This window comes from Symphalangus syndactylus, chromosome 11 (genome assembly GCF_028878055.3).
Source record: "Symphalangus syndactylus isolate Jambi chromosome 11, NHGRI_mSymSyn1-v2.1_pri, whole genome shotgun sequence".
Taxonomy (NCBI): domain Eukaryota; kingdom Metazoa; phylum Chordata; class Mammalia; order Primates; family Hylobatidae; genus Symphalangus; species Symphalangus syndactylus.
This window is the reverse complement of record NC_072433.2, coordinates 25720615-26242746: the sequence shown is the minus strand read 5'-3', so window position 1 is coordinate 26242746 and position 522132 is coordinate 25720615. Positions and strand designations below refer to the sequence as shown.

At 51.1% G+C, this 522132-nt stretch overlaps 21 protein-coding genes and 1 long non-coding RNA gene across 79 annotated transcripts; 12 read left to right on the top strand and 10 right to left on the bottom strand.

The window, feature by feature from the left end:
* Window positions 1-44696: 44696 nt before the first annotated feature.
* On the top strand, window positions 44697-63200 carry RIPOR1 (RHO family interacting cell polarization regulator 1). Of its 10 annotated transcripts, none has more exons than XM_055233421.2 (23): window positions 53070-53551; window positions 54380-54506; window positions 54646-54798; window positions 54964-55042; window positions 55703-55726; window positions 55821-55874; window positions 56028-56180; window positions 56275-56338; window positions 56435-56478; window positions 56556-56681; window positions 57777-57925; window positions 58000-58129; window positions 58214-59026; window positions 59090-59674; window positions 59758-59879; window positions 60711-60843; window positions 61107-61242; window positions 61369-61530; window positions 61790-61948; window positions 62078-62274; window positions 62363-62446; window positions 62555-62645; window positions 62780-63200. In XM_055233421.2, exons 1-23 carry the CDS (start codon window positions 53533-53535, stop codon window positions 62875-62877), a joined length of 3702 nt encoding a protein of 1233 aa, XP_055089396.1. In that variant the 5' UTR covers window positions 53070-53532; the 3' UTR covers window positions 62878-63200. The 10 variants fall into 10 exon arrangements, with proteins under 10 accessions (XP_063467795.1, XP_055089396.1, XP_055089397.1 ...); XM_055233422.2 differs by having other exon boundaries at window positions 54634-54798; XM_063611725.1 differs by lacking the exon at window positions 53070-53551 and adding an exon at window positions 44697-45597 and having other exon boundaries at window positions 56529-56681; window positions 58214-59674.
* A 16623-nt stretch (window positions 63201-79823) lies between these two features.
* On the top strand, window positions 79824-157908 carry CTCF (CCCTC-binding factor). Of its 5 annotated transcripts, XM_055233426.2 has the most exons (13): window positions 79824-80038; window positions 88504-88620; window positions 128842-129631; window positions 129968-130138; window positions 134830-134963; window positions 138777-138897; window positions 139521-139670; window positions 144813-144973; window positions 146477-146659; window positions 147818-147953; window positions 148631-148633; window positions 155424-155585; window positions 156415-157908. In XM_055233426.2, the coding sequence occupies exons 3-13, from the start codon at window positions 128851-128853 to the stop codon at window positions 156597-156599; spliced, it is 2187 nt and encodes a 728-aa protein (XP_055089401.1). In that variant the 5' UTR covers window positions 79824-80038; window positions 88504-88620; window positions 128842-128850; the 3' UTR covers window positions 156600-157908. The 5 variants fall into 5 exon arrangements, with proteins under 5 accessions (XP_055089401.1, XP_055089400.1, XP_055089398.1 ...); XM_055233425.2 differs by lacking the exon at window positions 148631-148633 and having other exon boundaries at window positions 156421-157908; XM_055233423.2 differs by lacking the exon at window positions 148631-148633 and having other exon boundaries at window positions 79827-80038.
* Window positions 157909-164207: 6299 nt separating this feature from the next.
* CARMIL2 (capping protein regulator and myosin 1 linker 2) lies at window positions 164208-176829 on the top strand. Of its 4 annotated transcripts, XM_055298046.2 has the most exons (39): window positions 164369-164528; window positions 164782-164873; window positions 164966-165019; window positions 165261-165323; window positions 165429-165553; window positions 165669-165760; window positions 165957-166027; window positions 166143-166216; window positions 166359-166434; window positions 166542-166630; window positions 166751-166845; window positions 166923-167009; window positions 167088-167200; window positions 167294-167371; window positions 167480-167556; window positions 167640-167744; window positions 167925-167994; window positions 168147-168228; window positions 168330-168426; window positions 168508-168565; window positions 168702-168874; window positions 169061-169223; window positions 169304-169405; window positions 170442-170570; window positions 170656-170769; window positions 170940-171100; window positions 171176-171263; window positions 171450-171590; window positions 171723-171789; window positions 172272-172507; window positions 173399-173499; window positions 173582-173942; window positions 174027-174149; window positions 175298-175334; window positions 175495-175566; window positions 175691-175912; window positions 176066-176146; window positions 176499-176576; window positions 176666-176829. In XM_055298046.2, exons 1-39 carry the CDS (start codon window positions 164489-164491, stop codon window positions 176776-176778), a joined length of 4200 nt encoding a protein of 1399 aa, XP_055154021.1. In that variant the 5' UTR covers window positions 164369-164488; the 3' UTR covers window positions 176779-176829. The 4 variants fall into 4 exon arrangements, with proteins under 4 accessions (XP_055154023.1, XP_055154021.1, XP_055154024.1 ...); XM_055298048.2 differs by having other exon boundaries at window positions 164208-164528; window positions 167294-167556; XM_055298047.2 differs by lacking the exon at window positions 176066-176146 and having other exon boundaries at window positions 164370-164528.
* Window positions 176789-180040, bottom strand: ACD (ACD shelterin complex subunit and telomerase recruitment factor). 4 transcript variants are annotated; one of them, XM_055298052.2, is made up of 12 exons: window positions 179397-180040; window positions 179184-179320; window positions 178983-179076; window positions 178817-178893; window positions 178635-178679; window positions 178489-178523; window positions 178188-178339; window positions 177980-178076; window positions 177815-177901; window positions 177246-177622; window positions 177022-177113; window positions 176789-176944 (listed from the first exon to the last, which is right to left on the bottom strand). In XM_055298052.2, exons 1-12 carry the CDS (start codon window positions 179493-179495, stop codon window positions 176866-176868), a joined length of 1371 nt encoding a protein of 456 aa, XP_055154027.1. In that variant the 5' UTR covers window positions 179496-180040; the 3' UTR covers window positions 176789-176865. The 4 variants fall into 4 exon arrangements, with proteins under 4 accessions (XP_055154027.1, XP_055154025.1, XP_055154028.1 ...); XM_055298050.1 differs by having other exon boundaries at window positions 179184-179311; window positions 179397-179574; XM_055298053.1 differs by lacking the exon at window positions 177815-177901 and having other exon boundaries at window positions 179397-179585.
* On the top strand, window positions 179952-182052 carry PARD6A (par-6 family cell polarity regulator alpha). 8 transcript variants are annotated; one of them, XM_055298055.2, is made up of 4 exons: window positions 179952-180377; window positions 180542-180613; window positions 180733-180955; window positions 181171-182052. In XM_055298055.2, the coding sequence occupies exons 1-4, from the start codon at window positions 179952-179954 to the stop codon at window positions 181923-181925; spliced, it is 1476 nt and encodes a 491-aa protein (XP_055154030.2). In that variant the 3' UTR covers window positions 181926-182052. The 8 variants fall into 8 exon arrangements, with proteins under 8 accessions (XP_055154030.2, XP_055154029.2, XP_055154033.2 ...); XM_055298054.2 differs by having other exon boundaries at window positions 180733-180988; XM_055298056.2 differs by having other exon boundaries at window positions 180147-180377; window positions 181174-182052.
* A 172-nt stretch (window positions 182053-182224) lies between these two features.
* On the bottom strand, window positions 182225-185802 carry ENKD1 (enkurin domain containing 1). Its single transcript, XM_055298062.2, has 7 exons — window positions 185670-185802; window positions 185383-185577; window positions 184305-184477; window positions 183215-183340; window positions 182935-183098; window positions 182698-182834; window positions 182225-182599 (listed from the first exon to the last, which is right to left on the bottom strand). The coding sequence occupies exons 1-7, from the start codon at window positions 185752-185754 to the stop codon at window positions 182439-182441; spliced, it is 1041 nt and encodes a 346-aa protein (XP_055154037.1). The 5' UTR covers window positions 185755-185802; the 3' UTR covers window positions 182225-182438.
* A 272-nt stretch (window positions 185803-186074) lies between these two features.
* On the top strand, window positions 186075-188076 carry C11H16orf86 (chromosome 11 C16orf86 homolog). Of its 2 annotated transcripts, none has more exons than XM_055298064.2 (4): window positions 186075-186383; window positions 186609-186838; window positions 187193-187413; window positions 187515-188076. In XM_055298064.2, the coding sequence occupies exons 1-4, from the start codon at window positions 186282-186284 to the stop codon at window positions 187916-187918; spliced, it is 957 nt and encodes a 318-aa protein (XP_055154039.1). In that variant the 5' UTR covers window positions 186075-186281; the 3' UTR covers window positions 187919-188076. The 2 variants fall into 2 exon arrangements, with proteins under 2 accessions (XP_055154039.1, XP_055154038.1); XM_055298063.2 differs by having other exon boundaries at window positions 187488-188076.
* Window positions 188077-193889: 5813 nt separating this feature from the next.
* Window positions 193890-249066, bottom strand: GFOD2 (Gfo/Idh/MocA-like oxidoreductase domain containing 2). Of its 3 annotated transcripts, none has more exons than XM_055298607.2 (3): window positions 248210-249066; window positions 205418-205763; window positions 193890-195725 (listed from the first exon to the last, which is right to left on the bottom strand). In XM_055298607.2, the coding sequence occupies exons 2-3, from the start codon at window positions 205674-205676 to the stop codon at window positions 194827-194829; spliced, it is 1158 nt and encodes a 385-aa protein (XP_055154582.1). In that variant the 5' UTR covers window positions 205677-205763; window positions 248210-249066; the 3' UTR covers window positions 193890-194826. The 3 variants fall into 3 exon arrangements, with proteins under 3 accessions (XP_055154582.1, XP_063467853.1, XP_063467854.1); XM_063611783.1 differs by having other exon boundaries at window positions 248186-249025; XM_063611784.1 differs by lacking the exon at window positions 248210-249066 and adding an exon at window positions 226576-226794.
* A 3060-nt stretch (window positions 249067-252126) lies between these two features.
* Window positions 252127-338517, bottom strand: RANBP10 (RAN binding protein 10). 7 transcript variants are annotated; one of them, XM_063611756.1, is made up of 14 exons: window positions 338499-338517; window positions 337014-337125; window positions 300542-300594; window positions 273273-273440; window positions 267071-267093; window positions 263940-264124; window positions 260560-260672; window positions 258986-259094; window positions 258729-258877; window positions 258329-258533; window positions 257438-257649; window positions 256802-256947; window positions 256378-256489; window positions 252127-255611 (listed from the first exon to the last, which is right to left on the bottom strand). In XM_063611756.1, the coding sequence occupies exons 3-14, from the start codon at window positions 300588-300590 to the stop codon at window positions 255481-255483; spliced, it is 1602 nt and encodes a 533-aa protein (XP_063467826.1). In that variant the 5' UTR covers window positions 300591-300594; window positions 337014-337125; window positions 338499-338517; the 3' UTR covers window positions 252127-255480. The 7 variants fall into 7 exon arrangements, with proteins under 7 accessions (XP_063467826.1, XP_055153560.2, XP_055153565.1 ...); XM_055297585.2 differs by lacking the exon at window positions 338499-338517 and adding an exon at window positions 338456-338474; XM_055297590.2 differs by lacking the exon at window positions 338499-338517 and adding an exon at window positions 337888-338231.
* Window positions 338475-362463, top strand: TSNAXIP1 (translin associated factor X interacting protein 1). Of its 7 annotated transcripts, none has more exons than XM_063611744.1 (18): window positions 338498-338778; window positions 347020-347132; window positions 347719-347828; window positions 348082-348212; window positions 354574-354686; window positions 354834-354960; window positions 357945-358038; window positions 358909-359105; window positions 359458-359593; window positions 359988-360157; window positions 360213-360393; window positions 360469-360599; window positions 360757-360882; window positions 361014-361166; window positions 361285-361394; window positions 361571-361697; window positions 361794-361921; window positions 362075-362220. In XM_063611744.1, exons 1-17 carry the CDS (start codon window positions 338662-338664, stop codon window positions 361902-361904), a joined length of 2247 nt encoding a protein of 748 aa, XP_063467814.1. In that variant the 5' UTR covers window positions 338498-338661; the 3' UTR covers window positions 361905-361921; window positions 362075-362220. The 7 variants fall into 7 exon arrangements, with proteins under 7 accessions (XP_055153555.1, XP_055153556.1, XP_055153557.1 ...); XM_063611743.1 differs by having other exon boundaries at window positions 338499-338778; window positions 361794-361900; window positions 362075-362463; XM_055297577.2 differs by having other exon boundaries at window positions 338501-338778; window positions 360234-360393; window positions 361794-361900; window positions 362075-362463.
* Window positions 362464-362478: 15 nt separating this feature from the next.
* On the bottom strand, window positions 362479-368283 carry CENPT (centromere protein T). The gene is made up of 13 exons (XM_055297595.2): window positions 367992-368283; window positions 366767-366857; window positions 366538-366625; window positions 366322-366418; window positions 366064-366200; window positions 365886-365922; window positions 365525-365667; window positions 364688-364846; window positions 364066-364386; window positions 363726-363819; window positions 362990-363166; window positions 362797-362901; window positions 362479-362713 (listed from the first exon to the last, which is right to left on the bottom strand). Exons 1-13 carry the CDS (start codon window positions 368099-368101, stop codon window positions 362590-362592), a joined length of 1683 nt encoding a protein of 560 aa, XP_055153570.1. The 5' UTR covers window positions 368102-368283; the 3' UTR covers window positions 362479-362589.
* An 8373-nt stretch (window positions 368284-376656) lies between these two features.
* On the top strand, window positions 376657-379534 carry THAP11 (THAP domain containing 11). The gene has a single exon (XM_055297596.2). The coding sequence runs from the start codon at window positions 377924-377926 to the stop codon at window positions 378833-378835; it is 912 nt and encodes a 303-aa protein (XP_055153571.1). The 5' UTR covers window positions 376657-377923; the 3' UTR covers window positions 378836-379534.
* A 2457-nt stretch (window positions 379535-381991) lies between these two features.
* Window positions 381992-407436, top strand: NUTF2 (nuclear transport factor 2). 2 transcript variants are annotated; one of them, XM_055298755.2, is made up of 5 exons: window positions 381992-382337; window positions 401191-401318; window positions 404456-404527; window positions 404617-404715; window positions 406922-407436. In XM_055298755.2, exons 2-5 carry the CDS (start codon window positions 401220-401222, stop codon window positions 407033-407035), a joined length of 384 nt encoding a protein of 127 aa, XP_055154730.1. In that variant the 5' UTR covers window positions 381992-382337; window positions 401191-401219; the 3' UTR covers window positions 407036-407436. The 2 variants fall into 2 exon arrangements, with proteins under 2 accessions (XP_055154730.1, XP_055154731.1); XM_055298756.2 differs by having other exon boundaries at window positions 382236-382806.
* Window positions 407437-409111: 1675 nt separating this feature from the next.
* On the top strand, window positions 409112-420594 carry EDC4 (enhancer of mRNA decapping 4). Of its 3 annotated transcripts, none has more exons than XM_055298640.2 (29): window positions 409112-409427; window positions 412032-412188; window positions 412575-412686; window positions 412960-413059; window positions 413305-413494; window positions 413597-413744; window positions 413829-413933; window positions 414254-414363; window positions 414448-414531; window positions 414624-414719; window positions 414825-414927; window positions 415045-415225; window positions 415325-415397; window positions 415500-415591; window positions 415675-415862; window positions 415938-416059; window positions 416151-416304; window positions 416660-417093; window positions 417179-417283; window positions 417368-417520; window positions 417600-417636; window positions 417771-417948; window positions 418057-418212; window positions 418312-418427; window positions 418529-418694; window positions 418778-418964; window positions 419057-419276; window positions 419665-419828; window positions 420051-420594. In XM_055298640.2, the coding sequence occupies exons 1-29, from the start codon at window positions 409346-409348 to the stop codon at window positions 420241-420243; spliced, it is 4206 nt and encodes a 1401-aa protein (XP_055154615.1). In that variant the 5' UTR covers window positions 409112-409345; the 3' UTR covers window positions 420244-420594. The 3 variants fall into 3 exon arrangements, with proteins under 3 accessions (XP_055154615.1, XP_055154614.1, XP_063467792.1); XM_063611722.1 differs by lacking the exon at window positions 409112-409427 and adding an exon at window positions 409627-409657; XM_055298639.2 differs by having other exon boundaries at window positions 409134-409427; window positions 417771-418212.
* A 146-nt stretch (window positions 420595-420740) lies between these two features.
* NRN1L (neuritin 1 like) lies at window positions 420741-425451 on the top strand. Of its 7 annotated transcripts, none has more exons than XM_055298643.2 (3): window positions 420741-421077; window positions 421817-421949; window positions 425091-425451. In XM_055298643.2, the coding sequence occupies exons 1-3, from the start codon at window positions 420999-421001 to the stop codon at window positions 425146-425148; spliced, it is 270 nt and encodes an 89-aa protein (XP_055154618.1). In that variant the 5' UTR covers window positions 420741-420998; the 3' UTR covers window positions 425149-425451. The 7 variants fall into 7 exon arrangements, with proteins under 7 accessions (XP_055154618.1, XP_063467877.1, XP_055154617.1 ...); XM_063611807.1 differs by lacking the exon at window positions 425091-425451 and adding an exon at window positions 422071-422470 and having other exon boundaries at window positions 421841-421955; XM_055298642.2 differs by lacking the exon at window positions 425091-425451 and adding an exon at window positions 422071-422470.
* A 4056-nt stretch (window positions 425452-429507) lies between these two features.
* PSKH1 (protein serine kinase H1) lies at window positions 429508-467784 on the top strand. 2 transcript variants are annotated; one of them, XR_010114179.1, is made up of 4 exons: window positions 429508-429905; window positions 446176-447202; window positions 465459-466596; window positions 466759-467784. XR_010114179.1 is itself a non-coding variant. In XM_055297691.2 (3 exons), the coding sequence occupies exons 2-3, from the start codon at window positions 446246-446248 to the stop codon at window positions 465774-465776; spliced, it is 1275 nt and encodes a 424-aa protein (XP_055153666.1). In that variant the 5' UTR covers window positions 429508-429905; window positions 446176-446245; the 3' UTR covers window positions 465777-467784. The 2 variants fall into 2 exon arrangements, 1 of the variants encoding a protein (XP_055153666.1); XM_055297691.2 differs by having other exon boundaries at window positions 465459-467784.
* A 152-nt stretch (window positions 467785-467936) lies between these two features.
* Window positions 467937-472342, bottom strand: CTRL (chymotrypsin like). Its single transcript, XM_055297693.2, has 7 exons — window positions 469875-472342; window positions 469161-469280; window positions 469000-469090; window positions 468806-468887; window positions 468512-468665; window positions 468289-468422; window positions 467937-468198 (listed from the first exon to the last, which is right to left on the bottom strand). The coding sequence occupies exons 1-7, from the start codon at window positions 469924-469926 to the stop codon at window positions 468085-468087; spliced, it is 747 nt and encodes a 248-aa protein (XP_055153668.1). The 5' UTR covers window positions 469927-472342; the 3' UTR covers window positions 467937-468084.
* A 91-nt stretch (window positions 472343-472433) lies between these two features.
* Window positions 472434-474974, bottom strand: PSMB10 (proteasome 20S subunit beta 10). The gene is made up of 8 exons (XM_055297692.2): window positions 474661-474974; window positions 474365-474452; window positions 474182-474279; window positions 473930-474070; window positions 473510-473625; window positions 473351-473409; window positions 472725-472876; window positions 472434-472599 (listed from the first exon to the last, which is right to left on the bottom strand). Exons 1-8 carry the CDS (start codon window positions 474714-474716, stop codon window positions 472488-472490), a joined length of 822 nt encoding a protein of 273 aa, XP_055153667.1. The 5' UTR covers window positions 474717-474974; the 3' UTR covers window positions 472434-472487.
* On the top strand, window positions 473593-481737 carry LOC134731705 (uncharacterized). Its single transcript, XR_010114181.1, has 2 exons — window positions 473593-473696; window positions 473735-481737. It is a non-coding gene; the product is annotated as an uncharacterized lncRNA (long non-coding RNA).
* LCAT (lecithin-cholesterol acyltransferase) lies at window positions 474885-481364 on the bottom strand. Of its 3 annotated transcripts, none has more exons than XM_063611774.1 (7): window positions 481120-481364; window positions 480229-480385; window positions 480034-480149; window positions 479844-479939; window positions 479536-479760; window positions 476824-477416; window positions 474885-474974 (listed from the first exon to the last, which is right to left on the bottom strand). In XM_063611774.1, the coding sequence occupies exons 1-6, from the start codon at window positions 481271-481273 to the stop codon at window positions 476842-476844; spliced, it is 1323 nt and encodes a 440-aa protein (XP_063467844.1). In that variant the 5' UTR covers window positions 481274-481364; the 3' UTR covers window positions 474885-474974; window positions 476824-476841. The 3 variants fall into 3 exon arrangements, with proteins under 3 accessions (XP_063467844.1, XP_055153665.1, XP_055153664.1); XM_055297690.2 differs by having other exon boundaries at window positions 480229-480413; window positions 481120-481210; XM_055297689.2 differs by lacking the exon at window positions 474885-474974 and having other exon boundaries at window positions 476820-477416; window positions 481120-481273.
* Window positions 481500-506144, bottom strand: SLC12A4 (solute carrier family 12 member 4). 4 transcript variants are annotated; one of them, XM_055297685.2, is made up of 24 exons: window positions 505930-506144; window positions 500619-500713; window positions 498721-498852; window positions 495046-495192; window positions 494890-494944; window positions 491840-491970; window positions 489354-489595; window positions 488994-489208; window positions 488313-488477; window positions 488135-488233; window positions 487846-487903; window positions 487511-487685; window positions 486991-487109; window positions 485260-485358; window positions 484865-484984; window positions 484513-484617; window positions 484119-484287; window positions 483620-483815; window positions 483343-483512; window positions 483123-483254; window positions 482936-483043; window positions 482541-482725; window positions 482259-482392; window positions 481500-482103 (listed from the first exon to the last, which is right to left on the bottom strand). In XM_055297685.2, the coding sequence occupies exons 1-24, from the start codon at window positions 506042-506044 to the stop codon at window positions 482012-482014; spliced, it is 3258 nt and encodes a 1085-aa protein (XP_055153660.1). In that variant the 5' UTR covers window positions 506045-506144; the 3' UTR covers window positions 481500-482011. The 4 variants fall into 4 exon arrangements, with proteins under 4 accessions (XP_055153660.1, XP_055153661.1, XP_055153662.1 ...); XM_055297686.2 differs by having other exon boundaries at window positions 483141-483254; window positions 505930-506116; XM_055297687.2 differs by lacking the exon at window positions 505930-506144 and adding an exon at window positions 504228-504679.
* Window positions 506145-513846: 7702 nt separating this feature from the next.
* DPEP3 (dipeptidase 3) lies at window positions 513847-519056 on the bottom strand. Of its 2 annotated transcripts, none has more exons than XM_055298407.2 (10): window positions 518633-519056; window positions 518188-518314; window positions 516762-516891; window positions 516532-516673; window positions 516171-516240; window positions 515886-516062; window positions 515496-515577; window positions 514889-514964; window positions 514282-514417; window positions 513847-514190 (listed from the first exon to the last, which is right to left on the bottom strand). In XM_055298407.2, exons 1-10 carry the CDS (start codon window positions 518992-518994, stop codon window positions 513954-513956), a joined length of 1539 nt encoding a protein of 512 aa, XP_055154382.1. In that variant the 5' UTR covers window positions 518995-519056; the 3' UTR covers window positions 513847-513953. The 2 variants fall into 2 exon arrangements, with proteins under 2 accessions (XP_055154382.1, XP_055154381.1); XM_055298406.2 differs by having other exon boundaries at window positions 515496-515580; window positions 518633-519055.
* Between the last annotated feature and the right edge of the window lie 3076 nt (window positions 519057-522132).

Genomic DNA, 522132 nt, shown 5'->3' with positions numbered 1-522132 from the left:
AACTGCTGCTACACACTGCAACATGAATGAATTGCACAGACATAAGGTTGAATGAAAGAAGCATGCTGCAGAAGGGAGTGAGGATGGAATGATTCCAGCCCTATGACATTCAGACCCAAGCAAAATTATAATAAATGGTGATAAAACACAACAGCGGTTAACTCTGGGAGGGTGGGGAATTATTGACTGAGGGGGGAAATGAGGAAAACATGTGAGATGTTGGAAAGGTTTTGTATCTTGATCTGAGTGGTGGTCACACAGGTATATAAGTATGTAAAATTTCATTAAGCTGCACATTTAAGACTTGTGTATTTTGCCAAGTGCAGTGGCTCACACCTGTAATCCCAGCACTTTGGGAGGCCAAAGTGGGCAGATCACCTGAGATCAGGAGTTCGAGACCAGCCTGGCCAATACAGCAAAACCTCGTCTCCACTAAAAATAAAAAATTAGCCAGATGTGGTGGTGTGTGCCTGTAGTCCCAGCTACTCAGGAGGCTGAGGCAGAAGAATCACTTGAACCCAGGAGGCGGAGGTTGCAGTCAGCCAAGATCGTGCCACTGCACTCCAGCCTGGGTGACAGAGTGAGACTCCATCTCAAAAAAAAATAAAAAATAAAAAAAGTATTGTATTTTTTACTAGATGTTATGTCTCAATGAAAACATTTTTTCTTTTCCTTTATTAGTGGCTCAAAAAATAATGGAGTGTCTGGCTGGACATGGTGGCTCCCGCCTGTAATCCCAGCACTTTGGGAGGCTGAGGCGGGTGGATCACAATGTCAGGTCAGGAGTTCGAGACCAGCCTGACCAACATGGTGAAACTCCATCTCTACTAAAAATACAAAAATTAGCCGAGCATGGTGGCACGTGCCTGTAATTCCAGCTACTCAGGAGGCTGAGGCAGGAGAATTGCTTGAACCCTGGAGGCGGAGGGTTGCAGTGAGCCGAGATTGCACCACTGCACTCCAGCCTGGGTGACAGAGCGAGACTCCATCTCAAAAAAAAAAAGAGAAAGAAAGAAACTTCCCTCATCTCTGTAGCTATTTGTGTAACTTCCCCTATCTGTGTAACTACTGTTAACTGTGCAGCTGTGGGCATGTCTTTAGGAAAGCCTATGTAGCTTCTCTTGTCTCTGTAGTTGCAGGTATGTTTTAGGTAAGTCTCCCCATCCCCCTCCCTGTGCAAGTTCCCACAGAGCTCACCATTTGCATGCCTGAAAAGGGGAGGAAACATTTTCCTGGGAGCCTGCTGATTACGCAAAGAACAAAGGCCTCTATCCTGGGCCTTGCTCCCTTATCTGTGCAGCTGCAGCTTGATTTTTCCCCAGGCTGCTCTATCTGTGCCTGTAGAATTTTCAAAAGAATTTTCAAAAGAATTTTACCAAGGACTAGCCTTAGCTCTCTGCCCAACTGCTTTTTTCCTTTTCTCCTCCCTCAGCATCCTATAGGAGAAAGTCACCTTTGTCTCCAAATTCCCTGGTCCTGGTTTTGAAAATCCTGCTGGCACCTACTGCTGAAGGCTGTGGCTGGAGAATTCAGTGAGCTACTTTGTTCTGGACAGGATCTGATGGTCCTCGCTTGACCTAAGCTGAGCTCTCCCAGGCTGTGAGCATCCCCAAGGTCAGCCTGTGACTCTCACAGAAGTTCTGACCTCCAGAGCCTTCCCCCTGCTGTGGCCTTTGGGGTAGAGTAGGTTACATAGGCCAGCACCATCTGCCAAAGTCAGGGCCAGAAACCTATCCATGGGAGCCAGATTTGGCTTTTGGCTTGGGCTAGTATTGACTTTGGGCACATTTGCATCCCAGAAAGAATAATTTGGGGTATGGGATTTCATGTTTTCTTTAGTACAGCCTTGAAAGCCACGTGTACAGGGTGTTTTCTTACGAAGATAGCAGTCGGGCTATATTTGAGTAGTCCAGAGAAGTTTAAACTACAGAGATGTCTGGATATTGTCACAGTCTTGTCTGAGGTCAATAGCTTGCAAGCGGTAGAGCTGAGAGTCATACTGGGGAGTCTGACCCTGTAATGACCCCCTGGTCACTATGCTCGGAAATAATGACACCTGGAGTTGTATTTTTCAGCACAGATTGACTTTGAATAATAAATACGTAAGAATATTTCTCCAGTTACACACACACACACACACACACACATATACACAATTATGCCATTTCTCATCTTCCCTGAAGCACATGGCCCTTTGGCCTCTATTTTCATACTTTTTTTTTTGAGATGAAGTCTGGCTCTGTCACCCAGGCTAGGGTGCAGTGGCGCAATCTCAGCTCACTGCAACCCCTCCTGGGTTCAAGCAATTCTCCTGCCTCAGCCTCCCAGGTAGCTGGGATTGCGGGCGTGTGTCACCACACCCAGCTAATTTTTGTATTTTTAGTGTAGACGGGGTTTCACCATGTTGGCCAGGGTGGTCTTGAACTCCTGACTTCAGGTGATCCACCCGCCTCGGCCTCTCAAAGTGGTAGGATTACAGCCATAAGCTACCATGCCCAGCCTGTCATACTTTTTTTCGGAAACAGAAGATTAGTTCCGTATTTCAATATTAACAATGACCACACTCTGACTCAATATTGGGGAAGTTTTGAAACCAACCCAATAGTCCCATAGACGGCTTTTTTGGATAAACATAGAAATCAACCCTTCTGATCTTAAAGCTTGAAACTTACATTTGTTTTATCTGAGTTCCCCTCTCAGGAAAGGACCCCCAGTCCTCTCAAAAAGTAGCAAAGAACTGAAATGGACCAAATCATCCCATCCAGACAATGAGACTCAAGGGCCCTCGTTCATCATGATTTGCTTCCTTACCCCTTGCATTCATTTTCCCACACACAGTTACATTTCTTCCCTGCTATATAAACTCCTAATTTTAGTCCATCAGGGAGATGGATTTGAGACTGATCTCCCATCTCCTCACTTGCAGCACCCGATTAAAGCCTTCTTCCTTGGCAATAATTGTCTCAGTGATTGGCTTTCTGTGTGGTGAGCAGCAGGACCTAGACCAAACCTGTGGTATTTTAATAACAGTTCGAAAAGTGTGAGTTTGGCCTGAAGGGAGAAGCCATTGATGGCAGGCACAGATGTAGGCCCAGGTTTGCCAGAGCTTCAGACTTTTTTTTTTTTTAAGACGGAATCTCGCTCTGTTGCCCAGGCTGGAGCACAATGGTGTGATCTCGGCTCACTGCAACCTCTGCCTCCTGGGTTCAAGCAATTCTCCTGCCTCAGTCTCCCGAGTAGCTTGGATTACAGGCATGTGCCACCACACCCAGCTAAGGGCTTCAGATTTTTAAAGAAAAGAGAGAAAACAGAACTTTTTTTTTTTTTTTGAGAAGGAGTCTCACTCTGTCGCCCAGGCTGGAGTGCAGTGGTGCGATCTCAGCTCACTGAAAACTCTGCCTCCCAGGTTCACACCATTCTCCTGCCTCAGTCTCCCGAGTAGCTGTTCTACAGGCACTCGCCACCATGCCTGGCTAATTTTTTGAATTTTTAGTAGAGACAGGGTTTCACCGTGTTAGCCAGGATGGTCTCAATCTCCTGACCTCATGATCCGCCCGCCTTGGCCTCCCAAAGTGCTGGGATTACAGGCGTGAGCCAAGAAAACAGAACTTTTAAATGATGTTTACACGTCTAGCTTCAAAAAGTGCCATGCAGGTTGTCAGTTTCCCACTTCCAGGGTAACTGGATAGAATTTCTGCCTTCATGGTGGTTCAAGCCTGAAGTGCCTTGAGACCAGCAGTGAAGAGTTCCTTCCGCCTGCAGCACTGCTAGGTTTCCTGGAAGAGACGGTCTGTAGGCGGGGTTCCTAAAGGTGGAGAGAGGAGGAAGTTACTTCCTAAAGAGAAGGAAGATAGGGGGTAACTTCAGTGTGGCTTTTGCAGAGTTGTTCATGACAGGAATCCTATCAGGCCCTGAAGTTTCCAGCAGCACAGCCTCCAACCCCCACTGTCCCACATCCTTAGCTTCCTGGTTCTAGTCTCAAGGGATTCTGCTCACTTCTGTCCTCGTTTTTTTTCTCCCTGGGAACCAAATAACAGCTGAAGAAGTCCCAGGAGTCTTCCCATGTCCTCTCAGCAACCCAGGCTGGAGCCTACTCCATGGTATTGGCAAAGGAAACCATCTTTGAAGGTGAGGCCTTTTTTTTTTTTTGAGACGGAGTCTCCCTCTGTTGCCCAGGCTGGAGTGCAGTGGCCCAATCTCAGCTCACTGCAACCTCCCCCTCCTGGATTCAAGCAATCCTCCTGCCTCAGCCTCCTGAGTAGCTGGGATTACAGATGTGCATCACCACGCCCGGCTAATATTTTTTGTATTTCTAGTAGAGACAGGGTTTCACTGTGTTGGTCAGGCTGGCCTCGAGCCCCTGACCTCATGATCAGGACTTCCTAACCACGCCCGGCCCAAAGATGAGGCCTCTTACTGCTGTAATAAAGAGAAGAGAGGGCTGGGTGCAGTGGCTCACGCCTGTAATCTCAGCACTTCAGGAAGCCAAGGTGGGCAGATGGCTTGAGGTCAAGAGTTCGAGACCAGCCTGGCCAACATGGTGAGACCCTGTCTCTACTAAAAATACAAAATAATTAGCAAGCATGGTGGCACACACCTATAGTCCCAGCTATTCAGGAGGCTGAGGCAGGAGAATTGCTTGAATCTAGGAGGCAGAGGTTGCAGTGAGCCAATATTACACCACTCCAGCCTGGTCGCACTCCAGCCTGGGCGACAGAGCAAGACACCATCTCAAAAAAAAAAAGAGAGAAGAGAGGAGGGTCTGAAGACTTCCTGCTGGCTGAGTGTTATCTGCCTCAGGCTACCCTAACTTTTTCACTGTTTTTTACTTTTTTTTTTTTTTTTGAGATAGCCTCACTGCGTAGCCCAGGCTAATGTGCATAACACAGCAGCCTTGAACTCCCTGGTTCAAGTAATCTTCCTGCCTCAGCCTCCTGAGTAGCTGAGACTATAGGCATGCACTACCTCTCCCAGCTCGCAACTTTTCAGAAAGGGTAGACAAACTACAGTAGCTGCCTGGACACCATACTTGGAGGAGAAGGGGAGGGGGAGGCTGCACCGGATTCTGTCTTCTGAACTATGTTATCTTCTAGTTTCAACATCGTAAATAGCACAGCAATCTTATATGATGGGCTTCCTGATGTGATGCAAAAATCACCAATGTAGTATTCTTGACAAAAGTATTTACCCTGAATCCAATCTTGAAGAAGCAATCAGGTAAATCCAGAATATACTAGAAAAGTGGCCTGGCCTAAACTCCTAAAAAGAAAATCAATGACATGAAAAACAAACAGGCTGAGTGTGGGGCAGAGGATTCTCTTCTATATTAAAAGACACTAGAGAGACATAACCAAATCCAATTCGTGAACCTTGCTTGGCTCCTGGACTAAAATAAGAATGCTAAAATGGGCTGGGCGTGGTGGCTCACGCCTGTAATCCCAGCACTTTGGGAGGCTGAGGTGGGCGGGTCACCTGAGGTCGGGAGTTTGAGACCAGCCTGACCAACAAACCCCATCTCTACCAAAAATACAAAATTAGCTGGGTGTGGTGGCATATGGCTGTAATCCCAGCTACTCGGGAGGCTGAGGCAGGAGAATTGCTTGAACCCAGGAGGCAGAGGTTGCAACGAGCCGAGATCGCACCATTGCACTCAAGCCTGGGCAACAACAGCAAAATTCTGTCTCGAAAAAAAGAAAAAAATATGGTAAAATGGCATTCCTGGAACAAGTCAGGGTGATACTGCTGAATTACTGTTGGTGTGGTGATGGTGTTTTCATTGTGTAGAGCAAGGTTTCTCAACCTCTACTGTTAACATTTTGGTGCAGATAATTCTCCATTTTTTCTTTTCTTTTTTTTTTGAGGCAGGATCTTGCTCTGTTGCCCAGGCTGGAGTGCAGTAGTGCAATCATGGCTCACTGCAACCTCCCCCTTCCCAGGCTCAAGTGATCCTCCCAGCTCAGTTTCCCGAGTAGCTGGGACCACGGGCCCACATTGCCACGCCCGGCTAGTTTTTTGTATTTTTTGTAAAGATGGCGTCTCACTTTGTTGCCCAGGCTGGTCTCAAACTCCTGGGCTCAAGTGATTCTCCCACCTCTGCCTCCCAAAGTGTTGGGATTACCAGCAACCCCAGGCCCAGGTAATTCTTTCTGGTGGGAAGTTTAACAGCAGTTCTGATCTCTGCCCACTAGGTGTCAGTAGCACCATGCCTCTTTAGTTGCAACAACTAAAAAACGTCAAATGTTCTCCAAATAGGTCGTGGTGACGGTTGCATAATATCGTGAATATACAAAAACCATTGGACTGTACCCTTTAAAATGGTTAAAATGGTGAATTTTATATCGTGTAAATTTTCCCAATAAAAATTGTTATTAGACCGGGTGCGGTGGCTCACACCTGTAATCCCAGCACTTTGGGAGGCCAAGGCTGGCAGATCACTCGAGGTCAGGAGTTTGAGACTAGCCTGGCCAACATGGTAAAGCCCCGTCTCTACTAAAAATACAAAAATTAGCCGGGCATGGTGGCATGTACTTGGAATCCCAGCTACCTGAGAAGCTAAGGCAGGAAACTCGCTTGAACCCAGGAGGAAGAGCTTGCAGTGAGCTGAGATCACACCGTTGCACTCCAGCCTGGGTGACAAGAGGGAAACGCCATCAAAAAAGAAAAAGAAATGAGTTTCTTCCTCCATACTTCCAGAGCCCCAGTGAGTCCCTGCTCTGCAATGTTCATACCCATTGTGCTGTTACTGCAAGTCAATGAGAATGTTGGTGGACTTCTCTCCACTTCACAGAAGAATGAATGGAGGCCCAGAACAATGGCATGAACCTGTCGTTTCTTGGCCTTTTGGCTAAGATCAAGTGCAATGGCATGAACCTGACCATAGTCATAGACAAACAAGAGGCAGAGACATTGTCTTAGTTTGAGTTCTCACTTCAGAAAACCTTGAGACAAACATTGTAGCACAGGAAGTTTTTTAAGAGGATACAAGCCAGGCATGGTGGCTCATGCCTGTAATCCCAAAACTTTGGGAGGCCAGGATGGACAGATTGCCTGAGCCCAGGAGTTCGAAACCAGCCTGGGCAACATGCGGAAATCCTGTCTATAAAAAATACAAAACTTAGGCTGGGAGCAGTGGCTCACGCCCATAATCCCAGCCCTCTGGGAGGCTGACATGGCTGGATCACTTGAGGTCAGGAGTTTGAGATCAGCCTGGCCAACACGGTGAATGAAACCCCATTTCTACTAAAAATACAAAAATTATCCAGGCGTTGTGGTGTGCACCTGTAATCCTAGCTACTTGGGAGGCTGAGGCAGGAGGCTCACTTGAACCTGGGAGGCAGAGGTTGCAGTGAGCTGAGATAGTGCCACTGCCAGTCCAGCCTGGGTGACAGAGCGAGGCTCTGTCTCAAAAAAAAAAATAGCCTGGCATTGTGGCATACACTTGCAGTCCCAGCTATTAGGGAGGCTGAGGTGGGAGGATTGCTTGAGCCTAGAAGGTCAAGACTGCAGTAAGCCGGCCGGGGGAGGTGGGTGAAGCCTATAATCCCAGCACTTTGGGAGGCCGAGGGGGGCGGATCATGAGGTCAGGAGATCAAGACCATCCTGGCTAACACAGTGAAACCCCGTCTCTACTAAAAATACAAAAAAATTAGCTGGGCGTGGTGGCAGGCGCCTGTAGTCCCAGCTACTTGGGAGGCTGAGGCAGGAGAATGGCTTGAACTCGGGAGGCAGAGCTTACAGTGAGCTGAGATCGTGCCACTGCACTCCAGCCTGGCGACAGAGCAAGACTCCGTCTAAAAAAAAAAAAAAGAAAGACTGCAGTAAGCCGTGAGCATGCCACTACACTCAGTCTGGGTGACAGAGCAAGACCCTGTCTCAAAAATAAATAAGGAAATAAAAGAGGATACAAAGAACAAGGGTACAAAAATACAGGGAGGGAAGACAGCCGCTATAAAGTGGGTTATAAGCAGGGTTCCACCAGGGATGCCTGGTCCCCCCCGGGGTGTGGGTGGGGAACTCTGGGCTGCAGTGCAGAATGCATGTCTCAGAGAAGTTCCACCCGAGGCAGGAGGAAGGTGAGTAGATACACAGCAACCCTCTTTCAGTCCCTTAGAGGGTTGTTGGGGGAGAGTTAATTCCTAGCACTTCTGACCAACTTGTAGAGTGAGCTCAGAAAGCCCCAGACACATCAGAGGCAGATACCAGCAGTGGACACCAAGAGTCTGTTCCACGTGTGTCTAAGCATGCTTATCCCCCAAAATGTGGTGCCTACACCAACAGCATCAGCCTAAGGTAGGAACTTGTGAGGATGTTAAGTCTGGCTCTGCCCCGACATAATGAATCAGAAACTCCTGGGGTAGGGCTCAGCTGCTAGAGTTTGTTTGTTTGTTTGTTTTGAGACAGAGTCTCACTCTGTCGCCCAGGCTGGAGTGCAGTGGCTCCATCTCGGCTCACTGCAACCTCCGCTTCCCAGGTTCCAGCGATTCTCCTGCCTCAGCCTCCTGAGTAGCTGGGACTACAGGCGCGCGCCACCATGCCCAGCTAATTTTTGTGTTTTTTAGTAGAGATGAGCTTTCACTATATTATCCAGGCTGGTCTCGAACTCCTGACCTCATGATCTGCCCACCTCAGCCTCCCCAAGTGCGGGGATTACAGATGTGAGCCACCGCGCCCGGCCAGCTGCTAGAGTTTTAACAGAACTTTCAGGTGGCTCTGACGTGACTGAGCTTTGAGAATCTCTGCCCTAACCCACCGTTTCTAACTCCAAAGCCCAAGGTCTTTCTGGTACTAGATGATGGCTGAGGCCTGCAGCCAATTAGTGGGAAGGGCTGCTGGGGATGTTAGAGGCAGAGGAATAAGCGGCCTGACACTCAGCTCCAGGAACACCAAATAGGTGCTGGCCCTTGTAACTCAGTGAGGAGGCAGAGCTCATTCCTTTATCTTAAAATATGTTCTGAGCACTTACTGCATGCCAGGGCCTGGTGCAAATGCTTAGGGCTTACTAAGAACCTGGGGGTGGAGGGAGCAGGGTTGATGTGAAGGCTGGGTATTGACAAAGAATTTGGGTCTTTTGGGGCTCCTGTGGTCTGGTCCACTCCTTGGAGATACCCACCAGGAGATGACTCAGCCTTCCTAGTCCAGGAAAGCCCCCACCTCTTTTTCTGTGAGCCCAGCCATCACCTTACTGCCTTCAGCATGTCCTGAGTGGATTTTGTCACTGTTACTGGGGCCTGCAAAGCACACAACCCTTGTGGTCCAGCTGAGGCCACATGGCCACAGGCCAGCCCACAGCCATACTTGCAGGGTGAACCAAAGTCAAGGAAGGGTCCAGAGAAGCTGGGTCTGAATGCCACCCACCACTTTCCCATGTCAGGAGATGACACTTATGTGGACACCCCAGGGATTCCTATGGATTCCTCCAACCCATCACCTTTTCTAGAGCACCGCTCACTCCTCCCTCCAGAGTGTCCCACCTTTCCAGCACTGGCTTCCCAAGTTCCACTCTCTGCAGCCTCCATCTGTGGCCTGGACCCCAGGATCCAACCCCCTAAACTCCTTCTAGGCAACCATCTTGGGCAACTTCACCCAATGACAACCTATGCTCCTCCTGTTATTGACAGCCCTGAAAAAATGGAGTTCAAGGTCATAGGCCCCATTGGACCTGATATCTTCACCAGGCTCCTGAGAACCCAACTGAGCAGCCCTGTCCTCAGATTCCAGCTGGGAGATAACATCGGGGGTCAGAAAACTGACTCCCAAGGTACAAACTGGAACAGCCAGGGTGAGTGCCAGCACACAGGATGGCTTCCTCATCATAGGCCAGAGTCTGGCCCTGGGTTAGCAAGTTCAGGGCGGCCTACAAGAGGAATGAGCTGGAAAGAGCTGTGGCCAACCCAGGGAGGCCCCAAATACACCAAGTCCCAGGTCCTCCTGCTCTTGTCACCTTACTACAGTGATAAGACAAGACACATTGTGTCTACAGTCCCAGTTCAGAACTTCTGTCATGGAGCCTGTAGTGCTGCAAAGGTTGAAGACAGTGACTTACACCCAGCTCAGTTCTTTATTTTCTTTCTCTCTTTCTCTCCTTCCTTCCTTCCCTCCCTCCCTTTCTTTTCTTTTCCTTCCTTCCTTCCTTTCTTTCTTTCTTTCTTTCTTTCTTTCTTTCTTTCTTTCTTTCTTTCTTTCTTTCTTTCTTTTCTTTCTTTCTTTCTTTCCTTCCTTCCTTCCTTCCCTCCCTCCCTTTCTTTTCTTTTCTTTTCCTTTCTTTCTCTTTCTTTCTTTCTTTCTTTCTTTCTTTCTTTCTTTCTTTCTTTCTTTCTTTCTTCTGTCACTCCCTCTCTCTCTCTTTTTGAGACAGTCTCGCTCTGTCACCCAGGCTGGAGTGCAGTGGCGTGAATTCAGCTCACTGCAAGCTCTGCCTCCCGGGTTCACGCCATTCTCCTGCCTCAGCCTCCTGAGTAGCTGGGACTACAGGCGCATGCCGCCACGCCTGGCTAATTTTTTGTATTTTTAGTAGAGATGGGGTTTCACCGTGTTAGCCAGGATGGTCTCAATCTCCTGACCTTATAATCTGCCTGCCTCGGCCTCCCAAAGTGCTGGGATTACAGGTGTGAGCCACTGCACCTGGCCTTTTTTTTTTTTGACACGGAGTTTTGCTCTTGTTGCCCAAACTGGAGTACAATAACACGATCTCAGCTCACTGCAACCTCTGCCTCCTGGATTCAAGCGATTCTCCTGCCTCAGCCTCCTGAGTAGCTGAGATTAGAGGAGCGCACCACCATGTCCGGCTAATTTTGTATTTTTAGTAGAGACGGGGTTTCACCATGTTGGTCAGGCTGGTCTCGAACTCCTGACCTCAGGTGATCCACCTGCTTCGGCCTCCCAAAGGGCTGGAATTACATTTTTTTTTTTGTCATGTGTCTGTTGCCAAGGGAATAAGGTTGGGAGGAGGATCAGGCGAGGGTGTGATTTATATACATATATATATATTTTTAATTTTTTAATTTAAGGACAGGGTCTTGCTATGTTGCCCAGGCTCTTGAACTCCTGGGCTCAAGCAATCCTCTTGCTTCAGCCTTTCAAAGTGCTGGGATTACAGGCATGAGCCACTGCACCTGGCCAAGCTCAGTTCTTTCTGGGGGTGGGCTTGGGAAGCCTTCCTCAGCAGTGATCCAAAGGCCTAGGGCAGAGGAGAGGGGGTGCAGAGAAGAAGGAACAAGGCCTCAACCTCTCATTCTTGGCAAGTCTAAACCTGGCAACCAAGATGATGATATTCTCATTTCACAGAAAAGTCTACTTTTCTCAGCTGGGGAGCAAGTGTCAGGAGCACTGGGGCCAGACTCCCTCCCCAACCTGGGCCTGCCCATTTTCCCCCCTTGCCTGAGGACCCTGGGGATGAAGGAAGAGCATCAGACCAGGGGCAGGGTCTATTCTGGGCCAGCACGTGGAGCGGAGGCAGAGCTGGCCTCAGGCCCTTGCCTGATCCTCCCTCCCCTTATTCCCTTGGCAGCAGACACATGACATAGAAATCACTGGTTCCACCAAATACTGCACAGCCCAGATGCTGCTGGCCTGATCGGGGCCAAGCTGAGTCACCACTTTAGGATACGATTCTGCTTTGTGGACTATGAATGCACCCTCATCACCCCATGCTCAACCCCCAACTGAAGGCTGAGGTTACAGCAGATCTGTGGATATCACAGGGTGATGAGGCACTAGGCCACCTGCTGCCTATTCCCTGGCACTTCATTCTTCTGATAATGGAGTATGAGAGAGAATGGGACATGAGGTGGACCCCAATCAGGCATGTCATAGACAGGAGGGACACATACTATCACTGGGCATGGCACCCTAGATAATGACCCAGAGGGAGGTTGTAGGTCTCGGCCCTGGGGTCCAAGCTGATGAGGAAAGGCAAGAAAAAAAGAAGGGGCCAGGCGCGGTGGCTCATGCCTGTAATCCCAGCACTTTGGGAGGCCAAGGTGGGCAGATCACTTGAGGTCAGGAGTTGGAGACCAGCCTGGCCAACATGGTGAAACCCTGTCTCTTATAAAAAAAAATATATATATATTAAAAAATTAGCCGGGGCCAGCCACAGTGGCTCACGCCTGTAATCCCAGCATTTTTGGAGGCCAAGGCAAGTGGATCACCTGTGGTCAGGAGTTCGAGACCAGCCTGGCCAACATGGTGAAACCTCGTCTCTACTAAAAATATAAAAATTAGCTGGGCATGGTGGTGGCACATGCTGGTAATCCCAGCTACTCAGGAGGCTGAGGCAGGAGAATCACTTAAACCTGGGAGGCGGAGGTTGCAGTGAGCTGAGATCATGCCATTGCCCTCCAGCCTGGAAGACAAGAGTGAAACTCCATCTCAAAAAAAAAAAAAAATAGCTGGGTGTGGTGGTGTGCACCTATAGTCCCAGCTACTTGGGAGGCTGAGGCAGGAGAATTGCTTGAACCCAGGAGGCAGAGGTTGCAGTGAGCCAAGATCACGCCACTGCACTCCAGCCTGGGTGACAGAGCAAGACTCCATCTCAAAAAAAAGGAAGGAAGGAAGGGAGGGAGGGAGGGAGGAAGGAAGGAAGGAAGGAAGGAAGGAAGGAAGGAAGGAAGGAGAAAGCAGGTAGGATGTCTTGAACAAATAGGTGGATATAGGCTCCAGAACTGGTGGTTGTTGGGAAAAGTGGGAAAACCTTCTGCATGGGGTTGCCTGGGTGAGCTGATTTCCTATTAGGTCCTCATTCCTGCTGCAACCAAGATAAAGTGATGGGTGGCATGGAGATTTCAGCTGTGTCCTTGGATGTCATGTGCTCTGCAGTCCTCATGATGATAACAAGAGTCCATCCAGTCCATGCTTCGATGCTGGCATGACTTAATGAACAGGGATGTTATCGACTGGGAGGGCCACATGGTACCCTCATGGGCTTCCCCAAGGAGTTGACCAGACCTGGAAGCACCTTTGTCTAAGGCCCTACGAGCAGCCTAGTTAATCCTTTTCCATTCCCCCATCCCCTCACTTGGATCCCACTCTGCCTTTGCCATACTGAATCCCATCCTTGGAATGTCAGGAAAGCCCTAAGATCTCTAGGCTCCAGCATAAGGTAGGTCCCCAGTACAATGACTGACTCTTCTCCCTTTTCTTCTTTTTTTTTTTTTTTTTTTGAGATGGAGTTTCACTCTTGCTGCCCAGGCGCACAATCTCAGCTCACCACAACCTCTGCCTCTCGGGTTCAAGTGATTCTCCTGCCTTAGCCTCCTGAGTAGCTGGGATTACAGGCACCCGCCACCACACCCAGCCAATTTTTGTATTTTGAATAGAGACAGGGTTTCGCCATGTGGGTCAGGCTGGAATCCAACTCCTGACCTGAGGTGATCTGCCCACCTCGGCCTCCCAAAGTGCTGGGATTACGGGTGAGAGCCACCACATCCAGCCTACTTTCTTCTTTTCACATGATAGGTATGCACTGGTAATGGAATAAAATAGGCCAGGCGCAGTGGCTCACATCTGTAATCCCAGCACTTTGGGAGGCTGAGGTGAGGGATCTGGGGTGAATCACCTGAGGTCAGAAGTTCAAGACCAGCCTGGCCAACATGGCAAAACATGGCAAAACCAAGTCTCTACTAAAAATATAAAAATTAGCCAAACATGGTGGCACGTGCGTGTAATCCCAGGTATTCAGAGACTGAGGCACAAAAATCACTTGAACCCATGAGGCAGAGGCTGCAGTGAGCCGAGATTGCACCACTGCACTCCAGCCTGGGGGACAGAGTAAGACTCTGTCTCAAAAATAAAATAAAGTAAAATAAAATAAAATAAATCATCATTATATGATGATACATTTGGTATTCCAAACTATTAAGTTGTGGCCAGGCGCAGTGACTCATGCCTGTAATCCCAGCATTTTGGGAGGCCAGGGCGGGTGGGTCACCTGAGGTCAGGAGTTTGAAACCAGCCTGGCCAACGTGGTGAAACCCCGTCTCTACTAAAAATACAAAAATTAGGTGGGCGTGATAGTGCACACCTGTAATCCCAGCTACTCGGGAGGCTGAGGCAGGAGAATGGCTTGAACCCAGGAAGTGAAGGTTGCAGTGAGCCGAGATCACACCACTGCACTCCAGTCTGGCGACAGAGCGAGACTCCGTCTCAAATAACAACAACAACAAAAACAAAACTACCAAGTTGTAACTTCAAAACTGAAATTTATTTATGTATTTATTTATTCTGAGATGGAGTTTCGCTTTTGTCGCCCATGCTGGAGTGCAATGGTGTGATCTCAGCTCGCTGCAACCTCTGCCTCCCGGGTTCAAGCGATTCTCCTGCCTCAGCCTCCCAAGTAGCTGGAATTACAGGCCCCCGCCACCATGCCCAACTAATTTTTGTATTTTTAGTAGAGATGGAGTTTCACCGTGCTGGCCAGGCTGGTCTCAAACTCCTGACCTCAGGTGATCCATCTGCTTCGGCCTCCCAAAGTGCTGGGATTACAGGCATGAGCCACCACGCCCGGCCCAAAACTGCAATTTATAGTGCACTGAGCAGCAAAGCAAAGTGACGAGAGCACCACTTACAATCTCTGTTCCAACAACTCGACTCTGCTGTTGGAACCCAAAAGCAGACACAGGCACCATTAACAGATGAACCTGGCTACATTTCAATAAAACTCCATGTCTGCATACTGAAATTAGAATTTTAGATAACTTTAATGTGTCACAAAATAGCCTCCATTTGATTTTTTTTCATTGTGGTTCACGCCTGTAATCCTGGCCCTTTGGGAGGCCAAGGCAGGAAGATGACTTAAACCCAGGAGTTGGAGACACAGCCTGGGCAACATCAGGAGACCCTATCTCTACAAAAAAATTTTAAATTAGCTGAGTGTGGTGGTGCACACCTGTAGTCCCTATCCTTTGGGAGGCTGAGGCAGGAGGATCATTTGAGGCCAGGAGCTCACTGCACTCCAGCCTGGACAACAGAGGGAGACCATGTCTTGGAAAAAGAGAGAGAGAGAGAAAGAGAGAGAGAGAAAGAGAGAGAGAGAGAGAGATGGAGGGAGAGGGAGAGAAATGTAAAAACTTCAGAAAAACTTCAGTGCTTCTTAGTTGGTTTAAAAAAAAAATGCCAGGCACAGTGGCTCACGCCTGTAATCCCAGTACTTTGGGAGGCCGAGCGGGCAGATCACAAGATCAAGAGATTGAGACCATCCTGGCTAACACAGTGAAACCCTGTCTCTACTACAAATACAAAAAATTAGCCGGGCATGGTGGCGGGCGCCTATAGTCCCAGCTGCTCGGGAGGCTGAGGCAGGAGAATGGTGTGAACCCTGGAGGCGGAGCTTGCAGTGAGCCCAGATTGCGCCACTGCACTCCAGCCTGGGCAAGAGTGCAAGACTTCGACTCAAAAAAAAAAAAAAATCCTCGGGAGGCTGAGGCTGGAGGATCGCTTGAGCCCAGGAGGTTGAGGCTGCAGTGAGCTGTGATCCCACTACTGCACTCAGCCTGCATGACAGAATGAAACCCTGTCTCAATCAATCGATCAATAAGGCCGGGCACAGTGGCTCATGCCTGTAATCCCAGCACTTTGGGAGGCCGAGGCGGATGGATCATTTGAGGTCAGGAGTTCAAGACCAGCTTGACCTACATAGTGAAACCCTGTCTCTACTAAAATACAAAAATTAGCCGGGTGTGGTGGCAGGTGCCTGTAATACCAGCTACTCAGGAGACTGAGGCAGGAGAATCGCCTGAACCCAGGAGGCAGAGGTTGCAATGAGCCAAGATCACGCCACTGCACTCCAGACTGGGTGACAGAACAAGACAACCTCTGAAAGAAAGGAAAGAAAGAAAGAGAGAGAAGGAAGGAAGGAAGGAAGGGAGGGAGGGAGGGAGGAAGGAAGGAAGGAAGGAAGGAAGGAAGGAAGAAAGGGAGGGAGGGACCATTCTTGACTTGTGGGTTATACAAAAACAGGCAGGGTTCCACTCCTGGCACTAGGTTTGTTCTTGTGTTTGTTCTCTGTTCAGGGTTATGCCACACAGGGGGTAGGAGGGGAATTGGTCCATGGTTATGTGTCCTCACAGATGACCACTGAGAAGGCCACCATGCCTAGTCGTCACGACTCTAGGCCCAGCAACTTGCTGAAGCCTCTGCAGTGCTGGGGACCTAGGCATTTTTGTGAGGCTGTCCACACCCTATCTGCCTGTGAGGACTGGGAAGTCCATCTGGGGGTCTGGCTGCCTCTTCTGCATGCTGCTGGGAGGCTAGGCCTGACTGTCATTGCTCTATGGCCACATCCCCAGCCACGATCTTCTTTTTCTTCTTTCAGCCAGAGGGAGCCCTGAATTCACACAGAGGAGTTATTCTACTTTCCATCTGCTTCTGCATATCATCTTGTCTACTTAATTCCCCTCCTTCCGGATTTATAGAACAGTATGCATAATATGACCCCAACTGCTTTCCAAAAAATAGATGTAGATGTAAGCTTAGAGATGCAAAGAAACTTTTTGAGAGAATTCACTATGCTTCTCTCTGGTGGTGACACAGTTCAAGGAGGTTCCATGGGGTGTAATGTTCACCTTTCTCTTTTATCCCTCTGATCACTGAAATGATGCTTTGTTTGTGTGAACATGTATTACTTTTATAATTAAAATAGAAAAATTAATTTGAATGGGACAAATGCTTGAAGTCAAAGTCACCTGTTATAACTGCTGTCACTAACAGGGCAACTGTTTGAAAATGCTGCAGAAACATGAGAAATGTTCATGAAGTGACCCTGTGGAGGCTTCCGGTCACAGGATCATGTGAGCGCCACGATCACCCCAGGGGTAGAGCAGATGCTAAGTGTTCACCACACCCAGTTCTCTTCCTGGACACACAGGAAGATGACGTTTCCCAGGCCCTTTGCAGTTAAACTGAGGTCTAGTGACAGAGGTCTGGCCAATAAATATGGGCAGCAGTGACATGCCCCACCTCTAGGCCCTAGTCTTTTTTTTGTTTAAGGGTCTGAGTCTTGTTCTGTCACCCAGGCTGGAGTGCAGTGCTGTGATCATGACTCACTGCAGCCTCAACCTCCTGGGCTCAAACAATCCTCCCACCTCAGCCTCCCTAATAGCTGATGTTACATAGGCATGAACCAGTGTGCCTGGCTCAGGCCCTACCCTTAAAAGCATCCCACCTGATTCACCAGCCCCCTTCTCCTCTCTCTCAGTAAACTTGGAAACCACACATTCCAGATGGTATAATTTACAGCATGATGGAAAAAGCCAGCTCTCCATGGGAAGCTGGCCAGTCTTCACTGGAGTACATTTTTATTGCATGAAGCCAATGAGACTTGATATTGTTTAACTCTGTGGTTTCCAAAGTGCGGTCCTTTCAAAGTATCCATAAAGTCTACACTAGGTTCACAGTAATATTAAGATGTTATTTGTTAGCTGGGCGCAGTGGCTCATGCCTGTAATCTCAGCACTTTGGGAGGCCAAGGCAAACGGATCATGAGGTCAGGAGTTTGAGACCAGCCTGGCCAACATGGTGAAACCCAATCTCTACTAAAAATACAAAAATTACCTGGGTGTGGTGATGCATGCCTGTAATACCAGCTACTCGGGAGGAGGCTGAGGCAGAAGAATTGCTTGAACCTGGGAGGTAGAGGTTGCAGTGAGCCAAAATCTCACCACTGTACTCTAGCCTGGGTGATGGAGAAAGACACCGTCTCAAAAAAAAAAAAAAGATATTATTTGTGTTTCATGAGTATACAGTGGGATTTTCCAGAGGCTACATGACATGTGATTTTTTTATTTTGTTTTTTATACAGACAGAGGGGTCTTGCTATGTTGCCCAGACTGGTCTTCCAACTCCTGGCCTCAAGTGATCCTCCCGCCTTCACCTCCCAAAGTGCTGGGATTATAGGTGTGGGCCACTGCGCCTGGCTGTTTGTGACATATGATGTTGAAACAGGTTGAGTATAGAAGCAGATATGGGACTTAAACCAGAATATTCAACCAGACATTGAAGAGATTTGCAAAAAATACAAAACAATACCACTGTTTTCACCTTCTTTTTGGTTTGGAAAAATGTAGTTATTTTTCATTAAAAGTATGTTGTGCTGGCTGGGCACAGTGGCTCATGCCTATAATCTCAACACTGGGAGACTGAGGTGGGAGGATCACTTGAGATCAGGAGTTCGAGACCAGCCTGACCAACATAATGAAACCCCATCTCTACTAATAATATAAAAATTAACTGGGCTGGCCGAGCGCAGTGGCTCACGCCTGTAATCCCGGCACTTTGGGAGGCCGGGGCGGGCGGATCATGAGGTCGGGAGATCGAGACCATCCTGGCTAACACGGTGAAACCCCGTCTCTACTAAAAATACAAAAAATTAGCCGAGCGAGGTGGCGGGTGCCTGTAGTCCCAGCTGCTTGGGAGGCTGAGGCAGGAGAATGGCGTGAACCCGGTGAGCGGAGCCTGCAGTGAGCAGATATCGCACCACTGCACTCCAGCCTGGGCGACAGCAAGACTCCCTCTCAAAAAAAATAAAAAATTAGCTGGGCTTGGTGGCATGCTCCTATAATCCCAGCTACTTGAGAGGCTGAAGCAGAATTGCTTGCACCTGGGAGGTGCAGGTTGCAGTGAGCCGAGATCGCACCACTGCACTCCAGCCTGGGCAACAGAGCGAGACACCTTCTCAAAAAAAAAAAAGTTGTGTTAACATGTAATGGTTTCATGATATTATTTTAAATAAATAAATTAATAAACATGTAAACATTTTCTCTGTTTTAATTTCTCACATGGTAAATATTAATGGTGTGAACCAAAAAGTGACTGAGGCATCTCAATCAATTTAGAGGTTTATCTTGCCAAGGTTGAGGACATGCCTGGGGAAAAAGAGACACAAGTCACTGTAGGATCTGTGTCCTGTGCTTTTTCCAAAGAGGAAAGAGGCAGCAGGAGGGGAGGGAGGAAAGGGGAAAAAAGCGGGCAGGAGGGTAGGCAGGGCGGCAAGTGGTGACATTGTTGTGAGGCTCTGATTAGCAGCTCAGTGACTCTACATTTTATATGTGAAAAGGGGTCGGGGGAGTCAATTATGCATTGTCTCGGGCTTAGCAGATCTACATTTTACATAACTAAGCCTGTGAAATTACAGCTGTCCGTTTGGGAAAGGAAGGCAGTTTTTGTGGTTCCCAAGCTTAACTTTCCCTTTGACATAATGAATTTGGGGTCCCAAGATTTTATTTTCCTTTCATAATAAATATAACCAACATGAACAAAATTCTTCAGAATCCTCAAAAATACTGAAGAGTGAAAAGAGGTCATGAGACCAAAAGGTTTGAGACCCTCTGCTCTGTGACAGCTAGCCATCCTGGGACAGGCCGTTTCAATCTGGAAATACACATAGTACCTCAGTTATGGGAAATTCTCTCTCCGTCTCTTTTCTTTTTCTTTTGAGATGGAGTCTCGCTCTGTCATCCAGGCTGGAGTGCAGTGGCGCGATCTTGGCTCACTGCGAACTCCGCCTCCCGCGTTCAAGTGATTCTCCCACCTCAGCCTCCTGAGTAGCTGGGATTACAGATGTGCACCACCACATCTAGCTAATTTTTGTATTTTAGTAGAGACAGGGTTTCACCATGTTGGCCAGGCTGGTCTCGAACTCCTGACCTCAAGTAATCCTCCCACCTTGGCCTCCCAAAGTGCTGGGATTACAGGTGTGAGCACAGCGCCCGGTCCCTTTCACTTTACACTTCCCATTACTGTCATTTTGCTCTACTTCCTGGAGATTTCTTCAACTCTATTTCCAACCCTTACATTGAGTTTCTCACTTCTGCTATCATATGTTTCATTTTTCAAGAGTTTTAACATTGCTCTCTGGAATTTTTTTCCCCCTTTTTTTCCTGAGGCATGTTGTTCTTGCTTTATGGATGTAATGTCTTCTCTAATATCTCTGAGAATATTAATGCAGAATGTACATTTCCTCTGATTTGTTTTGTTATTGTTGCTTTCATCTCTGCTTACCACGTTACCTTTATTTCTCTAATATCTGCTGATTATTGGTTGTCTCCTTATATAGAAGAGTCAGGCCCTAGAAAACTGATTGACAGTAGAAGGCATTGAGCGGGGCTTGTGCACAGTTTCAATGTCATATAGTCTGAATGGTCATTTCCTTTAGAACCTCCTTCCCCACTCTGCACGATGTCAATGTCAATGTGTTTATTATTTTCTCTTGAGGTCTCTGCCAATCTCCTGCCTGCAGGTATACTCTGGCTGGTGGCATTCTAGACCCTTCCTAGAGAAGAAGAGCAGTGCCTACATATTCAGTATATAAACTTCTCTGTAATCATTCTGCTTTTCGGATGATAATCTGACTCCTAACTGACTGATGCTCCCCAGTCTACAGACACTCTCTTCTCTATCATCTGCTGGTATGGGAGAAGAGCAGCACCATCTGGGTTGAGTTGAGGAAGGGATCTAGGGTTCAGCCACTTCTTCTTTCTTTAAAGTAATTTTTTTAAATTATGATTTTAAAAAACAAAACTCACCATTTAACCATTTTTAAGCGTATGTCAGTAGCATTAAGTACATTCATAATGTTGTATACCCATTGCCACTATCTCCTTCAGACTTTTTTTTTGAGATGGAGTCTCCTTCTGTTGCCCAGGCTGGAGTGCAGTGGTGCAATCTCGGCTCACTGCAAGGCACTCCATCTCCCAGATTCAAGCAGTTCTCCTGCCTCAGCCTCCCAAGTAGCTGGAATTACAGGCGCCCACCACCATGCCCGGCTAATTTTTGTATTTTTAGTAGAGACAGGGTTTCACCATGTTGGCCAGGCTGGTCTCAAACTCCTGACCTCAAGTGATCCGCCCACCTTGGCATCCCAAAGTGCTGGGGTTATAGGCATGAGCCACCGCCCCTAGTCCTTTTTTTTTTATTTGTAAGACAGGATCTCTAATGCCGGGTGCGGTGGCTCATGCCTGTAATCCCAGCAGTTTGGGAGGCTAAGTTGGGCGGATTAAGAGGTCAGGAGTTCGAGACCAGCCTGGCCAACAAGGTGAAACCCCGTCTCTATTAAAAATACAAAAATTAGTTGGGCGTGGTGGCAGGCGCCTGTAATCCCGGCTACTCAGGAGGCTGAGGCAGGAGAATTGCTTGAACCTGGGAGGCAGAGGCTGCAGTGAGCCAAGATCACGCCATTGCACTCCAGCCTGGTGACAGAGCAAGACTCCATCTCAAAAAAAAAAAAAAAAATTCTTGGCTGGGCACGGTGGCTCACACCTGTAATCCCAGCACTTTGGGAGGCCAAGGCAGGAGGGTTGCTTGAGAGACCAGCCTGAGACCCTTGTCTTTACAGAAAAATTTAAAAATTAGCCTGGCATGGTGGCTCACACCTGTAGTCCCAGCTACTCGGGAGGCTGAGGTAGAAGGATTACCTGAACTCAGGCGACTGAGTCTGCAGTGAGCCGTGATTGCACTACTACACTCTAGCCTGGGTGACAGAGTGAGATCCTGTCTCAAAAAAAATTAAAAACAAAACCAACATTCTTAGCTCACAAGCTGCACAAACACTAGCAGTGGGCTAGATTTGGCCATGAGCCAACCCCTCTACCCTAGACTATTGGCAAAGATCAAGAAGTATGACAGCAGAGAAAAAACAGACACTTGAACTCCTCTTGGTGGGATGTCACTGGCACAACAAGGAGTGGGAGTGGACAGTGGGTGGCATGGCTCAACGCAGTGGGAGCAGTGTCCCCTCCCTCACCACGTCCAGAACAGTGGCAAGACCTCAGTGGGGAGCAAGTACAAAGTGCACCCAGTGAGTCTGAACCCTAAGAATTAGGCACCAGTAGGCCAGGCGTGGTGGCTCACGTCTGTAATCCCAGCACTTTGGGAGGCTGAGGAGAGCAGATCATGAGGTGAGGAGATCAAGACCATCCTGGCCAACATGGTGAAACCCCATCTCTACTAAAAATACAAAAATTAGCTGGCTGTGGTGGTGCGTGCCTGTAGTCCCCACTACTAGGGAGGCTGAGGCAGGAGAATTGCTTGAACCCAGGAGGTGGAGGTTGTAGTGAGCCGAGATCTTGCCTCTGCACTCCAGCCTGGCAACAGAGCGAGACTCCATCTCAAAAAAATAAATAAAGGCCGGGCACGGTGGCTCACCTGTAATCCCAGCACTTTGGGAGGCCGAGGCAGGCAGATCACGAGGTCAGGAGATTGAGACCGTCCTGACTAACACGGTGAAACCCTGTATCTACTAAAAATACAAAAAATTAGCTGGGCACGGTGGTGGGCGCCTGTAGTCCCAGCCACTCGGGAGGCTGAGGTAGGAGAATGGTGTAAGTAAACCCGGGAGGCAGAGCTTGCAGTGAGCCTAGATCGCACCACTGCACTCCAGCCTGGGCGACAGAGCGAGACTCTGTCTCAAAATAAATAAATAAATAAATAAGAAAAAGAATTAAGCACCAGTCTTGACTAAGGTCCTTGAGTCCTATCTGAGCTGCCCCTTCTAGGGCCTTGTGAGTGTGGACAGTGACAGACCCTCAGTGGTGGGCCAAAAGGGACGCAAGGCCAAAGTTCTGCTCCAAGCAAGACCTGTGTCATTTCTCAGCCAGGGGAGGGGAGGGGACCCCAACGGGGTCATGCACGGCATAACGATGATTTGGTCAACAATGGACTGCATATATGACAGTGGTCGCATGAGATCGTAATACTGTATTTTTACTGAACCTTCTCTATGTTTAGATATGTTTACATGAACAGATATTAGCTGTTGTGGTACAACTGCCTACAGTATTCAGCACAGTAACATGCTGTGCAGGTTTGTAGCCCAGGCGTGTAGTAGGCTATACCATCTGGGGTTGTGTAAGTACAGTCTGTGATGTTCACACAATGATAAAATAGGACTTACTTCTCAGAACATATTACCATTGTTAAGTGCTGCATGACTGTAATTACTTGGCAGAAGGGAATTCAGATTCAGATTGATGTTTCTTGCACAAAGGTGGTATTTGGAAGAAAAAAATTTTTTTTTGAGATGGAGTCTTGCTCTGTCTCCCAGGCATGGGAGAGTGCAGTGGCATGATCATGGCTCACTGCACCCTCCGCCTCTCAGGTTCAAGCGGTTCTCCTGCCTCAGCCTCCCAAGTACCCAAGACTCCAGGCACACGCCACCACTCCCAGCTGATTTTTTTTTTTTTGAGACAGAGTTTGCTCTGTCGCCCAGGCTGGAGTGCAGTGGCGCGATCATGGCTCACTGCCAGTTCCACCTCCTGGATTCACCCCATTCTCCTGCCTCAGCCTCCCAAGTAGCTGGGACTACAGGCACCCACCACTACGCCCGGCTAATTTTTTTTTTTTGAGGCAGAGTCTCGCTCTGTCACCCAGGCTGGAGTGGAGTGCAGTGGCGCAATCTTGGCTCACTGCAAGCTCCGCCTCCCGGGTTCACATCATGTCATTCTCCCACCTCAGCCTCCTGGGTTTTTTTTTTTTTTTTTTTGGTTGTTTTTTTTTTTTTGTATTTTTAGTAGAGACGGGGTTTCATCATGTTAGCCAGGATGGTCTCGATCTCCTGACCTCATGATCTGCCCGCCTCGGCCTCCCAAAGTGCTGGGATTACAGGCATGAGCCACCGTGCCTGGCCACTCCTGGCTAATTTTTTTTTGTATTTTTAGTAGAGTCAGAGTTACACCATGTTGGCCAGGCTGGTCTCGAACTCCTGACCTCAAATGATCCACCTGCCTTGGCCTCCCAAAGTGCTGGGATTACAGGTGTGAGCAACTGAGCCTGATCTGTTTGTTTGTTTGTCTGTCTGTCTGTTTTTGAGACCAGAGTCTCGCTCTGTCACCCAGACTGGAGTGCAATGGTGCAATCTCAGCTCACTGCAGCCTCTGCCTCCCGGGTTCAAGCAATTCTCATTCCTCAGCCACCCAAGTAGCTGGGATTGCAGGCACATGCCACCATGCCTGGCTGATTTTTGTATTATTATTATTATTTTTTTTTTTTGGAGAGGGAGTCTTGCTCTGTTGCCCAGGCTGGTGCGATCTCGGCTCACTGCAACCTCCACCTCCTGGGTTCAAGCAATTCTCCTGCCTCAGCCTCCTGAGTAGCTGGGACTACAGATGCATGCCGCCACGCCTGGCTAATTTTTTGTATTTTTTTTTTAGTAGAGACAGGGTTTCACCGTGTTGCCCAGGCTGATCTCAAACTCCTGAGCTCAGGCAATTTGCCAGCCTCGGCCTCCCAAAGTGCTAGGATTGCAAGCATGAGCCACCACGCCAGGCCGTGATTTTTGTATTTTTAGCAGAGACAGCTTTTCGCCATGTTGGCCAGGCTGGTCTTGAACTCCTGGCCTCCAGCGATCCACCCGCCTTGGCCTCCCAAAGTGCTGGGACTACAGGCATGAGTAACTGTGCCTGGTCTGGGGCAAAAATTTATACCTACATTGCAAAGGTTTTTTTTAAAACAACTGTAGTTATGCCGACTTTCTGAACTAATCTGGAGGGGGTCCACCTGCCCAGAGCTCTCCATCTCACTCTCAGGCGATGGGGGAGGCAAAGTTAGAACCCTGCTGTGAGGGCGACAGTGTACGCAGCCCTGGGGTAGTGAGCTCTCTGGTGAAGCCTCGGTGATGGGATAGGAAGGTGGCTTTTGTTAATGTATCTTTGAAGTCATTCCGTCATCATTTTGACAAGTAAAAAGAGGCAAGATGTTTTGCCAGAGGTACAGGAACCTGAAGCTGGCCTGCTGTTGAACTTCTGTGCAAGAGGGAGTCAGGCAGATGACAGGAATGACAGGACAGGCTGATGGCCAGCCGTGAACCCCAGGGAGGAGAAGGAAGGGAGATCAGGTGAGACTGAGGCTCTCTATGTTGCCCAGGCTAGTCTCGAACTCCTGGGCTCAAGCAATCCTTCCACCTCAGCATCCCTAAATGCTGGGATTACAGGCATGAGTCCCCACACCCGGCCTATCACCTTTAAAATTATTTTATGTTATGTTATTATGTTGTTAAGTTGCCCAGCCTGGGAAACATAGGAAGATCCCATCTCTACAGAATATTTAAAAATTAACCAGGAGTGGGCCAGGCGCGGTGGCTCACGCCTGTAATCCCAGCACTTTGGGAGGCCAAGGCGGGCGGATCACAAGGTCAGGAGATCAAGGCCATCCTGGCTAACATGATTAAACCCCGTCTCTACTAAAAATACAAAATATTTGGCCGGGCGCATGGCTCACGCTTGTAATCCCAGCACTTTGGGAGGCCGAGGCGGGCGGATCACGAGGCCAGGAGATCGAGACCACAGTGAAACCCCGTCTCTACTAAAAAATACAAAAAATTAGCCGGGCGTGGTGGTGGGCGCCTGTAGTCCCAGCTACTCGGGAGGCTGAGGCAGGAGAATGGCATGAACCCGGGAGGCAGAGCTTGCAGTAAGCCGAGATCGCGCCACTGCACTCCAGCCTGGGCGATAGAGTGAAACTCCGTCTCAAAAAAAAAAAAAATTAACCAGGTGTGGTGGCATGTACCTGTTGGCCCAGCTACTCGGGAGGCTGAGGTGGGAGGATCCCTTGAGCCCAGGAGGTCAAGGCTGCAGGGAGCTATGGTCATGTCACTGCACTTCAGCCTGGGCAACAGAGTGAGATGCTGTCTCAAAAAAACAAACAAACAAAAAAATAAGTTTAAAAATAATTTAAAAAGAAAAGACTCGGCTGGGCGTGGTGGCTCACGCCTGTAATCCCAGCACTTTGGGAGTCCCAGGTGGGTGGATCACGAGGTCAAGAGATTGAGACCATCCTGGCCTGCTTGGAGCAGGACCATCCTGGCCAGATTGAGACCATGGTGAAACCCCATCTCTACTAAAAATACAAAAATGATCTGGGTGTGATGGCGCACGCCTTTAGTCCCAGCTACTTGGGAGGGTGAGGCGGGAGAATCACTTGAACCCAGGAGGTGGAGGTTGCAGTGGGCCAAGATCGCCCTACTTCAGTCCAGCCTGGGGACAGAGCAAGACTCCATCTCAAAAAAAAAAAAAAAAAAAAGGCCGAGCACGGTAGCGCGGTGGTTCACGCCTGTAATCCCAGCACTTTGGTAGGCTGAGGCGGGCAGATCACGAGGTCAGGAGTTCGAGACTAGCCCGACCAACATGGTGAAATACTGTCTCTACTAAAAATACAAAAATTAGCTTGGTATCGTGGCGTGCGCCTGTAATCTCAGCTACTCAGGAGGAGTAGCCTCATTTGAACCCGAGAGGCTGAGGTTGCAGTGAGCCGAGATTGTGCCACTGCACTCCAGCCTGGGCGACAGAGCGAGACTCTGTCTCAAAAAAAAAAAAAAAAGAAGAAGAAGAAGAGTGAAAAGACAATCCACAGGATGGGAAAAAAAATATTTGCAAATCAAACAACTCAATGCAAAAGTGGGTAAAGAGCCAGGCATGGTAGTGCGCACCTGTAGTCCTAGCTACTTGGGAGGCTGAGGTGGGAGGATTGCTTGAGTCCAGGAGTTTGATACCAGCCTGGGCAATATAGCAGGACCCCATTTCTACAAAAAAAAAAAAACTGTGTAAAATAAATATTTACCCAAATAATATACTCAAATGGGCTGGGCACTGTGGCTCACACCTGTAATCCCAGCACTTTCCAGGGGCTGAAGCAGGTGGAGCTCTTGAGCCTCAGTGGGAGACCAGCCTAGGCAATATAGCGAGACCATGTCTTACAAAAAAATACAAAAATTAGCCAGGTGTGGTGGTACATGCCTGTGATCCCAGCTACTTTGGAGGCTAAGATGGGAAGATCGCTTGAGTCCAAGAGGTTGAGGCTGCAGTGAGCCATGATCACATCACTGCACTGCAGCCTGAGTGACAGCAAGATCCTGTCTCAAAAAAAAAAATCATTAAAATTAAAAAATAAAACGAGCCAGGTATGGTGGCACAAGCCTGTGGTCCTAGCTACTTGGAAGGCTGAGGTGGGAGGATTGCTTGAGCTCAGGAGTTGGAGGTTACAGTGAACTGTAGTTGCACCATTGCACACCAGACCAAGACACTGACTCAAAAAAAAAAATTGTTTTTAATTGAAAGACAGTAAATGCACGCCCCCTTGTGGGTGCATGTTTATGCTTGCTCTCCTTTTGGGACTTCCTGGGAACTTCTCACTTGGTATTCTCTGTTCACGGGGCTTATGGCCCTACAGCTCTGTTCTCGCTCCGATCTATTGATTAGACTCCCAGAAAGCCCCAGCCCTGTGCTGAATTCCCCAAGCTGACGCATAGCTCTGCATCCCGGAGTCTGACTTGATTGCAATCAAAGAGATTCCTCCACACGTGGTTGACATCAGTCAGAAACATCCAGACACAGAACCCACAACATTAACCACACACACACACACACACACACACACACACACACACGCACTGAGGACAGTCAATCAACAGCAATCACACTGCACAGGGAGAGCCCCTGGATGAGTGCACAGCTGACTTCCAGGTGGGCAGATGGCACCCTAGGAGAAGTGTGTGGAATCTTTCCACTCAAGGTCACATTAGCCACCTGGGTATAATTCAGTGGTGAAAGTAGGGCTGCCTTCATGGGTCTGAGATTTGTGTTGTCACGCAGGGCTCCATGCTCAAAAGGATCCCATGACTGCTTTTATGCTCTGCTGTCATCATCCTGAAATTCATAATAAGATTGAATAAGGCACCCTGCATTTTCATTTTGCACTAAGTCCCACAATGTATTTCCTGGGTAAAATGTTCCAAGACCACGGCAGCACAGAAGACCCTCAGGGGATGAGACAGCCTTGGCTTGCATGAGCCATGATACTCAAGTTTGTGTGGAGGAGGGGGTGACAGCTGTGTCTGACACATATTAAGCCCTCAAAAATGATGGCTGTTATTACTGTGTGTCATTGATGATGATGATAAGAGTTGGCGAACTGCTCCAAAGCTGTTTTTCAAACTTCATTGCAGCCTGATTAATTCAGGATCCACATGCCGTCATTCTGCTTTGTTTCACTGGTGCATTTGCAAAGCATTTTTTATTCAAGCGGTCCCTTTGGCAACCCTCAGGAAACTCAACATGCATACCCAGCCTTTCTTTTTTTCTTTTTTCATTCTTTTTTTTTTTTTTTGAGACGGAGTCTTGCTCTGTCACCCAGGCTGGAGTGCAGTGGCCCGATCTCGGTTCACTGCAAGCTCCACCTCCCGGGTTCACGCCATTCTCCTGCCTCAGTCTCCCAAGTAGCTGGGACTACAGGCGCCCGCCACCACGCCCAGCTAATTTTTTGTATTTTTAGTAGAGACGGGGTTTCACCGTGTTAGCCGGGATGGTCTCGATCTCCCGACCTTGTGATCCGCCCCCCTCGGCCTCCCAAAGTGCTGGGATTACAGGCGTGAGCCACCGTGCCCGGCTCTTTTTTCTTTTTCTTTTCTTTTCTTTTTTTTTTTTTTTTTTTTTTTTTTGAGACAGAGTTTCACTATTGTTGCCCAGGCTGGAGTGCAATGGCATGATCTCGGCTCACTGAAGCCTCTGCCTCCTGGGTTCAAGTGATTCTCCAGCCTCAGCCTCCTGAGTAGCTGGGATTACAGGCACCCGCCACCCCGTCCGGCTAATTTTTGGTTTTTTGTTTGTTTGTTTGTTTTTTGAGACAAAGTTTTACTCTTATCGCCCAGGCTGAAGTGCAATGGCGCAAACTCAGCAGCTCATTGCAACTGCAACCTCCGCCTCCCAGGTTCAAGCAATTCTCCTGCCTCAGCCTCCCAAGTAGCTGGGATTATAGGCACCCGCCACCACATCCAGCTAATTTTTGTATTTTTAGTAGAGACGGGGTTTCACAATGTTGGACAGGCTGGTCTCAAACTCCTGACCTCCAGTGATCTGCCCGCCTCAGCCTCCCAAAGTGCTGGGATTACAGGCGTGAGCCATTGGGGACAGCCCACACCCAGCCTTTCAAACACCCACAGAGACCAGGCGCAGTGGCTCGTGCCTGTAGTCCCAGCTACTCAGGAGGCTGAGGAGGGAGAATCTCTTGAGCCCAGAAGTTTGGGGTTGCAGTGAGCTATGATGTTGTCATTGTACTCCAGCCGGGGTAACAGAGCAAGACTCTGTCTCAAAACAAAACAAAACAAAACACACTGAGATGTTATATACTGACATGGTTTGGCTCTGTGTCCCCACCCAAATCTTATCTTGAATTATACTCCCATAATTCCCACGTGTTGTTGAGGGAACCCAGTGGGAGATAATTTGAATCATGGGGTTGGCTTCCCCCATACTGTTCTCGTGGTAGTGAATAAGTCTCATGAGATCTGATGGTTTTATCAGGGGTTTCCACTTTTGTGGAAACTTCTTCATTTTATCTTGCTGCCACCATGTAAGAAGTGCCCTTCGCCTCCCGCCATGATTCCGAGGCCTCCCCAGCCATGTGGAGCTGTAAGTTCAATTAAACCTCTTTTTCTTCCTAGTCTTGGGTATGTCTTTATCAGCAGCATGAAAACAGACTAATACATATATTCTCATCCAGATATTACCACCATTCTCCAGTTGCATCAACAGTTCCTAAAGTCCTACTCCATCTCCCACCCAGCTGCCACAGATTCTCTCAAAGTTCACACAGACACACACCCTCAGGTCATCAGGCTGAGTGTGGGCAACATCTGCATGTTCCTGTCTGCCATATTGAAACCGGCCCAATTGTCCCCTAGAATTGACATTTATGGTTTATTTGAATAAACATAGGATTTGATCCTCCCACTCTTAAAACTTTAGAAAGTTACATTTGTCTTGTCTCAGTTCCTTTCTCAGGAAACCAACCATCAGGCCTCCCAGGTAGTATCAAGGAACTGAAACTTAACAGATCACTGCATCTGGACAATATGTTACCAGACCCCATACCCATCATAACTGCCTAATCAGGCTGGGCGCAGTGGCTCACACCTGTAATCCCAGCACTTTGGGAAACTGAGGCAGGCGGATCACTTGAGGTCAGGAGTTTGAGACCAGCCTGGCCAACATGGCAAACCCCCATCTCTCCTAAAAATACAAAAATTAGCCAGGCATGGTGGCATGCCTGTAATCCCAGCTACTTGAGAGGCTGAGGCACAAGAATCACTTGAACCCAGGGGGCAGAGGTTTCAGTGAGCCGAGATCACGCCACTGCACTGCAGCCTGGGTGACAGAGTAAGACTGTGTCTCTAAATAAATAAATAAATAACTGCCTAACCAGCCACCTGCTTCCTATTGACCAACTCCTTTTCCTTGCCCTTCCCTAATTCCCGTTTTCCCATACAAGGTCACATTTCTTCTCTGCTATATAAACCCCTAAAATTTTTTTTTTTTTTTGAGACAGAGTTTCACTCTTGTTGCCCGTGCTGGAGTGCAGTGGCACGATCTTGGCTCACTGCAACCTCTGCTTCCCAGGTTCAAGCAATTCTTCCACCTCAGCCTCCTGAGTAGCTGGGATTACTGGCACCTGCCACCATGTCTGGCTAATTTTTTGTATTTTTAGTAGAGATGGGGTTTCATCATGCTGGCCAGGCTGGTCTCGAACCCCTGACCTCAGGTGATCTGCCCGCCTTGGCCTCCCAAAGTGCTGGGATTACAGGCGTGAGCCACTGTGCCTAGCCTTTTTTTTTTTGATACAAAGTCTGGCTCTGTCACTGAGGCTGGAGTGCAGTGTTAGGATCTTGGCTCACTGCAACCTCCGCCTCCTGGGTTCAGTGATTCTCCTGCATCAGCCTCCCGAGTAGCTGGGATTATCAGCGCACACCATCACGCCTGGTTGATTTTTGTATTTTTAGTAGAGACGGGGTTTTGCCATGTTGGCCAGGCTGGTCTCAAACTCCTGACCTCGTGATCTGCCCCCCTCTGCCTCCCAAAGTGCTGGGATTACAGGCATGAGCCACCACACCTGGCCTAAACCCCTAATTTCGTTCAAAGAGAGGGATTTGAGACTGATCTCTCATCTCAGCTGCAATACATAAATAAAGCCTTCTTTCCTGGCAATACTCGTTTCAGTGATTGGCTTTCTGTGTGGTGAGCAGCAGGACCTAGACCAAACCCCTAGGTCGTTTCAGTCACAACGTAAACACTGACTATGTTCAGGCTGTGGACTCTATAATTTTCATTTTAGCTTTTAGATTATTACAAATTAGGAATTGTACTTGTGTGTATGTGTGATTTCTGGGTAGCTAGAAAGGGTGAGAAGGGTTGGCATTTTGAAAGTACATTAGAAATAAACCTATGGCTTTCTAGATTTCCAGTGAGAGCCAGTTGTTGTCATTGTGTGGAAACTTAGCAAGGAAACACAGGTGATTTTGTGTCTTTGTAAGGTTTGGAGGTTGGGGGCCGTGGAAGCTCTACAAAGGGCCTGGGGTGAGCCCCTAGGAGTACAGGGCCATGGTGTAATGAGGGCTGCCTAAATCAAAGGAAAAACTAACAACTCCACTGCCTCTTATGATTCAACAAATCTGGAGCTTTAGATAAGAAAATTCAGAGACAAGAGGGGGCAGGCAGAGTGAAAAATGATGTCACCTGCCACTCTCAGATTTCCTGCAAGAAATTCCAGTGGAGAAGTGAATCCTGGATCAGTAAATGGCTTTATCAGCCAAAAAAGATGAAAAGCAGATTCCAGGAACTAAGGAAGGATGAATCTTGGGGAAAGTGTTTAGTTTTAGTGTGAAACTGTCAAGCCGCTTGCTCTGGTGGAAACTCAGGGAGAAAAACAACAGTGAGAAAGACTAGCGAAATAGCAAGGAACCAGACAGCTCGCCTGAGAGAGTCTGTGCCTCCGGGCAATTTATTAATAGAAGACTGAGATGCACCTATTCAGGAAAAAAAAAAAAAAAAAAACTGGGCAGCTCCAGAGAGGAAGACAATATCCCAGTGCCCAAGGCTCCCTGCCATTCATAATCCAACAGAGAGTCATTGCGCATCCATCCAGTTCCTACGGAAGGCAGTGCACATGGATTGGTGAATGAGGCACCACCATCCCTGGCCCCACAGAGCTCACAGCCATTGAGCAAGTCATTGCACTTGTGTTAAGTGAGAAGGAGGAAGGTTTGGGATGGGGGTCTTGGAAGGCTTCTCTAACACCTATGGGAGGATCATTCAGATATAAAGTTCAAGCTGAGGCTGGGCACGGTGGCTTACATCCGTAATCCCAACACTTCGGGAGGCTGAGGCAGGAGGATTGCTTGAGGGCAGTAGTTCAAGACTAGCCTGGGCAAAATAGTGAGACCTTGTCTTTACGAAAAAATTTAAAAAAAGAAATTAGCTGGGCATGCTGGCACACACTTATAGTCCCAGCTACTCAGGAAGCTGAGGCAAGAAGATCACTTGAACCCGGGAGTTCAAAGTTGCAGTGAGCCATGATCATGACACTGCACTCCAGCCTGGGTGAAAGAGTGAGACCCTTACTCAAATAATAAGGCTGGGCACAGTGGCTCATGGCTGTAATCTCAACACTTTGGGAGGCCAAGGCGAGTGGATTGCTTGAGCTCAGGAGTTCAAGATCAGCCTGGGCAACATGGTGAAACTTCATTGTGTATATATATTGCTTGGGTTCCTGGGTTCAAGTGACTCTCCTGCCTCAGCCTCCCTAGTAGCTGGGGTTATAGGCATGCACCACCATGCCCAACTAATTTTTGTATTTTTAGTGGAGTTGATGGGGTTTCGCCATGTTGGCCAGGCTGGTCTCAAACTCCTGATCTCAGGTGATCCGCCAGCCTCAGCCTTCCAAAGTGCTGGGATTACTGGCATAAGCCACCACACCCACCTGTCTGTATATATTTTAAAAATTTTTAATTAAAAATAATAATTAATTAATTAAGATCAGGCTGAATTTCTGACAGAGGCCTGGGCTAGAGAGAACAGGACTGCTCTGGAGACCTGAAAAGAGAAGCTGTTTGGGGAGCAGAGGTACAAGAAAAGTCTAGATGAGTTCTTTTTATTCTATTTTAGGTTATTTATTTGATTAGCAAATTTGTTGGGGCGGAGACGGGCCATCTCCCAAGTGACAGGCAGGCTTGTTTGGCACTTTTTGTTTATTTACAAAGCAATTCAATTTCTTGGTGTTCAGGAGCTCCCTGAGAAACGGGCCAGGCCCACCTCTGGGACAGGCAGAGGGCACAGCATTAGCAAAGGCCCAGGAGAGGGACTCTGCAGAGCGGCCTCTGAGAAGAGCCAGGAGTCCCTCGGGCTGGGAAGGGAGAGGGCATTGAGGCCTGAAGGAAGACTGGGCTGATCTTCAGACTTCAGTCTAGTGGGGGGCAGGGTAAGTCCTGGAGGGACAGTGCCCCACACAGCCAAGGCAGGGTGAGGGAGGTCACACCTCAGCACATTCTCTTCTGTGTGACGTTGGAGATCATTAACCTGTGGACCCTAACAGCTGCCACCACCACCTTCAGGAATTCAGGTCCTCCCTGCCTGGCACATTGGCCAGCACTCCCACGGCCCAGCCCTGTTGGAGAAGGAGGCAGTTCATTAGATGTGCTGACACTGGCTCTCTTGGCTTCCTGGGACAGCCCTCACCAGCATCCTGGGCTCTCAAGAGCCTGGGCTGGTGGCTGCCATCCCCCCAGGACAGGAGCCCACCAAGTCCCTTCTGGTTGAAGCCCCTTGGGCCCTCAAGAATCCCAACTCTGCTCATGATGGCATCTGGGGGAGCGCGGGAGCCCTGGAGGGGAAGGTAAGAGTCCTGCGTCCCAGCACAGCCTGGCCACTGGCTCACTGTGGCGACCCTCAAGCATGGCCTTGCTCCCTCTGGAACTCAGTGACCTCTGAGATCTGGGACCTCTGAGTCTGGGAATTGGGCACAGAGGCAGGTGACTCAACCTGCACCCGGTCTTGGGATGTGGAAACCTGAGCAGAGCAGGTGGCGCTTTTGGAAGAGGAGGCAGACAAGGGCAGAGAAGGGGGCTGCACAGGGCTTTGTAAGAGAGAAGGAGAGTTTCCGGACCCAGCCTGTGGTCCAGGAAACTGTCTCAAAGGAAGTGGTGTCTCGGCTGAGACCTCAAGGGTGAGCAGCAGTTAGGCAGGTGAAGGAAAGAGGAAAAGGCATTCAACTGCATGGCCCAGGCCAGGCGCAATGGCTCATGCCTGTAATCCCAGTAATTTGGGAGGCTGAGGTGGGTGGATCACCTGAGGTCAGGAGTTTGAGACCAGCCTGGACAACATGATGAAACCCGGCCTCTACTAAAAAATGCAAAAAGAATTGGCTGCATGGTGATGCACACCTGTAATCCCATCTACTTGGGAGTCTGAGGCAGGAGAATTGCTTGAACCTGGGAGGCGGAGGTTGCAGTGAGTGGAGATTGTGCCACTGCACTCCAGCCTGGGCAACAGAGAAAGACTCTGTTTCAAAAAAAGAAAAAAAAAAACCATTTCAGGGCCCACCCTGTGCAAAGACGGAGAGGCCAGGAAGGCAGGGTGTATCGAGGGACACAAAGAGTGATGTGTATCCTTGGCAAGTGATAGTCTGACCAAGGGCAGGGCAGCGGGCATAGGGAAGAGGGGACTCACTTGGTGGCTGGAGGGTGTCAGGGAAGAGGTCTGGGGAAAGATTACATGGGGACCCAGGAGGGAGGGCAGTTCTGAAGGGAGGAGATGAGGTTGACTTTACACAATGGATTTGGAGGTGTTCGAAGGTCATCCTAAGTAGGGGAAGTGGAGCAAGAGATGTGGAGGATGAGGGGGATCATCACTGTGGGAATAAAAAGGAGGCTCTGGCCAGCGCGGTGGCTCACGCCTGTAACCCCAGCACTGTGGGAGGCCGAGGCAGGTGGGTCACCTGAGATCATGAGCTCGAGACCAGCCTGGCCAACATGGTGAAACCCTGTCCCTACTAAAAATACAAAAATTAGCTGGGTGTGGGTGGCAGGCACCTGTAATCCCAGCTACTCGGGAGGCTGAGGCAGGAGAATTGCTTGAACCTGGGAGGCAGAGGTTGCAGTGAGCCGAGATGGCGCCATTGCACTCTAGCCTGGGTCACAAGAGCAAAACTCCGTCTCAAAAAAAAAAAAGGCTCTGAGGGCCAAGTGCAGTGGCTCATGCCTGTGATCCCAGCACTTTGGGAGGCTGAGGTGGGCAGATCACTTGAGCTCAGGAGTTCAAGACCAGCCTGGACAACATGGTGAAACCCTGTCTGTACCAAAAATACAAAAAATTTAGCCAGGCATGGTTGTGTGTGCCTGTGGTCCCAGCTACTCAGGACGCTGAGGTGGGAGGATCGCTTGAGCCTGGGAGGCGGAAGTTGCAGTGAGCTGAGATCGCGCCACTGCACTCCAGCCCGGTGACAGTGAGACCCCATCTCAAAAACAGAAAAGAAAAAGAAGGAAGGAAGGAAGGGACGGAAAAGGAGAAGAGAAGAGGAGAGGAGAGGAGAGGAGAGGAGAGGAGAGGAGAGGAGAGGAGAGAAGAGAAGAGAGAAGAGAGAAGAGAGGAGAGGAGAGGAGAGGAGAGGAGAGGAGAGGAGAGGAGAGGAGAAGAGAAGAGAGAAGAGAAGAGAAGAGAAAAGAGGAGAGGAGAGGAGAGGAGAGGAGAGGAGAGAAGAGAAGAGAAGAGAAGAGAAGAGAAGAGAAGAGAAGAGAAGAGAAGAGATGAGAAGAGAAAAAAGAAAAGAGATCCTGAAGTTGTGCCCTGGAGAGAAGTATCAAGAATGAGGTGTGGCTAGGTGCTGTGGGTCACGCCTGTAATCCTAGCCCTTTGGGAGGCCGAGGCAGGCGGATCATGAGGTCAAGAGTTCGAGAGCAGCCTGACCAACATGGTAAAACCCCGTCTCTACTAAAAATACAAAAATTAGCTGGGCGTGGAGTGTGCACCTGTAATCCCAGCTACTCAGGAGGCTGAGGCAGGAGAATCGCTTGAACCTGGGAGGCAGAGGTGGCAGTGAGCCGAGATAGTGCCACTGCACTCCAGCCTAGGCGACAGAGTGAGACTCCATCTCAAAAAAAAAAAAAAAAAAAAAGAATGAGGGAAGGGGGTTGAGCTCCTGGAGGAGCCCACTGAGAGGCATGAAGGGAGATAGAGAAGCAGCTAGAAATCCTTCTCTTGGATCACAGAAGTCAAAGGACGCTTCAGAAGATGGGGAGAACCAGCTGTGCCCAACACGCCTGCAAAGGTCAAAGGAGGAGAGGACTGAGAAGTGGAGGGACAGGGAGCATTCCTCCCTCTTGAAGAGGCTTTGGTATATGGAGGGGGTTTTAATGGTAGTGGTGGGGTTCCCAGGATCCGTGATCAGGTCTGAGTGTCAGCAGAGCTGTCACACAGAACCGAACAGGTTGTGCACTGCACTCTACAGTGACTGTCGGTTCTTGAACCCAGGACTGGCCGCCAGCGGCACCCCCTTGAGCTGGCGGTATTTTGCCAAGTCCGTAACTGCAGTGTAGACACTTCCCAGACGGTGGCGCCAAAGACCAACTTTACTTCTTAGGAGCAGAGCCGGGCCCCACTTGGGGATTCTCAGCCCCAGGTAGTCATCCGAAGGAAGCGGGGAATTTCCAGATGCCTGGTGACCGGGTCTCTCCTACCACGACACCCTCCGAGTCTCTGACAGAGCAGTTCACCTAGCGTTAGCAACTCACAGAAATAAACTATGCACCACACACTGCAGCCTTCCTTTGTCAGGGGGCCTGGGCTGAAAGGGTCCCAGGGGAGCAGTTCATCCCATGAGCTGGGACAGGCGAAGACGTCCCTCCCACTTGTCCCTTAGGAGAAAGGAGTCAGGAAGGAAGGAAGGACGCCCAGCCCAGACCGCGAGACACACAGTCAGTCGCCCCACCCCTTGCCCAAACCAGGAGAGCACCGCCCAGGTCACAGCTCCCCCTGGAGGCCGAGGCTGGACTAGCGGGGACAATGACAGCGACACTGGCCAGCCTCAAGCGGTGTCCCCAGGGAAGCGATTGCCAAGCCTAGAAATTTACACCTCATCAGTGCAGAGGCCAGCCTGGAGATGCCCCAATAAGTAATGGCCATGTTGCTTTTGAAAATGATGCCATGTTGATTGCAAACCATTATTTGTATGAAAAAATACAAAGAAGAAAATAAACCAAGTGAAAGTACAACGCCCAGAAATTACGGGCATTGTGGCCCTCAGGACCTATGGATGCAGGTCTCACCTGAGGAGATTCCCGCTATGCAGGCTGTTCTGGAACTTTCTCCACTCCACCATGTTTGTTGTTGTTGTTGTTGTTTTTTGAGACAGAGTCTTGCTCTGTCGCCAGGCTGGAGTGCAGTGGTGCCATCTCAGCTCACTGCAACCTCTGCCTCCCGGATTCAAGCGATTCTCCTGCCTCAGCCTCCTGAGTAGCTGAGACTACCACGCCCAGATACTTTTTTTTTTTTTTTGAGACAGAGTCTTGCTCTGTCCCCCAGGCTGGAGTGCAGTGGCGCGATCTCGGCTTACTGAAACCTCCGCCTCCTAGGTTCGAGCAATCTCCTGCCTCAGCCTCCCGGGTAGCTGGGATTACAGACATGCATCACCATGCCTGGCTTATTTTGTATTTTTAGTAGAGACGGGTATCCCCATATTGGCCAGGCTGGTCTCAAGCTCCTGACCTCAGGTGATCCACCTGCCTCGGCCTCCCAAAGTGCTGGGATCACAGGCGTGAGCCACCCTGCCTGGCCAATTTTTGTATTTTTAGTAGAGACGGGATTTCACCATGTTGGCCAGGATGGTCTCGATTTCTTGACCTCGTGATCTGCCTGCCTCAGCCACCCAAAGTGCTGGGATTACAGGCATGAGCCACCGCATCTGGCCTCCACCATGCTTATTATATTGAGTGCCTTTCCATGTTCAGATATAAAACCCTCACTCCCTACCCTGTCCTCATCCCACTCACCTCTCAGACCTCACACCTCCTGACCTCTCCTCTAGCCCACATGACTCAACCACCACTAGCTCATTCTCACCTCCTAGCCACCCCCCCACCCCGCCTTTGCTGTTTCCTCTGCCCGGGACACTCTTCCTCTGGGTCGTTCAGTGACTGTTTCTTTCCTGTCATTTAAGTCTCAGCTCCAATGTCACTGCCTCAAAGAGGCCTTCCCTGACCAACCTGACTAAAGCAGCCCCTCAGAGCCACCACTCCAAACCACATCACCTGGTTTGGCTTCTTCACAGCTCTTCTCTCTCCCTCTCTGTGAAATCATCTTGTTTATATGTTAACTCATTTATTGTCAGTCTCCTTTGGCAGAGTGTAAACTTGAGAGCAGGGACCTTGCCGAACTCGTCTGTCACTGTGTCCCCAGCATCCAGAATGATGCCAGGCTCATAGCACATGCTCAATCCATGCCTGCCATCCATTTGCAGTGGCTATGGCGCATCTCAGGCCTATGTGCACCTCCTTTAGCCCTCCATCTCCCACTGAGGGACTATGTCATCCCTCTGTCCCTGATTAAACAAACCAGTACTTTGGGAGGCCGAGGCAGGCAGATCACCTGAGGTCAGGAGTTTAAGACCAGCCTGGCCAACATGGTGAAACCCCGTCTCTACTAAAAGTACAAAAATTAGCCGGTCATGGTGGCGCGTGCCTGTAATCCCGGCTACTTGGGAGGCTGAGGCACGAGAATCTCTTGAACCCGGGAGGCAGAGGTTGCAGTGAGCCGAGATTGCACCACTGCACTCCAGCCTCGTGACAGAGCGAGACTCCGTCAAAAACAAAACAAAACAAAACAAACAAACAAAAAAACCAACCCAGTAGTCAACATCTTTTGGCACAGATGTTTTCCTGCATGAACAGCTATTTCTTTTTTTTCTTTTTTTTTTTTTTTTTAGACGGAGTCTCGCTCTGTCGCCCAGGCTGGAGTGCAGTGGCACAATCTCGGCTCACTGCAACCTCCGCCTCCCGGGTTCACGCCATTCTCCTGCCTCAGCCTCCCGAGTAGCTAGGACTACAGGCGCCCGCCACCAAGCCTGGCTAATTTTTTGTATTTTTAGTAGAGACGGGGTTTCACTGTGTTAGCCAGGATAGTCTCGATCTCCTGACCTCGTGATCCGCCCGCCTCGGCCTCCCAAAGTGCTGAGATTACAGGCATGAGCCACTGCGCCCGGTCATGAACAGCTATTTCTTTGGGGTAAATTTGCTGAAATTTGGTGAAAGGGAGGTTTGCGCTTGCCATCCTGATAAATTCTGAAAAAGCTACCCTTAAACTTTTTTTTTTTTTTGAGATGGGGGTCTCGCTCTGTTGCCCAGGCTGGAGTGCAGTGGCACAATCACGGCTCACTGCAGCCTCAACCTACTGGGCTCAAGCGATTCTCCCACCTCAGTCTCTTGAGCTGGGATTACAGGCATGAGCCACCATGGCGTGCTCATTTTTGTGTTTTTAGTAGATACTGGGTTTTACTATGTTGCCCAGGCTGATCTCTAACTCCTGGGCTGAAGCCATCCTCCCACCTTGCCTCCCGAAGTGCTGAGATTACGGGTGTGAGCCACTACCACACCCAGCCTATCCGTAAACATTTAAACCAATTCCTACTCTCTTGAGTGTCCACTCACACATCATGTTCATCACTGCCCATCTCAGAGGCAAACAAAAAAAAATAGTGTCTCCTGTTGTTTGTGTTTGCATTGTGTTGATTATTAATGAGATGCAGCACTTCTTCAAATTGCAATTTTAACGATTAAATAGATGGGTGCACTTAAAGCATCAGAAAGGAGAAATGGCTCCAGGAGGAGCCTGATGAGAGTGGTAAAGCCAGGACTTGAATGTGGGGCAGCATCCCTGGCTCTTGTCTTTTGACACACACAAAGGAAAGTAGAGTCCAGGCTGGGGCTGGAGGGGTGTGGAGGCTGGTGGTGGGTCAAGTATACCCGCAAGCTTCATACCTACCTCCTCCAAGCCTGCCTTTGCCCCACCGTGCACTGAAGTGCTCCTGCAGGCCGTGGTGCTTTGGGCCTTTCCTCACTTGATCTCTTGGTGACCCAGTTGACCACTGTTCCCCCCAGAAGATGTCTCCAGCTCACACCCCTCTCTCTTCTCCCTGCCTGTCCAGCTGCCTTCTGGACGCTTCCTCCTCGGTGGTCCCTAGATCCCTCAGATGCCACCTGCCCAAACTGACCATATTACCTTCCCCTTAACCAGATCCTCCAGGCCTCCCTACCTCATTAAAAAAACACCACTATCCCACTATCCACCCATCACCCAGGCCCAAAGCTCCTGCCTCATCTGGGATGTCTCCCTCTCTCCAGACTCCACATCCCTTCAGTCACCAAGCTCTGCATTCTGCCTCCTGGACGTCTCTTAAATGTCTCCTTCTCTCCATCCCCACTGCCCCCACCCTGGCCCAGGCCACCATCCACTGGGCTGGAAATTGCACCAGCCTCCTTGAGGCCTCCTGCCTCCCCTCATACACACACACACAGTGCCTGAGTGATGTTTGCAAAGCACAGATATGACCACAAAATCCCCCAGCCTAAAGCCCAGGCTCCCCATCACCCCAAGGGTAAAATCCTTGCTCCCCAGCCAGCCCCAAGGCCCCGTGCACAATTCTCCAGCTTTTGCTCTGGTCCAGCAAAAGAGGCTGCTCCTTCCTCCTGTGGCTTAAACTCTGTTGCTCCCCCAGCCTCAGCTGCTCCTCCCAGGACCTACCCACTGTCTGCCTAGGGAGCCCCAACAACAAGCCACGCTAAGGGCCCCTTCTCTGCAAAGCCCTTCCTAACTAGCACACGTGTGCACACAGACACGGTCCCACACACTCACATACACACACACACCCTCAGCATTTGGGGACTCGGGAGGTGCAGAGACTTGGACATACCTGTTCTCTTTGACTGTGAGCCCTGTCGGAAGGGACTAGGGAGATTTCACCTCTGATCCCCCCAGGGAACCCCAGGCACAGCCGACATTCCACAAATGCTTGCTGTATATCTGGCAAATGAATGAATGATGTGGCCCCAGGCACAGTCCAGGGCAAGCTTCTATTCTATCTGTTCACAGAAAGCTGGGATGGCGGGAGGGGAGGGCATTGCATAGCAGAGAGTTGTCATCCACGGGGGCTGTAGGGTGGGGTGAGGGAAGCCGCGGTTTTTCTGGGGTTTTGGACTTGAACTGCATTGCTTCCGAAAATGGAACTAGCAGCGCCATGTGTGAGGACTAGGGGTTCATTGCGGCTCTCACCACCCTCTGCTGTCTGTCCCAGGGATTTTTCTCAGGCCTGAGTCCACCCCTCTGAGAATGTGATCTCCCAGTGGTTAGAAGTGCTCATATGCCGGGCGCGGTGGCTCAAGCCTGTAATCCCAGCACTTTGGGAGGCCGAGGAGGGCGGATCACGAGGTCAGGAGATCGAGACCATCCTGGCTAACACGGTGAAACCCCGTCTCTACTAAAAATACAAAAAAATAGCCGGGCGTGTTGGCGGGTACCTGTAGTCCCAGCTACTCGGGAGGCTGAGGCAAGAGAATGGCGTGAACCCGAGAGGCGGAGCTTGCAGTGAGCCAAGATCGTGCCACTGCACTCCAGCCTGGGGGACAGAGCAAGACTCCGTCTCAAAAAAAAAAAACAAAAAAAAAGAAGTGCTCATAATTCCTTTCTACACACACCACAGCTACCAGCTGAGTCCCAGGCAGAGGACGGGGCTCTGTAAATGATGCCTGATTCAAACAGGGCCGAACTGACCACGACCCAGGGAGCCAAGCTGGAGCTCAGAGTCTGCCCTTCCCAATGATGTGACAGTTTCTATGGGAAGTTCTTGCCTTCCCTGAGCTTCAGGTGTCTCCTCTGTGAAGTGGGTTTCAAGCTGTGTCCTCCCCTGTGCTTAGCTCACCAATTGTTAAGGAGAGGCCTTGAAGGCCACCAGCACCCTGTGACCCTCGGAGGGATGCTGCCCTTCCCTCGAGGCCCCTTGGATGTGGGGGAAGAGCCAGGTGAACTCCCAGGTGTTCCATTTAATCACTGCAGCCCCATCTGTACCTGGTCTGGTGGTCACAAGCCTGGCCATGGACAAGGACAATAGACAGTAATGGGTGCTCAGAGGACACAGGTTCCCTGGAGGAGGGGACATCTGAGGTGTTTTCCAAGTGGATGAGGGGGAGAAGCATCCTAGGCAGAAGGGAGGCTGGGATAAAAGGCAGAGGCCAGAGGGTGGAGGCTGCATCCAGGGAGCTGCAGGCTGGGAGTGTAGTGGAAGCCAGATCACAGGGGCCGCAGAATAAGTGCAAGATAAGGAGGTGAGGTCATCTGAGGCCAGATCTCCTGGGCCTCGGAGGCCCCACCACAAAGTATGGACTATCCACTGGAGTGGGTGGGCATGGTAGGGGGAGGGAATTAATTCAAAAGATGTTAAGGAGAAAGAAGCAAGAGGACTGGGCGGCTGAAGGAAGGTGAGGGCAGGAGAGGGGGATGCCAAGGGCTCATGCATTTATACGTTCAGTTACTTGCTCATTCAACAAATATTTATTGAACTCCCACTGTGAGCCAGGGACCATGATGATAAGGACTTCTGTGGTTCCTACCCCCACACTACTTAGAGACAACACAGTCAGGCAGGCTCAGGCCCATAAGCACATATGGCGTGCACACTGCTGCCTGGCCATGGTGAGTAGTATGAAGGGAATCAATAGGAGGCTGGAACAGAGGGTGTCTGCAGAGAAGGTACACAGAAGATGCCCGGCTGAGAGGTGACTTTAGGGGTGGGCAGAGGCCAATTGGTGCCAGCTTTGAGAACTCCAGAGAACCCCAGTCTCTAGCTCAGGTGGATGCCTGGGTAGACAGTGGCGCTTTGCAGGGATGGGGACAATCATGGGGACTGGTGAGTCAACCAGAAAGCAGCCAGGGGCTCTGAAACAGGAGAAGGCTCTGGGCACAGAGGGAAGTTTGGGATGGTCAGCAGTGAATGGATGGGAGCCCTGAGACTGGATGATATTTTAGGGTAGGGGGAATAAAGAGAAGAACTCAGCCCCTGGAAGTCATGCCCAGGTTTAAGGACTTCAGAGAAAAGGGCACTGACCGGCCCAGTGGCTCACGCCTGTAATCCCAGCACTTTGAGAGGCCAGGGCGGGTGGATCACTTGAGGCCAGGAGTTGGAGGCCAGCCTGGCCAACATGGTGAAACCCCATCTCTACCAAAAATATAAAAATTAGAAGGTGGAGGATGCAGTGAGCCGAGATCATGCCACTACACTCCAGCCTGGGCAACAGAGGGAGATTCTGTCCCCCCTCCAAAAAAAAAAAACAAAAAAGAAAGAAAGAAAAGGGCACTACAAAGGAAGCCCAAGAGGAGGGGCTGGAGAGTGGAGAACTGTGAGGCAGAGGTGGCTCAAGCCTGTAATTCCAGTACTTTGGGAGGCCGAGGTGGGAGGATCGCTTGAGCCCAGTTAGAGACCAGTCTGAGCAACATGAAGAAAGCCCATCTCTAAAAAACCGACCAAACAGGCTGGGCGCGGTGGCTCACGCCTGTAATCCCAGCACTTTGGGAGGCCAAGGCGGGCAGATCACGAGGTCAGGAGATCGAGACTATCCTGGCTAACATGGTGAAACCCCATCTCTACTAAAAATACAAAAAATTAGCCGGGCGTGGTGGCGGGCGCCTGTAGTCCCAGCTACTTGGGAGACAGGCTGAGGCAGGAGAATGGCATGAACCTGGGAGGTGGAGCTTGCACTGCATTCCAGCCTGGGCGACAGCGACACTCTGTCTCAAAAAAAAAAAAAAAAAAAAAAAAAAAACCCGACCAAACAAAACCAAGCAAACAAGCAAAACACACAAAAAAGCAGCCCTCAGGACTGGTGGGGGCGGGGTACAGATATTCAGGGACCTCTTACTGTCCCTGAAACCATTCCTGGGTAGGTGTCCTCTGACATACATGAGGGGCTGCAGGAGTGCAAGGCCTGGAGAAGCCTCAGGGGTGTCCAGGTTGGAAGGGGCCAGGGGTGTCTGATTGATGGGAGGAGCGGGGGAGTGGAACTGGCCCTTTGACCCCAACATGGGGTCAACTCTCAGCCCCACCTTTACCCACTGTGTGGAGGGCCAGCATTCCAGCCCTGGCTTTGGAAAGGACTGGGTTAGCCAACACATGGCCCTGTACCGGGACCCTGCCAGCGTCCCCACCCCGACTGCCCGGAAACCAGTACCCAATGAGTGGGGAATGCATGAGCCGGCTATGAGCCTGGTCTTACCAACCAGACAGTGGCAGAAAGGGCGGCCTGCCTCTACAGGGGAGAAGCTGAAGCTGGCTGAAATGGCAGGGCTGAAGGGCAGCGTCTGGACCCAGAAGGTGCCAGGCGGCTTCTGGACTCCCCAAGGCCTTCACCGAAACAGCCCTGGATCCTTTCCACCAACCAGCCTAAGCCAGCAGTAGCAGCTCCAGGACCTGTTTCAGGTGGCCACAGACAGGGGGCCCGCAATGTCTCCAGAGCCCGAGGGATCTGGGAGGGGACAAGCAGGCAGGGCTCCCTGGCGCTCACCGTTTTAGGGTCTGCTTGAGGTTCCCAGAAAGCCGCCCTCACATCCCCCATGGTCTGCCCTCCCTGCAAGCTGGTGGGCTGCATGGGCCACCGGCCTGCCCCGTTACCCGAGAGGGCGGAGTGAGCCGTGGGCGCCCCCAGGGGTGCGGGAGCCGCGGGAGCGCAGGGGGTGGGGCCCGGCGGGCCAGGGGAGGGGCGGCGGGGCGGCGGGCGGAGGGAGGGGCCGGCGGCGGCGACAGCGGCAGCTGCGGCGCGACCAGGCCGGGCACCTCCGAGCGCAAGGACAGAGCGAGGTCCGCGCAGCCCAGCGCAGCCATGTGAGTGTCCGCGCCGTTTCCGGGGCTGCAGGCCGGGAGGGGAGCAGGCGCGGAGGTTCTGGTGCCCCCCGCCGGCGCCGCCCGGTGGGTCCGGGATCTGCGGCTCTGTCCCGCCTCACCCCATCCCCTGGACCCCGGCCGCGCCTTGTCTTTCCTCCCCTCCCCCCGGGCGTGGAGAACGCAGCTTCTCCCACAAAAGCCGCCGCCTCCGGGCCTGCAGCGCCTGGCGCTGCTGCCTTCCTCCCACGGCAAGGCCCTGGCGGCCGGTGCCCCAGGGCGCTGGGGTGGGCCAGGCCAGAGGGCGGGCTCAAGGCGCCAGCCTGGGCCCTGGCACGCGCGCTCCCCGGGAGCCCTTGCTGCCTTCGCCGCAGGGGAGGCTGGGCTGGAAATGGGGAGGGGGCGACGAAGGGTGCGGGCCGGCCTAGGAGCTGAGCTAATCTTCCTAGCTCTAGGGGCCGGCCTAAGCGGCTTTGTGGCGGGCCCCGAGGTGACCGAGCCTGGGCTGGAGCCGGGCTCTCCGCCTAAACCTGGCGTAGCCGAAGCCGGAGAGGATCGTCCTTGTGGGGGAACAGAGCTTTTCCCTGGAAATGGAGGTTGGCGCAAGGTTCCTGCAACAGCCGGGCCTGGGCACTCTGCAGAACTGGTTTGGGCAAGGGGCTGCTCACCAGGGCTAGAGGTCGGATTCTGTCCCGATTCAGCCCCCTTTGTCCTCCTCTCCAGGGTGAGGCCTGAGTCTGGCCTCCCCTACAGACCCTCCCCAGCCAGTTCTAACGCATGTCCAGGCTGGCCGCCCCAGCACCTACTGTGCGCAGCCTCATGTGACAATCCTTGTGCCCTGGCTGCAATCTGCGGGGCCGCGCCCTGGGCCTGCCGCATTCGGCCAACCACAGCATCTGAGGAGGGTTATGACCATCTGGCCATAACAGGCCCAGAGAGGTTAGTAGTATTCTCAAGGTCACACAGCTGGTTTGGGAGAAGCGGGATTAGATCTGAGTCCTTGCCCCTGCGACACCCACCTCCGTGGTATTGGAGGGAGGAGAGGGATGATAATTGGGGGCTGAGGTACAAAATACTCCAGCGGGACAAGGAGGACTGGCATAGCTCCTTCTTCCACCCCCCTCTCCGGCTTGGGTCCTGTGACTGCGGCGGGAGAGAGGAGCAAGGTGAGCCACCCCAGGGATCTGGGTTTGGGTGCGGGTGAGGGGAGGACTCAGGACTCCGGGCTAGGTCCTGCTGGGGAGAAGCGAGCGGGGAGGGAGCGGGTGAGTCACGGCGGCCCCTCTGCGCCGCCGCTCGGACTCAGCCCTGGTCAGGCCCGGCCCGGGGGAAGCCGCCCTGCTCCTAGCGCGCGGCCAGGGAATGTAACCAGCTGACCAGGGAGGGGGCCGGCAGGAAGTGAGGCCACCCGACAGCCTCCGCCCGGTTCCGGGGTGGGGGGTCCGGGGCTGCGCCGCTCCCCCTCCGTCCTATGCGCTTGGGCAGCTGCGAGATGACGTCAGCCGCCGGGTTTGGGGGCAGTTGCCATGGAGACAAGGACAGGCCCAGAGGGGACCCCCTTCTCCCTTGCAGCCGCCCCTTGCCCAGGTTATTTTTAGCCTCTGTTTACCTCGGTCGGGGCGGCCCCGGGGCCTCCCAGAGAGGCGGCTGGCCTGGCACAGTGCTGAGATGGGCAGCGGAGGTGGCGGGATATTCCGCCGCACCCGGGTGTGCCAGTCTTGGTGTGTAGGAAGTGTAGCGGGGCTACAGGATCTGGGGCCATGCGGGCAGGTCAGGGCTCCACTCACGGCCATCCTGACCTGGCTGTGCTGCAAGCCCCATAACCTTTGGAAACTTGGATCTGGGTTATTTCCCATCCTGGGAACAGACTATAGGGCTGACATGAGCCCAGAGAGTCCCCTGGCTCTTATCAGCCAGTCCCCCACCAGTTGAGGTGGCCCTTCTGCCTTAGCTCAAGGGGTTCAGCTCTTTCCCTACCTGCTCTCATCCAGCAAGGGCAATCCTGCTCACCCATCTCCTGAAGCGGTCACTCAGATGGACATTATGATGGTCATTTGTACCAACAGTTAGACATCCTGGTTTCTATGGGACTCGGGGGATGGTGGCAGCAGAGGGCCAACCAGAGAGAGAAAAGTGATGGAACAGTCAGCCGTTTCCAAGTCCAGAATCCCAGGGGATCCCCACCCTGCATCATCCCAGGGAGCAGAGCCCCATTTGCTGATGGTATATGATACCATCAGCCAGTGGGAAGGGAGAGGGAGGATTGTATGTGGAGTAGGGGAGTTGGGGTGGACACAGACTTGAAATCCTCCCCACCAACAAACAGCTCAGTGTCTAGGCAGCCCAGCTTCCCCCACTGCTCCCCCTCCTTTATCTCCCAGGTGCTACAGGACCCCCAGAGCACTGTAGTGAGCCAAGCAGATATGCCCCAGGCCTCACAAGGTTCAGTCTGGTGGGAAGACAGGCCCTAAAGGAGAACTGACAACTGGGTTATGTGGTCTCGGGGTTCAGAGGGAGGAAGTCAAAAAGGGGGAACCAACCCAGGGCCTGCTTCCTGGAGGAAGAAGTCATAGGGTAGACTTGAGGAAGGAGAGGGACTTGGGGCTGAGTAGTGGGAAGAAGACATAGGAGCAATGGGGGCTGCCGGTCAGATTCTGAAGAACCTTGCAGATATTGAGAGAGGGTCTCAGTTGCTGGAACAGAGAAAGCAGGGGACTGGGAGGGGAGGAGTGGCTGAAAGAATGTGAGGGACAGGACAGATCCTGAAGGGCCTCGTGGGTCATGTTAGAGAGTCTGGGCTTTCTCCCTGGGACAAGAGTGGCTGTGGCTATTTCACATCAGTCTGAATAGAGTGATATTAAAGATTTAGAGTCCTGGGGTCAGACAGCCTGGGTTTGAATCATGGTCTTGACACTTACCAGCTATGTGACTGTTTTGTTTTGTTTTTTGAGATGGAGTCTTGCTCTGTCTGTCACCCAGGCTGGAGTGCAGTGGCGCGATCTTGGCTCACTGCAAGCTCCACCTCCCGGGCTCACGCCACTCTCCCTCCTCAGCCTACCGAGTAGCTGGGACTACAGGCGCCCGCCACCACGCCTGGCTAATTTTTTTTGTATATTTAGTAGAGACGGGGTTTCACCGTGTTAGCCAGGATGGTCTCGATCTCCTGACCTCATGATCCACCTGCCTCGGCCTCCCAAAGTGCTGGGATTACAGGCGTGAGCCACCGCGCCCGGCCGTGTGACTGTTAAAAATAACAGCAGTTAGTATTTGTTTTTTTTTTTTTTTTTTTTGAGACGGAGTCTCGCTGTGTCCCCCAGGTGGGAGTGCAGTGGCGCGATATCAGCTCACTGCAAGCTCAGCCTCCCAGGTTCACGCCATTCTCCTGCCTCAGCCTCCCAAGTAGCTGGGACTACAGGCTCCCGCCAACGCGCCCGGCTAATTTTTTGTATTTTTAGTAGAAACAGGTTTTCACCGTGTTAGCCAAGATGGTCTCGATCTCCTGACCTCGTGATCCGCCCGTCTCGGCCTCCCAAAGTGCTGGGATTACAGGCGTGAGCCACCGCGCCCAGCCTGCAGTTAGTATTTGTTGTGTGTTCACAGTAAGATGTTAGCTAGGCATGGTGGTGCATGCCTGTGGTTCCAGCTACTTAGGAGGCTAAGGCAGTAAGATCGCTTGAGCCCAGGAGTTCAAGGCTGCAGTGAGCTATGAACACACTGCTGCACTGAGACCTGGGTGACAGAGTGAGACCTTGTCTTAAAAAAAAAAAAAAAAATTAGGTATGGTGAGTCCACCTCAACGTCCCTACCCCACATACAATTCTTCCTTCCCCAAACACTTCCTATAGAGGGACATCTTCATGAGAGGAGATCTCATTTCATCCTCCCAGCAGCATTGGGAAATAGCTGTTGTTATTATTATTATTGTCCTCTTTTTACAGATGGATGTCTGAAGCCCAAAAGGCTGAAAAAGTGTCTTGCCCTAGGTCACACAGCCTCAGGTTTCTCAGGTGCGAAGTGGGGCTAATAGGACTTACCCCCATAAGGCTGTTGCCAGGATTAAATGAGATGATGTTTGCTAAGCTCAATACCTGGCATATAGAATGCTCTCAATAAAGGACAGTTTTTGGCATAGTCAAGTGGCTACAATTTTAAGGTCAGGGTTGTTACTGAATAACGAACGGATGACTGCAGGTTAGAGTGGAGACAGGAAGTCCCTCAGGAAGGTTCTAGCTCATCAGAAGCCCAGCTGTAGGACTCGAGGAGAGAGTTGGTGATGGCTTGGACCTGAATTCTGGCTATAGGGGTAGAGGTGAGGGGGCAGATTGCAGAGAGATTTAAGAGCCAGACCTGGCAGGAGGGGGTGACTGAGTGGCCATGGGGGCTGAGACATCCAGGATGACTCCTAGTTTCTGTCTTGAACAACAGAGTACATAGATGATGGGGTGTCATGGAGAAGTTGAGACTGGGGAGAGTCAGGTGGAAAGTGGTGACTTTGGTTTGGGAACCCAGCATGCTCTATGACAGTGCACGCAGCATCTGGGGAGGCAGCAAGCAGGCAGTTGGATACAGAGGCCTGGTGCTCAGAAGAGTGGCTTGGGTGGAGGAGAGATAAGGAAGCCAGCAACATTTAGATGGCATTGAGCTGCAGGATCTGTGCACAGCCCAAGGGCGGGGAGGATAAGGCCCATTCAGGGATGGGAGGAGAGAAGCGGCCTCTGTGGGAAAGTAAGATATGCAGCCAGAGAGGTAGATAGAAAACCAGCGTATTGTCTCTTGAAATTCAGGGGAAGGAAGGGCTTAAAGAAAAGGAGGGGAACCACGAAGTCCAAAGCTTTGCTGAGATCAAGCAGGATAAGGATAAAACATGGGCACTGGGTTCAGCAACAGGGAGGTCACTGGTGACCTTGTCCAGTGGTGAGTACAGAAACTGGACCAGGGTGGGAAGAGGAGCAGGTGGGTGTAGTGAGAAAATGCAGGTAGACATCTCTTCAAGACACACTTGGCTTTGAAAGGAGAGGAGAGAGGTGGAGTAAGGAATGGGGTAGCTGGAGAAAGACAGAAGGTCCACAGGCAGTCTCTTTTTTTTTTTTTTTTCCAGACGGAGTTTTGCTCTTGTTGCCCAGGCTGGAGTGCAATGTTATGATCTTGGCTTACTGCAACCTCCACCTCCCGGGTTCAAGCGGTTCTCCTGCCTCAGTCTTCCGAGTAATTGGGATTACAGTCATGTGCCACCACGCCTGGCTAATTTCGTCTGTGGTTTTTTCTTTTTTTTTTAGTAGAGACTGGGTTTCACCAAGTTGGTCAGGCTGGTCTCGAACTCCTTACTTCAGGTGATCCACCTGCCTCGGCCTCCCAAAGTACTAGGATTACAGGCATGAGCCGCTGCACTGGGCTGAGTCATTTCTTTTTTGTAATTTTTTTTTTTTTTTAGAAAGAATCTTGCTCTGTCACCTAGGCTATAGTGCAGTGCAACCTCGGCTGACTGCCTCCTGGGTTCAGCAATTCTCATGCCTCAGCCTCCCGAGTAGCTGGGACTACAGGCCATGCCACCATGCCTGGCTAATTTTTGTGTTTTTAATAGAGTCAGGGTTTCACCATGTTGGCCAGGCTGGTCTCAAACTCCTAGCCTCAAGTGATCCACCTGCCTCAGCCTCCCAAAGTGCTGGGATTACAGGCGTAAGCCACTGCACAGGCCCAACATTTTGTAATTATTTATAACCAATTTTACATTGAAATATAATAGGCACACAAAAAGTGTGTATGTCCTAAGTGTACAACTCTGTACATTTTCATAAGAGAACACACTCATATGGGATCAGGAAATTTAACCCAGAGCAGGAAATAGGACATTACCAGCACCCTGGAAGACCCTTGTGGCCTCTTCAGTCACAACACCTGGAGGGAGACTCCCAGGCTGACTTCTATCACCATAGATTAGTTTTGCTTGCTTTTGAACTTACTATCAAGGGGATCATACATTTGTCCTCTCTTGGGTTTGCTCTCAGATTCACCCATATTGTTGCATGTCACTGTATATTTTTCATTCTTTTTGCTATGTGGTAATTCCATTATTCATTGACAGGCATCTGGACAGTTTCCAGGGTTTTCTTTTTTTCTTTCTTTCTTTTTTTTTTTTTTTTTTTTTTGAGACAGACTCCCACTCTGTCACCCAGCCTGGAGTGCAGTGGCACGATATCAGCTCTCTGCAGCCTCTGCGTCCCAGGTTCAAGAGATCCTCCTGCCTCAGCCTCCCAGGTAGCTGACACTACAGGCGTGCACGACCACGCCCAGCTAATTTTTGCATTTTTAGCAGAGATGGTGTTTCACCATGTTGGCCAAGCTGGTCTCGATCTCCTGACCTCAAGTGATCCACCCGCCTCTGCCTCTCAAAGTGTTAGGATTATAGGCATGAACCACCGCACCCAGCCCGTTTTTATTTTTCATGTGGGAGTGACTTGAGCTTGTCTGAGACTTGTGGAGAAAGTCTGAAACACCCCCAAAGGAGAAAGATGACTAGGGTCATACTTGAGGATTTGCCAGGTGGGCAGTGAGGGCCTGGCCAAGGTTGAGGATTGCTCTGTGATTCCAGCCAGGCTGCTGTGCCAAGACCTCTGGCAACTCCTGCCAACCTGTGTGCAGGTGTAGAGAAGTCCAGGAGTTGGGTTCCCCAGGGCTGGTTTCTGCCAGCTGGGAGAGAGGCACGCAGTGCTGAGGATACTTGCAGCAGGCAAGTGATGGGATGGTGGCTGTGGATCCAGGCTGGGGAGGAGGCTGTGCAGGGAAGGTACAGAAGAGAAGGTAGGAGGGAGCTAGCAGGAGAAAAGAAAGCAGAGGCGGACTGTGAGCTCTGCATAGGGTGGTGTCTGTGAAATTCTGGGCTGTATCTCCAATGACTGGCACATCCTTGGCACAAGGTTGCCACTCAGTGAATAGGTGAATAAATGGGTGAGGGCTCAAGGGGCCAGAGGTCTCAGGTAAAAGGCAGGTGAGGTGGGGGTGATGGAAAGCCTGAGGGTTGCATCAGTGTGGTTGTGGTTTAGGAAGGGGGCATTCCAAAGGCATGTGATAAGGCTGGGGATGGCTGAAGGGAGCAGAGAGGCCAGCGTTAGGCAGGCAATCCATGGGAAAGCACAGGTCACCAGTGTAGGGTGCAGGGTACCCAGGCCTCACCTTCAAGGAGGAGGGGAGAATAACATATCTCAAACTGAGGTCCCTGGACCTCTTGCATCTGAATCTGTCGGGGGGAGAGGGAACTTGTGGAAATGCAGACCCCTGGGCCCAACCCAGCCTCTTGGGGAGAAAGTAAGCACGGTATGGGAGAATTGAGCCTCAAGGAGCAAGAGTGTTTATGGGATGGGGGAGCATCCAGCCCCTCCAAGGTCAAGGGAGGGATGGGCATGGTGGCATCTATCCAGGCTAGAGGTGGACATGGGATATTCAAAGAAGAGACAGGCTGGGCGCGGTGGCTCATGACTGTAATCCCAGCACTTTGGGAAAATGAGGCAGGCTGATCACTTGAGGTCAGGAGTTCGAGACCAGCCTGGCCAACATGGTGAAACCCCGTCTCTACTAAAAATACAAACATTAGCCAGGCATAGTGGTGGGTGCTTGTAATACCAGCTATTTGGGAGCCTGAGGCAGGAGAATCGCTTGAATCTGAGAGGCGGAGGTTGCAGTGAGCCAAGATTGTGCCACTGCACTACAGCCTGGGAGACACAGAAAAAAAAAGAGAGATACTGGGGAGGGGGATCAGGATGGGGACTGGGAACGCAGAACCTGAGAGGCCCGTGTGAGCTGGGGGCAGGAAGGATGGGGCATTAGCCTAGGATGCAGCTTGACTAGGGAGAAGGCCCTGGCTAGCAGCCAGACCTGATCCTTTCTCCTGGGTCCTGGGAGGAGGGGAGTGCTCAGCATGAGCACTCCCTCTGTGGGAGTAGGGATGGGGTGGTGCATGGGGCTGTGGGACTCTGCATCCAGTTCCTTCTCTGCATCGCTCTTGGCGCAGCAGCACACACTATAGGGTGGATCTAGTCTCACACTTTCAGCCTCTCTTCTCAGCCTCTCTGTCCCCTGGTGATCAGTGCCCTAACTCTCCGCCCTCCATTGGCACAGCCCCTCCAATCAGCACCCTTAGCCCATCCTTCCACTCTTCAGGCCCCTACTATCCACCTTCGCACACTTAGAACCCCAGCTGTCAGCCCTCTGTGTGTTCAGCCTTAGCACTGCTGAACAGCCACTCTTTTTTGCGGGAGACGGAGTCTCGCTCTGTCGCCCAGGCTGGAGTGCAGTGGCGCCACCTCCCGGGTTCAAGCGATTCTCCTGCCTCAGCCTCCTGAGTAGCTGGGATTACAAGCGCGCGCCACCACGCCCGGCTAATTTTTGTATTTTTAGTAGAGACGGGGTTTCACCTTGTTGGTCAGGCTGATCTCGAACTCCTGACCTCGTGATCCGCCCGCCTCGGCCTCCCAAAGTGCTGAGATTACAGGCGTGAGCCACTGCGCCCGGCCTCAATAGCGACTCTTTAAGCCCCCTACTCTAATGTCCGATACTTCCTCCACTTAGCGCCTTCATTCTATCCCTTCATATTCATCCCCATGCTCAAATTCCTTTACGCATGTTACTGACCCTAGCCGAGAAGACCCCCTACCCCCCCGTCGGTCCCCTCCCCGAGGGGAACCCCAGTCACCGGTCCCGCCCCATCCAGGCGGGCTGAGTCAGGCGGCAGGAACTGGGCGGGGGGCGGCGCCGGGAGGAGCCGAAGCCGAGCCAGAGCCGCTGGGAGCGAGCCGGGAGCCCAGCCGGGCGGCTTGAAGTGGCCAGGGCCGCAGGGTCCGCGGGGGGCGAGCGCGGGTCGTGGGCCGTCCCGGACCCACCATGAACACCAAGAAGAGAGGTAGGACCCGGCTCGGGGCTGCGAAAGCTCAGGGACTGGCCCCAGGGGGCGCAGGCCGGGTTCGGGGGCCAAGAGTGCGTGTTTCGCCGAAGCGGGGTGGGGGTCTGCCGAGGAGCTCTCCCCGCCGATGCTGGGGTGGAGGCGCACGTCCGTGACTCAGTTTCCAGGTGGGAGCCGCAGGAAAGAGGAGGGGGCGGGGCCCTTCTCGGCATCTCGCCCAGCTCTGGGAATCCCCCTGCCTGGAGGGCGCCGGGACGCCGGGGCCGGTGGGGGCTGGGGGGAGCAGGTCACGCTGGCGGGCGGGCGGGGAGCGGGCGACAAACCCGCACCGGCTGGGCCTGTGGGGCAGCTCCGCAGGGCTCCGAGCGTGGCCCCGCCCCGCCCCGTGACCTCCTTGGCCTCCCGGGGTGGGGGCGCCCGAGCTCCGGGTGCCCTGGGGGGACATCGGGGGCAGGGCTGGGGAGGCTGCCCCGCCCCCGGGTAAACAGGCGCTTCCGCACATTCTTCGCGCGCGCCGCCCCTTTCCTGCCCCTTCCCAGCCGGAGGAGGGTCCCCGCGCGACCCCCCTTCCTGCCCCGCGGCAGGCGGAGCCCGCACCTCGGCAGGAAGTGGGGGCCGAGCCGAGGCCACGCTGAGTCCGAGGGCGAGTCGCCTGCGGCTGGCCTGTCATTAGCGCCCGGGTCGGCGGGACTAGGAGGACCCGGCCGGAGCCCGCTGGGGCAGCTGTGCCTAGCGACAGTAAAGACCTGCGCCAGCCCTGGATTCCAGCTGCGAGGAGAGGGCTTCGGGGATCCGACTGGTACTGGACCCCCCCCCGATCCCCCGCAGGGAGCCCCGCGCGGACTCACTCCATGATGTCCCTGTCGGTGCGGCCGCAGCGCCGCCTGCTCAGCGCCCGGGTCAGTAGGAGCCAGTCCTTCGCAGGCGTCCTCGGCAGCCACGAGCGGGGGCCCAGGTACGCGGCCGCGCAGGGTTGGTGGGGTCAAAGGGCGTCAGATGGGGCTGGGACTGGTCGCTAGTGAGGGTCTGGGGGTGCGTAGTGAGAGTCTGGGGGACTCCTGCTCTCCTCTTTCTGAGGACAGCCTCTCCTTCAGGAGCTTCCCGGTCTTCAGCCCGCCGGGGCCCCCACGGAAGCCCCCCGCGCTCTCCAGAGTGTCCAGGATGTTTTCCGTGGCTCACCCAGCCGCCAAGGTGCCGCAGCCCGAGCGGCTGGACCTGGTGTACACGGCGCTGAAGCGGGGCCTGACGTGAGCAGCTCCTCTCTTCCCAGCCCTGTCCCGGGATCCCTCCCCAAGCCCGCATCCTGCTAGCAGGAATCTTCTCCAGCCCCATGCCCTCTCCCTGCTGTCTGCACCCTGGGCAGCATGAGGCTGCAGAGCCGAGTTCATTCTTGTGGTCGCCCCTTTCCTCAGGGCCTACTTGGAAGTGCACCAGCAGGAGCAGGAGAAACTCCAGGGGCAGATAAGGGAGTCCAAGAGGAATTCCCGCTTGGTGAGTGGCGGGAGGTAGGGATGCCCTTTGCCTCTTTGGTGTGGAGGGCTGGGCAAGGGCAGCCCTGGGTGATATCTAGGCTATTTTCTGAAGTGATCTGGTTCAGGTGTGAGTAGAAAAGGGGATATCAGGAAAGGCTGAGGGGCTTTTCTATCACCAAACTTTGCCGTGCATACTTTCTGCTTGGGACTCAGTACCTGCTCCAGGAGCTTCCAGTGGGGTAGGTGGGACCCCTACAGACATGGACAGCAGGAGATTCTGCTGCAGTGGTACTGAGCAGTGGTACTGCTGCATGGTGCTTCTTGGGAAGAGGTTAGGGCTTCCCGGAGGAGGGAACACTTCTGCCGGGTCTTGATGGGAGTTCCCCTGCAGAGGGAACCTTGCACAAGGAAGCACAGAGCTCTCCCCAGGGGGCTGCAGGAAAAGGAATCCCAGGGAAGAGGTGGGAGGAGGGGTCCTGGAGGGGGCTGAAGGGACCAGATCTGTGCTACCAGCATCCACTAAGGGCTAGACCAGCAGGAAGGGGTGTCAGTTGCTACTGTGACGGGAGTGCTTGTGGACTGTGGTGTGAGAGAGGGGAGCTGTGATGAGTCTGAGTGCCTCTGCTGGAGTCCTCCTCATCCCTCCTAAATATTTGCCCCTTCTCCCCACCCCCTGCAGGGCTTCCTGTATGATCTGGACAAGGTGAGTATGCATGGAATGGTACTGGAAGGGGTTGGCTCACAGGGAGGGTAAGGGCCCTGGGCCTCAGGCCCCTCCTGACCCACCTCTCCCCCAGCAAGTCAAGTCCATTGAACGCTTCCTGCGACGACTGGAGTTCCATGCCAGCAAGGTACGAGTGCAGCATGTGTGCAGAGTGGGGTACGGGGTTGGATATCATAGGGAGAAGAGGGGTGGTGCCAGGCCCTGGATGAACAACCCCAGAGGTGAGTAACCCCAGAGGTGAGTCTCAGTCCCCCTACTGTCACCCCACTCACCTTCCCAGATCGATGAGCTGTATGAGGCATACTGTGTCCAGCGGCGTCTCCGGGATGGTGCCTACAACATGGTCCGTGCCTACACCACCGGGTCCCCGGGGAGCCGAGAGGCCCGAGACAGCCTGGCAGAGGCCACTCGGGGGCATCGCGAGTACACGGAGGTGAGGGATGGGTGCCCATGAGGCAGAGGCACAGGGTGTGGCAGGGCTAGTGGCTGGCTCTTGACACCCTCCTGTCCCTGCCCCTCCCTCCCAGAGCATGTGTCTGCTGGAGAGCGAGCTGGAGGCACAGCTGGGCGAGTTTCATCTCCGAATGAAAGGTACTGAGTTGTGGGGGCAGGTGAGGGTCCGGAGGGAGTATGCTGAAGACCCCCAATATGGCTCACCGACTTCTCGCCTTCTCCTCCAACTCTCAGGGCTGGCTGGCTTCGCCAGGCTGTGTGTGGGCGATCAGTATGAGGTATGAGAATGTGCAGGGAAGGGCTGGGTCGGTAGGGTCCCAACACCTAGGCTCCCTCATCCCACCTGTTCCCCCAGATCTGCATGAAATATGGGCGTCAGCGCTGGAAACTACGGGGCCGAATTGAGGGTAGTGGAAAGCAGGTGTGGGACAGTGAAGAAACCATCTTTCTCCCTCTACTCACGGAATTTCTGTCTATCAAGGTGATGTCTCTGCCCAGGACAACAGGCCACCATGGTCCTGTGAACCCCTTGTGACCCCCATTACCCTGAGTCCCCTTACTCCTGTGATCCCCTCATGGCTCCATAGCCCTGTGAAGATATGATTCTATGACCTTCATGATGTCTGTGGCCCTGAGAGGAACAATCCTTGTGACTTTTAGGACATCATGTCCTCCTGACCCTGTGACCTCCTCATGATCTTCTGACCCTGTGAATATTTGACCTCCTAAGCTCCCATGAGGCTGTGACCTCTATGACCTCAGTGACCCTACCATGCAGACCTCTGTGATTCCCATGCTCCCAGGATGCTTCAAGCATCCATGGCTCCATGAGCATGCATGTGTCTGTCTGTCTATCTATCTATCTATCTATCATCTATCTATCTATCTATCTATCTATCTATCTATCTATCTATCTATCTAGGAGATGGCGGGTCTCACTCTGTCACCCAGGCTGGAGTGCAGCAGTGCAATCATACCTCACTGCAGTCTCAAACTCCTGGGCTCAACCCATCCTCCCACTTCAGCCTCCCAAGTAGCTGGGACTACAGGTGCACCACCATGCCTGGCTGAAATTTTTGTTTGTTTGTTTGAGATGGAGTCTCGCTCTGTCGCCCAGGCTGGAGTGCAGTGGCGCAATCTCGGCTCACTGCAAGCTCCGCCTCCCTGCAAGCTCCGCCTCCCGGGTTCACGCCATTCTCCTGCTTCAGCCTCTCCAAGTAACTGGGACTACAGGCGCCCGCCACCACGCCCGGCTAATTTTTTGTATTTTTAGTAGAGACGGGGTTTCACCGTGGTCTCGATCTCCTGACGTCGTGATCCGCCCGCCTCGGCCTCCCAAAGTGCTGGGATTACAAGCGTGAGCCACCGCGCCCGGCCTTTTTTTTTTTTTTTTTTTTTTTGAGACAGAGTCTTGCCATGTTACCCAGGCTGGTCTTGAACTCCTGGCCTTAAGTGATCCTCCTGCCTCAGCCTCCCATGACCATTTTATAAGTTATACGCAAATTCAGACCTCAGATTTCCCATTATCTCATAGCCCCTGCACCCTTGTGACCCTACCTTGCACTCTTGGCTACAGGTAACAGAACTGAAGGGCCTGGCCAACCATGTGGTTGTGGGCAGTGTCTCCTGTGAGACCAAGGACCTGTTTGCTGCCCTGCCCCAGGTTGTGGCTGTGGATATCAATGACCTTGGCACCATCAAGCTCAGCCTGGAAGTCACATGGAGGTTGGTGGGGCTGAGAGGCTTGGAGGAGGGCCAGGAGGGCTGTGGCACCTGCCAACAGCCTCTTCTCTTCCCAGCCCCTTCGACAAGGATGACCAGCCCTCAGCCGCTTCTTCTGTCAACAAGGCCTCCACAGTCACCAAGCGCTTCTCCACCTATAGCCAGAGCCCACCGGACACACCCTCACTTCGGGAACAGGCTTTCTATGTGAGTCATAGCCTAGGTCCAGGCCTCGTCGTCCCCCAGAGGCTCCCTGGGGGTGGTTCTGAAATGCCCTCTCCTCTTTGTCAGAACATGCTGCGACGGCAGGAGGAGCTGGAGAATGGGACAGCATGGTCCCTGTCATCCGAATCTTCAGACGACTCATCCAGCCCACAGCTCTCAGGCACTGCCCGACACTCATCAGCCCCTAGGCCCCTGGTGCAGCAGCCCGAACCCCTTCCCATCCAAGTTGCCTTCCGTAGGCCTGAGACCCCCAGCTCTGGGCCCTTGGATGAGGAGGGGGCCGTGGCCCCAGTCCTGGCAAATGGGCATGCACCCTACAGTCGGACTCTGAGCCACATCAGTGAGGCTAGTGTAGACGCTGCCTTGGCTGAGGCTTCAGTGGAGGCCGTTGGCCCAGAAAGCCTAGCCTGGGGACCTAGCCCACCTACACACCCAGCTCCCACCCATGGAGAGCACCCCAGTCCTGTTCCTCCTGCCCTGGACCCTGGCCACTCTGCCACAAGCTCCACCCTCGGTACAACAGGCTCTGTCCCCACATCTACAGACCCTGCCCCATCTGCACACCTAGACTCGGTTCATAAGTCCACAGACTGTGGCCCTTCAGAACTGCCAGGCCCCACTCACACCACTACAGGCTCTACCTATAGTGCCATTATCCCTACCCACAGTGCTCCAAGCCCCCCCACTCACACTACTACAGGCTCCACCCACAAGCCCATAATCTCTACCCTTACTACTATAGGCCCTACCCTCAATATCATAGGCCCAGTCCAGACTACCACAAGCCCCACCCACACTATGCCAAGCCCTACCCATACCACAGCAAGCCCCACTCATACTTCCACAAGCCCCACCCATACCCCCACAAGCCCCACCCATATCCCCACAAGTCCCACCCACAAAACCAGGATGTCGACTCCCACCACTACAAGTCCCACCCACAAAACCAGGATGTCACCTCCCACCACTACAAGTCCTACCCCCAGTGCTATGGGCCTAGTCCAGACTGCCACAAGCCCCACCCATCCCACCACAAGCCCCATCCATCCCACCACAAGCCCCATCCTTATAAATGTAAGCCCTTCCACTTCTGTAGAACTTGCTACCCTCTCCAGCCCCTCTAAACACTCAGACCCCACCCTCCCAGGCACTGACTCCCTTCCCTGTAGTCCCCCAGCCTCCAATTCCTACACTCAGGCAGACCCTATAGCCCCCAGAACCCCCCACCCAAGTCCTGCCCATTCCAGTAGGAAACCCCTCACAAGCCCTGCCCCAGATCCCCCCGAGTCTGTGGTTCAGAGTCTAAGCCCCACTCCCTCACCCCCAACCCCTGCACCCCAGCATTCAGACCTTAGCCTGGCCATGGCTGTCCAGACCCCAGCTCCAAGGGCAGCCGGAGGGTCTGGGGACAGGAGCCTGGAGGAGGCACTGGGGGCCCTAATGGCTGCCCTGGATGACTACCGTGGCCAGTTTCCTGAGCTGCAGGGCCTGGAGCAGGAGGTGACCCGACTAGAGAGTCTGCTCATGGTGAGGAGGGCTGGGCTGGGCTAGGACAACCAGGGAGGGCAGCCAGGGGGCAGCAGCCGCTCTGATGTCCTTTACAACCTCAGCAGAGACAAGGTCTGACTCGCAGCCGGGCCTCCAGTCTCAGCATCACTGTGGAGCATGCCTTGGAGAGCTTCAGCTTCCTCAATGAAGACGAAGATGAAGACAATGATGTTCCTGGGGACAGGTGAGGGGGCTAGGCAAGATGAGTGTGAGGCTAGGTGAGAGGGAAAAGGTGAGGCAGGACCAGGGGAAGGTGGAACAGGTGAATTGCGAGAAAGTCAAAGGAGAGGACAGGTGAGGCAGGGCCAGGTGGAGCACGTGAGGACTGAGTTGCTGGCAGGTGCACCTGTGTCCACCCCTCCTACGTCCTTCATGCCCATGTCTCCAACCCTACATGTGTCCCCACTGCTTCTGACTGCCCTCCTCACCTCTGTAATGTCTGCCTCCCCTGCTGGTCCCCATCAGCTTGGGTGCCTCCAGCCCCTCCTCTTCCCCTTGGCCTCACCTTGGACCTGCCCTTTGAAAGAGCTCTCTCAGTGTCTCACCGTGCACCCTGGGACCCCAGCACTGCCCCGCTCCTTCTCGACCCCGACTCTCCCAGAGGCCCTGGCCCCTCAACTGTCAGTCCTGGAGTGGCCTTTGCTGGTTCCCAGTTGAGAGTTGTGCCAGGTCCCTCCTTCCTCTGCTGCTGCCCAGGCTACGGCCCCAGGCCCTGCACCCTTTGCAGTCCACTTGTCATAAACCATCCTGCCTGCAGCTTACTCCTACCCATGCCATCCCCAGTGGTCCCAGCTGGAGGTAGCATGGGGCAGACTGACTCCAGAGATCCGTACTACTACCTGCTGGTCCCAGCCCCTTCCTCCTCCTGGAAATCCTCCATGAACTTAACCCCACTGTCTGCTGTCAGTGCATCATCTTCTTCCTTTCTGGGATGGGGGAAGCTTAATAAAAATAAATGCTGGTGACCAGGTGGTGGTGTATGCCTGTCGGGTGGTTGACCCCATTTTTCTCTCAGGCCTCCAAGCAGCCCGGAGGCTGGGGCTGAGGACAGCATAGACTCACCCAGTGCCCGCCCCCTCAGCACGGGGTGTCCAGCTCTGGACGCTGCCTTGGTCCGGCACCTGTACCACTGCAGTCGCCTCCTGCTGGTGAGGCTGATGGTGTTCCCCCACCCTTCCCTTGTAACCCCTAACCCCAGGGAGTCCTGCTCTTCCATCCTGGTCCTCTATACCTCCTCTGACTGCCACACCCCCGTGCCCCAGGGCCTTTGGCATCTGGCCCTTGCTGAATGGAGTATCTCCCAACTCTGCAACCCCAACCTCCCCCAGTGCATGCTGGGATTTGTCCTTGAGCACGATCCTCCCAAGCCCTACCCTGAGGCCTGAGCTACTTGGCTACCCATGTTCTCCAGAAACTGGGCACATTTGGGCCCCTGCGCTGCCAGGAGGCATGGGCCCTAGAGCGGCTGCTGCGGGAAGCCCGAGTGCTGGAGGCAGTATGCGAGTTCAGCAGGCGGTGGGAGATCCCGGCCAGCTCTGCCCAGGAAGGTAAAGGCCTTAGGGGTTCGGGCTCTGCCATCTGCCTTGAAGCTCCTACCTCAGCCTACCGCCATCTGCATGCTCTCTACTCACCCGCCTGCTCTATTGCTGACAGTTTCCCTCACCCCCTCACAGTGGTGCAGTTCTCGGCCTCTCGGCCTGGCTTCCTGACCTTCTGGGACCAGTGCACAGAGGGACTCAGCTGCTTCCTCTGCCCGGTGGAGCGGGTGCTTCTCATCTTCTGCAACCAGTATGGTGCCCGCCTCTCCCTGCGCCAGCCAGGCTTGGCTGAGGCTGGTGAGTGGGCTGCCTCCTCCTCCCACCCTTGCTCAGATTCCCACTGACAGGAAGCTCAGGGAAGCCAGGTCAGCCCACACAGATAAATGAACTGGGCACCGAGGAGACCAGCAAAGACTTGGGCCTTAGAGCAGAAGGACCCAGATGGGTGGGGTTTGAACAGGGGGCCTCTGGACCTGAGCCTGGGATAGGAGCATCTCTCCCCTCTAAAAGCTTGTGTTCACCCAAACTCTGAGGCCCATGCTACTGCCTCCTGCAGTGTGTGTGAAGTTCCTGGAGGATGCGCTGGGGCAGAAGCTGCCCAGAAGGCCCCAGCCAGGGCCTGGAGAGCAGCTCACGGTCTTCCAGTTCTGGAGTTTTGTGGAAACCTTGGACAGCCCCACCATGGAGGCCTACGTGACCGAGACCGCTGAGGAGGGTGAGGTGGTGGCCCTGATCACATAGTGGCCTCTTTGGGTCTGAGGACATGAGGACAAGCCCTCCCCACCCTCGGGGGCTCCTCACCCTGCCACCTTGCCCACCCACCCACCATATCCCCTTTTTTCAGTGTTACTGGTGCGGCATCTGAACTCGGATGACCAGGCTGTTGTGCTGAAGGCCCTGAGATTGGCGCCCGAGGGGCGTCTGCGAAGGGACGGGCTGCGGGCCCTCAGCTCCCTGCTCGTCCATGGCAACAACAAGGTCATGGCTGCTGTCAGCACCCAGCTCCGGAGCCTGTCACTGGGCCCTGCCTTCCGGGAGAGGGTGAGTCGGACAGGGCTCCCTTGAGGGCGAGGGCTGGGGTCCTGGGCTCCCAGCGTCTGGCTAAGTCTGTCCTCCTGCCCTTCCACAGGCCCTCCTGTGCTTCCTGGACCAGCTGGAGGATGAGGATGTGCAGACTCGTGTGGCTGGCTGCCTGGCCCTAGGCTGCATCAAGGTGACCCCTGCCAACCCTCCCACCCCTCTGTCCCCTTCCAGCACCCCCACCCCTGAAACCCTCCCATCTGCTCCCCTGAGCCTACCTCAATGCTCCCTCCCCTGACAGGCTCCCGAGGGCATTGAGCCCCTGGTGTACCTCTGCCAAACTGACACAGAAGCTGTGAGGGAAGCTGCCCGGCAGAGCCTACAGCAGTGTGGTGAGGCTGGGGGATGGGAGAGATGGGTAGAGTTCTGGGACATCTTGGCTGATGGGAGTAGGAGAGATGGCGCCAGGGGTGGGAGAGTGGGATGGGGCTAGGGCCACCCCTGACCCCATCCTCACTCATTACAGGAGAAGAGGGACAGTCTGCCCATCGACGGCTGGAGGAGTCCCTGGATGCCCTGCCCCGCATCTTTGGGCCTGGCAGCATGGCCAGCACAGCATTCTAAACTATTCACCCCCGGGTTCCTGGCGCCCCTTTCCCCCCACTTTCAGGGCTCACCAGGCACTGGCAGAGAGGGTAAGGGCTGGCTCCAGATACCCCTCCCCCACAGATTCCTAGCAATGAAAATCTAATATATTCTTCTGTTGCCCCTGGGGTTGGAGAGTCAGTGCCTGCAGTCAAGTGCCTCCCAGCCTCGGCTCAGCACATCCCTTGCCACAAATCAGTGTCTGGGGCTTGGCCACCCTGCCTCTGCCCAGCCACATCCCTTGGTTTTGTATTTTATTTACAGAGTTTTACAGAAAATAAAAAAGTAAAATGCCTTTCCTACATGGCCTGGTACACTCCTGACCCTCTGCTCCAACACGCTCTGGCTGTGGCCCTGCCTGACACTGGTGTGTCCACACTGCAGCTGTGACAGTGCCATGTGCACTTGCCCTGGAAATCCAGGTGGAAGAAAGCCCAGAGGCTGGAACTGGGCTTGGAGAAGAGAGCAGGGGAAAAGGGTGGTTCAGCCTGCAGGTGGGGCCTACCCTGGGCCTGGGAACTATGGCCCAAGGTGGAGCTAAACTGGAGTTGGCCCAGAAAACACCAAAGCGTGCCAATCCCAGGCTGTGGCCTGGGAGCAAAAGGGAAGGGAAAGGAAAAACAGGAAGGGAAAGGAGGCACGGGGGTGGTTGGAGCTTCTGCCCACCAGGGGGCAGCAGATCTGCGTCAGCAGATGCCAGGTTTGGGTCTTCTGCAGCCTGGGCAGCTTTCTGCAGAGGGGGCTGAAGGAGCTCCTTGAGGCTGGGTGGCAGGGGAAAGGAGCTCCTTGCGGAGGGGAAGAGATGGGACCTGGGAGGCTAACCTGTGACCCAAGACAGCAAGTCCCTTCCCTCCCCAGCCGTCTCCCCCTCTGTAATAACAAACGTGCCTGAACTCTTGTGATCCCCAACAGCCAGCCAACCTGTGCTGCTTCAGGAAGCAGAGATCCCAGGAGAGGGCTTGTCTTTGCCCCGCCTCACCTTGCCCCAGAGCTGCCTGGCCAGTGAATGTGTTAACCCCAGAAGGCTGAGTCCTGCGTGAGGAACTGGAGTGTGGGGTGGGACTTCAGGATGGCAGGGCTGTTCTAAGGAGGGGCTGAGGGAGGCCCACACCTGTGGCTAGAGAAACAGGCTCTCCACCCTTCCCCTCTCCCTCAGCACTTCCAGTATCCAGGGGCAAGGAGATGGTGCACAGGCAGCGCCTCCCCGACTCATTGAGGCTACTCTGATGTCCCAGTACCTGTGGCAGCAGCTTGGCCTGTGCAGGACGTGTCACGTTGGGGAGCCTGCCCTCAGGAAGAGCCAGTGAGGTGCCAACAGTCCCCTGGAGGGTGACCCAGATCCCTAGGGAGCCCTGCCCCCCAGTGTTTTAGAGCTAGGTATGAAGAGGTTTGGCTGGGGCCTTAACCACCTGCTGGGGAAGCCAAGCTGAGCAGAAAAACGGCAACAGGAAGAAGCACAGGAAGCACCTGTGTGGATGCAGGTGGCTCATTCCAGACGCTGGGGCGAGGGTGGGCAGGGGCAGGCAGGCAGCCCTCTGCACACTGGCGCGGCTCTTTGCTCTCTGGGTAACGAAGAGTGGCACGGGATGGTGCAGCTCAGTATTTGGGGTGGTCAGCTGGAGCAGCATGGGGCAGAGGAGGCAAACAAATGATGGAGACCAGGACAGCACCCAAGGCTGGCCACAGCTGGGGCCTGCCCCAGGGGTCCCTGCAGGAGGCCGGCAATCCCAGAACCGCCCCTAGCAGCCCTCAGTCCTGAGGCCCCCACAAGAGGCCCATTGGTAGAGCAGGGCTATCCACCTGCATCAAAAGCATAGCCTGTCATAGGGGGGAAAGAGGAAGTGAACACTGGTTGACCAGGTCCTGGGAAAGTGCAGATGGGGGTGACTGAGCCAGCATGAGCTTACAGCTCAGTACACAGGAGAGGGCAGGGCTTGAACAAGAAATGGAGGATGGAAAAATGTCATCATCCCAGCTAAGGGGTCCACTGGAGTTGTCACTAAGAATCCCTGCTCTCCAATGCTGGGAAGGGACAGACCCTGGACTCTCTGTGCTCTGCAGAGTCTTGAGGCCAGAGCCTAGTATTCAGCTCTAGTCAGGCATGGGTGTGAGGATCAGAAGGGGACAGAAGCTAGAATGAAGGCACTGTGAGCACAGCCAGGTGAAGCACATGATGCCTATCTGGCTCAGAGCAGCATGAATCAACCCCAGGACAGCCAATCGGCCTCTCTCCATCAGTGGCTTGAAGGCAGGCTGAATGGCCTCCTACACCCAGGCCCATGCCCAGGTCCCTGAGATGGTGGAGGGGCAGGGAGAATCCTTGTCCTCCCACCTCTATATCTCTCCCGACCCCCTCTGCCTCACAGGGGCCTCCCGCAGGGCAAACCTGACCATAGCATTCTCCCACCCCCTACCTTGCTGTCATGTGGGTCAGGGAGGCACGTGTTCCTGCTGTCTGGGACTGAGGACAGTTGGGAGCCCCCTGCCCCAGGTGATGGGCAGCTGACGATACCATCATGAGTCAAAGGTATCAGGGCAGGGAAAGTGTCTGCCCAGCCTCTGAGGGGACAGATGGAAGTGGGCTTCCAAGGCCTGTGACACACTGAGAAGTGCCCTGTCAGTTAAGTCCATTGAGGCCACAGTCACCTTGGCCATCATCTCTGAGACTCTGCCCAGAGGAAACTGATCTGCACACAATGCAAAACAGAGGCCAGGCTGAAGTAGTCCATGATACAGTTTATTGTGCTGGCAATCGATAGTGTTCCCTCTACTCCCCTCCTTTCCTTTTGCCCTCTCCCAACCTTACCTTTCCTCCTGTCTCCCACTCTTCTTCCTCATGTATTCCAAGCTGCAGAGGACCAAAAAAAGAAGAAAGAAAAAAGGCACGTTTGTGAAGGCAAAGAAGCAGATGGGTTGGCATGTGGGAAGAGGATTGCTGCTTTGTCTCGCCCACAGAGCGGGGGTGCCTTCCTTGTATGTTTCTGTGCCTGGTATGTGGGTACAATTTGCTGAACCCCAGACATATGACATGACCCTCCTTTCCCTCCATACCCCCGTCCCCACCCCAGACACTCCTGGAGTGACCTTTCAGGCCATCCATCTCCTATGGACAGAAGGCTCTTGGCTTGGCTGCAAGGCCTGGCTTTTCTGGGCCTGGGTGATACAGGATGGTGAGCTTGGGAAGGACTCCAGTGCCTCATATAAACTGCTAATGAAGCACAATCTATCATTTAGAAAATAGGACTGACATCGGCCTGCGAGAAAGGGGTCTCTTGTTTCAGAAGGTTGATGGCAATTGGGTGATGGCCACTACTCTGAGTTTAATGTCAAGGGTCAAGTCTCACTTGTCTCACTTGTCTCCAGATACACAGGGCATATGGACACTCAGTGAATGCTGACTGAGAGCAGCTGAATTGCTATACGCAACGCCTAGATTTCTAGCTGTCTCCTCAATCTCCTTACAACCTTCTCCTCCTCAGGCATGTCTTAACATGGTGAAACCCCATGTTGTCTCTACTTAAAAAATAAAAATCACCCCACAGGGTTCCATTCTAGGTCCTTTCCTCCTCTCTCAAAACATACCCCTAGAAGATCTCCCCATTCCACTGGCTTCCATCCACATGCTGAGGCTGCATGCCAATCATTCACATGGTTCTTACCTTGCTTCCAGACCCCCACACCCAACTGCTCACTGGATACTTCCTTTTGAATATCTGGGGCATTTCAAACTTAACATGCTCAAAATCAGACTCAACATCTTCTCAAAACTTGTTTCTCCTCCAACAGCTCTAGCGGTTACCAATTTCCCAGGTACCCAAGCCATATAACAGAGCCTCATCCTTACTCTTTCCTCTGTACCCACATCCCAGCCATCAGAATCCTCCCAATTAAATGCCCTAAATATATATATTTTTTGATATGGAGTCTTGTGCTGTTGCCCAGGCTAAGTGCAGTGGTGCGATCTCGGCTCACTGTAACTTCTGCCTCCCGGATTCAAGCGATTCTTGTGCCTCAGCCTCTGGAGTTGCTGGGATTATAGATGCCCACCACCACACCCAGCTAATTTTTGTATTTTTGGTAGAGACGAGGTTTCACCTTGTTGGCCAGGCTGGTCTCTAACTCCTAACCCCAAGTGACCCACCCGCCTCAGCCTCCCAAACTGCTGGGATTACAGGTGTGAGCCACGGCACTTGGCCCATATATTTATTTAAGAAGCTGCACGCCCACCTGCTCTTGTCACAGGAGCCTGCGCGTTCCCTTCTATAAGACTAATCACACTTCACTGCAATTGCTTTTATTTTTATTTTTTATTTTTTTTTGAGATAGAGTTTCACTCTTGTTGCCTAGGCTGGAGTGCAATGGCATGATCTCAGCTCACCACAACCTCCGCCTCCTGGGTTCAAGCGATTGTCCTGCCTCAGCCTCCTGAGTAGCTGGGATTACTGGCATGTGCCACCATGCCCGGCTAATTTTGTATTTTTAGTAGAGACGGGGTTTTTCCATGTTGGTCAGGCTGGTCTCAAACTCCTTACCTCAGGCGATCCACCCACCTTGGCCTCCCAAAGTGCTGGGATTACAGGCATGAGCCACCACACCTGGCCTGCAATTGCTTATTTACTTTGTACCCTCTGGAACATACATTCATAATATATGTTGACAATTTTACTGAGTAACCACCCAGGTCTGAGGTGGGTACCTTCCCTCTAGAACTTGGTCCAAGTGTTTTGTTTTGTTTTTGAGACACGGTCTTGCTCTGTTGTCCTGGCTGGAGTGCAGTGGTATGATCATGGCTCACCGTAACCTTGAACTCCTGGGCTCAAGGGATCCTTTTGCCTCAGCCTACCAAGTAGCTGGGACTATAGGCACACACCACTGTGCCCTGCTAAAGAGGTGGTCTCGCTATGTTGCCCAGGCTGGCCTCAAGTGATCCTTCCACCTTGGCCTTCTAAAGTGCTGGGATCACAGGTATGAGGCATCATACCCAGCCTTTTTATTTTTATTTATTTATTTTTAAACAGCTCTTTTTGAGATTTAGTGCACATACCATGCAATTCAACCATTTAAAGTGTACAATTTGGCCAGGTGCAGTGGCTCATGCCTGTAATCCCAGCACTTTTGGAGGCCAAGGCAGGTGGACCACCTGAGGTCAGGAGTTCCTGACCAGCCTGGCCAACATAGTGAAACCCCATGTTGTCTCTACCTAAAAAATACAAAAATTAGCTGGGTATGGTAGTGGATGCTTCTAATCCCAGCTACTTGGGAGGCTGAGGCAGAAGAATCTCTTGAACCTGGGAGGCGGAGGTTGCGGTGAGTTAGATCACGCCACTGCACTCCAACCTAGGTGAAGAGTGAGACTCCATCTCAAAAAAATAAATAAATACTTAAAGTGTACAATTCAATGGCTTTTAGTATATTCAGAGTTGCACAGCCATTACCACAATTTTAGAACATTTTCATCAACCCAAAAAGAAACTCTGCACCCCTTAGCTGTCATCCCTGCACTTCCATATTCTCCTCCCTACCCCCAGGCAACCACTAATCTACTTTCTGTCTCTACAGATTTGCCTATCCTGGATATGTCTTACAAATGAAATCAGGTTAGGGCTTTCCAACTTACCCAGTTTTAAGATTCACCTGAGAACTTCCCTGGAGATTCTAATTCAGCAGGTCTGGCGTGGCGCCAGCCAATTCTCTATTTGTTCAGGCTGCATCTGCCTTTGCTATGCCCAGCACCCAAGGCCAGATACAGAGTAAGTGGTCCAGAAATATCTTTTGATGAATACCTCTAAAATCTGTCTCTAGCTCTGGTTTCCCTTAAATACACCTCCCCAACTGATGGCCTTGTCTTATGTCAAAAGCAACCTGAAAAGCACTTTGAGTGTGAAAGTACCATATGTTCAGTGTGGAAGAAGCCTGGAAACTCAAAAACACTCTCCCTCGTCCCCCCATGGGGCATAGAGCTTTAGAATGCACTTTCACCACCAGGATCCCAATTAAGGAATGGAACAGAAGCCTGAGGAGGGGACAACAGAGGGAGAGAGGACTGAGGTCAGACTGGTGGAGGAAGCAAGCAAGCTGAATCCCCAGGGGCCAGAGGGGGCAGTTAGAGATGAGGCTGAGGGGGTGAGCAGGAGCTTGGTCATGGGAGGCCTTGTGGAGTGGCTGAGGAGTTTGGAATTTATCCCAGGGTACTGGGGAGCCACCCGTGGGCTTGAAGCAGGGGGGTTTTGTGATCACGTGTGTGCTTTGGGAAGGTCACTCTGGCAGCTGTAAGAGGGAGGAGGACGGAAGCAGGGAGGAGCCTGCAGTTACCATTAGAAGAAGCAAGAGTCTGGGCCTGGTGGCTCACGCTTGTAATCCCAGCAGTTTGGGTGGCTGAAGCAGGTGGATTGCTTGAGCTCAGGAGTTCGAGACCAGCCTGGGCAACATGGCAAAACCCCATCTCTACAAAAAATACAAAAATTAGCTGGGCATGGTGGTGTGCACCTGTAGCATTAGCTACCGAGGAGGCTGAAGCAGGAGGATAACTTGAGCCCGGGAGGTCAGGGCTGCGTGAGCCATGATTGCACCACTGCCCGATAGCCTGGGCAACAGAGTGAGACCCCATATCAAAAAAAAAAAAAAAAAAGCAAGAGTAGCCTGGGCCAGAGTGGGTAAAGGCTAGAAGCAGAGGCTTGAAAGTCATGCTCGCTTTAGCATGCAGTTTCATATGACTACTGTGATGTCCAGTGACGCTCCATTCTTTCCACACCTGTAGCCTATACCTTTACACTTCCCTTTTCATCCTTGACTTTTACCTACTAATACTCGAGGTTTAGTCTGATATTTCCACACTAATATAAAACGAAATAGAAGGCACTCGAGGGCTAGGGACATCCTCTATCTATCTCTGGTATTACCTAACCTCGAACATAGACCTGGGTCCTCAGCAGTTATTCAGGACATACTTACAGATTAATAAGTCATCACCTAAATACCTCTGCTGTCTGCCTGAGAGCCTGAAGTTTCCACAATTAAAGCCCTTCCCAGCCTGGGCAACATAATGAGACCCTGTCTCTATAAATAATTTTTTTTTAATTAGCCAGACATGGTGGCATGTGCCTGTAGTCCTAGAGACTCAGGAGGATTGCTTGAGCCCGGGAGTTAAAGGCTGCAGTGAGCTATGATTACGCCATTGCACTTCAGCCTGGGCGACAGAGTGAGATCCCATCTTTCTTTTTTTTTTTTTTTTCCTGAAACAGTCTCGCTCTGTCACCCAGGCTGGAGTGCAGTGGCGCAATCTTGGCTCACTGCAACCTCCACCTCCCAGGTTCAAGTGATTCCCCTGCCTCAGCCTCCTGAGTAGATGGGATGACAGGCACACGCCACCACACCCGCTAATTTTTGTATTTTTAGTAGAGACAGGGGTTTCACCATGTTGGTCAGGCTGGTCTCGAACTCCTGACCTCGTGATCCACCCACCTTAGCCTCCCAAAGTGCTGGGATTATAGGCGTGAGCCACCACACCAAGCCTACAGTCCCCCATTTTTTATGGGGGATATGTTCCAAGCTCTCTGGTGGATGTCTGAAATCAAGGATAGTCCTGAACCCTATATATAGTATGTGTTATCAATCTGATAACTGAGATGGCTGCTAAGTGGCTAATAGGTAGTGTACACAGCATGGGTATGCTGGACAATGGAACAAGTCACATTCCAGGCAGTATGCAGCAGGATGTTGTGAGATTTCACCACTCTACTCAGAATGGTGTGCAATTTGAAACTTATGAATTGTTTATTTCTGGAAGTTTCATTTAGTATTTTCAGATTGCAGTTGACCATGGGTAACCAATAGCAGAAAATAGCAGAAAGTGAAGCTGTGAACAAGGGAGAGACTACTGTACTCATTCTGATTTTGCCAACAAGTTGCTGGACAACCCTGAGCAAGTCACTTCATTTCTGAAATTTAGGACAAAACTGCCTGGCTCATCAAATAGAGCTGTGAGCATCACTTGAAAAGGCAGACATGAAGGTGTTTTGCAAAATGAAAAATATAGAGATGGATTATAAAGGGTGATCCATGCATGTTTGGAAAAGTAAGTAACAGCACAGAAAACAAAATCAACTTCTAAAACATTGGATATAGGTCTAGCAACAGTCCTTTATACCTTAAAGAGCAGTCATTTGAGCTGAGAGGTAAAAAATAAATATGGCTGGCCGGGGTAACCCCAGCACTTTGGGAGGCTGAGGCGGGCAGATCACAAGGTCAGGAGATCGAGACCGTCCTGGCTAACACGGTGAAACCTCATCTCTACTAAAAATACAAAAACATTAGCCAGGCATGGTGGCACACAACTGTAGTCCCAGCTACTCAGGAGGCTGAGGCAGGAGAATTGCTTGAACCTGGGAGGCGGAAGCTGCAGTGAGCCAAGATCTCGCCACTGCACTCCAGCCTGAGCGACAGAGCAAGACTCCACCTCAAAATAAATAAATAAATAAATAAATAGGCCGGCATGGTGGCTCACGCCTGTAATCCCAGCTCTTTGGGAGGCTGAGGTGGGCAGATCATATGAGGTTGGGAGTTCGAGATCAGCCTAACATGGAGAAACCCTGTCTCTACTAAAAATACAAAATTAGACAGCCATGGTGGCGCATGCCTGTAATCCTAGCTACTTGGGAGGCTGAGGCAGGAGAATTGCTTGAACCCTGGAGGTGGAGGTTGTGGTGAGCCAAGATCATGCCATTGTACTCCAGCCTGGGCAACAAGAGCAAAACTCCGTCTCAAAAATAAATAAATAAATAAATAAATAAATAAATAAATAAAGCTTTCACAGGGGTCTGAAAAAAGCAGACATTAATAAGGAAAAAAAACTCCTATAGTCTAGGCAGGAGATGATATGGAAGGATGAGTCTTTAAAATGTTAGAAGAGGCTGGGCTTGGTGGCTCATGCCTGTAATCCCAGCAATTTGGGAGGCCAAGGCAGGTGGATCGTGAGGTCAGGAGATTGACCTCATGGTGGTGGCCAACATAGTGAAACCCATCTCTACTAAAAATACAAAAATTAGCTGGGCATGGTGGTGCGTGCCTGTAATCCCAGCAATTTGGGAGGTTCAAGCAGGAGAATCGCTTGAACCTGGAAGGCAGAGGTTGCAGTGAGCCAAGATTGTACCACTGCACTCCAGGCTGGGCAACAGAGCAAGACTCCATCTTGGGGAAAAAAAATTAAAATGTTAGAAGTGGTTAGGCTTGGCAGTTGATGCTGGTAGACAATGAAAGCTTTCCAAATGTCTTTAAAGGTTTAGCATCACTATACACCCTCATCCGATGGTGTAAGATGACTCACTGTCCCCCAAATACTCTTGTAGACTTTTATGTCTTTGATCATGGCTCTTCACCTTACATGTCTTCGTGTCACTTGTTAATGCCTTGCTAATCCTTTAGACCCAGCCGAAATGAGATACTCCTGGAGTGATTTACTCCTTTAGCTGCGAGCTCATTTCTTTTTTTTTTTTTTTTTTTTTTTTTTTTGAGACGGAGTCTCGCTCTGTTGCCCAGGCTGGAGTGCAGTGGCGCGATCTCGGCTCACTGCAAGCTCCGGCTCCCGGGTTCACGCCATTCTCCTGCCTCAGCCTCCCGAGTAGCTGGGACTACAGGCGCCTGCCAACACGCCCGGCTAATTTTTTGTATTTTTAGTAGAGATGGGGTTTCACCATGTTAGCCAGGATGGTCTCGATCTCCTGACCTCGTGATCCGCCCGCCTCGGCCTCCCAAAGTGCTGGGATTACAGGCTTGAGCCACCATGCCCGGCCTGAGCTCATTTCTTTCCACTATAACAGTTATTGCATTAATTTTTTCTGTTTGTTTTAACCAGTTTTACTAGTTAAATTTTGAGTCCAAGGGCAGGAAACACATCGTGAGTCATCTTTGAATCTCCAGTGCCTAGAACAGGAAGCTGCACACAGCAAGTATTCAATAATTACTTGATGAGCTGCATCATGTCTCACACATGTTCTCAATAGGTATAGAGAAAACCAGAGTGTTCACATGTAACTTCCTTACCCCAAAGAGGGCAGGAAGATTACCTGCTCATTGTGTCTTAGAAAATCAACATGTCTCCCCTTCATTTGTTGATTATCTTGATTAAAGAGTTTTTTTAAAAACATGTAAATGATCATAATTACTGCAAGCTTTACAGGGGTAACAATAGGATCCAAGGAAGATCTTGGAATTACAACTGTTCTCCTGAGAATCATAGGATAATGATTTCTGGCCGGGCACAGTGGCTCATGCCTGTAATCCCAGCACTTTGGGAGGCTGAGGTAGGAGAATTGCTTCACATCAGGAGTTCGAGACCAGCCTGGGCAACATAGTAAGACCCCCATCTCTACAAAAAACAAAAAACCTTAGCCGGGTGTGTTGGCACTCGCCTATAGTCCCAGCAACTCAGAACGCTGAGGCAAGGTTTGCAGTGAGCAGAGTTCGCCACTGCACTCCACACTCCAGCCTGGGCGACAGTGGACAATGTGACCCTGTCTCCAAAAAAAAAAAAATAAAAAAGCTTTACTTGCATTTTCTTGTCTAATCCTTACGGCTGTATCAAGCACAGTGATCATCCCATTTTATTTATTTATTTTTTTGAGACAGAGTCTCCTCTGTCACCCAGGCTGGAGTGCAGTGGCGTGATCTCGGCTCACTGCAACCGCTGCCTTCCAGGTTCAAGCAGTTCTCCCGCCTCAGCCTCCTGAGTAGCTGGGATTATAGGCACCCACCATCGTACCTGGCTAATTTTTGTATTTTTGTAGAGACAGGGTTTCACCATGTTGGCTAGGCTGGTCTTGAACTCCTGACCATAGGTGATCCGCCTGCCTTGGCCTCCCAAAGTGCTGGGATTACAGGCATGAGCCACCATGCCCAACCTATTATCCCATTTTATAGAAGAGAAATCTATAGTTGAGTTGTTACTAATTCAACAGAGACCACACAGCTAATAAGAAACCAAGACTAGACTTGAATCCCGAACAATCTAATTCCAGCATCCATAGAGGGTGACATTAAACATTTAAGTTACATAACTAACACTGCTTAATCTAATTAACTGCTCATCAAATATTTCTAGCAATTGGGCTTTCCCAAATGCTCTCCTATAAGGGATCAATATGCCTTTTGCCAGCACGAGGACACTGGTCCACTTGCCTGTTGGTAACAGCACTCTGCTTATCTAGCAAGTGCCTGTGTACCTGACAAGTCCCCGAGGAAGGAATCTGCTCTTAGGGTACAAACCACATTGGGTTTCTGGTCCTGTATGTGAGGCTAAGGACCAGATCCTTTTTTTTTTTTTTTGAGACAGAGTCTCGCTCTGTCGCGAGGCTGGAGTGCAGTGGTGCGATCTCGGCTCACTGCAACCTCCACCTCCCAGGTTCAAGCGATTCTCCTGCCTCAGCATCCTGAGTAGCTGGGATTACAGGCACACGCCACCATGTCCAGCTAATTTCTGTATCTTTAGTAGAGACAAGATTTCACCATGTTGGCCAGGACGGTCTCAATCTCTTGACCTAGTGATCCGCCCACCTCGGCCTCTGAAAGTGCTGGGATTACAGGCATGAGCCACCGCGACCAGCCTAGCCTTATTTTTATCACCTCAACTGTTTCACAGCCTGTCATCATATTTTCCCTCAGCTTGTTTCTTTCCAGCCTCAAACATTCTATCCCTTTTGTTTGGCCTTCTATTCCTTTGTCTTTGGAGCTGACTCCATAAAGTAGGACACATCAAGATTTACCATAAAGACAAGAAAATATTTTATTTATTTTTTAGATGAAGTCTTGCTCTGTCGCCCAGGCTGGTGTGCAGTGGTGCAATCTCGGCTCACTGCAACCTCCACCTCCCAGGTTCAAGCAATTCTCCTGCCTCAGCCTCCCGGGTAGCTGGGATTACAGGTGCGCCACCACGCCTGGCTAATTTTTATATTTTCAGTAGAGATGAGGTTTCACCATGTTGGCCAGGCTGGTCTCAAACTCCTGACCTCAGATGATCCGCCTGCCTCGACCTCCCACAGTGCTGGGATTACAGGCGTGAGCCACTACGCCCAGCCAGAAAATATTTTCTTTTCTTCCTTCCTTAGTGATCCTTGGCATTTTCTCAGCCCTATGTGAGAGCAGTACATAGGGTCCTTGTCTTCAGAAAGCAGGCTCCAAGGCCACTTGGACCCCATTCCTGGCTTTTGATGCCTCAGAGATCATACAGTTATAAATATAATTAATATATAGTTGTAAATATAATCATAAATACAGTTGAGGTTTTTTTCCCTCTAAATCCACTGCCTCAGGCTGGGTGTGGTGGCTTACATCTGTAATCCCAAGACTTTGGGAGGCTGAGGTGGGCAGATCTCCTGAGATCAGGAGTTCAAGACCAGCCTGGCCAACGTGGCGAAACCCCATCTCCACTAAAAATACAAAAAATTAGCCAGGAGTGGTAGTGCACACCTGTAGTCCCAGCTACTCAGGAGGCTGAGGCAGGAGAATTGCTTGAACCTAGGAAGCAGAAGTTGCAGGGAGCTGAGATCGAGCCACTGCATTCCAGCCTGGGCGACAGAGTGAGACTATATCTAAAAATAAAATAAAATAAAAAAATAAGTCCACTGCTTCATATTTGCCTACATAAAAGCTTTAGAAGGTGTTCTTGTAGTCTACTGTTAAAGAAGATGGGGACAGGTGTGGTGGCTTACACCTGTAATCCCAGCACTTTGGAAGGCCAAGACAGGAGAATTGCTGGAGCCTGAGACCAGCCTGGGCAACACAGTGAGACCTCATCTCCACAAAAAGAAAACAAAAAAAAGGAAGATGATTTGAAGTAAAATCTTGAGAAAGTGAACTAATTCGCTTATTAATGTTACTAGAAAGAAAATCTAAAGTTTAAATGCAAGTCAGCTTTTAATTTTTTTTTTTTATTTTTGAGACAATGTGTTGCTCTGTCACTCAGGCTGGAATGTAGTGGTGCAATTGGGGTTCACTGCAGCTTCAACCTCCTGAGCTCAAGTGATGCTCCTGCCTCAGCCTCCCAAGCAGCTGGGACTACAGGTACACACCACCATGCTCAGCTAATTTTTTGTAGAGATAGGCTTTTGCCATGTTACCCAGGCTAGTCTCAAACTCCTGGGCTCAAGCAGTCCACCTACCTTGGCCTCCCAAAGTGCTGGGATTATAGGCATGAGCCACTGTGCCTGGCCTATTTTTTATTTTTTTGAGACAGGGTCTTGCTTTATCACCCAGGCTAGAATACAGTGGCACACACATGGCTCCCTATAGTCTCCACCTCCTGGGCTCAAGCGATCCTCCCACCTCAGCCTCCCAAGTAGCTGGGACTACAGTCATGCGCCACCACACTCAGCTAATTTTTAAATTTTTTGTATAAATAGGCTCTATGTGCAAGTCAGCTTTGTTGTTTCTAGTACATAAGTTCCTGGCCGGGCGCGGTGGCTCATGCTTGTAATCCCAGCACTTTGGGAGGCCGAGGCGGGTGGATCACGAGGTCAGGAGATCGAGACCACGGTGAAACCCCGTCTCTACTAAAAATACAAAAAATTAGCCAGGCGTGGTGGCAGGCGCCTGTAGTCCCGGCTACTCGGAGAGGCTAAGGCAGGAGAATGGCGTGAACCCGGGAGGTGGAGCTTGCAGTGAGCCGAGATTGTGCCACTGCACTCCAGCCTGGGCAACAGAGCGAGACTCCGTCTCAAAAAAAAAAAAAAAAAAAAGTTCCTAAGTATACCAGGAGCTATTTGGGCTGAGGAGAATGCAAAATGCGAATATTCCAGAGGCATCTGTTTGGTAATTTTCCTCTGAGTTTGTCTTTTCTTTATGTCTGAGTCCTAATGTGTACAAAAGAGGCAAATGGGATAACTTGGTTTCTACAAAAAGAAGGGTCACGTGTAAATTTTTCAAATACTTCACACATTTCTAAAATAGTATCTAATGGTATAAGGTAAGTAACTGGGATTAGACATGAGAAAACTTGCCGGGCGCGGTGACTGGCGCCTATAATCCCAGCACTTTGGGAGGCCGAGGCAGGCGGATCACCTGAGGTTGGGAGTTCAAGACCAGCCTGACCAACATGGAGAAACTCCTCCTCTACTAAAAATACAAAATTAGTCGGGGGTTGCCGGGCGCGGTGGCTCACGCTTGTAATCCCAGCACTTTGGGAGGCCGAGGCGGGCGGATCACGAGGTCAAAAGATCGAGACCACGGTGAAACCCCGTCTCTACTAAAAATACAAAAAATTAGCCGGGCGTGGTGGCGGGCGCCTGTAGTCCCAGCTACTCGGAGAGGCTGAGGCAGGAGAATGGCGTGAACCCGGGAGGCGGAGCTTGCAGTGAGCCGAGATTGCGCCACTGCACTCCAGCCTGGGTGACAGAGCGAGACTCCGTCTAAAAAAAAAAAAAAAAAAAAAAAAATTAGTCGGGGGTAGTGGCACATGCCTGTAATCCCAGTTACTCAGGAGGCTGAGGCAGGAGAATCGCTTGAACCCAGGAGGCGGAGGTTGTGGTGAGCCGAGATCACACCATTGCACTCCAGCCTGGGCGATAACAGCGAAACTCCGTCTCAAAAAAAAAAAAAAAGAAAGAAATGAGAAAACTTGGGTCCTGGTGTTGAGAAGCTGTACTATCCCTTTTCTTCATGTCTGTACCCAAGCAGCTGAATGTTGGAGAAAAACCAACACACTAGGCCAACTGGTTTACCTTTAACGCCACCAAGGAAATCCTGTTAAAGACTTGCCTTCCCTCTCCCCTGCACTTGCATCTGTCTTCACCTTTGTTGCCCTTATCATGAATGGAAACATCCCTGTTCCTCTCCAAGGTCAACCCTCCGTTTCCTTCTATCTTCTCATGGATTTGACTCCTATATGGGTCAAGCAAGCCTTCTCTCTCCTGGATCACCCATCTTTCTTCCCCACCATATCCCTCCCAATGGCACATAAACATGCTCTGGGAACCCTACCATCTTTTATTTATTATTATTTTTTGAGATGGAGTCCCGCTTTGTTGCCCAGGCTGGAGTGCTGTGGCCCAATCTTGGCTCTCTGCAACCTCTGCCTCCCGGTTCAAGCAATTCTCCTGCCTCAGCCTCCCCAGTAGCTGGGATTACAGGTGCACACCACCACGCCCAGCTAATTTTTGTATTTTTAGTAGAGACGGGGTTTCACCATATTGGCCAGGCTGGTCTCGAACTCCTGACCTCAGGTGATCCACCTGCCTCAGCCTCCCAAAGTGCTAGGATAACAGGCGTGAGCCACTGCGCCTGGCCCCTACTATCTTTTAAAACATCTCTTCTTTCTATATCTATCCCCAAACTTATCTAGTCCCTTCACAGCAAAACCGCTCTCAAATTGCATACATGTGCTGTCTCCATTTCCTCACTTTCCTGGTCACTTTTCAACCCATTCCGGTCAGGTCCACCTCCCTGACATACCCACGTGAATCAAGCCAAGGCCATTAGTGACATTCTCCAGTGACTTGCAAGGTGACCCAATCCAATAGCCACATCTCTGGCCCAAGTTTATCACACCGCTCAGCTGATGCCTCCTACCTGAAACCTTCTCTGCCCAGGGATTCCACAACTCAGTGCTAGATTTCATGACTTCCTAGATGCTCCCTTTTAGACTCCTTCTCCATTACTCTCCCAATATTGGAGTGCCCCAGGATTTGGCCATGGAATTTCTCTTCACTCTTTCCTCCAAGCCAAGCCAGGGGTCATAAACTGACAGCTCATCTGTGTGGTTTAATCAACTCACGAAGTTTAAAAACATCTGATTCAGTTGCTAACATCTAAAAACTCTGGAAATTTGACATCTTAAAAATACAGATTTTTTATTCCTTTAAGGGGAAAAAAAAAAAAGAGTATGTTACTGGGCCAGCATTCTCACAAGGGAACGGTCAGCTGGATGGAGCAGCAGCTGCTCCCTAGATGCTGGGTCCATTTGATATCTAAGGGAAGAGTCATATTCCCTGTAAGTACCAAAAGGCTCTCCTCCCAGAGCCACCAGCACCTTGCAGTCAGTTCTTGGTCAACTTGACTGCAGGTTGGGAAGGGTCCGCAGGCGCCTCCTGGGGAGGGGTGGGACTGAAGGTCTCCGCCCACAGAGAACAGCTCTCCCGCAAAGACAAGAAATGCACGTTTCCACAGAATTACACAGCACTAAATACAGAAACTCCTTTCAGTAAAAAGCGACTGCTATGAACGTGTTAAAGCATCAAGTCTGGTCTTCCGCCGCCTCTCCGGGCTGAGGTGGCCTGGGGACACCAAGAGGAGGCCCTCCCACTCTTCTCTCGCACCCGCTTTTAGGTGGCCCTCTTCTAGGGCGGAGAGATCACCAAAAGCCGCTGAGCAAGGACAGCCCTTCCAGTCGTCGCTCGCGGACACGGAGCTGGGAGGGCGCGGGAAGCGACCCGGCCTTACTCGGTGGCGGGCAGCTGAGACGTTCGGAGGGCGGGTCGGGCCTGGCTGGGGCGGAGACTGGGCGGGGCCGGGCCCGGGAGCCTCCTCAGCCCCACTGGCTTGCCCCGCGCGCGCTTCCTCCAGCCACCCCCACTTCCCCAACCCTGTACGGGTTCAGGGGGCCAGAGACAGCAGCTAGGGAATAAGGTCAAGCGGACTGGATCCGGCACCGCCCAGGGGCGGCGGCCTCCGCCCAGGAAGCCCCACCCAGCGGGAGCCAGGACGCCGCGGCGCCGGCAGAGCCCACGCGCGACCCGGCGAGGGCGCGGGAGGGCGCGTGCGGCGTGACGACGCGACTCGCGGCGCGTCCCGTGACGCCATCGCGCCCGCTTTTGAAAGTTGGCGCCCGGGGCCGCCTCCCATGCTGCCCTGCGCCAACCCCTCCCCTCACCTTTCCTCCCCCGCCCTCTACTCGCAGCCCGGCCGGCCCCCCCACCCGTCCCTTCCCTTATCAGCACCCGCGGCCCCGGCAGCGCCGACGCAGGCGCACTGCACCGCGCCGCCGCCATTTTGTGTCTGAGCCTGTGGAGCGATTAAACCGTGCGCGGAGCTGCTTCTTTGGCGGCAGCGGCGGCGGCGGTAGCCGGTGCGGACGCGCGGAGCTCGCAGGGGACGCCAGGTGGCCGGAGCCGTGGAGCGGCGGCAGAGCGGGCGCCGCGGGGGGTGTGGCGCGGAGGTAAGGGGGCCCGGGGTGGAGGAGGTTTCGCGGGCCGCCTCTAGGTGTCACGATGGGGCCGCTCCGGTCGGCGCTGGCTGCAGCCCGGCGCCAGCGCCGCCGCCGGGGGGTGTTTGTCTCCCTCTACCGTCCCTGCTGCGGCGCGGCCGCCGCCATTGCCCGTCGCCGCCGTGGCCCGGCCGCCCCCCCCCACCCCCACGCCCGCCCGCTAGGCCTCCCTCCTGGCAGCGCGCTAGGCCTCGGGCGGCGGCAGAGGCAGAGGCCCGCGCGCCCGGCGACTCCATTTTCCTTCCTTTGTCTCTGCCCTCGAGGCCGGTTCCTGGCCGGCCGATCGCCCGGCCGCGGCCCGCCCTCTGTCCTGTGTCCTCCGCCCCTCCCGCGGGGGGTGACCCCAGCTGAGACGCTATCTTCGCGTCCCGGCTAAGGCGCCCGTCTAGCGTAAGGGTTCGGACCGACTGCCGCCGCGCGCTCAATCAGGTCCCGGTGCCGTATGGGTGTCGGGCCCTGGCCGTCGCGTCTCGGGCTGCCCCTCCTCCAGCCAGCCCCGTCCCCGGAACCTACCGTGCCGCCCTGCGTGCCTCCCCAGCTGCTTGGCTGCTCGGCGGTCGCTCCCAGTCCGCGCGTCGCCGCCGCTGGTCTCCGTCTCCGCCGAGTGGCGCAGGCGGCGCTGCAGCGGCTGCGAGCAGAGGGACCCCAGCGCTGCCGAGAGCTCCCTCTGCAAGGCTGGCTGAGCTGCTCGCACCTCTACGCTGCCTGAGCGGGCGGGGGGACGCGCGCTCGCCGCTCCCGCTGCGCCCCCAAACTCTCGCCCGGGTTCCTGGCCGGACCCGACCAATGTGGGCCCCCCCACGGTGGGCGGAAAAGATGCGAGTTCTGCACCAAGTAGTTTTTATCCAGCCGGGTTCAGACTCCCCAGCCAGTGATAGCAGCCTGACTTTGTGCGCTCAGAGATCTCAAAGGGACTGAAACTTAAATTTCCTTCTGATCTCAAGTGACATGACAAATTTCTAAATTTGGGAGTATGGGCTGAGTCCCTTGAGTTTCCCTCCCGCTTTAAAATGTTCTCACACTAACTTAGTACCTGATGCTCTAGGGCTAGGTGAAGGCGGTTCTGCCCCAGGATTGTGCAACTCGATCTAGAGCGCCAGTAGGGCAGAATGAGTTTATTCTTGACTCCACTGGTAATTTGCCCATACGATGAAATATGAGGGTTGACGTTGTAATTGAATCCTGGGTCACTTGCTGCAGATGGTTTATAAATATCTACGCCTAATGTAACTACTGTTTAGTAGGAGACTTCCTGTAGCCCAGAGTTCAGCGTTAAGTAAACATTCGCATACGTAGTCTTCATACTTGGAGTTTCGATCAACTAAGAAAGTTAAAAACCAAGTCCTCATAGGTGGGAAAGGAAGTTAAACAGGGCATATATTTAAATTTATTCGGTCCTTAAGTTTTCTTTCTTCACTAAAAAGCTTCCCGTTGAATTGCGGGAGTCTTTTGCTTTTCCGTAAATATTCTAGTGCCTTAATATAGTTCAGTGCAGCAGTTGATGTATCAGTTCGGGTTGTTTTGGAGAGAAGAAAGTCTGGATTAACATGTTTTTAGGAAGGAAGCTATGTTAAGTTTATGAAGAAATTAAACAGCCTGGTCCTAACCAAAGTTGTCCAGTCCACTGTATGTAATCTCAATCTGTAGCTCCTCACTGCAGTTCTCTTCGTAGGCACGCTATGTCTCCTTTTGGAACTCTGCAAAATGTTCCTGCCACCCCTCTTCCTCAATAAAATTGCATAGAGTAACTAAATGCAGTTGATTGATAGTTAGACTTGGGAATAGAATCACCTTTAATTATCTAATATGTTAGTCCAATTGTGTAATTTATTGCATTCTTTTGTGACTTTGTTTTCCTTTTGAAATTGTGGTTAAGTAGCATGTTTTATTTATTTAAATAAGCTCAACATTGAGTTAAAAATTAAAATACAGCAGGTGTGTAATCGAGCCAGGAGTAAAGCTTGTTTTCCCGGGTTAGTACTGTGCTCCGTAGACCATATTTTGTTTCTTGGTTTGGTTGTTTCATATGCAGTCATCGGCTTCTTGGGTTTATACATCATTTATGCCGTTTTAGTGGAATAGACCTTTTCCACACAGTTGCTATCCTTTGAAATTCCCATATGCCAGGAATCTTACTTTGTTTTGTTTTTATTAGAAAACTAAATCTACAGAGAGAATAAATTGAGGATGAATTAATATGTTAGGGTAACCCAGACTCTTTTTTTTTTTTTTTGAGACGGAATCTCGTTCTGTCCCCTAGGCTGGAGTGGCAGTGGTGCGATCTCGGCTCACTGCAACCTCTGCCTCCTGGGTTCAAGCCATTCTCCTGTCTCTGCCTCCCAAGTAGCAGGAATTACAGGCCCGCGCCACCACGCCCGGCTAATTTTTGTGTTTTTAGTAGAGACGGGTTTTCACAGTGTTGGCCAGGCTGGTCTCGAACTCCTGACCTCAGGTGATCCACCCACCTCAGCCTCCCAGAGTGCTGGGATTACAGGCGTGAGCCATCTCTCCAGGCCAGGACCTGTTATTTAAATTAGTGATAGGAGGAGGATTAAAACAGGAATGTTTGCCTACATAAGAAAATACTGCCTATTTAAGAGTAGTTGTGGCTGGGTGTGGTGGCTCACTCCTGTAACCCCAGCACGTTGGGTGGCCGAGGCGGGTGAATCACGAGGTCAGGAGATCGAGAGCATCCTGACTAACACGGTGAAACCCTGTCTCTACTAAAAATACAACAAATTAGCCGGGCATGGTGGCATGCGCCATAGTCCTGGCTACTAGGAAGGCTGAGACAGGAGAATCGCTCAAACCTAGAAGGCGGAGGTTGCAGTGAGCCGAGATTGTGCCACTGCACCCCAGCCTGGGCAACAGAGCGAGACTCCATCTCAAAAACAAAACAAAACAAAACAAAAAAAACAGAGTAGTTGTAAAGGTTAACTTTATCGGGATCCATTCAACCTATGTAAGAATTTAGGAGGTGAAGTTGTCCTTAAGATGCATTCAAATTCTAAGAGCTTTAGGATTTTATTTTAAAGTACACACGCAAATGAGGGCACTCACCTGGGACTTCTGAATGGCTTGGGGAGTTCCTTGGTGGAAGCCACTTGTGGCTGACTTAAGGCCCTGGGGAGGAATCTTGAGCAGAGCCTTGCAGGCTGGTGCGTCCTGGCCAAAAGTCACCTCTAGAGACTGCTTTTTTTGCTTCAGGGATGCTGCTGCTGTCACAGCCACTCCACATCATCTACGTTATAGACTCCACCTAATTTTTTTAAACTAGACCATCTGTCTGCCTAATTTACCTGTCTTGGCTCCAGATGACTTGACTGTTTTGCCAAAAATTAGGCCCCTCTTCAAACAACTCAGATGCATTATGATTTAAAAAGAACAATAATGGCAAATAATGTATAACTTTGAAGACCATGGTTCTCAATTGATGTGATTTGTAGGTGGGACATGGTGGCTCACACCTGTAATCCCAGCACTTTGGGAGGCCAAGGCAGGCGGATCACCTGAGGTCAGGAGTTTGAGACCAGCCTGGCCAACATGGTGAGACCCCATCTTTACCAAAAACACAAAAATTAGCTGGGCGTGGTGGCATGTGTCTGTTTCTGTAATCCCAGCTACTCAGGAGGCTGAGGCAGGAGAATCACTTGAACCCAGGAGGCGGAGGTTGCAGTGAGTCAAGGTCGTGCCATTGCACTCCAGCCTGGGTGACAGAGTGAGACTGTCTCAAAATTTAAAAAAAAAAAAAAAGATTTGTCTTACCACATTTGTTTTGTTGTTCTTGTGGGGCGTTTGTTTTTGAGACAGAGTCTCGCTCTGTCTCCCAGGCTGGAGTGCAGGGGCGCGATCTCGGCTCACTGCAAGCTCCACCTCCCGGGTTCACGCCATTCTCCTGCCTCAGCCTCCCGAGTCGCTGGGAGGACTACAGGCGCCCGCCACCACGCCTGGCTAATTTTTTGTATTTTTGGTAGAGACGGGGTTTCACCGTGTTAGCCAGGATGGTTTTGATCTCCTGATCTCGTGGTCTGCCCACCTTGGCCTCTCAAAGTGCTGGGATTACAGGCATGAGCCACCACGCCCGGCCTGTGGGGTTTGTTTAAGACAGGGTCTTCCTCTTTTACCCAGGCTGGAGTGCAGTGGTGTGATCACAGCTCACTGCAGCCTCCACCTCCCTGGCTCAAATGATCCTGCCACCTCAGCCTCCTGGGTAGCTGGGACTAATTTTTTCTAGAGATGGGGTTTTGTCATGTTGCCTAGGCTGGTCTCAAACTCGTGGGCTCAAGCAGTCTGTCTGTCTTGGCCTCCCAAAGTGCTGGGATTAGGTGTGACCCACCGTGTCCAGCCCATTCTTTTTTAAACACCTGTAAACTTTCTGTAGTCTGTCTTCGTATCTTCCCTGCTAGTATCTGTGCATTTTCTCAGTGATTTAATATTTGAATGCAAAGTTGTGGCATTGCATATAGACTGCCAAAATACAGTCCAAAGGTGAGGGTTAGGATGATATTCTTTCACACTTGATCCTTGTTTTTCGTCACTCTTGGAATTTTCAGGGGTAGAAAATTTCATTCCCTTTGAGGTATGCTAGTAATAATAATGGACTCCAGTACAGAAGTGTTGCTTGGACTAAATACGCTAATCACCTATTTGTGTTACTAAAAATTGCCTCTCAACAGAGGAGACTTTAGCTTCATCTAAGAAAGTATTATATCAGTGAGTTTTGTGGAGTTTAGCTAATTGTGAGATGGGTTTCCTCTTAGAAGGTGTACCTCATATGCCAAATCGCTTGGAAACTTTTTTTTTTAATACATTTTGATTGAGGCAGTGGCATGATCATAGCTGTTGCCCAGGTTGGAGTGCAGTGGCACGTTCATAGCTCACTGCAGCCTTGAACTCCTGGGCTCAAGCAGTCTTCCTGCTGCAACCTCCCAAGTAGCTGGTACTATAGGAGTGTGCCACCATGCCCAGCTGATTCTTTTTATTTTTTTGTAGACAGGATTCTACTATGTTGCTCAGGCTGGTCTTGAACTCCTGGGCTCAAGCAAGTCTCCCACCTCGGCCTCCCAAAGTGTTGACGTTACAGGTGTGAGCCACCATACTTGGCTTGCTTTTTTTTTTTTTTTTTTTTTTTTTTGAGACAGGTTGTCACTCTGTTGCCCACACTGCAGTGCAGTGGTGTGATCATGGCTCACTGCAGCCTTGTCCCCAACCTGCCCCAAGTGATCCTCCCACCTCAGCCTTCCAAGTAGCTGGGACCACAGGCACACAACACCCATCCTGGCATGTATATATGTGTGTGTGTGTGTGTGTGTGTGTGTGTGTATATATATATATATATTTTTTTTTTTTTAAGATGGAGTTCGCTCTGTTTCCCAGGCTAGAGTGCAGTGGCATGTTCTGGGCTCACTGCAACCTCGGCCTCCCAGGTTCAAGTGATTCTCCTGCTTCAGCCTCGCAAGTAGCTGGGATTACAGGTGCCTGCCTCTGTGCCTGGCTAATTTTTGTATTTTTAGTAGAGACGGGGTTTTGCCATGTTGGCCAGGCTGGTCTGGAACTCCTGACCTCAGGTTATCCACCCACCTCGACCTCCCAAAGTGCTGGGACTACAGATGTGAGCCAGCATGCCTGGCCTTTTATTTTTTTATTTTTTATTTTTGGTTCTTATTCCCTGAGATGAAGTCTTGCTCTGTCACCCAGGCTGGAGTGCAGTGGCGTGATGGTGGCCCACTGCAACCTCCATCTCCCGGGTTCAACCAGTTCTCCTGCCTCAGCCTCCTGAGAAGCTGGGATTACAGGTGCATGCCACCACGCCCAGCTAGTTTTTGTATTCTTAGTAGAGACCGGGTTTCACCACGTTGGCCACGGTGGTCTTGAACTCCTAACCTCATGATCTACCTGCCTCGGCCTCCTAAAGTGCTGGGATTACAGGCGTGAGCCACTGTGCCTGGCCTGCCTGGCTAATTTTTATATATTTTGTAGAGACGGGGTTTTGCCGTGTTGCCCTGACTGGCTTTGAACTCCTAGGCTCGAGCAGTCCTCTACTTTGGCCTCTCAAAGTGCTGGGATTGCTGGTGTGAGCCATCATCCCTGGCCATATTATTTGGAAACTCTTTTTTTTTTTTTCGAGACTGAGTCTTGCTCTGTTGCCCAGGCTAGAGTGTAGTGGTGCGATCTTGGCTCACTGAAACCTCTGCTTCCTGGGTTCAAGCGATTCTCCTGCCTCAGCCTCCTGAATAGCTGGGATAACAGGCACACACCACTACGCCTGGTTGATTTTTGTATTTTTTTAGTAGAGACAGGATTCCACTATGTTGGTCAGGCTGGTCTTGAGCTCCTGACCTCGTGATCCGCCTGCCTTGGCTTCCCAAAGTGCTGGGATTACAGGCATGAGCCACTGTGCCCGGCCTATTTGGAAACATTTAATTCAAATTTAGCTCTTTATTTCACTTGGGATTTTATTTTATTCTTTTTTTGAGACAGCGTCTCACTCTGTCGCCAGGCTGGAGTGCACTGGCGCGATCTTGGCTCATTGCAGCTCCGCCTCCTGGGTTCAGACGATTCTCCTGCCACAGCCTCCTGAGTAGCTTGCGCCACCATGCCCAGCTAATTTTTGTATTTTTAGTAGAGATAGGGTTTCGCTATGTTGGCCAGGATGGTCTCAATCTCTTGACCTCGTGATCCGCCTACCTTGGCCTCCCAAAGTGCTGGGATTACAGGTGTGAACCATTGTGCCTGGCCTGGGATTTTCTTTCTTTTCTTTTTTTTTTTTTTTTTTGTAGGTGTAGGTTCCACTGTACCTTTGCTTGAAGCTTGACAGTTCATTTTGTAATTTAGGGTAAAAAGATGCCATCTAACAAAGAATTCCGTTATTCGACTAAAAAAACTATTTCATTGCTATGCTTCTAGGATTTTCAAAGGTCAGTAAAAGCTCCTCCTGCCAGTTATCTTTTTTTTTTTTTTTTTTTTTTTTTTTTGAGACGGAGTCTTGCTCTGTCACCCAGGCTGGAGTGCAGTGGCGCGATCTCGGCTCATTCCAACCTCTGGCTCCTGGGTTCAAGCAATTCTCCTGCCTCAGCCTCCTCAGTAGCTGGGATTACAGGCGTGTGCCACCATGCCTGGCGAATTTTTATATTTTTAGTAGAGATGGGGTTTCATCATGTTGGTCAGGCTGTTCTCAAACTCCTGACCTCAGATGATCCACCCGCCTTGGCTTCCGCAGTTATCTAACTAAGCTGGCAAGCATAGCCTTTACTTATGGCATGAACAAACTTAATCAGTAAGACCACTACTTGCTGAAGATACGGAAATAAACTGTTAGAGGGCCATTATTGCAGCCACAAGAATTAATTTTTTTTTTTTTTTGAGATGGAGTCTTGCTCTGTTGCCTAGGCTGGAATGCAGTGGCAGGATCTCGGCTCACTGCAAGCTCCGCCTCCCAGGTTCATGCCGTTGTCCTGCCTCAGCCTCCTGAGTAGCTGGGACTACAGGCACCCGCCACCACACACGGCTAATTTTTTTGTGTGTGTGTGTATTTTTAGTAGAGACGGGGTTTCACGTGTTAGCCAGGATGGTCTTGATCTCCTGACCTCATGATCCGTCCGCCTCGGCCTCGCAAAGTGCTGGGATTACAGGCGTAAGCCACTGCACCCAGCCAAGAATTAATTTTTTGGTAGTTTGAGTATGTGTGCCATTATTTGGTTGCAATATTGCAGTGGAGTTTTTGTTTGTTTGTTTTTTGAGACGGAGTCTCTGTCGCCTAGGCTGGAGTGCAGTGGCACGATCTCGGCTCACTGCAAGCTCCGCCTCCCGGGTTCACACCATTCTCAGCCTCCCAAGTAGCTGGGACTACAGGCGACCGCCACCACGCCTGGCTAATCTTTTGTATTTTTAGTAGAGACGGTGTTTCACCGTGTTAGCCAGGATGGTCTCGATCTCCTGACCTCGTGATCTGCCCGCCTTGGCCTCCCAAAGTGCTGGGATTACAGGCGTGAGCCACTGCTCCTGGCCTTTTTTTTTTTTTTTTTTTTTTGAGACGAGATCTCTCACTCTGTGAAGCAGACTGGAATGCAGTGGCACAATCTCAGCTCAGTACAGCCTCAAACTCCTGAGCGAGTCTCCCACCCTGGCTTCCCAAAGCGTTAGGATTACTGGTATGAGCCTGGAGTCCTATTTTGCTACTTTACAAATCTTTAGTCCTTTATATATTTAGCAAATGTGTGAAAAAATAAGTGAATGTTTTGTTATTGGCTTGATGGTGGACATTTATGGAATGGCTCAGTTAGTGACATGACATTAACAGGTGTTTTGTTTCTTTCCCAATTTTTTCTGTCTTCAGTTTCCCTCATACTATTTTTTATACTATATGTGTATTTGTATAAATTTAGTGTTTCATAAAATGTTTTATGCTTTTCTTTTAGAATGATTACGGACCTGAAGCCAAAGAACAAGATGCGCTAGTGGACAGATTGCTGACCAGGGGCTTGAGAGCTGGGTTCTGTTTTCCCTCCTCAAACTGACTTTGCAGCCACGGAGAGGTAAGTGCTATTTCCATTTTTTCTATCTTAAAAATGGTAGTAATATAACCCTCCTGGAGTTGGAGGATTTGTTGGCTAATTCTTGGATATAGGGGATGCAGGATATCGGGTGATTGAGAGCATACAGGCTTCATAATCAGAGTCCTGGGTTTGAAACTCTTTACAATAATGTACTAGCTGGGTAATATGGGGCAAGTTACTTTAACCTGTCTACTCCTGTAGTCCTCACTTGTGAGAGAATAACACCACCAATCTCAGAGACTATTCTCAGAGTTAATGAGAATGTGTTTTGTAAAGTGTTAAGTACTATTCTGAACATGTACATTGAAAGATCCCAGGAAATTGTGGCTGATTTTCTGTAGAAACTCTTGCAATGTGTATTTTGACTATTGGCAAATGAACTGAAAAGAAAGTCCATGACCTGTGGCTACTTGTAATTTTGATGAGAAACAGATGGAAACCTGTTCTTGGGGAACCTGGTATCCTGGATAAAAATTGTCTTAATTTGAGTTAGCCTAGCTCATTGCCCATTTTGCGTCAGAGTGTGACAGTAATTATCATTTTAATTTAGCCTATAATTTTTACTATAGAATATAATGGACATTATATGGAACTTGGAATAGGCCTTTTATAAATATTGGAATCTACTATGCTTTGGGATCTCATAAACAACAAAGTGGGATTCTGGTTGTAAAAATTATCTCTTCTCACAGTACCAGAAAGCACATTTTTTTCAGACCCTAGAAAAATGTGAAAATAATTTAATTGTACATGTGTAATGGCAAAAAGGAATGTAGAAGTGGAAATTACAAATGTCAGGATTAGATAAGCTTATATGAATGAATCATCTAAATGACTACTAAGATTTTTCTTACGGGCTCTGCCTGGAGCAAATAAAGAGAAGGGAATAGGAATGAAAGTTCTGTTATTCTTCAAACCTTTATTTTCCAAATGGGCAACTTGTTATCCTGCTAGATGGGAAGGAGAAGGTCTGTGGTAGTATTCTGTCGCTCCAGAAATAACTTATGCCCTGCAGGTTCTTTTAGGAGTGTTGACACAGAGTGCATACCAATAAGTTGCTGAAATAAGAATGCTGATTTAAAAACTATTGAGAAATCTAACCTTCAAGAGTTTGGGGAATGGGTTTATAGGAACACGTTAATCACTTTCGAGTGTTATGACCAGCTTAATTGCTTAGATCCCTGTTTCTCAAACTGGGATATGAATACCCTTAGGGAATCAGGTGGTATGATTTCGGGGTACTTGGACTCTCAAGAAAGATAAACATGACCCATCTTCCTAGAACTTCAGTTTTACTCATTGAAGAGGTGGTGAGTTAAGTAATTTAACTGGTAAGTGATTAAATATTAAATATTGGCTGGGCACGGTAGCTCACACCCGGTACGTTGGGAGGCCAAGCCCTCCAAAATCCCAGTAATCCTAGTACTTTGGGAGGCCAAGACAGGTAGATCACTTGAGGTCAAGAGTTCCAGACTAGCCTGGCCAACATGGTAAAACCCCATCTCTACTAAAAATATAAAAACTAGCTGAGTGTGGTGGCGGGTACCTGTAATCCCAGCTACTCGGGAGGCTGAGGCAGGAGAATCGCTTAAACTTGGGAGGCAGAGGTTGCAGTGAGCCAGGATTGTGTCACTGCACTCCACCCTGGGCGACAGAGTGACTCAGTCTGCCCCACCCCCCCAAAAAAAGAAAAGGCTAGGCGCGGTGGCTCATGCCTGTAATCCCAGAACTTTGGGAGGCTGAGGTGGGCGGATCACAAGGTGAGGAGATCGAGACCAGCCTGGCCAACATGGTGAAACCCCGTCTCTACTAAAAATACAAAAAATTAGCTGGGCATAGTGGCGGGAACCTGTAATGCCAGTTTCTTGGGAGGCTGAGGCAGGAGAATTGTTTGAACCTGGGAGGTGGAGGTTGCAATGAGCCGAGATCACTGCACTCCAGCCCAGGCAACAGAGTGAGACTGTCTCAAAAAAATAAATAAATAAAATAAAAAACCAAAAAGACAATTAGCTGGGTGTGGTGGTGCGTGCCTGTAATCCCAACTACTCGGGAGGCTGAGGCAGGAGAATCACCTGAACCAGGAGGCAGGCAGAGGTTGCAGTGAGCCAAGATCACGCCACTGCACTCCAGCCTGGGTGACAGAGCAAGACCCTGTGTCAAAAAAATAAATAAATATTAAATATTGTTACATTAAAACAAATAGACATTTTTGGAGCAGAATGAAAACCGTACGATTAAGATAACACAGGTCTTCAACAAAATAAGCATGAGTGTCTGAGGGTGGGAAGTTCTGTTTGTATAGGTTCTATAGTCGATACGTTTGAGAAGCAATACATTTGAGCTATAGAACAGCTCTGCTATCCTGCTCCTTACTTTGTCCTTGTAGTGTTTGTGTAGGGAAATACTCTCAAGCCCAGGTTTTTCCTTTGCTTTCACACAACAACCACCATCAACATGAAAGAAGACTTACGTGGCTTGGCCCGGTGGCTCATGCCTGTAATCCTAGCACTTTGGGAGGCCGAGGTGGGCAGATCGCAAGTCCAAGAGATTGAGACCATCCTCACCAACATGGTGAAATCCCGTCTCTACCAAAAATACAAAAATTAGCCGGGCGTTGTGGTGCACGCCCTGTAGTCTCAGCTACTTGGGAGGCTGAGGCAGGAGAATCGCTTGAACCTGGGAGACAGAAGTTGCAGTGAGCTGAGATCATGTCACTGTACTCTGGCGTGGCGACAAGGCGAGACTCCATCTCAAAAAAAAAAAAAAAAAAAAAAAAAGACTTACGTGACCGAAGATGGGGTGGAGGGATTTTCCTCACACACCAAACGGTGGATACCAACTAGATGTCCTTCAATTCAATTCCAACATCATCTACCCAAGATGATGTCAGATCCCACACGTTTAGGGTTCAGTCCCATAAAACCACCCGTCCTTCCTACCAGTCACAAGCCCATTCCTTCAGAGCTTCTGACCAACTGGCTTCAAGTTGAGTTTCCCACGACCTCTTTCTTGGGTTCCATTAGTTTGCTAAAGCAGTTCACAGACCTGAAGGAAATACTTCTTTAGATTTGCCAGTTTGTTAAGAAGACTACTTTATTTATTTATTTTTGAGACAGTCTTCACTGTGTCGCCCAGGCTGGAGTGCAGTGGCGTGATCTTGGCTCACTGCAACTTCCCCCTCCCAGGTTCAAGCAATTATCCTGCCTCAGTCTCCCGAGTAGCTGGGATTACAGGCGTCCATCCCCACGCCTGGATGATTTTGGTATTTTTAGTAGAGATGGGGTTTTGCCATGTTGGCCAGGCTGGTCTCAAACTCCTGACCTCAGGTGATCCACCCAATTCGGCCTCCCAAAGTGCTGGGATTACAAGCATGAACCACCACGCCCGGCCAAAAGCATCTATTCTTTTTGTTTTGTTTTTGAGACAGAGTCTCGCTCTGTTGCTAGGCTGGAGTGCAGTGGTGCAATCTTGGCTCACTGCAAGCTCCACCTCCCAGGTTCACACCATTCTCCTGCCTCAGCCTCCTAAGTAGCTGAGACTATATGCGCCCACCACCACTCCCGGCTAATTTTTGTATTTTTAGCAGAGACAGAGTTTCACCTTGTTAGCCAGGATGGTCTTGATCTCCTGATCTCGTGATCTGCCTGCCTCAGCCTTCCAAAGTGCTGGGATTACAGGCGTGAGCCACTGCGCCCAGCCAAAAGCAGCTATTCTTAACTGTGTGTTTTACAATTACTAGGTATTGTTATTAATATATTGCTCTTAACGTAAGTGGCATTTAAGAATTAAATTTTCTCCATATGTCCTTGTGGATAAAGGAAAAAAAAAATTACATTTTCTTTAGTCACATGTCATGTCGCATGCCTGTAGTCCTAGCTATTCAGGAGGCTGAGGCAGGAGGATCGTCTTGAGCTGAGGAGGTTGAGGTTGCAGTGAGCCATGGTCCCACCACTGCATTTCAGCCTGGGGGACAGAGTAAGACCCTGTCTCAATAAACAAATAAGTAAGTAAGAATTAAGTTTTCTGAGGCTGGGCATGGTGGCTCATGCCTATAATCCCAGCACTTTGGGAAGATAAATTTGATTTTAATCCCATTAGGACACCAAGTCCTGGCCATGCAGCTTAATAGCTATATGGCCTTGCGCAGTTCTATTAGAGGTGACTTCCTTGGGCTTCCCTTTCCTCTTTTTTTTTTTTTTTTTTTTTTTGAGAGATGGAGTCTCGCTCTGTCGCCAGGCTGGAGTGCAGTGGTGCGATCTCAGCTCACTGCAGCCTCTGCTTCCTGGGTTCAACTGATTCTCCTGCCTCAGCCTCCTGAGTAGCTGGGACTACAGGCACGCGCCGCCATGCCCAGATAATTTTTGTATTTTTAGTAGAGACGGGGTTTCACCATATTGGCTGGGCTGGTCTCAAACTCCTGACCTCAGGTGATCCACCAACCTCGGCCTCCCAAAGTGCTGGGATTACAAGCGTGAGCCACTGCGCCGGGCCAAGTTGGTTATTGTATATATTTTGCATTAAACTGAACTTTGATGACCACCAGATAATACAAATGTTAATGAACTAAACGGAAATATTGTGCCATAGGAAAATGGGTTAGATTTATCAGAAAATCTGTTGAGCAGTAGAGAAATGGGTAAGAAAACAAGGTCACGTTGCATGTTGCAAGGGATGTAAAACCCTAACCCATTTAAAAAGATGAATGCCAGCCTGGGCAACTTAGTGAGACCTTGTCTGTAAAAAAAAAAAAAAAAAAAAAATGTAGCCAGGTGTGGTGGTGCACGCCTGTAGTCTCAGCTACTTGGGAGGCTGAGATGGGAGGATCACCTGAGCCCAGGAGGTTGGGGCTGCATGCAGTCTAGCCTGGGTGACAGAGTGAGACCCTGTCAAAAAAAAAAAAAAATGGAAGACTGTTAACCAGCAAAATGCTTATGAGAGAGGTTTTTTAATAGCATAATACCAAAAAGTTAATTATTATGGAATAAAAGTAAAGAAAATCCCAAACTAAAACCTGGCATATAGCAGAAGCTCAATAAGTAATTATTTGTATGAATGAATGCCTAGGGAAAAAAGAGTAAACAGACATGGAAATCATCAGTCAAAACTGTACTGTGAGGGTAGTTTGGTTTGGGGGTCACTTTTTGTTGGTTTTGTATAGTTTGTGTAATTTTTTTAATGCAAATAAGTTTTTTTCTTTTCTTAGATCAAAGCAGAATTACCAAAATCTGGCTATAAAAATATTTAACAATAGGTGACCGGTTAAATTATGATACATCCCTATAATGGAATTTTTTTGTTGTTTTTTGTTTTTTTGAGACGGAGTCTTGCTCTGTCGCCCAGGCTGGAGTGCAGTGGCGCGATCTCTGCTCACTGCGAACTCCGCCTCCTGGGTTTGCGCCATTCTCCTGCCTCAGCCTCCCGAGTAGCTGGAACCGTTAATTTTTTGTGTTTTTAGTAGAGGCGGGGTTTCACCGTGTTAGCCAGGATGGTCTCGGTCTCCTGACCTCATGATCCATCTGCCTCTGCCTCCCAAAGTGCTGGGATTACAGGCGTGAGCCACCGTGCCGGCCTTATAATAGAATGTTGTGTAGCCGTTATGTATAAAAAATATGTTGAAATGGCGAGATACTTGTAACAAAGTACAGAGAAAGCAGATTATCAAACAATATGTATGGTATGATCTCACGTGAGAGTAAGTATGTGTATATATTGGGGAGGGGACTGTGAATTTGGATACAAGCCAGAATGTGTATATAAAACCTATAGGTAGGTTTCTTTAAGCTTTCTCCTGTTGCCTGTATTGCATAATTTTTAAAGGAAAAGGGAATGCAGTACAGTAGGAAGTAGCACTGAAACTTTCTGATAAAGATAATGAAATGGGCCAGGCATGGTGGCTCACACCTATAATCCCAGCACTTTGGGAGGCCGAGGTGGGCAGATCACGAGGTCAGGAGATTGAGACCATCCTGGCTAACACAGTGAAACCCCGTCTTTACTAAAAATACAAAAATTAGCCAGGCTTGGTGGCAGGCGCCTGTGGTTCCAGCTACTGAGGAGGCTGAGGCGGGAGAATGGCATGAACCTGGGAGGCTCTGTCTCAAAAAAAAAAAAAAAAATGATAATGAAATGATAAAAGGTGTTTTTGCCTAGTTTACTTGGCAGTAATGTCTAGACTTTTTTTTTTTTTTTTTTTTTTTTTGAGATGGAGTCTCGCTCTGTCGCCCAGGCTGGAGTGCAGTGGCGGCGATCTTGGCTCACTGCAAGCTCCGCCTCCCAGGTTCATGCCATTCCCTTGCCTCAGCCTCCTGAGTAGCTGGGACTACAGGCGCCCACCACCACGCCCGGCTAGTCTTTTTTTTGTATTTTTTTAGTAGAGACGGGATTTCACTGTGTTAGCCAGGATGGTCTCCTCATCTCCTGACCTTGTGATCCACCCACCTCAGCCTCCCAAAGTGCTGCAATTACAGGTGTGAGCCACCGCGCCCAGTCAGTCTAGACTTCTTGAGTGGAATCGAGAGGGCCACTGGAACAGTTACAGAAGTGCAGCCAGGAGGACAGTAAGGCAGGAGGAAGCTCCTGCATCTGCCGAACTGTTAGAGGGGATTGAGGTTGCAGAGGCAGTTCTTGCAGTGATCCTCACTTAAATTTGGTCTTACACTTTCTTTAAATATTACCCAAGTAATGTTTAGTTTCATTCTTTGGAAGAGTCTAATGATTGTAGAATTACATTAGAACCTAAAGAATCCTTTGTTTTCCCAGAGCTGAAGACTATTAATAGTCTGATGTGTTGACTTTGTGCGTTTATTAACAGGCATGTACATATAATACAACTTTTTAAACAAAATATAATTGTGTTATGCAAATTTTCTATAACCACCACATTTAATGTAAGAATATGAGGGGGAAATACTTCAAACAGTACAAAATGTTAATAATGAAAAGTAATCCTCAGTCCCACCTCTTATCCCTCATTTTTCTTCCTCAGAGGCAGTAAATACCAATTTTTGATATATCCATCCAGAGAAAATTCTGTGTATATTCAAATGTGTGAGTTTATGTATCTTTTTTTTTTTTTTTTTTTTTTTTGAGACAGGGTTTTCACTCTGTCACCCAGGCTAGAGTGAGAGGCGTGATCTTGGCTCACTGCAACCTCCACCTCCTGAGTTGAAGTGATTCTTGTGCCTCAGCCTCCCAGGTAGCTGAGATGACAGACATGTGCGGCCATGCCCGGCGAATTTTTGTAGTTTTAGTAGAGATAGGATTTCAGCGTGTTGGCCAGGCTGGTCTCGAACTCTTGGCCTCAAGTGTTCCACCCACCTCGGCCTCCCAAATTGCTGGGATTACAAGCATGAGCCAATGTGCCTGGCCAAGTTTATGTATCTTTTTTAAAAAGCACAAATAGGCCGGGCGTGGTATCTCACGCCTGTAATCTCAGCACTTTGGGAGGCCGAGGCAGGCGGATCACCTGAGGTCAGGAATTCGAGACCAGCTTGGCCAACATGGTAAAACCCCATCTCTACTAAAAATACAAAAATTAGCTGGGCGTGGTGGCAGACACCTGTAATCTCAGCTACTCAGGAGGCTGAGGCAGTAGAATAGCTTAAACCCGGGAAGCGGAGGTTGCAGTGAGCCGAGATCGCACCATTGCACTCCAGCCTGGGGGACAAGAGCGAGACTCCGTCTCAAAAATAAATAAATAAAAATAAAAGGCCGGGCATGGTGGCTCACGCTTGTAATCCCAGCACTTTGGGAGACCGAGGTGCGTGGATCACCTGAGGTCAGGAGTTCAAGACCAGCCTGACCAACATGGTGAAACCCCGTCTCTACTAAAAATATAAAAATTAGCCAGGTGTAGTGGCACATGCCTGTAATTTCAGCTACTGGGGAGGCTGAGGCAGGAGAATCACTTGAAACTGGGAGGTGGAGGTTGCAGTGAGCCGAGATCGTGCCATTGCACTCCAGCCTAGGCAACAAGAGTGAAACTCTGTCTCAAAAATAAATAAGTAAATAAATAAATAAATAAATAATAAAAATAAAAAATAAAGCACAAATAGTAGCTTACTGTACACGTTCTAAACGTTTAAGATGTTTTCAATCTTTTTTTTTTTTTTTTTTTTTTTGAGACGGATTCTTGCTCTGTCACCTAGGCTGGAGTGCAGTGGCGTGATCTTGGCTCACTGCAACCCTTGCTTCCCAGGTTTAAGCGATTCTCTTGTCTCAGCCTCCTGAGTAGCTGGGATTATGGGCACATGCCACCATGCCCGGCTAACTTTTGTATTTTTGTAGATATAGGGTTTCGTCATGTTGGCCAGGCTGGTCTCGAACTCCTGACCTCAGGTTATCCACCTGCCCCGGTCTCCCAACTGCCCAGGCCTTCCGAAGTGCTGGGATTACAGGTATGAGCCACCACACCCGGCCTGTTTTTAATCTTTTGCCATTAGAGAAAAATACCCTAGTAGTAAATAGCTTCCTTATATACACATCTTTAGGCTCATGTACTAGTGTAAACATAGGGTAAGTTCAGAGAAATTGAATTGCTTGTATATTCCTAGAAGAGGGAATGGCATGTACAAAGGCCCAGAGGCAGGAAAAGAAAGACCTAGAATGTTCTGGCTGCTGAAAGAAGTTTGGTGTGATTAGAGGAGAGTGTATAAGGCTGGATGCAGATCTGCTGATAGGGCCCTGAAGCACGTGGTAGGCAATGTGAAAGAGTTTGGATTTTAAGAGTTTTCAGCATGGTGGTTTCAGAAGGGAAGTCTTCTTGCTGATAATGGATTTACATTTTAGAAATCCGTGGCCGCTGTGTGAAAAATGGTGGGTAACGGAGCAAGAGGGGAAGCAAGGAAACTGGTTAGAAGGCCACTGCATTGGTCCAAGCAAGATGTAATGCTCTCCTGAGTTAAGGTGGGATAACTGGGATTTCTGTTTGTCTAGTTTGTTAAATTATAATGATTATTTTAAATTAATTAAGTTAGAGACAGAGTCTCGCTCTGTTGCCCAGGCTAGAGTGCTGTGGTGTGATCATAGTTCACTATAACCTTGAACTCCTGCCCTTAAGCCATCCTCTGGCCTGAAGCTCCTGGGTAGCTAGGAGTGTAGGTGCGTATCACCAGGCCCAGCTAATTTTTTTTTGTAAAGATGGGGTCTTACTGTGTTGCCCAGGCAGCCTTGAACTCCTGGCCTCAAGCAATCCCTTCCTCCCAGGCCATCCAAGGTGTTGGGATTACAGGTGTGAGCTACCATGCCCGGCTTAGTTTTTTAATTATTTATTTATTTTATATTTATTTATTTATTTATTTATTTATTTATTTATTTATTTATTTATTATTTTTGAGACGAAGTCTCACTCTTGTCCCCCAGGCTGGAGTGCAATGGCGCAGTCTCAGCTCACTGCAGCCTCTGCCTCCCAGGTTCAAGTGATTTTCCTGCCTCGGCCTCCAGAGTAGCTGGGATTACAGGTGTGCACCACCACACTCGGCTAATTTTGTACTTTTAGTAGAAGCGCCTGCCACCACGCCTGGCTAATTTTTTTTTTTTTTTTTTTTTTTTTAGTAGAGACGGGGGTTCACCATGTTGGCCAGGCTGGTCTAGAACTCCTGACCTAAGGTGATCCACCCACGTTGGCCTCCCAAAGTGCTGGGATTACAGGTGTGAGCCACCGCGCCAGGCCTTTTTTTTTTTTTTTTTTTTGAGATGAAGTCTCACTCTTTCGCCCACACTGGAGTGCAGTGGCGCTATCTCGGCTCACTGCAAGCTCCACCTCCCGGGTTCACGCCATTCTCCTGCCTCAGCCTCCCAAGTAGCTGAGACTACAGGCGCCCGCTACCGCACCCAGCTAATTTTTTGTATTTTTAGTAGAGACGGGGTTTCACCATGTTAGCCAGGATGGTCTCGATCTCCTGACCTCCTGATCCACCCACCTCGGCCTCCCAGAGTGCTGGGATTACAGGCGTGAGCCACCACACCCGGCCCGGCCTTACTTATTTTTAATTAGGTTGGAATCCTTTTCTGCATCCTCCTTTGTAACCTTGCTGCATGTTATGAACATTTTTCCTGTTAGATATCTGGTTTTTTTTTTTTTTTTTTGAGACAGTCTCACTCCGTCACCCGTGCTGGAGTGCAGTGGCATGATCTAGGCTCACTGCTACCTCTGCCACCTGGGGTCAAGTGATTCTTGTGCCTTAGCCTGCCAAGTAGCTGGGATTACAGACATGCTCCACTAGGCCTGGCTTATTTTATTTTATTTTTATTTTTATTTTATTTATTTTTTTGAGACAGAGTCTTCCTCTGTTGTCCAGTCTGGAGTGTGGTGGCACAATTTTGGCTCACAACCTCCGCCTCCCAGGTTCAAGTGATTCTCCTTCCTTAGCCTCCGGAGTAGCTGGGATTACAGGCGTGCACCACCACACCCGGCTAATTTTGTACTTTTAGTAGAGATGAGGTTTTACCACGTTGGCCAGGCTGGTCTAGAACTCCTGACCTCAGGTGATCCACCCACCTCGGCCTCCCAAAGTGTTGGGATTACAGGCATGAGCCATAGCGCCCAGCGCTAATTTTTGTATTTTTAGTGGAGACAGCGTTTTGTCAACGTTGACTGGGCTCGTGTTGATCCACCTGCCTCAGCTTCCCAAAGTGCTGGGGTTACAGGTGTGAGCCACCTCACCCAGCCTCTGTTAGATATCTTTTGTTGGCTGGGTGCAATGGCTCATGCCTGTAATCCCAGCACTTTGGGAGGCTGAGGTGGGCGGATCACGAGGTCAGGAGATCGAGACCATCCTGGCTAATATGGTGAAACCCCGTCTCTACTAAAACAAAAAATTAGCTGGGTGTGGTGATAGGCACCTGTAGTCCCAGCTACTGGGGAGGCTGACGCAGGAGAATGGCATGAACAGAGCTTGCAGTGAGCCGAGATCGCGCCACTGCACTCCACCCTGGGTGACAGAGCAAGACTCTGTCTCAAAAAAAAACAAAAAACTTTTGTTACTTCAAATTAGTAGGAACTTTGTTGTTGGATGTTAAGTGACATGTGTGCGTGCTTTAGTTTTCTGAACTGTTCCTTTGGGCATAGCAGTCCTTGTTTGCCCTGACTTTTTGCCTCTACTATGTTGTTTCTACCTATTCCTCATTAATTGAATTATTTCTAAAATATGAGCATTGGCTAGGCATGGTGGCTCACTCCTGTAATCCCAACACTTTGTGAGGCTGAGGTGAACAGATCGCTTGAGTTCAGGAGTTTAAGACCAGCTTGGGTGACATGATGAAACTCGGTCTCTACTAAAAATATAAAAATCAGCTGGATACGGTGGTGGGTGCCTGTAATCCCAGCTACTTGGGAGGCTCAGGCACAAGAATCGCTTGAACCTGGGAGGCAGAGGTTGCAGTGAGTCGAGATCGCGCCACTGTACTCCATCCTGGACAACAGAGTGAGACTGTGTCAAAAAAATAAATGAAATATGAACATTGACTCTGAGAGCCAAGTTTATTGTAAATTTGAGTGCATAGATTTTGAGTTTTTTTTTTTTAATCAAACCTTTTTTGGTCCTGTTCTTATTTTCTAAGTGGTAGATATTTGCTGGTTTAATGACTTACACATAGGGTGACACAGAGGTCTGTCTTAGTTAACAGCTATGTAGATTATCCTATCACTTATATAGCTATAAATACTCTACACATTTTTCACACACTGAACTTAAATCTCCAATTTCTTTCTTTTCTTTTTTTTCTTTCTTTTTTTTTTTTTTTTTTTTGAGACGGAGTTTTGCTCTGTTGCACAAGCTGGATGGAGTGCAGTGGTGCGATCTCGGCTCACTGCAACCTCCGCCTCCTAGGTTCAAGTGATTTTCCTGCCTCAGCCTCCCAAGTAGCTGGGATTACAGGTACCGACTACCATGCCTGGCTAATTTTTTGTATTTTTAGTAGAGATGAGGTTTCACCATGTTGACCATGCTGGTCTCTCTAACTCCTGATGTCAAGTGATCCTCCAGCCTTGGCCTCTCAAAGTGCTAGGATTACAGGCATGAGCCATGGCGCCCAGCCTACTTCTTATTTTGAAAGAAGTAGATGATACACATTATCTTCCCCAATAAGGAAGAAGGAAATGAGTCCTAAAATATCCTAGGTTGGTGAGGGCTTTTGAAGAAAAGAGCATATATCTAGCTGGGCGCGGTGGCTTACGTCTGTAATCCCAGCACTTCGGGAGGCTGAGGCAGGTGGATCACCTGAGGTCAACAGTTCAAGACCAGCCTGGCCAACATGGTGAAACCCTGTCTCTACTAAAAATACAAAAATTAGCCGGGTGTAGTGGGGCATGCTGTAATCTCAGCTACTCGGGAGGCCGAGGCAGGAGAATCACTTGAACCTGGAAGGTGGAGGTTGCCGTGAGCCAAGATCGCTCCACTGCACTCCAGCCTGGGCGACAGAGCGAGACTTGGTCTCAAAAAAAAAAACAAAAGAGCATGTATCTTGATGCTCTGTGTGGTGAGTAGTAAGCAAGAGTATACAAAGAGTGATTAATCCTTGACTTTGGAGCAGCTTTTCTAGTTTAAAACATATCCTAATGGAGGGAGAAAAGGGCAGTCTGGTAGGTTGTATTTTATGTTGTAGCATTTTTGCCTGACACAGGGATTCTGCTTTATATTTCTTGGACTGCAGATGTAAATGCTGCTCAGTAGAGTGGTGTACATAAGCGATCCTCATCTAACTAGGTTTTGGAGACTTCTGTCTGATTTCTGGGTTACAGACAAGGAGACTGCAAAGCCAGAGAACCACCCTTTGCGTCATGCTTGTGTGCAGCCTCACTGTGTGCAGTCGTTTAAAAATGTCTGCCTTCAGCTGGGCGCAGTGGCTCATGCCTGTAATCCCAGCATTTTGGAGGCCGAAGTGGGTGGATCACCTGAGGTCAGGAGTTCGAGACTAGCTGGGCATGGTGGTGGGCACCTGTAATCCCAGCTACTCGGGAGACTGAGGCAGGAGAGTTGCTTCAACTCGGGAGGTGGAGGTTGCAGTGAGCCGAGATCATGCTACTGCACTCCAGCCTGGATGACAAATGAAACTACTTCTCAAAAAAAAAAAAAAAGATTTTTTTTTTTTTTTTTTTTTTTTTTGAGATGGAGTCTCGCTCTGTCACCCAGGCTGGAGTGTAGTGGCGCGATCTCGGCTCACCGCAACCTCTGCCCCCCAGGTTCAAGCGATTCTCCTGCCTCAGCCTCCCAAGTAGCTGGGATTACAGGCGTGCTGTAGTTTTTGTACTTTTAGTAGAGACGAGGTTTCACCATCTCGGCCAGGCTGGTCTTGAACTCCTGACCTCATGATCCACCAGCCTCGGCCTCCCAAAGTGCTGAGATTACAGGCGTGAGCTACCCCGTCCAGCCAGTCTTCTTTTTTTAAAAAACTGTAAAGTGGTGATACTGGTTCCTTTCTTACCTATAAGTATTATTCAAATTGTAACGTAATAAAACTGTAGGATATTAAAGCCAAAAGAAAATTGAAGTCATCTGTCAATCCCTTAATTTTACAGATAAGAAAACTAAGAGGCAAAGTGATTCACCTAAGGTCATGGATGTAGGACAAGTGCTTATGTCTTTTTTGTTCTTCCCTAGACTGGCTCTGAATAGTCTTTGGGTTTCCCAGAATTTCCTGCTGCATTTGGTTCTGTAGCTAATTATTTTATACATTCATTTTTTAAATCTCTTTTGATAGAAAAACATGCATCAATGTGTATCTCTAGAAAAACAATGTAGAGGCTGTACATTACTGCTCTAGGGTGTAGTATGCATGTTTTTTTTGTTTTTTTTTAAGACAGAGTTTTGCTCTTATTGCCCAGGCTGGAGTGCAATGGCACAATCTTGGCTCACTGCAACCTCCACCTGCTGGGTTCAAGCAGTTCTCCTGCCTCAGCCTCCCAAGTAGCTGGGACTACAGGCATGCACCATCATGCCCGGCTAATTTTTTGTATTTAGTAGAGACGGGGTTTCACCATGTTAGGCTGGTCTCGAACTCCTGACCTCAGGTGGTCCACCTGCCTTGGCCTCCCGAAGTGCTGGGATTACAGGCGTGAGCCACCATGCCCGTCTTATACATGTCCTCAGTGTGTATTTTTCAAAGAAGAGCAGTAATGTTACCAACTTTAAAAAAAGTGCCCACGTGTGCAATGATGCATTACTAGGCTCTGACTGAAGATAATATTAAAGTTCAGTATCTAATAAGATTTTGAGCTTACTCATCTTCTTAACCCAGGACTTTTCAGAATCCTTCAGTAATCTTTGTGTGATAAGAACAGAACATCCTTAGAGGCGGTATTGGTTAGCACTTCTGTTTTTAATGTAGTGCACTTGGACCACTGAAAGTTTTTAATTTTTCCAACCACTACTTTTTGTTTATTTGCTTACATAAACTCTAATATAACAAATCTCTGGAATAGCATGGTCACTATCACATACTATAAAGCAGGTAGAAGATATTTTACATTTACAGAGGTATGATACATAACTCTTCTATAATAGACGATATCCTAATTCTTTTTAGTATTTCCTGTGTTTTATCTCTTGTATCTTTCTACTCCTATTTAAAAATTTTTAAGGTTATGTTAAGAGTATAAAATACTAGTGACTCTTGGTTTGTAATTTTTTTCTCCCTGTCCCCCTGTTCAACAAAGTATTTGCTTCTTCCTGTCTTGATTGTGTCTTTTGGGTATATATAAATATATAACCCTCCCTGCCCCCCACCCTACCTCCATGCAATTTCTTGGTTATGGTATTGCCCTCATTTTTTTGTTGCCTATACATGTTTGTTTCAATATTTCTTAGTAACCAAATTGACAAATTACTTGTTTTAATCATATTGGTTCAAAGTAACATTTTGAGGCTGGTTGCGGTGGCTCACGCCTATAATTCCAGCACTTTGGGAGGCCGAGGCAGGTGGATCACTTGAGGCCAGGAGTTTGAGAACAGCCTGGCCAACATAGAAAACCCCATTTCTACCAAAAATACAAAAAATTAGGCCGAGTGGGTGGATCACAAGGTCAAGAGTTCGAGACCAGCCTGGCCAAGATGGCGAAATCCTGTCTCTACTAAAAATACAAAAAAATTACCTGGGCATGGTGGCAGACGCCTATAATCCCAGCTACTCAGGAGGCTGAGGGAGAGAATTGCTTGAACCCGGGAGGTGGAGGTTGCAGTGGGCCGAGATCGCGCCACTGCACTCCAGCCTGGGTGACAGTGTGAGACTCCGTCTCAAAAAAAAAAAAAAAAAAAAAATTTTTTTTTTTCCTGAGCATGGCCCCTGTATTCCCAGCTACTAGGGAGGCTGAGGCACAAGAATTGCTTGAACCCCCTGGGAGGTGGAGGTTCCAGACTGTGTCTCAAAAAAAAAACAAACGAAGTAACATTTTGTTTCTTTTGTTGTTTAAACTTCTACATGTGTATCTTTGTTTTTTCAGCCTCTTTTATTCTTTGTAGCTATTCAGTAATGCTTTATTATCCATATCCTATGCTGCTATACTCTTTTGTTGTTGTTTTGGGTTTTTTTGAGACAGGGTCACTCTCTTGTCCAGGCTGGAGTGCAGTGGGCACAATCTCAGCTCACTGCAACCTCTGGCTCCTGGGCGCCTGCAATCCTTCCGCCTCAGCCTTCTGAGTAGCTGGGACTACGGGCCTGCACCGCCATACCTGACTAATTTTTGTATCTTTTTGTAGAGACAAGGTTTTGCCATGTTGCTTAGGCTGGTCCCCATCTCTTGGGATTATAGGTGTGAGCCACTGTGCCTGGCCTGCTACTTGCTAATGATGTCATTTTAAGTGGGGGGGTAACTTTTTAAACATTTTTTGTTTTTTCTTTTCTTTTTTTTTTTTTTTTGAGACAGGGTCTCGCTCTGTCACCCAGGCTGGCACAATCACAGCTTGCTGCAGCCTCAAAATTCTGGGCTGGAGCAATCCTCTTGCCTTGGCCTCCTGCAGTGCTGGGATGGTAGGCGTGAGCCACCCTGCCCAGCCAATAACTTTCTTGATTGTTGTCGAAGACATTATATTGCTATTTATTGTTACCACATTGCTATTTGGTACAAGTATCCATTGTTGTATTTAAACTGTTAGCTTCTGATTTAATGTTAACTTTACAGGTGAACCGTTTTACCAAATAAAAGTTGTCTTGGTTTTACTAAGTAGCCTTCATGAGGTGAGTCCTGGGTTACAGAGACATTTTTATTTATAAAAATAAAAACCATGACAGTTCACCCTATCATGTGTGCCCATTTCTGCAGGGTTTTTTTTTCTTTTTCCGTTCTTTCATGCCTACAGAATGTCCTTACTACCTAGAGATTGTTAAATATTGGTTGTACCCACAATAGAAGTGAAACTTCAAGGCTTACTCTGCTAGGCACAGTGGCTCACACCTGTGATACCAGCACTTAGGGAGGCAGAGGCAGGAGGATAGCTTGAGCCCAGGAGTTCAGGACCTGCCTGGGCGGCATAGCAAGACCCCATTCTCCACAAAAAGGGGGAAAAAGACAAAAGACTCATTGAGTCATACATTCTATTATTGCTTATGTGAGAATTATATTAGTTTTGAGATAGGCATTGTAGTTTTTTTGTTGTTGTTTGTTTTGTTTTGTTTTGAGACGGAGTCACCCAGGCTGGAATGCAGTGGTGCAATCTTGGCTCACTGCAGCCTCCGCCTCCCAGGTTCAAGCGATTCTCCTAACTCAGCCTCCTGAGTAGCTGGGATTTCAGGCGCCCACCACCACGCCTGGCTAATTTTTGCATTTTTAGTAGAGACGGGGTTTCACCATGTTGGACAGGCTGGTCTCGAACTCCTGACCTCAGGTGATTCACCTGCCTCGGTCTCCCAAAGTGCTGGGATTGCAGGGATGAGCCACCGCGCCCAGCCAGGATCTCTGTTTTTTAAAGCTCATCAGAATATTCTGATACAGAGTAGGTTTGGGAATCATTGCTCGGGCAGCATCTGTCCAAAATTCATAAAAGTACCTGTTAGGTGTTGTGTAAATCCTGCATTATGTGTGTAATTTATTCCTATCTTGTAATACATTTATTCAAGGTGATAGACTTGCTATAGATCCTCAGTCTTTCTCGTATTCCAAGTGATAAAAAGACTGTAGGGCTGCTCCAAAGAGAGTCTAACTCTGAGCTGCTTCCAGGTATATGGGTCTGCAGTGTGGCAAGGAGGGATCTGGTGGTCTGTAACATAGTCTCTTACTAGGGGAACAAGAAGTGAAGCTTAGGTTACTCTACACCAGCAAAAGTGTCATTTGGGCTATGGAGAGCAGAGAGAGGACAGCATGTGCTTGGGAGGCAGCCTCCTGTTGGCACTATGGCACCAACGTTGACTCACAGATGAGCATTATCTTTGGTTTCATGTATAAATGTTCAATAAGTGAAATTAACAGGCTACCCTTAACAGAGGGCTAGAACATGGTCTCTGAAACCATATCAAAATAATTTTTTTTTGACACAGATTCTCACTCTGTACCCCAAACTAGAGTGCAGTGGCGTGAACTCAGCTCACTGCAACCTCCACCTCCCAGGTTCAAGCGATTCTCATGCATCAGCCTCCCAAGTAGCTGGGATTACAGGCACACACCACCACACCCAGCTAATTTTTGGATTTTTTTTTTAGTAGAGACAGGGTTTTGCCATGTTGGCCAGGGTGGTCTCGAACTTCTAACCTCAAGTGATCCACCTGCCTTGGCCTCCCAAAATGCTGGGATTACAAGCGTGAGCCACTATGCCCAGCCTCAAAGTAATAAATTTGAGGCCTGGGTGTAATGGCTCATGCTCATAATCCCAACATGTTGGGAGGCTGAGGCAGGAAGATTGTTTGAAGCCAGAAGCTCAAGACCAGCCGAGACAACAAAGCAAGACCCCACCTCTACAAAATAATAATGATAAAATAGCAGGGTGCAGTGGTGCATGCCTGTAGTGTCCCGACTACCCAGGAGGCTGAGGCAAGAGAAGCACTTGATCCCAGGAGTTCAAGGCTGTGGCAAGCTACGATTGCACCACTGCGCTCACTCCAGTCTGGGAGACAAAGCGAGACCGCACCTCTTAAAAAAGATAAATAATTATAATAATATTAATTTGAGATGGCTTAATACAGTTCCACTCAGTTACATTAAATTTCTTCTGCACAAAATTAGTCTAATTCCATACATATTTAAGTTCTTGTTATATATACTGTTCACCTGTTCTGTAGTTTGTCAGGCAAGGTCCACCTCATCGTTTAATATCTAGCTGTAGCAATTCCTTTCCTTAAAGCCCTTTACCCACTGAAGTCATCCTTTATGCCAGGGTGGTAGGAAGTTTGTTAACCCTTGTTACAGTACTCATCACACTATATAGCTGCTATTTGTTTTTCTTGCTGCCTGCCAGACAAGGAGCTCCCTAAGAACTGAACCTCGTGCAGAAGACAAAGCTTATCTGGGAGTCAGCTTTACCACAGTACTGATTGAAGACTACCCCTAGTACATATGCTTGTACTCTCTCTCCCTTCCCTGCCTCCGGCCCCAAATGACACTTCAACACCTAATACCCCATTTCTTCCATTAACTTGAAAAAGAGCCGGGGCGCGGTGGCTCACACCTGTAATCCCAGCATTTCAGGAGACCAAGGTGGGTGGATCACCTAAGGTCAGGAGTTTGAGACCAGCTTGGCCGACATGGTGAAACCCTATGTCTACTAAAAATACAAAAATTAGCCTGGCATGATGGTGGGCGTTTGTAGTCCCAGCTACTCAGGAGGCTGAGACAGGAGAATCACTTGAACGCGGGAGACGGCCATTGCAATGAGCCAAGATGGCACCATTGCACTGCGGACTGGGCAACAAGAGTGAAACTCCATCTCAAAAAAAGAAAAAGAACAGTTAGAACTTTTTTTAAAAAAAAAGAAGAGAGTTCCTTTCTACAGCAGTGTCGGCCACCTTTTGGTGAAAGAATTATTGTCTGCCTTTATTATTCTTTGTAGCAAAAGAACTCCTTCCCCTCCTCCCATACTAGTTTCACTGTTGCCATTACAAATATTTTATTAGTATGTATTTCCTAGATTCAAAGCTTCAGTGGGCTTTCTTCAAGTAGCTGTTAGAATAATTGTTTTGTTTCGACCATACCCTTTAATATTAACAAATGGGAGGTGAGATTGTTAACAAAATACTAGAATGCTCTTAACTTTTTTTTTTGACTTAGAAGAAACATTTTTATTTCCCTTTTAATTATTTCTACACACACACATACAAAAAGCCCTAGCTGTTTTTTTATAATTTATAATATTTTTTTTTAGTAGAGACAGGGTTTCACTATGTTAGCCAGGATGGTCTCGATCTCCTGACCTCGTGATCTGCCCACCTCGGCCTCCCAAAGTGCTGGGATTACAGGCGTGAGCCACCGTGCCTGGCCCTAACTGTTCTTTTAAAAATTGGCCAGGCACGGTGACCGGCCAGATGTGTTGGCTCACACCTGTAATCCCAACACTTTGGGAGGCTGAGGAGGGTGGATCAGCTGAGGTCAGAAGCTCAAGCCCAGCGTGGCCAACATGGTGAAACCCTGTCTCTATTAAAAATACAAATATTAGCTGGACATGATGGTTGGTGCCTATAATCCCAGCTACTTGGGAGGCTGAGGCAGGAGCATCGCTTGAACCTGGGAGGTGGAGGTTGTAGTAAGCTGAGATTGCACCGTTGGACTCCAGCCTGGATGACAGAGTGAGACTCCGTCTCAAAAAAAAATAGAAAAGGCTGGGCTGGGTGGCTCACACAAATGCTGTGATTACAGGCATGAGCCACCGTAATCCCAGCACTTTGGGAGGCCGAGGCGGGCAGATCACTTGAGGTCAGGAGTTTGAGACTAGCCTAGCAAACATGGTGAAACCCCATCTCTACGAAAAATACAAAAATTAGCTGGGCGTGGCGATGCGCGCCTGTAATTCCAGCTACCCAGGAGGCTGAGGCTGAGAATTGCTTGAACACAGGAGGCGGAGGTTGCAGTGAGCCAAGATCTCACCACTGCACTCCAGCCTGGGTGACAGAGCGAGACTCTGTCTCAAAAAATAAATGAAAATTAATGTCAGAGAAGAGAAGTGAGAGGTACAGTTGTGATTAAATAAATGAGTGCTGCTTCAGATAAAGGCTGCTTCCGTTCCCAATCACTGTGAAAGAAATGGTCACTATTATTTTTCTGCTTCTCAGCCCAAGTTATTCTCCCAGTTCAGCTCCTCCTCATTCTTTATTGTAGTCTACAACTTTCCTGGTACTAGTTCACTGATACTTTGCTTTGATGAATTTTAAGCTCTCAGATAAGATGATGGTGTATATGTTTTCAGGAATAGCAGAGTAAAATGGTTATTTTGTTTAACTTTTAAACAGCTTTTATTCTAAAAGAGTTAATAACTTTTATTCGTTTTGGCTAGTGTCCTGCATCTAGTAAAAGTTACTTAGCTTTTCCTTTCATCCTCAGGAAAAACTGATTACTTTTTTTTTGTGGGGGGGGGGGGGTGGTCACAGAGTCTTGCTCTGTCACTCAGACTGGAATGCAGTGGTGTGATGATAGCTTACTGCAGCCTGGGCTCAGGCGATCCTCCCGCCTCAGCCCCCAGAGTAGCTGGGACTACAGATGGATGCCATCATACCTGGCTAATTTTTTTTAATTTTTAGTGGAGACAAGGTCTCACTATGTTGCTCAAGCTGGTCTTGAACTCCTGGGCTCAAATGATTCTCTTAGCTCTGCCGCCCCAAGTGCTGGGATTATAGGTGTGAGCCACTGTGCCCGACCTGATTACTTATAATTGCTTTTTTTTCCCTCCTTGTCCTAATGTCATTTAACATTCTCTATAGTCAGAATACCAGACTAAGCTTTTCAGTCAACATTTTTCTAATTTAAAGATCTATTGACTGGACGCGGTGGCTCACACCTGTAATCCCAGCACTTTGGGAGGATGAGGCGGGCAGATCACCTGAGGTCAGGAGTTTGAGACCAGCCTGGCCAACATAGTGAAACCCTGTGTCTACTAAAAATACAAAAATTTGCTGGGCATAGTGGTGCACGCCTGTAATCCCAGCTGCTTGGGAGGCTGAGGCAGGAGAATTTCTTGAACTCTGGAGGCGGAGGTTGCAGTGGCCAGGATTGTGACACTGCACTCCAGCCTGGGTGGCAAAGCAAGAATCTGTCTAAAAAAATAAATAAGGCCAGGCACAGTGGCTCATGCCTGTAATCCCAGTAATTTAGGAGGCTGAGGCGGGTGGATCACCAGAGCTCAGAATTTTGAGACCATCCTGACCAATATGGTGAAACCCTGTCTCTACTAAAAATATAAAAATTAGCCGGCATGGTGGCATGCGCCTTTAGTCCCAGCTACTTGGGAGGCTGAGACAGAATTATTTGAGCCCAGGAGGCGGAAGTCGCAGTGAGCCAAGATCGTGCCACTGCACTCCAGCCTGGGCAACAGAGTGAGACTCCATCTCAAAAACAGCCACGTCAAAAAAAGATACGTACAGAGGCCAGGCGTTGGTGGCTGGCTCAGTGTCAGTAATCTGAGCACTTTGGGAGGTCGAGGCGGGTGGATCACTTGAGCTCAGGAGTTTGAGACCAGCCTGGCCAAGATGGTGAAACCCCGTCTCTACTAAAAATACAAAAATTAGCCAGGCGCAGTGGCATGTGCCTGTAGTCCCAGCTACTCAGGAGGCTGAGGCAGGAGAATCGGTTGAACCTGGGAGGCAGGGGTTGCAGTGAGCCGAGATCGCGCCACTGCATTCTAGCCTGGGTGACAGAGTGAAACTCCGTCTGGAAAAAAAAATTATATATATATGTATAAATTTTTAATATATATTTTATATTTTAATATATTATTTCTAATATATTTTATACATACATATGAAGAGAAAGCTGCAAGGTATCTTCTGTTCTCTTAAAGTTTTTTTACAATTTCAACTTTCATTTTAGATTCAGGGGGTACATGTCCAAGTTTTTTTGTGTACATGGGTATATTGTGTGATTATGAGGTTTGGGGGTACAGTTTTTCCTATCACCCAGGTAATGAGCATAGTACCCAATGATTAGTTTTGCAGCCCTTACCCCGTTTTGTCCCTCCCCCTCCTAATCCCTAAGGTCTGTTGTTATGTTTATATCCATGTGTACCCAGTGTGTAGCTTCCATTTATAAGTGAGAACATGAGATACTTGGTTTTCTGTTCCTGCCTTAATTCACTTAGGATAATGACCTCCAGCTGCATCTGTGTTGCTGTAAAGGACATTATTTCATTCTTTTTTATGGCTGTGCGTTCTTTGCCTTCTTATGATGTCTGAGGGTTTGTATCAACCTCTGTTAGGCCATTTGTTAGGTACCCTTCGTGTTGACTTTCAGAATTTCTGTGGCTTGTGAAAGTTCATGGGGTCTTAGAGCTGCTAATGTATTTCTTACCAAGAGAATGCAGATAGACTTCTGGTCTCCCCAGGAAATAAGTTGGGGTTTTTAGCAATCAATTGCCCCTTATAATGGATAGTAAGTAGTATATTGAAAAGTTGTGGGTTTAGTTATAAAATAGACTGCTGGAAATCATTCTCTTCTACTGTCTTATTCTCAGTACACATGGATTATTCCTGGTATAATAACCAGTCTACTTAACTGACTAAACTCTGCAGTGGTGAGTATAAAAGGTTATTTTGGTTGTTTTCCTTTGGAAATTGTCTGACATATTTGCTATGTAGTCATAATCATAGGTTATAAATTATTAAACCTTAATGTCTTCAAAAATTAGTGTATTCACAATTAGCTTCCATTTTTACATGGCAGGATTTTAAAAAATCTAACCTGTAATTGTGTTTTTGGGCATTTTTATTTTTCTCTGTTAAGAAGTGACACACGCTGAGCATGGTGGTTTAAGCCTGTAATCCCAGCACTTTGGGAGGCCAAGGTGGAAGGATCCCTTGAGCTTAGGAGACCAGCCTAGGCAATACAGTGAGATCCCATCTCTGTAAAATAAAATGAGCCAAGTATGGTGGCACATGCCTGTAGTCCCAGCTACTTGGGAGGCTGAGGTGGGATGATCACTTGAACCCAGGATGTCAAGGCTGTAATGAGCCTTGATTGTGCCACTGCACTCCAGCCTGAGCGACAGGGTGGGACCCTGTCTCAAAAAAAAAAAAAAAAAAAAAGGTGTAAGAATTAACACAGGCTAGTTGCAGTGGCTCATGCCTATATTCCCAGCATTTTGTGGGTGATGAAGTGGGAAGATCCCTTGAGCCCAGGGGTTCAAGAACAGCCTGGGCAATATAATGAAACTTTGTCTTTCAAAGTTTCTGAACTTTGCACCACTTAAAAAAATAGTGATGCATAAAAAGACTTTGCATCACTAAAAAAATAGTGATGCAAAGAGAGCAATAAAGGTGAATTCATATACTTAGGCTTTCACTTAGCATGTAAACAGTGTTTTGTTTTTTCATGTTCCCTTCCTGCTCTTGTCCTGTGCAGGAACCATCTATACCTGTTTCACCTGACAAAGTCACTGAGAATTCCTGTTTGTCTAACACTGTTTTGTATCCCTTGCTATAGAGACTACAGAAATAAAAGGCATAGTTACTGCCCTTAAAAAGCTAATACCGGGGGGAAAAACATATAGAACATTATGCCACAGTTAAAACTTGTGGTCAGTTTGCACTGGTCAGGGTTGAGTTGGCTTTGATTTAGAAGGTGACTTGAGCTGGGAAGGGACAAGACATCAGATACTGATGTGGAAGATGCCCAGCAGGAAATAGTCAAAGGTGAGGTTGGGTGGGTGGAAGGGAATGGGAACAAATTGTACAGAGCTCTGGGAGCTAAGATGGAGAATTTGGACCTGATTCAGTCAGCATCACCAATCATGAATTTTTGGAATTTTTGAGCCTCATTTCAGGAAGGTTAATGTGGCATCAATATTCTGGATAGAACAAGACTGGCCAGCCTGCAAAGCTGTTCTGTCTCTTCCTACCACCATCCCCCACCCTTCCTTTGACTCACCTCAAACTCCTGGGCCCAAGCCATCCTCCTGCCTCAGCTTCTCAAGTAGCTGGAACTATGGGTACAAACACCATGCCTGGCTTGTTCTGTTTCTTTTTTACTCTTTCTCCTTCATTCCTGGATTTATAGTCAGTCACCAGCTTCTGTCAACTGATTGCTACCTTCATCCTACAGAAATCCAGTACTTTATCAGAGAAGTCATTTTTGTGGGGAAAATTTATCAAAGGTTTAGATAAGATTAGATTCTAGGAATCTAATTAGAAAGCTAAGAAGCCAAAAAAGCATATATTGTTGAGTTAACCATGTTGAATGTCGTCTTGGCTGGCGGTATAAGGATACAGAGGATAGCAGTTGGCATCATGCATGTATTGTTTCATTGGGTTTTTATGATAGCCTGTTAAATGGGTACCATTTCCTTATTTTATAGAAAAGAAAACTGCAGCGAGAAGGTAGCATATCTCACCCCAGGTCACAATGCTAATTAGAAAAACCAGAATTGTGATACACGTCTCTGACTCTTAACAGTGATTCCATTCTGCTTCTCCTGTCTGCCCTCCCTTTTTAAATATAGAACAAACATTTTCTCTATATTATGTATTATATTAAAGCACTATTTTTGATGTCTACGATTCACACCACCAATTAATTACCTTCAGTAGAACTGTGCTAGTTTCACTGCACCAAGGACAACATTGGGGAATATCTTTTTTCTTTTCTTCTTTTTTTTTTTTTTTTTTTGAGACAGAGTCTCTCTCTGTCACCAGGCTGGAGTGCAGTGGCACAGTTTCAGCTCACTGCAACCTCCACCTCCTGGGTTCAAGCGATTCTCCTGCCTCAGCCTCCCAAGTAGCTGGGACTATAGGTGCATGCCGCCATGCCCTGCTAATTTTTGTATTTTTAGTAGAGACGGAGATTCACCATGTTGGTCAGGATGGTCTCGATCTCCTGATCTCGTGATCCGCCCGCCTTGGCCTCCCAAAGTGCTGGGATTACAGGCATGAGCCACCGTGCGCAGTCTGGGGAGTATCTTTCAAAACAGCCATAGCAGTTTAACAGAGGCAAATGCTGTCACATTATTTTAGTTCGCATTTCTTTTACTATTAATGAGGTTTGGTTTTTTTCTTATTCATCTGCCATTTGTGTGTTTTCAGTCATCTATTTGTGTCCTTTGCCCAGCTTTTTCTTTCAGTGATCATCTTTTCATGTAAATTTTACAGTTATATATATGATAAAGAGGTTAATCCATTGTCATAGATGTTGCAGATATTTTTTTCATGTTTGGCCATTTTCTTTTTAGTTTTTGTTCAACATGTTTTTGTCATATGTAATTTTATTTTTATTTTATTTTATTTTGTTTTGTTTTGTTTATTTATTTATTTAGAGACAGAGTCTCGCCCTGTCACCCAGGCTGGAATGCAGTGGCACGATCTCGGCTCACTGCAACCTCCACCTCCCTGGTTCAAGCGATTCCCCTGGCTCAGCCTCCTTAAGTAGCTGGGATTACAGGCACACGCCACCATACCCGGCTAATTTTTTTGTATTTTTAGTAGAGATGGGGTTTCACCATGTTGACCAGACTGGTCTCAAACTCCTGACCTCAGGGAATCCGCCCACCTCGGCCTCCCAAAGTGCTAGGATTACAGGTGTTAGCCATTGTGCCCAGCCTGGAATTTTTTTTTTTTTATCTTATGGTGCTTAAAATCTCAATCATTTCCTCTGATTTCTCTTATTACTTACGCTTCTAAGCACAAAGCCTTCCTCATTTTTTTTTTCTTTTTTTGAGATGGAGTCTTGCTCTTTCTCCCAGGCCAGAGTGCAGTGGCGCGATCTCGGCTCACTGCAAGCTCCGCCTCCCGGGTTCACGCCATTCTCCTGCCTCAGCCTCTCCAAGTAGCTGGGACTACAGGCGCCCGCCACCACGCCCGGCTAATTTTTTTATATTTTTAGTAGAGACGGGGTTTCACCGTGGTCTCGATCTCCTGACCTCGTGATCCGCCCGCGTCGGCCTCCCAAAGTGCTGGGATTACAGGCGTGAGCCACCGCGCCCGGCCGCCTTCCTCATTTTTAGAAAGCTGTTCACCTTTTCCTAAGTTTTGTGTGTGTTTTTGTTTGTTTTGTTTCATTTTGAGACAGGGTCTCACTCTGCCACCCAGGCTGGAGTACAGTGGCACAATCATGGCTCACTGCAGCCTCAATCTCCCCAGGTTCAGGAGATCCTCCCACCTCAGCCTCCTGAGTAGCTGAGACCACAGGCGCACATCACCACACCCAGCTGACTTTTTGTATTTTTAGTAGAGATGGAGTATCTCCATGTTTCCCAAGCCAATCTCGAACTCCTGGGCTCAAGCGATCTGCTGGCCTTGGCCTCTCAGTGTTTCGATTACAGGCGTGAGTCTCTGTACCTGGCCACTAATGCTTTTTTTTTTTTTTTTAATTTTGATACAGAGTCTCGCTGTGTTGCCCAGGCTGAAGTGCAGTGGTGCGATTTTGGCTCACTGCAACCTCCACCTCCTGGATTCAAGCAATTCTCTGCCTCAGCCTCCCGAGTAGTTGGGATTACAGGACCCGGGGGGCCACTATGCCCTGTTAATTTCTGTATTTTTAGTAGAGACAGAGTTTCACCTTGTTGGCCAGGCTGGTCTTGAACTCCCGACCTCGTTATCCACCCTCCTTGGCCTCCCAAAGTGCTGAGATTACAGTCGTGAGCCACCACACCCGGCCCTGCCAATGCTTCTTTGTTTCATACAGCAGATATATTACAAATGGATTAAAGATAACTTCCATTTTTTTCCAAATAGTTAACTGTTTTTCTGGTACCTTTTATGCAGTAATTCTCTTTTCCCTACTGATTTAAAATGACACCTTTTTATTTGCTAGGCTTTGTTTCTGGATTCTGTCTTCTGTTTAAATTGTCTGCCTATAGTAACAGTACCACATTATATGAATTATGTAGCTTTATGGATATAGATAATAGTGTCCCTACTTAGGTTTTTTAAATGCCTCTTGGAGGAATTTGGGGCTGGAGGGATAGGGTTGTTTTCTTTTTGTTTTTGTTTTTCTTAGTTTTTTTTAGACCACGTCTCACTTTATTGCCCAGGCCAGAGTGCAGAGGCATGATCACTACTCACTGTAGCCTTAACCTCCTGGGCTCAAGCGATCCTCCCAGCTTAGCCTCCAGGTAGCTGGGACTACAGGCATGCACCATCACACCTGACTAATTTTTTAAAGTTTTTGTAGAGATTGTGTCCTACTGTGTTGCCCAGGCCTGGTCTCAGACTCCTGTGCTCAAGCATTCCACTCTCCTCAGCCTCCCAAAGTCCTAGCAGTCAGGCGTGAGCCACTGCACCTGGCCAGTGGAAGAGTTTTATAATCTTCAAATAGACCCTGCACATTTTCAGTTCACATTATTCTTTTTCTTGTATTTTTTTATGTTTCTGTATATTTTCCCATATTTCAGTGGTGTATATTTATTGAATAGATTGTATATACACTTTCGAGTTTATAGCCCATCTTGTTCCAGAAAGAACTTGAAGAAATATTTAGGAAATACAGATAATAAGTGATTTAAATAAACCAGAAAATACAAATTATAATAGAAAGTTATTATTACATGGTTTGAGAGGCAACAAATTAATCAAGATGTAGCCAGCTAAAAAAATGGCAATATGATCCTGTTACATAGGTTTAACAATGAAAGAAAAAAATTTCCTTGGAGAAAAGCTTTTCTAAGTATTTAACTCCCAGTGCAATTTCTCCCACATATCTTTTAGTGTAAGCTAAGGCATGATGCCAAAGTGAAACTCGATAAAAGCACTTCTGTAGGGGATAAGGCCATGTGGCCCAAGTATACCCAGCTTTCTGATGGTCTGGCATAATTCTGGGATAAAGCCTAGACTAGAATGCTGAATTCCACAGAGAGGGCAAGTCAGATAAGGACAGAAAAGCCTTGGTGGATTTACCAATTAAAGGCCATTGCTGGCCTCAGAGCAGCTCCGTAAAGTATTCCCCAATACTTTCTGATTCCCCAATCAGAAACCAAACTGGTGAGTGGAAAGTAAGGAAAGAATTAGAGACAGCAAGTGTAAAGTTGAGCGTGGTAGGAAAAAAGAGATGACAGATACTAAATCCTGCAATGGGGTTGAGGGGAGTTACAAATGGGCAAGATTTAAGCAACATAGAGCTAGCTAAGAAGTGGCTGAAGCGGCCAGATGTGGTGGCTCACGCCTGTAATCCCAGCACTTTGGGAGGCCGAAGCGGGTGGATCACGAGGTCGGGAGATCGAAGCCAGCCTGGCTAACATGGTGAAACCCCATCTCTACTAAAAATAAAAAAAATTGGCAGGGTGTGGTGGCTCACACCTATAATCCCAGCACTTTGGGAGGCCGAGGCGAGTGGATCATGAGGTCACAAGAGTGAGACCATCCTGGCCAACATGGTGAAACCTCATTTCTACCAGAAATACAAAAACTAGCTGGGCCTGGTGGCACATGCTGGTAGTCCCAGCTACTCAGGAGGCTGAGGCAAGAGACTCGCTTGAACCTGGGAGGCAGAGGTTGCAGTGAGCCGAGGTTGTGCCACTGCACTCCAGCCTGGGTGACAGAGCGAGACTCTGTGTCAAAGAAAAAAAAAAAAAAAGAAGTGGCTGAAGCAAGAGGAGGAAGACTGATCCATGCTCCCCAAGGATATAGGCCTCTGGGGTCTCTGTGTTGGATTCTAGGCCCTTGCATTCTCACACTCAGTAGTCAGCAGGGCCAGAGAAGCATTAAGATGCCAGTTTTCCTTCCTTTTAGCCCCTCCCTGATTGCCTGGATTGTTCTTCCTCAGTCTGGAGGAACTTCCTGTTCATCCTCTATAGAGAAGTTGACTGAATAATAAAATTTTTTTATCTAAGCTTCACTTTTTCACCTAGATGATAGAGAAACACAATAAGGATCTGGTCTTAGCTCCATTTTATGGTGATACCACAGTCTAGATGACTAACCCACCCACTTTGCCAAGCTCATTTAGTTGGTTAGTGATGGATTGGGTATACTGGAGTTTCTCTTTATTTCCTGTCCAGTGTCATTGAGTTGAAGGTGACAGCCAAACATTAATAGATTCTTTAGGCAGTGAAACTGGGATTGCAGATATGGATTGGAAAGACCTCTGTGTAGAAACAGTGGAAGTTAAAAGGCTAGTGCAATGGGCGGCTGCAGAGCCTTGGTGTGCTCAGGGGGGCTGGTGAAAGAGTACTCAGAGACAAAGGAAGGGAGCTAAGGGAGGAAAGAGGCTTATGAAGGAAGAAATGAGTTTCATCTTGTCAGATGCCAGAGAAACTGAGATTGAGAATGAAGGAAAGGCCCTTGGGTTGACTCTGGTGGTTCTTGATGGATGGTACCTGTGGGCCAAACAAAGGGGCCACAGAGGGCTAAGGAGGGAGTTGAGTCCTTTTTAATAAGGACAGATATTTAAATTTATTATATTTATTTATTTTATTTTTGAGGAACAGGGTCTCACTTACTCTGTTGCCCAGGTTGGAATTCATTGGTGTGATCTCACCTCACTGTAACCTCTGCATCCTGGGCTCAAGTGATCCTCCTGCCTCAGCCTTCCAAGTAGCTGGGACTGCAGGCGTGCACCACCATGCCTGGCTATATTTTGTAGAGATGGTGTTTCACCATGTTGCCCAAGCTGGTCTCGAACTCCTGGACTCAAGGAATCTGCCCACCTCAGCCTCCCAAAGTCCTGGAATTACAGGTGTGAGCCACCATGCCCGGCCTGGCTAATGTGTGTTTTTTAAAATTTATTTTTAGAGATGGGGTCTCCCCATGTTGCCCGTGCTGGGCTTGAACTCTTGGGCTCAGGTGATCTACTTCAGCCTCCCAAAGTGCTGGGATTACAGGCTTGAGCCAACGCACCTAGTCGTAAGGACAGATTTTTTGAGATAGGAGAGCAAAGCCATATATAGAAGTGTATATAAATTCTATATATAGTACGATTTCATATATATACAAAATACATACCTTTAACTGAATAGGTGAGAAAACAGCATCAGAATATTAGGTGATTTTCGTAATCTGGAGGAAAAAAAATATGTTCCATAAGTAAATTAAAACTGCTTTGAGTGATATAAACTTCTTTTTGGTGGTGGTATTGGTCCACAAAAAATATTTGACGAAGCCTAGAAGGCATGGGCAAATCAAGCAAGCATAGAGCCAAAAAATATGTAGGAATTAGAGTGAGTGGGTATGTTTTGTGCTAAGAGGAACTGACTGTTTGAAAGCAGTAAAGGGAGGACATGGATTGGAACTGCTAGCGTCGGGAGAGACAGCTAGAAGCGCAGTCCCCAGGGAGTGGGGAGAGTGACCTGGTCCAGCCTATTGGTTACTTATTGATTCAGAGGAGAGACTCCCATCCTCTGGAAAGAAAGTAAAAGAAGTTAAGTAAAAGGAGGGATCCACTGCTTCATGGGATGCACCAAGTTTGTGTGTGTGTGTGTGTGTGTTTAGGATGGAGTCTCGCTCTGTCATCCAGGCTGGAGTGCAGTGGCGTGATCTCGGCTCACTGCAAGCTCCACCTCTCGAGTTCCTGCCATTCTCCTGCTTCAGCCTCCCCAGTAGCTGGGACTACAGGCGCCTGCCTCAGCCTCCCCAGTAGCTGGGACTACAGGTGCCCGCCTCAGCCTCCCCAGTAGCTGGGACTACAGGCGCCCACCACCACGGCCAGCTAATTTTGTTTTTGTATTTCTAGTAGAGATGGGGTTTCATTGTGTTAGCCAGGATGGTCTCGATCTCCTGACCTCGGGGATGCTCAGAGATTTCTGAGAAGTGTATTGAGAGGCTGATGGCTTGCTACTTTGTGTCTGATTTTTCTCTATTAAAAATAGAAGCTATTGCTTTAAGACCTGAGTAGATGCTGTTGTTTTGTGGACTTTATGCCATGTTTTTTTTTTTTTCACAGTGAGATAATACTCTGTCAGCTCAACTCCTTGGAGGCACAGTTAGTTTCTATTTGTACTCTTTTGTACCACTTCTTTTTCTACCTGGTTTATAATTCTGTGACCTCTTTTAGGTTGGACTTGGTTGTTTACTTTTTTTTTTTTTTTTTTTTTTTGAGATGGAATCTCCCTCTGTCACCCAGGCTGGAGTGCAGTGGCCCAGTCTTGGCTCACTGCAACCTCCGCCTCCCGGGTTCACGCGATTCTCCTGCCTCAGCCTCCCAAATAGCTGGGACTCCAGGTGCCTGCCACCACACCTGGCTAATTTTCATATTTTTAGTAGAGATGGGGTTTCACCATGTAGGTCAGGATGGTCTCGAACTCCTGACCTCAGGTGATCTGCCCGCCTCGGCCTCCCAAAGTGCTGGGATTACAGGCATGAGCCACTCAGCCTGGCCTGTTTACAAGCAATTTTTAACATTTTAAGTTTTCAAATTCACACCAGAGACCAGATAGAATTTTTTTCCGTTGTCTTCAAGTTGTAGCATCAAATTGTATGCTACAAAATCCTGGAGACCCCAAAGATTCTTTTTCCTCCACCAATTTTATTATTGAGGATATTTAAATAGTCTGGGATTATGTAGTGATTCTGGCAGGGTCACCACATTTACATTCACAGCATCTCAATTTTTTGTTCTTTGATACCTTTTCTGAGAATGTCACTGTGAAGTAAATTGGGATTTTGTATGTTCCCTAGCTCAGACATCTGGATTATCATTCCCTTTGCAGGGATACTAACTTTTGGGGCTTTTCAGGGACTGAAAAACTTCTCTTAAAAATTTTTTTTCTGGGGGCTGGGCATGGTGGCTCATGCCTTTAATCCCAGCACTTTGGGAGGCCGAAGCCGGCAGATCACCTGAGGTCAGGAGCTCGAGACCAGCCTGACCAACATGGAGAAACCCCGTCTCTACTAAAAATACAAAATTAGCCAGGTGTGGTGGCGCATGCCTGTAGTCCCAGCGACTTGGGAGGCTGAGGCAGGAGAATCGCTTGAACCCAGGAGTCGGATGTTGTGTTCAGCCGATTGTGCCATTGCACTCCACCCTCTAGGCAACAAGAGTGAAACTCTATCTCAAAAAAAAAAAAAAAGAAAGAAAAAGAAAAATCTTAATGGGGAAACAGTAATAGTATAATGTTAAATTGCAAAATCTAATTCTGTGGGTCAAGGGTGGGACCTGAAGTTCTGTGTTTTTAAGAAGCCAGTGCCTCTGGTCCTCAGACCATACTTTGAATAACAGAAGTACAAAGCTGTGCTGTCCAGTACAGAAGCCCCTAGCCTCATGTTGCTGTTGAGAATTTAGAGTTTTACTGGTTCAAATTAAGGTATGCTGTAAATGTAAAATACAGCTGGGCACCACGGCACATACCTGTAATCTCAGCACTTTGGTAGTCTAAGATGGAACAATAACTTGAGGCTGGGAGTTCAGGACCAGCCTGGGCAACACACCTCTACAAAAAAAAATTACAAAATAAAAAAAAAAACATTAGGCCGGGCACGGTGGCTCACACCTGTAATCCCAGCACTTTGGGAGGCTGAGGTGGGTGGATCACGAGGTGAGGAGATCGAGACCATCCTGCCTAACATGGTGAAACCCCGTCCCTACTAAAAATACAAAAACAAAATTAGCCAGGAGTGATGGTGGGTGCCTGTAGTCCCAGCTACCCAGGAGGCTGAGGTGGGAGAATGGCATGAACTCGAGAGGCGGAGCTTGCAGTGAGCCGAGATCACGCCCCTGCACTCCAGCCTGGGCAACAGAGGAAGACTCCCTCTCAAAAAAAAAAAAATGCGGGGTGCAGTGGCTCACGCTTGTAATCCCAGTACTTTGGAAGGCCGAGGCAGGCGGATCACGAGGTCGGAAGATCGAGACCATCCTGGGTAACACGGTGAAACCCTGTCTCTACTAAAAGTACAAAAAATTAGCCGGGCATGGTGATGGGCGCCTGTAGTCCCAGCTACTCGGGAGGCTGAGGCAGGAGAATGGCGTTAACCCAGGAGGCGGAGCTTGCAGTGAGCCGAGATCGCGCCATTGCACTTCAGCCTGGGAAACAGTGCAAGACTCCGTCTCAAAAAAAAAAAAAAATAGAGGCCAGCCACGATGGCTTATGCCTGTAATCCTAGCACTTTGGGAGGCTGAGGCGGGCAGATCACTTGAGCCCAGGAGTTCAAGACCAGTCTGCGCAACATGGTGAAACCCCACTTCTACTAAAAATACAAAAAAATTAGCCTGGTGCCTGGCATGAACCTGTAGTCCCAGCTACTCAGGAGGCTGAGGTGGGAGAATCACCTGAGCCCAGGAAGTCAAGGCTGCAATGAGCCATGATCATTCTGCTGCACTCCAGCCTGGGCAACAGAGGAAACCCCGTCTCAAAAAAAAAAAAAAAAATTAATTGAGCATGGTGGCATAAACTGTAGTCGTAGCTACTTGGCAGATTGAGGCAGGAGGATCACTGGAGCCCAGGAGTTGGAGGTTACAGTGAGCTGTGATCCTACCACTGCACTCCAGTCTGGGCAACAGAGCAAGTCTGTGTCTCAAATATAACAATTTTTTTTGTTAGTTTTGTTTTTGTTTTGTTTGTTTTTGAGACGGAGTCTCGCTCTGTTGCCAGGCTGGAGTGCAGTGACACGATCTTGGCTCACTGAAAGCTCCACCTCCCAGGTTCACGCCATTCTCCTGCCTCAGCCTCCCGAGTAGCTGGGACTACAGGCGCCCGCCACCACGCCCGGCTAATTTTTGTATTTTTAGTAGAGACAGGGTTTCGCCATGTTAGCCAGGATGGTCTCGATCTCCTGACCTCATGATCCCCCTGCCTCGGCCTCCCAAAGTGCTGGGATTACAGACGTGAGCCACCATACCCGGCCAACAATTTTTTTAATTGATTAAACCTTGAAGTGGTATTTTGGACATACCAGCTTAAGTAAAATAGATTACTAAAATTAATTTCACCTGGGTTTTTTTTTTTTTTTTACTTTTTAATATGAAGTTTTTTTTACTTAAAATTATATATAATGTGGCTTATGTTTGTGGCTTGCATTATATTTCTGTTGAACAGTGCCAGCATAGAGAATTTCTTTTTTTTTTTTTTTTTTTTTGAGACGGAGTCTTGCTCTATCACCCAGGCTGGAGTGCAGTGGCGCGATCTCGGCTCACTGCAAGCTCCGCCTCCCGGGTTCACGCCATTCTCCTGCCTCAGCCTCTCTGAGTAGCTGGGACTACAGGCGCCCGCCACCACGCCCGGCTAATTTTTTTTTGTATTTTTAGTACAGACGGGGTTTCACTGTGGTCTCGATCTCCTGACCTCGTGATCTGCCCGCCTCGGCCTCCCAAAGTGCTGGGATTACAAGCGTGAGCCACCGCGCCCGGCAGAGAATTTCTATTCTAAAGATAATCTGTCTGAACAGTACTGAGTATATAAAATTGATTATAGTTAGGATTATGCTTAGTCTTTTACAATCAGAGGTATGAATGAGATCTTTTTTTTTTTTTTTTTTTTTTGAGACAATCTCGCTCTGTCTCCCAGGCTGGAATGCAGTGGCGCAATCTTGGCTCACTGCAAGCTTCGCCTTCCGGGTTCACTCCACTCTCCTGCCTCAGCCTCCCAAGTAGCTGGGAGTACAGGCACCCGCCACCACTCCTGGCTAATTTTTTGTATTTTTTAGTAGAGACGGTGTTTCACCGTGTTAGCCAGGATGGTCTCAATCTCCTGACCTCATGATCCACCTGCCTTGGCCTCCCAAAGTGCTGGGATTACAGGCGTGAGCCACCACGCTTGGCCTAAATGAGATCTTGTAATAAAAATGCTAGCACTTTGCTCATTTTAAATTTATAGGCGAATTATAAAGCATTCTACAAATGTTCTTTGATCCCCACCTTCTGCGGTAACTTTTTATATTTGTCCCCACTGTCATGGAACAGTATAGTAAGAAGCCTTTGCATTGGATGTTGTTGTATTTTTCTCTTGGTTGTTGAGAACAAGGGACTAATGAAAGAAAGAAGGTAATGGCAGAATAAACCAAACTGGCAATCCAACAACCTTGGGAGTTTACCTTAAGCCTTGTTTTTTTCCAGGCAGATGGTGGGGTTTGCTGAATCTGTCCAAAAATATATGTTGCTTCAAGCCTGGCTTTTGCCCTTAAAGAGCTTTCACACCCAACTGGGAAAATAGATCACTTTGAGAAAATTTTAAATGCTAAACTGTGTCCTTATATTATCAGAAACACATTTGGAGCAAAGTAGTGGCCACAAGAACCTCAGAAAGCTTTGTTGTGCCAAGGATGAGCTGGTGTTGAGAGGAGTGGATCAGACGTAAAGTACAGAGTGAAGACAGGGAGATGACAGTAGGAATTGTGTCTGGATGAAAAGACAGCTTGACTGAAGGGGAAAGTGCTAGAGGGCAAGACATAAATCTGAATAGGTTATCTGGGGTCAGGTATGGAGGGGCTTTGTGAGCCAGAAGGGTGGTAAGTGCATCATGTAGTTTTTGCAAAAATAGAGACACACTTTTTGAGGAAATTAAGTCCTGTTCTTTGTGAAATGAGTGAATCTTTACTTCTCTGCCCAGAAAGCATAAGTGGTTTTCCATTGCCAGTCGTCTGAGATATTTTGTTATTCAAGACCGTCCAAACTATGGGGGGCAACCAGCACATCTTTCACCTTATTACCCTCTCCTCTGTCCTGTGCCTTAAGCCAGTTCTTTTTCTTACTCATAACTAATTCCCACATGTATTTATTCTACCCAAAAATCCAAACCTTTCCCCTACAGAATACACCCTCTGCCTTCCACTGTCAAACTCTGCCTTTAAATGTCCTGCTCATGTTTCAGGGTTCCATTCAAATTCCACATTTATGAAGCATTTTTCTATCACACCTGGTTATGCTATCTTTCTCCAAACCTATGTAATTTTACCTTGAACCATTGTGCTACCTATTTTGTCCTTTATGTTAGACAGTAACTCCTAGAATGTAGGACCAGGCCTCCCAAAATGCTGGGATTACAGGTGTGAGCCACCATGCCCGGCCCCTATTTTACTCTTCTTTAGGTAATGTCATTCTCTCTGTAGTTCTTGTGCTGCCTCGCAAGTGGTCCTGGCTTAAGGAGTCTTCTCTGACTGCTAATGTGGATATAATACAATGTTAAGGTGCCTAGACAGAGAATTGGAGAAAAGTGTCTCTAATAGAAGTAACAAAAGCTTCGTTTGAGCTGTATTCTTGGCCAAAAATACAAAACACTTGAATGTTGTTTTTTTTGTTGTTTTTTTTTTTTTTTTTTTTTTGGAGACACAGTTTCACTCTTATTGCCCAGGCTCCAGGCTGGAGTGTAGTGGCACTTGGCTCACTGCAATCTCCGCCTCCAGGCTTCAAGCAATTCTCATGCCTCACTCAGCCTTCCAAATAGCTGGGATTAGAGGCACACCCCACCACACCCAGCTATACGTTTTATTTTATTTTAATTATTATTATTATTTTAATTATTAATTTTTTTTTTTAGACAGAGGCTCACTCTGTTGCCCTGGCTGGAGGGAGTACAGTGGCCCGATCTCAGCTCACTGCAACCTCCACCTCCCAGGTTCAAGCAATTCTCCTGCCTCGGCCTCCTGAGTTGCTGGGATTACAGGCATGTGCCACCACACCTGGCTAATTTTTGTATTTTTAATAGAAACGGGGTTTTGCCATGTTGGCCAGGCTTGTCTCCATCTCCTGACTTCAAGTGATCTGCCCGCCTCGGCCTCCCAAAATGCTGGGATTACAGGCGTGAGCCACCACGCCTGGCCCCTATTTTACTTATTTTACTCTTGTTTAGGTAATGTCATTCACAAGATTTTTCTTTGTTTTTTGTTTTTTGTTTTTGAGACCGAGTCTCACTCTGTCGCCCAGGCTGGAGTGCGGGGGCATGTTCTCAGCTCACTGCAACCTCCACCTCCAGGGTTCAAGCTCTTTTCGTGCCTCAGCCTCCCAAGTAGCTGGGATTACAGGTGCACACCGCCACACCTGGCTAATTTTTGTATTTTTAGTAGAGATGGGGTTTTGCCATGTTAGCCAGGCTGGTCTTGAACTCCTGGCCTCAACTGATCCACCAGCCTTGGTCTCCCAAAGTGCTGGGATTACAGGCGTGAGCTACCGTGCCTGGCCTATTCACAAGATATAAGAGCCAAAAACTATGAATTGGCTGATTTGTTTTCTGTTTTCTATTACATATTCAATTTGGTTAGCATTTATTGAGTACTTACCAGCTTGGGCACAGTGCTAAAGAGTAAAAACCGTGGCTGGGCGTGGTGGCTCACACCTGTAATCCCAGCACTTTGGGAGGCCGAGGCGGACAGATCACGAGGTCAGAAGTTCAAGACCAGCCTGGCCAACATAGTGAAATCCCGTATCTGCTAAAAATACAGAAAATTAGCCAGGTGTGGTGATGGGCACCTGTAATCCCAACTACTCCGGAGGCTGAGGCAGGACAATCACTTAAACCTGGGAGGCAGAGGTTGCAGTGAGCCAAGATCACGCCATTGCACTCCAGCCCGGGTGACAGTGCGAGACTCCAACTAAAAAAAAAATATATAGTAAAAACCGGCTGGGCACAGTGGCTCACACCTGTGATCCCAGCACTTTGGGAGGCCGAGGCAGGCAGATCATGAGGTCAGGAGATCAAGACCATCCTGGCTAACATGGTGAAACCCCCGTCTCCACTAAAAATACAAAAAATTAGCTGGGCGTGGTGGTGGGCGCCTGTAGTCCCAGCTACTTGGGAGGCTGAAGCAGGAGAATGGCGTGAACTTGGGAGGCAGAGCTTGCAGTAAGCGGGGATCGTGCCACTGCACTCCAGCCTGGGCGACAGAGCGAGACTCTGTCTCAAAAAAAAAAAAAAAAAAAAAAAAAAAAAACAAAACAAAAAAAACACTGGTTAGATGTGGTTCTTATTCTCAGGGAATTCATGATCTCATTGTCAGGAGAGAGGTGAATGTCAACTTGATGGTATGACATGGGCAGTTTTGTGTGGTGTCTACAAACAGGGCCATTGCAGTCTGGATGTAAGTTCTGAGTTTGGCTTCAAAACACAAGGTCAAAAAACTTTGACAGGGTGGAGAAAATGGGGAATTGCTATTCAGTGGGTATAAAGTTTTAGTTATGTAAGGTGAATAAGTTCTAGAGATCTGCTACACAACATAGTTCCTGTATTAATCGTATAGCATTATGCACTTTGAATTATGTTGAGGATGGATCTCATGATAAATATTATCACCAAAAACAAAACATACAAGGAAATTTTGGAGGTGTGTTTAGTGGGTTTTTTTTCTTTTTTGAGACGGAGTTTCATTCTTGTTGCCCAGGCTGCAGTACAATGGAGCAATCTTGGCTCACCACAACCTCCACCTCCCGGGTCAAGCGATTCTCCTGCCTCACCCTCCCAAATAGCCAGGATTACAGGCATGCGCCATCACACCTGGCTAATTTTGTATTTTTAGTTAGGACGGAGTTTCTCCATGTTGTTCAGGCTGGTCTCAAACTCCCGACCTCAGGTGATCCACACACCTCGGCCTCCCAAAGTGCTGGGATTATAGGCGTGAGCCATCACGCGCTTAATAAAGCTACCTTAATAAAGCTTTTTACAAAACATTGGCAGACCTGGGCACAGTGGCTCGGTCACACGTATAATCCCAGCACTTTGGGAGGCTTAGGTGGGAGGATTGCTTGAGCCCAGGAGTTCAAGGCCAGTCTGGAAACATGGCAAGATCCCATAATTGCAGAAAATTAAGCTAATTCATATATGCATCATCTCACATCCTTGTCATTTTCTGTGATGAGAACAGTTAAAAATCTGCTCTCAGTTATTTTCAGGTATACGTTATTATTAACTGTAATAGTCATGTTGTACAATAGATCTCTTCTTCCACTAACTGAAATTTTATATCCTTTACCAGTGTCTTCCCCACTACATGTGTAAGATTTAAATTAGTTTTGTAATTCTTTTTTTTTTTTTTTTTTTTTTTTGAGACGGAGTCTTGCTCTGTCACCCAGGCTGGAGTGCAGTGGTGCAATCTCGGCTCACTGCAAGCTCTGCCTCCCGGGTTCACGCCATTCTCCTGCCTCAGCCTCTCCGAGTAGCTGGGACTACAGGCGCCCGCCACCACGCCCGGCTAATTTTTTTTTGTATTTTTTAGTAGAGACGGGGTTTCACCGTGGTCTCGATCTCCTGACCTTGTGATCCGCCCGCCTCGGCCTCCCAAAGTGCTGGGATTACAAGCGTGAGCCACCGCGCCCGGCCTAGTTTTGTAATTCTTTAATATCATCAGATACCAGTTGAAATTTCTAATTGTCTTGTGTCACATCTTTTTCACCGTTTATTGGTTTGAATCAGGATCCAAAGAAGATTCATGCATTGTGATTGATTACTGTCTCTTAAGACTCTTTTTTTTTTTTTTGAGACGGAGTCTTGCTTGGTTGTCCCAGCCCAGTAGTGACAACCAAAAACGTGTTAGCCAAATGTTCCTAGAGGCAAAGTCACCCCAGGCTGAGAACTACTGATCTACTGGTTCTCCCTCCAATCTTCCCTTGTATTCTTCTTGTTACCTGTTTGCAGAAGAACCTGAGTATAATCTTGCAGTGTTTCCCTCAGTGTGGATTTCACTGATGTAATCCCTGTAGTATAATTTAACATCCTGAGTCACCAATTTCCTGTTAATTGGCTTGGATCTAGAGACTTGATTGGTTTCAGAGTTTTGGGGTTTGTTTGACAAGATTGCATTACAGGTAGTGGTTTTTTCTTTTTCTTTTTTTTCTTTTTTGAGACGGAGTCTCGCTGTGTCCCCCAGGCTGGAGCGCAGTGATGCAATCTTGGCTCACTGCAAGCTCTGCCTCCTGGGTTCACGCCATTCTTCTGCCTCAGCCTCCCAAAGAGCTGGGACTACAGGCGCCCGCCATCATGCCCGGCTAATTTTTTTTGTATTTTTAGTAGAGACGGGGCTTCACCATGTTAGCCAGGATGGTCTCGATCTCCTGACCTCGTGATCCGCCCACCTTGGCCTCCCAAAGTGCTGGGATTACAGGCGTGAACCACCGCGCCCGGCTGGTGGTGGTTGTTTCCTTCATCAAGAGGCACATAATGTCTGTTGTGTCTTTTTTAATATTAACAACCATTGATGCCTAAGTCATTCACCAAAGGGTCTTTTTGTTTTAAAATGTATGTTTTTATTTAGACATGCTTTGCTTTAAATAACAATCTGTGTTCTCCCTTAATAAAGGCAGGGGAAATGGAAGGTGATGCAGTTGAAGCCATTGTGGAGGAGTCCGAAACTTTTATTAAAGGAAAGGAGAGAAAGACTTACCAGAGACGCCGGGAAGGGGGCCAGGAAGAAGATGCCTGCCACTTACCCCAGAACCAGACGGATGGGGGTGAGGTGGTCCAGGATGTCAACAGCAGTGTACAGATGGTGATGATGGAACAGCTGGACCCCACCCTTCTTCAGATGAAGACTGAAGTAATGGAGGGCACAGTGGCTCCAGAAGCAGAGGCTGCTGTGGACGATACCCAGATTATAACTTTACAGGTTGTAAATATGGAGGAACAACCCATAAACATAGGAGAGCTTCAGCTTGTTCAAGTACCTGTTCCTGTGACTGTACCTGTTGCTACCACTTCAGTAGAAGAACTTCAGGGGGCTTATGAAAATGAAGTGTCTAAAGAGGGCCTTGCGGAAAGTGAACCCATGATATGCCACACCCTACCTTTGCCTGAAGGGTTTCAGGTGGTTAAAGTGGGGGCCAATGGAGAGGTGGAGACACTAGAACAAGGGGAACTTCCACCCCAGGAAGATCCTAGTTGGCAAAAAGACCCAGACTATCAGCCACCAGCCAAAAAAACAAAGAAAACCAAAAAGAGCAAACTGCGTTATACAGAGGAGGGCAAAGATGTAGATGTGTCTGTCTACGATTTTGAGGAAGAACAGCAGGAGGGTCTGCTATCAGAGGTTAATGCAGAGAAAGTGGTTGGTAATATGAAGCCTCCAAAGCCAACAAAAATTAAAAAGAAAGGTAAAACGAGTTTATCCATAGTGGTTTCATAAAACCATTTTGGGATAAGCATACAACACAGTGCATATGCAAGTTGTTTTATATTAACCGTATTTGTAAAAGGTCATTATGTGGGTACCGTTCTTTAAAACCAGTCTAAAATAAGTTTTTTCAGGTTGAATGCTCTTTTTTTAATCCCAAAGAAGAAGGAAATGTATTAGTGACATGAGATAATTATGACTTATATTGGGTTTTGTTATTAAAAGCTAATCAAATATATTTGTAGAAATTTAAGATTAGGATTAATCTTAACACTTTGAAACTCTGCAGCAAGTAAGTGTTTTATTTCGCACATAGGTGTAAAGAAGACATTCCAGTGTGAGCTTTGCAGTTACACGTGTCCACGGCGTTCAAATTTGGATCGTCACATGAAAAGCCACACTGATGAGAGACCACACAAGTGCCATCTCTGTGGCAGGGCATTCAGAACAGTCACCCTCCTGAGGAATCACCTTAACACACACACAGGTGCTGGATAAGAGTGTTGGGGGCTACAACAGCAAATGCTCAGATTTGGCTTTTTAAGTATTCATTCAAGCTGACTCCAGCGGGAATTTAAAGGAAGTTTTTATTATTTCTTATGGTGCCCTTTTTGTAATCATGATTTTATTGTAAGCACTTGGACTTAGTTATTATAGACAAATGTAAAGAAAATTTAATGAAAAATAACAACACCCTCTCTCTTAAAAAAAAGAAGTCTCAGGCAATAGATGCCTGGTACTATGAGGAAGAACATTAGAAATAGAAGTGAAATCCCAGTGAAACCCTGTCTCTACTAAAAATACAAAAAATTAGCTGGCTGTGGTGGCGGGTGCCTGTAGTTGCAGCTGCTCGGGAGGCTGAGGCAGGAGAATGGCATGAACCTGGGAGGTGGAGCTTGCAGTGAGCCGAGATCCCGCCACTGCACTCCAGCCTGGGCAACAGTGCAAGTCTCCGTCTAAAAAAAAAAAAAAGAAAAGAAATAGAAGTGAAATCCTACGTTTATTTTTTTAAAAAGTGGCCGGGCACACTGACTCACGCCTGTAATCCTAGCACTTTGGAAGGCTGAGGTGGGCAGATCACTTGAGATTAGAAGTTGGAGACCATCCTGGCCAACATGATGAAACCTCATCCATCTCTACTAGAAATACATAAATTAGCCAGGTATGGTGGCGGGTGCCCGTAATCCCAGCTACTCAGGAGGCTCAGGCAGGAGAATCGCTTGAAACCTGGGAGGCAGACGTTGCAGTGAGCTGAGATAGTGCTACTGCACTGCAGCCTGGGCGACAGTGAGACTCCATCTCACAAACAAACCTTAACGTTTTTTGTTTCTGGTTGTTTCACGTCAAGGAAGGTAAGTAATTCATAATTTCAGAATGGAAAAGTTAAGACACCATTCTGATAATTCAAACATTTATTTGAGCACCCTACTTACTTTAGTGCTCAGATATTCTGATATTAGCTTCATGTTGGCTGTGGCCAGGTTCCATGAGGTCTCTAAAGTAGAGGGACTGTGTGCACTAAACTTCTCTTTAAGCTCTCCTGGGCTGTTTGTTATCCCAGTGTAGGAACTTGGTTGCAAGTCTTCTCACATGGTTTTTCATGCAGAATAACTTTCTTCTATCCATATTCTGTACTTCATTTCATATGACAACTCTTGTTTTTGTTTTTTAGGCTTTTAAAAATTTCTAATGACAACTCTTGTTTTAGATTTGTTGTGCTGGTTGTCAGCTGACCATGATCAAGTAGGTGTTAATCATAAACAGTATGCTGCACATGGGCACATTCTTCACTAATGTGACTTAGTTACTTTTAAACATCTCCCTAATTTCTACTCAGACACTTGATAATATGTTTTATTTGGTACTTCGAAGACACTAGGATGGGGCATATGACTAAATAAAAGTGACTGGGTAATCCCAGCACTTTGGAAATCCGATAAGGGGTAGATCACTTGAGGCCAGGAGTTCTAGACCAGCCTGGCCAACATGGCAAAACCGCCTCTGTACTAAAAATACAAAAAATCAGCCGGGTGTAGTGGCACACGCCTGTAAACCCAGCTACTTGGGTGGCTGAAGCAGGAGAATCACTTGAATGCGGGAGACAGAGGTTGCAGTGAGCCAAGATTGTGCCAGTGTACCCCAACCTAGGTGACAGAGCAAGACTCTGTCTCACCAAAATAAATAAATGAATGAATGAATGAATGAATGAATAAATAAATGGCCCCGTGACAGGACTTCCCAAGATGGGTGTGCCTTGATGTGGGCTTCTCTATCTGGTCTTCAGCTTTGAAAGTAAGAGGTACAGTCTATCTGGTTACTCAGCAGATTTGGCAGGACTGATTCATACCAACAAAACCCACAAGAGCAGATGCATACACCAAGAGTATCAGTTTATGGTGAGGAGTATACCTTTTCATGTTCCAGATGCAGTTGCATTGCATTCTAGGGGGCGCCTTTGCCTCTGTTACGATGCTGTAGCAGCCGGGCGCCGTAGCTGTTGCCTGTAATCCCAGCACTTTGGGAGGCCGAGGTGGGTGGATCACCTGAGGTCAGGAGTTCAAGACCAGCCTGGCCAACATGACGGAACCCCATTTCTACTAAAAATATAGAAATTAGCCGGGTGTGGTGATGCATGCCTGTAGTCCCAGCTACTCGGAAGGCTGAGGCAGGAGAGTTGCTTAAATCCAGGAAGCAGAAATTGCAGAGTGGAGGTCGCACCATTGCACTTCAGCCCGGGCGACAGAGCGAGACTCCGTCTCAAAAAAAAAAAAAAAAGATGCTGTAGCAATTGAAAGCTAACTTGGCGAGGATGAGCCTTGATGGCTGGGCACATGGTGGCTCACACCTGCTGTAATCCCCGCACCTAGGGAGGCTGAGGCGGGTGGATCACTTGAGGTCAGGGGTTTGAGACCAGTCTGGCCAACATGATGAAACCTCATCTCCACTAAAAATAGAAAAATTAGCCAGGTGGTCGCGTGTGGTGGCTTACACCTGTAATCCCAGCACTTTGGGAGGCCGATGCGGGTGGATCACCTGAGGTCAAGAGTTCAAGACCAGCCTGACCAACATGGGGAAACCCTGTCTCTACTAAAAATACAAAATTAGCCGGGTGTGGTGGCACATGCCTATAATCCCAACTACTCGGGAGGCTGAGACAGGAGAATCGCTTGAACCCAGGAGGCGGAGGTTGCAGTGAGCTGAGATCATGCCATTGCACTCCAGCCTGGGCAACGAGCAAAACTCGGTCTCAAAAAGAAGCCAGCCATGGTGGCCCACGCCTGTAATCCCAGCACTTTGGGAGGCTGAAGCGGGCGGATCACGAGGGCAGGAGATCGAGACCATCCTGGCCAACATGGTGAAACCCCATCTCTACTAAAAATACAAAAAAAAAAAAAAAAAGTTAGCCAGGTGTGGTGGCATGTACCTGTAGTCCCAGCTGCTCAGGAGGCTGAGGCAAGAGAATTGCTTCCACCTGGAAGGTAGAGGTTGCAGTGAGCCAAAATCATGCTACTGCACTACAACCTGGGTGACAGAGCAAGAGACTCCGTCTCAAAAAAAAAAAAAAAAAAAAAAAAGGATGGGCCTTGAGTGAAGGGATGTAGGTGGTCATGTGGCGCAGCCTAATGGAAATCCCTGCCCCACAGCAGTATCCACTTCTTTGCTAATTGCCATGCTTATGCAGGCCTCTTTCTCTCCTGGATAGTACTAGGTAAACACGAGCATTTATTTTTTAGCTTACTTTGTTCTAAAAGAAGACCAGGCATGGTGGCTCACACCTGTAATCTCAGGACTTTGTGAGGCCAAGGCTGGAGGATTGCTTGAGCCCAGGAGTTTGAGACAAGCCTGGGCAACATGGCAAGACTCCATCTCTACAAAATAGAAAAATTAACCAGACATGGTGGTGCAAGACTGTAGTCTCAGCTACTGGAGAGGCTGAAGTAGGAGGATTGCTTGAGCCTGGGAAGTCAAGGCTGCAGTGAGCCTTGATCCTATCACTGCACTCCCACTGGGCAACAGAGGAAGACCCTGGCTCAAAAACAAAAAACGAAAAGAAAATTGGATGCCACTTTTCTTCTCTTGTTAATTGTTTTACTTCTTATCCGTACCACCAGACTATACACTTTTCACAGGAAGAACTCTGTGCTTTACTGTTAGATCCATAGTGGTTCTAAAGAATCAAATTGAATGAACAAATGAACATTCCTTGGAATTGCTTAGTTTTTATTATACTCTAGTATTCTCTTCATTCTCCAGCATTCTCTTCATTCTCAAAGAGAATCATTTGTGCAGATGGCTGGTTCTGTTCATTACATTGTGGCTCTTCCTAATTGTATTCTCAAAGGCAGCCTTCCTTTGGTTTTAGTGTTTGGTATTACCTTGCTGTCACCCCATACCTGCTGCCCACAATTATAGATGGTCACTAGTCTGTGAAACTAGCACTGCATTGTGCTCTCAGTTTTGTCTCTAAGATTCCTTCAGTGAAAGACAAGAAATGTAGAGAGTATATTATTCATAAATGTTTTATATTGGATGAACTGACATTCAGAATGATCACAGCATATTAGACATGGATGTTTGAAAATCATTTGTTTAAATCACATAAAAGGGAATACTATGTAAAGCCTGTGATAAGCCTCTGAAATTCCTTATCAAGACAGATATATATGGAAAACAAGTTATATGTTTGTGTTTTTAAAAGAAAGTTTCAGAATATGGACAGCCCAATGGCCCTGTATTTATAGGCATAATACAGTGAGATTTGAGAGACGGGATCTTGCTGTGTTGCCCAGGCTGGTCTCAAACTCTTAGCCTCCCAGAGTTCTGGGATTAGAGGCATGAGCCACCAAGCCCGGTCTCTATTAACTTTTAATCCATAATGACCAGGATATTCACAAAATAGGAATAAGAAGGTTTTTATTGTATTCAAAGGCAGCAGATTCAGATGGGTAATTAAGGGAAACTAATTTGGTGTGTGTTATAATATCCTGGTGTTAGTATTATAAATTGATCCAGGCCCTCCCATAGTTTTCGGAGCTGACTTCCGGATCTGCTTTCACGCTACTGCAGTTGATGGGATGAATAGGGTCCAGTCTCATAGCAGTTCTGTGCCACACATTGAACTCTGTCATTAACTGTGCCCTTGATCTTGCTCTTCCTGTTACTCCATCCTTTCTCTAGGTACTCGTCCTCACAAGTGCCCAGACTGCGACATGGCCTTTGTGACCAGTGGAGAATTGGTTCGGCATCGTCGTTACAAACACACCCACGAGAAGCCATTCAAGTGTTCCATGTGCGATTACGCCAGTGTAGAAGTGAGTGTTCAGCTTTTTGTTGGTATCTCTCTTAGGCAGACCATGATTTATTTCAGTACAAAGCTATAACTACCCAAATGGACTTAAGATGAGGTAGAAGAATGTTAGTAAATTATTAACACTCCCACACAACACCGCTCCCCCAAAAACTTATGATGGGTGTGAAAGATTTACCTGTTAAAAAGAGTCAAGTGTCTGGCTGGGTGCAGTGACTCATGCCTATAATCCCAGCACTTTGGGAGGCCGAGGTGGACGGATCACCTGAGGTCGGGAGTTGGAGACCAGCCTGACCAGCGTGGAGAAACTCCATCTCTACTAAAAAATAAAAAATTTAGGACGGGCGCGATGGCTCACAGCCTGTAATCCCAGGACTTTGGGAGGCTGAGGTGGGTGGATCACGAGGTCAGGAGATCGAGACTATCCTGGCTAACATGGTGAAACCCCGTCTCTACTAAAAATACAAAAAATTAGCTGGGTGTGGTGGCGGGCGCCTGTAGTCCCAACTACTTGGGAGACAGGCTGAGGCAGGAGAATGGCGTGAACACCAGAGGCGGAGCTTGCAGTGAGCTGAGATCATGCCACTGCACTCCAGCCTGGGCGACAGAGCGAGACTCCCTCCATCTCAAAAAATAATAATAAATAAATAAATATTAGCTGGGCGTGCTGGTGCATGCCTGTAATTCCAGCTACTTGGAAGGCTGAGGCAGGAGAATCGCTTGAACCTGGGAGGCAGAGGTTGCAGTGAGCCGAGATCGTGCCATTGCACTCCAGCCTGGGCAACAAGAGCAAAACTCCGTCTTAAAAAAGAGTACCAGTTTCACGTGTTAGTACAGGCAAATTCTGTCAAACTTTGAAGAAAAAACTGTACCCAGAACATTTTAAAATGGTAGGTTTATCAATTTTATTATTTGAAGCTACACTGTTACCAAAACTGGGTCAGAAAACTACCGAAAAGCAAACTTATCCTCAGAGAGAAGCAAAAATTCTAAATGAAATTATTAGCCAATGAGCCAACCTAATTTAGTAATACGTTCTAAAAAATAAGTGATATTGAATATATCTGAAACACAAAGATTGTTTATCATTGAGAAATTACTGATGTATATTACATTGAAGGATTGAAGAAAAACCATATTATTTCTGTAGATGGGACGGGGGCTAAAATTCAGTAATCATTAATTACTGTTTAATGTCCTAGCAAGTTAAGTATAGGAGAAAACTTCTTTAATATATAATGTGTTTAGACTGGGCATGGTGGCTCACGCCTGTACTCCCAGTACTTTGGGAGGTTGAGGTGGGCAGATCACCTGAGGTCAGGAGTTAACCAGCATGGCCAACATGGTGAAACCCCGTCTGTACTAAAAATACAAAAATTAGCTGGGCGTGGTGGCACGCACCTGTAGTCTCAGCGACTCAGCAGGCTGAGGCAGGAGAATCACTTGAACCTGGGAGGTGTAGGTTGCATTGAGGCAAGATCGCGCCACTGTACTCCAGCCTGGGTGATGAGTGAGACTTCCCCTCAAAAAAATTTAAAAAAGCATATATACCAGAAATGTATAATAAACTCATCCTAATTAATTCTGAAACATTGAAAGTATTTCCATTAAAATCTGGAATGTGACAAGTTATTCATTCTTAATGTTATTGTTTCAACGTTGTACTGGAAATCCTAGCTAATCGAATAAAGCAAGAAATGAATTATTAATGGAAAGATAAAACTGTTATTTCTTGCAAAGAGATTTGCTTACAGAGAAAATCTAAGAGTATCAGAACAAAAACTTAGAGCGATAAGAGTTCAGTTCACTGGCCAGATATAAGATAAGCATACAGAAATCAGTAACTTTAGTAGTGATAGGAAGGTATGAAATGGATTCTAATAGCAATAAAATAACTTAGGGATAAACTGAACAACAAAAAATATCTATGAAATGTACATGAAGAAAATCTCAGAAACTTTTCCAAAGGACCTGAATAAATGAAGAAACATTACAAGTTGATTCTAACTTTCAACTGGAAGAATAAATGTGAATGGCTAAGAAAAATTTGAAAATAGAATGAGGGGCTTGTGCCATTGGATTTTGTAAAACTATAGTAAATGAAGCCAGTGTGATATTGCAGTAGGAATAGATAGCTCATTGGAACAGAGTAGGTTCTGGTACATATTGAAGTTAACAGGTTAAATAGGGAAATCTTGAAGGAAAAGAATTAGTAATGCTGTTAGGATAGTTATCGACTTATGTGTGTGAAAACTTGGTGTGTAACACGAGTGGGGCCGGGCACGGTAGCTCATGCCTGTAATCCCAGCACTTTGGGAAGCCGAGGCAGGTTGGTCATCTGAGATCAAGAGTTTGAGACTAGCCAGGCCAACGTGGTGAAACCCCCGTCTCTACTAAAAATACAAAAGTTGGCCAGGCCTGGTGGTGTGCGCCTGTGGTCTCAGCTACTCGGGAGGCCAAGGCAGGAGAATTGCTTGACCCTGGGAGGCGGAGGTTGCAGTGACCCACAAGCGTGACAGTGTACTCCAGCCTGGGCAACAGAGCGAGATTTCATCCCAAAAACAAAACAAAACCAACAACACTTACATGAGTGCAGTGTTTTTTGTTTTTTGTTTGTTTCCTTAAAATTAGGATACTTTTTAAATTTTTCAAAACATTGAAACATTAGTGAATGTTCAAAGCACTTTTTGGAGCAGGGGGTGCGTGGGGGACAGGGTCTCTCACTCTGTCGCCCAGGCTGGACTGCAGTGCCATGATCGTGGCTCACTGTAGGCTTAAACTCCTGAGCTCAGGTGATCCTCCCACTTCAGCTGCTCCTCATGTAACTGGGACTACAGGCATGTGCCACCACACCCATCTAATTTTTGTATTTTTTGTAGAGACAAGGTTTTGTCATGTTGCCCAGGCTGGTCTCAAACTCCTGACCTCAAGCGATCGCATTCCTTGGCCTGCCAAAGTGCTGGGATTACAGGTGTAAGCCACCGTGACCTGCCCTCAAAGCACTTCGTAGAATCAAGTTTGAAAGTCACTGTTTTAGTATAAGGTATCCTGCAGGGGACTAAAGGATGGGTAATGGTGAGGATGATGGATGAGAGGCCCTTCGAGCCTGGCCTGTCTAGGAAACGCTAATGATAGGAAAAGAGGATGAGTGGAATTAAAATACGTACTCAGTAACACAGGATTTGGAACAAACTGATCTGTAAATAGGCATAGATTATTTTTAAACTATTATGGAAAATTTCAAACATGTAGAAGTAAAGATTGTAATACATCCTCATGTGCTTGCCACCCAGCTTAAACAGTTACTAGTAATGCGCAGTCTTTTTTTTTTTTTTTTGAGACAGAGTTTCGCTCTTGTCATCCAGGTTGGAGTGCAGTGGTACGATCTCGGGTCACTGCAACCTCCACCTCCTGGGTTCAAGAGATTCTCCAGTCTCAGCCTTCCGAGTAGCTGGGATTACAGGCATGTGCCACCATGCCTGGCTAATTTTTGTATTGTTAGTAGATACAGGGTCTCACCATGTTGGCCAGGCTGGTCTTGAACTCCTGACCTCAGATGATCTGCCCACCTCAGCCTCCCAAGTAATGACCAATCTTGGCTCATCTACACCCGTATTCATTTACCCACTTCTCTTAGATAATAATATGGATTCGAGAAGCAAAGTTTACAAATAATGAAGAGGAAAGAAGGTTATCTTTTAGACTTCTGTATTCTGAACTTCAGTGCCCCAAAACTAAGCTTTTGGGCCTAACCTACAGTGCTCATGTTATAGTCTATGTTAACAGAAGTTAAAGTTCGGTTGTTTTCGTATTTCAGGTCAGCAAATTAAAACGTCACATTCGCTCTCATACTGGAGAGCGTCCGTTTCAGTGCAGTTTGTGCAGTTATGCCAGCAGGGACACATACAAGCTGAAAAGGCACATGAGAACCCATTCAGGTAGGACTTCTCCACTCCTTACTGTATTAATGAGCTTCTTTTCAGTGAATCCCATGGGACCCTGTGGACCACTGTGTGCCCACATTGTTTATGTGAATGGAAGACTGGCTTGAAAATAGTATGGAATTGATTAATGCTTCTCCGGCATATCCTCTGAATTCGTTGTTCGGAAAATACATTAGAAAATAGTACCTTTTGTTTTGTTCAACTCGAATCTGCCTACAAGAAAAATTTTAAGGGAGAAATTAAGTTAAAATGGACAGATTTTAATTTTAAAAGTCTGGGTAGATTTCCTAACCCACCTTAGTCAGTTTTCCTGGATGTTGTCTTTTCCTAAAAAGAAAAACTTGTGGGTTCTCCATTCAGTCTCCCCCAAAGGTAAGCATTGCTGTAATGTGGAGGATTCTAGAGCAGAGCTGGGCAGAGCAGAGGTGGCCAGCAGCAGTTTAGGACTTGGCCATATCTGAAGATAGACAAGATCTGGGAACTGGGACTGAGCCTCAGCCTTCCGAAGACCTGTAGATTCTCTGTGATGTAGCATATCTGCCACCTGAGTTACCCTCCAATTAAATTACAGTATTTATTCATTTCATTTATGTGTTCATTCTGTATTTTCTTTAAAGGGGAAAAGCCTTATGAATGTTATATTTGTCATGCTCGGTTTACCCAAAGTGGTACCATGAAGATGCACATTTTACAGAAGCACACAGAAAATGTGGCCAAATTTCACTGTCCCCACTGTGACACAGTCATAGCCCGAAAAAGTGATTTGGGTAAGTAGATTAACTAGTGAGAAGTGAAAAAAATATTTTGAAGAATTTATATTTCAAAATATGGGGATCATAAATAACTGCACCTTCTGACTCTCATAACATTTTATGTATAGGAATGGTCTGTCACTTAGTAAAAGCCATTTCTTAGCTGCCTTTTTTTTTTTTCTCTTTCTTCCTTTTCATACTGTAGTCAGCCCACAAGATTCTGTCCTGAATAAAACTCATCTATAAATTAAGGGGAGCTGTGATGGGAGGAGACAGAGTACACCTTTAATTAGTAGCCTTCCTTCCCCAAATAGGAAAGTAACATAGTGTGATTCAAACTCAGGTCATTCTATTGTATTTTTTTGAGAACATCTGTACTTTCTCTAGGTAATGGGACTGTTTTATTGGTTTAGTGGTAACTGTATTTCTGTGCATAGTTAAACTAGAGTTTACATACAGCCGGAGTTTATTAATTATATTTAGGCCAGGCGCGGCGGCTCAACACCTGTAATCTCAGCACTTTGGGAGGCCAAGGCAGGTGGATCACGAGGTCAGGAGATCGAGACCATCCTGGCTAACATGGTGAAACCCCGTCTCTACTAAAAATACAAAAAATTAGCCGGGCATGGTAGTGGGCACCTGTAGTCCCAGCTACTCGGGAGACTGAGGCAGGAGAATGGCCTGAACCTGGGAGGTGGAGCTTGCAGTGAGCAGAGATCACGCCACCGCACTCCAGCCTAGGTGACAGAGCGAGACTCCATCTCAAAAAAAAAAAAAAAGTAGCGAGTAAAAAGTGAGAGCCATCCTCTCCCTTACCTTATATCTACTCCCAATAATTAGCTCTCTTTAAGTTTGGTGGGATATCACCTCAGCTGATACAACTTGTAGTATCGTAAATATATAAATTCATGATCTCAAATGTAGCTGGGCCCTCACTGCTCCTAGCTATTCCAGCTGTTTGTTCTTGTTAGGTGTGCTCCAGTTCTTTTTTTTTTTTTTTTTTTTTTTTTTGAGACGGAGTCTCGCTCTGTCGCCCAGGCTGGAGTGCAGTGGCGCAATCTCGGCTCACTGCAAGCTCCGCCTCCCGGGTTCACGCCATTCTCCTGCCTCAGCCTCTCCGAGTAGCTGGGACTGCAGGCGCCCGCCACCGCGCCCGGCTAATTTTTTTTTTTTGTATTGTTTAGTAGAGACGGGGTTTCACTGTGGTCTCGATCTCCTGACCTCGTGATCCGCCCGCCTTGGCCTCCCAAAGTGCTGGGATTACAAGCGTGAGCCACCGCGCCCGGCCAAGTGTGCTCCAGTTCTTTATGAGTGAGCGAATTCATTCCACAGTGTTTGGTGCTTGTTATATAGAGTTGGGCACCCTACTCTTACTTTTTTTTTTTTTTTGAGATGGAGTTCCGTTTTCCTCTTGTCACCCAGGCTGGAGTACAATGGTGTGAACTCAGCTCACTGCAACCTCCGCCTCCCAGGTTCAAGTGATTCTCCTGCCTCAGCCTCCTGAGTAGCTGGGATTATGGGCGCATACCACCATGCCCAGCTAAATTTTTTTTTTTTTTTTGTATTTTTTAGTAGAGATGGGGTTTCACCATGTTGGCCAGGCTGGTCTTGAACTTCTGACCTCAGGTGAACCTGCCTACCTCGGCCTCCCAAAGTGCTGAGATTACAGACATGAGCCACTGCGCCCAGCCCTCACTTTTTTTTGTGACAAAGTTTTGCGCTCGTCACCCAGGCTGGAGTGCAGTGGCCTGATCTCTGTTCACTGCAACCTCCGCCTACTGGGTTCAAGCTGTTCTCCTGCCTCAGCCTCCCAAGTGGCTGAGACTACACGTGCCTGCCACCATGGCTGATTTTTGTATTTTTAGTAGAGACAGGGTTTCACCATGTTGGCCAGGCTGCTCTCGAACTCCTGACCTCAAGTGATCTTCCCTCACTGGCCTCCCAAAGTGTTGGGATTACAGGCGTGAGCTACTGCACCAGATCCCCTACTCCTACTTTCTTATAACCTCTAATTTTCCTTCTTTTTTCTCTCCCTTCTTGGTCTCAGTAAATGACTTGTCTTCCTACTTAAAAAGTAGACAAAGGGCCAGGCGCAGTGGCTTACGCCTGTAATCCCAGCACTTTAGGAGGCCGAGGTAGGCAGATCATTTGAGCTTAGGAGTTCCGGACCAGCCTGGGCAACATGGCAAAACTCCATCTCTACCAAAAATACAAAACGGTTGTGGTGAGGTGCAGCTGTGGTTCCAGCTACTCAGGAGGCTGTGGTGGGAGGATCACTTGAGCTTAGGAGGTAGAGGTTGCAATGAGCCAAGATCGTGCCACTGCACTCCAGCTTGGGTGACAGAGAGACCCTATCTCAAAAAAAAAAGAATCTTAGCCAGGCACAGTGGCTCACACCTGTAGTTTCAGCTATTCAGGAGGATGGGCCAGGAGTTCTAGACCAACCTATGTGATATAGCAAGACCCCATCTCTTAAAATAAATAAAAATATGGCCAGGCGCGGTGGCTGATGCCTCTAATCCCAGCACTTTGGGAGGCTGAGGTGGGTGGATCACAAGGTCAGGAGATGAAGACCATCCTGGCTAACACAGTGAAGCCCCATCTCTACTAAAAATACAAAAAATTAGCCGGGTATGGTGGCACGCACCTGTAGTCCCAGATACTTGGGAGACTGAGGCAGGAGAATCGCTTCAACCCGGGAGGGGGAGGTTGCAGTGAGCCGAGATCGCGCCACGGCACTCCAGCCTGGGCAAGGGAGTGAGACACTGTCTCAAAAAAAAAAAAATTATATATATATGTAAAAGTCTTCATCCTCTAGGTTTAATTCTTCTCTCCTTCCCAGCCAGCCTTTATGAAGAGTTACATCCCTCACAGTCTTCTCTCCCTCATCTTTCCCCCTTGCCTGGCTTATTTCCCATCACTCTGGTATAATGACTCTTGCTTAGGGTCATGAATGACCCCACACTCTGAATGTAGTGAAGACTCCTTTCCACTCTTCTTCCTAAGAGCTGACTTGATCTGTTAGCAGTGTTCTTCATCATTGACAGTACCCTCTTCCTTTGAAACACTTTCTTCCCTTGGCCTCTGTGACACTAAATCCTGTTGGTTTTCTTCTTCCTCTTACTCCTTTCAACTTTCACGTATTTTAACCTTTTTTTCTCTCACTGGCCTTAACTCCAAGATTTTTTTTTTTTTTTTTTTTTTTTTTATTGGAGACTGTCTTGCTCTGTTGCCCAGGCTGGAGTTCGGTGGCTCAGTCTTGGCTCACTGCAGTCTCGACCAGGCTCGAGGAATCCTCCCACCTCAGCCTCCCTGGTAGCTGGGACCACAGGCACATGCCATGATGACCAGCTATTTTTTTTTTTTTTTTTTTTTTAGCTTATGGTAGAGACAGGGTTTCACTATGTTGCCCAGGCTGGTCTCGTACTCCTGGACTCGAGCAATCCACCCACCTCAGCCTCCCAATATGCTAGGATTACAGGTATGAGCCACCATGCCTGGCCCAACTCTTAGACTTCTTTGTGTGTATGTGTGCGTGTGTGCTTTGTGTGAGAGACGGAGTTTCACTCTGTCACCCGGGCTGGAGTAGAGTGGCACGATCTCGGCTCACTGCAACCATCGCTTCCCTGTTTAAATGATTGTCCTTCCTCATTTTCCTGAGTAGCTGGGACCACAGGTGTACGCCACCATGCCTAGCTAATTTTTGTATTTTTTAGTAGAGATGGGGTTTCACTATATGTTGGCCAGGCCAGGTCTCAAACTCCTGACCTCAGGTGATCCACCCACCTTTGCCTCCCAAAGTGCTGGGATTCTTTTTGAGAGGGAGTCTTTGTCGCCCAGGCTAGAGTGCAGTGCAGTGGCACAATCTTGGCTCACTGCCACCTCTGCCTCCCAGGTTCAAGCCATTCTCTTGCCTCAGCCTCCCGAGTAGCTGGGATTATGGGTTTACAGGCATACACCACCATGCCCAGCTAATTTTTGTATTTTTTTTAGTAGAGACAGTTTTGCCATGTTGGCCAGGCTGGTCTTGAACTCCTCACCTCAGGTGATCCACCTGCCTCGGCCTCCCAAAGTGCTGGGATTACAGGCGTGAGCCACTGTGCCTGCCAACTCTTAGACTTCTTAAAGCATGACCCATCCTTTTTATTTTAATTCTACTTTTTGCCTTGGTGATCTTACCAGCTCCCATGGGTTCAAATTCTAACAACTCTTTGTGGCATTGGTGGTACAGTGATAAGCATAGCTGCTTTCAAATCCTAACAACTTGTACGTTTATATTCCTACTCCAGATCTTTCTTTTGAGTTAGCCCTATATAACTGTGTATCCCTTGCCGTCCCACCCCTGCTTTGATATCTCTGGCATTTCAAATTCAGCATGTCTAAAACTGAAGGTCTAAAACTTCTCTATTCCCTATGCCCCCCCACCCCCCGACCCCAAAAATAACACATACAACTTGGTCTTAAGCCCTCTTCCACTATTCTTGTCTCAATAAATGACTCCAACACCTACCTGGTTTTCCAGGCCTGATACCTGCTTTCTTCTTCACTCTACAGTCACTAAATCCTGTTGATTCAGCTGCTTCCATCTCTCATCAGTTCTTCCCCTTCCATCCACACCCATTGTCATCACCCTTGTCCCAGCCACCATCTTCTCCCACCTGTCCTGTTTGAACAATCTTAATTGTTCTCCCTGCACCTGTTACTCTGCCTTTTCATTCATTTTCTGTATAGCACCCAGAGTAATACTTAAGAATCAGGAGAAATGGGCCGGGTGCAGTGGCTCACACCTATAATTCCAGCATTTTGGGAGGCCGAAGCGGGCAGATCATGAGGTCAGGAGATTGAGACCATCCTGGCTAACACGATGAAACCCTGTCTCTACTAAAAGTACAAAAAAAAAAGAAAAATTAGCCAGGCGTGGTGGCGGGCGCCTGTAGTCCCAGCGACTCAAGAGGCTGAGGCGGGAGAATGGCATGAACTCGGGAGGTGGAGCTTGCAGTGAGCTGAGATTGCGCCACTGCACTCCAGCCTGGGTGACAGAGCAAGACTCTGTCTCAAAAAAAAAAAAAAAAAAAAAAGAGGAGAAATGTATTAGTAACTTGTTAAAGTGCTTGTTTGTGTTTTCACATTACGCTGGGCTTTTTATTGTGCTTTCAGGTGTCCACTTGCGAAAGCAGCATTCCTATATTGAGCAAGGCAAGAAATGCCGTTACTGTGATGCTGTGTTTCATGAGCGCTATGCCCTCATCCAGCATCAGAAGTCACACAAGAATGAGAAGCGCTTTAAGTGCGACCAGTGTGATTATGCTTGTAGACAGGTAGGAACCTTCATTGAAAGTTGTTGGTGCTTTCTCGGTGTCTGGTGTTATCAGAGGGCATTTACGTATCTAGTACAGTGGCTGTTTTTAAAGATAGTATTTTCAAACTGTGGATTATGAGGAATGTCACCAAAATCAAAGGTCATGCTCCTTGTCAATTGTATCATCCCAGTGTCCAGCTGATGTTTTATTCAGTCACAGCTTACCTCTTCCTTAAGCAGACATCTTTCTGAAAACTGGAAAGTAAGTCCAGGACTTGAGAGAGGAGAAGAATCTCATGTGGGGACATGACTCTTGGGAGGGAGCCAAAGAATGAGCTCAGCAGGAATAAGCAGCTCTATCTGTGCTACAATTATGGAAGCAGTTCTGCACCACACTAAAAATACCTTTATCAAGCCGGGCGCAGTGGCTCACACCTGTAATCCTAGCACTTTGGGAGGCCGAGATAGGCAACAGAGAGAAACCCCATGTCTACAAAAAGAAAAAATTAGGGGCCGGGTGCAGTGGCTCACGCTTGTAATCCCAGCACTTTGGGAGGCCGAGACAGGCGGATCACGAGGTCAGGAGATCGAGACCACGGTGAAACCCTGTCTCTACTAAAAATACGAAAAATTAGCCGGGCGTGGTGGCGGGCGCCTGTAGTCCCAGCTACTCGGAGAGGCTGAGGCAGGAGAGTGGCGTGAACCCAGGAGGCAGAGCTTGCAGTGAGCCGAGATCGTGCCATTGCACTCCAGCCTGGGTGACACAGCGAGACTCCGTCTCAAAAAAAAAAAAAAAAGAAGAAAGAAAAAATTAGGGCCGGGTGCAGTGGCTCGAGCGCCTGTAATCCCAGCACTTTGGGAGGCCGAGGCAGGTGGATCACAAGGTCAGGAGATCAAGACCATCCTGGCTAACACGGTGAAACCCCGTCTCTACTAAAAATACAAAAAATTAGCTGGGTGTGGTGGTGGGTGCCTGTAGTCCCAGCTACTCCGGAGGCTGAGGCAGGAGAATGGCATGAACCCAGTGAGCCGAGATCACGCCACTGCACTCCAGCCTGGGCGACAGAGTGAGACTCCTTCTCAAAAAAAAAAAAAAGTCAGCTGGGTGTGGTAGCAGGCACCTGTAATCACAGCTACTGAAGAGGCTGAGGCAGGAGAATTGCTTGAACCCGGGAGGTGGAGGTTGCAGCAAGCCAAGATCACGCCACTGCACTCCATCCTGGCGATTGAGCGAGACTCCGTCTCAAAAAAATAAAAAAAATAAAATAAGCCAGTCATGGTGGCTCATACCTATGGTCCCATTTTGAAGCTGCGGTAAGCCCTGATCACACCACTGCTCTCCAGCCTTTGCAACAGAGCCAAACCCTGTCTCTAAATATATAGCTTTATCATCTCAACAAGCCGTGTTGAGTCTAGACCTAGCTTGGGTGAGAAATACCTGTTGGCCACATGCATGCAGGTGGCAGCTGGGGCAGTAGCCCCACGAGCAGGCTCTGAGGCCTTTCCCCCTACGCCGTTTCAGGAGAGGCACATGATCATGCACAAGCGCACCCACACCGGGGAGAAGCCTTACGCCTGCAGCCACTGCGATAAGACCTTCCGCCAGAAGCAGCTTCTCGACATGCACTTCAAGCGCTATCACGACCCAAACTTCGTCCCTGCGGCCTTTGTCTGTTCTAAGTGTGGGAAAACATTTACACGTCGGGTAAGGGTCAGAACTTCACTTTTCCTGTTATGATACTGAATATTGGATTTTTGGTCTTCCTCTGCAGAGCACGGTGGTTTTTTTCACTGAGGTTATAAACAGAGATGCCTCATTGTTTGGAAAGGGTTAGTCATCCCCATCTTGATGTTTCTATCCATGTGTGAACCCTTCCACTGATGGGGAACACAGTATCTTTGAATAGATTGATTGCACAAAGAAATTTCCTGGTCGGGTGCGGTGGCTCACGCCTGTAATCCCAGCACTTTGGGAGGCCAAGGTGGGTGGATCACAAGGTCAGGAGATCGAGACCATCCTGGCTAACATGGTGAAACACCGTCTCTACTAAAAATACAATAAATTGGCTGGGTGCGGTGGCTCAAGCCTGTAATCCCAGCACTTTGGGAGGCCGAAGCGGGTGGATCACAAGGTCAGGAGATCGAAACCATCCTGGCTAACACAGTGAAACCCCGTCTCTACTAAAAATACAAAAAAATTAGCCGGGCGAGGTGGCGGGCGCCTGTAGTCCCAGCTACTCAGGAGGCTGAGGCAGGAGAATGGTGTGAACCCTGGGGGGCGGAGCCTGCAGTGAGCCGAGATCGCGCCACTGCACTCCAGCCTGGGTGACAGCGAGACTCCGTCTCAAAAAAAAAAAAAAAAAAAAAAAATACAATAAATTAACCGGGTGCGGTGGTGGGCCCCTGTACTCCCAGCTACTCGGGAGGCTGAGGCAGGAGGATGGCGTATACCCGGGAGGCAGAGCTTGCAGTGAGCCGAGATCGTGCCACTGCACTCCATCCTGGGTGAAAGAGCGACGCTCCATCTCAAAAAAAAAAAAAAATTAGGTGGATTGAAACCTGCACCCCACCCCACCCCTAGCTAGCTGTAGCCTGTTCTGGGTCTTCTCTTGGGGGCTGTGTTAGATCTTGACAGAACTAAGAGCTGGTCTGATCCTCCCCCATCTCTGTCTGCAGGCTGCTGAGCCTCCCCTCAGAGAACCCAGCCTTATCCATTTCCCCTGAGCAGAGACAGTGTGTTCAGGACACACTTAGCAGATACTAGAATTTTTAGGCTTAATATGGATTTTATTAAAGTAAATAACTTCCAGTCTGATCTTAGCTTTTTTAGTGGTGTGAAAGAGGATTTTGTTCTTTTTGTTAGAATACCATGGCAAGACATGCTGATAATTGTGCTGGCCCAGATGGTGTAGAGGGGGAAAATGGAGGAGAAACGAAGAAGAGTAAACGTGGAAGAAAAAGAAAGATGCGCTCTAAGAAAGAAGATTCCTCTGACAGTGGTAAGTGACTTGTTTCTTGATTTGCTTACTATGGCAGGCTTTGGAGCCCAGTTTCCAGTGTATTTATGTATGGATATGCTGGGATGTAGAGGCAGGCACACACTCTTCCTTTCTTTAAACTTCTCATCTCCTAACGTCTATTTACAACAGCAGTTAGTGTTTTTCTGGGGCTTATTTTCTTTTCTCCTCGTGGCATTCCGCTTATTAATGCCTTTTTTTTTTTTTTTTGAGACAGAGTCTTGCTCTGTCGCCCAGGCTGGAGTGCAGTGGCGCAATCTTGGCTCACTGCAAGCTCCGCCTCCTGGGTTCATGCCATTCTCTTGCCTCAGCCTCCTGAGTAGCTGTGACTACAGGCGCCTGCCTGGCTAATTTTTTTGTATGTTTTAGTAGAGACGGGGTTTCACCGTATTAGCCAGGATGGTCTTGATCTCCTCACCTCGTGATCCGCCCGCCTCAGCCTCCCAAAGTGCTGGGATTACAGTCATGAGCCACTGTGCCCAGCCATTATTAATGCCTTATACATAATCTTGAGTTAAAGCAGAATTAATATTTTTATTCAGTTTATTCAAATTTGTGATATTCTAAGGCCAGGAGAGTTTCTTTTCCTATGTTCTTAACTTTTACATTTAGTAAGCTGGTCTAGATTTGATTGAGCAGTGAATCTAATGGACATGAAGAAGGTTGTTTAAGTATCTTCACTTATGGTTTGACTGCCTGTGTCAGCCTAACCTTGAGAGGTGCTGATTGAGTCAGTGAAGGTCAGCCTTTCTCTTCCTACCTTAATCTCTCCATTTAAAGTTTAAAATCTTGCCTATTTTCCTACCACAGGTACTCTTTGGAGTGTTTTTTGCCTCTCTAGTCATGAAATCCAGGCAGGAGGTTGTGCTTAGAAGTGCCAAGCCTCGGTCGGGCACAGTGGCTCATGCCTGTAATCCCAGCACTTTGGGAGACAAAGATGGGCAGATCACTTGAGGTCAGGAGTTCGAGACCAGCCTGGCTAACACGGTGAAACCTTGTCTCTGCAAAAAATTTAAAAATTAGGCAGGTGTGGTGGTACATGCCTATAGTCCCAGCTACTCGAGAGGCTGAGGGAGAATCACCTGAGCCCGGGAAATTGAGGCTGCAGTGAGCTGTGATCATGCCACTGCCTTATAGTCTGGGCGTCGAAGTGAGACCTTGTCTCCAAAAAAAAAGAAAAAGTGCCAAGCCTTACAAAGAGGGTGGAGGAACAAGTGTCTTGGTAATTTGGAGGCCACATTTAATTACACAAACATGTTCAGAGTGTTAGATTCTATAGTGTGGATACCTAGGTTGCTGGCATCCAGGTGGGAAGGCACCTCTGTAACTAAAGACTTAAGGTATGGACGGAAAAGGTGGTAGAGAGTTTGGTTTTAAGAAATGGACTTCCCAGAAGCACCATTAAACTGGAGAGATTATAGATGATGCCTGATAGTCTAGGGATTCTTCATATTGTGTTTTGCACTGGTTGTCAGTAGAAATAGTGGGGAGGGGATGAGATTTTTGAAGAAGGAACATATTGGAGAACTTTAGTCACTTTATTGGGCTTTTTTGTTCTTTGTTTGGGGTTTTTGTTTTTGTTTTTTTTTTTTTTTAAGACGGTGTCTCCCTCTTGTTGCCCAGGCTGGAGTGCAGTAGTGCAATCTCTGCTCACTGCAACCTCCACCTCCTAGGTTCAAGTGATTCTCCTGCTCAGCCTCCCAGGTAGCTGGGATTACAGGCATGCCCCACCACACCCTATTAATTTTTGTATTTTTAGTAGAGATAGGGTTTCACCATGTTGGCCAGGCTGGTCCAGAACCCCTGACCTCAGGTTATCCACCCGCCTCGGCCTCCCAAAGTGCTGGGATTACAGGCGTGAGCCACCATGCCCAGCTGTTTTTTTGTTTTGAAATAGAGATGTGGTCCCACTGTGTGGCCCAGGCTGGTCTCTTAACTCCTGGGCTCAAGTGATCCTCCTGCCTCAACCTCCTAGTGTGCTGGGATTATAGGCATGAGCCACTACACCCAGCTACTTAATGGGTTTTATTGTAAAACTTTCTCATGAAAGCACTAAGCTGTTTATATTTGCATCTGTAACAAGGTCCCCCCCGACCCCTTTTTTTTTCCTTTTTTTAAATAGAGTATCCGTTTTAAGTAGTATCTTCTTCAGTCACTGGGTGTTAAGTGTATGCCTCCTTTAAGATGTCAATTTGCAGCCGGTCATGGTGGCTCATGCCTGTAATCCCAGCACTTCGGTAGGCTGAGGCAGGCAGATCACCTTAGCTCAGGAGTTTAAGACCACCTGGGGAACATGGCAAAATCCTGTATCTACAAAAATCAGCAGGGGGTTGTGGCCTGCACCTGCGGTCCCAGCTACCTGGGAGGCTGAGGTGGGAGGATGGCTTGAGCCCAGTAGGTTGAGGCTGCAGTGAACTGAGATAGTGTCACTGCACTCCAGCCTGGGCAACAGAGCGAGACCCTGTCTCAACAAAAAAAAAAAAGGAAAAAAACTATTGCAGTGAACTGTTGGGGGTTTTCAGAAATATTGGGAGACTCCCAGATATTACCAGTGATCAGATAATCTTAACCTTGGGGATCCCTATAGTTGTTCTTAGTTGCAAAGCCCCCTGCTGCCAGACTCTGTCCTGTGTCCTGCTTTCTCCTGATACTGCTTTGTTCACTTCTGTGGTTCATCTCCAGGAAGACCAGCTTCTTTCCCTAATTTTATGTAACCAGAAGCATCTTTAGTCTAAAGAGATTTATTGATAGCTTCTGATAGATTTCTACAGTTCTCTGTTCTGTCTGCTGCTGGTTAGTAGAGCATGGAATTTGGTTCAAGGCCTTATACCTAGTGACTCTTTATCTCCCCCAGAAAAGGGACATCAGCCTGGGCTCCATGCCACTGTTGGCCATGCAGTCTTACTTGTCCTGACCCAGAAGTTCTGCCTGTCAGCTGTCTACAGAGATTGACCAGCAGATGGTCTACTGCTGTTTTCAAGGCTTTTTGCCGAAATACCACCAAGCCAATAAGCCTTTGATCCTGTTAGCCTGCTTTTGTGTGCTTTTCCCCCCAATTCTGACTGAATTTGTTTAGTTTTCTAGGCATTGGGCCAACCTAGGCAATAGAGGGCTTGAAGAAGTTCAGCAGGGAAGCATCTCTTGTTCTTGACACACTGCCACCTATCTATATATTCCCCACGTTTTCACTTAGGATTTCAGTCATTTGAGAAATAAGGCATTTTATCTGGAAGAGCAGGAGTTTACCCACAGATCTCTAAATTTAAACATTTTGTTCCAGAGAAAGAAAGTGCATGTTAATAACCCGTGCTTTCTAGAGGAAGGCAGGCAGTGTACATTTTGTGCCACAGCCATGGGGGAGGGATAACAAAAGCTCTTTGGCTGCCTGCAGATGTGGGCGCCAGAACAGCCCCAGACTGAGGGCAGAGGTTTGAATTCTACCTGCTGTGACTTAGCTGTGCATTGCAATCACTTAGTTTCTCACTTTTTCTATAAAATGAGGGTAACACCCTCATTCAATGAAGTACTGAAGCCTAAGTGGAAAATGGCGAATTTTTAAATTGTGATGTTTGCTGTAAGTAAAAGCTGTGTTTGTGGTAGACCATAGGTTATGGAGCGGGATTACATGAGTTCCCTGAGTCCTGTTGATCCCCAGGTCACTATTAAATTGAGTGAGAATGTTACAGAAATTACTCAGGGAAACTGAGTCTCAGCTGGTCAGATGTCCCAGGTCACGTACCTAGTAAGAGATCTGAGACAGCCTCGTTACCTGGCTCCTCGTCAGTATTCTTTATACAATAGTTTCCTCACTTTTATGTACCACTTATTTTACCACGAATGGACAATTGTGGCATTAGGGAGGAGAGCAAGAGGGTTGGGAATGACACATTGGGTCTGGTACAGCTGGGAATTAAATTAAGTCCAAAAACTTGACCTTAAAAGAGAATCAATAATAGTTTCAAAAGAACTCTTGCTACTTACCTTAGTAAGTAGGACCTCACAATGTGTAAGAATTTCTGGCCAGGCGTGATGGATGAAGCCTGTAATCCTAACACTTTGGGAGGTCAGGCGTTAGAAGCTGCAGTGAGGTATGACCGCACCACTGCACTCCAGCCTGGGTGACAGAACAAGACCCCGCCTCAAAAAAAAAGAAAAAGAATTTCCGTCTTGTCCCCTGACAGACACACACACACACACACACACACTCTCTCTCTCTCTCTCACTCTCTCTGTCTGTCTGTCTCTCTCTCTCTCTCTCTCACTCTCACTCACTCTTACCCCTCCTGCCCACTTAGAGATGAGCAGAACCACATCTCCAAGGGTCCATTTCTGGCTTAGTGTCCTGCTTTATCTTGGTATAGTAGGTAGGGGGATCATGAGAATTTGAAATTCAGTATTGTGTTGAGTCAAAAAAGGATCTAAAGCTAAAAGGAGAAAGTAATAGCCAATCCCACATAAAATGTGAATAATAGTATTCAAGTCGATTTGCTTCATTCTGCTGTAATACCTGTTTATTATATTAATCCTGATAGCAAAAATTCCAGCAAAAGCATTTTTATTTATTATTTTTTGGAACCTCACACCCTGCTCCCCTAAAAGCATTTTTAAATGGGCTTTTGGTTTGTTTTATTTTGTTTTTAATTTTTATTTATTTTTGTTGTTATTTGTTGGTTTTTCCCAGACAAAGTCTTACTATGTCGCCCAGGCTGGAGTGTAGTGGCCTGATCTCAGCTCACTGCAACCTCTGCCTCCCAGGTTCAAGTGATTCTCATACCTCAGCCTCCTGAGTAGCTAGGATTACAGGTGCCTGCCATCACATCTGGCTAATTTTTGTATTTTTAGTAGAGACGGGGTTTCACCATGTTGGCCTGGCTGGTCTCAAAGTCCTGACCTCAGGTGATCCACCCACCTCGGCCTCCTAAAATGCTGGGATTACAGGCGTGAGCCACCGTGCCCTGCCTAAATGGGCTTTTTTTTTTTTCTTTACACAGGATCTCACTGTATCACCCAGGCTGAATACAGTGGTGAAATCACAGCACATTGCAGTCTCTACCTCCCTGGCTTAAGCAGGCCTCCTGCCTCCGTCTCTTGAGTAGCTGGGACTACAGACACACATCACCGTGTCCTGCTAATTTCTTCTTTTTTTTTTTTTTTTTTTTTTTTTTCTTATTTTTTTTTCCTTGAGATGGAGTCTCACTCTGTTGCCCAGGCTGGAGTGCAATGGCGTGATCTCGGCTTGCTGCAACCTCCACCTCTCGGGTTCAAGCAATTCTCCTGCCTCAGCCTCCCGAGTAGCTGGGATTACAGGTGCCGCCACCACGCCTAGCTAATTTTTGTATTTTTAGTAGAGACAGGGTTTTACCATGTTGGCCAGGCGTGTCTCGAACTCCTAACCTCAGGTGATCCACCTGCCTCAACCTCCCAAAGTGCTGGGATTACAGGCATGAGCCACTGCACTGGGCAAATTTTGTTTTTGTTTTTGTTTTTGTTTTGAGACGGAGTCTTGCTCTGTTGCCAGGCTGGAGTGCAGTGGCGCAATCTTGGCTTACTGCAACCTCCACCTCTCGGGTTCAAGCAATTCTCCTGCCTCAGCCACCCGAGTAGCTGGGGTTACAGGTGCCGCCACCACGCCTAGCTAATTTTTGTATTTTTAGTAGAGACAGGGTTTTACCATGTTGGCCAGGCTTGTCTCGAACTCCTAACCTCAGGTGATCCACCTGCCTCAACCTCCCAAAGTGCTGGGATTACAGGCATGAGCCACTGCGCTGGGCAAATTTTGTTTTTGTTTTTGTTTTTGTTTTGAGATGGAGTCTTGCTCTGTTGCCAGGCTGGAGTGCAGTGGCCAATCTCGGCTCACTGCAACCTCCGCCTCCTGGGTTCCCAGGTTCAAGTGATTCCACTGCCTCAGCCTCCCGAGTAGCTGGGACTACAGGCATGTATCATCACACCCGGCTAATTTTTTGTATTTTAGTAGAGACAGGGTTTCACCATGTTGACCAGGATGGTCTCGATCTCCTGACCTTGTGATCTACCCACCTCGGCCTCCCAAAGTGCTGGGATTACATGTGTGAGCCACCATGCCTGGCCACCTTTTTTTTTTTTTTTTTTTTTTAAAGTAGAGACGGGGTTTCACCATATTTGCCAGGCTGGTCTCTCACTCTTGACCTCAAGTGAGCCACCCACCTTGCCCTCTCAAAGTGCTGGGATTACAGGCATGAGCCATCACACCGAGTCAATTTCGTTTTTGTTTTTGTTTGTTTGTTTTTCTCTGGAGACAGAGTTTCACTCTTGTGGCCCAGGCTGGAGTGCCAGTGGCGGATCTCAGCTCACCGCAACCTCCGCCTCCCAGGTTCAAGTGATTCTTCTGCCTCAGCCTCCCTAGTAGCTGGGATTACAGGTATGCATCACCACGCCCAGCTAATTTTATATTTTTAGTCGAGTCAGGGTTTCTCCATGTTGGTCAGGCTGGTCTTGAACTCCCAACCTCAGGTGATACACCCGCCTCAGCCTCCCAAAGTGCTGGGATTACAGGTGTGAGCCACCGTGCCCAGCTGCCAGTTTCTTATTTCATGTAGAGATAAGGTCTTACTATGTTACCCAAGGTGGTCTTCAACTCCTGAACATGAGTGATCCTCCAACCTCAGCCTCCCAAAGTGCTGGGATTACAGGTGTGAACCACCGTGCCCAGCCTTAAATTGATTTTTCTTAATAATTGGCTGAGCACGCTACCTCACACCTGTAATCCCAGCACTTTGGGAGGCCGAGGCAGGCAGATCGCCTGAGGTCAGGAGTTTGAGACCAGCCTGGCCAACATGGCAAAACCCCATCTCCACAAAAAATACAAAGATTACCTGGATTGGCTGGGCACATTGGCTCATGCTTGTAATCCCAGCACTTTGGGGGGCCGAGGCAGGTGGATCACCTGAGGTCAGGAGTTCAAGACCAGCCTGACCAATATGGTGAAACCCCATCTCTACTAAAAATACAAAAATTAGCTGGGCGTGGTGGCATATGCCTGTAGTCACAACTACTCAGGAGGTGAGACAGGAGAATTGCTAGAACCCAGTTGCAGAGGTTGCAGTGAGCTGAGATCGTGCCACTGCATTCCAGCCTGGGTGACAGAGTGAGATTCTGTCTCAAAAAAAAAAAAAAGAAGGAAAAAAAAAATTACCTGGCATAGTGGTGCATGCCTCTAGTCCCGGCCACTCAGGAGGCTGAGCCACGAGAATTGCTTGAATCTGGGAGGCAGAGGTTGCAGTGAGCCGAGATTGTGCCACTGCACTCCAGCCTGGGCAATACAGTGAGACACTGTCTCAAAAAAAAAAAAATAATAAATAAATAAATATATATATATATATAAAATAAGACTTCAAAGAATATATAATTGTTTTCTTTCATCTTCCACCACCCTTCTCCTTGCCCCACCACCTGTGCTTCCTGATTTCATGAAAAGAAAATGCTGAACCAGATCTGGATGACAATGAGGATGAGGAGGAGCCTGCCGTAGAAATTGAACCTGAGCCAGAGCCTCAGCCTGTGACCCCAGCCCCACCACCCGCCAAGAAGCGGAGAGGACGACCCCCTGGCAGAACCAACCAGCCCAAACAGAACCAGCGTAAGTTGTTCATCTCTGCTCTGGAGGCTGGGTCTTCTCCGAGCATGTGGGGGAGCCAGATGGATCCTTGTTCTTTGGGGAGGTGGGAACTAAGCCATGAGAACAAGTTAAGGGCATGTCGAGAACAAACTCTCAGGAAATGGCTTTTTAGGAGTTTTTACTGAGGAACATCTGAGGAAGTCTTTAGAGGCCTGTTACATTTCAAGAAGTCCAGAGTAGAAGGGTACTTGTGTTCTACAAGATGGGTACTGTTAATGTGGGCGGGTTTTGAAAAACAACCAAAGTCACAGTCAGCTGGCAGAATGGATGCGGTAATGAATATAAAAGAGCCAAATCGTAAAGGGTGAAGAGGGAAAGCAGTTTCTGTGCTGAGATTGCCTCTTCTAAGAAACTCAGGGTCAAGCGGTGGCTCATGCCTGTGATCCCAGCACTTTGGGGGGCCAAGGCGGGAGGATCACCTGAGGTCGGTAGTTCCATACCAGCCTGGTCAACATGGTGAAACCCCATCTCTGCTAAAAATACAAAAATTAGCCACGCGTAGGGGTGAGCACCTGTAGGCCCATCTACTCAGGAGGCTGAGGCAGGAGAATTGCTTTAACCCAGGGGGCAGAGGTTGCAGTGAGCCGAGATCGCGCCAGTCCACTCCAGCCTGGTGAAAGAGCAAGTCTCCGTCTCAAAAAATAAAATAAAAAATAAATTGACTCTCTCTGGACCGCTATCTAATAAGGCTTTCCTGTGTTGCTGACATCCCGTTCGCTGTCAGTCTAAAAGACCCTTGTGATTCTTGGGGCTTTAATGCACCATTTGTTCTGTCTGTGCTCTTTGCCAGCAACAGCTATCATTCAGGTTGAAGACCAGAATACAGGTGCAATTGAGAACATTATAGTTGAAGTAAAAAAAGAGCCAGATGCTGAGCCCGCAGAGGGAGAGGAAGAGGAGGCCCAGCCAGCTGCCACAGATGCCCCCAATGGAGACCTCACGCCCGAGATGATCCTCAGCATGATGGACCGGTGATGGCGGAGCCTTGTGCGTCGCCAGGACTGCTCTGGGCTGTGTTTAAACGGCCCGCATCTTAATTTTTCTCCCTTCTTTATTTTTTTGGCTTTGGGAAAAGCATCATTTTACCAAACATACCAAGAACGAAAACTTCAAGGATGATGTTAGAAAAAAACGTGATTTAACTAGAACTTGCTGTCTGATGTTAGCAAATCATGGAATGTTCTGAGTCCCCGAGGGTTTACTGTGAAGTGCTGAGGAGAGTGTTGACGACTAACTCGTTTTCCTAGATGGAAACAGAGACATTGACCCCTCCCTCCATGTGGTAAACCACTCCAGAATGGCCACCAGGTTTCCCAGAGTTCTATGGTCTTCTTCCCAAGAGAGTTTTTAATTGTAAATGCATACTTGGGAAGGACTTAGACTTTTAAACTGTTTTTTGCTTTTGCTTTTCCCTGACTCCCTTTGCTTGGAGTCAGCTGCACACCAGTAGTATGGCATGCTACGATCAGGTTCTGTCCTGAAAGCTTTGCCTCTTTCTTGGCAAAGTTTCTGGTATGGTCAAGCTTGTAAATAACTTTTTTTACATTTTAATCTTTTCCATTAATTAAGAGGTTGAAAAGAAGTGCAGTGTAAGAAAACCCAGCATTTTAATTACTTGCAAATTAAGTTACCACAGACTCTGTAGTGTGTAAATGTTGACAAGGAATTGGATCACAATCATGTAGCAGAATGGCACCCAGACCACTGCCCACCAGTGACGGACACCCACGTGGCAGATCATGATTTCCAGCCCACGGAGCCAGCATTTGAACCTTGTATAATTAACTTTCAGTTATGATTTCCCATCGACATTTTCTTTGCCCTGTTTGTAGCTGATTGTTGTGTTTTATAAATCTTCTGTTAAGGCAGAAGGGTGATTATGAGTGGGTCACAGCAGCCCTTATAAGCTGGGCCAGATAATTTCACTAGGTCAGTAATTTAAACTTTGGATCTTCAAAAAATAATAATGTGAAGCAAAACCAACTAAAAAGTGATTCTTGCACATGAACTGTCACATGTTTAAAAATGTGTTTTTTAGAGAGCCTCAGTCTTACTGATTTCAAACACTTTTTTCTTCTGTGTATTGCTTTTAAGAGAGCCATCAGTTAGCTATCAGACCCTAGGTTGATGCATTTTGTACTTAGCTGTACTGTGTGATATTTTTCATTATTTTAGGATGCCAACATGAGACCTGTAATAAAATATGTAATGGGGTTAAAAGCTGGGGAGGAGGATCTACTGCTGTACAGCTAATAAATCATAACAGATTAACAAGTGCTCCAAAGACTTCATCTTGCGTGATTCCTGCCTGCTTGAGGGAGGTTGGGAGGCCGCATACATGGTTCCAGGCTGTGCAGGCTGCTGCCTTTCATAGGCAACCTCTGTTCCCTGGGATGGTACTTCTTCTAGCAGATGGGAGGATACGATCTTGGCGGGTGACTGGATATTGAATGCATCCTGCTGTAACTTTTTTTTTTTTTTTTTTTTTTTTTTTAGATGGAGTCTCGCTCTGTTGCCCAGGCTGGAGTGCAGTGGCGCAATCAGCTCACTGCAACCTCCGCCTCCCAGGTTCACGCCATTCTCCTGCCTCAACCTCCCGAGTAGCTGGGACTACAGGCGCCTGCCACCATGCCTGGCCAGTTTTTTGTACTTTTAGTAGAGGCGGGGTTTCACTGTGTTAGCCAGGATGGTCTCGATCTCCCGACCTTGTGATCCGCCCGCCTTGGCCTCCTAAAGTGCTGGGATTACAGGCATGAGCCACCGCACCCAGCCCTTACTGTAACTTCTTAACTCCCCGAAATGTGTGTGTGAGTAGACAGGTGAGTAGATGGACAGCAGCCAGCTTCCGTGATCCACTTGAGGAGTAAGTGCCCCGTGCACAGAGTAGATGGGCCATAGAGCTGCTTGGAGTGAAAGGAGCTGAGGAGAAGCTCTCTACTCAGGATCTCAGCTCAAGGAGGCCTGGGATCAGATGTACCTGGAGCTCTGCCAGGTGTGGGAACAGAGAGGAGCTGGGCCCAGCCTGCCCTAGAGAAGTTCATTTGAAAGGAGAGACAGATGCACAACCACTGGGTAGTGAAGAGACTGTCTTAGATAATAGAGCTGCCTGGTAGCACTTCAGGAAGGTGGATGGAAAGGGAGTTGTGTCGTGTTTGGAATCTCGGGCGTGAGTGGAAAATCATCTTGCTGCTGCTGCCATTTCTAGGCAGATTGCTTTGGCAAACCCACTTGAGGTGAAAGCTTAAACCACTTGAGTTTTTTAACCAAAATTCCAACTTAGGAGTTTTCAATTAGAAGTAACAGAGCAAAATGTGTGAAGCTTTTGGCTGGCTAGTGCTGTCCACACAGATGGGTCTCCCAGGAAAACGACCCAGGGCCTCCTGGGGCCTCAGGACTCAGCCAGGCAGTTAACTCGTTGGTCTGAAAGTTAGTGGTCTCAGACTGTTGGAGCTTGAGTTCTCTATCCCATCCACAGGTTTATCTGCCAGGGTACCCCCTACTAGCCAACCAAAACTTTTTTTTCTTTTCTTTTTTTTTTTTTTTTTTTTGAGACGGAGTCTCACTCTGTCACCCAAGCTGGAGTGCAGTGGCACAATCTTGGATCACTTCAACCTCTGCCTCCTGGGTTCAAGGGATTCTCCTGCCTCAGCCTCCTGAGAAGCTGGGATTACAGACATGTGCCACCACACCCTGCTAGTTTTTGTATTTTTAGTAGAGATGGGGTTTCACCATGTTGGCCAGGCTGGTCTGGAACTCCTGACCTCAGGTGAGCCACCCACCTCGGCCTTCCAAAGTTCTAGGATTACAGGCATGAGCCACCACACCCGGCCCCAACTTTTTTTTAATTCCAAGTTTTTTTTGAGACATGGTCTCACTCTGTCACCTAGGCTGGGATGTGGTGGCACAATCAGCTCACTGTGACCTTGAACTAGGCTCAAGCAATCCTCCTACCTCAGCCTCCTGGATAGCTGGGACTACAGGCCATGCCATCACACCTGGCTCATTTGTGTGTGTGTGTGTGTGTGTGTGTGTTTTTCAGAGATAGGGTCTTGCTATGTTGCCCAGGCTAGTCTCAAACTCCTGGACTGAAGTGATCTTCCTACCTCAGCCTCCAAAAGTGCTGGATTATAGGCATGAACCACTATGCCCAGCCACTTAAGCATATATAACCTCTTTGCAGAACAATGAGGCTCAGTTTTTCTGTATCTTCTACACAGACTGTCATTCCTGATTGTATACATTCTGTTTGAAAGGTTTTTGTTTATTTGTTTTGAGATGGAGTCTCGGTCTGTTGCCAGGCTGGAGTGCAGTGGTGCGATCTCGGCTCATTGCAACCTCTGCCTCCCAGTTTCAAGCAATTCCGCCTCAGCCTCCCTAGTAGCTGGGAATACAGGCACGTGCCACCACACCTGGCTAATTGTATTTTAATAGAGACAGAGTTTCACCATGTTGGCCAGGATGGTCTCAAATCTCCTGACCTCGTGATCCGCCCGCCTCGGCCTCCCAAAGTTCTGGGATTACAGGCGTGCACCACCATGCCCAGCCCTCTGTTAGAAAGTTTAAAAGTGGCCGGGTGTGGTGGCTCACACCTGTAATCCCAGCACTTTGGGAGGCCGAGGCAGGCGAATCACAAGGTCAGGAGTTCGAGATCAGCCTGGCCAACATGGTGAAACCCTGTCTCTACTAAAAATACAAAAAATTAGCTGGGCATGGTGGTGGGCGCCTGTAATCCCAGCTACTTGGGAGGCTGAGGCAGGAGAATTGCTTGAACCCGGGAGGTGGAAGTTGTAGTGAGCCAAGATTGCGCCACTGCGCTCCAGCCCAGGCGACAGTGTGAGACTGTCTCAAAAAAAAAAAAAAAAAAGCGTGGTGGATCACGCCTGTAATCCCAGCACTTTGGGAGGCCAAGGTGGGCAGATCACGAGGTCAAGAGATCGAGACCATCCTGGCTAACACGGTGAAACCCTATCTCTACTAAAAATGCAAAAAATTAGCCGGGAGAGGTGGCGGGCTCCTGTAGTCCCAGCTACTCGGGAGGCTGAGGCAGGAGAATGGCGTGAACCCCGGGGGGCGGAGCCTGCAGTGAGCCGAGATCGCGCCACTGCACTCCAGCCTGGGTGACAGAGTGAGACTCCATCTCAAAAAAAAAAAAAGTTTAAAAGGGGATTTGTTGGCCGGGCGCGGTGGCTCACACTTGTAATCCCAGCACTTTGGGAGGCCGAGGCGGGCAGATCACGAGGTCAGGAGATCGAGACCATGGTGAAACCCCGTCTCTACTAAAAATATAAAAAAATCAACCGGGCGTGGTGGCGGGCGCCTGTAGTCCCAGCTACTCGGAGAGGCTGAGGCAGGAGAATGGCGTGAACCCGGGAGGCGGAGCTTGCAGTGAGCCGAGATCGTGTCACTGCACTCCAGCCTGGGTGACAGAGCAAGACTCCGTCTCAAAAAAAAAAAAAAAAAGTGGATTTGTTTTAGCTGGAGGAGGGGCAAGAGAATTGACATGCTGATAGAGTTAAGGCTGAAAAGTGATCCTCCTGCTGCATAGCCCAGGATGCATCCTGTCTGACCCTTAATTATAAAACCTTCAGCAGCAGAAGCCAGTTTTGTTACTGCTTCTGTTGACAGGGAAGTTCCTGAACCTGCATGCAGCTCCCTCAGTGTTAGGCCACAGAAGTAAAGAATCTATGCCCCTTTCACCCCTAGGCTGGCATCACCCTATTGCTGCCCAGCTCAGCAAGTACCTGAGCCCTTCTCTGGCTTGTCAGAACCTGGTCTTTGAAAATCATCCGAGGTGAGCCTTGTGGCAGCACCAAGGGGGCGTAGCCCGGCCCACCTGGGAGGCAAGTCTTGCCCTCAGCCTGTGCTACCCAGAGCAGGCGAGGCTGATGCTCTCAGGAGCTTTGGCATTTCCTGAACGCCCATGGAGTGGCATGCCATCCAGAACACAGACGGGCTTGAACAAGCTGACAGCTTCTCACTGAGTCACTGTCACTTGTAAGAACTGAGTTCCATGTGTTCACTTGGTCTCTGAGATAGGTTTGCTGTGTTACTACCGCCCTGACCACCAGCAGCCACTTGCTAGCCCCGCAAGCCTGTCCAGATCTCTCAGTCATCCCTGCCTGCCCCCATGTGCTCACGCACACAGAGACTGGCCCCACTGGCATCGCTACAGCCTCCAGAGGCCCTCCACCTGGGCACAGCTCCAGCCCTTTTGGCAGTCACTCTCATCTCTCCTCCTTGTCATTCTAAACAGAAAAATCCCAGTGAGGTGGATTTTCTGTCATTCTGTTTTGGAATCCCTGGGTTGTCATGGTAGACTTGGCAAATGTGTTATCTGAGTGCCAGGCACTGTTGCAGGTACTTCCCTTAATAAACATTGAATCCTTTGAGCAAAGCGTGAGGTTAGTTAATAGCTCCGGCTTACAAACAAAACTGGAAGACCAGAAAGGCTAAGTAATGTGTTCAGTGTCAAAATCTAGGCAGTGTGCCTGCAGAACCTGCTTTTTTTTTTTTTTTTTTTTTTTGAGACGGAGTCTTGCTCTGTGGCCCAGGCTGGAGTACAGTGGTGAGGTCTTGGTTCACTGCAATTCCCGCCTCCTGGGCTCAAGCAATGCTCATGCCTCAGCCTCCCCAGTAGCTGGGACTACAGGTGCCCACCACCACGCTCGGCTTTTTGTATTTTGGTAGAGACAAGGTTTCACCATGTTGGCCAGGTTGGTCTCGAACTCCTGAGCTCAGGCGATCCACCTTGGCCTCCTAAAATGCTGGGATTATAGGCATGAGCCACTACACCTGGCCAGAACCTGCATTCTTGGTTCCTTGGCAGTACTGTGTGAGACCTACTGAATTGTCACCCCACAAGCAGTTTGAGGGTTCTGTGTGGTCTTAGAGCCTTAGATCTTAATCCAAATTATGTCTCTTTGTGGCCAGGCGTGGTGTCTCACGCCTGTAATCCAGCACTTTGGGAGGCCAAGGTGGGCAGATCGCCTGAGGTCAGGAGTTGGAGACCAGCCTGACAAACATGGTGAAACCCCGTCTCTACTAAAAATATAAAAATTTGCTGGGTGTGGTGGCACATGCCTGTAATCCCAGCTACTTAGGAGGCTGAGGCAGAAGAATTGCTTGAACCCAGAAGGCAGAGGTTGCAGTGAACCAAGATCGCCCCACTGCACTCCAGCCTGGGCAACAAGAGCGAAACTCTGTCTAAAATAATAATAATAATAGTAATAATAATAATAATTAGCCCGGGCATGGTGGTGGGCGCCTGTAATCCCAGCTACTCGGGAGACTGAGGCAGGAGAATTGCTGGAACCTGGGAGGCGGAGGCTGCAGTGAGCCAAGATTGTGCCACTGCACTCCAGCCTGGACCACAGAGCAAGACTCTATCTCAAAACAAACAAACAAACCAAGTATGTCTCTTCAATCAGGGAGGCAGCAGGAACTCTGTGCTGCATCTTCTCCAGCTGACTCCTCCTCATCACCCTTAGCTGTCATTTCACCTCCTTGCTGAGCTATGGGCAGGGTAGACTGCTGTTCCTTACTGCTTAAGTGGAGTTTAGATTGTAATAGAAGAAAAAAATGCAGTCTCTTCCTGTGAACCTTCCAGAATCTAGGTCCTGGTCTTTGAAAGGGCAACAGGCTACCAGGCCCCACCCCATGACTGACCACTCTCAGCCCTGGAGGCACTAGCTTATTTCTCTCTCTCTGGCTGCCCCCTCCCAAACTCTCTCCAGCCTCAGCCTGGGGAGAAGGCAGACACAGGAAGACCCCCATGTACCTGGACGACTCACTCTGGCCCTCTATGAAGTGCCTGGCCCCAGGCTTCCTTAGCCTCAGGCTTCCTCACCTTAGCCCCAGGCTTCCCCCCTGAAGGCTCCGGGTACACCCTCACCTTCGGCCCTGACCCCACCTCTGCAGCAAGGAAGGGCGTCTGGACCCATCAGGCTGGTTTTTGTTTGTTTGTTTTTTAGACAGGACCTGACTTTGTCACCCAGGCTGGAGTGCAGTGGTGCGATCTCCGCTCACTACAACCTCTGCCTCCCAAGCTCAAGTGATCCTCCCACCTCAGCCTCCCAAGTAGCTAGGATTACAGACACACGCCATCACGCCGTCTAATTTTTAAAATTATTTTGCAGAGACAGGGTCTCTCTATGTTGCCCAGCTTGGTCTCGAACTCCTTGGCTCAAGCGTTCCTCCCTCCTCTGCCTTCCAAAGTGCTGGGATTACAGGCGTGAGCCACCGCGCCTGGCCCCATTTGGCATTTTTTCCCACCCATTCAAAGTCTCTTGGATCCTTAACAGGGTCACGGACTCCAGGTTCAGAGCAACGGGCAGGACCCCCGGTGTTGGCAGAATTCGGGCTCTCCTTGCTGAACAGTCCCCCTTCTGCCAGGCGCCTCGTCCACCTCCGCAGCCCTGGGCTTTGGAGGGGACCCGCCCGGGTGGGCCGCGGGGATCCCCGGGCAGGCAGCGTCCCCTGGTGTTCGCGGCAGGGACTGCGGGGCGGGGTGGAAGCTAGGGGCAAGGACCGGCTGGAGGCCCGCCACACGCGCGACCCTCCCGGCCACGCCACTCCCCACCCCGACGTCTACCCTGGCGGAGAAGCTCCTGGGCGACGGGGCGGGCGGGCAGGTGGGATTCGGCCCCCCTCCCACAACCCTGCTCCCGGGCGAGCTCTCGGGCCGCGAGGCCGGGGCGGGGAGGGGCCGGGCCGGGGGCGGCCTGGCAGGAAGCGGCGCGCACCTTCCGCCGCCGGGGGGAGCAGGTGGCTGCCGTGCGGGTCTGGGCCTCAGGCTTCCTGTGTGCGCGCTCGTCCGCTGCTGTTTCCCGCCGGAGCTCGTTGGGCCTCCCCGGCCCGCCCGGCCCATGGCCCAGACCCCAGACGGCATCTCCTGTGAGCTCCGAGGTAAGCGCTGGCCCTTCCCGCCTTCTTGGCCAGGAGGAAGTAGTGCAGCCCCAAAATCAGAGGCCCACCCAGCGCCCCAGAGGGCCTGGTCAGAGGTCCTCTCTTCTCCCCAGGAGGGCGGGCGCCCCAGATCCTCTCCCCTCCTTCCTCGCTGGCCGCAAATAAGCCCCAGGGCCCCAGCCTGGCACAGACTGCGGGCACCAGTGGCCTCTGTGCAAGGTCTGAAGTCACCCAGCAGGCTGCCCTTCCACAGGCGAGATCACCAGGTTCCTGTGGCCCAAAGAGGTGGAGCTGCTGCTGAAAACCTGGCTACCCGGGGAGGGTGCTGTACAAAACCATGTCCTGGTATGGGGCAGGGGACAGAGCCGGGGAGGCGGCTGTGGCCCCACAGAAAGAGCCTCTTGCTCTGCCCAGGGTATCAGACTGTCTTTCCCCAGGCACTGCTACGATGGAGAGCCTACCTGCTGCACACCACCTGCCTCCCGCTGAGGGTGAGTCCCAGGGCCTGGCCACACCCCCCGCCCTCCAGCAGCTACCTTGGCAAGGGGCTGCATCTGCAGAGTGGTCCTTCTTGGCCTTGTGGGCCCTGACTTTGCACCAACACTGGGCTCTGGGCGGCCGACAGGAGTGGAGTCCAGGCAGGTCTGGCTCTGCCCCAGGCTGCCCAAAGGACTGGACTTCCATGAGGGCGGGGCTGGGGGCTTGGTCCCAGCTGATCTAGGCCTTTCCTAGGTGGACTGCACGTTCAGCTACCTGGAGGTCCAGGCCATGGCGCTGCAGGAGACACCCCCTCAGGTGAGACACCTAGTACCCCACCTGGGCCTAGAGCCTGGTCTTCATGCTACCACCATCACCTGCACCCATGCGTGGAGCCAAGGCCCAGTAGTCCCCCTTCCCTAGGTCACCTTTGAGCTGGAGTCCCTGCGTGAGCTGGTCCTGGAGTTTCCTGGTGTGGCCGCCCTGGAACAGCTGGCCCAGCACGTGGCTGCGGCCATCAAGAAGGTCTTCCCTTGCTCGACCCTTGGGTGAGGCCTGGCAAATTCGAGGGGCTGGCAGGGGAGGAGGGAGTGCATGAGAAGGGCTGCTTCCCATCCCAGAGGCTGGAAGTCCCTTGCCCCCTTCTCCTTAACCCCCTACCAGGAAGCTATTCCGGAGGCCCACACCTGCCTCCATGCTGGCTCGGCTGGAGAGAAGAAGCCCCTCGGAGTCCACTGACCCCTGCAGCCCCTGTGGTAAGGGTGAAGGCAGAGCCACAGGCCTTCCAGCCTGCTCCACCTCTGCCTCCCCAGACCCGCAAGCTTGGGGGGCCCCAAACTGAACAGATCCATTCAGGTCCCAGCCACCACCTAGTCTGTGGGTCTGGTCTTCCTCCATCATTGACGTTTCGTCTCTCTCCTTTCCCCCATCGCACCCCTATCCCCTCCCCAGGTGGCTTCTTGGAGACATACGAGGCTCTGTGTGACTACAATGGCTTCCCTTTCCGAGAGGAGATTCAGTGGGTGAGGGTAGGGCCCTTTTGGAGGGCTCTGGAGACATCTGGTCCCCCATGTGTGCTGAGCCCCTCCCTGCCCCTTGTGGCCCCAAGCAAATTGTAAGCATCTCCTTCTCACCCAGGACGTGGACACCATTTACCATCGCCAGGGCTGCCGCCATTTCAGCCTGGGAGACTTCAGCCACCTTGGCAGTCGGTGTGTGGCCTGCCAGGATGGGAGAGGAGGAAGATCCTGGAGCCCATATCCCTGGGCCTCAGCTTTTCCATGGAGGGGCTGCTAGGCCTGGGACCTGGCTGGAGGGCCCTGAGCTCTGCCTCTCTTCCCACCCTCCCACCAGGGACCTGGCCTTGAGTGTGGCTGCCCTGTCCTACAACTTGTGGTTCCGGTGCCTCTCCTGTGTGGACATGAAGCTGGTGAGGGGGTGCGGGGTAAGGGCAGGGAGGGGCCAAGGGTGTGGGCCAGGGTGCAGCCCGCTGAGGGCCATGGTGCAGCCTGTGAGCTGCCGCCGTCTGCTTCTCAGAGCCTTGAGGTCTCAGAACAGATTCTGCACATGATGAGTCAGTCATCACACCTGGAGGAGCTGGTGCTGGAGACCTGTGGCCTGAGGGGGTGAGGGGGACAGGGCAGGGCTTGGAGAGGAGAGTCTGGGGGCTTGGGACTGGGGGCTATTGGCCTGGGAGGGGTTGGCAAACCAGGGGCAGAATCTCATGCCTGGGGTCTGGTCCCCAGAGACTTTGTCCGACGACTGGCCCAGGCGATGGCGGGACACTCAAGCTCTGGGCTGCGGGAGCTCAGCCTGGCGGGGAACCTGCTGGATGACCGAGGTATGGCTGAGCCTGAGGACCGCAGGGGTGGGCAGCAGGAGGAGGTGAGACCCACGTGGCTGTTCCCACCCCCCAAGGCATGGCTGCACTCAGCAGACACCTTGAGCGTTGTCCAGGAGCCCTGAGGAGACTCAGCCTCGCCCAGACAGGGTTGACACCGCGAGGTAGGCTGGATGAGGGAGGGGGTGAGGGGAGGGGGTGGGGGTCTGTCCAACTGCTGAGCGACCCCGCCCCACCACCAGGAATGAGGGCTCTGGGCCGGGCACTGGCCACCAATGCCGCCTTTGACTCCGCCCTGACCCACCTGGACCTTTCCGGGAATCCTGGGGCGCTGGGGGCCTCCGAGGACAGTGGGGTGAGTGGCTGTCTTCAGGATGGGAGCTTGGGGTTGCTCAGAAGCCCTGGGTAGGCGTTCCCCGACTCTATCGCACCCCTGTCCTCCCGCCAGGGCCTCTATAGCTTCCTGAGCCGTCCTAACGTGCTGTCGTTCCTGAATCTCGCAGGCACCGACACCGCCCTGGACACTGTGAGGGGGTGCTCCGTGGGGGGATGGATGACCGGCAGGGCGGACTGGAGGGCGGGACGGGGAGGGCTCGGTCCCCCCGCGGGTGCAGCCAACAGCCTCCCCTCGCAGCTCTTCGCAGCGCTGTCCCGAGGCTGCTGCATCAGCCTTATTCACCTCGACGCTTCGAGGAACGTCTTCTCCCGCACGTAAGGGGGACCTGTCGGGGCCAGGGGAGGCTGCTGGAAGCCGCCTCCTTGCGCCCCCAGGCCCACCTTCCCACTTCCCCCAGGAAGTCCCACGCTGCGCCGGCCGCAATGCAGCTCTTCCTCAGCCGCGCGCGGACTCTGCGGCACCTGGGCCTGGCGGGCTGCAAGCTGCCGCCCGACGCGCTCAGGTCAGTGTCGGACCTGGCCACGGCCCCGCGGGAGCTCCCACCCGCCCTGGCTTTCGCCCCTCCCCGCTCCTGCTTCTGTCGCTCCCACAACCTCCCCCAGATCCTGGCCCTGCCTCCTTCGTTCGCACCCTGGAGCCCCCTGTCCCAGCTCCCGCCACCCCCTGTAACGTCCCCTCCCAGAGCCCTTTTGGATGGTCTCGCGCTCAACACGCACCTCCGCGACCTGCACCTGGACCTCAGCGCTTGCGAGGTGAGTGCCGGCCCCCAGAAGAGACCACACATAGGGAGTGGCGCTGGGAGGCGGGAGGGCAGGGCCGTGGGCCGCCTGCCCCTCCCCACTCGCGGCCTAAGTGGGTCCCACTTCCCACCTCCCATCTCCCACCTCCCACCTCCCACCTCCAGCTGCGCTCGGCCGGCGCCCAGGTGATACAAGACTTAGTGTGCGACGCAGGCGCTGTGAGCTCCCTGGATCTGGCGGATAACGGTGAGGCTGCACGAGAGCCCATCCTCGCATCATCCACTCGATTCCGAATCCCCACCCTACCCTTGCAACTTCGCCTCGTGCGTGACCCAAGTCACCCCCAGGCTTCGGCTCAGACATGGTGACTCTGGTGCTGGCCATCGGGAGAAGCCGGTCCCTGAGACATGTGGCGCTTGGAAGGAACTTCAACGTCCGGTGCAAGTGAGCCCTCACCCTACTCCTGGGCCTCCCAGACAACACCCCACCACCCCTGTCCCCCACAACTGCGGCCCCTGCCCACAGGGAGACCCTGGACGACGTCCTGCACCGGATTGTCCAGCTCATGCAGGACGACGATTGTGTGAGTTCACGGGACCTTGAAGGGTCCTCGGGCAATTAGACCCCTTTGGTCCTCCTTTCTCTTGTTCCCTCAGACCCTGTGACCTGCCCTCACTGACCCCTGACTCCAGCCATCAATGGCTTTCTCTTAACCCCAGCCTCTTCAGTCTCTGTCGGTGGCTGAGTCTCGGCTGAAGCTGGGCGCCAGCGTCCTACTCCGGGCCCTAGCCACCAATCCTAACCTGACCGCGCTGGATATCAGCGGCAACGCCATGGGGGACGCGGGCGCCAAGTTGCTGGCCAAGGCGCTGCGGGTCAACTCGAGGCTCCGGTGGGCGGGGTCAGGGGGGTGGGACCAGCGGGCAGGGGGCGCGGTGGAGAGGAGGGCACCGGGCTAAGGGGCGGGACTAAATGAGGCGGAACAAATGGAGCAGGCGGACGAGGCGAATGGACGAGGCCGAGGGTTGGGTGGGGCCATGTGCAGCTCCGTCCCCGACTGAAGCCAGGCCCGGCCCAGGTCTGTGGTCTGGGACCGGAACCACACATCTGCTCTGGGTCTGCTGGACGTGGCGCAGGCGCTGGAGCAGAACCACAGCCTGAAGGCCATGCCTCTGCCACTGAACGACATGGCCCAGGCGCAGCGCAGCCGCCCGGAACTGACAGCACGTGCAGTCCATCAGGTGGGCGTCCCCCTCTTCCCTTGCCCTTCTCTGCACTGTGGCTCCGTCCCTGGGCATTTCTCAATACCCCTTGCCCCTAGATCCAAGCCTGTCTCTTGAGGAACAACCGCGCAGACCCTGCCTCTTCTGACCACACGACCCACCTTCAGCCACTCGGTCTGGTCTCAGACCCCTCAGAGCAGGTCAGTGTCCCCTCCCCAACCACGAGAGGTAGGGCATGAGAAGACCTGTGGCATCCGGGAGCCTCCATGAGTCAGAGGGTCTGACTTTCCTGGGGCCAGGGTGCCTGAGCCCTGCTGTCCCAGACAAAGTCCCTCTCCTCGATCTGGAGGCGGCTAAACACCCCTTAAATAGCTCTCCAAATAACACCCTTGGCTGCCTAACGTTAAGCCTGTAAACAGGCTGTCCTGTTAGAGAGGAATTTTTATGTCCTCCCTCAATTTTCCCCCAATTGTAGCCCCATCTCTGACCTCACATATACATGGCTTCCCTCCCCTCTCCATTGTGTGCCCAAACCCAGCCGCTCCTTCACTGTCTTCATCTCCCTCCACTACCTTATCTGTTGGAGATGTTTCCACCTCTCCATTCCCAAATACCTCTTCTTTCCTAAGCTTCAGAGCCCAAAGGTCTTAATCCAGACATCCTGCAGGGCTTCATGCTCTGCACTTCTCCAAGTGATGTCATCATCTCTCACAAACCCTGTTGTCTACCCTGGAGCCCAATCCCACTGGCGCCCACAGCCACCCAGTGCTGTGGACAGAGGTTGGGGCATCCTTCCAGGTCTCTCCTGGTCACAATGGAGCCCTCATAGGCCTCCTTCGTCCTGCCTCTAGACCAACCTTCAAACATGCCACTCCTTACCCCCACACCAATTATCCCTTGCTCCTCCCGGTCCCTCCTCCAGGGCTACTCACTCCCTTTTCCACCCCTCTCCCAGTCTATCCTCTGTGTGGACAGACTGAGCTTCTAAAACACAGACATGATTTACAACTCCTTTCCTTGCTATTCTGGGCACTTAGGAAGTATATATAAAGTCCTTAAAATGAACCAAAGCAACAGATAGTTCCTTCCCTCCTTGAACAGATAGGGTTCCAAAGTGGCTAGTCTAAGGTTGCCAGCTTCAGGACCTCCCTCTGTTAAAGAACCTGGGAGGAAGGCAGGCAGGATCTGGGAGACTGGGAGGGGGCTAGGCTGAGACTGATCCCCATTCCCCCCCAGGAAGTGAATGAATTGTGTCAGTCAGTGCAGGAGCATGTGGAGCTGCTGGGCTGTGGGGCTGGGCCCCAGGGTGAAGCTGCTGTGCACCAGGCCGAGGATGCCATCCAAAATGCCAACTTCTCTCTCAGCGTGAGCACTCCTCCTCTTGCTACAAGGACCCTTCCCCTCTTAGTCAGGTGTCAGCTTGCAACTGCTTTTCCTCTTTGGCCTTCAGATTCTCCCCATTCTGTATGAAGCTGGAAGTTCCCCAAGCCATCACTGGCAGCTTGGGCAGAAGCTAGAGGGCCTTCTGGGACAGGTGGGCGAGGTCTGCCGCCAGGACATCAAGGTGAGAGGGTACTCCTGCCCCAGCCCCACCTCCGTTTGCAGGTTTGACTCCCATCCTTTAGTTTTAACTGTGATATCCCCTGACTCAATATTCTGTTGGAGTTGGAGCCTCAAGCCAGCAGCCTGGTGTCTGGCCACATCCTCACCATGCTCTGACTGACCTTTGTCCAGGACTTCACTCAGGCCACACTGGACACAGCAAGGAGCCTCTGCCCACAGATGCTGCAGGGATCCAGCTGGAGGGAGCAGCTAGAGGGGGTCCTGGCAGGCTCGAGGGGCCTCCCGGAGCTGCTTCCAGAGCAGCTGCTGCAAGATGCCTTCACTAGGCTCAGGTAGGCTGGATGGGGCTGGGCTGGGCAAGGCTGAGCAAAGCCAGCCCATTAACCCCTGTCCTCTCCTGCCCTTAGGGACATGCGGCTATCAATCACAGGGACCTTGGCAGAGAGCATTGTGTCTCAGGCTTTGGCAGGCCTGAGTGCAGCCCGGGATCGGCTGGTGAGGGGGAGATGCGCACACACTTTTGTGCAAACACACACATGCAGTGACTTGGCCATCTCTCTTGCAGGGGCTCTGTAATGTCTTCTGGGGTCATGTAGCCCAGGGCTATTTCAGGGTCCCCTTAGCATCAATGGGATCATGGCTGAGGCCCTACCTGCCATCTTTGTCTGCTTGGTATTGCAGGTGGAGAGTCTGGCTCAGCAGGCAACAGTGACAATGCCCCCTGCCCTACCAGCACCAGATGGAGGTGAGCCCAGCCTCCTTGAGCCTGGGGAATTGGAAGGTCTTTTCTTCCCCGAGGAGAAGGAAGAGGAGAAGGAGAAGGTAAGTGGTTTTAGAACACGGGGCATGGCACTCCCAGTCTTCCCATCTTGCTGTGGAGTATGGAAGGTGAAAGGCAGCTCTTTTGGGTTGGTGCTCACCTACCCCAGGCTGAGTTTGTGCCCTCCCCACCAGGATGACAGTCCTCTACAGAAATGGCCTGAGCTCAGCCACGGTCTTCACCTGGTCCCCTTCACTCACAGTAAGTCAGGGCCTTGGGGGAGGGAGTTTACGTGGGTGGACTGAAGCTCCATTAGACTTGGGGACCTGGATGAACTCATTCAGCCTTGTCTGGGTACCCACCAGCCCGTGACTGGGCCAGGCCGGGCCCCCTGTGCAACCTGCAAAGCTGGGGTCTGCTTGGTCAGCCCGGGGCGGGACCTGGGCGGACCTGGGACAGGACACCGGCTCGGCTCGCCTCCCCGCGCCCCTTTCCCTATCCCAGGGACGCGCATGCTTGGCGGCGGCGCGGAGTCGCGCGCGCTCGGGGCCGCGCTCAGCACCACGGACAGCGGCGGCGGCGGCGGGGGAGGGGCGGAGGGGCGGAGGGGCGGAGGGGCGGGGGGACGGGCGGCGTAGCCGGGCCCCTCCCCGCGCCCTGGGCGGGTCCCCCGCCGCCCTAGCGCCTCCGCCGCCACCTCCCCGGGCTCGGCGCTCGGTGCTCTTCTGGTGCTGTCCCCTCAGGTGCTGCTGAGGAAACGGAGCCGGAGCCCGAGCTGGCGGCTCCGGGAGAAGATGCGGAGCCGCAGGCGGGGCCGTCCGCGCGCGGCTCTCCGAGCCCTGCTGCCCCCGGGCCCCCGGCCGGCCCGCTGCCCCGCATGGACCTGCCACCCGCGGGGCAGCCCCTGCGCCATCCGACCCGGGCCCGGCCGCGGCCGCGCCGCCAGCACCACCATCGCCCGCCGCCGGGGGGCCCCCAGGTGAGCACCCTTCCCCCACTCCGGAGCGCGTGGAATTGGGTATCACGGGTGGCCCGGCCGCTCCTCATGAGTGGTAGCGGTCAAGGAGAGGGGGTGGTATGGGCCCAAGGCCACCTGGTCGTGCGGCCGCGGTCACATCCTGGCTTCTTCCTGGCCACCCCCCACCCCAGGCCATGCCTTTGCGGGACTATGGGTGTGCGGGTTCCGTTTGGGGTGTGCCTGGGTGTGGGACTCCGCCTCGGAGCGGCCCGCGGCCTCCGTGGCTGCGCGAGAGAGGGGGTCCGTCCTCCTGCCCTCCCCCAGGGGCTGCTGAGAGATGCGGGGCAGCCGGGTAGCCAGGCCGCGGGGCCAAGCCTGCGTCTGCTGCGCGTCCGGCGGCGGCGCGTGTGGGGAGATGCGTGTGTGGGCTGCAAGCCCGCGGGGGCAGCGGGCACTGGCGGAGGGCGGGGAGGAGCCGGCTTGAGGCCCCCCAGAGGGTCTGACGCAGCAGCCGGCGCCACTGAGCCGGCAGCAGGCCGGGTGGAGTGGGGGTGGGGTGGGGGACACTGCAGGGAACTGTTCGGAGCAGAGCTGGTGGCAAGTGGTAACGGGTGACCCCGGGGGCACGTGAGGGCTAGGTTTGCTGGTGACCGGGTGGCTTGGGCGTGTAGGATACTCTGTGAGACAAGGACGGGTGTGGACTGGGTGTGCGGGAGCCGGCAGTGAGTGACGAGTGTGTGAAATCTGGCTTCTCTGTCCAGCAGCAGGACAGTAGGAGGCTGGTATCAGCAGCCCCTAGGGTCACCCCAGTCTGGAATCCTGGAGTTATTCAGTCTAGGCTGCCGGCCAGGGGAGGGGGTAGAAGCCAGAGTTGCACTCAGCCCTGATCTCTGACCCCATGATGCCCCCCAGGTGCCCCCAGCCTTGCCGCAGGAAGGGAACGGGCTCAGTGCCCGCGTGGACGAGGGCGTGGAAGAATTCTTCTCCAAAAGGCTGATCCAGCAGGATCGCCTGTGAGTGAGGGGCATCTGCTGGGGGTGGGAGAGGGTGGGATGCCTGATGGGCTTTCTCACTCACTGCTGGGTGTCCCCACAGCTGGGCCCCCGAGGAGGACCCGGCCACTGAGGGGGGCGCCACGCCTGTCCCCCGTACACTGCGAAAGAAGCTGGGCACCCTCTTTGCCTTCAAGAAGCCTCGTTCAACACGGGGTCCACGGCCTGATCTAGAGACCAGCCCTGGGGCAGCTCCCCGAACCCGAAAAACTACATTTGGCGACCTACTGCGGCCGCCAACCCGTCCCAGCCGTGGTGAGGAGCCTGGTGGGGCTGAGGGGGACACCAGCAGCCCTGACCCTGCCCGCAGGAGCCGACCTCGCTACACAAGAGACAGCAAGGCCTACTCGATGATACTGCTGCCTGCTGAGGAGGAGGCAACGCTGGGTGCCAGACCCGACAAGGTGAGGCTTGCTGATGGGGGGGATGAGGGCGCTTCTGGGACCTAGGGCATGGACTGTCTCCAACTCGAGCATCTCTGTCCCTAGCGGCGGCCCCTGGAGCGGGGAGAAACAGAGCTGGCTCCATCCTTTGAACAGCGGGTACAAGTAATGCTGCAGAGGATAGGCGTCAGCCGAGGCAGTGGGGGCGCCGAAGGCAAGAGGAAGCAAGTGAGTTGAGGGAACCTGAGCATGAAGTGAGAGGGCAGGTGGCATGCTGTGGGTGATATATGTGACCAAGATGGAGGAGACTCATGACAGATAGGTCTAATTGTCAGTTCTACTCCATCCTCCTCAAAATAGTTACAGATTCGACCTTTCTTCCCTCTTGGCTTTGACCCAGGCACAGGACACCAGCATCTCCTCTTTGGACCTGAGAAAGTCTTTTCTCTGCAGGTCTAATAGAAATCTGAGGCCTGGGCCAGGCACCATGGCTCACGCCTGTAATCCCGACACTTCGGGAGGCTGAGGCAGGTGGATTACCTGAGGTCAGGAGTTGAGAGACCAACCTGGCCAATATGGTGAAACCCTGTCTCTACTAAAAATACAAAAATTAGCCGGGTGTGGTGGTGGGCACCTGTAGTCCCAGCTACTTGGGAAGGTGAGGCACGAGAATTGCTTGAACCTGGGAGACAGGTTGCAGTGAGCCTAGATCGCGCCACTGCACAATAGCCTGGACAACAAGAGTGAGACTCACCTCAAAAAAAGAAAAAGAAAAAATCTGACCTTGTCACCTGTACTTGAAATAGCAAGTCCTCCAGGGGCTTCCTCTCAAGACACTGTTTAGACTCCACAACCTGCTTCAGGGCCCTCTGGGGTCTTGGCCCTGGCCACCTTAAAACCTCACTGCTGGGTGCAAATTGCACCCTCCCCTGGGTGCAAATTGGAGCCTCCACACACATCCCCGGGTGGTCTGGATGTCCTCCCTGCCTCGCTTCCAGTCTCTAATTGTGGGTTACGCCAGGTCCCTCCTCAGCCATCCCTGCAGTGCCCATGGCTCTTCCCTGACTCTCCTCTGTGGCCACCCTGCTAATATCACTCTCATCACAGTCCCAAAGAATCCCAGCCCTCCATACCATCCATTCAATATCTTAAAATACAAAAAACAAAAACAAACAAACAAAAAAACATGAAGTTGTTGGCCTGAATTTAGAAACATTCAAGTGTACGAAGAGTTCTAAGAGGGCTGTACTGGCTTTGCCATGTTCTTGTCCAGCCCATGGTGGGCATTCAGTGGCAGGATTATAAGAACAAGAACGAACAAAAGGCTAGGGTGTGGGGAGGGGGCATGGCTGGAATCTGATTGCCGTTTCCTACAGAGCAAAGACGGCGAGATCAAGAAAGCTGGCTCAGATGGTAAGTGGGACCCTGGGGTGTGGCAGTACATTTGCCAGGGGGTGTCCTTACAGACAGCCCCCAAAACACTTGCTCTCCTTGGGGAGGAAGGGGAGAGGCCAGGTTTTTCTTCCCCTCACCTCCAAGGTCTGGTACCTGAGTCCCCAGCTCCGCCTTGCAGGTGACATTATGGACAGTTCCACGGAGGCCCCTCCCATCTCGATCAAGTCCCGCACCCACTCTGTGTCTGCTGGTGAGTGAGGGCCACTGTGTGTGTTGGTAGGGGGAGCAGGGACAGGCAGGAGTTGGGTCAGACCGTTGTTCAGACCTATCTCCAAGGCCTGACCAGGTCTTGGCTGACACCCTTCTCCCCGCAGACCCCTCCTGCAGACCTGGCCCAGGAAACCAGGGGCCCGAGTCTGCCACCTGGAAGACACTGGGGCAGCAGTTGAATGCAGAGCTCAGGAGCCGTGGTTGGGGCCAACAGGATGGTCCAGGCCCTCCCTCCCCTGGTCAAAGCCCAAGTCCCTGCAGAACCAGCCCCTCACCAGACAGCCTGGGCCTCCCAGAGGACCCTTGCTTGGGCCCCAGGAATGAAGGTAGGCAGGCACCTGATTCCCCACCCCAATCCTGGCCTCGGGGCTGGAGGAGTTCCTGCTGGGAACTCAGCTCCTCTAAGGACCCTGAGGGTGGGAGGCAAGGGCTGGAGTGGGGGCAGCTGTTGGAATACCCGATTCCCTGGCCTCCCTCAGATGGCCAGCTGAGGCTGAGGCCTCTCTCGGCAGGGCGGCGAGCAGTGTCTGTGCATGAGGACCAGCTCCAGGCCCCTGCTGGTGAGGGGAGACACCTCCACGTATGCTTGAATGCAGGAGATGTGGGAGGGTGGGCTTCTGGGGCTCTCTTCATGGCTTTGGTCCTTGGAGGGAGCCACCAGTGTGTGAGGGCTCAAGAAATCAGGGAGCCAGAAGACCACGTGCAAGGGTTTGACAAGCCCTTCCAACTAGCACTGGCTCCACTTCCCGAAGAGCAGCCTCTGCCAGGGGTGAAGACGCAGGGATGGGGGATGCTCTGAAGGCAGCAGTGTGTGTGAGTGCATGCTTACATGCACTGGAGGTGGAAGAGGGGCAGGGGATTGACAGACCCCAAGCCTTAGCAACCCACCCCAAGCCTTTCTGTGTCCCTTAGAACGGCCCCTGCGGCTGCAGCGCTCCCCCGTCCTCAAACGCAGGCCAAAACTCGAGGCACCTCCATCCCCAAGCCTAGGTAAGAGGGGGTCCAGGCCAGCTGGGAGGGTGGCAGGACTGCTTAGCCCAGCCCTGACCCTTCCTCTCTCTCCCTCCCTCCCCTCACAGGATCTGGCCTTGGAACCGAGCCTCTGCCCCCACAGCCCACAGAGCCCTCCAGCCCTGAGCGGAGCCCACCCTCCCCAGCCACAGACCAAAGAGGCGGCGGCCCCAATCCCTGATCCTCTCCTCTCCTGCCGCATGAGATTATTTTATTAAAAAACTCAAAGGAAGCAGAGTGTGGAACGGTATCTGTCCTGTCTGACCTCTCACATTGGAGTTGGCTCAGACTCTGGCTGTGGATCCATCAGAAAGTGCAAGGCCCAGGCCATGAGCTGGGGAGGAAGCCTGGAAAGAAACCATGGCTGCAGGTCAATGGAGCCTGGGACTAGTGACCAAGAGTGGGGGCAGACCCAGGCACTCACCTGGCAGCTTGGACCCGAGCACAGAGGGACGTGCAGGGTGGCTCATACTCATACTGGAAGGCAGAACCATCACGATGCTTCTTTGGGGGTTCCTGAAAGGGGTATGGTGTCTGGGGAAGAGCTAACAAGGACCCCAACCCCATCCAAGTCTACCCATGCTCCCTCCCAGCTCTACCTCAGGCTTTCCTCGTTCTACCCTCCAGCTGTAGAGGGGCTATGCTCACCCAGACAGAGCAGGGCTCCTGGGCTCCCTTGGTAGCTCTGGTCCTGGGAAAAGGCAGCCGATTCTTGCAGGGCAACCCTACAAACTCCTTGAACTCCAGGCTAGGTTTCTGGGGCCTGGTCACAAGAGCCTGGTGTGGACTGGGGACATGGCTACGGGGTGAGAGACTGGGAGTGCAGCTCTGGAGTGGGGAGCTGGGGGTACGACTGGGGTGTGGGGACCTGGGGGTCAGAGGGGCAGGGGCTGAGCAGATGGCTGGTGGGGGCTGGGAGCTGCTCCTCTGCCCTGGGTCTGGAGCAGCCAAGGACAGGGCAGGCAGAAGGCTGATGCTGGTACCACTTTCCTCGGATGACATGTGGCCGGGTAAGGCCGGGGTTCCTGAGGAGGAGGGGACTTACTGTAGGCACAGCCCTCTCCGCTCAGGGCAGCTGAGTGGCCTGCGAGCTCAGACAGGACTGCAGGGACCGTGTTCATCCCCCGCCCGCCGTGCACCTTTCACAGCATCCTGTGCAGCCCGGGAACCTGACTGACAGACAGCAGTGAGTGCCTGTGACCTATGCATCACCTCACCTGAGGAACTGGGTGAGGAAGGAGGAGAGGCTATGAGAGTCAGAGATAGGTCCTGCAGAGCCGGGTCTGGTGGGGGCAGCTCAGGGCCTGGGGGGTTCAGGAAGTCTTATCAGCACTGTGGACCTGGGCCCCAGGTATCCCCCCAACCTCTCCAGTCCCCCTTACCCTGTGTCCTCTGACAGGGGCCTAGAGAGCTCAGAATTAGCTGGTCATTCTCAGAGATGCACAGCATTGAGCTGGGGACAGTGTACACAGCTTCTCCCTGTGGGACATGAACTCTGTAGGACAGGCCCGTTTACTCTCATGTCCTGTGGGACATGACCCTTGCCCAACTCCTCACCCTGACATCTCCCAAGAAAATCCCCAGACTGACCGTGGCCTTGCATCGTGAGGCAGCCCAGTGGGTGACGAGGGGTGCTGTGCAAGGGCCCTCCAGTGTCAGGCAGCTTTCAGCCAGGCACACGAGTGCCCCCTGATGCTCCTGGTCCTCCCGCATTTCATCCAGAAGCTGGGACAGTGATAGGCCTGGGGACAGGGGACCATGGGATGAGTCAAGGCTTAAAGGGGAGGACCGGGAGGGTGAGGGGGAAGAGAGCTTATTGAGGAAGCGGAAGGTTAAGGCTGGAGAGGTCACTGCACAGGGTGTTAGGATCACTGGTCAAGCCCTACAGTACCTGCATTGGACGAGGTGGACTCTGAAAGGTGCTCCCTACAGGAAGAGAGTGGCCAGGACTCAGGAACCATGCTGAGGCCTGTCTACCTAGATACACCATCCCCTCACCAAACCACACGTGGCCCCCGAGCCCAACCCCAGACTCACTCAAGGCAGTCATAGAGCTTTTTCTGAACATCTAAGTCTTGGTTGCTAAGAAAAAGAGAAGGGTAGTTAATGAAGGCCCAAGCCCTCCTACCCCAAAGGCGTCTGCCAGCGCCGGCCAGACGCTGGGGTGGGGAGAGCTGCTGGGGTGGGGAGAGCTGCTGGAGGGCGGAAGCATTACTTACCAACCAGGCACCCGTAGCCGGGGCTGCTCTGTGGGCAGCAGGCTGAAGCGGTCCACCTGGAGATAGAACTCTGCGGGCTGGAAGAGTTCGGGGGGAAGGGGAGGTCTCAGGAATCGTCACGAAGAGTCACGCCCGGTAACCCTCCCAAGGCAGTCTCACCACTCACCGCGCCGCCCTCAGCGACCTGGACATGGACTCCGCAGTCCTGCAGCAGCAGCAGCCTGCCCTCTGTCCCGCGGAAGCCGAACTCCTTCTCCTCCCTGCGGCGAGCAGGACCCTCACTGCCGGGCCCACCGGAACACAAGGCCCGCCCACCTCGCGCGCTCCTGCCGGACTCCGACCTCCGGAGCCGCGCGGGTCCTCTCACCAGTCCGAGGTGTCCAGGGCCTCCCGCGTCACCAGGCATCGGACACTGTGGGTCCCGTCAGACACAAGCAGCGTGGCGCCGACGTCGGACGTATCAGGGGCGTGGGATGGGCCCGCGGCCGCGGCCTCCTGTAGTACCTGACGGCGGCGAGCGGCGTCAATCCCACCACCCCGGACCTCCGCCTCGGTCTCCGGGCCCTGAGTGGGGGCTCACCTCGAGCAGCTGCCCGGCTCGTGGACTGGAGAGTGTCTCTGACCCCAGAATCAGCTCCCGAATCCAGGGCCGTAGGACCAGCCTCCCCGAACCTGCCATTCCTACGGCTGCACCTAGCGGAGGCAACGGGCCCGGGTTTCCCGCGGGCGCCCAGGCCCCGCCTTTCCTCGGAAGAGGAAGCTCCTTCGGCTGGGCGGGGCCGGAGGAGGAGGTCCCGCCCACGTGCACCCCGCGCCTGCGCACGAGGGCGTCCTGCGCGGGAGGCTGTGTGCAGACTCCCGCTGGTCCACCCCGCTGGTCCACGAGATGCTGGCCCGTTTACTCTCATCGCGGCGTCACTCTGACAGCGGCCCGGCATTTGGGCCGTTCGTCAAGATTCCTGTGGTACCGGTAGGGAACAGAACAAGGGCTGGTCCGGTCCCTGGAGAGGGTTCCAGGGCCGGAGGCTGCGGCCGAGTACCGTCCGAGCGAGTTGACTCGAAACCATTTCAGCACCGTGTGACCCCCGAGCGGTTCAGCACATATTTATTATGACTCAGTTTCCTCATCTACATAATGCATGGTCTTGTAAGGCCAGTGGAAATAAGAGCACACACACAGCGCCCAATAAATGGTACTTCCTTCGCCCTCCCCTCGGATTGGCCGAGCCCTCCTCCCCAGACTCCGGGGGCGCGCGGACCTCAGCGTGATGACGCAAGAGCGGAGGACGGCTCCTCTCCACCCACGGCTCCGTTTCCTAGGAAACGTGGACTCCGCGTTCCACTCTGCGACGCTGCCCCCCTGACGTCACGCTCCGGATGGGAAGGCGGGGCGTGTGCTACCGCCAGGGGCGGGGCGGCGCGGGCGGGCCGGCCGGGCTGTGCACCTGCGCCTCGGCGGGCCGCCTGGGGCACCGTCCCCGGCCCGCCCGGCCCCGCCATGGCCCGGCCGCAGAGGACACCGGCGCGCAGTCCCGATAGCATCGTTGAGGTGAAGAGCAAAGTAAGGGCTCCTCCGGCCTCGGCCCTAGGCGCTCCCAATTCCCTCTTTCTCCCCTTCCCAGCTCCTTGGTCCCCGCCACCTCTTCCCTCTATCCTCCAAGTCCCATTCTGCTTTTCTGCTCGCCTTCCCCCATCCATCTTCCTTCCTCCACTGCTGGTCTCCAGATCTCTCTGTGGCCTGAGTACCTGGAGGGCGGTAAGAAGACCTTGGACAGCGTCCCTGGTACTGGAGCTGAGGTCTGGGCTTAAGGCTGCCGCTTTTGCGGCAGCCGTATCTTTCCCATCCCTGCCAGCTTGCGGTGAGAAAGGGGCGCAGGCTGTCCTGACTCCTCCTCTCCCCCAACCCCGACTTCCAGTTTGACGCCGAGTTCCGACGCTTCGCGCTGCCCCGGGCTTCGGTGAGCGGCTTCCAGGAGTTCTCGCGGTTGCTGCGGGCGGTGCACCAGATCCCGGGCCTGGACGTGCTACTTGGCTATACGGATGCTCACGGAGACCTGCTGCCCCTCACCAACGATGACAGCCTGCACCGGGCCCTGGCCAGCGGGCCCCCGCCACTGCGCCTACTGGTGCAGAAGCGGGGTGAGGAGGGGTACAGTGGGCAGCCTCTGTGGGGTAAGGTGTCTGTGGGGCAGGTCTACAAGGGTTAGTCCATGCCCAGGGTACCCAAGTGTCACCCTCTGCAATCCCTGCCCTTGGCTTGACCTCCAAGTGGTAGGAAATAGCTACAGTGCCCCCTGTAAAGAGCCTAAGTCAGGGAGCAGGTCTCTGATCTCAATATCCCTCCTCTTCTGCAGCAGAAGCTGACTCCAGTGGCCTGGCTTTTGCCACCAACTCTCTGCAGCGGCGCAAGAAAGGGCTCCTGCTGCGGCCAGTGGCACCCCTGCGCACCCGGCCACCCTTGCTAATCAGCCTGCCCCAAGATTTCCGCCAGGTTTCCTCAGTTATAGATGTGGACCTACTGCCTGAGACCCACCGACGGGTGCGGCTGCACAAGCATGGTTCAGACCGCCCCCTGGGCTTCTACATCCGAGATGGCATGAGCGTGCGTGTGGCTCCCCAGGGCCTGGAGCGGGTTCCAGGAATCTTCATCTCCCGCCTGGTACGTGGGGGTCTGGCTGAGAGTACAGGGCTGCTGGCAGTCAGTGATGAAATTCTCGAGGTCAATGGCATTGAAGTAGCCGGGAAGACCTTGGACCAAGTGACGGACATGATGGTTGCCAACAGCCATAATCTCATTGTCACTGTCAAGCCCGCCAACCAGCGCAATAACGTGGTGCGAGGGGCATCTGGGCGTTTGACAGGTCCTCCCTGTGCAGGGCCTGGGCCTGCTGAGCCTGATAGTGACGATGACAGCAGTGACCTGGTCATTGAGAACCGCCAGCCTCCCAGTTCCAATGGGCTGTCTCAGGGGCCCCCGTGCTGGGACCTGCACCCTGGCTGCCGACGTCCTGGTACCCGCAGCTCTCTGCCCTCCCTGGATGACCAGGAGCAGGCCAGTTCTGGCTGGGGGAGTCACATTCGAGGAGATGGTAGTGGCTTCAGCCTCTGACAGTCAGAATGCAGCCCCATGCCGCTCCACACTGCTGGGACATGGCAGGGACTTCACAGTGGGGGTTTTTAGCTGGCTCACAGGGCTCCCTCTGGCTGGGGAACATTAAAGGTTTTCTACAAATACAGTCATGGTCCTTCTGTGTCCCAGTCCCAGCCTCCTCCCTGGTCCCACCAGCTTGCCTTCTGCTCTGGACTAAGGCAAGAGTGACAATGGGGAGAACTTCCTGCAATCAAGCAGCAGGAGGGCCACCAGGCTTGGCATTTTTAGGGTAAGAAAAGCTCTTATGGAAACAAATCCTGTGTACAAAATGTTTAATTTTGACAAAGCGGTTAAAAAGCTGGGGTGGCCCTTCTGCAGCCACTGGTGGCTGGGAAGAGTGCTCTAGGGACACTGGCCACCCCCCTGCTCCTGTCTTCAGACCTCTGCTCTGGGATTGGGTCCAACCCTGTCCTTTGCAGCCATGTGGCGATCCTCAGCATGGAGCTCCTTGTCACTGTCCCCCAGAGGGGCTCAGGCGTCCATCTTCACGAAGACTTTAGGCCGAGAAAAGATCTTGATGGCCTCCTCTACCTGCACCAGCTTCCGGTCCAGCTCAGCACGGTGGCTCTGGGCTCTCAGTGAGTCTGCCCCAGCAGGCAGCAGTACCAGCTCACGCAGCAGCTGGCTCTGGCCTACAGGGGGCCCAGGAACAGTGAGAACAGTGAGTGTTGGGCAGGGGTGCCCGGTCCCCAGTGGGGTCCCCCTCCAGCCTCCCTGCCCAGGTACTCACTCTGGAGCAGCTTGGTCAGTGTTTCCAGCCGCTGGTTCTCAGGCATGCGCGTGTGGCCTGGGGGCATGGCAGGGTCCGGCTGGCTCTGCTTGTGGGCCTCGGCCTCCCGCCGCCACAGGTCCCTGCGCTCCAACAAGCTGTGGGTACACAGGCTCAGGGTTGATGACCCCAGGGCAGAGGTTGGTTCCCACCCTCCACAGGTGACCCTCACCCTGAGTGTCGGGCAGTGAGACCTACTAATGCGGCACATGGCCCTTCTGTGTGGCATTGTAGTGCTCCTGGGCTTGCCGCTGTTGCTCTAGCACTTGCGCCAGGACCTGCAGTGAGCGGGAATGCCTCCGGGGGGCTGTCTTGGCAGCTCGTGCATTGTGACGAATGAAGTCCACCCCCAGGCCTGGCTCCTGCAGGACACAGCAAGCGTGGGTGGGGGCAGACAGCATTATGTTGTGTCCCCGAACCCCCCCCACACACCGGGAGCCCTGCCCAACCACTATCCAGCCCCCACACATCCTCTCACCTTAGCTTCGGGACCTGGTGGGGTTGGCTGGGGACTAGGTACATGGGTTGGTGGGAGGCCAGGGCCGCAGCGGGAGTGCGCCCGCAGGAAGTGGGCAGGCTGTGTCCCAAAGGCAGGGCCAGGCTCCTGGAGGACAGGGCACAGCAGAGAGAGCAGGCAGGCTGAGGTCTGGGGCTCAAGCCGCAAGACCCTGGCCATCTTGGCCCTTCTGACCTTTTCATCCATGTCCCTCGGGCCCTCTTCCCTCTTCAAGGGACACTTGTCCTCATCAGCACACAAATGTGTGACTATGTCAGATTTTTAAGAAAACAACAAACCGTCTCTCCTTCCACCTCAGTACTGGCCCAGCTACCACTCTCTTTCCTCCTTCCTAGCCAAGCTTCCTGGCTCTAGCCCCACAAGGCTCCTAACGGCTGGCCTCCAAGTCCTCAAATCCAGGTGGTCAATTCCTTGGTCTCGTTGTCCTCAACCTGATCGTCAATAACTCCTAGATCTCACTCCTGAGATCCAGGCCTGAATTTCCATCTGCTTCCTGGACAGACTCCCACCCCCTGAGAAGCCCACAGATGCTTCAGCCACGACACATTTGTGTGACCTTGCCTTTCCTCTTACTCCTGCTCCTCCTGCTGAGTCCCTGGATTGAAGGATGGTGCTGCTCTCTACCTGAGACAGAGCCCCCCATCATACCCCTGCCCTTCCCACTGTCCTCAGAAATAAGGGCTGAAAAGTGGCTTTTGTGGCCCCTGATGTGGGTCCAGCTGACTTCTTGGCCTAACTTCATGCCCTTCTTTCCTCACAGTGAACTATACTCTAGCATCACCACTGCTGCATGCCCTGTGGTCTGTGAGGTTCCATCTTTTGGGAATGTTCTCTTCTGCTGTCCCCTTGACTAATTGCTACTTGCCCCTCAGGATCAGCCCTGCCATCACTACTTCTGAGAAGCCCCCCAGCCTCGTCCTGCAGCAGAGCCAGGGTCTCTTAGTCCTCTGTTACCTCTGTGACTTCCCTTCCTCCCCAGAACTCAGATCAGGGTATAGTTGTCTGTTGGCCAACAAAATGGGTAATACTTCTGACTCCCTGAAGCAGGTACCTGGAGCTGAGCCTTGACCCGGGACTCCACCTTGTCGTACTTGGGCGAGCGCCACAGAGCTTTCAGGGGCCTGGGCTGGCCCTGCTCCCGGCTGCGCTCCTGTTCTCTGAAGCGCTTCTGAATCTCCCTGATCCGCCTCAGGTTCTCCTTCTCATGGTCTTTAGGGTCCTTCCCTGGGGAAAAGATGCCACCAGGCTCTGCCCTACATAGGGCCCACACAAGCCAACTTCCACTAGTTCACACACAGGCCTGCCCCCTGCCTCCTACAGAAAGAGCTCCCTGACCTCTCCAACTACCTTAGACCCTACACACACTCTCCCTCATCACCGTGTTCCCTTCCTCATGTAAGTATTTCAGGATGATTTTCTCCATTATTATTATTATTATTTGAGACAGGGTCTCACTCTGTCACCCAGGCTGGAGTATAGTGGCATGATCATAGCTCACTGCAGCCTCAACCTCCCCGGCTCAAGTGATCCTCCCACCTCAGCCTGCCGAGTAGCTGGGATTACAGACACACTCCACCATGCCAGGCTAATTTTTGTATTTTTTGTAGAGATGGGGTTTCACCATGTTGGCCAGGATGGTCTTCAACTCCTGGGCTCAAGTGATCTGCCCGCCTGGGCCTCCCAAAGTGCTGGGATTCCAGGAGTGAGCCACTGTGCCCAGGTGATTTTCTCCATTATTATAGTGAAGTACACCATTGAAGTACACCATAGATCATCTCACACATGACATTCATCTCTTGTTCTTTGTGTCCCACCTTGACTCAGTGATGGCTCATGCTTATCTTCAACCCTGTGTTCTAGCACCTATATGGCCTGGCACACAGTAGGCACTCAACAAACAAATTTAATGGGTAATAAATGCATAAAGCAGAGCTAGGGCTTCGTGGGAACTACCTCATTCAGTTCACCTCCTTCGAGAAGGTAGCACATTTCTCCCCCTTATAGTTGGGGAAACTGAGACTCAAGAGACGAAAAGCCTGGGCCCAGGTCAGGGTGGAAAGAGCAGCTGCTTTTGATCTCTTTCCCCCCCGCACTGCCTCTCTGCCCCTTCTTCCATTCCTGGGACTTACTCTTGAGAGAGGCCCCAGGACCTAGGGAGATCCCCTCGAGTTGCAACAGCACGTCCCCGACGCCGCGCTGGCCGCGCTCCAGGATCTCTCCGGTACCAGGACCGATGCAGGGGCCACGGGGAGCGGTGGTGTCCAGGGCCCGGTCCGAGGTCAGCAAGTCCAGTTTCAGCGCGTTTCCCTCGAGGCGCCCTTGAGCTGTGGCGCGGAGCCGGGCGGAGTCCGGGGCTCAGAGGTGGAGCCGAGGCCGACCCCTGAGCCTCGCACCACCGCGGAGCCCCCCGACTCACCCGAGGCCGGCCGCCGGTAGTAGTCAGGGCAGAGCGTCGGGTCTGGGGGGATGGGCCCCGAGATGCGGGACGGGCCCTCGCACATGCCGCCAGCGCCGCCCAGCAACGGTGCCCCGAGGCCTTCAGGGCTGTTTACCTCCCTCCTCGGGCCCCCTTCGCCAACCCCGGGCCTCCTCCCTCGCCCGGGACCCTGACCCTGGCGTGCCCGCCACTCCTGGGCCCCTGCCGGTCTCCGCCCGGGCCCCGGCCTCGCTCGCCGCCTCCGCGACCTCTGCTCCCAGCCCACTTCTCGGTCCCGCTCGCAGCCTCTTCCCCGCGGCACTCGGGCAGGGGCTCACTCGAGAGGTCTTGCCGCCAGCCGCTACCACCCGACGGGACTTCTTGTTGCCGGGCAACCGTGGCTTCCGTCCCCGGGGTCAGGGCCCACTGACCCTGGCGCAAAGCGTCCTGGGGCTTGTAGTTTCGGCCGAGAGTGGGCTCCGCGGTCGCCGTTTCTCTTCCCAGCTCTGCCCTCGCTTGCTGGCCGGTCTCCGGGGTCAGGGCGGGGCCACCATCCAGCCCCTTGGGACCTGCCCCAATCAGCTGTCGAGGACGCACTGAGCCTGCGCAGCCATGGCCTCGGCAGGGGCGGAGAGGCGGCCGGGGGTCCAGGAGGCCACGGTCGTGGGGCAGGGGCAGCTCACGGAGGAGCCTGGCAGCGCTCAGACCTCCGAGGTGACCGTCAGGCTGTTTAACCTTCAAACACGGGGCCGCAGCGCTCTGAGAGGTGGAACTCTGAGCGCCCCGACCCGCTAACTGCCAGGCTGGGCCCTCCAGGCGGGGAGGGGCACAGGCTGGTGTCCTTATTCCCGTTTCGGTGTCTAATGTTAGGTGTTCAGTGACGGATCCCTATGTCCTTTGCCCGGCCATGGAGACCGATGGCCTGTGTGTCACCTCTAGTGTCCAGTGGCGGGAGACCAGTTCCTGGTGCCAGCCCATGAGGCCAACGGAACCCAGAGTGAAGACCAGCGCCCAGCAGGCGCAGCTTCGGAGCCGGAGCTCCAGGAGGAAGGACCCAAGCTGGGGGAGGAGAGGCCCAAGCCGTATGCCGGGGCGCTAGAGGAGAGAGGCCCCAGGACCGTGGTCTCCATTGTGAGGCCCCGTCATGGTCCAAAGAGAAAGCCTCTCAAGTGAGGGGGCTCTCGGGGGGAAGGAGCTGCAGCCCCGGGGTTGGGGCACACACCCCAGTAGGATTCCTAAATCCTGCACTCCTGCAGGGAGGATTCTCGTCCCCAGCCACTACCGTCACTCTCCTCTCCCTTTCCTCAATAGCCCTCGTGTAGGGAGCAGCAGGAGAGTGGGAACTTCAGGGTTGGTTGGGGACTGGGCTCACTGGCCTCTAAGCCTCTTGGGTCTGGGGCCTCATTGACCAGGAACGGGACAGGCGTTGAGCCCTGGGGCTGTGGGCAGGCTGGGCTATTCCCTGGGCCAGGGGATGGGAACCAGGGCTGGAGCCTGGCTCAAGTCTCTTGTCCCTGGCTCAGGTCCCTCAGCCTCCTGGGCCTTCATGCCCATCTTAAGGCTGAAGCTGAACTGCCACCCAGGCTGCCGCTGCAGGAGAAGGAGTCAGAGGGCAGCCAGAGTGAGCCCTCACCATCTGCCAAACAGCACAAAAAAGCCAAGAAGCGCAAGAGCCTGGGGGCTCCCGTGCTCCACGCTGTGGCCAGCACAGTGTCTGCACCCTTAGAGACGTTGGGGCTGGAGCGTGAGTGGCAGTCCCTGGGCTGTTCCTTCTCCCCCTGCCTGTGGGGCCCGACATGGCACAACCTGGCGCTCTAGCCTCTGCCCTGCCCTGGGTCTTTGCAGGAAAGGCCCAGCGCCTGCGGCCCCTCTACCAGTACATCAACTATTGCAACCCCGAGCTGAACCAGGCAGGGGAGGGGGACGGGGAGGCTGAGGTGGAGGCAGAGGCAGAGCTGGCCCCGGTTCTCGAGGAGGCAGGTGTGGAGCAACTGCAGGCCTTGCTGCCCTTGGCAGGTGAGCTGGGCCCAGGCCTCACTTTGCCCTGTCCCAGTCCACTAGTGACCCCCACCCGTGCTCTGGCTCCCTTCGGAGAGGAGGCTGGAGAGGAGCCTGGGGGCTTGCCCAGCTTGGGGGTGAGTGACCACCACAAAGCCGAGGTGGATAAGTCAACCCAGGTGGACATCGACAAGATGCTGAGTGTCTGCACTGCTCCGCTTGTCCCTCCGCTCTCTCCTCAGTACAAGTGACTGTCCCGCCCCACTGGTGGCTCTCCTCTTTCCACACCTGAATTTGGCTTCAGGCTTCCTGTGGGCCCAGGCCCTCTGGTGGTGGGGGCAAATTTGGCACCTGCCCCCACTTGGGACTTTGGTCTTGCTGAAAATAAATATTTTTCTTTTTCAAAGACTTTGTGATTCCCCAGATCGGTTGCCTGAAATGGGAAAGAGGATGGAGGACTCAACAGTGCAGGGTTTGAGGCCTGAATGGTCATCTGCATCACCTGAGACTTTGACAATGACAGATTCCTTTGTGCCACCCCATGCCTCCCTGAATCGGGGTGGACCTGGTGCTGTGTGTTTAGGTGAATCTGAGGGTCAGGCAGCTAACTGGGTGATGAAGAGGGAAGTGAGAAGGAGGAACTTGGGGCACAGAAAAGAAAGGGTCTTTTGGGTCATGGGAAGCAGGTGTTTGGCCCTGCTCTTCTGTCTCCTGGGGAAAGGCCTGCATTTGGTCTCACCTTGAGGGGATCAAAACTTGGGATCCTCCTAGGAGGTAGCACAGAGTTATTTTGCCTGTCGCAACAGTGACAGCTTTGGGATGTTTTCCACTCATTGCCAGACCATAGCTGGACCGGACCTTGTCTGTGGAGTAGCCCCTGGTCACAGGTGACGGGGCATCAGTGATGTTTTCCTGGCAGGGAGGGGTGGACAGGGGCAGTAAGTGCATCTGGGGCCCTGAGGCCAAGCCACTGGATGACAGCTGTGTCCAACCGGCAGGGATCTCTGGGAAGAGCCGGCCAGTGTTGGCCATTTTGGAAACTGCACATCCTGGGCCTCCTGTGTGTTCCTTGGACACTGCAAACAGACACAGGGAATTTTAAGTTCATGGAAATTTCCCCTCCCTCCAACGGGCTTTTCCTCCTGTATCTCATCTGCGCAATTGTTTAAGCTAGAATCTTGGGTGTCACCCCAGACCCCATCCTGTTCTTTGCTCCCTGATTCCTACGAGCTAAGCAGACATTGAGGCCAGTGATCATACCCTTTCAGGCTGAGAGACTCTCGGACCCCACAGTCAGCACCGTTGCCTGGACCACTGTCATCTCCAGGTGACAGCCTCACTGGTCTCACTACCTGTCATCCCTTGGCCGACAGATCCATCCAGTGGCCCTGTGACACACACACCTGAGCCCCTGATGGTGTCACTCCCCCTTGGGATTCCCCTCCTCTTGCCCCAGCTACCTTAGAATTCAGTGGCTTCCGGTAATTCCCTGAGCAGTTACACCTTTTTCTCCCTTCACTCTGTGCTTGTGGGGCTTTTTCTGCCTAAAATGCCTTTATTCCCACCTCTCCCCCTGGCTAGTGCATGCACACCTTTGAAAACTTGGGGCCCTGCTTCCTGGGGAGCCAGACAGCACCCCATGTTGCCCTGCATGGTAGCACCTACACACTACTATCATGTGGGTTATAACTGTCGTCAGGATTAGACCGTGAGCTCCCTAAGGGCACATCTCATTGCATCACATTGACCTAGCCAGAGGGCCCCTTAAAAGGCACCAAGGTGATGAGACTGAAGTGAGGGGTGGAGGAAGCTGCAGAGAGGGACAGGCCAGAATCTGAAATGCTGAGGCCATCCTGAGGCCACAGTCATGTGTAGGTTCCCTGGAATATGGCCTGGCAAGGTCACTGGAGGGAGTGGGGTGGGCAGGTTCAGGTGGGAAAAGCAGGGTCCCCTTTCTGGCATCATCCCAGGCTGCTCCCTCCTTTGACAGGGTCACTTGGGTGCTCACTGGCCCCATGGCAAGCCATGGGGTCAGGACTTTTTTTTTTTTGTTTGAGACAGCGTCTCGCTCTGTCACCCAGGCTGGAGTGCACTGGCACAATCTTGGCTCACTGCAACCTCTGCTTCCCGGACTCAAGGATTACAAATGTGATTACAAATGTGAGCCACCATGACTGGCCAAAATTTTTTTTTGTGGAGATAGGGTCTATGTTGCTCAGCTTGGTCTCAAACTCCTGACCTCAAGCAGTCCTCCCTCCTTGACCTCCCAAAGTGCTGGGATTACAGGCGTGAGTCAACACACCCAGCCAAGATAACTGAGCTTAACCTCCTCGCTTTGTTTGGGATGGCAGAGGCCTGGAGAGAAGTGGCCTTGCATGAGACACCCTGGGATCTAGGAATCCCTGTCCTGAGTTGTGCAGGATCTGCCGACCTGGGGGCTCTCTGGCTAAGGCCGGACCCAAGAAGGCCTCTATATCTTTGTGCGGTCTCCAGGGCTGGAAGTGTGAGCAAGGCCAGCACTGATAAGGAAGAGCTGGTCCGGTCTTCTCACAGGTGAGGCGGGAATTAGAAATCGTGGGAGAACTAGTCTGCAATTCCTGAGGCCTATTACCCAATGGACTTATCTAAGCAGGGTGAGTAGTAGGAACTGCAGAAAGGATCAAGTCCCTACTGCTCCTAGAAGCTCGCTGTAAAGAGGAAATGCTACATGATTTAGGGAGACATGTGTAGCTGGGCGTGGTGGTCTGTGTCTGTAGTCCCAGGTATTTGGGAGGCTGAAGCAGGAGGATCGCTTGAGCCCGGGAGTTCAAGACCAGCCTGGGCAACATTTTTCCCTGTCTCAAGAAGTAAAAATGATGCAGCCATAAAAAAAGAATGAAATCGTGTCCTTTGCAGCAACATGGAAACGGCTGAGACCATTATCATAAGCAAATTAACACAGGAACAGGAAACCAAATAGCACACGTTCTCACAAGTGGGAGCTACACATTGTGTACATATGGACACAAAGATGGGAAACACAAACATGAGACTACAAGAGGGGACAGAGAGGGGGTGGGGTGATTGTTGAAAAAATCTGTTGAGTACTATGTTCACTACCTGGGTGATGAGACCAATCATCCCCCAAACCTCAGCGTCACACAGTATACCCATGTAACAAACTTGCACATGTACCCCCCAAATGTAAAATAAAAGTTGAAATTATATATTCAAAACAAGTGGCCGGGTGCAGTGGTTCATGCCTGTAATCCTAGCACCTTGGGAGGCTGAGGAGGGGCGGATCACTTAGGCCAGAAGTTCAAGACCAGCCTGGACTATGTGGTGAAACCCCGTCTCTACTAAAAATACAAAAATTAGGCTGGGGGCGGTGGCTCATGCCTATAATCCCAGCACTTTGGGAGGCCGAGGTGGGCAGATCACGAGGTCAGGAGTTCGAAACCAGCCAGCCTGGCCAACATGGTGAAACCCCATCTCTACTAAAAATACAAAAAAATTAGCTGGGCAATGGTGGCATGTGCCTGTAATCCCAGCTACCTGGGAGGCTGAGGCAGGGGAATTGCTTGAACCAGGGGGGTGGAGGTTGCAGTGAGCCGAGATCGCGCCACTCCACTCCAGCCTAGGCAATGAAAGTGAAACTCCGTCTCAAAAACAAACAAACAAACAAAAAAACCCAAAATTAGCCAGGTATGGTGGCTGCAGTCCCAGCTACTTGGGAGGCTGAGGCAAGAGAATCGCTTGAACCCGGGAGGCGGAGGTGGCTGTGAGCCAAGGTGACGCCACTGCACTCCGGCCTGGGTGACAGAGTGAGACTCTGTCAAGAGAAGAAATAAATAAAGGACGGAGGGAGGGAGGGAAGGAAGGAAGGGAGGGAGGGAAGGAAGGAAGGAAGGGAGGGAGGGAGGGAAGGAAAGAGAAGAGAGAAAAGAGAAAGAAGAAAGAAAAAGAGAAAAAGAAAGAGAAAAGAAAGAAAGAAAAGAAAAGAAAAAAGAGAAGAGAGGGAGAGAGGGAGGGAGGGAGGGATGGAGGGACATGTAACCTCAGTTCAACTGAGGACCAAGGCTGTGGAACCACAGGTTGGGAGATGGCTACTTTGCTGAGGTCAGAAGTGGTGACCAGGCAGTCCTCCAGCTGACTCCTGAGAGAGAGAGGTGGTGCCTTCCAGGCAGAGGACATGCCAGGGACAAAGCCCTGCTAGTATGGAAGCTGCCACCTCTGCAGGAGGGCTCTTAGTGTGGCTGGAGAGGAGGGCATGGCCATATGGAAACCAGGTTGGGCAAGTCCGGGGGTGAGGAGGAGGGGTGTGGACATGGAGGGATCTTGGCGTGACATTCAGGAGAGGCTGCTTGGCCAGCAGGGTGATGGGCAGAACAGGAAAGGAAGCGGCTGCCATCGTCTGGGTGGAAACAGTCCTGGATTTGGCTGGAGGTTGAAGAATAAGCGACAGGTATTTGGGAAGTTCTCTTCTGGTTGCTGTATCTGACAAGCAAAGCTAACTGCATTTTTACTGTCCTGGAAAAACTTTATTTTGACCTGAGGAAGAGCTGTTAACATCCTGAGATTTGGAAACAGGTCCTGGGAGATGCTACTGCCTTCTTCCAGGAGGGGGTGCTCCTGGACAAGTCTGGAACCAGTGTGGGTTCACTCACCTGTGGAGACCAGAACCCTGTGGGCTCCCTTGGCCACAGGCATCTGGGCACATCTGTCTTCCCCATCCCCAGTGTGGGACTGACCAGCTCTGATGCCCAGGATAACTCGATGGTAAAGACGTCTGAGGGAAGGGGCCATGCACCCCTCTGGCCATGAATCTAGGCTCTGGGGATTCCCTCAGATGAACCGGTGTCCTCATTAAAGTAGCTCTGCACTAAGCCCACTGCAGTACCCCCCCAGCACATTCTGGGAACCTGAGTGCCATTCTGGGTTGGCCACATGGCCCTTTCTTATGTGGGAGCATCTAAGTCGGGCTTGTGCTTTCCTGGTCAATTCCCACATTTCAGAGTGACCTCGACATCCTAGCAACACATGGGAGGACTGAGCTGAGCTAACTGACCCAGGGACAAGGGGGCAGCCTCCCTCGGTGTCCTGCCTGGTGGTGGGTGCTGTCTGCACTTCACCTCCACCAGGCCGAGGCTCCTGCCACAGGGAGGGGCAATGCCATGCCCTCGGGTCTGAAGATTCCCAAATGCTGGAAGGAAGTGTGGTTCAAGGTCAGGCTCTGTGGTTAGATGGTCCTGACTAGGCTCCCGGCTCCATCATGTACAATCTACAGGAGGCAAGTAGCTTTGCCCTCTGCCTGCATTTTATGATCTGAATGATGAGAATATTTACCGTCAGAGAGTGGTTTGGAGATTAAGTGAAATAATAACATACATGTTTGCCCTGAGGGTCAGCATGCAGTAGGCACACTCCAACCCTATCCCTTGTTATTCCCTCTCACAAGGACATCTGAATCCAGGAAATGACAGGAAAACAAGCCTAGTGACTTCTAGAAGAGGTGCCAAGAGGAAGAGGAAGCCCTCCCTGGGCTTTTCTGGCAAGGAGCCCAGGGCAGGGCAGAGAGCAGAAGGTTAGAGAAGGGAACAGAACTTGGTCCAGGCTGAACGACCCTGGCAGGCTGGTCAAAGAAGCAAACGGGAGGGCATGTCCTTTCTCAACACCGCACCCCCCCTCCTCTCCCCCACCCCCCACCTCTGGCAGAGGTGGGTGGGCAGCTGGCCCTGTGCAGAGCAGTCAAGAGCATGGTGGGTGATTGGCCCTCCGGTCCAGCCACAGCTGCTCCATAGGGCACGCCTGGAGCTCTTCTTCCTCCTCCTCACCCTGTGCCACCTCCCTGAAACCACTACTCCCCGCCACCTCAAGGGCACTCCAGCAGCCAACACCGTGACATTAAGAACAGAACCCCTCCTGACCTCCAGCCCAGTGAGGCCCCAAACTCTCCCGCTATCTGCTGAGACGGCAGGCCCAGCAGCAGCCCATTAGGAAGTCCTGAGTCCTGTTCTCTGAGGAAATCTTTTCTTCGGAGGCTCCTGGGATTTGGCTATGAGGGAACAGGCAGGAGACGAGGGCTGGCAGGGGCAGTCGCCCGTGTGGCACAGTTGGCGGTGATGACCCACGGCTGGCTCCGAGTTGCTGTGGAGCAATGAGTAAAGAGAAAAACTCCCTACCAGCCAGAAACCTTTCAGTATTAAAGAAACCCAACCTACCATACAAAAACTACATGCCATGTCCTATTTTCTGAATTATTTATTAACATTTCTCAGATGTTCTAAAGCCCTCCCTTGCCTCCTCTCTGCCAAATCAGGGCCCTCTGTCCTACTTCAAACGCCCAAGAGCTCACTTAATAAAGCAAACCCAAGTCCCCACCTGGGAAGGGCCTGGTCACATGGGAGGGCAGGTGAGGATCCCTGAGGGACAGCCTGTTGCCCTCACTGTTCCTGAGATGCCCCAGCCCAAGAAGAAAACAAAACTTCTCATCATTTCTCCTCGGGCCTCAGCCGAGCTGGCCCCTGTTGTGCTTTCTCACCCCGTAAGGACTGCGGATCAGGCTGAAAGACTCACCAGGGTAAGCCTTTCCTGGTCCCACTCACTGGCATTGCCACGAGGAGGCCCAGCGGCAGCTCTGCCCTGTGCAAGCCGTGATAACCTGGCAATAGGAACATTTGCTGCCCTGCAAGTCTGAGGAGCAGGTGAGCCACTGGAGGGGGCGATGTCCCAGGGCCACCTCTGGCTTCACCCAGACTCATTTAATGAAAGACACTGTCTCGGGCCGGGCGTGGTGGCTCACGCTTGTAATCCCAGCACTTTGGGAGGCCGAGGCGGGCGGATCACGAGGTCAGGAGATCGAGACCACGGTGAAACCCCGTCTCTACCAAAAATACAAAAAATTAGCCGGGCGTGGTGGCGGGCGCCTGTAGTCCCAGCTACTCGGAGAGGCTGAGGCAGGAGAATGGCATGAACCCGGGAGGCGGAGCTTGCAGTGAGCCGAGATCGCACCACTGCACTCCAGCCTGGGTGACAGAGCAAGACTCAGTCTCAAAAAAAAAAAAAGAAAAAAAAAAAAAAAGAAAGACACTGTCTCTGCTAGGGCCAAGCCCCTGTCATGTCTGGCTCCTGTTCTCCTCCCTGGTCCCTCTGCCCGGTGGCAAGGAGCCCAGGTGCAGGCTCATAGGTTGTTCCGCTGAAGTGCCTCACACAGGTTCTGGTTGGTGTCGGGCTCCTCTGTGAGCACCTCCACAGCCTCCCACTCCCCGGATCGGCTTGACCTCTTGATGGCATCCACCACGCTCTGCATGTACAGCCCATCCTCGAAGGAGGCGGCCATGGAGACAGGGGCGTGGTCCCAGGTGCGGCGGTCGCCCTGCCCCTGGAAGGACTGGCGCAAGGCCTGCACCATGTAGACCATACCCTTCAGGTACAGCAGCGGGACGTCCTGGGGCCCCTGCTCAGGCAGCCCCGCGCCCACGGCCAGCGAGTCCCTCAACAGCAGCTCCTCTTGCGTGGCAGAGTTCTTCTGCCCATAGAGGTCGGCTCCTCGGGCGACGAGGCGTCCTGCAGAGCCTACCACCATGACTTCATGCACAAAGGCGCCCGGCATGTTGAAGTTGAGTGTCACTGTGCTACACACACCCCCACCCATGAGCATCTGGAAGAAACAGAAGTCATCGCTGGTGACGTGCCGGATGCCACGGATGGCAGCGTTCTGCCTCACGAATGTCTTGAGCAGCCCGTGCACCTTCTCGGCTCTCCGGCCAGTCAGGTGGGTCAGCAGGTCCACAATGTAGGTCCCCATGGTGTGCAGGCCCCCGCCGCCCATGAGCTCATCACAGATCCAGCCATAGCTGGGGCTCAGCAGGCTGCCTGAGTAGATGCGGGCATCGCAGATCATCACCGCTCCCACGTAGTGCTCCGAGATCAGCTGCTTCATGCGCACAAAGGCAGGCAGGAAGCGCAGCACATTCCCTACCAGGCTCATGAGCTGTGGGTAGTAGCGCGAGGCTGTCACCATCCGGAAGGCATCCACCGATGTTGCTGCCTTCTCGCAAACCACATTCTTCCCAATACCTAACAATAGGACACAACAGGAAATCTCAAAGTTTCAAGGGGGAATCTCCAGCATGTCTGTCTGCCCTGAGGATTTTGGACTTGTCTGCCTTACAACTGCATGAACTAATTTTTTTTTTTTCTTTTTTGTAGAGGTGGAGTCTTGCTATGCTGCCCAGGCTAGTCTCAAACTCCTGGCCTCAAGTAATCCTCCACCTTGGCCTCCTGAGTAAGTGGGACGACAGGTCTATACCACCACACCTGGCTAATTTTAATTTTTTTTTTGTAGAGATGGGGTCTTCCTGTGTTGCCTAAGGTGGTCTAGAACTCCTGGGCCCAACTGATCCTCCTGCCTTGGCCTCCCAAAGTGCTGAGATTACAGGTGTGAGCCACCATGCCTGGCCCCAATTTCTTCAAATAAATCTCTGTCTTAAACACCCTATTGGTTCTGTTTCTCTGGAGAACCCTGAATAACACAGGTGGGCTAGAGAGGTGGGCACACTTCATGGACGTGTCTCTATGTTGTCATGCATTTATTAGGTCATCAGCTTGGGGCAAGGGAATCTAACCTATTTTCCAGGGGATGGGCTAGTCATAACTCCTACTCTTAGTCACAACTCCAGAGAGGGCCCTAAGATTCCCTGCAGATTGTTCTCTGAAAACACTGGTCCAACAAGTTAGAGTGGCCCAAGGCTAGAAAATGCTTGGCTCCGGCAGGAAGGGAAGGAAGTGAGAATACCCTTTTTACCCTCATACCCATTCTGGGTACACTGAAGCCAACATGCACCCAGAGCTAAACAAAGCTGGACAAAGCCCTGAAGAGAGTGCTAGAGGATGAGCAGCTGGAAACTGAAGGGATGAATGCTGCTCCATGTTTCAAGATGAAAGCTCGTGAGGATATGAGCAGCCATGAGACACTAACACCTGCAGTGTTCCTGTGAGCTTCGTGTGGTTCAAGTCGAAGAAAATCCTGTGCTAATACCTTAAATAGAAAACTTAGAAAGCCCAAAAAGCAGTATGGACTAGACGCATACATAAGTTTACAAGTCATAGTAAGCCAGGAAGGGTAAAGACACCCTGGCAAAAACCCACGAAAAAGCTCTCCAATGTGCAATTGCTTTTCGGAATAAAAGCCAGTCCTTACAAAGGCCCCACCCATAAGGTCTTCATATATGATCTGTGCACTCCTCCAAAATTTTCCTTTTTTTAAAAAAATATTGAGATACAGTCTCACTCTCTTGCCCAGGCTGGAGTGCAGTGGCATGATCTCGGATCACTGCAACTTCCACCTCCCGGGTTCAAGCTGTTCTCTTGCTACAGCCTCCTGAGTAGCTGGGATTACAGGTGCCCACCACCACGCCCGGCTAACTTTTGTATTTTTAGTGGAGACAGGGTTTCTCCATGTTGGCCAGACTGGTCTCCAACTCCTGACCTCAGGTGATCCACCCCCTTGGCCTCCCAAAGTGCTGGGATTAAGGCATGAGCTGCCATGTCTGGCCATTCCAAAATTTTGTTTTTGATATCTTTGCCTCCTGTGGTCTCTCGGCTGCTCATCCTGCTCTAGGCACTGAATGTGAGATGGGGGCTACTGTGCAGAAGGACTTGGGGACTGGGGAGAGGCAATGATCACAAAATGCTGAAGGACTGAGAAGGCAGGGCTGGGTTAGGAAACGAGACTGAAAGCATTACACAGAGCCTATATGCAATGTGGAAAACTGGATACCAAGTCTTGGCCTGGATTAATTCATGTGCTTACCCTTCTAGTTGAAGCCCATCTGGGCAATGTGTGCACCTGGGCTTCACCTCCACGGCCATCCAGGCTCCACTCTAGCACTCCACAGGTACTTCCTGGTTGGAGGGGCAGCCTTAGGCCTGGATGCCTGTGACCTGGGGCAACCGAGTCAAGAATGTGCCTTCTCTAGGTATGTGCATCTTCAGTAACCATGGTGCTCATCTTCCCTCAGGCCCCCAAACATTTTCTGAATGTTTTCAGATTAGGTAATGGTTAAGACATAGATTATTTCTGATGGCTCACTGCAGGGTGCAGCTTACCCTGATGGACCAATATGGATTCTGTTCACACAGGCTCAGGAGGGGCCAGCCTGCAGCAGAAACAATAGTAACTACAGACAATAAATCTTGCAACAAAAACTAAGAAAACTTTATAGAAATGGCCGATGTCTTGGCCGGGCATGGTGGCTCAGGCCTATAATCTCAGCACTTTGGGAGGCCAAGGTGGGTGGATCACCTGAGGTTGGGAGTTTGAGACCAGCCTAACTAGCAGGAAGAAACCCCGTCTCTACTAAAAATACAAAATTAGCTGGGCGTGGTGGCACATGCCTGTAATCCCAGCTACTCGGGAGGCCGAGGCAGGAAAATCACTTGAACCCGGGAGGTGGAGGTTGCGGTGAGCCGAGATCGCGCCATTGCACGCCAGCCTGGGCGACAAGAGCGAAACTCTGTGTCTCAAAAAAAAAAAACAAAAAAAAACAAAAGGCCGGGCGCGGTGGCTCACGCTTGTAATCCTAGCACTTTGGGAGACCGAGGCGGGCGGATCACGAGGTCAGGAGATCGAGACCACGGTGAAACCCTGTCTCTACTAAAAATACAAAAAATTAGCCGGGCGTGGTGGCAGGCGCCTGTAGTCCCAGCTACTCGGAGAGGCTGAGGCAGGAGAATGGCGTGAACGCGGGAGGCAGAGCTTGCAGTGAGCCGAGATCGCGCCACTGCACTCCAGCCTGGGCGACAGAGCGAGACTCCGTCTCAAAAAAAAAAAAAAAAAAAAGAAAAAGAAAAAGAAATGGCCGACGTCCCACATGATGGATGGGCCCCAGGACAACTGACTACCCAGGAAGAGTCAATTACTGGTGCTGGACTCAAGCTTTGGAGCCAGAAATTCCTGTGCTCAAATCTTGGCTCTCTCACTTCATTGCTAGATGATCTGGGAAGTTTCTAAACTTCTCTGGGTTTTTGTTTACTACTATAACTGTAAAGCAGGATTTTACAGTTACAGGGAAGAAAGGAGGCCTAAGGCAACCAAAGCAGTATATGTAAAGTACCTGGCTCAGTACAGCTGTCAACAGTACATTTTATTACCATCACCAAGGGAGGGATTCAGCGTCATAAATACAGGGAAAAAAAGCCCATTGTGACTTGGATTTTAAGATGGCTGGGCGTGGTGGCTCACGCTTATAATCCCAGCACTTTGGGAGGCCAAGGTGGGAGGATCACTTGAGTTCAGGAGTTCAAAATCAGCCTGGGCAACACAGCAAGACCTAGTATCCATTTAAAAAATAAATAAAAAATAAGCCAGGTGTGGTGGCGTGTACCTGTAGCCCCAGCTACTTGGGAGGCTGAGGTAGGAGGATCCCTTGAGTCCAGGAGATCGGGGCTGCAGTTAGCTACGATCAAGCCACTGCGCTCCAGCATGGGTGACAGAATGAGACTTTGTCTCAAATAAATAAATAAATAAATAGACTCACATAGAAACTACATTTTCCAGGTAAATAATTTCTTTTCTTTTTTTTTTTTTTTGAGACAGAGTTTTGCTCTTGTTGCCCAGGCTGGAGTGCAATGGTGCGATCTCAGCTCACTGCAACCTCTGCCTCCTGGGTTCAAGCAATTTTCCTGCCTCAGCCTCCTGAGGTAGCTGGGATTACAGGTGCCTGCCACCATGCCCAACTAATTTTTTTGTATTTTTAGTAGAGATGGGGTTTCACCATGTTGGCCAGGCTGGTCTTGAACTCCTGACCTTAGGTGATCCACCCGCCTTGGCTGCCCAAAGTGCTGGGATTACAGGCGTGAGCCACCGTGTTGGTCCCAGGTAAATAATTTCTGTGTTCTGTATTTTGAAAATCTGATTTAGTTTCTTCTGCCTTTTTTTAAGAGACAGGGTCTTGGCCAGGCGCGGAGGCTCACACCTGTAATCTCAGCACTTTGGGAGGCTGAGGCGGGTGGATCACAAGGTCAGGGGTTCGAGACCACCCTGACCAACATGATGAAACCCTATCTCTACTAAAAATGTAAAAATTAGCTGGGCGGGGTGGCGGGCGCCTGTAATCCCAGCTACTCAGGAGGCTGAGGCAGGATAATTGTTTGAACCCGGGAGGCGGAAGTTGTAGTAAGCCGAGATGGTGCCACTGCCCTCTAGCCTGGGCAACAGAGCGAGACTCCGTCTCAAAAAAAAAAGAAAAAAAAGAGACAGGGTCTTGCTTTGTCACTTAGCTGGAGTGTAGTAGCGGGATTCTGGTTCACTGCAGTCTTGGTCTGGGCTCAAGCAGAGCCTTCCTCCCAGCTTTCCAAGTAGCAAGGACCATAGATGCGTGACAGCACGCCCAGCTGATTTTTAAACTTTTTGTAAATACAGGGTCTTGCTACGTTGCCCAGGCTGGTCTCAAACTCCTGGCCTCAGGTGATCCTCCTGCCTTGGCCTCCCAAAGTGCCAGGATAACAGTCATGAGCCACCGTGCCCAACCCATGTTGATTTTATAATGTCTTTTTAGAAAATCAAATTTTCAGGCTGGGTGAGGTGGCTCACAGGTGTGGCAGTGCACAGCTGTAGTCCCAGATACACAAGAGGCTAGGGTGGAAGAATCACTTGAGTCCAGGAGTTAGAGGCTGCAGTAAGCTATGATCAAGCCACTGTACTCCAGCCTGGATGACAGAGCAAGACTCTGTCTCAAAAAATAAATGAAATCAAAATGAATACAGAGGAGTTGTTTTATCATACGTACTGTTTATTAGGCCTCCCCAAGAGTCAAGCCCAGCCTGGCCCCCTGGTAGCTCACATCCTGACCAAGCCCACAGGAGACAAATTGGTGCCTCTGGTCAACCCTTCCCCCTCCTCTCACTTCCTACCCCCACCTCTGCCACCTTGACCCTGAAGAACCCCACAGAGCACCTGTCACTTGTACTTATGGGCATCTTAGGTAGGCCTGAACTCCCAGGATTACAAACCTCAGTGCTGTAGCAAGGAACAAGGCATGTGGATTGGTAGTCTATGACATCATTCAATCTCTTCGATTTATTTATTTATTTTTTTAATATATATTTTGTTATTATACTTTAAGTTCTAGGGTACATGTGCACAACATGCAGGTTACACATGGATACACGTGCCATGTTGGTGTGAATCTCTTCAATTTATGACACTTCAATCTCCTGCTCTTCTTTAATAAAAGAAGCTTTACAACATGTACTAGCAGGACAATAAAGAACGGCCAGCCAAGTGTCACATACCTGGGATAGGGTGGCCAGGCCCTTGCACGCAGCCCAGCAGGGAGAGTAGCCCCTGCTAGCACTACTGCTTCTGGAGGGTCTCCAGTGCTTCTCCACACTTGTGGGCCTTCCAGATTAGGGATAAGACAATCGCAGTTCTGGGGGTGATTTTTGCCATTTGGCTGCTGAACACCTATGGCTGACCAGGGAGGGATGTAATGAGGAAATGAGGTCTCAGACACCCCACCTGAGAGCTGCTGTTCTGGCCAACTCAGAAGCCTCCTGCTATAATGCCTCACTGTGGTGGCGACAGAGTGGATACTGCAGTGTGAGGCAGAGAGGAGGTGGGTTGAGAGGAAAAAGGACTTTTATGACTGCTAGGAGTTTGGTGGTAATAAAACTAGGATAAGGAATCCCGTTTCATGCCTCAAGAGGTGAGGAAAGAGGGAAAGACCTCTCTTCTTGAACCTGAAAAATAGTTTGTTTTTGTTTTTTTAGATGGGGTCTCGCTTTGTTACCCAGGCTGGAGTGCAGTGGTATAATCTTGGCTCACTGCAACCTCCGCCTCCTGGGCTCAAGCTAACCTCCCACCTCAGCCACCCGAGTAGCTGGGACCACAGGTGCATGCCACTGTGCCCAGCTAATTTTTTGTATTTTTGGTAGAGATGGCGTTTCATCATGTTGCCCAGGCTGGTATTTAACTCCTGAGTTCAAGTGATCTGCCCGCCTTGGCCTCCCAAAGTGCTGGATTAGAGGTGTGAGGCATTGCGCCCAACCCTGAACAACAGCACTCTTAAACTTAGGGCCCAGTAGTATCAGTGTGGGACTACAAGGACATCTTGAGTTAAACAGGCTCCTGCGGGCTAGCTGTACAGAGTCTTTGGGTAGCCATGAAAGACATGTCTACCTGAGTTTATCTAGCTCTCCTGCCAGGAAGTCAAGGGAGAGATTAGAGAAGCTGAAATCTGCTGGGCACAGTGGCTCCCACCTATAATTCCAGCACTTTGGGGGGCCAAAGTAGGATGATTGCCTGAGGTTAGGAGTTGGAGACCAGCTTTAACAACATAGCGAGATCCTGTCTCTACAAAAATGTTTTCTTTTTTTTTTTTTTTGAGATGGAGTCTCGCTCTGTCACCCAGACTGGAGTGCAGTGGCGTGATCTCAGCTCACTGCAACCTCCATCTCCTGGGTTCAAGCAATTCTCCTGCCTCAGCCTCCTGAGTAGCTGGGACTATAGGCATGTGCCAACATGCCCAGCTAATTTTTGTATTTTTAGTATAGACAAGGTTTCACCAGGTTGGTCAGGCTGGTCTCAAACTCCAGACCTCGTGATCCGCCCGCCTCGGCCTCCCAAAGTGCTAGGATTACATGCATGAGCCACCATGCCTGGCCTGCAAACTTAGTGTTTTTCTAATGAACCACAGAAGTGCCAAGAATTGGGCACAGAAGCCCACCTTTTAGTGACAGACTTCAGAAAACATTCAACTGTGGCAAAGATGCTGGGGCACCTTGCACTTAAAATACAATTTCCTGAACCACTTCTGAACTGAAGAATAAAATATATTAGGGCCCTTCCCCTCTCCCCTTTAAGAAATTCATGGGAAAGCTTTAAGGATGAAATTGGAGGTAGAAGATGAAGAACATAGGTCAGACCAAAGCAGAAAACAAGATGCCATAAAAAGAGCTGTGATATGAAAAGTATATCTCTGGAAGGTAAGTCCAATCATTAATTTTAGGAAAAACTACTAACGAGGGCAAGAAATGATCTCATGGCCTTAGAAGTAAGGTAAAAATATAAAGCTCTAGCAAGGAGAGAAAAATCACAGCACAAAGACTTGGTAAAATGTAACCAAGGTGTCATTCCTTAATGTTCCTGGGCCTCAGTTTAATTCAAAATGATTGGATCAGTGGCTCTCGATCCTTCATGTCCACCAAAGTAACCTGCAAGGCTTGTTCAGACACAGATAGCTGGATCCCAGAGATTCAGTAGGTTTGGAGTAGGGCCTGAGAATTTAGATTTCTTTTTGTTTGTTTGTTTTTGAGACAGTCTTACTCTGTCACTCAAGCTGGAGTGCATGATTACTGCTCACTGCAGCCTCTATCTCCTGGGCTCAAGCAATCCTTCTGCCTCAGCCTCCCAAGTAGCTGGGACCACAGTCATGTGCCACCATGCCTGGCTAATTTTTAAACTTTTTTGTAGAGACGGGATCCCACTATGTTGCCCAGCTGAGAATTCAGTTTCTAACAAGCTCCCAGGTGATGCTGCTGCTGGTGGAGCATACCAAGAACCAGAAAAAAAGCAAGCTTGTTGCCAAAGAACCCTGGGGTTTTCTCTTTCTTCCTGTATAGCTTGGAAATGGTCTCTGTGGGGAACCCTAAAATTCAGGAAGAGGACTGAGAGCCTCCAGAGCTCTGGCTCTGGACACACCTCACCTTTCCAGCACGCATTCAAGCCACAAGGGATGGCAAGGAGTCAAGTGACCATAGCGGCTTGCTTCCCCTTGAACCAACTTGCTGCTAAAGTGTTGACTTAGGTCTATTTCTGAATTCAATCTGGGAGCCACCATCTGACCTCCCAAGTATTTGGTGACCAATGAATGAATAACTCCAATGTCACACATCCTCAGAGAGAGCTCTCTGGAAGAAACAAACAATAAGGCCAAAACTTACTTGCTCCAAATTGACAACCAGACAGACTGAAGTTCTTTCTCACTTCAATGAACATTTATCCTTCCCCACCCACCGGGCCAGAGGTGACAGACACCTTCATATGACACTCCTCAGAATGAGGGAAGAGATAAGTAGCAGACCCTGAGGTTTGCCACCATGGCAGTGGTCAGGAAGAGTGGAGGACAACCTCATGGCACCAGTTCCTCGACCTAGAGATCTTTGGCTGCATCAAAGAGACACTTGGCTCCTATCACCTCACATAAAACAGTTACTCAGTCAAGTAAGTATATGCTAGTTGAATTGTGACTATGTCTTCTGTCATCTACCTTGTAATGTGTGTTATTTCCAGTTGCCTCAGTTGGACTATAAAATCTGAAGGCAGGGAGGGGTCCAATCTAACACAGCTTTGAATGTCCAAAATGACATCAGGACAGTGACTGGCACACAGGAGGCATTAAAAAAATAATTGAGGCCGGGTGTGGTGGCTCATGCCTGTAATCTCAGCACTTTGGGAGGCCAAGGCAGGTGGATCACCTGAGGTCAAGAGTTCGAGACCAGCCTGGGCAACATGACAAAACCCCATCTGTACTAAAAATACAAAAATTAGCTGGGCATGGTGGCACATGCCTGTAGTCCTGGCTACTTGCAAAGCTGAGGCAGGAGTATCGCTTGAACCTGGGAGGTGGAGGTTGCAGTGAGCTGAGATTGCACCAATGCACACTCCAGCCTGGGCAACAGAGCGAGACTCCATCTAAAAAATAAAATAATAATAATAATTTAAAAAAAATGCTGGGCATGGTGGCTCACACCTGTAACCCCAGCACTTTGGGAGGCTGAGGCAGATGGATCACCTGAGGTCAGGGGTTCGAGACCAGCCTGGTCAACGTGGTGAAACCTGTCTCTACTAAAAATACAAAAATTAGCTGGGTGTGGTGGCAGGCACTTGTAATCCAGCTACTCGGGAGGCTGAGGCAGGAGAATCACTTGAACCCTGGAGGCGAAGGTTGCAGTGAGCCGGGATTGCACCATTGCACTCCAGCCTGGGCAACAAGAGCAAAACTCTGTCTCAAAATAAAATAAAAATTACTGGCTGAATGTTTACTGGTTTGTTTACTTAGTAAACTAGGTTCTGATTTATATTAGATAAAGAGAAGAAGTTGACTCCAGTTGACTGGAAAGAGAAGGCCAATGGGAACTGTAGGAGAACAGCTCAGCAGGCCATGCCCAGTCAGGGGCAGGAGGTTACCAAGCCCAAAACTTCCCAAGGGAGTGGAGATGTCACGTAAGCAGGCTGTCGACAGATCCTGTCAGGGAAGCCCAATGCTGGCACAGCCTTCCTGTCCTCCGGCAATACAAGACTGCAGTTTGGCAGGAAGGGTGTGTGCTCACTATAGTCAAATGCTGACAAAACATGGGAAATGGTAGCCTTGCTACACAGCCTCTCCTTCCTGTGGTGCTGTGTGCCCCAGAAATGGGAGAACAAACACACTAGTCACAACCAATTCCCCGCCACCCAGGGCTCTGATCTCTAACTTCACAGAGGCAAACTTTACGTTGCCTGAGATGCAACCATCTCCAGCCCCTTGATGGCTGTCTCTTAGAGTATTTCCTTAATTTCTGTTCAGGGATTTATAGATGGGAGGTAGGTTAGGCTATGTCTTTTTTCATGCCTTCCCCAAGCACTGCTTCAGGGACAAGTGATGTCCCAGAGTTCTCCTCCCTGCAGATGCAAGCCCAGGAAGGAGAGCTCAGAGGAGAGGAGTGACCCTCAGAGGACTGCCCAGAGGGAGACATGATCTGCCCCTGCTGTGGCCTGCCGGGCGTACCTAGAGCCTTCACGGATATCTGCCGGGTGAGTGGAGGGGGGATGCTGATGCACACCAGATCCACATCTTGATGCAGCAAGATGTCATCAGTCCGGCTGGTGTAGAAGGCGATGTTCATCTCCTCAGCAAGCTGCTTTGCCTCCTCCTCAGTCTTCCCCCACAGGGCCTCAACAGTGAACCCTTCTGCCCTCAGCAGCGGGACCAGAACTCGGGCGGAGCTGCCAGTCCCAAACACGCCCACTCCTGGCAGCATCTTCATCCCGGCCTCTCTCTTTACCAACTCATCTCCTCACAAGAGCCTCCGGCATGGATATGATCTTCCAAATGTCCTGGTCAGACATGGCTCCTAGAATAGCAAGCATTACACTGGTTATTACTGGAGAGGACACTCAGCTGAGGCTACTTTCTTTTTTTTTGAGATGGAGTCTCTCGCTCTGTCACCCAGGCTGGAGTGCAGTGGTGCAAAGGCTACTTTCAAATACAGAAGTAACAAGTTCTCTGCCAGAAAAGCACAAATGAGGGCCGGGCGCGGTGGCTCACACTTGTAATCCCAGCACTTTGGGAGGCCGAGGCAGGCGGATCACGAGGTCAGGAGATCGAGACCACGGTGAAACCCCGTCTCTACTAAAAATACAAAAAATTAGCCAGGCGTGGTGGCGGGCGCCTGTAGTCCCAGCTACTCAGAGAGGCTGAGGCAGGAGAATGGCGTGAACCCAGGAGGCGGAGCTTGCAGTGAGCCGAGATTGCGCCACTGCACTCCAGCCTGGGCAACAGAGCAAGACTCCGTCTCAAAAAAAAAAAAAAAAAAAAAAAAAGAAAAGCACAAATGAAATATGGCTCAAGGCCAGGCATGGTGGCTCATGCACGCCTGTAACCCCAGCATTTCAGGAGGCCGAGATGGGAAGATCACTTGAGACCAGGAGTTTGAGAGTAGCCTGGGCAACATGGCGAGATGTCATCTCTATTAAAAAAAATATATTAAAAAATAGCTGGATGTGGTGGCATGCGCTTGTTGTAGTCCTAGCTACCTGGGACGCTGAGGTGAAACGATCACATGAACCTAGGAGTTCACAACTGTAGTGAGCTATGATTGTGCTACTGCACTCCAGCCTGGGCAACAGTGCAAGACCTTGTCTCAAAAGAAAAAAGAAATACTGTTCCAAGATGAAAAACTGCAGAATCTTCTTCTTCCATGGAGACTGAAGGATAGGAGGAAAAACAGAAAATGAATAAAGTTGAGTTTAAATCTCTGTTCTGCTACTTAACTTTCTGTGTAACCCTGGTTAAAAGATTCAACCTTCAGAGCCTTAAATGTATAATAAGGGGAGTGATTGATCTTTAAGGTTCCTTCTTGCTATAAAAGTTCATGATTCTATATATGACAAAGAAAAAGAAGAGTGGAGGCCAGGCACAGTGGCTCACACCTGTAATCCCAGCACTTTGGGAGGCCAAGGCAGGCAGATCACCTGTGGTAAGGAGTTCAAAACCAGCCGGGTCAACATGGCCAAACCCCATCTCTACTACAAATACAAAAAAAAAAAAAAACTAGCCAGGTGTGGTGGCAGAGGCCTGTAATCCCAGCTATTCAGGAAGCTGAGGAAGGAGAATCATTTGAACCCAGGAGGCAGAGATTGCAGTGAGCCAAGATCACACCACTGTACTCCAGCCTGGGCGACAAGAGTGAGACTCGAGCACGGAAGGAAGGGAGGGAGGGAGGGAGGCTCATGCCTGTAATCTCAGCACTTTGGGAGGCTGAGGTGGGCGGATCTCTTGAGGTCAGGAGTTCGAGACCAGCCTGGCCAACGTGGTGAAACCCTGTCTCTACCAAAAATATAAAAAATTAGCCGGGTGTGGTGGTGCAAGCCTGTATTCCCAGCTACTCGAGGGGCTGAGGCAGAAGAATCACTTGAACCTGGGAGGTGAAAGTTGCAGTGATCCGAGATTGTGCCACTGCACTCCAGCGTGTGTGACAGAATGAGACTCCATCTCAAAAAAAAAGAAAAAGAATGGAAAACAAAAACCAGTTCAAGAGGAAAGTGAAAGAACTAACTGCTATACAGATTAAGTATAATTAAAATTTTTATGGTAGCAAACATAGGAAAATGCTCACTAGAAAAAAAAATACCAAAAAACTTTTTTTATCAAACTGGCTAAAAGAAAAAGTATGCTTAAAAAGATTTTATTAGGCCGGGTGCGGTGGCTCACACCTGTAATCCCAGCACTTTGGGAGGCCGAGGTGGGCGGATCACGAGGTCAGGAGATAGAGACCATCCTCACTAACACGGTGAAACCCCGTCTCTACTAAAAACTACAAAAAATTAGCCAGTCGTGGTGGTGGGCACCTGTAGTCCCAGCTACTCGGGAGGCTGAGGCAGGAGAATGGCGTGAACTCGGGAGGCGGAGCTTGCAGTGAGCTGAGATCGCGCCAGTGCACTCCAGCCTGGATGACAAAGCTAGACTCCATCTCAAAAAAAAAGAAAAAAGAAAAAAAGAAAAGAAAAAAGATTTTACTGGGCTAGGTGTGGTGGCTCATGTCTGCAATCTCAGCACTTTGGGGGGCCAAAGCAGGAGGATTGCTTGAGATCAATAATTCAAGATCAGCACAAGCAACGTAGTGAGACACCCATCTTTACTAAAAAAAAAAAAAAAAATTAGCCTGGCATGGTAGCACATGCCTATAGTCCCAGCTATTTGGGAGGCTGAGGTAGGAGGATCGCTTGAGCCCAGGAGTCAAGACTGCGGTGAGCTATGGCAGTGCCACTACACTCTAGCCTGGGCTATAGAGTGAGACTGTCTCAAAAAAAGAAAAAAGGTTTTTTTGTATACAGATATTTACTATAGCACTGGCTATCATAGTGAAAAACTGGGAGACAATCTAGATGTCCAATACAAGTAATGGGTTAGATAAAGAATGCTGTGGGCGGCCGGGCGCGGTAGCTCACGCTTGTAATCCCAGCATTTTGGGAGGCCGAGGCGGGCGGATCACGAGGTCAGGAAATCGAGACCACGGTGAAACCCCGTCTCTACTAAAAATACAAAAAAATTAGCCGGGCGTGGTGGCAGGCGCCTGTAGTCCCAGCTACTTGGAGAGGCTGAGGCAGGAGAATGGGGTGAACCCAGGAGGCGGAGCTTGCAGTGAGCCGACATTGCGCCACTGCACTCCAGCCTGGGCAACAGAGCGAGACTCCGTCTCAAAAAAAAAAAAAAAAAAAAAGAGAATGCTGTGGAGCTATTGAAAACCATGAAGTAGAAGGCCCTCAATAACCTGAAAGACATTCACCACATTGTCACTAAAGGGGAAAACATACACTATCAGAAGTATGGGTTTTTTTTTAAAAAAGCACACAAAATAAGTATAATAGGTATGAGTATATATATAAGGATATCTGTAATGTATCTATAAAAATATCTCTATTCAATGCTGTAGAAGGACTATTCAATGCTGTAGAGGGACTAGAATACTCCTGAATTTATTGATTGCTGAGGTTGATGGGATTATGAATGATTTTTATTCTTTTCAATTTTTGAACTTTGCCAAATTTTCTGAGACATGATTATGTCTTGTAGAGTTTTTCTTCTGATCACAAGGGTTATACAATAGAGAACAAAACCAAACCAAAGTCCTTTGCTTGGGATCAATGTCATGTGGGAAAACCAAGATGAGATGTAGGTGTGCTCAGAATATCAGGGTTCCCCATCCAACATTTCCCTCAGCTAAACCAGCAGTTCCCCACTCCGTATTAGCATCACTGGTAACCCTAGACACACTGAAATAGACAAGAGTGATGTGGGCCACATCACCGTCATTTTCTTTTTCTCTTTTTAAACTTCAATGTAATTTTTAAAATTGTGGTACAATATACATAAAATTTACTTTTTTTTTTTTTTGAGACAGAGTCTCGCTCTGTCGCCCAGGCTGGAGTGCAGTGGCACAGTCTCGGCTCACTGCAAGCTCTGCCTCCCAGGTTCACGCCATTCTCCTGCCTCAGCCTCCCAAGTAGCTGGGACTACAGACGCCCCCCCACCACGCCCAGCTAATTTTTTTTTTTGTATTTTTAGTAGAGACGGGGTTTCACCGTGTTAGCCAGGATGGTCTTGATCTCCTGACCTTGTGATCCGCCTGCCTCGGCCTCCCAAAGTGCTGGGATTACAGGCGTGAGCCACTGTGCCCGGCCTACTTTTTGTTTTTTTTTTTAAAGACAGAGTCTCACTCTGTCGCCCAGGCTGGAGTGCAGCAGCGCAATCTTGGCTTACTGCAACCTCCCCCTCCTGGTTTCGAGCGATTCTCCTGCCTCAGCCACATGAGTAGCTGGGATTACAAGTGTGTGCCATCACCCCTGGCTAATTTTTGTATTTTTGGTAGTGATGAGGCTTCGCCATGTTGGCCAGGCTGGTCTCGAACTCCTGAGCTCAAGCGACCTACTCACCTTGGCCTCCCAAACTGCTGGGATTACAGGCGTGAGCCACCATGCCCAGATCATCTTAACTATTTTTAAGTATATACATCAGTGGTATTAAATACATTTACAGCTGGGCATGATGGCTCATGCCTGTAATCCCAGCACTTTGGGAAGCCAAGGTGGGTGGATCACCTGAGGTGAGGAGTTTGAGACCAGCCTGACCAACATCGTGAAACCCCATCTCTACTAAAAATACAAAAATTAGCCGGGCGTGGTGGTGTGTGCCTGTAATTCCAGCTACTCGGGAGGTGGAGACAGGAGAATTGCTGGAAACCGGGAGGCAGAGGTCGCAGTGAGCCGAGATCAAGCCACTGCACTCCAGCCTGGGCGACAGAGCAAGACTCTGTCTCAAATAAAATAAAATAAATAAGTAAATAAATAAATACATACATTTACATTGTTGTGTAACCATCACCACCACCCTGGTGATGGTTACTTCTGGAACTCTTTTCACCTTGCAAAACTAAAAACTCATTAAACAATACCCATTATTCCCATTAAATAATAACTTCCCATTCCCACTACCCCCGCCCCAGCCCCTGGCAACCATCATTCTGCTTTGTCTCTATGAATTTGACTACTTTAGATACCTCATCTAAGTGAAATCATGCATTATTTGGGCTTTTGTGACTGGCTTATTTCAGTTAGCATAATGTCTTCAAGGTTCACCCTTACAAACCTTGTAGCATATGTCAGGACTTCCTTCCTTTTCAAGGTTGAGTAATATGCCATTGTATGGCTGATCCATTCCTCTATCAATGGACACCTGGGTTGCTTCCATGTTTTAGCTACTGTGAATAATACTGATATGAACATAGTGTACAAATATCTCTTCTAGACGCTGCTTTCATTTGTTTGGGGCATATACCCAGAAGTGGAATTGCCGGGTCATGGTAATTAGATTTTTAATTTTCTGAGGAACCACCATACTGTTTTCCACAGTGGCTGTTACCATTTTACATTCCCTCCAACAGTGTGCAAGGCTTCTGATTTCTCCACGTCCTCATCAACCCTAGTTATTTTCTGGCGTTTTTTGTTGGTTAGCCGTTCTGATGGATGTGAGGTGACCATTATTCACTTTTTTTTTTTTTTTTTGAGACAGAGTCTTGCTCTGTCACCCAGGCTGGAGTGGAGTGGCATTGGTCTTGAACTCCCGACTTCAAGTGATCCGCCCGCCTCGGCTGCCCAAAGTGCTAGGATTTCAGGCGTGAGCCACCACACCTGGCCTCATCATTCACTTTTATCATTCACTTTTAAAGCCCCTCAGGTGATCCTAGTGTGCAGCCACCAGCTGAGAACCTCTGAACTATGTTTAACGAATATGAAAAATTATCTACATTTGGAGCCATAACAAAATGTCCTGTTTGTCATATGTACACTTTCCTGAACCTTCTCACCCTCTGTACTATGATTAAAAGCACAAATCTGTCATTAAGAGGGAAAAATCTCTAACACAACTATTTTAACTTCTATGCATTACCTTCAGTAACATCATTTTACCAATAATTTTATAAACACCATACGGTCCCTTTACCGATTACATTTATTGATTCTTTTTTGAGATGGAGTCTCACTCTGTCATCCAGGCTGGAGTGCAGTGGCACAATCTCAGCTCACTGCAACCTCCGCCTCCTGGGTCCAAACGATTCTCATGCCTTAGCCTCCCAAGTAACTGGGACTGCAGGTACGTGTCATCATGCCCAGCTAATTTTTTTATTTTTTTATTTTTTATTTATTTTTATTTTATTATTATTATTATTTTTTGAGATGGAGTCTCGCTCTGTCGCCCAGGCTGGAGTGCAGTGGCGCGATCTTGGCTCACTGCAAGCTCCGCCTCCTGGGTTCACGCCATTCTCCTGCCTCAGCCTCCCAAGTAGCTGGGACTACAGGCGCCCGCCACCGTGCCCGGCTAATTTTTTTTGTATTTTTAGTAGACACGGGGTTTCACCGTGGTCTTGATCTCCTGACCTCGTGATCCACCCGCCTCGGCCTCCCAAAGTGCTGGGATTACAGGCGTGAGCCACCGTGCCCGGCCATTTTTTTATTTTTTAGTAGAGATGGGGTTTCACCATGTTGGCCAGGCTTGTCTTAAACTCCTGACCTCAGGTGATCCGTCTGCCTTAGCCTCCCAAAGTGCTGGGATCACAGGTGTGAGCCACTGTGCCTGGACTACCAATTACCTTTAAAAAGCTAACTACTCCTGATCTTGGTCACTATCACAATTTTTATTTTGAGACAGATTCTTGCTCTGTTGCCCAGGCTGAAGTGCAATGGCTTGATCATGGCTCACTACAGACTCAACCTCACAGGCTCAAGGGATCCTCCCACCTCAGCCTTCCGAGTAGCTGGGATTACAGGTGCACACCACTGTGCCTGGCTAATTTTTGCATTTTTTTGTAGAGACAGGGTTTCACTATGTCACCCAGGCTGGTCGCGAACTCCTGGCCTCAAGTGATCTGCCCACCCTGGCCTCCCAAAGTGCTAGGATTACAGGAGCAAGTCACACTGTGCCTAGACAAAAAAAAAAAAAAAAAAAAAATAAGACTCTGCGGCAGGTCCCTCTGCATAGCACAGCTTCTGCTTTCTTTGAGATGACCAACTCCTGGAACTCCTCTCTACCCTGCATCTTCCCTCCTCTGTAAATCTTTTCATACTGTACCCCCCTAGGAGCTCCTCCCTCTGGACCTTCTATATACTTGCAATAGGAACTAAACTTACTCCTCTTTTGTGTCCTCAGGACCACAAACATAGCAGGCCCTCCACTGATTAGTGAATGAATAAATTAATGAACTCACTGGGCTCAGTAAAGTGTTTTCTGGATGCGCCTACTCACTGGTGTCACCAGCTTCTCATGGCCACATTCGTCCATGAAACACCAAAGTTACCCTCTGAAAACATACTGGAGGTTCTATCCTCACGTGCTGCTGATAGTGATACAGAATCGTACAGCTGTTCTGAATAAGAAGTAATCGGGCCTTATTTATAATTAAAACTATGCATTTTATGACTCACAAATTCTACTTTTTTTTTTTTTTTTTTTTTTTTGAGACGCAGTCTCGCTCTGTCACCCAGGCTGGAGTGCAGTGGCGCGATCTCGGCTCACTGCAAGCTCCGCCTCCCGGGTTCACGCCATTCTCCTGCCTCAGCCTCTCCGAGTAGCTTGGGACTACAGGCGCCCGCCACCACGCCCGGCTAATTTTTTTTTTTTGTATTTTTAGTAGAGACAGGGTTTCACCGTGGTCTCGATCTCCTGACCTCGTGATCCGCCCGCCTCGGCCTCCCAGAGTGCTGGGATCACAAATTCTACTTGTGTGTGTGTATGTGTGTTCCCAAAGAAATTCTCATAGGGATCCATTGATAAGGGATACAAAGATATTTGCCACATCATGTCTGAGGTGCAGAGTTGGAGACAATCTGGGGATCAGAAGTGGGCAGCTAAAGTGTGGGGGATGTACCCACTGGGGTTCTCTGCAAGTTAGAAACAATACTAGATGAATACAGTCACATGAATGAACTTGGTAAAAAAAAAAAAAAGAAAACATAGCGAGCTCTAATACATTATTTATATAAACTAAAAATACACACACAGGCTGAGTGCAGTGGCTCACGCCTGTAATTCCAGCACTTTGGGAGGCAGAGGTGGGCGGATCACCTGAGGTCAGGAGTTCACAACCAGCCTGATCAACATGGCAAAACCCCGTCTATACTAAAAAATAAAAAAATTAGCTGGGTGTGATTGTGCACGCCTGTAGTCCCAGCTACTCAGGAGGCTGAGGCAGGAGAATTGTTTGAACCCGGGAAGCAGAGGTTGCAGTGAGCTAATGCCACTGCACTCCAGCTTGGGTGACAGAGCAAGAAGACTCTGTCTCAAACAAAACAAAACAAAACAAAACAAAAACACACACATACAAACAAAAATGTTTCATAGGAACTTATACAAACAAAAGGATGCATACTAAATACGTTTACAGGGGATAGGGAAACCAGAGTAGAGAAAGGGATAAATGGGAATAATTAAAAAAAAAAAAAAAAAAAGGCCGGGCATGGTGGCTCATGCCTGTAATCTCAGCTCTTTGGGAGGCCGAGGAGGACGAATCACAAGGTCAGGAGATCGAGACCATCCTGGCTAACATGGTGAAACCCCGTCTCTACTAAAAATACAAAAACAAAATTATCCAGGCGTGATGGCGGGCACCTGTAGTCCCAGCTACTCGGGAGGCTGAGGCAAGAGAATGGCGTGAACCCCAGGAGGCAGAGCTTGCAGTGAGCCGAGATCGTGCCACTGCACTCCAGCCTGGGCGACAGATTGAGACTCCGTCTCAAAAACAAAAACAAAAAAAAGGAAAATGTCGTTCTAAAAGGAATCCTTCCTCACTTTTTAAATAAAAAGCTTGCATTTCAAACACAAAGTGACAGATATATGTACCTCTGGTCCTACTAATGGGACACCAGCACAAGCTCTCTGATCTAGCCAAATCCAGGGAGTAGCACTGCATCTGCATATTTGGCCCAGGACCACTTATAACTCAGACAAAGATCCTTATTTCAAATTAGCCACCACATCTGGCTTTTTTTTTTTTTGACACAGAGTCTCACTCTATCACCCAGGCTAGAGTCCAGTGGTGCGATCTCGACTCACTGCAACCTCCGCCTCCTGGGTTCAAGTAAGTGGCTGGGACTATAGGTGCATGTCATCACGCCCTGCTAATCATACCTGGCTAATTTTTTGTATTTTTTGTAGAGACAGGGTTCTATCATGTTGCCCAGGCTGGTCTCAAACTCCTGGGCTCAAGCAATCCTCCTGCCTTGGCCTCCCAAATTGCTGGGATTACAGGCATGAGCCATGGTGCCTCGCTAGAATCTTTTTTGGGAAGTGGAAAAATGTACATTACAGAATTTACCATTTTAAACCATTTCTAGGTGTACAGTTCAGTGCACTAATACATTCGTATTGTGCAACCATCACCAACATCCACCTCCAGGACTTCATCATTCCATACTGAAACTCTGTACCCAGCCAAAATTAACCATTTTAAAGTGAACAATTCAGTGGTCGCTGGGTGCAATGCCTCATGCCTGTAATTCCAGCACTTTGGGAGGCTGAGGTGGGAGGATTACTTGTGCCCAGGAGTTTCAGGCTATAGTGGGTTATGATCATGCCATTGCATTCCAGCCTGGGTGATAAGAGCAAGACCCTGTCTCAAAAAAAAAAAAAAAAAAAACTCCAAAAAACAAACCCCCACAATCCAGTGGTATTTAGGACATACTTTGTCTCAAAAAAAAAAAAAAAAAAAAAAAAGTATGCCAGAGTCTTGCTCTATCACCCAGGCTGGAATGCAGTGGTGCGATATTGGCGCACTGCAACTTCCACCTCCTGAGCTCTGAGGCTGAGGCGATTCTCCTGCCTCAGCCTCCTGACTAGCTGGGATTACAGGCACACGCCATCACACCTGGCTAATTTTTTTGTATTTTTAGTAGAGACAGGGTTTCACCATGTTTGCCAGGCTGGTCTCAAACTCCTGACCTCAGGTGATCCGCTCGCCTGGGCCTCCGGAAGTCCTGGGACTACAGGCATGAGCCACTGAGCCTGGCCTAATTTTTTATTTTTTGTAGAGATGAGGTCTCGCTGTGTTACCTAGGCTGGTCTCAAACTCTAGCCTCAAACTCCTGGCCTCAAGCGATCCTCTCAGCTCAGCCTCCCAAGGTGGTGGGATTATAAGTGTGAGCCACTGAGCCTGGCTTTTTAATAAAAAAGTTTTTTTTTTTTAATTTTAATATAGAGACAGCATCTTACTATGTTGCCCAGGCTGGTCTTAAATTCCTGGCTTCAAGTGATCCTCCCACCTCGGCCACCCAAAGCACTGGGATTATAGGCATGAGACACCACAGCTGGCGAAATTGTTTTCTTTTTTTTTTTTTGAGACGGAGTCTCGCTTTGTCGCCCAGGCTGGAGTGCAGTGGCGCGATCTCGGCTCACTGCAAGCTCCGCCTCCCGGGTTCACGCCATTCTCCTGCCTCAGCCTCTCCGAGTAGCTGGGACTACAGGCGCCCGCCACCACGCCCGGCTAATTTTTTGTATTTTTAGTAGAGACGGGGTTTCACCGTGGTCTCGATCTCCTGACCTCGTGATCCGCCCGCCTCGGCCTCCCAAAGTGCTGGGATTACAAGCGTGAGCCACCGCGCCCGGCCCTGTTTTCTTAATTTCATTTTCAAGCCCAGCATCTCTTTTGCTCCTAATGTAGACGCAAGTATACTGGACTACGAAAATGTCTACAGTAGGGGATGGTTTGTCAGCATTAACCGGTATAACATCTTGTACTGCTCAATTCTATCTGAAGTATACCTGTTCCTTTGTGAACCACTAAATTACACGACTTGGGCTGCCTCTAACTCCAGATCCCTGCCAATTTCGTGCCTCCTGTCTCCATTCTCTGTGACTGTGAAGCTTGGCTTGCCTCCTGTACTCTCACTGGGGTTCTGCTTTATTTTAACCATCTTTCTTTCTTTCTGATGGTAAACAGTGTCTGTGGCCACTCAGTCACCTTGCTTTCCTTTTCTACTTTGTCCATCTCTCTTTTTTTTTTTTTTGAGACGGATTCTCACTCTGTCGCCTAGGCTGGAGTGTAATGATGCAATCTCGGCTCACTGCAACCTTTGCCGCTCCAGTTCAAGCGACTCTCCCTGCCTCAGCCTCCCAAGTAGCTGGGGTTACAGGCACACGCCACCATACCCAGATAATTTTTTTATTTTTAGTAGAGACAGGGTTTCACCATGTTGGCCAGGCTGGTCTCAAACTCCTGACCTCAGGTGATCCACCCGCCTTGACCTCCCAAAGTGCTGGGATTACAGGCATGAGCCACTGAGCCTGGCTACCATCTCTCTCTTTTTTCCTTGCTAATTCTGCCCCTACAGGCTTCTCTACTAGTTTTCTTAGAAAACAGGTCAAGCACACAGTTATCTTCTACAATTTTCATGTCCTGGACTCCCTTCAGCTATTCTGGTCACTGTCTGCTTTTACAGGTGTCTTGGTTATTTACAGGTTATGGCTATTATAGGAGCTTGACAGTGTCAAGTATGCAGCATTAGGTAAGTAGTGAGATTCTACTTAAGTTTTTTTTTTTTTTTTTTTTTTTTTTTTTGAGACGGAGTCTCATCTCTGTCACCCAGGCTGGAGTGCCGTGGCATGATCTTGGCCCACTGCAACCTCAGCCTCCTGGGTTCAAGCGATTCTCCTGTCTCAGTCTCCCGAGTAGCTGGGATTACAGGCATGCGCCACCATACCTGGCTAATTTTTGTATTTTTAGTAGAGACAGGGTTTCACTATGTTGGCCAGGCTGGTCTCGAACTCCTGACCTCAGGTGATCCTCCTGCCTCGGCCTCCCAAAGTGCTAAGATTACAGGCATGAGCCACTGTGCCCAGCCAAATTTTGTTGGTCATTAATTACCAACTGTTACAGGGCTAAGGGAGTGAGACACAGTCCAAGTATTCTGTAAATTCATGCCCAGGGCACACCTCCTCCAGTCTCACACCGTGTTTCTTCTCACTGTAGTTGTATTTGGGTATATATAGGGAATATATGTACCCACTACATAGGGAATCTTTTTTTTTTTTTTGAGACGGAGTTTCGCTCTTTTTGCCCAGGCTGGAGTGGTGCAATGGCACGATCTTGGCTCACTGAAACCTCCACCTCCCAGGTTCAAGCGATTCTCCTGCCTCAGCCTTCCAAGTAGCTGTGATTACAGGAGCCCGCCACCATGCCTGGCTAATTTTTTGTATTTTTAGTAGAGACAGGGTTTCACCATGTTGGCCAGGATGGTCCCAATCTCTTGACCTTGTGATCTGCCCACCTCGGCCTCCCAAAGTGCTAGGATTACAGGCGTGAGCCACCGTGCCCGGCTGGGAATCTTTTTCTTTTTTTTTTTTTTTTTAAATGATCTATTACATATCTATGACCGAATTACATGTCTCCTCTTCAAAAGCTGTGTAGGAATATGAGGATGATAATTTTGAGCCAATATGAAGTGAAAAATATATGTAAGTATCGGTAACTTAAAACAACAGAATGGACTAGAATTTTTTTTTTTTTTTTTTTGAGACAGAGTCTTGCTCCGTCGCCCAGGCTGGAGTGCAGTGGCGCGATCTTGGCTCACTGCAAGCTCTGCCTCCCGGATTCACGCCATTCTCCTGCCTCAGCCTCCCGAGTAGCTGGGACTACAGGCACCCACCAACACGCCTGGCTAATTTTTTGTATTTTCAGTAAAGACGGGGTTTCACCATGTTAGCCAGGATGGTTTGGATCTCCTGACCTCGTGATCTGCCTACCTCGGTCTCCCAAAGTGCTGGGATTATAGGCGTGAGCCACTGCGCCTGGCCGAAAAATTTTTAATAACCTGTTTTATTGCCACTGACTCAAAGGGAAGCTTCGTCAACACCCATAAAGGGGTATTGGCTGGCCCCCGAGGAAGCCAGATGGCATGAAGGCAGGCAGCCTTGCTGACTAGGTATTTCCTGCCCAAGCAGGCAGAGCTGGTTTTCCTTGTTTATTTCAGTGGCTACCCTTTCTCACCCCTAAAATGTCCCCACTCTTTGTCTTTAACATCCTTGCACATATCCTTCACATGCCTCCAAAGATCTCCACAAACTCAGTCCTGCCAAGGCCACATGCATTTCCCATCACCACATGCTGGTCAGGAATGAAGTGTGCCTTGGCAGGACAGGCTATATACAATTTGACAAGGCCTTGCCTGGGTTCAAATACTGGCTCTGTCACTTACCAGCTGGGTGACCTCGGGTAAGTCCCTTAGTCACTCTGTATCTCCATTTCCTCATCTGTAAAATGGAGAAATTTTATGTACCTCACAGGGAATTTAAGGATTGAGTTAATATTTGTAAAATACCTATAATTGGGCCTGGCCAATTAGATATGAGTCAGTACATAGGGAATCTTTTTCTGAAAGAAAGATATCTATTAACTATCTGTGACTGACTTAAATGTCTCTTCTTCAAAAGTTGGGTAGAAATGAGGGTCATAATTCTGAGCTAATATGAAGTGAGTATAATAGGGCAGCCAGTGTTTAGTCTGTCCCTAGGTCCATGCAACCCTGTTGTACAGATGAGAAAATATGCTCCAAGAGGCGAGGTAACTCTCCCAGGGTTCTATGCCTGGCTGTGTGCATGACCTGCTACAACCAGCATGAAACCTTGAGCAGGTTACTTCACTTCTCTGAGCCTCTATAAAAACAAGAAAGAAAAACAGTCATTTTGTAACATGTGCATGTGTGGAGCAACTCTTCTTCCATCCTTCCTCATGAGTGTGAGCCAGGGAAGTTCCTTCCACTGTCTGCTCTGGGGGTGACTGTTTGCCTCTGATCCACTGTTCAAAACGAATACTAATCTGGTCATATGTCTCACCTTTTCTGAAGAGCTAACGAGGGAGCTGTGGGACATAAAAAGATGAAAAGTCCTAATTTCAGGGGTGACAAGTCAGCAAGGTGAGTAGGAGCCAGAACTGGTGGCATACATAAAGTGTTAATCTCAGGAGTTTGGACTTTGACAGGTGGGTGTGCTCGGTACTCTTGGTCTGCTCCTCCTTCCCTACCTGATCCTCTCTGCCCTGCTTTTTGTCTCTGGAGTCAGAAGGTCAGTCTCTAAAGCCCTGGGCTCCAGGTCCTCTGGCTTCCATCTGAGTCCAGCCAAGGGAGAGAACCAGGAAGAGATCAGCGAGCAAGAAGAAAGGCCAAGGTGTTTATTTTCTGCCTTCTCTCCCTGCCAGGATGTGGTTCTGGCAGAGCTGTGTTCCCTAACCAAGGTCACAGCTCCTTTGGAGGACCCCTCTCTCCCATGACCATAGCTTTTGCTGGGTTCCAGTGACACATCCCCACTCTGTCATTGCACCTAGGGTGGGGACACTACCTTGCCAGTCCCTGGGTGCTCCACCATCCCTTGTATATTTCCTTTACTACTCACACAATTGTGAATAATCCCTTCATTAAAGAGTTTTTAATTAACCCTTTGAGTACACTGACTGTTTCCTGCCTAGACCTTGACTAATGTAGGTAAGCAATAAGAACCATTGAATTTTTTTCTTTTTATTTTTCTTTTTCTTTTTTCTTTGAGATGGAGTCTTGCTGTCACCCAGGCTGGAATGCAGTGGAATGATCTTGGCTCATTGCAACCTCTGCTTCCCAGGTTCAAGCAATTCTCCTGCCTCAGCTTCCTGAGCAGCTGGGATTACAGGTGTGCACCACCATGCCCAGCTAATTTTTGCATTTTTAGTAGAGACAGGGTTTCCCCATATTGGCCAGGCTGGTCTTGAACTCCTGACCTCTGGTGATCTGCCCACCTCGGCCTCCCAAAGTGTTGGGATTACAGGCGTGAGCCACTGTGCCCGGCCTGAACTTTTTTTCTTTAATTTGGCAGAAAGACGTAGGTAGGATAGAGTTTAGGAGACATTAGACACAGAGAACCAGTTAGGATATCAAGTAAGACATAAGGAGGGTCTAATGGAGTGAATGAAATGGAGCAGACAGTTATCACTAGGATTTGGGATTATCAGGTGGTGGGAGAGCCAAAAAAATAAATAAATAACTGAACTATAGACCAATACCTCTCATAAACTTAGGCACAAAAATCCTCAACAAAATATTAGCAAATTAAATATAGCAATGTGGCCAGGCGCGGTGGCTCATGCCTGTAATCCCAGCACTTTGGGAGGCTGAGGCGGGCGGATCATGAGGTTAGGAGATCGAGACCATCCTGGCTGACATAGTGAAACCCTGTCTCTACTAAAAATACAAAAAGTTAGCCAGGCGAGATGGCAGGCACCTGTAGTCCCAGCTACCCAGGAGGCTGAGGCAGCAGAATCGCTGGAACCAGAGAGTCAGAGGCTGCAGTGAGCTGAGATCGTGCCACTGGCACTCCAGCCTGGGCGACAGAGCAAGACTTCGTCTCTAAAAAACAAAACAAAACAAAAATAAATAAAAATTTAAAAAAAAATACACCATGACCAAGAGGGGTTTAATCCCAGGAATGCAAGGCTGGCTCAACATTCTAAAATCAACTACTATTGGATAGGAGAATGTGGGGTTTTTTTGTTTGTTAGTTTGATTTGAGACAGAGTCTCACTCTGTCACCCAGACTGGAATGCAGTGGCGCGATCTCGGCTTACTGCAACCTCTGCCTCCTGGGTTCAGGTGATTCTCATGCCTCAGCCACCCGAGTAGCTGGGACCACAGATGTGTACCCCACGCCTGGCTAATTTTTGTACATTTTGTAGAGAAGGGGTTTTGCCATGTTGGCCAGGCTGGTCTCAAACTCCTGGCCTCAAGCGATCCACCAGCCTCAGCCTCCCAAAGTGCTGGGATAACAAGAGCAAGCCACCGCGCCCAGCCTGGATAGCAAAATGTTTAACTGAAAAAGAAAAAAAAAGGCCAGGTGCAGTGGCTTATCTGTAATCCCAGCATTTTGGGAGGCCAAGGCAGGTGGATTGCTTGAGGCCAGGAGTTCAAGACCACCCTGGTGAACATGGTGAAACCCTGCAAAAAAAGCCAAGTGCAGTGGCACACACCTGTGGCTACTCAGGAGGCTGAGGTGAGAGGAACATTTGAGCCTGGGAGGTGGAGGTTGCAGTGAGCCATGTTTGCACCACTACACTTCAGCCTGGGCAACAACAGCATGACCCTGCCTCAAAAAAATAAAAACTAGGCCAGGCGTGGTGGCTCACGCCTATAATCCCAGCACTTTGGGAGGCCAAGGTGGGCAGATTGCCTGAGCTCAGGAGTTCGCGACCAGCCTGGGCAACAAGGTAAAACCCCATCTCTACTAAAATACAAAAAAATTAGCCGGTCATGGCAGCATGCGCCTGTAGTCTCAGCTACTTGGGAGGCTGAGGCAGGAGAACTGCTTGAACCCAGGAAACACAGGTTGCAGTGAGCTGAGATCACGCCACTGCACTCCAGCCTGGGCAACAGAGTGAGACTCCGTCTCGAAAAAAAAACTAAATTAAATTAAAAAAATAAAATCAACTACTATAACTTACCATATCAGTAGTCATTAGACAGCATTAATTAGAAATACAAATTAAGGCCGGGCGTGGTGGCTCACCTGAGGTCAGGAGTTTGACACCAGCCTGGCCAACATGGTGAAACCCTGTCTCTACTAAAAATACAAAAATTAGCCAGGCATGGTGGTGGGCGCCTGTAAACCCAGCTGCTTGAAAGGGTGAGGCAGGAGAACTGCTTGAAGTCGGGAGGTAGAGGTTGCAGTGAACTGAGATTGTGCCACTGCACTCCAGCCTGGGTGACAGAGCAAGACTCCGTCTCAAAAAAACAAAAACAAAACAAAAAAACAAACAAAAAAACAAATTAAGGCTGGGTTCAGTGGCTCATGCCTGTAATCCCAGCACTTTGGGAGGCCGAGGCAGGCGGGTCATCCGAGATCAGGAGTTCGAGACCAGCCTGGCCAACATGGTGAAACCCCGTTCCTACTAGAAAAAAAAAAAAAATCAGCCAGGCGTGGTGGTGCACGCCTGTAATCCCAGCTACTCAGGAGGCTGAGGCAGGAGAATCACTTGAACCCAGGAGGCAGAGGTTGTAGTGAGCCGAGATTGTGCCACTGCACTCCACTTCAGCCTGGGTGACAGAGTGAGACTCTGTCTCAAAAAAAAAAAAAAAGAAAAGAAATAGAAATTAAAACTTATTAAATACACATTACAATGTCTGAAATTCAGGAAACCTGATATCAAATACTGGCAAGGGTAGGAAGCAACTATTCATTATTGGTGAAAATGTAAAATAATACAGCCACTTTGGAAAAGTTTGCCATCTTATAAAGCTAAATAGATACCTATCACACAACCTAGCAATCCTACTTCTAGGTTTAGTACTTATCAAGAGAAATGAAAACTTATATTCACACAAAACCTCTATGTGAATGTCTACAGCAGCTTTATTCATAATTGCCACATCTTGTAATCAACATAAATATCCTTCAATTGGTGAACAGATAAACAGTAGTATATCAACGCCAATGGATACTACTCAGCAATAGAAAGAACATACTATGGATGTATGCCACAATGAACAAATCTCAAATGCATTCTGCTAACTGAAAGGTGCCCTACTCAAAGACACCATACTGTGTGATCCCATTTAAATGCCATAATGGAAAAGCAAAACTATAGGGACAAAGAGTAGATCAGTGGTTGTCAAAGGTTGGAACTAGGGCTAAGTGTAGACAACAAAGGGGCACAGGGGAATTTTTGCGGGGTGATGAAACTTCTGTATCTTGTCTAGGGTGGCAATTACGTGACAGCATTTGTCAAAACTGATAGCACAGAATATACAGAAAAAGGATAAACTTCACTGTTCTGTAAATTATACTTCAATAAATGTGACTGACCCCACTAAAAAAAAAAAAAAAAAAAAGACCCTGAAGTTCTAAGTGACTGAGAAACTGCAGTGTCCTTAAGAGAAACATGGAACCCAAAAAGCCCGACTGTTGAGACTTTGGTGTGGAGGCTGAGATTTGTGAATTGTTTTTTCCCAGACTGCCCGAACATCATCTTACCTTCTGTGTATCTAGTCTGTAGAGCCCCAGCTTCTGCCAAACTAGAGGCCACAACCCACTGCCTATCACAGGGGTGGGAGAAATCCAATCTGATAACTGTTTTTGTAAATAGCTTTATGGGTATGACAGAACACAGTCATACCCATTTGTTTACCTACTCCTTTATTTATGGTTGCTTTTGTACCACCAATAGCAGAGTAGGTACAACAGAAGCCATACGGCCCACACAGCTTAAAATATTTAAAATTTGGAGGCCGGTGCGGTAGCTCACACCTATAATCTCAGCATTTTGAGAGGTTGAGGCAGGCAGATTGCTTGAGGCTAGGAGTTCGAGACCAACATGTGAAATACTGTCTCTACTAAAAATACACAAATTAGCCAGGCTTCGGGGTGTTCACCTGTAATCCTAGCTACTCAGGAGGCAGAGGCAGAAGAATCACTGGAACCTGGGAGGCGGAGGTTGCAGTGAACAGAGATCATGTCACTGCACTCCAGCCTGGGCAACAGAGTGACTCTGTCTTAAAAAAAAAAAAAAAAAAAAAAAAGTAGCCAGGCGCGGTGGCTCACGCCTGTAATCCCAGCACTTTGGGAGGCCACGGCGGGTGGATCACGAGGTCAGGAGATCCAGAACATCCTGGCTAACACGGTGAGACCCCATCTCTACTAAAAGTACAAAAAAATTAGCCGAGCGTGGTGGCCGGCACCTGTAGTCCCAGCTACTCAGGAGGCTGAGGCAGAAGAATGGTGTGAACCTGGGAGGCAGAGCTTGCAGTGAGCCGAGATGGCACCACTGCACTCCAGCCTGGGTGACAGAGTCAGACTCTGTCTCAAAAAAAAAAAAAAAAAAAAAAAAAAATTTACAATTTGGCCCTTTACAGAAAAGATTTGCTGACCCCTGTCCTACGCTCTGTTATAAGGCCCAGGAACTCCAAGCGACACAGTATTGTCATGAAGGTAGCCAGGATTTTTTTTTTTTTTTTTAGATGGAGTCTTGCTCTGTTGCCCAGTCTGGAGCACAGTGGCACCATCTGAGCTCACTACAACCTCTACCTCCTGGGTTCAAGTGATTCTCCTGCCTCAACCACCTGAGTAGCTGGGATCATAGGTGTGTGCCACTGTGCCTGGCTAATTTTTGTATTTTTTAGTAGAGATGGGGTTTCACCATGTTGGCCAGGCTAGCATTGAACTCCTGACCTCACATGATCTGCCCGCCTCGGCCTCCCAAAGTGCTGGGATTATAGGAGTGAGACACTGCGCCCGGCCACTAGCCAGGATTATAGTAAAAAAAAAATCACCCACCTCACTGTGTGTGAGAAATCAGATTCTGGGAATTTTGGAGTCAGTGGATAACTTTAGAGGTCACTCGCTCACTAGGCAGCTTGTATAGTGGTCAGACCCCCAGCAGAAGGTGCCTAAGAATCCTTCTTTCCTGCCAACAGTCTTTATAACGTTGGAGTTTTAAAGTGCAGAGTTAAAACCTGTATTTCCTGGCCAGGCACGGTGGCTCATGCCTGTAATCCTAGCACTTTGGGAGGCCGAGGTGGGCGGATCACCTGAGGTTGGGAGTTCCAGACCAGCCTGACCAACATGGTGAAACCCCATCTCTACTAAAAATACAAAATTAGCCGGACATGGTGGCGCATGCCTGTAATTCCAGCTACTTGGGAGGCTGAGGAAGGAGAATCGCTTGAACCTGGGAGGTGAGATTGTGGTGAGCCGAGATCGCGCCTTTGCACTCTAGCCTGGGCAACAAGAGCAAAACTCTGTCTCAAAAACAAAACAAAACAAAAAAGGAAAAAAACCTGTATTTCCTAGCATTCCTTGTAAAGAGGTGTGTCAAATGACATAAATATAGCAGGTATAGTTTGGTAGAATGTCTGGAAATGTTCTTTAAAGGAGGCAATCTCAACTGGCAGGAACTGTCACCCCTGCCCCTTTCTGTCTGGAATTACCACCAGGAGGTGACTTGAGGATAAAACACAATTTCTTGCAGATTTTGACACTGAAAAGATGAATCAGATGTTACCTGTACCCTCAAAGAACTCCACAGATCAGACAGGCACTTGAGCAAATCTGTCATATGGTAGAGCAACAGAAACTTGCCTCTGGTGCAGAGAAGAGCACCATTAACTACAGGGGCTAGAGGCAGTGTACAGGCAGGAAAGACTTCCTGGAAGAGATGACGTAACTCCCCATTACCCATCTGCCCAGCCCCTGGCAACCACCATTCTACTTTCTGTCTCTGAATCTGACTACCCTAGGTACCTCACATAAGTGGAATCATACAGTATTTGTGCTTCTATGTCTGGCTGATTTCACTCAGTGTAATGTCCTCAAGGTTCATCCATGTTGTAGCATGTATCAGATTTTCCTTCCTTTTATAAAGGCTGAATAATACTCCATCGTGTGTAGATACCACATTTTGCTTATCCATTTATCTGTCAGTGAATGCTCGGGTTGCTTCTACATTTTACTATGTCCATAATGCTGCTATGAACTTGGGAGTATAAATTATAGTTTTTTGACCCCGAGTTCAGTACTTTAAATTTTCACTCTAATAAATTTCATTTAGTTTAATTTGGGTGACTGTTTACCAGATGAGATAATTTTGGATATTTACTCACTGTCCCTACCAGCTTTGTGTCAGCTGAAAATGAGATCAGCATAACAACATCTCTTTTTGAGTAAACATTACCTGCCCCATGCTTTACAGGCATCATCTGATTTAACAATTATAACTTCCAGAGGCAGGTGCCATTATTATTATCTTCATTTTACAGATGTGGAAACTGAGGCTGCCATCGTTTTTTGGATTAGTGATTTCAAGTACAGTAATTACAATTTCACAGAACTATACTAGCTCTCATTTCTCTTTTTGCCCAATGGGATGAGAGACTACAAAAAGCCCCCACAGCTCAGATCTAAATAAATGATATTTATATTTGGCACTCCCCTCAAGGTTACTAATAATCCAGCAAGCATACTAAAAAAACCAAATTGTTGCCAAGTGCACACACAGTCAGAACTGACCATATATCCACAAGGCCAACAACCAGATGTGTATAGGCACCTGACACAGAGTTAGGCCTTAATAAATGTTAGATGATGATGTCCTTTATAAATCCACACACCTTGCAGTGTTCTCCAGTTCTCTTTCTAGGTGCTCAGGGATCATTTGTTTGATGAGATGTTCTTGCATAGTTCTGAGGAATCACCAGCATCAGGCTCAAACATCACAGACGTTGTGTATCTCCTATCATCTGGCACCTGCCTCTACTCCACAATGCCTCAACGCTTATTGACAGTAGTTTATGAAGTATATCATGGAAAGCTGCTACTTTTCTGAGACCCATGGGATGTAATTCAAATTGATCAGAAGAAACAAACCCACTGGGCACTGGGTATTCTATCTTCCCTGCACTTGGTCCTTCCAGCTGGGTCTCTGATGAAAGAGAAATATAGGAGTTGAATAGTTGTTTTCCCTGCCATGGTATCCATTATTCATCCTAAATACCTCTCAGTATATCTTCAAGAATACTTTCGATCGCCTGCCAGTTTTTTCTTTTCTTTTTTTAGACAGAATCCCACTTTGTTGCATAGGCTGGAGTGCAGTGGCATGATATCAGCTCACTGCAACCTTCGCCTCCCAGGTTCAAGGAATTCCCCCGCCTCAGCCTCCCAAGTAGCTGAGATTACAGGCATGTGCCACCACGCCCAGCTAATTTTTGTACTTTCAGTAGAGACAGGGTTTTGCCAAGTTAGCCAGGCTGGTCTTGAACTCCTGGCCTCAAGTTATCCACTCGTCTCAGCCCCGCAAAGTGCTGAGAACACAGGCGTGAGTCACCGTGCCTGGCCTACCTACAGGTTTTTTCAAGTGTCATTACTTGTTCTGGCATTGTGTCTCCCTGATCCTATTAGCAGCAGCGAGCTCTTCAAAAATGTATAGATGAATGGAGCCTGGGTGGTTCCATCCAAGCTTTTAAAAAATGTACCTGTAGGCCGGGCGCAGTGACTCACGCTTGTAATCCCAGCACTTTGGGAGGCCGAGGCGGGCGGATCACGAGGTCAGGAGATCGAGACCATGGTGAAACCCTGTCTCTACTAAAAATACAAAAAATTAGCCGGGCGTGGTGGCGGGCGTCTGTAGTCCCAGCTACTCGGAGAGGCTGAGGCAGGAGAATGGCGTGAACCCGGGAGGCAGAGCTTGCAGTGAGCCAAGATTGCTCCACTGCACTCCAGCCTGGGTGACAGAGCGAGACTCTGTCTCAAAAAAAAAAAAAAAAAAAAAATGTACCTGTAATAGGTTGGGTGCGGTGGCTCACACCTGTAATCCCAGCACTTTGGGAGGCCGAGGCGGGCGGATCACTTGAGGTCAGGAGTTTGAGACCAGCCTGGCCAACATCGTGATACTCTGTCTCTACTAAAAACACAAAAAATTAGCTGGGCACGGTGGCAGATGCCTGTAGTCCCAGCTACTCAGAAGGCTGAGGCAGGAGAATCACTTGAACCCGGGAGGCGGAGGTTGCAGTGAGCCGAGATCGTGCCACTGCACTCCAGGCTGGGCAACAGAGTGAAACTCTGTCTTTAAAAAAAAAAAAAAAAGTGCCTGTTATAGTTTTCCCTGTGATTTTTTTTTTTTTTTTTTGGAGACGGAGTCTTGCTCTGTCGCCCAGGCTGGAGTGCAGTGGTGCAATCTCAGCTCACTGCAACCTCCGCCTCCGGGGTTCAAGCAATTCTCCTGCCTCCCGAGTAGCTGGGATTACAGATGCGTGCCACCACGTGCAGCTTATTTTTGTATTTTTTGTAGAGATGAGGTTTCACCACATTGGCCAGGCTGGTCTTGAACTCCTAATCTTGTGAGATATGCCTGCCTCGACCTCCCAAAGTGCTGGGATTACAGGCGTGAGCTATTGCACCTGGCCTGACCATACTTTTTTAAATTACAAAATATGCTTTTTATTTCTCAGTGCCGGGCTTTTAAAAAGAGCCATTAGAGATTTCTATAGACAAAGTTATAGTCTTGTAATACTATCTTTACCCTGCAAGTCACACAAATGCAGTAAATTGTTTTTCAGCCAAAGCATTAAATTAATGGGGAAAAAAAATTCTTCTTAAGAAATGATGTTAGAACAATTGGATAGCCATATGGCAAACAATTAACCTTAACCCCTCTGTCTCACTATTATATGCAAAAATTAATTGAAGGCCGGGCGCGGTGGCTCAGGCTTGTAATCCCAGCACTTTGGGAGGCCGAGGCGGGTGGATCACCAGGTCAGGAGATGGAGACCACGGTGAAACCCTGTCTCTACTAAAAATACAAAAAATTAGCCGGGCGTGGTGGCGGGCGCCTGTAGTCCCAGCTACTCGGAGAGGCTGAGGCAGGAGAATGGCATGAACCCGGGAGGCGGAGCTTGCAGTGAGCCAAGATTGCGCCACTGCACACTCCAGCCTGGGCGGCGGAGCGAGACTCTGTCTCAAAAAAAAAAAAAAAAAATTAATTCAAGACAGATCAAAGACCCAAATGTAGAAGCCAGAACCATAAAATTTCTAGAAAAATACATCAGAGAGTACTTTTTGAAATCATGGGGTAAGGATTTCTAGGACAGGACACAAAAAGCACTAACTCATGAAAACTGGATTTCAAAATTTAAAGTAATTTCTGCTCATTAAAATACATCATTAAAAAAATGAAAATGCAAGCCACAGTTTGGGAAAAAATATGAGCTGAATATATATGTAACAAAGGACTTGTCTGCAGAACTCCTACAAATCAACAATAAAAAGATGAACCACCCAATTAAAAAAATTGTCGCCGGGCATGGTGGCTCATGCCTGTAATCCCAGCACTTTGGAAGGCCGAGGCGGGCAGATGATAAGGTCAGGAGATTGAGACCATATTGGCTAACACATGGTGAAACCCCATCTCTACTAAAAATACAAAAAAATTAGCCAGGTATAGTGGTGGGCACCTGTAGTCCCAGCTACTTGGGAGGCTGAGGCAGGAGAATGGTGTAAACCCAGGAGGTGGAGCTTGCAGTGAGCCGAAATAGTGCCACTGCACTCCAGCCTGGGCAACAGAGCGAGACTCCATCTCAAAAAAAAAAAAATGTCCGGGCGCAGTGGCTCACGCCTGTAATCCCAGCACTGTGGGAAGCCGAGACCAGTGGATCACCTGAGGTCAGGAGTTCAAGACCATCCTGGCCAACATGGTGAAACCCCATCTCTACTGAAAATACAAAAATAGCCTGGTGTGGTGGTGCATGCCTGTAATCCCAGCTACTTAGGAGGCTGAGGCAGGAGAATTGCTTGAACCCAGGAGGCGGAGGTTGCAGGGAGCCGAGATCGCGCCATTGCACTCCAGCCTGGGCCACAGAGTGAAACTCCATCTCAAAAAAAAAAGACAATCCTTAAGTTTGGAGAGGATATGCAGCAAATGGAACTCTCATACATTCTTGGTGGGAGTGTAAAACAGTACAACCACTTTGGAAAATTGACAGTTTCTTATAGTTAAACATATATCAACCCAATCACAGCAACTCCACTTATAGATATTTATCTAAGAAAATAAAAACAGAAATCCACAAAAAAAATTATACAAATGTTCACAGCAGCCTTATTCATAATGGCCCCACGCTAGAAACAAATGTTCACAGAACATCATAAATTATGATGTCACACAATGGAATACAGTAAAACAGTAAAAAGGAATTAACTATTAATGAATTTTTTTCTTTTTAAAAATTTTATTAATTTTTTGTAGAGATGGGAGTCTCACTATGTTGCCCAGGCTGGTCTCAACCTGCTGGCCTCAAGTGATCCTCCTGCCTCAGTCTTCTAAATTGCTGGGATTACAATGAGCCACCTCGCCTAGCCTGTATGAATCTTAAAAACATTATGTAGAGTGAAAGATGGCAGGCCCACACACAAAAGACCCATACTGCAGAATTCCATTTTTTTGAAATTCAAGAATAAGCCAGGCTTATTTATTTATAGTGACACTAGTCAGAAGGCGACAGTGGCGGTGGTGGCTGAGGTGGAGGGAATCGAACAGAAAGGGGCACAAGGCTACATTCTAGAGTGATGGAAATGTTCTGTATCTTGTTTGGTGCTTGGGTTACATGGTGGTACAACTGTCAAAACTCATCAAATTGAATACTTAAGATCTGTGTTTTTAATTGTATGTAAATTATACCTTAATTTTTAATCACCTTAAGTAGTTGTGCCCAAGGACATAGAACAACCTGTTCACACCTTGCATATTCAGGTCTGTAATCAAACTAAACGGATATGTGTAAATTAGAAGTCTCTTTCCTTTAAAACAAACAAAAAAACCTGTAAGCTTACTTTTGGGGACATCATCGGTACAGGCTGGGGCCAAGAGAATAAGTTTTCTGAGAAAGTAACTTCAAGCTAAGGCCCAATAGGCTGATGAATCCCAGCACTTGCTGAGCGTATCTGAAGATGGCACTTTTCCCTGGGCAGTGTCACACTGGGTGAGTGGCTGAGCTCCAGACGTTAGGAAGTCCTCACCACTCATGAACAACTCATACTGAGGAAGGGAGGGTTCAAAAGGGCTTCTCCGGTATCATTTCTGGCAAGCAAATTTAATGATGGCTATTCATAGAGCATTGGTATGTATCAGTTTGTAGTTGTAGCTATACAGGTTAGGCAATAAGACTTGGCACTGAAAGAGTGGCAAGCCCTCACTTAGTGTCAGCCTCCACTGTGCCTTAAGGGCCACTCACCATGAGACTAGCCCCAGACCCAGCCCCACACCTTCCAGAGCACTGCATCCTGAGAGGCACCTCCACAGACTTGCTGCACACTTCTGTCCCCTCAGGCACATTCCAAAGGGCCAGTGTCAAGACCCATACTGTAGAATTCTCTTTATTTGAAATGCAAATAAGACTCATTTGATAATTTGATTTTTCTGTGAATTCTTTTCAGTAATTTCATCCTAATATAAAGCACTGGGGCCAGAGGTGAGGGTCACGGCCCTAGTTATGAAGTGAGACAGATCCTCAACCTAACTTAAAACAAACTGTAGGGCTGAGAGCAGTGGCTCATACCTGTAATCCCAGGACTTTGGGAGGCCGAGGCAAGTGGATCACTTGAGCCCAGGAGTTTGAGACCAGTCTGGGCAACATGGCAAAACTCCTTCTCTACAAAAAATACAAAAATTAGCTAGGCATGGTGGCACAAACCTGTAGTCCCAGCTACTCAGGAGAGGAGACTGGGGTGGGAGGATCTCTTGAGCCCAGTATAGGTCAAGGCTGCAGTGGGCTGTGATTGCACCACTGTACTCCAGCCTGGGCAACAGAGCTTATCTCAAAAAAAAAAAAAAAAAAAAAAAAAAAGATTGGGACATTAGCTAAGCTGATTACGTGTTTTAGGTGCTTGTGTATAAAATGACACCTGTAATTTATGTAGGTTGATTAATAAATACTTATTAAGCACAGACTATAAGTGAGCCAGGCCTCAGCAAAGCACAGGATACTTCAGTAAGCCAAACAGATACAGTTTCTGCTTGCATAGAGTGTACAGTCTAAGAGGAGTGATAAGATAATCAAATAATCACATAAATATGTAATTACGATTTGAGATTAAATGCTATAAAGGAAAAGAATGGTGCTATGACAGACTCAACAGGATATAAATTAGCCTTATTATTATTATAATGGGGTCTCACTCTGTCACCAGGCTGGAGTGCAGTGGCATGATCTCAGCTCACTGCAACCTCTGACTCCTGGGTTCAAGCATTCCTCCCACCTCAGCCCCCTGAGTAGCTAGGACCACAGGCACATGCCACCACACCCAGGTATTTTTTTTTGTATTTTTGGTAGAGACAGGGTTTCCCATATTGCCCAGGCTGGTCTTGAGGCTGGTATTCAGCTCTTGTCCTCAAGTGATCCGCCTGTCTCAGCCTCCCAAAGTGTTGGGATTATGGGCATGAGCCACCATACCCAGCCAAATTAGCCTTATGTTCATTTTTTATTTTTAGGGGACAGAGTGTCACTCTGTCACCCAGGCTGGAGTGCAGTGGCGCAATCTTGGCTCACCACAACCTCTGTTTCCTGGGTGCAAGTGATTCTCCTGCCTCAGCCTCCCGAGTACCTGGGATACAGGTGTGCACCACGACGCCCAGCTAATTTTTTTTGTATTTTTATTTATTATATTTTTAGAGACAGGGTCTTGCTCTGTTGCTCAGGCTGGAATGCAGTGGGGTGATCATAGCTTACTGTAACCTCGAACTCCTGGGCTCAAATGATCCTCCTGCCTTGGCCTCCCAAAGTGCTGGGATTATAGGCATGAGCCACCATGCCAGCCCTGTATTTTTAGTAGAAACCGGGTTTCACCATGTTGGCTGGGCTGGTCTCAAACTCCTCACCTCAAGTGATCTGCCCGCCTTGGCCTCCCAAAGTTAGCCTTTGTTTTTTTTTTTGAGACGGAGTCTCCCTCTGTCGCCCAGGCTGAACTGCAGTGGTGCGATCTCGGCTCACCGCAAGCTCTGCCTCCCGGGTTTACGCCATTCTCCTGCCTCAGCCTCCCGAGTAGCTGGACTACAGGCGCCCGCTAGCACGCCCGGCTATTTTTTTGTTTTTTAGTAGAGACGGGGTTTCACCATGTTAGCCAGGATGGTCTCCATCTCCTGACCTCGTGATCTGCCCGCCTCGGCCTCCCAAAGTGCTGGGATTACAGGTGTGAGCCACTGTGCCCGGCCAGTTAGCCTTATTTTTAAAAGTGTTCAATGACAGATTTATAATGCACTTTGAGTTCCACGTGAGAAAGGTTTCACACTCTGAGGCTCAATTACGATAAAAACACTGACATTGTGAGTCATTTTCTATCCACTGACCCTACCCTCTCCTTGACTATCAATCCCCACTTGCTGTGCTATATTCAGAGTTCAGCTCAGTCTCTCTCCCCAACTGCAAGGCTCATTGCAGAGGTACCTATACCTGTCACCATGGTCCTGAATAAAGTCTTCATCACCATGAAAAAAACCCAAACATTGACACTGGTAGTGCAGTAAAAGGCACAGCAGCCCAATGTCATTAAAACCCCAATTTGTGATTAACAGACACCCCCCTTCCCCAGAGCAGTAACCAGACCCAAAAGCATTTCTTCAGAATGAAGAGTCCAAAAGAGGTAGGAAGGAAAAGTAAATAAAATGTTTAGAACTTCAAACTGCAACTCTCTCATGATGCTCTGTGTTCAGGCATCATGACTGAAAACCCTAGATTATTGGTTGTAAATCATACTACAAATAACCAAGCTTCAGCTATCTCATCTTTGTCAAATACAATTAAATCCAGTGGTCAATTCTCACCTTCATCCCACTTTGACTTATCAGCAGCATCTGACATGGCAGATTCCAACCTCCTTGAAACACTCTTCACCTGACTTCCACAATACAAATTTCTTCTGATTTTCCTCTTACCTCTCTGACCACTTCTCGGTTCCTTCTGCTCGTTTCTCCTGATGGTGACTGTAGTAACCATGGCTCAGTCCCCAGTCTATTTGTCTTTTCTATCTATACTCACTCCCTTGGTGGTTCCATTCAGTGTCATGGCTTTTAAATGTTATCTATTCCCTGATGACTCCCTGATGACTCCCAAAGTTATCAGCCAGGTCCTCTTTAAGCTCCAGACGGGTGCAAATAACCGCCTATTAACATCTCTACTTGGATGTTTAATAGGCATCTCAAACTTAAAATGTCCAGAACTAAACTCCTGATGTTTCTCCCCACCAAACATACTCTTCCCACAATGCCTTCATCTCAGAAACTGGTAACACAAACTTTTCAAATGCTCAAGCTAAAACCTTGGAGTTACCCTTGATTCTTCTTTTTCTCTCACACTTCACATCTGATCCATTAACAAGTCTTGCTGACTCTCTACCTTCAAAATATACCCTGCATCCAAGCACCTCCCACAACTGCTATTACTACCATCTTTGTTCAATCCACCCTTACCTCTCCCCTACATTATTGCAACCACTGAGAGGAACTCGATTAAAATGTAGTCAGATCAAGCCACTCCTCTGTCCAAACCCTCCAAAGGCTTCCTTCTCTCTTGGAGTAAACGCCAAAGTTCTTTCACTGATCTACAAGGCCCTACATGATATATGTCTGCAATACCACACTCCTTTTACCTTTCTGATTTTTTTTTTTTTTTGAGACAGAGTCTCGCTCTCCCTCCCAGGCTGGAGTACAGTGGCGCAATCTCAGCTCACTGCAACCTCTGTCTCCTGGCTTCAAGTGATTATCCTGCCTCAGCCTCCCAAGTAGCTGGGACTATAGGCGCATGCCACCACTCCCAGCTAATTTTTTGTATTTTTAGTAGAGACGGAGTTTCACCATGTTAGCCAGGATGGTCTTGATCTCCTGATCTCGTGATCCGCCCACCTTGGCCTCCCAAAGTGCTGGGATTACAGGCCGGAGCCACTGCACCCAGCCTACCTTTCTGATCTTATATCCTACTCGCTCTTCCTTCACTCACTCTGCTCCAGTAATGGTAGCTTTCTGGTGTCTGCACACAAACATGTCAGGTACATCTTGCCTCAGGGCCTTTGCACTGGCACTGTCCTCTATTGTGCAGACATCCATTTGGCTTTCTCTCTCTCTCTCACGTTTCCTTCAGGTCTCTACTTCCATGTTGTCTTTTCAGAAACAGGTGTATTTTTCCATTGTTTGTCTCTCCCCACCATCCCTGCTAGAATGTATCCTCCTTGAAGACAACAAATTTTTTGTCTGTTTTGTTCACTGCTATATCCCCACTGTCTAAAACAAGGTCTGACATGTAGTTGGTGCTAAATATTTGCTGAAAGAATGAAAGATTTCAGACCTGGTTCCTGCACAGTCAGTCAATAAACTAAGACATATATACTGAGCTCATCAAACCCATACTATACAAAACTATACATACTGAGCTCACCAAAACCATCAGTAGGCTCTTGCGATATGCTTAAAAATGTAATATAAGAGGCCGGGCGTGGTGGCTCATGCCTGTAATCCCAGCACTTTGGGAGGCTGAGCCAGGTGGATCACAAGGTCAGGAGATTGAGACCATCCTGGCTAACACGGTGAAACCCCATCTCTACCAAAAATACAAAAAATTAGCCGGGTGTGGTGGCGGGCGCCTATAGTCCCAGCTACTCGGGAGGCTGAGGTAGGAGAATGGCGTGAATCCGGGAGGCAGAGCTTGCAGTGAGCAGGGATGGCGCCACTGCACTCCAGCCTGGGCAACAGAGCGAGACTCCGTTTCGAAAAAAAAAAGTAATAAAGAGATTCCGTATGTCACTAGCCTAAGTAGTTTGGAGCAGAATCTGGTTTGAAGGTTCAGGAAAGAAAAAAAGCATCATAATAGCTCTGCCTGATGCTTGGGGTTAGGAAGATGAGCTGCTGCTCTGTCTTCTGCTAAATCATGATATGCCAAGACGCTGCTCTCACATAGAACTGTCTCTCCAACCATTACACCTCCTCCACAGGGCATGACCCAGGCCTATCCATCACCTCAGTCCCCTTGCAGTCAAGTTTCCTCCCTCTTACCAGAGAAGTATATTGTGTTGAGCGAGCCTTGCAGGACCACAGTGACCTAGCATCTGAGGGTCATATTGAGTCAAATGCCAACAGACAAATGTGAAGGGAAGGCAAGTGATAACGGACCCAAATAAATGATAGTGACTCAAACCTGACCAGTTCATAAGGAACCACTATGGCTGCAGTGAAGCCTCCTCGCCCCCACGGCCAGTCCATCCTTCCATTCCATCAACTGGACATCCTGATGTCTCTCTCCTGGTTCTGACCATTTTCTCCCCCAACCCTTAAGCCCATAGGATAAAGCCCAAATTCCTTGATGGGGCTCACAAAGCATCTCCCCAGTGTGGGTGGGGCCCTTCTTCATCTTTCTCCTATGACTGCATTTGTCAGGCTAGAAGCTACCATACCTGACCCTTTCAGTTCTGCTCAGAGATTGTGGGCCATGCTGTTTGCTTTGCCTGGGACAACCTTTTTCGACTATCCCAGGTTAACTCCTTCTCAAGAGATCTGTTAGGTCTCCGGTTAAACATCATTTCTTCAGAGAAGCTGTGCCTCAGCTGGTTAAGTGATTCTATTCACAGTCCCCACAGCAGCCTGAGCTTTGGCTTTCAAGGGCTCAGCATGCTTCACTGGCTCACCTATTTAGTGTCTGTCATGATGGCAGGACCTTGCTTGTCTCACACGCTGCTATGTCACCAGGACAGAGCACAGTGCCTGACATGGAGTAGGTGCAGAGTAATGATTGAAAAATGAGCATACAGGCCGGACGTGGTGGCTCACGCCTGTGATCCCAGAACTTTGGGAGGCCAAGGCAGGTGGATCACCTGATGCTAGGAGTTCGAGACCAGCCTGGCCAACATAGAGAAACCCTGTCTTTACTAAAAATACAAAATATTAATAATAATTACCTGAGCATGGTGGTGCATGCCTGTAATCCCAGCTACTTGGGAGGCCAAGGCAGGAGAATCGCTTGAACCCGGAATCTCAGTGAGCTGAGATCATACCACTGCACTCCAGCCTGGGGGACAGAGTAAGACTCTGTCTCATAAATAAATAAATAAATAAAGGAAAGGCAAAGGAAAGAAATGCTATCCCTCCAGCTCTATAAGTTGACATGGCAGTAAACTGCTAGGCAACTACCATGTTATCAGAGAACAGACCAAGCCCCAGCCAGAGATGTCAGCTCCTCATCCTACCTTGCTCCACACAGTGTCCCGGGAAGGACACTAATGACAGGCTAATGATCTAGCCTATGAAGCATAACTACCCAGTGTACAAAAAGATCAGATAAATTGGATCATAAAGGAGAAGTAAACTTAACACCCATAGAAGTATCTGGATGACTATGAGGTTTTTTGTTGTGTTTGTTTGTTTGTTTGTTTGTTTTTGTTTTTTTTTTTGAAACGGAGTCTCCCTCTGTGGCCCAGGCTGGAGTGCAGTGGTGTGATCTTGGCTCACTGCAACCTCCGCCTCCCAGGTTCAAGAGATTCTCCTGCCTCAGCCTCCTGAGTAGCTGGGATTACAGGCATGTGCCACCACACCGGGCTAATTGTTGTATTTTTGGTAGAGATGGGGTTTCACCGTGTTGGTCAGGCTGGTCTCGAACTCTTGACCTCGGGATCCATCTGCCTCGGTCTCCCAAAGTGCTGGGATTACAGGCGTGAGCCACCGCGCCCTGCCTCAGCTAGTTATTAACATAGGCAAAGTACTTATCTACTGGCTATATTAGGTATTTATTTATTTATTTTATATATATTTTTTTGAGGTGGAGTTTCCCTCTTTTTTGCCGAGGCTGGAGCGCAATGGTGCAATCTCAGTTCGCTGCAACCTCCGCCTCCCAGGTTCAAGTGATTCTTCTGCCTCAGCTTCCCAAGTAGCTGGGATTACAGGTGCATACCACCACGCCCAGCTAATTTTGTATTTTTAGTAGAGATGGGGTTTCACCATGTTGGCCAGGCTGGTCTTGAACTCCTGACCTCCACTAATCCACCTGCCTCAGCCTCCCAAAGTGCTAGGATTATAGGCATGAGCCACCACAGCCAGCCTATTTATTTTTTGAAACGGAGTCTCCCTCTGTTGCCCAGGCTGGAGTGCAGTGGCGCCATCTCAGCTTACTGCAATCTCCGCCTCCAGGGTTCAAGCAATTCTCATGCCTCTGCCTCCCGAGTAGCTGGGATTACAGGTGCACACCACCATACTTGGCTAATTTTTGTAGTTTTAGTAGAGACGGGGTTTCACCATGTTGGCCAGGATGGTCTCGAACATCTGACCTCAAGTGATCAGCCTGCCCTGGCCTCCCAAAGTGCTGGGATAACAGGCATGAGCCACTGTGCCCAGCCATTCCCTAATATTTTTAAATGCCACCTGAATCAAGCATTATGCCAGCAGTTGGGACACACAAGCGTGATCCAAACAGGCCAGGTCCCTGGAGCTTACAGTTTCCATTTCTTGCTACCCTTAGCCAAATACCAAGGACTGATGTGACTGAAGATCACAGTGAGTGTTCCAAGACCTTTCCCTGAGGCAGGCATGTAAACCAAGACTCTACCTTTGCCTTTGAATCACTGAGGTAAAGCACACTTGTCTGTGATGCACATGAAGTAGCCAACCTTAGAGAGGTGTGTTATCTGTGGTCCCAAGAAGAGGGTATTTAATCATGCTAAACATTTTTCAATGTGCAAACCTAACTGAAGTTTTCTTGTGTTTTCTACTTTCTATATAGACAGGAGTGCTCTGTTCCTGAGAAAAGTGCTTGCTATTTCAATGGTACCAAAAGACACTCTGGGTCACCCATCTGCCTTCCTTCTGGATTTCAGGGTACTGAAGAGCACAGGGACCCTGATGGGTGTTCTCTAACTCCATGTTACATAGTCTCTGGTCACTGGGAAGGCTAAGTAGTTCCCCCATGACAGGAAAGGTCCAGTGCCCTTCACAAGCACTACCTACTTATACACAGAAAACTGCTTACCAGTTGGGCCATGACCATGTTGAGTTGTGAGTTAACAATCTTCCAGCTAGCTGCTAAATGGGAGATGTAAAATAATTGAATCTCAGTGGCTGAGGCATGAGAATCGCTTGAACCCGGGACGTGGAGGATGCAGTAAGCTGAGATTCCACCACTGCACTCCAGCCTGGGCAACAGAACGAGACTGTCAAAAAAACCACCATGAGGCCAGGCGCGGTTGCTCACGCTTGTAATCCCAGGACTTTGGGAGGCCGAGGTGGGCGGATCACCTGACGTCAGGAGTTCAAGACCAGCCTAACCAATATGATAAAACCCTGTCTCTACTAAAAATACAAAAATTAGCCGGGCATGGTGACATGTGCCTGTAATCCCAGCTACTTGGGAGGGTGGGACAGGAGAATCACTTGAACCCAGGAGGGGGAGGTTACAGTGAGCCGAGACTGCACCACTGCACTCCAGCCTGGGCAACAAGAGTGAAACTCCGTCTCAAAGAAAAAAAAAAAAAGCAAAAAAACAAAAACAAAAAAACCCACCATGAACAAGAACAAGCCCAGGGCTAAGAGAACTAAAACAGTCATTGACTTACAGTGATTTATTTTGAAAATAACATCACATAAGAAATACTATGTTAAATCATCTTCATTGCTCCAAAATACAAGCTGTGTCCCCTGAGCTTCTGAATGTGAGTTCAGGAATATGAATACAAAAGACTGAAAAGCAACCAGAAGTATGACTGACCTCTCTTCCATCCCCCTTCTCCCTGACAATCAGAGGATGCCTGGCAGGACGATTACACAATCTCACGTGCTCCCAGAGTCACCCCCAGAAGGGCCTCTCAGACAGAATCATTTCCTAGCAGGAGCGACCCTGCCATAGAAACCACTTGCCACATGGAACTTCTTATAATATACTTGCTGTCCATCAAGCACCATCAAAGAAACCCTAATGGTCAAAACTACCTGTCAACAAGAAATAGCAGTCTTAGAAAGCAACATTTAAGATCTGTATAGTCACTTTTTTTTTTTTTTTTTTGAGATGGAGTCCCGCTCTGTCACCAAGGTTGGAGTGCAGTGGCATGATCTCGGCTCACCGCAACCTCCACCTCCTGGGTTCAAGCGATTCTCCTGCCTCAGCCTCCCAAGAAGCTGCGATTACAGGCACGCACCACCACACCCAGCTAATTTTTGTATTTTTAGTAGCGATGGGGTTTCACCATGTTGCCCAGGCTCATCTCGAACTCCTGACCTCAAGTGATCCACCCACCCCAGCCTCCCAAAGTGCTGGGATTACAGATGTGAGCCACTGTGCCCAGTCATGTATAGTCACCTTTCAATTACACAAACACACACCTCACACACAAACACACACATTCATTAACCAGGTAACCTCATTACTGTTTGGTTCACTGACACCTGGGAAAGGAAACATCAGTGCCACCTAGTAGTCCCTGCCATCATTCTCCCCACTCACACACCAATTTTCATAGAGTGAGAGGGGATGAAGTCTCTCAGAAAATGAGTTTATATCCTCATTTATACCAGCAAAAAACTTTAAGAGGGTTTACTTTTTAAAATATAGACCCATCTCTTTTTTTTTTTTTTTTTGAGACGGAGTCTCGCTCTGTCCCCCAGGCTGGTGTGCAATGGCGGGATCTCCGCTCACTGCAAGCTCCGCCCCTTGGGTTCACGCCATTCTCCTGCCTCAGCCTCCCAAGTATCTGGAACTATAGGCGCCCGCCACAACGCCCGGCTAATTTTTTGTATATTTAGTAGAGACGAGGTTTCACCGTGTTAGCCAGGATGGTCTCGATCTCCTGACCTCGTGATCCACCCGCCTCGGCCTCCCAAAGTGCTAGGATTACAGGCTTGAGCCACCGTGCCCGGCCTAGACCCATCTCTATTAGGAGTACAAGTACTGTAGTAAATGCAACACGAGTTATTTCAGTACTGTTTGTTTGAAATTTGTGTTGTTCATGTATTGTGATTTAACTTGTTGATGCATGTAAACTGGATGCATTTTGTTGCCACTGCATGTTTGTTTTTTTTAGGAGTCTTGCTGTGTCGCCCAGGCTGGAGTGCAGTGGCGTAATCTCGGTTTACTGCAACCTCTGCTTCCTGGGTTCAAGCCATTCTCCTGCTTCAGCCTCCCGAGTAGCTGGGATTACAGGCACACACCACCATCCCCAGCTAATATTTATTTATTTATTATTTATTTTTTGAGACAGAGTATTGCTCTGTTGCCCAGGCTGGAGTGCAGTGGCATGGTCTTGGCTCACTGCAGCCTCTGCCTCCTGGGTTAAAGCGATTCTCCTGCCTCAGCCTCCCAAGTAGCTGGGACTTCAGGCAGGTGCCACCACGCCCAGCTAATTTTTGTATTTTTAGTAGAGATGGGGTTTCACCATGTTGGCCAGGCTGGTCTCAAACTCCTCACCTCAGGTGACTGGCCTACCTTAGCCTCCCAAAGTGCTGGGATTACAGGCGTGAGCCACTGAGCCTGGGTGCCACTACATGTTAAATGGTGGCCAATGTTTTTACAAAGAAATTGAACCAAAAAAATAATAATAATACTAAGAAAACTATGGTGTTTTCTTATGTTCTATTTTGGCTACGTTTTTACATTTGTTTGGTGTATTTGTGATCATACTGTATGCACAATTCTGTATCCTGAGTTATTTTACTTACTCTTCTGACGCAAGCATTTTTCTTTTTTTCTTTTCTTTTTTTTTTTTTTTTGAGATGGAGTCTTGCTATCGCCCAGGCTGGAGTGCAGCGGGGCAATCTTGGCTCACTGCAACCTCTGCCTCCCAGGTTCAAGTGATTTTCCTGCCTCAGCCTCCTGAGTAGCTGGGACTACAGGCGTGCACCACCACACCCAGCTAATTTTTTATACTTTTTATAGAGACAGGGTTTCGCCATCTTGGTCAGGCTGGTCTTGAACTTCTGGCCTCAAGTGATCCACCCACCTCGGCTTCCGAAAGTACTGGGATTACAGGCGTGAGCTGCCACACCGGCCAGACATAAGCATCTTTCATGTTATCATAAATAGTTGTATGGGTTACCTAATAGGTATGTCATTGTGAAAGTGGAAAGACAAATTCAAATTGTTTTTCCTCTGCTTTCTTTTTTTTTTTTTTTTTTTTTTGAGACGGAGTCTCGCTCTTTCACCCAGGCTGGAGTGCAGTGGCACGATCTCGGCTCACTGCAGGCTCCGCCCCCCGGGGTTCACGCCATTCTCCTGCCTCAGCCTCCCGCGTAGCTGGGACTACAGGCGCCTGCCACCTCGCCCGGCTAATTTTTTGTATTTTTAGTAGAGACGGGGTTTCACCGTGTTAGCCAGGATGGTCTCGATCTCCTGACCTCGTGATCCGCCCGCCTCGGCCTCCCAAAGTGCTGGGATTACAGGCGTGAGCCACCGCGCCTGGCCTTTCCTCTGCTTTCACACAACAATCAACACAGACCAAGCAAGCAAGCAATTCTGCAGTCAACACCTGCTGGTGTCCTTCAATTCAATTCTGACGTTATCTACCTGGGGAATCGCATCAGATCCCCCGGGTAGAGGGCTCAATCCCACAGACTTCCCCTCCCCAACTTCCAGTGCCATCAAAAGCCCCAGGTTGTTTCAACTGTGCCTCTGCCTGATGGGCTACAGACTGGAGATTCTATGACTCCCTCCTTCAGATCAACTGATTTGCTAGAGGAGCTCACAGAACTCTGGGAAACACTTACTTATATTTACTGGTTTATTATAAAGAATATTACAAAGGATAGAGATGAAGCAGGTGCATAGGGCAAGGTATGGGGGAAGGGGCTTGGAGCTTTCATGCCCTCCCTGTGTTTATAGAGGCTTCATTAACTAGGCATGATTGATTAAACCACTGGCCATTGATGATCAGCTTAACCTTCAGTCCCGCTCTCTTCCCCAGAGGTTGGGGAGTGGGGCTGAAAGTCACAACCCCCTAATCATGCTTTGATGTTTCCTATAACCAGTCCCCATCCTGAAACTACCCAGGAACTGCCAGCCACCAGTTAACTCATTAGCATACAAAAAACCATCACTCAGGAGATTCCAGGGATTTGGTTGGTGCAAAAGCAATTGTGGTTTTTGCCATTACTTTGCGGCAAAATCTGCAATTGCTTTTGCACCAACCTATTGAAATTGCATGCCAGGAAACAGGGACAGAAGACCATATATGTATTTCACAATATCACAGCCACTGACCATATGAACTAGCTTCTCATTCTCTACTGTTACACATTTATGACATTTTCATTTTGCTTCCTGTTATACAGGTTAAAAAATTACGGTCCAGAGGCCAGGCAGGGTCACTCCCACCTGTAATCCCAGCACTTTGGGAGGCTGAGGTGAGCTGATCACTGAGGCCAGGAGTTCAAGACCAGCCTGGCCAACATGACGAAACCCCATCTCTACTAAAAATACAAAAATTAGCCAGGCATGAAGGCGCACACCTGTAATCTCAGCTGCTTGGGAGGCTGAGGCACAAGAATCACTTGAACCCGGGAAGTGGACATTGCAGTGAGCCGGGATTGTGCCACTACACTCCAGCCTGGGAGATAGAAACACTGTCTCAAAAAAAAAAAAAAAAAATTATGACCCAGAAATTACACGATTTGCCTAAGGTTATCATCCTAAGTAAAATACAATTGTGAAAGTAAATAATAAAGATTTTGAGGTTATAAAGTGATACAGTAAAATCTCAAAGCCAAGTAGAAGTGTTTTGGGTTCTATTTTGGGGTTATCTATTCTCATGAGAAATTGACTGCTGACAATTTGAGAGTAGCGCAGTTATCCCAGGCCAGAAAGGAAGACCACACTAAGTACTCAGTTCCCATTTTTCACAGTCTTCATTCCAAATCCTTGATTATAGAGGACTGATAGAAATCTTTACAGAAGCTCTTGGGAATGACTTAGAGAGGTGGCAGAGAGAGTGAGCTATGTTCCCATGAATTTCAGGACTATCCAGGGTCCCAAAGAGTATATACATTTTATCACTGGCTACCTTGAGAAATGACAGTACCTTGGACAAAAACACTACTTGCAACGCCTTTCTAAGAGCAGGAGCTAGCAAACAAGTGCTTATGGGTAGGGTTCAAGTGTACTAAGTAACGTGGAAATATTCGACTCTTCCTTCTTAATGTTTAATCCATATTTTCTTTCTTTTTTTTTTTTTTTTTTTTGAGATGTACTTTCGCTCTTGTTGCCCAGGCTAGAGTGCAATGGCACAATCTCGGCTTACTGCAACCTCTGCCTCCCGAGTTCAAGCAATTCTCCTGCCTCAGCCTCCCTAGTAGCTGGGATTACAGGGACCCGCCATCACACTCCGCTAATTTTTTGTATTTTTAGTACAGACGGGGTTTCACTATGTTGGCCAGGCTGGTCTCCAACTCCTGACCTCAGGCGATCCACCTGCCTCAGCCTCCCAAAGTGCTGGGATTGCAGACGTGAGCCACCGCGCCTGGCTCTAATCCGTATTTTCTAAGTGTTTATTCACAACACCATAAGAGAAAATTGTCATTTTTTTTTTTTTTTTGTCTTTGAAGACAAGATACTTTAGTGAGCTCATTCCCAACCCAATGTCTAATTTATAAGGAGGTGTTAGAGTGTAGGGAATTCTTCCTGCTTTCATGTTTTTCTCAGTATCTCTTATCATTCTAACTTCCATGAACCCAAGCTTTTCAAATATCTTTCATTCTCACTTTTTAAAACATCTGCCATTTAAATTTTCAAGTAATAAGGACTTTTAGACTCCAAATTTCAGTTTGCTTTGAAGTTTGCTAATATAAATCTACTACTTTTGAATGTAAGAAAGATAATGTTCCATTACTATACTGTATATAAGTTCTCAAAAATAGCAAAATCTCCAATTCCATTCTTTCCTAGATGTTCTCTAACTCCAATTGTGGATTTGTTCTACAATTGGACCCCCTGTTATAGAGACCCCCATCTCTACAAAAAAACAAACAAACTTGTTTTATTAGCTGTCTGTGGTGGCATGCACCTGTGGTCCCAGGTACTCAGGAGGCTGAGGTGGGAGGATCACCTGAGCCCAGGAGTTAGAGGCTGCAGTGAGCTGTGATCACGCCACTGTACTCCAGGCTTGATGACAGAGCAAGACCCTGTCCCGAAATGAGTAAACATTTAAAAATAAATATGCATGAGTGACTTTTCAGGCATCAGAAAGGCACTTTTCCTATTTCTAAGTTAGTGGTCTCTCTGATCCTGTGTTTTCTGAACACCGACCTCTGCATTTCAACTTCTAACATCAGATGACATTGCATTCCCATTCCATTTCTCCTCTTATGGGAAAACTAGAAAATCAGTTCAGTGAAAGTAGCTTCTGTTAGCATTGCTGGTTTATCTGGTAGGGTTTCCTCATGGTTGGCCTGTCAAACACTGTTGATTACTTTATTACAGGCCAGATACGATAACTGCCCTCAGCTGCTCCAGAAAACGGCATAGAAGTTAAGTAATTATTTGTCAAAGGTTTCACTGTCATAGCAACCAGGACTTTTCAGAGTCCTCCGTAAGTCTACCCTTCTCTGAAAACAAGTGTTTTTCTGATTGGAGCTCAGAAAACGCACACAAATCCACAGGGCACACCACAGCCGTATTTAAGCAGTACCCTCTCCAAAAGCTCATTCAAAGTATTTGTGCCCACATTCAAAACACCCTCCCACACGCCATCCAGTTCCACAGGTGGCAACTGCTCCCTTCCATTTTACCTTGACTTGATTTTGGCCTACTTGTCTTACCTTCCTCTGGGTCAACCTGAAAGTAATGGAGGTTTCTGCACAGAACACAATGATTTTCATGAAGCCTTTCTGACAGAATTTGGTTAACTACTGATTTTCCCCAGAGGTTACATCTGCTTTTGATAATGCCCCATTATATCTCCTGAGGTATTTATACAAAATAACCCCACAGGTGGAAGAAAAGTCGGTAAAAAGCACAGTCATAATACCCATAGTTATGGTATAATGCTGAATTATGAAGCCAAGACAAAGTTTTCTTCTTTTTTTTTTTTTTTTTGAAACAGAGTTTAGATCTTGTTGTCCAGGCTGGAGTGCAATGGCGCGATCTCGGATCACTGCAAATTCTGCCTCCCAGGTTCAGGCGATTCTCCTGCCTCAGTCTCCCAAGTAGCTGGGATTACAGGCGTGCACCACCATGCCCTGCTAATTTTGTATTTTTAGTAGAGACGGGGTTTCACTATGTTGGTGAGGCTGGTCTCAAACTCCTGACCTTAGGTGATCCACCCACCTTGGCCTCTCAAAGTGCTAGGATTACAGGCATGAGCCACTGCGCCCAGCCCAGAGCTTTCTTCTTTAAACTGATTTCTCTTGTTAACATTATTATACTGCCAATGTATCTTCTTATAAGGGCAAGGGGAAAAACCTGCTGCAAAGTCAAATGTAAATAGAAAATTAGTTTTTATCAAGCTAGGGACAAACTGACTTTGATGATTAGAATCAGGGACCATCTTTTAAAAATCACATACTTCTAATTTTTAAGTTTTGGGTCAGAGGAGGCTTTTTAAAAAATTGCTAGTTCTACTACCAATGTGTTTTAGTATTACTATAGAAATCAGATAGCAATTGCCCTAGCAAACAAAAATAATAACGAGGGCTGGGCGTAGTGGCTCACACCTGTAATCCCAGCACTTTGGGAGGCCAAGGCAGGCAGATTATCTGAGGTCAGGAGTTCGAGACCAGCCTGGCCAACATGGTGAAACCCCCTTCTCTACTAAACATACAAAAATTAGCTGGGCATGGTGGTACATGCCTGTAGTCCCAGCTACTCAGGAGGCTGAAGCCAGAGAATCGCTTGAACCTGGGAGGCGGAGGTTGCAGTGAACTGAGATCACACCACTGCACTCTAGTCTGGGTGACAGAGTGATAGATACATAGATAGATAGATAGATAGATAGATAGGGAATTAGACCCAAACCAATGATTATTCCACAGCAAAGTGGGAAAACCAGGTGGTAAGAGAAAACCTCTCACAACAGAATCTTTATCTGTGAAATAAGGATTCGACCAACAGAAGCGTCTGTTGAAAATTTTCCTCTTTTGGTCCAGGCAGGTTCTCTAAACTCCCAATCCCAAAGCAGTTAATTTTTTCACATTTTCTGTAAAATGGATGGCCTTAAAACTCTTTTGCTCTCTAGTGTAGCTTTCCAGAAGGAAATAAGTTTCCTTATCAAGAATGAATCTAGCTTCCCCGACTCAAAAACAACCATCTTCTCTATATTGCTCCACATCACAATACATGTGTCTTCCTTTTCTAAATTAAATGCTGTTCCCTTCAACTTAAGGGCCACACACTAAGGGCTATTCCTTTAGAGGCTTTGTGCCCCGCCCTAGTTCTTTCTGGACATTTAAAAGGGCATCCACTTTCTTGCCCTCAGGATAACATTATGGGAACAATGAACATAAATAAGACAGTTAAATAAGCTTCCCTGATGCCTATCCAACTCTTCTATCCTGCCTTGTTCTTTAGATCGTGCTGCAGTCTGGAGGGTAAACTCTTCACACAACCATTCCCAAGCCTTCATGTCCCTGTCCACTCTTCCTCCCTCAACTTTTAAGTGTGATAGGGCCTTGAAGGGAATACCTCACTTCACCTTTTGTCTCAAGTCCATCTGCTTCCTTCCAGAGCTACAAATACAAAAAGGTAGGCCAGGCCATTGAGACGTGGCCACAGGGCACATGGGGGCTGGCAGAGCCACTCGCACCTTCTGGGGTGTCCCTTCTTCCACCTGTCAACGGAACACCCGTTTCTTCAAGATTTATCCCCAAAAGTCCCATCTCATTCTGAAAGGGGACGAACCAGCTACTCCACGAGCCCTTTGTCTGAAGCTTCTACACCTCACACACCCTCATCCACAAAGCGTCCATCCTCACACAGTCAGGAGGTCCGCTCGGCACAGGGCAGGGAAGACTAGGTTTTCGCATCTGGTAAAAGGATGGGTTATGTCTCAGGTTCTTTCAGGATCCCAAATCCTATAATTCTACCACCAAGCCTGCGGGTCCTATTTCTGCGGTGGAAAGGGCGAACCCCAAGGCGACCCTCCACTCCACGCGCCTGCAGGCAGTTGGAACAAGCCCCCTCCAGCCCCGGCTCTGCGGGTCCACGCCTCCAACCTCTGGCGCCGGGCCGCGGAGGAGGCCCTGTCGGCGCCCGCTCCCGACCGCGCCATGCCCTCTTTCGCCCTCACCCGCCGCCGGTGGCCGCCTCTCACCTGGCACGCTGGCATCGCCCACTCCGCGCTGCACTGGAGACCATGGGTCCGGCGGGGTCTCGGCGACCACCCATCCGCCTTAAGGAAGGCTGGCTGGGATGCGCGGGCCCCGGAGTCCAGGGCGCCGCCACCGGGAACGCGCCGCCTGGTTTCTAAGGAACAGGGGGCTCTGGAAAGGGAGGGGCGGGACGGCAGGAGGACTGCGCATGCTCCGTAACGGGGGTGGGCCTGCGCTGGGAGGGGCCGTAGCCAGGAGCTGCGCAGGCTCGCTCGTTGGGGGCGGAGCTTAAGCAGCCTGGCTAGAAGGCTCAGGTTATTCATTTCCGGCGGCGGAGGCGTCAGTTTCCTAAGTTTGGCGTCTCTCCGGTCCGCTGACCGGCGTCAAGGACCAGGTTTTGGGAGCTGTGGTTAGCCTCGGTTGTCCTGGAATGGAAGACAGTTTCGTGTTGGACAATGACATATCTGCAGAAGGCCAGTTCTCTCGAACTCGTCGGACTTCCTGGCTCCCTGACTCCCAGTGACTCGTTTTTCCGTTTTCTCAGGTGCCTGTCTGGGCTCCTCTTCCTCTGGATGTTTTTTGATTGTTCCTTAAATATCAGTGCTCTTCAAGACTGTGACCTCAGTCCCCTTGGCCTCTTTACTGAAGCCTATGCCCCACCAAAGTAAATAGCAGACTGTCCGCTAGAGTAAGGAAGCCGGTAGACCTTAGAATAAAATTGGCTGTGTAGGAAATGTGATTGGGGTTTGTATCTGCATGCGGAGCCCCGTCCCTGCTTGTCTGACCCTCCTGCTGAGTATCAAGATCCCCACTCAGCTGGCATTAGGATGGTCTCCCAGCCATCATTCCAGAGCAGCCTGTGATGACACAATATGTCAGCTGACCTAAGCGTGAGGCAGTTCCTACTGAGATATGCTAACTAGCAGCAGAGCTATCCCTGCTTTGAGCGGAGACAGGACTCCTACCACCTCTGTGAGCACGGAAGGCTCCCAGAGTGATGAGAAGTTGTAACCCCTAAACCCCCCTTCTTCTGATGGGATTTATCCTTTCTCTCCTGGATCCTCAAGAGCCAGGCACAAGGGAGGCAGAGTCAAAATGTGCCTGTTTGATCTGTTTCTTAGTCATTGTTCGGAGTTCCACTCTTCTTGAGTAGGATTTCTCAACAATGGCACTATTGACATTTTGGACCTGATAATTCTTTGTTGGGCAGGGGTGGGGGGAGCTGTCTGCATTGTAGGATGTTTGGCAGCATCCCTGGCTCTACCCAGTAGATGCCAGTAGCACCCCAAGCCCAGCTGTGACTACCAAAAATATCTCCCGACATTGCCAAGTGTCTCCCTGGGAGCAAAATCATTCCCAGTTGAGAACCACTAGTCTAGAGGAAAATGAGCCTACTCTGGCTTTACTTATATAGAACCAGGACTTTATGCTTAATCTAAAACCCGTATTTTCCCTTCTATGCTACCTCTTCCCTAAGAGCGTTCTATAGAGTAATAGTCCTGTGAGATTCTACTGAGTGACACAGTCTGTAGTAACGTAAGTTTGGAAAGTGCAGGGTTAAACAACACATTTTAACACAGGATTGTGAGCTTTTAATTAGCTGGTGGCGATCACTGTGAACATCCATAAGACAGTTTTCCTAATTTACCGCACCACAGAAGAACCCTTTTCCTTTGGCAAACCTCCCAATTCCAGTGACTTTTAGCCACTGCCTGCCCCCTTCTGTTCTGTTATTTTGTGGTACTATTATCCATCCCATCACCCCCAACCAAAGTCTGCATTTGCCTTGTCTCTTGCTTCTATTTCCCTCACATTCAGTTATTCATCTTGTACCTCCAATTCTCTCCTAAATATTTCTCAAACCTGCCCTCTTTGCAGCCTCCTACCTGGGTTCTTTTGCTCCAATTTGTCTCCAATACCACCTCCAGGTGGACACCAGCATGATCTACCATATCCCTCCTCTGCATAAAACCCTGGTGCCTTGGGGGCAGGGGAGGCAGGAGTGGGCCAGTCACACCAGTGGGCATCCTCATGGAGGAAGGATGCTCATGTGTACTGTGTGTGTCCCTGTGTGCCAAGCACTGCTGTATATCTGCCATAATCCCCTACCTCCATGGGGCAGAAGGATTTACCATGTTTTAAGGATGGGGAAACAGTCTCGGATAAAGAGGTTAACTTTCCATGTTAACACAGTGAACAGGGCTGTCGGTGCGAGGATTTTGAACACAAGCTCTTGCTCCTCAGCAAGAGACAGGAAGCTAATTTCAATACCCGTCAGGCTGGGTGCTGTGGCTCACGCCTGTAATCCTAGTACTTTGGGAGGCCAAGACAGGAGGATTGCTTGAGACCAGGAGTTCGAGACCAGCCTGGCCAACATGGTGAAACTTCTCTATAAAATATACAAAACTTAGCCAAGACTGGTGACACATACCTGTAGTTTTAGCAACTTGAGAGGCTGAGGTGGGAGGATCGCTTGAGCCTGGAAGGTTGAGGTTGAGGTAGCAGTGAGCCATAATCATGCTACTGTATACTCCAGCCGGGGAGACAGAGCAAGACTTTGTCTCAAAAAAAAAAAAAAAAAAAAAATTCCAAATATGCTCGCCTCAAATACTGCACAGTCAGAAAGTTTTCTGGGGGTACCTCTTTTGAGGTACCCAGAAAACTTTCTGACTGTGCAGTATTTGAGGCGAGCACATTTGGAATTTTTTTTTTTTTTTTTGAGACAGGGCCTTGCTCTGTCATGCAGGCTGGAGTGCAGTGGCATGATCATGGCTCACTGCAACCTCAACCACCCAGGCTCAAGCAATCCTCCAGCCTCAGCCTCCTGAGAAGCTGGGACCACAGCCACACACCAACATGTCTAGCTAATTTTTTCTATTTTTTGTAGAGACAGGGTCTATGTTGCCCAGATTGGCCTCGAATTCCTGGGGTCAAGCGATCCTCTTGTCTTGGCCTCCCAAAGTGCTGGGATTACAGGTGTGAGCCAATGCACCTGGCCCTGGAATTTTTTTTTTGGTGGTGGTTGTTGTTGTTGAGATGGAGTTTCGCTTGTCACCCAGGTTGGAGTGCAATGGTGCGATCTTGGCTCACTGAAACCTCTGCCTCCCAGGTTCAAGCGATTCTCCTGCCTCAGCCTCCCAAGTAGCTGGGATTACAGGCGCCCGCCACCATGCCTGGCTAATTTTTGTACTTTTAGTAGAGACGGGGTTTTACCCTGTTGGCTGGCTGGTCTCAAACTCCTGACCTCAGGTGATCTGCCCGCCTTGGCCTCCCGAAGTGCTGGGATTACAGGGTGAGCCACTGCACCTGGCTCTGGAATGTATTCTTAATATCTTATTTTTGTGGGGAAAAGTTCCTGTGGCCCACCTTAGTTGAATTTTTTTTTTTTTTTTTTTTTTTTTGAGACAGGGTCTCACTCTGTCACCCAGGCTGGACTGCAGTGGTACGATCTCAACTCACTGCAGCCTCGACCTCCTGGGCTCGAGTGATCCTCCCACCTCAGCCTCCTGAATAGTTGGGACCACAGGAATGCGCCCCCATGCCCAGCTAATTTTTGTATTTTTTGTAGAGACGGGGTTTCACCATGTTGCCCAGGCTGTTCTCAAACTCCTGAGCTCAAGGGATCCACCTGCCTCAGCCTCCCTATGTGCTGAGATTATAGGCGTGAGCCACTGTGCCCAGGCTCTTTAATTGAATTTGCTACTTTTTCCTTGTCTAAGACGAAAGCCGTTTCAAGAGAGAACTGAGGTTTAAGTACCTGTCCTCTTTGAGGTCTTACACAGTTTCAAAGGTCCTTGAAGAAGGCACCTGAGGGCCTGGGCACTTGAGAGGCTGGGAAGGGCCCAAATCCTTTAGGACAGGACGTGTCACAGAAGGGGTGCCAACCTCAATAAGACTCAAAACAGAGACCAGACACACATGACTGCTCATGGATGTGTATTTTAATAAAAATAATTCTGTCAAAATACAACAGGAGTTTTTTTTTTTTGTCTCTCAAGTACAATTTTAATAAGATGTTTTGTGTTAGAGTTCTCTCTCCATCCTCCCACACCCACAAATTTCATGCTAATACCAAGTATCAACTCTTGAGGACAAAGGCAAAACCAGTGTGCACAATGTGGAGGATGTCTGTTTCAGCTGTAGTTACTAATGGAGGAAAACCCGATGCAAAGAGGCAAATGCCTGAGGCAGCCAGAGGCCACAATCTGGCCACAGGTCTGGGTGCATGAGACTGGCAGTCTAGTAGGGCTCTGCTGCCTGGCTGCCACACGGGTGCATACCTGAGTTGTGAGCAACCAAAGGAACTTTCAGCTCTGACAATTCTCTGCCTCATCTTCTTTGTGCTTGCTGAAGGAGTGGGAAGGCGCTGGGTGGCCAGGCAGTCCCCAATTCTGTCTCGTGGTGTCCATTTTGATGGCCTCCACCCAGCCACAGACCCATGTGGATGGGGATGGGGGTTCTGGCTTGCTATGAGTGCCAGTTTTTGCTCTGGAAGGAGTGACCATTTGGTGCTGCAAGGGGAAAGTGAGTAGGGAAGGCTGCTCCCCAGGGCCGGACAAACCAAGAAAGTCAGGTCTTCCTCCTGCCTCCATGGGTCAGGTCCAGCCCTTCACCAGGGCTCCCCCAGGTGCCTTTCCCACTCTAGGCTCCTGGAAGCAGGCTGGTAGGACTGGATGTGCATAAGGGGCACCTCTGGCTGGCAGGCAGGCCTGGACTCTCAGCAAGAGAGTGGGCTCAAGCAGCTTGGTTTTGGCCCTCTCCACAACTTGTGGGGCAAAGGCTTAATGTCCCAAAGGTGAGCTGCCCAACTGAGACAGAGAGCCCCTCTGGAGAGGAACAGAGTAAACAACTTGGACTCAGCTGAAACAGTAAGATAAGGCACAGAAAATGGGGAGATGGCCATGGGTACCGAGTGCGAGCCAGGCAGACACCCAACCCCATGCAGCACACAGCTGTCCCGAGCCCTCCTGGGCCCTCTCAGCCACTCCACAACCTAAGCTCAGGCACCCATCCTCATCCCTGACACACCCCTGAAGGTAGCAGCTTCTCAGATACTGCTGGAGGGCACATCAGCCTGACCCCTCATGGGGTTTATCTGCCATTCAGTTTCAGGACTAAATACTGTTGCCCAACCCACAGGGATAAAGGATAGTCCTGGCTCTGCTACTAATTTGCTGTGTGACTTTAGCCAAGTCACTTAATCTCCTGGGCCTGTTTCCTTATTTGTAGCAGAAGAGGAATGGGGGAGATGTTCACTGAACCCCATTCCAGCTGCAAAAGCCTGTGGTTTTAATCCAATCCTGCTAGGCTATGATCATTTTAACAGCCTGATGTCTCCAACCTCTGGGTTTGGGAGCTAGGTAGCCCCAGGCTGTCACAAGAGATGAATTTCCTTTACAGACAGGACGCCTCCTAACAGGCCATGGTCTATGGGTCTGCCAGCCCCAAGGACCAAGAAAAAGCAGCAGCTATAGGATCATTTCCCAAGGCAGAATTCTGAAAGCACAGGGCCCAGGACCCTGGCCCCATCACCAGCAGTTGGTCCAATTCAATCATTTTTCTTGTTGCCCAGCTGTGGGCCCAGTGAGGCCTGGTGAGCAATGAGTATCTCAGGCCACACCAACCATTCCCATGTCCACCAATATGGAGCAGGAGCTTGCACAGCCCAGATTCAGGCAGGGACTGAAAGTTCAACTTCCGGCCTTGCCATGGCTGACCCTACTCTTTGCATGGGTGGCTTGTGCACTCCCCTCACAATGTGAAGCACGTATGGAAATTCCAGCCCGTCCTGGTGCTCCTCTGTGTAGGCTTCCTCCCTTTCCTCCTCCAGGGCAGCCAGTCCTCTCCATAGATGGGCCACCCCCAGTCCTGGCAACCATCTCAGTCTTTCCTGATTCCCCAATGGTAGCGGGACCACTTTTACTCTGCCAGCTGTAAGGATCTATCTGAAACAGCTGGTGGGACATCTGTAAAGCTGATGGAGTCCCATCCTCTGGCCAGCAAATACTCCCAACAGTCTTTCCTAAGAGTGGCTAGGGCCCAGCTGCAGGGAGCTGTCTGGCACAATGGCAGTGAAGTCTGGCCTAGGGGACCAAGGATTCCGTCCACTCCCTGGAGTAGCAGCCCAAGAACTTGCCTCCACAAGGTACTGGTTTCTCAACAGAAAGCATCCATTCTCTCAGAGCTGTGCAGAGATGGTGAAGATCCAGGCAGGAAGAAAGCAGCCCCTGTACTCAAGGGCCTCTGTCCGGGGAATGGAGTCTTCTTTCCGGCAGCCTGACACACAGAAGCTCTCAGGATGAAGGCGGGTAGTTTCCAGGCAATCAATTTAGAGTAAATGTATTATTTGGCCATCTTAACAACAAGGGAAGGTAGGGTATTGAAAAGGGAGGAAAGGGGAGCAAGGCAGGCAGTGGGAGGTGGGGTAGAGTGGTAGACAGTGTGCTGGCCAAGGACCCTCTACCTCTGCTGTGTGGCCCTGGGCCAAGTTATCACTTCTCCGGACCCTTGGCCCTGTAGCTCTCTGCTCTATCCAGCTCTCAGGGGCCTAGGGACCCACAGTTTTTGGGGTGCTATAAACCAACGTAACCATGCCCACTAAGTGGCCCACCAAACCCTATTTGGGTTTCCTAGGCTGCAGCTTGGCTTGTGACTCAAAAAAGGGGGAGCAAAAAATAAATCACTTGGCTGAGGTGACAGAGATTCTTCTTTTTTAATGAGTTGGACTCAAAGGAAACATGGTGCCTGGACAGCCTCACCCAAGAGGTGCTGGACCACTAATGCTACGATAAATACTGTCTTTTAATATATATATTTATATATATATATATATATATAATCTCATTTGTTTTTACTTATGAAAATAATAAGCTATCACCAACTTGGATAGGCTTCATCACTAAATTAGCAGAAACCAGCTCAGCACAAACTCTCCAGAGATAAATACTGGTGGCTCAGTCAGGAGAAAAAAAATTTAAAAACCCCAACCCCTCCTCAAAACAAAACCCCCCTTTCAAAATAGAAGGCGCTACATGAGAGTAACCAGCCAATACTGTGTCACAGGCCGCTGCACGTGAAGGGGAGAGAGAGAGACTGAGGGGGGTGGTGGGCAGAGAAAGGAAGGAAGGAAGGAAAGGGAGAGGGGAAAGGCCAGGCAGGAGGAGTGGACTCTGTCCATGGCTTCCCGGTCCCTGCACCAGCTGCCTATGGAGGGCAGGGCAGTTCCAGCCCTGGGGCCGGCAGAGGGCCAGCCAGAGCCAGCCAGCACGGTCAGCTAGTGCAAGTAGTCGTCGACTCTGGCAAAGGAGCAAGAACCCAGGCCTGCTCGGGCCATGAGCCGGAGACACTCAGATGCCTGGCCCAGGGCGAGCATCAGAGGGGGCTGCTTTGGCAGGTTCTGGGACTCTGTGGAGGAAAGACAAGGCCTGGTCACTGGCCTGCCCAGGGCTTGGGCCCAGGTCAAAGTTCCCTTGGGGGTGGAAGGAGGGGGCAGTGGACAGATTCTCTTGGAACAGAGTGTTCAGTACCTCTGTGTAAGTGTGTCCCAGCCACCAGGCCATGGCCCTGAAGTCATGCCAGGAACCTGAGGACCTTAGCCCCGTGTAGAGCACTGGGCTGGCCTGGGCCTACCGCCATGGCCTAGGACCCATCATGAATTCAGCTGGGCAGACGGAGGTCAGGGTTTAGGTTCAACCATGGGAGCCCAGGAGTCCTACGAGTCACCAGAGAGGGCCTGTGCAGAGCTTGCTGCCCCAGTGTGGACAAACATCAGCTCTTTCTGGGGCCAATTGGGGTGGGGGGCGGGAACCACCCAGGTAGCCATGGGCCAGCATCTGTTTTTGTTAGATCCACTCACCTAGGCCAGGCATGGTGGCTCACACCTGTAATCTCAGCACTTTGGGAGGCTGAGGCGGGCAGATCACCTGAGGCCGGGAGTTCGAGCAACCTGGCCAACACGGCAAAACCCATCCCTACTAAAAATACAACAACTAGCCAGTTGTGGTGGCGCGCACCTTAGTCCCAGCTACTCAGGAGGCTGAGGCACGAAAATTGCTTAAACCCAGGAGGCAGAGGTGGAGATTGCGGTGAGCCAAGATTGTGCCACTGCACTCCAGCTTGGGCTACAGAGCAGATTCTGTCTCTAATAATAATAATAAATAGATTCACTCACCTAAAATGGCACTGTTGAGGGCAGCACACACAGGTTCCCTCTGGACGGGGTCAAGCTGCTGGCCAACTGGGCAGCTCCAGGGGTCTGAGTACGCCAGCAGGCTGAAGGCATCCTACAGGACAGGGCATTCTTGAGACGACTGTGGCACACACCATAGCCCGCCCTGCTACCCGTGGCTCCAGAGGGAGACAGGGCCCTGCATGATGCCCAGCCTGGAATGTGGGGTGTAGGGTCGGGCAGGGCTGTACTCTCCCCAGAGCCTAGGTGTGGAGGGCACATGTCCAGTGGGCCCAGATGCCCCACTTGCCTCTGCAGACCTGGCTGGAACCCACTCTTTCCTGCCGCCCCCTGGACTCTCCCAGAGCCACCCTGCCCCCAACACCAAATAGGGCCTGCTCTGCATGAGGCCCGGCTCATTCTGTACCTGCAGCATCTCTGTGTGGGCCAAATTCTTGCCGTACTCCCGGCCCAACTGCTCACTCAATGCCTGCAACTCGCGGCCAAACAGAATGATCCTTTCTGTGGCAGCCTGGTTGCCCCCACAGAGCTGCCGCCGAGGATGCCCGTCATCTGCATCCAGAACCCAGTGGAGAACACGTTAGGACGGGTGAGGAGGGAAGGGCAGGACTGGGGTGGGGCAGGAAGGACCCCGGGTGGGCTGCAGCTTCTGCCAGAGGCAGGCAGGGCTGGGAGGAACAGGTGAGGCAGCTACAGTCGAGGCGTTCTCTTCATTCACCTGGTGCACAGTCTAGGGTTTAGGGAGGACTTGGAAGTTGTCCCTCTTCCCAGCCTGCACAGATGCAGGATGCTCATTAGGGTGCCCACGCTCTCGAACACCCTCCAGCCTCAAACATAGGTGGTCTTGGCACAGGCCAGGGCCTTCATACATTTGGAGCCACCTCAAGAACCCATCCACAATCGGCTAAGGAGGCTGTGGACCAGGTCTGGCTGAAGCTTCTCAAGATGCCAAAGCCTGCCAGCCCCAGCCCCTCCCAGGGGAAGAGGGCACCCAGACTGCACACTGCCCTCAAAGAATAGCACACCAGGCCGTGGCTCTCACCCATGCTGGACTCATCCGTCTGCAGGTCCTCATGCTTGTAGGCACCATTAACAATGCGCGTGGACATGCTTCCTAGCACACCGTTGGGGTAGTGCTCTGCCTCCATCTCCATCTCACTGTCGCTGTGGGGAAGGGTTGAGGTGGGAGTTGGCCCAGGGGGTGTGGTTGGAGCAGCCTGGTTGGGCCTCCTTTCAGGCTGTAGCCATGGGTTGCTGTGGGTAAACCGAGGACCCCCCAGGAACATGAAAGGACAGCTCAGGCTTCCAAGTCTTCAGCACTTGGCCCCTACTGTGACACCAGCTATCCTCAGAGGCCTGTCACCTGATTCCCACCCTTGTCTCAGTGCTGCCTCTGTGATTCTCCCCTCCCTGGCCCTCCTCTGAGTTCACACACCTCTTCCACATATCCTCCAACCTAATGACTGGGCCCCATGGCCGCCATGGGCAGCTCTGTGGCCTTGGTTGGAAGCCAAACTCAGGGCAGCCTTGAGGTGTACCTGGGGATGCTGAGAGCCACCTAGAGCTCTAGCCTGCAGCTTAGCTTCCCCTGCCTGCCCAAACTGGCTGTCTATAAGCCAGAGCCAGGGAAAGCTCCCTCATGATGGACCCTGAGGGTTCTCACAGGTCCGGCCTCTTTGGAGGAGATCACATCCTCAGCCTGGCATCATTGGAGCCTCTGGAGAAAGCCAAGGCCAAGGAAAGTGCTGCTGAATCGTGGGGAGGGCCAGAAACCAGAGCTGATGTCTGGCCCAGTGGGCCAAAAATTAGGACTCCAGGCACAGACCTGAGATGGAGGCTGGGGGTGAAGGGCAGGGCACTCAAAGGACAGACTGCAATGGGCCCAGCTGGCATAGGGCAGAAGGCAGAGGAGGAAGCAGAGCAAGGCAGGCACCTGGTTTCCTGGTTACTGGTACTGCTGTGGTGCTGGGACTTGGTGGAGTCTGTTGAGTTGGACTCGGAGTAATTGACGGAGGATGGGGAAGAGGAGGACGAGGAGGAGGAGGACGAGGATGAGGAGCTGGGTGCAGGGTATTTACTGCGGTTCTGTTTGCTCTTGGTGGATGCGACACCATTGCTACAGCTGGGACTGTCTGCTCCTAGAAGCCAGGGGGACAGTCAGAAGAGGAGGGGCAGCTTGCCATGAAGTGGAGCCCCAAGAATAACCACAGTGGTCCCATTTCCCTTCTCCCAAATCCAGCAGTAAGCCCTGAGCCCAGCCCAGGAAAGGGTATGTGGAGTGACCTCTCTCCTCCACACCAGTTCTTCTCAGAGCCCTCTGGAGAGTGGCTGACCTGTGTTGTGCATGTGGGAACTACTGGGGCCATGTCGGGGGCTGAGGCTGGGGGAGCCAGGGTAGCTGTCCTGGGACTTGGGGCTTCGGGAGCTCAAACTTCGGACCTCACTGTCCGTCCCATTCACCATCTCCACAAACTGCCGGCACCTGTGGAGGGAGCGGGCAATAATGCTCTGGTTGTGGTCCAGGCTGACGTTCCCACCATCAGCTGAGAGGGGCTGGACTCTGGGGAAGCTGGGGGTGCCCAAGACTTACTTGAGCATGAAGAGGAGGTTAGGGTTGTGCTCCAGCAGCCCCGGGTAGAAGCGTTGGGTGGTCTCAATGGCCTCACCCACACGGCCCTCCAGCACCAGCTTCTGGATCTCTGCAGGGTGCAAGAACACAGCAGTGAGCGAGGGCTACAGGCCTCTCCCATAGCCACACACCTGGGATGCTACCAGCCTCAGGGTAGGGTCCGGCTCAGAGTGCCTCACCAGCCTGAAATGCTCACAGGAGAGGAGGCTGGAGAAAGAACCGGACTGCCCAGCCCAACAGATCCTGGTTTCTGCCAAGTGTCAGAGAGTCCTCAAGAATATGGGGAAGATGGAGGGGAGACTCTCAGCCCAAAGGCAGGAGGGTAAATGTGGAGGTCTGTTCCTGCGGGGCACATGGTGCCAGGGACCTGGGGGCAGGGTAGGGCCCCAGCTGGGGCAACATGATCTGGGGATGGGCACCCAGGCAGCTTGGTGGCCTGAGGGGCTCCTCTTCAGACAGACTCCTCTCTTTCCAGGCCTCACAGGGGAATGGTAATGGAATCACACTGGTTTCTGATCAGGGCTCTGGCTGGTGGTCTTCAGGGGCTGTAGCATGCCCCCTGCTGGGAGAGGAGGCCATCCTCCTCATGCTGGCACCTCTGATGTTGACACCTCTCAGGCCATCAGCATCTTGCTGTTGCCTTTTCGCTCTTGCCGTGGGGCCTGGTGCATCTCGCTGGGAGCAACTTCAGGGTCTGAGGCTCTCATTCATAGATCCCAAGTCTGGGATCCCTTTCCGTCTGTCTGGCTGAGCACAGCTTCTCTGGGAGACAGACACATGCACATACAGAAGAGACAGCAGGCTCGGAGAGGGGTAGGCAGGCACTCACAGACACGCATATCCACACCCACTCGCCCTCATTCTCCTTTTCTCCTTCTAGCTCCTCGCTGGGCTCTTCTTCCTCTTTTCCAATAACCCTCCTTCCATGAAAGAGCCTCTAGACACATAGCATCCAGGCCAGCATCAACACTGGGAGAGCTCTGGCCAAGGGAGGACTTTAGGTTGTCTGCAAAGGGCAGGCCCAGAGGTGGGGAGCAGAGGGTAGTGCCCCCACAGCAGCCATTGAGCACTGGCTTTGCCCTATCTGACCACTTCAGTCCCCTCTCTGGCTAGGAATAAGCAGAACTACTAAGGCTGAGTAAATGGTGAGAAAGGCAGAGAGTTTGTCTGGTAAGAGGCAAACAGTCTTCCTGGAAGACCATGAACAGGAGGCTGAGAGGAATCCAGGATTCAGGGGGAAGGAAACAAGCAGGGAGGAAATGGAGGAATGGAACCAGCCATGCCAGGGCCTGGCCTGTGCCCAGCCTTCAGAATGTGCATTAGGGAGGCTGCCCTGAGACGTCTCCATCCTGCCAGCTGTCCATCTGGGCAGTGCCATCTTGAAGGTGGGACAGGAACATGGCCTCAGGCTGCAAGCTGGTCATGAGGACCAGAGCTGAATGGACTCCTGACAGGTTAACCAGGGTTGACATGAGCCAGAGAGCAGAGTTAGGGACAGGTGAGGAAGGGAAAGGGGAAAGTAGAATAAACCTTACTTTGTCTGTTCTTTATGGACGCCTGTTCTTCCTGAATTGGGGTTTCAGTCATTCGAGCAAAAGCCGTGGCTGTGGCACAATACCCATGATGTACGAGGTAAGATGAGACCATGCTAGAAGAAAGGAAGAGCTTCAGGTGACACTCAAGAACTGCACTTCTCATTGACTACCCAATGGACTCAGGACAGATTACCTCCCCCAGAGGTCTCCCTAAACATGTCCTGGAGGTGTAACCTCCACAGAATGAAAATAAAGGGGGCTGAAACAAAATGAAAACTTCCCCCATGGTGCCCCACGGTCATGAAGTCAGGCTTCGGAGGGGCTGGTCACCACATCTGTGCCCACAGTTCAGAGGAGTGGCTGCAGTTTCTCTGAGACATGCTGCCCACAAGTAAGTGAGTACGATAACAGAAGTACACACACAGGCACACTCCTCACAGGTGGCTGCCTCTTTGGGAAATGCAGCAAGCCTAAGAGGCCAATGGTCTCACTGATAGCTTCCTGAAACTGCAGCTAGCCAGGTAATCTGGCAGATTCCCAGACAGGATGCATACCACATGCACACCTTCTACAGACACAGGAGCCCCTCTGCAGGCTGTGCCATGTACCTGAGAGAAGCATTTCAGCCCTCCAGGTGAATCTGCCCTCAGCAGTTCCAGCTCTAGTGAGTGAGTGATGGGAAGCTAACTCACAACCCAGAGTTACACCATGATACACCACAAATCAGGGGCCCAGGAAGCCAAGCAATCAGGCTGATTTTGCCAGGCAGAGATAGGCAGCAGCAGGGCCAACGGGAACACAGTCATTGGGGAAATGGTCTGGAGAAGTCTGACTCCCAGTAGCCATTTAACCTCAGCAGAAGCTGGCTGAACAGTGGCACATGTGTGTACACATATAGAGCAGGGGCTGAACCCTCAAATCTGATGTGTACAGGAGTGAATACCTTGGTGTGTACATGTGTCTGATGTCATTACTGTAACTCTAAACACAAATGTCTGAAGGGTTGTCAGGTGGAAGGCACAGAAGTTTGGGTGTGTGTTCCCTCAAACTTTAAGGGGTAAATGAGATTATACACATAAAGTACCTGGCAGGAAGAAGTCCATAAATAAACTTCTTATTATGAAATGATATATTACACAATATTATAGTATAAATAATAATTATCAGCTGGGCGTGATGGCTCATGACTGTCATCCCAGAACTTTGGGAGGACAAGGTGGGAGGATCATTTGAGACCAGGAGTTCAAGACCAGCCTGGCCAACATTGCAAGATCTCATCTCTACTTTAAAAATATGGCTGGGCGCGGTGGCTCACGGCTGTAATCCCAGCACTTTGGGAGGCTGAGGCGGGCGGATCACAAGGTCAGGAGATCAAGACCATCCTGGCTAATGCGGTGGAATGCCGTCTCTACTAAAAAAATACAAAAAAAAATTACGCCCAGGCGTAGTGGTGGGCGCCTGTAGTAGCCGGGAGGCTGAGGCAGGAGAATGGCTTGAACCTCGGAGGTGGAGCTTGCAGTGAGCCGAGATTACGCCACTGCACTCCAGCCTGGGTGACAAAGCGAGACTCCGTCTCAAAAAAAAAAAAAAGATTATTGGCTGCGTGTGGTGGCTCATGCCTGTAATCACAACACTTTGGGAGGCCGAGGCAGGCAAATCACTTGAGCCCAGGAGTTTGAGACCACCTGGGCAACATGGCGAAACCCTGTCCCCACAAAAAATACAAAAAATTAGCCAGGCATGGTGGTGCATGCCTACAGTCCCAGCTACTCAGGAGACTGAGGTAGAATTGCTTGAGCCCAGGAGGTCCATGCTGCAGTGAGCCATGACTGTGTCACTGCACTCCGCCTGGGCAATAGAGTAAAATCCTGACTCAGAAAAAAGTAAAATAAGTATAATTATTATTATTACACCATATTATTATTATAAACACAAGGGTAAATATGAAAAAGTCTTTATCTACAAGAGGGTTACCTACACAAGTAAAAGAGAGGAAATTAGCTGACCTTCCACTAGAGGAAGCCAGCCAAAAGGGTTGTGACAAATTTGTCTCTGTGATAACATAGCCATTATCAATATTCATTAAATGAAGTTATGTAAAACCACAGTACACAAATTATATGCAGGTTTTGGCAAATGCTACATATGAACACATACAAGCACATGGATACACACATGTAAACAAAAACACCTATGTGCTATGCCAGACATGGCAGCACAGGCCTGTGATGCCAGCTACTCAGGAGGCTGAGGTGGGAGGATCACTTGAGCCCAGGAGTCCAACCTCGGCAACAAAGCGTGACCCCATCTCAGTATTTTTTTAAAAACCCCAAAACAAAAACATATCCATGTGCTGAGCCTAGGCCCTGAAAACTCAGAGTATCAGTTCCTCCCCTACACAGACTTGGCATCTTCACCCCTCTTCTTGCCCATCCCACCAAGCCTGCTATGGGAGTGGCGCTGTCCTGGCCATCCAAGGAAGTCCTTGTCATCTGCCCTGGGGGGCTGTGAACAAGAGGCAACAATGCTGTTTTTCCTGGGGAAGGTCTGGCCACCTAGCCCCTACCTCAGCCCATCCTTGGGGTCTGCCTCAAGGGCCAAAGGCTGCACAAAGAACCCAGTGTGCACCCCAACCCCACCCCAGGGATCCTAGCACCCTGGTGCCTTTGCAGGGCAATGACCACAGGTAGTGGAAGCCCAGCCCTTCCCCATACCCATCTGCCCATCCTTGGGAGCCAAGCTAACACCCACCTCCTGGCAGAGTGGGTACTGGTCACTGCCTCACTCAGGCTTGCAGATGGCAAGTGGAAGAGAAACCCAAAGCTGGCCTCCCTTGGGAATTCAGCGACACTGGCTTCCAGGACAGTCTGGGAATTAATCAGCCAAGGAGCTAGCTCAGCTGGTCCTAGGCAGAACTCCCTTCCCTCCACCACTGCTATAGATGAATGAGACTCAGCTGGATGCTGGGCCCTGTGAAGTGGCCTCAGGCCAGAGTCACAGCACCATGGATACTCCCTATGGTAGAAAAAGGGTCCACAGAGGAAGAGACCACAGGGCATCCTCTGCAAAATCCTCTGCAAAATCCTCTGCAAAATGACCTGGGGAAGGAAAACAGCCCTGCTGGTGATCTTATGTACAGGAGCCTCCAATCTGGCTGAGAGGCAAAGGTTTAATTAGGAGCAGCCCAGAGAACTCGGTGGGAGCTGTCCATCCGATGACAGAGAAGCAGGAGAGCTGCAGGCTGAATCGCCCTGGGAATGCTTCCCAGAAAGGATCCACCCGCTGGAATTTGTAAGAACAGCTTGTAGCCCTACAGGGGCCTAGAGTGAAGTGGGCTGGGGTGGGGTGGGAGTGGGTAAGGGCGGGAGCAGGGCACTCACTTCTGCAGCACTGCCTGCCACTCGCCAAGCTGGGCACTGATGGGGAAGCAGTGGACCGTGCCCTGGACCTTGGCACGCCACTCCCGCATGTAGTCCTCAATGTCAAACAGGAAGGGCTGCTGCCCAAAGTTGGCGTCCACAATCTCCCCAGGTGTCTGCAGGCCTACGGTGGGGTAGAGGTTGGCCTGAGGAGGAGAATGAAATGTCAGTCAGGCCCTGAGGGCAGTGGGGTGCTAAGGCCTCACCTCACCTCCATGGCTGCTGCTGGCCCATGCTTGGGCTGGAAGAGTTGCAGCAAGGCTGGAGGAGGCAGGGCGGAGCCACCTCTGTCCACCTCCCTAGCAGAGACATTATGCCCCAAAGCTTGAGGGGAGAAAGCAAAAGAAAAGCAAGCAAGGCACATCATGGAGAGTGTCCTGCCCTGTATCAGAGGCCATTGTGTCCTCAAGGCCCAAGAGCCCTTTCTGGAACTCAGCCAAAGCATACAGAAATGGGCTGGGCTCCACGACCCTGCAGATGTGCCCATGAAGGTCTGCTGCAATGGTGGGTCATGGCTCCTCTTGGAAAGATCCAGGGCCAAGGATCTCTCTGCCACAAAAAAAAAATAAGACACATGAGGCTGGGCACGGTGGCTCATGCCTGTAATCCCAGCACTTTTGGAGGCCAATTTAGGAGGATCGCTTGAGCCCAGGTTTTCGAGACCAGTCTGGGCAACAAAGTGAGACCCTGTCTCTACAAAAAAATAAAAATTAGCCAGGTGTGGTGGTATGCACCTGTGGTCCCAGCTACTCGGGAGGCTGACGTGGGAAGATGGCTTGAGTCCAGGAAATTGAGGCTGCAGTGAGCTGTGATTCTGCCACTGCAACCCAGCCTTGGTGACAAGAGTGAGTCCCTGTCTCAAAAAAAACAAAACAAAACAAAACAAAACAAACAAAAGATAGATACACGAGGGGGTAGGCAGAGATGGGATGATGCAGGAAAGGAGGGAGGAGGGGAGCATAGCAAAAGGGAACCGGTGGTCTAGACCCCTGGTGAAGAGAAGCTACCCCTCCTGTTAGAGGCTCGCTAAGAGGAGGATCTTCTGGCCAGTAGGGTATGGGGCTCCCTGCTTTCCACCTAGCCTCTACCATGACTGGCTTTTGTCCGGTCCCTCCCTCACTTGGTGGTTCCTGTGGCTCCCTGCTGCTACTGTCCAGAGCCTCGCTAGCCTCCTCCCCACTGTCACTGCAGATGGTCTTCCCAGGGCCCTGAGTCCACTCTTCACCTCCGTGCTCAGGCCATGTTCCTTCCTGAGTATCATGCACTTTTTTTTTTTTTTGAGACGGAGTTTCGCTCTTGTTGCCCAGGCTGGAGTGCAATGGCGCAATTTCAGCTCACCGCAACTTCCACCTCCTGGGTTCAAGCGATTCTCTTGCCTCAGCCTCCTGAGTAGCTGGGATTACAGGCATGCGCCACCACGCCCGGCTAATTTTGTATTTTTAGTAGAGATGGGGTTTCTCCATGTTGGTCAGGCTGGTCTTGAACTCCTGACCTCAGGTGATCTGCCCACCTCAGCCTCCCAAAGTGCTGGGATCACAGGCGTGAGCCAGCGCACCCGGCCAACCATGCATTTTTGTACCTGCCCAAGGTGTGGGACCTCTTCCTGTATGCTGGCTTCAGCCCACCATGGGCTCTGCACACAGAGGACCTCTCGCTTCCTTTCTTTCCCCTACCATCCTCCACACCACAGGCAAGGCCCCCCTCCTCCAACAAGCCTTCCCTGACCATCACTGCCTACAATGTCTTTCCCCCATACCTTCTTGCATGTGACTGCATACTGGCCATGCTCATGCGGTCATTTCATGTCACGTCCCCATAACAAGACCCTTCCCTAGCCAGGGTCAGCATTCTCCACCTGATTCTGTTCTCTTTGCCTAGGACCACAGCCCCTCTCTGGGGCTTCCAGGTAAGAGGGAAGGATTCTGAGCCATGGACTGGAGGTTTTAAGAGGACCCTGGGTGCTATGGTCTGGGCTTCAGAGGCCCATATCACAAAGGCATTTCCTGGGGCATCACTGGGGTGTCTGGGATCCCAAAGCAGCCACCAGAGTCAGCAAACCTTCCTTCCTTCCAGAACCTAGCCAGAACACACAGAGCCAGGCCAGGCTCCCAGCATCCTGGGTGGAGGCCCTGCATGTGATTAGGCCTGTGATGACTCATAATAAAGAGAGACTGGAGTACAGGTGCAGGATGGCTGGAGGTGAGGACACGCCCTGAACTAAGCAAGCAGAAAACTCCATTCTTTTCTTTCCTTTCTTTTATTTTACTATTATTATTTTTTTTTTTTTTTTGAGATGGAGGCTGGCTCTGTTGCCCAGGCTGGAATGCAGTGGCGCGATCTCGGCTCACTGCAAACTCCGCCTCCCGGGTTCAGGCCATTCTCCTGCCTCAGCCTCCCGAGTAGCTGGGACTACAGGCGCCTGCAACCACACCCGGCTATTTTTTTTTTGTATTTTTAGTAGAGATGGGGTTTCACCGTTAGCCAGGACGATCTTGATCTCCTGACCTCGTGATTCGCCCGCCTTGGCCTCCCAAAGTGCTGGGATTACAGGCATGAGCCACCGCGCCGGGCCAGAAAACTCCATCCTTTTCTAAGAAGAGAAAACCCCACAAAGCTCACCTCTCTGGCTTGAGGGTGCCCTAGATAGTAGCAGATGAGTTCCCCTAGGGCACTGGCTTTCCTCAGGGATCTCTGATGGTATGTACAGGGACTAGGTTCCCTCACAGTTCAGGAACAATTCCCTACACTCTGCACCCCAGCTGACACAGAGCTGGCTTAGACCAGCTGAGCCATGGAGCTATCTTAATTCCACCACCCTACCCCCACCCCTCCCACCGAGCCCCACAGCTGCCTTTGGAAGTGCCACAAATTACTGTCACCTGCTAAGAGTCGTAGGAAGACCAGACCTTGCTGCTGGAGAGAGAGGAAGGCCAGCGAGTGCCCCTCCTGGTACCCTCAAGCTGACAGCATGGCACACATCCCTGGTTGGGGAAAGAACCAGACTCCACACCCTGCACTTGCAGGTACCACCGTGCCCCATCCCAGTCAGCCCCCAGAAACCCAGGAGGGGAAGACCCAATAGTAGTACTCACCGGGAGGTCTGTGAAGGCTATACCTGTGGAGGGAAAGGAACAGTCATCAGGGCCAGCCCCTGGGGCTACTCTGCCTCTGCACCCCATGGTGGAGCCAGTGCTAGGGCCGGGTAGTTGTTTTTTTGGTTTGTTGTTGTTGTTGTTTTGAGACAGAGTCTCCCTCTGTAGCCCAGGCTGGAGTGCAGTGGTGCGATCTTGGCTCACTGCAACCTCTGCCTCCGGTTCAAGCAATTCTCCGGCCTCAGCCTCCCAAGTAGCTGAGATTACAGGTGCCCACCACCACGCCTGGCTAATTTTTGTATTTTTAGTAGAGACAGGGTTTCACCATGTTGGCCAGGCTGGTCTTGAACCCCTGACCTCAAGTGATCTGCCTGCCTCAGCCTCCCAAAGTCCAAAGTACTAGGATTACAGGCATGAGCTACTGCGTCCAGCTGGGCAGGTTTTTTTTTTTTTTTTTTTTTTTTTTGAGATGGAGTCGCGCTCTGTCGCCCAGGCTGGAGTGCAGTGGCACGATCTCGGCTCACTGCAAGCTCTGCCTCCCGGGTTCACGCCATTCTCCTGCCTCAGCCCCCCGAGTAGCTGGGAATACAGGCGCCCACCACCACGCCGGGCCAATTTTTTGTATTTTTAGTAGAGACGGGGTTTCACCATATTAGCCAGGATGGTCTCGATCTCCTGACCTTGTGATCTGCCCACCTTGGCCTCCCAAAGTGCTAGGATTACAGGCGTGAGCCACTGCGCCTGGCCCCGGGCTAGGTAGTTTTAATTAGACCATGGCCTTCTCTTCACTGGCGGCCTGGCCAGAAGTGAAATCAGATGCTTAGGTATGTGCATAGCTCCTCCACCTGCAAAGAAAGCCTGCTAAGAGGAACTAAATCCAAAATATCTATCCCCTGCGGCCCTTCAGGCCTGATCCTTCTCTTGATTTAACACATATTTATGGAAACCTATTGTGCATGCCAGATCCTTTTTTGGAGAAGGGTCTCACTCTGTCTCCCAGGCTGGAGTACAGTAGCACAATCCTGGCTCACTTCAACCTCTGCTTCCTGAGTTCAAGCAATTCTCCTGCCTCAGCCTCCCGAGTAGCTGGGACTACAGGCACATACCACCATGTCCGGCTAATATATATTTTTGTATTTTTGGTAGAGACGGGGTTTCACCATGTTGGCCAGACTGGTCTTGAACTCCTGACCTCAAGTGATCTGCCTGCCTCAGCCTCCCAAAGTGCTGGGATTACAGGCGTGAGCTACCGAGCCTCGCCCCTTTTCCATCCATTACTTCATCTGATCCTTACGCCAACTCTGGGAAGCAGGATTATCCCATTTTACAAAGGAGAAAAACAGCCTCAGAGGTTCGACAATTTGCCAATAGTCATAAAGCTAGCAAAAGTGGTGGGGCTGGATTCGTTCCTTGTCCAATGCTCCAATGTCATCTCCAAGCTGACAGAGAAGTGGAAACAGCGAGGGTGGCAGCTGCCTATCTCCAGTCCATACGCAGTCAGAGTCCTCAGAGGTTCCAAGCTGGCAAAGTCCAGGTTAACAATGGCCTGTGTGGGAGGATCTCTTGAAAACAGGAGTACAAGACCAGCATGGGCAACATAGCGAGGCTCCATCTCTACAAAATATATAAAATTAGCTGTGGTCCCAGCGACTTGGGAGGCTGAGGCAGGAGGACCACTTGAGCCCTGCAGGTTGAGGCTGCAGTGAGCTAGTATGATTGTGCCACTGGGTTCCAGCTTGGGTGACAGAGCAAGACCCTGTCCCAAAAAAGCAAAAAACAAAAAACAGCTTGTCAAAAACCCTCCTGCCAAGAGAAGTGGCTGCATTTCTAGGGACCTCAGCTCTGAATTGGAAGTGAGGGTAGAGGGGAGTGGGGCCCCAACTATATAAGCAGGCCACCAGAGCACCCATGTTCTTCAGACTGAGAAATGACAAATGACTCAGGATCAGTGGAGGCTCTCCCAAGGACTCAAAGCCCTCTCATTTTTCAGATAAAGTATTTTTTTTTTTTTTTTTTTTTTTGAGACGGAGTCTAGCTCTGTCCCCCAGGCTGGAGTGCAGTGGCGTGATCTCAGCTCACTGCAAGCTCCACCTCCCAGGTTCACGCCATTCTCCTGCCTCAGCCTCCCAAGTAGCTGGGACTACAAGCACCCGCCATCATGCCCGGCTAATTTTTTTTTTTTGTATTTTTAGTGGAGACGGGGTTTCACCGTGTTAGCCATGATGGTCTCAATCTCCTGACCTCATGATCCACCTGTCTCAGCCTCCCAAAGTGCTGGGATTACAGGTGTGAGCCACTGCGCCCAGCCGATAAAGTCTTATCTCCCAGAAGCTCCTGAGCTTTTGGCCTCTGAGGTTTTCAAACTGCTGATTCCTTAGAGATCTCCAGTCTGCTACACCAACCCCTGCCCAGAAAAGAAACTGAAGCCCTGCAAAATAGAACAGGTGAGGGTCTGACAACAGGTCTCCCAGAAACCTGGCCGGAATCATGCCAGCCAGCACATACCACATGCTTCTTCTATGATGGGCACTGGACTGAGTATCTTATAAGGCACCATTCAATCCTCAGAACAACCTTGGAAGATATATACTACCTCTGACACTAGTTCACATATGAAAAAACCAAGATGCAGAGAGATGGTTTATATTCTTTGTTCGGCTATTTTGTTTGCTTCTCACTGAGGGACACTCATAAGCCGCATGGTCTGCCTGTCTGAGGCCACTTTTGGGCTCCACATGCACAGTCGGCATGACTCTGGCATGCTGGCAGGACTGAATCCGGAAATTTCTCTGTACCCAGGAGGAGACCCCAATGTCCACCCTCCAGGTCTGCCCAGGAGCTGCCCTCATGGATCTCAGCATGGCCAGGATATTGCTTACTCCAGGGCTCATGGAGGAGTCCCCAAGAAGCCTGGAAAAAGGGAGTCCAAGCTCCGTAAGTTATATGTAGTGTGACCTTTGGCAAGTAACCCAACCTCTCTGAGCTCATCTGAAAAAAAAAAAAAAATAATATCGATATCTCGACTTCAAGGAAAAAGGGAGAAAATGAGACATTCTGTGAAAGCTACTTCATGAACTCTGAGGTCTAGGTATAAGTCAGCTGCAGTAATGCCACAGGGTGAGGCAACTGCCCCACTTTTGGTCAGGGGATGACCTACCCAGGCTTGCCCAACTCTGCCTCACAATGGCACCCAGGAAGGATAAGGCCTTGAGGTGCTTCCAGGAGAATGAGGAAAGACGCTACTCCACCCACTACTGCACTGGACAAGGGCAACACTGCTCCTCCAGCCTGCAACGTTACTTTGATGGCAAGATCTGAGTTGGCCCACAGGAAGAAGGTTCAGGCAAAGATCCAGGATGCAAACAGGATAGCTGAACTTGCTGATAAGGAGTACCCAGAGCCAAACAGACACAGGTCAGGGACCACTGAGGCTGAGAACATAAAGACCTTGTGGGAAAGCACAGAGCTGTGTGGAAATGACTGTGAGCACATGGACCACTTGCAAATGAGACATCAGTCCGTATCTCCGTTCACTCATTCCTTCATCCTTCTACCAAGTATTTGTTGTCACAAGACTAGAGAAACAGCTGCAAACCTGGCCCTCAGATTCCAGCAAGAGAGATGGCATATGACTAAGAATTACGCAGACAACTGACCAATGGCACATATGGCAAGGACTGTTGACAGAGGAAAGGGGCAGGGAGGCCAGAGGCAGGAGACATCATTCCGCTGCTGTAAAGTGGGGAAGGGTTCGATTCTGAAGCACATTATTGATAAGATGGCTTGGGAAAAGGAAACAGAGACAATAGAAGATTCACCATGCATTCTGTCACTCCAACTTCACTGCTCTTCCATTAAATTTTGTAATCTAAAAATGCAGAGGGCAGGCCATATCCCGTTTTCAGTAAGGTCTCAATAATATCCATGTGGAAAAAATGGAAAAATATAAGCTTCAGGAACTAAGTGATTCTTTTTTTTTTTTTTTTTTTAAATAGGGATGGGGTCTCGCCACTCGCCCAGGCTCATCTCGAACTCCTGGGCTCAAGCGATCTGCCCACCTCGGCCTCCCAAAGTACTGGGAATACAGGCGTGAGCCACCGCGCTCGGCCAACTTAGTGATTCTTAAATGGCTGATGTCTTCCAGGACAAGCTCAACTGTACAGTGAAGGGCTCAAATCTTAACCTTCTCTTCTTCCTATATTTTTTAACAGTATCTTCATGAAAACATAAACACAAACAACAAATTTTAGATTAATACAACACTGAAAAGGATATCAAATATTTGAGATAGAACAAGTAAGAACACAGAAGGTGTTGACAGGCTGGAAAAAAAGTCAGAATACTACCAGATGAAATTTAATTACAAGATGTGTGAGGTCTTGGATGGGGGTCTACAAAAAGCATCCACTAAGGAGATGGATTTCTAAAAACAGCCTAAGGGTTTGAGGTGACATTAAAATGGCCATCTGCTCTCTATGGGACCTTGGGACTTGACTGACAAAGAGCTCATGGCCCTTTGGTGGTCCTGGTGCACATGAAAGGCCTGAAGGAGAGGGATGCAGGTGCAGAGGGAACAGTAGAGTCTGCCCCCGTCCGTGAGCAAAATGTGGGCAAGCTGGAGGGATGTGAGGAAGGCAGCTATACAAGGGGGTAGGTGAAGGAGGGCTTGGATACAGAGTGAGAGCCCACAATAGTGGCCCCTGGGACTTTGACAGCAGAACCCAGAGCCAAGAAATAGCAGAATCAGAGTGCAGAGCGGAGAGTGAAGAGCTGTCTTGAGGCCTTGGACCACCCTCTATCCACTAGCTCCTCACCAGCTGGTCACTAGCAACTGCAGCTAGGTGGTCATCAATTTCAGAGGAGGGTTTCTCTGATGTGCACCTAGGTCAGCTTAGCAGTGTCTATGCTATGTTCTCGGCTGCCTAGCTACCAAGGCTTTCCGGCCAACTCTTGGTTGGGGCATCCAGTTGCCCTGTTGAGGAATGCTGGCTCCTAGGCATGCAGCCCCAGCCATCAGCAATCCAATTCCCACTCAGGTCCCCTGATACTAGCTGTGCTCATCTCCTGGAGAAGTCATAGAGGGGATGTGGGGATGTGGAGAGTTGCAGCCACCTTTTTACTGACCCTCAAGCCAAGGGAAATGGGACTTCTAGGAGTTGGGTTCCAAGTAAAATGCCCAACTCCCTTTCCTGGCAGAGCTGCTGGCAGCTGGGCTGGTAGAGTTCTGCCAGTTCTCTCCTCACTATACCATTCCATTCTGGAGAACTAGGGTGTGTAGATTGGGAACGTCTGCAAACCCAAGCAGGCAGACCAGGCAGTTAGTCACCACCTCAGGGCCAATGTGGCCGAATACCAGTTAGCACTCGGTAGGCAAGGCATCAGAATAGCCAAAGTCTCTTCCTCTCAAGCTCTAATCCTAAATGTCTACACATGTACAGGAATGCTCCTTCCAGGGATCCCAGAGGCCCCATCCTCTTCCACTGATTGCTATTTCTCCTGGGTTTCTTCTCCTGGTTAACAGCAATACTAATCCAGCCATTTTCTCACCTTTCCTTCTTGCAAGTGCACCCCATCCATCACCAAGCCCTGCAGAGCCACACCTGGGCCTTTGTCCTGCACCCATCCCCACTGCCTTACCTCAGGCCATCTGCCTCTTCCCCTGGTCTTTACTCTGGTCCATCCTTCATGGTTTCACCAGAAGCCTTTTTCAATGTAACTGCTCTGGCTGCTGCTCATTCACCAAGAACAGACCAGAGGTCTGGCCCTATCTGACTCCCACCTGTCTGTTTACCTCCTGGACTAGTGCCACCCTCACTGCTGCTCCACAGCAACCAGCACCAAAGTCTGGGCCAGCTCACAGGCACGCAAACCACCACCACGCAACCTATGCAAGGGTTCCCCAAACTTCTCATCCAACTCCAAACCTTGCTCCAACAAGTGCCACCAAAGCCAAGATCACGACCAGGATACTGCTGTACTCTCAGCATCCTCCCCGGGCTGGATAAACACAGCTGACTGGCTGGATGAACAAAGGCGTGCCCCTGCTACCCTCTATTCACCTGAAAGGGCTCCAATGCCTGGAAATGGTGCGGTACCCCAGAGCTCAGCAGAGGCGACACTGCCTTGAGCATTTGCCCCTGAGCCTCTCACCAACCAAAGTGGCTCCACAGAGCAGAGCCTCCAAGGTCCCTTATGCACACACCAAGGCTGTGGCCATTCTTGGTGTAGAAGCAGGTGCCATTGATGAGGTTGACGCAGCAGCCGATCACGTCTCCTGTGGTGAATGTGGGACCATAGGGCTGGCCAGTCCCCGAGGAGCAGAACGAATGCCCATCATCACCATGGTAACCATAAGAATGTTTGTCCCAACCTGTGGGGGGAAGAGAGCAGCAATAACTGAGTAGGCACTTGAGGGAGGAAAAAGAGTCGCAGAAGCCCACCCAGGTCTCTCAGCCTCTCTTCAGCCTGCCCCACCTCTGTTAGCACTCTTGGCTTCTAGCAGAGCCACCAATAGACAGAGTCTGGCTGTGAGTCCAGCAGGTGACTGCCGAAGTAGCTGATGCAGCCCCACAGAGGAATGATCCCATGCTGCGGTTAACAGGAACCAAAACCATCAGTGACCCGGAAGGAACATACCAGAGGGTGGTACAACAAGGAGGTGGTCAAGGAAAGCCTTGTGAAGGAGTGGGAGCTGGAAGTAACCTTGGAAGTGTATCTGGCAGGTTGTTTAAAATGCTTTTTTGTTTGTTTGTTTGTTTTGAGACGGAGTCTCGCTCTGTCACCCAGGCTGGAGTGCAATGGCGTGATCTCAGCTCACTGCCAGCCCTGCCTCCCGGGTTCACGCCATTCTCCTGCCTCAGCCTCCAGAGTAGCTGGGACTACAGGCGCCTGCCACAATGCCCAGCTAATTTTTTTTTTATTATTATTTTTAGTAGAGACGGTGTTTCACCATGTTAGCCAGGATGGTCTCAATCTCCTGACCTCGTGATCCGCCTGCCTCGGCCTCCCAAAATGCTGGCATTACAGGAGTTAGCCACCGCGCCCGGCCGCTGCCCAGCTAATTTTTTTGTATTTTTAGTAGAGACGGGGTTTCACCGTGTTAGCCAGGACAGTCTCAATCTCCTGACCTCATGATCCGCCTGCCTCGGCTTCCCAAAGTCCTAGGATTACAGGTGTAAGCCACTGTGCCTGGCCTAAAATGTATTTTATATTGTGGATTAGTTTACATATAGTAAGAATCTCTATTTTTATTTATTTTTTTTGAGACAGAGTCTCCCTCTGTCACTCAGGCTGGCGTGCAGTAGTGTGATCTTGGCTCACTGCAACCTCCGCCTCCCAGGTTCAAGTGATTCTCTTGCCTCAGCCTCTGGAGTAACTGGGATTACAGGTGCGTGCCACCATGCCCAGCTAATTTTTGTATTTTTAGTAGAGACGGGGTTTCAACATGTTGGCCAGGCTGGTCTTGAACTCCTGACCTTATGTGATCCTCCAGCCTCGGCATCCCAAAGCGCTAAGATTACAGGCATGAGCCACTGTACCTGGCCGATTCTCCCTTTTAAACTGTACAATTCAAGTGAGTTTTAACAAATGTATACAGTTGCATTACCACCACCACAATCAACACACAAAACATTTCCATCACTCTAAAGCTGAGCATGGTGGCTCACGCTTGTAATCCTAACACTTTGGGAGGCTGAGGTGGAAGGATCACTTGAGGTCAGGAGGTCAAGATCAGCCTGGGACAACATAGTGGGACCTCATCTCTATAAAAAATTTTAAAAATTGTCCAGGCGCAGTGGCTCACGCCTATAATCCCAGCACTTTGGGAGGCCGCAGTGGGTGGATCACCTGAGGTCGGGAGTTCAAGACAAGCCTGACCAACATGGAGAAACCCTGTCTCTACTAAAAATACAAAATTAGCCGGGCATGGTGGTGCATGCCTGTAATCCCAGCTACTCAGGAGGCTGAGGCAGGAGAATCGCTTGAGCTTAGGAGGCGGAGGTTGCAGTGAGCCGAGATTGCGCCACTGCACTCCAGCCTGGGCAACAAGAGCGAAACTCTGTCTCGAAAAAATAAAAAATAAAAAAATAAAAAAAATTAGCCAGGCATGGCCGGGCATGGTGGCTCACACCTGTAATCCCAGCACTTTGGGAGGACAGGGCGAGCGGATCATGGGGTCAGGAGATCAAGACCATCCTGGCTAACACAGTAAAACCCTGTCTCTACCAAAAATACAAAAAATTAGCCGGGCACGGTGGTGGATGCCTGTAGTCCCAGCTACTCAGGAGGCTGACGCAGGAGAATGGCATGAACCTGGGAGGCAGAGCTTGCAGTGAGCTGAGATCGCGCCACTGAACTCCAGCCTGGGCGACACAGCGAGACTCCGTCTCAAAAATAATAATAATAAAAAATTAGCCAGGTGTGGTGGCGCCTGCCTATAGTCCCAGCTACTTAGGAGGCTGAGGCAGGAGGATTATTTAAGCCCAGGAGTTCAAGGCTGCAGTGAGCTATGATCATGCCAGTGTACTTCAGCCTGGGCAACAAAGTGAGACCCAATCTCCTCCAAAAAAAGTTCCCTCAGGCCTCTTGGGAGTCAATTTGTTCCATCCATTCCCAGTCCCCGGCAATACTAATCTGATGTGTTCCTATGGTTTTGCCTTTTCCAGAATTTCACATAAATGGAATCATAGAACATGAGGTGTCTTGCCTAGCTTCTTAGACTTAGCACAATGCATCTGCGATCCATCCATGTTGTTAGGAGAAGCAGTGTTCCATTCCTTTTTATTGCTGAGTAGTACTGCATGTTATGGATACACCCCAGTTTTTCTATCTGTTCATACACCAGTTGATGACATTTGAGTTGTTATAATTTTTAGCTGTCACGAATAAAGCCAACAAATATTTGCCTTAAGGTATTTGCACAGACATACGTTTTCATTTCTCTTGGGTAAATACTTACAAGTGGTATTACTGGGTTATAAGATAAGTGTATGTTTAATTTGATAAGAAACTGTCAAACTGTTTTCCAAAGTGGCTGTGCTATTTTGCATTCCAACCAGTAATGTATGAGTTCCATATCTTCTTCAGTATTTACTATTCTCAGTTTATTTTTTTAATTTTGGCCTTTTAGTGTATATATAGTAGTTTTAATATCATTGTGGTTTTAATATACATTTTCCCTATGACAAAATATACTGAGTGTCTTTTTTTTTTTTTTTTTTTTTTTTTTGAGACGGAGTCTTTCTCTGTCCCCTAGGCTGGAGTGCAGTGGCGCGATCTCGGCTCACTGCAAGCTCCGCCTCCCGGGTTCACGCCATTCTCCTGCCTCAGCCTCCCAAGTAGCTGAGACTACAGGCACCCGCCAACACGCCCGGCTAATTTTTTGTATTTTTAGTAGAGACGAGGTTTCACTGTGTTAGCCAGGATGGTCTCGATCTCCTGACCTCGTGATCCGCCCGCCTCGGCCTCCCAAAGTGCTGGGATTACAGGCTTGAGCCACCGCGCCCGGCCTTCTTTTCATGTACTCATTTGCCATCTATTTGTTGGAAAATTATTCAACTGTCTTTTCAAATTTTTAACTCACTTTTTATTGGGTTGTTCATTGTATTGCACTTGTTTATCGTATTGCACTGTAAAGGTTCTTGATATATTTTAGATACAAGTCCTTTTATGTTTTGTGAGTATTTCTTCCAGTCTGTGGTTTATTATCATTTTTTGTTTGTTTTTTTGGTGAGAAAGGGTCTCACACTCTCTCGTCCAGACTGGAATGCAGTGGCCCAATCTCAGCTCACCACAAACTCCGCCTTCCAGGCTCAAGGGATTCTCCCACCTCAGACTCCCGAGTAGCTGGGATTATAGGCACACACCACTATCACCAGGCTAATTTTTGCATTTTTAGTAGAGTTGGGGTTTCACCATGTTGGCCAGGCTGGTCTTGAACTCCTGACCTCAAATGGTCCACCCGCCTTGGCCTCCCAAAAATGTTGGGATTACAGGCATGAGCCATGGCGCCTGGACTCATTTTCTTTTCTTTTTTTTTTTTTTTTTTTTTTTTTTTAAGACGGAGTCTCACTCTGTCGCCCAGGCTGGAGTGCAGGTACGTGATCTCGGCTCACTGCAAGCTCCGCCTCCCAGGTTTGTGCCATTCTCCCACCTCAGTCTCCTGAGTAGCTGGGACTACAAGCACCTGCCACCATGCCTGGCTAATTTTGTTTTTGTATTTTTTAGTAGAGATGGGGTTTCACCGTGTTAGCCGGGATGGTCTTGATCTCCTGACCTCACAATCCGCCCACGTCGGCCTCCCAAAAGGCTGGGATTACAGGCGTGAGCCACTGCGCCCGGCCCTCATTTTCTTAATAATGCCTTTCGAAGGTGGGCTGTGATCGTGACTGGGATTTTGTTGACTCTCTAGATCAATTTGGAGAGAATAGATAGCTTAACAATATTAATTATTCTGGCCGGATGTAGTGGCTCATGCCTACAATCCCAGCACTTTGGGAGGCCAAGGCAGGAGGACTGCTTGAGCCCAGGAGTTTAAGACCAGCCTAGCAAACATGGTGAAACGCCGTCTCTACCAAAAATACAAAAAAAATTAGCCGGGCGTGGTGGTGGGCGCCTGTAATCGCAACTACTCAGGAGGCTGAGGCAGGAGAATCACTTAAACCCAGGAAGGCGGAGGTTGCAGTGAGCAAGATCACGCCACTGCACTCCAGCCTGGGCAACAAGAGCGAAACTCCGTCTAAAAAAAAAAAAAGTAAGTGCATGGTACTCAGGAAGGAAAAAAATATATATTACTATTATTTGTACAGATAGGGTCTTTCTGTGTTGCCCAAGCTGGTCTCAAACTCCTGGCCTCAAGCAATTCTCCCACCTCTGCACCAAGGTTTTAGACAAGGGGAGAGGGGAGTGAAAAAGGGAGGAGGATGTGCAGGCAAAGGCATGAGTACAGGTGGCACAGGAGCGGTGGAGCTGCAGAAGGGTTCGACTGCCTGGCTAAGGAGCAGAAATGGAACCCATAGAGCCATGACAAGCCCAGGACCTGCACAGGCTGGTGAGCTGATGGGCTGACAGGCAGGTCTACTCCCCAGGTACCCCTCCAGGTAGCTTCCCCAGTGTCTGCCTGCTTCTTCCTTGGGGCCTAAGCAGCACACCATAGGAACATGCTTAAGCACATCCCTCCCCTCCCAAGTGGCATGGGTAGAGGCTCTCTTCTGAGTAGAGGATCTGAGTAGCCAGAAAGCAGGGCAAGGCTCAAACATTCACAGTACATGTTGTGTACGTGGGTAGGTGAGGACACAGGGTGTAGGCAGGCAGCAAGCAAAGGTGTGGGAGTGAGAAAAGGATAACAGGGCCAAGGGCTGACAAGAGAGGCAGAAAGTGTGACTGGAGAGGTGACACAGCCCAGACCCTGGAGCCTAAACTCAGCATTTAAATCAGCGAGCACAAAGGAAGTTGTCCCCTTGGTCACAGCACCCATCCCAAGCCTAGTGTACCCTGAGCTTTCACATCTTTTTATCCAGGAAGCCTCTATTTAAACAAAGATTCTCCAGCACCCACAGTGGGAAACAGGCCAAGACTGAACGGCTCTCAGAAACTGGTGGAGGCCCTCAGCCCTGCTGGTGCCTCCTGCATCTCCCCACCGCCATCACCAGGAAACCAGTGTGAGAGCTGCTTGAGACTGGCTTTAGAAGGGCCAAAGCCTCTACCTGGATCCAGGCTCTATTCTTACCTTCTGAATTCCCCAAAGACATTGGAACTGCCTGGCTCAGGGGACATGTTGCTGCTCTGAGCATCAACTCAGCTCCTAAGCTCATCAGGCCCAGCAGTGGGAGAGGCCTTTCTGTTGCTAGTGGGTATGCAAATCATTTGACCTCAGAAAAATAGCTCTTCTGGGACAGAGCAATGCCCATTCCCCACCAAGAGGCAGGCTCATGAGGCCATCACAGTCAAGGCCTTTTCTCAGGCATCAACTCGGGAGACACTATGGCTCCTGATGGCAGCGGCTATTCCCCTGGTCTATAGCAGGCTATAGATGAGGGCAGCCAGCTGGACAGCAGTGAGGAGCAAAGGGAAAATCATCCCTCCAGGTCTGGCTCAGACTGTGGTGGCCCCAGGCATGCCCACCAGCTTGCCCTGACAGGATCCATAACTATGGGCCACACCAGCCACAACAGCCCTCCTCCCCCCCAGCCCCTCATCCCTCAGATAGAGCACAGGGATTTCCCACTGCAAGGCAGTAACTGACAACAATGTGGCAACCTGTTAGGAGGGCACCCATAACCCTGTATGTTTGGCACAGCACAACAGACGTTGCCAGGGGTCTGGGATGCCAGAAGGTAAGGTGGGGCTCTCCTCAATGCTCCCTGACCTGCACAGCCCCCTAAAGCCAAGTCCACTGCTTATGTGGCCACGGGGGCACACTATCCAGCAAAGCCACTGCCCATTCCACCCTCCCCAAATAGTCTTTCAGGAAGGCTGCTTGCTGCTTCTCTGGGTCCTCTTAGAACTATGCCCAAGAACTAGTGGTATCGACTCTGTCCTCCCCTCTTGCCAGTGCATCATGACCCAGTTCAAATTTCTGCCTCCTGGAGTCTTTCATAACATCCTTTGGTCCTCCCCTTGCACACTGCCCATATCCCTGGTCCACAGCCTGGTGCCTACTGAACCTCTTCAATCACCAGTCACTGTTCCCGGGACTGTCCATGCCCCTTCCCCCAAGATCATGAGCTCCTTGGTACAGGGGCCAAATGATCTCAGGAAAGTTCCTCCAGTGCCCAGCATGTCAGGAGTCTGACAGGTGGTACAGGTGTGTGCACAAGCACATATGTGTGTTTATGTGCCACCAGTGACCAGCCCCAGTTGTCAGCCTGCCTCTTTCTCACACAAGGATGATCCTGTATGACAGATTTTTACGCAAATTTTACTGTCCAGGAGGTCTAAGACATAATAAGCTGGAAGGTTTCCTTTTTTCACTTTCTTTTTTTTTTTGAGACGGAGTCTCACTCCGTCGCCCAGGGTGGAGTGCAGTGGTGCGATCTCTGCTCACTGCAAGCTCCGCCTCCCAGGTTCATGCCATTCTCTTGCCTTAGCCTCCCAAGTAGCTGGGACTACAGGCGCCCACCACCACGCCTGATTAATTTTTTGTATTTTTAGTAGAGACAGGGTTTCACCATGTTAGCCAGGATGGTCTCGATCTCCTGATCTTGTGATCTGCCCGCCTTGGCCTCCCAAAGTGCTGGGATTACAGGCGTGAGCCACCATGCCCGGCCCCTTTTTTCACTTTCTCAGGTTAGAACAGCAGATACTCTAGAAAACCTAACAACAATTTGGTCATATGATTTATGAAAGCTCATTAAATCACCAGTAAGAACCTACTTAGTCAGTGACTCAAGGATATTTGGGAGATATTTTTGTCTCAGTGTATGGGAGTTCAATATCCACTATGAAAACAACAGATGCTTAAATTTTCAAAGACCTAAAATTAAAATAAGTATTTTAAACACTTTTCTTTAAAAATAAACTATATAACTATTTTGACAAAACGAGCACAGAATTTTTAGATTTTGCCTGTAATCCCAGCACTTGGGAGGATGAGGTGGGAGGATCACTTGCAGCCAGGAGTTTGAAACCAGCCTGGCCAACACGGTGAAATCCTGTCTCCACTTAAAAATAGAAAACTTAGCTGGGTGTGGTAGCACATGCCTATAGTCCCAGCTACTTGGGAGGCTGAAGCATGAGAATCACTTGAACCGGGGAGGCGGAGGTTGGAGTGACCTGAGATTGTGCCAATGTACTCCAGCCTGGGCAACAGAGCAAGACGTCTCAAAAAAAAAGGCCAGGCTCAGTGGCTCATGCCTATAATCCCAGTACTTTGGGAGGCTGAGGTGGGCAGATCACCTGAGGTCAGGAGTTTGAGACCAGCCTGGCCAACATGGAGAAACCTCGTCTCTACTAAAAATACAAAAATTAGCTGGGCGTGGTGGCGCGCTCCTGTAATTCCAGCTACTCGGGATGCTGAGGCAGGAGAATTGCTTGAACCTGGGAGGCGAAGGTTGCAGTGAGCTGAAATCGCGCCACTTCACTCCGTCGCAAAAAGAAAAAAAAAAAAGAATTTTTAAATTTTTAACTCTGGCTATAAATATGGATTTTAAATTTTAAAAAACCAAAGAGCTCAATTAAAAAAAAAATTAGAATCAATTCGGGATTCACCATCACCTCAGTTTGGCCAGAAAAGAGATAAGTTTTCTGCCTTTCCAATTCCCAAATGATTTATCAATTTTTATAGATTTCCAGAGGTGAAAAATACGCAGTACCTGTTACAGGCCGGATAAGACCCCCACCCCAAAGACGTCCATGGTCTAATCCCCAGAACCTGTGACTATGTCACCTTTCGTGGTAAAAAGGATTTTGCAGAAGTGATTAAGTTAAAGCCCTTGAAGTCGGGGATGACAGTGGATTATCCAGGTGGGCCAATGTAATCACAGGGGTCTTTATGAAATGGAAGATATCTCACTGCTGGCTTTGAAGATGGAGGATGGGGCCATGAATGAGTCAAGGAACACAGGAGGCCGCTAGAAGCTAGAAGAGGCAAGGAATGAATTCTCCCCTAGGGCCTCCAGAAAGAACGCAGCCCTGCCAATACCTGGATTTTAGAATTTCTGTTCTCCAGAACTGTAAAATGATTATTTCAAGCCAACACTGTTGTTACAGTAGCAATAGGAAATCTGAACCTATTCTGGCCAGGGGTCTGCCATTAGAGCTGTAATATATCTTCAACTGAAGCTATCAATATTTTTTTCCAGACACAATAAGTGTCTGTGTGTATATATAAGGTATATAACTTATATATATATAAGTATATTTATACAAGGATGTGTGCAAAAGGCAGTTTGAGGTTAAAAACAGAATGTTGCACACCTCATTTAGTATCACTGGCTGCTGCAGCAGCATGGTTTATGGCCACTGTGTTGCCTTCACATCCTCTGGAAAGGACAAGCACTATCTGCTTACCACCAAATAACTAACAAAGGCCTGCCCCAGGGAGTTTGCAAAATGGGAGTAGGAAGTGTAAAAGGAATAAAGACAGGGAAAATGTAAGTAAACAAATAGGAAAACAAGAAATACCTGGTAGATCAAGTATGCTCTAAAGAAAACAAGGCTGGGCTGGGTGCAGTGGCTCATGCCTGTAATCCCAGCATTTTGGGAGGCCAAGGCAAGAGGATTGCTTCAGTCCAGGTGTTCGAGACCAGCCTGGGCAACATGGTGAGACCCTATATCTACAAAAAAAATACAAAAACTAGCTGGGTGTGGCAGTGTGTACTTGTGGTCCCAGCTACACAGGAGGCTAAGTTGGGAAGACTGGATCATGCCACTGCACTCTAGCCTGGGCAACAGAGAGAAATCTCATCTTAAAAAAAAGCTGTGTGCAGCAGCTTATGCCTGCAATCTCAGCACTTTGGGAGGCCAAGGCAAGTGGATCGCTTGAGCCCAGGAGTTCGAGACCATCCTGGACAACATGGTGACACCCCATCTCTACAAAAAATTAGCCAGGCACTGTGGTGCACACCTGTAGTACTACTGAGGAGGGAGAATCCCTTGAACCCAGCAGTTTGAGGTGGCAGTGAGCTATAGTCGTGCTATTGCACTCCAGCCTGGGCAACAAAGACTATTTATAAAAGAGAAGAAAATGCAAAGCCAGATGATGGGCTAGCAATGGGAGAGGGGATGAGGACTGACTGGAATGGGGTAGTCAATCGAGTTCTTGCTGAGAGGGTGACTCCTAAGCAGAGGTCTGCTGGACAAGAGGAACACAATAAAAAACCTTCGGGGTAAAGGGTATGAACTCAGCATGTCTGAGAAACAGAAAAGCATCCAGTGGGGCTGGAGCTGAGCAAGACTTAGGAAAGACTCAGAGCAGAGTGGGCAGGACTCGCCAGGTGTGGGTGCAGCTAATGTGAGAGGAAAAAAGGATGGCACCCAGGTTTCTGGCCTGAGCAAACAAGTACATGGTGGCACCATTTATCAAGAGACAAGGAGGCCGGGCGCGGTGGCTCACGCCTGTGATCCCAGCACTTTGGGAGGCTGAGGCAGGCGGATCACGAGGTCAGGAGATCGAGACCATCCTGGCTAACATGGTGAAACCCCGTCTCTACTAAAAAATACAAAAAATTAGCCGGGTGTGGTGGCGGGCACCTGTAGTCCCAGTTACTCGGGAGGCTGAGGCAGGAGAATGGCGTGAACCTGGGAGGCAGAGCTTGCAGTGAGCAGAGATCGCACCACTGCACTCCAGCCTGGGCGACAGAGCGAGACTCCTTCTCAAAAAAAAAAAAAAAGAGACAAGGAAGATGGGTGGAAGGAACAGGCCCTTCAGAAATGCTAAGCTTGAGATGTCTTATTAGACATCCAAGTAGCCAGCGGCTGAACAAGGCAGGTAAGATGGTGGCAGGTCCAGGGACTTGGTGGCTCCTTCCCACATGCAGAAAGGCTGTGATGGGGAACACTCATTAAACAAACAGTGGTGTGGACAGAAAACTTTGAGTGAAGTCACTGGAGGATTTTCCTCCTGTGTTGTCCTGATACATACAATGGTTTTCTGTTTTTCCTTTGTGAGAAAGATTCAGCCTAGCTAAGGGCTAGAAAGGACAGGACAAACATGCAACAAAGGCACCAGAAGCCCAAAGGAGTTGAGGAGATGATGGATTCAGTCATCCGCCCCTTGTGAAACTGCTCCCCAGGCCTTGAGAAGTTGTACGGTAGAGAGGAACTGGCACTACACTGCCGTCTTGAGAAACTGGAAACCAGAAGGCCAGGGCTTAGCCCCGGCCCCACATTTTGCAGTGAGTCTGTTGTCAGCCTCAGGCTAGGATCTTCACACAGGCAGACTGGCCTCTGTTAGAAAGAGACTGTAGCCCTGGGTGCCAGGACAGCCAGTGGGGCTGAAGCGCTTCTGCTGTCTGGTTCTGGCCACAGCACTGTTCTTCCCGTGATAGGCCCTGGCCAGTCACTCATCCTCAGACCTCAGACCCTGGTTCCCTTCTCTACAAAATGAGAGGAGAGGGACTAGGCATAGTTGTCAAAGGGCCCTGGATGTCTACTTGTAGGAAACATTCTAAGACTCCAACCCACTTGCAGGTATGATAAATCCCACCAGAGGACAGAGGAAACTGAGGCACTAAGAGGCTGAGTGGAGGCCTGTGGTCATGTAAATAACACTTCTTCCCTCCTCTGAGGGACACCCAGGGGAGCACCAAGCAGGTACTTGTGATGGTGAAGCCACCTCCTCCTTCCCAACCCAACCACCCAGCACCATGCCTAGGGTGCTGCCCTTCCCATTAAGGGGGGGTCCAGCAATTATGCCTGGGTGAGCAGCCTCTCCAGCCCCACCAACTTCTGCTTTAGAACCAGACAACCCTTTTCCCACTCCCGCCCTGAAGCCAAAGTCAGCAACTTTCTAAACATGCATCCCTCCCTCAGTGGGTCTAGAGAGAGGATGGAGATGTGCCTAGAAGTGAGGGTTGTCACCCGCACCGTGAGGCCAGAGATGGCTGTCTCAGAGGGGACTGGGATGTGAGGGCCAGAAAAGAACAAGTGGGCTGGGCGCAGTGGCTCACACCTGTAATCCCAGCACTTTGGAAGGCCGAGGTGAGTGGATCACCTAAGGTCAGGAGTTCAAGATCAGCCTGGCCAACATGGCGAAACCCCTTCTCTACTAAAAATACAAAACTTAGCCAGGCATCGCGGTAGATGCCTGTAATCCCAGCTGCTCGGGAGGCTGAGGCAGGAGAATTGCTTGAACTTGGGAGGTGGAGGTTGCAGTGAGCTAAGATCGCACCACTGCACTCCAGCCCAGGCGACAGAACGAGACTCTGCCTCAAAAAAAAAAAAAAAAAAAAAAAAAAGAACAAGTGGACATGGTTGCCTGGGTCAGGCCCTGCAGGGAGTCACATCGGCTGGCTCTGGGTCAGAAGGATGGCTGAGGCCACATGATGGGGACAACACTCTGACAGAGAGGACCACCCAACTAACCATTCTTCCGTCTCCAAAGAGAATAAGCCTTGTCACTCCCAGAGAGAAGTGATGGGCAGTTAGCCTGGCACCCATACACAAAAGTCTATGCCCGGCCATGTCAGGTACCTATGAAATGCCAGTGATGCAAGAAGAAACCAAGCCACATTTGAACCAGCAGGCAGGAGGCCCCATGTGTCCAGTGCAGACGCTCTGGCACCACCCACTTCCCCCTGCATCATCACTCAGACAGAAGGTCACAGTCACAGAAATGCCAGGGTGGCTGCAGAAATCGTTTATCACCTTGGCACTCCCAGGTAACATCCCTGGACAGTGCCCTAGAGATGGGAGACTCCTGTAGGGTGCCAGGGACTCCAGCGTGACCGTTCCAGCAGCCCACCCATGCCACTACCATCTGCCAGGGCACATCCAAGGCCTCAGTCCCAGGGCAGTGAGGAATGGAGAACACTCCTACTGCTGAATGGAAAGATTTCCTCAGAAGCCGCAAGTTAGTCTGGAAACCTGGAAGGGGCTAGGGCTGTGCCTGACCACCAGGTTCTGGTCCTGGCCCACGGCTGACCAGGACACAGGGGCCAGCTACGTCTCCTTCACAAAGCTAACCTGAGGCCAGGCGCGGTGACTCACGCCTGTAATCCCAGCACTTTGGGAGCCTGAAGCAGGCGTTCAAGACCAGCCTGGCCAAAATGGTGAAACCTCGTCTCTACTAAAAATGTAACAATTAGCCAGGTATAGTGGCGGGTGCCTGTAATCCCAGCTACTTGGGAGGCTGAGTCAGGAGAATCGCTTGAACCCGGGAGGCAGAGGTTGCAGTGAGCCAAAATTGCACCACTGTACTCCAGGCTGCGTGAAAGAGTGAGACTCTGTCTCAGAAAAAAACAAAAAACAAAACAAAACAAAAACCCAAAAAGCTAGCCTGAGCACTGATCACCAAGCCAGTCATCTCTTCCCAACAAATGGGTCCCAGTCATCACTCACTGTGGATCAGAAAGACTCGAGCTCGAATCCCAATTCTGTCACTTCTTAGCCCCCAAGTTCCCTTGGCTAAACTTCTCTCTCGGGGATGGCAGGAAGATTAAAAGCTAATGTCTGCCAGGCGCAGTGGCTCACGCTTGTTATCCCAGCACTTTGGGAGGCCAAGGTAGGCGGATCACCTGAGGTCCGGAGTTCAAGACCACCCTGACCAACATAGAGAAACCCCGTCTTAACTAAAAATATTTTAAAAATTGGCTGGGCGTGGCGGCACATGCCTGTAATCCCAGCTGTTCAGGAGGCTGAGGCAGGAGAATCGCTTGAACCTGGGAGGCAGAGGTTGCAGTGTGCCAAGATCGCGCCATTGCACTCCAGCCTGGGCACAAGAGTGAAACCCCATCTCAGAAAAAAAAAAGAGAATGTGCACGGGACACAAGTCCACAGGAGAGACACTCACCAGGGAGATTCCCTTTCCTCACCATCTTAAACCCTGGCTCTGCAGTAGAGTCTGGGCACTTCACATGTTCTGCTCCCTTCTGCCCCAAGGGAGCAGGTAGGGATGGAGCTGGTCACTAGCCCCTCTCCTAATGAGTGGCCACCAACAGCAGCCCCAGACCTGCTCCACTCTTGTTTCTGGCCTCCTGGGAAGGCAATCTAACCCTTGCAGCACCAGGCAGGGTTCAACAGCCATGCCCAGTGGCTCTCAGAAGGTCACTCTTGAGGCTGGCTGTGGAGGGATGAGTGCTGTGCTGGCTTGGCCAGAGTGCTTCCTGAGCATGGGGCCGCGCCCAGGTACATTGCGGGACATCATGGCAGGGCTGCTTCACAAGAGTGGTCACTCACACAGAGCCATCACTCTCCAGAAATCCAGCAGACAGATGCTGTCCCCATAACCTCAACTATCTTAAAAAATCTGGCAGGACCCACGGCCTGGAGCAGCTCAACAATGGATAATGGGAAAGCAAAAGAGATTTTTTTTCATTCAGCAAATGCTGTGGGGTGGCATCAGAGAACACCGCTGTCACAGCACTCCATGGCTGTTCCCCTGAGCTTTTAGAACCAAGGAACAGGACCAATGCAACCATAAGGTAATGCCTCTGGCACTGCAGGCAGGAGGGTCTGGCAGTGCCCTGGGTGCAGGGTCTTCTCTTCATGGTAGCTCAGCATGGAAGCCATGGTAAAGGGGGCAGGAGAAAAAGGCTATCTCTACAGGTAACTGATGATACCAGGGGCTGACACCAAGTGGGGCATGCCTTCCCATGGGCACCTAGGCCCTCCACTGAGATAGGACCCAGGTGTCAGCTTGAAGTCGTGGGCAGGGCAAGGAACAATACAGCTAGCACCTGCAGAAAAAGGGGCCTTGCACAGATCACACCCTCCCCACTCAGAAGAAGTAAATTCCTGATGCCCAGGAAAGGCCCAGGGGGGCCAGGCTGGGTCTAGCTGGGTCTGGATAGGACATGGCTCAGATGGCATCTGGTCCATCTGGCAGCACTACCTGCCAACACCTTGTCCCGACAGGACAAGTTGGCTCTGTAACCCATACTGAACCAGGCTAAGGAAAGGCATTGCAGTATCCTGCAAAACTGAGGTGCAACGTCAGCTTGCCAGGTTAGGTGTCTCTCTTCTAGGGCTGGGTTTGGCTTTTGTTTCCCCGAGCTCTTTTTGAGCCTCCTGGGAAAGTCATTGGATGGGTGACCTGCCTGTGACTCTGCGTACATCACTTGGTCCTAAGCGATGGCCAACCCCTTCTCGAAAGGAGCTCCCGGAGTGGCATCCCCACATTCCCAGGGTCTTGGGATACAGATCCTCTGCCGGCACTAGGAAGGCAGGGGACTGAATGGGAACTGGTCTCCACTCTGCTTCACCCTAATACGGCCTCAGCCTCACCCAGGACACTTGAGAATCTCTGTTTTCAGACACTGACAAACTCAGGTTTCAGAACTGGCCCCCTGCTGTCGATGAAACCTTTTCTATCAAAGGACTTCACTTGCCCTGAAAAATCCAGTCTTAGAATGTTTACTTCTGTGAGAGAGGCTGGGGGCTAGTATTTGGAAGATGAAAACAGGACAGTATCGAGGAGGAATCCCATGCCCAGGAATAAGAGTTTTTAGGTCTGGGTGAGCTGCCTCGCTTGAAAAGGCTGCTGAGCAGCCCTGGTGTGCTGGGGTGATACAGGTCTCCTGTGGGTCAGGGAGGAGGCCCACGGAAAAGGAACACGCGCTTGCTGGCCATAGAGCCGAGGGTACTGCCAGCCCAGGGAGGAGTGGCAGGGAAGCAGAGAGCAAATTAGGTGAAACAAGCTTCTCGGTATGGACCTCAGTGTCCTGCAGCACTTACACCATTAGCCACTGCTTGAATCACCAGCTAAGTACCTCTGGGGCCCAAATACCAAACCACCCTCTGTTCTGGACTGCCCTGGAGAACCTGTTGCTGCTCAGAGCTACAAGGCCTGGGACGTCTACTCCTTCACTCCCATCTAGGCCATGTGCCAAGGGTCTCTCAAATGAGAAACGACAGAATGAGAAAGGCAGAGGGGCAAGGCAGCACCAGGTACACAAACCCAACCTATCTTCCCACAGCCCTGGTCCTGAACAGCTGCTCCAGCTAATTCGGAGACCCTCCTGTGTCATGAGCCCTTTTCCAGGGGCACCCTATAGGCTTGAACTACAGTGTGACAATCAGTTGGTTTCTTCCCCCTGCCAGCTTCAGTCAGGCACCAGCTGACAGAGTGCCCAATCATGCCAGGGGAGCAGAGGCTTGTTCCCAGAAGGAGTGACACCCAGAAGCATAGTGGGCCCTGATGGCTCAACTCACCCAGCTCGGGAGAAGCATAGCTTTCCCTCACAGAGGGACCTGGCTGCCCCACAGCAGACCCCTGTGAAGTACTGTAGATCCCAAGATGAAAGATGCTCCAGAGAGAGGTGGTGTTAATGGTGGACATGGCAGGGACTGTCAGCTGTAACATGGGTCCCAGGCTATATGGAGCAGGAAAGAAGTGGTGCCTATTTGGCAGGTATAGACAAACTGCATTTCCAGACTACTAGAAACCCACCTACGTCGGAGCCGGGCGCAGTGGCTCATGCCTATAATCCCAGCACTTTGGGAGGCTGAGGTGGGTGGATCACGAGGTCAGGAGATCGAGACCACCCTGGCTAACACAGTGAAACCCCATTTCTACTAAAAATACAAAAAATTAGCTGGGTGTGGTGGCGGGCGCCTGTAGGCCCAGCTACTCGGGAGGCTGAAGCAGGGGAATGGCGTGAACCCAGGAGGCAGAGCTTGCACCGAGCCAAGACTGCGCCACTGCACTCCAGCCTAGGTGACAGAGCAAGACTCCATCTCGAAAAAGAAAAAAAGAAACCCATCTACGTGCCAGTAATCTCTAAGACAGCAACTGCACAAAGCCACCTGCTACTGGTATTTGCTCAAAACAGAGACATCTTTCACTGGATGTGCTGTACTCTTAGGAGGACAGGGAGGAACGATATCAAACACCTTGTTATTTCTTTTCATTGCTTGCCACTCAGGCAGGGACTAGCCTCTGCCCTTGTGAACCTGGCACAGACCCCTGGTGTTCTGCCCTGATCTCTGCTATCAGTGGTTCCTCTTCCATGGCACACGCAGATGTGAAATATCAGCTGTTTGCAGAACGTGTCCTACCCTGCAGAAGCAGCTTCCTGCTGGGCCTATGCCTCTAACAACTCACTCAGAGCAAGCCTGGTAAGGTAAGCTCTAGGGGAAGGAAAGATGCTCACTTGATAAGGACCATCCTGTGGAAGCAAAGCAGACAGGCTCTACCCCTCCTCCCCCAAAGGCCAGGGCCTGGTTGCCAGGCACCACGTGTTTCAGGAGGTATGTCCCCTATCCCCAATCCCTGCTGTAGTTCTTCCAGCTATTCCTTTTCCAACAGTTACAGTCAAGGAAAGTATGCTTCAACGGGCCTGATACTGCTTTGAGGCATTGTAGTAACTAAGGTAATGTATGTCACACCAAGTGAACAGCTACCTGCGCTACAGAAATGGCAAGGAGGAAATTATCAACTACCCAGCTCTGATGCAGCTGGGCCTCCTATCAATACAGCCTGAGTCTCCCTGGCTCTGGCTGAGGCACAAGACACAGAAGCAAGATTTGTCTTTCTCCCACCCCCTTAAAGTACCCAAGCCTGGGAGACGCCCAAACCCCACTCTCTCCATCAACAACCCTGACTTTGTCTTCTTGCTTCCCCAATCCAGTATCCTGGCCTCTGCCCTTCCCTGCCAGCTCACCGACGCCAGGGTGGGGCTGCAGTTAGGTTCACCTACCCTGCTTCCAAGTCATTTAGCCAAGAGTTCTGACATTTTTATTTTGGGGTCACACCTGTTCCTTGGTTTCACACTTAAGAAGGCCAAAAAACACCTTGCAAAAGATAAACATCAAAACTTCCACATCTTCCAGGAGAAACCTCTGACCATGCAAGCTAAGACATGCCCATAGGCTCCCAGGAAAGTCTGAGCACCACAGCCTCACTGGAGAGGGACTTTCTGTTATCATCTGCCCCAGGTTCCAAGCCAGACCCCAGGGTGTCTGCCCTCTGCCTCTAACAGCTCTACCGGCAAAGATGTCCTTGCTGAGCCAGTGCAACCGACAAGAAAACACTCAAAACATCAACATCTTGACTTTGATTCCTGTGCCATCTTTTTCTATAATTTGACTACAGCTACTGTGCTAAACACGCCTTTTCAAACACAGAAGACCAAGCACTTGAGAGAAAAGGTAGTTTCAATGATACCTAACTCCACTCTAACACATAAACATACATATATATATATATATATATATTTTTTTTTTTTTTTTTTTTGAGACAGAGTCTCACTTTGTCACCCAGGCTGGAGTGCAGTGGCACGATCTTGGCTCACTACAACCTCCACATCCTGGGTTCAAGCAGTTCTCCTGCCTCAGCCTCCTGAGTAGCTGGGACTACAGGCGCGCACCACCACATCCAGCTAATTTTTTATATCTTTGGTAGAGACGGGGTTTCACCAGGTTGGCCAGGCTGGTCTCGAACTCCTGACCTCAAGTGATCTACCCGCCTCGGCCTCTCAAAGTGCTGGAATTATAGGCATAAGCCACCATGCCTGGCCATACATAAACATTTATAAAAGAACTTTAAATATATAGGTACTTCCTTCTTCAGGTAGAAAAAAACACACCTTTTCTCAATAAGAATAGCTAATATAGCTGAGCATAGTGGCTCACACCTGTAATCCCAACAATTTGGGAGGCCAAAGGAGGAGGACTGCTTGCGGCCAGGAGTTCAAGATCAGCCTGGGCAACATAGCAAGACCCCCATCTCTAAATAAAAACAAACAAAAAAATTAGCCAGATGTGGTGGTTGTGTGCCTGTACTTCCAGCTACTCGGGAAGCTAAGGCAAGAAAATCACTTGAGCCCAGGAGTCTGAGGTTACAAGGGAGCTATGATCATGCTACTGTACTCCAGCCTAGGCAACAGAGTGAGATCCCAATCTCTAAAAAGTAAGAATAGCTAATATTTATATACCCCTTTTTTGTGTCAGACACTAGTCTAAGCATGTTACAGGAATTAACTCAATCCTCATAACCATCCTATATATGAGTTAGATACTAGTATCACTTTCATTTAGAGGGGGAAACTGAGGCAGAGCAGTAAAGTAACTTGCTCCAGGTAACACAGCTGCCAGGATGCAAATGCAGGTGGCATAGCTCCAGAATCCACGCTCTGCTCCACCAGCTGACCACAGCCCTTGATGTCTATTTCCCCATATGACCAAATGTGAGTCACGAGTGGATTCAATGACACTTAGTCCTGACATATAGAAAAGGGAGCAGTCACTACTCCTCCAGGTAGAAAGTGGTAGCAGAGCCCCTACACACAATCAGTGCCATAATGATTAGGGCAGTGGGGTGAGGCTGAGCTCCAAATGACGGCTTCAAGCTGTAGGCAGGCCGCAGGCTGATGGAGCCTGATGCAATTTACTGAAGCCCAACACACTTAGGCAAAGCACAGCAAAATGCAGAAACAACTCATCCCAAAGCCCAAGTGCATGATGCCAGGTGCTGTGCTCACTATGGGGGAGTCCCAAGGAGCTCACAATCCAGCGAGGACACTCTGGGTAAATGTGAAAGACACATACCAGGCAGGGTGGCAAGTGTCATCCCTGACATGGTCAGGGCTGAAGGGGTCAGACAAGGTTGAGTGGGGGTCAAGGAGGAAGGGCAGTCTCAGGGCAAGAAGGACATCTGCCAAGGGGCAGAGCAGGGAGTGTCAGCAGCATGTTTGGCACCCCACACAGCCATGCTGGTGTGTGGCATGTGCAGAGGGCAGAGGTGTAGGAAAAGGAGGCTGAGCAGGAGACTGTCCACTGGGCAGAGGAGTCAGAGGCCCAAAGCAGGGAAGGGGCACAGTGCACACAGAGAGGAGAGCAGAGGCCTGTGGCACAGATCATGGAAACGGCCAGTGGAGAGGCAATGGCAATGGGGTGGAGACAGGAGCCAGATTAAAGAGATATCTGTGGAGCAGCAGAACCACGGCTGACGGAGAGGGAGGACATGAGATTACTCTGAGGTGTCCCACCTGGGGGCCAAGGTGGACAGCGGCTGTCAGCAGAGATGGGGAACACACGAGGATCTGGTTTTTGCAGGAAAATAACCCCAGTCTGGGGCAGGTGGGTTCACCTCTGTTGGACCTGGAGCAAAGAACTCAGGTTTCTGGAAGTGAGATCTGCTCAAGGGCAGGGTGCAATGAGTGGAGTGGCTTGAATACTCCTGCTGGGGGCACCAGCTGCCCCTTCCCTGCTTTCTCAGGGTCTGGCAAAGCACAGCCACCATTCATAGGCCTCACGAGTCTTCTGGGTCCCTCAAGGAAGGTAAGTCCTATCCCTACCACTCCTACATCCACTTCAGTCAGGTATCTGATTGTTTGTTTGTTTGTTTGTTTGTTTGAGACAGAGTCTCACTCTGTTGCCCAGGCTGGAGTACAGTGGCTCCATCTTGGCTCACTGCAACCTCTGCCTCCCGGGTTCAAGCGATTCTCCTGCCTCAGCCTCCCGAGTAGCTAGGACTGTAGGTGCAACGCCACCATGCCGGGTTAATTTTTTTGTACTTTTAGAAGAGACAGGGTTTCACCATGTTGGCCAGTCTATTCTCGAACTTCTGACCTCAAATGATCCTCCTGCCTCGGCCGCCCAAAGTGCTGGGATTACAACAGGCATGAGCCACCATGCCCAACCAGGTACTGGATATTTTAATCAGGAACTAGACACAAAAGGACCAGAGAAAAGAGCAGTCCAATGTACAGGAGGAAGTCAGGGAGATGGAGATTATCCTCTATATTCGAGAAACACTTACTTCAGAGAGAGAGAGGCAGAGGCTCTCTCAGGCCAGTCTCATCAGTTCCTGTTGGTTTCAAACACTCAACCAGATCAGGTCCCAGAAGAAAAGGGGCTTAATTCCACACTTGGGCCTCTCCTTCGTCCCAAGCCTCTCTTCCGAGGGCTCATAAAAGGCTAAAGACTAAGTACTTCTAAGACAGCAGCGGCTGGGCAGGCCAAGGGTAGAATTTCTAAGTTAACCTCTTTTCTTGGGTTGACTCAGATAAGGGCCGCTTAACTCACATTCTGTCCACTTGCTCCTAACAACACTGAGACTCAGCATCTAAAATGGCCATTGTACTGACAAGCCAGAACAGAGAAAAAAATAATAATAAAATGGCCATTGCCAGGCCATTTTATTAATAAAAAGCATTCTTAGAACAAATTATCAGGAACACTCTAGAGGCACACTACTCATAGCCTGCAGTCTAATAATCTACTGTTAAAACACCAAGTCCAGCTGAATCACTTCCCATAGGGCTTGTCAATCCTGTCACAGTGAGCTACGATTGTGCCACTGTACCCCAGCATGGGGGACAGAGTGAGATCCTGTCTATAAATTAAATAAAGCAATGTAAAAATAAACAGACATATGTCATTTCTGGTTCAGAAGACTAAATTTTCAGTAAGATTGAGGTTTCCCATACTAATCCATAGATTTTACGCAACACATCATCAATCTGAAATGCCAGTAGAACATTTTGGAACATTTAATAAAAGTCTGATTGATAGGGCCATCAAAGAAACAGGCATGTTGCTAATGAAATCCAAAAACAGTCTAGTACAATAAAATGTAAGGGCTATAAACTTGAACATCTTAACTATATTAAAACATTAACACCCCTCATAAATAGCACGAGAAGCAAAAACAAAGACTTTGCACAAAGATGTGTAAGTATCAGTCAAAACAGCAAACTTAGGTGGGCATAGCAGCTCATGCCTGTAAACCCAGCACTTTGGGAGGCTGAGGCAGGAGAATCACTTGCCCAGGAGGCAGAGGTTGCACTGAGCCAAGATTGCAGCACTGCACTCCAACCTGGGTCACAGAGCAAGACTCCATCTCAAAAAAAAAAAAAAACAAAAAAACAAAAAAACCATTAAAAAATAAATTAGTCGGCCAGGCGCGGTGGCTCACACCTGTAATCCCAGCACTTTGGGAGGCCGAGGCGGGTGAATCACCCGAGGTTGGGAGTTCGAGACCAGCCTGACCAACATGGAAAAACCCTGTCTTTACTAAAAATACAAAATTAGCTGGGCATGGTGGTGCGTGCCTGTGACCCCAGCCACTTGGGAGGCTGAGGCAGGAGAATCGCTTGAACCCGGGAGGCAGATGTTGTGGTGAGCCGAGATTGTGCCATTGCACTCCAGCTTGGGCAACAAGAGCAAAACTCCATCTCAAAAAAATAAATAAATAAATTAGTTGGGGCTGGGCATGGTGGCTCACGCCTGTAGTCCCAGCACTTTGGGAGGCCGAGGTGGGCGGATCACGAGGTCAGGAGATCAAGCCCATCCTGGCTAACACGGTGAAACCCCATCTCTACTAAAAATACAAAAAAGTAGCCGGGTGTGGTGGCGGGCGCCTGTAGTCTCAGCTACTCGAGAGGCTGAGGCAGGAGAATGGCGTGAACCCAGGAGGCGGAGCTTGCAGTGAGCTGAGATCGCGCCACTGCATTCCAGCCTGGGGAACAGAGCGAGACTCCGTCTAAATAAATAAATAAATAAATTAGTCAGGCATGGTGGCACATGCCTGTAGTACCAACTACTCGGGAGGCTGAGGTGGAAGGAGCACTTGGCCCAGGAGGTTGAGGCTGCAGTGAGCTGTGACTGTGCCACTGCACTAGCCTGGGAGACAGAGTAAGACCCTGTCTCAGATAAATAAATAAATAAACAAACACCAAAGTCTCAAAATCTGGACCCAGCCTAGGCCACCACCACTACTGCCCTCCTACCAACCACACATCTGAACCATCCAATTGACCTGCATCTCAACCAAGAGCCTCTTGGAAATTAGCAGCGGCTGGCAGAAAGGCTTTAGCTGCTGTCGTCTTCCATCCCACCTCCCCACCAAAATACCAAGACCTTCATCTCTGTTTATGAATGATAATGCTTTCAGTTTTGCAAAATATATGCTCATCACCAGAAATAGAAAAGTGATCCCAGAAACTGGAAAGCACCAAAAGGGATTCCGATCTTCAAAACCCAGTACTGCAATGAATAACGGCAACCTGATACAGTTTGGATGTTTGTCCCCTCCAAATCTCCTGTTGAAATGTGATTCTCAATGATGGAATGGAGCCTGGTGGGTGGGAGGTGTTTGGGTTACACTAGCATCCCTCATGAATGGCTTGGTGCCCTCCCGGCGGTAATGAGTTCACACGAGATCTGGTTGTTTGAAAAGGAGTCTGGTATCCCCCTCCCCCACACTACTCCCTCTAGCCATGTGATACACCAGCTCCCCTTCCATTCCACCATGATTTTAAGCTTCCATAGGCCCTCACCAGAAGCAGATGCTGGAGCTAGGCATGTACAGCCCTGAATCATGAGCCAAATAAAACTCTTTTCTTTATAAATGATCCAGCCTCAGGTATTCCTTGAGAGGAACACAAACTAACAAAAAGGCCCACTATCACCCCTGAGAGGGGTGCCCTTTACTCCATCCTCCCACCTGCCCTGTGCTGGATCTGTCCAGACATCTGGCTAGCCCTGTATTCTGGAAAAGCCAGGGGCATCCATCCTTCCCAGGGAGAAGTGCTATCTAGATGCAATCTGATTCCTCCTTTCCACCTTAAAGACAATCAAGGAGATGATCAGATATGGCAGGAAGGAAAACCCTCAGGAGTTGGCAGGCAGAGTGAAACAAAGACAAGTGCAATATCCACTGAACACTTAGGCCCCTTTCTCTTGCCAAACAGAGGTGCACCCATGAGGAAAATAGATTTTCCTACAGCTTTATATTAGCAATGTCAAAGGACATGACCAGTAGCTGGCCTCAGACCAGCCCAGAGAGGTTAAAAGTCTCATATTGTGAAAAAGAGAAACAGACTAGGCTGGCTCCATATGGTCCCATCTCAAAGAGACTCAGATCAGCCCAGCAGACTCTGAACACCTCTCACCTCGTCTACTTCACTCTGTGGATCTCAAACTCAATGGGTGACACAAAAACAGTTTTTACTAGGCAGGCATGGTGGTATACACCTGTAGTCCCAGCTACTTGGGAGGCTGAGGCAGGAAGATCATTTGAGCCTATGAATTCAGGGCTGCAGTGAGCCATGACCACTCCACTATACTCCAAGCTGGGCGACAGTGAGACCCTGTTTCAAAAAAAAAAAAAAAAAAAAAGCCAGGCGCGGTAACTCGCACCTGTAATCCCAGTACTTTGGGAGGCCTAGATGAGAGGATTGCTTGAGCCCAGGAGTTAGAGACCTGCCTGGGCAACACAGGGAGACCTTGTCTCTACAATTTTTTTTTGAGATGGAGTCTCGCTCTTTCGCCCAGGCTGGAGTGCAATGGCGCTACCTCAGCTCACTGCAAGCTCCGCCTCCCGGGTTCATGCCATTCTCCTGCCTCAGCCTCTCGAGTAGCTGGGAGTACAGGCACCTGCCACCGCACCCGGCTAATTTTTTGTATTTTTAGTAGAGATGGGGTTTCACCGTGTTAGCCAGGATGGTCTCGATCTCCTGACCTTGTGATCCACCCGCCTCGGCCTCCCAAAGTGCTGGGATGACAGGCGTGAGCCACCGCGCCCTGCCTCTACAAGAAAATTTTAAAAATTAACCAGACATGGTGGTGTGTACCTGTAGTCCCAGCTAGTCAGGAAGCTAAGGTGAGAGGATCACTTAAGCCTGGGAGGTCAAAGTTGCAGTGAACCATATCATGTCATTGAACCCCCAGCCTGGGCAACAGGGCAAGACCTTGTCTCAAAAAAAAAAAAAAGGTTTTTATTAAAGAAAAAAGAACATACGGCTATGCATGATGACTCATACTTGTAATCCCAGCACTTTGGGAGGCCGAGATGAGTGGATTGTTTGAGCTCAGTTCAAGATTAGCCTGTGCAACATGGCAAAACCCTGTCTCTACAAAAAATACAAAAATAGCCAGGCGCGGTGGCTCACGTTGTAATCTTAGCACTTTGGGAGGCTGAGGCAGGCAGATTGACTGAGCTCAGGAATTCGAGACCAGCCTAGGCAACATGGCGAAACCCCGTCTCTACTAAAAATACAAAAAATTAGCCAGGTGTGGTGGTGTGCGCCTGTATTCCCAACTACTGGGGAGGCTGAGGCACGAGAATCGCTTGAACCTGGGAGGTGGAGGTTGCGGTGAGCCGAGATCGTGCCACTTCACTAAAGCCTGGGTGACAGAGTGAGACTCTGTCTCAAAAAAAAAAAAAAAAAAAAATACAAAAACTAGCTGAGCATGATGGCATGTGCCGGTAGTCCCAGCTACTTGGGGGGCTGAGGCGGGAGAATCGCTTGAGCCTGCAAGGTTGAGGCTGCAGTGACCATGTTCACACCACTGCACTCCAGCCTGGGCAACAAAGTGAGACCCTGTCTTTAAATAAAAAAAGAACATATGAAGCAAAGAATACTAAGTCCAACACATGGCGTAACAGGCCACATCCTAAGACTACCTAAAAGACAAACAGGAGGGTTTCCTGATACAGGGCCATTTGCTTTGGTTTATTTAGTTTTAATTTTATTTATATTTTTAAAACAGATAACATATTCACAAGAAAGAATATTCCAAAGGCTCGTAAGCGAAAATTTTTCTTTCTCAGTCCTGGCTCCCGCCACCCATCCCTTCCCAAGGAACAGCCAATATTACAAGTTTTTCTGTAGCTTTCCAAAGATGATCTATACATGTATGAGTAAATACAGATACGTTTGTTTTCTTTTTTACACATTTGGTAGCACATCATATATTTCCATGCTTTTATTTTTTTTTTATTTTTTTATTTTATTTTATTTTATTTTTTTTGAGACGGAGTCTCGCTCTGTCTCCCAGGCTAGAGTGCAGTGGCGCAATCTCGGCTCACTGCAAGCTCCGCCTCCCGGGTTCACACCATTCTCCTGCCTCAGCCTCTCCGAGTAGCTGGGACTACAGGCGCCCGCCACTACGCCCGGCTAATTTTTTTGTATTTTTAGTAGAGATGGGGTTTCACCATGCTCTCAATCTCCTGACCTTGTGATCCGCCCGCCTCAGCCTCCCAAAGTGCTGGGATTACAAGCATGAGCCACCGTGCCTGGCCTCCATGCTTTATATTTTTAATTTCCCAATATATCCTACAGATGATTCCAAATTGGTACCTAAAGAGTCCCCGGCCAGGAACAGTGGTTCATGCCTGTAATCTCAGCACTTTGGGAGGCCAAGATGGTTGGACTGCTTGAGCTCAGGAGTTCTAGATGAGCCTGGGCAACCAGGCAAAACCCTGTCTTTATTAAAAATACAAAAAGCTAGCTGGGCGTGGTGGCGTGTACCTATAGTCCCAGCTACTTAGGAGGCTGAGGTGGGAGGATCGCTTGAGCCCAGCAGGTTAAAACTGCAGTGAGCAGTGTTTGTGCCACCGCACTCCAACCTGGGAAACGAAGCAAAACCCTGTCTCAAAAAAAAAAAAAGCCGAGTGCAGTGGCTCTTTTGGCCTGTAAGCCCAGCACTCTGGGAGGCCGAAGCAGGCAGATCACGAGGTTAAGAGATCAAGACCATCCTGGCTAATATGGTGAAACCCCGTCTCTACTAAAAATACAAAAAAAATGAGCTGGGCGTGGTGGCACACCTGTAATCCCAGCTACTCCGGAGGCTGAGGCAGGAGAATGGCGTCAACCCAGGAGGCAGAGCTTGGCTTGCAGTGAGCCGAGATCTCACCACTGCACTCCAGCCTGGGCGACAGAGCAAGACTCTGTCTCAAAAAAAAAAAAAAAAAAAAAAGAGTCCCTACCAGGCAGGCTGGCTCATGCCTGTAATCCTAATACTTTGGGAGACTGAGGCAGAAGGACTGCTTGAACGCAGCAGTTTGAGACCAGCTGGGGCAACGCGGTGAGACCCCGCCTCTACAAAAAATGAAAAATTAGCCGGGTATGGTAGCTTGTGCCTGCAGTGCCAGTTAAAGGGGAGAATAAGGTGGGAGAATCACTTGAGCATGGAAGGTCAAGACTGCAGTGAGCCATGATCATGCCACTGCACTGCAGCCTGGGCAGCAGAATGAGACCTTGTCTCCAAAAACAAAACAAAAAAAAGCTCATAAAAGTCTCTTTTCTCCACTCCACTTCATCGTGTTACCCAGCCTGGGTTACAGAGTGAGACCCTGTCTCAAATATATATATACATATATATAAATAAATATAAATAAAATAAAGATAAACTGCTTCAATCACATTCCATGTGGGAGGTCACTTAAAAACTTTTATCTTTTTTTTTTTTTTTTTTTTTTGAGAAGGAATCTCACCCTGTTGCTCAGGCTGGGGTGCAGTGGCACAATCTCAGCTCACTGCAACCTCCACCTCCCAGGTTCAAGCGATTCTCCTGCCTCCACCTCCCAAGTAGCTGAGACTACAGGTGTGTGCCACCACACTAATTTTTTATTTTTAGTAGAGACAGGGTTTCACCATGTTAGCCAGGCTGGTCTTGAACTCCTGACCTCAGGTGATCCACCCACCTCAGCCTCCCAAAGTGGGATTACAGGCGTGAGCCGCTGCGCCCAGCCAAAAACTTAGATCTTTAACACGATGAAGTAACAAAGGAGCCAAGGTTGGCAGCAGTCTTCCTCCCAGTACATGCCTGAGTCTGCTCAGCAAGGCCAATGGGAGCAAGGGCTACTGAGGCGTATCCCTACCTGGAGCAAACTCAGGTCAGTTGACTTTGATGGCAAACAGTTCAAATTCCATTAATGACAATCACTTGTCAATTAATTTTTGGAATGGAAATGCACACCATCCTGGCCCAAGGGCTACCTTTCAGGATCCTCCAACCAGTGGCATGGCTTGAGGTAGGCAGCTAGCAAACAAAGTCCTCCCCAGCCTCTCTGCTACCACCATGACTCTCAACGCCAGTTGGATCAGGAGAGCAGAACAAATGTTCTCTTAAACAATGACTCACCAGGAAGTCTGTTCATGTTGACGCCTTGAGCCGAGAGTCCTATTCCCATGTAACTTCAAAAAAAAAAAAAAAAAAAAAAAAAACACAAAATTCTTGGTTAGCAAATGCTCATGCATCTCCCTTCTCAAACATTTATTGGTAAAAGACAGAAAAATGAGAAAAGCAATGAATGTAGAGGCTCTTATAACATACTAATGGTTCTTGGAGAAACCTGACATTTTGATTTGCTAATGGAAAGCATCTTAGTGCCTCACCCAGCTAAAGAAACAGAAAGTTGTGTGTGTGTGTGTCACTATGAACCACTGGCTTCAATTTCAGAGGAAAGTGTCATGAATTCATGGCTTCCAGTCCTTTGGCATTCTGGCTGTAGCTAAGGCACAGAATCTATTCCTAAGATGTGCCTAACGTATCTCAATCCTAGGTAGTGCTTTACAGAGCAATGCACGGTTGTTCCATAGGGACAACACAGTCTGCACCAAAGACCAGGACATGGTAAAGCCATGTTGGATCTATATAGGATCATCAATCAAGACTGCTCAAACAGAGCTTGTTCTCTGGGTCTCAAAATTCATTACCTTCCCTGCATACATTCACGTTGGCCTCCCAAACCACACAAAGCTGGGAGTAGTGATGTGTGAGGCCCCCAGATACCACCTCACTCCTCCCACTCTTTGAAGAGTGGGGCTTATTCTCCTCGAACTCTGACTCAGCCGTGATCTCATTGGAGTATGCAACCTGGGCTCCTGTGGGGCTGCTCCCTGTGTCATTGACACCTGGAGGTACAATGGCACCCAAATGTAGGTGTCAGCTTCCTCTGGCTGCTCTCCCCTTAGACAATCCACTCAGATTCTCAAGTTGAGGCAGAGGCTCCCAAGCCATCTACTAATAAATACCATCTTACCTTTGCACTTGGGACTTTTTAAGTTAATGCTGGAATGAGTTAAGACTCTGGCGGACTACTGGGAAGGGATGATTGTATTTTGCAATGTGAGAAAGACATGAAATTTCGGGGCCAGGGTACAATGATATGGTTTCGATGTTTGTCCTCTCCAAATCTCACGTAGACATGTAATCCCCAATGCTGGAGGTGGGGCCTGGTGGCAGGTGTTAAGATCATGGGGATAGATCCCTCATGAATGTCTTGGGGCAGTCCTCACAGTAATGAACGAGTTCTTGCTCTATGTTCCTGTGAGATCTGGTTGTTTAAAAGAGTATGGCACCTCCCCCCAACTTGTTCCCGTTGTTGCCATGTGACATGCTGGCTCCTAGTCACCATCCACTATGACTGTAAGCTTCCCGAGGCCTTTGCCGGCACCATGCTTCCTGTAAAGCCTGTAGAACTGTGAGCCAATTAAACCTCTTTTCTTTATAAATTACCCTGTCTCAGGTATTTCTTTATAGTAATGTAAAAAAGGCTAATACACTGCCCCTGCCAGTCCTTTATTGGCAGTAAATGCCCTTTTGCCTTTCTCTGGGTTGCTGCACCACTATATTTGGGGGAGCAGCCTCTACTACCAAAATAAAGGATCAGGCAGGGAGGGAAGGCTCTGACTTACTCACTTGCCTCTGAAATCAGCTATCCCAATCATGCTGGGCAGGAACCAGGAAAGGATACAACCCAACATACGGCCCTGACAACTTGGCCTACACGGCTTAGGGAAAAAGGTAGAGAAGGGAAAGGAGCAAAGCAAAAGGAACAGCACTTCAAAGATGGAGTTTCATGGTTCGGAACTTGTCTTCTGCTTTGTTTTAAGCAGCATTTGAGACAGAGTTGGATCCTTAAAGGTCAAAGACATGAACCAATATAGCTTGTAGCTGGACAGGACTGCTCAGTCATTCCCAGAAACACACAAACTGCCTGCCACCTCCTGCCAGAGGGGCTAGCTTCAAGGACCATCAGGAGCAGAAGCTGTCTTAGCCTGCTGGCAGAATTCCCATTAGATTAAAACTTGCACATTTTTCCAGAAAATCTGCAGCCCAAATAATCAGCTTCCTAACTTTACATGGCAGAGGCTGCCAAAAGTCAGTCTCCATTCCTTCAGTACCTCAGCTGACCAAGCAGCAAACGACCCCAGCTGCCCTGCAGTCAGCAGTCCAACAGGCACAAGTGCAACACAGTCAGGGCTTTCCCTGATTTAGACAACAGCCACTCACCATGCCCTGTTCAGACGGGCCTGGGGCTATGCCCAACACCACATGTCATCCCATCCCCAGCACATAGGCTTCCTGACACTAGGTAAGGGTTTATGTTTGGAGCACATGTGCAAAGGGGGAGGTCAAAGGTCACTCAAGAAGAGTTATGCTTGGTCGCTGCAACAAGGCTCTGGTTCCACAACATTCTATGGGAATGGGGAATCACTAAAGCACCTGTGCTCAAAACACAACTTGCTTAGGCCTCCCCATAGGAGAAGCCTCTCCCTTCTCCAGCAGCTAGCCCTAAACACCTTCCTACAGACTCTGCTCCACAGGTAAGATGGTGTTTATTAGTGGATGGCTCGGGAACCTCTGTACAAACCCCTGCCTCAACTTGAGAATCTGAGTGGACTGTCTAAGGGGAGAGCAGCCAGAGGAAGCTGACACCCACATTTGGGCACCATTCCACCTCCAGGTGTCAATGACACAGGGAGCAGCCCCACAGGAGCCCAGGTTGCATATTCCAATGAGGTCACAGCTGAGTCAGGGTTCAAGGAGAATAAGCCCCCACTCTTCAAGTACTGGGTGACATTAAGTCTTTTCCAAAAGCATGGTGTTTTAAAGCTACCAAAAGATGCACTCTTCTACCTTCCAGAAACTCTTCATAAACTTGAAGACTATCATCCAACAATCTGAGAGAAACAAAGCAGACCCTGTGACTATACTAAAAAACACTGAATTGTACACTGTAAACGGTGACTTGTATAGCATGTTAAATTACATGTCAGTAACACTCAAGAAAGTAGGAATAAAAGGAAACTACCTTAACACAACAAAGGTCATATATGAAAAACCTGGCTGGGTGCAGTGGCTCACACCTGTAATTCCAACATTTTGGGAGGCCGAGGCGGGTGGATCACTTGAGGTCTCGAGTTCGAGACCAGACTGGCCAACATGGTGAAACACGTCTCTACTAAAAATACAATTAGCAGGGTGTGGTGGCACATGCCTGTAATCCCAGCTACCAGGGAACTGAGGCAGGAGAATCGCTTGAACCCTGGAGGCCGAGGTTGCAGTGAGCCAAGATCAGGCCACTGCACTCCAGCCTGGGTGACAAAGAGAGACTCCGCCTCAAAAAATAAATTTAGAAAAACCCCACAGCTAACATCATACTCAATGGTGGAAGACTGAAAGCCTTTCATCTAAGATGCCTGCTTTCACCACTTCTATTCAAGACAGTATTGGGAGTTCTAGATGATGTAATTAGACAAGAAAAAGGAATGAAAGTCATCCAAATTGGAAAGGAAAACTATCTCTGTTCACAGATGACACGTTACCATACGTAGAAAACCTTGCCAGGTGCAGTGGCTCATGCCTGTAATCCCAGAATTTTGGGAGGCTGAAGCAGGAGGATCGCTTGAGCCCAGGAGTTTGAGACCAGCCTGGGCAACATGGTGATATCCTGTCTCTACAAAAAATTAGGTGGGCATGGTGAAGTGCACCTGTAATTCCAGCTGCTTAGAAGACTGAGGTGGGAAGATCACCTGAGCCCAGGAGATCAAGACTGCAGTAAGCAAGATTGTGCCACTGGGTGAGAGTGAGACCCCGTCTAAAAAAAAAAAAAAACTGGAAAGGAAAGGGAGACCCTAAAGATTGCACAAAACAAAAAACTTGCTGGGCACGCCTGTAATCCCAGCTCTTTGGGAGGCCCAGGCGAACGGATCACAACGGCAGGAGATCGAGACCATCCTGGCTAACATGGTGAAACCTCGTCTCCACTAAAAATAAAAAAGTTAGCCAGGCGTAGTGGTGGGCGCCTGTAGTCCCAGCTACTTGGGAGGCTGAGGCAGGAGAATGGCATGAACCCGGGAGGCGGAGCTTGCATGAGCCGAGATCACACCACTGCACTCCAGCCTGAGCAACAGAGCAAGACTCCATCTCAAAAAAAAAAAAAAATTATAATTGGCCAGGTGCAGGGCTGGGTGCGGTAGCTCACGCCTGTAATCCCAGCACTTTGGGAGGCCGAGGTCGGCGGATCACCTGAGGTCAGGAGGTTCAAGACCAGCCTGACCAACATGGTGAAAACCAATCTCTAATAAAATATAAAAAAATTAGCCGGGTGTGGTGGAACACGGCTGTAAACCCAGCTACTTGGGAGGGTGAGGCAGAAGAATTGCTTAAACCTGGGAGACAGAGGTTGCTTTGAGCTGAGATCAGGCCGCTGCACTCCAGCCTGGGCAACAGACACAGACTCCATCTCCAAAAAAAAAAAAAAGAATTGGCCAGGTGCGGTGGCTCATGCCTGTAATCCCAGCACTTTGGGAGCTAAGACAGGCAGATCACCTGAGGTTAGGAGTTCAAGATCAGCCTGGCCAATGTGGTGAAACCCTGTCTCTGTTAAAAATACAAAAATTAGCCGGGCATGGTGGTGGGCGCCTGTAATCCCAGCTACTCGGGAGGCCAAGGCAGGAGAATCACGTGAACCTGAGAGCAGAAGTGGCAATGAGCCAAGATCAAGCCACTGCACTCCAGCCTGGGTGACAGAGCAAGACCTTGTCTCAAAAAAAAAAAAAAAAAGTAAAAAAAAAGAAAAAGAAAAAAAAAAAGAACTAGTAAGTTACCCTATTTCTCACTTTTCAGTTGTGTTGCTACACACTAACAATGAACAATCAAAAAAAAATTGAGAAAACAATTCCATTTCCAATAGCATCAAAAGAATAAAATACTTAAGCTGGGCACGGTGGCTCACGCCTGTAATCCTAGCACTTTGGGAGGCTGAGGCAGGTGGATCATGAGGTCAGGAGTTCAAGACCAGCCTGACCAACATGGTGAAAACCCATCTCTACTAAAAATCCAAAAATTAGCTGGGCGTGGTGGCGCATGCCTGTAATCCCAGCTATTCAGGAGGCTGAGGCAGGAGAATTGCTGGAACCCGGGAGGTGGAAGTTGCAGTGAGCCCAGATGGCAGCATTGCACTCTAGCCTGGGGTACAAGAGCAAAACTCCATCTCCCGCCCAAAAAAAAGAAAACAAATACTTAAAAGTAAATAAAGTTGGCTGGGCGCGGTGGCTCACGCCTATAATCCCAGCACTTTGGGAGGCTGAGGTGGGCGGATCACGAGATCAGGAGATTGAGACCATCCTGGCTAACATGGTGAAACCCCATCTCTACTAAAAATACAAAAATTTAGCCGGGCGTGGTGGCGGGGGCCTGTAGTCCCAACTACGGGGGAGGCTGAGGCAGGAGAACGGCGTGAACCCAGGAGGCTGAGCTTGCAGTGAGCTGAGATCACGCCACTGCACCCCAGCCTGGGCAACAAAGCAAGACTCAGTCTCAAAAAAAAAAAAAAAAAAAAAAGTAAAAAAACTTAACCAAGGAGGCTAAAGACACTAAAAACTATAAAATGCTGATGAAGGAAATTACAGACACAAATAAATGGAAAGACATCCTCTGTTCACTGATTAGAAGACTCACTATTGTTAAGATGTCAATACTACCCAAAGTGATATACAGATTCAAGGCCATCCCTATCAAAATCCCAATGATGTTTTTCACAGAAATAGAAAAATCCATATGGAATCTCAAGAGACAGAAACAGTCAAAACAATCTTCAAAAAGAACAAAGTTGGAGGGCTTACACTTTCTGATTTCAAAACTTACTACAAAGCTACAATAATCAAATCAGTTTAAGACTCGCATAAAGATAGACGTACAGTCCAAGGAATAGAACAGAGATCCCAGAAATAAACCCTCACGTGTATAGTCAACTGATTTCAACAAAGATGCCAAGACCATTAGATGGGGAAATGACAGTTTTTTCAACAAATAATGCTGGGACATCTGGATAATCACAAACAAAAGAATAAAGTTTAGCCAGGTGCGGTGGCTCACACCTGTAATCCCAGCACTTTGGGAGGCCAAGGTGGGTGGATCACCTGAGGTTGGGAGTTCAAGACCAGCCTGATCTATGTGGAGAAACCCTGTCTCTACTAAAAATACAAAATTAGCCAGGCATAGTGGCGCATGCCTGTAATCACAGCTACTTGAGACGCTGAAGCAGGAGAATTGCTTGAACCCAGGAGGCGGAGGTTGCAGTTAAGCCAAGATCGCACCACTGCACTCCAGCCCGGGCACCAACAGCGAAACTCTGTCTAAAATAAAAAAAGAAGAAGAAAGTTCTTCGCTTACATTACACCATATACAAAAATCAACTCAAAATGGATCAAAGACCTAATCATAAGAGCTAAAACTTCAACTCTCAGGAAAAGACATAGAAAGCAAGCTTCATGACATTGCATTTGGCAATAATTTCTTGGACAAAAGCACAGGCAACAAGAGAAAACATAGATAAAGTAAACTTTATCAAACTTTAAAACTTTTAGGTAGGAATGGTGGTGTGCACCTGTATTTCCAGCAATGTGGGAGGCTGAGGCAGGAGGATCGCTTGAGCCCAGGAGTTTGGGACTAGCCTGGGCAACACAGCAAAACCCCATCTCTAAAAAATGATAGGGGCAAAGGCCTTGAGTAGATATTTCCCTAAAGAAGGTGTACACGTGGCCAGCAAGTACCTGAAAAGATGCTCACCATCACTATCGTTATGGAAATGCAAATCAAAACTACAGTGAGGCCGAGCACAGTGGCTCATGCCTGTAATTCTAGCACTTTGGGAGGCCGAGGCAGATGGGATTGCTTGAGCTCAGGAGTTCAAGACCAGCCTGAGCAACATGGCAAAACTCCATCTCTACAAAAAATATAAAAATCAGCTGGGTGGCCGGGCGCGGTGGCTCACGCTTGTAATCCCAGCACTTTGGGAGGCCGAGGCGGGCGGATCACGAGGTCAGGAGATCGAGACCACGGTGAAACCCCGTCTCTACTAAAAATACAAAAAAATTAGCCGGGCGTGGTGGCGGGCGCCTGTAGTCCCAGCTACTCGGAGAGGCTGAGGCAGGAGAATGGCATGAACCCGGGAGGCGGAGCTTGCAGTGAGCCGAGATCGCGCCACTGCATTCCAGCCTGGGCGACAGAGCGAGACTCCGTCTCAAAAAAAAAAAAAAAAAATCAGCTGGGCATGGTGGTGCTTGTCTGTAGTCTCAGCTACTTGAGGGGCTGAGATGGGAGCACAGCTTGAGGCCCAGGAAGTCGAGGCTGCAGTGCCTTGCGCCACTGCACTCCAGAGCCTGGATGACAAAGTGAGACACTGTCTCAAAAGAAAAATAAAATAAAAATAGTCTGGGTGCAGTGGCTCATGCCTGTAATCCCACCACTTTGGGAGGCCACGGAGGGCTGATTGTTTGAGACCAGGAGTTCGAGATCAGCCTGGGCAAAATGGTGAAACCCTGTCTCCACCAAAAATACAAAAATTAACCAGACATGGTAGTGCATACCTGTAGTCCCAGCTACTCAGGAGGCCGAGGTGGGAGGATGGCTTGAGCCTGGGGTGGGTGGAGGTTGCAGTGAGCTGAGATGGCACTACTGCACTCCAGCCTGGGTGACAGAGCCAGACCTTGTCTCAAAGAAAAAAAAACACAAAACACAGCGAGATACCACTTTGTACCCTTTGAGCTGCCAAGAATGAGACAAAAAAAAGAAGGAAAGGGCATAACAAAAACCTCAAACTCATTCTTTTGTACACATACTGCAGTATCTTTGCATCTATGGAACAGGAAGAATCCCCATAGGGGGCCACTGATACTACCTTTCCTCTATTGATCTCTGGAGGCACTTGAATATGGCTGAGTTATTAGGAGCTCTTGGGTCCTTGCTAACATTAATTCAGTAAAAACAGGTGTGATAAATTTCTTTTCACAGAGGTTCTTCCAGTCATTCATGTCATCAACAAAAATGCCCTGTACCCAGTATGGTGCTGGGGACATAAGAGTGGGGGCCTGGGCTCAATCCTTGCCCTCCAACAGTTCTAATGTCAAGTCAGGGCAAGCCAGAGAGTCAAGGTGTGCTGACTCAAAGTGGGGAATTCCCTCAGGAAGTGAAGGCTGAGCCACGGCCTGGTAAAGTAGATGACAGGAGAAAGAGGATCATGGTCCACGCAGAAATAGCAGAATATGGGCCGGGCACGGTGGCTCACGCCAGTAATCCCAGCACTTTGGGAGGCCGAGACAGGTGGATCACGAGGTCAAGAGATCGAGACTATCCTGGCCAACATAATGAAACCCCATCTCTACTAAAAATACAAAAATTAGCTGGGCGTGGTGGCGGGTGCCTGTAGTCCCAGCTACTCGGGAGGCTGAGGCAGGAGAATCGCTTGAACCCAGGAGACGGAGAATGCAGTGAACCGAGATTGCGCCACTGCACTCCAGCCTGGCAACAAAGCGAGACTCCGTCTCAAAAAACAAACAAACAAAAAAAACACAGCAGAATGTGAAAAGGCATAGAGGCAAGAAAGCAGCCACATGGTCAGGGAACTAACAGAAGTTCAGTGTGACTGGGTTACAGTCTGGGCAGACCCAGAAAGACAGACAGCTGGATCAGGAAATGGGCTGTGCCTGCACAGCCTGCATGCCAGCTTAAGGAGTCTGAACTTCATGAGAGGTAAATGGGAAGCCACAGAAGGGGCTAAGCTGGGGATGGTGGCTTCAGCCTATAATCCCAGCTACTTGGGAGGCCAAGGCGGGAAGATCAATGGAAGCCAGGAGTGCAAGACCAGCCTAGACAACATAACAAGACCACTTCTGTCTCTAAAAAAAAGAAAGGGCACAGCTGATCAAACAGCTGATATTTGAAAAATGGACTGAAGAACCAAAACTGGACACTTCCAGAGTCATTTCCATGGAAGATGACAAGGGCGGGACAGAAGCAGTGAGATGATGTGGAGACAGGCAAGTGCTCTTTACAACACAGTTAATTTATTGCGTGGGGGAGGGGCTACAGAAGCCTAAGACACTGCCTAGCACAACCAGGTACCAAGGAAAGGTCAATTCTCTGAGACCCACTTGGAAATACTGGAGCCAAAGTACTCAGCCAGAGTTAGCAGCAGCCATTCTCCAGCTGTGCTCTCTAAGCCTGGCATTGATGCCATGCACACACATCTCAGAACATAGCTCCAAGGAGCAAATACAGTTGACAATCCCACACTCCAATCTCACCTCCGCCACTGAGTTCAACACATGCCCACTGGCATGTCCCATGTGCTCTCAGAGCCTGCTTTATCAGCTATTACCTTGAGGCTGGAGAGCCCCCAGTGTAGCCATTCAACAGGATCAGACAAAGGAGCACCTGGGCGCAGTGCCTGGGGCTGAAGGTGGATGACGGGACAACCCCACTTTGTCCATTCATTCATACACTGGAGGATCTTCCAGCATCAGGATCTGGTAAGGAAATGAGGCCATTCTGGAAGGCCTGGATCTTAGAACATCTAAAACAAACGCCTGTTTACTTGAGATTACCAAGGAGAAACGAGGTGAATATTTGCTTCCTTGTTGGTAATGGGCCAGGCTATACTAGAAACACTCACAGATACAGCCTGCCTAGGTCAGCCTGGGAGGGAGGGCAGCAACAAGGGCTTTTACTCCCGGAGCAGGTGACTGGAATAGATAGAGCAGCTTAGCTCCCAGCACTTCTCTACCAGGGCCTTCTTTTCTAACTGCAGGATATATTTAAAGGGCTGGGGAGAGGGAATTATTTACGCTACGACACAAGTGAAAGTAAGGTAAAGCCATCTGATTTACTCCTTTCTTCTAAATGGCAGCAAAGTGGAGAAAAAATATCATGCCAGAGGTGAGACAGGAAGCACAGAGAGGCAACAGACAAGCTCTTCGTGGCAGTGAGGCCATGACTAGGCCTGTAACTTCAGTTCCTACCCTTGCCTGCCAAAACCACAATGCAAGGTGGAGATATGAGAACAGCTGTTCTGCCCTATCTAGCTCAAGGGAGAAGAGGGCAGCAAATATGCACTGCTTGGGCCAAGTGGAGTCGAGATCCACCAGAACACCAGATAGAGAAGAAGCAACCGCACCTGGAAGCAGGCAGCAAAGGCCCACAGCTGTCCACACTCACGAGTCCACCCAGAAGCTCCCACCATCCACTGCAACTGGCAGGGAGTCCATGCTGCCACCTGTGCAAGGGGGGGTCCACCCAGTCCTGCCACCCGAGCAAGTCTGCTGAAATCCTGCAGTCATGTGGAGAGCTGCAAGCACAGTCCAGTCCTCTTGGATTCCCTTTTCTCTTTGCTTTTCCAGATTTTCTACAACTAACACAAATTACTTTTTACAATTTTTAAATTTTAATTTCTATTTTTATTTTTTATTTGAGACAGGGTCTCACTCTGTCTCCCAAGCTGGAGTGCAGTGGTGAGATCTTGCTCACTGCAACCTCTGCCTCCCAGGCTCAAGCCATCCTCCCACCTTAGCCCCCTGAATAGCTGGGACCATAGGTGAGTGCCACCACACCTGGGTAGTTCAGAGATGGGGATATGCCCTGTTGCCTAGGCTAGTCTTGAACCCCTGAGCTCAAGCAATCAGCCTGCCTCGGCCTCCCAAAATGCTTGGATTACAAGTGTGAGCCACCGCACCCAGCCAATTATTTTATTATATATTTTATTTTATTATTTTTTTTAGAGACGAAGTCTTGCTCTGTCACCCAGGCTGGAGTGCAGTGCCCCGATCTTGGCTCACTGCAACCTCTGCCTCCCAGGTTCAGGCAATTCTCCTGCCTCAACTTCCCAAGTAGCTGGGACTACAACGTGTGCGCTACCACACCCAACTAATTTTTGTATTTTTCAGTAGAGATAGGGTTTCACTATATGTTGGCCAGGCTGGTCAACTCCTGACCTCATGTAATCCGCCCAGCTTGGCTTCCCAAAGTGCTGGGATTACAGGCATAAGCCACCGTGCTGGGCCAAAAATCACTTTTAAGAGCCATCTCTTAAAAGCCACTTTTAAGAGTAATGGCTACATACTGCAAAGGTTTTTGGCTCTCGCTCATCAGACTCTCTCTGGATCACCCCAGGACATTTCAGTGATGGCAGACACATTAGGGAATGTGGCTTTCACAGTCAGCTCCTTGGTCCACCTAGCACCCCAAGTCTTGACAGAAGGGCAGAGGCTGCATCACAACAGTACAGCTTCAGAAACAGTCAAAATCCTTGCTGAGCAGAGGCACTGTGGCTCCGGCTCATATGGCACCTAGTATGTCCCAAGCTGGGCACAGAGCACACACGCAGGAGACCCTGCTGCAGTGAGACAGACTTAGCACAGCTCCAACTGACTAGAGTTTCTTCTGCGACCCAGGCAGGCCTGGTGGTGGACAGAGGACAGAAGTTTAGAAACCAGGGCCACCTGACTCTCACACCTCCCAAATATGTATAAGGCTACAGGAAGGAGACGACCCCTTTACTGTACTCTACCACCCAGTCCTGATAGCAAGTTTGAGAACCTTGCACAGAGAACCCCTTTGGCAACAAGTCTGACTTCCCCTCCTGCCTCCTGAAGGGTTCTGAGGTGACAAGAACACTTCACAGCAGGGCTCCAAACACGACACCCTTGACTCTGAAAGGCTGGTCACAGACACTCCGGCCTAATTCAAGACTGTGGATCTTAGATTTCTTTTTTTTTGAGACGGAGTCTCGCTCTGTCGCCCAGGCTGGAGTGCAGTGGCGCAATCTCGGCTCACTGCAAGCTCCACCTCCCGGGTTCACGCCATTCTCCTGCCTCAGCCTCTCTGAGTAGCTGGGACTACAGACGCCCGCCACCACGCCCAGCTAATTTTTTGTATTTTTAGTAGAGATGGGGTTTCACCGTGGTCTCGATCTCCTGACCTCGTGATCCACCCGCCTCAGCCTCCCAAAGTGCTGGGATTACAAGCGTGAGCCACCGCGCCCGGCCAGATTTCAACCCACATATCAGGTTCCTTATTAGAAGAGGAAAGGTTAAACCAAAGGCTCCTAAGCAACTTCCCAGCTTTGACCTAGAGACTTCAATTCTTCACAGAAAAATGTCTGTGCACATTGTAAATGTGCAGTGCCCAGATACAAACCCAAGATGAGGAAGATCCTGGAACAGCAATCAAAAAGCCACTAAGAAGACATCAGGCTGGGTGCGGTGGCTCACACCTATAATCCCAGCACTTTGGGAGGCCAAGGCAGGCAGATCACAAGGTCAGGAGTTCAAGACCAGCCTAGCCAAGATGGTAAAACCCCATCTCTACTAAAAATACAAAAAAATTAGCTGGGCATGCTGGCGGGCGTCTATAATCCCAGCTACTCGGGAGACTGAGGCAGAGAAGTGTTTGAACCTGGAAGGTGGAGGTTGCAGTGAGCCGAGACTGCGCCATTGCACTCCAGCCTGGGTGACAGAGACTCCGTCTCAAAAAAAAAAAAAAAGAAGACATCAAAGGAAAAGAAAGTTATAGAGCAATATAGAGGAATATAGATGCAAAAATCCTCAACAGAATAGTAGCAGACCAAATCCAACAGTATATTAAAAGGATTATATACCACAACCAAATGGGATTTATCCCAGAAAGGCAAGGGTGGTTCAACACAAGAAAATCAGGCAGAGGCTGGGAGAGGTGGCTCACGCTTGTAATCCCAGTATTTTGGGAGCCCAAGGCGGGTGGATCACTTGAGGTCAGGAGTTTGAAACCAACCTGACCAACATGGTGAAACTCCGTCTCTACTAAAAATACAAAATTAGGCCGGGCCTGGTGGCTCACACCTGTAATCCCAGCACTTTGGGAGGCCAAGGCAGGAGGATCACCCGAGGTCGGGAGTTCGAGACCAGCCTGACCAACATGGAGAAACCCCGTCTCTACTAAAAATACAAAATTAGCCGGGCGTGGTGGCCCATGCCTCTAATCCCAGCTACTCCGGAGGCTGAGGCAGGAGAATCACTTGGACCTGGGAGGCAAAGGTTGTGGTGAGCCGAGATCAAGCCATTGCACTCCAGCCTGAGCCACAAGAGTGAAACTCTGTCCCCCAAAAACAAAATTAACCTGGCATGGTAGTGTATGCCTATAATCCCAGCTACTCAGGAGGCTGAGGCAGAATTGCTTGAACCCGGGAGGCGGAGGTTGCAGTAAGCCAAGACTGCACCATTGCACTCCAGCCTGGGTGACAAGAGCGAAACTCCGTCTTAAAAAAAAAAAAAGAAAAGAAAAGAAAAGAAAATGATCTAAATATAAGAGGTAAGGCCCTGGGCCAAAAATCTGGCACTGGCCCAGTAGCACTTAAAAAAAAAAAAAATAGGCTGGGCGCAGTGGCTCACGCCTATAATCTCAGCACTTTGGGAGGCCGAGGCGGGCAGATCACCTGAGGTCAGAAGTTTGAGACCAACCTGGCCAACATGGTGAAACCCCATCTCTACTAAAAATACAAAAAAAGTAGCCAGGCGTGGTGGCAGGTGCCTGTAATCCTAGCTACTTGGGAGGCTGAAGCAGGAGAATCATTGGAACTCTGGAAGAGGAGGTTGCAGTGAGCTGAGATCGTGCCACTGCATTCCATCCTGGGCAACAGAGCAAGACTCGGTCTCAAAAATAAAAAAGAAAGAGAAGAGAAGAGAAGAGAAGAGAAGAGAAGAGAAGAGAAGAGAAGAGAAGAGAAAGAAGAAAAGAAAGAAAGAAAGAAAGAAAGAAAGAAAGAAAGAAAGAAAGAAAGAAAGAAAAAGAAAGAGAGAGAGAGAGAGAAGGGAGGGAGGGAAGGAAGGGAAAAAATAAAATAAAAAGGAAAGAGCCAAAACCATAAAATCCTTAGAAGAAAGCGTAAGGGTAAATCTTCATGACCTTCGATTTCACAGTGGATTTAGAGATGATACAAAAAGGATGAAGAAGAAGAAAAATACATGAATTGGACTTAATTAATATTAAAACTTTTGTGCATCAAAAGACGTCATCGGGGCTCATGCCTATAATCCCAGCACTTTGAGATGCTGAGGCAGGCGGACCACTTGAGGTCAGGTGTTCGAGACCAGCCTGGTCGACATGGCAAAACCCCGTCTCCACTAAAAATACAAAAATTAGCCAGGTATGGTGGTCCATGCCTGTAATTCCAGCTACTCAGGAGGCTGAGGCAGGAGAATCGCTTGAACTTGGGAGGCGAAGGTTGCAGTGAGCCGAGATCATGCCACTGCACTCCTGCCTAGGAAACAGAGTGAGTGAGACTCCATCTCAAAAAAAAAAAAAAGGCCGGGCATGGTGGCTCATGCCTGTAATCCCAACACTTTGGGAAGCCAAGGCGGGTGGATCACAAGGTCAGGAGATTGAGACCATCCTGGCTAAAACAGTGAAACCCTGTCTCACTAAAAATACAAAAAATTAGCCGAGCATGGTGGCGGGCGCCTGTAGTCCCAGCTACTTGGGAGGCTGAGGCAGGAGAATGGCGTTAACCCGGGAGGCGGAGCTTGCAGTGAGCAGAGATTGCACCACTGCACTCCAGCCTGGGCAACAGAGTGAGACTCCATCTCAAAAATAATAATAATAATTAAAAAAAAAAAAAAAAGACATCATCAAGAGGCCAGGCATGGTAGCTCACACCTGTAATACCAGTGCTTTGGGAGGCTGTGGAGGCAGGAGGCCTGCTTGAGCCCAGGAGTTCAAGACCAGCCTAGGCAACATGGCAAGACCCCATCTCTACAAAAAATTTAAAAATTGGCCAGTCATGGTGGCATGCACCTGTAGTCCCAGCTACTTGGGATGCTGAGGTGGAAGGATCGCTTGAGCCCAGGAGGTTAAGTCTGCAGTGAGCCAAGATTGCACCACTGCATTCCAGCCTGTGCGACAGAGCAAAAACCCATCTGAAAAAAATAAAAATAAAAATAAAAAATAAGAGAGTGAAAAGACAATCTACGGCATAGGAAAAAGTATTTGCAAATCATAGATCTGATAAGGGTTTAATATCAAAAATAAGTAAAGAATTCCTATAACTCAACAACAAAAAGACAAACAACCCAAATAGGCAAAGGACTTGAACAGACATTTCTCCAAAGAATCTATACAGATAGCCACATACAATAAGCACATAACAAGATCCTCAACATCACTAGTCATTAGGAAATGCAAATCAAAACCACAATGAATTACCACTTCATACCTAGAATAGCTATAATTTAAAAGTTCCAGGTCAAGTACGGTGGCTCACGCCTGAAATTTCAGCACTTTGGGAGGCCGAGGCGGGCAGATCAGTTAAGGTCAGGAGTTTGAGGACAGCCTGGCCAACAAGGTGAAACCCGTCTCTACTAAAAATACAAAAATCAGCCAGGCGTAGTGGTACACACCTGTTATTCCAGCTACTCAGGAGGTTGAGACATGAGAATCACTTGAACCAGGGAGGTGGTGGTTGAAGTGAGCCCAGATCAAGCCATTGCATTCCAGCCTGGGGGATAGAGCTAGACTCCATCTCAAAAACAAAAACAACAACAAAAAAATAGAATAAATGGGCCAGGCATGGTGGCTCACACCTGTAATTCCAGCACTTTGGGAGGCCAAGGCAGGCAGACTACTTGAGGTCAGGACTTTGAGACCAGCCTGGCCAACATGGTGACACCCTGTCTCTACTAAAAATACAAATATTAGCCAGGCGTGGTGGCACATGCCTGTGATCTCAGCTACTCAGGAAGCTGAGGTGGGAGAATCACTTGAACCCGGGAGGCAAAAGTTCCAATGAGCTGAGATAGCGCCAGTGCACTCTAGCCTGGGTGACAGAGTGAGACTCCATCTGAATCAATCAATCAAAGTTCCAGCTACTTAAGAGGCTGAAGCAAGAGGATTGCTTGAGCTCAGGAGTTCAAGACCAGACTAGGCAAGACAGCAAGGCTTTAAAAAATAAAAAAAATGGAGAAAGAAATAAAATAAATGTTGGCAAGGATGTAGAGAAATTGGAGCCTTCACACACTGCTGGTAGGGATGTAAAATGGTGCAACCACTATGGAAAAGTTCGGTAGTTACCCAAAAAAGTTAAACAAAAATTATCATATGACCCAGCAATATCATTCTTAGGTGAACACCCAAAAGAACTGAAAATAGGAACTCAAACACTCTGTACACCAATGTTCGCTGCACCATTATTCACAATAACCAAAAGGTGAAAGCAACCTAAGCGTCCATCAACAGAAGAATGGATAAACAAAATGTGATGTATATATAAGTACAACAGAATATTATTCAGCCATAAAAAGGAATGAAGTTCTAGGCTGGGTATGGTGGCACATGCCTGTAATCCCAGCACGTTGGGAGCCGGAGGCAAGAGGATCACTTGAGGCCGGGTGTCAAGACCAGCCTGGGTAGGCCGGGCGCGGCGGCTCACGCTTGTAATCCCAGCACTTTGGGAGGCCGAGGCAGGTGGATCACGAGGTCAGGAGATCGAGACCACGGTGAAACCCCGTCTCTACTAAAAATACAAAAAAATTAGCCGGGCATGGTGGCGGGCGCCTGTAGTCCCAGCTACTCGGAGAGGCTGAGGCAGGAGAATGGTGTGAACCCGGGAGGCGGAGCTTGCAGTGAGCCGAGATCGCGCCACTGCTCTCCAGCCTGGGCAACACAGCGAGACTCCGTCTAAAAAAAAAAAAAAAAAAAAAGATCAGCCTGGGTAACATAGCGAGATTCTGTCTGTCTCTAGAAAACAAAAAAAATTTTTTTTTTTTTTTTTAATTTTTTTGAGACGGAGTCTCGCCTGTTGCCCAGGCTGGAGTGCAGTGGTGCGATCTCAGCTCACTGCAACCTCCACCTCCCGGGTTCAAGTGATTCTCCTGCTTCAGTCTCCCTAGTAGCTGGGACTACAGGCACGTGCCAACACACTCAGCTAATTTTTGTATTTTTAGTAGAGATGGGGTTTCACCATGTTGTCCAGGATGGTCTTGATCTCTTGACCTCATGATCCACCCACCTCAGCCTCCCAAAGTGCTGGGATTACAGGCGTGAGCCACCACGCCTGGCCTCTACAAATTTTTTTTTTTTTTTCGAGACGGAGTCTCACTCTGTCGCCCAGGCTGGAGTGCAGTGGCACGATCTCCACTCACTGCAAGCTCTGCCTCCCGGGTTCACACCATACTCCTGCCTCAGCCTCCCGAGTAGCTGGGACTACAGGCACACACCACCATGCCCGGCTAATTTTTGTATTTTTAGTAGAGATGGCGTTTCACCGTGTTAGCCAGGATGGTCTCGATCTTCTGACCTCGTGATCCGCCTGCCTCCGCCTCCCAAAGTGCTGGGATTACAGGCATGAGCCACCACGCCCGGCCTACGAATTTTTTTTTTTTTTTGAGACGGAGTCTCGCTCTGTTGCCCAGGCTGGAGTACAATGGCGTGATCTTGGCTCACTGCAACCTCCGACTCCCGGGTTCAAGCAATTCTCCTGCCTCAGCCTCCTGAGTAGCTGAGATGACAGGCACACGCCACCACACCGGCTAATTTTTGGATTTTCAGTAGAGACGGGGTTTCACCATGTTGGTCAGGCTGGTCTCAAAGTCCTGACCTTGTGATCCACCCATCTTGGCCTCCCAAAGTGCTGGGATTACAGGCGTGAGCCACTGCGCCGGGCTCAAATTTTTTTTTTTTTTTTTTTTTTTGAAACAGAGTCTCACTCTGTCGCCCAAGCTGGAGTGCAGTGGCGCTATCTCGGCTCACTGCAAGCTCCAACTCCTGGGTTCATGCCATTATCCTGCCTCAGCCTTCTGAGTAGCTAGGATTACAGGCGCCAGCCACCATGCCCAGCTAATTTTTTGTTGTATTTTTTTAGTAGAGATGGGGTTTCACCATGTTAGCCAGGATGGTCTCGATCTCCTGACCTTGTGATCCACCCACCTCAGCCTCCCAAAGTGCTGGGATTACAGCGTGAGCCACCGTGCCTGGCCCTTTTTTTTGTACTTTTAGTAAAGACAGTGTTTCACCATATAACCAGGATGGTCTTAATCTCCTGACCTCGTGATCTGCCTGCCTTGGCCTCCCAAAGTGCTGGGATTACAGGCATGAGCCACTGCACCTGGCCCCCAAATTTTTTTTTTAATTAGCCAGGCAGGCCGGGCACAGTGGCTCACACCTATAATTCCAGCACTTTGGGAGGCCGAGACAGGCAGATCACTTGAGGTCAGGAGTTCGAGACCAGCCTGGGCAACATGGTGAAACTCCATCTCTACTGAAAATACAAAAATTAGCCAGGTATGGTGGCACACACCTGTAGTCCCAGCTACTTGGGAGACTGAGGCAGGGGAATAGCTTGAACCCCAGGAGGTGGAGGTTGCAGTGAGCCAAGATTACACCACTGCACTCCAGCCTGGGCAACAGAGTGAGACTCCGTCTCAAAAGAGGAAAAAAAAAATATTATCCAGGCAGGCCGGGCACAGTGGCTCACGCCTATAATCCCTGCACTTTGGGAGGCCGAGGTGGGCAGATTACTTGAGGTCAAGAATTCAAGACCAGTTTGGCCAATATGGTGAAATGCCATCTCTACTAAAAATACAAAATTTAGCCAGGTGTGGTGGTGCACGCCTGTAGTCTCAGCTAGTCCGGAGACTGAGGCAGGGGAATAGCTTGAACCTGGGAGGTAGAGGTTGCAGTGAGCCAAGATCGTGCCACTGCACTCCCGCCTGGGCACCAGAATAAGACTCCAACTCAAAAAAAAAAAAATAAAGTACCCAGGCATGGTGGCATATGCCTGCAGTCCTAGCTACTCAGGAGGCTGAGGCTAGAGGATTTCTTGAGCCTAGGAGCTCAAGGATACAGTGAGCCATGATTGTGCCACTGCACTCCAGTCTGGGCAACAGAACAAGACCATGTTTCTTTTTTTTTTTTTTTTTTTTTGAGATGGAGTCTCACTCTGTTGCCTAGGCTGGAGTGCAATGGCACCATCTCGGCTTGCTGCAACCTCCATCTCCCAGATTCAAGTGATTCTCCTGCCTCAGCCTCCCAAGTAGCTGGGATTACAGGTGCACACCACCACGCCTGGCTAATTTTTTGTATTTTCAGTAGAGACAGGGTTTCACCATGTTGGTCAGGCTGGTCTCAAACTCATGACCTCAGGTGATCCACCCATCTCAGTCTCCCAAAGTGCTGGGATTCCAGGCGTGAGCCACCATGCCCAGCCAACCATATCTCTTAAAAACAACTAAATAAATAAAGAAGAAGAAATGGGCCAGGCGCAGTGGCTCACACCTGTAATCCCAGCACTTTGGGAGGCCAAGACAGGCGGATCACGAGGTCAGGAGTTCAAGATCAATCTGGCCAACATGGCGAAACCCCATCGCTACTAAAAATACAAAAATTGCTGGGCATGGTGGCACACACCTGTAATCCCAGCTACTTGGGAGGCTGAGGCAGGAGAATCGCTGAACCCGAGAGGCAGAGGTTGCAGTGAGCTGAGATCGCACCACTGCACTCTAGCCTGGGTGACAGAATGAGGCTCCATCTCAAATAAAAAAAAAAAAAAGAAGAAGAAGAAATGAAGTTATGAAACATGCCACAACACAGATAAACCTTGAAAACATAATTCTATGTGAAATGGGTCAGACACAAAAGGACCAATATTGTAGGATTCCCCTTACATGAACTATCAAGAATAAGCAAATTCATAGAAACAGAAAGTAGATCAGAGGTTAACAGGGACTAGGAGGAGGGAGAAATGGAGAGTTACTGCTTAATGGGTACAGAGTTTCTGTTTGGGGTGATAGAAAAGTTCTAGAAATAGACAGTGATGTGGTGATGGTTGCACAACATTGTGGATGCAATTAATACCACTGAATTATACACTGAAAATGGATAAAATGGCATCTTTTATGTTACATATATTTTACCACACACACATACACGGAGACACCAAGAACACCCCTATGGCCCTACAAACCAGCAAGGACCGCATCTGGCTTTTCCCGATGAGACAAGGGAGGCCCCGGCACAGAGCACAATGGGCAGCGTAAGAATATTCTGGCCTCACATTGGGGCCAGAAGTCCTGCACTTAGCCCATAGCAAACGACAAGAGTGAAGAAGGATCCAACTGTTTTTGCTTTTACCAATTTTTTATTTTTTTATTTTTTGAGATGGAGCCTCAACCTGTTGCCCAGGCTGGAGTGCAGTGGCACAGTCTCAGCTCACTGCAACCTCCACCTCCCAGATTCAAGCAATTCTCCTGCCTTAGCCTCCTGAGTTGCTGGGATTACATGCACTCGCCACCACGTCTGGCTAATTTTTGTATTTTTAGTAGAGACGGGGTCTCATCATGTTGACCAGGCTGGTCTCAAACTCTTGACCTCATGATCCACCCACCTCAGCCTCCCAAAGTGCTGTGATTACAGGCATGAGCCACAGAGCCTGGCCAGTTTTACCAATTTCTTTCTTTTTTTTCTTTTTTGAGACGGAGTCTCGCTCTGTCGCCCAGGCTGGAGTGCATTGGCGCGATCTCGGCTCCCTGCAACCTCTGCCTCCCGGGTTCAAGCGATTCTCCTGCCTCAGCCTCCCAAGTAGCTGGGACTGTAGGCATGTGCGACCACGCCTGGCTAACTTTTTGTATTTTTAGTAGAGACAGCGTTTCACCATGTTAGCCAGGCTGGTGTTGATCTCCTGACCTCTTGATCCACCCGCCTCAGCCTCCCAAAGTGCTGGGATTACAGGTGTGAGCCACTACGCCCGGCTCAGTTTTACCAATGTCTTTTTAGAGGGAAGGTATATTTCATGGGCTGGCAAGACTATGGGCACTTTTAAGAACTGCTGCATAAGATACAGGAGCCAATGAGGCTTGAACGTTTTAAATTTAAGCTCCATCAGCAGGATGTCCCTACACTCACAGGGCTCTGGTAGGAAGTGATGAAAAGGAGAGAAGAGACAGGGTCTTCAGCCTCAGGGCTGAGATGGCTGTTGGAGGCTGCAGGAAGGTACCAGCTCTGCAGCCCACCCTCAGGTGAAAAGGCTAGTCCCCAGTACCCCCAACCCTAGACCTCCCAGGGGCTCCAGGAATTTCACCGGACAGGTTTATCTTGACATCTAATACCTTAGCCACAGTTCAGCAGGCTGGCAATCTTGTTGCTATCAGAACCTGCCCCAGAGAAGAAATCAACAGCCTCTACAACAAAGGGGAACTCTGGGACCTCAGTTACAAAAGGATCCTTGGAAGATGGTTCAGGAAAAACAACAACTGATATTTAGGTCTGAAATGAGAGCTAATATTCAGTGCTAGGAATTTTATTTCATAGTCTAATCAGCCCACTTAAGGCCATAGTCAATGCCAGGTGTGCTGGCTCACACCTGTAATACCAGCCTTTGATAGGCCAAGGCAGGAGGATTGCTAGTGCCCAAGAGTTTGAGGCTGCAGTGAGTTATGATCACACCACTGCACTCCAGCCTAACTGACAGAGCAAGTGAGACCTTGTCTCAAAAAGTAAATAAATAGCCAGGCATGGTGGCTCACGCCTGTAATCCCAGCACTTTCGGAGGCTGAGACAAGCGGATCATGAGGTCAGGGGTTCGAGACCAGCCTGACCAACATGGTGAAACCCTGCCTCTACTAAAAATACAAAAATTAGCCAGGCATGGTGGCGCGCGCCTGTAATCCTAGCTACTCAGGCAGGAGAATTGCTTGAACCTGGGAGGCAGAGGTTGCAGCGAACCAAGATCACGCCACTGCACTCCAGCCTAGGCGACAGAGCGAGACTCCCTCTCAAAAAAAAAAAAAAAAAAGGAAGCCGGGAGTGGTGGCTCATGCCTGTAATCCCATCACTTTGTGAAGCCAAGGTGGGCAGATCATGAGGTCAAGAGATTGAAACCATCCTGGCCAAAATGGTGAAACCCCGTCTCTGCTAAAAATACAAAAATTAGCTGGGCATGGTGATGCACGCCTGTAGTCCCAGCTACTAGGGAGGCTGAAGCAGGAGAATCACTTGAACCTGGGAGGCGGAGGTTGCAATGAGCCGAGATCACGCCATTGCACTCCAGCCTGGGCGACAGAGTGAGACTCTGTCTCAAAAAAAAAAAAAAAAAAGTAAATAAATAAATAAAGCAAGCTACAGTCCATCATGACACTGGCTGCTATGTGTAAGCTGCTCCTCCAGCAAGCAACCATACCCGCCCCTGCCCCAGGAAGCCATGCAGTCACCCACTGAGCTCAATTCTGTGTAGGCTTCCCACTAAGAGAAAGCGCATTACAGAGATGAGTGGCCTGGGCCTTAGCACTATTCAAAAAATATAGGCTAGACCAGGCACAGTGGCTCATGCCTGTGATCCCAGCACTTTGGGAGGCCAAGGCAGGTGGATCACAAGGTCAAGAAATCGAAACTGGGCTGGGCACGGAGGCTCACGCCTGTAATCCCAGCACTTTGGGAGGCCAAGGCGGGCGGATCACGAGGTCAGGTGATCAAGACCATCCTGGCTAACACGGTGAAACCCCATCTCCACTAAAAAATTACAGTCCCAGCTACTTGGGAGGCTGAGGCAGGAGAATGGCGTGAACCTGGGAGGCGGAGGTTGCAGTGAGCCGAGATCCTGCCACTGCACTCCAGCCTGGGCGACAGAGCGAGACTCCGTCTCAAAAAAAAAAAAAAAAGAAATCGAAACCATCCTGGCCAATATGGTGAAGCCCCATAAAATATAAAATACAAAAATTAGCTGGGCATGATGGTGTGCACCTATAGTCCCAGCTACTCAGGAGGTTGAGGCAGGAGAATCACTTAAAACTGGGAGTCAGAGGACTCCAGCCTGGCAACACAGCGAGACTCCGTCTCAAAAAAAAAGGCCAGAAAGCAAAGGGGCCTCAAGTTAGGGTGCTCATATGGAGAAAAGTGGTTCTCTGTAAGGGTCAGGAGACCCTCATGTGCCCAATGTCACCAGCACTATCAAAGCACCCAGAGAGATCACCAGACAAAAGGGGCAGAACAGCCTCTATCGGTGGCCCTAGGCAGGTTACACACCCTTGGTTCTGAGTTCCTTCTCTAATGTACTAACAGAGTCTCAAGTACCAAACCTTGACTCTCTAGAGCCTGCCACATTCAAAAACCCAAATGAACTGCCCATAACCAAAGGGTGTAGCCACTAATGCCCCAGCTTAATGTGAGAGGGTTCCCATTAGACCCCACAGCCAGTAGGCTCTGGGCCCTAACCTCCACCTCTATGGTCCTGTGTAATTACAGAGCTGAAGCACACAAGCATAGCAGTGTTTGAACACCACAAATGTCCTTTGGTACACAGACACTACCCTTAACTCTAGTTACAGGTGTTCATCCAGACACTGGCCTTGAGTTCGCCGGCTTGTAATTTTTTTTTTTTTTTTTCTTTTTTAGATGGAGTTTCGCTTGTTTCCCTGGCTGGAGCACAATGGCGAGACCACGGCTCATTGCAACCTCCGCTTCCCAGGTTCAAGCAATTCTTCTGCCTCAGCCTCCCGAGTAGCTAGGATTACAGGCATACACCACGATGCCTGGCTAATGTTTGTATTTTTAGTAGAGATGCGGTTTCGCCATGTTGGTCACGCTGGTCTCAAACTCCTGACCTCAGGTGATCCGCCCACCTTGGCCTCCCAAAGTGCTGGGATTACAGGCGTGAGCCACCGTGCCTGGCCTGGCTTGTAATATTTTATCTGCCATCTTATTTTCAGTCAGAGACATTATTTAAGTAGCCTAGTCCATCATTACATGAAAATTCTAAGTCTTGATAATTTTATAAGCATTAAAGTCCATATATTAAACCCCTTTCTACTGGAAATATCTGGTTTCTGTTTTCTGCATTTGCTTCTACTAGTACTATATACATAATGGCCATAAACCTGCATTTGTTTAAACCTGCATCTCTCTATCCCTCTGCTATTTATTTTTATTTATTTTTTTTTGAGACAGAGTCTCACTCACTCATCCACACTGGAATGCGGTAGTTCAATCATAGCTCAACGCAGCCTCAAACTCCTGGTTTCAAGCAATCCTCCTGCCTCAGCCTCCCAAGTAGCTAGGTCTACAGGAGTGTTCTACCACACCCCGCTCATTTTAAAAAATGTTTCGTAGAGGTGGGGGTCTCACTATGTTGTCCAGGCTGGTCTTGAACCCCTAGGCTCAAGCAATCCTTCTGTCTTGGCATTCCAAAGTGCTGGGACTGGTCAGGCGCAGTGGCTCAAGCCTGTAATCCCAGCACTTTGAGGGGCCGAGGCGGGCAGATCACCTGAGATCAGCAGTTTGAGACCAGCCTGGCCAACATGGCAAAACCCCATCTCTACTAGAAATACAAAAATTAGCCAGGCATGGTGGTGCATGCCTGTAACCTCAGCTCTCAGGAGGCTGAGGCGGAAGAATTGCTTGAACCCATGGGGCAGAGGTTGGAGTGGGCTGAGGTCATGCTGCTGCACTCCAGCCTGGGTGACACAGCGAGACTCTGTCTCAAAATAAAAAACAAGTGCTGGGATTACAGGCACGAGCCACCACACCCGGCCTGCTGTGTATTTTTTAAACGTAGACTTTATCAGGTATTAAAAAAATCCGACATATTCTTTTTTTTTTTTTTTTTTTTTTTTTGAGATGGAGTCTCACTCTGTCGCCCAGGCTGGAGTACAGAGGCACAATCTCAGCTCACTATAACCTCCGCCTCCCAGGTTCAACCGATTCTCCTGCCTCAGCCTCCTGAGTAGCTGAGACTACAGGTGTGTGCCAACATGGCCAGCTAATTTTTTTGTATTTTTAGTAGAGACAGGGTTTCACCTTGTTAGCCAAGATGGTCTCGATCTCCTGACCTCATGATCCACCTGCCTCAGCCTCCCAAAGTGCTGGAATTACAGGCTTGAGCCACCGTGCCCAGCCTAAAAAAAAATCCTACATATTCTTTAACAGTTAAAAAAAAATTTTTTCAGGCCACTATCTTGCCACTGCACTCCAGCTTAGGCGACAAGAGTAAGACCCTGCCTCAAATTAAAAAAAAAAAAAAAAAAAAAAAAAAAAAAAAGGCCAAGTACAGCGGCTCACACCTGTAATCCCAGTACTCTGGGAGGCCAAGACAGGCAGATCACTTGAGCCCAGGAAGATTATTACCCTGGGCAAGTGGTGAAATTCCATTTCTACTTAAAAAAAAAAAAAAAATTAGCTGAGCATGATGGCATGTGCCTGTAGTCCCAGCTACTCAGGAGGCTGAGGTGGGAGAATCTCTTGAGCACGAGGGGAGGTTGCAGAGCCGTGATCGCAACCCTGCACTCCAGCCTGGGCAACAGAGTGAGACCCTGCCTCAATAAAATAGGCTGGGCATGGTGGTCCACGCCTATAATCCCAGCACTTTGGGAGGCTGAGGTAGGAGGATGACCTAAGGTCTGGAGTTCAAGACCAGCCTGACTAACATGGAGAAACCCTGTCTTTAGCAAAAGTACAAAATTAGCCAGGCATGGTGGTGCATGCCTGTAATCCCAGCTACTCAGGAGGCTGAGGCAGGAGAATCGCTTGAACCCGGGAGGTGGAAGTTACGGTGAGCTGAGATCGTGCCATTGCACTCCAGCCTGGGCAACAAGAGTGAAACTCCGTCTCAAAATAAATAAATAAATAAATGTTTTCTATAGGTAAAATAAAAATATTTTGATTTTTTTTTTTTTGAGACGGAGTCTTGCTCTGTTGCCCAGGCCAGAGTGCAGGGGCATGGTCTCAGCTCACTGCAACCTCCGCCTCCTGGGTTCAAGTGATTCTCCTGACTCAGCCTCCCTAGTAGCTGGGATTACAGGCACCTGCCACCACGCCCAGCTAATATTTTTTACTTTTAGTAGAGATGGGGTTTCGCCATGTTGGCCAGGCTGGTTTCAAACTCCTGATCTTCTGATCCGCCTGCCTCAGCCTCCCAAAGCACTGAGATTACAGGTGTGAGCCACTGCACCCAGCCTATTTTGATTTTTATAAAAGTAAATATAACTACTGATAAACTACTGGTGCAAGTTGTTATAAAAACAGGGCATTCCATTTTTTTAAAAAGTCCATGCTAATTTCAGATACATGGCTTTATAAACCCGGTTAGAATCAGTTCTACTCAGCAGTCCAACCCCTCTGTTTCTTTCCTCTTGGTTCAGCTCTGCCTTGGGACTCTCCTTTAGAAGAAATAAGCTGAGCCCTCAACCATCTGGGCCTCTATCCACTTCTTATCTTCCAACCACCTCTACCCTCAGGGCTGGTAGATTTCATCTCGTGATGAAACTCTGACCAGTAAATTACAGCTGCCTGGTGTGCTGTGCATTGAGAAAAATTCTGGGCTCTGTCTGGACAAGAACAAGCGCTACTGTCAATCAGTAATGTTGGTCACAGAAGCTGAGGGTATTGTGGGGTATTGGGGCCTTCATACTTGCCACCCCTGACCTAAACTAAACTCCCCTGAAACCCCAAGCATCTCTAATTCCAAGAGTTAAGTGACAACAAATGGCATAAGAGGGGTGTAAAGGGCTTCCCCAGTCCCTTCCCAACTTCCCTACATAGTACAGAGCATCTTGTTCTGGCCCCTTCATGACAGAAGGGCTAGGCTCTGTTCCACCACCAAGTCACAACACCAACGATCCTAGAATTACAAAGACATTTTATATGGATTTTGAACAGAATGGAGAGGCAGAGGAACATCTTTGCATTTAGACATAATTATCCATCCCTCTTCCACTGATGAGTCCCTTCTTTCCAACTTGACCCGACCACACAAGACCCACTCTGGGGCCCTTTATTCCTTCCCAATGGCCCCATAATAGGAATGGCACACAGTGCCTGCCGCATGGTGCTGCTAGGTTCATCCTCCTGTGCTCTGGCCTGATGAGCTTCTGCTTCTCTTCTAACAAGGAACTGCCTTACACAGTGACCCATACAGGGAAAAGACCAAAAGTTCCAGAGAACAAAAACACCATAGAGGCAGAAAGGCAGGAGGTGAAGTGAATTCTAGGAATTTCTCTAAAAGCTAATCCTTGACCAAGGAAGGCCCCAGCTATAAAGAAGGCAACGACGCTCTCCAGTCTCAGCTCACAGTTGGAGCCTGGGTAGCAACATACAGTGAGGAGGGAGGCCCTACCAGAAAAGTGGCCACAGGCCAGGTGTGATGGCTCATGCCTGTAATCCCAGCAGTAAGATTGATTGAGCCCAGGAGTTCTAGACCAGCCTAGGAAATATAGCAAGACCCTGTCTCTACAAAAAATTTAAAAATTAGCCAGGGCTGGGGATGGTGGCTCACACCTGTAGTCCCAGCACTTTCGGAGGCTGAGGTGGGCAGATCACTTGAGGTCAGGAGTTCAAAACCAGCCTGGCCAACATGGCAAACCTCGTTTCTACTAAAAATACCCAAATTAGTGGCCAGGCGCGGTGGCTCATGCCTGTAATCCCAGCACTTTGGGAGGCCGAGGCGGGCGGATCAAGAGGTCAGGAGATCGAGACCACGGTGAAACCCCGTCTCTACCAAAAATAAAAAAAATTAGCCGGGCGCAGTGGCGGGCGCCTGTAGTGCCAGCTACTCAGGAGGCTGAGGCAGGAGAATGGTGTGAACCCGGGAGGCGGAGCTTGCAGTGAGCCGAGATCGCGCCACTGCACTCCAGCCTGGGCGACAGAGCGAGACTCCGTCTCAAAAAAAAAAAAAAATACCCAAATTAGCCAGGTGTCATGGCACACGCCTGTAATCCCAGCTACTCAGGAGGCTGAGGCATGAGAATCATTTGAACCCTGGGAGGCGGATGTTGCAGTGAGCAGAGATCACTCTACTGGACTCCAGCCTGGGTGACAGAGCAACACTCTGTCTCAAAAAATAAGTTAAATAAATAAAATAAAAATTAGCCAGGCATGATGGCATGCACCTGTAGTCCCAGCTACTCAGGAGTCTGAGGTAGGAAGATTGCTTGAACTCAGGAGGTTGAGGCTGCAGTGAGCCATGATTGTGCCACTGCACTCCAGCCTGAGTGACAGAGCGAGACCCTGTCTCAAAAAAAAAAAAAAAAGCAAAGAACAGTGGCCACCATCTAGACTCCAGTTCTCTTACCCCGTGTTCCAGAACCCAAACATCTTACCCTGTGTTCCAGAACCCAAACATTCCATGTCTCCACAAATAGCACAATGTGTTACCTGAGTAGAACTGCAGCCCAAAGCTCAGCATCTGCCTGTAAGGCCATCAACTCCAGGGGGGGCAGTCAGGGAAAACGGGGCACAACCACGGCCTGTACCTGCCTTGGGCAAGGACAGCACCTTCTTCTCAGGGTGGGCAGGACAAGGCCTTCCCCAGATGACATATGAGCACCAAAGTTCTCAACAGCACTGTACAATGCATGTAGACTGGAACTTGGTGAGGGGACCCAGGGTGACGAGCCAGCCACAGTTGTCTCTCAGCTGGAAGGGCCTAAGCTTAGATGGCCCTCCAGACCAGGAATGTGGCAGGTGAGATCTTAATCAAGATATCTTAATTAACAGTGGCTCTCTAGGTCTCCATGGAAAATCACTTTGGCTGATTCTGGCTCACGAGAGGAGATGCTTGGATATAAAACATGGGACATTACTGTCTTTCAGATGGGAGCTGGCAAAACCAAAATACCAGAACTCCAGCACAAGCAGAGTCCTCTCACCTCTGAGAAGCCTCTTGGCTACCAGTCTTTCACATCCCATCCCTTCATCTCTTCATACCAAAGGAACAGCCAAGAGAAAAAAAGACAACCGCTATGAGAAAACCATGCTAGAGCCAAAGACCTAAAGTCACTGGCCCACCCTGGACAGGACTCTTGGCCAGAGAAGCCTGGCTGAACCAGACTGGCACAGTCTCTTCTTTTCTTCACTCTCAAAAGCATGGGTAGATCCACAGCCCCCCACACTGCTACTGCCCTCAGGATACAGCCCACGCTCCCTGACCACAGCATACAAGGTATTTTCTTTTTTATTTTTTTGAGACAGAGTCTCACTCTGTCACCCAGGCTAGAGAGCAGTGGCGTGATCTCGGCTCATTGCAACCTCCACCTCCCAGGTTCAAGTGATTCTCCTGCCTCAGCCTCCCAAGTAGCTGGGATTACAGGCACACACCACCACTATTATTAGCGCCTGGCTAATTTTTGTATTTTTAGTAGAGATGGGGTTTCGCCATGTTGGCCAGGCTGTTCTCGAACTCCTGAACTCAAGTGACCTGCCCGCCTCAGTCTCCTAAAATACTGGGATTACAGGCATGAGCCAGGCCACACACAAGGTATTTTCAGTCTGGCCCTACCGACCTCATGCTCTGCACTCCCCACCTTTTTTTTTTTTTTTTTGAGACAGAGTCTCGCTCTGTTGCCCAGGCTGGAGTGCAGTGGCACGATCTCAGCTCACTGCAAGCTCTGCCTCCCAGGTTCACACCATTCTCCTGCCTCAGCCTCCTGAGTAGTTGGGACTACAGGCGCCCGCCACCATGCCCAGCTAATTTTTTGTATTTTTAGTAGAGACGGGGTTTCACCATGTTAGCCACGATGGTCTTGATCTCCTGACCTCGTGATCCGCCCACCTTGGCCTCCCAAAGTGCCGGGATTACAGGTGTGAGCCACCGTGCCCAGCTAACTCCATGTCTTTTTATGCACTGTTTCTTCTGCCTGAAGCATTTGCTTCTCACTTTGTTCACCTAGAACACTCTAACTCCTCTTTCCAGAGCCCACATCATCACCTCTTCTGTGATTCTATGATGTTTTCCTCAAACTCTGAGGTACAGTCCATCCTCCAGGCCACCCTTGGATATGACACACACTGTGGGCTGACCCTTCGACACCACCTGTGAGGCCTCATGCCTGTGCTCCTGGGGCCCAGGATGGGACAAAACAATGGGTACGGCCAGGCGCAGTGGCTCACGCCTGTAATCCTAGCACTTTGAGAGGCTGAGGAGGGCAGATCATGAGGTCAAGAGATCGAGACCATCCTGGCCAACATGGTGAAACACCGTCTCTACTAAAAATACAAAAATGAGCTGGGCGTGGTGGTGCACACCTATAGTCCCAGCTACTCAGGAGGCTGAGGCAAGGGAATTGCTTGAACCCAGGAGGTGGAGGTTTGCAGTGAGCCAAGATTGTGCCACTGCACTCCAGCCTGGCAATAGAGCGAGACTCTGTCTCAAAAACAAAACAAAAGGCCGGGCACGGTGGCTCATGCTTGTAATCCCAGCACTTTGGGAGGCCGAGGTGGGCGGATCATGAGGTCAGGAGATCGAGACCACGGTGAAACCCCGTCTCTACTAAAAATACAAAAAAAAATTAGCCGGGCGTGGTGGCGGGCGCCTGTAGTCCCAGCTACTCGGAGAGGCTGAGGCAGGAGTATGGCGTGAACCCGGGAGGCGGAGCTTGCAGTGAGCCGAGATTGCGCCGCTGCACTCCAGCCTGGGTGACAGAATGAGACTCCGTCTCAAAAAAAAAAAAAAAAAACAACAACAACCAAAAAAAAAAAAAAACAATGTGTACTGCACCCTGGTGTCTGGGATGAATGAATGAGTGCACTGCTGCCTGGCCAAAGGACGTCAGCTGCAGGAGCAAGGGAAGGCTGGCTGGCTGTGGTCAGAGACCCCTGCTCTAGGCCTGGGCCCAGACACTGGCTACAGAGGAGAATGCCCCCACCCCTCTCCATGCCATCCAGTGCTCTAGCCCAGGCCTACTACTCTCGGGTAAAGCAACCATCACATGTCAGGAGGCCTCCACCGTTGGGATGATGTTACAGTCTATTTTGAGGGTCACACTGGAGCATCTGTCAGCCTAGCCAGCCACACCCTCCATGTGTCATCACTAAGAGCCAGGGACACCCACAGGTCCATGAACTCTGCCTGCGGACGTTGCTCCTCCCCAGGGACTCAGCTTCAGGCCCTCCTTTGCTTCCTAGAAAGACAGACCTGGATGCCCCTTATCTCCTGGCACCACTGGCAGTGCTCTGATATCTCCTCACCCCACCAGACCCGTTCCCCGAGTTCACAGCTCTGGTGACTCAGCAAAATGCAGCTGAAGCCCATCAGTCTGTGCCAGGCTCTTAGCTCAAACACAGCCCCTCCTAATCCACAGAGCTCTCTTATAATTGAGGAGTGCCCAGAAAGCCTAGCACCCAGAAGTCAAGCTAGTTACCCATCAGACTCATAGGTCTAACAGGTCTCGCCTGCTGGGGAACTCCTACTCATCCCTCCCAACTGTTCTCAGGCTCTGTCTCCTCTTGCAGAAAGACTTTCAGTCCACTCTCTACTGAATGGGCCACAGGCTTCCTGAGGACAAAGCTGATTTGTGCTGGCTTTACATCTGTTCTCCCTACACCTAGTATAGGGCCTGGAACATAGTAGGTATATATAAATATTCTGTGAAACCCTGACATGGAACTTTCTTTATTAGACTAGCTTAGTGTGTTCATCTCCAAAAGATATTGTCAAAACAAAGGACGTTCTGGAGAACAACGACACTAACAACTGGGTATATAAATACCTTTACAAAGGAGGTGTACTCAAATCTGCAGAAAAGCAAGTTTACAGATTAAATGGAACAGTAAGTTGATCAAGCCCGGCCCAGAGCATGCCACAATTCTCTGGGCCTACACAGCACCATGCTCCCTTCAGCTCTGCCCCCTAACATTGCAATCTGGTAGGAATCCAACAGAACATTCCTTCACTCTACCCAGGGAAGGAATGCAACAGCTACAATAGGGAAAGGCAGCAGCAGTGTGGACATGTGTGTCTAGGATCAGGCGAGGACATCTGATAAGTCAGGCTACTCCACTGCACACCCTAAGCCCTGCAGCCAGGGTAGGCCATCAAACATCCCAGGGACTCAGGGCTCACTCACAAAATGGGAAGGTACATGATCATCTGCTCTAGCCACTTGCCAGAGATGCTGTGAAGGATCAAACTAGATAACACAGGAAAGCTAGACAACCAGTTAATGCTTGGGTCATGGACTAAACCAGGATAAAAAATACACCTCCAAAATCCATGGGAGGCTGGCCATGGTGGCTCATGCCTGTAATCCCAGCACTTTGGATCACTTTGAGGCAGGAGGATCACTTGAGTCTGGGAGTTGGAGACCAGCCTAGACAACACAGCAAGATCCCATCTCTATAAAATAGTTTAAAAAAAATCAGCCAGGCACGGTGGCTCATGACTGTAATCCCAGCACTTTGGAAGGCTGAGGTGGAAGAAATAGTTGAGCCCAGGAATTCAAGACCAGCCTAGGAAACACTGTGAGACCCCATCTCTACAAAAAATAAGAAAATGAGCCAAGCATGATGGCACACACCTATAGTCCCAGCTACTCAGGAAGCTGAGGTGGGAAGATTGACTGAGCCCAGGAAGTTGAGGCGGCAGTGAGCTGTGATCATGCCATTGCACTCCAGCCTGAGCAACAGAGCAAGACCCTGTCTCCAAAAAAAAAAAAAAAAGAAAAGAAAAAATCTACAAAAAAAGGGAAATGAGCCAGTTGATGTCTGCCTACCCTGTGTAACTGCCTTTGGCCTCCTCAAAACCACACCTGGCCCATACTAACATGTGGCTGCATCCCAGCCACGAGAAGTTCAGGGATTCCGTAAAGAGACCATGAGGAGCTATTCATACTCTTGCCATCTGACAGTGGTCAACTGAAGCAGGCTACCACAGGCATACACGACCTGAGACCTTTCTAAAACCGATGTTTCCTTGCTGGGCACCATGGCTCATACCTGTAATCTTAGCACTTTGGGAGACTGACGCAGGTGAATCTCCTGAGGTCAGGAGTTCGAAACCAGCCTGGCCAACATGGCGAAACCCCATCTCTACTAAAAATTAGCCGGGCGTGGTGGCATATGCCTGTAATCCCAGCTACTCGGGAGGCTGAGGCAGAAGAATCACTTGAACCCAGAAAGTAGAGGTTGCAATGAGCCGAGATTGAGTCACTGCACTCCAGCCTGGATGATAAGGGAGACTGTGTGGCAAATAAATTAATTAACATCTGATGTTTTTTTTTTTTTTTTTTTTTTTTGAGGTGGAGTCTCGCTCTGTCGCCCAGGCTGGAGTGCAGTGGCGCAACCTCGGCTCACTGCAAGCTCCGCCTCCCGGGTTCACGCCATTCTCCTGCCTCAGCCTCTCCGAGTAGCTGGGACTACAGGCGCCCGCCACCACGCCCGGCTAATTTTTTTTTTTTTGTATTTTTAGTAGAGACGGGGTTTCACCGTGGTCTCGATTTCCTGACCTCGTGATCCGCCCGCCTCGGCCTCCCAAAGTGCTGGGATTACAAGCGTGAGCCACCGCGCCCGGCCATTAACATCTGATGTTTCCAGATTAGCTCAACAGCTATGTTTACCACATGTAAAATGCTGGGAATAGATGCCCACTTTTCTTTAGACTTCCAGTCAACACCTATAGTTCACCAATCTAACATGACACAGGGCCTTTTCCAGCAAGATTGACTAAAACTGAAATGTTAAAAGCCAGTTGAAAGAATCCAGATCTCCAACATAACCAGACCTCATCTCTCTCTTTTTTTTTTTTTTTTTTTGAGACGGAGTCTCCCTCTGTGGCCCAGGCTGGAGTGCAGTGGCGCGATCTCGGCTCACTGCAAGCTCCGCCTCCCGGGTTCACGCCATTCTCCTGCCTCAGCCTCTCCAAGTAGCTGGGACTACAGGCGCCCGCCACCACGCCCGGCTAATTTTTTATATTTTTAGTAGAGACGGGGTTTCACCGTGGTCTCGATCTCCTGACCTCGTGATACACCCGCCTCGGCCTCCCAAAGCGCTGGGATTACAAGCGTGAGCCACCGCGCCCAGCCCCTCATCTCTCAAAAAATGCAAAAAGAAAAAAAGAATCCAGGTCTCTAAGTGTAAACACTTTCCTTCTGAAGTTGGTCTCTGCTCTCTACCTAGATAACTAACTCAGCTGTTATCTATGATAAAGACTAGGAGAAAACAATTCATTTTCCTCGCTACAAATTTAAGAAGTGCACTTCAGTTTCTCTGGCAGTATGAGACTCCAGCACTACCATTTTAGTCAACATTATTTTTGAGGTGCTTGTTTTAAGGGGCTATTCTCATTCGCACTAGTTCAAGCACACTAAATATATGTGCTTCTATCAGATGGTGGAAGGGGAAAATAGGAGCTTTGAAGCCCTCCCATAAATTTAACTTTCCTATCTGTAAATGCACTAGATGGGGATAAAAATGAAAGACGGCTGGGTGCAGTAGCTCATGCCTGTAGTCCCAGCAGTTTGAGAGGCCAAGGTGGGAGGATCGCTAGAGACCAGCCGGGGCAACATAGCAAGACCTCATCTCTACAAATAATTTAATTAGCCGGGCATGGTGGCGGGCGCCTGTAGTCCCAGCTACTCGGGAGGCTGAGGCAGGAGAACGGCGTGAACCCAGGAGGAGGAGCTTGCAGTGAGCCGAGATTGTGCCACTACACTCCAGCCTGGGCAACAAAGCGGGACTCCGTCTCAAAAAAAAAAAACCAAAAACAAATAATTTAAAAAATTAGGCCAGGTGCGGTGGCCCACACCTGTAATCCCAGCACTTTGGAAGGCCAAGGCGGGCGGATCACTTGAGGTCAGGAGTTTGAGACCAGCCCGACCAATATGGAGAAACCCCGTCTCTACTAAAAATACAAAATTAGCCAGGTGTGGTGGCACATGCCTGTAAGCCCAGCTACTTGGGAGGCTGAGGCAGGAGAATTACTTGAACCTGGGAGGCGGAGGTTGTGGTGAGCTGAGATTGCGCCATTGCACTCCAGCCTGGGCAACAGGAGCAAAACTCTGTCACAAAAAAAAAAAAAAATTAGCCAGGTGTGGTGGCATGCACCTGTATTCCCAGTTACTCAGGAGGCTGAGGTGGGAGGATAACTTGAGGCCAGAAGGTCGAGGCTGCAGTGAGCTGTGATCTTGCCACTGCACTTCAGCCTGGGAGACACAGCAAGACCCCATCTCATTTAAAAAAAAGAGAGAGAGAGAGAGAGAGAGAGAGATGCAGTAGCTTCCCATGATCAGAATTTCAGAGGCACAGAATTCTGGAGTTCAGGCAGCTTACACGCTGGCCTGGATCCTCACAGTGCAGATCAGGATACTGAAGCTCCAACATCTACCCAAGACCACAGAGACCTCTCAGGCAGAGAAGTTACATCACTGAGGAAGTAGGCAAGGCTCTGACTCTGGCAGTGTTGTCCCCAGCCTAGTCCCTTGGCCAAGCATTTTGCATGCACCACAAAGGGGACAGTCCCTAGGAGAAAGAAGTTCTGAATATTTGAGAACACACACTCAACGTTGGCGTGGTCACCAGAGGGGCTGGCAAACTTCAGACACCAAACCTAAAGTCTGATGAGGAAAGCCTTTCCAAGGTAGCTGCAGTCATGTTACTTCATAACTTACACACCTGCTTCATCACAATCACTGGGAAAAAAAGGGAGACTGGGAGAAAGAAAAAAAAATTAAGTATCTCCCCTGTGATTTCCTGTGTCTGCTTGGATCACCCTAAAATAGGGAGTCTCCCTAATGCTGACTTTTTTTTGTTTGGTTTTGGGACGGAGTCTCGCTCTGTTGCCCAGGCTAGAGTGCAGTGGCGCAATCTCAGCTCACTGCAACCTCTGCCTCCCATGTTCAAGTGATTCTCATGCCTCAGCCTCCCAAGTAGCTGGGATTACAGGCACACACCACCACACCTAGCTAATTTTTGAACTTTTTTTTGTAGAGATGGGGTTTTACCATGTTGGCCAGGCTGGTCTTGAACTCCTGATCTCAAGTGATCCGCCCGCCTCGGCCTTCCGAAGTGCTAGGATTACAGGTATGCCAGCTAATTTTTTTGTATTTTTAGTAGAGACAGGGTTTCACCATGTTTGCCAGGCTAGTCTCCAACTCCTGACCTCAGGTGATCTGCCCATCTTAGCCTCCCAAAGTGCTGGGATTACAAGCGTGAGCCACCACGCCCGGCTCCTAATGCTGACTTTAATGAGGACCTTCCTAAAGCTGATCCAACTGGTAGTGTTCAAGTCCTTGGACTGAAAAACAAGTTTATGAGCAGCAAGGTCACCTGATTCTGACCATGTGTATGCTGTTTACCCTGAGATGACAGGCCGGTGGCCACAGCAGCTTTCATGAATGCTGCAAAGACTCTACTATCTCTTTGAAGGCTACCAGGGCCTCTACATGACTAAATGCCATAAAAAAGAACCTCATGAATACAGCAAGAATGTGAAAGGAAGGAAGTCACAAAAACACCACATGCTCATGAGGGAAACTCCATTCTGGACACTAAATTTTTAAAGTAAACTTGTTACTTGTTTGCCTAACCTTCTAGGTATCAAATTACATCAGCACTAAAAAGAATCCCCTGCTTTACCCCCAACACACCCACTGGCCACCAAGATCTGCTGCGTAGACCAGATCATGCCCACAGTCAGGAAATAGTGGCAGCCCAGACCAATGCGGCTCCCCAGCTCACATCGGCAACAAGTGCCAGCCAAAGGATCTGAACTCTGACCACAGGGATCAGCTCCATGTTCGGGGAAAGAAGGTGGTCATGAAGGGCTTACCCATCTCTTCCTTTGCTGACAATCTTCACTTCAAAGTAATAAATGCCACAGGCAGCAGGTATGGGGTGGGTGGCACGCACTGAGGCCGCATCTTTGTGATTTTTGCCATGACCTAACAGGAGAGGGCAAGTAAGAAATTTCAGCAGAAGGAAATGCAAATGGAAGCCTCATTTTTCTCTGCAACTCCTCCATGGCAACTCCACTCCTCTGTGGCCAGAGGAAGCGCTTACACAGTCCAAGGAATCATCAGACAACTGAATAAACACTTAAACCTTCCACCTTTGCCTCACCTCCTCCTGAGAACAGCAGTCCTGCCTGAGACACTGCCCATACAAACAAAACAAGGGTACAGGCAATGTGAGAGATACCCAAGTGCTGCTGGCTGCCTCTCTAGAATCCAGGCAGCCCACCTGGGAGGCCAGGGGAAGAAGGAGGAGGCCGACCTGGAAGACATTCCCCAAACTCTAGCACGGAACCTCAGGCCCAGTCTAGGATGTCTGGCAGGTGGGGAAGCCCATGAGTCTCAGGCTAATGGTAGGGATGTGACCACCCCTTTCTTCTAAGCAGTGGCGAAGGGTCCCGCTGCCGTTGGAGCCAGCCTAGGATAAGCACGGAGGCCCTGGAGTGGAAGGTCCGGCCCAGCACTGGGTTTGGACACCTGTTGCCGTTCTCTTGACGGCAGGTGTCTCAGGACAGAGAACAGGCAGTCAGCCCTCGGCCTGGTCAGCCTCACCACGCTGGACATCCTGAAAGGGCCAAGGCCTAACTTGGAGCACCTAGGCAGGGAAAGGGAGGTGATGGGACGGGGGCCTGGCAGCAGAGCCACCCCACGGACGCTCTAGCCTTGATTCCCCGCAGCCTGACAGGCCGATACCTTTGTAGTGGACGCGGAGGTTGCCCTGGGAGAGACCAATGTAGTTGTATTTGTCCTTGGGGCTCCAGGAGCGCGGCAGCGGAGTCTCTTGCTGGTTGACCGCGGGATACAGGCGCTGCAAGCGCCGGCTCAGCTCCTGCTCCCCAGGGGACGGCAGCCCGCCCCCAGCGCCCCCGCCGGAGGAGTCCCCAGCCTGCGGGTTCCCAGCTCCCGGGTCTGCCGTCGCTGCCGCCATCTTGGAGGGAGCTACTATTGTGTCACTGGGGGCGGGGAGGAGCGGGACCAGATCCGCCCCGCTCAGCCAATGGCCCGTGAGCCTCCCTGGGCCGCAGGGAAACCGAGTCCAAGTCCGGCACCTCTCTTTGGACACTGACGTGCCTCGCCACCTTTCGAACTCCATACCCCACAATGCAGAGCTCTCGAGAGGCGGAGCAACTCGGGCTGCTAGCGAATTCTGGGAGATGTAGTACAACCCTCCTCAGCCATAAGCCTGTCCCATCGAGACGTCGGGACACCGAAAACTACAATTCCCGCCGGCAAAGCGGCTCCGGCCTTTCAGCACACTTACCCTCCCCATGGCCTCTGTTCATCCCCCTGCCTCAGTTCTGTACCTGGGGTCAAATCGGCTGTAGTAATTGACTCTCAGGGCACCCGCTGCCGGGTCCCAGTCCACCTTTGCTACTTGTCCTCCTCCCAGCCCTCGGGCGCTAGGCTCGGGGGCGTGGCGCATCCCTGACTCCGCCCTCGCCGCGGGGCCTCTGGGGCCTGGTCGCCATGGCGACGGGTTGTACACTACCACAGCTTCCCAGGCCGCGGGTGCTGATTGCCCGCCTGCCCGTGGGTCATGGCCTGCCAGCAGTCGCGGTGCCACAGCTTCTCGTCCGCGTCGAGGTAGGCGCTGGCAGGGATGAGGGCAGAGAGGAGGGTTTGAGTACTTCTAGAGAGGGAAATGGCACTTGATCCGGACCTCTGCACCTCCTGCTGGCCTCTGACCATTGATCTAGGGCTCCAGCACCACAGAGTCAATGGTTGCAGGAAAGGTTAGAATCGGGCTGATTTAGCCCAGTGAAGACGTTACGTGCTAGCAAAAGGGCAGGCGCACTTTATCATTACTAGTAACAACCAGCTTGTATTGAATGTACTATATGCTAAATGCTTTATATACCACATTTTTAAATATTTTATTTTTGAGAAAAGATCTCGCTCTGTCTCCCAGGCTGGAGTGCAGTGGCACTACTACGGCTCACTGCAGCCTCGACTTCCCGGGCTCAAGCGATCCTTCTACCTCAGCCTCCCGAGTAGCTGGGACTACAGACATGCGCCACCATCCTCGGCTAATTTTTGGTTGTTTCTTTGTTCGTCTGTTTTTTGTAAAGACGAGGTTTCACCACGTTGCCCAGGCTGGTTTCGAACTCCTAGACTCAAGCGACCCTCCCACTTCTTTTTTTTTTTTTTTTTTTTTTTTGAGACGGAGTCTCGCTCTGTCGCCCAGGCTGGAGTGCAGTGGCGCAATCTCGGCTCACTGCAAGCTCCCCCTCCCGGGTTCACGCCATTCTCCTGCCTCAGCCTCTCCGAGTAGCTGGGACTACAGGCGCCCGCCACCACGCCCGGCTAATTTTTTCTATTTTTTTAGTAGAGACGGGGTTTCACCATGGTCTCGATCTCCTGACCTCATGATCCGCCCGCCTCGGCCTCCCAAAGTGCTGGGATTACAAGCGTGAGCCACCGCGCCCGGCCGACCCTCCCACTTCGACCTCTGAAACTGAGATTACAAGCGTGAACCCCCACACCTGGCCTACGTACCATATTTAATCCTCACAACAACCGTATAAAGTAGTAATATTACCATTGCACAAGTAAAGAAATACTTTAGAAGCCTGGAGAGATCATCCTCTGGGTAGCTTCTGCCTGTACTCAGGTGTATAGCCTCTGGGTACTGCAAAATATGACCAGCTCCATCAGCCTGGAAAGCCATATATACGGATTAAAACAAAAATTTTGGCTAAATCGTTTTCTAGTTTTGGGACTTCAGAGAAGGCCCTTCAAGTTCCAGGCCTCAGCTTGTATATCTCAAACATTGGAATGATACAGCCCACCCCACAAACATTGTTGGGAACATTTAGGCAGAATATGTGAAGCTCTTGGCACAGTTCTTTTTTTTTTTGAGACGGAGTCTTTCTCTGTCCCGCAGGCTGGAGTGCGGTGGCGCGATCTCGGCTCACCGCAACCTCCACCTCCTGGGTTCACGCCATTCTCCTGCCTCAACCTCCCGAGTAGCTGGGACCACAGGCGCCCGCCAACACGCCCGGCTAATTTTTTTGTATTTTTAGTAGAGACGGGGTTTCACCGTGTTAGCCAGGATGGTCTCGATCTCCTGACCTCGTGATCCACCCGCCTCAGCCTCCCAAAGTGCTGGGATTACAGGCTTGAGCCACCGCGCCCGGCCTTTTTTTTTTTTTTTTTTTTTTCAGAAGGAGTCTTGCTCTGTCGCCCAGGCTGGAGTGCAGTGGCGCAATCTCGGCTCACTGCAAGCTCCACCTCCCGGGTTCACGCCATTCTCCTGCCTCAGCCTCCCTAATAGCTGGGACTACAGGCACCCGCCACCACACCCGGCTTTTTTTTTTTTTTTTTTTTGTATTTTTTAGTAGAGACGGGGTTTCACCGTGTTAGCCACAATGGTCTCGATCTCCTGACCTCGTGATCCGCCCGCCTCGGCCTCCCAAAGTGCTGGGATTACAGGCGTGAGCCACCGCACCCGGCCTGACACAGTTCTTGTATGTAATAGGCACCCAGTAAGTGTTGAATAAATGTAGTGTCCCTGCTTCTACTCATTCCCAATGGAAAAAAAAAAAAAATCTCCACCCAATCCCACCTAAACTCTCATCCTTCAGGGTCTGCTACCATGACAGAGAAAAGCCTACAAAAGTCCCTAAGAGGCCAGGCTCGGTGGCTCATGCCTATAATCCCAGCACTTTGGGAGGCCAAGCCGGGGGTTCACCAGATCAGGAGATCGAGACCATCCTGGCTAACAAGGTGAAACCCGGTCTCTACAAAATACAAAAAATTAGCTGGGCGTGGTGGTGGGTGCCTGTAGTCCCAGCTACTCAGGAGGCTAAGGCAGGAGAATGGCGTGAACCTGGGAGGCAGAGCTTGCAGTGAGCCAAGATCCTGCCACTGCACTCCAGCCTGGGCAACAGAGCAAGACCCCGTCTCAAAAAAAAAAAAAAAAACAATTAGCCGGGCATGGTGGCGGGCACCTGTAATCCCAGCTACTTGGGAGGCTGAGGCAGGAGAATCGCTTGAACCAGGGAGGCAGAGGGCAGAGGTTGCAGTGAGCCAAGATCACGCCACTGCACTCTAGCCTGGGCGACAGAGTGAGACTCCGTCTCAAAAAAAGGAAAAAGAAAGAGAGAAAAAGAATTGTTACCCAGCACAGGAATAATTTAGTAAACTGCCATTCTCTATGAAAAGGATATGAAGCAGACCCAGAAAGAGAATCCCCATCCATTTTAAGAAAGAAGCACAGGGCTGGTCATGATGGCTCATGCCTTTAATCCCAACACTTTGGGAGGCCAAGGTGGGAGGATCACTTGAGGTAAGGAGTTCAAGACCAGCCTGGGAAATATAGTAAGACCCTGTCCCTACAAATAATAATAATAATAAAAGTTTCAGCTACTCGGGAGGCTGAGGCAGGAGGATTACTTGAACCCAGGAGTTCAAGAGGTTGCAGTGAGCTATGATCACACTAGTGCCCTGTAGCCTGGGCAACAAAGCAAGACCCTATTTAAAAAAAATGGCTGGGCGTGGTGGCTCACGCCTGTAATCCCAGCACTTTGAGAGGCCAAGGTGGGTGGATCACGAGGTCAGGAGATCGAGACCATCCTGGCTAACATGGTGGAACCCCATCTCTACTAAAAACACACACAAAAATTAGCCGGGCGTGGTGGCGGGTGCCTATAGTCCCAGCTACTTGGGAGGCTGAGGCAAGAGAATGGCGTGAACCTGGGAGGCGGGGCTTGCAGTGAGCCAAGATCTCCCCACTGCACTCCAGCCTGGGTGACAGAGCGAGACTCCGTCTCAAAAAAAAAAAAAAAAAAAAGCACAGCCATACAGCCAGGCACGGTGGCTCACCCCTATAATCCTGTTACTTTGGGAGGCCAAGGCAGGCAGATTGCCTGAGCTCAGGAGTTCGAGACCAGGCTAGACAATATGGCAAAAACCCTGTTTCTAATAGCAATGCAAAATATTGGCCAGGCGCAGTGGCTCACGCCTGTAATCCCAGCACTTTGGGAGGCCAAGGTGGGCAGATTATGGAGTCAAGAGATCAAGACCATCCTGGCCAACATGGTAAAACCTCGTCTCTACTAAAAATACAAAAATTAGCCGGGTGTGGTAGCTTGCACCTGTAGTCCGAACTACTCGGGAGGCTGAGGCAGGAGAATCGCTTGAACCCAGGAGGTGGAGGTTGCAGTGAGCCGAGATCATGCCACTGCACTCCAGCCTGGCAGCAGAGCGAGACTCCGTCTCAAAAAAAAAAAAAGAAAATCAGCCAGGCATGGTGACGTGCGCCTGTAATCCCAGCTATTCTGGAGGCTGAGGCATGAGAATCGCTTGAACCCAGGAGGAGGAGGTTGCAGTGAGCTGAGATCTCACCACCGCATTCCAGCTGCCTGGGAGACAGAGCAAGACTCCGTCTCAAAAAAAAAAAAAAATAAATAAATAATACAAGCCGGGAGCAGTGGCTCATGCTTGTAATCCCAGCACTTTAGGAGTCTGAGGTGGGTGCATCATTTGAGGTCAGGAGTTCAAGACCAGCCTGGCCAACATGGTGAAACCCTGTCTCTACTAAACATACAAAAACTAGCCAGGCGGTAGTGGCATGCACCTGTAATCCCAGCTACTTGGGAGGCTGAGGCAGGAGAATTGCTTGAACCTGGGAGGCAGAGGTTGCAGTGAACCGAGATCGGGCCACTGCACTCCAGTCCGGGCAAGAGAGTGAGACCCTGTCTCAAAAAATAGTAAATAAATAAAATTTTAAAAAATACAAACATCATTAATCTACCATATTCCTTATTCACCAGTATTTAGTGATGTTGGGCCAGACTCACTGTTTCTTTTAGAGACACTGTGGTTGTCCTCATCCTTTCCCTTTAAAGAGGGGCAGCATGATGGATAGGCTAGACCTTGGCACTGTGGAACATGTCATCAGGACCCTCTGCAAGGGACCTTCGAATTGTGCATTTTCCTGGGGCAGGTTTCTCCTCCCTATTGGCTTTTCTCCTTTCACCCTCATAACCCTGGCACTTGGTGGATGGAACTCAGCAGCTTGCGTTCACTGAATACCAAGATACACCCCTGACAAACCTACTGCCTACTACCACTTAAATAACTGAGCTTGAGGCCGGGCGTGGTGGCTCACGTCTGTAATCCCAGCACTTTGGGAGGCTAAGGTGGACAGATCATGAGGTCAGGAGTACGAGACCAGCCTGACCAACACGGTGAAACCCCATCTCTACTAAAAATACAAAAATTAGCTGGGCGTGGTGGTGCTCACCTGTAATCCCAGCTACTCGGGAGGCTGAGGCAGGAGGATCACCTGAGCCCGGGAGGCAGAGGTTGCAGTCAGCCGAGATCATGCTACTGCACTCCTGCCTAGGCGACAGAGCCAGACTATGTCTCAAAAAATAATAATAAAAATAAATAAATAACTGAGTTTGGTCCAGCTTTGAGGTAGAAATATAAATGTTTCCCATTCCCCTCTGAGGGTTACCATAAAATATTTAACATAATACATCTTAAGCTTTTTTTTTTTTTTTTGAGATGGAGTGTCTCGCTCTGTTGCCCAGGCTGGAGTGCAGTGGCATGATCTCAGCTCACTGCAACCTCTGCCTCCTGGGTTCAAGTGATTCTCCTGCCCCAGCCTCCCAAGTAGCTGGGACTATAGGTGCGTGCCACCACACCTGGCTAATTTTTTGTATTTTTAGTAGACAGGGTTTCACCGTGTTAGCCAGGATGGTCTCGATCTCCTAAACTCATGATCTGCCCACCTCGGCCTCCCAAAGTGCTGGGATTACAGGCGTGAGCAACCACGCCCAGCCCAAGCATCCTAAGCTTTTTGGATAAGTGTACAGGCCCTAGCAGGTGTTTGGTTTGCCTTGTTTTAAGTCTGTTTTATAATGTTGTCTCCTTTGATATTCAAAACTAACAACATCTGTTACCTACTGAACTTTTCCATTCAACAGCTTCTCAGAATTTATAGAATTCCCCAATTTTCTTGCTTACCTTGCCTTTCCTGGTGATTCCAGCATGAGCAAGAACAGAGTTTGGAGAATTGATTAGTCTTTTTTCTTTTTTGAGATGGAGTCGCGCTATCACCCAGGCTGGAGTGCAGTGGTGCGATCTCGGCTCACTGCAGGCTCCACTTCCCAGGTTCACACCATTCTCCTGCCTCAGCCTCCCGTGTAGCTGGGACTACAGGCACCCGCCACCTTGCCTGGCTAATTTTTTGTATTTTTAGTAGAGATGGGGTTTCACCGTGTTGGCCAGGGTGGTCTCGATCTCCTGACCTCGTGATCCACCCGCCTCAGCCTCCCAAAGTGCTGGGATTACAGGTGTGAGCCACCGCGCCCTGCCCTTTTTTTTGAGACAGAGTCTCTCTGTGTTGCCCAGGCTGTAGTGCAGTGGCTCCATCTCGGCTCACTGCAACCTCTGACTCCCGGGTTCAAGAGATTCTCCTGCCTCAGCCTCCCGAGTAGCTGGGACTACAGGCGCCTGCCACCACACCCGGCTAATTTTTGTATTTTTTTTTGTAGAGACAGGGTTTCACTATGTTGGCCAGGCTGGTCTTGAACTCCTAACCTCGTGATTTGCCCACCTCTGCCTCCCAAAGTGCTGGGATTACAGGCTTGAGCCACCGCACCCAGCAAATAACAGATCAGTCTTTTTTTTTTTTTTTTTGAGACAGAGTCTCGCTGTCGCCCAGGCTGGAGTGCAGTGGCGCGATCTCGGCTCACTGCAGGCTCCGCCCCCCGGGGTTCACGCCATTCTCCTGCCTCAGCCTCCCGAGTAGCTGGGACTACAGGCGCCCGCCACCTCGCCCGGCTAATTTTTTGTATTTTTAGTAGAGACGGGGTTTCACCGTGTTAGCCAGGATGGTCTCGATCTCCTGACCTCGTGATCTGCCCATCTCAGCCTCCCAAAGTGCTGGGATTACAGGCGTGAGCCACCGCGCCCGGCCAACAAATCAGTCTTGATAAGAAGGTATTGATGGCCGGGCGTGGTGGCTCACGCTTGCAATCCCAGCACTTTGGGAGGCCGAGGCGGGCGGATCACGAGGTCAGGAGATCAAGACCACGGTGAAACCCCGTCTCTACTAAAAAATACAAAAAAAAAAAAAAAAAAAAAAAAATTAGCCGGGCGTGGTGGCAGGCGCCTGTAGTCCCAGCTACTCGGAGAGGCCGAGGCAGGAGAATGGCGTGAACCCGGGAGTCGGAGCTTGCAGTGAGCCGAGATTGCGCCACTGCACTCCAGCCTGGGCAACAGAGTGAGACTCTGTCTCAAAAAAAAAAAAAAAAAAATAGGCCCAGCACGGTGGCTCACACCCGTAATCCCAGCACTTTGGAAGGCTGAGGCGGGCAGATCACGAGGTCAGGAGATCGAGACCACCCTGGCCAACATGGTGAAACCCCATCTCTACTAAAAATACAAAAATTAGCCAGGCACGGTAGTGTGCACCTGTAGTCCCAGCTACTCAGGAGGCTGAGGCAGGAGAATTGCTTGAACCTGGGAGTCGGAGGCTGCAGTGAGCCGAGATCACGCCACTGCACTCCAGCCTGGGCAACAGAGTCAGACTCTGTCTCAAAAAAAAAAAAAAAAAAAAAAATTGGCTGGGTACAGTGGCTCACGCCTGTAATCCTAGCACTTTGGGAGGCCAAGGCAGGCGGATGACCTGAGGTCAGGAGTTTGAAACCAGAAATAAATAAAAATAAATAAATAGGCCGGGCGCGGTGGCTCACGCTTGTAATCCCAGCACTTTGGGAGGCCGAGGCGGGCGGATCACGAGGTCAGGAGATCGAGACCACAGTGAAACCCCGTCTCTACTAAAAATACAAAAAATTAGCCAGGCGTGGTGGCGGGCGCCTGTAGTCCCAGCTACTCGGAGAGGCTGAGGCAGGAGAATGGCGTGAACGCGGGAGGCGGAGCTTGCAATGAGCCAAGATTGCGCCACTGCACTCCAGCCTGGGTAAGAGAGCAAGACTCTGTCTCAAAAATAAATAAATAAATAAATAAATAAATAAATAATAAATAAATAAATAAATAAAAATAGAGGCAAAGTCTCACTATGTTGCTCAGGCTCGTCTCGAACTCCTGGGCTCAAGCGATCTGCCTGCCTTGGCTTCCCAAAGTGCTGGGATTACAGGCATAGCTACCACACCCATATGCACATCTAATTTTTTTTGTTTTCTTTCAGACAGACTTTTACTCTGTCACCCAGGCTGGAGTGCAGTGGTGTGATCTCGGCTCACTGCAACCTCTGCCTCCCAGATTCAAGTGATTCTTCTGCCTCAGCCTCCTGAGTAGCTGGAATTAGAGACACCCGCCACCACACCCAGCTAATTCTTATTTAAACTTCAGGCGGGTCATGGTGGCTCACACCTGTAATCCCAGCAGTTTGGGAGGCAGACGTGGGTGGATCATTTGAGGTCAGGTGTTCAAGACCAGCCTGGCCAACATGGTGAAACCCCATCTCTACTAAAAATACAAAAATTAGCTGGGCATGGTGGCAGGGGCCTGTAGTCCCAGCTACTCAGGAAGCTGAGGAAGGAGAATTGCTTGAACCCAGGAGGTGGAGGTTGCAGTGAGCTGAGATGGCGCCACTGCACTCTACCCTGGGTGACAGAGTGAGACTGCGTCTCAAAATAAATAAATAAATAAAATAAATTTCACAACTATGTAAGATAGGCAAAGCAAGAGTTGTCTCTGGCTGGGAGCAGTGGCTTACGCCTGTAATCCCAGCACTTTGGGAGGCCAAGGCAGGTGGATCATGAGGTCAGGAATTCAAGACCAGCCTGGCCAACACGGTGAAACCCCGTCTCTACTGAAAATACAAAAATTATCCATGCATGGTGGCAGATGCCTGTAATCCCAGCTACTCGGGATGCTGAGGCAGAAAATGGCTTGAACCTGCGAGATGGAGGTTGCAGGGGGCCGAGATGGCACCACTGCACTCCAGCCTGGGTGACAAGGTAAGAGTCGGTCTCAAAAAAAAAAAAAAAGTTGTCCCCAATTATTTCTGAAGAAACCAGGCTAAGAAATACTAAATGACTTGCTCGAGGGTGATCCTATTAGAACCCCAGATGTCAGCCCTTAGACCCTATCATAAGTCGCCAGTAAGTGCAGGATTCAGACTCACACCCCAGATCCTGGACCCCAGACCTTGTGCTTCTTGTCCTACAGCACCTGCCCTTTGTATCACAGCCCCAGAGTGTGCCAGAGTTGTGTACGTGAAACCAATATCACAGCCACAGTTGAACACTGAACCGAAGTATAGGCCCATGGGGTTCTCTGGGTTCATGGGGAGGATGTCCTGCTGCTGCAGTAGTTGGTGAAATTTTGGTGATGAAAAGAATGTTTCTGGGAATGTAAGCAAATGGTTTGGACCCAAGACCAGGGACTTGCTTGGCAGTTTCTCTGGGAATCCGGAAGCATCACTGGGAAGACCCAGAGCCTGGCTCGGGGAGACGGCTATGCCTTGTGGATCTAGGAAGGATGGGGGTTCTCTTCCCACTCTGGACTCTGTCACCCACCATCAGCTTTCCCTTCTCTGTGCAGATTACAGCCACAGCCTTCAGGAGTGACCATAAACGAATCCTTTCTCACAGAAGACAAGAACACCCAGAATTGCAAGCTTCTTCAGAAACGAAGGACACTGGTTAGTGATAGTGTTGTTTTGGAACCCCAAATGTCAGCCCCCAGACCCTATCCGTCTCCCTTCCTGCAACCCAAGAGTACCACCCACCTGAAACATGCCCACCTGAAACATGCCCACCTGAAACATGCCCACCAGAGTGGCTTCTTCTCAGTCAGAGAGTGTGGCTCAGAGAGGCCAGGCCCACCAGGCTTTGGGGAGAAGGGTGTACACTGGCTGCCTGCTCCTCACCTGAAAAGCCTTCCCGGATCTCCCTAGGCAGAGAGAACTCGCCTCTGCCCACAGACATCCCTCCCCTGCAGCTCAGCATTCTGCAGCGGACCTCACTTCTCATCCCTCCTGCCAACACACCAGGCACTGTGCTACCTGCTGGGACGGTCATACCAGATCTGCCAAGGTCCTTCAAGGCTGTGACTGTATCTTTCTGTCTTTACGGCCCTAGTATCTAACATGCTACCTGAATGTCTGCCAAATGTTGATAGCTCCATAATTGCTGAGTAGGTGTGTGAAGGCAGGAGGAAAGAGATGCGTCTCTACCATGTTCACTCTGGATCTTTCCGCCATTCCTCTTTTTTAAAGTTTGTATATAAAAATGAATGCTAGGCCGGGCGCGGTGGCTCACGCTTGTAATCCCAGCACTTTGGGAGGCCGAGGCGGGCAGATCACAAGGTCAGGAGATCGAGACCACGGTGAAACCCCGTCTCTACTGAAAATACAAAAAAATTAGCTGGGTGTGGTGGCGGGCGCCTGTAGTCCCAGCTACTCCGAGAGGCTGAGGCAGGAGAATGGTGTGAACCCGGGAGGCGGAGCTTGCAATGAGCCGAGATTGCGCCACTGCACTCTAGCCTGGGCGACAGAGCAAGACTCCGTCTCAAAAAAAAGAAAAAAAAAAAAAAAAAAGAATGCTGTACCAAGGTATCAGAAGAGAAATGAAATTTAAATTAAAAAAAAAGAGCTGGGCACAGTGACTCATGCCTATAATCCCAGTGCTCTGGGAGGCCGAGGCAGGCGGATCACCTGAGGTCAGGAGTTTGACCAGCTTGGCCAACATGGCGAAACCCCATATCTACTAAAAATACAAAAATTAGTCATGCATGGTGGTGCATCTGTAGTCCCAGCTACTCAGGAGGCTGCGGCACGAGAATCGCTTTAACCTGGGACGTGGATGTTGCAGTGAGCCAAGATCACACCACTGCACTCCAGCCAAAGACTCCATCTCAAAAAAAAAAAAAAAAAAGAATGCCGTCTTTTTTTTTGAGACAGGCTTTTGCCTGTCAGGGTGCAGTGGTGCAATTATGGCTTGCTGCAGTCTCAAATGCCTGGGCTCAAGTGATTCTCCTACCTCACCCTCCCAAGTAGCTGGAACTATAGGCACATGCCACCACACCCAGCTAATTTTTTTTGGTGGGGGGGGAACAGAGTTTTGCTCTGACAATCCAGCTGGAGTGCAGTGGCACAAACACAGCTCACTGCAGACTCCACCTCCCACGCTGAACCTATCCTCCCACTCAGCCTCCTGAGTAGCTGAGACTACAGGAGTGCGCCACCACACCTGGCTATTTTTTGTATTTTTTGTAGAGGCAGAGTCTAAACTACGTTGCCCAAGCTGGTCTTGAACTCCTGGGCTCAAGCAATCCTCCTTCCGTGGCCTCCCAAAGCACCAAAGCACTAGGATTACAGGTGTGAGCCACCACACCAAGCTCAATACTGTTTTTTTTTTTTTTTTTTTTGAGATGGAGTCTTGCTGTGTCACCCAGGAAGTAGTACAGTGGTGCGATCTCGGCTCACTGCAACCTCCGCCTCCTAGGTTCAAGTGATTATCCTACCTCAGCCTCCTGAGTAGCTGGGATTACAGGTGCACACCACCACGCCCGGCTAATTTTTTTTTTTTTGAGATGGAATCTTGCTCTGTCACCCAGGCTGGAGTGCAGTGACGCAATCTCGGCTCACCGCAAGCTCCGCCTCCCGGGTTCACCCCATTCTCCTGCCTCAGCTTCCCCAGTAGCTGGGACAGATGCCCGCCAACACGCCTGGCTAATTTTTTTGTATTTTTAGTAGAGATGGGGTTTCACCGTGTTGGCCAGGATGGTCTCGATCTCCTAACCTCGTGATCCGCCCGCCTTAGCCTCCCAAAGTGCTGGGATTATAGGTGTGAGCCACCATGCTCGGCCACGCCCGGCAAATTTTTGTATTTTTAGTAAAGACAGGGTTTCATCATGTTGGTCAGGCTGGTCTCCAACTCCAGACCTCGTGATCTGCCTGCCTCGGCCTCCCAAAGTGCTGGGATTACAGGCGTGAGCCACTGTACCTGGCCCCAATGCTGTCTTATTAAGTACTTTTGGGCTCTTGTTGATATGATCATAGGATTGTTATTAATCAGCAAATAGCCATTGTCCAAATCTCATAAAGGAAAAAACACATTTGAGTAAACTTACAACTCTGGCTCACAGTGGAACAGCACGGGCTGTATGGTGATTTTCCTTGTGTGACCGTGACCCTCGTGGGGAATTTGGAAACACATGGGCCACACACTTTCTGGGGCTGGGGACTCCCAACACCCCTGCGGGAGTGACTCCAGGGAGGAGAAAGGTGGGGGTCAGTATGGATTATTCGCAGAGACCAAGCGCAGCCCAAAAGACCTGATGACTAGGGGAAAGCTCTGAGGCTCCAGGGCAGCGTTCTCAGCTGCCACCTTCTGTGGGCCAGGCTTTTTCATTCTCACTTTCTTTTGCGCGGCATCAACCACCAGAGGGCAGTGTTCCCTCCCGCCGTCCCTCCGGGGCCGTCTTCCCGTTTTTACCTACAGGGGGAAGCAGAGAGCACGGAGCGCCCGGGAGCACTACGTTCCAGCCACCCGGGCGGAGATCCCTCAGCTGTTAATAACCTAGCCAAGACGCGGCATGGCAGCTAGCTCTCCAGCTTCCACTCGCCTCTGCAAGCAAAGGAGGGTAGCCACATTTTCTCTCGGTAGAAACAGTAGACAGAACACGAGGACTGGTCTTTTTTTTATATATTAATTAATTTATTTATTTTTTCAGACGGAGCCTCGCTCCTCGCCCAGGCTGGAGCGCAGTGGCACAATCTTGGCTCACTGCAACCTCCGCCTCCCAGGTTCAAGCGATTCTCCTGCCTCAGCCTCCCGAGTAGCTGGGACTACAGGCACGTGTCACCACACCTGGCTAATTTTTTGTGTTTTTAGTAGACACGAAGTTTCACCGTGTTAGCCAGGATGGTCTCGGTCTCCTGACCTCGTGATGTGCCCGCCTTGGCCTCCCAAAGTGCTGGGATTACAGGCGTAAGCCACCGCGCCCGGCCAAGGACTGGTCTTTTACAAGTCTGAAAAATGGCCGGGCGCGGTGGCTCACGCTTGTAATCCCAGCACTTTGGGAGGCCGAAGTCGGTGGATCACCTGAGGTCAGAGGTTCGAGACCAGCCTGGGCAACATGGTGAAACCCCGTTTCTACTAAAAATACAAAATTAGCTGGGCATGGTGGTGCGTGCCTGTAGTCCCAGCTCTTCGGGAGGCTGAGGCAGGAGAATTGCTTGAACTTGGGAGGTGGAGGTTGCAGTGAGCCAAGATCGTACCACTGCGCTCCAGCCTGGGCAACAGAGTGAGGCTCCGTCTCAAGATAAATGAATAAATAAAAACAAATAATAAAAAATAAAAGTCTGGGCTGGGCGCAGTGGCTCACACCTGTAATCCCAGCATTTTGGGAGGCTGAGGCGGGCAGATCACTAGGTCAGGAGTTCAAGACCAGCCTGGCCAACATGGTGAAACCCCATCTCTACTAAAAATACAAAAATTAGCTGGGTGTGGTGGCATGCGCCTGTAATTCCGGCTACCCAGGAGGCTGAGGCAGGAGCATCACTTGAACCCAGGAGGTGGAGGCTGCAGTGAGCAGAGATTGTGCCACTGCACTCCAGCCTGGGTGACAGAGGGAGACTCAGTCTCAAAAAAAATAAATAAATAAAATTCTGAAAAACAAGGCTGGCTCACACCTGTAATCCTAACACTTTGGGAGGCCAAAGAAGGAAGACTGCTTGAGACCAGGAGTTTGAGACCAGCCTGGCAACACAGGGAGATTTCATCTCTACGAAAAAGATTTTTTAAATTAACCAGGAGTGGTGGCGTACCCATTAGTCCTAGCTACTCGGGAGACTGAAGTGGGAGGATCTCTTGAGCCCAGGAGTTTGTAGTTACTGTGAGGTGTTATTGGGTCACTGCACTCCAGCCTGGGTGACAGAGTAAGACCCTATCTCTAAGAAAAAAATAAAAAATAAACTCCCAGGTGTCTTCCAGGGTTATTTTGTGCTTTTATAAAAATTAGGCTGGACATCGTGACTCAAGCCAGTAATCCCAGCACTTTGGGAGGACAAGGTAGGAGGATCTCTTGATCCCAGGAGAGTTCGAGAAGCCCAGCCTGGGCAACATAGTGAGACCCCATCTCTCCATCTCTTTTTTTTTTTTGAGTCAGAGTCTCTCTCTGTCGCCCAGACTAGAGTACAGTCGTGCGATCTCTGCTTACTGTAGCCTCTGCCTCCAGGGTTCAAGCAATTCTTCTGCCTCGGCCTCCGGAATAGCTGGGATTACAGGTGTGCACCACCAGGCCTGGCTAATTTTTTATTTTTAGTAGAGATGGGGTTTTAACATGTTGGCCAGGCTGGTCTCAAATTCCTGGCCTCAGGTTATCTGCCTCCCTCTGCCTCCCAAAGTGCTGGGAATCAGGCGTGAGCCGGGCGCTGTGGCTCACACTTGTAATCTCTACTAAAAATACAAAAGAAGTGGGCATGGTGGCAGGCCAGCTACTCGGGAGTCTGAGGCAGGAGAATCGCTTGAACTCAAGAGGCAGAGCTGCAGTGAGTAGAGATCGCGCTACTGCACTCCAGCCTGGGCAACAGAGTGTGACTCCATCTCAAATAAATAAATAAATACATACATATAAACATACATACATAAAATTACATCCATTTTGATAGTCTTTTTTTTTTTTTTTTTGAGATGGAGTTTCACTCTTGTCCCCGCGGCTGGAGTGTAATGGGTCGATCCCAGCTCACTGCAACCTCTGCCTCCCAAGTTCAAGCGATTCTCCTGCCTCAGCCTCCCTAGTAGCTGGGAATACAGGCACGCGCCACCGTATTTTTAGTAGAGATGGAGTTTCACCATGTTGGCCAGGCTGGTCTCAAATTCCTGACCTCAAGTGATCTGCCCACCTTGGCCTCAAAGTGCTAAAAGTCGCACACCTTGGCCTCCCAAACTGCTGGGATTACAGGCATGAGCCACTGTGCCCAGCCAGAATAGCTAATCTTTATTGAGTTCCTAGCAAGTACCAGGGTCCATGTAAAGCACACATTATGCTTTCTCTCTTTTTTTTTTTTTTTTTTTTTTGAGACAGAGTTTTGTTCTTGTGGTCCAGGCTGGAGTGCAATGGTGTGATCTCGGCTCACCGCAACCTCTGCTTCCCGGGTTCAAGGGATTCTCCTGCCTCAGCCTTCCGAGTAGCTGGGACTATAAGCACACGCCACCACACCCGGCTAATTTTTTTTTTTTTTTTTTTTTGAGACCGAGTCTCGCTCTGTCGCCAGGCTGGAGTGCAGTGGCGCAATCTTGGCTCACTGCAAACTCCGCCTCCTGGGCTCATGCCATTCTCCCGCCTTAGCCTCCCGAGTAGCTGGGACTACGGGCACCCACCCCACGCCCAGATAATTTTGTTTTTGTATTTTTATTATTTTTATTTATTTATTTATTTTGAGACGGAGTCTCGTTCTGTCACTCAGGCTGGATGGAGTGCAGTGGGGTGATCTCCACTCACTGCAAGCTCCGCCTCCCGGGTTCACGCCATTCTCCTGCCTCAGCCTCCAGAGTAGCTGGGATTACAGGTGTCCAACACCACGCCCGGCTAATTTTTTGTATTTTTAGTAGAGACGGGGTTTCACCGTGCTAACCAGGATGGTCTCAATCTCCTGACCTCGTGATCCACCCACCTTGGCCTTCCAAAGTGCTGAGATTACAGGCATGAGCCACTGTGCCCGGCCTAATTTTTTTTTGTATTTTTAGTAGAGATGGGGTTTCACCCTGTTAGCCAGGATAGTCTTGATCTCCTGACCTCGTGATCCACCCACCTCAGCCTCCGAAAGTGCTGGCGTGAGCCACCGTGCCCGACTGTGCTTTCTCATTGCATCCTCACATCAATACACTGTGACGAAGACTACCATCATCCCTATTTTACAGACGTGAGAACTAAGACTCAGAGAAGTTGTGACATAGCTAATAAGGGACATTTGAGACTTAACCCCAGTCTTCTCTAACTCAAGAACCCACAGTCTTAATTGTGAACCATGTTGAGAGATGTTTGTAAAACACATCAGAGCTGGCCAAGCGCGGTGGTTCACGCTTGTAATCCCAGCACCTTGGGAGGCCAAGGTGGGTGGATCATGAGGTCAGGAGTTCAAGACCAGCCTGGCCAAGATGGTGAAACCCCGTCTCTACTAAAAATACAAAAATTAGCTAGGCGTGGTGGTGAGTGCTTGTAATCTCAGCTACTCGGGAGGCTGAGGCAGAGAATAGCTTGAACCCGGGAGTCAAAGGTTGCAGTGAGCCAAGATCGTGCCACTGCACTCCAGCCTGGGCGACAGAGCAAGACTGTCTCAAAAAAAAAAAAAAAAAAAAAAAAAGTCAGGACTGGGGGAGGAGAGATGGAGAGAAACATTAGGAAGGGAAGCAATGTTGCCATGGCAACCCCACTTGTCCCTCCCTGCAGACTGGTCAGTTCTCCATGGGTGGGCACCTGTCCCCATGGCCCACATACACCAGTGGCCAGACCATTTTGCAAAATCGAAAACCCTGTTCAGATGACTACTGGAAGCGAGTAGGGTAAGCCAGGGTCAGTCCCATGGTGGGTGGGCTGGCATGGGCCAGGCTTTGGGCCAGGAGACAGGGCAGGGGCATGTGTTGCCCCAGACTGAGGGCACAAGGGTCCCGTGGGGGTGCTGGCCACATATCAGCCACTGTCCCCTGCAGGAGCTGCCAGCAGCACCCCTTTCGCACTGCCAAGCCCCGGTACTTGGAGGAACTGGAAAACTACCTACGCAAGGAGCTCCTCCTGCTGGATCTGGGCACAGATTCCACCCAGGAAATAAGGCTGCAGGTCAGAGCCACAGAAGAAACTTGGGGAGGGAGGGGGAAGGGTGGGAAGAAGCTTCACCTACTGGCCAGGCACGGTGGCTCACGCCTGTAATCGCAGCACTTTGGGAGGCCAAGGCAGGTGGATCACCTGAGGTCAGGAGTTCAAGACCAGCCTGGCCAACATGGCGAAACCCTGTCTCTACTAAAAGTACAAAAATTAGCTGGGCATGGTAGTGGGTGACTGTAGTCCCAGCTACTCAGGAGGCTGAGGCAGGAGAATCGCTTGAACCCGGGAGGCAGCGGTTGCAGTGAGACGAGATCACACCACTGCACTCCAACCTGGGCGACAAGAGTGAGACTCCGTCTCAAAAACAAAGAAAAGCTTCACCTACAAGGACTGAGCACCTCAGACCTTCAGGGGAAACCCTCCTCTCCCAGCTCTCCTGGGTCTCCTTCCCTGAACAGAAGCATGAAACATCCTATGAAAATGCCAGTGAGGCCGGGCACAGTGGCTCATGCCTGTAATCCCAGCACTTTGGGAGGCTGAGGCAGGAGGATCGCTTGAGGTCAGGAGTTCAAGACCAGCCTGATCAACATGGTGAAACCCTGCCTCTACTAAAAATACAAAACCTGCAGTGGTGGTGCACACCTGTAGTCCCAGCTACTCAGGAGGCTGAGGCAGGGGAATTGCTTGAACCTGGGAGGCAGAGGTTGCAGTGAGCCAAGATCATGCCACTGCACTACAGCCTGGGCAATGGAGCGAGACTCTGTCAAAAGAAAAAAGAAGGCCAGGCATGGTGGCTCACACCTGTAATCCCAGCACTTTGGGAGGCCGAGGCAGGCAGATCACCAGGTCAGGAGATCGAGACCATCCTGGCTAACATGGTGAAACCCTGTCTCTACTAAAAATACAAAAAAATTAGCCAGGTGTGGTGGCAGGCACCTGTAGTCCCAGCTGCTCGGGAGGCTGAGGCAGGAGAATGGCATGAACCTGGGAGGTGGAGCTTGTAGTGAGCCAAGTTCATGCCAGTGCACTCCAGCCTGGGCGACAGAGTGAGACTCCATCTCAAAAAAAAAAAAAAAAAAGAAAACTCCAGTGAGCAGGCAAGGCTGCAATGTGGATCCGAATGTCTCCTGAGGCTGGAGTTTCCTCATCTGAGTCAGGTGGCCTGGATGCTGTGCCCAGTCCCTGCAGCTCTATGATCCCCAGTACCCAGGTTGGGCCACTAGACATCAGTGAATGGAGCCTGACTGCTGGCAGTTGGGCAAGCAGGGGTCACACCGTGTTTACCAGCCCAGTGGCAACAACCCCAAGCTTAAGGAACCAGCCCAGATGCATAAGGAGGGAGGGAGGAAGAGAGAGAGAGAGACCAGATCTAACCCAGATTCCAGTGTATATTAGGGAGAGAATCACCAAATCTGCTCAAACAAGGATGATGACAGAGGATCCCTGCCTTTTGACTTAGTCATTGACTAAAGCATTTACTGAGCACTGGCTATGTGCAAGTGCAAGGCCCTGGGCTGGGGCCTTACATCGATCTCCCGAACAGATAAGGAAGAAAGCATACCACTATGGCATACTGGGGCTAGGCTTCAAACTTAGGGCTGACTCTGGAGACTATGTTCATTTCAGTGAGCAGTGCTGCCTCCAGAAACCTCCCATGCGTCCAAATGGGACAGAGGACCACACCCCTACTTGCATGTCAGGATGCAAGGGTACAACCTTCAATCTCCTGAATCTACCAGGCTCTAAGATGGGGAGAGGTTACAAGTGAGAGGCCAATGATGCAGTGTCTAGAAGACAAGAGGCTGGCTTCCTGGAGAGCCAGAGAGGGGCTCAGGCACAGAATGGAGGTCTGTCCATGGTCATGGCAGTCCACTAGGCCTCAGAGATAGCATCAGGACAGGCCTCCAGAGAGCTGCCCCCCAGACTCTGTGGCACTGTGAGGTACCTGGGTGGTATCTAGGGCATTTACTTGAATATAAGTGACCTGGCAGCCTCATGCCGGAATACCACTAAGCCCAGTAAAGAAAGACACAGGGCTGGCCGGGCGCGGTGGCTCACGCTTGTAATCCCAGCACTTTGGGTGGCCGAGGCGGGCGGATCACGAGGTCAGGAGATCGAGACCATGGTGAAACCCTGTCTCTACTAAAAAAATACAAAAAATTAGCCAGGCGTGGTGGTGGGCGCCTGTAGTCCCAGCTACTCAGAGAGGCTGAGGCAGGAGAATGGTGTGAACCCGGGAGGCAGAACTTGCAGTGAGCCAAGATCGCGCCACTGCACTCCAGCCTGGGTGACAGAGCGAGACTCCGTCTCCAAAAAAAAAAAAGAAAGACACAGGGCCGGGCACAGTGGGTCACACCTGTAATCCCAGCACTTTGGGAGGCTGAGGTGGGTGGATCACGAGGTCAGGAGATCGAGACCATCCTGGCTAACATGGTGAAACCCTGTCTCTACTAAAAATACAAAAATTAGCCAGGATGGCCGGGCGCGGTGGCTCACGCTTGTAATCCCAGCACTTTGGGAGGCCGAGGCGGGCGGATCACGAGGTCAAGAGATCGAGACCACGGTGAAACCCCGTCTCTACCAAAAATACAAAAAATTAGCCGGGCGCGGTGGCGGGCGCCTGTAGTCCCAGCTACTCGGAGAGGCTGAGGCAGGAGAATGGCGTGAACCCGGGAGGCGGAGCTAGCAGTGAGCCGAGATTGCGCCACTGCACTCCAGCCTGGGCGACAGAGCGAGACTCCGTCTCAGAAAAAAAAAAAAAAAAAAATTAGCCAGGCGTGGTGGCGCATGCCTGTAATCCCAGCTACTCAGGAGGCTGAGGCAGGAGAATCACTTGAACCTGGGAGGCAGAGGTTGCAGTGAGCCGAGATTGCACCACAGCACTCCAGCCTGGGTGACAGAGCGAGACTCCATCTCAGGAAAAAAGAAAAAGAAAAACAGTTCCCCACTAAGGTTGGCAGCTGTGGGCCAGGAGATGATGGGTTCCCTTTTCTTGCCAGCCTTACAGAGAGATCTTTGAGTTCTTCATAGAGGACTTCAAAACGTACAAGCCATTACTATCCTCCATCAAGAATGCATATGAGGGGATGCTGGGTAAGAATGCACCTCCTGCCAGGCGCAGTGGCTTACGCCTGTAATCCCAGCACTTTAGGAGGCCGAGGCGGTGGATCATTTGAGGTCAGGAGTTTGAGACCAGCCTGGCCAACATGGTGAAACCCTGTCTCTACTAAAAACACACAAAAATTAGCTGTGCATGGTGGCTCACACCTGTAATCCCAGCTACTTGGGAGACTGAGGCAGGAGAATTGCTTGAACCTAGGCGGTGGAGGTTGCAGTGAGTTGAGATCACGCCACTGCACTCCAGCCTGGGCAAAAGAACAAGACTCCATCGCAAAAAAAAAAAAAAAAAAAAAAAAGGGAATGCAGCTCCCCTCCTTGTCCCAGCCTGGAAGGGGTGGAGAAGATCCTATTCAACCTTCTGGTGCTCCATAGCAGGGCTGGGGCAGCTACCAACTGGGCCTTGAGGTCACCAAGGCCCCTCAGCTATTCTGCACAGACTGTTCCGTGATAGGGCACCCCAGAGCACCTGACCACCCCTGTCATTGAGAAGCACAGTGGGGCAGTCCCTGTTGACAAGGGAGTGAACCCCAGGAGAGAGTCAGCACCTCTGGGAGTCAGCAGGCTTGCCAGGCTCAGGAGGTGCAGGACATGGTGCAGTTGCAGGACTTAAGGCTGTAGGGGAAAGGACATAGGAGAGACCCCGGTCTTCATCTGAACTCTGCCCTTGGTTTAAAGTCAAGTGCAGGAAGGCCTGAAACAGGGACCATGGCTTTGAACAAGGCATGCAGAGATTCTTGGGGTTTGCAAGCGACATAGCCACTCACCCATGACCTTAGGGTCTGTGTCTTCTGGCTGTTTGTTCTCCATGGCCCCAAAGCAGCTCTCCCACCTGTCTCTGCTTAGCCCACCAAAGGGAGAAGATTCGGGCTCTAGAGCCCCTGAGGGCCAAGCTTGTCACTGTGAATGAGGACTGCAATGAGAGGATCCTGGCCATGAGAGCTGAGGAGAAGCATGAAATCTCCCTGCTCAAGAAAGAGAAGATGAACTTGCTAAAACTCATCGACAAAAATAATGAGGAGAAGATTTCATTGCAGAGTGAGGTGAATGGAAGCGGTGTGATGACCAAGTCCCCGAATTCCTGCCAACCCCACCACAAGGGTGACCCCCTACCCCGCTCTGCCTTTCTACAGGGAGTGACACACTGAGCCACCACCTTCCCCGAGAGCCTTGCTAACTCCACCCACTGCCCTGCTGCTAGGCTCAGCACTTTCCCCACAGGGGGAAGCACTGGCACCTTGCCGAATTCTCAGAAATGGCCAATCTCCTCCTTCTTTCACCTTTCCTGTTCAGTCCCTGATGGGGCCCCCCAGCACCCAGCCCACTCCCTGGGGTGACCAGCTGCATACAGGGGTCCAGGGGCAGCCCCTGACCACACAGCCACCTTCTCATCAGGTGACCAAACTGAGGAAGAACTTGGCTGAGGAATACCTGCACTACCTCAGTGAGCGAGATGCCCGCAAGATCCTCATCGCAGACCTGAATGAGCTGCGGTACCAGCGGGAGGACATGTCATTAGCCCAGTCGCCAGGTAAGCCTGAATCAGGAATCGGGTTTCTCTCTTCTCTGAGACGCTGGAGGAGTCTGGTCTCACCCCTAAGCCCCATTCATTCAACATTCCTAAGACCTTCTCATTCCATAACCGTTCAGAGGGGAGATGTCCCTGCCTCCCCCAGGGCTATGTATCTTCTGAGTTGAACTGCAAATTGTAGGAACACAGTTGGTAGCTGAGGCAGCCTAGGCTCCCAGTGGGCTGGACAGGCCTGGTACTCAGTTTCCTGGGCTTCTAGACTTTAGCCTGAAACCCTAGGCTGGTAGTGCTGTAGGCAAGACCCAGGAAACCCCAAACAGGAAGGGCAGAGGGCTTCAGGCAACCCCTGAGAAAGCCATGGTGACACAGGCTGGTGGACCCCCTCCCCTGGCAGGCATCTGGGGGGAGGACCCGGTGAAGTTAACCCTGGCTCTTAAGATGACCCGGCAAGACCTGACCCGCACACAGATGGAACTCAACACCATGAAGGCCAACTTTGGAGATGTGGTCCCCAGGAGGGACTTTGAAATGCAGGAAAAGACCAACAAGGATCTTCAGGAGCAGGTGCTGGCAGGCAGGGCCAGGAGGGTAGGACAGGGTCTCACAGGTGGGGGGCCAGGGCCAATGTCCTTGCCCACAGCTGGACACCCTGAGAGCCAGCTACGAGGAGGTTCGCAAGGAACATGAGATCCTGATGCAGCTGCATATGAGCATGCTGAAGGAGCGGGACCAATTCTTCTCTGAGCTGCAGGAGATCCAGCGCACTTCCACGCCGCGGCCTGACTGGACCAAGTGCGAAGGTGAGGGCAGCCGGCGGGGCCCCAGGTCCTGCTTACATGTGGGCCCGGACTCCAGCTCCCTCTCCCCACATGCAGATGTGGTGGCTGGGGGCCCAGAGCGCTGGCAGATGCTGGCTGAGGGCAAGAACAGCGACCAGCTGGTGGACGTGCTCCTGGAAGAGATTGGCTCGGGGCTGCTGCGGGAAAAAGACTTCTTCCCTGGTCTGGTAGGGTAGGCCCCAGGAGTGGGGCTTGGGCCAGAGTCAGAACAGCCATGCCCTGCTGCTCAGACAAGCTTTTGGGGAACCAACTGAAGCTCTTCGCTGACTGGGGGTGGGGCCACAGATGGGTCCAGAGATGAGCTGATATCCTCCTCCCTCCTAGGGCTATGGGGAAGCCATCCCTGCTTTTCTTCGGTTTCATGGCCTTGTGGAGAACAAGAAGCCAAGCAAGAAGGACGTGGTCAACCTCCTCAAGGATGCCTGGAAGGAACGTCTTGCTGAGGAGCAGGTCAGATCTCACCAGCCACTCTGGCCCAGCGTGGTCTTCAGATCCAGAGTCCTCTGCAGGTCCAGAGGTGCCAGGGATGAGGGCCAACCAACCCTAAGGCAGGATGACTGAGCATTTCCTCGATCCCGCAGAAAGAGACGTTCCCAGATTTCTTCTTCAATTTCCTGGAGCATCGCTTTGGGCCCAGTGATGCCATGGCCTGGGCTTACACTATTTTTGAAAATATCAAGATCTTCCACTCCAACGAGGTTATGAGTCAGTTCTATGCAGTCTTGATGGGAAAGGTGAGCTGGGGCCTATTCCCCTTGGGGAGACTGAGAGCGGTCTTTGTCCCTAGCATAGACCAGCTTTGCCCCCACCACTCCCAGGAACAGCAAGTGAATAATGCTTCTCTCCTTATAGCAGAGTGAGAATGTGTATGTCACCCAGAAGGAGACAGTAGCCCAGCTGCTGAAGGAAATGACAAATGCTGACAGTCAGAACGAGGGGCTACTAACCATGGAGCAGTTCAAGTGAGAGGCCAGTCCAGGCCACCCCCAACTCCTACCCAACTGTTCCTGCATCTGCAGGGAAAAGGGGCACCTGGTGGGAAGGGCCACAGCCTCGGAACTCACTCCATTTTGAGCACTAGGGAGAGGCACAAGTAGGCCTCAGCAGGTCCCTGTTGGCCCTCGTGTCTCCCCTACAGCACTGTCCTCAAGAGTACCTTCCCTCTCAAGACAGAAGAGCAAATCCAGGAGCTGATGGAGGCAGGGGGCTGGCATCCCAGCAGCAGCAATGCAGACTTGCTTAACTACCACTCACTGTTTATGGAGGTGGGTGTGTGGGGTCCGGGGACTGGCCTGGCCCCTGCCCTAGCCTTGGCTGGACCCTAGCCAATGTGCCCTCCCCCGACTTGTGGCCCCTCCCAGGATGAGGAGGGCCAGAGTGAGCCCTTTGTGCAAAAACTCTGGGAACAATACATGGATGAGAAGGATGAGTACTTACAGCAGCTAAAGCAGGAGCTGGGCATAGAACTGTGAGTGACCCTCATCCATAGGCGAGTCCCACAGGCTGGGCCCCTGAAGCCCCTGGGTCTCCCTGTGCACCATGCACCATCCACTGCTCAGCCCAGCACAGAGAAGGGCACCTGGGAGTCTGGGGCACGGAGAGGAGGGGTCAGGGCCTGTCACTCTCTTTTCCTGTGGGGCAGCCATGAGGAAGTGACTCTGCCCAAGCTGCGAGGGGCCCTGATGACCATCGACCCCAGCCTGGACAAGCAGACTGTGAACACCTATGTGAGCCAGGCCTTCCAGCTCCCTGAGTTGGAAATGCCAGAGGAGGGTGACGAGAAGGAAGAAGGCGTGGTGGAAATCCTCCAGATTGTCCTGGAGCGGCTTCAGGTGATTGACATCAGGCGTGTGGGACCTCGAGAGCCAGAGCCTGCAAGCTAGGAACCTGTGGGCAGCCTGCATGCTCCAGTCCTGCTAACCCCTAGCTTTTAGTATAAAAGTGTTTGTCTGAACCCATGCCATTCTCCAGACTGTGCTGGGGAGTTGTGGGGGGGAATCAGTCCCTGCCTGGCTGGCCCCAGAACATGCACCAAAATGCAGAATATTCTGTTTATGACACTTTATTGATGCTGGGGGGGTGGGGAGGAGACCTGGAGAAATATGTGGGGGGCAAGAGGCCCCAGGTGGGGACAGGGAAAGTGTTGAAGCCTGGCCACTACTGGGCAGGGAAGACAGAGTTGCCACTGTACGCACAGGGAATGAGCAGCTGCCGGTACTCCAGGGGCAGGTGCCGCTCCACTAGCACGTGCAGTGAGACTTGGTCGGTGACCAGGCCCTGCCTGCAGTGGAGGAAGAGAAGGGACAGGCAGAATCAGCGCCAGAACTCCCCCAGCCAGCACCCCCACACCTTCTGCCCTCTCACCGCCGCATCAGCAGCTCCAAGTCCTCTGGCTTCACAGTCTTGCGGCCAGCATGAGCAGCAAATACCTCCAGGTCGTCACAAAGATGCTGGAAATATTTATCTAGGCTGCCAAGAAGGTGGGGATGGAGCAGGCTGAACAGTCTGATCATGACCCGAGGGGTTCCTCTCCCTACCCCACGTGCCCAGGACTCACCACTTCTCCACCATCTCAAGAGCCTTCCTCTCCATGGGCATCTTGGCATAGAAGCTAAAGAGTTTCACATAGTGGCTCAGTCCAGCCTTGTGGGGATCTTGCCGGGCCCTGGGGCCAGTGGTCCGGGGCCTAGGGGGATGCCTGACCAACAGAGGCTCTGCAGGCTCTGAAGATAAGCTGAGGGCAACAGTGGACAGAGGGGGCTCTTATTCAAGAGCAAGTCTTGCTGGCTCCTGCTGAGGCTGGGACCATGTGGCCCATGGCCAGCCAGGACCAGCAGCCCTGACCACCTGCTGAGGGGCAGCTGGGTCAGGGGGCCACATAGAGGCCAGTCTTTCCCCAGGGCTCTGTCCCTCCACAGTTGACTCGACATCCTGGTTCAGGCTTATTATCTATATTGGTACCTGCTTGGGTCCATGACCCCAGGCCTTAGAATGGACAGTCTCTCCCCTTACTCTACTGCTGCCTTTCCCGATTCTGCTAATCGTCCTCCAGGAAGCCTTTTCTGACTACAAACCAACCACATACTTTCCCCCTCACCCAGGCTCCTCTAAGCCCTGGAGGCAGGCACCAGGATGGCAGGGGTGCTCTTGGTGAGCTCTCCCCAGCCCAGCTCAAGCTGCCCTGCTGGGTAATCATCTGCATACCTGTAGGAAGGGGGAGGACCCTATGTACACAGCGTACCCAATGCTCCCTTCCCAAGAGGCCCATGAGGAATGGGGTTGTGGGATCTTACACTGCAGCACCAGGCGTTGGGGCTGGCTCAAGAAACCGATGATGTCGCCTGGCCTGGAGAGACTCAGGGGTGCTGGAGGCCGACTCTGGACTTGCTACAAAGAAGAAGGGTGGGGTCACAGGGATCCCAGACCTGACCATCTCACCCAGGCCAGCACAGCCACAGTATTTCTGTCCTGTTTCTGGTGGGCCCCACCTAGCTCCAGCCAAGCAGGTGCCCCTCAGTCTTCCTGACCCCCTACCACCACCAGTGCCCGGAAACACAACCCAGGCAAGGCCTTTCTGTTTGCTAGGGCCTGAACACAGCTGTCACCAGTCACCCCCTGCACTGGGCCTCTTACCTTCCCTGCCAGAGGCATCCTCATCCCCTGAAGATGCTCCTGGCCCCTTGGCCTCAGCAGTCCCCTGGGATCCCTCTGCTTCTGTCACCTCTGTGTGTCCCTCGGCCTCTTCTATCCTGCTGGGTCCTTGTGCTCCTGTTGCCTCCATTTCACTCACACTCACACCTTCTTCTTCCATCTTCTTCTCTGCCTCTTCAACTCCATCGTGTAAGGGGTCTACTTCATCTTCTCCAGAGACACCACTGCTGGTGCTCGGGAAGCTCAGAGCAAAGGCGTCGACCTCTGCCTCTCCTGCCAGAAACTGGGCTGGTTTCCCAGGGCCTGAGTGAAGGGGAGAGAATACAGGCTGGAGATGCAGCAGGCCAAGGCTGCATAGCTCAGAGAAGGGTAAAGATGGACTAGAAGACCCAGCCCTGCCCACTGAGGAAAGACAAAGCCAGAGGCAGCACCAGGACATGGATCTGAAGTCTCCTGGCCCAACACGGACTCTGCTCTTGGATGAAGGAGGCAGCCACAGCCAGGGTGCTCTAGGGGCACAAAGGGGCTTGAGGAAGGAAAACTACCATTGTCAACTCTCACCCAAGCTAAGTTTGGCTCCAGGCCACTGGTGCCACACACTCACTATTGTTCTGCAGCCCAGGCCCACTGCTCTGTGTCTTGCGACCGGCAGCCCGCTCAGCGTCTTCAGCCCCAGTGTAAGGCATGCAGGGCAGGGAGTGATACACGTCGTGGGAGCCAACCGTGGGCTGAGAGAACGGCTGGGTGTCCTCCAACACAATGTCTGTGGGCAGAGTAGTAACAGGTTCTGAGGCTATCACCTGGAGATCAGGGGCCAGCTGGCTCTCAGCGTATTCCAGGCCCACCGGCTGCTACTCAGTGTTGCCAGGGCCTGGACAGTGGGCTGCATGGGTCCGCCCTGAGTGGCCTTCAGAGAAAGAAGACGACCTAGCACGCGAGGCCTTATCGCCTACAGCCCTCCTTGCTTACCTTCCTGTTCCTCTGCCTGGCAGTCCCAGGTCCCCACAGCTGCCCGCCCACCAGCTGCCCACTTAAAATACCTCTTCGCTGCTTGTTCTGCTCCTTTTTCCCAAACCCTCTTCTTACTCTGGTGAACTTGTTTTCTGTAATCAGGCTCCCAGGTCAGTTTGAATTGGCCAGCTGATCCTGAAACCTGGCCCCTTTCAACAAGTTTCGGCCACCACACCACACCCCACCACACCCCTTTCCAACCTCCAGCCCTACGGTCTAAGGATATGGGGCCCTGGGAGACACCGAGGGACCAAGGAAAGGGGCCCCCTGTAGAAAGCAGGCAGAAATTCCTTGTAGACCCACTGACCAGAGTTGCTCACTGTCCTTGACCCCACTGAGAGGGGTGCAACCCTGACTCAGCATCACCTCCTATCTGTCACAACGGGGAGAGCTTTCCCCAAAGGCCAGCAGGGGAAAACCTCAACCTTACTTGGAGGAGCCAGGGAAGTATCTCGCAGATCCCGCAAAAAGGCACCCACATCTACAGCTCGGCGGGCAGGAGGTCTGCGGGCCAAGCCAGGTCTCTGCACTGACTGTGGCTGAAGAGGTGTGGCAAAGGTCAGGTTGAGGGATCTGGTGAGAGGGGGGAGGCACAGAGGAAAGTCAGGTACCTGAGACCCAGTTTGCCCAGAGATCCCTCCATCTGCCCTGGGGCTCTCATCTCTTAGAACAGATGCTGTGAGGCTAAAACTGGCAGGGAGTAGTATGGCCAGATTCCATCCCAGGCAGCACCTCCTTCCCCAAGTCTCTCCTCCACCCACTCCCAGAACAGGAAACGCCCAGAACAGCACCTGGTGAGGGAAGAGGCATCAGCATTCCCTTGGGACTCTGTCAGCAACCGGCAAGAGAATGTAAAAGAAGAAAACCATGGTAAGTGATCCAGGCCTGTGAGGGCCGTCTCTCAGGACTCCTTAGCCTCTCCAGAGGACAGGAGGGAGAGGGTAGCAAAAGTGGTGTCCAGGGCCTCACCTTGGGAGAGAGACAGCCCCTGGTCCACTCCCTGCTGAAACATCGACAGTCTCAGCCTCTGTTTCCTCCTGCCAGGGACCAGCAGACCTGGAGCCAGGGTTGTGGGGGGCTCGAGCTCAGGAAGTTGCAGCTCCAGGCTGTAAGAATGGAGCTTATCTCAGACGGGCCAGGAAGTCCAATTCTGGCTTTTGCAACCCCCAAGAAACTCCCCGACTAAGCTGCCCATAGTACAATCCAAGGTGGGGGAATTCTGTGTACCTGCCACAACTGCTCTCTCGTCTGGAGGGTTGGACCACCTGCGGTGCTGGCACTGGCTTCACTACTGACTTGGGCATCAGGATGGAAGATTCCGGGGCTGCAGAAACACCAAGGAGAGGGTGGGGCTGACAGAACAGGCCACCCTGAATGAAAGATACCACAAGACTGGTGTTGAACTGGTACGTAACTCTGACCAGCAGGCCAGAGCTCACTTACCAGTTAGTAGGATGTTCTTCAGCAGCGTCCGAGGTGTCTGTTCCTCCAAGTGCCCACTGGCCTGAACATGGGCCGATCTGCCAATAGACTATCGGCAAAAGCACCAAGCAACCAGTCTGTCCGTTTGCCTTGAGATTTCCTCAAGGTGGGCTCCAGAGCAGAGCTAGACCTCAACTCCCCCTCCCCGAGGCAGCCAGGGCCCTTTGGGGTCAGTGGGCTGGGTACTTACCCTGGCTCCACGGGAACGCCCTCTGGCTATCGTACTTGTTTGGCCACTCAACCTCCTGGAGGAAGCCATTTCAAGCAGGGCTCTCTGGGCTCTGCGTAAAGACCAGCAACGCTGAGAATTACAGTGAGGAAGGTAGAGGATATAGAGACATGTCTTCATCAGGGGTCTTGGTCTGAAGCCTTTTTCCCTCAGGGCTAGGGACCCGGAAACCACTTGCCCCTACCATCGCCCCTGTTCCCAGCCCTATGTCAACAGCAGTGTGGACCGAAGAAGACCCCTGGGGTATGGGAATAGGGAGGGCATGTGAGTGAACCAACCAGGAGGGGCTGGGAAAGGCTTCACAGAGGTGACTTCAGCAGAATCACAAAGGATAAGTAGGGGTTAGCCACACAGACAAGAGGGGCAATTGGAAGAGCATCCATCCCAGACATGAAAGTAACAATCCATAATGGATATCAAAGTATTTTAAAATCTTTTAAGAACTTGGTACCCCAGACACCTTAGTCTCTCCAGTCCAGTCCCTCTCAGATTCCAGAGCCACATAAGTGTTCCCAGGGCGCAGCTCCTACCTCATGGGTGTAGAACCTATAATGAATGGCTTCTCATTCCCTATAAAGAAACTCCACTGTCCCAGTCTGGCAGATGTCAACGTATGCATCCTCTGCACCGTGAGCTCACCACAGCCCTCACCCACTGCCACTCCCACTGAGTCAGGACAAATTCCCTGCTCCTTAGCAAAGCATCTTCCAGTTGCTGACTCCCAACTTCTGCCCAGGCTGTCCTCTAGCTCCTTTCCCATTTCCCAGCTGAGAGCTACAGGGACAGTAAGACAATGCGCAGGAACAGTGGGAACCCTCGGGACGCAGAAGTTCCGGGCAAATGCCTAGGCACACCCTGGCTGGTCTGGGGAAAGTACCCTAGAGAACAGAGCAGAAGGTGAGATTCTGAGCGCCTATCCTCCATCTCCAGTGGCCGAGCCCCAAAGACTCGGGATCAGTCAGGCTCTGTGGTACCGAGGGCTGGCTGCCTGGAGCCCTGGGGGCAGGGGCACAAACAGCTGGCCTGGGCCCGGCTACAGCAATGGAACCAGTTCTCAGAGTCCCTGGCCCTGCTCCTCTCTGAGACTCAGTTTCCTTCTTGGAACAGAGTCGGCGCTGGGTCCCACCCAGACCCCACTCCCCAGTCCCTCTAGTTGCTCAAGTACTCGGGGAGCCCCCTCACATACCCAGCCCGAGCACTCCGGGGTCGCCGCGGGGTGCGCGGGTCCGCTGTATCCAGCACGCGTCGCAGCAGCGTGCGCGGCGTGGGGTCGCTGTCAGGGTTGTTGTCAGCCATCGTCTCCGGCCCGGGCCCTCCTAACCGCCCAGCCAGCTGCAGGGTCCGCCGTCCCGCCGCCACAGTTAAGGTAACTCTCGCGATGCTCCCGCAAAGCCCCACGGGAATTGTAGTTCTCGCACTATCGCAGCTCGCGGGGTGGACAGTGATGGTTGCCAACTCCAGCTGCTTTGGAGGCAGCCTCGCTGCGGGTAAACCTCGGTTAATGTAATGCAAGCAGCCCAAGTCTTGGCTACTTCATCTGTAAATTGAGGTTGATACCCACCTGATAAGGAGCTTGTAATGATTCAAGGAGTTAATGTTTAACTCAGAGTCTAACACACGATAAGCCTGGGCACTGGTAACTAGCAATTGCTATTATTAGAAGGCTCTCTCATTCCCATCTCTCTCTCCGAAGATGAGGAGAGACGCTTGGGCCAGGAAAAAGATTTTTATCCTACATATGACCTGGTTAGATTTGCATTTGCAGGCTAGGCGGTGGCTCACGCCTGTAATTCCAACACTTTAGGACACTGAGGCGGGAGGATAGCTTGAGCTCAGGAGTTCGAGAGCAGCCTGGGCAACACAGTGAGACCCCCGCCCCCTGGTCGCTACAAAAAAATAAAAATAAATTATTCAGGCGTGGTGGTGCGCGCATGTAGTCCCAGATAATGGGGAGGCTGAGGCAGGAGCATTGCTTGAGCCCAGGAATTCAAGACTTCAGTAGTCGTGATCGCACTCCAGCCTGGGCAACAGAAAGAGACCCTGTCTCAAAAAATAATAAAAGCATTTTTAAAAGATCTGCATTTGCAAATCTGTCTATAGGGCCTATCTCTATCAGAAGAGACCAGGAAGCAGGCTCCAAGGCTAACAGGCTGTTTGTGATCCAGCACTGATGTTATGATCTCCAAACACGAGCAATTTTGAGATGAATTCCAGCTCTCAAAAGTTCTATTAATGTTTTCCCCATTACCACCACATCTAGCAAAATAAATAAAAATTGTGTTTTTTTTTTTTTTTTTTTTTTTTGGAGACAGAGTTTTGCTCTTGTTGCCCAGGCTGGAGTGCAATGGCACAATCTCCGCTCACCGCAACCTCCACCTCCTAGGTTCAAGTGATTCTCCTGCCTCAGCCTCCGGAGTAGCTGGGATTACAGGCATGCACCACCACACCTGGCTAATTTTGTATTTTTAGTAGAGACAGGGTTTCTCCATGTTGGTCAGGCTGGTCTCGAACTCCTGACCTCAAGTGATCCGCCTGCCTCAGCCTCCCAAAGTGCTGGGATTACAGGCGTGAGCCACCGCACCCAGCCAATAAAAATTGTTAATGCTAGAGATGCTTACCATATTCTGTTAGTGTTTTCCTCCGTATTTTTCACTGATTGACAATCCCCTCACCTTAAGTTTTCATGGCAACTGAATTAGAACTTGGTTTCTGAGTCTTCCATGGAGTTCGCTTTCCCAGAATCTGCACCGAGATCAAGTGTAAATTATCAGATACCTGAGACAGGCATGGGCATATTTGTGCTTGTGTTAAAAAAGCTGAGCCAAGAAGTCCAGGCATGGTGGCTCATGCCTGTAATCCCAGCACTTTGGGAGGCTGAGGCAGGTAGATCACTTGAGGTCAGGAGTTTAAGACCAGTCTGGCCAACATGGTAAAACCCCGTCTCTACTAAAAACACAAAAATTAGCCGGGTGTAGTGGCACACACCTATAATTCCAGCTACTCTGGAAACTGAGGCAGGAGAATTGCTTGAACCCTGGGAGGCAGAGGTTGCAGAGCTGAGATCAAGCCACAATACTCCAGCTTGGGCGACTAAGCAAGACTCCATCTCGAAAAAAAAAAAAAATTAAGCAAAAAATTATATTCTTGCTTCTCAAAATAAGAGAACTGTAGAGAAAAAGCTATCAATATTCCTTGTCATTTAGATCTGATATCTGTGTTATCTGACTCAATTTGCTATCCTTTTGCAGACATATTTCCATGGTTACTACCTAAATGCATTTTTTTTTTTTTTTGAGATGTTCTCCTGCCTCAGCCTCCTGAGCAGCTGGGATTACAGGCGGGCACCACCACGCCCAGCTAATTTTTGTATTTTTAGTGGAGAAGGGGTTTCACCATTTTGGTCATGCTGGTCTCGAACTCCTCATGATCCGCCCGCCTCAGCCTCCCAAAGTGCTGGGATTATAGGTGTGAGCCATGGTGCCTGGTCTGCAGTTTTGTTTTTGTTTTTGGTTTTTGTTTTTTGAGACGGAGTCTCACTTTGTTGCCCGGGATGGAGTGCAGTGGCACAATCTCAGCTCACTGCAACTTCTGCCTCCCAGTTTCAAGCAATTCTCCCTGCCTCAGCCTCCCAAGTAGCTGGGATTACAGGTGCCTGCCACCACATCTGGCTAATTTTTTGTATTTTTAGTAGAGACGGGGTTTCACCATGTTGGCCAAGATGGTCTTGACCTCCTGACCTCATGATCCGCCCGCCTCGGCCTCCCAAAGTGCTGGGATTACAGACGTGAGCCACTACACCCGGCCCCAGCCTGAAGTTTTAAGTTATTTATTCATTTACTAGTAAAACCTTGAACTACTGAATAATATGGAAAAAAAAAATCTTTTTTTTTTTTGAGATGGAGTCTCGCTTCGTTGCCCAGGCTGGAGCGTAGTGGTGCCATCTCAGCTCACCGCAACCTCTGCCTCCTGGGTTCAAGCAATTCTCCCTGCCTCAGCCTCCCAAGTAGCTGGGATTACAGGTGCCCACCGCCAAGCCCAGCTAATTTTTTGTATTTTTTTTTCTTTTTTTGAGACAGAGTTTTGCTCTTGTTGCCCAGGCTGGAGTGCAATGGCATGATCTCAGCTCACCGCAACCTCCGCCTCCTGGGTTCAAGTGATTCTCCTGCCTCAGCCTCTCGAGTAGCTGGGATTACAGGCATGTGCCACCACGCCTGGCTAATTTTGTATTTTTAGTAAAGAGGGGGTTTCTCCATGTTGGTCAGGCTGGTCTTGAACTCCCGACCTCAGGTGATCCGCCTGCCTCAGACTCCCAAAGGTTCACGCCATTCTCCTGCCTCAGCCTCCCGAGTGGCTGGGACTACAGGCGCCCACTACCACACCTGGCTAATTTTTTGTATTTTTAGTAGAGACGGGGTTTCACCGTGTTAGCCAGGATGGTCTCGATCTCCTGACCTCGTGATCTGCCCGCCTCGGCCTCCCAAAGTGCTAGGATTACAGGCGTGAGCCACTGCGAAATTTTTTGTATTTTTAGTAGAGACAAGGTTTCACTACATTGGCCAGGCTGGTCTCCAACTCCTAACCTCAGGTGATCTTCCGCTTTGGCCGCCCAAAGTGCTGGGATTACAGGCGTGAGCCACCGTGCCTGGCCTTTTTTTTTTTTGAGACAGGGTCTCGCTCTGTCACCCATGCTGGAGTGCAATGGTGGGATCACAGGTAACTGAAGATCTCAACTTTTGAACATCCTCCCACCTCAGCCTTCTGAGTAGTTGGGATTACGGGAGTGAGCCACCATGCCCAGCTAATTATTGTATTTTATGTACAGGCAGAGTTTCGCCATGTTGCCCAGGCTGGTCAAACATGTTTCAAAAAAGATTAAAACATGAACTTTGGCCGGGCGCAGTGGCTCACACCTGTAATCCCAGCACTTTGGGAGGCCGAGGCAGGTGGATCACAAGGTCAGGAGTTCAAGACCAGCCTGGCCAAGATGGTGAAACCCCGTCTCTACCAAAAATACAAAAAATTAGCCGGGCACGATGGCAGGTGCCTGTAATCCCAGCTACTCAGGAGGCTGAGGCAGGAGAATCGCTTGAACTTGGAGGGTGAAGGTTGCAGTGAGCCAAGATCACACTCCAGCCTGGGCGACAGACAAACAAACAAACCATGAGCTTCATTCTTTGTACAGTAGTATTCTGTTTGTTCACATAATTAAACGTTACAATTACTTGTTTAAAAAAATACTGGGATGAAGTGAGGCAGGGAGGAGTGAAAGAGAATGGCAGGGCTAGACTAATATGGGGTCTTGCAGGCTCTGGGAAAGAATCTGGACATTATTCTAAATGGCATAGGAAGCCAGTGGAGGAATTTAAGCAGAGGTATGACATATCAGATTTTCTTTGGCAGCCATGTGAAGAACAGATTGCAGGAGAGGCAAGATTGGAGGCAGGGAGACATGTGATGAGGTTCTTGCCTTTCTCCAGGGGTGATTAAGACAGAGAGTGAACTGGGCAGTGGAGGTGGGGAGAAAGCCATGCATTCCGGATATGCTTTGAGTTAGAAGATTAAGTGTAGATGACAGGTGATTTTATGTACTGGAAATTAGAGTTTCACTGGTCATAATTTTCAATATTCTAGGCCGGGCGCCGTGGCTCACGCTTGTAATCCCAGCACTTTGGGAGGCTGAGGCGGGCGGATCACGAGGTCAGGAGATCGAGACCACGGTGAAACCCCGTCTCTACTAAAAATACAAAAAATTAGCCGGGCGTGGTAGCGGGCGCCTGTAGTCCCAGCTACTCGGAGAGGCTGAGGCAGGAGAATGGCGTGAACCCGGGAGGCGGAGCTTGCAGTGAGCCGAGATCGCGCCACTGCACTCCAGCCTGGGCGACAGAGCGAGACTCCGTCTCAGAAAAAAAAAAAAAAAAAAGAAATTACATCAATTTGGCCTCTCAACATTTTTTGAGCAAGGTGAGTCCTGAGAGAGGTAGAGTTTAAACCATAACAGTTACAATGATCTTTTGCTGAATTTTATCGCTATTGCACACGTATTTAAACATGGCCAGGCATGGTGGCTCATGCCTGTAATCCCAGCACTTTGGGAGGCCGAGGCAAGCTGATCACCTGAGGTCAGGAGTTCGAGACCAGCCTGGACAACATGGTGAAACCCCATCTTTACTAAAAACACAAAAATTAGCCAGGCATGGTGGCGCATGCCTGTAGTCCCAGCTACTCGGGAGGCTGAGGCAGGAGAATGGCTTGAACCTGGGAGATGGAGGTTGCTGTGAGCCAAGATCGTGCCATTGCACTCCAGCTTGGGTGACAGAGTGAGACTCCTGTCTCAAAAAAAAAAAAGAAAAAAAAAATGGCCAGGTGCGGTGGCTCACACCTGTAATTCCAGCACTTTGGGAGGCCGAGGTGGGTGGATCATGAGGTCAGGAGGTTGAGGCCAGTCTGGCCAACATAGTGAAACCCTGTCTCTATGAAAAATACAAAAAATTAGTTGGGTGTGGTGGTGTGGGCCTATGATTCCACCTACTCAGGAGGCTGAGGCAGGAAAATCTTGTGAACCTGGGAGGCGGAGATTACAATGAACCGAGATTGTGCCACTGCACTCCAGCCCTGGCCACAGTGCGAGTGCGAGACTCTGTCTCAAAAAAAAAAAAAAAAAAAGGCCGGGCGCGGTGGCTCACGCTTGTAATCCCAGCACTTTGGGAGGCCGAGGCGGGCGGATCATGAGGTCAGGAGATCGAGACCACGGTGAAACCCCGTCTCTACTAAAAATACAAAAATTAGCCGGGCATGGTGGCAGGCGCCTGTAGTCCCAGCTACTTGGAGAGGCTGAGGCAGGAGAATGGCGTGAACCCGGGAGGCAGAGGTTGCAGTGAGCCGAGATCGTGCCACTGCACTCCAGCCTAGGGGACAGAGCGAGACTCCGTCTCAAAAAAAAAAAAAAAAAAAAAAAATTTAAACGTAATATAGGCCGGGTGCAGTGGCACACGCTTGTAATCCCAGCACTTTAGGAGGCCAAGGTGGCCAGATCACCTGAGGTCAGAAGTTCCAGACTAGCCTGCCCAACATGTTGAAACTCCATCTCTTCTAAAAATACAAAAATTAGGTCGGGTGCAGTGGCTCACGCCTGTAATCCCAGCACTTTGGGAGGCTGAGATGGGTGGATCGCATGAGGTCAGGAGTTTGAGACCAACCTGGCCAACATGAGGAAACCCCTGCTCTACAAAAATACAAAAATTAGCTGGGTATGGTGGTGGGCACCTATAATACCAGCTCTTGGGAGGCTGAGGCAGGAGAATTGCTTGAACCCTGAAGCGGAGGTTGCAGTGAGCCTAGATCGTGCCACTTCACTCCAGCCTGACCAAGAACAAAACTCCACCTCGAAAAAAAAACAAAAACAAAAATTAGCTGGGCGTGGTGGTGCACGCCTGTAATCCCAGCTACCTGGGAGGCTAAGACAGAAGAATTGCTTGAACCCAGGAGGTGGAGGTTGCAGTGAGCCAAGATTGCACCGCTACACTCCAGCCTGGGCAACAGAGTGAGACATCCCTAAGAAAAATAAAAATAAATAAATAAATAAATAGGCTGGGTGCGGTAGCTCACACCTATAATCCCAGCACTTTGGGAGGCCGAGGTGGGTGGATCACCTGAGGTCAGGAGTGCGAGACCAGCCAGCCCAACATGGCGAAACCCTGTCTCTACCAAAAATACACAAAATTAGCTGGGTGTGGTGCCCGGCGCCTGTAATCCCAGCTACTTGGGAGGCTGAGGCAGGAGAATCTCTTGAACCCTGGAGGTGGAGGTTGCAGTGAGCCGAGATCGCACCACTGCACTCCAGTCTCAACAACAAGAACGAAACTCCATCTCAAATAAATAAATACATAAGTAAAAATGTAGTATGTGTGTTCATGTTTATACTGTTGTATAAATGATTCACCCAAATGAATGCATATCTTTTACCAGGGGCTACACTGGCCCCTATTTTGTTTTTATGTCAAATGCTATAATTAGAAATAATGTACACGGTGGCTCACGCCTGTAATCCCAGCACTTTGGGAGGCCGAGGCGGGCGGATCACGAGGTCAGGAGATCGAGACCATCCTGGCTAACACGGTGAAACCCCATCTTTACTAAAATTACAAAAAAAATTAGCCGGGCGCAGTGGCGGGCGCTTGTAGTCCCAGCTACTTGGGAGGCTGAGGCAGGAGAATGGCGTGAACCCGGGAGGCGGAGCTTGCAGTGAGCCAAGATCGCGCCACTGCACTCCAGCCTGGACAACAGAGCGAGACTCCATCTCAAAAAAAAAAAAAAAGAAATAATGTATATTAGGCTTCCATTTCATGCCTGTGATCTGCTATCAGGAAAGAAAAAAGGACAAGAGCCGGGCGCGGTGGCTCACGCTTGTAATCCCAGCACTTTGGGAGGCCGAGGCGGGCGGATCACGAGGTCAGGAGATCGAGACCACGGTGAAACCCCGTCTCTACTAAAAATACAAAAAAAATTAGCCGGGCGTGGTGGCGGGCGCCTGTAGTCCCAGCTACTCAGAGAGGCTGAGGCAGGAGAATGGCGTGAACCCGGGAGGCGGAGCTTGCAGTGAGCCGAGACTGCGCCACTGCACTCCAGCCTGGGTGACAGAGCGAGACTCCGTCTCAAAAAAAAAAAAAAAAAGAAAAAGAAAAAGAAAAAAGGACAAGAAAAATTGGGAGGAGACCACGATCATGCCTTTTGTGGGAATATGCATGGAGCTGGGGGCCGTTATCCTTAGCAAACTAATGCAGGAACAGAAAACCAAATACCACATATTCTCACAAGTGTGAGTTAAATGATGAGAACTCATGAACGCAAAGAAGGCAACAACAGATATTGGGGTCTACTTGAGGGGGGTGGGAGGAGGGAGAGGAACAGGAGAGATAACTATTGGGTACTGGGCTTAATACCGGGGTGATGAAATAATCTGTACAACAAATCGCGGTGACACGAGTTCACCTATATAGTAAACCTTCACACGTACCCCCGAACCTAAAATAAAAGTTTAAAAAAAATTGGGAGAAGGAAGAACTCGGCAAAGGAGGGCTAGTTTGCAGGTAATTCCCCTGGAGAACTGCCTGGCCCGTCCCTGGCTTTCCACAACATTTTGTGTTCTTTACAACATTTTCCCCCAGCCGGGCACCGTGATCCTAGCTCACGCCTGTAATCTTAGCACTTTGGGAGGCCGAGGCGGGCGGATTGCCTGAGCTCAGGAGTTCGAGACCAGCCCGGGAAACATGGCGAAACCCTGTCTCTACTAAACACACACAAAAAAATTAGCCGGGTAGGCCGGGCGCGGTGGCTCAAGCCTGTAATCCCAGCACTTTGGGAGGCCGAGGCGGGCGGATCACGAGGTCAGGAGATCGAGACCATCCTGGCTAACACGGTGAAACCCTGTCTCTACTAAAAATACAAAAAATTAGCCGGGCGTGTTGGCGGGCGCCTGTAGTCCCAGCTCCTCGGGAGGCTGAGGCAGGAGAATGGCCTGAACCCGGGAGGCGGAGCTTGCAGTGAGCCGAGATCGCGCCACTGCACTCCAGCCTGGGTGACACAGCAAGACTCCGTCTCAAAAAAAAAAAAAAAAAAAAAAAAAATTAGCCGGGCATGGCGGCATGCGCCTGTAGTACCAGCTACTCCAGAGGCTGAGGCAGAAGAATTGCTTGAACCCAGGAGGCAGAGGTTGCAGTGAGCCGAGATCTCACCACTGCACTCCAGTCTGGCGACAGAGTGAGACTCCTTCACAACAACAACAAAAAAAGATTCCCTCAAATAAGTTGAGGTAGGGGGGAGGTGTATTGTTACAATGCAAATCCTTTCACATAAAATCCTTTAATAGCTCTCAGTGGCCTGCGGAATAAAACCCCAAATCCTTAACATGTCCCAGTTTGGTATTTTCCTACGCTTGGCCCTATCTGGGCCACCACCTTCCAGGCTCTTTAAGGGCGGAGCCTAGCTCTTTTCTGCCATGTGGCCTTACAGACTGATTCCCGGGACAAGAATTGGCTACTTCTCCCTACCCAAGCTTTCGTTCGTTTTTTATTCCCGGCCCCCACCACCTCCCCCCTCATTTCTCTGCTCTCTTGTTCATTCCTTTGGAGCGATTACTTTCTGTGAGTAGACATCCATTCGCGTGCATTCAGACCTATTACCCAAAAGACAGACGCTTATCCGTCTAGGTAGTCAGGCTCCAAGAGAGGAGCCCAGTCGGTCTGACTCCCGGAAACTCCCTGAACTGTGTCAGCCACATAGTAGGCGTCTACTGGAGACTTCGTTTAGGTCAGTGAGTCAACGCAGGCAGCAGCTGAATCAGGAGAGAGTCCGCAGCGCAAAGAAAGGGGCTCCTGAGAGCCGGGGCGCCGAGGCCCAGGTTTCGTCTCCCTCTGCTGCAGCAATGCCGTCGACTCAAAGGCGCTCGGGGCTGGGGGACTGGTTCTGGCAAACAGCACAACCTCGCCCGAATCCTGGTCCGCAGTAAGTCGATCTTTCCCTTAGGCGGCGCTTCGGGCCGAAGGCGCCTAGTTCAGCGCGAGGCCTCACGGGATTTGTAGTCTCCGTGGGCATATACCCACGGCGCTTGCGCACTGTTGAGGCGCGCACCACCCCGCTCCACGCCCCTATCAGGATTCGGGTCCTCGTGAGGAGCAGTCCAGGCGACAGCGTTCCAACCTAATACGCCTCTCTCGCCCGCCGGGGACAAGACGGGCTGGGGAAAGAATCTGCTCTTCGGAAGCTATCGCAGTGCCTTGGAAGGCGGCCGGAATCCGCACACACCCGCCCCGGAAGCGAGTGGCTCCTGGCGCGGGGCATTGTGGGGGGCGTAGTCTCTTTCTCAGGCGGTCCTTCGCGGCGTCCCTGGGGCCGACTCCCGAGCGCAGGCGGGCAGCCAGGCGGGCGGCGCGGCGCGGGCCGGCAGGAAGCGTATTCTGGGCGCGGGGCGCCGGGCGGGCCGGCTGCGCGGAGCGGCAGTGGTGGGATACTACCCAAGGCCTCGCGCGGCGCCGCCCGTCGAGGGGCGGGCGGCGACGGAGCCACTGGGCCGTCGAAGGGCGCAGGAGGCCGGTGGGCCGGGCCGGGCCGCGCGACGCAGCCATGCCTGGCTTTACGTGCTGCGTGCCAGGCTGCTACAACAACTCGCACCGGGACAAGGCGCTGCACTTCTACACGTTTCCAAAGGACGCTGAGTTGCGGCGCCTCTGGCTCAAGAACGTGTCGCGTGCCGGCGTCAGTGGGTGCTTCTCCACCTTCCAGCCCACCACAGGCCACCGTCTCTGCAGCGTTCACTTCCAGGGCGGCCGCAAGACCTACACGGTACGCGTCCCCACCATCTTCCCGCTGCGCGGCGTCAATGAGCGCAAAGTAGCGCGCAGACCCGCCGGGGCCGCGGCCGCCCGCCGCAGGCAGCAGCAGCAACAACAGCAGCAGCAGCAGCAACAGCAGCAACAGCAGCAGCAGTCATCACCCTCTGCCTCCACTGCCCAGACTGCCCAGCTGCAGCCGAACCTGGTGTCTGCTTCCGCGGCCGTGCTTCTCACCCTTCAGGCCGCTGTAGACAGCACTCAGGCTCCGGGATCCGTGCCGCCGGTGCCCATCACTCCCACTGGAGAAGACGTGAAGCCCATCGATCTTACAGTGCAAGTGGAGTTTGCAGCCGCAGAGGGCGCAGCCGCTGCGGCCGCCGCGTCGGAGTTACAGGCTGCTACCGCAGGGCTGGAGGCTGCCGAGTGCCCTATGGGCCCCCAGTTGGTGGTGGTAGGGGAAGAGGGCTTCCCTGATACTGGCTCCGACCATTCGTACTCATTGTCGTCCGGCACCACGGAGGAGGAGCTTCTGCGCAAGCTGAATGAGCAGCGGGACATCCTGGCGCTGATGGAAGTGAAGATGAAAGAGATGAAAGGCAGCATTCGCCACCTGCGTCTCACCGAGGCCAAGCTGCGCGAAGAACTGCGTGAGAAGGATCGGCTGCTTGCCATGGCTGTCATCCGCAAGAAGCACGGAATGTGAACTGGTGCCCCGGCAGCCTGCTGGACTCCCAGACCCCATCCAGCCAGGGGACCGCAGGCCATTGTTGAACTCCTCTATACTCTTGGGGCACTGGTTGACAGTACTGAGGCTTAAGGCAGCTGGACTCTCTTGCTGGTGACCTGGCATCCTCAATTGTTTCCTCCTGAAGTGGAAGCTGGGGCCTTAGACTCTGCGCTGGTGACACCAGCAGTTATGACTTTGTCTACCCTTCCTCCCCCAGTTATTGTTGCAGATTCTGGTTAAGCAGAGGCTTCAGAACCACTGAACTTGAAACTTACCCTCTAGGGATGCAGGTGGGATGTCCAGGGACTATGGGTTTAGGAAAACCATACCTTAAGGTTGGTCAGCAGTCAGACAACTCTAATGTATGTAAGTGATAAGAGATTCAAGTAACATCAGTTCTCCTCCTGTTCATGCTTTTCCTTCCCAGGTGCAGCCTTTGATTCTGATGGGGACTGGTAAATCTGTGCCTCTGCCTCCTAGGACTTATTTTCCCAGGAGGCCATTTACAAGGGGATCTGGATGACCTGCTGATGGAGATGCAGCTTGCCAGGGACTTAGGTTTATCCTGTTTTGTTTGCTACTGGTTACAAATTCTATTTTCTGTACAATTAGTCAGACTAAAGTTTTCACTGTGTTTGTTTGGCAAAACAAATTAAACAAAAAGTAAGGTTTTTATTTGGGTCTCGCCATTTTATTTTTACAAAAACATGGTTAAATGTCCTTGAAACATTGGGAAATAGGCCTTAGCCTATTTGAAAGACCAGGCTGACCCTGAAAGTAGAGATGCTTCAATGACCAGGTTTTTCCAAAAATGGGCCCTAAACACATGGATCCTGGCCTTATAAGGTCCTCACAGAGTTCCTGGCCCAGCTCACCCTAAAGAGTTTGGAAACTGCACCAAATGGGCCCAATTTGTCCATGGATTATCTCCCTGTATCCTTTCAACAAGAAGGACCAACTGGTAACTAAGCTATATTGTGATAGTTCGCCTCTGAGGGTTTTGAATTCTCAGCTGGGATTAATTTTGCTCACCATGACATCCCTTAGGCTTAGCACAGCCTCTGGTATGCATGTGCATGCAGTTACTCTGAACCGGTAAGACCACAGCTGGAGCTAGCCAGGGCTGCCTCGGGCACAAGGACTGTTGTATAGATACCTTGGCCTTGGTACACCTTCGGTGTGACAGATTTGTATCCACAGAGGGCATTAAGAAATTGGGAGGTGTGATTCCTTGACTCATTTTCTTGGCTGCCTCTATTTTTTCATTTTTTTTTTTTTTTTTAGATGGCGCTTTGCTCTTGTTGCCCAGGCTGGAGTGCAATGGTGTGATCTCAGCTCACTGCGACCTCTGCCTCCCAGGTTCAAGAGATTCTCCTGCCTCACCCTCCTGAGTAGCTGGGATTACAGGCGCCCGCCACCACGTCTGGCTGATTGTTGTATTTTCAGTAGAGGCAGGATTTCACCATGTTGGCCAGGCTGGTCTCAAACTCCTGATCTCAGGTGATCCGCCTGCCTCTGCCTCCCAAAGTACTGAGATTACAGGTGTGAGCCACCCTGCCCAGCCTCTATTTTTTCTTAGATTGGATATTGAAGGGGCAAGGATTACATTGTTTTTGTCTATAGCTCCAAGTAATTTAGCTCAAAGCCAATGTCTAAAAGTAAATGCCTTTAAAGCTATGGGTTTACTGTGGGTGGTGGGGCACCAATGGAGACTTTCAGACCCCATAAAATATGACTCCCTTCTCTTTGTTACTTATGGACAAAGCCATCTGCCTGGGGACTTGCCTGTGGCAACATGCTGGGATGGTCCTAAAACTCAAGTCTCTGTTTCCCTTCTAGTCCCTTAGCACTGAGTTGGGAAAGAAGTCTGGTGGGGAAGAAGAGGTGAGACATAGGTTGTGTGGATGCCTGGTTGGGGGATGGACTGGATCTCTGTCTTCCTCGGGTTAGATCTGGCTGGTAATCAGCTGGTGGAAGCACAGCAGTGCCCTTTGTTGCTCCTATTGGGCCAGTCTCACATCTTCCCGGTTTCCTTCCTTGGAGCGAGGCCTTTTCCAGGATCCAGCCATGCTCTTCAGTGTATCCTTGAGCTCCTGTTTATTGAAGGGACTTATGCTGTTTCTGCACTGGCTCCCTTGAGGCTCTCAGCAGTACTCCCTGGGCCCTTCCTGGTGTCTGCAGGTTATGGGCAGTGTTTTGGCTTCTTAGGGAGAAGAAGACAGTTCACAGAGCAAGGGAGATCCCAGATGCAGATGTACAAGCGGGACAATGCAGAGTTCTCACTAGCTGAGTAATAAGCATCTAGTCAGGCAAAGTGTAGTGTTGACAGACCTGAGATTTAAAAAACAGAAGTGTGGTCCGGTCTTACCAGCCATCTCTTGGAGGGGTAGCCTGTGGGTGGGCAAAGGTGCAAAACTCTTGTGGAAGAACAGGAGTACTGAGAGATCTCTGGCCAGGAAGGCAGGCTAGGAGTTGCCTGGAGAGGCCTTGTAGCCATTTCCCTTACCTGTGGTACCCCAAGTTAGCTGCAGATCTCTTTGCCAAGCACAGGTCTGACCTAGAGACTGGCCTTACCACAAATGTTTGTGTTACCAAGAAAACAAATGGGCATTGAAAGGAAAGGGCAATGGGTAGAAAGAGAACTATTTACAATCTGGTCACTTAAATCACAGGGAAATTTTGGGTAAGTCAGTCATTTCTCTTTCCTCATTAATAAAAATGAAACACTTAGCTGCTCTATCTGCTGCAAAAAAACCTTACAGAATGTTTTGGGGACCCCTGACTAGAAGTTTGAGGGTAACCTCTCCAGCCAAGCCCCACCTGAGGGACATTTGAGTCTCCGGCCCAAGAACAACCTAGCCTGCTCGAAACCAGCTTTGGGCTCGACTCGCCCAGGTGCAGGCGCACGAATGTTGGGATTGCAGGAGCTGTGCGTTCCGCCCGGGCTGGTTAAGGCCACATAGCTCGGAAGAGCAGCAGCGGCAGCCATAGCCCTAAGGGGAGGGGGTTTCGTGAGCGGAAACGGCCCAGGGGCCCAGGGAGGAGCAGCTGAGCCAGCTTGGGGCCGGGCTGGGCTCCCACGGAGGCGGGGTCAACCCCCACCCCAGTGCACAGACCGGGCGGGGCCGAGCCAGCTGAGACCAGGCGACAACTAAGCCCTGACCCTAGCCTGGCGCCAACCTCTAGTGTTCCAGAGGCTTCCGCTAGACCACAATTCTCAGGGGCTTGCCCCGGCAGCCTCCCTCCCTGGCTTAGCCTCACCTCCCGCGCTGCGGGCCGTGTCTGGGCCTCCGCGCATAGCACGCCGGGAATTGTAGTTTTCTCTCGGCGCGCTCATGCCGGAAAGGGGGGGCGGTGGGACTGCGTCTCCCAGAGTGCAGCGGGGCGGGCGAAGGAAGGCAGGGGGGAAGGGACAGTCGGTCTCAGACCGCGCTGGGTTGCCGCCGCCGCCGCTGCCGCCATCGTGCCAGCCCCTCGGGTGAGTGTCGGGGCCAGCACGCCGGGGCGGGGGCTGGGCCGCAGGAGCCGCTCTCCAGGCTGCCGGGAGGCTCCGCTGAGAGTCCCCGGGCGGCCCCTCCCCTCCCCCCCCCGGCGGCCCGAAGCCGCGCGGGGCCCGGGCCATGTGTCGCGCGCGGCTCCGCCTCCCGCCGGTCCTGTGAGGCGGCGGCCGGGGGTAACGCAGAGAGAGCCAGCCGGGCGCCTATCTGGGCCGTACCTTGCTGGTGGCTGGTGCACCGGCCTGCGCCATGGCCGGGCCTTTTTTTCTAGACAGGACCATCCGGATGGGGCCTTAGGGCCCCGCCCCGTCTAGCCTGGCCTGGCCTGCGCGAGCCCCGCAAGCTCTGCAGCCTGGCTAGCGGGCAGACCCCAGCCCCACGTCCTGCTACCCACCTACGAAGGATCCGGGGATGGGCAGCGCCACCCGGCCCGCTCCAGAGTCAGCATGGGTAAGGGCGCCCGCCTGCCGCAGCCGGGGCTTGGGCCCCTCACCCGGTTCCCGACCATAGCCCGGCCGGGGTGTAGGTGAACACCCCCTGCTTGTCTGCTCGTCGGAGGTGTACGTTTCTTACTGCTACCTCTGTGGAGCCCGTACTAGAGTTCTCGCAGGGAGGGCAGGGTCAGGGACTATGAGGCGGGAGGGGATTCCACGGGAGACTTTACCCCTGGCTTGTCTTAGAGGATCTGGGCCTGATGGGGTGAGGTGGCTCCTGCCCGGTAGGCCCAGCCCACGCCCTTCTCTATCAGTGACCAGGCCCCAGCAGCAACACAGAATTGCCCCGCAGGACAGGATGACTTCATAAGAATGGGATGTTAAGGTGGGACTTAATGCACGGGGAAGTAGAATTCAGGCCTGAGGTTCTTGAGCCTAGTGCTAAACCAGAACCTGGGCTGGAAGGGGCCTTGGGGGGTGGGGCATGTAGATTTCAGACTTTGTGGGGCCCTTCCGAAGCCTGGGTGGCAGAACTAGGGCTGGAAGCTCCAGAAAGTCTGGCTTCCCCTCGCTTGCTCACTTTCCAACAACTGGAGCTGCCTATAAACAGGCAGGAACCTGGTTGCTTTATGAAATTGCGGTTACTGATGCCATCAGATACCCTACTGTGTTCTGGGAGAAGAGTTATCTTTGACCAGAAAATACTATTCTGATATCCTTTGTAAAGGCGTTTCTGATTGAGAGATGATAAATTAAGGAACCAGTCCAGAGAAGACCTTGGGACTAGGGGAGAGATGGCATGTAAAGTCTTGATATCTCTGAGCCGCAGTCTTTCCAGAGACTAAAGAAGCAGCTCAGGCCTGGCGCAGTGGCTCACGCCTGCAATCCCAGCACTTTGGGAGGCCAAGGCCAGCGGATCACCTGAGGTCCGGGGTTCCAGACCAGCATGGCCAACATGGCGAAAGCGCATCTCTACTAAAAATACAAAAATTAGCTGAACATGGAAGTGCACGTCTGTAATCCTAGCTACTCAGGAGACTGAAGCAGGAGAATTGCTTGAACCCGGGAGGTGGAGGTCACAGTGAACTGAGATCATGCCACTGTACTCCAGCCTGGGTGACAGGGCAAGACCCTGTCTCAAAAAAAAAAAAAAAAAAAAAAAAGCTGGGTGTAGTGGCGTGCACCTGTAATCCCAGCTACTTGGGAGGCTGAGGCAGGAGAATCGCTTGAATCCGGGAGGCAGAGGTTGCAGTGGGCAGAGATCATGCCACTGCACTCCAGCCTGGGCGACAGAGCAAGACTCTGTCCCAAAAAAAAAAGAAAAAAAAAAGCAGCAGCAGCTCAATCTCTGCAGCCCTGGCCTCAGCAGCAAGCAGAATATCAGGGCTCTTAGGAGGGCTGATTGAGACCCAAGGTGAAGAAAGCCACTGCCCCTGCATTTTTTTTTTTCTTCCTCGAATATTTTCCCAGGTAATGTTTTTCTGGTCATTTCTGGTCATTTCTTCCAAGTACTCTTGACCTAGAAGTTTTCTTGCATATGAATTGCTCTGCCTAGTTATTCTCCCTGGTCAGGAAGAATAGGCAAGGATGCTGCTCAGATCTTACCAAGCCCTGCCTTTTCTCTGGATTTAACTTTCCTAGTCCATATCCTGGCGCATGAGGACATGGAAATCAGGTTCATCCAAGAGGCTCAGGAGAGGCCAACTTTGCCAGTGGAGCTGGGCAATAAGGAGGGACTACCCACAGGACAATGAGGTGAAATCTAGAACTAGAAGCAGTTATTTCAAGACTCTGTAGATTGTCTGGATTGGTACTTTCTAGGACACAGATTTCAGGTGAGCTGGCTTACGGCTATGGCTTAGTTTGCATATTTCATGGCCCTGGGTGGCTTGACCAGGAGAGGCTTTTTTTTGTTTTGTTTTTTGTTTTCTCTCGAGACGGAGTCTCGCTCTGTCACCCAGGCTGGAGTGCTGTGGTGCGACCTCGGCTCACTGCAACCTCCGCCTCCTGGGTTCAAAGGATTCTCCTGCCTCAGCCTCCCCAGTAGCTGGGACTACAGGCGCATGCCACCACGCCTGGCTAATTTCTGTATTTTTAGTAGATACAGGGTTTCACCATATTTGTCAGGCTGGTCAAACTCCTGACCTCAGGTGGTCCACCCGCCTTGGCCTCCTAAAGTGCTGAGATTACAGGCGTGAGCCACCCCACCTGGCCTGTTTTTGTTTTTTTGAGACAAGATATTGCTTTGTCCTCCAGGTTGGAGTGCAGTGGCTCAATTGTGGCCAACTGTAGCCTCAATCTCCCGGACTTAAGTAATCCTCCCATTCAGTCTCCCAAGTAGCTGGGACTACAGGCATGCGTTACTACCCTGGCAAATTTTTTATTTTATTTATTAATTTTTTAGATAGAGTCTTGCTCTGTCGCCCAGGCTGGAGTGCAGTGGCACGATCTTGGCTCACTGCAACCTCTGCCTCCCGGGTTCAAGCAATTCTCCTGCCTCAGCCTCCTGAGTAGCTGGGACTACAGGGGCACGCCACCACGCCTGGCTATTTTTGTAATTTTAGTAGAGACGGTCAGGCTGGTCTCGAACTCCTAACCTCAGGTGATCCACCTGCCTTGGCCTCCCCAAAGTGCTGGGATTACAGGCATGAGCCACTGATCTCGGCCTAATTTTATTTTTATTTTTATTTATTTATTTATTTTGAGACGGAGTCTCGCTCTGTCGCCCAGGCTGGAGTGCAGTGGTGCGATCTCCACTCACTGCAAGCTCTGCCTTCTGGGTTCACACCATTCTCCTGCCTCAGCCTCCCGAGTAGCTGGGACTACAGGTGCCCGCCACTACGCACGGCTTTTTGTATTTTTAGTAGAGATGGGGTTTCACCGTGTTAGCCAGGATGGTCTCGATCTCCTGACCTTGTGATCTGCCCGCCTCAGCCTCACCAAAATGCTGGGAATCCAGGCGTGAGCCACCGCGCCTAGCCTTATTTTTATTTTTTGTAGTGATGTGATCTCCATATGTTGCCCAGGCTGGTCTCAAACTCCTGAGTTCAAGCGATACTCCCACCTCAGCCTCCCAAAGTGCTGGGATTATAGATGTGAACAATTGCCCAGTGATCACAAGGGTTTTCTTCAGGGTCAAAAAGATACTTTTCCCTCTCCAAGGTTACTCAAGAGTAGGAGGAATTCAGGTCCCTCCTTCTCATTCCAACCTCTAGAAGTTCTCTGCAACTTTTTTTTTTTTTTTTTTTTTTGAGACGGAGTCGTACTCCATCTCACAGGCTGGAGTGCAGTGGTGCGATCTCAGCTCACTGCAAGCTCCACCTCCTGGGTTCACGCCATTCTGCTGCCTCAGGCTCCCGAGTAGCTGGGACTACAGGCGCCCGCCACCACGCCTGGCTAATTTTTTTGTATTTTTAGTAGAGATGGGGTTTCACCATGTCAGCCAGGATGGTCTCAATCTCCTGACTTCGTGATTCACCCGCCTCAGCCTCCCAAAGTGCTGGGATTACAGGTGTGAGCCACCGCACCTGGCTGTTCCCTGTAACCTCTTTGTCTGAGGTCAGCTAGCCATTGCTAGGCATCCTGATCCTGAGAATTCGTTAATGTTTCTGGAACTTGGCGGGCCATCTAGGTCTCAGATATAAGAGAAGTAGCCTGAGGTTCTCCAGGATCTGTCTGCATCCTCTATTCATGTAGGGCTGACTTGGAAGTGGGACCCGGCATGCGGTGGTTGGGTTATTGCTGCACAAGGATGAGGCAGGATATCAAGATGCCTCAGTTCTCAGTGAGCTCAAAATTATGTCCCTTCGTGTATAGGAGTCTATCTGCCTGTCACTATTTTTTTTGAGACAGAGTCTCGCTCTGTTGCCCAAGCTGGAGTGCAGTGGCGTGATCTCGGCTCACTGCAACCTCCACCTCCTGGGTTCAAGCGAGTCTCCTGCCTCAGCCTCCCGAGTAGCTGAGATTACAGGTGCCCACCACCACACCCAGCTAATTTTTGTATTCTTAGTAGAGATGGGATTTCACCATATTGGCCAGGCTGATCTTGAACTCCAGACCTCAAGTGACCCACTCGCCTTGGCTGCCCAAAGTGCTAGGATTACAGGCGTGAGCCACCGCACCTGGCCGAGCCCATCTCTTCTCTCTGAGCCATGTCTTGTTTTATTCTGTTGCCTTTGGAGTTGATGGTTTGGGAGGGGAAGAATTACTTAAGAGAGATACAGAATAGGCAGGGTGCGGTGGCTTATGCCTGTAATCCCAGCACTTTGGGAGGCCGAGGTAGGCGGATCACGAGGTCAGGAGTTGGAAACCAGCTTGGCCAATATAGTGAAACTCTGTTTCTATTAAAAATACAAAAATTAGCTGAGCATAGTGGCGGGTGCCTGTAATCCCAGCTACTTGGGAGGCTGAGGCAGGAGAATCGCTTGAACTGGGGAGGCAGAGGTTGCAGTGAGCGAAGATTGTGCCACTGCACTGCAGCCTGGTGGCAGAGTGAGACTCTGTCTCAAAAAAAAAGGGAGACACAATTTTTTTTTTGTTATTATACTTTAAGTTCTAGGGTACATGTGCACAACTTGCAGTTTTGTTACGTATGTAACAAAAAAACCGTGTTGATGTGCTGCACCCATTAACTTGTCATTTACATTAGGTATATCTCCTAATGCTATCCCTCCCTGCTCCCCCCACCCCACGACAGGCCCTGGTGTGTGATGTTCCCCACCCTGGAGACACAGAATTTTCAAATTTCAGAACAAGGCTGGGCACAGTGGCTCACGTCTGTAATCCCAGCACTTTGGGAGGCTGAGGTGGGTGGATCACTTGAGGTCAGGAGTTCGAAACCAGCCTTACCAACATGGAAAAACCCCGTCTCTACTAAAAATACGAAAATTAGCTGGGCGTGGTGGTGCATGCCTGTAATCCCAGCTACTCAGGAGGCTGAGGTAGGAGACTCGCTTGAACCTGGAGGCGGAGGTTGCAGTGAGCTGAGATTGTGCCATTGCACTCCAGCCAGGGCAACGACAGCAAAACTAAATCTCGAAAAAAAAAATTCATAACTAGAAGCCACCTTATATCAGAAATTCTAGGATTCAGCATCAGCTCCGAAGCTGGAGCATCGCTTGAGGCCAGGAGTTCAAAACCAGCCTTGTCAACATAGCAATACCCATTTCTACAAAAGAAAAATAAAAAAATAGCCAGTGTGGTTGTGGTGTTGTATACCTGTAGTTCCAGCTGCTCAAGAGGCTGCAGGAGGTCAAGGATCCGTGAGCTATGATCATGCCACTGCACTGTAGCCTGGGGACACTCTAGCAAGACCCTGTCTCCAAAAAAAAAAAAAGCTAGGTTTCCCTTAACAAAACACTATCATCTTTTTTCTTTTTTTTTTTTTTTTTCACCCAGGCTGGAGCGAAGTGTCACTCTTGCCCAGGCTGGGGTGCAGTGGCGCAATCTCGGCTCACTGCAGTCCCCACCCCCCGGGTTCAAGCGATTCTCCTGCGTCAGCCTTCTGAGTGGCTGGGATTATACCTGCATGCCGGTATAATCCGGCTAATTTTTATATTTCTAGTAGAGATGGGGTTTTGCCATGTTGGCCAGGTTGGTCTCAAACTCCTGACCTCAGGTGATCTGCCCGCCTCGGCTTCCCAAAGTGCTGGGATTATAAGCGTGAGCCACCCGTGCCTGGCCTTTTTTTCTTTATTTTCTTTCTTTCTTTCTTTATTTATTTTTATTTTATTATTATTATTTTTGAGACGGAGTCTCGCTCTGTCACCCAGGCTGGAGTGCAGTGGCGCGATCTTGGCTCACTGCAAACTCTGCCTCCTGGGTTCATGCCATTCTCCTGCCTCAGCCTCTCCGAGTAGCTGGGACTACAGGTGCCCGCCACCACGCCCGGCTAATTTTTTGTATTTTTAGTAGAGACGGGGTTTCACCGTGGTCTCGATCTCCTGACCTCGTGATCCGCCTGCCTCGGCCTCCTAAAATGCTGGGATTACAAGCGTGAGCCACCGCGCCCGGCCTATTTATTTATTTTTTGAGACAGAGTTTGGCTCTTGTTGCCCAGGCTGGAGTGCAATGGCGCGATCTCGGCTCAGTGCAACCTCCGCCTCCTGGGTTCTAGCGATTCTCCTGCCTCAGCCTCCCTAGTAGCTGGGATTACAGGCATGTGCCACCACGCCTGGCTAATTTTGTATTTTCAGTAGAGACAGCGTTTCTCCATGTTGGTCAGGCTGGTCTCGAACTCCCGTCCTCAGGTGATCCACCCACCTTGGCCTCCCAAAGCGCTGGGATTACAGGTATGAGCCACCGTGCCCGGCCCTTTTTTTCTTTCTTTTTAAAGTTTTTCTTAGGGTACATCAGCAGCCTTTTTTATTTTATTTTATTTTAATGAGATAAGGTCTCACTCTTTTACCAACAGTGAGACCTTGTCTTTAAAATAAATTAAATAAATAGAAACCAGCCAGGTATGGTGGTGGGTGCCTGTAGTCCCAGCTACTTGGGAGGTGAGGCAAGAGGATCACTTCAGCCCAGAAGTTCAAGTCTGCAGTGAGCTGTGATTGTGTCACTGCTAAAGTGCATTGGTGCCATCTCAGCCCACTGCAGCCTTGACCTCCTGGGCTCAAGCAGTCCTCCCACCTGAGCCTCCTGAGTAGCTGGGACTACAGGTGTGCACCATCACGCTCGGCTAATTATTATTATTATTTTGAGATGGAGTCTCACTCTGTCTCCCAGGCTGGAGTGCAGTGGCATGATCTCGGCTTACAGCATCCTCTGCCTTCCGCATTCAAGAGATTCTCCTGCCTCAGCCTCCCAAGTAGTTGGGACTACAGGCTCCTGCCACCATGCTCTGCTAATTTTTGTATTTTTAGTAGAGACAGGGTTTCACTATATTGGCCAGGCTGGTCTCAAACTCCTGACTTTGTGATCTGCCCGCTCAGCCTCCCAAAGTGCTGGGATTACAGGTGTGAGCCATTGTGCCTGGCCGCACCTGCTAATTTTTATATTCTATTTTTTAGTTTTTGTGGAGACAGAAGTCTCACTATCTTGCCCAGGCTGGTCTTGAACTCCAGGCTCAAGCAATCCTCCTGCCTCAGCCTCCCAAAGTCCTGGGATTACAGACGTGAGCCACCGTGCCCAGCCAAGTTTTACAACTTCTTGTAGAAATGGGATCTCACTGTGTTGCCCAGGCTGGTCTCAGAATTCTTGAGCTCAGGTGATCCTCCTGCCTTAACCTCCCAAGTACTGGGATTATAGGGAATAGCCACCATGCCTGGCCTGTTGTGCGTGGCCTTCTTTTTGAGATGGAGTCTCGCTCTGTCACCTAGGCTAGAGTGCAGTGGCACCATCTCAGCTCACTGCAGCCTCCGCCTTCCGGGTTCAAGCGATTCTCCTGCCTCAGCCTCTCGAGTAGCTGGGACTACAGGCATGTGCCACCACGCCCAGCTAAATTTTGTATTTTTAGTAAAGACGGGGTTTCACCATGTTGGCTAGGATAATTTTGATCTCTTGAACTCTTGGTCTGCCCGCCTCAGCCTCCCAAAATGCTGGGATTACAGGCGTGAGCCACTGAGTGCCTGGACTGTGCGAGGCCTTCTAGTCCCCTGCCTGGAGCATGGGTTTGTGGCTTCTGCTCCTTTCACTGAGACCCTCTTATGGTCACTTTAAGTGCCCAATAGTTGTTCCTGTGGTGGTACCCATTGGCATCTTCCGAGGCGCCAGACAGGAATTCTCCACAGAGGGGGGAGGTTCAGCAGACCTGGTCAGGGAGGCTCCTTGGATGTTCCTTCAGCAGATGGCCCTTGCCTGGGGGCTTACAGAGGGAAACAGGAGACAGCAGGGACTTTGGAAATACCAATAGTGCTTGTTTTAGAATCCAATTCAGACCATTTTCGTTGAGGCCTCCAGGACAGAGGAATAGTCCTTTTGGGGCAAGGGGAGTGAATCCAGAAAGTTTTCCATAAAATAGACATTGAAAGTTGGGCATGATTTCTTGGCTGGGCACGGAGGCTCACACCTGTAATCCCAGCACTTTGGGAGGCCAAGGTGGGTGGATCATCTGAGGTCAGGAGTTTGAGACCAACCTGGCCAATATGGCAAAACCCTGTCTCTACTAAGATTCCAAAAAATTAGCCGGGCATGGTGGCAGGTACCTGTAATCCCAGCTACACGGGAGGCAAGAGAATTGCTTGAATCTGGGAGGCGGAGGTTGCGGTGAGCCAAGATTGCGCCACTGCATTCCAGCCTGGGCAACAAAGGGAGATCTCTGTCTTTAAAAAAAAAAAAGTTGGGCAGGATTTCTTTAAGCTGAGGTTGAGCCGAACCTTGTGCTGGGTGCTGGGTTTTTTTTTTTTTTTTAAATTAATGTTTTGATAAGGCATTTGAGAATGATGTTTGTGTGTTTGCAGTTCAGTTTGAGTTGGCTATCCCTTTCCTGGCTTTGAGATTCTGTGATTCTCTCTTCCTTTGATCATATATGGCAGGAATTCTTGAGTCCCTCCCTCGGGGAGCCAGCAACGTATGGATTATCCTTGGAGTGACTTAGGCCATGTGATATTATTCACTCTCTTTTTCCTCACCCTATCAGCTGGAGTGTGCCCTCCTGGGCAGAATGCTTTGCTTGGGTCTGGGTTTGGCTGGGAGCGTGTCTTAGTGGCCAAGGGAGAGGGACACGAGGCCCAGGGTAGCCTGCCTAGGGGCCACAGAGCTCCTGCTGCTGGCTGACCAGTGGCTAAGAACTTCTTTTCATTGTCTTTGGCGTTACTCATTTGTTGCTGTACCTGCTGTGTGCCAGTTCCCTAAGCCCCCAGGCTGGAGACAGGGCTGCTATGGGGATGGGGAACCCTCATGAAAGAGGGGTTTCTGGGGTACCTGGGAACTGAGGGCTGTTTGCCCTCTGTTGCCTAGGCTGGAGTGTCCTCAGTAAACTGGGGGAATTTTGGAATGTTTGTTTCTTAAAGCCTCGAATGATTCCATCAGAGCCAGTGGGTCTCCCGAGGGCAGAAACTGGAAAGCTTGCTGCCCCAGGAAGGAGCTCTGTGTGGAGATACTGGTTCCACTTGCAGGTGGTTTCAGGACTAGGAGAATGCAAATTCTCAGTTGTCCTAAGGTGTAAAGCTGCTTTGACCTGCTGAGTAGGTGCTCAGGTTCGTCCATTCTGAGGCTTATGGAGCTTGCTGATTTCATAGGGGAAGACAAAGCCTGGGCTGCATTCCTTGCCACCCGATTTTTTTGGGAGTGGGATGGGGGAAATGAGAATAACTTTATTTCGTTGTGGGGAGTGGGCAGATGTCCAGCCTCAGAACTTCTGGAACTGCTTCTTGGTGCCAGTGGCCTTGGTGACCTTGAGCATGTTGAAGCTCACTGTCTTGCTTAGGGACCGGCACTCACCCACTGTTACGATGTGGCCAATCTGGATGTCCCTGAAGAAGGTAGACAGGTGTATGGACATGTTCTTGTGCCACCTGATTTTGTCACTTAGGTGCTTTCTGCTACTCCACATTGGCTCTCAGCTGTTTTGCATCTCAGCCAGTTTTTTTTTTTTTTTTTTTTTTTTTTTTGAGACAGTCTTGATCTGTTGCCTAGGCTGGAGTGCCGTGGTGTGATCTCAGCTCACTGCAACCTCCACCTCCCAGGTTCAAGCAATTCTCTGCCTCAGCCTCCTGAGTAGCTGGGATTACAGGCACCCACCACCATGCCTGGCGAATTTTTATACTTCTAATAGAGACAGGGTTTCACCATCTTGGCCAGGCTGGTCTTGAACTCCTGACTTCGTGATCCACCTGCCGCGGCCTCCCAAAGTGCTGGGATTACAGGCGTTAGCCACCATGCCCGGCCCAGTTTTTTTTTTTTTTTTTTTTTTTTTTCCGTTGTGAGTCAGAGTTTCGCTCTCGTTGCCTGGGCTGGAGTGCAGTGGTGTGATCCTGGCTCACTGCAACCTCTGCCTCCTGGGTTCCAGCAATTATCCTGCCTCAGCATCCAGAGTAGCTGGGATTACAGGCACCTGCCACCACACATGGCCAATTTTTTGTATTTTTAATAGGGATGAGGTTTCATCATGTTGGCCAGGCTGGTCTCAAACTCCTGACCTTAGGTGATCCACTTGCCTTGGCCTCCCAAAGTGCTGGATTTACAGGCGTGAGCCACTGTGCCCGGCCCCATCTCGGCCAGTTTTGTGGACATTCTAATGCTGGCTATGCCAGTGGCCTTTTGTGTTCTTAAATTCTTTCTTCTTGGAGTCTTTGTTTCCTTGTCTATAAAGTGAAGATAATCATACCAGCTTCACAGGGCTTGTTGTGAGACTCAAGTGAGAGAACACAGAAGTGTTTGACTCACAGCAGGTGTTCCCTCCACCACCCTGTGGATGCCATGGTCATCCCTTTATTCCCTGCTCTTCTCAGTCTCAGCGTGTCACAACAGTGTTGGCCAGGCCACAGGAGTGGTCACTTAGGGGTCTCAAGCCCCATTAGGGGAGCCAAGTCCATGTTTACCTGACCATCAAGTTCATGCCCTGAGGCTCAGTTCACGGATGGGAGCTGTGTAGAAGGAATGGGGCCCCAGAGGTCTTCTGAGTCACTGGGGAAAGGGAGGTTACATAGGGAGTAAGTGCAGAGCAGAGACCAGAATGCAGGTCTCAGGATTCAGCTGGGCCAGTCAGGGAAGCCCAGTAGCTCTAGAACCCTCCCTGCAGGCAGAAGAGGAGGAAGGGGCCCTTAGGGTGCTGTGGGCACCTAGACCTCAGGTGACAGCCCCAGGAAAGGATTCTGTCCTGGCCAGCCATCTGGGCTGATTTCACTCCATCCTTCAGGCAGGGGAGTGGCGGGCCAGGCAGGTTCCATTCCTGGTTCTAGGCCTACTCCATGGTGTGGGCGCGATACCTACCTTGTTCCTAGCTGTTGACCTAGTATCCATTCACCTAGGAACCCATACTAACTCCTTACAGCTGGGTCCTGCTCCATACCCCATTCATTACCTCCTAACATCCTACAATTACTAATGATGGGACAGAGTCAAAGGGTCACATAACAAGGGAGAAGTGGAGCAGGCTAGAGTCCAGGTCTTTGAGGGTGTGGCTGTGCCTGCTGTTCAGCCACAGCTGTCTCTCACCAGGACCTTGGGAATGAGAGAGTATTGGGGCCAAGCCCCAATTGCCACATGCCATAGACAGATAGCTGGGTGGACAACAAATAATTGTTTCCTCACAGCTTGGACAGAAGGTGTGGGTGGAGGGGAAGTGGGTCAGTAGGCCACTTCAGTGGAGTTTGCCCAGAACTCACTCCTCCTCCAGAGAAGAAGGGCTGGCCTCTCAGCCCAGGCTCTGACACACTCATGCACTTAGTGGACAAATAGTTATTGAGGGCTGGGCCAGGTACCATGGGAACAGGGATGACTAGGGGTGCTTTGTCAGGGAGATAGACCGTAAACAAATACCAAAATGTGACAATGTCATGCAGTGATAAGTGCTAAGAAAACAATACAGGAGGCAAAATGGGTAACTAGACAGCTACTTTATTATTTATTTATTTATTTTAATTGAGACCGAATCACTCTCGCCCAGGCATTAGTGCGGTGGCATGATCTCGGCTCACTACAATCTTCGCCTCCCTGGTTCAAGTGATTCTACCACTTCAGCCTCCCGAGTAGCTGGAACTATAGGCGCATGCCACCATTTCTGGCTAATTTTTGTATTTTTAGTAGAGACGGGGTTTCGCCATGTTGGCCAGGCTGGTCTCGAACTCCTGACCTCAAGTGATCTGCCCACTCAGCCTCCCAAAGTGCTGGGATTACAGGCGTGAGCCACTGTACCTGGCCACTAGATAGCTACTTTACACCGAGTGGTCAGGGAAGGTGTGAATGAGGAGGTGACATTCGAGCTGGCACATATGTGACACACGAAGATCTAGGAAGTAGAGTGGTCCAGATAGAAGGAGCAGCAGTTGCAAAGCCCTGCGATGAGAGCAGACTTAGCATGTTCCAGATAGAGGAAAGTGCCTGGTGCAACTGTAGAGGAGGGGAGGGAGTGGCAAGAGATGAGGTTGGACAGCCAGGAGGGCCAGGTCACCTAGGACAGGATAAGTGGTTGAGACTTTGTTACAGGTGCCATGGGACAGAATACATAGTGGCACCCCTCCTCAGACCATAAAATCATTGGGGGACTTCCTGAAGGACTGACATCCAGCAGTGTCTTCCTGTCTGGTAGCTGTTGCTCTGCCTTCAGGACACTTTTTTTTTTTTTGAGACAAGGTCTCACTGTGTTGCCCAGTCTGGACCTCCCTCGCTGAAGCCATCCTCCCACCTCAGCCTCCCGAGTAACTGGGGCTGCAGGCATATTCCACTATGCGCAGCTTTTTTTTTTTTTTTTTTTTTTCCTGTAGACATGAGGTCTCACTATGTTGTCTAGGCTGGTCTTGAACTGCTGGACTTAAGCAGTCCTCCTGCCTTGGACTCCCAAAGTGTCCGAGGGATTACAGTCATGATTACAAGTGTGAGCCACCACACCCGCAAGACACTTTTTACACTCTGGCTGCAAGGGTTTTTGTTTGTTTGTTGAGATGGAGTCTCACTCTGTTGCCCAGGCTGCAGTGCAGTGGGGTGATCTCGGCACACTGCAACCTCCACCTCTTGGGTTCAAGCAGTTCTCCTGCCTTAGCCTCCCAAGTAGCCGGGATTACAGGTGCATGCCACCACACCCAGCTGATGATTTTTTTTTTTTTTTGAGATGGAATTTTGCTTTTGTTGCCCAGGCTGGAGTGCAATGACACGATCTCGGTTCACCGCAACCTCTGCCTCCCGGGTTCAAGCGATTCTCCTGCCTCAGCCTCCCAAGTAGCTGGGATTACAGGGAAAAATTAGCTGCCACCACGCCCAGCTAATTTTTTGTATTTTTAGTAGAGATGGGGTTTCCCTATGTTGGCCAGGCTTGTCTGGAACTCTCGACCTCAGGTGATCCGCCCACCTCGGCCTCCCAAAGTGCTGGGATTACAGGCGTGAGCCACCGCGCCTGGCCTGATTTTTGTATTTTTAGTAGAGATGGGGTTTCACCATGTTGCCCAGGCTGGTCTGGAACTCCTGACCTCAGGTGATCCACCCGCCTTAGCCTCCCAAAATGTTGAGATTATAGGCGTGAGCTACTGCACCAGCCTTTTTTTTTTTTTTTCTGAGATAGAGCCTCGCTCTGTCACCCAGGCTGGAATGCAGTGGGGCGTTCTCAGCTCACTGCAGCCTCCACCTCTCGGGTTCAAGCAATTCTGCCTCAGCCTCCGGGGTAGCTAGGATTACAGGTGTACACCACCGCGGCCAGCTAATTTATTGGGTTTTTTTTTGTTTGTTAGTTTTTGAGATGGAGTCTGGCTCTGTTGCCCAGGCTGGAGTGCAGTGGCGCAATCTCCACTCACTGCAAGCTCTGCCTCCTGGGTTCACGTCATTCTCCTGCCTCAGCCTCCCGAGTAGCTGGGACTACAGGTGTCCACCACCACGCCCAGCTAATTTTTTGTATTTTTAGTAGAGACGGGGTTTCACCATGTTAGCCAGGATGGTCTTGATCTCCTGACCTCATGATTCTCCCACCTCGCCTCCCAAAGTGCTGGAATTACAGGTGTGAGCCACCATGCCCAGCCTTTTTGTTTGTTCTGAGACAGAGTCTTGCACTGTCACTCAGGGTGGATTGCAGTGGTCAGTTCACAGCTCACTGTAGCCTGGACGTCCCAGGCTCAGGTGATCCTCCCACCTCAGCCTCCCCAGTAGCTGAGACTACAGGAGTCAACCACCATGCCCGGCTAATTTTTAAAATTTTTTGTAGATATGGGGCTTTGTTGCTGAGGCCGGTCTGGAACTCCTGGACTCAAGTGATCCTCCTGCTTGGGCCTCCCAAAGTGCTGAGATTACAGATGTGAGCTACCATGCCCAGCCCTGGGCCTGAGGGGTTTAAGCCATGTTGGCTATCAGTTTCCCTGTGGGAGGAGTCCTTTCCAGGCTGTGCTTCAGGGCTGTGTTTTTGGCCTCCATGATAGCATGTGTGGAGGATAGCCACGACTGGTACCGATTTTGGGGCCCTCACTGCAGGCCATGCAAATCTGCTGGCATTCCCTGTGGGCTTCAGCAGACACATGAGAATCTTTCTGTGTGCCAGCCTGGAAGGAGTGACATCGTCTTCCCGATCACTCTCCTGCCTCAGGCTAGGATCTCTGCTCTGTCTGCTTTGCTGAGATGGTAGAACAGGGTTGTGACTTCGAAGGTTTGAGAAAGCTGACGTTATCCTCCATGAAACCTCCTGTTGTTTGGACTCTGGGTTTGATGAGGCCTTTGTTTGGAGGTGGAAGCCCTGGTTCAGGGCTGTCTTGCCCCTTTATGAGAGAGCCAGGCTCAGAGGAGTGCTCTCACTGATGTAGTCTGTTTTTGTCTGCAGGCCCAAGTTGTCACTAGGAGTCCTGACTCTGGAGAGGCCTCCAAATCTGGTCAGTCCAATTCCACCACCTATCAGCTGCTGACCTAGAGCAAGTTGGAGTTGGCTAACCTCCCTGAATCTGCTTTTGGTCATCTCTAACAAGGGCGTTGACTCACAGGGTGTGGTTACAAACAAGTGCACATAAGCTCTTTGCACATTTCTGTGCCTAATATGCATTAGTGAAAATGAAGTGTTCACAGCCAGACACTGTTATTTTGAGTTTTGTTCTTGGAAACACTTAAAATTGGAAGATAAAAATGGAGTTTTTCTGTTGTCTAACGGGATCTCCTGGGTCAGAGGTTTTAACCTGGGATCTATGGCTGAACAGCTGAAAATTATTCACAAGGCTGGGGCATCTCTACCTCTGTGCAGATGTGTTGGGAGAGGGCCACAGTTTCTGAGACATTCTTAGAGAGTCTTTGCACTCACAGAGACCTAAGGGTCAGTGAAGGCTGGTGTTCAGTAGGTGAGAGGTCATCAGAGTCTTTTCTGCTCCTCAAGGAGCCTGGCCTCAGTCAGCCTGTGGACTGTTGGGGTGAGGCAGGAGATGGTGTGGTCAGCGGCCCTCACACAAGAGCTGTAGGAGAAGCTGTCATGGTGGTCAGTCCCCAGTCTAATGTGAGGCTGCCTCTGAGCCCAGGCTTTTTTGTTTCTTTCCAGCCTGTTACTTGCACAGTAAATGTGTTAGAAACAAGATCAGAGCTTGCTGGCTATTCTGGGGAACATCTTCCAGCTCATGCTGCATGGGGATAGGATGGGGGCTCTGCACTCTTGCCTCTTTTTTTGGACTCAAGAGTGTTGCCTCCCGTGGGAAGGGTGGGGATCGCAGGAGGGGACTTTCCTGTGTACAAAACACGGTGAGCAGGCTCTCAGTAGGTTCTGTTGTGTCTGTATGTAGCTGGATCGAGGTAGGAGGGAATGGCTAGGGAGATGGGGATGAGGGTGGGTGGCCACCTGTGGAGCTTAGGGAGTTTGGCCTTTAAGCCAAAAGCAAGGGTGTTGTAGGGGAGGAGCATGGTCAGCTTTGTGGTTTAGAGCTCAGGGATGCAGAGTTAGCAGAAAAAAGAGACGGGCCTTGACCAGAGGACCCAGTGTCAGCACTGATGTACCAGATGAGCTTAGGGCAAGACCCAGCGACATCACTGGATGACAGTGGATTCTGACTATGTGGCTATTGTGATCACTACGTGGAAATAAACACAAGACGGTGAAGCAAGCCACAATCCACGTAGTTTTGAAGGTTCCTTCTCATTTTCTGGGAGCCCCTGATCTGTCCTATTCCTCAGAGAGCTTACTCTTCCCCACTCTTCTCTGCCCTACCAGGCGAAAGGGTCTTTGTCTTCCTTTATCCCTCCACCCCATTTCCTTCTACCACTACTTCAGTCAAGGAGTTTTTGTATCAGAAAGTTATCACGGACCGGGCATGGTGGCGCACGCCTGTAATACCAGCACTTTGGGAGGCCAAGCTGGGCGGATCACTTGAGCTCTGGAGTTTGAGACCAGCCTGAGCAATATGGTGAAGCCCGGTCTCTACAGAAAACACAAAAAGCAGCCAGACTTGGTGGTGCTTGCCTGGAGTCTCAGCTTCTTGGGAGGATGAAGTGGGAGGATTGCTTGAGTCCTGGAGGTTGAGGCTACAGGGAGATGAGATGGCATCACTGTACCCTGACCTGGGGGACAGAGCGAGACCCTTTTCATGCCCCGAGACATTTGCTAGTGCTGTTTCTTCTGGTTGGCATACCCTTTCTGAGGACTGCCCAACTTTGCTGTGAGCCAAGGGTAGAAGGAGACATGGCCCTTATCCATTCCTCCAGCTTTTCCCCTACCCTCAGATCTCTTAGGCACTGGCTATGGTATCTTGGAAGCTGCAGCAGGGTCAGGGCACATTGAGTGACTAAGCATAGCAAGTACCAGGGTGGACGGGGCAGAAATGCCAGAGGTGGGAGCTGTGCTCTGCCTTAGGTCCTCTAAGTTTGTGTGTGAGTACAGCCAGCGTCTGACCCCTTGGAAATGTGACCAAGACCACAGCGAAGACTAGATGATGGTCCTGTGCTTCCCCCACTTGTTGATTTTTTTCTTGGCAGAGTGTGAACTAGGACACACCTTGTGTTCCTGTGTGGCAGGCATGACTGGATCCAAGCTTTCTCCCCTGCTTGCTTTAGATTTTCCTGGACATTTCTTAGTCATCCCAGCACTGAGCTACTATTTTTAGTGCCACTACCTCCTAGGGGATCTAAAATAAAGCTGGCTTAGCTTCCTCGTCCCTCATTGGCTTGAGTCTTGGTCACAGAGTGGAGGATTGGCTGCGTTGTCACTCTTTCCCTACACGATTCCTCCCCGCTGGCTCCTCTGGCTTTGGGCGAGGTCACAGGGACTGGAGTGAGCTAGCACTTACCATGTTGAACTGAGGGCTTTATCATGTTCCCTTAGAGAAGCTTCACAACCACCAGCACTGTCAGGTTGCCATCCCCATCTTACAGTGGAGGAGGCTGAGGCCCTAAGAAGGGCAGTGACTTGCATCAGATCCCACCATTGTGAATGCTTGTCTGCTGGGGTGGAACCCACCTCCTCACTGCTTTGGTTCAGAGTCCTATTATCAGGACAGAGGGGGTGGGCTCCTCTATAGTTGGGGCCATCCACAGAACAACACGTGGGTCTGCAGTCAGGGGATCTGCAGCAAGATGTGGGCTTCCCTATTTGGAAGGGGCCTAGCAAAGCCCAAGCGGCTCTCCCATCTGGGGCTTGGGTTTTCCATCCAGTATCCTTACAGCTATGGTCTCTAGTTGGGAGGGGGCTTCCCCTCCCTCTCAGAGACCCAAGAGAGACAGCTCCTTAGGGTAAAAGCAATGCTGGGATGAGAGGATATGAAGCGATGACACGTTTTCCTTCACAGCCTCCATCCCTGCTTCCCACAATCCTCAGCTTTCCCTCTGATCCTTGAACTCACGTCCCCAGCTCTGAAGTGAGTAGGAGTCACTCCCATCAATGAAGAAATATCCTAGAAAGGTGATATGACCTGGCCTCGGGGAAGTAAACTGCCCCCATGAGACTAAGGGATCACTTGCTGTTTTTGGGAGAAGAGGGGCCTTGGCTGGGCACAGTGGCTCACGCCTGTAACCCCAGAACTTTGGGAGGCCAAGGCGGGTGGATCACCTGCAGTCTGGAGTTCGAGACCAGCCTGGCCAATGTGGTGAATCCCATTTCTACTAAAAATACAAATTAGCTGGGTGTGTTGGCGGGCGCCTGTAATCCCAGCTACTCCGGAGGCTGAGGCAAGAGAATCACTTGAGCCCGGGGAGCGGAGGTTGCAGTGAGCCAAGATGACGCCATTGCACTCCAGCCTGGGCAACAAGAGTGAAACTCTGTCTCAAAAAAAAAAAAAAAAAAAAAGAAGAGGGGCCTTGAGAATCTCCCCCCGTCCTCACTGGGTCTTCCATCTGTCAGCGTAGCCCTGGGACAGTGTTGGGGGCCTGAGGGCTGTAGTACAAAATAGTACACACACACACAGGTATCAGTTGTTCTTGGCTGTAAAGTGGGAAGAATAGCAATAACTCTGACCTTGCAGGTTGTTGAGAGGATTACATGGAAAGACACTGGAGGAGTGCTTAACTCCTTCCATAAGGCCCCTCCCCTTGCTGGGCTTTCAAGGGCCTGCCTTGACCTTTCTTTGTTGTAGATCCACCCTCAGCACCCCTCCTGTGTGCTCCGTGACCCAATCATCTATGTGTCTCATCAACCAAGAACTCAAAGGAAAGGCTGGGTCTGGTCTACCTCTGGGCTCCCAGCACTGGTCTGGCTTGGGAAGGGTCTCCTGCCAGTTCCCCAGGGCCTGTCCGTGTTCTCTGAGAGAACAGATCTCAGCAACAGCAAAGGACTCCAGGAAGGCCAGTGAGGGGTGGGGGTCAGTGGCCAGTCACCTACTCTCGTGGTACCAATGCTTCCCTCCTGGTCTCATTGGTCTTGCAGGTCTCCGTGAGGCCGGGTGACGCTCCAGAATGGGAGACAAGCCAATTTGGGAGCAGATTGGATCCAGCTTCATTCAACATTACTACCAGTTATTTGATAACGATAGAACCCAACTAGGCGCAATTTACGTAAGTTTCCAGCTCTAGGGCCAGAATAGGACCCCAGGGGATCAATTTGGATGTTGGGCCAGTGTGTCCAGTTCACAAGTTCTGGTAGCCCTATCTGGACTGGCTACACTTCTGTATCTGAGCTTTTGTCCATGGGACAGGGGTCTGAGGCTTGGCCCAAGTAATTACCTGGTCTATACTTTTCCTTTTGTCAACTCCCACAAGAGTGAGAATCCTGCTATTCTGGGCAGGGTGTTCTGGGCTTGCCATTCCATGTGGCCAGCACTTGTCATGGCACATGGTTTTGGATTGGGCAGCAACAGGCAGAGGTTAGGGCTCATGGTGCCCTCTGGAGGCAGCAGCCATGAGCATCCTCAGTGCAAAGCTGAGCTCTCCTGGAGGCCTGGGGTCCAGCTTCCTTTTGGATCCAAAGCTCCTGAATGCTCATGGGAAACAAATGAGGTTAGCCCAGGGAGGCTGATAGGTCATTTCATAAACCCTTCTATGCAGGCATTGCTGGCTGCTCCTTCTTTTTTTTTTTGAGATGGAGTCTTGCTCTTTCGCCAGGCTGGAGTGCAATAGCTCGATCTCAGCTCACTGCAGCCTCCGCCTCCTGGGTTCAAGTGATTCTCCTGCCTCAGCCTCCTGAGTAGTTGGGATTACAGGCGCCTGCCACCATGGCCAGTTAATTTTTTGTATTTTTAGTAGAGATGGGGTTTCACCATGTTGGCCAGGCTGGTCTCAAACTCCTGACCTCGTGATCCACCCACCTTGGCCTCCCAAAGTGCTGGGATTACAGGTGTGAGCCACCACGCCCGGCGTTTGCTGCTCTTTTAATGATGTTCATATACACCAAGAACTAATTGTACTTGACTCTGCCTGAGAGTCAGTCACAAAAATGTGATTGATCAGGCAGGTGAGCCCAGGATGGGGGTGATAGGAGTAATCCAGGCACAGTCTCACAGCCTGACTGGGCTGACTGTCCACAGTCTTCTGTGTCTTGTCTCCAGAAAGTCAGCGTCCATTCAGAAATTTTGGAAACAATAAATCTTATTAGTGGAAGACCAATTCCAGCACAGATATTTGATTGTCATTATCATAGTAGAGTTTTTGTTTGTTTGTTTGTTTGTTTTTGAGACAGAGTCTCACTCTGTCACCAAGGCTGGAGTGCAGTGGGGTGATCTCAGTTCACTGCAACTTCTGCCTCCTGGGTTCGAGCGATTCTTGTGCCTAGCCTCAGGAGTAGCTGAGACTACAGGCATGCACCACCAAGCCTAATTTTTTTTTTTTTTTTTTTTTTTCTTTAGATGCAGTCTCACTCTGTCGCCCAGGCTGGAGTGCAGTGGTGCAATCTTGGCTCACTGCAATGTCCATCTCCTGGGTTCAAGCTATTCTGTCTTAGCCTCCCAAGTATCTGGGACTATGGGCACGTGTCGCCATGCCCGGCTAATGTTTGTATTTTTTAGTAGAGATAGGGTTTCACCATGTTGGCCAGGCTTGATCTCCTGACCTCAGGTGATTCGCCTGCCTCAGCTTCCCAAAGTGCTGGGATTACAGGCATGAGCCACCACGCCCGGCTACGCCTAATTTATGTATTTTTAGTAGAGGTGACATTTCACCATGTTGGCTAGGCTGGTCTCCAGCTCCTGACCTCAGGTGATCTGCCTTCCTTGGCTTCCCAAAGTGCTGGGATTACAGGTGTGAGTTACCATGCCCTGCATAGAGTTTTTGAAAACTTGAAGTGATCTGACCTGAGATCCTGGCACTTGTGCCTCATTATCGCTCTCTTTTTTTTTTTTTTTTTTTTGAGATGGAGTCTCACTCTGTCACCTAGACTGGAGTGCATTCATGTGATTTTGGCTCACTGCATCCTCCGCCTCCCAGGTTCAAGCAATTCTCATGCCTCAGCCTCCCAAGTAGCTGGGGTTACAGGTGCGCACCACCATGCCCAGCTAATTTTTGTATTTTTAGAAGAGACAGGGTTTTACCATGTTGGCCAGGCTGGTCTGGAACACCTGACTTCAAGTGATCCACCCACCTTGGCCTCCCAAAGTGCTGGGATTACAGGTGTGAGCCACTGCACCTGGCCTCATTATCTCTTAAAGCAGGCCTGAGCCAGAGAAGAGAGTTAGCAAGGTCCTAAAAGAACAATTTATATTTATTATTTCATAATACTCAGCACATTACCCCTTTGAAGGTTAGGAAACTAAGACTCAGAGAAATAATGTCCAGCTAGTAAGTAGCAGAGGCCCTTTTGAGTTCTGCCCTTGAAGGCTGTGGAAGGGAAGATTTGAGGTGGAACTAAGCTAAGTGGGTTACATGTGAGATTTTGCTTCTTGGTGGTAGGGAGGGTCCCAGACTAGGCCTTGGAAGGCCCTGTCAGCCTCCATCTCTCCCAGACCCCATGGGTATCCAGAAGGCTAGCTAGAAAGTCCACAGTGGAACTCAGCCTGGGCCCTGGAGGGTGATGAATGTGGAATTTTTCCAAGTTATTTCTGATGACTTTTTTTTTTTTTGAGATGGAGTCTCACTCTGTCACCCAGGCTGGAGTGCAGTGGTGCAATTTCGGCGCACTAAAACCTCTGCCTCCTGGGTTCAAGCAATTCTCCTGCCTCAGCCTCCTAAGTAGCTGGGATTTCAAGCGTGCGCCACCACGCCTGGATAATTTTTGTATTTTTAGTAGAGCTGGGGTTTCACCATGTTGGTCAGGCTGGTCCCGATGTCCTGACCTCGTGATCCGTCCGCCTTGGCTTCCCAAAGTTCTGGGATTACAGGCGTGAGCCACCATGCCTGGCCATATTTCTGATGACCTTTTGGGACTTACACTGACTGACCAACACAGCAGGATGGCTGAGCTCAGGCCACATATAGCCCTCCTGGGCCTATGCATATCAGAGGCCATATGACTTCTTAAATACAAATGGGAAGTATATTTTATTAAATAGTCTTTCAGAGCCTGGGCCCATGGGTCAGTGGGGTATAATTGAAGATGTTGATAGTGTAATGTTTGGGGGTTATACTCAGTCTCCCTCTTTAGACAGGGAAACTGAAGTGTGGCCACACTTCTCCAATCAAGGCCCTTTTCAGAGTCTTTCCAGGGCCTTAGAGATACTTGTACTCTGAGGCCCCAACCCTGGGGTTTCCTGTGCCTGTTACAGATTGACGCATCATGCCTTACGTGGGAAGGACAACAGTTCCAGGGGAAAGCTGCCATTGTGGAGAAGTTGTCTGTAAGTAGGGATGAAAGCCAGGGTGCAGGTGGCTCCTTTCCCACCGCTTCTGGCCTTGGTTCTCCCACCTCCCACTCTCTCTCTTGCAGAGCCTTCCGTTCCAGAAAATCCAGCACAGCATCACTGCACAGGACCATCAGCCCACTCCAGATAGCTGCATCATCAGCATGGTTGTGGGCCAGCTTAAGGTAATGGTGCTGCCACAGTGGTAGGGAGGGGTGGGCAGGCAGAGGAGAGTCTTGTACCCCTGCTTTCCCTGTGGATGTGACCTGCTTATCTAGGGACACCCAGACAAAGTGACTGTCTAGAGCTGTGTAGTTCAGTATGCTAGCCATTAGCCACATATAGGTGGCAATTTTTAAGTTACATTAATTAAGGTTAAATAAAACGTACTTCTTTGGTTGTACTAGCCATATAGAACATTTTTGTGACTGCAGAAAGTCCTATTGGCAGACACTGGTCTAGAGCCTTTATCTGGAAAAGGGAGAAGTATAGGAGCAGGATGGGACTGGGGTGCCAAGCCACTAGGCTCCCACTCTGCCCTAAGGTCAAGGTGGACAGGCCAGCCTGCTGCGGAGAGGCAGTCCACTACTGCAGCCCTTGCTACCAGTCCTCAGGCTGGCTGCTGGCTCCTCACCTGCTGAGCAAAGCAGATTCCTGGAACTCCTATTTCTGGGTTTTTTTTTTTTTGTTTTTTTTTTTGAGATGGAGTCTCGCTGTTGTTGCTTAGGCTGGAATACAGTGGCACAATCTCAGCTCACTACATTTCTGCCTCCTGAGTTCAAGCAATTCTCCAGCCTCAGCTTCCCAAGTAGCTGGGATTACAGCTGCCCGCCAACACGCCCAGCTAATTTTTTGTATTTTTAGTAGAGACAGGGTTTCACCATGTTGGCCAGGCTGGTCTTGAACTCCTGACCTCAGATGATCCACCTGCCTTGGCCTCCCAAAGTGCTGGGATTATAGGCATGAGCCACCTATTTCTCTTTGCATTTTCCTTTCTCCTTCTCAAGACCTGTTATTCTCAGACTTCCTGTGGTCCCTCAGACCCCCCAAGAACTCTCCAAGGACCTGTTGTGCATCAGCATATTAAAGTCAGATTCTGGGCTGGGCATGGTGGCTCATGCCTGTAATCCCAGCACTTTGGGAGGCCGAGGCAGGCAGATTACCTGAGGTCAGGAGTTTGAGACTAGCCTGACCAACATGGAGAAACCCTGTCTCTACTAAAAATACAAAATTAGCCAGGCGTGGTGGCACATGCCTGTAATCCCATCTACTCGGAAGGCTGCAGCAGGAGAATCGCTTGAACCCGGGAGGTGGAGGTTGCGGTGAGCTGAGATTGCACCATTGCACTCTAGCCTGGGCAACAAGAGTGAAACTCTGTCTCTACATAAATAAATAAATAAAGCCAGATTCTGTTTACAAAAACACCCTTCTTCCCAAAAATAGCAGGACAAATTGGCTGCCCCTCGGCCTGGGCTTGTGTCCTACAATAACACCGTCACATGCTCTTTCTCTCTAGGCTAGCTGGGACAGGGCTTCCTGAGTCCAGAGTGGGTGTGTAGGTGGTCTGGGCCTCTGCAGTGGACGCAGAGGCACCTACTTTCTGGCCTGGACTTTCCTGTCAGTTTCTCCTGCCTGTCCAGGATGTCCTGCTCAGTGCCTGTGCCTGAAGAGGCACGGAATTCAGGAGGTCTCTATAGGGAGCTCATTGCTCACTTTCTCAGGCAAAGGTAGTAAACACTGCTCCTTCCCACCGGCTTCAGGTTCTTCCTGGTGATTCTTTCCAATTTGGAGCTCCCAAACAACTGATTGGCCTCCTTGATGACGATAATTCCCAGAAAGCAGGTGATGTTAGAGACAGTGCTGGTTAGCTAGGCGCCAATTTCAACTAGGTCTCATCCTAGTTTTCTGCAGTTTGGCTGCAGGTTTCTTGCCTTTTTTTTTTCATCTCAAATACTGTTTATTACATGACAGGAAACATCATTGGATGATGAACCTATGTTTTCAAGATTGTTTGCAGTTTTTTTGATACTCCAAGTTACTTGGTAAATACTGTGGGATTCGTTTCAAAATTGTGATCACTCGTGTCTAGAGATATGTGCTTGGAGGCAGGTACATCCTCTGCTCTTTGCTATAGCTAAGGGTGAATTATTGTGCAGTTTAAGCACACATAGCAGTAGGCGTGGCTGATTGTTGGCCTACATGTGCCCAGGGCATTGTTTCATATATTACATCAATTCACATTCACAAGTACCCCTTGGCTATACTGGGATTTGAGTTCAGGACAGTAGGGCCTGATCCTAAAGTCCACATTTTTTTACCCTGTTCTCCTACCACTGAATTCCCTTCCTGTTTCTTGATCCCCTTACTGAATCCTCTTTTCTCTTCTCACAGGCGGATGAAGACCCCATCATGGGGTTCCACCAGATGTTCCTATTAAAGAACATCAACGATGCTTGGGTTTGCACCAATGACATGTTCAGGCTCGCCCTGCACAACTTTGGCTGACCTCCTGTCAGCTAGGCACTCACGCTGTTTCCTCCTCCCTCCTCTTCCCAATACTATTCCCACTCCTCCAGATGCTCCAAATATCATGCACAAATGAGCAGGGCCACGGTGGGAGTGGGCGCAGTGCGCTGCTGCCACCGAGGTGTTGTGCATGATGTTTGGACGCTAGACTAGTTGCATCTGACGGGAGAAGTTTGTGTTGTACCAGCGCATGCCTTGGAAAGACTTAAGTAATGCAAAAGGTTGTCCTTTTTTTTTTTTTTTTTTTTAATCTACTGACAAGTTGCTCTAGTAACCCAAAGAAGTGAAGGAGAAAGCAGCTGCCTCACCGCCCAGACATTGATTTGTTCAGATGTTTCAATGCCTCATGATACAATAAAACCACAAAAATTTTCTTAACAGTTTAAATTGTTTTAATTAGTTTACTAGTTGGCTGGGCATCAGAAGCTACCCGGACCCATTGTCTCTCTCATGTCTCACCCTCCCACTTCTGCCCTAACTCTGAATACCTGTTGCAGGGAGAAACTGCTGAAGCAGCACTCCCAGCTAGCCTCTGAGAAGCCCTGTAGGGCAGTTCTCTCCCACTCTGCAGGGCGACTGGTCTTTGAAAAGCAGGCAGGAAGAGCTCAGGTCTGGCCTGAAGCTTCTCTCATTGAAGCCTGTGCAGTCAGTTCTGATACCTCCTGTGACTTCTGCTCTGGGTAGGTTCAGGGCCCTAGTAGCAGGAGAGATGATACTGAATCCTGTTGAAGCTGGAGAGGCCTTGGCAAAATGGCCCATCACATTCAGGCCCTCTGGGCTGAGTTGTCAGCAGTGTCAAGGGAAGGGCCTGCCCTATCCCCAGAAGGATCAGGATCATATCCAGGATGCCCCACATACACCAAGCCAGGCAGAGGGCAGCTCAGCTCCTGTCCCATCTGCTTTGGATATCATTACCCAAAGGCAGGTAACCCGAAGAGCCAGCCTTCACTGCCCACAGAGCCAGGCCCAGTTGGGTTGGAGTATAGGTCAGGAGCTGTGGAAGGAGGCAGTCTGTGAGGGACTCATGCTTTAGGAGTCCTCACCCCTCAGACTGCTGCAGGACATTGCCAGGCCTCTCTCTACTTCCTTCCTTAGCATACGGACTTCATGCTATCTTCAAATTCCAGGGAGTCTTAGCTATTAGGGCAGTTTCTGCTTCTCCATTTTGGGGACAAACACCTTGCCCAGTACAAATCTAGCCCCTCGTCCCACAGACTTCTGGATGGTATAAACCTAGTGGCAACGTAGCAACCATAGGCTAGAACCAAACCCAAGATTTGGGTCAGTGCCCTGTTAAGGGTTTTAGGATTGGTAAGGACACCACAGCTAAATCTGACATGTAAAAGGATACCTTTCCCCCGTCCCACTATGGGTGGAGGCTAAGGACCTCCTCAGATCCCATAGATTGCCTGGTGACATTGGGCACAGGGCTGGATGGTGTGCTGTTTGAGAGGACAGCATGCTTAGATTTCAGTGGGAATGATCTCTAGGCTGATGCGTATTTGGGGAAGTGGGGGTGGGGAAGAGGTAGGTGCCTGCTGCCTCAAACCACCTTGTGTAAAATCTGCAATACAGCTTCTTCCATGTACCTGTGCCTGAACTGTCTGCAATAAAGAAGAATTTGTAAATTGTGGTTTCTTTCTTCCAACCTGAGGGTGCCAGGTGGGACAAGGGGATGCTGGGGGACAGTAGGGAACAATGACTGATCATTGTAGTGGGACCATCTCCCCTGCTCTTGCAATTCCTGAGTTTTATGACCTCGAGGGTAGCCTCAGGCCTTGAGTTATTCCGACCCATTCCCAAAGGGAACCTGAGGGACCTTAGCATGGGCGGCTGAGTTGACCCCGTCCTAGGACCATCGGAGTCCATGCTCTGGGAGTGGGCAGGGACCTGGCGGCTTCTGAGTAGAGTAGGGCTTTGGGTGGCCCAGTGCGTGGACGCTTACTTCAGCCCTGTGGGACTTCCCTGACCTCGCGGGCACAGGGGCGGGGCCGTCGAGGGGGACGGGCTGCGGGAGGGGTTTAGACTTCCGCCCCCAGCCCGGAACCTTTCTTCTCCGGCCCTGGCAGGTTCCGGGAGCCTCAGCTCGTGGGTGCCGGAAGTGGAGGCGGTTGGTGGGGTTGGCGGGGCTCAGCGACGCTGCGCGGGCGGCGGTTTCCGAACTGCGGGTGGACTGAGTGTAGTGACCAGCGTCCCGCTGTCTCCCCCCGTGGCGGGTGGGCGAGGGTGCGTGGTGCGCGGCGGCGGCGGAACGAACGCGGTGCGGGCGGGGCGCCCGCCGCTGGGCCCATGGCCTCCTGCGCGAGCATCGACATCGAGGACGCCACGCAGCACCTGCGGGACATCCTCAAGCTGGACCGGCCCGCGGGCGGTGAGCAGGGGTTGCCGGGGTGGGCCCCAGGCGAGCTGACAAAAGGGCGGCGCGCGTCTGAACCGCCCTTGGGGCCCACAGCTCCCTTAGGACTAGCTCCGGATCCTCCCGGCGGGTAAGGGTGGACGGAGATTGACTGTGCCCCTCGAAGGGCGCAGACCCCTGTGTGTGACCCCTCCCTATCTTGTCCTCAGGCTGTTCTGCCTCGTCCTTCAGCGTCTCGGTTGAAGGTGAGGCCCCTTCCCTGAGTCCGCTGGGGCCCTCTGGTTTCCTGGCCCCGAGGTCTCTAGTGTTCCTGGGACTGGCCTAGCTCCTCTTCCCTTTCGCTATGGTTCAGAGGCCTGGTCTGGGCTCCGTATATGGAATTCTGGGCCCAGGCTTAAGCGCGATGCTGAAGAGCCGCCGGTCCCTCTCCATAACTTGCCCTTCTCTCTGGAATAAAGACTCCAGGCCTCCCGTTCTGAAACTGATTTCCAGGAGGAAGGTGTCCAGTCTCAATTCCGTGTTCTTTCTGGGATGAAGGCAAATCACAGACCGCACCACCCTGACTGAATTATGCTACAAATATCTGCAAGCCCTAATTGGTTCCCATTCATTCATGTTTCGCTTTGACTCTTAATGATACCTCAGAACTAGTCTTGCCCCCAAAGATTCCCCAAGACACAGCTAACAGGGTTGTAATATACCGTTGTCATTGAAAGAAAGGAGTGTCTCGATACTGTGATGGGCATGGGAAGGGTGGAGGCTGGTGAGTGCGGAGTGCAGGTCTGAGAGGGGAGACTGGGCTAGGTCTTGTAACGTGAACAGGGGCTTGGGTGTCAGGAAAGGCACCCAAGCCACCTATGTAGAAGCCACCTATTAGGAAGAGGAAATAGCACGTGTGCAGGCACTAGTTTACTGACAGGTTTAGGGATCTCTGAAGTGGCCGGTGATGATGCTGTGGGTGTACAGTGGAGAACTGATGTTTCCTCAGCTCTTGTTCTTACACCTGCTGGGAGGCCCAGACTGGCTGCTTCTGGAAGCAGGCACTGGTGCTCACTAGGGGTGGATTCAACTAACCCCTACTTTCAGAAAATCCATCTGCTGCCTGAGACCACTCGGCCCTTTGTCCCAGGCCTGGAGTGCGTGCCCTCTTTACTCATGAGTTGGGCATGGACCTCTCCTGCTGCTCAGCTGCTTTGTAGACTAGACTCCGCAGAGATTTGGTAGAGCCTGGCATGGCCAACCATGTACAGCCTGGGCCTGCTTTTTGGTTGTCCTCATGGTACCCTTCATGGAAGGAAGAGTTGTCAGCTTGTCCCTGAGCAGCTAAAGTGGCTCTGATCCGAATGAAGTGGCCTAGGGGCTTTCCTTATAACTCCTTTGTTTATTGATTGGCACATGGTTCCCTTGTTTGCCAAGCAGCTCTTTCTTGTCTCCTCTCACTGGACGACCAGGTCAGAACTCAGACTGTTGAGGGCTGGGCACGGTGGCTCACGCCTGTAATCCCAGCACTTTGGGAGGCCGAGGTGGGTGGATTGCTTGAGGCCAGGAGTTTGAGACCAGCCTGGCCAACATGGTTTCTTAACATGGTGAAACCTCGTCTCTACTAAAAATATAAAAATTAGGTGAGCTGTAATCCCAGCTGCTTGGGAGGCTGATGCAGGAGAATCCCTTGAACCCAGGGGGTAGAGGTTGCAGTGAGCCAAGATCGCGCCAAAATAATTCAAAGACTGTTGTGACTGGAAACTTGCTATGTTCTGAATGTGGAGCCCTAGGCTCCTTGCCACCTGGGGATGTTGGAAGTGGTGTGTGAGCCTATGAGAGTGTTTGAAACCCAGCCAGTTGCAAAGAACTGAAATGCTGTCTTTCCTTACTCCACACTCTGCCCCATAGTTTCTCTCCTTTTGGTCCAGCTCCTTTATGTCCCTGGCTTCTGTATTTACTTGCCCAAGATAGCTTCTTCTGAGCCATTTCTGTGTGGGGCAGCCCCTTCCACATCTTACCAGTGCCCTTCCATGCCTTAGGAGCCCATCTTCTCTCCAAACTCTCACACTATGTTGGTCTAGGCCTTGATCTCTCTCACCCAGATTCTCAACCATTCTGCATGCTATCTTAGAGTAATCATCCCGCTGGCCAGAACTGACCATGTCACCTTCCCTTTTGAAACTCTTTATGGTTCTCACGACCCACAGGGAGAGTCTAAGTGCCACAGCATCATACCTGATGCCTCTGTAGCTTTGTTTTCCCTCCATCTTTCCTGTGTTTGTGTGTTCCAATCACACTAACTGCTGTATAAAGTCTTTCCTGACCCTTCCTATGCCCTCACTCAGAGTCCACAGAGTTCTTCTGGAGTGACCCAGACCTGAGTATTCACTGCCCTCAAAGGGTCCTTGATGGCTTGTACCCCTCCCCCAAGTAGAAGAGCCTGATGCTCATCCTTGGTCCTGCCTACATTAGTGTTTATGGAACGAGAGATGAACACAGGGTCCTCCTCCTCATAGACATGCTTTGCTCAGTTGAGTGTTCCTAGAGCACCTCATAGTTCTTGAAGGAAACTCTGAAAGGGGAGAGGCTTGTGGGCAGGTCGAGCAACCTTATCAGAGTGATCCTCTTTGTCCCCAGGCCCCAGTGCAGAGAGCCCACGGCCATCCAGTGCCTACAATGGGGACCTCAATGGACTTCTGGTCCCAGACCCTCTCTGCTCAGGTGATGGTACCTCAACAAGCAAGACTGGTCTTCGGACCATGCCACCCATTAACCTGCAAGAGAAGCAGGTCATGTGAGTACCTAGGAGACGACAGTAGTGGTGATGGTGTGTTTGGGGTGTCTGCTAGCAGAAGGCATGAGATGGGGAGTGAGCAGGGCCAGCAGCCTCTGCTGCTTCCTCTTTAGATGACCTGGGGTGGAGCTTGAGCTTGCACTAGGATGAGAGGCAAGGACAAGCTCAAGGGTTTGGCCTGGATACCTGGTTTAGAATGAAAGTAGGCTCATTCCCAAGGAAGGAGGTGAGCAAGTGGAGCTGTGGGTCTGGGGCCAGTGGACTAGGCAAAGCTGACGTTGGACTAGATACCTTCACCAGTCTGGCTATGTCCTCGCTTCCTCCCAACCCTGCCCATTGAGCCTTTGGGTGAACAAGAGACAAAGTTTTTGCACTCTCCCCCACAGCTGTCTCTCAGGAGATGATAGCTCCACCTGCGTTGGGATTTTGGCCAAGGAGGTGGAGATTGTGGCCAGCAGTGACTCTAGCATTTCAAGCAAGGCCCGGGGAAGCAACAAGGTAGGTACTAGGATGCTGTGGCATATATAATGTATGGGGGCACACCCAGCCTTTCCAGTCTCCCTCATGCTGCCAGTTCCTATGGGGACCACCTTGACACTTTCCCAGTTTCAGGAAGCCAGGGCTGGGTGCCAAGCCTCTGTGGGAGTCTGGCTCCAGGAGGTAACAGTGGGTAGCTGGACTTGCATCTGTGTCCTCTCCCATCCCCAGGGATGTTGGGGGCCACCTAGGCTCTGGGGAAGTTCCATGACTTTTCTCACCCTGGGTTCTCAGGTGAAAATTCAGCCTGTCGCCAAGTATGACTGGGAGCAGAAGTACTACTATGGCAACCTGATTGCTGTGTCTAACTCCTTCTTGGCCTATGCCATTCGGGGTGAGTAAAGACAGTGAGGAGGAAGGAATGTTTTCCTGGACATCCCACAGAGCCAGTTCCGACATCAGGCCACTCAGGCCTTAGGGGTACAATGGAAGGTTTGTCCATGCTGCCTCTTGGGGAGCTGGGTGGGAAAACCAAGCTTGAGACTATGGTGGTGGCAGGGAGACAGGCAGGGGCAGTGCTTCTCTGCTACTGCCTGTGCCTGAATACGTGTTCATGGTCCACTGCTCTCCTGATTCCAGCTGCCAACAATGGCTCTGCCATGGTGCGGGTGATCAGTGTCAGCACTTCGGAGCGGACCTTGCTCAAGGGCTTCACAGGCAGTGTGGCTGATCTGGCTTTCGCGCACCTCAACTCTCCACAGCTGGCCTGCCTGGATGAGGCAGGCAACCTGTTCGTGTGGCGCTTGGCTCTGGTTAATGGCAAAATTCAGTATCCATTCCTTCCTGTGGGTGGTGGGACTGAAGAAGGGTGGGCGGAGCTGGGGTGTCACGCCTCTTCATTCACCTATGTAGCCCTTAACACCCTGCTCAGAGAGGAGATCTTGGTCCATATCCGGCAGCCAGAGGGCACGCCACTGAACCACTTTCGCAGGATCATCTGGTGCCCCTTCATCCCTGAGGAGAGCGAGGACTGCTGTGAGGAGAGCAGCCCAACAGTGGCCCTGCTGCATGAAGACCGGGTGAGGGGGCTGACATGGCGAAGAGGCGCCAGAGAAGCCATAGCGTGGGGTTAGGCTGCACACTCACCTCCCTGTGCCTTCCAGGCTGAGGTGTGGGACCTGGACATGCTCCGCTCCAGCCACAGCACCTGGCCTGTGGATGTCAGCCAGATCAAGCAGGGCTTCATTGTGGTAAAAGGTCATAGCACGGTAAGCCTGTGACTGCCTGCCTCCCCTCCCCTCTCCCCTTCCTCATATCCATCTTCTGTTCCCTATATCCACAGCTGCCCGGGCAGCTTTACTAGCATTCTGCCCATGGGGACTCTGAGCTCAATGTGGCCCTCACCTGTGCAGCTTTCTCCTTACCTGGCAGCACCCTGCAGGTCTGGCCTTCTCTAGGACCCCTGTTCATTTAGTCAGTCACACAAGCATGCCAGTCCCACCATGAGTCAGCCCAGCTCATTACCATCCTCACTTGGGAGAGGCTTGTTCTCACCTCTAGTCAGCAAAGCTTTTTGGGTTCTTTCTAGTGCCTCAGTGAAGGAGCCCTCTCTCCTGATGGGACTGTGCTGGCTACTGCGAGCCATGATGGCTATGTCAAGTTCTGGCAGATCTACATTGAGGGGCAAGATGAGCCAAGGTAAGGCAGGGCCTCAGGGACCAGGATCCTCCCAAGGTAGCCCACCCGACCACTCACTTAGGCCCCTCATCTGCCTACCTGCAGGTGTCTGCACGAGTGGAAGCCTCATGATGGGCGGCCCCTCTCCTGCCTCCTGTTCTGTGACAACCATAAGAAACAAGACCCTGAGTGAGTGAGTGGGCAGCCTAGTGGGTGGTGGGCTGGACCATGGCTCCCAGCAGGGGTCCCAGCCAGCCACTCACTGCCTTGTTGCCTTGCAGTGTCCCTTTCTGGAGATTCCTTATTACTGGTGCTGACCAGAACCGAGAGCTAAAGATGTGGTGTACAGTATCCTGGACCTGCCTGCAGACTATTCGGTAAGCAGTGGCTGGAAGGCTGGGGGACTGGGCAGGGGCGGCAGGGTTGGGAATGTGGCTTCCTTCAGTTCTCAGGCTCATTCACTCTGCTTTGTGGCTCTCTAGCTTCTCCCCAGATATCTTCAGCTCAGTGAGTGTGCCCCCTAGCCTCAAGGTTTGCTTGGACCTCTCAGCAGAATACCTGATTCTCAGCGATGTGCAACGGAAGGTAGGCTGCCATGGGGTACCCTGGGCAGAGTTGGGATTATAGAGGAAGGCCAGGGGGCAGGTGGCACATCACAGCCCTTAGCCTCTGAGCTCAGCTAGGAATGTTCTGCCTGTGCAGGTCCTGTATGTGATGGAGCTGCTGCAAAACCAGGAGGAGGGCCATGCCTGCTTCAGCTCCATCTCGGAGTTCCTGCTCACCCACCCTGTGCTGAGCTTCGGTATCCAGGTTGTGAGTCGCTGCCGGCTACGGCACACTGAGGTGCTGCCTGCCGAAGAGGAAAATGACAACTTGGGTGCTGGTGAGCTGCCTCAGGGTCAGAGTTATGTGTCCATATATCTAGGGGGTTGTGGAGGCACAGAGAGGGCCAGGGGCTTCATCATCCACACTGTCCTTTCAGATGGTACCCATGGAACCGGTGCCATGGAGTCTGCGGCCGGTGTGCTCATCAAGCTCTTTTGTGTGCATACTAAGTGAGTGTTAGGGGAGGCCCACCAGTGTCCTGTCTGTGTCTGTCTCCACTCTACTGACCCTCGCCCTTGGAGCACTTTATTCTCCCCCTTCTTTTCCTGCAGGGCACTGCAAGATGTGCAGATCCGTTTCCAGCCACAGCTGAACCCTGATGTGGTGGCCCCACTGCCCACCCACACTGCCCACGAGGACTTTAGTGAGTAGGGCGTGAGAGGGAGGTAGGGTAAGTTGGACTGACCAGAGTCTGAGATCTAACTCAAGTGGCAACTTGCCCTGCAGCATTTGGAGAGTCTCGGCCTGAACTGGGCTCCGAGGGCCTGGGGTCAGCCGCTCACAGCTCCCAGCCTGACCTCCGACGAATCGTGGAGCTGCCTGCACCCGCCGACTTCCTCAGCCTGAGCAGTGAGACCAAGCCCAAGTTGATGACACCTGATGCCTTCATGACACCTAGCGCCTCCTTGCAGCAGGTACTCTCCCAGGGTAGGGGGACCTGGGAATGCCTCAGCCACAGGCCACAGGTCTTATTCCCTGCATCTCCCCAGATCACTGCCTCTCCCAGCAGCAGCAGCAGCGGTAGCAGCAGCAGCAGCAGCAGTAGCAGCAGCTCCCTTACAGCTGTGTCTGCCATGAGCAGCACCTCAGCTGTGGACCCCTCCTTGACCAGGTGAGGCAAGGGTCAGAGGTGGAGGATGGCAGGGGCTGGTACCAGATGATGCCAAGCTCTGGCTGCTGACACCTCAGCCTTCCCTCACCAGGCCACCTGAGGAGCTGACCTTGAGCCCCAAGCTGCAGCTGGATGGCAGCCTGACAATGAGCAGCAGTGGCAGCCTTCAGGCAAGCCCGCGTGGCCTCCTGCCTGGCCTGCTCCCAGCCCCAGCTGACAAACTGACTCCCAAGGGGTCGGGCCAGGTGCGTGAATGGGTGTGTGTGTGTGTGTGTGTGTGTGTGTGTGAAGTGTGGGGAGCAGGTGGGCGGCAGTAGGGAAGGTGGGTGGTGGGCTCCTCCCAGCCCCCTGCTGCTGATCCTGCTCTACCCAACATGGTCCATGTTTCCCTGAGGTCATTTCACCCTCCTGTGTTTCCTGGTGGGTGTCTCCTCAGCCTCCCTGTCCCCACCTCCTCTTCTTGGCAGTGGCCTCATTTCTGAGGCCCCACTTCCTTGCTGCCCTGTCTCTCATTACTACTAATACTAATGCCTCGTCTCTGTGCCCCCCATCCCTGCCTCACTTCCTGCCACTTAAGCCCCCATCTTTGGCCCTCCTCAGGTGCCTACTGCCGCCTCTGCACTGTCCCTGGAGCTGCAGGAAGTGGAGCCCCTGGGGCTACCCCAAGCCTCCCCTAGCCGCACCCGTTCCCCTGATGTCATCTCCTCAGCTTCCACTGCCCTGTCCCAGGACATCCCTGAGATTGCGTCTGAGGCCCTGTCCCGTGGTTTTGGCTCCTCTGCACCAGAGGGCCTTGAGCCAGACAGTATGGCTTCAGCCGCCTCGGCACTGCACCTGCTGTCCCCACGGCCCCGGCCAGGGCCCGAGCTCGGCCCCCAGCTTGGCCTTGATGGAGGCCCTGGGGACGGAGATCGGCATAGTACCCCCTCCCTCCTGGAGGCAGCCTTGACCCAGGAGGCCTCGACTCCTGACAGTCAGGTTTGGCCCACAGCACCTGACATTACTCGTGAGACCTGCAGCAACCTGGCAGAAAGGTGAGGAGCTTGGGAGGGGAAAAGTGTGCTAGCAGGAGGGGCTTCAGATAGATTCATCCACTGCTGAGTTGGCCTGTCCTCCCAGCCCCAGGAATGGCCTTCAGGAAAAGCACAAGAGCCTGGCCTTCCACCGACCACCATATCACCTGCTGCAGCAACGTGACAGCCAGGATGCCAGTGCTGAGCAAAGGTGGGAGCCACTCTACACCATTGCCCTCCTGGGGGGATGGGCAGCAAGTGGGCAGGGGCTTACTCCTCCTTCCCCTTCCCACAGTGACCATGATGATGAGGTGGCCAGCCTTGCCTCTGCTTCAGGAGGCTTTGGCACCAAAGTTCCTGCTCCACGGCTGCCTGCCAAGGACTGGAAGACCAAGGGATCCCCTCGAACCTCACCCAAGCTCAAGAGGAAAAGCAAGAAGGATGATGGGTAGGGAGGAATCCTAGGGAGGGAGAGGGTGGTCTCCAGGCTGCCTGACGTAGCCTGAGGTGCTTCTCACCCATGGCAGGGATGCAGCCATGGGATCCCGGCTCACAGAGCACCAGGTAAGTGAATGAGCCCACTTTGTACTTGTGGAACTTCACCCTGCGGGGGTGGAGAAGGGCTCTGGGCCATTTCCTGGTCTGGTGTGTGGGGATGGGTAAGGCAGGCATCTTGTGACTGTCAGTGCTACTGACAGGTGGCAGAGCCCCCTGAGGACTGGCCAGCACTAATTTGGCAACAGCAGAGAGAGCTAGCAGAGCTGCGGCACAGCCAAGAAGAGCTGCTGCAGCGTCTGTGTACTCAACTCGAAGGCCTGCAGAGCACAGTCACAGGCCACGTAGAACGTGCCCTTGAGACCCGGCATGAGCAGGAACGTATCCTTGAGGCTGGTAGCACAACATGGCATAGAGACGGGGGCAGCATTCTTGGCCTGGGAAGGAGTACACGACCTGCTCCAGGCCTGTTCCTTAGCTATGGCACAGAGCGGCGGCTGGAGCGAGCACTGGCTGAGGGGCAGCAGCGGGGAGGGCAGCTGCAGGAGCAGCTGACACAACAGTTGTCCCAAGCACTGTCTTCAGCTGTAGCTGGGCGGCTAGAGCGCAGCATACGGGATGAGATCAAGAAGACAGTCCCTCCATGTGAGTTTTGCATGCAGACTCCCTTTGGGTGGTTCAGGTGGGAGTGGGGTACCTGTCAAGCTTCTTATGGCTCCACCTCACCCTCTTCCCCTCTCACAGGTGTCTCAAGGAGTCTGGAGCCTATGGCAGGCCAACTGAGCAACTCAGTGGCTACCAAGCTCACAGCTGTGGAGGGCAGCATGAAAGAGAACATCTCCAAGCTGCTCAAGTCCAAGGTGCTATAGGGCCCAAGATGTGGGTGGAGGTGGTGGTTCCTGGGCCTAGTCAGGCCAGGCTGGGCTCAGGCTTTCAACTTGGCCCCTTCCTCTAACCCCAGAACTTGACTGATGCCATCGCCCGAGCAGCTGCAGACACATTACAGGGGCCAATGCAGGCTGCCTACCGGGAAGCCTTCCAGAGTGTGGTGCTGCCGGCCTTTGAGAAGAGCTGCCAGGCCATGTTCCAGCAAATCAATGATAGCTTCCGGCTGGGGACACAGGAATGTGAGTGGGGTCATATGGCCCAAGGTGGGAGGGGTTATCCTTTTTCTACTGTTCCCCTTATAGTCCCTGTGGTCACCCCTCAGACTTGCAGCAGCTAGAAAGCCACATGAAGAGCCGGAAGGCACGAGAACAGGAGGCCAGGGAGCCTGTGCTGGCCCAGCTGCGGGGCCTGGTCAGCACACTACAGAGTGCCACTGAGCAGATGGCAGCCACCGTGGCCAGCAGTGTTCGGGCTGAGGTGCAGCACCAGCTGCATGTGGCTGTGGGCAGGTGTGTGGGCAGAGTACTGGGCAAGGTGGTGGGCTTGAGAAAGGCCAGACTAGGCTCCCTGTCCACTTCACCTCACTCACTTCCCTTTGCAGCCTGCAGGAGTCCATTTTAGCACAGGTACAGCGCATCGTTAAGGGTGAGGTGAGTGTGGCGCTCAAGGAGCAGCAGGCCGCCGTCACCTCCAGCATCATGCAGGCCATGCGCTCAGCTGCTGGCACACCTGTCCCCTCTGCCCACCTTGACTGCCAGGCCCAGCAAGCCCATATCCTGCAGCTGCTGCAGCAGGGCCACCTCAATCAGGCCTTCCAGCAGGTACGATAGGCATTAGGCCCTGGTAAGGGTCACATGTCTTGACAAGGCCCACACACCATACATTGTACTCCACCCATCACCTTTGCACCTTCTGGCCCCAGCAGACTGTTCTTGGTTCCCTTTGGCCTCCAGGCCATTGTCCCTGCTGCTTCCTCTTCCTAGACCCCTTTCTTCCCACCTAGCCCACCTTGCTTTACAACTACCCTTCTCAGGAACCATTTCCCAATCCCCTAGGATAACTACACAGCCCTACGGGGCTCTCTCTGAGTTCCTCTGGAGCTCTCACTAGCCCACCCTGTGGTCATCCTCCCCCAGGCCACACAGTTCAGACAAGCAGACATTCCATCCTGATATTTGCTATAAACACTGCTGCTTTTTTCTCCTCCAGGCGCTGACAGCTGCTGACCTGAACCTGGTGCTGTATGTGTGTGAAACTGTGGACCCAGCCCAGGTTTTTGGGCAGCCACCCTGCCCACTCTCCCAGCCTGTGCTCCTTTCCCTCATCCAGCAGCTGGCATCTGACCTTGGCACTCGAACTGACCTCAAGCTCAGGTAAGTGGGGGCAGCCAGGGATAGGGAGATGAGCTGGGGAGTGGGGCAGTGGGAGGGAGCAGTTTGAAGCTGACGCCCACTTCTGCCTGAATCCTCTCCCTAATTTTCTCCACCAATCCTTTCTGCCTTCACCCAGAGGGTTCCCTCTGGGCCTCGGTGCCACCAGGGGGCGCTCCTGTCTGCTAATGCCCACCTGTAGCCTGTCCTTTCCCCCGTCCCCAGCTACCTGGAAGAGGCCGTGATGCACCTGGACCACAGTGACCCCATCACTCGGGACCACATGGGCTCCGTTATGGCCCAGGTGCGCCAAAAGCTTTTTCAGTTCCTGCAGGCTGAGCCACACAACTCACTTGGCAAAGCAGCCCGGCGTCTCAGCCTCATGCTGCATGGCCTCGTGACCCCCAGCCTCCCTTAGCTGCTAAGCCTGCCTTGCCCAGGGGTGGGATGGCACTGAAGGCCAGCAGACAGGCCTAGGCTGAGGCAGGGTCACGGCTGGCCTTTACCTGTTCAGGCCCCCATCTCTGGGGTGTTTGGGGGTCAGGGAGCAGGGAGCACTGGCCGTGGTCTACAGGGTGTGGTAGTCAGAAGGTTTAGGCTGGGCCCAGGGCAGGTATTGTGCCTGCTCGGGTTCTGCCATGCTTGGAGCATGACCCTGAGATCATGACACCACTTGAGTGGAATTTTCCATGTTCCTTTTTACCTCTAATTTGGATCTTTTTGTTTTTGAAAAACATTGAGAAATTCAATTAAATCTTTTGGAATAAAATGGAGTATGTGTGTGCTTTTGGTTTGTCTTTGGTGTGACTCTCATAACTGCTGTCTGTTCGTTCCCTGCCCATCTCTTCCCCGTGGAGCTCTGTCTAGGCCAACCCAGCCAAGGGGCCGGGTTACCCATTCATCTGCTCCAACTGCCTTCCCAGATCTCCCTTCTCCCTCCTTCTATGGGGTGAGGGTCCAGGGGCCTGCCCAGCACCAGCCTGTGCTCATGGGAATTTCTGCTCTCTGAGGTCTTCTCGCTCCTTTTCCCATCTGGGTGTTGGAGGCGGAGCCACCAGCTGGGTTCGGAGCCCCACCCCCAGCTCCCATCCAATCACCGTCCCTCCCCCCGGGGGTTGGGCGGATGGGCTGCACTCCAAGCAGCTAGCTCCCGCACTAGGCTCTCAGCCAGGGATGATGTGCTGCTGCCGCCGCCGCTGCTGCTGCCGGCAACCACCCCATGCCCTGAGGCCGTTGCTGTTGCTGCCCCTCGGTGAGTGCGGGCGTCCGGGGCCCGGGCCACACCCCCTTCTCGCCCAGCCAGGCCAGGCTGGGCATAGGGTGTGTGGGAACGCTGGGTGCCAGGGTGGAGAAGAGTTGTAAGGGCTCCAGGAAGGTGTGCTGATGACTTCAGGACAGAAAGTAAGAGGCACAAACAGCCCCAGTAATGGGGGAAGGACTCCAAATTTTGCATCCCCTCTTATGATAAAGGGAGACATGCCAATGGCAGGACTTATAGACCAGCCGTAGGATCCCTAAGTCCTCTCTGAGGGTCTGGCCTGGATCCCAATACCTCTGCATCCTGCCTTGTCTCTCCAAAAATATCTATCTTTAGAGACAGTTCGGAGGGCCAAGCAAAGCTTGTCTAAACCGCAGAGAGATGCACCTGTTCCTGGTCCGGGGCTTCTGGACCTCCCTCCCCTCCACCTTGTCCTGACTCCTTTACATGGACCCTTCTCACTCCACCTGCAGCCCCAGAAGCTCAGAGGAAGAGCTGACTTGGGGGACACAACACCCCCTCCCCCTGTACAAATCCCAGTCTGAGTCCTACCTTGAAGGGGGCCTGGGTAGGTAATCCCCAGACTTGCCCTTTAGTTCGCTGGGGCGCCCTTTTTCCGCTGAGTCACATCCCCAGAGTGCTCCCAGGTAAATAAGCCCCTGGGGGCTGGGGGACAGGCCTGGCTCATCCTATCTACCATTCCTCCCCCACCCCACCCCCGCCCCACTTCTAGTCCTTTTACCTCCCCTGGCAACAGCTGCAGCGGGCCCAAACCGATGTGACACCATATACCAGGGCTTCGCCGAATGTCTCATCCGCTTGGGGGACGGCATGGGCCACGGAGGCGAGCTGGAGACCATCTGCAGGTACCAGTGGGTGTGTGAGGCAGTGGCCCAACCTGTGCCACCATTGGGGACTGAACCTTTTATTTCCCAAGTTAAAGTCTCCTTGCCTCACTTAATCCCCCTAATCCCACTCCCTTAACAGGTCTTGGAATGACTTCCATGCCTGTGCCTCTCAGGTCCTGTCGGGCTGTCCGGAGGAGGCAGCTGCAGTGTGGGAATCACTACAGCAAGAAGCCCGCCAGGCCCCCCATCCGAATAACTTGCACACTCTGTGTGGTGCCCCGGTGCATGTTCGGGAGCGCGGCACAGGCTCCGGAACCAACCAGGAGACGCTGCGGGCTACAGCGCCTGCACTCCCCATGGGCCCCGCACCCCCACTGCTGGCGGCTGCTCTGGCTCTGGCCTACCTCCTGAGGCCTCTGGCCTAGCCTGTTGAGTCGGGTAGCAGCGCCCGTACCTCCAACCCTGCTCTGGCGGTGGTTGTCCAGGCTCTGCAGAGCGTAGCAGGGCTTTTCATTAAAGGTATTTATATTTGTACTAAGCTCCTTCCTTTCTCCTGGCTGTGGCCTTGCTTGCGGCTGGGGTCAGGGACTCCTAGAAACTGATCCTTTGCTTGGATGGAATGGGTGGGGCTGAGGGCCACCACAGGGGACTCAATCTTCCTCCTTACAAACACTCATTTCCCAGTGGCAGCGCAAAGCTTTCCATTTCGTGCAGGTCCCAAGAGCTCCTCCAGTGGAGACTGGAGATCTGCCAGAATGCACAGTCTTCCTCTACCTTCCTGTGCTGGCTGAGGTCGGGAGGGTGGGGTCTCAGCCCTGCACTCCTAGCACTGCCTACCCCTTCTATCCTGGCCCCTGGGGGCCAGGTGAGCTGGTGAAGTGCCCCTGATCTCAGCTCCATCCCTTCCCGAGCCTCTGGGCTCCTGACCATTTCACCTTCTCCTCTCTCTGCCTGTCACCTCAGCCTTCAAGGCACAGCACAGACTATGTGCTCAGTCCCTTCTTCTGGGTTTCTGGTCTATCTGAGGGAGGCCTGTTCTAGAAGGTGGGGAGCCTCTGTTGAAGTCCACATTCAAGCCCCTGCTGTGACCTGAAGTGGCAAAAACTGGAGTCACCGTAAGGGTTCCTCTGGCCTCTGCTCTCCACAAGCTTGTTCTTTTTTTTTTCTTTTTTTGAGACAGAGTCTCGCTCTGTCCCCCAGGCTGGAGTGCAGTGGCGCGATCTCGGCTCACTGCAAGCTCCACCTTCCAGGTTGACGCCATTCTCCTGCCTCAGCCTCCCGAGTAGCTGGGACTACAGGCACCCACCAACACGCCCGGCTAATTTTTTGTATTTTTAGTAGAGACGGGGTTTCACCGTGTTAGCCAGGGTGGTCTCGATCTCCTGACTTCATGATCGGCCCGCCTCGGCCTCCCAAAGTGCTGGGATTACAGGCTTGAGCAACCGCCCCTGACCTCCACAAGCTTGTTCTTTGAGAAGAGGTAGGCAGTGTGTAGTCAAAACAATTGCAGAAGGCTTTCTGGAAGCCGTGGAATGAGAGCATGTGGTGTGCGAGGAGCCACTCTTCATACCGGTGGAAAGGAAGAGCAAAATCAGCTAGGCAGAATCTGAGGAAGGAGGAAGCCTTCTGGGGGTAGAACCCTCTTCTGATCAGCCTTCTCTCACCACTGCCAGGATCCTATTCTAAGCCATTATCCCACGGTTTACAGAGGCACTGCCATAGTCTCCTCATTGACTTCTATTATCGCTCCCTCCACTTTATTCTTTACTTTCTTTCTTTCTTTTTTTTTTTTTTTTCTTGTCACCCAGGCCGGAATGCAGTGGCACAATCTCGGCTCACTGCAACCTCCGCCTCCCGGGTTCAAGCAATTCTCCTGCCTCAGCCTCCCTAGTAGCTGGGATTACAGGTGCCCGCCACCATGCCCGACTAATTTTATATTTTTAGTAGAGATGGGTTTTGCCATGTTGGCCAGGCTGGTCTCGAGCTCCTGACCTCAGGTGATCCGACCCCCTTGGCCTTCCAAAGTGCTGGGATTGCAGACATGAGCCACCATGTTTGGCCTTATTCTTTTTTTTTTTTTTTTCTTTTTTTTTTGAGACGGAGTCTTGCTCATCGCCCAGGCTAGAGTGCAATGGCGCGATCTCCGCTCACTGCAAGCTCCGCCTCCCAGGTTCACACCCTTCTCCTGCCTCAGCCTCCCAAGTAGCTGGGACTACAGGCGCCCGCCACCATGCCCGGCTAATTTTTTTTGTATTTTTAGTAGAGAAGGGGTTTCACCATGTTAGCAAGGATGGTCTCGATCTCCTGACCTTGTGATCCACCCACCTCGGCCTCCCAAAGTGTTGGGATTACAGGCATGAGCCACCGCACCCAGCCTATTCTTTACTTTCTAAATTGAAAAACTCAGCTAGGCACAGTGGCTCACTCTTGCAGTATCACCTCCTCTAGGAACTATTCCCTAACCCTGACTACAAGCTGAATCAGAAGGCTCCTCTAGGTCCACACAGCTCCTGGATTCCCTTCTGCCTCAGTACTGATAGCACTAGCTTGTTATTGTCTAGGTACAGGTCAGAATTCCCCACTGTGGATTCCCCAAGGGCAGGAAGTCCTTTTTGTCAGAATCCTCATTGTGTCTCTAGCATCCAACCTAGGGCTGGATATAAAGGGTGCACTTGTGGGAGGGTGTGGAATGAAAGATAGAACTCTTAAGTCCAGCATGAGTAGTGCTACAGTAAGCAAGAGCTTGGACTGAGAATGACCCCACTGTGGAGGTGTGTCATCTTGGGGTGGCACCTTTACCCTGGGCATACTGCTGGGAAGGATGGTGCTGGGGCTGTATACCCCAGAAGTCTTCCAGAGCTGGTCTTGGATGGCTAGGAGCAGGGGCCTGGCTGTTCTGGCCAGCCGTCAGGGAGATTACCATCCTCCTGCTGTGACCTACTTTTCCCCTGGTTTTTGCTAAGTCCCTACTCTTCCATGGAATAGAGCAGGGCTTGGGGAGAGGGGAATGAATCTGCTCTCTGGCTAGGGGCTTAAGGGCTTTGTGTGTTTTATCCTAGAGCTGGAGGAGAGGGGTGGGCTGATAGCCAAGCTGGCTGGGCCCTGGGCACAGCTGCCCAGGCCAGAGCATCATGGTGATGGTGTTTCTCACATTTGCAGCACTGTGGACAAGGAGTACCTTATTGTTCTGAGAGAGCCTGGGGGATGGATGTCCTGAGCCCAGTCCCCTCTGCATTAATATATCTCTTCACCTAAGGACCTCCCTCCTGCTCTTCTCCAGAGCCCAGACCAGCACATAGTAAGGGTTCAATAAATATTTGTTAATTAATGCGCTGAATGTCTGTAAAACAGGAGTGTTGTGTAGATTTCTGAGTGCCATCAACCCTGGAATTCATATTACTTTTAACCCTCACAACAACTCTGTAAGGTCAGGATTATGACCCCCCGTTATATTTTATTTTATTTTTTGAGACAAGGTCTCATTCTGTCACTCAGGCTGGAGTGCAGTAACCCAGTCCTGGCTCACTGCAGCAACCCACTCCTGGCTCACTGCAGCCTTGACCTCCTGGCCTCAAGTGATTCTCCAGCCTCAGCCTCTTGTGTAGCTAGGACTATAGGTCTGTGCTACTAAACCCAGCTAATTTTATATTTTTGCAGAGACAGGGTCTCATTATGTCACCCAGGCTGGTCTCGAACTCTTGACCTCAAATGATCCTCCTCCCTCAGCCACCCAAAGTGTTGAGATTACAAGCACGGAGCTATCCTCACTATATAGCTAAAAAAAGTGAGGCTTATGGGCTGGGCATGGCGGCTCATGCCTGTAACCCTTGCAGTTTGGGAGGCCAAGGCGGGTGGATCACCTGAGGTCGGGAGTTCGAGACCAGCCTGACCAACATGGTGAAACCCTGTCTTTACTAAAAATACAAAAAATTAGCCGGGTGTGGTGGTGCATGCCTGAAATCTCAGCTACTCAGGAGGCTGAGGCAGGAGAATTGCTTGAACCCAGAAGGCAGAGGTTGCGGTGAGCTGAGATCATGCCATTGCACTCTAGCCTGGACAACAAGAGTGAAACTCCATCTCAAAAAAAAAAAAGAAAAGAAAAATGAGGCTTATGGCCCAGTGCAGTGGTCCATGCCTGTAATCCCAGCACCCTGGAAGGCTGAGGTGGGAGGATAACTTAAGGCCTTGTCTAAATAAATAGGCCAGCCATGGTGGCTCAGGCCTGTAATCCCAGCGCTTTGGGAGGTCGAGGCTGGCGGATCACCTGAGGTTGAGAGTTCGAGACCAGCCTGACCAACATGAAGAAACCCTGTCTCTACTAAAAATACAAAATTAGGCCAGGCACAATAGCTCACGCCTGTATCCCAGCACTTTGGGAGGCTGAGGCAGGAGAATCGCTTGAACCCAGGAGGTGGAGATTGCAGTGAGCCGAGATCGTGCAATTGCACTCCAGTCTGGAAAACGTGCGAAACTCCGTCTCAAAATACATAAATAAATAAGCAAGTCAGGCATGGTGGTGCGTGCCTGTAGACTCAGCTATTTGGGAGGCTGAGGTGTAGTGGGATTTTAAGGAATCAGAGAGACTGATGGGGTTCAGGAGGATATGTATTAATTATTTAGGTGCGTCGGCCCAGTCAGATTAACATCCAAAGGACTGAGCTCTGAACAAAGAGTTAAGTTACCTTTTAAGCATTTTGTGTGTGTGTGTGGGGAGATCTGTGCAGGGGGAAGCATATTACAGAAGCAAGAAACAAAGACAGTTATTAAATTAATTGAGACATGCATTACATCATTTCTCTTTTTTTTTTTTTTCTTTTGAGACAGAGTTTCACTCTTGTTGCCCAGGCTAGAGTGCAATGGCGTGATCTCAGCTCACCGCAACCTCCGCCTCCCAGGTCCCAGTTCAAGCAGTTCTCCTGCCTCAGCCTCCTGGGTAGCTGGGATTACAGGCATGCATCACCACACCTAGCTAATTTTTGTATTTTTGGTAGAGATAGGGTTTCACCATGTCGGCCAGGCTGGTCTCGAACTCCTGACCTCGTGATCCGCCCGCCTCGGCCTCCCAAAGTGCTGGCATTACAGGCGTGAGCCACCATGCCCGGCCACATTACATCATTTCTTACTTTTCAAGGAGAAGCATGTTTTACGACTTGAGTTTATCTGTCTAGTGACCTTGCAACTGCACAGCTAGTCAAACAGGGTCTTCACAATGCCTGGGAAAGGAGGAGAGATAAGGCTTCCTAGCCACAGAAAAACAGGCAGTTAATTTTTAAAGGTCTCCCGCTTTTTCTCTTTCTCAGGGGGAATTGGGTTTTCTTACATACAACTGAGTTTCTACTTACACATTATTTAATTTCTTTTAATTCCTGTTCCAGAGACAAGAGGATCCCTTGAGCCTAGGAGTTCGAGGTTACAGTGAGCTTTGATTGCTGCCATGCACTCCAGCCTAGATGACAGAGCAAGACCCTGTCTCTATTAAAAAAATTAAAAAGCCTGGGCACAGTGGCTCACGCCTGTAATCCCAGCACTTTGGGAGGCTGAGGCCAGTGGGTCACCTGAGGTCAGGAATTCAAGACCAACCTGGCCAAAATTTAAAAAATAAAATGAGGCTGATGAGGCAGATGTTTTGCTTAAACTCAAACAGCTCTGGAAGTGTCAGAGCTGGGATTTGATCCCAGGTATGTTTGGCCCCAAAGTCTATACCCTTAATTATTGCACTAGACTTTTGGAAACAATTTTTTAACTTTTTTTTTTTTTTTTTTGAGACAAAGTTTTACTCTTCTTGCCCAGGCTGGAGTGCAATGGTGTGATCTCCGCTCACTGCAACCTCTGCCTCCCAGGTTCAAGCAATTCTCCTGCCTCAGCCTCCCAAGTAGCTGGGATTACAGGTGCCCGCCACCACACCTAGCTAATTTTTGCATTTTTGGTAGCAATGGGGTTTCACCGTGTTGGCCAGGCTGGTCTCCAACTCCTGACCTCAGGTGATCCACTCACCTGGGCCTCCCAAAGTGCTGGGATTACAGGCACGTGAGGCACCGTGCTGGGCCACCATTGTTCTTTTTAAATGAAATTGTAAGAAACCTTACTACGGCTGGGCGTGGTGTCTCACGCCTGTAATCTCAGCACTTTGGAAGGCCAAGGAGGGCAGATTACCTGAGATTAGGAGTTTGAGACCAGCCTGGCCAACATGGCGAAACCCTGTCTCTACTAAAAATACAAAAGGGCTGGGTGCGGTGGCTCACACCTGTAATCCCAGCACTTTGGGAGGCCGAGGCGGGTGGATCATGAGGTCAGGAGATCAAGACCATCCTGACTAACATGGTGAAACCCCGTCTCTACTAAAAATACAAAAAATTAGCTGGGCGCGGTGGTGGGCACCTGTAGTCCTAGCTACTCGGGAGGCTGAGGCAGGAGAATGGCGTGTACCCAGGAGGCGGAGCTTGCAGCGAGCTGAGATTGTGCCACTGCACTCTAGCCTGGGTGATAGAGCAAGACTCTGTCTTAAAAAAAAAAAAAAAAAAAAAAATTGACCGGGCATGGTGGCAGGCGCCTGTAATCCCAGCTACTCGGGGAGGCTGAGGGAGGAGAATTGCTTGAACTCGGGAGGCAGAGGTTGCAGTGAGCCGAGATTGTGCCATTGCACAACAAGAGAGATTGTGCCTGACAACAAGAGCGAAACTCCATCCCAGGAAAAAAGAAAAGAAAGAAACCTTACTACATAAAATAGACAACAATTTTTTTTTTTTTTTTGAGATAGAGTCTCACTCCCTCACCCAGGCTGGAGTGCAGTGGTGCAATCTCAGCTCATTGCAACCTCTGTCTCCCAGTTCGAGCTATTCTCCTATCTCAGCCTCCCGAGTAGCTGGCACTACAGCAGCCTGCCACCACGCCTGGCTAATTTTTGTATTTTTAGTAGAGACAGGGTTTCACCTTGTTGGTCAGACCGGTCTCGAACTCCTGACTTCAGGTGATCCACCTGCCTTGGCCTCCCAAAGTGCTGGGATTACAAGTGTGAGCAACGGCGCCCAGCCAACGACAATGTTTTATTGGTGTTAATTTATTTTTAGGTTTAAAGTATAACATTAGCTTATACAGTCAATCAAAGACAGCTCCATGTGCAAAGTACATAATAAAGATTTGAATACATGAGCTACTGAAATGGGGAAGATGGATGGAGGTTACAATGCACTTACCATCTGCAGCACCTATTTTTCCCCCTCCAAGTTGGGTTGACTGTAAAGTGAACCAGTTCTGATCCTATAGAGAAGTCATTGTGAATGGTAACAATTTTTTAAAAATCCGCTTGCTTTTCAGACTCGGCATATAAATTAAATCAACAACAACAAATAACCATGAGTCCAGAAGTTGGCCCAAGATTGAGTTCACCAATCTACAAGTTAACCCTTTGCATCTCTTCTTTGATGGAGGCCAAATTCAACACATGGAGTGTTGAAATTATTCTAAGTGCAGTTTTAAGAAATAGATTTTGTTAATGAAAATTAAGTCTATCCTTTGCAGAGTTCCAGAGGCACTTCCAGAAACCTCTGTTGGAAAGCATTGTTTACCCAAGCTCGCATTACAGAGTCCCCTTTCCCCCAACCAGAAACTTGAAACTTTCTCCCTATTTCCCGCGATCCTTCCTTTTTCTATCATCGATCCGTCTCGCAGGCAGCGGTCAAGTTACTTTGAGCGACAAATAGACCCACCCCCTCAGGAGAGTGCCCGTCCCCGCCCCGAAGAGGTTGATTGGCAAGCCACGCTCGGAGATCCGCCAGCTGCGTAGCTCAGCTTCGGGAGAGTCCGCCCCCGTCCCGCCCTGTAGGTTTGTTTTGGCGTCAGCTGCGCGCTGTGATGACGCCACGACGCTAACGCCCGAGAATGGCTGTGGCGGCGGCGGAGGCGGTGGCCGCGGCCACTGCCCGGAGATGGCCGGCAGAGCCGCTGAGACGCCGAAGAGCCCGCCGCCCGCGCGAGGTGAGGCGGCCGGGCCCAGGACGACGGCCCGACTGGCGGGAGGGGCAGCCGAACTGTGGTCGTGGTCGCTTTCTGGCGCTCCAGGGCCTGCCCCTGGTCAGCCTGCAGCGTCGGCCCGTGCCCCGTGCTCCAGGGCCTACAGGGTTGGAGAGCAGGCTGGGCGATGGCTGCTCGGGTCCCCGGCGTCCGAGTCTGGACTGGCCTCGGAACGTGCTGTCGTGCTGGATAGCCCGTCTCTAGGCCCGCGTGGGCCTGGTGGACGTGGTCGGTTGCCCTGCCTGCTTGCTGTTCAGCCGCCCCGCGTCCAGAGCTGGTCAGGTTGATCCAACCTGGTTGTCCTTGTCCTTACTGCCTTCTCGCGCCCGGTGCCTACTCCACACCCCTCCTTTGCGTCTGCCAGGGGCCGGCGGGGCAGCTGATCGCTTCCTTGTGCAGGCTGGGAAATAGCAGGTCTGAGTCCAGCTGGGTTGCCTGCTTGGCAAGCTTGTCATTCCTCTACCTGCAAGGGGAAGCCTAGCCCCCGGCACTGAGTCCCCCTCCATAAAGCGGCTGAAGTGATAATTCCCACCTGAAAATCTGAATAAGTCCTTCACTGCCTGGAACTAGTTCCTTAGTGCCTTCAGGACAAAGGCCACACTTCTTAGCAAGGCATTCAGGGCTCTTCTTAATCTGGTGAAGGTTTAACCAGCCGATCAACACCAGAGCACTTCTGTGCTCCCTTTACGTAGTTTATTGTTGTTAAAGCGTGTGGCGCTCCTGTTAGCTCTGGTTTCATACCTTTGTGTTTTAGTATTACTAATTTTGAGACAAGGCCTCTATTGCCCAAGCTGGAGTGCAATGGCTCATTCATAGCTCACTGCAGCCTTGAACTCCTGGACTCAAATGATCCTCCCACCTCAACCTCCCAAGTAGCTGAGACAACAGGCGCTCCCCTCCACGCCTGGCTAAGTTTTAAAATTTTTTGTAGGGCCTGGGAGTCTGGCTTTGTTGCCAGAGCTGGCTTCAAGAGACCCTCCCGCCTAGGCACCTAACGTATTGAGATTATTAATACAAGCGTGAGCCGCTGTGCTTGGTCCGCTTGTGCTTTAGATAACGCAGTTTTCTCAGTTTGCTATACACTGCCTTCCACCCCACCGACCACCTACCAGTGTTGGAAACTTGTATCTGTCCTATAAAATCCACCTGAGATGTCACTTCCTAGGAAAAAAATCTCCCTTGCTTGGCATGTAACCATTAACTCCTCTATATCCATGCTGCTACTGTTGAGTACATCCTGTTGTGTCACATGGTGGTCTTCTGTCTGCATATGTCTGGCTCTGTGCCTGGCATAAAATAGGGGCTAGCCTCCAGTAGCATTTGCTGAATGCTGACTTATGAATGGATAGATTCAACTGTATTTTTGAGCACCTGTCAGGGCTAGGATCTGAGATGAGCACAGCAAATGCAAGTGTATGTGTGTGATAGGTGGTACAGCCTCTTAATCCTGGATAGTCCAAAATCTCCTGGGATAATTTTGTGATACAAATTCAAGAACCTCACTGTCTGAGTTAGGTTTTTTTTGTGTGTGTGTGTGTGTGTGTGACGGAGTTTTGCTCTTTTCACCCAGGCTGGAGTGCAATGGCGCGATCTTGGCTCACTGCAACCTCTACCCCCCAGGTTCAAGTGATTCTCCTGCCTCATCCCCCAGAGTAGCTGGGATTACAGGCAAGTACCACTATACCCAGCTAATTTTTGTATTTTTAGTAGAGACGGTGTTTCACCATGTTGGCCAGGCTGGTCTCGAACTCCTGACCTCAGGTGATCCACCTGCCTCGGCCTCCCAAAGTGCTAGGATTACAGGCATGAGCCACTATGCCCGGCTGAGATATTTTTTTTTTTTTTAAACAGAGACGAGGTCTTGCCATGTTGCCGAGGCTGGTGTCGAACTCCTGGGCTCAAGCAATCCTCCCACCTTGGCCTCCCAAAGTTTTAGGGTTACAGGCAAGAGCCACCACACCTGGCCCACTCTTTGAGATTTTGATGAAGATGATCTGGGGTAGGAATCTGTTTTTTTTTTTTTTTTTTTTCCGAGATGGAGTCTTGCTCTGACACCCAGGCTGGAGTGCAGTGGTGCGATCTCGGCTCACTGCAACCTCCACCTCCCAGGTTCAAGCAATTCTCCTGCCTTAGCCTCCCGAGTAGCTGGGATTACAATCACGCACCACCACGCGCGGCTAATTTTTGTATTCTTAGTAGAGACGGGGTTTTTTCCTGTTGGCCAGGCTGGTCTCGAACTCTTGACCTCGTGATCCACCCGTCTCAGCCTCCCAAAGTGCTGGGATTACAGGTGTGAGCCACCGCGTCTGGCCAGGTATCTGTATTTTGAAAAAACTTCCCAGATAACTTTATTGTGCTTCCTCATTGAAGATCTTTGTCATCGCCTAGGAAAACTGTTGTCTCCTTTGTCCAGTGAGAAGGGCTTGCCTTGTAGACTCCTGTTGTGGTCTTATGCCTAGAAGCATGGGCTTTGGTGTCAGAAAGACCTAGATTCAGTTTCTGGCTTTTCTGAAATCTTGAGATTCTCTAAGTCCTAATTTCCTTATTCCAAAATAGGAATAATCCTGCCTACTACATGTGCTTGTAGAGAGGAGTGAGATGGTACATATAAGATCCTCAGCAAAGTTGGCACTCAGTTAATGGAAGCCACTTTTATTACTAATGGCTCCTCTTCCCAGAGTTTCCCTTGTCAAAAGAAGGTCTTGTCTTCTTTTTTATTTTCTTTTTTTTTTTTTTTTGAGACGATGTCTCGCTCTGTCGCCAGGCTGGAGTGCAATGGCGTGAGCTCAGCTCACTACAGCCTCCGCCTCCCAGGTTCAAGTAATTCTTCTGTCTCAGCCTCCTGAGTATCTGGGACTACAGACACCTGCTACCATACCCGGCTAATTTTTGTATTTTTAGTAGAGACGAGGTTTCACCGTATTGCTCAGGCTGGTCTCAAACTCCTGACCTCAGGTGATCCGCTCACCTCGGACTCCCAAAGTGCTGGGATTACAAGCATGAGCCACCACAACCGGCTAGAAGGTCTTGTCTTAATAAGCGTGTTTGTTCTTCAGGCTTAGTTGTGTGTAGGAAGCTGCTTTGTATTATATGATTTCCTCAAGGTCATTTCTGGTCATTGGGGAAAACTGACAATAGTGTGCTTCTTTTTTTTTTTTTTTTTTTTGAGACGGAGTTTTGCTCTTGTTGCCCAGGCTAGAGTGCAATGGCTCAATCTTAGCTCACCACAACCTCTGCCTCCTGGGTGCAAGTGATTCTCCTGCCTCAGCCTCCTGCAATACGGTGCTTCTAAATCAGGGTTGATTCAGTTGGCCATGCCCCTAGAAGAGATTTGGAATGCTGATTCACTAGAGGGTGGGTTTGCTGAATAAGCACATTGTCTAGGTCTAATTGTAGTTTTGTGCTTGTTAAGTTGTATAAATGAGCTAGAAAAAGTGCAGCCCTCAGGAAACCTGTTTGCATCTAACACTGAGCTCCAGTTGCACTTCACCTCAGGCATCTGGTTGGCATCTAGAACAGAATGCCCCTACAGAAGTAGGTGCTGGAGTTCTCTATCATAATCACAAGTTCATAGTTAAATGAGTGAGACTTTGGTTTGGCCTTCTGTTTTACTTTGGAAGTGTGAGTGTGTAATATGGGCAACTTAGGTCCTCTTCACAGTTTCTCAGCTGTATGATGTGAATGGGCTATAGTTGTGCCAAAGTATCGACCTTTTTTTTTTTTTTTTTTTTTTGAGACGGAGTCTCGCTCTGTCACCCAGGCTGGAGTGCTGGAGTGCAGTGGCGCGATCTCAGCTCACTGCAAGCTCCGCCTCCTGGGTTCACGCCATTCTCCTGCCTCAGCCTCTCCGAGTAGCTGGGATTACAGGCGCCCGCCACCACGCCCAGCTAATTTTTTATATTTTTAGTAGAGATGGAGTTTCACTGTGGTCTCGATCTCATGACCTCGTGATCCGCCCGCCTCGGCCTTCCGAAGTGCTGGGATTACAAGCATGAGCCACCGCGCCCAGCCTAGTATCGACCCTTAAGCTTCAGGATAGCCGAGAACAGCTGTCTCCACTGACTCCCGGGTGTTATACAATAGTATCATTCTGTCATTCTCTGTGTGTATCTTGGCAGGGGGAAAAATTTTTGAGAAAAAGAAGTACAGCCCTGGAAGAAGGGAAGCAGTTCTGCTTGTTGAGAGCTGGAGAGAGACTTACTTATTTGAACTCGCTTTCCTTCCAGGAATCTTACTCAAGGAGCATTAAGCCGGTTTGTGTTGGCTAGATCATCACTGAGCTAATTCTTGGTATAGCCCTCTGTTGCCATGGTGTCTGATGTGATGCTAAGGTGGAAAAATGTGATGTTTTCATTTGCTGGGAGAAAGTTTTCTTTCCAAGCTGCCAGCCTTGAAATGACCTCTCAGGGCATCCTAAGAGTTATGGATCAAGGGACTCTTGGTGTGGAGCCATTCAGGCTGTAAGTTCCTTGAGAGTAGAGACTATGACTGCCTTCTTTTTGTTTGTCGCAACCTCTGGCAGAGTTCCTGACTCACAGCAGGAATTCAGTAAATATTTCTGGGTTGAACGTTGGGATTTTGGAAGGAGAACCCCAGGTGCATTGCCAGGTCTGTATTTCTGATGATGGCAAGGTCTCACTCTGTTGGCCAGGCTGGAGTGCAGTGGCATAATCATAGCTCACTGCAACCTTGCCGGCACAATCATAGCTCACTGCAACCTTGCCTTCCCATGCTCAAGTGATTCTCCCACCTCAGCCTCCTGAGTGGCTGGGACTACAGGCACACAGCACCACACCCAGCTAATTTTGTTTTTTTGGAGACAGAGTCTTGCTCTATCCCCCAGGCTGGAGTGCAGTGGCGCCATCTCGGCTCATTGCAAGCTCTGCCTCCCAGATTCACACAATTCTCCTGCCTCAGCCTCCCGAGTAGCTGGGACTACAGGCGCATGCTGCCACGCTCGGCTAATTTTTTTTGTATTTTTAGTAGAGACGGAGTTTCACTGTGTTGGCCAGGCTGGTCTTGAACTCTTGACCTCATGATCCACCTGGCTCAGCCTCCCAAAGTGCTGGGATTACAGGCGTGAGCCACCGCGCCCAGCCACACTCAGCTAATTTTTTAAACATTTTTTGTAGAGAGGCCAAGACAGGGATCACTTGGGCTCAAGAGGTCGAGAACAGCCTGGGCAACATGGTGAAACCCTGTCTCTACTGAAAATACAAAGATTAGCCAGGCATCCTAGGTACTCGGGGGCTGAGGCACAAGAACCGCTTGAACCTGGGAGGAGGAGGCTGCAGCGAGCCGAGATTGCGCCACTGTGCTCCAGCCTGGGTGACAGAGTGAGACCCTGTCTCAAAAAAAAGAAAAACTTTTTTTTTTTGTAGAGACAAGGTCTTCTTATGTTGCCTAGCCTGGTTTCAAACTCTTGGCCTCAAGTGATCCTCCTGCCCTGGCCCCCAGAGTGTTGGGATTATAGTCGTGTGCCACTGTGTCCAGCCTTATTTTTGGAATTATTGAGAAATTGCTACCTACTTCATTTTTTTGTTTTTGTTTTTTTTTTTGAGATGGAGTCTCGCTCTGTCACCCAGGCTGGAGTGCAGTGGCATGATCTCGGCTCACTGCAAGCTCCGCCTCCCGGGTTCACGCCATTCTCCTGCCTCAGCCTCTCCAAGTAGCTGGGGCTACAGGCGCCCGCCACCACGCCCGGCTAATTTTTTGTATTTTTAGTAGAGATGGGGTTTCACTATGGTCTCAATCTCCTGACCTCGTGATCTGCCCGCCTTGGCCTCCCAAAGTGCTGGGATTACAAGCGTGAGCCACCGCGCCCGGCCTACCTACTTCATTTTGGTAGACAGTTTTTCTTTCTTTCTTTTTTTTTTTTTTTTTTTTTTTTGGAGACGGAATCTCGCTCTGTTGCCCAGGCTGGAGTGCAGTAGCGCGATCTCGGCTCACTGCAACCTCCGCCTTCCGGGTTCAAGCAATTGTCTGCCTCAGCCTCCCAAGTAGCTGGGATTACAGGCATGTGCCACCACACCCAGCTAATTTTTGTATTTTGAGTAGAGATGGGGTTTCACCATCTTGGCCAGGCTGGTCTTGAACTCCTGACCTTGTGATCCACCTGCCTCGGCCTCCCAAAGTGCTGGGATTACAGTTGTGAGCCACTGCGCCCAGCTGGTAGACAGTTTTTCAAAACATGTCAGTAGAATACAGAGATCTTTGCAGGTGACAGGTTATAAAGCTTTGCTTGGAGAGGGCAAGGGTTCCTATGGTTCCTTGCCTGGAAGACATTCACAGACCCTGCCTCTATGGATAGGAAATTGTTTCAGGATTCATCCTTGCTCCCCGCCCCGGGACCCCTAGCTTTCCCCACAAATGGGGCTAGGTTTGGCAGCTTGTGAACAAACTTGCTTTGGCATTCAGATAAGAATCTGTAAAACTCAAACAGACTTCCTTCATTGTTGAGGATATTTACAGGGTGTCCAAAGAGTGTGGCTATGGTTTAACCACCGATCTGGCCTCTTCAACATTTCTAAGGTTCTAGAATTGTTGACTTGCAGCAAATAGAAATCCAAGAGCCAGATCACATTTCTTTTTTTTTTTTTTTGGAGACGAGTCTCGCTCTGTCGCCCAGGCTGGAGTGCAGTGGCGTGATCTCGGCTCACTGCAAGCTCTGCCTCCCGGGTTCACGCCATTCTCCTGCCTCAGCCTCCCGAGTAGCTGGGACTACAGGCGCCCGCCACCACACCCAGCTAATTTTTTGTATTTTTAGTAGAGACGGGGTTTCACCATGTTAGCCAGGATGGTCTCGATCTCCTGACCTCATGATCCGCCCGCCTCGGCCTCCCAAAATGCTGGGATTACAGGCATGAGCCACTGTGCTGGCCCACATTTCTTTTATTTATTTATTTATTTATTTATTTTGAAATGGAGTCTCGCTCTGTTGTCCAGGCTGGAGTGCAGTGGCATGATCTCGGCTTACCGCAACCTCTGCCTCCCAGGTTCAAGTGATTTTCCAGCCTCAGCCTCCCAAGTAGCTGGGATTCCAGGTGTCCACCACCACACTCGGCTAATTTTTTTGTATTTTTTTTTTTTTTTTTTTTTTTTTGAGACGGAGTCTTTCTCTGTCCCCCAGGCTGGAGTGCGGTGGCACGATCTCTGCTCACCGCAACCTCCACCTCCTGGGTTCACGCCATTCTCCTGCCTCAGCCTCCCGAGTAGCTGGGACCACAGGCGCCCGCCAGCACGCCCGGCTAATTTTTTTGTATTTTTTAGTAGAGACGGGGTTTCACCGTGTTAGCCAGGATGGTCTCGATCTCCTGACCTTGTGATCCACCCGCCTCGGCCTCCCAAAGTGCTGGGATTACAGGCTTGAGCCACCGCGCCCGGCCTATTTTTTTGTATTTTTAGTAGAGATGGGGTTTCACCATGTTGGACGGGTGGTTTCAAACTCTTGACCTCAAGTGATCCACCTGCCTCGGCCTCCCAAAGTGCTGGGGCTACAGGCATGAGCCACTGTACCTGGCCCGTTTTTCTTTTTTTTTTTTTTTCTTGAGACAGAGTGCTGCCTTGTCGCTTAGGCTGGAGTGCAGTGGCATGATCTCAGCCTACTGCAACCTCTCCTTCCCAGGGTCAAACGATTCTCCTGCCTCAGCTTCTGAGTAGCTGGGATTACAGGTGCCCACCACCATGCCCCAGAAATTTTTTTGTATTTTTAATGGAGACGGGTTTCACCATATTGGCCAGGCTGATCTTGTACTCCAGACCTCAGGTGATCCACCCGCCTTGGCCTCCCAAAATGCTGGGATTATAGGCGTGAGCCACTGTGCCCGGCCAGACCACATTTCATTTGCTCTGAGTTCAGCACTTTGATAAGTACCAAGGGAGTTCTGGAAACCTGAGAATGGCCCCTTCCCTCAAAGGTCTGACAGCTGTAGTGATCAAAGGGAGTCTGGAGTAGAGCAGTGAGCAGTGTGACTCAGATTATAGTTGGAATGTAGGTTTCTAAAGCAGACCCTTCAGGAAAGATCCTCAGGAAAGCTTTGTGGGTTCACCAACTCAGTGGCATGGGGAAGGATCGAGGCCTTGACTGGATGAGGCCCAGCACTGCTGGAGTCTTTCCCCAGTGATAGAAGGAGCCCCAGTGGGGAACTAGGATATTTGGATCCGAGATGTTTGGTCACCACCGTCTGAGTGGCTTTGGACGAGTCTCTTTACCTCTCCTGGACTGTCATTTCTGTAGATTGTCAGTGAGGACGATAATGCTGAAGGCTCACACCCATTGCCACACTCTGTCCAGTGTGCGTGCCTTCTTTGAAGAGTGCTTTGGACCAGGCTGGGAGTTGAAGGTTTGGAGGCAGACTCTAGAGAATTGGGTACTTTCTGCAAGATGACATAGTGTGACCCTCCTGGGAAGTCTTTTCCTGAAGCTTCCTTACTCATCCTTGCCCATCCCTACACCCACTGTGATCTCTGGGCTAGGGGCACACACAAGAGATGCTGGGAACAGGAAAAGGCTCTGCTCTTCTTCCTCGGAGCTTTACCAACTACCTCCCGTGTCATAGAGTCTGCATTTTCACCTGACCACAGTGTGGAGAGGGAGTTTAACAGATGTGATGGGACTGTGGAGCAGCTGTGATCACCTGGGGGCTGTTGCCCATTGTCCCCACCTCTCAGCCAGCACCCTCTCTTCTCTATGTTCTTTTTTTTTTCCCCCTCTCTTGGCCAATTTAGTCTAATACCATCCTCCAGTTTCAATCTGTAGTTTGGATGGTGGAGTACCCGCATCAGCCTGTCTTTTACAGAGTTTCTGATTGGAATCAGTGGGAGAGAAACTATGTCTCAGGAAGAGAGAAGGAAGGTCAGAGGGAAAATCATTGACTCTCTTATTGCCGACTGACTTTATTTTGTTTTCTTTCTTTCTTTCTTTCTTTCTTTCTTTCTTTCTTTCTTTCTTTCCTTTCCTTTCCTTTCCTTTCCTTTCCTTTCCTTTCCTTTCCTTTCCTTTCCTTTCTTTCCCTCTCTCTCTCTCTCTCCTTCCTTCCTTCCTTCCTTCCTTCCTTCCATCCATCCATCCATCCATCCTTCTTTCTTGACAGTTTCACTCTATCACCCAGGCTGGAGTGCAGTGGCGCGATCTCAGCTCACTGCAACCTCCGCCTCTTGGGTTCAAGCAGTTCTCCTGTCAGCCTCCCAAGTAGCTGCGACTGCAGGCGCATGCCACCATGCCTCGCTGATTTTTTTGTATTTTAGTAGAGATGGGGTTTCACCATGTTGCCCAGGCTGGTTCATCCTGAGTTCAGGCAATCCACCTGCCTCAGCCTCCCAAAGTGCTAGGATTACAGGCGTGAGCCACTGTGCCCGGCCTATTTTTTTTTTGGAGACAGGGTCTTGCTCTGTTGCCCAGGCTGCAGTGCCATAGCACAAACACAGCGCACTGCAGCCTTGACCTCCCTGGCTCAAGCAATCCTCCCACCTCAGCCTCCTGACTATCTGAGACTACAGGTGCATGCCACCACTCCTGACTAATTTTTTGTAGAGATGGGGGCCTCACTATATTGCCCTGGCTGGTCTCAGACTCCAGGGCTCAAGCAATCCTCCCACTTTGGCCTCCCAGAGTGCTAGGATCGCAGTGTAAACCACTGCGCCATGATGCTGACTTACTTTTGATCCCTGTGCAGGTTTTATTTGTTTAAAGTGAAAAGTGAGGCCGGGTGTAGTGGCTCACACCTATAATTCCAACACTTTAGGAGGTGGAGGGGGCGGATCACTTGAGGCCAGGAGTGTAAGACCAATCTGGCCAATGTGTTGTAACCCTGTCTCTACTAAAAATACAAAAATTAACCAGGCATGGTGGCACATGCCTGTAGTCCCAGCAACTTGGGAGGCTAAGGCACGAGAATTGTTTGAACCTGGGAAGCGGAGGTTGCAGTGAGCTGAGGTTGTGCCACTGCACTCCAACTTAGGTGATAAAGTGAGACTCCATCTCAAAAAAAAAAAAGAAAAATGAATCAAAAAGTTAGGTCTTTTGTTTTTTGTTTTTTTGAGACAGTCTCGCTCTCTCGCCCAGGCTGGAGTGCAGTGGTGCAATCTTGGCTCACTGCAACCTCCGCCTCCCTGGTTCAAGCGATTCTTCTACCTCAGCCTCCTGAGTAGCTGGGATTACAGGCACGTGCCATCACATCCGGGGATAATTTTTGTATTTTTAGTAGAGACGGGGTTTCACCCATGTTGATCAGGCTGGTCTCAAACTCCTGACCTTGTGATCCGCCCACCTCAGCCTCCCAAAGTGCTGGGATTACAGGCATGAGCCACTGTGCCCAGCCAGGCCTTTTCTTTTCTCCTTAGTTTTTTCCCTGAGGACCAGACTAAGTCCTCATTTAAACAAAAATTTAAACAAAAATACACAGTACAGGTGCCTGTAGACTGTTTATTTTGTGAATCTAGGGTTCTGCTTCTTCACCAGGAAGAAGTGACATCTGAGTGGCTGTGCTGGGTTACTCATGCAGTTTGTCTTGCCTCCGAATGGTGGTAGATGTTGCTTACTGAGTGGTCGTGGGCATCAGGGTGAGGGACTTGTGTTCTGCCTCAGGAATACCAGCCCAAGAGGAGCTTCAGTCCTTCACTGCATGAGGTGTTGTGTTTTCTCTGAAAGAAGAAATAAGTCTGCAAAATTCCACAGTCCGTAGTTCTATCCTGTGGCCTCTGCAAAAAGGAACCTCAGTTCTAAATGCCTTTGTTTAACATTATTTCCTAGTTGCCATGTGGAACTTCCTGTGCGTTTGGGTGAGAACAGCAGCAAATCCTGAAGAGCCTTGTGGAGGAATCTTTTCCTCTTACGTGAAGAAAAATAAACTATTTTTGTTTTGTTTTGTTTTGTTTTGTTTTGCTTTGTTTTTCAGACAGGATTTCTCTCTGTCTCCCAGGCTGGAATATAGTGGTACCATCACCACTCACTGCAGCCTCAACCTCTTGGACTGAAGCAGATCCTCCCACCCTAGCCTCCTAAGTAGCTGGGATCACAAGCACATGCCACCATACCTGACTCAATTTAAAAAATGTTTGGTAGAGATAGGGTCTTTCTGTGTTGCCCCGGCTGGTCTCGAACTCCTGGACTCAAGTAGTCCTCCTGCCTTGGCCTCCCAAAGTGCTGGGGTTACAGGCATGAGCCACTATGCCCCATAGATAAACCGCATTTTTTTCTCTCTCTCTCTTTTTGAGATGGAGTCTCGCTCTTTTGCCTAGGCTGGAGTGCGGTGGCACAGTCTCAGCTCACTGCAACCTCCGCCTCCCAGGTTTAAGCGATTCTCCTGCCTCAGCCTCCCGAGTCTTTTCAGACATCAGATTCTGTATCCAGTAACCCACAGTAAATGTCACATGGATGGTCTACATGCACCCCACACATCCAAAACTGAACTCTTTCCACTGCTTCCCAAATCTGTGCTTCCCGCTACACTCCTGACCACTTGCCCTTGAGCTGTGCAAGGGACTGGGTGCTGTCCTCATTCTTCCTTCCACCCAACATGGAAGTTCTGCTGCTGATATCTCTCGATTCCACTCCACTGTTTGGGGTACTACACTCTTTTTTTTTTTCCTTTTTGAAACAGGGTCTTTCTCTGTCACCCAGGCTGGAGTGTAGTGGTGTGATCATAGTTCACTGCAGCCTTGATCTCTTGGGCTCAAGCAATCCTCCTGCCTTGGCCTCCAAAGTAACTGGGACTACAGGTGCATACCATCATACCCAGCTGATTTTTTTTTTTTTTTTTTGAGACAGAGTCTCACTCTGTCACCTAGGCTGGAGTGCAGTGGTGTGATCTCGGCTCGCTGCAACCTCCGCCTGCTGGGTTCAAGTAATTCTGCCTCAGCCTCCCGAGTAGCTGGGATTACAGGCATGCGCCACCACGCCCGGCTAATATTTTTGTATTTTTTTGGTAGAGATGGAGTTTCACCATATTGGCCAGACTGTTCTCGAACTCCTGACCTTGTGATCCGCCCACCTCGGCCTCCCAAAGTGCTGGGATTACAGGCATCAGCCACCACGCCCAGCCTAATTTTTGTATTTTTAATAGAGACAGGGTTTCTCCATGTTGGTCAAGCTGGTCTCAAACTCCCTACCTCAGGTGATTCGCCTGCCTCAGCCTCCCAAAGTGCTAGGATTACAGGCGTGAGCCACCGTGCCTGGACTACCCAGCTAATTTTTTAATCTTTTGTAGAGACAGGGTCTCACTGTGTTGTCCAGGCTAGTTTCAAACTCCTGCACTCAAGCTATCCCCCCACCTCAGCCTCCCAAAGAGCTGTGATTACTCCTAGTGCTGGGATGGCCACACCTGGCCAATGGGACACCACACTCTTACTGGTCCTTTTTTAATTTTTTTTTTTTTTTTTGAGGCAGAGTCTCACTCTGTAGTGGCGCGATGTCTGCTCACTGCAACCTCTGCCTCCCACATTCACGCCTTTATCCTGCCTCAGCCTCCCGAGTAGCTGGGACTACAGGCGCCCGTCACCACGCCTGGCTAATTTTTTGTGTTTTTAGTGGAGACGGGGTTTCACCGTGTTAGCCAGGATGGTCTCGACCTCCTGACCTCGTGATCTGCCCGCCTCGGCCTCCCAAAGTGCTGGGATTACAGGCGTGAGCCACCGCGCCCGGCTCTTACTGGCCCTTTTAATCCACTTTGACCCTCCTCCAGGTCAACCTCATCCTTCTCTCTAAACACAGATCTGAATGCCTCTTTTCTTGTAAACCCTTTCGTAGCTCTCCTTCACTTCCCGGGAAGGTCCTGGTCCTCACTTGTGTTGCTCTCCATAACCAGCTTCTGCTGATCTTCTATAACTTCATCTCCACATCCCTGCCCTTGTACCACCAAACTGCCCATTCCTAGATGCAGGATGTTACTCTGGGTTTCTGAGCCTTTGCAGTGTGTTATTCTCTCTACCTGAAACACCATTCCCACCTTTCCTCATCTGACTCATTCTTGCTTCAAAATTCAGCATGGAGGTTACCTCCTTCAGGAAGGTTTTTCTAACCCCAGCTTCACTCTACATATCTACTGTTGGTTCTTAAGCTTAACACTTACCATGTTATATTGAAATTATGTTTTTGGCTGGGCACAGTGACTCACACCTGTTATCCTAGCACTTTGGGAGGCGAAAGCCGGTGGATCACTTGAGGTCAGGAGTTGGAGACCAGCCTGGCCAACATGAAACCCTTTCTCTGTACTAAAAATACAAAAATTGCCAAGGTGAAGTGGCAGGTGCCTGTAATCCCAGCTACTTGGGAGGCTGAGGCATGAGAATCGCTTGAACCCGGGAGGCAGAGGCTGCAGTTAGCTGAGATCGTGCCACTGCACTCCAGCCTGGGTGAAGGAGACTCTGTCTCAAAAAAAGAAAAACAAAATTATCTGTTTTTATGCTTTTCTCTTTATTTAGATTGTGAGTTTATTGACCATGTTCTACTTGTTTTTGTGTGTGTGTTAAAATATAACCTACATTGGACCATATTTTATTTATTCCTTTGCCCCTGGTATCTACTAGATATTTAATAAATGTTTTATCTGAATTGATAATTTCTCTTCCAGTTCTATTTGTCATAATTTTTTTTTTTTCTTTTTGAGACAGAGTTTCACTCTTGTTGCTCGGGCTGGAGTGCAATGGCGTGATCTTGGCTGACTCTAACCTCTGCCTCCCGGGTTCAAACAATTCTTCTGCCTCAGCCTCCCAAGTAGCTGGGATTAGAGGCATGTGCCACCAAGCCCGGCTAATTTTGTATTTTTAGTAGAGATGGGGTTTCACCATTTTGGCCAGGCTGGTCTCGAACTCCCGACCTCTGGTGATCCACCCTCCTTGGCCTCCCAAAGTGCTGGGATTACAGGTGTGAGCCACCGCACCCAGCCTTTTTTTTTTTTTTCTTTTAATACAGATCTCGCTCTGTTGCCCAGGCTGGAGTGCAGTGGCACAATCTTGGCTCACTGCAACCTCCACTGGGTTCAACTGATTCTTCTGCCTCACCTCAGCCTCCCAAGTAGCTGGGGTTACAGGTGTGCATCACCATGCCCGGCTAATATTTTTGTATTTTTAGTAGAGATGGAGTTTCACCATGTTGGCCAGGCTGGTCTTGAACTCCTGACCTCAAGTGTTCCGCCCACCTCGGGCTCCCAAAGTGCTGGGATTACAGGTGTGAGCTACCAGGCCCAGCCTGTGTGTCATAATTAATAGGAAATCCTTAGCTTTCTTCAACCCTTGGGGTCCTCAGACATAGAGAAGAGCCCTCTCATTAGAAAGGTGGTGACATCTGGAAAGCAGTAACTTCAGCACTACACCTTGTCCGGGGCCCCACCAGCCCCAGGGTATTTAGTTCATGGTTGGAACATCTCTGTCTGGGAATCAAACTGGAAGGGCTCCTGGATCCCCATCATAAGGAAGCAAGATACCCTGATCTTCATCCTGAGTTAAATCTGGGTGAAACTGCCAGTGTCCTCTCTGAGCTCAAGCCCCTCTGACTCTTTTTTTTTTTTGAGATGGAGTCTTGCTCTGTTGCCCAGGCTGGAGTGCAGTGGCAGGATCTCAGCTCACTGCAAGCCCCGCCTCCGGGGTTCACGTCATTCTCCTGCCTCAGCCTCCCGAGTAGCTGGGACTACAGGCGCCTGCCACCACGCCCGGCTAATTTTTTGTATTTTTAGTAGAGACGGGGTTTCACTGTGTTAGCCAGGATAGTCTCTATCTCCTGACCTTGTGATCTGCCCGCCTGGGCCTCCCAAAGTGCTGGGATTACAGGCCTGAGCCACCGCGCCCGGCCAACTCTTTTTTTTTTTTTTTTTTTTTTTTTTTTTTTTGAGATGGAGTCTCACTCTATTGTCCAGGCTGGAGTGGGGTGGCGCAGTGTCAGCTCACAGCAACCTCTGTCTCCCGGGTTCAAGCAATTCTGCTGCCTCAGCTCCCCAAGTGGCTGGGATTACAGGCGCCCACCACCACACCCAGCTAATTTTTGTACTTTTAGTAGAAATGGGGTTTCACCATATTGGCCAGGCTGACCTCAAACTCCTGATCTCAGGTGATCTGCCCGCCTCGGCCTTCCAAAGTGATGGGATTACAGGCATGAGCCACCATGCCCGGCCCTGCTTCTGACTCTTGAATGAAGACCAGGCGAGTTTTGCTGTCACTTGGTAGCAGTGTGTTGAGGCTTGTGGTCCCAAGTTCACTGGGATTGATTCCAGCAGTTCTGGGCCTTGTGTGGGATTTCAGCCATCCATGTACTGTGCTGGGGAAGTGAGAGACCCTGGAATAGGGAGTTAAACTTCCAGGGTGGGGACAGTGCATTAGCAAAGGAGTGGAAGCTTTCCAGGAGAGTGAGGGAGAGCCCCAGGGAAGTGGTTTGTTGTTTGTTGCAGAGGGACCAACCCCTGTAGGAAGCCTAAAGGGCTGGGAAAGATATCCATGAAGGAGGCCTTGGAGAAGCAGCTTTCTGAGCCCTGGTGGGTGATGGTGTTAGAGAGCAGGCCTCCAACACTTCGCACCCCCATTTCAGAAAAGATGAGTCAAGAGTAATAAGAGGAATGATTTTAACATTTTAGAGACATGGGACTTCGGCTAGGATAAGGGGCCCAGGCAGAGGAGTGAGGAGGGTGGGCGCCCTGACAGCTGAGGCTGTGCGTGTTCCTGCCCCCTCTCAGGGTTGAAGAGCAGCATAAGGCTGAGGCCCAGGGAGATATGAGTCAAAGCCGTGAAGCTCGGGCCATCTTTTCAGCTAGACCCTGTATTGAGTCTGGGCTCTTGAACAGCAAAGCCATACTCCCGACCAGGGAAATAAATGAGAGCCAGGACTTCAGTTTTTTGTTTGTTTGCTTGTTTGTTTGGGACAGAGTCTTACTCTGTCACCCAGGCTGGAGTGCAGTGGTGCAATCTCAGCTCACTGCAGCCTCCGCCTCCCGGGTTCAATCGATTCTTGTGCCTCAGCCTCCCCAGTAGGTGGGATTACAGATGTGTGCCACCACACCCGGCTAATTTTTGTATTTTTAGTAGAGATGGGTTTTCACCATGTTGGCCAGGCTGGTCTTGAACTCCTGACCTCAGGTAATCCACCTGCCTCAGCTTCCCAAGGTGTTGGGATTACAGGTGTAAGCCATCACGCCTGGCCAGGAGTTTGGTTTTAACGAGACTGAGTTTCTGGAGAGGGAGGGCTGAGGAGGATGGCTGGTTTCCTTAGAGTTGTCCTGGCTGTGCTGACTTGTTCTCTCTTTATGTGTAGGTGTAGACGGGGCACTGCCTTCAGAGCAGGTCCTGCCAGCCTCGCTGGAGAGGATGCCCTCGTGTCCGTGATGGGCTGTGGGACAAGCAAGGTCCTTCCCGAGCCACCCAAGGATGTCCAGCTGGATCTGGTCAAGAAGGTGGAGGCCTTCAGTGGCACTAAGAGTGATGTGTACAAGCACTTCATCACAGAGGTGGACAGTGTTGGCCCTGTCAAAGCCGGGTTCCCAGCAGCAAGTCAATATGCACACCCCTGCCCCGGTCCCCCGACTGCTGTCCACACGGAGCCTCCCTCAGAACCACCACGCAGGGCCAGGGTAGCTAAGTACAGGGCCAAGTTTGACCCACGTGTGACAGCTAAGTATGACATCAAGGCCCTAATTGGCCGAGGCAGCTTCAGCCGAGTGGTACGTGTAGAGCACCGGGCAACCAGGCAGCCGTATGCCATCAAGATGATCGAGACCAAGTACCGGGAGGGGCGGGAGGTGTGTGAGTCAGAGCTGCGTGTCCTGCGTCGGGTGCGTCATGCCAACATCATCCAGCTGGTGGAGGTGTTCGAGACGCAGGAGCGGGTGTACATGGTGATGGAGCTGGCCACTGGTGGAGAGCTCTTCGACCGCATCATTGCCAAGGGCTCCTTCACCGAGCGTGATGCCACGCGGGTGCTGCAGATGGTGCTGGATGGCGTCCGGTATCTGCACGCACTGGGCATCACACACCGAGACCTCAAACCTGAGAATCTGCTCTACTACCATCCAGGCACTGACTCCAAGATCATCATCACCGACTTCGGCCTGGCCAGTGCTCGCAAGAAGGGTGATGACTGCTTGATGAAGACCACCTGTGGCACGCCTGAGTACATTGCCCCAGAAGTCCTGGTCCGCAAGCCCTACACCAACTCAGTGGACATGTGGGCGCTGGGCGTCATTGCCTACATCCTACTCAGTGGCACCATGCCGTTTGAGGATGACAACCGTACCCGGCTGTACCGGCAGATCCTCAGGGGCAAGTACAGTTACTCTGGGGAGGTGAGTCTGTCCTGCCCCTGTCCTGGGATGTTGGGTAGGCACTTGCGGAGGCAGGTATATCCTGCAGCTCTCAGTCAGAGGTATGTCCTCAGGGCCATGCTCGTGAGGGCCAGGCAGGTCATGTAAAAGGGACAAAGTGAGACTATCAGAATGTAGTTTGGGTACCCTCAAGGTGAGCCCTGAGACAAGGACTTGGGAGCAGATAGTTTATTTGGGATGTGATTTGAGTAACTACAAGTGAAGGAGTGGGGAAGTGAGGCAGGAAGGGAGAAAGTCAGTAGAGTATATTGAGAAATGGACTGCCACTGTGGGCCACTGGGAACCTTGGTAATAACCATGTGGAACGTGCCTCACAGTTGTACCACCAAACAGCAGGAACGTGAGTTTCTTTTTTTTTTTTTTTTTTTAATCCACTGACTCCTGTACTTCATGGGTTGAGAATTTCTTTGAGGACACTAAATCCCTGGTGCTTCTGGGCTGTCCTGATACCAACTAGTGCTAGAGAAAGTCTTCAGGCAGAGAAGCAGAGAGATGCAGGCACTGGCGGTGGGAAGCTGTTGCCAGGCACCAAGCAGTGTGCCACAGCTGCAGATGAGCTCGGGGGTGAGCTGAGAGGATGTGGGCAGGGCCTTCCCAGCATCTGCTCTGTGGGGCCCCAGCCAAGCTAGACTGAACATGCCCATCTCAGAGAGCAGCTTCTCATCTCTGTCCAGTTTCACCACACAGTGAGGACCTCGTGTGTCCAGATCTGATTTTTTTTTTAGAAGAGAAACCAGAAAATCTGATCTTTTATTTTTTGAGATGGAGTCTTGCTCTGTTTCCCAGGCTGGAGTGCAGTGGCACAATCTTGGCTCATTGCAGTCTCCACCTCATGGGTCCAAGCGATTCTCCTGCCTCAGCCTCTCTGAGTAGCTGGGACTATAGGCGCCTGCCACCACGCCCGGCTAATTTTTTGTATTTTTAGTAGAGACGGGGTTTCACCATGGTCTCGATCTCCTGACCTTGTGATCCACCCGCCTCGGCTTCCCAAAGTGCTAGGATTACAAGCGTGAGCTACCGCGCCCGGCCAAAATGTTAGAATATTCTGATTCACATATTTAAGCAGCTTCTTGTGCGCCAACAAACACTAACCTGCAGGTCACATTCAACCGCCAGGCTGTCAGTTTGGGTCTTTGGATCCATTGATAGTCCTGATGCCTCCGAAAATGTGTGAGGTTTCAGCACTGTTGGGAGTTGAAGGAAGGTACAGAAAAAGTGAGGGCTGGTTGGTCCTTAGGAAGGATGCTGACTGGGTAGAAGACAAGGCTGACTGCAGGAAGCAGCAAGCATGGCAGCTGGAGCCTAGTGGTGTGCTGGGAAGGCTGTAAAGAAGAGAGTATGTGTCGGCTTTATGTGGAAGGGAGGTGAGCTTGGCAGGATGACAAGATTTTGCCAAGGCAATGAGAACCCCCTCTTCTAGGGGGCTCCCCATAGGGTGTTTCCCTCAGACATGGACCTGCTGAGGTGCTATCCATGCCTCTTGTACATCTTCTGTGGAGGGGAAGGAGCTCTGGAAGCAGCTCTCTTCTGTGGCCCAGCTTTCCTCCCAGGGGTGTGGGCTGGGCCCTTTCTGGCCCTAGCCAGCATTTCCTTCAAGAGTCACCCAACAGCTGGCCAGGTGCGGTGGCTCATGCCTATAATCCCAGCACTTTGGGAGGCCGAGACAGGTGGATTACTGGAAGTCAGGAGTTCAAGACCAGCCTGGCCAACATGGTGAAACCTCCTCTTTACTAAAAACACAAAATTAGCCAGGCGTGGCAGCGGGCACCTATAATCCCAGCTACTCGGGAGGCTGAGGCAAGAGAATCACTTGAACCGAGGAGACAGAAGTTGCAGTAAGCCCCGAGATTGTGCCATTGCACTCCAGCCTGGGCAAAAAGAGTGAAACTCTGTCTCAAAAAAAAAAAAAAAAAAAAAAGTCACCCAATAGCCTCACACCACTTACTTTGCCTTTAGCACTTGAGGTCCTGTGCTGTATCACCTTCCCTGACAGCTTCTGGATGTGGCTATGGGGTCCATTGAGGACTTCCTCCTGCTGGGGAGGGGGCTGGCATTCTCTAGGGGCATCCCCATGTCATGCCTCTCAAAGGTGGCACAAGGAAGGGAGGGAAGCTTTCCTCCTGAGGCTGGCTCTGTCACAGGCACAAGGGAGGGTATCTGTTTGTACCACTCTTAGGAGATCGTTGAGTAGGAGTCAGGCAGGTGGTGAAGATTTATACCAGTAACTGGGATCTGTGGGCCTGGGATCTGAAGGGGCCACGGTAGAGCACTAGATGCTTACTGCAGAGTGGTCAGCCTTGTGGAGAACTCAGTCCTGGCCCACTGTCATTTTCAGATTTTATGTGGACAGGTGGGTTCTGCAGAAAATCTGGCTGTCACATGCTTATAGCACTGGGCAGTAAATGGGACCATGCTGGTACTGAATGAGAGCCTGGGAAGCCAGAGAATAGTCCCCAATACTCAGTTAACAGTCAGGAGTGCCCAACAGTGAATTAACTGTCACACTCGGGACCATTCCAGTCTAATTAGATTTGATTCAAGACTCAGATAAAGCTTTGGGTTTGGTTCCCAGCATCATCATGGCAAGTGTGAGCTTTTGATGTCTATGGAAGGCACTGGGAAGAGTGAGAGGATCAGGCACAGGTGGTGACAGAGGGAACAATTTAAAGACAAGCCCCTTTAGCCTGATGATGATCCCCTCAGTAACGTTGGGGCAATGCCCTGATGTTTACTTGGTTCTCAGATGTGGATTGGCCATCAGGTTGGCACAATCTGTGGCTATAAACTGGCGATAAGAAATCCTCTTCCAAGGCCGGGCGCGGTGGCTCACGCTTGTAATCCCAGCACTTTGGGAGGCCGAGGCGGGCGGATCACAAGGTCAGGAGATCGAGACCACGGTGAAACCCCGTCTCTACTAAAAAATACAAAAAATTAGCCGGGCGTGGTGGCGGGCGCCTGTAGTCCCAGCTACTCGGAGAGGCTGAGGCAGGAGAATGGCGTGAACCCGGGACGCGGAGCTTGCAGTGAGCCGAGATTGTGCCACTGCACTCCAGCCTGGGCGAAAGAGCAAGACTCTGTCTCAAAAAAAAAAAAAAAAAAAAAAGAAATCCTCTTCCAGCCGGGTGCGGTGGCTCATGCCTGTAATCCCAGCACTTTGGGAGGCCAAGGTGGGCGGATCACCTGAGGTCGGGAGTTCGAGACCAGCCTGACCAACATGGTGAAACCCATCTCTACTAAAAATGCTAAATTAGCTGGGTGTGGTGGCACATGCCTGTAATTCCAGCTACACGGGAGGCTGAGGCAGGAGAATCACTTGAACCCATGAGGCAGAGGTTGCAGTGAGCCGACACTGTGCCATTGCACTTCAGCCTGGGCAACAAGAGTGAAACTCTGTCTCAAAAAAAGAAACAACAACAAAAAAAGAAATCCTCTCCCAGGCTGGGCATCGTGTCTCACATTTGTAATCTCAGCACAGTTTGGGAGGCTGAGGCAGGAGGATTGCCTGAAGCCAGGAGTTTGAGACCAGCCTGGGCAACATAGTGAGACCCCATCTCTTTAAAAAAAAATTTTTTTAGCCAGGTGTGGTCACATGCCTGTAGTCCCAGCTACTCAGGAGGCTGAGGTGGGAGGATCACTTGAGCCCAGGAGTTCAAGGTTGCAGGGAGCTGTGAATGTGCCACTGCACTCCAGCCTGTGTGAAGACAGAGTCTTGCCCTGTTACCCAGGCTGGAGTGCAGGGGTGCGATCTTGGCACACTGCAGCTTCCGCCTCCCAGGTTCAAGTGACTCTCCTGCCTCAGCCTCCCAAGTAGCTGGGACTACAGGCACGCGCCACCACGCACGGCTAATTTTTTGTATTTTTAGTAGAGATGGGGTTTCACCATGTTGGCCAGGCTAGTCTCAAACTCCTGACCTCAGGTGATCCGCCCGCCTCGGCCTCCCAAAGTGCTGGGATTACGGGTGTGAGCCACCACACCTGGCCAACACCCTGTCTTAAAAAACATTTTTTTTTTTAAAAGCCTGTCCTGGTGTTCTGGGATAGAGCTGTAAAAGCATGCCAGGTTGCTGGCAGGAACTTGAAGGAGGTGCTGCCTCTGCTTACCAGGAGACTGTCTAGCTGTGAAGTGAGTGGCTGGAAGGAGTGATTGCTGGGTCCCATTCTAGTGATGTCTGTCCTCACCTCCATGCAGAAAAGTAAAGAGAAACCAGGGCCCTGCCAGGGAGTGGCAGAGGCTGGTACTTCTCAGACTCCTGATGTTCATGCACATCCCCTGGAATCTCATTAAAATGTAGATTCTGATTTAATAGGTCTAGGTAGAGCCTGAGGGTCTGCATTTCTAATAAACACCAGGTGGTGTTGATAACACTGACCTATAAGAACATGCTTTAGGAGCAGGTTTTTAGGCAAGTGCCTTAAAGGTGAGCTGGGGTGGTCAGGGACAGTCTTAGAGAAGAGGGAACCTGGAATTTGGAGCATGGCTGTGAGGAGTCAGACCAAGAAAAAGGGAATGATAGCCACAGAAGTATAAGAGGGAGAAAGCAGGAGGCAGGCCTGGGGGCAGTGGCCTGAGGGACAGGTTCATATATAGCTGAGGTCCATCAGAGGACCCTGCAGGGTACTTGGGAAGTTCAGTTGTCCTGATAGCAGGCTCTGGAGAACCAGTGAAGTTGTAGCTGAAACTAAATTTTTTTTTTTTTTTTGAGATGGAGTTTCGCTCTTGTTGCCCAGGCTGGAGTGCAATGGTGCGATCTTGGCTCACCGCAACCTACGCCTCCTGGGTTCAAACAATTCTCCTGCCTCAGCCTCCCAAGTAGCTGGGATTACAGGCATGCGCCACCACGCCCAGATATCTAATTTTGTATTTTTAGTAGAGACGGGGTTTCTCCATGTTGGTCAGGCTGGTCTCGAACTCCCGACCTCAGGTGATCCACCTGCCTCAGCCTCCCAAAGTGCTGAGATTACAGGCGTGAGCCACTGTGTCTGGCCTGAATTTTTTTTTTTTTTCTTTGAGACGGAGTCTCACTCTGTCGCCCAGCCTGGAGTGCAGTGGCACGATCTCAGCTCACTGCAGCTTCCACCCCCCAGGTTCCAGCGATTCTCCTGCCTCAGCCTCCCAAGTAGCTGGGATTACAGGAGTGTGCCACCATGCCCAGCTAATTTTTGTATTTTAATAGAGATGGGGTTTCGGCATATTGGCTAGGCTGATCTTAAACTCCTGACCTCAGGTGATCTGCCTGCCTTGGCTTCCTAAAGTGCTAGGATTACAGGCATGAGCCACCGCGCCCAGTGAAACTGAAATTTTAAGATAGATCTGGGAATGTCTGAAGCTTGAGAAGCTGATTGTGTTCTGGGAGCTCTGCATGGTGCCAGGCTGTTGAGGGTCCAGTTGGCAGAGGGGACATTGAACTTAGCCCAGGAGGGAGGGAGGGAGATTTCCCAAGATATGCTGACAGAGGAAAGACTCTGCTACAAGCTTGTAGGTTTGCCCGAGTTCCTGATTCTGGCAGTCGTTGACCTGGCAGTTTATCTAATTAGAGCTTGCACAGTCTTGCTAACTGGCTATATTACCTGAGGGTTGGAAAATGACGAATGGGGTGGGGAGTGGGTTCCTGCCTGCTCCTACTGTAGCCGAAAGACTGAGTCCTTAGATTCTGTTGTTGTTCTGCTGGAATCACAGGGCAGGACTCTGCAGCTCACAGTGAGTGAGTGAGTGAATGAGTGAGTGAGTGAGTGAGAGAGAGACCGAGAGAGACAGAGAGAGAGAGAGAGAGTGTGTGTGTGTGTGTGTGTGTGTGTGTGTGTGTGTTTGTGTCGGAGAGGCACTGCTCAGCCTTTGCTCCCACTACCCTTTACCTGGAGCTGAAAAGCATCAGTTCCCAGCTCCAGAGGCAAATCCTGGCAGGTTCTGGTGGCCCTTATCTGTGACCAGGAGCTTGCCTGACCCCAAAAATCAGATTCTACCACCCCCTGTGGAGAGCTCTGGGTTGGGAGGGATCTGTCTGGGACATTTCCTGGGGGAGGGGTCCTTATCATGAGATCAGGCTCTCTCAGCTGGAGACCAGTCCAGCAGACCCTCAGGCCCCACAAAACCTGTTGAATCAGAATCTACATTTTAACGAGATTCCAGGGGATGTGCATGAACATCAGGAGTCTGAGAAGTACCAGCCTCTGCCACTCCCTGGCAGGGCCCTGGTTTCTCTTTACTTTTCTGCATGGAGGTGAGGACAGACATCACTAGAATGGGACCCAGCAATCACTCCTTCCAGCCACTCACTTCACAGCTAGACGGTCTCCTGGTAAGCAGAGGCAGCACCTCCTTCAAGTTCCTGCCAGCAACCTGGCATGCTTTTATAGCTCTATCCCAGGATACTAGGACAGGCATTTTTTTGTTGTTGTTGTTCTCCTGGCCACTGCCCACCCACAAGCACACCTGCTCACTCCTGGGGAAAATGCAAGAGACGTGAAGGCCTGTTCTTCCTATCCATAGAGGTTGAGATTGCCTGGGGAGAAGGAACTAGAATAGGCAGTGGCCATAGGATGAACCCGCATTGGCAGACACATGTGAACACAGGCCTTGGCATAGAGCCACCGGGCCTGGGCAGTCTGGAACATGGACTGTGGTGCTCAGGTCAGGTGGTTGGGCCCTGACCCCACCCACTCCAGCCATCTGTCCTATATGTGTAATAGGTGTTTGCCCTTAGGAAGGCCATCTAAGTGAGCAAGGCTCTGCCAGGATAACCTGTGAGAGAGAGAGAGAGTGTTCCATGGTGAGGGGGATGTTGCTGTGTGAATGAAGGACCTCTGACGCAGCAGCGTTTGGAGGTATGCATTCCTCACCAGCGAGTGTCTCGTGGTGCTTGGTGCCTTTCTAGGGGCACCTTTCCTGTTCCCTGACCCCGTAGAGTGCTCTCCCCTGTACACCAGGCCGGGTCTGGTGTGCCTGTTTCCTGCGAGCTCTGTCCATGCAGCCCCAGTCCTCTGTCAGGCTCAGTGGCGTCCACGGACTTGAATAGAAAGCTTCCTGCAGAAGATGAGTTTTGAGAAGGAGGAGGCCCAGAGAAGGGAGCATTGCTGAGTGCTCCAGAATAAACAGGAGATTGGGAGTGACAGAGCAGAGGTTGAAGAGGCTGGGACAGGTCTGGTGTTTGTTGTTGGGAGCCCTCTGCACTCCCAACTGTTGTTGGGAGCCCTCTGGGTTCTGGGTAATGGAGGAGGAAGGCAGCAGAAAGTGGTAATGGAGCCTGGCAGGAGGAAGGCTAACTGGAGGCTATTGGAATAATTCCATCCTGTCCTCCTGGGGATGTTTGGAGCAGATCAGGGATCCCAGGGAGTGGGATCCACATGGCATATGTAAGCCACAGTATAGGAGGTGAAGGAGTATGGAGCAGAGTCCTAGCTCTGCAGGAGGGACATCAGCTTGTATGGGCAGACTTGGAGAGGATTCCGGGCTACCCTCTGACCTGGAGAGCATGTGGGGTCCTGCCTACCATTCTGGCACTCCAGATCCCCCAGCCCGAAGCCCATGCCCTAGACCCCACCCCACTCCCTGCACACCACAGGCCTGAGCCATTGCCCCCGTTCACTCTCCACACTAAGCTTCTGCCTCAACTGTTCATGCTGCTCCCAGTATCGGTCTTAGTTGTTTCCTTTAGAAATAATTCTGCCTACTGCCATTGTGTGGTGCCTACTGAGTAGCAGACCCAGGACTGAATGTTCTGTACCCCCATCTCCAATCTATGACAACCCTGCCAGGTGGTACATAATCCCCCACCTTACAGATGAGGAAACTGAGGATGGTGAGGTTATATAACTTGGCCGTGGTCTCCTGACCGGAGGGTGGCACATCTGGGATTTGATTCCAGGCTGTCTCGGCTTCAGAGTTCTTGGCCTGTCTAGCGCTGCAGTCTGCTCTCCCTGGTATGTGTGCCTCAGCACGTTGCTGGTTTCTTGTTTCAGTGCTTTCTGGCTACTGATCAGTGGACACATCTCTCCTGTCTAGCCTGTAGGGTCCTTGAGGACAGCGTGTACATCAGTACATATGCTGTCCACTGTCGTGTCCAGGCTTAGTGCACAATGGTACCTGTATGCTGGGTTGAACTGGAGTATTTATAAGTGATAACTGGTGGGGGAACTTTCTCTTGGCTTCTCCTGAGGGAAGCACCGGTGGCTATTGATGACACCCTGGGAAGTGTCCCAAATGTGACTGCTGGCAGGCAGACAGGCTGTGCAGCCAGTGGAGTGCGCCCCTCAAGGGGCCAGACTCCAGGAGGAAGCAGAGAGCCTGCTGGCAATGCGCTTAGGAGGCTGCTGGCCACAGCTGCCTGTGGGTGCAGGCAGGGGGAGGATTTAAAGGCCCAGGGCTGGTGTGTGCTTGTCAACTTTTAGGGCAAATACAAGACTCTTGGAAGAGGAGTAAATGCTGAGGAGGAGATGACTGGAAAGGAGAAATCTGAATGTTTACCCAGCACCCAGAGGCACTGGAGTGGAGAGGGCATGCTGGAAGTGGTGGGGAGACACAGGTTGGGAGAGGTAGGGAAGGCCTGTGTGAATGTGAGAGCAGTCTGAGGACACAGTCACCTTGAGAGGAGGCTTCCTATAACAGGAGGCCTGGAGGAGCTGTTTCTAAAGGATGGCACAGAAGGTGAGTCATTAGCTGCAGACTCATGCTAGAGAACTGTCAGGGTCCTCCAATGCGGAGAGCCTGTGATTCACTTGACATGAAATGTGACATCCTTGATGTCAGTGCTTTTGTCAAGAGTTCTATTCCTAGAGGCAGGACGGATGAAGGGGCTTTTGTAGGATTGATATTAGAGTGATGCCATTAGGAGCTTTGCTGTCTGCTGCATTCAGCATCCTGAATTATCACCCTCCTCTGCTTGGCCAGTCTCTGAGCTGTGGGTGAGCCCAGGTGACTGTACCAGGAACAGATGGGCTTGGGTAGAAGTTCTCACAGAGCCTTGTGAGTGCTGCTGGGCAGGGGACAGAGTACCGTTGGGAGAGGAAGCCCACCTTCATAGCCACTCTGCTGCTACCTGGGTGACAAGGGCTGGTGGGAGGTGGCCTCCCAGGGGTGGGTGTCTGGTCTGCAGGTTGACCATACATTGATCTGGGGCTAAGTATACCTGAAGGGGCAATGAGCTTGACCAGCTGTAGTTCTTCTTTTTTGTTTTTTGAGGTGGAGTCTGACTCTGTCACCCAGGCTGGAGTGCAGTGGTGTGATCTCGGCTCGCCAAAGCCTCCACCTTTTGGGTTCAAGCGATTCTCCTGCCTCAGCCTCCCAAGTAGCTGGGATTATAGGTGCCAGCCACCACACCTGGCTAATTTTTGTATTTTTGGTAGAGACGGGGTTTTACCACGTTGGCCAGGCTGGTCTGGAACTCCTGACCTCAGGTGATCTGCCTGCCTCGGCCTCCCAAAGTGCTGGGATTACAGGTGTGAGCCACCACGCTCAGCCTCCCCACTTCTTAAAGTGACTCTAACATGCCTTGGGATGTAGAAGATAAAATAAGATGCAGAGAATGTGGCATGTCTCAGTGATCTCTAGGTGACGGGGCTTGGTTATGCGGCCTGGTCCTATGCTCTGACTTTCTGTCTCCCTCCCTGCCCCTCATCTCCCCCCATATGTCACAAGGAGCAGCCATGTGAACAGGGATAGGACCTCATCCCAGAGTCATGGGGAGCGCTGTCCGGGTGTCTGGAGAGCAGGAGACCAAATGTATATGCTGGTGGCAGAGTGGAGGCAGGGAAGCGGGGAGCATGTTTCCTGGCTTATGCTTGGATTCTCCTGGATGCTTTAATTGCCTGACTTTTCTCACTTTCAGTGTGGGTGGGGACTGTGATGGACCCATCAGCTCACCTCTCTTCTCACTGACCCCTGCTCCCAGAGTCAGAGGATGGCTTTCCCACGACTGTCTGAATAGCTGACAGCACGAGCAAACACAAATCAGTTTAGAATTCTTTGCTATGAGGCATCTGTCCCTAAGCCCTTCTTCCCTGCCGGCCTGCTGGGGCTGCTGCATGTCAAGTGCTGGATGCTTATGCTGTCTGTGTGTGAGGATCCCATGAGGATGATCAGATGCCCCCATACCTGGCCAGGAAGGTTCCCTTGGGAAAAGCCATCCCCACTTCACCAAAACACCAAGTGTTCAACAGATTAAGTCTCCCTCCTTCACTGCAGGAGCCAATGCCCTCAGGCTGGATTCCTGACTGGTCACTGGGAGGTGGCATGGTTTGGGCCACTGGATGGAGGCAGTGGACCCTCAGTTGGTCACTGTGGCTGGGGACCTGCCTTTGGTTGGAGATCTCTGGCAGGAAGGCAGAGGAAGCTCTCTCCATTTGAGGCCGGAGGAAGCTCTGAGTGGAGAAGAGCAGCAGCCCCATCTTGTGTCACCTCTGTGCCAACACTGGGCTCCCCAGAGCCCTGTCCTCAGGTTTTCCTTTGTCACTGCTGCCCTGGTTTCATACACCCCAGAAAGTAGCAACTTCCCTGTAGTGGCAGGAGCAGACCCACCCGCCATGCTGCTGCATTCAGCCGTTCCTGCTGACCACCCATAGCATCACGTCAGCCTGGGTCACAGCTGCCTTTCATCACTTTTTCCACCTCCAGCCCTTGAGGCCTGGCCAACAAAGAGCAGGGTGTGGTGGCTTGCACTCAGAGCCATCCCTGGTGCGTCAGCCATCCCCTCCCTCTCCTGTCTTTTCATTGTCTGTCTCCAGCTGGAGAGCACTGCCCTTCACAGGCTCGGTCACTTCTGGGCCCTCAAGTTCCTCTGGGAGCTGCTGGGCTGTCATCTCTCCCACATTCTGACCTCTTTATTTTTATTTATTTATTATTATTATTATTTATTTATTTATTTATTTATTTATTTATTTTGAGATGGAGTCTTGCTCTGTCGCCCAGGCTGGAGTGCAGTGGCGCAATCTCGGCTCACTGCAAGCTCCGCCTCCCAGGTTCACGCCATTCTCCTGCCTCAGCCTCTCCGAGTAGCTGGGACTACAGGCGCCCGCCACCACACCCGGCTAATTTTTTGTATTTTTAGTAGAGACGGGGTTTCACCATGGTCTTGATCTCCTGACCTCGTGATCCGCCCGCCTCGGCCTCCCAAAGTGCTGGGATTACAAGCGTGAGCCACCGCGCCCCGATATTATTATTTTTTTAATAGAGACAAGGTCTTGTTGTAGAGGAACAAGAGTTGGAGTGCAGTAGTGTGATTATAGTTCATTGTAACCTTAAACTCCCGGGCCCAAGCCATCTTCCTGCCTCAGCCTCCCAAGTAGCTGGGATTACAGGTGTGGGCCACCACACCGGGCTAATTTTTTAGGTTTCTTGTAGAGATAGGGTCTTACTACGTTGCCTAGCCTGGTCTTGAACTCCTGGCCTCAAGTGATCCTCCTGCCTCGGCCTCCCAAACTGCTGGGATTAAAGGTGTGGGCCACTGTGTCCAGACCTGACCTCTTTAGATCCACTCATAGCCTCCCATGCTCATCCTCCTCCCACACCTACTGAGGTGGAGGCTGGCTCTCAATTGCATGGCATAGCTGATGGTGACCTGGTCCAGCCATCCCCACTGGCTGTGCCCCTCCAAGCTCACCTTCCCTGGTCAGTCCTCCCATCACACAAGGTTACCCTTCTCCATCGTGCCTGACGTCCCTCGGTAGATGTGTGGTGCCCAGAGAGCTCTGCTCCCTTGTGGCCCAGCCAGCTTGGAGCAGAAGGCTTAGTCACATTCATCTCTTCATTCTTCCTGCCATCCCATGTTGACCTACCACTGGCCCTAAGCCAAGTCCTGTATGCCTGGGGTTCCAGGGACAGAGACTACAGTGTGGATGAGATGGTTACAGTCACTGAGCCTCCAAACTGCCTCAGAAATTAGGATGGGAGGAAGTTGAGAAAAAAAAAAAAAGGCTGGGCACGGTGGCTCACACCTGTAATCTCAGCCCTTTGGGAGGCCAAGGTGGGTGGCATCTGAGGTCAGGAGTTCGAGACCAACCTGACCAACATGGTGAAACCTCATCTCTACTAAAAATACAAAATTAGCTGGGCATTGTGGTGTGGTGCATGCCTGTAATCCCAGCTACTTGGGAGGCTGAGGCAGGAGAATTGCTTGAACCCAGGAGGCAGAGTTTGCAGTGAGATGGTTCTATTGCACTCCAGCCTGGGCAACAATAGCAAAACTCCGTCTCAGAAAAAGAAAAAAAAAAATAATGCCAGGTGCTGTGGCTCACGCCTGTATCCCAGCACTTTGGGAGGCCGAGGCAGGCAGATCTTGAGGTCAGGAGATCAAGACTATCCTGGCTAACACGGTGAAACACCGTCTCTACTAAAAATACAAAAAATTAACCAGGCGTGGTGGCACGTGCCTGTAGTCCCATCTACTCAGGAGGCCAAGGCAGGAGAATCGGTTGAACCTGGGAGGCGGAGGTTGCAGTTAGCCAAGATTGCACATCGCGCCACTGCACTCCACCCTAGGTGACAGAACGTGACTCCCTCTCTCTCAAAAAAAAAAAAAAAAAAAAAAAAAAAAAAAAAATCAAAAAACCAGGCTGGGCCCTGGGAACCACTTGGCCTCAGCGGAACCCTTGATGAGTGTAGATGAAAGAGATCATGCTGCAGCAGGCTTCTAAATCTGGAACCTTCCAGGGCTACTCCAGGACATTGTTAAAAGCAGACATCGCTATGTTGGTGGCACAGGCCTATTGCAAAGCGAGCAAATAGCATCCTTCTCGATCTTGAGTTGTGCCCTGTCTCCCTCCTCTCCTTCCCCTCCACTCTGGCTCTGGGCAGGGACAGGTGGGGGCACACCATTTCATTTTGTTATCCATTTCAAGTTTCAGAACACAGCTTTACTAACCTTTAAGTTGTCACACCTTTTCTCATTTTAATCTTGATTCTTTGCTTTTTTTTTTTTTAATTCTCTACTTGTTTTTAAAACTGCATTCTCTTCCCTCTATTTCTCTCCTCAGGCTCTCTCCCCCCACACCCTTCCCTTTTCTGTTGCTTGCCCCTCACCTGCCCTCTGCCGGGTCCCAGGGTGGTAGATTCTGTCTGGTCTGGAAGCGCAGGCACCAGGATGATGGGTTTTTGACCAGAGGAGGGGATGCTGGCTCTGCTGCCACACAGTGTCTAATTCTGCTGATGCCCTTCGTCATGGGCAGCATCACAGGGTGCCGTTCTTGTTGTCATGCTGCTTTCCTGAGTAAACTCAAAGCTCTGTTTCCAGAATTCTGTGCCCTTTTCTCTGCTCTCATTCAGGCCCACGTAAGTACAGAAAGGAGGCCTTTGAAGGTGGGAATAGTGGGTCTGAAAATACATCTTGAAATAGAGCTGAAGGAAGAACTGAGTCATGGTAGCAAAGCCCAGGCTTCTTCCTCCCTTCCCATCCCTTCTCTAGCAGCACTGTGGTGGGGCCACCTTCTCTGTCAGCCAGCCTGCCCCAGAATCATCATCGGTTGGATAAGGAACCCAGGGCTCAAGAGGTCAGCTTAAATGCTAGACTCTGTGCTTCATTTGTGGCCACATGAAGGAAAAGGTGGAGAAAAAGGAATTCAGGAGTTTAGAAATTGGAAGAGACTTAGAGTTCATGACATTCAGCCCCTTCCTCCTGTTAAAAGTGAAGGTGGTGTGATTTATCTAAGGCCGACAGAGAGAGTAGAACTAGAACTCAGGTTGCTGGGCTTGCAATGCAACCCTTTAGCCTATCCCAGATGCCACTCAGAAGACACACCAAGGGGCTTTTCTCTCCCAGCCTCACTTGCCAGTAGGCAGCCCTGCCTGCCAGAGGAAGTCTAGGGCCACCCTGTAAGCTGTGTTTGCTGCCAGAAAGAAGCAGCTTCCTCCTCTGTCTGCAGCCTCTGCGAGAGCTGGCGCTGTTCTTTGTTTCCTTAGCCCTTCGGCTCAAGGTGAGACCGCTGGCAGTGGCTTGGGTAGTGTTCATGCCAGGCCCTTGTGCCAGACATTAGAGCTAGAGCAAATGAAAAGGGTTGGTGCGGGGGGTCCTCGGGCGGGAGCGGAAAGCCCTTCCTGCTCTGCTGCCTCTCCCTCTCCAGGGGGAGTAGGACTCCACTGCCTAGGAGTGGCTTTGGCCCAGCATGGGTAGGGGGATGAGGAAGGCCAGTTGATAAGGAGGTGCTCACGGAAGAGGTCGCTCCCCATACCCACTATTGGCATCTTTGCTGTTCCAACATCAGGAGCAGGTACCCTAACTGCAAGGGGAAAAGGACTCTTTGAGGGCCATGGACTCAGGAGAAAGGCAGCCAGCTTGATGGTTGGAATCAGAGCAGAGGTGATGCCCTCCTCCCACAGCCCCTGCTTGTCTTCCTCTTGAAGCAGGGCCCAGCCCTCACTCACGCAGCAGCATTCCGAAGTGCTGGGATTAGAGGTGTGAGCCACTGACTTGCCCAGAGACTGTGGAAAGGAGAGAGTGGAGACTGTCACCCTGGGTATGAAAGCTGTTCTCTGATCCCAGAGCAAGGGAAGATCTGAGAGTCTGGGCATAGAGCCAGCCGACATCTTAGTGTTTCCCTCTGTGCGTCGTGCTCCACATCGACCCAGAAGCAGGTGGAAGCCTCAGAGACTGCCCAGGTGGGTCTTGGCACCTGTGCCATCTGTCAGCCAACTGAGGCCATGTGTGTCCCTGGTGTGGCTCAAATAAGTATACTGAGGCAAGAGTTCCATTCTTCACCCAGAACAAACAGACTTGTGGAGACTGAAGGGCATGACTATTCATCATTTTCCTGTTTCTCCTGCTTAGAATGCTTCCCGGCCAGTCAGCCTCTGGCTGACACATGTACTTATGTGGCTCCAGGGGAAGCAGGTGGGTTGGGCTGCTGGTGTTGAGTGCTTTCTTAGGAGGTGCTGAGTTGATGTGAGGCCTGAAGCCTGGCTGTGGGCGAGTGTGGAAAGCCTTACTTTTCTGAGCCCTGTGGGAGGCCTCAGCAGGGCTTCCAGAGGCTGCTATTCTGAAAGTCACCCTAGGCCCCCGCCTCACTGTCAGTGAACTGGATGAGGACCACCTTCTTGTGCTCAGCCTGACTTTCCTCTGTGTACAAGGGTTAGGCTGGGGGCCAGGTCAGGATGACTTGAGTCACTTTGGCTTGGGGGACCCACCTGGCCCAGCTGCTCACAGCTCTTCAAAGATGGGGAGAGCTGGGACCTGCCAGAGAGGCCAGGCCAGCCCTCAGACAAATGAGTCCATCTGCATTCTGCACACAGCCACACGCCCATAGTAGTTGGTGAGGCTAGAATCTTGGGGAGCAGGGGGAGAGGGATCGATCTGGCTCGCTTTGGCACTAACAGGCCGGCTGCTCCACGAGCAGCAGGGGTTGATGCCTGCTGGTGTGAACCTGTGCCACTCTGAAGATGGAGACATTTAAGCCCATAGGGCTGGTCTGGGGAAAGGCCCCTCCAAGACTGCACCGGTGACTGGTTTGGAGTTTCAGGTCCACGGTTTGGCTGGGTGTAGATGTGAAGTGGTGAAACCTCCAGTCCATCCGTGTTCAGGCTCCTGGCCTCTGTAGGGGAGTTGCCCCTCTTTTGTCTTGGCTGGACCAAGGGGCAGGGGCAGAATCCATGTCCCAGCCCTGTTGGGACACCCTGGGCTGTCAGCCCTGTCTTGGGGCTGTTCCAGCAACAGGCCAGACTGAGCTGCAGCGTGCTTCCTAGTGAGTCCTCCTCTTCCTGGAGACTGTAGAAAGCCAGCAGGCAGCAGAGGTGTCCCCTGACCCACTCTGTTCAGCTGTGTGTGTGCTGTCTCCATCAAGCTTCTGTCTCTCCGGTGGGTGATGGGGGCTACAGTGAATGTCTGTGGTCTGGACTGGCTGCCCCCAGTAGTGGTCTCTTGTGTTCAGGGGGCAACCATGGAGCTTTCTTTTTTAAAAAAATTTTATTAATTTTTTTTTCTTTTAGACGGAGTCTTACCATCTTGCCCAGGGTGATCTTGAACTCCTGGGCTCAAGCAATCCTCCTGCCTCACACTCCCAGAGTGTTGGGATTACAGGCGGAAGCCATTGCTCCTGGCCTTTGGGGTTTTCTTGAGCTGTGATCCAAAAGCTATTGTGGCAGCTGTCTAGTCCAGTTGCCCTGCATGTCGGCCTCAATACCTCAATATGAATCTTTTTTTTTTTTTTTTTTTGAGACGAAGTCTCGCTCTGTTGCCAGGCTGGAGTGCAGTGGTGCGATCTCGGCTCACTGCAACCTCCGCCTCTCGGGTTCAAGCAATTCTCCTGCCTCAGCTTCCTGAGTAGCTGGGACTACAGGAACGCCACCACGACCGGCTAATTTTTGTATTTTTGGTAGAGACGGGGTTTCACCATGTTGGCCAGGATGGTCTCGATCTCATGACCTTGTGATCCACCTGCCTCAGCCTCCCAAAGTGCTGGGATTACAGGCATGAGCCACCACACCCGGCCCTCAATATGAATCTTGAACTACACAAGCCCCCAGGAGACTTACCTGCCTGTCGAGGAGGGCTGTTGCTCTCTGCGCCCACCCACAGCCCTTGGATAGTAAGGCATCTATGGACCTCCATTGGCTGCATGCTCTTGGACCCTGACTTTCCTCCTCCTGAGGGCCAGCATCTCCCCAGGAGTCACTGGGTTGCTGCTGGCCCACTGTAGAGGATGACCCTGTTAGGTGTGTTTGGGAATATGGTTCCCCTGTTGCTCCCACTTCAGCTCAGTAAAACTTGGAATAACCTTCCAAAGAGTGGGTGAAGACAGCAGCTGCAGGTAGCCTCAGCCCTTCCTCAGGACGGTGGAAGCGTGTTCTCCCTGCCTCACCCCTCTGTGGCAGTGGGGAAGGGTGGTAGGGGAAGAGTTGGAGGTCAGGCGAACCAGACTGGGAGTAGCAGTAGTCAGTGAGTGTGTGTGTCTGCTAGATGGCTGTGCACCTGCCCTGAAGGTGGGCTCTCAGATCCTCCTGAACCCCCTGGAGGGCATGTTCAGGGGTTCCTCAAGGTGAAGGGTGCCATGGGTGGAACAGGCAGACCTCAGCTGGCAGGAGGGAAAGTGACAGGATGGTTAGCATTCCTGTTGAGTCATCTGCAGCAGGCCCAGGAAAGGTCCTAGCTGCCTATCCTTGGGGGAGCATCAGAGCCCATGCCAAAAGTGCTCCTAGGAGATGCAGGGATGCAAAGACTCACCTGGCTGAGCCCCAAGGCCTAGAAGCAGCTCCAGGAAAGGGCACCCATCTGGCAGCACCGTGGGTTGTTTACTGTCTGAGCCTGTGCCTACTGAGTGCTTCCTGTATGCACAGCACCAGGCAGGGGCTCATCCAGCTCAGCGTTATCTCATGGGAATAATAAACATGAAATTGCAGTCTCAAGTTACAGCTGGAATAATTGCTGGAAGCACTGGGGGCTAAGAGGGAGTCTGAGCAAGTGTCCTTTACCCTGAGAACCTGAGGATCCAGTCAGGTGAAGACAGCTGTGCAGCCTGAGGCCCTGAGACAGACAGCTGCTGGGTTCGGGGCTGAGATGAGGCAGCCCGGGGTGCATGTGGCAGAGTGGGCTTTATGGAGTTCCTCCCAGGGGACAGAATGTACTAAAATGAGGCTGGCGCACAGCACTGCCAGGAGCCCTTTGTGGCTTAGAGAAGTAATGCGGGCTGGAGGGTGCCACTGAGAAGGGTCCTGGTTCCTTCCTTGTCCTGGAAGCGCCTGCCCTCAGCCGACTGGGAAATCTAGTTGCCTTGAATTGTTTCCTTTCCTCCCCATGCTGGGAGACGGAGGCAGGGAGCAGTGGTCTCTTACCACTGCTTCGGCAGTTGGACAGAGGTTGGATCTTCTCTGTAAGGACTAGGAAGTTCCCATTTAAATAGCCTGATCCTGGTCATCCAGATATTGGAGCTTCAATCTGACTTAGGATGTGGTGGGAAAGTTTGAGTCATTCTCTTACAGTTCCCTGTGTTATGATACTCCTGGGGCAAGTTGGGGGCTCTTGGCAGAGGCCATCTCCCTGAGCCCGGCTTTGGGTCCAGTGCACCATAGAATTTGCTCCCTGGGAGAGTGGAGAGGTCCTTTCCTTCGTTGCCAGACTCCATCACCTGGAGAGCAGCCCCTGTTCAGCCTGGGCCAGCGTTGGGCGGGGAGGCCGCAAGCGCTACATGAGAGGAGGGGCAGTACCTCTCTCAGGAAAGTGGAGGGATGCTGAGTAGTGGCCTCATCCAGATGGGGTGGGCAGTGTCGGATGCTCTCACTCTAATGCTTGTCTTTGGTCTCTAGCCCTGGCCTAGTGTGTCCAACCTGGCCAAGGACTTCATTGACCGCCTGCTGACAGTGGACCCTGGAGCCCGTATGACTGCACTGCAGGCCCTGAGGCACCCGTGGGTGGTGAGCATGGCTGCCTCTTCATCCATGAAGAACCTGCACCGCTCCATATCCCAGAACCTCCTTAAACGTGCCTCCTCGCGCTGCCAGAGCACCAAATCTGCCCAGTCCACACGTTCCAGCCGCTCCACACGCTCCAACAAGTCACGCCGTGTGCGGGAGCGGGAGCTGCGGGAGCTCAACCTGCGCTACCAGCAGCAGTACAATGGCTGAGCCGCCTGGCTGTGCACACATGAGGCACGGCCCAGCCTGGCCACACACTGTGGTGTAATCTGGGCCCGATGCCCTCTCTGGAGATAGGCCTATGTGGCCCGCAGTAGGTGAAGAATGTCTGGCTCCAGCCCTTTCTCTGTGCCTTCAGCAGCCCCTGTCCTCACCATGGGCCTGGGCCAGGGCCAGGTGTGACAGAGTGGAGGTAGTGCAGGGGGCTGTGACTCCCCCTGACTGGGAGCCTGGCCTGGCACTGATACCCCTCTTGGTGGGCAGCTGCTCTGGTGGAGTTGGGAAGGGATAGGACCTGGCCTTCACTGTCTCCCTTGCCCTTTGACTCTTCCCAAATCAAAGGGACCTGCAGTGCTGGGTGTAGTGTCCTGTGGCCTCAGGACCCTTTGGGACAGTTACTTCTGGGACCCCCTTTCCTCCACAGAGCCCTTCTCCCTGGCTCCACACATTCCCAAGCATCCTGATCCTTAAGATTATGCTCCAGTGGGAGACCCTGGTAGGCACAAAGCTTGTGCCTTGACTGGACCCGTAGCCGCTGGCTAGATCGAAACAGCCCTCCACCTCCCAGCCAAGATCTGTCGTCCTTCATGGTGCCTGCCCCCAGGGAGACTTCCTGGTCCCAGGACCTCTGGTGGAGGGCCATGGCATGGACCTTCACCCTTCTGGACTGTGTGGCCATGCTGGTCGTCAGCTTGCCCAGGCTCCAGCCTCTCCAGATTCTGAGGGGTCTCAACCCACCACCCTTGGTGCCTTCTTTGTAGAGCTCATCGCTACCTCCCTCTCCCCGTTGGATGTCCATTCCATTCCCCAGGTGCCTCCTTCCCAACGGGGTGGTTAAAGGGAGCCCCACTGCTGCTACCTGGGGGATGGGGCACCTGGGGGCCAAGGCAGAGGGAAGGGGGTCCTCCCCATTAGGGTCCAGTGTCAGCCTGGGTTCTATCCTTTGGTGCAGCCCATTGCCTTTTCCCTTCAGGCTCTGTTGCTCCCTCCTCTGCAGCTGCATGAAGGCGCCATCTGGTGTCTGCATGGCTGTTGGCAGCCTGGGAGTGATCACTGCATGCCCATCGTGCACACCCGTAGTCCTCCACGAGGACATGGGAAGGTAGGAGTTGCCGCCCTGGGGGAGGGTCCCTGGCTGCTTACCTCTCCCCTTCTGCTGAGCTTCTGTGCACCCCTCCCTGGAACTTAGCCATACTGTGTGACCTGCCTCTGAACCCTGGGTGTCTGGGGCACTGCTTTCTCACAGCTGGCCTTGCCCTGTCCACCCTGTGCTGCTTCCCTTCACAGCATTAACCTTCCAGTCTGGGTCCCGCTGAGCCTCAAGCTGGAAGGATCCCCTGCGGGAGGTGGGTGGGGTTGGGTGGCTGCTTTCCCAGAGGCCTGAGCCAGAACCGTCCCCATTTCTTTTGTGGTATCTCCCCCTACCACAAACCAGGCTGGAACCCAAGCCCCTTCCTCCACAGCTGCCTTCAGTGGGTAGCATGGGGCCAGGGCCCAGCTTTGGCCTTAGCCCGATGGCAGGGCCCCTGCCATTGGGGGAGGGTTTGGCTCCCACTCAGCTTCTGCTGGTCGGCAGCCTGGGCCAGGCCCTCTTCCTGCATGTGCCACCTCCAGTGGGAAACAAAACTAAAGAGACCACTCTGTGCCAAGTCGACTATGCCTTAGACACATCCTCCTGCCATCCCCACTGCCCCCTGGGCAGGAGGCAGTGGAGAACCAAGCCCCATGGCCTCAAAATTTCCCCCCAGTTCCCCAAGTGTCTCTGGGGACCTGAAGCCCTGGGGATTATGTTCTCTTTTGCCCAGGGTGGGCCTGGTCCTGAGGGCAGGAGAGGGGGTTTGGAGATGTGGGCCTTTGATAGACCCACTTGGGCCTTCATGCCATGGACTATGGATGGAGAATGTGCAGTTATTTATTATGCGTATTCAGTTTGTAAATGTATCCTCTGTATTCAGTAAACAGGCTGCCTCTCCAGGGAGGGCTGCCATTCATTCCCACAGTTCTGGCTTCTTGCTGTAGGATCAAGGGGTTGCCCTGGAGGAGGGGTGGGGGCCCTGGCCTGGGCATGGCTACTCTAGGAAGAGCCACTGGTACTCAAGGAGTCACTCAGCCCCTTCTATGCCAGAAGTCCAAGTAGGGAGTCGGACCCTCAACAGCCTCTCCTTTCTCCTGAGCCAGGAAGACAGGAATGCATGATGGGACAGGGCCTGGGTCTTTAATGGGTTGAGCTGGGGAGGGGCCTGTGGTGGGCTCAGTTGTAGGCTATGACCTGGTTGATGCAGGCGCTAAACTTGCTAACTCAAGTATACACAGCAGGTGCGCGCACATTGCAGTTTTTGCTGCCCCAGGAGACAATACCAATAAGCACCCACGTGTTTCCCTTCTGGCAGACAAGAGGGCCTCTGGAGTCACCCTGAGAGGGAAGAGGGAGGCAGAAGTGAGTGGGGGTGGGGTGGGGAGGTGTACCACAGGACAGTGCAGAGGACCGGGTGCTGGGGCTCACCTGGCACGAGGAAGCACCTGCGCCACCTGCACAGATCATAGAGTCAGTGATACGTGAGCCCCAGTACTGCCGGCACTGATTCACAGTGACCAGGGGCAAAGCCACCTGCTGCAGACGTGCTGGTGTCACATTGCCTGTGGGCCAGGAGGGGTGGTCACGTGGGGCCCAGAACACTGGTCCCCACCCCAGTCCTCCCACCCTGAGCTTTGGCTTGAGTTCCTACCCACGCCAATGAGGCGACCCCAGCCGATGGTGACACACATGAGGCCTTCAGTCAGAGCCTTGTTTGAGGATGCCACGCAAACTGGCGAGGCGAGCTTCAGCAGCGTCACATCATTGTTCATGGTGGTAGAGTTCCAGCTAGGGTGTGTAATGGCCTGTGGGGTCAGAAACAGTCCATGTTGTTCTGATGGGTGCTCAGCAGGGTAGGCCAGGGCATGTCCTGAATTCCTCATTCCCAGCACCCACCCACCTGCACTGCCCACTTTTCCTCCGTGTCTGCAGCCCTGGCACTCACCTGAGAGATGGACAGAACCTGCAAGGGCTCTGCGTTCGATGATCTGTCACACTCGCCCAGGACAACAAAATGGCGGCCAGGGCTGCAGAGGGGTGGGATTAGGCAGCTGCAGGGAGGCCAGCACCAGAGGGGGACAGCTAGGGGAGGAGGCAGGAAGAGGCGAGGGGCGGGGCAGGTGGAGTGCAGGCACTCACCTGACATTGCAGTGGGCAGCAGTGACCACCCAGGACTGGCTGATGAGAGAACCACCGCAGAAGTGGAAGCCGCTGCTGTCCGGGGTCAGGGCTCAGAGGTCAGAGTGGGGGTGGGCTGCTGAGGCTGCCCCTAGGCATGACGTACCCAGGACCCTGCCCACCCCTCCGGTGGTGTACCTGCAGGGACACCTGCCAGGGCCAGGAGCCTGACACTGCATTCTCCCCGTTGACAATCCTCTGGCTGAAGCTCAGTGCCGGTTTGATGGCAGGAACGCCGCAGCCTGGCCATTGGGCTAATGAGGACCTGCTTCCCATGCCTCAGCCCACCTTTCTCCACCTCCTTCTGGGTGCCCCAGGCTGTGCACCCCAGAGAGGTCTGTCGAGAGGTTACAGCACTACCCCTTCCCAACAGGGTACATGCAAGCACCTTCGGGCCCCACAGCTATCTTGGTTATCCCCACCCAACCAGTCCCCCAGCCCTGCTGTTCTACATCTTTCTCCAGCCTAGTCCCTGCTGTTCCCCATCTCTACCCCTGGTCTCTCTGCCCCCTCCCGACCTGAACCGTTCATACCCTTCATGCAGCCAGAAGGTTCTTTCTAAAAGACATGGACAGGTCTTCCTGTCTCAGATTCCTAAACCCTCCTGGGCTCCAGGGCCTGGCTCAAGCTCTGGTCCTATTCGTGAGACCACCCCACCTCTTGCCCCCTCCCAGCCCTGCAGGCCTGTTCCTGCTCCCCTGCCCTGGCATATCCTGTTTCTTTTGCCCACTCTGTCCACCTTCGTCCCTTCCGGCCAGCCTAGCTCCTTCTCTGGGCTGGTGCTGGGAGCTGAGTTGGTCCCAGGGCTGAATCAGGGCTGGTCCTGGCCCACTCACCCCAGGAGGAGCCGAGGAGAACCAGGCTTAGGGTCAGGCTGGGCAGCAACATCGTGGCAGATGTGAGGTTGGGAGCTGGGTCTGGCTTTATGGGTCTTCTCGTCCTTGAGCTAAAGCTCCAGGCCTGAGGCCAGGCCAGCTGTGTAGACTCAGCCCCCTCCCATGCTCCAGGCAAGACAGGCCCTTTAGGCCAAGGTCCCCTGACCCAGGCCTAGACTTGCCAGACAGAGCCCAGGTATGAGGCTCTCACCTCTGCCACCTCCCAAAGCCTGGCCTCTAATTGGCTCCCAGAACCACCTCCCATTCCAAATGTTGAGCCCTGGGTACCGAGGACAGATGGTTAAATTAGGTCTATAGTGACAACCTGGTGGCTGGGATCAGAGGAGTCACCCAGGGCTATCAAAGGCACCAGGCTCTCAGAGAAGGCCGCTCAGCGTCCAGGGTGTTCTGACTGGTGGAAGGAATGCACACGGTGGTCGACTGCTGTGAAGGGCCAGGGGCTGTGAGGTTCTGGCAGGCTGGGAGTCCTAACACATCATCTCAGTGGTTCCTCATCCGTTTGGAACAGGAGTCACAGGTCTGCTCAGAGATGGTGACTCTCCCACCAGCACGTGGTTGAGTTGTACACAAACCCTCATTTGTCTGGCGCTGAAGCCCCCACTCTTAACAATGAGATGATACTTATGAAGGGCCTGGCATTTAGGAGGGCAAAGTGTGAACTCTTGGTGCCTGGCAGACCCTGGACTGAGGCTGCAGGTGGAGAGTGACAGACATCAAATCTCTGCCACCCTCTTTAGGCCTTGGGGCTCCCATGGGCAAGCCCCTGGTGTCTGCAGCCCATTTGTTACTGAGCTGCAGGCCAAGCTTGAAGGGAGAAGACACCCTGTGTGCAAAGTTCTAACAGGTGCGTTGGCTGGCCTCCTTCCGGGAATGTGAGGGCTTTAACTGATTCAGGAACAGATCAGGGCTGGGTGTGGTGGCCCACACCTGTAATCCCAAAAGTTTGGGAGGCAGAGGTAGGAGGCTTGATTCCAGGAGTTTGAGACCAGCCTGAGCAACATGATGAAACCGTCTCTACAAAAAAAAATTTTTTTAATTAAGAAATGAGCTGCACATGATGGTACACACCTGTAGTCCCAGCAACTCAGAAGGCTGAGGCAGGAGGGATCACTTGAGCCCTTAAGTTCCAAGCTGCAGTGAGCCATGAGTGCACCACTGCATTCCAGCCTGGGCGATGGAGCTAGATCCCCATCTCAAAGAAACCGCATCAGTCAAAAAATGAGATGAATTGGCCGGGCACGGTGGCTCACGCCTGTAATCCCAGCACTTTGGGAGGCCGAGGCAGGCGGATCACGAGGTCAGGAGATCGAGACCATCCTGGCTAACACAGTGAAACCCTGTCTCTACTAAAAATACAAAAAAAAAATTAGCTGGGCGTGGTGGCAAGCACTTGTAGTCCCAGCTACTCAGGAGGCTGAGGCAGGAGAATAGCGTGAACCCGGGAGGTGGAGGAGCTGAGATTGTGCCACTGCACTCCAGCCTGGGCAACAGAGCGAGACTCCGTCTCAAAAAAAAAAGAAAAAAAAAAAGAGATGAATTAATGGATAGAGGGATGGATAGATGATAAAGCAAATATAACAAAGTACTGTCAGGTCTGTGGTGACCTGACAGTATAAGGGTATTCAATATACAACTCTTTCTACTTTTCAGTTACATTTACAAATATTCATAATAGAATGTTGGGGTGCAGGGAGCACAGTCAGCGGCCCAGGGATGTCCAGCCTGGCATAGACCCTCCCTGGGTCCTGGGCAGACTCTCCCTGACATTTCTGAAGCTCCAGCGGAGTTCAGCCATTCTTGCTGAGGGCAGGATGCTCTTGCTGGCACCCAGCAGCCAGGCCTGAGACTGAGCAGGGGCCCAGCAAAGTTTGTTGGAGAAACATGTCATCTCTCCCCATGTGAGTCCTGTGACCCTTGTTAGCCTGGAAAACTTGGAGTCACAAGCCCAGCGTGTGCAGACAGAAGCCGAGCTTCACGTGAGCAGTGCAGGCATGCCTCGTCATCTGAGGGGTGTCATGGGTAAAGATGTTGCAAGGTTGAGGAGGTGCTTGGTAAGAACTTGCCTTAGAGTCAGGGAGCAGCTCCTCTTGTCAGCACTTTAGCCCTCAGTGGGGCCTGTGGGGGCCTGACTGAAAGGTATGAGCTTTGTCCTGGGCCACTGAGGAGCCATGGAAAGTCTCTAGGTGGGGGGTAGTACATGGGGTATTTGGTGTTTTACAAGTCTTCAATGGACTAGAGGGCAAGAGCAAGGCAGTGGAGTGGTGGGGGAGCCTCCAAGGTGTGGAGTCAGAAGGAAGGTTTGGGTGGAGACCAAGCCTGCAATGCTGGCCAGGGCTGGGGTTCCGGAGTTGTAGGTGCCTGAGGTTATGGGTGAAGGGCATCTCTTAGGCCAGACACTAGAGCTATGGTAGGTAATGGCCCCTGCAGGGATGCCTTAGCTACAGAGCCCTGCTGGCCACCTGCCCACCCCATTCCACTCAAGAATGACACAGCCATCTGTTTAACTGTATTTTCTGGGTTTATTCCCCCTTGTTCCAAGCTCTAAGCCTCAGCTTACTCCACTTCCATAGCCTGCACAGTTTCCTCCACGAGCTCCAGGGTTAGTGGCTTCACGGTCTGGGTCAGGACAGCTGTGGTTCCAGGCACAAAGTGGTAGCGGCCAGACCTGGGAAGGAGGAGGGACAGCCTCTGAACATGGGCCTGTCATGTGGCCCATCCCCTTTTTGTAGCCCCCTATCTCCCCTGCTACAGCCCCACACATCCCTGTGGTCCCCGATCTCCAGCTCTCACCTCTTCACGGGCTCTGTGGGTGAGCTCAGTGTCCGCAGCAGCTTGGCGCCAGTCTTCGTGATCACACATGCATCCACATTGCCCCCGGAGCCCAGGTCACCCAAGATCCCGGCGGTGATGGCTTCCACCAGCAGCCCCTGAGCAGCCTCCAGCTGTGGTGATAGGTGTGTGAGGCCTAACGGGCCCTCTGCTGTTAACTTAGGCTACAGCCTGGGGACTTGCCTGTCCATTCACCCTATCTGGTCTTGCCCCCCAAACCCCCACTGTGTTTCTCCCTCTGAGCCTTAGCCACCTCTGAGGCAACATCACGTGCTTCCATCCCACCCCAAACAAAATCTAGGCTCCAGACGTTGATATAAGTAGGACCCTACTGGTCCTTCCCTCTGCCCTCCGCTCCTAAAGATCCTCTGTGAGCTTCCACTTCTCCCAGCCGTCCAGGCTTTCTTTCGTATTGGACGGTGTTGTGTCGGGACCGCACTTCTCTGCCCTTACTCCACTCACCCTTCAGTGGTCACCTCCTCCGACAAGCCTTCCCCCACCCGCACTGGGTCAAGGTCCTGTGCTACCCCAGCTCCCGGGTGCACATCCCACGAGCGACCACAAAGTCGGGGACAGAGGCCGCTCACCGTCATGTTCGGCTGGAACCGGTCTTCTAGCACCGCCAGGGCCGCGTCCTGACCAGAGCCTGAAGGCAGGAGAAGCATCTGAAGTCAACCGCTGCCACGCCGTTTGGAGTGAGGCCAAGGTCACAGGGGCAGAGTTCGAGAAGGGACAGAAGCGCTCACCCAGGGCTGTGAAGGGCAGACGGCTGTAGGAGCCATGGGGATGCACGCCGTAGAGCTGCGGTCCAGTCAGGTCTACGCCGCCCACGATCAGCGATGCACCCACGTGGCCCCGGTACCTGCTCGAGGATGGGCGGGGTCGGCCACAAGCAGGGGCCTAGGCCCCGCCCCTCTATGCCCCCGCGCCTAGGTGCTGTCCCCGCCCCTAGGTGCTGTCCCCGCCCCTAGGTGCTGTCCCCGCCCCTTCCTGTGGCCTGGCGCCCGATGACTGACATCGCCTTTTCCTGTAGCCCAGCTTCTGTTGGGCCGGCCTCTTCCGGTCACCTGGGCCGTCGCGGCCCCGCCCTTCTTTCTGTCCCGCCTTCCATTGGCCCCGACCCCGCAACGACCCCTACTGGGGTCCTGTTAGCCCCGCCCCCTCACCTGAAGAGCGTCTGGCGCAGGATGCGAGTGACCGTGGCCACGCGGGGCTCGCGGCCCGTGGATAGCGCGTGTAGCTCCATCTTGGACGCCACCATCCGTGTGGTCATCTCGGCGTCCGCGGCTACTCCAGCCCCACAGCAGCTGAGGGAAAAGGGAGGATCGGTGTGAGCAGGGCTGGGACGTTCGGGGACCGGAGTGGGAACGAGGGGGCCGTTCTTTTTTGCATGCGGGAACTGGGCTGGGGAGTCTCACTAGATTTTGGGGGTGATGAAGTGGATCTTCTCGCAGCTCTTGTCCGCCACGACCGAATCGTTAGTGGCTCGCGTGTCGGCGCCCAGAATGACCCCGTCCTGAGGAGAGGGAGGGACCGCAGCCTCAGTGCCTGCTCGATACCCCCGGCTCCCCTCCAGCTCCCCGTCCCTCCCCGCTGCTCACTTGGAACACCAGGCCCGCGATGGTGGTCCCGGTCTTGCGTGCATGAGGGACCTTGAGCCCCGGGAGGACGCGTTCCAATGATGCATTTCTGGAAACGGAGGAGGGCGCCCAGGTTTCGGCTCTGCTTTCAAGACCCCTGTTGCTTCCGCTAACCTGGTCCCCGTCTCCCTCATCTTCCGGGGTAAGCCTGGAACCCAAGTCGCCCAACACACCCTCCCCCACCCCCAGCCAGGAAAAAAGGCCACGACCAAGCAGAGGCGGCTCAGGAGTGACCGCCCCCCGCGGCCCCGCTTCACCTTTGGCAGTTCTCGAAGGAGAAGCCCCCTCGGGGCTCCAGGGCTGGCTTCAGCATCTTGGGGCAGGCAGAGCGGATTAGGGGTCGCGGGCGGATGGGTCGGTCAGACAAGCGGGGCCAGTGAGGAGCTAAAAAGTCCTCTGCTAGGCTCCACGTCTGTCCTTCCTGCTTTCGCTTTCGCCTTTACCCTTCCTCAAAGGCCCGTGGCGATTTTCTGCATCTTGTCTTTCACTTTCGGCTTTGCTTGTGGCTCTGAGCATTTGGGGAACCGGATGATGTCCCTTGCTGTGCCCTCTGTGCTGCTCACTGGGTCCTCTGTTGGAGAGAGGGACAAATCTCTTCCCTTCTGGACATTATTCAGGTCCTCCTCCCCCTCCATCTGAGCCGCTTGCTCTTACCCTAGCCTCAACTCTGACCTCCAGTCCCAGCATAGTAAAGCTCTCAGAGCCTTGGCCAAGTCTGCATTGTTGCTGGCCACCCAGTAGCATCAGGCATAGCTGACTTTTGTTCCTTGTCACCTTTCTTCCAACTCTCGCCTCTTTTGTTGCCTTTACTCCTCCGCGAAACCTCAAACAGAGGCTCAGTCCTCAGTCACAGGGACCCTGGTCTTTCCATCTTCCGTCTCAGGTGCCATCTTCCCTCTCTCAAGAGGGGCACCATGGGTGCTGGGTTCCATTCATGGCCAAGCCTTGTTATTTCACCTCCCCAGTGAACTCTTGTCTGCACACATCTTTTTCCTAGCACTTCTCATCTCAGCTAGCATCCTCTCCCACCTGGACATTGCACTGGCCTCCCTGGTTACCTTGCAATTCTTGCCCCCCACCTCAGGCTACACCTTACCCTGCAGAGAGCGGGTCTTTCTAAATTGGAAATCTGGTCACACTCTTTCTCTGGTTTAAACCCTTCAGCAGTCTGGGCCTGGTGGCTCACACCTGTAATCCCAGCACTTTGGAAGCCCAGGAGTTCGAGGCTGCAGTGAGTATGGATCATACCATTGCACTCCGGCCTGGGCAATAGACCCCGTCTCAAAGGGTTTATTTTAATTTTTTTTTTTTGAGATGGGGTCTTACTCTGTTGCCCAGGCTGGAGTACAGTGGTGTGATCTCGGTTCACTGGAACCTCTGCCTCCCAGGCACGAGCACTCTTCCACCTCAGCCTCCTGAGTAGCTGGGACCACAGGCACACACCATGTCTGGCTAATATTTTGTATTTTTTTTTGTTAGAGATGGGGTTTCACCGTGTCGCCCAGGCTGGTCTTGAACTCCTGAACTCAGGCGATCCACCCTCCTTAGCCTCCCAAAGTCCTAGGCTTACAACCATGAACCACTGTGCCTGGCCTATTTTACGTTTTTGGTTTTTCTTTGACACAAGGTCTTGCCGTTGCTCTTGGCTCACTGAAACCTCTGCCTCTCAGCTTCAAGCAATCCTCCCACCTCAGCCTCCCTAGTAGATTTGACCACAGGTGTGGCCACACCTGGCTAATTAAAAAAAAAAATTTTTTTTTTTTTGAGATGGAGTTTTGCTCTTGTTGCCCAGGCTGGAGTGCAATAGCATGATCTCAGCTCACTGCAACCTCCACCTCCCAGGTTCAAACGATTCTCCTGCCTCAGCCTCCCGAGTAGCTGGGATTACAGGCATGCACCATCATGCCCGGCTAATTTTCTATTTTTAGTAGAGATGGGGTTTCTGCATGTTGGTCAGGCTGGTCTCAAACTTCCGACCTCAAGTGATCCGCTCACCTCGGCCTTCCAAAGTGCTGGGATTACAGGCGTGAGCCACCGTGCCCGGCCTCTAAACTCTTGTGGCCCTGTCATTCATCCAGCACTCAAAAGGTTGTCTCACCTGCCCTTTTGGGAGCTGGAAGAGACAGCTCAAATTGTCCCCCCAAACCCCCCTGCCCCGTGCTCCTCTGACAGGGCTGCAGGTGGAGCCAGCTCCAGTCCCCACGCCCAGCACAGAGGCAGGCATGGTGCACACTGCCTCAACAGCTTGACCAGAAGAGTGGGCAGCTGCACATCTAGGGTGCCCAGCTCAGTCCCAGGCCTCAGCAGAGCCCATCTTGCCTCATTGCACACAGCACTGAGCCTGTGGCTGGTGAGGAGTGAAACCTGGTGTGGGACTCTAGTGCCTCCCTTCAACCTGTAACATAGACATCAGGGCTTACGGTAGCAAAGGAAGGTCTTTATTCAGGAGGCGGGGGCTCTGGGCTGGCAGTCGGGGATGCAGGGGGACCCTGGCGGTAGGCACCCAGCAGGATGGCATTGATATGCTCCAGGGTCAGGTTGCTGAAGACCATGTTGAGATGCTGTATCCCGTGCAGGGGCAGCAGGTGCACAGGCTGTGGCTGGCGGCCCTGCCACAGGCCACATAGCTCGGTGCTGCGCGTCGCCACCGTGTCGTCACCATCCTCATAGAGCACACCCACAGGATCCGCGTAGGGGAAGCCGTGGTCGTAGATGTAGGTGCGGGGCGTGGGTAGGCCCACGCCATAAAGACAGTATACTTCCACACCAGGTGCTGGGAGTCCTGCCAGGAGGTCACGTGACTGTAGCCACATGTACCAGCCTTCCTCAAAGTGCAGGTCTGCAAAGAAGCGCTGGAAGTCACGGCCTGTGTAGTTGAAGCTGGGTGTAGAAATGAACACGTGGTCCTCAGGCCACGCCATGCGAGAGGGAAACATCCAGGGGGAGGTGGTGGTTATGCGCTGCTCCTCTTTCAGCTTGATGCTGGACATGATGGGGATGCCCTGGTTGTCACCTGTGGATATGGAGCAAGGTGGGACAGGGAGCCAGGCCTGGCTACCCCTGGCCCACAACCTGCTGAGGGTAGGCTCAGCCAGATGCTCAATCTTGTCCCTGCCCAATCTAGACACAGATTCTAAGCCACAGGCTTGAGCAGGCCTGATATTCAATGCTGCTCAGTGTCAGCTTACTCAATGAGAAGCCCTGATAAGACCTCTGTTGGGTGGAGCTGTAGGGCTTCAAAAGGAGGGCAGGGGCAGCTGCCATGGCTCATCCCTGTAATCCCAACACTTTGGGAGGCTGAGGCAGGAGGATCACTTGAGGCCAGGAGTCCTAGGTAATGCAGTGAGACCCTGTCTCTACAAAAAAAAAAAAAAAAATCAGCTGGGCATAGTGGAGTGCACCTCTAGTCCTAGCTACTCAGGAGGCAAAGGCAGGAAGATTGCTTGAGCCTAAGAATTTGAAGTTACAGTAAACCATGATCACACCACTGCACTGTAGCCTGGGTGACACAGTGAGATCCCAGCTTAAAAAATAAATAAATAGGGCCGGGTACGGTGGCTCACGCTCCCAGCACTTTGGGAGGCCAAGACAGGCAGATGACTTGAGGTCAGGAGTTCGAGACCAGCCTGGCCAACATGGGGAACCCTCGTCTCTACTAAAAATATAAAACTTAGCCAGGCATGGTGGCACATGCCTGTGATCTTAGCTACTAGGGAGGCTGAGGCAGAAGAATCACTTGAACTGGGGAGGCGGAGGTTGCAGTGAGTGGAGAGTGCACTACTGCACTCCAGCCTGGGAAACAGAGTGAGACTCCATCTCAAAATAAATAAACAAATATTTTATAAAAGGCCCAGCACAGCGGATCACAAGGTCAGGAGATCGAGACCATCCTGGCTAACATGGTGAAACCCCGTCTCTACTAAAAATACAAAAAATCAGCCGGGCGCGGTGGCGGGCGCCTGTAGTCCCAGCTACTCGGGAGGCTGAGGCAGGAGAATGGCGTGAACCCCGGGGGGCGGAGCTTGCAGTGAGCCGAGATCGCGCCACTGCACTCCAGCCTGGGCGACAGAGCGAGACTCCGTCTCAAAAAAAAAAAAAAAAAAAAAAAGGCCCAGCACAGTGGCTCACGCCTGTAATCTCAGCACTTTGGGAGGCTGAGGCAGGAAGATCACTTAAGCTCAGGAGTTTGAGACCAGCCTGGGCAACATAGCAAGACCTCGTCTCTACTAAAAAACAAAAATAAATTAGGTGTGGTGGTGTGTGCCTATAGTCTCAGCTAACTGGGAGGCTGAGGCAGGAGGATTGCTTGGGCCAGGGAGATTGAGGCTGCGGCTATGATTGCGCCACTGCACTCCAGCCTGGGCGACAGAATGAGACCCTGTCTCAAAAAAAAAAAAAAATGTAGGCGGGGCTGAGGACCGGGGCGTGTGGGGATGGTGGGTGAGGCCCGGGATGGTGGGGGCAGTACTGGCTGTCCTCCCTCGGGCATGTGTCTTTCTGCTCCTTGTGTGGCTTGTGCAGCAATGGGGGCCACAGAGTTGTGCTCCAGAAAGGGGGAAACAAGAGGTGTCTGTTTGATGTTTATTGGTGGTGTCTGATGAGTGTTTCTCTTGTCCAGACTGTGTTTCTCTTTCCAGACCAGCTCCCAGGGTACAGGGGGTGGGGAGTAGGTGGTAGCTGTGTCAGTACTGGGCCCTGGTGCCACTCCCTAGGGAAGGGCAGGCGGGGCCTCGGGGGGTCTGGCCCTAGCTCTGGCAGATCCATCCTCAGTAAAGCACATCCCTGGGCAAAGGCGCTCCTGCGAGCAAGTGGAAGGCAGGCAAGGGCTGGGTAGGCAGGCTCTGGGGCTACAAGGAACAAATCTGGGGGCAGATAGCTGGGAGCAGATAGCTGGGATTCACTTTCTGTGTTCACTGCCCCTTTGCCATCACTGACACAGACTCTGGAAGGAGCCACCCTAATTGCTCAGGCCAGGGTCACTGCTCTGGGGGCCAGTGACAGCGAGCATGCCGGCCCAGGGGTGGTAGATAGCACCCCTAGAGGCCACTGTGAGCAGGAGCCGCAATGAAGGGAGGCCCAGGATCAGCTTGGTCTCACCCATCGCTGGGCATAAGTGGTCGAGGCCTTCTCACCTGAGGCCAAGACCAGCATGGGCTTGATGGATCCACCCCAGGGAGCCCCAAGAGAGATGAAGCCATCGATGAAGCGGTCCTTCCAGGCCTGGGGCTGGCGCAGCAGGAAATAGAGCAAGTGTAGACAGCCGAGGCTGTGGCCAATGAGGAAGACAGGCTTCCCATAGGCAGCGTGCATCTCCTCCACCAGCCCTGCGAGCTTGCGGTAGTACTCCTCCTGCTGGCCTGCAGTGGGTGGAAGGGGTCAGGGCAACTGGGGTCTGGGGCACTTGCCCCACCCCAAGCAGGTCATCTGCAGAGACACTCACCGGGCTCCAGCCTCCAGTCATAGGGGGCGGCGCGCACAGTCTCATCTCGCACGTAGCCGTTGTTGACCAGGTTCTGCACCAGCGTGTGCAGGTACCCTGTCGGGGGAGCAGCAGCACCGGGGGCTTGGGCCATGCCTTCTGTGGGCCAGCACCCCAGCCTGGAGCCCTAGCCCTGCCCTCTGACACAAACCTGCCAGCTTGCTGCTGTCTAGGTACTCCACAGAGTAGGTCTTGCCAAAGCCAGGAACGCGGATCTGGACACCAGGGGCGTTGGACACGAGCCCAGAGCTCCGGTTGTAGACAACCCTGCGGGGCAGGGGTGCCACTCAGCAGCCAGTAGCCAAGGGGCAGCATGTCGGGGCTGGGGCGGAGCACATGGCTGTACCTGGTGTTATCGATCCAGCAGTCTACCCCAAGGGGTAGGAACATGTTGAGATCCAGCCAGATGGTGAAGAAGTCCTCTGTCTTGCGGTAGCACATCCAGTTCACCACATCTGGTTTGTCCAGCTTGGCTTCTAGCTGATTCCCCAGGCAGCCGGGCACTGTGAGCAGCGGCCCTCACTCTGGACTCTGGATTCCCCCCATGACCCTTACCCCAGTCACCCCAGATGCTGCAGTGACCAGACCCACCCCCCACCTCCCACACCCTCAACCCCCAGATACAAGGCACACTTACCCTCCCCTGCTCACACCCCCTCTCCCCGCTGTCCCCCCAGTAGCCAAAGCCCAGGCTTCCCTGAGGAAGGGAAGGTGCCGAGGTGCTGAGGCCAAGGCCGCTGACCCCTGCCTCTGCAGAGCAAACACCCAGCCTGGCGCTCCTTTATTGCCAAAGTCCAAGGTGGGAACAGATAGGTCTGGGGGCATGGGGGCTGGGCCTAATAGGGGCCGGGCATGGATGGGCCTCTCCTGCTCACCAGTCCTGGGCTGGGCATCTTGTCCTTGGTGGGTGGGGGCCAAGGAAGGAGTGGTGGGGCTTGGCCCAGAGTCTGGTGTGGCTGTGACTGACCACAGCTTGTGATGCCCCAGCCAAGACCTCAGGCACACCCAGTCCCCCACTCCGCCCCCCTGGGTCAGACAACTGAGAGACACAGTGTGGGGGGAGAAGGGAGGTCATTCATCTACGGGACAAGCTTTTGGCCCCTCCCCACACCACGGCAGGTACTTATGTCGGGGCTTATGCAGAGCAGAAGGGCTTTGGCCGGGTCAGCTGCCAGGGGCTGGGGCCCAGGCTCCCCAGGGTCTGGCGTGGTGCATCAGGGGCCTGGTGGGGGCTTACCGAGGATGACGGGCCGTGTGTGGTTACTGAGCTCAGCCTTGGGCGTGGTGTGCGGGGGGAAGAGCACATTGAGGAGCCAGAAGGGGGCGGCAGGAGGGAGCAGCAGCCCCAGCAGCAGCGGCACCCACTGCCATGGGGAGCTGGGCGGCCCCATTCCAGCCCTGGTGCCTACTGCCAGAGGAAGCGGCACTGGGCTGGCCTTATCTGGTGTGGGAGTGGGAGGGGCCCTAGGGCCAGTGGGAGGGACGGCCTGGCCAGTGGGGGTTGTGGCCAGAGATTGCCGGAAAGGGGCACAGCCTCAGGGAGCCGGCTCTGGGCCTGGGTTCAGTTCCGCCTTCTTCTCTTGGCGCCAGGGGAAACAGAGCCGGGGCAGCAGGAGGCCCAGAAGTACACAATGTTTTATTGAAAAAGTCAGGCCTCAGCTCGGCTGTCTCCATTTGGCTCAGCTTGGTGGGGGGCCCTGCCCATAGTAGACTGAGCCAGATCTTTCTGCAGGCAGCTGGGCTGGACTCCCTCCCTGGCTACCCTTCCCTTCGTCTCTGATGGTGACATCCAAATAATAAATATGCAATAAATAGCGCTCCTGGGCTGGGCCAGGCTGGCTGCCTTTAAACCCCACTCGGCCTCTACCAGTCTTCTCTGGCCAGGACAGGCCTACTGGGGTGCTAGACAGTAAAGTCCCCAAACCTCCCAGGGTCCCACAAGACCTGGGATCCATCTCCATTTTGAGGCCCAGGCCTGGTTTCCAAGGAGACCTAGCAAAGCTGGGTCCAGGACAGGGCCAGGCAAGCAGGGCTGGCAGGTGGGTGCTGGGAAGAGGCTGTTACCCCAGACCACAGCTTGTGATGTCCTGGCCAAGACCTCAACTCCAGGCCACAAGATGACACTGGGCTCAGGAGTAGATGGTGATGACTTCACGGCCACCACCGCGCACCAACAGCACCCGCTCAAGGCCCTCGGTCAGCACCTCGAGGAACTCCATGTCTGCAGGGCCTCAAGTCAAGGAGGCAACAACAGAATCAATGGGCAACCCGGGCTACCGGGGCCACGCCCACCCAGGGGTGCCTGGGAGAGGAGCTGCTGGCCTGACCTCCCATGCTGTCCACCTCCCAACTGCCTGCCTCTCCACAAAGGGATACAGTTCTCGTCGCCCTCACTGTTCCTGGGTGGGCCAGGCATGTTTAGGAGAACCAGGCGGGCATCGTGGGAGCGCGTGACAATGACTTCATTGAGCTTCACAGCAGTATGCATACGCCGCACATTGGATTGGTCCCTACACGTAGTGTAGGCAGTCACAGGTCACCATGAGCCATCCTGCAAGGAGGGTCCCCACCCCTGGCCCACCTAACACTACTTGTCTGCCCCACCCCACCTCCACCCCTAGATTCCAGCGCCGCTGGGGCTGTTTTTGCTGCACTCACGGCTTAATATGCACCAGCTCCCGGAAATTGTCAGGGGCATGGCTGGGGTCCCAGGTCTCAGTCATGTACTTGTCCCTGGTCCATGTCATCTGGATCTTGTCAGCCCCCACTGCAGACTCATCTTCCTCGTCCGAGTACAGGCTCTCCAGCCGCAGGGCTGAGTGCCGATCCTTGACCAGCTGTGCCTGGGGACAATTGCAGGAGATAGCCTTGGTCCCATAGGAAAAGGGGGACGGGGCCTGTCTGGCGCAACGTGACCACCTTGCCTCTGGGAAATGAGCACTAGCTTGGGTAGGGCTGCGGTGAGTCATTCTGATTCCTCCACAACCACCGATGCGGTCTCCAAAGTCCTGACCCTGCCACCCGCCCTGGCCTGAAACACAAAGGGCACTGACTTCTCGCTCCCGCTCAGTCTTGGTCAGTCTCATCTGCCGCAGCATCTGCGACCGCTGCTCCATCATCAGCGTCCGCTCGTAGGTGTATGCAGAGATGTCACTGTTATGCTGGGGACAGGGTTGGCCGTGAGGACCCAGCTGCATGGGACATGGTATCCACGGGGCCAGGGCAGGGCAGGGGGCTCACCATCTCCACCACCTCCACCTCGGCCTCAAGGCGCAGATGGTACAGGAAGACGGCCAGGTCCTTCTTCATCTGGATGCTGTTGTCATCCATCTGGGCCACTGTGAAAATGCGCATCCGGCACTTCCTCCAGACCTGAGGCAAGGGACCAGGTGGGCGGTTTGGTCACAGCCGCTCCTTGGAGGGCCCAGCCCCTCTCACCCGCACCCACCCCCTGGCCTACCTTATGCTGGCGCAGCAGGAAGGGCAGAAGCATGAGCATACCACCGTCATGCACGATCCACCACACGTCTATGTGGCCCTCCAGGTAGCGCTCGTGGTTGCTGGGGTAGAAGGCGATGTTCTTGGGCACAAGCAGGGCCAGGTGGGCGGCCGTAGTGCAGCGCACGGTGTCTGGGGAGGAAGAGCACGGCTGACCACCAGCCTGTGGCCCTCCAGCCACTGCCACCTCACTTCACCCCTGCCCACCGGGCCCAGCCCAGGCCCAGGCCTTCACACACCAATGAAGGTCTTCCAGGCACGGGGGTCCTCGCTCTGTCGCCAGCCGTAGGGCCAGCCCAGCACCACGGAGTTATGCCGCATGCCGCCCAGGCCGCAGGACTGGATGAGGTGGGCCAGCCCCTCCCGCACCTTGCTGGCCACCACCACCTGGCAGAAGCCCTTCACCTTCTCAATTTCCATCATGTTCTTGATGGTCTGTGGGGAACACACCCAGGGCCAACGGGAGGCCATCAGCTTCCTGCCTCTGGGCTTCCTCCCAAGGCCCCTCGGGAACAAAACGACTTTTGGGTGGAGGAGGGCCTGGGGGCAACGAGCTGCCTACCCAGAGGCCAAGTTTTCAAGATGCAACTGCTGGCTCCCCCTTGTGCCAGCTCTCAGGTGGCAGCAGTGCTGGCTGCCTGGCCGGCCACCCTGGCCAAGACTGGGCCCTCCCCTCCGTGCCAGCTGCAGTCCAGACCCCTGCAGTCTGGCTCAGCTCTCTCTCCCCAAAGCAGGTACCTGCTCGGCGGCCTGAGCCTCGCCATAGCTCTCCAAGAAGCTCCCCTGGATGACAGAACCAACAATGGTCAGGCCCTTGCCGGCCTTGAGCTGGGAGGCGAAGGTGAGGAGCCGTGGGTACTTCACGTGCAGGTCCTCGTCCAGCTTCAGTAGCACCAGCAGCTGCGGCCTGCAGTGGCCGGGTGGGGGAAGCCTGAGACCAGGGCCGGCCGTTCCAGGAAGCCCCTCCCCTTCTTCCCTTCTCGGGTCATGGTCCCTGCAGGTTTGGGTAGCATGGCCGAGGAGGGTGCCCCTGGCAGCCCCAGGACGGGGAGCCGGCACCTCTCGACCCTCTGACCCCGACAGCGACCCCTAAGAACCTCTGCGTCCTGGCCAGGGTCTGGCGGGAACTCACCGCCAGTTCTTGGTGTGAGGAGGCCCCTCCTCCAGCCGCAACAGCGCGTAGCGGGCGGCGCTCAGGGACAGGCCTCGGATCCCGTCACCCCACTCCTTCTCAGCCCTGCAGATTCCACCACAGCTGGTGAGCCCCTGGTGCTGCCCAGGGGGTCCTGTCTATGTGGATGCGAGGTGGAGGGGTTCCGCCCCTCAAGACCACCCAGGGGTCCTGAGTTACAGTCCCCAGTCCTGGCACCCACGGTGGCCCAGCTCCCTGCCCACCCCAAAGTCAGACCACCCTGCCTGCTCAGCCGGGCCCCCTCAGGGCTGTGCAGGCTGCTGGCAGAGACCAGGTGGCAGCGCTTACTCACCCTTGGTACTCGATGTATTTGTAGATCATACCGGCGATAAGCATGGCCACCAGGGCATAGTACCAGGAGGAGACAAACATAAGGGCCAGGCAGAGACTCATGCCCAGGAAGGACAGCGTCCTGGACAAGAGGGGAGGGCAGAGTCAGGGCAGGACCAGGAGGGCCCCTGGCCACAGCCTGGCCCATGCCCTGGTAGCCCTGTCAGGTCCCGGGTGGGAGGTCCCAGGTGGGTAGTCAGGTCACCGGGTGCAAGACCTAGGTCCAGTCCCCCCCAGCCCCATACTCTCCCTCCCCACAGTGTTTCATCAAGAGCTCCCTACCCAGGAAGCCCAAGCCTCACCCAGAATGAGGCTCCTGGCCTCCCCAGGGCCTCCTGTGTCAGAGACGTGGCTCACCAGTGATAGTACTTGAACCGGGGCCGCCAGTTGGGGGTCCTCAAGAGTGTCTGTACCGCACAGGCCAGGTTCACGAACAGGTAGCACATCAGAAAGAACCTGCGGCACAGGGGGCGGTTGGTGAAAAGCAGCCTCCTCGGCAGCCAGGGACCTGATGGCAGGCTGGGCCTGGCCCAGAAACGGGGTGTGTCTCTGCCCTGCATGGCTCAGCCAGGTCTTCTCAACCTCACTGATGCCACTTCCATGGCCTGAAGCGATGAGACTACTGTGGAGGAGTCCTTGGAGCCAGATCGCAGAGGATGGGCAAGGGTTCGCCATTGGAGGAGGTGGGAAGGGGAGTAACGGGGCAGAGCTGAAGAGGGTGGTGCAGGGGCGGCAGGAAGAGCTCAGTGCCTGGAGACTCTAGGCCACATTCAGGCCTCTGACCTGGGTGACCAGCTAGCTGGGTGAGGGGCTGCCGTGCATGAAGGAGAAGATGGAAGATGAGCCGGACCATTTGAATGCAACCATTCGGAGACACTTAAGAGTCACTGCGGTGGATGTGGGAGTCCCACGAATGGGCAGAGCCAGCTGCATGAGCTCTCTAGGAAGGCAGCCGAGGACCCACACAGGGCATGCCAGGGGGCAGGGGCTCCCAGCAGGAGGCCCGAGATAAAGGCTGAGATGTAGCCTCTGACTTGGGCACAAGGGGCCACCACCCAAGACGGCTGTGGCAAAACAGTTTCAGGTAGTGCTCTTAGGTGAGAGGAAGGGGTGTGGGGGGGTGGACAAGAGGGCGCTGGCTCCAGCAGGCCTGGCTGTAGCTGGGATGGAGCCTGCTCAGGGAGACATGGCCCCTGTCAAGTCTGCAGGCTGAGTGGGTAGGGAAGGGGAGGCCTTTCATAACCGCACAAGCAAGAAGGAGCGTCAGCCACGGAGCAGGGTGGGCGAGGACCCCAGCCTGGACAGAGCCAACCAAACAAGCGCTGCCTCGGGGTCCCTGGGAGTCACCACATACTGGCCACTCCCTGCAAGACACTGGCACACAGATTTGCCTGGTTGATTCCAGAATGTTAAAAGCAAATGACTTTGAAAATGGATGGGCTGGGCATGGTGGCTCACGCCTGTAATCCCAGCACTTTGGGAGGCCGAGGCAGGTGGATCATCTGACGTCAGGAGTTCGACACCAGCCTGGCCAAGATGGTAAAACGCCATCTCTACTAAAAATACAAAAAATTAGCTGGGCGTGGCGGTGCATGTCTGTAATCCCAGCTACTCAGGAGGCTGAGGCGGGAGAATTGCTTGAACCCAGGAGGCGGAGGTTGCAGTGAGCCAAGATTGCGCCATTGCACTCCAGCCTGGGTGACAGAGCGAGACTCTGTCTCAAATAAAACAAAACAAAACAAACAAACAAACAAACAAAAAATCAACAGATGGAAGGGGCAGCAGTGGTTTCATGGAGGCATGAGGGACGCGGTGGTTGCCCTGTCCAGTGGGAAGGTCTGCCGGCCACCTGCTCTGGGGGCTCTCTCAGGGAGGTGTGGACCTATTGGTCACTTTATAGCTTTGGCATAGGTGCCAGGCTTGCTCCTAAATGCAGGGGTGGGCTGAGCCCTGCCAGGCCACATCTCCCTATGCAGCCTGCCACATCTCCCAGCTGCGCCCCCAACACCAGACACAGGCACAGGGAGGTGCTGGGGATCAGGGAGCCTTTCCCAGACCATCCCCCTGCCCTGCCCGGTCCCAGCTCACATGGATAGGATGGGGGCCACCATGTCAAGGGAGGCGATGAGGATGCCCAGCTCGGCGATGAGTGCCGTCAGGAGGAGTGCCCATGTGGGTTCACCATTCACCTTCCCGTGGCCAAACACCTGTGTGCACCAGGAAGGAAGCTGGGTCCTGTCACCCCCATTCTACACCTTGGGCCCCAGACCCCAGCCTGGCCTCCCTCACCCCCAGGGCCCACCTCGGGGGCTCAGGCCGCCCCTGTGTCTATCCCTGTGGGTGTCAACAGTCTTCCCGATTCCACCTCACCAGGCCTCTCTCCTTTGGATGAGCCCTAAACAGGCCATGAAGATTCTGGGTCCAGGCAGCTCCAGGCCCAGGGGAGTGCCAGGCCCAGGGCACTTCTCAGTAGCTCCTCATAGATGGCCGCCTGGCCCCGGGGGGCTACTGAGGGCAGGACGTGCTGCATCTGTGTTCCCTATCTCTCTCCCCAGCCGGGCGAGGGCCTGGGAGCAGCCAGGCCATGGGGGAGTAGAGAGGGGCTCACCCGGAGGAAGGGGATGATGTTGTCCTTGGCAATGGCCTGCAATAGGCGCGGTGCCCCTGTGAGGCTCTGGAGGCCAGCACCACACGTTGAAAAGAAGGAGCCGATGACGATGACCCAGGGTGAAGGCCAGGCCAGTGTGCCCACCACCAAGTTCCTGCTGACACCATCGCCATACCTGCAGGGGCCACCAGAGTGAGGGATGTCAGGGGTCCAGAAGGACGGCACAGACCACCAAAGGCAGCCAGCAGGCTGAGGACCACCCACGGGGTTGGGAGCTGGTGTGAGGGCAGGCCAAAGCCCAGCCGCTGCTACAGAGAGTGGCCCAGCTCACTCACTTGTCCCGGAGAACCACACCCTCGATGCAGGCGCCAAAGAGAACCACACTGCTGAAGTCTGCGGCGGCGTCAAGGAAAACTCGGTCTCTGCCACCCCACTGTCCCTGAACAGTACCACGTGCCCCCATCCCAGCCAGACATACACACCCAGGTGTGTATGTGCATGTGTGCATGAGAAGGGGAGCTACATATGAGTGTGTGGGGTGTCTGTGCATGCAACCTGGCGACGTACACAGGCCAAGCGCTTCCCGTCCTCTGCCCCACCTGCCCCAGGCCTGGGAAAGGATACACACGAGGGAAGTTGTAATGATGGCCAGAATGGTCCCCACAGGGATGGACTTCTGGGCGTCACGGAGGTCCCCAGAGCGGTTTGAGCCAGCCATGATGCCTCCAAAAACAGATGAGACTCCCTCAGGGGCTCCCCGGGATTGGGGACAGGGCTGGGTGGGTAGGCAGGCGGGGCTCACCTGTTACAGAAGGGAAGAAGATGCCGACCAGCATGGTGAAGGATGTGGCGATGTCGGCGACCACGTACAGAGGCAGGCTCTCCTTCAGGCTCGGGGCATCTGTGGAGGGCAGCCCATGCTTCTCCACGATGTCACCCTTCTCCAGGTAGGCGCTCCACAGGTTTTCTGCAGGGGTAGCTGTGTCACCACCGCAGCCACCCCCCACTACCCCAGGCAGTTTGGGGCAGCCTAGCCAGAGGCGCAGATGCAGGGCAACTTTGGGGACTCAGGGGACAGCTTCAGCCCAATGACTGCAGCGTCAGCCACAGGGCTATCCTGACCAGAGAAGGAGCTGCCCAGCTAGAAGTCGACACACAAAGGTGGCTGAACCACCATCACTCAGAACCCCCCACCGCCTGCCTCGCACAGAGGCCTTTATGGATCCTGTGGGAACATCCCCAGGCAGTGTCAGGGGCTGGTGGCTGGGGAAGACAGGCTGCTGCAGGCCTTGGACGCTGGCCAGACAGGCTCCACTCACTCCAAACTCAGCTGCCAGGAGCCAGGCTGGGAGGACACTGGGGGGCTGGGAAGGCGGCCAGTCCTGCCCCCGTTCCCAAGCTGGCCACACAAGGACAGCTCTGTGCTCTGTGCCCCTGCTCAGCCTGTGGGCTCAAGAGCAGGATGACGGGAGGGAGGACCCACCCTGGAGCACACCAGCAGCTGCCCCGGGGATGCCAGGGATCTCGGTCACATTGTTGAGCATGAAGTAGACGTCGCAGGAGTCGGTGGTAAGGTTGGGGCTGTGGCAGAAGAAACTCCATAGCCGGGTGGCCACTGTCTCATTGTCCACTACAGCTGTCTTGGCACAGATGTCAAACTGGTCCCGGGACAGGGTCCTGTTGCCTAGCATGCACACCCTGTGAGGGACAGAAGCACCGGTACCTACTCAGGTCGAAGCCCCTGCCTGTGCCCACCTGCAGTCTCTGGGATCTGGGGCATCAAAGGCTGGCTACATGGGAGGGATGTCCATGCAATGCCCAGATAAATTCCTGGGTTACTTACGGAAACACGGGAGGGTCAAATATAGACTTTATGCCCCCAGCATAGATGGAGAGGATGGAGATGATCACACAGGCCAGGAAGAGCGAGGCAAATTTGTTCACATACTTGACCCCCACAAACACCACCAGAGTCATGAAGGTCAGGAAAATGGTCCCATACACACGCATATTGTTCAAAGTGGCATTCGACGTGTCCTGAGCGCCCGATGGGTAAAAAATGGCAGCTGGTGGGGCAATGTAGGTCTGAAACAAGAAGATGGATACGGAGGGTTTTATTTCTTATTTGGAAAGTGAAACTTGTCATTTTGGTTTTCTTTTTAAGAGTACCTAAAAGAGGCCGGGTGCAGTGGCTCACGCCTGTAATCCCAGGACTTTGGGAGGCTGAGGTAGGGGGATCACTTGAGGTCAGGAGATCATGACTAGCCTGGCTAACATGGGTAAATGCCATCTCTACTAAAAATACAAAAATTAGCTGGGCATGGTGGCACGTGCCTGTAATCCCAGCAACTGGAGGCTGAGGCAGGAGAATCGCTAGAATCCAGGAAGTGGAGGTTGCAGTGAGCAGAGATCGCACCACTGCACTCCAGCCTGAGTGACAGAGGGGGACTCCGTCTCAAAAAAGAAATAAAAAATAGGCCAGCGCCATGGCTCACGCCTGTAATCCCAACACTTTGGGAGGCTGAGGCGGTGGATCACTTGAGGTCAGGAGTTTGAGACCAGCCTGGCCAACATGGTGAAACCTCGTCTCTACTAAAAATATAAAAATTAGTGGTGCAAAAACTGGTGGTAGTGGTACACGCCTGTAATCCCAGCTACTCGGGAGGCTGAGGCAGGAGAATCACTTCAGTCTCGGAGGTGGTGGTTGCAGTGAGTAGAGATCACGCCACGGCACTCCAGTCTGGGTGACAGAGTGAGACCTTGTCTCAAAAAAATAAATGAATAGGCTGGGCACAATGGCTCACGCCTGTAATCCCAGCACTCTGGGAGGCCGACTGCCTGAGCTCGAGTTCGAGACAACCCCAGGCAACATGGTGAAACCTCATCTCTACTAAAATACAAAAAATTAGCTGGGCGTGGTGGCGTGAGCCTGTAATCCCAGCTACTCGGGAGGCTGAGAGGCAGGACAATCGCTTGAACCCAGGAGGCGGAAATTGCAGTGAGCTGTGATCATGCCACTGCACTCCAGCTTGGGCGACGGAGTGAGACACCATCTCACAATAAATAAATAAATAAAAATAAAAAATAAGAGTACCTAAAAGAAGCCAGTCACAAAAGGCCACATATTGTATGATTCTGTCATATGAAATGCCCAGAATAGGCAAATCCCCAGGCAGAAAGCAGATTCCTGGTTGCCAGGGCTGGCGGGGAATGGAGAGTGACGGCTAATGGGGGTTCTTGGGATGATGAAAATGTTCTAGAATTGACTGTGCACCTCTGTGAATATACTATAAAACACTGAATTGTACACTTTCAATGGTATATAAATTGGTATGGGAATTGCATGGTATGTAAATTATATGTTAATAAAGCTGTTATTTAAAAACAAGCAAACAAAAAGGATCCAAACATAGCTGCCAACCTGAATCGTTAAATAGCCAAAGTGGAACAGTTTGAGCAAGAAAATAAATAATCATAGTATTGGATTACAACCCAAAGAATAAAGTAAATATCCAGAACTCCATACAGATATAATGACATGGCTGAATAGATAAACAGGAGAAGCAAATCCCACATAACGAATGTAGAAGGGATATGAGAAATGAAAACAAACCAAAGCCCCCCAAAATCAGAAGATTCAGGTGCAGGGTCCATGCTGCAGGTAGAGGACCTGGAGGCAAGAACAGCCAGGCAGTCCCTCTAGGTATCTCCTACCCTCTGGATCCCCAAGGGTGGGCACCTGTCACCCCGTGCCTCCCGCAGCTCCTTGCCTCTTCTCCCACTGGTACGGCAGTTCATTGGGGAATGAGAAGCTGAGGCTGACAGAGCTCCCATGGGGCTCATGGAGGGGGCACCGACCTCCAGCAGGGTTCTGTGGCTGCTTACCCTGATTGAAGGACAAGGAGAAGGTGGATCTGAAGTGCCCTGGCACAGAGCCCCGGAGGACACAGAGCTGGCCAGAGCCCACACAAGCCCAGAAGGAAGCCTGCATCACCACCAAGATCTGTCACTGAGCTAAATACAACAGTTCCTGGAACCCTTGCCATGGCTGCAATGGAGCCCAGGTGGACGGAACATCCAGGGCTGAGGTGAAGGCAGCTGGGCCGAGGTGAAGGCAGCCATGCCTCTTTCTTGCCTGGCCCAAAATGGCATGGAGGTGAAAGGAAGACCAGCCTGAACAAAGGTCTTTGTCTCTCGAAGAGGCTTCCTACTTTATAATGCCCAGGCCTTGGCCAGACGTGTGGGGATGAACAGCCTGAGCCTTCTGTTTGGAGTCCAAAGGGACTGTTTGGACATGGCCAGAGTTGGCCAGGGCTCAGCCTGACTCACCAGCAAGATCTCGATGGCCCCCAGGATGTACATGGCTGCTGCGAATGTTGTTCCCAGGTAGAAGCACAGGCCCACAGCACCTCCAAATTCTGGCCCCAGTGAACGAGAGATCATGAAATAGGAGCCCCCAGCTACAGCAGAGAAATGAAAGTGTGCACAGGTCAAGGCTGGTTCTTCTTCAAGGGGTCTCCTTGTGACAAGCCTGCACAACCGCCCAGAGGAACAGGGACTGCTTTTCCTGTTTATGGATGAGTAGAGGGGCTGGGAGACCTACCCAGGGCAGAAAGGTGGGTAAGCATCTAGGCTGGCATTCGATCCTATCCCCATCTGACTTGAATGTCCAGCATGGCCCATGGAAATGACTGCTTTGTGGGAGCAGCTCTAGTCTGCAGCAGTGGCTGACTGGCCACCATCCTCCAATGCCCTGTGCACAGCCCACAGCCTCCTCTGGCTGGGTGTGTCCCATCTCAGCCCACCTCACCCTCCTGAGGCCTGTGCCTTTGTTAGTCTGACTCCTCCAGACCAGAGCAGGGACTGTGTCTCATCCAGTCTTTTGGCCCTAAGGCCCAGCACAGGGCCTGCCACCAGGTGAGTGTCCATGGCTCCTGCCCTGAATCTGTGCTTCTATCAAAGTCTAACACCCTTAAAAGACTCAGAGAGTCATGACTAGGCCCCAGGGTGACAAGCACAGGGGGACAAGAGTCATCTCATGTTGCTGGTTGTATCTGCTGCTGAGACAATGTCTCTGGTGAAAATCTGGGAACAGGGATCAAGAAATTCTTTCAAAGAGTCAATCTTGGCTGGGTGTGGTGGCTCATGCCTGTAATCCCAGCATTTTGGGAGGCTGGGGTGAGTGGATTGCTTGAGCTCAGGAGTTCCAGACCAGTCTGGGCAATATGACGAGACCCCGTCTCTACTAAAAAAAGGAAATGATAAAAATACACATTTTTAAAAAAAGGCCTTATTTGTAATCCCAGCATTTTGGGAGGCTGAGATGGGCGGATTGCCTGAGCTCAGGAGTTTGCGACCAGCCTGGGCAACATGATGAAACCCCGTCTCTACTAAAATACAAAAAATTAGCCAGGCGTGGCGGTGTGCGCCTGTAGTCCCAGCTACTCAGGAGGCTGAGGCAGGAGAATCGTTTGAACCTGGGAGGCGGAGGGTGCAGTGAGCCCAGATCGTGCCACTTCACTCCAGCCTGGGCGATAGAGTGAGACTCCATCTCAAAAAAAAAAAAAAAAGTCAGCTGGGCACAGTGGCTCACGCCTGTAATCCCAGCACTTTGGGAGGCTGAGGCAGGCAGATGACTTGAGGTCAGGAGTTCGAGACCAGCCTGGCCAACATGGTGACACCCCATCTCTACTAAAAATACAAAAATTAGCTGAGCATGGTGGCGCATGTCTGTAATCCCAGCTACTCGGGAGGCTGAGGCAGGAGAATCGCTTGAACCTGGGAGGTGGAGATTGCAGTGAGCTGAGATCGTGCCACTGCACTCCAGCCTGGGTGACAGGCTCCGTCTCAAAATAAATAAATAAATAAATAAATGAAAAGTCAATCTTTTTCATGCCGTAATCCACCTCCAGGACCCTCTCCTAAGGGAACTGCTGGGGCATGAACAAAGATTCATGTTCAAGGATGTTCATGACAACAATGTATACAATGGTGAAAAAGTGGAACCCACAGGCAGGAGAATAATCACATTAATTAGGTTATGGTGTACCATGGAGAATCCTGTTTTCAAAAAACCATTTTTGGCAGGGTGCAGTGGCTCACACCTGTAATCCCAGCACTTTGAGAGGCAGAGGTGGGTGGATCAGTTAAGGTCAGGAGTTCGAAACCATTCTGGCCAACATGGTGAAACCTCATCTCTACTAAAAACACAAAAATGTGGTGGTCGCCTGTAATCCCAGCTACTCAGGAGGCTGAGGCATGAGAATCAATTAGAATTGCTTAAACCTGGGAAGTGGAGGTTGCAGTGAGCTGAGATCATGCCACTGCACTCCAGCCTGGGTGATAGAGCGAGACTCTGTCTCAAAAAAAACCCAAAAAACCAAAATCAAAAAACCGTTTTCAACACTTGGGAAACACACACACATGTACACACGTAAACATATGCATATGTATATATACACACATATACTTTTGGGAAATACATATATATATATAATTTATATAAATAGAGTGTGAGTGTGCAATACTTCATAAGACCCTAAGACTTATATATACCAAAAGGCGAATAGTAATGATTTCAGGATGCTGGGATTATGGGTGCTTTTAATTTTCCATTCTACACTTTTCTGCACTTTTTAATTATTTATTTATTTATTTTTGAGATGGAGTCTTGCTCTGTCACCCAAGCTGGAGTGCAGTGGCACAATCTTGGCTCACTGCAACCTCTGCCTCCCTGGTTCAAGATATTCTCTGCCTCAGCCTCCCAAGTAGCTGGGATTACAAGTGCCCACCAGCATGCCTGGCTAATTTTTTTTTTTTTTTTTTTTTGAGACAGAGTCTTGCTCTGTCGCCCAGGCTGGAGTGCAGTGGTGCAATCTTAGCTCACTGCAAGCTCTGCCTCCTGGGTTCACGCCATTCTCCCACCTCAGCCTCCCGAGTAGCTGGGATTACAGGTGCCCACCACCACGCCCGGCTAATTTTTTGTATTTCTAGCAGAGATGGGGTTTCACCGTGTTGGCCAGGATGGTCTCGATCTCCTGACCTAGTGATCCACCCGCCTCAGCCTCCCAAAGTTCTGGGATTACAGGCGTGAGCCACCGTGCCCAGCCTTTTTTGTACTTTCAAACCCTCTTACAGTAAATATACATTGCCCTTTTTTTTTTTTTCGGTATTGCTTTTATATTAACAAAAACCACACTGGCAATCTCCAACTCTGTCAAGCAGGAAAGCTCCTACGTGGGCACTGTCCTGGTATCAGGGATTGGGAGCCCACTACAGAACTGCTTGGGGCAGGGGTATGCTATGGGGGTTCCCAGGTAGGTCAAGGCAGATACTGGGTCCTTTTCTCTTCCACTAGGCCTTGGGTGGCGCTCACTGACCTGGAACCACACCGTTGGTGGCGATGGCACTCATGGAGATGGCCGTCAGCAGGGTCTGTGGGAAGAAGGGCCTGGGTGAGCGGCTCAGCTGGGTGGGCTCTGTAGGGGCAGCTGTGGCCCATGCCCAGCCCACCCCTCCCACGCCAGGACACTCACACAACAGCAGCAGATGAGCACGATGAGGAGGGCCTGTAGAACACCTGCCGTGCCCACCATCCAGGTCAGCCGCAGGAAGAGGATAACCCCAAAGATATTCTGCAGGCAGGGCAGGTACACCCCCATGAGGGTGCCCATGCTGGGTGCCTATGCGAACACAAAGGAAGGGGGCAAGTAGAGCATCAGAGGGATGCACCATGGAGGGTCAGCCCTAGTCACTCAGCAGGCCCCCTCCCCCAGTGGGGCCCCAGGGAACACAGCAGGTAGGGGTGACAGCTAGGATGTCTCTATTGACTTTCATATAGGAAGACAGTTGAGTCTCGGAAGGTATAAAACCTGATTCTTTTTAAAAACCCACGTTGAGCTTTGGAACCTTAACTCTCTCTCAAGGTACTGCCTCCTTCCCTTCCTCTCTTCTGTCAAACTTCTAGAAAGAGGGATTTGTCTCAGATCTCCACCTTCTCACCCAGCAGGCCCTAAGTCACTCAAGCCAAAGTCCCAGAAGTCATCCCTGGCCCTCCCTCTCAACCCCCAACTCTAGTCCCGGTAGACACTAACTCCTACCCAGTCTGTCTCCCTGCTGCCCTGAGATCAGCCTGCCTTGTCCCAGCCTTAGTCCCTTGAACCTGGGGCACCTGGGTGGTACCCTCCTGAGCCTGTCAACCTCTCCACACTCCAGCCCACTCTGCTGCTGGAGCAGGTTTCTGAAAGCAAGTCTAATCTCATCACCCACGCTGAAAACCCTCTGTGTCGTCTTGTAATCCAGTGTGCTGTCCAACTCCTTGGCTTGGGCCACCAGATGTGTCCCATCACCTCTCTTACTAGCTCCAGCCCCTGACCACATGGGTCCCTCAGATTCTGCGAACCTGAGAATGTGCTGGACTCTGCCTGGGAGAGCCAGCCCTGCCTCACGGCTTGGCAAACTCCTCTTCAGTGAAACTGTTACCTCTCCCAGGAAGATGTCCGAAGGTTGCCTCAGGTGGAGTTGGTTCTCCCTCTGACATTCCTTTGGCATCTGATACTATCACAGTGGTCACTACAGGTCATGGTAACAGAATGTACTTGTATATTTTGTTACTATATTAGGGCAGGCTTGGCTTGTTTATGGTTCTATCACCAGCAGGCCCTGCAGGTACCCAAAAGGTGCTTCTGAACCCAGTGAGCGGTGCTTTGGAAGCCCCTGGGACATCCTGTTGGGAAAATCCTACAGAGAAAGTGCTCAGGCTGTAGGGCAGGTGAGGAAGATCTAATATGCAAATCCAGGCAGGCTTTCTCAACTCAGGGCAGAGTAGGGGCCAGCCAGGAGGCCAGGGCAGAGGCTAAGAGCACAGAGGCTGGCTGACATCTTTTTGAGGCACTGAGCCCCCAAGAGTGCAACCTCCGCAGTGTGGCCCTGACAGCTTCCACTGGAGCCCCAGCAAAGCCTCCTCACTGATCCAAAGGACTAGATTAGTGAAAATCATTCGGGGAGAGGGGACAGGAAATCCCCATGAGACAGTGCCCGTGCTGCCCTGAAGCCAGGGAGAAGAGAACTCCATGGCCGTGATCTTATCTAGCTGAGTCACCTTAGACAAGTTCCTTAATGCCCCTCCTGAAGGGTCCTGGCCTGGGGCAAGACCTGTGAGTGACCTAATGGACTTCAGAATAGCCTCAGCAAAAACAAATGGCTCCTCAACCTGTCCTGCGTGGAGCAGTGCAGGGGACGGATCCCCCTCATCTGGGCTTTGTCTGAGCCCTTCTCAGAGGATGCCACCCACAGAATAGCGACGGCAAAAACGCCCAGTCCCACCCCCATCCCAGGCTGAGTCACTCTAAGAAAAGGGCAGTGTGGGAAAGGGCAGGGCGGGCCGGAAATGCTTTCTGCATCCCCAAATAACCTCTGGCAGCCTCAGAAGGTCATCAGGCCGGAGCTGGAGCTGAAGCAGCTGCTGGGGAGAGGCGGCTTTGGGTCTTGGCATGGTCTGGTCGGAGGCCCACCCTTCCTGCTTCAAGCCTTCCTTTTCCGAGGCCCCTGCTCGGGCCTGCCCTGGGTGAGGACCACGACTCAGCAGCCCCAGATCCCTAACTTCCTACTGACTCCTTAAAGACTTGACCCGGCTCCTCCTTCTTCCATGAAAAAACTACTGCAGCTAGGACACCCAGCCACCCTCTCCCATCGTTACCCTGGGGCCAGGTAAGCTGGATAGCTAAGCTAAGCATCCTCACAGGTTCCCCATTGGGCCGAGGGATGATGGGCCCTCTCTGGCCCAGGCATCCCTCCCACATTCCTGTTGAGATGTGCACTAGCTGTTCTCAGGGGCCTCTTCACTCCCTGCCACCAGCTCTCTGGCTTGGCCTGAAGGGACAAGGATGAGGCTCTGACCTAAGGATCCTGTCACCCATTGTGGGCAGAGCACTCTCAGAGGTTGAGACACCCCTGCAGTGCTGGACAGACATGGCCAGACACAGTTAGGGTTCTCCGCTATCTAGTCACACCTGGCTGCACAGCGTCAGGGTCAGGTCTGTGTGACCTCAAGGTATCAGCTGCCCTCTCTGAACTGTGGGCTGGTTTGCCTCCCTGAAGGGCAAGGTGAGAGACGCACTTCAGTGGGGTCCACCTTCTCTGCTAGCCCCACCCCAGAAAGGCCCAAATCTCACGACCAGGTGTGAGGCTGCAGGCCTGGCTTATCCCAGCCAGGAGCTCCTTCTGCTTGAGCCGACCTCTGAGAATACTACAGCCAGTGCCAGACGTCAGCTCCTCCTAAAACACCGCTGCTTCCCAAACCTCAGGGAGTCAGTATGTGGAGAGGGAGGGTCCCTAGCCTCCAAATGAAAAATGTAGAAAAATCCCCAGCCCTCAGCTACACTGAGCTGCAATGACACAGAGGAGCTAGGCAAAGAGGTAACAGTCACCCCAAAGAGAAGAGGGCTGAAGTGCCAGAGAACTGGATTAGTGACCAATAAGTGGGACAGGGAAGCTCCACAAGGCAGCATCAGGCTCCGATCACATACACATGTCCCCCCGACCCTGGCACTCAAGGAACCCGGGGGGTGTTGGAGGGTTCTGCCAATGGAGCCTTGGGCCAACACTGCAAGCAGCAGGAGGGTTTGTGACTTGCTCTGGATGGCATGACTTCCAAGAGACAACCTGGTTCCTGGCCCCAAGGGCAATACCCTTAGCCACCCTCACACAATGTCATTGATCTGGCATTTTGCATAGTTACATATCCCACAAATCTGTCTCCCATAAAATCTACGAATCCATCTTCCAGCATTACACATTGATCTTGTCTAGTTCAGTCACCTTAGACAAGTTCCTTAATGTCCCTGACACTATTTCCTCATCTGAAAAATGGGGATGATAGTAAGCACCTGCCTCTTGGTTTTGTTGTACAGTTGACATGTGAGAACCCAGGCCTGGTGTGGTACCTCGCACACAGTGAAGGCTGAGTACAGGCAGCTGTGTCTCCCACTGTCATTCCTGAGGGGCTCCCTGGCCCTCTGCCCCCTGGGGGGATTCTCATTGGCTCACTTCTTAAAGCCTCCTGAGCCAAGGCATTCAGTGCCCATCCTCCCTGCTCACTATGCTTGGCACCCACTTCCCCTGGTGTGCTCACCATGTGGGGAAACAGCCAATTCCATGGTGCTGTGTCTGTCTTCCCAGGTGTGGCCCCTCTGCTGCCCCAACCAGCTCACCTCAGCTGCCCTCCGGCGGGTGCCTTCCCCACTCTCAGCCTCCTCATGCTCCTTGGCGCCCTGGGTGAGGTTGGTGTAGCTGACGAGCTTTCCCAGAAGAGATGATACCTTTGGGCGGATGTCCAGCTCTTCCTGCAAACAGAGCCACAGGGCAAGATGGCACTGGGCCAGGCGGGTGCCAGCTGTGTGGAGTCAGCTGCCTGGTCCCTGGCCCTGTTCCAAGCCCTGAGACAGGCCTGGGCCTCATCCCAGTTCCTGCCTGGGGAAGCCCAAGCCATCCAACTGGACAGGTGTGGACACCACACCCCAGCACGTGGCACTCAAAGTCCCAGCTCCGTGGCTGCTTTTCTCTGCCCCACCTTGGCACCTGATTTCACAAATCACTGTCAGCCCATTTGTGAAAACCACCTGCCTCAGGGGAGAGAGGGCAGGGAAGAACACGACTGGCAGGGGGGCAATGCACACTTTATCCTGCCTGCTCTGCCCAGCCACCTCCCGGCTATGGCTGCACCTCTAGGACTCACGCCTACCCTCCCCACAAAAAAGCCACCCTAGTCACCTCAGGGAACCAAAGAGGGCAAAAGAGTGATATCTGGGACAAGTGAAGTCTCTCTTGTCTGCCCAAACCCTGATCTCCCTAGGTGGTCTTCCCCTGACCCCAGTCCTGCGAGTACCCACATCAGTCGCAGAGATGGGATCCTGATCCTCCAGCCCATCCTCAGGCGGGGCTGGGCCAAGGCCTTCACCGCAGAACCTTGCTGCTTTCCCAGGTCAGGAGGCCTCCCGGGGCTCAGGGCCCCCAGCCCCACTGGGGTCTAGGCGATGATCCCTTCTCCTGCAGCCTTCTCGAGGCTGTGCCTCCACCTGCCTCCTGCCCACATTTAGCTTTTCCCTCTCTGTCAGCTCCCTTCTGACCTACACACAGGGAGAAGTTGCTTTGGTGTGAGAAAGGAAGACGAGAGCCCTTGGGGGCATGTGGAGATTAAGAAGCCTCGGCCAGATGTGGTGGCTCACAGTGGTAATTCCAGCACTTTGAGAGGCCGAGCAGGAGGATCACTAGAAGTCAGGAGTTCAAGACCAGCCTGGCCAACACGGTGAAACCCTGTCTCTAAAAACACAAAAATTAGCCAGGCATGTGGCGGGCACCTGTAATCCCAGCTACTCGGGAGACTGAGGCAGGAGAATCGCTGAGCTTGGGAGGCAGAGGTTGCAATGAGCCGAGATCGCGTCACTGCACTCCAGCCTGGGGCGACAGAGTGAGACTCCACCTCAAAATGAAAAAAGAGAAAAAAAAAGAGATTAAGGAGTCTCCATTATTCAGCCATGCAGTGGCTGAATTCGTGGGTCAGAGTTTAGGAGCTTAAACTATGTCTTAAATCCAGATCTCACTGCTCAGCTTGAGTCTGAAGAAGATAAAACTCAAGTACAGAGGCAGATATTTGGGAATCTTTCCAGAGAGGTATCCCCTAAAGCTGCAAATGGACCAGGACTCAGGGAACTAGAGAGGGACAGAGCTGGAAAGGCCAACCAAGAAAGACAAGGAAGAATCCATGGAAGAGCGAAGAACCATGGACTTGGAGAAGAACCAGGAGTGGAGGGAAGAGGAGAAATCCTGAGTTGGGAAATCCTAAGTGGGCGTTTCCTTGCTGAGGGGTTGTAAGGAAGTCAGAGGTGAACGGCCCTGGAGGTAGCAATGGTGGTGGGATTGTGAGTGGCCTCTGGGAAGGCAGTTTCAGTTGAAAGGGCCAAGGGAACTGCAGCCTGGCTGCCATGAGAACCAGGAACACAAGAGGAGATGAGAGGAAGAGCAAGACAGAGGAGGCTCACGTGTCCAGCCTGCCTGCTCAGCTAAAGCCTCTGTGTGCCAAACCTATGGCCCAAAATGGCTCCTCAGCTACCTCAAACAGTGCCAGGTTCCTGTCATAGTAGTCACTTCCTCTGGAAGCCTCCAAGGGGGAAAGAAAAGGGCTGCTCTCTCTGTGGTTGCCATGTCCTGTGAAGAGAGAGGGACAATCAGGGCCTGCTTCCTGAGCCCCCCAGCCTGGGCCCCTTCTCAGAAAGCCAGTCCCCAAATCATTTCTGTGGAGCTCTTTGGAGCTGCAGTGTCACCAGGTTGCAACTCAGTTTTCATATCGCACCGCGCCAATGCCCTTGAAGGGCCAGAGATAGCCAGAGAGTGGCCAGTGACCAAAACCTGGGACATCATTCCCTCCAGTGAAGGGAATCCAGGTGAGGGCACAGGGGCCCTAGCACAAGCATGTATGGACACTGAAGGACGGGGCCTGCAGATGGGCGGGGCCAGCCTTTGACCTGCCCCCAGATCCCCTCCACGCCCCCCCCGTCCCTTTCCCGCCCTTTCCGGAGTACCCAATGTACAGGATGCCAAGGGTTCTCAGGGACCGCCCAGGCAGTGCCCTCCAGATAGACGAAGCCGCACAGAGCACCTTCAGCTGCCACGGCCCAAAGGTGGCTGGCTGGCTACCCCACCATGCACTGCGTGGGGGGCATCCTGCAGGGCGGCCCGGGGCATGCCGGGAGGTGGGGCAAGCCCCAGGACGTGGAGAGCGGAAGTGGATGCCAGGAGCTTCTAGGGTCGCCTAAGAAAGTCGGACAGGTGGGTGTCGGACTGAGCAGGGAGAAAAATGGGAGCTGGGACTGTTGGCAGGAGCAGCACAACGGCCCCCTTGCCCGCAGATCCCGCCGCTTGCCCCAGACTAACCTCTGCCTACACCCCTAGGCTGGTGAGCCAGTGCCCCAGCTCCAAGAAATCTCGCCAAAAGGAGTGAAATGCTCCTTTTTTATAAGCCTGCCTCAACTCCCAAAGCTCGACTGTTTTTTCTGGCCTCCCATCATTCACTCTTGCCTGTTTTCCAACTCTTGTCCCTTATGAGTCTCGGTGGGTGCCATTCCCAGCTTCCCACCAAGCAGGACACCAAGCACTCATTTTCTAGGTGCTGAGTGTTCCCTCCACCCCAGCTACCCTCGAATCCCCAGCCCTAGCTCAAGGCCTCACAGCAAATGGAAAGCACACATCTTGGTGTTGGATGGCAGCAGTATGCAGTTCTGACATAAGGACTGGCACGGTGTCCAGTGATGGAGGTGGCAACAGAACTGTCACCACCAGCCCAGGCTAGTGGTATGATTGGGCCTGCACTGGCCATGCCCGCCAACCTTTTCTGTTTACATAGGCCACAATTCATTTTTCTTTTTTTTTTTTTTTTTTTTGAGACGGAGTCTTTCTCTGTCCCCCAGGCTGGAGTGCGGTGGCGTGATCTCGGCTCACCGCAACCTCCACCTCCTGGGTTCACGCCATTCTCCTGCCTCAGCCTCCCGAGTAGCTGGGACCACAGGCGCCCGCCAGCACGCCCGGCTAATTTTTTTTTTTGTATTTTTTAGTAGAGACGGGGTTTCACCGTGTTAGCCAGGATGGTCTCGATCTCCTGACCTCGTGATCCACCCGCCTCGGCCTCCCAAAGTGCTGGGATTACAGGCTTGAGCCACCGCGCCCGGCCTGGCCACAATTCATTTTTCTTAACTGCAGCTGAGAATGCTGAGTGAGGCATCCTCCTGCATCTCATACATCTCTTGGTATCAGCATGAGGCTTCAATTGCTTTCTGTGAGCCAACAACCACTCAGCAGGTGCTGTGCTGTGGATTCTTTATACCCCAAGGAAACTAACAAATCAAGTGTGCCCATGACAGTTTCTGGGGCAAAGTCAGTTCTTCCTTCCCACAGCATGTGAAAGTGGCATACCTGCTGCACCCCACAACCTGGACTAGCTAAGTGAGCCAAGCAGCTCAGTCCCACATTCGCATAGGTCAATGCCAATGGCACAGTGGACAAAGGCAGCCAGAGGTCAAGACAGTCCACCGTGTCATGTTAAGGACAGGTGGGGTCATGTCGGACACTCTATGGTATCTGCTGTACCCTCCATGCTTGTTCAGGATCAGAAGGAGTCCCAAGAAAAATCTGAAAACCCAGCATAACACTGTGCCTCCTACATTAATGACATTAATGGCTCTTCAGTGAAAAGCCTTTGAAAATTACTCTTGGATTTTTGTGACAAAAAAGGTGTCTCCGTTTGATAAATCAGGTGCTTCATTTTGTCAGAAAATGCCAGCTATACAGCTCGTCTTACTTCTCTTTCTGCTTTGGCTGCCAGGAATCTCCAAGCTAAATTTACTCTTTAGATAAAGTCACCATCTGTCTCATCTCAGAGTCCTTGCCCCCTTCCTCTGCATGGTTTTCAATCTTCCTGAGAGTAACAATCACTTGGGGAGACACTTTTGTTGGCTATTTCTTCTGATTCTTTTGTGGAAGTAGGCTGGAAATCAATTATAATTTATTCTAAACTCATGTACTGCAGCCTGCCCCATCACTGTTGCCTGATCTTTCTAGGGAGACTGTATTGCTATCCAGAAAACATACAGCTGAGCACACAGCAGCTCCCCACAAATGCCTGTAAATGGTCCTCTAAGACCTAGCCTATCCCCTGTCCCTTCAGCCATCACTCTAGGATGGCTCGGGGCCCTTCCAAAAGTTGTCTTTAGTTCTCACAGCAACATTCCAGTAGAGAGCATTTACTACCTTTTAGGGACAAGGAGAGTGAAGCTCAAAGATGTTCAGAGGCAAGGCCATCCAGGAAGAAGGCCACATCTGGGTCCCAGGGTCCATCAGAGCCCTGTAGGGGCTAAGCTGCAGGTTCCGTTCCTACTACAGACTCCAGTCCATCTATGCATCACAATCTTTAAAAATAGAGAAGAGTGCTGCAATTTGGCCAGGGTACGCATACCTAGGCCTCTGGGCATTCAGACTGTGGCAGACTGGCTTGGATTCCCAGCCCTTCCCCCGTGTGACCCAGGGAGACATGCTTACTCCCTGTGCGGCCTTGGTTTCCTCTCCTATGAAGTGGAGATCGTAACACTTGTTTTTCCAACTGCCCAGATGCACTAGAAAAGGGACAGTTAGTGCCAGACACACAGCGGGCACTCCTCGGAGTTCCCCCAAAGCTCCCAAGGGCTTGTGGGAATGTAAGGGTCTAAGCAGTGCCTAGATGTCTGTACTGCCCTCGGCTTCAGACCTCCCGTTCTGGCCTTAGCCATTCCAAAAATTCCAGGACAGGTCTGGACATGCCTGCCAGGCCGAAGCTGCTCAGACACCACCTGAGATCCCCAGTAAAGCTGAATATGGCCTAGGCCTAGGGACTGCCTGTGAGCTACACAACTGTGTTCCCACCAGCAACCGTGACTGCACCAGTGGCAGGTGGGGATCCAGGTGACCCTCCTGATCCCTGTGTACATGGACATCTGCCTGAGGTGCCCCCTCCAGGACCTCTCTACCCCCTGCCCACAGGCCAAGGTGGGCTGGATGAGCAAGCCCATCTAGGCCTCCCAGAGCAGAGGTGTGGAGACTGAGCTGGGGAAGGGGCAGGAGATGGATCTGAGGCTCACTGTGCTTTGTGCCCTCTGACCCTTTGCAGTCCCCACCAAGGATCAAAATCACTCACCGGGGCTCAGGGTGTCCCCCATCCTGTAGACAGCCAAGGTCTGGCTGAAAAGGAGTAAGAGGAGGAGAAAGAGGAAGGGAGGCAGTGGGAGGAGCTGGCCTAGCTTGCAGGGATCTAGCAGGACTCAGCCAATGTAGCTCCAGGTCCCTCCAGTCACCCTGTAGGGGCCAAGGCGTGGCCAAGGTGGGGCCAGCAGCTAGGCTCAGCTCTGCCTGCCCACTGGTCCAGGCTGATCCTGGAGATGCAGCCCAGTCTACCCTCTGGGGACAGAGGTCCTCCCAGGGTTAGGGAAGCAATGCTGGCTTTTGCTTTGACCACTTGAATAGAGCTAGGGGCAGACAAGAGCATAGAGGCTGGGGCACTCACACAGCTGTCAAGCCTGTAAAACCTCTGCAATGTCCAGCAGCCCGTGCCACTGTCCTGTGCTACCTCTGCACATGGCAGAGGTGATATACACACATAGCCATCATTCAGATCAGGCATGGATCACCTCAGTCGTGTCACCATCACAAATGGATCAGAGGTCCAGATAACGTCACCTGGCACGTGTCAACCACACACTTCCTATGTATCTCCATCATGATCAGTCACAGATATCACAGGCATTTGTCATCAGTCAAATCACCATCCTCATCACTGTCAACCCTGCAGCAAACAGGGGCTGTGAGAATGCCCTGACCTGAGCCAGCCTTCACCCTGTGATACCCACAGCTACACACTTGTACAAGCACAATTACACATGCATATGCCACTACATACACAGACACAAGTCCTCAGCCGTGTTCGCACTCCAAGGGTGGGCCTTAACAACAACAGCCCCCTGGGGGGCCTCCTGGGGTAGGAGATAGAGAAAGGGCTGTGGAGAGAGGCAGGCACCTGGGAGGAAGGAGGAAGGAGATGGGGCTTACCTCCCAGCCCTGGCACCTAGGTTAAAGAGTTAAGGTGCTGGAATCTCAAACCCAGGCTAGACTGCCCCTGGGCAAGTTACATAACTGCCACCCCTCCCTTGACTGCTCCCTAATTGGGAGTAACAGTACTTATCCCAAGGGTGATGCTGGAGGATTAAACGAGTTAACTCACTTCAAGTGCCTAGACACATCCGGCTCCGTGTGAGTGCTTCACTGAGGCCCACTGTCCCTACAGATCTACACCGGCGCACTCACGGGCAGTTACCCATAGACCCCCCCAGTAGGCACACTCTGGCCAGAGTTTAGGTTGGCGCAGAGAGGCACACGGAGGGGTTTGGGCAGTTGGGGAGCCGGCCGTCTCAAAGGCAAAGACGCTGAATCTCAAATGGGGAGCCGAGGCGAGAACAGGATGTGGGATTCACCGAAGGTGAAGGGCCGGGAAGGGCCTGAGATGGGGTCTCGGCCCTGTCCCCAAGCCGGGCGGCCTGGCCGGCTGGCCTCCCTGGGCGGCCACGTCTGCAGCCCCCGCCCGCGGCCCACAGGGGAGGAGCTGGGGTGGAGAAAGCGGCCGGGCGCGGGCGCCGGGGCCGAGGAAAATCGTGTCTGCGCGCGCAGGGCGGGGAGCCAGTGGCTGCGGCGCGGACCAAAAAAAGTTGAGTCCGCACCGACGTGTGCGTACAAGTTCCCGGGATAGGTGCGGGCGCGGGCGCGGGCCCGGGATGGCGGCCCCGGGTGGCAGGCCCCGGGTGGCAGGCCCCGCTACCCCGCCACGGCCCCTCAGAACGCGCCCTCACCGTCCGAGTCCTCCCGCTCGGCGCGCTCCCCGTAGTCCACCCAACTGAGCCCCTCGAGGTTGTCATAGTCGCCGCGCCGCGGCCCGTCTACCGGCACCACGGTGAAGTGAGGCATCGTGCGCGCTCGGACCCGCCGCACCCGCCGTCCCAGCCGCCCGCCGCAGTCCCCGCCGCCCCGGGCCGACACGCCCCGCCCGCTCGCATTCCTCCCCGCTGCGCTCACTTCCTCCGCCCGCCCCCCGGGCCGCCCCTCTGGGGCGGAGAGCGGGAGGGGCTCGGGCCGGCTCCTCCCAGAGCGGGGGCCCTGGTGGCGGGAAGACCCCTGGGCGGGAGCACTCCTAGTGTCTCCACGGCCTGGGGGCGGGCCCGATTCCTGTGTGACCTTGGGTGAGAGGCCGCCCTCTCTGAGCCCCAGATGCAATATTTGTAAAATGGGGGAAACACACTTCCACCTCGGGGTTATTTTAGGGCTTCGTGAGATGGGTCGCGGAGTGTCCTGGCTCTGCGCCCTGGGCTTACGAAGCGCTCTGTTACTTAGGGACGGGGCAGGTTAGGCCGGACCGGCCCAGGACTGCAGAAGCCACTTGCCCAGGGCCTCCCGCCAACCCCGGATACCTCTTTCCCATTTCCAGCGTTTGCATCCCGTTTCTCCGCGACCCTGGGAACCGCACCCCCGCGAAGGTCTCATCCCAGCCCTGGGCCCTCTAGCCGCAGCCTCTCCTGTTGGAGGCAGCTGGGGATTCTCGGTCCCTCCCTAGGAGCTGCTGCGTCCTCGGCAGGAAGAACACCCACACCCACCCTCCTTCGCCCCGTTTGCCTCCCTTGCCTTTTTGGGACAGTGCACTGGGTGCTTTAGCCAAGTCCCTTCATTTTAACTTTGTCTGTCTCGCCTCCTGGGTATTCCTCTATCCAAGCCGTTTACTTATTTGCTTTTAACGTTTCTTTCACTTTCTTCTCCACTGCTTCAGATTACTTATCTAGCTGGCTTTACTAGTTTTTTCTCTATCAGAAAACCCCAGAGCCCATCTTACTTGTCTATCTCCACTCTTCTCCCTCGCGTGGCTCGGGTGGCGTCCTCTGACTACGCCTACTGCCAGCCTCCAGCCCTTGGGGTGGGGGGTACGGAATCAGAGCTGCTGGGCCCCGCAAGACGACCCCCGAGCTTACCACCCTCTGACCCCTCCCCCAGGGCCCCCGCGGCGGGCCCGGCGACCTGACCCCCCCCCCCGCCCCTCACGCCACCTTCGGCCGCCCACAGTAGCGGCCTTCCCACTGGACTCCCTGCCCTCGCCCCTGCTCACGTAGAGCCGCCTCTTCTGAAGGAAAATCCTACTAGCTCCCGGCCCATAAGGTCCTGCCCAATGCGGCCAGACCCCGACCTCTGCAGGCGCATCCCTCGCCACCCACCTCGCAGCCTCAGCCCTTCAAATCTCTCTCATCTGAGACCTATAGTTTCTGGGCATCACCCACTGTTCACTCTGGGGGACATCTACCTAGCCTCTGTCCCTACCCTCACTTATTAAACTCCTGATCCAGGCCGGGCGCGGTGGCTCACGCCGGTAATCCCAACGCTTTGGGAGGCTGAGGCGGGAGGATCACCTGAGGTCAGGAGTTTGAGACCAGCATAGACAAATGGTGAAACCCCGTCCCTACTAAAAATACAAAAAAATTAGCTGGGCGTGGTGGCAGGTGCCTGTAATCCCAGCTAGTTGGGAGGCTGAGGCAGGAGAATCACTTGAACCCGGAGGCAGAGGTTTCAGTGAACCAAGATGGCGCCATTGCACTCCAGCAGGAGCGAAACACTGTCTCAAACACGCAAACAAACAAAAACCCTCCAAGGCCGGCCTGGTGGCTCACGCCTGTAATCCCAGCACTTTGGGAGGCCAAGACGGGTGGATTGCCTGAGGCTGGGAGTTCGAGACCAGCCTGGCCAGCATGGTGAAACCCCTTCTCTAATAAAAATACAAAAATTAGCCGGGTGTGGTGGCAGGTGCCTGTAATCCCAGCTACTCGGGAGGCTGAGGCAGGAGAATCACTTGAACGACGGAGGCAGAGGTTGTAGTGAGCCGAGATAGTGCCATTGCACTCCAGCCTGGGCAACAGAGAAAGACTCCATCTCAAAAACAAACAAACAAAAAACCTCTTGATCCAGGAGGTCTTGGGGGGGAGCACCACCTCCCCCTAGATTTCTCAGACACATGCCCTGCTTCCCCACCCCACCCCTCACCTGGGCTGGGCTGCCCTGAGCCTTTCCCTTCATAGTTCCCATTGCAGGCAGAAATGGGTTGGTGGAAATCACTGATTAAGATTCTATCTATACTGTGGACTTTGCAAGGGCGGGACCCTGTCAGTCTTGTCACTCTGGTATCCTCAAAACCTGGCTGGCCCCAACACATTTTTTTTTAAGATCTTAGAGGTGTTTCTTTGTTTTAATTTAGAGAGAGGGTCTTGCTCTGTCACTTCAGGCTGGAGTGCAGTGGTGCAATCACTGCAGCCTCAGACTCCTCAAATGATCCTCTCCCCTCAGCTTCTCAAGTAGCTAAGATGCCACCATGCTCAGCTAATTTTATTTATTCATTTCTCATAGAGACAGGGTCTCACTATGCTGCACAGGCTGGTCTCAAACTCCCAGGCTCAGCGATCCTCCCACCTTGGCCTCTGCTAAAGTGCTAGGACTACAGTCGTGAGCCACTGCTCCCGGTCCCAACACATTTTTCAAATAGAGAATGAACAGGCGCCCTCTTAATCTACCTCTTTGCTCTGCAAAGTTTCTTTATAGCTCCCACCCTGGCACTGCACACCCTGCAGCCTCAGGGGTAGTATGGGGTGTTGTGCCAGGGAGATAGGCCACTACAGCCCAACTGACAAACACAGAGGGGACGATGGGGAACTCCGAGGCCAGTACACATCTTCTCCAATATCACAGCCGTCACAGGAAGAATAACCTCACAGGCTAAACTCAAAAGACATTTGAGGAGCATAGACATTAAAAAAAAAAAACATAGGCTAGGCGCGGTGGCTCACGCCTGTAATCCCAGCACTTTGGAAGGCTGAGGCGGGCGGATCACGAGGTCAGGAGATCGAGACCGTCCTGGCTAACACGGTGAAACCCCGTCTCTACTAAACATATAAAAAAATTAACTGGTCGTGGTGGCAGGCACCTGTAGTCCCAGCTACTCGGGAGGCTGAGGCAGGAGAATGGCCTGTACCCAGAAGGTAGAGCTTGCGGCGAGCGGAGATGGCGCCACTGCACTCCAGCCTGGGCGACAGAGAGAGACTCTGTCTCAAAAAAAAAAAAAAAAAAAAAAAAAAAAAAAAAAAAAACATAAATCAAGAAAATTGTTAGAATATCTAGATCAAAAATTCAAAATTCAGCCGGGTGTGGTGGCTCCCACCTGTAATCCTAGCACTTTGGGAGGCCGAGAAAGGCAGATCACCTAAGGTAAGGAATTTGAGACCAGCCTGGTCAACATGGTGAAACCCCATCTCTACTAAAAATACAAAAATTAGATGGGTGTGGTGGCAAGCACCTGTAATTCCAGCTACTTGGGAGGCCGAGGTGGGAGAATAGCTTAAACCCGGAAGGCGGAGGTTGCAGTGAGCTAAGATGGCACCACTGCACTCCAGCCTGGGCAACAGTGCAAGTTGCCTAGACAACTGCACTCCAGCCTGGGCGACAGAACAAGACTCCATCTCAAAATAATAATAAGAAAAATAAATAAATAAATAAATAAATAAAAATAAAACAATTAGCCTGGCATGGTGGCATTTGCCTATAGTCCCAGCTATCTGGGAGGCTGAGGCACCTTGAACCCAGGCTTCTTGAACCCAAGAGACGGAGGCTGCAGTGAGCCAAGATCGGGCCACTGCATTCCAGCCTGGGAGACAGAGCTGGAATGAAAAAGAATTAGAGCTGGAATGAAAAAGAAAAATTAGCTGTCTGAAAAAGAAAAATTAGCCAGGTGCGGTGGCACATGTCTGTAATCCCAGCTACTTGGGAGGCTGAGGCACAAGAATTGCTTAAACCTGGGAGGCGGAGGTTGCAGTGAGCTGAGATCATGCCACTGTACTCCAGCCTGGGCAACAAGAGCAAAACTCTGTCTCAAAAAACAGAAAAAAACATATGGTGGTTAACTGCTTAATGGGTGTAGGGTGGGTGCCTGGGACTACAGGCAAACACTACCATGCCTGGGTCTTACATTTCTGCTTGTTCTTTTTCTTTTTTTTTTTTTTAAAGACAGGGTCTCTGCCAGGCGGAGTGGCTCATGCCTGTAATCCCAGCACTTTGGGAGGCCAAGGGGGTGGATCACCTGAGGTCAGGAGTTTGAGACCAGCCTGGTCAACATGGTAAAACCCCATCTCTACTAAAAATACAAAAATTAGCTGGGTGTGGTGGTGCGCGCCTGTAATCCCAGCTACTTGGGAGACTGAGGCAGGAGAATCACTTGAACTCGGGAGGCAGAGGTTGCAGTGAGCTGAGATCCGGCCATTGCACTCCAGCCTGGGCGACAAGAGCAAGACTCCATCTCAAAAAAAAAAAAAATGCATAAGGGGGTTAACTGCTTCATGGGTATAGGGTGGGTGTAGGGTTTCCTGTTAAGATGAAAATGTTTTGGAACTAGATAGAAGTGGTGGCTGCACAACATTGTGAATGTACTAAAGCCACCGAGTTGCTTACTTTAAAAAGGTTAATTTTAGCTGGGCGCAGTGGCTCACACCTGTAATCCCAGCACTTTGGGAGGCCGAGGCGGGTGGATCACGAGGTCAGGAGATTGAGACCATACTGACTAACACGGTGAAACCCCGTGTCTACTAAAAATACAAAAAATTAGCCGGGCTTGGTGGCAGGCGTCTGTAGTCCCAGATACTCAGGAGGCTGAAGCAGGAGAATGGTGTGAACCCGGGAGGCGGAGTTTGCAGCGAGCTGAGATCGCGCCACTGCACTCCAGCCTGGGTGACAGAGCCAGACTCCGTCTCAAAAAAAAAAAATTAAAAAAAAAAAATAAATAAATAAAATGGTTAATTTTATGGCATATGAATTACACTTCAATAAAAACAAATTGCTGAAATAATGAGGATAAACTGATACTGCTAAGTACAGTATCAGATATGAAAGATTTCTTTTTTATTTTTTTTTGAGACGAAGTCTCGCTCTGTCACCCAGGTTGGAGTGCAGTGGCGCGATCTCGGCTCACTGCAAGCTCCGCCTCCCGGGTCCACGCCATTCTCCTGCCTCAGCCTCTCCGAGTAGCTGGCACTACAGGCGCCCGCCACTACGCCCGGCTAATTTTTTGTATTCTTAGTAGAGACAAGGTTTCACTGTGGTCTCGATCTCCTGACCTCGTGATCCCCCCGCCTCGGCCTCCCAAAGTGCTGGGATTACAAGCGTGAGCCACCGCACCCGGACGATATGAAAGTTTTCTTTGCTTTTTTTTTTTGAGACAGAGTCTCACTTTGTTGCCCAGGCTGGAGTGTAGCAGCGTGATCTCAGCTCACTACAACTTCTGCTTCCCAGGCTCAAGTGATTCTCCCACTCAGCCTCCCAAGTAGCTGGGACCAAAGGCACGGGCCACCACACTTGGCTAATTAAAATTTTTTTTTTTTTTTCCAGAGATGAGGTCTCACTAAATTGCTCAGGTTGGTCTTGAAATGCTGGGTTCAAGCAATCCTCCTGCCTCAGCCTCCCAAAGTGCTGGGATTTCAGGCATGAGCCACTCTGCACCCAATTCAAAACTATTTATTTTATTTTATTTATTTTTGAGACGGAGTCTCACTCTGTCGCCCAGGCTTGAATGCAGTGGCACGATCTCGGCTCACCGCAAGCTCCGCCTCCCAGGTTCAGGAAATTCTCCTGCCTCAGCCTCCTGAATAGCTGGGACTACAGGCGCTCACCACCACACTGGGCTAATTTTTTGTGTTTTTAGTAGAGACATGGTTTCACCGTGTTAGTCAGGATGGTCTCAATCTCCTGACCTCGTGATCCACCCGCCTCAGCCTCCCAAAGTGCTGGGATTACAAGTGTGAGCCACTGCACCTGGCCACTTATTTTATATTTTATGAGACACAGTTTCACTCTGTTGCCCAGGCTGGAGTACAGTGGTGTGATCTCGGTTCACTGAAACCTCCTCCTCCTAGGTTCAAGCAATTCTCTCGTCTCAACCTCCTGAGCTGGCCAGGCTGGTCTCAAACTCCTGACCTGAAGCGATCCACCTGCCTTGGCCTCCCAAAGTGCTGGGATTACAGGCATGAGCCACTGTGCCCGGCCTCAAAACTTATTTTAAAGTTGCCATAATTAAGACAGTGTGGTATTGATATGATAAACAAATAGTCCAAATAAATGGAACAGACCCAAACATATATAGACCCTTGTTTGTAACACAGGTGGCAGTGGAGTCATTCTTTCTCCCAATTCCAAGTTCCCATGGAAGGAACTTAGATCTGGCTCTGGCTCAACTGGAGAGGAAAGTAGCCAAAGACAGAGGCCACTCGAGTGAACCATACAGACCCAATGAGTTTCCTTTTATTTATTTATTTATTTATTTATTTATTTATTTATTTATTTTGAGATGGAGTCTCGCTGTCTCCCAGGCTGGAGTGTAGTGGCGCAATCTCGGCTCACTGCAAGCTCCGCTTCCTGAGTTCACGCCATTCTCCCGCCTCAGCCTCCCGAGTAGCTGGGACTACAGGCGCCCACCACCACGCCCGGCTAATTTTTTTTTGTATATTTAGTATAGATGGGGTTTCACCGTGTTAGCCAGGATGGTCTCGATCTCCTGACCTCGTGATCTGCCCACCTCGGCCTCCCAAAGTGCTGGGATTACAGGCGTGAGACACCGAGCCCGGCCTCCTTTTATTTCTTTTCAATTTTTTTTTTAAGATTTGGTGGTTCTGCACCCCCCCATTTAAAAATTAGTTTTTTAAAAAAATCAGAGGACCTAATCTGAGAAATCTTTTACAAAGGTACTCTCCAGATAATTCCAAACAAGTTATTCTTTTCTGGGGGGACGGAGGAGAACGAAGTCTCGCTCTTTCGCCCAGGCTGGAGTGCAGTGGCGCGAGCTGTGCTCACTGCAACCTCTACCTCCTGAGTTCAAGCGATTCTCCTGCCTCAGCCTCCCGAGTAGCTGGGACTACAGGCACGTGTCACCATGCCTGGCTAATTTTTCGTATTTTTAGTAGAGACGGGGTTTCACCATGTTAGCCAGAATGGTCTCGATCTCCTGATCTCGTGATCTGCCTGCCTCGCCCTCCCAAAGTTCTGGGATTACAGGCGTGAGCCACTGTACCCAGCTGAGTTATTATTTACTCTATAAATAGTATCAGCTTCTAAAAAAAAAAAATTTAACCTTTCGGAGAGAAACTGGGAAGCACCCCACTGTCACACTCCACGAAGGGACTGAAACTGAACGTTTTTGTGTACTTCTGTGGGCTCAAGCTTTTAGCTTAAGAATTTCATAAGATGCCTCTGGCCTTCCTGAGATAGCCAAAGCTGGAGGTGAGTGGGAACCACCCACCTTGAGCAGCTGTGGCTAGACCACAAGACTCCTCACTGACCAAGAACCCACCTGCCCCCACTCCTGCTAGGTAGAAGGAAAGACGGCCGGGCGCGGTGGCTCACGCTTGTAATCCCAGCACTTTGGGAGGCCAAGGCGGGCGGATCACGAGGTCAGGAGATCGAGACCACGGTGAAACCCCGTCTCTACCAAAAATACAAAAAATTAGCCGGGCGTGGTGGCGGGTGCCTGTAGTCCCAGCTACTCGGAGAGGCTGAGGCAGGAGAATGGCGTGAACCCGGGAGGCGGAGCTTGCAGTGAGCCGAGATCACGCCACTGCACTCCAGCCTGGGTGACAGAGCAAGACTCCGTCTCAAAAAAAAAAAAAAAAAAAAAAAAAGAAGGAAAGACACGTGCACCTGGCTCCATGTGTAAAATGTTTATTCTCAGCATATGCTTGTGAATGAACTAGGAGGGGGGGCTTGGCTTTGTGAGGCTTTGCCACAGTGACCTCTGCGGGGACCGATCGTGTCAGCAGAGCCACTGGGTGAAGGTTGGGAAGGTGGCAGCAGCCACAAGGCCTGGAACAAGGTATGGGGAGGCATTTGAGGACCTCCAGGGGACCCGATTGGTTGGCTGCTTGGTCACCTCCAGATGTGTAGCCTGGTGTCCATTCCGAGGCACGAGGTGGGAGTGGCAGGATGTGCTCAGTTGCTCATATGGAAACTCAGCCTCCACGGGGCTCTGCGCCCTGCTCTCCTCTCTCACCTGGGGTAGGAAGTCCGCAGTCAGAGGCTCCCACGGCAATCCCTTCCCCTTCTCAAACCACTGAACCATCCTGTCCACCAGCCCAGCTTACCTTTTCCACTTGTCTGAAGACCCGCAGCAGGTTTCCACGAAGGACACCTTGAAGCTCTTCCTCACTCCAGCTACGACTCAGCAACTCCTCTATCAGGACTGGGTATGTGGACACGTCCTCCAGCCCCTGAGGGAACCTGTGTGGCCACCCACCAGCCAGCTGTGGGACCTTAGCCCTGATCCTGGGTTAGGGCCCGCTGTCCACCAGCCCTAGTCACACAGGGGAAACTGAAGGCCAAGTTCTTCAGGCTAGTGAATGCAACCTTGGAGGCTCCTGGAGGACTGGGCTTCTGTAACCTTCACCTGCTGAACAGATGGTCAGCCCACAGCAGGTCTGCTAGGCTGGGAGTGGAGCATATCTTGGACAGATGAGCCCTGCCTGGGGAGGGGAGTATTTAGCAAGTATGATAACTTGGAGTGGGGCCACTGGGCCACTGAAGGGACAGGGAGAAATTAGGAAACAGGCCCTGAGAGTGGGGAGTGTCAGGTGGGCTAGGAGACCAGAGCCTGTGGCTGAGGCCTGGATGGGAGGACGTCAGGATGGGAATGAAGACTAAAGGACTCCCTGCTGCACCCCAGCCTAAGAGAAACCTCAGGGAAGCACTCACCGGCCAGTCCCGTCATAATTTCCACCAATCCCGATGAACTCAGATCCAATGACTGCCCTGATGTGGTCAAAGTGATCTAGGGTGGAGGTGAGGGTGGGCAGCACTAGGCTGGAGTTAGACCCTGGCACCAGCCCTGTCCCCAGCACTCCAGGCTGTGGCAGTTGGCTCCACAGAGCTAGCTCATGGCCAGTCATGAGTCCTGAAGTGGCTACAGGCTGGTCACTGGACCTAGAGTGGACCTTGGAGCCACCCTTTGGGCCTTTTCCTGCCCAGGAGCCACCCTGCCTCTGGGTTCCTTGAGAGATGCGGCTGAGCCTGTCCTCAGCCCGCGGCTGAGAGGTGCGGGCTGAGCCTGTCCTGCCCAGAGATGTGGGGAATGAGAGAAGTTCAAGGATTGGGAGCAAAACCAGGAAGCATCAAACACATCAGCACCGACTCTGTGGCTCCAGATCTGGGTGGCACTGAAGAGCTGTCTCTCTCTGCTGCCTCTGGGTCGTTGGGAGGTCTGCCCATTGCCCAACAGGTGCACTAGACTGCTAGAGTTGTCCTGAGGGCCCTGGCAGCCACAGCCCAAGCCAGCACTGCACAAAGCTGAGGTGGGACTCACCTGCCACAGTGGACACGTTAGCAAGCAGGTTGCACTGCAGCACCCCCATGGACAGTGTCACCATCACGATGCCACCATTCTTCTTCTAGAGGGATAAAGGGACACTCGTCTCAGCCCTTCTGGCCTGAGAGCATGCCTCCTGTGCTGTGGGGGCCCTGGTAGGACTGTGCTCCGTCCTGGCTTCAGGGGTTGGAAGAGGCTTCACCTCTCTGGGTTTGTGGCTCCCTGGGTGGAAATGACTTGGCCTTGAGTTTCAGGGATGGAGGAGGATTAACCAGCCTTTGGTCCAAGGGTGTGTGAAACCCAGGCTGGTGGCTTTGTGCTCAGGGTCAAGAACCTTTGGATAACACATGCCTAGCCCTGGGTTTGAGAGCTGAGATGGCCACTCACCAGAAGCTGCAGGATGTCATCGGGAACATTCAACAAATTGTCACACACAGCTCTGGCAGCTGAGTGGGAGAAGATCACAGGAGCCTGAGACACTTCCAGAACCCTTCTCATCAAGGTGTCCGATGCATAGGACAAATCTATCATCATGCCCAGGCGGTTCAACTCCTCTACTACTTTCTGCAGAAACAATTAGGTTTTTTTGTGGGGGAGGGTGTTGGGGTGCAAAGGTGTACACACATATCCGTAGGGAGCAGGTGGGTTGGGGTACAAAACAGGAGTCCTCACCTCACCAAAGCTTGTCAATCCGCTGATGTTGGTGTACATGTGGTGCCTGAACTTGGTGGAACTCTCTGCCCTGCATGACAGCCAGGGAAGGGCAATTTAGCTGATCACACCTTGGGCCATCACAGCCTGGGGGTGATCACACCTTGGGCCATCACAGCCTGGGGGCCCTGGCTCTATCCATCCATCCCGCTTCCAGAACAGGTGCAGAAGCAGCTGCTTTCTGGGATTGTGAGGGACCCGCTGGGTGTCCAGCCTCCCTCTGCGGACCCCTTCATCCTCAACGGCTTGGTCACACCCATGCCAGGAATGGGGCAGTTTCCACACCATGCCATCTAGCATCCTGGCCAGGTGCTATGCTCACCATGGTGTATTGCAGGTGAAGGTGAGTGTCAGGTAGCGCACTCCCAGCATATAGAAACTGCGCAGCACAGAGAGGCTGCTGTCCAGTGAGTGACCACCCTCCACGCCAATGAGGCAGGCCAGCTTTTGAGAGCTGTTCAGACCTAGAAGGAGGTAGAGAGTCAAGTGGTTAGATCCCAGGAACAGGACCTCCAGAGTGACATTCTGACTACCTCTCATCTGCTGGCCCACCTTCAGCTGAGGTCACAAGCTCGAGTTCAGAGTAGGAGTCACACATGCGGCGAATGAGGTCAATCTGCTCCAGGGCGAAGCGCACAGCAGTCAGGTCCTGGGACTGGCATGAGACGGAGGCTGACCAGAACTGAGGGTAGGTCAAGGGGTGCAGAATGAGGCCAGGGTGGTCTTCAACCCCCTAGGCCTGCCACTCCTGCCTCAGACCCCATAACACCCATTTGGGTCAGTGGCCCCCCATGGTACCTTGATGACTTTTTTTTTTTTTTTTTTTTTTTTTTGAGACGGAGTCTCACTCTGTCGCCCAGGCTGGAGTGCAGTGGCGCAATCTCGGCTCACTGCAAGCTCCGCCTCCCGGGTTCACGCCATTCTCCTGCCTCAGCCTCTCCGAGTAGCTGGGACTACAGGCGCCCGCCACCACGCCCGGCTAATTTTTTGTATTTTTAGTAGAGACGGGGTTTCACCGTGGTCTCGATCTCCTGACCTCGTGATCCGCCCGCCTCGGCCTCCCAAAGTGCTGGGATTACAAGCGTGAGCCACCGCGCCCGGCCCAATTGATGACTTTTTTTAAAAATGATTTTTTATTTTTATTTTAAAATTTGAGACAGGGTCTTGCTCTGTCACCCAGGCTAGAGTGCAGTGGTGTGATCACGGCTCACTGCAGCCTTGACCCCTCAGGCTCAAACGATCCTCCTGCCCCAGCCTCCCAAAGTGTTGGCATTACAGATGTGAACCACCGGCCTGGTTCCTTGATGACTGTTTGCTGCCAGCAGTCAAATGATGGACTCACGACACATCATAAATTACTGTTACGGCCAGGCCAAGTGGCTCATGCCTGTAATCCCCACATTGTGGGAGGCCGAGGAGGGTGGATCACGTGAGGTCAGGAGTTCGAGACCACCCTGGCCAGCATGGTAAAACCCTGTCTCTACTAAAACTACAAAAATTAGCAGGGTGTGGTGGTGAGTGCCTGTAATCCCAGCTACTCAGGAGGCTGAGGCAGGGAGAATTGCTTGAACCCGGGAAGCGGAGGTTGCAGTGAACTGAGATCGTGCCACTTTACTCCAGCCTGGGAGACAGAAGGAGACACTGTCTCAAAAACGCAAACGAACAAACAAGCAAAAACCTGCTGTTAGTCCATGGCTATGTGAATGCCCCAAGGCCAATCCACTATGTCCTCTGTGGTTACAGCAGTCCCCACACTCACTAGGGATTTTCTGGTCATTTTCTGCGTGTTTCCACAGAACTTGGGCATACATGCAGCTAGCCTGTCTTGGCCTCCAAGGCCCCACTCTCCTTAGAAGTCACATGATGGCACACTGCATGCCCCATTGTATTTAGTCACCCAGAGGCTGGCCGACTCAGGTTTCTGTGACCCCAACATCCCCCAGCAGCCATGCTGTGGCACCCTGTGTCCCTGTGGTACCTGGGCACCCACGAGGCCGTCTCTAAGCCTATCCAGGCTGGTCTGTCCGTGGCTGAAATTTCGCAGGTTAACATCCTGAAGCACATTCTTGTAACGCTGTCTCAGGACCTGGGGCAGGTCATTGTGGCTGGGGGCGTGAAGGTCAGATGGAAACATGGCCTCCAGATCAGTCAGGATATATTAGGTGCTTGGGTCTACCCTCCTTCACCCCACCAGGCACCTCCTCACACAGACCATATAGAGACCTCCTGAGATCGGGTTGGAGGGAGGGAGTTATGTTCCACCAGGAATGGAGTAATGCGGGGAAGGGCACCCATGGGTGATGGAGAGAGGGCATCCAGGGGTGGTGTGAGGGAGCCTCCTTGATAGCCCTGCATGCTCAGAACCTCCTCTCCTGCCCAAGGGTGTGCTCACCCCGCATTGCACAAACGCTGCACCTACATACCCGTCCACGAGCGGGAAATTCCGCATCAGGGCCTGCGCGCGACCCCGAAGGTCCAGGGTTTTGGGGGTGCCTGGCGTAGTGAGGCCTGGCATAGAGAGGGCGCTGGGGACGCCCGGCGTGGTGAAGAGGCTGGGGGAGCCCAGCGTGGAGAGGGCTCTGGGGGCGCCCGGCGTAGTCTCCGCGCGGGTTACGGGCTGCCGCAGCAGCAGCAGCAGTAGCAGGAGCAGCAGACACCGCAGATGCCGCCGGCTGAGCGCGCGGGAACCCTCGCGGCCCGTGGGCTGCATGTTGCGCGGGGGTCGGCCGCGGGAGCCTGGGAGGAGTAGGCGACGGGCAGAGGCCGACAATGGGGTCCGGACCATGACGACCCAGCCTCGCGAAGAGGGGGTTGAAGTCACGCAACTCTGCGACCGACGCGCCACACAAGGGGGCGCCACGGCTTTTCCGCCCCCAAGTAGGAGAGCGCCCCCATGGGCCGGAACCGCCGCTGCAGCGTCGAGGACTGCTCGCCCTTCCACCCCCAGCGCTGGCTCCGTAGACCCCCAGACGAGCGGGGGAGGAGGCCAGGCAGGGAACTAGTAGGGGCCCAGGGATCTTCCTGATCTCACGTCCTACCCAGGCCCACGTGGGGGTTAGCTGCCAGCTTGTGCCCAGTTCTTAGGCAGGTCAAACATTCTAAGCTGCGACTCAGAAGAGTTAATTCGGTCTGTCTGGTTTGATGGACAGAGAAAGATTCTCTATAGGTATTTCATTTTTTTTTCTTTCTTTCTCTCTCTCTGTCTTTTTTTTTTTTTTTTTTTTTTTTTTTGAGACGGAGTCTTGCTCTGTCTCCCAGGCGGGAGTGCAATGGCGCGATCTCGGCTCACTGCAAGCTCCGCCTCCCGGGTTCATGCCATTCTCCTGCCTCAGCCTCCCGAGTAGCTGGGACTACAGGCGCCCGCCAACACGTCCGGCTAATTTTTTTTTGTATTTTTAGTAGAGATGGGGTTTCACTGTGTTAGCCAGGATGGTCTCGATCTCCTGACCTCGTGATCCGCCCGCCTCAGCCTCCCAAAGTGCTGGGATTACAGGCTTGAGCCACCGCGCCCGGCCGTCTTTTTTTTTTTTTGAGACGGAGTCTCGCTCTGTCGCCCAGGCTGGAGTGCAGTGGCACAATCTCAGCTCACTGCAAGCTCCGCCTCCTGGGTTCAGGCCATTCTCCTGCCTCAGCCTCTCCGAGTAGCTGGGACTACAGGCGCCGGCCACCATGCCCGGCTAATTTTTTGTATTTTTAGTAGAGACGGGGTTTCACCATGGTCTTGATCTCCTGACCTCGTGATCCGCCCGCCTCGGCCTCCCAAAGTGCTGGGATTACAAGCGTGAGCCACCGCGCCCGGCCTCTCTCTCTCTCTCTTTCTTTCTTTCCTTCCTTCTTTCTCTTTCTCTCTTTCTTTTCTTTCTGTCTCTCTCTTTCTCTTTCTTTTCTTTCTTTCCATCATTTCATTTCATTTCACTCATTTCAGTTTTGAGACGGAGTTTAGGTCTTGTCGCCCAGGCTGGAGTACAGTGGTGCAGTCTCGGCTCACTGCAACCTCCACCTCCCGGGTTCAAGCCATTTTCCTGCCTCAGCCTCCCGAGTAGCTGGGATTACAGGTGCCCGCCACCATGCCCAGCTAATTTTTGTATTTTCAGTAGAAATGGGGTTTCACCATGTTGGCCAGGCTGGTCTTGAACTCCTGACCTCAGGTGATCCGCCTGCCTCGACCTCCCAAAGTGCTGGGATTACAGGCGTGAGCCACTGTGCCCAGCCCCGAAAATGAAATTTAAGAACAATTTTTGTTGGGGATCATTATTTTAGCTTTTTTCCTTCTCCAAGAGACAGAGTATCTGTCACCCAGGCTGGAGTTGCAGTGGGGTGATCATAGCTTGCTGCAGCCTTGAACTTCTGAGCTCTAGTGATCCTCCTTCCTCCACCTCCCAAGTAGCTGAGACTATAGGTGCAGTGCCACCATGCATGGCAAATTGTTATTTTCTATTTTATTAAAAAAATTTTTTTGAGACAGTGTCTCACTGGAGTGCAGTGGCACCATCTCAGCTCACTGTAGCCTCGACCTCCCAGGTAAAAGTGATCCTCCTGCCTCAGCTCCCTATGTAGCTGGGAGGCATGCAACACCATGCCCAGCTAGTTTTTGTATATTTGCATTTTTTTTTTTTAGAGACAGGGTTTTACCATGTTGCCCAGACTGGTCTTGAACTTCTGAGCTCAAGCGATCTGCCCACCTAGCTCTCCCAAAGTGCTAGGATTACAGGCATGAGCCACCATGTCCGGCCTTATTTCTTTTTTAGAGACGTGGTCTTTTTTTTTTTTTTGAGACAAAATCTCGCTGTGTCGCCCAGGCTGGAGTGCAGTGGCTCCATCTTGGCTCACTGCAAGCTCCGCCTCCCAGGTTCATGCCATTCTCCTGCCTCAGCCCCCTGAGTAGCTGGGACTACAGGCGCCTGCCACCACGCCCGGCTAATTTTTTGTATTTTTAGTAGAAACCGGGTTTCACCGTGTTAGGCAGGATGGTCTCGATCTCCTGACGTCGTGATCCGCCCGCCTTGGCCTCCCAAAATGCTGGGATTACAGGCGTGAGCCACTGCGCCCGGCCGAATATTTTTTTCTATATATATATTAATACACAGACACAAAAATGAGAAGTGACAGCGTGCTGGTAGCCCTCACAGCCCTCGCTCGCTCTCCACACCTTCTCGGCCGTGGCACCCACTCTGGCCACACTTGAGGAGCCCTTCAGCCCGCCGCTACACTGTGGGAGCCCCTTTCTGGGCTGGCAAGGCTGGAACCGGCTCCCTCAGCTTGCGGGTAGGTGTGGAGGGAGAGGCGCAGGCGGGAACCCGGGCTGCGCGCGGCGCTTGCGAGCCAGCGTGAGTTCCGGGTGGGCGGGGGCTCGGCAGGCCCTGCACTCAGAGCGGCCAGCCGGCCCCACCGGCCCCCGACAGTGAGGGGCTTAGCACCTGGGCCAGCAGCTACTGTGCTGGACTTCTCACCGGTCCTTAGCTGCCTCCCCGCGGGGCAGGGCTCAGGACCTGCAGCCCGCCATGCCTGAGCCTCCCCGCCGCCATGGGCTCCTGCGCAGCGCGAGCCTCCCCGACGAGCGCTGCCCCCTGCCCCTCGTCACCCAGTCCCATCGACTGCCCAAGGGCTGAGGAGTGCGGGCACACAGCGTGGGACTGGAAGGCAGCTCCATCTTTGGCCTGCTGCGGGATCCAGTGGGTGAAGCCAGCTGGGCTCCTGAGTCTGGTGGGGACTTGGAGAATCTTTTTGTCTGGCTAAGGGATTGTAAATACACCAATCAGCGCTCTGTATCTAGCTCAAGGTTTGTAAACACACCAATCAGCACCCTGTGTCTAGCTCAGGGTTTGTGAATGCACCAATCAACGCTCTGTATCTAGTTAATCTGGTGGGGACTTTGAGAACCTTTATGTCTAGCTAAGGGATTGTAAATACACCAATCAGCACT

Bases quoted from the DNA above. Each gene is read 5' to 3' on its own strand.
- ACD (XM_055298052.2), bottom strand. From the start codon at position 179,495: ATGGCAGGTTCGGGGAGGCTGGTCCTACGGCCCTGGATTCGGGAGCTG. The intron at 179,321-179,396 runs GTGAGCCCCCAC...CGCCGCCGTCAG, and splicing joins GAGCCGGGCAGCTGCTCGAG to GTACTACAGGAGGCCGCGGC. The intron at 178,077-178,187 runs GTCAGTCTGGGG...CATGTCCCACAG, and splicing joins CCTCACGATGCAAGGCCACG to GGAGAAGCTGTGTACACTGT.
- SLC12A4 (XM_055297685.2), bottom strand. From the start codon at position 506,044: ATGCCTCACTTCACCGTGGTGCCGGTAGACGGGCCGCGGCGCGGCGAC. The intron at 484,985-485,259 runs GTGAGCCACGTC...CCTCTTGTCCAG, and splicing joins CGGTTCAAGTACTATCACTG to GACGCTGTCCTTCCTGGGCA. The intron at 483,816-484,118 runs GTACCTGCTTTG...TGTTCCCCACAG, and splicing joins AGGCTCAGGCCGCCGAGCAG to ACCATCAAGAACATGATGGA.
- CENPT (XM_055297595.2), bottom strand. From the start codon at position 368,101: ATGGCTGACAACAACCCTGACAGCGACCCCACGCCGCGCACGCTGCTG. The intron at 366,201-366,321 runs GTACACAGAATT...CCATTCTTACAG, and splicing joins CGAGAGAGCAGTTGTGGCAG to CCTGGAGCTGCAACTTCCTG. The intron at 362,902-362,989 runs GTGAGTCCTGGG...CCTTCTTGGCAG, and splicing joins CTTGAGATGGTGGAGAAGTG to CCTAGATAAATATTTCCAGC.
- THAP11 (XM_055297596.2), top strand. From the start codon at position 377,924: ATGCCTGGCTTTACGTGCTGCGTGCCAGGCTGCTACAACAACTCGCAC.
- NUTF2 (XM_055298755.2), top strand. From the start codon at position 401,220: ATGGGAGACAAGCCAATTTGGGAGCAGATTGGATCCAGCTTCATTCAA. The intron at 401,319-404,455 runs GTAAGTTTCCAG...TGCCTGTTACAG, and splicing joins CCCAACTAGGCGCAATTTAC to ATTGACGCATCATGCCTTAC. The intron at 404,528-404,616 runs GTAAGTAGGGAT...TCTCTCTTGCAG, and splicing joins CCATTGTGGAGAAGTTGTCT to AGCCTTCCGTTCCAGAAAAT.
- CARMIL2 (XM_055298048.2), top strand. From the start codon at position 164,489: ATGGCCCAGACCCCAGACGGCATCTCCTGTGAGCTCCGAG. The intron at 165,761-165,956 runs GTAAGGGTGAAG...TCCCCTCCCCAG, and splicing joins TGACCCCTGCAGCCCCTGTG to GTGGCTTCTTGGAGACATAC. The intron at 175,335-175,494 runs GTAAGTGGGACC...TCCGCCTTGCAG, and splicing joins CAAGAAAGCTGGCTCAGATG to GTGACATTATGGACAGTTCC.
- DPEP3 (XM_055298406.2), bottom strand. From the start codon at position 518,994: ATGGTCCGGACCCCATTGTCGGCCTCTGCCCGTCGCCTACTCCTCCCA. The intron at 516,892-518,187 runs GTACCACAGGGA...ACCTACCCTCAG, and splicing joins ACGGCCTCGTGGGTGCCCAG to TTCTGGTCAGCCTCCGTCTC. The intron at 515,581-515,885 runs GTGAGTGGCCAT...TTATCCCTCTAG, and splicing joins ATGACATCCTGCAGCTTCTG to AAGAAGAATGGTGGCATCGT.
- TSNAXIP1 (XM_063611743.1), top strand. From the start codon at position 338,662: ATGGCGACGGGTTGTACACTACCACAGCTTCCCAGGCCGCGGGTGCTG. The intron at 354,961-357,944 runs GTCAGAGCCACA...TTTTCTTGCCAG, and splicing joins CCCAGGAAATAAGGCTGCAG to CCTTACAGAGAGATCTTTGA. The intron at 360,394-360,468 runs GTGAGGGCAGCC...CCCCACATGCAG, and splicing joins TGACTGGACCAAGTGCGAAG to ATGTGGTGGCTGGGGGCCCA.
- GFOD2 (XM_055298607.2), bottom strand. From the start codon at position 205,676: ATGAAGATGCTGCCAGGAGTGGGCGTGTTTGGGACTGGCAGCTCCGCC. The intron at 195,726-205,417 runs GTACGCCCGGCA...TCCTATTGTTAG, and splicing joins GATATCCGTGAAGGCTCTAG to GTATTGGGAAGAATGTGGTT.
- PSKH1 (XM_055297691.2), top strand. From the start codon at position 446,246: ATGGGCTGTGGGACAAGCAAGGTCCTTCCCGAGCCACCCAAGGATGTC. The intron at 447,203-465,458 runs GTGAGTCTGTCC...TTTGGTCTCTAG, and splicing joins AGTACAGTTACTCTGGGGAG to CCCTGGCCTAGTGTGTCCAA.
- CTCF (XM_055233426.2), top strand. From the start codon at position 128,851: ATGGAAGGTGATGCAGTTGAAGCCATTGTGGAGGAGTCCGAAACTTTT. The intron at 129,632-129,967 runs GTAAAACGAGTT...TTTCGCACATAG, and splicing joins AACAAAAATTAAAAAGAAAG to GTGTAAAGAAGACATTCCAG. The intron at 134,964-138,776 runs GTGAGTGTTCAG...TTCGTATTTCAG, and splicing joins GCGATTACGCCAGTGTAGAA to GTCAGCAAATTAAAACGTCA.
- PSMB10 (XM_055297692.2), bottom strand. From the start codon at position 474,716: ATGCTGAAGCCAGCCCTGGAGCCCCGAGGGGGCTTCTCCTTCGAGAAC. The intron at 474,280-474,364 runs GTGAGCAGCGGG...CCCTCTCCTCAG, and splicing joins TCGCGGGCCTGGTGTTCCAA to GACGGGGTCATTCTGGGCGC. The intron at 472,600-472,724 runs GTGAGAGCTGGA...CCTCCTTCCCAG, and splicing joins CCCACAGAGCCCGTGAAGAG to GTCTGGCCGCTACCACTTTG.
- RANBP10 (XM_055297590.2), bottom strand. From the start codon at position 338,122: ATGGCGGCAGCGACGGCAGACCCGGGAGCTGGGAACCCGCAGGCTGGG. The intron at 260,673-263,939 runs GTGAGTGCCCTG...CCTTTCTTCTAG, and splicing joins TGGCAGGCAGTGCTGCAGAA to CATGGTCTCATCTTACCTCG. The intron at 256,948-257,437 runs GTGAGAGCCACG...TTCTGGATGCAG, and splicing joins GACGGATGAGTCCAGCATGG to ATGACGGGCATCCTCGGCGG.
- EDC4 (XM_055298639.2), top strand. From the start codon at position 409,346: ATGGCCTCCTGCGCGAGCATCGACATCGAGGACGCCACGCAGCACCTG. The intron at 415,863-415,937 runs GTACTCTCCCAG...GCATCTCCCCAG, and splicing joins CTAGCGCCTCCTTGCAGCAG to ATCACTGCCTCTCCCAGCAG. The intron at 416,060-416,150 runs GTGAGGCAAGGG...TTCCCTCACCAG, and splicing joins GTGGACCCCTCCTTGACCAG to GCCACCTGAGGAGCTGACCT.
- RIPOR1 (XM_063611723.1), top strand. The intron at 56,181-56,274 runs GTGAGGGATGGG...CCTCCCTCCCAG, and splicing joins GGCATCGCGAGTACACGGAG to AGCATGTGTCTGCTGGAGAG. The intron at 60,844-61,106 runs GTGAGGCTGATG...CATGTTCTCCAG, and splicing joins ACTGCAGTCGCCTCCTGCTG to AAACTGGGCACATTTGGGCC.
- C11H16orf86 (XM_055298063.2), top strand. From the start codon at position 186,282: ATGGCCTCGGCAGGGGCGGAGAGGCGGCCGGGGGTCCAGGAGGCCACG. The intron at 186,384-186,608 runs GTGACCGTCAGG...TGTCACCTCTAG, and splicing joins GCAGCGCTCAGACCTCCGAG to TGTCCAGTGGCGGGAGACCA. The intron at 187,414-187,487 runs GTGAGTGGCAGT...CTGGCGCTCTAG, and splicing joins AGAGACGTTGGGGCTGGAGC to CCTCTGCCCTGCCCTGGGTC.
- NRN1L (XM_063611804.1), top strand. From the start codon at position 421,531: ATGGACCCTTCTCACTCCACCTGCAGCCCCAGAAGCTCAGAGGAAGAG. The intron at 421,652-421,816 runs GTAGGTAATCCC...CCCCACTTCTAG, and splicing joins CTACCTTGAAGGGGGCCTGG to TCCTTTTACCTCCCCTGGCA. The intron at 421,956-422,070 runs GTGGGTGTGTGA...CTCCCTTAACAG, and splicing joins GAGACCATCTGCAGGTACCA to GTCTTGGAATGACTTCCATG.
- CTRL (XM_055297693.2), bottom strand. From the start codon at position 469,926: ATGTTGCTGCCCAGCCTGACCCTAAGCCTGGTTCTCCTCGGCTCCTCC. The intron at 468,666-468,805 runs GTGAGTGCCAGG...CTGACCCCACAG, and splicing joins AGGTTCTGTCCATCTCTCAG to GCCATTACACACCCTAGCTG. The intron at 468,423-468,511 runs GTAGGAACTCAA...CCTGGCCCACAG, and splicing joins GGGTCGCCTCATTGGCGTGG to GCAATGTGACACCAGCACGT.
- LCAT (XM_063611774.1), bottom strand. From the start codon at position 481,273: ATGGGGCCGCCCAGCTCCCCATGGCAGTGGGTGCCGCTGCTGCTGGGG. The intron at 480,150-480,228 runs GTACAGCCATGT...CCTGCCCCGCAG, and splicing joins TGCTGGATCGATAACACCAG to GGTTGTCTACAACCGGAGCT. The intron at 479,940-480,033 runs GTTTGTGTCAGA...CTCCCCCGACAG, and splicing joins AGACAGCAGCAAGCTGGCAG to GGTACCTGCACACGCTGGTG.
- ENKD1 (XM_055298062.2), bottom strand. From the start codon at position 185,754: ATGTGCGAGGGCCCGTCCCGCATCTCGGGGCCCATCCCCCCAGACCCG. The intron at 183,341-184,304 runs GTACCTGCTTCA...CCTGTCCTCCAG, and splicing joins GGGTCAAGGCTCAGCTCCAG to GAGCCTGGCCCTGCCTTTGG. The intron at 183,099-183,214 runs GTGAGAGGATGT...TGTGTCCTGCAG, and splicing joins CACCAGGTCCCGAAGCTAAG to GAGCCAGGCCTGGGGGTGGA.
- PARD6A (XM_055298054.2), top strand. From the start codon at position 179,952: ATGCATGGTCTTGTAAGGCCAGTGGAAATAAGAGCACACACACAGCGC. The intron at 180,378-180,541 runs GTAAGGGCTCCT...GCTGGTCTCCAG, and splicing joins TCGTTGAGGTGAAGAGCAAA to ATCTCTCTGTGGCCTGAGTA. The intron at 180,989-181,170 runs GTAAGGTGTCTG...CCTCTTCTGCAG, and splicing joins CAGTGGGCAGCCTCTGTGGG to CAGAAGCTGACTCCAGTGGC.